The sequence below is a fragment of the Caretta caretta genome, chromosome 16 (assembly GCF_965140235.1).
Source record: "Caretta caretta isolate rCarCar2 chromosome 16, rCarCar1.hap1, whole genome shotgun sequence".
In the NCBI taxonomy this organism is placed as follows: domain Eukaryota; kingdom Metazoa; phylum Chordata; order Testudines; family Cheloniidae; genus Caretta; species Caretta caretta.
Genome location: NC_134221.1, coordinates 14,994,604 through 15,506,337, shown reverse-complemented (window position 1 = coordinate 15,506,337; position 511,734 = coordinate 14,994,604). Strand labels below are relative to the sequence as shown.

General features: G+C 47.7%; 10 protein-coding genes and 1 long non-coding RNA gene across 24 annotated transcripts; 3 read left to right on the top strand and 8 right to left on the bottom strand.

The window, feature by feature from the left end:
• Nucleotides 1-9,030: 9,030 nt before the first annotated feature.
• On the bottom strand, nt 9,031-17,890 carry LOC142069418 (uncharacterized). The gene is made up of 3 exons (XR_012665241.1): nt 17,819-17,890; nt 14,670-14,893; nt 9,031-9,111 (listed from the first exon to the last, which is right to left on the bottom strand). It is a non-coding gene; the product is annotated as an uncharacterized LOC142069418 (long non-coding RNA).
• A 12,365-nt stretch (nt 17,891-30,255) lies between these two features.
• PLPP7 (phospholipid phosphatase 7 (inactive)) lies at nt 30,256-54,265 on the bottom strand. Of its 3 annotated transcripts, none has more exons than XM_048823182.2 (3): nt 53,777-54,265; nt 46,565-47,027; nt 30,256-31,226 (listed from the first exon to the last, which is right to left on the bottom strand). In XM_048823182.2, exons 2-3 carry the CDS (start codon nt 47,013-47,015, stop codon nt 30,862-30,864), a joined length of 816 nt encoding a protein of 271 aa, XP_048679139.1. In that variant the 5' UTR covers nt 47,016-47,027; nt 53,777-54,265; the 3' UTR covers nt 30,256-30,861. The 3 variants fall into 3 exon arrangements, 1 of the variants encoding a protein (XP_048679139.1); XR_012665219.1 differs by lacking the exon at nt 53,777-54,265 and adding an exon at nt 32,029-32,178 and having other exon boundaries at nt 31,141-31,226; nt 46,565-47,450; XR_012665220.1 differs by lacking the exon at nt 53,777-54,265 and adding an exon at nt 31,979-32,178 and having other exon boundaries at nt 31,163-31,226; nt 46,565-47,450.
• Nucleotides 54,266-55,712: 1,447 nt separating this feature from the next.
• On the top strand, nt 55,713-73,867 carry FAM78A (family with sequence similarity 78 member A). Its single transcript, XM_048823181.2, has 2 exons — nt 55,713-58,078; nt 69,029-73,867. The coding sequence occupies exons 1-2, from the start codon at nt 57,756-57,758 to the stop codon at nt 69,555-69,557; spliced, it is 852 nt and encodes a 283-aa protein (XP_048679138.1). The 5' UTR covers nt 55,713-57,755; the 3' UTR covers nt 69,558-73,867.
• A 10,828-nt stretch (nt 73,868-84,695) lies between these two features.
• Nucleotides 84,696-166,664, bottom strand: NUP214 (nucleoporin 214). 5 transcript variants are annotated; one of them, XM_048822634.2, is made up of 36 exons: nt 166,514-166,663; nt 163,890-164,085; nt 162,327-162,478; nt 160,885-161,089; nt 159,958-160,028; nt 159,539-159,602; nt 158,203-158,306; nt 157,472-157,578; nt 156,873-156,939; nt 156,121-156,247; nt 153,175-153,336; nt 151,540-152,020; nt 149,679-149,854; nt 148,411-148,502; nt 147,712-147,801; nt 146,950-147,099; nt 146,524-146,682; nt 138,930-139,033; nt 138,187-138,369; nt 137,390-137,475; nt 137,199-137,282; nt 134,125-134,370; nt 132,843-133,004; nt 130,625-130,733; nt 119,155-119,230; nt 118,213-118,321; nt 111,004-111,109; nt 108,682-108,749; nt 105,120-106,907; nt 103,516-103,586; nt 102,673-102,826; nt 93,263-93,412; nt 90,111-90,282; nt 86,343-86,485; nt 85,678-85,702; nt 84,696-84,931 (listed from the first exon to the last, which is right to left on the bottom strand). In XM_048822634.2, exons 1-36 carry the CDS (start codon nt 166,553-166,555, stop codon nt 84,898-84,900), a joined length of 6,315 nt encoding a protein of 2,104 aa, XP_048678591.2. In that variant the 5' UTR covers nt 166,556-166,663; the 3' UTR covers nt 84,696-84,897. The 5 variants fall into 5 exon arrangements, with proteins under 5 accessions (XP_048678591.2, XP_048678589.2, XP_048678588.2 ...); XM_048822632.2 differs by having other exon boundaries at nt 102,673-102,829; nt 130,625-130,730; XM_048822631.2 differs by having other exon boundaries at nt 102,673-102,829; nt 166,514-166,662.
• A 1,460-nt stretch (nt 166,665-168,124) lies between these two features.
• AIF1L (allograft inflammatory factor 1 like) lies at nt 168,125-326,889 on the bottom strand. Of its 3 annotated transcripts, XM_048823078.2 has the most exons (7): nt 326,885-326,889; nt 191,144-191,214; nt 190,981-191,042; nt 180,772-180,838; nt 175,343-175,384; nt 173,078-173,240; nt 168,125-170,202 (listed from the first exon to the last, which is right to left on the bottom strand). In XM_048823078.2, exons 2-7 carry the CDS (start codon nt 191,172-191,174, stop codon nt 170,115-170,117), a joined length of 453 nt encoding a protein of 150 aa, XP_048679035.1. In that variant the 5' UTR covers nt 191,175-191,214; nt 326,885-326,889; the 3' UTR covers nt 168,125-170,114. The 3 variants fall into 3 exon arrangements, with proteins under 3 accessions (XP_048679035.1, XP_048679036.1, XP_048679039.1); XM_048823079.2 differs by lacking the exons at nt 175,343-175,384; nt 326,885-326,889 and having other exon boundaries at nt 191,144-191,692; XM_048823082.2 differs by lacking the exons at nt 190,981-191,042; nt 191,144-191,214; nt 326,885-326,889 and adding an exon at nt 188,160-188,298.
• LAMC3 (laminin subunit gamma 3) lies at nt 196,462-241,573 on the bottom strand. Of its 3 annotated transcripts, XM_048823197.2 has the most exons (28): nt 241,166-241,573; nt 231,437-231,741; nt 229,477-229,607; nt 226,128-226,294; nt 224,939-225,127; nt 223,984-224,101; nt 223,731-223,829; nt 222,912-223,048; nt 221,004-221,120; nt 220,054-220,255; nt 219,323-219,432; nt 217,779-217,997; nt 212,159-212,347; nt 211,789-212,034; nt 211,040-211,193; nt 210,347-210,489; nt 209,413-209,591; nt 208,596-208,716; nt 207,431-207,636; nt 206,777-206,853; nt 205,546-205,680; nt 204,938-205,073; nt 204,002-204,154; nt 203,187-203,289; nt 202,056-202,255; nt 200,963-201,109; nt 200,530-200,629; nt 196,462-198,586 (listed from the first exon to the last, which is right to left on the bottom strand). In XM_048823197.2, the coding sequence occupies exons 1-28, from the start codon at nt 241,542-241,544 to the stop codon at nt 198,336-198,338; spliced, it is 4,713 nt and encodes a 1,570-aa protein (XP_048679154.2). In that variant the 5' UTR covers nt 241,545-241,573; the 3' UTR covers nt 196,462-198,335. The 3 variants fall into 3 exon arrangements, 2 of the variants coding, with proteins under 2 accessions (XP_048679154.2, XP_048679155.2); XR_012665221.1 differs by lacking the exons at nt 196,462-198,586; nt 200,530-200,629 and adding an exon at nt 201,299-201,425 and having other exon boundaries at nt 201,027-201,109; XM_048823198.2 differs by lacking the exons at nt 196,462-198,586; nt 200,530-200,629; nt 200,963-201,109; ... (1 more) ...; nt 203,187-203,289; nt 204,002-204,154 and adding an exon at nt 204,163-204,273.
• On the top strand, nt 290,916-335,094 carry FIBCD1 (fibrinogen C domain containing 1). The gene is made up of 7 exons (XM_048823196.2): nt 290,916-291,438; nt 298,758-299,234; nt 308,794-308,953; nt 312,324-312,460; nt 325,917-326,013; nt 328,468-328,647; nt 329,380-335,094. The coding sequence occupies exons 1-7, from the start codon at nt 291,367-291,369 to the stop codon at nt 329,637-329,639; spliced, it is 1,383 nt and encodes a 460-aa protein (XP_048679153.1). The 5' UTR covers nt 290,916-291,366; the 3' UTR covers nt 329,640-335,094.
• Nucleotides 335,095-340,002: 4,908 nt separating this feature from the next.
• On the top strand, nt 340,003-343,196 carry QRFP (pyroglutamylated RFamide peptide). The gene has a single exon (XM_048823071.2). It carries the CDS (start codon nt 340,003-340,005, stop codon nt 340,423-340,425), a length of 423 nt encoding a protein of 140 aa, XP_048679028.1. The 3' UTR covers nt 340,426-343,196.
• Nucleotides 343,197-346,867: 3,671 nt separating this feature from the next.
• On the bottom strand, nt 346,868-469,525 carry ABL1 (ABL proto-oncogene 1, non-receptor tyrosine kinase). 3 transcript variants are annotated; one of them, XM_048823367.2, is made up of 11 exons: nt 467,708-469,525; nt 374,863-375,036; nt 373,779-374,074; nt 366,056-366,328; nt 360,605-360,689; nt 360,076-360,253; nt 357,039-357,223; nt 354,687-354,839; nt 353,972-354,061; nt 353,457-353,621; nt 346,868-350,625 (listed from the first exon to the last, which is right to left on the bottom strand). In XM_048823367.2, exons 1-11 carry the CDS (start codon nt 467,841-467,843, stop codon nt 348,929-348,931), a joined length of 3,432 nt encoding a protein of 1,143 aa, XP_048679324.1. In that variant the 5' UTR covers nt 467,844-469,525; the 3' UTR covers nt 346,868-348,928. The 3 variants fall into 3 exon arrangements, with proteins under 3 accessions (XP_048679324.1, XP_048679325.1, XP_048679326.1); XM_048823368.2 differs by lacking the exon at nt 467,708-469,525 and adding an exon at nt 389,663-390,075; XM_048823369.2 differs by lacking the exon at nt 467,708-469,525 and adding an exon at nt 377,324-377,435.
• A 4,750-nt stretch (nt 469,526-474,275) lies between these two features.
• Nucleotides 474,276-483,612, bottom strand: EXOSC2 (exosome component 2). The gene is made up of 9 exons (XM_048823393.2): nt 483,414-483,612; nt 482,184-482,285; nt 481,572-481,617; nt 480,799-480,888; nt 479,877-479,942; nt 478,648-478,716; nt 477,599-477,775; nt 476,287-476,415; nt 474,276-475,200 (listed from the first exon to the last, which is right to left on the bottom strand). The coding sequence occupies exons 1-9, from the start codon at nt 483,536-483,538 to the stop codon at nt 475,120-475,122; spliced, it is 885 nt and encodes a 294-aa protein (XP_048679350.2). The 5' UTR covers nt 483,539-483,612; the 3' UTR covers nt 474,276-475,119.
• Nucleotides 483,613-485,923: 2,311 nt separating this feature from the next.
• PRDM12 (PR/SET domain 12) lies at nt 485,924-501,684 on the bottom strand. Of its 2 annotated transcripts, XM_048823391.2 has the most exons (6): nt 501,068-501,684; nt 499,271-499,461; nt 497,386-497,541; nt 490,645-490,756; nt 489,667-489,777; nt 485,924-487,760 (listed from the first exon to the last, which is right to left on the bottom strand). In XM_048823391.2, the coding sequence occupies exons 1-6, from the start codon at nt 501,288-501,290 to the stop codon at nt 487,378-487,380; spliced, it is 1,176 nt and encodes a 391-aa protein (XP_048679348.1). In that variant the 5' UTR covers nt 501,291-501,684; the 3' UTR covers nt 485,924-487,377. The 2 variants fall into 2 exon arrangements, with proteins under 2 accessions (XP_048679348.1, XP_048679349.1); XM_048823392.2 differs by lacking the exon at nt 489,667-489,777 and having other exon boundaries at nt 485,927-487,760; nt 501,068-501,678.
• Between the last annotated feature and the right edge of the window lie 10,050 nt (nt 501,685-511,734).

The following is a 511,734-nucleotide window of genomic DNA, read 5'->3' as shown; positions in this document are numbered from 1 at the left end:
GAGAGTCGTCTTCCCCTTGTCTTCAAGGGCTTTAGATCAGGCCCAGAGTGTGCAAAGGATGAAGCAGTTTCTCAGTAAGGTGAGAAGCCAGGGAATTTCTGTCTCTTTCACCCCTCTCTCTACACATTAAATCAGTTCCCAAGCTGGCAAAGATACCGCCCCCTAAACACCTCAGCTATGGGTTTATGGGAGTCACAGCCTTGCCCGTAGCTCCCTGACCTTGATGTGGCTTCAGACCCTCCCACAAATGCCACTAATTGCTGGAGCCAGCATCACCTCCCAACAGCTTTATTTTCTCTAGCTACCTGTACCTCCCCCACAATGCCACCATTTGGGCCATGCCCTGGGGCTTCCACCAACGTTACTGGGAGCTCTGCATCCAGGATCAGGCCCCGGAATAATAATGAAAGGGAAAAGCAAATCAAGAGGCATATACAGCCAGGGAGGAGAGAGAGATTATCAGTGGAGATTTGTCACACACAAGATATGGCACAAGTAACATCAATGAAAGTTTCACCTACCTACACAGGCTGCCGGCCCTGTGTTGCAGCCCTGTCCTGCAGCGACCACCTTTAACACTGAGATGGGAGATCATTTTCCAGAGCTCATTTAGTTCACCTCTTTATTAAGGCTGCCAGAAAGAGGCCCGGTTAATGACAGATGGGATAGTACAGAGGTTCTCAAACTAGGGGTCATGACCCCCCAGGGGGTCACAAGGTTATTACGTGGGGGGTCATGAGCTGTCAGCTTCACCCCAAGCCCCGGTTTGCCACCAGCATTTATAATGGTGTTAAATATATAAAAAGTGTTTTTAATTTATGGGGGGGGGGGTCACCCTCAGAGGCTTGCTATGTGAAAGGGGTCACCAATACAAAAGTTTAAGAACCACTATGGTAGCAGTTGTGTGGCATGGATACCTTCTGGTAGGAAGTGGGCTGAGACCATTTCACACTGGCTCTCAGCTACCTGGCAAATGCTGAGCCCTTTTTCTTCATATCTCAATAGTATTTAAAGTCTCATTATGATTCTTCTTTGATTTTATGGTCAGGGAATGCCTACGGCCAGCAGAGAATTCCCTCTGCCTAGCATATTCCTGTTTACAGTGGAATACCTGATATGATGGCAATAGAAAATTTATTTAATTCTCCTTAATGACGACATTCATATTTAGTGCCCATCACTGTGCCATGCACTGCTGTTGTAGGAGGTTTCAGTACATATCTTCATCACCCCCTCCTCCTCCTCCAGTATCAAAACCTTCTCCCTTGAGGAGCACATTTCTTCCAGCTCCTGTAAGGACTCTGCCATCTGAAAGTGTAGGCTGTTAGCTTGAGCGGAGACCTCCATCCCATCAGCCATGGAAACCCCTTCCCTCAGATCTCTCCCATCCAGCCTTAGGGCAGCCTAGTGGAAAGCTGTTGGGGTTGCAGCCTTCCCTGCTAAGTCTGCCCTGCACATTACCTTCCCAGCTGTGCCAGTCTTTGGGTCCCATCCCTCCTTATATAGCTGGGCCAAGATAAAAACCAGGGGGCAGTAAGGTCCTGCAACTGCTGGTCCACTACATTCTGGTGTGCTCCCCATGAAATGTTTGGACCCAGAACCAGTTGCAATATGCCTTCAGAGTCAGTCTCGGTCTGTTTAAAATGGCAGCTTTTACCTCTGGATATGAGCCAGACTGCTCAGCACTCAAGGTTCTGTACGCTACCTGACCTTCTCCCATTAGAAATGGTGCCAATCACATCAACTCTTTCCAGCTGGCAGCACTGGCCATTCAAAGGCCTTAGAAGTCACCTTCCAGCCACAGCTTTGCAAACCCAGGGCCAGGCCTGCCTCAACTGCACTCTCCAGATCCAGCAAGACTCCCTGGAGTTCTCCAGCCATTTCAACCTTTCCCCCTTGGTGCTGAGGATGGGCCTCATGCTGTTGAATGGCAAACTGAAATTTTTGCCATTTCTGTTAACTGCAAAAGGAGTGGCTGGGTCTGTGGCTGTTCTGCCAGCAGACAGACAGTATCCTCCATCCTTCCTCTCCATACCTGTCAAAAATGAAAGACAAAAAAACAAAGGGTGTGAGGTCTGGCAGCCTGGTTCCACCACCTATTACATCTGCCAGTTACAGCCTGACTATAGCAACCTCTGTGCTTACCGGGACCCTTAGTCAAGGAGAACTTTGTATGCACCATGAGGAGAAAGAGGGCCAAGGCTTCAGTAAGGCAGAAGTCTCTGCATACACTCAGAAGTGATGTGTTTCAATTGCTTAAAACTTTATTATAATTGATTAATTATTTTTCAGACTTAGCAAAACTCCATTTCCACACTAAAGGCTCCACTGTGAAGTCTGTAACTTCTACCAGTTTTTAAAAATCTGATTGAAAAAATAGGACTCTTTTTTCTTTATAAAAAGGTGTGATCTTGACCATTCTGAAGCAGAAAGAAGAGCAGCCCCTTGTTGCAGGCTGATCAGCAGAGTTTACAAGGTATCAGAGCACTCAGTGCCCATCCGTCCCTCCCAGTGGAAGGTGCTGTTATTTGCTATTGGGCTTTTCCCATGGAAAAGTGAGCAATGCCTGAGAAGTAGTAGTAGCCCCTAGGCTAAGAGAAAACAGCTAGGCCTAATCACCTGGATTTCTGCAGATTGGAGGTGTCTGCTCTAAGATCCAATCACCGGGAGTAATACTGAGGGAGGGAATGCCTGAGCAGATGCTTGGTCCTTGTGCCATGTTCCTAAGTGGTGCTGCAAGCCTATTATCCAGACATCAAGCTATCAAGAGAATCAGCAGTACTGCAAAAACCAAACAAACGCACAAACCCATAAGCATTCTGTATGTCAGAGTCCCTCCATTACTGGAGTCAAAATAGGCCTCTTGTATCTCTCTTGTCTCACTCTCACTGTATCTTACCTCTTGTCTGTGGAGAATGTTGGCCAATCCCTCTGTTCCTCATCTTTCAGCCGCTCAGGTGGAACAATCCATCCTCCTCTGGACATCAGCACACTCACTCACACAGTCTCATTCAGAGAATCTGGGCATCAGTCTGGTGCATTTGCTTTTCTTTCTGTCTGTCTCTATCCATTTTCCTCCTCCTGGGCAAGCAAAGTAAACTCTCTCTCACTTGCACATGAATATATTTTCTATCTTGTTTCCCCAAAGAGCTTGATCCTTCTGAGCACTGGTATAGAATATCTTACAGATCCAAACAGGGCAGAGAGCATAGGGTAATGCTCTACTGCAATAATGAGCATGCTGCCCCCTGGTTGCTCCAACCTTGTTAGCAGCATGAGGCTAAATACTAGGGCTTTAAAGTGATTTAAAAAATTAATTGTGATTAATCACATGATTAAAAAAATTAATAGTGATTAATTGCACTGTTAATAATAGAATACCATTCATTTAAATATTTTTGTATGTTTTCTACATTTTAAAATACATTGATCTCAATTACAACACAGAATGCAAAGTGTACAGTGATCACTTTATATTTGTTTTTATTACAAATACTTGCACTGTAAAAAACAAAAGAAATAGTATTTTTCAATTCACTTAATACAAGTACTGTAGTGTAATCTTTTTATCATAAAAGTTGAACTTACAAATGTAGAATTCTGTACAAAAAATAACTGTATTCAAAAATACACCATTCCAGAGGACATGCATCCATGCGGATGATGGGTTTTGTTCGATAACAATCCAAAGCAGTGCAGACTGACATGTTCATTTTCATCATCTGAGTCAGATGCAACCAGCAGAAGGCTGATTTTCTTTTTTGGTGGTTCGGGTTCTGTAGTTTCCGCATCTGAATGTTGCTCTTTTAAGACTTCTGAAAGCATGCTCCACACCTCATCCCTCTCAGATTTTGGATGGCACTTCAGATTCTTAAATCTTGGGTCGAGTGTTATAGCTATTTTTTAGAAATCTCACATTGGTACCTTCTTTGCATTTTGACAAATCTGCAGTGAAAGTGTTCTTAAAACGAACATGTGCTGGGCCATCATCCGAGACTACTATGACATGAAATAGATATTGCAGAATGTGGGTAAAACAGAACAGGAGACATACAATTCTCCCCCAAGGAGTTCAGTTGCAAATTTAATTAACGCATTATATTTTAATGAGCGTCATCAGCATGGAAGCATGTCCTCTAGAATGGTGGCTGAAGCATGAAGGGGCATATGGATATTTTGCATACCTGGCATATAAATACCTTGCAATGCTGACCACAAAAGTGCCAGGTGAACACCTGTTCTCACTTTCAGGTGACATTGTAAATAAGAAGCAGGCAGCATTATCTCCTGTGAATGTCAACAAACTTGTTTGTCTTAGCAATTGGCTGAACAAGAAGTAGGACTAATAGGCTCTAAAGTTTTACATTGTTTTGTTTTTGAGTAACAAAAAAAACTACATTTGTAAGTTACACTTTCGTGATAAAGAGATCACACTACAGTACTTGTATGAGGTGAATTGAAAAATGCTATTTCTTTTATCATTATTACAGTGCAAATATTTGTAATAAATATAATATAAAGTAAGCAGTGTACACTTTGTATTCTGTGTTGTAATAGAAATCAAAATATTTGAAAATGCAGAAAAACATCCACAAATATTTAATAAATTTAAATTGGTATTCTATTGTTTAACAGTGCGATTGCACGTGAGTTAACTGTGATTAATTGACATCCCTACTAAATACCTCTTAATAGGATGAGGATTGTTCTTAAATCCATGCCTGTTCCCTACCCTCTCCCTGCCCTTTTTACCCTGGACTCTTATGAGTAAGAGAGTGGAAGTGCCAGGTCTTGAGATTCACGAATGCTCAGTACAGAGTGCTTAGCCTTAGTGTGGGCACATGTAGCATCTGCTCACATTTGCATGCCCAGCTGTGCGCAGAGCAAGGGCTTTTGCAGAATCAAGGCCAACATTAGCGGATTGATGAGGAAGAGAGGAATGAAACATCTCGTGTTACTTAATGTCATAACATATTGATGTCACATTATAAAAAATAAGCAAAGCCCACAACTCTGCACTTTGTAACATCAGTGTCCCTCTTAGAGCCATCACTCTGTGATCACTATTGCAGTCATCAGCACCCAAACTTTAGAAGAGTGACTCACTTGGGCTGCACTAGAATGCACTCAGTTTCATGCACACCTGATACTATAATAAGCAATTCTCCAAAGGTCTACTGTTCATCTCCAAGGAAACATTTCAAGGCCTGGGAATATAAATGCCAATTAATAAACCCCAGTGTAGAGTTCAAGAAGGCGAAATAAACAAGCAAAACATAATAATACATTCATTTATATAGTGTCCCCCTCTGCCACAGCACTTAAACTCATTGCTCATCCATCCACTCTTATGTAGCGGTCAGAAATGTCAGGGCCACTGCTGAGACAGTGTGGTACTGGTAAGATGAAAGCTGGGTGTGAAGTGAAGACTGGAAGAACCACTCAAAAGAGTGCAGTCATGACTTTCAGAGGTACTACCTCTGCTTCTACACCCCATACATCAATTCCACAAAGACATGCCTGGTCAAGTACTCTCAGATGGTAGCCTCCCTAAACCAACTCCCATATCTAATAGGGTGAAACAAGGCTGTGGGCTGGCACTGATCCTTTTTGGTCTCTTCTTCACACCCATTCTGAATAATGCAACTGACCACCTTCAAAAGGGCATCTACATAATATATAGAACTGATGAAAAACTGTTCCGTCCCAGAGGCTTACTGCAAAGACAAAAGTCTTTGAGGAACTCATACGTGAAACTGTTTTTTTGCAGATGATTGAGCTCTATTTACTCAGTAAAAGTGAGCTTATCCTTCATAGGTTCTCAGAGGCAAGTGAGTGAGACTGTGTTTACTTTGCCATCCCAGGGAGAGGAAGATGGGCGGAGACAAAAAGAAAGAAATGGACTCACCATCAGCCTGGGGGAAAAAAATGAAGTCCTCCTCCAACCAGCCCCATTAACCATTACCACTGAGCCATCATCATCATCAATGGTATAAATTAAAGATCAACAATCACTTAACATATCATGACAGTACCATCTCAAGTGACGATTTCCTGGATCGAAAAATATCAAACAGAATATGAAAGGCAACCCTGGCTTTTGGTGATTTCACCATACGATACTCAACCTGTATACCATCAAACGGCCAACAAAACTGATGATACACAATGCAGCAGTGATACCATCCCTTTTATACGGTGGTGGGGTCAGTTTATTGCAGACACATCAAGCAACTTGAAAAATTTCATATGCACTGTCCTATGGGCCAGCTCCAGCTCATTGGCCACTCGGATGGACCAAGTTTTTGAATTCTTGGACATGCAATGCATGCTTTGCATACACAGACGGCATGCTGCTGGCTCTTGGTAACCAGGGTTGAGTTGAAGGTCTCCCCTGCAGCAGGCTCTGGCTCCTTTCTTTCCTAGCTTGGAAATGACTCATCAAGCAAGGTCTCCTCTTCTTGTGAAGGGGAATTCTGCATGTCTGGGTGAGGCCCAGCTGCCTGTGCTTCTCCTGCTCTTTCTTTAGCCAGGTTGGTTGTTTCCCACCTTCTCTCTTTCTGTGCAGGAGGACTTCTGATCCCCTGTCTCTAGAGAGACCTGGGATGAGTCCAGCCAACTGGACTCCTCTGGGGCTGACTCCCAGGGTGTCCTGATGTGCCAGAGAATGGGAAGTTCTATGTGCTCTTTTCACATGGGGGAGGGGGAGACGAGGCATCATGGAGTCCAGAATTTTTTGGCTGTCCTTTGGCAACCTCTGACCCCAATTCCATCGTGTTTGGGAGTCAAAGGGCCTCCAGCTGCCACCTGATTTGTAATCTTCTCCTTGCTGAAGTCACTGGGTGAGAGATGAACCAGGGGAGTCACTGTGACCTGAAGAGCATCCCTATGCCAGAAGGCAAGGGGCTCATATGTAGCAGTGAGTTTCAGCTGGGCTGACCAGCTCAGTGTACCCCAACTCCCTGTTATTATAATTTATATCTGAAAGGTGTCGTGTAATGAATCATTATAAAACTAATACCACACTGGAAAGGAGTACTTGTGACACCTTACAGACTAACACGGCTGTTACTCTGAATACCACACTGGTCATTAATATCCTTGTGAAATGTTTGTAAAAACATTGTAGATGAAATTATTAATACTTATTGATATTATGTTTTGGAGACTGTAAACAGACAAAGGAGGCATATCAGTTTTTTTCAAGACAAAGGGGAAGGCAAACATCTCTGGCTTACAGGCTAACTGAGCCAGATGTGACTGGAGATACGGACAATGAACAATTCATTTGCCTTGACGGTTGTAGGAAAGACATGGGCATTGTAAAATCACAGGAGACTTCAAAATTGACATGGGGTCAGCTCCCTGGGGGACACAGCAAGCAGAGCCAACCTGAGCACCCAAGAGGGCTTCCTGACTTGTAGGACAAAGACATTCCCTTTGGAGATATAAGGAACAGAGAGAGACTCCATCTTGATCCTTCACCTTAGGAAACAAAGGAACCAAGTGACCTGATCTCTGATGAATCCTGGCCAGGCTGGAAAGGAGACTGGGGGTGAGAGAAACCATCTTAACCACAGATTGCATCTTGTGAGGTTGTTTTAGTCAGTGAGATGTGTGTTTTCACTTTTGTTTGTAACTATTTCTACCTTTACTCCTGCTACTCGGTATCCCTTAGCCCAGTGGTTCTCAACCTGTGGTCCACAGATTATGTCTAAGATTTGCAAAGGGGTCTGCACCTCCATTTGACAATTTTTAGGGGTCCACAAATGAATAAAGGTTGAGAACCATTGCTTTAGCCTATGTCCCTCTGTTAATAAACTTGTTTTATTTTTGACTATAAACCAATTCAGTGCTGTGCTTGAAGGGAAGTGTGTATTTACCCAAGTTAAGTTAATAAGCTGTAATGTACTGACTCTTTAAAAGAGCAGCAAACTCAATACCTCCTGTGAATGACCAGAAACATCTCTGAGGAGCTCAGGACTGGAATTCACAACTGTTAACTACTAGGCAAGGTTTGGGCAGTGAGAGGCATGAGGAGTTTGTTGACGAGAAAGACAGATTGGCATGGCAGGGAGCTAACTAACACCTAATCTAATCTCCAGCAAAGCACATGCTTGCTGAGGCAGAAGGGTAACACAGTGGCTCCCAACTCTGCGTATCCCCTACAGCATGTTACAGTTACAAAAGCAAAAGATAAAAGCAATTATTTCCCAGTGTAAACCACAGATCAGTTGTTGGCTGTTCCCTTTCTTCACTCTACGACATTCTAGACTGCCTTATAAAGAAAGCAACTGTATAAAACCAAGGCAGCAGCTCAATGTTTGAGGTTGCCAGAGTATGTTTTTTAATTCTGCAACCCCACACCATTCTTCCTAAGTGAGCAGTGACTGAGCAAAGCACAAAACCCAAGTGTCCATTTTCAAGGTGCTAACATGAAATCACTTGGAACATGGCTGATTAAACAGGAGGAAGCTACTACGCTTCCAACAAGTGAATCTACTCCTGCAGTTATAGCACTGACCTATCTCTTTCACCCCCCTCAACAAGAACCAAATGCCAGTTACCTGATACTGTTGGTACTTCTGAGACACCTGGTCAACCACTTCATGACACAAGTCTTTCCTCATGTGTTGCTTTAGAAAACAGGGCCATTTTTCCTGCTCGTCCTGGTTGATGCCTATCAACAGCTCCATTACTTTGAAGCTAGTGATAAAGCACTTTGTTGCGTCTGTTGTAAGCCTTTTAGATGCAAAATACTTTTGACTAAGTGCGCAGGTGAAACTTTCACTGAGTCTGAATTTCCTAATTGGAAAAAGACTCGAGACAAATTTGAGAGGCACCAAGCTTCTCTGTGTCACCACAAAGCAGCTGAAGTGTGTCAAATGACCACAAAGAATGCTGGTGACATGCTAAGTTTTCAGTTCTCTCAGAAGAAAACAGGAAGATCCTAATGAAAATTATAGTAGTACATGTCTTGCCAGCCAAGGACTTGCACTGAGAGGCCATTATACTAAACGAGCTGAAAATATACCTTTAAGTGGAGAGGTTGACTGCAACTTTATTAATCTGCTTTGTTTGCCGCAGATTATGATCGATACTTCAAAGTAGCTGAAAAAGAGTGAAGAGAAATTCACAAGTCCAGTTATTCAAAATGAAACAATGGAAATTGTGTCTCAATGGCATTGAGGGGGATTTCTGAGGGAGTTTCTGGGAAGTGCTATACAAGGATCAAGGCTATACAATTATGGTAAATTAAATAACATTCTTCAACAAAAAGCAATTGGCTTTTGCCTGTTATGTGGGTGATGACACGAATGGCTTGTACAATCAACTCTTCATGAACAATATGGCCTGTACATCCACTGAGGTAATCATATCAGTAATTAGCTATATATCATTGTGTCTAACTCTGGGGAATAACAACTGTCACAGGCAATGCTATGACTGTGAAGCTTAGCTGAGTATCAAGTGTAGCAAGCAGAGTGCACCAGAGGGAACCCCAAGCTACATATACTCACTGCTTTGGACATGCTTTGAATTTGGCATGGCAGGACACTATTCAAAATGCTTTTCTAAGAGATATTCTTGGAACTGCTTACAAAAAATATAAATAAATCACCCAAACAATTGCAATATTTCAGGACAAAACATGAAATGTTAAATACACCACTAGGTATCTGTGTCCTCTGTCCAAGAAGATGGACTCTCCACGAAGAAGCATTGGCTTCAGTTTCTGAGACCTACCTTGATTGTGTGCAACTTGGGAAGTTGTGAAGGATGCAACAAAAAAGATACTGAAATAAGATCTTAAATCGTTGGCATAGCAGCTCAAATGGAAAAGTTTAGCTACCTGTTTGGTATTTGAACTAGGTCAGAAAGTCCTAAACATGATAGAGAAACTTTCTGAAACTCTGCAAAGGTCAGACATTTAATCAACAGAAGGCCAATCTAGTATGAAAACAACACTTAGTTTAGTTCAATCCATCCAATCAGATAAAAGCTATGACTTATTCTGGGAGCAAATCCACCAGTAAAGTTGGAGATAGATGGAATGCCTGAGCTTCCAGGGACAAGTTCCCAAGAAAATGTAAATAAGGACACATGAACCCTGTTTCCCAAATTCAGCAAAGGAATTTTATAAGTAACTGATTTTACAATGGCCAGTATTCAATCAAGATGTGAACAAAAAGGCTACAAAATTATTCAAAATCTTGAAACTCTCATAACTCCAAATGCAATAGAAACAAAAGTTCAAGACTTCCTTCAGGTGTAGGCTTTCAAGTTCAACCATGATCAACTGATTACTCAGCCTCATCTCTCGCAAGCCAGCTGTCAGCTTACAGAAAGATCACTGAAGTCCATACAGAAATATCTCAGTTCACTCAGCCAGCGTGAACGCTGGCTGCTTTCCAAAGGGGTGAAGCTGAGCATCATTTCAGTGTTCTACAACATAGTAAATCATGGCCTCAAGTAGGCAATCACACCTCAGACAGCATGTGATTTTACATGTACACAAGGACAAGACTGATGTACAGAACTCACTTCAGGAAACCCAAGGCAAAGATCTTTGTTTGGAACTTTCAGATTTGTAAGTCATTTTTTGTAAATGTTTTAAAAAGGAATGCTTGAAGCCATAGTTTTGTACCATGACACACAACCTGTCCACTTTTAATAAAGTGAGAAGTAAGCTTCTGTTCCAAACTCAGTGTTTCCTTAATTAATGCAATCTCTAAAGATCGTGCCTGCTGATACTCCCAGTTGTATACAGCCACAAAAACAGTCTCTGCCCTAAGGAGCTTACAATCTAAGGGTAAGATTCACTATTGCCCTGCAGCCCCTTTGGCACTGGCATAAAGGGGCTGCATGGCAGCTGCCTAGGACCAACAAGGAATAATCTGGGCACAAAAGGGCTTCTGTGGGAGCTGCAGAGCCAACTCTGCCCCCTCCTCTGCCATAAGGGCTCTAGGGGGAATGGCCAGAACATTCTTATGCCCCAGCTATTCTGCACTCTGCAGCTGGGGTGCAATTTAGGGTAACTTTCAGGGCTGCCCTAAATTGAGCCTGAGGCTGACCTACCCCCGCCAACCTTGGAAGTGGAGAGATGCAATGGCTCCCTGATGGCCATGTTCTGACAACAGTGCAGGGATGAACTCCCCCTCTAGGAAGACAAGTGACACATGAAAGAGGGGGGTCAAGGATGCAGCCCAATACATATAATTTGTGTGTATATGAGAGAAAATATGATGTACACATTTTTGTTAAAGTCATCAATAAAGTCATCAATAAATAAATACACCTTAATACACCATTTCCAAGAGATGTCACATCAATGGATGTGGGATTTGGATACCTAGTGTCTATTTATGTGACATGTGCACACTTTCCCCACCAGAGGGTACTGTGTGACAAAAACCATCCATAAAGAGGTGGCTGGGATCACATCCTAAGAGCACACAAAATAACCCAGAAAGTTAGCAGTTCAGCCTGCATCATTAGCCATCAGGGCTGGATCTGGCACAGTGGTTTTTCAACCTGTGGTCGTCCGCGGACTATGTCTAAAGAGTCTGTGGAAGGTTGTCATTACCATAGAACAGTTGTTTTCAGCCCATGGTCTGTAGACCCCAGTCTAAAATTTCCAAAGGGGTCCACACCTCCATTCAAAATATGTTAGGGGTTCACAACCAAAAAAAGGTTGAAAACCACTGGTGTAGGGTGTTGATTTCTGGAGGATAGGCGTGAAGGAAAGGCTTTTATGTCCATCTCCACAGGTAAACACTACCCAGAAGCCCAGCCAATGGAGTCAGTGTTTCCCAAAGTGCCACTGGGTTTGCACCTATTTTCCAGAATTCTAGCTGAAGTCAAAGGGAGAGGCAGGTGCTCGAGACTGTAATCCCCATCCCTGCCGCTTCACACTCTGTAGAGCATTCTGGGGTTTGCATTATCGTCTAAATGTAGCCAACATGCTACAGCTACTAGACCCACATGGGGCTTGCCTGCCTTGAGGATTTTTATGTTCACATCATGGTGTGGCACAGCCTCCCGCCCTCCCTTTCCGAGGGGAAGCCTCTCTATAACCACATCAGCATGGTGGCATTTGTGGGGGGCCTGCAGCAGTGCGTGGGAGCAGTAGACACTGCCGAAAAGCACCTACCTCAGCTAGCCTCAGATACCCGGCCACAGCTTCAAATACCAGAGTGCCTGAGGGGATACCCCATGAGTCAGTGAAGTGGTATCTCCAGGGATTTCTGGCTTGGAGGAGGGAGCCGTTGAAATGGCTAGTGTGAGGGCACCAAAGACCCTTTGCTCACCTTAGGACTGAGTCAGTGTTCTGGGAAATCCTGTCCTAGAGAGGCCCAGGAGAAGGAGAGAAAAGCAGAACAGCGAGGCAGAGAGCGGGGGCAGTGCCCAAGGGGTAGGGAGGAGGAGGAAAGGGAAACTGGGAGCAGACAGATGCGAGAGGGAAGAGGAAGGGAAGCTGAGAGAGACTGGGGAAGATGTGGCAGGAATAGCAAGACAGGGAGGCAGAAGAGAAGCAGGGGAGCAGAAGGGCAGGACGAAGCTATTGGGTCGGATTCTCGGTCATTGTAAGGCCCCCTTACACCATGCTGTTACTGTAAAGAGGCCCTATAGGTGAAGAAATTACCTTAGTACAGGCAATGTAGAGCTGGTGTAAGCCCTGCTCCAGTCATGTCAAGGCTGAGGCCAGAACACATTGCGTTTGGGATCTGCTGTGCTCACAAGCCCATGGGGCAGAGACAGGAGATAAATTGGAGCAGCCCTGGAGCTGCTCTAACTTCATTGGGGGCTGCTCAGGCCCCAGAATACAGGCAGCACAAAGGGGACTTAAAACCCACTGTTGCCCTCTTCCCCTGCACCTGCCCCAACCACAGGGAAGTGGGTTGGGGGGGGGGGGGGCGGGAGGCTGAGAATCAGAAACTAAAGGAAAGGAACAGGGGAGGGTCAGGAAACAAAAGGGGGCATGAGGCTCACTGAGAGTCTAAACAATCCCCATGAGCAATGGCTGCTGGGAACATCTGCTGTGGCCAAGAGGTCTCCTCTTCAGAAAGCAGAGCGCAGCAAACAGCCGGAACATTGCAGAGTGGTACAGCAGCCTGCACGGGCTTGCTGGGCTGGAAAGGGCATTGTGTTTGTGTCACAAATATAAAGGGAAGGGTAAACACCTTTAAATCCCTCCTGGCCAGAGGAAAAACCCTTTCACCTGTAAAGGGTTAAGAAGCTAGGATAACCTCGCTGGCACCTAACCAAAATGACCAATGAGGAGACAAGTTACTTTCAAACCTGGAGGGGGGAGAAACAAAGGTTCTCTCTGTGTGTTGCCTTTGCCGGGACCAGAGCAGGACTGCAGGTCAGAACTCCTGTAAAGGGTTAATAAGCAATCTAGTTAGATGTGCGTTAGATTCTGTTTTGTTTAAATGGCTGATAAAATAAGTTGTGCTGAATGGAATGTATATTCCTGTTTTTGTAACTTAAGGTTTTTCCTAGAGGGATTCTCTATGTTTTGAATCTGATTACCCTATAAGCTATTTACCATCCTGATTTTATAGAGGTGATTCTTTTACTTTTTCTTCTATTAAAATTCTTCGTTTAAGAACCCGATTGCTTTTTCATTGTTCTTAAGATCTAAGGGTTTGGGTCTGTGTTCACCTATGTAAATTGGTGAGGATTTTTATCAAGCCTTCCCCAGGAAAGGGGGTGTAGAGTTTGGGAGGATTTTGGGGGGAAAGATGTTTCCAAGCAGGCTCTTTCCCTGTTCTATATTTGTTAGACGCTTGGTGGTGGCAGCAATAAAGTCCAGGGGTGAAAGGTAAAATAGTTTGTACCTTGGGGAAGTTTTAATCTAAGCTGGTAAAAATAAGCTTAGGGGTTTTTTCATGCAGGTCCCCACATCTGTACCCTATAGTTCAGAGTGGGGAAGGAACCTTGACAGCTTGGGCGGGGAGAGTGTGAGGAGATTTGGGCTCTATTCCTAGCCGCATGTGACTAATAATGCCCTCCGTCAGGTACTGGAGATGGTGCAGACCTCATCTCCGTTGCGTAAGGGGTTAGGAGGAGGTTACTGTTCCTTTCCTGTTTGTGGTTTGCAGCCTAAGCTCCTGCCCCCCCCCTCCTGCCCTCATGTTGTAAAATACTTAGAGGGAGAGCGGAAAAGAGGAACGCAGAGCGGGGAGGGCAAAACAGAAAAGGGGAAGAAAAGAAATCAGAGCTCCAGCTGCTAGGATGGTTGTGTAACCAGGCACAAGCCAGGCTTCCTCTTTGCTATTCAAATCCAATGGGTCGAGGGAGCTTGGGACCAACAGGATGGGCTCTCCTGCTGCCTGGACCAGACTGAGCCACAGTACCAAATCATGCTGCAGCCCTTCAAAGCCAAAGTCCTTAACACAGGGCTGGGGCCTGATCACAATGTGCTCTTCACTGCCAGGCTGAACGGTGCTGTCTGCCCATGAATGCGATGATGGGGTAACTGGGTCTCTGTGCCCTGTAGATAGGACCTGATTCACTGGAGTCCATGTCACCTGAAAATGGGCAAAGCGTGGGTGCAAACTGGAGGCACAGGCTGGCAATGGGCTTCCCTAGGATATAGCCATATTTCTATAGGCCAAGAAATCGGTGAGGCTGTTAGTGACAACCCCCAGTACAATACTTACCTGGGGAATACAGGTGCCTCAGTAGACTGTGTTCACCTGGGGCTTAGAGCCAGAGTATCCCAACCCCAGGTTACGTCATCTCCCCACAGCTGGAGGAGTAGAGCCAGGGCTTTTTGGTCTTTGTTGCTTTGGTCTTGTTAAGAACATCCCCTCCTGCCAGGTTCACACGGGTAACAGCAGGGTCATGCCTGCACCAGGGCCTAAGATTTGCCTGTCTTGTTCTCCTGGTCACAGATACAAAGGGAGGGTGTGAGGGGCACGAACACAGCAAGGCCCTGCAAGCAGGGCTGTCCCTACTCATATGCGAAGTATGCAGCTGCGTAGGGCACCAGGAAATTTGGGGTACCACCTTTCCTGCTGCCCTGCACAGCTGTGTGCTGCTGCAGCCCCTGCTCCGCCTCTTCCCCATGGTCCCCGCCCGAGCCCCACCCCCACCCCACCCCTTCCCCAAAGCCCCCACCCTGTCCGCCCTACCCTCGCCCCTGCTCCGCCCCAGCCCCACCCCCACTCCCCTGAGGACTGCTGCAGGGGTCAGGCCTGCACTCACCACCTGGTAAGTGGAGCAACCCAGCCCCAGCCTGCTTCGCCCCCCGGTTCCCCTCTGCCCCCCCAAGGCTGGGAGCCAGGGGAGCAGAGCGGGCTGGAGACAGGGGAGGTTCCCCCCTGCCCCCTCCCGTGGAGGCCTGGGGTCAGCTCCCCCCCACGGAGGCTAGGGGGCTGCGTAGGGCACCAAAATGGCTAGAGATGGCCCTGCCTGCAAGGGGATGCACAGAGACAGAGGAGGGGAGACCCAGGGGCCCAAGAACCCTGTTCTGCTCCTGTGACCTCACTAGCCAAAACCCCTTAGGTCCCAAAGCAGTGAGTTGGGCTGCACAGTGTTCTCACAGGCACAGATCCTGGTGCTATGAATTTCAAGAGTGACTCCTCATTAGGGTTGCTGGGCACAGATGGACCCTCAAATCTTCTCTGGAGCCCTGACTAGCAAAGCCTCCAATAACTCGTGCCACCACACACATCCGCTAGGGCTCGGCCCATGCAGCGCTGGAAAGCCAGCAGCCCACTGGCTACACTACAATGCCCAGGGGCCTGGAGGTGGGCAGGAACCTCTAACCTTGCCTGGCGTATGCATTGCCTTGTCCCAGAGGAGAGGAAGGAGAAGCTGGGGCTGGCAGTCGCTGCCCTGGGAAGACAGCCAGGGGGTTATTATTAACCTGCTGAGTCAGGGAGGCTCTTGGGTTTCAGGATCACAAGATGCAGATGCCGGGTGGATTGGTTAGATTTTTAACACTCCTTCACATTTTTTTTTCTTAAAACACTGACGGAGAGAACTGTGATGCCGTGCCAGAGCTGGGCTGCACGGTGCCCTTCCCCAGCCAGCCAGGCGCAGAGGCTGCTCTGTCCTGATCCAGGGAGCGATGTCTGCTTACAGGAATACAAGTGGTGGAAACAGCACAAGGGTTTATCCCAATCTCCAGTGGACTGGAAAGCCTCCAAAAACAATAGCCAATAAAGGAACAAAGCTGCTAAGCAAATATAGCTACAGCTGGTCCACGGACAGGCAAGCTGGCTTGCAGAATTGATTACAGTAATGCATTGCTTTCCCTCCCAACTCTTAAGTGAATATAGCGCTGGCAAAAGCAGCAGGATTGACAGCCCTGCAAACTGAAGCCTTCCCTTTATCCACAGGTATCAATGTATGGCACATTGCCCTGCTAATGTGCTTCTACCTTCTGCTGGGGGAAAAGAGGAATTCAGCCTCCATGGCCTGTTCAATCATTAGACTCCACTGAGGCTGTCAACAAGATAGAGATCATTGGTGGCAGCTAGCCCCTACTCAACGCCCTCACTTCGCAACCCCATCCCAGGAGTGATCAGATTACAGTGGCGGGCAGAAATAAGTGCTGCTGGCTTTAGGTGTTTGTGTTAGCAGCTGTCACGCCTGGTCCATATGACCATAATCCCCCTGTGGTGACACATACATCATCAGAAGTGGTCAGGGATCTAGTACTCATGTAATTAGACTCTGGAACTCATTGCCACAAGATGTCACTGAGGCCAAGAATTTAGCATGATTCAGAGACGGTTCAGATGTTCGTAGAGATAGCAGAAACAGCCGGGGTTTTAACTGTTAATGCAAAACGAGAGTGTTGGAAAAGATATAAAGCCTCAAACTTCAGGGTTTAAAACAGGCCCTGTTAGGGAGTAGGATGAGACCTTCATGTGCGGTAGATTATCCCCTATCAGTTGACTGCAAGGTTTCTTGCACCTCCCTCTGAAACTGCTGGTGCTGGCCACTGTCAGAGACACGATTACTGAACTATGAGAGCCAGAGTCTGATCTGGTTTGGAAATTCCTATGCCAATGATGTGGAACAGATTATTTTGCAGATCCAGTCATCAGTAGTAGCAGTATCTTTTCAAGGCACTGTTACTCTGGCAACTACAATGAGAGTGCAAGTATAGGCAGAAGAGCAGTTCTAGTCACAGATCCAGATCCTCAAAGGTATTTAAGCTCCTAACTCCCAATGAAAGCTAAGAGCATAAGACCTTTGAAGATGTGGGCCTTAGTCTCTAGAGTCAGTATGGTGGAAGTCTCAAGTGCTGGTATATTGCACACGTAGGCAGGGTGACTTACTAGTACAGGTAGGGACGCAGTAGCAGTTACAGACAGATAGCAACGTTACAGTCAATATCCAAGTCTCCTTACTAGTTGGTCCAGATACGGTCAAAGACAATGCAGTCATAACAGCTGCAGCTAGGCAGCACAACTGAATGACGGCCCTAGAAAGTGACCTGGGCAAAAGGGCTTCTTGCTCCCTTGGCCATTTGGAATTACCCTGCCTGGCTGATCCAGGCTCACCCAGCTCCATCTCTGCACCTTCCCCAGCTTTCTAAATTGCAGGCAAGTGGAAGTGCTGATTATTTATCAGGTTCCTCCTCAAGGCTGACCCCAAGAGCCGACATTTCACAAGTGCCTCTTGTCTATTTTCCCCAACCAGAACAGGACCAAAATAGACACCCCCACCCCCACCCCCCTCCAGCAGCTGTTACCCTCATCCCCCCTGCCAAGCTGGCTTGTTCTGTTCCTTCCTCTTTCATCACCACCAAGACAGGGCTACTGCAACTGCTACAGTCATGTCTGTAACTTACCAAGAGGGAAATGAGCGAAGTGCTGCAGCACTGCTTGACTCCGGTCACTCATCAGTTCTGGTTCAGCTCTCACAGCCTGCCTTCACTGCTGAGTCCATTCATTTCAACTAGTCTATTAGCTTGAAAATCCTATTTACTCTTATTGTTGTGTTTACATATTACCTTGATCTAAATCCACACCCAGACTAAAGACATTTCATGGAAAACCCCCACTCAAACAAACTAATTCATCCTCATAACATCCTTTGCAAGGCAGGTATGTATGGTGAATCCTTTTCCACAGATGGGGAAACCCAGGCCCAAAGGGGTCAAGACTTGGCTAACAACACAGCAAGGCAGTGGCAGAACTGGGAATAGAAACCAGGAGTCCTGATTGCCAACCCCCAATCAGCTGTTAAGCCTGAGCCGCTGCTTTTCTGACTCTGATTTTAAATGGTGGTTTTTTTGTAGGCACAAACCCTGGTGCCTACAGCCTGGTTCCTGTCTAGCAGGTGCTGTCTCTGTCAAAGGTGTAGCCTCATATCCATATATATATATATCACTTGTATTTATACAATCAATTACCATTGCAACACATTCCAACTCCTCAATAAGCTCCTTCAGAGGTAGAGATAAGGTATCAGTTTTCCGGTTACTCTTGCCAGTCTGTCTGTAGTAGATAATAAGCATGCTGGGTAACAGGAAGAAGTTTATCTAGAAAGGAAGCTGAGCAGCTGCCGTTGTTGTTACAGGAGACTGAAAAAAACCAAACAAACACCGGAAATCTTGTGAACCGTACAAATCTTTCCCCTCCGAATTCCTTTTCTGATCTAGACACTTCCGGGTCAGACTCCAGCCGCACCTTCCCAAAGCAGTAGAGAGGCACCTCCCCAGGTGAGAGCTGCTGAGCTCTCTGAGTGCTAGACATATTGTAGTGACTTGTTTTAGCAGGAGGGTGGAAACAGGAGGTTGGTAGATTAGGTCACCAGGATCCAAAATATAAAGCTTCCCTGCCCGCTCTCTAGCTTGTGCCTCCCATTCTGCCCCCACCCTACCAACCAAACTCAGGGAAGTTGAAAATGGAAGAGTTCATATTATTTCTCCTGTTTGAAGTATATAATAAATGGACTAATTCAATGCTCCTGGGCTGAGGGCCCTGCAGACTGAAATTCTCTGTTCACATCTAGCCTGGTTCTGATTCAGCTCTGGAAGGGCTTTAGAGAAATCAGCCAAGCACACATGACCTCACGCTGATTTAGGAGCAAGAGAAAAGAATATATGAAACATCCTGAAACAAGGAATGTAGAGGAATAGCTGAACACTTCCAGGAACTGCTTTGGCTCAACTCAGATCATCCAAACCATCAGACCAGCCATATTTTTGATCTGGTACCTGACGGGCTCCTCCTGCCGCATCCCTTCCTACGCAACTCTCATCACATGGCCCAACGTATTTCTTTCTGTTCCTGCTATCCCATTAATCTGCTTTATGTAACCCCCCATGTGTGCCGGACACGAAACCGACGTGGTAATATGCTGCCGTTGTACGTCTTTAGCAATTGGGTTAAAACAAAATCACACACACCGCAAAAACCCTTTTAAAAATAACAAGCCTGGCAGCTTCAAGGTCAAAATCTCAACAAGGCTGGGGAATCAGCACTAACCGGATCATGTCTTTTTGCAGCTGACCTCTGCAGCCAGATGTGCAAGAAGCTAATTCCTAAACAAACTGTCAAGGAAAACGCTTTCACTGCTGCTCTGCCAGGCAGGGTCATGGAGGCAGTATAAGGACAATGCACCCGTGTCTCAAGGAGAACGTTTAGTTTACATCCATCATCTATTTGCAGTTATCTGAGCTTTTCTTCCCCACTATTTTATTTGAATTAATCCTGTGGGTCTGATCCTGCAGCCCTTGTTCACTGCTGATTTCAGTGGGATCCTTGGTTGTGCAAGGAATGCAGGCTAGGACCCGATGAAGAGGATAAGCAGCATGAAAAGAGGGAGTTTCTCCATGTTTGCTCCCCGCTATCAAGTAATGTCCATGTGTGTGGAAGGGTCGGTGTGTGGGGTGTCTGGAGGAGCAGGGGAGTTTCTGAGGGTCAAGGCATCTATCTGAAATTGCTTCTAAATCTCGCTAAACAGGATCTCGGAGCAACACCCCATCAGTTAAAGTCAACCCCCTATAAAAATCCCCATGCCTGAAAGGGCTTCTGCAAACCCGAACTCTCCTTTCATGGACAGGCGTCTCTCAATAGCAGGGCACGGCAGCGTGCCTTCAAGGGCTGCAGGCTAGGGTGGGGAGCTGCTGAGCAGAGCACAGGGCCTGCCTTTCAGTGAGGAAGCTCGGGTGGGGGCTGTGAGCTCAAGTGCACCCGCAGACTTCAGCACAAACACAGAGGGACACCTCTAAGGGAGCCAGGGCCTAAACCATAAGGGGCTGTACCGGTGAAAACCAATGCCTGAAACTGCCCTCAGGAACGAACTGCAAGCCAGTGCATCAGTGGATGTATTGGACCAAGTTCTGTCCTTCCCTTGCTCCAGTGCCATGTAGGGGCCTGGAAGTGGCCCAGGGAAAATGCCCCAATGCAGGCACACAGCCCTACATGCTGCCAAGCCCTGGCACGGGGGGTGTGGGGGGGTGTTAGAGGTGGGAGGGCCCTACCTGGGGGCTATACATGTCCCATGTTGTGCTGCTGCCCATAAGCAGGGAGCTGCTGTAACATGTGCTGGGAGCTGTTTCACTCCAGTAACAGCCCAGAATCTGAAGGCCACAGAAAATCAAACCCACTCTGTACATCTTGAAGGTCCCTGGGGAGGTTCCTGTCCAAGCACCAGGTGTATTAGCAATGTCTTTGTGTTCATGCCCTCAAGAGCACAGGGCAGATCCAAGACCTTACTGTAACTTGAGGGGCAATGACATTTCTAATTGTATTCGACTCCAAACTCTGGATGTAAATGCCTCCTATTCAGGCCCCCTGCGTATGATGCGTGTCACAATACTGAGGACCCAAATGCTGCCCTAATCCATGGCCTTTGATGTTAATTACTATGGCATGTGAGCCAATTTGTCAAACCACCACCAAGGTTTATTGCTGCGATGCTGTTGCAAAGGAAGTAGCTGCAGCTCCACTTAGTGGCTGCTGGGAAATCCCTCGTTAATTGCTGGAGCATCTCTCTCCCACTAAGCAGGAGGACCATGCAGGCAGGCAGAATCTGCTGGTATCCTTTGCCTGTTTAGCATCTCCCAGCAACAGCCAAGCCTCCCTCCTGGCTCTGTGCAGCTGGGCCAGGAGAGATTAAGGATGCATCTAGGTGATTTTAATGCCATTTTTGTGATTAACTTCTCCTAATTCTGCAATTCTTCTTTGCCTTCTATTCTGATGAAGGGCGAATGGGATAGGAGCGGGGAAAGAAGGTATTTACCGAGGGATTTCACTCAAATAATGAAATAAATGTGATCAGATAAGGGACTCTTAATCCGCCTTGATTCCTGCATCCTGGGGAATGAACTCAGAAAGCAGCAAAGATCTCTTAGAGTTCCAATCAGCCAATGATAGAAGTCCATCCAGCAGAGGGCCCATGCACACCAAGTGCCAGGTTAACATGCTCAAACCTGCAGAGGGGAAGTGTATTCTCATGGCTGGATCAGTGAAATGGGAGTCAGGACACCTGGGTTTTATGGCCAGCTCTGCCACTGATTCACCTTGGAGAAAGGTATGTGCCTCAGTTTCCCACCCCTTTAAAAAGACAGGGGTGTTGAGAGGGGAAATCAGTGTGTTCACAGAGTGCTCCGAAATCCTCAGATGAAAGCTGAGGAAATGCCAAGTTAAATAATGCCCCACACCCTAATATTGCCCAAAAGCACTAATGAGAAATATCCATGGGCCAGCCCTACCTCTGTCAAAGGGGGACTCCTGAGTAACTAACGTCAGCATGGGAGAAAAAACACCTCCCCAGTCCTTCAGCATGAAAGCGCAATATCAGAGACTGCAGTCAAGGCTCACTCTCCTGACTTTCTGGTTCCCCCAAAGCTAAGACAGGGATGCAGTCCACAGTGCAGAACAGAGACACATTCCCAGATATACTGACACCCACAAAGTAGCAGGTCTTAGGACAAAGGACTCTATCTATAGCATTCACTCTTGGGTGACCCTGACAGCCCAGCAACACCAGGTTACTGTGGTCTGTGTGTCAAGGGAAAAGGGTCATTTATCTCTTATTTGAAGCCTCCCTCTGCCACCAAGTTGCCAGTAACTGGTCTAGTCTCTGAGAGGGGATGTGCCATCTTAGATATATGTGCTGTGAGCATACATCTTTTTTTCAGTCCAGTGACTAAAGGCTTAATCACCACCAATTTATGTACATAGGCTAAACTGGAGTTCACATGAACTACTATTGTCCTTGTGGGCTAGAAGTCTCTGAGCATAGAAGAAGATTGTGTATTGTTGCAACAGATGTTCTAGCACACACCTGTGTTTAAGTAGTTTAACACAGCTACACTTGATAGATTCTTCCGGATTCAGAGAGCTGCTGAAAGCTGTTTAAGCTGGTCTATGGATCTCTTATAATTTGTTAGAGCCTTTCTCTTGAATTAATAAAGGGGAAGCATTTTTCTAAGGAAATCTAATAAGAGGCTAGAGCCACATCACGGCATTCCAGGAAAGACTCTTCCAAGATCACATCTTGACTCTAGGAGACAGGCATTTAAGGCCATGCATTAGGGAATGGCTGGCCATCCCGCCGGAGAACTAGACCTGTGTAGCTGCTCTCCTGCTGCTGGCATTCCTGCCAGCTGGTCCTTCCATAGCGGAGAGACCAGCACCAGCTGAACACAGCCGGGGAAAGGGGCACTGAAAGGTGCCTTTCCTTAAGCTCTACCAAAATGAAGTCTTGCATAACAGTGTTAATAACACCCCCGAGTCCTCAAATCCGCAGAACAGCTCTATGGGATTATGGTGTCTCTGTAGGAGGCAGAATTACACCCCAGTTCAACAGTATAATCAGATGTGGGGGGAACCGTCTGCCATTTGAACACATACAAACACCACAACTGCACGCACGCACACACAAAATAAGCCCCTACCCCTTATGCATACATGCCACACACATACAAACACCACACAGACATGCACTTTATGAATACACACCACGCACTCTTGGCACACATGTCCATGCCATGCACAAACACCATGCACACCCCATGACATGCACCCACACTTGTCTGAAGCTGTTTTGTGACTGTCAAGATACAAAAACCCAATCAGCTGCAGCACAAGCAGGTGTGGTAGGAGGTTGTGTGCGGCACTTCAGAGTTCCAAGACCCTCACTGCTCCTCCAGCTCTCTGCTGACTCCATTGCACACAGCACTAGGTGAAAATTTTCAACCTAAACATTTTTTTTGGTGACAAGTGCAGATTTGGCCACAACAAAATGTTTCATGACTTGGTGCTGATTTTGCCAAATCAAAAAAAAAAACAACAACAACAAAAAAACACCTTAAAAAAAACAACTTTAAAAAATTCCAAATAAAATCAAAATATTTGGTTTGGACCATTTCGAAAGGAAACATTTTGATTTTCTTATCTGAAGGGACTTTTCATTTTGAAATGGCTTTGAATTTTATTTGGAAGAATGAGAAGTGTGAGCAAACATTCAAAATGGAAAGGAAACGGTTAGTACAACCCAACACAATTTTCCCCCTGGTTTTTCAGAACTACTGCTAGTGACTGAAAAAAGTCTGTTCTTCGCCCAGCTCCAATGACATCGAAAGGAAAATAACCTTCCCTCCTCTCCTCACCCACCTGCTGGGTCTTTGCCCCCTCCAGAGGAGTCAGCTTTAGCCATATCACTCCAACATTCTGCAAGCCTGAGCTTCTCCTCACCAAACTCAAACCATCTTCTCTGGTCTCGGGGGGGGGGTCCCATTCCCTCCTCCTCTCCCCTTCCGCCTTGGGGGAGAACAGAAAGGGACCCATCATGAAAGAGGGCGGTGAGAGAGCAAAGCACAGACCAGGGCCGAGACTCCACACAGCCCTATCGAGAAGGGATGGGTCTCCCTCTTTCTTCCCCACAGATCCAATCATCAGAGGCCAAAAATAAACCAAACAGCTTGTTCAAATAAAACACAAGCTTAGGGGGTGTGGGAGGGGAAGAGAGACAAACAGCCCAGCTCCTATTCCCCCATATGCCTGAGGTTATAATCCAGATTTGCTATTTACCCAGTGCTCTTCATTTTTATAAATTAAAACCTCTTTTTGCAGCTGAATTTAATCAGCATTAAAAGCTTGGAGGCATGTTATCACTCCCACCAAAAATAAAAATGAAATCCTCCTCCTCCTCCTCCTCATCTCCACAACGCATTGGCTTCCTTAGGAGGCACTCAGCGTCAGCGGGAGCAGCCCACGCCCACAGCTCGGCATGAAGCAGTTGCCTCCTCTGGGGCATTTGTTGTGCTGAGTGTGTGTTCAGTGAAGATGTCGGCGCTGCCTGGCTGCAGTTGGGACTCATTCCCTCTGGCGACGCTAGGGCGACACTACCCGTAACGAGGGGTCCTGCACTGTTCCACAGCCACTGTCCTAGGCCCTTCTAGCGGACGGGCAGCTCGCCCAGAACAGCCCCCTCCCACAGATAAATCTACAGGAAAACACTGCACCCCAAATTGCTTGGTGACAGGGGGTAAGGGGACGCCTCCTCCCCTGCAGCGTGGGCAGCGATTCTACCCCCAGCTCCGGTGGGAGGTGAAGGGGGCGAGGGCCTCCAGCTGGAGGCCTCATGCTTGGGTGGCTTCCTACACCCCCCCACCCCAAGCTACTCTGCCTAGGCTGGAAAAGAAGTCAAGCAGCTGCACCATGGGGTCAAGTGGCTAAACAGTAGCACCATGGGTGTCACCAGATTGTTGGTGTTGCCTGAATGGATCCGCACCCCCCCAAGACACAAAGCTGTCTGTTGGGAAACTTCTACTGCAGAGCCCTCGGCTACTCCATGAGGGCTGGGCCCACAGGACCACACAACAATGCAATGCATGCTACCAACACACACCTCCTTTTATTAAAGCCTCATCTGATGGCAAGCTCTCTGTCCTTCAGTCCCAGCAGACACCTTGCACAGGTCCAGCCTCTACCCTCTGATCCCTTCTGTATGTGGAGCCTCCACATCTCACACGTGATTCTGCTGCTCCAAAGCTGGCACCAACCCTCTCCATCCCCACACAGAGGCAGCACATCACCCCACCCGGCCTCTCTGCCAAGGAAAGCCCCCAGGGGCTTCATGTACATCCCAGCTTTTACAGCCCTGTCCCCACTTCTTGTGGGCTGGTGGTTCTCAGTTATCCAGGGAGGCCTGGGCCCTCCTGGGCTTCTGAGGGAACACTGACTGACTGACACACACACCCTTTCCTCTCCTGCTCTTATCACAAGAAACACCGCTGCTGCTCAGCACAGATGAAAAATAGCTCAGGAAACAGGAAGAGCCCAGAACAGCCTGGCTTCCTGGCCTTGTCTTGTAGAGCAGAGTCTGTCTCTAACCACGGATCAGGCCTCACCAACCCTCCTCCCTCCCATGTATTGAAAATGCTTTACGTGTGAATTAGGTGCTGGTGAAAGGTGCCAGTCTCACTGTTCTGGAGGCCACCATAGAGCGCACGGACATCTGCAGGGCGGGCTCCTACATCCATGGGCATCAACCATGACCTGTAGGAGTTCAGTGCCTGTGGCTCCTTCTGCCCTTTGCCTCTACTCAAACTCCCCACCAAGGTGCCAGTTGGGGTGATTGATGTGACGGGGACCCTACCCTCTGAACACTGGACTGGGGACACCAAACTTGTTTTCCACACAGCTGTGGAGCAGCAATTTGCTGGACATTATGCACCCAGGTTAGATTTGAACTTATGATTTAGCAGTTGAAGGATCTTATTCTCCACCATCCTTTACTTGTAGAGATATTGACACCTGTGCACAGTGGGTGTCAGATGTTACCAAACCAGAACGGTGGCCTTTACCCCCATGTTGCAGAGGTGTGAATGACAACACAGGTTGTAAGGAGAACCAGGCCCAAAGGCTCTATATGCTACTGACAGCCCTTTGAGACCTGCGGAGAGGCAGAGAAACTCACACTCTGCCCCTGACTGGAAAGCCCTGCTTTTAAAAACAACCATGCCTGTATCTCAGTTCTGAGCAGTGAGCAGAAATCATACACCACAGGCACTTACTTCTCGCTAGTGTCTGAAATACAAATGCGGGGGAGGGAGGGGGCAGATTCTCCTGTTACTCACACCAGTGTAAACCCCACTGAGTTCAGTGGAGTGATTCCTGATTTACACCAGGATGAGGGGCAAATCAGGCCCTGAATTTCTGTGACTGCAGTGCCATGCCATCCAATCCCATCTCCCCACTGCCATCCTGGCTTATCACTAGCACAAACAGCAATCATCATAAAAGTAGGTCTGTATTATTTATACCAAAGCTTAGAGCTACAACAAATCCCCTTAGATTGTATCTTATAGGCTGCAGCACTGTGGTCTCCCAGCCACCACCACCCACACGATTCTAAACTACAATCAGAGAACACTGCTTCAAAGCTGTTTCTGTAAGTCTGTGAATTTCATGCCTCCCTCCCTTCTCGCCCCCAGGAGCTAATCAGTAACCCATCCATTCCCTGCCCTGCATGCCCGCTTGTAAGACAGCAGTGATTTATAATGGTGATCCAAGGCACCTGCCTCCCAAGGGGCTGCAGTGGAGTGGCTCTCCTGGAAGAGACCTGCCCCGGTGCCCCCTGAAGCTCATGACAGAGCCATTGGACAAGCAAGCTCAAGGAGCTCCGCTCAGCCCTGGTGCAGAAGTTGAGCAACACTGACCAGGGAACACATCGGTATCCTGCGATCCCAGTCTGTTGCTATAGTGACAGAGGTAGGATCCTCTTGTTCCGCTGAGGCTAGAACTGCACACAGCTCCACTGGTTGTTTTCTAACCGAGCGGCACGATCACATCCTTCGAGAGCTGACTTAGCCTCTGCAAATGGATTTTCTGTGCGTCCCTGAGTTCAGTCGCAGCCCTGTGTTCCCTCGGCCAATGACAGCTCAGCCAGTGGGGGCCCTGTATCCCTGCATGCCTCAGGACAATGAGGAAATAAAGAGCAGAGTAGAACAAATTCACCTTCCTCCCAGTGCTCTGTGCCCTCTGGCCTTGTTGTGTCAGCATGGCGCTATCAAGCTACATTGATTTCTAAACTGATTTAGGACTGGCCTCCTCACAGAGCTGTACCAGCTTCACCAAAGGTGTGATTTCTGAAGTAATTTAATTAAATTGGTGCAAATCCCTATGCGGACACTTATTTCCATATAAACCAGGTTTATTTCACTTTAGCTTAGGTTGATTGGTGAAGGTCTAAGGGAAACCAAAACAAACCACTATAAACGGGCTGTCACCCCCAGAGCGCCCCCTCGTGGCCTGGGATGGCTCTGCATCTCTCACAGAGCTCCTCAAAAACACCACCCAGTCCCTATCATTTTATGACATTGCCCTTCTGGAGGGGGACCCAGTCTAGTTAGTCCATACACATGTTGGCTCTCCAGGCCCCAGCCCTTCCCTCTAATCCAGGGAGCCCACAGCCCTGCTTCCCAAACCATGTGGCACTTCATACCAGCTTCACCCGGCTGGCCCCAGGCACCCATTTCAAAGTTCAGCTAGTTCTCTCCTCCTGAGTCAGGGGTCCTCAGCCCCACTTCCCAGAGTGCCAGACAGCCCCTTGCTCTCTGCCACAGCCAGCCTTGGTCCCCTTAGCCCTCACCGGCAGCTGCTTCCTCAGTCCAGCTGCAGTTTCCCAGGCTTTTGTCCCACCTGGCACGCCCAGCCCATCCTCACTGGAGTGTCCAGAGCCCGAGGCCTGGCCTGAACTGCCTTCCTGTCACATGACCAAAATCATTTTCCCACCTGGGCAACAGAAGGGGCCAGCCAGGCTGTGCCAGCCACTCACAGGGAAATAAGTGTCCACCCGGAGGCAGCTGGGGCCTCAAATTGTCCCCCTCCTCACTTCACGACCATCCAGAGGGTGCTGGAGAGCAGCCTGGGCATGGAGGTTAGTCAGCAAGTCTGTGCTGCACTCTCGGGGCCTAATAGGCCTCCTGTTTATACCACTGTGAATCTCACTCTGCGGAAGCCAGCAGAGAGACTCCAGCATGCAACTGGAGTAAGTGAGAAGAGATTCAGGCCCTAGCAATGGATGCCTGGAGTGCAGCTATAGAAGCATCCAGCCCATTAGCAAAGGGGTGAGAAAATCTGGGGCTTGGGATTAAATGTTCCTAAAAGTGATGAGTTTCCTCATGGAAACCAGGACAGAGGAATCGACTGCTCCCTTCCTGTTCAGACAGCCATTGTCCATCTGACAGGCAGCTACATACACTCACCTTGGGATGCTTCCACCCATGCCTCAATCTTCCCTGAAGGTGGAGGTCAGTTGTCTTGAGAGCAGGGAAACCTGGAAGAAAAAGAGGCGAAAGACACAACAGCTCAATTCTGTGCATGAATCAGCACCCGTGGGTGTTTGCAAAGACCCTTCCAGTCCTAGGAGGCATAGGAAACGCTGGTTCTCCTTCCTCACCCAGCAGCAAAACCAGACATCAGATCAGAGCCTCTCTTCCGAAGTGCGGTAATGTCTCCCACAGAAATCAACAGATGTATTGCCAGTGAGCGTAATGGGAGCTGAAGCCGGCCTTATCTCCCCATCCCCTATACACACCTAACTCACTACTGCTCAAACAACAGACAGACCAACCCTCCAGCCGCTTGGGTGCTCTCCAAGAACACGGGTGCTGCTTTCCTGGAAAAGAAAGGGGATCCGGACTCAGCATTCGCACCTCCCCTTCCGTGTCACACTCACTACAATCACAGGTTTTTCCCAGAAGAGACTTCCTTAGGAACTGCTCACACGGAAAACTCCATAAGATTCAATCATCTTTAAATGTATCTCTCGCTACGCTCTGCCTGATGTAATTTCAGCATGGGGAGAGCATTCAGTTGATGCCTTTGAAGGCTCTTTGTGGTCTTCCCCAGCTAGAGATGTCTGCCTGGGATAGGTGCTTCATACAAATTATCACACAACAACAACAAATGTTAAACACCAGCAACAGCGTTTAGCTAAAATGCTTTCTCTTTCTCACCGGGCAGTTTCTACACAAATTACAGTACTCTTACCTGGATCCTACGGAATCGGTGGTCTGGTCTCTCCATTTGGTAGGCGGGTCAGACGGAGTGGGCAGATACTTAAATCTTTGGGATCCAGACCCCACATTTTCCCCACAGGTAGTGACGCACAGGAGCGGATGGGAATGCAGCACCATGTGGGCCAGGTTTGGCTGGTTTGTATGACTTAATGAAGGGTGGGGGCCATCAAGGACTCAGAAGTGGGAGAAAGACAGAACCCCAACCTGGAGCAGGGAAGAAGCACCCAACCATGGGAGACCCAACCTCCACCAAATGCCAGGACCCCTTTTCTGAAGGGAAAGGAGACAGTTTTCAAAACCTGGGGCTTCCCCATACGGTCGTTGCATTATGCATCTGAGATGGATCACGTTTATCAAATACAGTCAATTCTGAGATGAACTGGCCAGTTTTCACAATGATAGCTCAGAACAACAATGCTGTGCACTTGTGCTGCACTTGCCATCCCATAATCTCAAGAGAGTTCACAAACATCAGTTAACTCAGCCTCACAACCCAGGAAGGCTAAGATCATTATCCCCATTTTATAGATGGGGAAACTGAGGCATGGAGTAATGAAGTTACTTACCCAGGTCACAAAGGAAGTAAGCCGTGCCCAGGAGTAGAAATGACAACTCTAGGCTCCCAATCCCTTGCTCTGGCTAGTACACCTATGTGCTGGATTGCATTCCACCTGAGACTGGAGCTGCCATGAAAATCACCTCATCACATTTTATTTATTGGCATGAATCTAAAATCATACAGTTAAGAGACAGAAAAGACTCATGGGGTCTCATCTAGTCCAGTCTTTCAAAATTGTCGTGAACAGACGCAATCAAATCACCCACCCTTGACCATGAGGAAAGTGTGCATTTTATTTGTCCTTCCAAAAAACAACACCCCCCCCCACACACACACATTCTCCCTACCTGAGTAGAATTTTGAATAGCTGATCTAGGGCCTAATTCAGCAAACTACTTAAGAAAAGATTTAGCTTTAAGTATGTGCAGAAATTCATTCCTATTTAGCAAAACATGTAAGCACGTGCTTAAGTCCCATTGGAGTTAAAAAGACTTAAGCACACACTCAAAGTTAAGCACGTGTTTAAGTGCTCTAATCAGGGCCACTGTTCTGTTACCCAAGGGGCAGTGCAGAACTGTTCCCTGCATGGCATTGTTCAGCCTTTATTTAAAAGTCACAATTGATGGGTTTCCACCACTTTCCCTTGGGAGATCCCCCCAATATATGATAAGAAACAAACATGGCAGAAGTTTTATGATTATTTATTATCTGTGAGGCATCAGCAGTGCGCCTGGCCAGGTACAAGACACAATCGTTGGGCTGGCAGACAGAAAAAGTGCTGTAGTACTTTGCCCCAAAATATTTTGCCTCCAAGAAGCTAATTAACGCATCCCAAAGGGATAACAGGCTTTCTGAGAACACACCTGGGCGTCAGATGTGCACCACCCAAAGAGAACTCATTTTGTGTAGCCCATGAAAGCTTATGCTCTAATAAATTTGTTAGTCTCTAAGGTGCCACAAGCACTCCTGTTCTTTTTGCGGATACAGACTAACACGGCTGCTACTCTGAAACCTGACATTTTGTTATCTGTACTGCTTAGTTTGGTTACTATCCAAATGGGATTTTAAAAAGTGGCCAAAATACTGTGATGGCTGGCCCTTGATTGCTGAAGCCTAACCATCTGCAAGAAACATTTTTTTTCAGGCAGGGGAGCAACAGTAAAAAGACTACTACTACTTATGGAAGTTAAAGTTTTTTCCAATAAATATGAAGAATTGTATTTAAAAAAAAAATATGAGAGAGAGAGAAAATCTTAAAGTGTCTGCTAGTTTCCGTCAGGGATTCTTGTGTTCACCAGATTGATATTATCATCTGACACGTGTTGGAAGACATCCACATCAACTCCACCAGCCTGAACTGCAAGTAGCCAAAGACAAAGCCGGAGAGGACATCTGTGATGTGGTGACGTCCAATCATGATGCGGGAAAGCCCCACACAGAAGGCCCAGAGGACCAGCAGGATCCGGAGTGGGATGGCCAAAACCAGGTGATTGAGAAAGAATTTGGACACCATGGCAGCTCGGCTGGCGTGGCCGGCTGGGAAAGCATAGATGTCCATGGTCAGATAGTCCAAGAGGCCTGGGTGGACATCGTATGGGCCTCGTCGCTTGGCCAGCTTCTGCAATCCTGCCACAATCATGACGTCCAGGAGCAAAGCTGCAAAACAAGGGAGAAAGCGGGAAAGGTCATGGAGACAAGCAGACAGGTCACTGTTATGAGATGTTCAGCAAAGGAAAGGGAGGATCTCGGGGCAGCATCTGTGCTGGGGCAATAATTGTCTTTGCAGAGAAGACCTGAGTTCAAATCTCAGCCTAGATGAAAATGAGTATGGGTGCCCTCAGCCCTGGTCATCGCCAAAGCATTCTGCAAACATGAATTGACCCTCCCAGTCCCCCGTGAGGTAGGCAAATATTGTGTTATCCCCTTCTCAGAGGAGGGAGAGCCTGCAGCACAGAGAAGACAAGGGACTCACCCCAAGATCACAGAGCGAGTCAGTGGTAGATTAAAACTCCAGAGTTCCTAGCCCTATGCTTAGACAATGGCTCTCTAGCTTTGTCCCCAATTGTGTGCCAATGAAACTATCCCACAGTACAGCACATTCTGCTGTACAGATGGTTGAGGCTGCAAGTCAGGAGGACTGCACTGCTGTAGCAGAACTGGCTGGGGAAAGTTTACGCAATCTCTGCCTTAAAGTAGGCTTAGCTCATGCCAGAGCTATTTAATTCCTTGTTCTCGTAAGCCTTTAAAAAGAACAACACACACTCACAAATACAACAGCCTCTTCCTCCCCACACCCACAGAATTCTAGTGAACTGGTGGATTCCGCTAGTGGGAGGACATTAAGGGATAGCAACAGGTTAAAAATTATATCATTGAGAAAATGGCCTCATCTGCGTAACACACACCACCTTGGTGAACTGAAAATGAAATGTGGTCACAATTCTCATTGACTTCTCACTTCTTTTCTTTTCGCATTCTCTAGGGCTGGAGCAATGGAAAAAGAGCAATCCACATCACTGCGATTTCTAGTCCGTTTCCACTTTCTGCGTCCCATGTGCAAGGGCTGCAAATTTTACACGTCAGGCTGTTTTGGTTTTTAGAAAACTCGCTATTGGAATGAATGAAGAAAGAAAGAAAGAAAATATTTGTGACATTTGTGCTGGATTTGGAAAAAGCTGCTTCTTCTGAGGCCTAGCCTGGAGGAAAGAAAGGACAAACTCATGTACACGAGTGTGAGATGGTCCAGAGGATGCAGACAGACATTTCCCCTCCCCCCCGAAAGAGAGAGAGAGAGAGAGAGAGTGTGTGACACACACATTCTCCCCTGTATAAATGTTGAAGACAGACAGCTCTTGCTTTCCGAATGCCACACAGGTGGTTTCTATATCATTCCTGGCTCCTCTGCCTTAATTGCTCCTGTCCGGAAGTAATTTCCGGTGGAGCTTATCCTCATCTCACTCATTTCCCTCCCTCAAACAGGTGCTGTTGATTTTATTCTTCAATTTGTTTAATCCCCTCATCTGCCTTTCTGCCGCGTTTCTAATTAGGTAGAGTGCTGATTTCAACTCCTTGCTGGGAAGGAGCTGCAGTGACAGCAGATATATACCATAGCAGGCACAGCCTGCTCCATCCGCAGGAATGTCAGAGAGACAGTTGCCTATTTTCTCAGGGACTGACTAAGACTATTCTTATTTGAAGCTGCCAAGATTTTGCCTAGATTGGAGGGGGTGGGGGGGAGGAAGGGGGTTTCTGTACACAGGAGATGGCAAACAACAAGGTAAGCAGTTATCCCAGATACTAACAGACCTCAGCCATGAGGCCAAAAACAAGGGCCCAATCCTGCAAAGTGTTACTTGGGCGAGTAATCCCACTGACATCAATTGAACTGCTCCCCTGAGTAGGAATGATGAGTACTACAGTCCTAGTAACAAGAACAACAAAACCCTCTTTATCCAAATAGAATAGGGGACAGGAGATTTATTTGGTTAAATGGGGCTTCTCTTAAGAGAGGTTAGTTAGTCCAGGGACAGCAAAACAGTAATGCACATGGAGGGGATCACAATATACATTCAGATAATTGGGAATAAGAAGGTCTCGACTCTATTGCTGCTTTGTAATATTCTTGTCACAACTAGCTAGCGAATTCTGACCCACAGGTTCTACCAGATACCTGCAAAGATGGCATCTTTGCCAGTTGTGTTCTTCCCTGCATAGTGTCTACCATGAATACATGCACCTTGTATACACACTCCTCCCAATATACATTTCAATACAGCTTGAATAGCATCTTCCATGGAAACTGTAGCCCATGCAAAACTAAGCACCACAAGATAATAGACAGTGCAATGGCGTAACTTAGAGGTAGCATATAGAGGCTGGAATTTGTTTCTGCAAAGCCCAAATGAGGGGTGGTTTGGCTCCAGATCCCGTGTTATCAGAACTATCAAAGGGCACTAGACTGGGATAAAAGATTCTGATTCCAGCTCATCTTTAGGATAAACGAGAGGCAACAGTGTTGTAAATCCACTGTAGAGCACAGGGAACAAAAGTATTCCATTCCTAAGCACAAGCGGTGGAGACAAAGGGGAGGAAGAGGAGAGGTTTACAGACGAGATTTGAACGGAAGTGGAGCGATTCAAGGAGGCAGAGTGATGCAGAGAGGCTGTTCACAACAGCATGGGGCCTCCCAGGAGAAAGATCTTGCACCAGCAATGGTGAGATTGTGAGAAGAAACGCAACAATGGGTGCTCCTTTATTGTATATGTCAGGAGTTCTCAAACCTTTTCTTTCTGAGGCCCCCCCAACATGCTATAAAAACTCCATGGCCCACAACAACTGTTTTTCTGCATATAAAAGCCAGGGCCGGCGCTAGGGGATAGCAAGCAGGGCAGTTGCTAGGGCTTCAGCTCACGTAGCGGGCATTGGGGCACCGGGCTTCAGCCCCATGCAGTTGGGCTTCTGCTCTCTGCCTTTGGCCCCAAGAAGTCTAATGCCAGCCCAAGTTGGGGGACCCTCTGAAACCTGCTCGCGGCCTCCCTGGGGGCCCCAGATCCCTGGTTGAGAACTGCTGGTATATGTGATGCACTAGCTGGGCAGGAGGGGAGCTAGGGATAGAATGTCAGGTCTGTCGCTGTTCTTCCTGTAATAGTATTTGAATAGAAGGGGGTTTCCTTTGTGTTTCAAGATTTGCTAAGACTGATTTTTCATGGGGGTGGAAGGAATTTTAAAAATAGGCCAGCAATCTTTGAACAAGCCATTCACTGTTGTTTCTTGTTAAGAAACCAAATGTTGTCAGCAAAGCTAACAGCTGCAGAGGGCCACCGTTCAGCTTGGCTAGTCATTATGGAGAAGTCTTGCTTGGCCCTGACTGTGATCCAAGTGGTCTCATGTTCTTGGACTCTTATTTTGCTTCATGAGCTACTGCTGGCCACCAGCTTGGGAACCCATCATGCCTGTTACGGCCCCGATTCAGCAAAGTACTGAAGCACAGACTGAATCAGGGCCTATTATACAATTTCTCAGAGCTGGTCTCTCATATGAACCAAGAAAGCGGTCATCTCTCTCCCTGGGCATAAGCCACAAGATCTGAGGCTCTGGGATAGGGTTGTCTTGTTCTGAAATGGACACTTGTTTTAGCTTCACTGGACTTATGCATGACTTAATGCGAGTTAGACACATTTAAACGACATTTGTAATGCAGTCCGTGGCCCATAGCTGATAGGTCCTAGCAATGACCTAGGCAGCAGAGGTTGTGAGAGTCGGCCTGGGAGCCAGAGAACCTCAGAGAGCCAATGGGTCTGTCTGTACCTTCTCCAGCAGCCTCAATAATATTCATTACAACCAACCCCTGTCCCTTCTCTATCACAAGATACTACTGCATGGTGTCCCCTTCCCCTGCACCATGGTCACCACCACTGAGCAGCTTATTCCATGATGCGGCTGCAGCAGCCTCAGCGGTGCCCTGGCTCTGAAGCACCACACAAGGGGTTGAAAGCAATGCCGGGCGGCTCACCCCAGCGCTAGAGCACATACCCAATCAGCGCATTTAAACAACACACCAAAGCAAAGGTTCTAACCTTGCCCTCCCTGGCTCTCTTATCCTCCACCGCTTGCCCTGGGGAAACACTACGCCAGAGGGAATCAGCGCGTGGTGTTATTATAGTTCTGACAGAGTCAGCAAACAGCCCAGCCTTCAGAAATAGATACAAATGGTGCAGTCACTCAGGGAGCACATATTCCAGCCCATATCCCCCTGCAATTCCCCAACCTATGTACTTGGTTGGATCTAGGCTGTGGGCTGGCTGAATTGCCCTCCCCCATCACTGTTTCAATCTTGCAGCCCAGTGCAAGTAGGATTCTCTCTCCAGAGCTGGCCAGCTGCGTTCACAGGAAATGCAAAAATAAAGGGTTAAGATTCTAACAGACTGTCTGAACTGCACCTGCACACTTCGCCAGCACATCCATTTTGCGTGAGTACTTGTTGATTTACAAGCTGGCATCCGCATACCCAGTTCACCTGTCCTGTGCACCCAATATGGAGACACAGGTAAAATCTTCAGGCCCAGATACTTGATGACTGTAGAAAATCTGGCCCCTGTGACTCTACCCTATCCAGGATAGGCAGAGGTCTCTGAAGAGAGCCTGAAACTGGCTCTCCAGACTGCACTTGCCCCTGCTCCCTACAGAGGGAGGAGTTTTTCGGGTTTATAGCAAAAATGGCAAAATGTCACCTGAGGCAAAAGTGTGATTGGCTGCAGAGCTGAATTTTTATTGCAACAGCGCCCATCAGCAGAACATCTAGGTGCCACTACATAATGTTAGGAGCACATCAAATATTTCAAGGGAAGGAATCAATTCTCCTTTTCTTCCCTTTAGGTTTAAGCCTTCCCTTGCTCCCCCCCCCTCTTTTTTTTTTTTGAAAATGGCGTGTGCTCAATTTCTCCTGTGACCCAATGTTTTTTAAAAGTGTGAAAACCTAAGATTTCTTGGGCAAAAATCTCCCAAAGTGCGAAACGAGATGGTTTCACAACTCTACTCAGCACATAAAACCGAGGGCCAAATCTTACCTATCTAGGGAGTTCTAGTATGGTAAGTCACAGTGGTATCTAAATTGCTAAAATCTGGCCTCTGATGTTCACCCACTGGATTCTCACTGAAATTAACGGAAGTCACATGGGTAGCTATTAGCTCTGCTAACAGAGACAGGATAAAAAAATCTACCTTGTTCCTACTGCATTCAGGAACTACTTAAAAGTTGCAGCTCAGTAACAGCAGAGAGGTAACCTCCTGCAGAGACAGGTTAGGGACAAACTTAGAAGTGTTAATATTTCCATTTATGTCTTCAAAAACTATACCTCTAATATCACCATTAAAGGAAGACTGAATAAAAGGATTTCCCTCTTTGTCCTTTCTTATGTTCTGAGGTGTGAACACTGCTGCTGTCCCTTTAAGAAAGGGTTCTGAAGTAGATTCAGGAGTGATGATCTTAAGGGGCAGCAGCTCTCGCTGACTGACTCCCATAGGTTGGAGCTGGAGAAGCGACTCCAGGGATGTGGCAGATGCGCCAGGGAGATGTTTATACGAATAAGTTCTCAAATGATTACTGCTGAACAGCCTGGGTGTAGTACTAAAAAAAGACAGAAAGTCCCAAAGCCTTTTGCTTCGGCTGCTCCTGCAGATACTCAGATGGAACCACTCAAATGACAAGGACAACTCTTGGCAGTAAGGGCTTTAGGATAAATATCAAACTAAAAATCACAAGTCAGGACCCAATGGTTCAGCTAGTAACCCCCCAGGCATCATTACCACCTGCCAGTCATGGGGGTAGATGTGAAAAGGGGAAGTGAAATGGGTGGAGAGAAACTCACTCAAGCAGGAGAGCTTACAATGAGCTCAGACAACAGCCAGAGAGTAATACCAGGGAGTTCCACAGACAAAACCCTATCCTCAGACCAATCCCTACAGATGTTAGGGCATGGGCATTATGGCTAACCCCTATTTATTACTTGTATTACACTAGAACGCAGAGGCTCCAATCTGAATCAGGGCCGCACTGGGCTAGGCCCTGTGCAAACATAAAGGAAAAGACAACTGCCCCCCTGGAGAGCTCACAGGAGCCACGGCTATGGTAATACACCGGGTCGAAGACGGAGCTCAAACCAAGCACTTTCAAGGCTGTGATTCTCATCTCCTGGAAGTTGTGGCTCCAAGATGGTTCGTGAAGCTGTTTTCTGGAACTCACAGCATTTCAACAGCACCTACTGCTTGTGTGGAAAACATCACAAGTGTAAGCTGCTGTAGAAATTAGTTTCCCTGAACATGTAGCCCTGGGGAATGTGCAAGTTATACCATTCCCAACAAGGATATAAATTGATGGGCCTGGTGTTCTAAAGCCCTGAGGTCAGTGGGAGTGGGGGGCGCTCAGCAACTCTGAAAGTCCAGCCCGCTACTTCTCAATATTCTTTCTGACATGTGAAATGATCAGGTTCACCTGCCACACACATCAATGGAGACAGTGGCCACACATCGCACAATGAACTTAAACAATAACTAATGATATACTGCAGCATTTTGGGGAGGTTATTTTTCAGTCAAAACAACACAAAGGATTCTGGAACATGGGGTCCCAGGAGGATAACATAGTGGAGAAATTTGGGGTCATTGGAATTTAAAAAAGTAGACTCCCTCTCCTAGCTTATCAGAAAACAGCCCTGAGTGAAACCACAGGCTTCCTAGAGAGCCTCCCCTTGGATATAAGATGCCCCTGGGAGCTGGGCAATTTGTATCTTAGAACCAATTACTTAGCATGGCTGCTTCCCAAATTTGCTCTGCCATGCACGGGCTCTGCAATTATTCTGGAGAAGAGAAGAGCAAAGGGTGAGCACAGTGAAAAAACCTTGTGCTATGCAGGAGCTGGGCCTCTGCGGGGCACTTGCCTCTGAACATCTTGTTTATTGGGTTGAAGCGGATCTGATGCCTACAAATCCTGCTAGCTATGTGCAGAGGCCAGCTGACGTGCCAGGAGACCTCTCTCCCAACTGTGCCACTAGCTTGGATAGAGATTGCACAAACACTGCAGTGATAACACCCAGGCACCCATAATGACACCAGAATAGTACCGATGTATCCCATAATGGCAACCATACCAACACAGTGCTAATGCATCCTGTAATGGCACCATACAGCATGAGACAGCATGGTGCACAGGCAACCCGTAACGACAGCATATCGCATGAGACCATTGCATCAGCGTAACTAGATTTGACTTGTGGTCCGTGTCTCTCATGGGAGGGAAGGCTTGGGCCAGGTGTGGAAATGAAAGAAAAGCAGAACATTTTGCCTGTGGGGAGAAGGAAGAGAAGCACTTTGTGCTGCTCACCCACTGGTGATGCAACGCCGAGCACCTGGGGAACCCATAATGTCATGATTAAGGCCCAGCTTCAGCTAAGTACTTAAGCACGTGCTCAACATGAAGCCATGCTTCAGCTTATCCCTGTTCAGCAATGCACTTAAGCATGCGTTTAAGTCCCATTGGCTTCAGTGAAAGTGGAATCAGCCTCTTAGATTTTTTTTTTATAGCCTTGGAGGATTTACAGTGCCTCCCACCTGTTGATCTCAAAGCACTTTATGAACCTTGAGGACTTGGGCCTCTCAGTGCCCCAGGGAGAGTGATAAAGGGGAGCCAGGAGCAGAAACCTGAAATCACATCTAAGAAATCCTCTAACAAAGTGGAGCTTTTCAGCCTGGCTCTGCCAGGAAGAGAAGAAAACCTCTAATACTGTCTTTACTTCCTACTCCAGACTGACAGCAAGAGTCCCTGAGCCCCTCTCTCCTGCCCCTCAACACTCCCAGCCAATTCTCTGGCAGCCTTAAAGAAAGCAACCGGAATCCGCACTCCTGTCCTCCTTTCCCCCAACTACTTCTCTTGTCAAGCTGCATTAGAGGCACACACACACACATTGCCCCTGGGGCGGGAGCCATCACTGAGGCTTCTCCCAGCAGGAGCAGGATCCATCTCAGCTGAGAACACCTACTTCCAAGGGTGCCTCTTAGAGTTCAGAGCTGGGTGAGGCAGATCCAGACAGCTGTCCCCTGCAGAGTAGCACAGAAATACAGCCAATTTCCCTCTCCCCCATTTAACAACCACAGCACTTCCCTTTGCTTTGAATCCACATTCGGCCTCAGGGCATTTTACCCGCTAGCTTTCCCTGGGAGTCTTGCTATTAAGGCTCCTGCATTACCACCTTCTTCTGAAGTGCTGGGCCTTAGTCATGGCTGAGATAGCTGACTAAGCTAGCTGAATCAGTGCTCTGGCAGGGGTCCTACATAGGTCCTGGTTTCTGCTCCTGCAGCAGCTGAGCAGGTTCCAGTGTGTCACCAGGCCTGCCACTATATGCAGGGACACTGCAGAGTTGCTCTTTAACAGAACATATTTGCTCTAACTAAAGCAGGCGGGGAGAGAAGTAGGAGGGGAAGCCAGCAAGTTGGATGCAATTTGCCATTCCACAATGCCTGAACTCATCACTGAGGATAGGACAAGAGGGGAGGGAGACATGTGGCAAAGGACCTGGGGCTTTTACTGCATTGCCTGAGAGATAATGAGAGAGACGGGTGATGAAGAGGAATGTTCACTCCCAGTTTGAGGCGGTGTGGATGTGGGATGCAGAGAGCACTGGAGGTGGATGTGTGTGAGGTTACCTCCGATCAACAGCCACCATGGGCCAGTCACATTAACCCACTTGACATTTAAAAATTTCCGCCTCACTGCACAGACAGGCTGCAAACTTGCCAAGATTTCAGCGAGCAGAGCAGATCCCAGGAGGGAAGGCTAAGCAAGGGTCTCCCTTGCATACCAGGGTAACAAGCCGGGGATGGGGCCACCTCGGAACAGAGTGTCTGAGCAGGGAACGAACATGCAAGCCGCCGGGTCTTCAGAAGCGGTTTCCTCCACCATTGGAACATAATTTGTTTCTGCTTAATTCAGATGCTCCCTAGCATGTCGGGGGGATAATTAAAAAATAATAATCAATATGTCTGGCCTACAGGCAATCCCACCTGGGGCCCACAAACTCTGCTGCTTATATACTGACCCTGGGCAGGTCTACACTAAAAACACTGCATCGGCGCACCTGCATCGATGCAGGTGCGCCGCTCTAGTGCTTAAGCGAAGATGCTCCTGGACTGATGGTAGAGAGCTTTCCCATCAGCAGAGTTAATCCGCCTCCCCGACAGACAGTGTTTATAAATCGACAGGAGAGGCGCTGCCATCGACATAGTGCTGTCTCCATGAGGGGTTAGGTTGAGGTAACTGCGTTGCTACGGGGTGTGGATTTTTCAAACCCGAGTGACGTAGTTATAGTGACATAGGTCTGTAGTGTAGACTTGGCCCATCTGGCCATGCAACTCCCCTTAGAGCAGAAGAGGAGGTAACTCATTGCTTGGGATGTGTCCAGGTTACTGAGCCCTGAGACTCGACCGAAAGGATACGTCTACATTGCAGTCACGGGGCGTGATTCCACCTCGCACAGACATACCTGAGCTTGCTCAGGTCCCGGAGCAGAGTAACCAGGGTAGCACGCAGGGTTCTGAGTGAGTTTCTGGAGCCTGTGTGGCCGTGGCTTCACCGCTACCGGCACCCAAGCTAGCAAAAGTATGTCTACACGCGCTGCAATCACACCCCTTGATTCCAATGTAGACATACCCACAGATACACAGACAATGAGCTTGTCTGCACCGCATGGGTATTCACCTAGTACTCTCTAAACTCCCAGAGTCCTGTCCCTGCATGTACCGGGCTCAGTATAAAGTCAGGGATGGATTTGTAGGATTGTTCCAAAGTCCTGGTCAGGAATCTGTAGGGGATTTCCCCAGGACATTACAGCCTGGTTCCCCACCAGTCCTGGCTACTTGGGGCTTCACAGATCTTAAGGCTGGCTCTGCATACAGGGAACAGACTGAAGCGAGCGTGCTCTGACCTTTTGCTTACTTTTATGAAGGGGGAAATCCCTGCACCCCAGCCTTTCACCCTCATTCAGGCAGACAGTGAATCCTCATCCTGACGCCAAGAAAAGAAGGATCTGTCCACTTTATTCAGTGCTGCTTCTTTGACAGCGATAAACCCCCTGTGACAAAGCCAAGGAGCCAACTTATGACTTAGATACAACGTGCAGGGCTCGTAACGAATGGTAACATTGTATTTAAAATCGGAGGGCCTGGTCCCCAACTGTTGTCGCTTCACTAAAGTCAGTGGAGCCATGCCACTCTGGACCAGGTAAATAAACTCTGACCCCCACCAAACCTCATTCAAGAATAACACAATCCAGTTGACTCCTAATGGGCTGAGAGGCAAATGCTGAGGGATAGGAGGGGGAAGGACAGTGTAGACTAATGGGCAGAGCAAGGGATTAGGAATCAGGACCCTGGATTTTTGTGGCACGTCCAGCAAGTCACAATCAGATGTGGCACCGATGCCCCAGAACCTGGGGGCTGGTGTCTCCACTGACATGCATCTTGTATAAGCATTTATGCCTGTGCAAGCTGAGTGCAAAATGCTACCAAATCCACATAGTAGCACTTGCCACTCGCCTTGCACAGATGTGTAGGACTGCACCAAGAGCAAGCCAATGGACAATCAGGCCCCAGATGCTAAACAGCCTGATGTTACAGAACTCAGTATAATAAACCAGGTTTCCCACAGCCAGAGTTTTACATTGAAGGTTCATCAGGCTCCCCCAGCCTGGTTACTAAATGAAATTAATCAAAAGGGGGGCTTTGTGCAGCCAAAGGCTGAGTCCTTCAAAAGAGGACTTTTGTGTTCCCCATATCTCCAAGAGGGATGAGCCCTGGTACCAGCCAGCCCAGACCCTTCACAACACCTCAGGCCTGATTCTCTTTTCACTCACACCAGTGTAAATCAGGAGTAGCTCCACTGAAGTCAACAGTGTAAACGAGAGCAGAATCAGCCACTTCTGGGTGCTGGGGGAACTACCTAATTCCCTGGGCCCAAGCAAACTTCCCTTATGGACAGGGCCCCTGACAACCATTCAGTATGGCCTTGGACAAGTCAGCTCCCCTCTCTCTGGCGGCTCAGCTTCCTCAGTGATAAAGTGGGGATGATACCAGCTCCTTCCTTCCTAACCGGGTTGAGAACTAAAACTCATATTGGTACAGCATTTGAACATCCTTGCATTAAACGGTGCCACAAGAAGGTTCACTATTACTATTCTATTATTATCCCCAGAAGTACGGCGTTCTGCAGGAAGAAATGATTTAAAACCAGTGCCTTCCCTGACTCACTACCAGGGAGCTGGAGCACTTACCCTTAAAGAGGATTTGTGAATCGGGGAAAGGGGTGAAGATGGAACGGATACTATAAGGGCCCAATAGGCAGTGTCCTTTGAATCAGAGCTTGCATTCGAACAAAAAGGGACCCAACACTGGGCAGCAGAACCGAGCCTCTTCAGGCTTAAGAGATTTCTGGATCCAGAAAGAGCATCAGTTTATCGAGCTCAATTTGTTTGGTTTTAACAAAGGGAAGGTTAAGGGATGACTTGATCACAACCTATATGTAACTATATGGGGAAGAGAAATTTGATAACAGAGGGCTCTTCAGTCTAGCAGACAAAGGTATAAGATGATACAAAGGCTGGAAGTTGAAGCTATTGACATTATTTAGACAAGACTAAATTTACACTAGAAAAAAGGTGCATTTTTTTTTAAACAGTGAGTCATTAACCATTGAAACAACTTGCCAAAGGAAGTGTTGGATTCTCTATCACTTAAACAGCCAACATTTCCAAAGATCTGCTTTAGTTCTGACAGAAATTAATTCAGGGACGTCCAGTGGTACTTAAGATGTCAGACAAGACGATCACATAGAATCATAGACTTTAAAGTCAGAAGGGACCATTATGATCGTCTAATCTGACCTCCTGCACAACGCAGGCCATGGAGTCTCACCCACCAACACCTGTAACAAACCGCTAATTTATGTCTGAGCTATGGAAGTCCTCCAATCATGGTTTAAAGACTTCAAGGTGCAGAGAATCCTCCAGCAAGTCACCCGTGCCCAACGCTGCAGAGGAAGGCGAAAAACCCCAAAGCCTCTGCCAATCTGCCCTGGGGTAAAATGCCTTCCCGACCCCAAATATGGCGATCAGCTAAACCCTGAGCATGTGGGCAAGTCTCACCAGCCAGACACCCAGGAAAGAATTCTCTGGAGTAACTCAGATCCCACCCCATCTAACATTCCATCACAGGCCATTTGGCCTATTTACCATGAATAGTTAAAGATCAATTAATTGCCAAAATCATGTTATCCCATCATACCATCTCCTCCATAAACTCATCAAGCTTTGTCTTGAAGCCAGATAGGTCTTTTGCCCCCACTGCTTCCCTTGGAAGGCTCTTTCAGAACTTCACTCCTCTGATGGTTTGGAACCTTCGTCTAATTTCAAGTCTAAACTTCCTGATGGCCAGTTTATATCCATTTGTTCTTGTGTCCACATTGGTACTGAGCTTAAATAATGGTTCCTTCTGGCTTTATAATCTGTGATTCTATGAACTTAGGCCCATTTCTGTTAGGTGGATTAGAATCAGAACACCAGATCCCATCCCCCTTCAGCTTTGGGAAAGTTTGGATCTGGATCGGAGCACTGGCCCCAACTTGCCAACTGTGGCAATTTTATTGCGAGTCCCAGGATATTTGATTTTCTCCAGCTGCTGGAGTCAGATGATTATCTGAAAATCTCAGCTCTGATTTTAAAAATGTAAGTTTCTAGCTCTCCTTATTGCAGAGAAAAACTTGAAAATGTGACCTCTAAATGCTCCAAATACAATGAACCCACATTGTACGGTTTTAAATCTCATGATTTTTAAGCCAATCATGATTTTGGGGGCCTGATTCGTAATTTTTGAACAGATGAGATTGGCAGCACCCAGGCCTCGCTCTCCTGAAAGCGTGTTCTAGCAGCGGAGCCCTTATAGTGGGGACAGATACGCTCCTCGTAGCGACAGGCCATGACTCTGCTTCTTTACTTTGGTTGCTTGGCATTTGTGGCTGGGGATGAAACAGAGGTGAATTAATAAATCCCAGCATGGACGGCAAATGTATGGGCCAACGTGGGTCCATTGGGCCTAAGGAGGGGATCCACAGCTGGGATCCATGCTATGGGGAGGGAGAAGAGGATGACGCAGGGCTAGATTTCAGCACCCCCACCCAAACAGACCATCATACCACTGGGAAGTTTTCACCCAGCACACAGCTCGGGGGCATGCAGCCCGCTGTCCATCTGCAGCTGTGCCTCTGCCAGGTCCCCAGTCCCATTTCAACATTCTCCTTACTCCTTCCCTTTGCAAAGCCTGATTACAAATCCTAAACAAGCGCTTTGTGATGAGCTGGCTCCCTGCCCAGAGACTGCATCAGAAATTCTGCTCGCTGTATCAGACTCTGAGGGGGCTGGGGGAAGGGAGGAAAGCCAAGTGGGGTGAACAGCCTTGCTGCTTCCCCTTCCAAAGGGTCAGGGCAAGAGTGGGAAGAGCTCGTTCCCTCGGACCCATCCCCACCCAGAAGGGCTTTGTTATCACCAAGTACTGCTGGATTTGTACTGCATATGGGGCTGAGCCAAAACAAAAGGGTGATAGAGGATGTCGGACAGTATCAGCAAACCAAGTTTCTTGCGGGGAGGTAAAGTCTGTGACGGGAGCCCTGTCTCCTTCTGAAGGAGAGCTGAGAAATTTAAAAGGTCACTGAAATATTCAAGGATCCGTCTTGGGGGAAAAATCCCAGACTCTTGGTGAGAAGCAACTCACGAAACAGAGGAGCCGGCAGACACACATTCGCTGGCCATACTATGCCCGTCTCATTCTCTTAGGCGCAATGGTTCTTGCTGTCACTGGCTAGGTCCACCAACCACACATCCCCAGTACGGCCTTTTATCCTGACAGCACTTAGATATTATTGCAATGGGCACTCTATAAATAGGCCGATCTCTGCCCTCCTAATTTTGGGCATTTAACTGGCCACTCCTATTGTATCAGCCACCCCCTTGTACATGATAATGGCAAGTCTACGAGGGGAGATGATGGAAATGTGACAAGGGGGTCGCAGGGGACAGAAATGTCCCCGTGCATCTTGTTCCAAGTCTCCTGCAATCTCCCTAATATGCCCCTATTTGGAAACTGCCTAGTTACTATGGCAATGGGTGTTAGACAAAGTACACCATCCTTTGATCAACAGGGGATGAAACTAGCCTTTACGTTTCCCATGAAAAAGAACAAGATCAAAAATAATGATTTTTTTTGTGGGTCACTGGGAGCTGAGCTAAGATTTGGGGGAAGCCCAGCAGAGGCTATTTTGGGCACCACCTCAGAACTGAGGGGACCTACCAATGTGGGTTTGTGTTCCCAAGAGGCCAGGTGCTAGCAGCTGCATGGCTAAGTGTGAATAACCTGTGAGAAGGGGGCCAGCCTAGGGACTGCTTTGTATTTAGAATCGTAGCTTTGCAGTGAAAAGGGCAAGCAACGGGGGGAAAAATGTGAAAGCTGAAATTAGCATTTGATCTTCATTGGATTGCAAATGTTTAGAGGCCCAGAGCCGCAGGCTTCCTGGGCCCCAGAGGCTAGCCTTGCACAGGATATCTGTACAGGCCTGCCAGGGGCCTTTAGTTCCTCACCAGTTGGTCCTCATAGTCTTTTAAAAGGGGCTTCTCTCTGCTCAGTAAGGCAAGGCAGAGCAGCAGGTGATGGTGCAGGGCAGGCACCTGCTGAAGGAAGGGAGGAAGATCAAAGAAGCAGGAGCAGGCGGGAGATGAGACTCCCCTTGGGGCAGCTGACAAGAGGACCCAGAGTCTGTCCAAGGTAGAGGGAAGGGGGACACAAAACATTTGCAGAGAGAGCACCGAACTTGGGTGACTCTGATCCCCATTTTGCCTTTAACCACCCTCGACTGAAATCGTAATTCATCTTTAAATCTGTCCCAACTAAGCCTCTGAGGGAGACAGATGCAGTTTAAATAAAGGATCTGGCTGACAGCATCAAAGCCATAAGGTTTTCCTGCCCACAGGTTTGGTCATTAACCGTTCCAGGTCTCATTCTGCTAGTCTCACATTGCACAGGTCCTTACTCCAGGAGTAGGCAAATGGAAGCCAGCTGGACTTCTTAGGCAGGAAGACACAGAACCTAGCACGTGCCCACTAGGTCCTTATGCTGCGCCCATCATCATCATGGTATCAGAGCACCTTCCTGCGCCCATCACCATGGTATCTGAGCACCCTACTGCACTCATCAACGGGGTATCCCAGCGCACCCTGGATCTACAGAGATGGCCAATAAATGCCATGAACCCCATAAACATAAGTTTTCTGAATTTAAGTTCATTCCCTCTTCCTTTAAAAACCCTGGAGATGGATGAAAAAGACAGAGGAGGGGGGAAAGCCTGCTGTCCCTTGTGACTAGGGGCTGGGCTTTGAGTGCAGGAGGTGGAGTATTTTACTCACCTAGCAGCAGGTTCATGAGGACCTCCTGTCCCGCCAGCGTGCTGCTCTTCACCAGGCAGATGAGTGTGCACCCGATCCAGGGTACACCATGCCCTGTGATCCCAATGAGTGTGATCATGGAGCGGGCGCTGCCCCAGGATGAGGCGCGGCTGGCACAGACCCCCAGCCTCTTGGATATGCAGATATCGATGGCCAGCAGGGAGTTGAAGGCAATTCCCTTGAAGGAGGGGTTCAGCTGCATGCAGTCCTCCTCAGGAAGCTGCTGAGATTGCCTCCGCTCCTTGGTGCCTTCGTTTTGGGTGGGAGCCAGACCAGACTGACTGCCCTGCTTTCTGCTGGAGCTCCTGGTCTCCTGGTTTCCTTTCATGGGCTGGTTCAACGAGAGGAACTCAGCCCTGTTCAGGACATTGTTCCGCTCTCTGGCTCTGGCCCGGCTTTGGGATGCTGGCATTGTGGAGTCTCCCTAGATGAAACCTGCTTTCAAAAAACCGTACAGGAGAGAAATCCCTCTCCCCTTCCAATCAGCTCTCCCCACCGCCCCCCTTCAGAGATATGAATTTGGTAAGCGACACAGATTCCCTTCTTGTGCAGTCTCCCCCAGCACAGACTGCAGCTGTTAAATATAGAGCAAGGAATGCACATGGCTGTTTACTTCATGGGCCTAGCAAGCTTGGAAGAAAAATTAATGCCAGGCTGGGCAGCCAGTCCAACACCAGAAAAAAGGTTAAACAGCCAATGGATACAGAGAAGAGGAGGGGAAATTCTATGTGCCAAAGGTTGGTTGCTTCAGGCCTGGTCTATTTAAATCTTCCAATTGCTTATATCCCCAGGGCTGCAGGGGAGACTGGGAAATGTAGTTTTTCACCGTGCTCTTCCATTTGATTTAATGGAGGAATTAGAGCTGGAAAAGTCACACACACACACACACACCCCACCAGGGCAGGGTTGATCCCCGCAGGCTGTTGTGCAGCCTGCGTTTGAAGTCTCAGGAGAGGAGGCTTCCTTGGGGCACTGTCAGGGAGTTTCTCCGGTTCTTTTCCCTCACTTAGTTTCAAGCCCATGGCTCATAACTGGCCCCCTTGTCCCCCTTTGTGCTGCCCTAAATAATTCCCATCACTCCTCGGTGTTAATTGCCTTCAAATATCACTAGTCCTATATTCCCAACACCCAGCCACCTTTTCTAAACTCCTGCAGTAACTGCTCCACCAACCCGCTCGCCTCTGGGCCGTAGGTGTAGCAGCACCTGCCTTTGGACTATGAGAGATGCTGGATTGCTAATGATTTCCCCCTTCTCTCCCGCCCGCCTCATTGTAGCACATGTTTGTACTGCATCGCACAGAATCACAGAACCCTGATTCCCAGCAGACGACACCTGCAAACTCAAATCAGCGTGGAAGATTGCAATGCAGTTAGCATCTGTAGCAGAGCAAGGTGTGACCAGAGAGACTACAAGGCACGAGATTCAAAGGGAAGCATGGAGTATGGGAAAACTGACAGGCTCAGGGAATAGGACGCGATTGATTTATTACGGAGACGTGTGATGAAGTGGTTATAGGTATCAGGCATGTTACTGGGAGACCAACAGATGCTGCATAGCTTTGAGAGGGATGGGGAATTCAGAGTTTAAAACAAAGAGTACTTTATGGGGCAGAGAGGAAAGAGGGGCAACAGAATGACCTCAGGAAAGGCAGCAGTTAATAAATGGACAGTATTAGGCAAGACTCTTCCCCCCTGCCCCAAGGTGTCTTCGCAGTAGTTCCAAACTCAGTCCTCCTAATGTACCCTGGCCACTTCTCTCCTCCGCAGCTCCCCCACTTGCAGTTTGGTGTCCAGGGTTGGAGGTGTTCAGTTCAGTCGTCAGCCCCTAAGGGAAGTGCTGCCTGGGTTGCCAGGGGGAGGGGGAAGGGTCTTCTACCGCCTGACCCAGCAGAAGCGATTTCAGCTTTGATTGCTAGGTAGAGATATCTGCACCAAAGTCCCTCCGGTAAGCTGCGGCTCTCTGTGGCTTCAGCCCAAGCCACCTCAGCTCCCTGCACAGCCTTGAAGCACCTCAGTTTACCTCTGTCCACCACCTCAAAGCCAACCACTGTCTTGAAGCTACCTCCGTAAGGAGTCTTCAGAGAAAAGTCAATGACATATAGCATCCCTAAACAAAGCCCCTACCACCAGGAAGGGCGTCTCAACAGAAGATAGAGCCCAGTCTATCCATTCAAATTACTTACTTAGACTTTGTCCAGTAACTGCTATTCAGCTGTGCCAGGTCACAATCGCGGTTAGGGTGACTTCTCACCCTAGGCACATTTGATGCAGTTCTCTTTTCCCTTCATTTCCCATCACGGACAACAGCATTTTACTGCCCCCAAACTCAAAACTTAACTGTGTCTTAACCAAAATGCACCAACCTGCCACATAACTGAAATGCAAATGAGGCCTGGCCCATTCAATCATTTCCCCTTGCTCACCGACAGATGCCAGCAGAGAGCTCCCTGCCCTTTAGATCTCCTGTCCAACTGGAGTTCTCATGCAGCTCTGGGCTGCTGTTCTCCCTGTTCACAGACAGATGTCAACAGCAAGCTCCCTACTCTTGCTTCAGGCCACATCTGCATAGGGGCTCAGATCAAGCTCCCTAATGCAATACAAACAGGACAGCAGAGGACAGCTTGGGCCAGCCCCCAACCAAGTCCCCCCCTCCCCTTGTGCGGGTGGTAGCCACACCTCAGTAGATCTAAATGCTCTTGGGACTAGAGCCTTTGCCATGTAAGATTTGGATCTACAGCTCAATGGATCTGTGCTTAATCTGGCACTGCTTGGAAAGGAACAGGGGGTGTCTCCAGGGACATTTCTCTGCAGCCCTGTAGGCCAGGCTGAGTCTTTTGGAGGAGATGCCTTTGCTACTTTGACCCCTCCAGATGGTGACAGGAGCAATATTGACAGTATTCAGGATTGCCCTTCAAGCCACAAGGCCTCTTTGCATGCCTCAGTTTCCACATTTGTCAAGTGGATATAATACACACCCATCTTTGTCACAGGCCTTGAAATCCTCAGATGATAGGCAGTGCAATTAAAGATTACCATTGCCCTATGGCACGCACATTCCTTGGTTCCAGTGCTATTTATCAATACAAGCATTAAGTCATACATTGCATGGGAGAGCTGAAACCATCTGTAGGAGGTGGTTTTGGCTTTAGAGGATAATAAAATAAATAATAAAACTTTACACATCTATTGCACCTTGCATCTGAGTCTTTCAAAGTGTGTCACATGAATTAATTAAGCATCACAACAGCCCTGTGGAGGGAGGCGGTATAAGACCTTGTTACAGACAAACTGACACAGAGAGGTTAGTCCATGATGTGCCCAAGCAAATCAGTGGCAGAGGTAATAAAGGGACCCAGGAGTCCCAACTCCTAGCCTCTTTCTCAGACCATCAGATATATTTTTACCTGTTATCCATAGAGAGGGAATGTATTTCAATCTAATGCAGCTTCTCAGCCTCTGTTGCCCCAGGGATCTACCACTGCTATGTGATGACCAGCTGAGGACAGAGCTCTTTCACTGCGTTGCAGCAAACTTTTCTGTCCCCTCCCCTCTCCAAACACACCTATCCCATCCCAGGAGCCACACCCCAGCTTGGCTTGTAAAGACAGCTACTACTTATATGCATATACAATACACACAACCACACACTCGTGCAGACACAGACAAGAGGCAGCACAGGAGGGCTGTTAGTAGTACACCACAGGCACGCAGTAGGTCCCATTTGATCAGAGTCATGCAGCTGCATTCTTACGCTATCAGAGCGGTCAATATCCCTGTTACTACTGGTCTGCCATTACCCTGTGCTGAGGTTCCATGGCATGGGAAAATCACCACCCACGTGCCATAGGCTAGACAGGTCACTGCTTTAACTTTATGATAGCTGTCACTTTTGCTCTGAATGGCCCAGACACTCCTACTGCCTGCTGCAGGGGTGTTGCTCTGGGGGGGGGTGAGGGGTGTCCATTTGCAATTAAGTGTTGTTTTTGTAGCAATGGTCCTAACAATCAGGAGGAAGAGTTCTGACTCTCTGAGCCATGGCGGGGGGGTGGGGTGGGGAGGAGGACGTTGTTACTGGGCAGTTTCCCCAGTGGAGTAATCACAGGGAAAAATACTTTGAAAGCAAACACTTGGGGTTAATTTTAAATCTGACAGGTCTCTCTCCTGCCAACTACTTTCCAGTACACAGGGGGGACATTCTTTCTCTCTCACACATACACACATTTCACAAGCTCTAATCAGGGTCCCAGCCTTAAACATAAGCACAAGTGGTTAACTAGGGTACCCCACAGATTTAGCACTTATTTCCCAATGTCCTCCTCCTAGCAGCTTGATGGGAGAGGAAGGCAATTATCTGTCCGGTTCCCACTCTTCCTAAAGGGAGGAGAGGCGGCAACTCATCCCTTTCCCCCCTTTTCAGTGGTAAGACTGGACTGGGCAGGGAACTCTGCTTTTAGCAGCTTGTTGCTAGCAGCCCTACAACTAGGAAGGCTGCAATGGTCCATCGCCTGGGAGGGGAAGGAGAGTTCAAGAGAAAAGTTTTGGGTTTCCTACAGATCACACTGAGGCTGCATCATTCACAGATTGCCCTGAGCACAGACACATGTTGCACCTGCATGTTGCATGTCAGGAGAGGTGAAGCAGGGTTCGCAGAGGCACACCATGTTTTGGAAGCTAACCAGAAATACACGGCTTTGAAATATTATTAATAAACCATTAAAATGTGCCTTCCCTCCCTCACACACGTTCCGCTGAACGCTGTGCTCTCTGCTCAGATTTCCAAGACTGCTGCTGCTGGGTTATTTTGGTCTTGCAATCTGATCCACACTGGGTTTATTTTAGCACCTTGGAGAACTCCCAGGCTGATGGATTCCAGCTCCCTTCCCCAGATCCCTTCTCGGAGGCCACAGTTCAGAGGCCTTGCTAGCTATAGCAGACTAGGCAGCTGGCTAGGATGGCAGGTTTTGGAAGGCGGCAGACTGGTGGTGGCGGCAGAGGGGCTGCCCAGACATGTTGGCAGCCACCAGCCATGGCTCCACGAAGCAGGAAGCGGTCCCCAGCTGAGCTGCTGGGGAAGTGTTCCTGCCCTCACTCCGCTATTCCCTGAGCCCAGTTCAGGTAAGATAGTGGTCACAGCAGTGGCTTCGGTGCTGAGCGGCTTGGGGCTGCTCCTGGCGGCACCGCAGGTTCTGCTAGGCCTTCAGCCACAAGTGCAATGCCCCACCCGGCTTCAGGTTGGCAGCTAACCCCCCTGCTGCCCACGCAGTGCCTGGCTCCTGCTCCACCTTCTGCTTCAACTCCCCCATGTGTGGGCTCTGGAGAGACTGACACGGCTACGAGCCCAACACTGAGATGCAAATCCAGAAAAGTGCAGGGGGTGGGCTGGGCAGTGCAGGCAGGGATACTGCGGGCCCAAAGAGCAGGTCTTGGCAGCTTGCAGGGCCTAGGGCACAGGCCTGAGGGGACTTTCATGGTGGCCTGGCCCAGCTCAACCCACTGGGATGTCAGATTGGGGTCTGTCCCAGAGGCCTCTGACCCGGCTGCATGAGGCTCAGGGCTGGGAGGTAGCAGCAGTGGGGGAGGCGCAGAGGGGCTGTTGCAAACTTCTAGGAGAGTAGGTTGAGGGCAGCAGACTGAAGTTTTGCCTAAGGTGGCTGATTGCTGAGAGTGGCCTCTGCCCAGGCCCAGCACATTTCCCCTCCTTGCCAGCTCCCTCCCCAACCAGCAGGCTCGTCCTCCCAGGCTGGCCCCACATTCCCCTGGGCTGGCGGGGTCTGACGGCCCAAACCCCCTGCATAGCTGTTGCTGCCTATCAGCTCAGTTGGCAATCCCAGCTGTGCAGCCTGCACTGGAGATGCAGTCAGGGAAGAACAGCAATGCCTCTGTCCCCATGATTCTGGAAACCTCCCCATCCCCACCCACACCAGCATCACCGACACCTTCAGCACACCCCAAGCTCCAGCAGCCACAGCCAAGAAGCAGCAGCAGACACTTGCAGCCAAACTGCTCAACAGCAAAACCTTCTGCCTTCCTACGATAGGACTGGTTTTCAGTAGGCTTTTGATTTGGAGGTGGCAGTGAAGGAGGTGGTGGTGGTGATGAATGGGAGGTGGGGGAAGGAACCTTATTTAAAATACATGACAGTATTCTGGAATATTAACCCGAAATGCGACAGCAACGCTGGCTCCAGCTGCAGTATTTGAGTCCTTTAGTGGAGAATACTGCAGTATTTCCTCCCCCCCCACCCCATAAAAGAAGGTGCTGTATTTCCGTCATCCTCTGCTGAAACAAGGTGATAGTGCAGTATATCAGCCCTGCTGCTCGGAGAAAATAGCCCCAGGAGGAGTGGAGAGTGGGCATGTTATAATGTGAGACTGGGGCACACAAACACTTAAACAGATTTAAGAAGGAAAAGCATAGACAACCGAAGGGATCAGCAAATATCCCCAAGCGCCACATTATGTTGGGTTACGGCTGGGCCTCAAAGGCCGGCCTTCAGCGTGAACATTTTCACCTTCAAGCTCTTCTCCACACTGTAGCACAGGGATTGCTTTACCCAGTACTCACACGCAGCCACTGCTGGAGTGGAACGTGGCAATTGTTTAACAGTCCCCAGCATGCTACGCAGCCACGTACCACTAAACGTGAAGAAGAATCCCACTGAAGCTGCAGAGATGATTTGGAGTTATAGGTAGACTATAATGACCCAAAGTAGAAATCGACGAAGACAGCAAAGTTAAACAGGCTCAGCGAAATTGTAACAGAACCAGATTCTATTGAAATCAAAATGCTTCTTGAAAACTGGGTTCATTTCAGAAGAACACTTGGGGGGGGTGGAATCTAACAAGGTCGAAATGTCCCCTTGTCAACATTTTCAGAATGAAACATTTCAGTTTTTTGTTTTGAAATTATAGTTCTGCATTGGAATAGATATTCAAAAATTGGAGATTCTTAGTGCAGAAAAATTCCCCCCAAAATTAGGATTGGGTCAATGGAATCATTTTGGTTTTATTTCAACTTTTTTTAAATTTTATGTTATAATATATTTTGAAATTTTCAGTTTCTGTTCCCCTTCAGAATGAAGCCAGATTTTAAAATCCTGCACAAAACAGAACTTCTGTTGGCCACACAGCTCTACTCAATTATTGCAAAAAGTGCAATGGGATTTTGAATTACCTTGTTTTAAGTCTTGTCTGCAGAACATCAGTCCCAGAATCACAATGTCCAGAGCACTGGTTCAGTACTGACTTGGTAGAAAGAAGTCTCTTGGGAGTCAAGAACTTCTGAGTTCTACTTCCCCCTCCACCAGACTTGATGTGAGCTCATGGGCAAATCACTCCCTTGTATGCTCTGTGCGGCTCTGTTTCCCTATCTGTTGCAGGGATAGTAATAATCAGTAATGAATCCAATGTTTGCATGGCACTTTGAAAAATGTAAAGCAAGAAAATATTACCACTTGCTGAATGATCAATGAATCCCCCTTCTAGCAGCTGTTTCCCTGGAAGCTTCCATCCAAAGACTGACCAGCTCTGATCCGGTTTAGCTTAATTTGACAATTTCACAAGACAACAGGGTGTGGCTGCAAAACGTGGAAGCCTGTGTTCATGCCTAGCTAATCTGTAGGTGATCTCTGCTGAGAGAGTAGACTGTAAATGACTTTTAAAGTCAAATAGGAGCAACCTCACGATCTCGCCTGCTCCATCTGGGGCTGGTCTCTGCTCCCCACTCCTGTACAGTTATGGGCTTGCTTAGCAGCTCACCACTCCCCTCCCCATCAGCCCATCACCCTGTCAGCTAGGGAAATTCCTTCTGTGGTGGTCTCTGGGCCTGTTTGTCCCTCCCTGGCTCTTTCTGCCCCAACCTATTGAGTGTGGTGGCCAGTTCTGCTCCATTCTGCATGAAGAGTGGAAGGTGCATGAAGAGGGGGAGCAGGCCAAGGAAGGGGCGTGGGCTCAGCATCCCACCCATGCTGAGGCACCTCATTCTGTTCTCCAGAGCAGAAAGGTAGAAGGAGGGAGCCTGGCTGAAAAGAAGGAGGGGTGGGGAAAGGCTGAACATTATTGGTCCAACTGAGCATTGGAGGCAGGACTTTATGCCAGCACACCCCAGGGAAATTCTTGTGTTCTCACTCGGGTCTCAGATCCAATGGGCTCCATTGCAATTCCAGCACTGCCCACGAGGAGCAGATACAACCTCGCCCTGTCCCGAAGGCATCTGCGTGTCTGAATTTCCCTCTGCCTCCCAATCTTCCGTGTATCTATTAGAAGACTGTAGAGTCAAGGGCAGAGATTGTACCTGGGTAGATTGCAGTGCAAAGCACATTGTCTGAGCTAAATTGTGTATGTAAATAACACACAAGTGTCCGTCTTATTATATTGATATAATACACTATACTGCTGGTTGACCTTGGGCAAGTCATTTCACATTTATGTGCCTCAGTTTCCCCAGCTATAAAATGTGCATAATAATACTGACCCTCTTCGTAAAGAGCTTTGAGCACTACAGATGAAAAGCACTAAGACCTATAATAATTCTATAAACACGTGTGCACACCCCCCTTCCCCCCCCCCCGCCAGGTTTGCAGCTGTGTTTAGCACCCAGCAGGGTTCATGCTCAGATCTTCACAGAGCTCTGCACCCAACACAGTGAGGAAAACTCTCAACCTTAGCCATTGGCTATACAACAAGACCATGGCAAGTATCAATAATACAAGGTAATAACTTTCCACCAGCCATTGCTTCCTCACAACCACTTTCAATTTTCTGTCTGTGCCAGCTACTCCTCAGTCCTTTTCCCACTAGGGAAAGCCTTCGATTTTCCATTGCCAGAATCCCCACCCAGCCCAGAGAGCCTAGGACTAAAGGAATATCATACCCCTGATTGAATCCACCTACCAAACTTCAGCCAGCAAATATTCCAGAGGAAAGAAAAGGGCCAAAATTAAAGTGACAGAAAAAGCGTTGCATTTTTTTTAAATAGGTGGAATTAAAAAACCAAAACTACATTACCCAGAATGCCTGAAGCTGTTGAAAGGAAATGCCGTTTTGCAAAGAGGTTTCGCTCCAACAGCTGCAGTTTAAGCGAGGAATACAGGGGGAGGGTTGGGAGAGAGAGGGAGGGAGGTATGAGCGGCAGAGAGAGAGACCTGCTAATAATACTACAGTTGGACTGGGGCGGAGGGAAAGAAGCTGTCATGCACAGAGCTCCCTCCCTGGAAAGCCTGCAAGAACAGCTGGGCTGCATGAGAATGCCACGGGCATGAAAATGAGTTTCTTGCAAAGTTTGACCTGGCTGTCTTTCTGATGCTGCAGCAGAAACTGAAGCAGGATTTTGTTCCCCCACCGTCCAAGGGACTGATCCACTGGAGAGGCTGAAATGCAATTCAGATCCTGCCCCCTGATTTATTTCTTGCAACAAGAGGAAGCTTGCAGCAGCGAGGGGGAATCGCTCCTGCTTTTCTCACCTTCCGAGACATAAAGCAAAAAACAAAACAAAAAACCCGACCCTACACACACACACACACACACGCAAATACAGGTCTGGCTGGAAAAGCCTGGCAAACGGATGCACGAAGAAGCTGCTGTCCCGGCACCAAGAAGCCCCCAGCAGCTGCAGCTCCGAAGCGATCTGAGACTGTGAATGACATTTATCCGGGGGGGGGGGGAGAGGGGAGGTGCATTTGTGAAAATGCAAAGTCCCCCCAAGGTGCAGGATGCTGTGAAGCTCTGAAGACACAAGGATCCGGAAGCACAGACTGGGGGGAAGGCTGTTCTCTCTCTCTCTCTGTTCACACACATGCAAAGGACCCTCGCCCCATGCCTGCAGGTGATTCCCTGGGGGTGACGGCGAGCCTGGTCCCCAGAGACAAGACGGAGGAGGGCGGGCTGCGGAGCCAGGGCTGCCGAGACATCCGAGGACACAGGCGGCGTGACATGCGATCCACTGCAACAGCGAACTAAAAGCCCAGCGCTGGAAGAGGAGGAGGAGGGGTGGGGGCAAGCTGCGAAGCCACCGCCGGGCTCGTATCCTCCCGGCTTCGCATCCTTCCCCAGCCCAGGTGGCGGGTGAGTGGCGATGTCACGGGAGGCGATTGTTCGCTGCAGGCTGGGTCAGCGCGGCGGATCGTGACCTGGGGGAGAGCAGCCAGGAAGCAGCTCCAACTACCAGTAGCCGCAGAGAAAGTTTGACAAAACTTCTAGAGATCTCAGAGCCGGCTCCTCCCCATCCCGCAGCCAGGTCCGGAGAGGAGAGGTGGAAGGGCTAAACCCAGGCGGGGTAGCCCCCCTCCCACAGCTCGCGGAAAGCCCAGGAGGGGAGGAGACAGGGCGTCTGCCGGGCTTCCAGTGATGTTTTTGCAGTTGGAATCCGCAGTGATTGAGGGAAGAAGGGAGAGCAACGTTGAAACAGAAATCAGCGAAGTGGTGCAACAGAAAAGCTAAAATATCTCCTTGGGAACTGCTCTCATTTTCGTCATTTCCCCTCCTGTTTTATTTCTAAATGCAAAGCTGGGGGAATGTGATGTGTGACAAAGACCTGTGGTTTATTATTTAAGCTATTACTTAAAAAAAAAAAAATATCAGCAACACCCATATCTCCGCCACCTACAGAAGCCTGCAAATCAGAGAGATGTGGCTGATTTAACATTTTCCATCTTGATTTTTTAATTACAGTACTATTTTTCTTTGCAAAAGGAAGTTATGAACAACTGCAAGTCCGGAAGTGGAAATCTACAGGAGCTGTGACCAGAAGTATTTTATTATTTATATAGATGTGTCTATCAGCATTCTGCTTTTTCATCCAAAGAATAAAGGGAAATGCTCGCTTTGCCGATGTTTCATGGTGAACAGATGGCATTCAAGAAAAAGGAAGGACTAAATATCTCATCTTTAAAAAAGGAGAGGATTATTTATTGAACTCAAGACTTTTTTTAATCCAAAGAAGATATGAATGAAAGATTTCTTGTGTCATTAACTGGAGAATAAGAAAAGGCCCCTCTGCTTCTGAAGTGCAGCTAACTCCATAAGAGCCGAAGCAGCAGCGATAATACTGAAATTCAAATAAAGACTCTATGTGATGAATTTTCTATCCTATGGATATCAATTTTGAGATTACAAAGCAGGAAGATCTATATTTGATCTAGCACCATATCATTTCAATGCCTAATCTTCCCCAGGATTGCTGGAGCGTCCTAGGAATTGCACTGGTGTTGTATGCCATGGGCTGTATTCAGAGTATTAGCTGCAAATCCAAAGTTTTCCGGGAAAGTATTTCAGTGATTGAAGTGAAAGCCTCCATCGATCCCGTTCCCACCAGCATTGACGAGTCATCCAGCGTGGTTCTGCGATACCGGACCCCTCACTTTCGAGCCTCTGCCCAGGTCTTGGTACCCCCTATCCCTAAGAAAGAGACCTGGATTGTGGGTTGGATTCAGGCGTGTAGCCATATGGAGTTTTACAACCACTACGGGGAGCAGGGAATGTAAGTATTTCCAGTGAGTGCGAGAGCATGTGTGTGTGTATGTGTGTGTTGCAGCAGGGGAAGCAGGACTTGGTTGGTGAAGCACCATTTAGCCCATTTGATTTAGCTTCTCTAATATTAAAACTGTACGCTTCTTTAAAAGAGAGATAAAAGCTTGAACTTGCCCCCTTAAAGGCAGTGGGTGTTTTTCCATTGACTCCCAGGGGAACAAAATCAGGTCCTAAAACAGAAACGCTTGGTTTGGTAGCCACCCAAATGCAATACCATTTATACAGAGGGTAGTCCGAGGGATCCAGCAACACTGAAAATCCTGAAAGCAGAAGTCACCCCTGCCACGAGATTGCAGATATGGTAGAAGACAAGGGTGTTGCTTTTCATATGATAAGGGAGTCCCTTCCATGCCAGATCTTTGCCGATGCCCCCCCTTTAAAAAAAGGAAAGGGTGCTTTTTTACAAATCAGAATGCAAACAAATGCTGACACTTACAGCGTTCTGCTGTTGTAAACAAGTTGGGTTGCTATTCCTGCAATGTGCTATCAGCAGGGCTGAGTGCTTGACATTACACCAACTATGAATGTACGGCAGCATTAGGGGGCTGAATCCTGTTTGCTCATTGCAACAGGCTGTCTGCATGGGTGAGGCAAGCAGGATTTGGCTGCAAGAGTGAAGGGTTAACGCTGTGCATCACCCTGGGCCTGCGGTTAAAAATGTACATCCCCATCCACACCATGTAAGAACAAGAAGCGAAAAGAACGGGGGAAAAAAACCACACACCTCTCTACCTCCAAATTGTGATGTAAGTGGAAATGCAGCTCCACCTATATATATATATATATATATATATATATATAAATAACCATTACACACACACCCCCACACAGAATAGCAAGTGTGTGGCTCATGGGTAAAACTAGTAGAAGACTCATGGTGCAGCGGAAGTGGTTTGCCCAGCCAGCAGTACAAGAGTCTGAAGTTGGAACATAGCGTAGGCTAGGAGAGGCAGATGGCTTGGTGACTGGACACACTGATGCTGTCCAGTCTCACAGAGGAAGATGGGATGGAAAGGTCAGGCTTAAGCAACCTTCCTGATTGCTAATTCAACGAGCACCGCATGAGGGAAATGCTTGCCTAGCTGGGGGAAAGACAGGCCAACTACAAAATGAAAGGTGGGGAGGAGGGAAAAGAAGGGGGACAGAGGATAGAACCAGAGAGCAGATGAACCTAACATATTGCCTTCCCAAAAGGTCCAACTGCATCTCTGCTGTACTCTACCTTCCAGTGCCTCTCCCCTCCAGGAGCACTGCAGGACCCAGAGAGAGCAAGCTTACATACAGTATTTGCCCAGCCTAATGACACAAGTTTGACATTTCAGGCATGAAGCGAATATGTGCCTGACAGGCCCAGTGCCCCAGGGGAGCAGATTGCCAAGGAGAACAGTTCCTGCTTTCTGTCCCCATTTCCTTTCCCAGTTCATTGCCCAAGCAGAAAGCGCTCCCTCACCAACACATAGGCAACAGCCAAATGTTGGGAGTTAGGTTGGATGGGGAAGGGGTAAGATTTTACTGATTCTAAAACACACAGTGGGCCTTGAGCCCTGGAAGGTTGGGCTCACTCTCTGCTCTTTAAAATGGGGTTCTGCAGGGTAGGGCCCAGCAACAGGAAATTAGGGCTGGGGGTTTCAAAGGAGCTGAAACAAATTGGGTGCCTAACTCCCATAGCCACATTTGACAATCTTAGCCTAGATGATCAGGTGCAAAGGAAAACACACAGAAATCCACTGGTACATAAATATAGGTGGGTATTCAGTAAAACAAAACTAACAGGGCAGCTGGATTCTATACCCGACTGTCACTCACACATATAGAACTGGGGCAAGTCACTTTGTCTCTGTGCCTCAGTTTCCCCATCTGTACACTGAGGATAATGATGTTGACCTTCCTTTCTAAAATGCTGTTATAGCTGTAGATTAAAAGTTCTGTATAAGAGCTAAGTATTATCAGAGCAGCTGGAATTAAGCTCAGCACATACAGAGGAATAATGAACTATAATTCAGTAAACAATGCAAATTTAGGGATGAAAATATCATTGTATGTGTGCAAAGAGATGCTTTCCTCTGGGGTCAGCCATATTTAGCTGATTTTATACATTACAAAAACATGATTAAAAGTTTGTTGGCCTCTCCATGCCATTTCCTTAGAGGGTTGCCCCCAGACCTGCCACATGATAAAGCTATAAAAAGGGCATTTGGGGAGAAAGACCTCTTAATGCCACTGCAGTACATTGGACTGCAAGAGTTTTTTGCCAATGGAAATCTGGCTGAAAGAACGGGCCAGGTCGTCTGCTGGTGTACATCAGCAGAGTTCCATTTTTGGAGTTTTACAGCAGTGGAGAATTTGGCTCAAGGAACGCTCCCTCTTAAATAGGGACAACTGGATTTTTTTAAAAATCACTGTTGCAACGGACCATTAAAACAGGCTCTAATGACTCTGGATACAAAAATTAATGTCCATGCCCTGAATGAAGTCTGATGGCACGGGAAGGATTCAGGTTGAGAATGGGAGCCTCATCTTCGCACCAGGCTCTGAAGCATTTTTGCTTTTACATCCTGAAGTTGTCACTCAGTCATCGATACACTGCCCATTGCACTGAAAAAGGCAGGCATGGCTGGGGACCGCAGGAACAGACTGAGCTGTGCATACCCCTCAGTACTAGATGGAGGAGAGGTAGAGAGGCAGTCCTTCAAACACACGCTTGTTTAAAAGGATGTCTGCAACTCAGGGATTAGGTGCCACATTTTTAGGTTTTACACACAGACAAAGGTGGTCTTTTGAAAAACCTAATGCTAAGAGAAATGCCATTGCTTAAAAAGTCACTGAACTCTTCCTTGGCCATGAAGATTCCTCCTGCAGTGTCATGAGCTGAAAACAAACAGCAGAGCAACGGAGCACAAGGACTATGAAGTGAAACTGCCTGCTGTTCCTATTCTGCTGTCCTTTTGCAGACAACTTGGTTATTAGGTTGCATTGAGAGCCCAGTTCCGATACCATTGCTTACCCGGAGTAGCACTATTTGTAGGAGGGACTACTCGTCGAGCAAGGTGCTACTCAAATGGGTGATCAGAATCAGGCAGTGAAAGCTTTGCTTAAGCAGGGACGGCAAGGTCAGGCCCTACTTAAATTGTAAGCTCTTTGAGGCAGGGACCATCTCTTTGCTCTGTGTTGGTACAGTGCTTAGCACAGTGGGGTCCTGGCCATGACTATCTCCTAGGTGCTACCACTATACAAATAAGAATATAAAATTTATGTGAAGTTAACCAGGTTATTTTTACTCTCTCCATGGAGTAAAGTGCAGGTAACAGCACAGATGGTGATAAGCAAAACACAGACTGTGAAAAATAAATCAGACTTTTCGAGTCATATGCAAAGGCTTTTCAAAATAAAATTGTATATAGATTTTTATCTCTACAATGTCCCCTGAAGTTTTAAAAGAGAGATGCCTTAAAGATTGCATCTTCCAGGGCCTACAACAGAAATAGAATTAAACTCATCTCTGCTATAAAAACAGGCCTATATGAAGAATAAACTTCCAAGACCCCAGGAGGAGAAATGTGATTGGAGACTAATCCACTAAAAGAACGGTGACATTTTTGGAGTGCAGCAAACCAACATTTGTTAAAAAAAAAAACACACCTCATTGAGGTTCCCCCAAAGTCTAAAAGCGGTAACAGCTCTGCTACTCTCACGCATGAAAGTCTGTCCCCATTCCACTTTCTCATTCACTTCTTGTTCTTTACTAGGAGCCCTACTGAATTGCTTTGCAGTGCTGAAGTAGGTGAGGTAGAGGGTAAAAGCCAATTTATAAAGGGCGTTGTATTGAACATGGAGGATCAGGCACAGACTTGGTTAGCTGGTGATGTTAGTCACAATGAATCATGGGGAAGGATGGGTGGAAAGCCCAGGATGGCTTTGCATTGCCCCCCCCTCCCCCGAAATGGATTCCTTGAGCATCCGTGCAGAGCAAAGTCTAGATCTGATGCAAGCCGCACCCCTTTTATCATAAAAACAATATGCAAGGCCATAATGTCCTGTGACTAATTAAGGTCTGGCTTCAAGCACTGAGGTCCGAGGATGAGCAAGCATCCGAGTGTTTACTGATGGCACATTATGCCTGTCTGAAAAGGTTAAATTGAATGCACCCATGTCATCCTGCTTGCTGCGGAAAGCTGGAGGTCACTTTGCTTGAATTTGCTGTCACTGCACACAATGCTGCACTTATGGCCTCATGTTATGCTGCAGGGGAACATCCAGAGGGATTGTATAAGCCAGCGACTAGGTCCCCTCGTTAGGGAATAGAAAGAAACATGCCTCAAAAGGAAATTGGGAGGGGGTCAGAACCCAGATTAGGAAGGCTGGAAAATATGGCTTGACAGGCTACAGCCTGGGCACCATTGTTCCACGGAGATGTAGCTGAAAGAGTATGTGTGTGTTCGTAAAGGGCCCGTGGTAAGTTAAAGCAGGCCTTTCAGCTACCCTAGTTTCTGGTGATTCTGGACAACCAAGCAGCAGAGTAAACCACAAACCTGTCAGCATTACAAGCCAGAACCACTGATTCTGGAGCAGCTCAGCCTGAAATCAGACAGGCTTGGGAGTTCACACAGCTTCCCTGGGGTCGAAGAATTTACAGTGCAAGTTTCTGGGCTTTCCATGGCACGGTTTTAATCCCAGAGAGATCCGTTTGCAGCAACTGGGCATTCTGCAGCACCATCTTCTGATCACGTCAAAATGGCTGGTCGGGGGAGAATTATTTGACTTCATATGGACAAGCCACACAAGCAAAGGTCATGACCCCTCGTGGCAAGGGATCTTTGATAAAAGCAGGCAAGGGGCAGGAAGTCCAGGGTTTGTGGTTCATGAACTATGCTATTTAGTTTCCCTTTGCTCCAGTAACAGGATGACGACGAAGGCCTACTTCTTCCTCTCGCTAACATTCGCGAGTAAATTTGATGCTCATTGAAATCCTCAGGATTAGTCACGCTTGCTAGAATTAAGGATGGAGCCATTGGGTGTTGTGCAAATTTCCTCCCCAAACCTCTCACCTGCCCTGCAGCATCCACTCCTGATCCCCCACCCTGAGTCCGTCTATAAAGTTAAACCGATGCACTTTAGCCATATAGAACCCCTTGCCATTTGAGTCCTTAGCCTTCTCCCTAAACTCTGCAGATGCACCTCTTGATTGGCAACACTCCTTACTGGTCTAATCCAGGGCCCAGCACAGATTCATAGATACTAAGGTCAGAAGGGACCATTATGATCATCTAGTCCGACCTCCTGCACAACGCAGGCCATAGAATCTCACCCACCCCTGCGAAAAACCTCTCACTGATCTGTCTAGGCCTCTCAGTCCTGACTTGCAACAACCTTTGCAAAGCTGCTCCTGACCAGAGACTCTTACATAATGGTTTTGGGATGCAGACAAAAGATCCATCAGACACTAAGGTGGAACCAATTAACTCATTTTCACAGTTCCAGTGGCATCCTCAGCCAGACTGTTTTTCCACTGGCCTGTGGCAAGGGTAGGGCAAAACAGCTCAGGATTCAGTTACAAACCTTAAGTAGCGGACGGAGTCCCAAACGAGATGTCCCAGTGTGGCACGCCCACGTTTATACAGCCCCAGCGTCTCAGCGGTGGGCACATCCATAATGTATAGGAACGTCCAGGAAATTGTCACATCTCGTCCCCAGGCCTCAATCAAGCTGAGCATCAGCAATGATTTGAACGGAAAGTAATCCTAAATCATCTGCTGAAAGGGAGAGAAAGGATTCCCATATAGTATTTCAGAGATCACACTTGATGAGACTCTGCTGCAAGGGCTAAACCTGTTGCTATAGTACATGACCTCCAATTCATCTTCCCTTGCAGGGAAGAGTTCACTGAAAAATCCCTAGAGCTTTTCTTTCTCATCCCTTGTTGAGGAGCATAGGGGAGAAATGACTCCTTGCTGTTTGAGACACTCATAATCAGTCTCCCCTGTGCCACAGGGGTTATGGCTAGAATCCACTCGGGTTTTCTTTTTACAGTTTTAGGTCAGAAGTGGCTCTCGGGAAAAGGACTCCCTCTGTCCGTTGGCAATATACTTGGAAGAACAAGAACTGCCGCAGACAGTATGTTAGCTAGTAGGTTTGTAGCACATGAAAAACCGAATCAGGCTATATACCCCTACAGGCTCTGATAACATCACATGGCACTGAACTTACCAGGCAGGGGTCAGGATGCCAGGTTTCTGTGGCCTGGATATTTTGAGGCCAGGATGTTCAGAAGTGACTAGTAAAAAGAAAAGGAGGACTTGTGGCACCTTAGAGACTAACCAATTTATTTGAGCATAAGCTTTTGTGAGCTACAGCTCACTTCATCGGATGCATTCAGTGTATTTTCCACTGAATGCATCTGATGAAGTGAGCTGTAGCTCACGAAAGCTTATGCTCAAATAAACTGGTTAGTCTCTACGGTGCCACAAGTACTCCTTTTCTTTTTGCGAATACAGACTAACACGGCTGCTACTCTGAAAGAAATGACTAGTGATTTTTAGAGGCCCAACTTGAGATACCTTAAAGGGGCCTGATTTCCAGGAAGTAATGAGCACCTGCCTTCTGCGAATGAGGCTCCTTGAAGGTGGGCACCCAAAGTTGCTAGTCCCTTTTTAAGATCTTGACCCCAGATCTTCACGCCCTATGCAGTTTCCTAAAATAATGCTTTGCACTGAATATTTTCCTTTGATGTCGTGTCTTCCATCCTGCAACACCCCTGTAGACTGTACAGACTACAGCACTAGACATGCAGCCACACCATATACAGCATGCTGCAGCACCACAAGTGCAAGGCTTTTAACCAAGGAGACCACGACTAACCTCGGATCGTAAAAGATACCCCGCAGGATGGTTAGAGTCAAACGTCTGCTGCTAACTAGTGAAAGAGAAATCTCATAGGGCTTTCCAAACATTAATCATAGAATATCAGGGTTAGAAGGGACCTCAGGAGGTCATCTAGTCCAACCCCCTGCTCAAAGCAGGGCCAAGCCCCAATCTTTGCTCCAGATCCCTAAATGGCCCTCTTAAGGATTGAACTCACAATCCTGGGTTTAGCAGGCCAATGCTCAAACCAGTGAGTTATCACTTCCCTCTAAACTAATTAGTCCTCAGAACAGCTTTGAGAGGTAGCTTGTATTATTCCCACATTACAGATTGGGAAACTGAGGCAAGGAGAGGTTCAGTGACTAGCCCAAAACCACACAGTGAGTCAATACCAAAGCTTGGATTAGACCAGGGGTGGCCAACCTGGGCCTAAGGAGCCAGAATTTACCAGTGTACATTGCCAAAGAGCCACAGTAATACGTCAGCAGCCCCCCTTCAGCTCCCCCACCCTGCTCCCAGTGCCCCCCCCAATCAGCGCCTCCCCCTCCCTCCCTGCACCTCCCATCAGCTGCTTTGTGGCGTGCAGGAGGCTCTGGGAGCAGGGAGAGGAGGAGGAGCGAGGGCATGGCAGGCGGCGAGTGGGGGCCAGGCCTGTGGCAGAGCTGGGGTTGAGCAGTGAGCACCCCCCGGCACATTGGAAAGTTGGTGCCTGTAGCTCCAGCCCCGGAGTCGGTGCCTACACAAGGAGCCGCATATTAACTTCTGAAGAGCCGCATGTGGCTCCGGAGCCCCAGGTTGGCCACCCCTGGATTAGACTGTAGAGTCTCCCTCTCCCAGTGCTGTGCTCAAAGCATATTTCTCTGATTTACTCCAAGGGCTGTTTTAAGGCTGGGACATAGGACTTGTACTGAAGTGCAAGAAAATCCCCCCAAAACGCAGTAATTCTGGCGTGTGATAGCCAGTAGGAATTCAGTGTGCACAGGAGAACCAGCGTTGCCAGCCCAATTTGTAAAAGCATACCTCCAGAATTCATCTTGGCCTTTGGGCTCCTGTCAGCATTTGTGGTCACTCGAGTGGGGTTTACTTTGCCAAAAAACGGGCTCTCAGCTGAGCTCAGCTATTTCTGGCATCATGTCCCTCTTACCCAATAATCAGCTTCTCATAATGGGCTTGAAAAATCCAACTGGAAGCGTCAAAACTCCAGCATTTGACGTCAGATGTGCAGATGGGGCAGGAACATTTTTGTTCATCTTCTCAATAGAAAGCACTAGCCTTTTGGTTGGAGTCCTGTGATTATGTTTAAACTCGCAATCAGAAAGACTGCAGCTGCTTTCCCCTCCCCCTCCCAGTTTAGAGGGCATTGAACCACCTAGCCTTTGCTTTTGTGGTTACTGTGATAGCCTGCAAACCCTTGGGTCTGCGGTGTGGCACTTTTGTCTAAACAGTGACAGCAGGTGATGAGGAGTCAGAACGTCTAGGTGCTTTTCCCAGCTCTGCCACTAACATTTGTATTTTGGTAGGTAGTGCCTGAGGGTCCAACCAAAATTGGACCCACCTTGTACCTGGCACCACACAGACGTGAGGTCTCTGCTCTGAACAGCTTACAGGCTAAATACACAAAAAGGTGGGAGGGGAACGGACTTGTCCAAGCTCAGCCATGAGGTCAGCAGTGGAGCTGAGGAACAGAATCCGGGTCTCCTGAGTCCCACTCTAGGGGCCTAGCTGCTGGACCGCACTCTCTCTCTCTCTCACCGCTCTAACTTGCTGTGATGTTGGGTCAGGCATTTAGGGCCAGATTCTCAGAAGCATTGAGCACTCCCAGACGCCACTAACATCAGTGGGCTCTGCAAGTGCTCTGCAACTTGGAGGGGGGAAAATCAGACCATTCACCCCTCTGAGCTTCAACATCTGTAAAATGGATAAAACACAAGGTAGGTGGGAGGCGGGCTACGGTGCTTATTAGCGTTTGGAAAATGCAGTGAGCACCCTGAATTTAGAAATGCAAAGTATTCTACTCAGATCCTCTATACGTGTAAGTCAATCCACAGACTTAAAAAAAAACAAACCACACAAACCACAAAAGCCAGCATGCACGCAAACCTCCAGCCAGTGGTGTAATATTTTAAATGCTAGTGTTGCTTCTCTTGTGATGAGTTTTGAGATGTTTTAGCAGACTTGGCATATGAGGAAATGGGGTGATGGGGGTGTGGGCTGAATTTCTGCATTTTGATTGGCCACAATAAAATAAATGGCAACACTCTGGGAGTGACGGGGGTGGGGGGCAGAGGTGGAGGAGGTGGGGCTTCCCTTGAGTGACATTTGCCCTCCTGCTCTGATGGGGGTGCGGGGGGGTCCTTTGAATGCAGAACAGACACACCTCACCTTTTAATTTGCCAGTGGGGCCATTTACCTCCCTGTACTCTCCAGCTGCCTAATTAAGAACAATCGGCCCAGCTCTACCACTCCCCCACCCCCACAGGGAAGGCTGCTCTGTTGTAGCTGAACTGCAAAAGTAACAGCCCAAGGGTCACTGGAACAACTTGCCTCATTATTATTGGTTTGGTTGGGTTTTTAGCTGCACAATCAAGTCTTGCGCTGTAAGAAAGTTGCCCTAGATTAAAGTGAAGGGACTGGGGAAGGGGTAGAGGGAGAGGCTGGGCCTTATTTAATGTAATTTGTATTAAAGTAGTGTCCAGAGCCCCTGGTCCGTATCAGAACCCCATTGTGCTGGATGCTGGACAAGGCAATCCTTGCCCATGACTAGTGCCCTACCAAATTGATGGCCGTGAAATCTGGTCTTTTGTGTATTTTTACCCCTTATTATACAGATTTCACATGCGAAACCAGCATTTCTCAAACAGGAGGTCCTGACCCAAAAGGGGGTTGCAAGGTTATTGTGTGTGGGGGTGGGGGTCATGGTATTGCCACCTTTACTTCTGTGCTGCCTTCAGAGCTAGGCGGCCGGAGAGCAGTGGCTGCTGGCCAGGTGCCCAGCTCTGAAGGCAGCACCCCACCACCAGAACCGCAGAAGTAAGGCTGGCAATACCAAGACCCCCCTACAATAACCTTGCAACTCCACCCCCCACAATGCCCTTTTGGGTCAGGACCCCTACAGTTACAACACTGAGAAGTTTCAGATTTAAATATATGAAATCATGAAATTTATGATTTTTAAAATCCTATGACCGTGAAATTAACCAAAATGGACTGTGAATTTGGAGGGCCCTACCTATGACTGGTATATAGCAGGGGCAGATGGAGAGGACAGTGGCTTGTCCAGAAAGTTGAACAGTGGTGTGTGGTTAGAGACTGAATGAAGATAGGAAGGTCCCTGCTAAACTCAAGTATTTATTTCAGGACTTAGCAAGCGGCAGGGCCCGCTGAAAGCTATTAGACTGGGGACCTCCTCTCCCCACCACTTGAGGCTGCTCCACCTGTCCCCTAGGATTGGGAGTCTGCCTGCCTGCCTGCTTGGCAGCAACTCTGCCTATTTGGGAGACTTGGGTTTGACTCCTGCTCTTACTTAAAACCAGCAGAGGCCAGGAAACTGGAGGCAGCTTATTTGTCCTGGAGGCAGGGAGTGAGTAAGAGGCTGAGTAAGGAGCAGCACAAGATCGGTTGCAATAAAGGGTTTTTAAGGGACAGGAGAAAAGAGAACTGGGATGGGTCTCATGGCTCTGATAGTGATATAATGGGCCACCTGTAGGAGTTTAGAGACACCAATATATTTGAGAGCACACCCAGTAGTTAAGTTGTGACCACACTGGTACCAAGCCTAGAGACTGAGTTTCCAATCCTGTGTGATACCAGTGTAGTGGTGCCCCCCACCTCTAGGATTGGGCCTTGGCATTTGCAATGCTGTTTTAACAGAAGGGATGAGCTCTCATTGCAGAGGAACATTGTGAGCACAAATCCCGATAGAGGAAGATACAGGGAAGCCACACTCAGAGCCGCCCCCGCTCTCAGGCAGTACAATGAAAAAACCCAGCCCAGTGAGTCCCTGCGCTAATCAATTACTGTGATTCCTTCTTGGTTGCGGCAGGTCGAGTTGGGAGCTCCCGGATCTGCAAGATGGCAAGATCCAGGCCATAAGTGACTCAGATGGCGTGAACTACCCCTGGTACGGCAACACCACAGAAACGTGCATGATTGTGGGGCCCACCAGGAAGGAATCCAAGTTCACCATCAGTATGAATGATAACTTCTACCCAAGCGTCACGTGGGCGGTACCTGTGAGCGAGAGCAACGTGGCAAAACTCACGAGCATCCACCGGGATCAAAGCTTCACCACCTGGTTGGTTGCCACCAACACAGCCACCAGCGAGATGGTGACCCTGCAGACTATTAAGTGGCGCATGAGGTTGGGCATAGAGGTGAATCCCAGCAGACCCTTGGGGCAGCGTGCCACGCTGGGGCAACCCTTTGCTCAAGAGCAGCCCCAGGTCCTTAACAAGAATGAGCCAATACCACCCAGTGCCCTTGTGAAACCCAATGCCAATGATGCTCAGGTACTCATGTGGAGGCCAAAGGATGGGCCACCACTAGTGGTGATCCCTTCCAAGTATCGGTAATAGCAACCTGACATCCTGGCACCAGAAGGGAAGAAAATAACCCTGCACTTAGATACTTTTAGAATCTAGGCAAAATTGAGATGCACTTTTTATTCATTCAACAGAAATGCAACCATTCTACCTTCTCCCATTGGGACGGATCTCACTGTGCTAAAGCTAAAGAGAAGACCTTGACCAGGGTCTGTATCGTCACCTGATTCCTAAGGGAGGAATCAACAAACTAAACTTTATTTCCAGCTCCGTAGCTTTCTTTTCTTCTTGACTTTAGTTATTGTTTGAACTTCAGTCTCATTAGCTCACCCAGATTGTCCAGAACAAAACAAGGTTTTTATCTGGGATTTTATTATATTTGGTGGGAGGAAAGGGATTTTTTTTTCTCTCCAGAATGAAACTCAAGTTCCTGGAGCTAAATGCTATTTATTTATTATGGGTTTTTTTTAAAATGATAAAAGGTTCTGAGTTGCAAACTTAAGTCATGCGGCCTTATGTAGACTTTGCTTTGCATTGCCAAACTTTTGCCTTAAAGCTGTGTTTGAAAGAAAATTTAATCTCACCAAGCAGAATCTCTTTTCTACAGGATTTTAGGGAGGGTCAGGGGAAGCATTCTGGAGCGAGGGATAGATTGTCAGTGTATCAAGGGATGAGGAGGAAGGAATGATAATGGAAGAAACCAGATTAAAAAGAAAACCTTCCTGGTTTTAAACATGGAAGAAGCAAGCATGGAAATAAACCCAGCTCAAAACCCGTTGTTTTGCTGTATGAGCAGAAATGGGACTAGTATTGCACACAAAGTTGCAATGCAAGTAACAAGTGTGTTATAGAAATGTCTTTGGACGAGAGCTGCCGGGCCCCTCGCTGCTCGATAGAAGGGGTCGTCACAACCTTGCATTGCTTAAGCCTTCTGAGCTGAGCCTCTTTTGGCACGAGAATACGGAACAATCCAGCCAGTGGTGGGAACGACTGGAGATGTGGTACTCAAAAAGAAATGCAAATCAGGGGAATTAGTTCCATCTTGCTTGTCCTGAGGAGATGACTTTCGCCTTCCAAACTAGCACACAATTATTTTCCCCTAGGGCATCGTGACTGGTGGGTCACACACAAGCTGTAATATACGTGGGGTCAAATTCTGTCATCGGTTACTCCCACGAAACCCCAATGAATTCATAACAGGGTGGGGTGAGAGAAGCAAGATACAGAGGGACCCATCTAAAATCACTGGGGCTGTATGGGTGTAAATGAGGAAAGCTGTTGTCCACTGGAGTCTCTGACTCAGGAAGAATTATACCTGTGAAAATAATATGCACCCTTCCTATTAACAGTGAAAACAAAAAAGTCTCCTCTTACTATAGCTTTAGTGCTCACCTGGGCTGATGGAGAACCCGCCTCATGGTCCCACCGGATTCAGATGGCTTTCAGTGATAAGGGTTGTAGGTGATGACATAGCTGCAGAGATATGGTGGAAGCATACATGTGTAAGCAGGCAACCCAAAAGAAGGTGTAAATATTGCAAAATCTGCATCCTGCGGGGAGGATGCTCCGGGAAGTCAGGTCTGTTTGGAACATAAGTCAGGGCCCTAAGAAATCATTTGGTAGATCTCCTGGTGGCCTCAGAGACACCACCAGTATTTCTCCAAAGACAGGAGACATGAAAAGGAGGCAGCTTGACTGAGACACGTGTGGCTGAGGGAAGTTTAGAAATGGAGGAACCTGTATGATGGAGGCAGTGTGGGCTGGAGGACAGGGCAGGGGCTGGGATGAGAAGACCTACCTTATGTTTTCAGCTCTTGTTGTATAGCCTCAGGGATGTCACCTCACCTCTCCTCTGCACCTGTAAAATGGAGATAGTGACACTTCCCCTTACGGAGGAACTGCTTAGGGACTAAGAGTGCTCAAATGTTCTGTACCTGGCTGGTCCCTGCTCAGCTGATTTCACTGGGACTCCCCAAGACTCCCATTTGGATCTGCCATTTCCCACGCTATGCTCCAAGCAGCTGTCTCTCCCCCCCACTCATCGGCTAGCTGCTAGCATTGCAGCCAGCCTCCATGCACGCTCTTTAAAGAGCTCACCAGCAAGACAGCCTTAGATATACCAGGACCCTCCCTAGTTGTGTCCAACCACTTTATTTTGGCAGGATGCTCAAATGCCACCCTCCCATCCAGGGACCAGAGGCCTCAGTGTCTGCTTCAAAGCCCCGGCATCCCACATGACAGCACCCAGAGTCATCCTCCACACCACCAGACTCAGAGTTTATTCCCAACAGCAACAGTGTTCATGGGCATTCTGGGAGAGACTGCTCCGGAAGGGATTGTCCACGCATGCCTGCACTCTTCCCAGCAGGCAGATATTTGACTCAGGGAGCCATTCATGAGAAGCAGTTTGCCAATGAACAGCCGAAGAAGGCTTAAACCCAGGCCCTAGATCTAGAGAGGATGATGAATCAAGCTTGTGAGACCTTGTGGTGTGCACGGCAACTGCCCCCACCATTCTTGAGTTCCCCTTTCTTATGTCTAATCAGCTCCCAGCTATAGCTTGACTTGTACAGACCCTTGAGACTTATCCATATCCTCCCCTGGGCAATACCATGCAATAGCAAATCACTGAATACAGCAAAACCTCTTCCTGCTGCGGCCGGACTGGTGATAGTTGGGATGGACGCAAGTGGTGAAGCTTGCATCCATTTCTCAGCAGCCCCAAAGTTTGGTGCGCGCGTGTGGGGAGGTGTTCTTCAGGCCTGGCATTGTTTTGAGCCTGTTTCTGAAGTGCTGAGTATTTACAGCTCCTTTTGACTTCAGTACAGGTTGTGGGTTCTCAGCACCTCTGGAACAAAAAATCAGAACCCACTGTCTTAACTAGCTATATGAAGGAGTGTTCGGAGGAAAGATTTCTTCTCCTGCTCACCAGAAATCACATTCAGGGAATCCTCAGGTCGTACTCCATTTAGCATGGCGTTAGGCTTAGTCTCTGGGTACATTAAAAAAGCCAGATTCCTACCGCCTATCTTGCTGGATTGGATACACCCCTGCAATTTGACATTAACCTCTTTGCAAAGACTGTCCTGCTGCACTGAGTAGACCTGGCTGTGCAGTAAATGTGAGAATGAAGGTTCATGTCAGGGATCAGAGTTTTGCATGACCTTTGCAAGGCCTTTAACTCTCACTCCATCCCAAGAATGCCTCTCCCGTTTCCTTGTTGGAAACATCCTTCCCTCCTCCCTTTGTGCTGTCAGACGCGGGGGTAGAAAAAGGACACTGCCTTTTTAGAGACTTCATGCTTTGTGATTAAATAGTGATGTTTTTCCAATGTTGCTTCATTACAAACCTGCCGAGGACAGATTGAGCCAACACAAAAGAGGTGGCTGCTGGAAATGGAAAGTGCTATGCACACCACTATTTATATGGCTGGTTAATAACTCAATAGCCATATATTTAGAATTGCTGTGGATAGCACTTAGCCTCTCCTTTGGTACTTGAATGTTCAGGGCACCAGCTCATGCTGCACTAAGTGGCTGCAATCAGCAGAAGGAAATACAGCGACCTCCCTATTTGGGTGCTCTGGAGCCAAGCAATTGATGGGACTGTATGAGGGACGTGTCCTGAAGAAAGTGCAGAGCTAACGTTGGGTACTGCTGAAAACATGAGCCATTGCAACTCTCGGTTCAGATCTGGTGCGCAACACGAGTGTGGTAGCTCTGGTGGTCCCATCTTACTCCTCTCATGATGGGCAGTTCTCTACAGCCCCAAACCACTGCATGAGCTGAAATGTGCCAGTCTCTGCTGGGGAAGGACTGGGTCAGTCTCTGCTGCAGGTCAGGAGAAAGAGGATGGGCAGAGCTGCAGAGGGACCAAGATGGAAATAGCAAGGGGTCCCTCACGTTAACTTCCATCTCTCACACACTGAAAGGAGGCAGGACTTCATGTGTGCTAGTGAACAAGAACCCCACGTGAGCAATGGCATGTGGATTCCATTCCTCCATTGTATGCACCAGCGAGCATGGCAAGAAGCAGCAGAGAGCCTGCAATGCTGCTCAAGAACAAGGGGAAGGAAGACCAGTTCAACCCAGGGCAGCTCAGAGAAAGGCAGTCGGATTAGGATGGTGCTTTGGGGGGAGAGAAGGGTTACCTTAGACCCCGTAGCAGAGGTTCCTCTCTAGCATTCTGCCCACATTCATGCCGCAGCAATATGAACCGTCCTTGGGGTCTTGCAGAGATACTGTGAAAACATAATGAACACATTCTGGACACTTAACAGAAATGTAAAAACAAAACCCTGCTTTTATAATGGAGAGAAATAAAGTGGAATTTTCAAACAAGTCTGCTGGAGTGGTTTTGAGAGAGGGAGGAGGGTTTGGATTTTTTTTTAAGGTAAAGAATACATGGTGTTTGCATTCATGCTCAGATCTCTACCTTAAACACTCTGCTTGCAGTGTATGTGCTGTTTGCGTGTGTATTTCCACAATGTGTGGAGGTACTGCTTAAAAATACAGGGGAGCTTTCCACCTTCCCCTAACCACCATCTGGGCTATGTGCCCTGTGATAAAGCTGCCAGGCTAACCTAGTCTGGAGCACCCACCAGGGTAGACACCAGTTGAGCTTCTGCACAATTGGTTACCAGATGTGGTTTTCATACTTGCTCGGCAAGGGGCTTGCTAAACTTTTTATCTGCTTAGATGCTGCATCTTGAGAGACCCATCTCTTCTCCCAACCTCCTACCCTCACTTGTTCCTCAAAGGGTTCCATACTGAGCACCACCAAGCACTCATGGCCATTTTATAGGGGCAGATGAGCAGGACAACTGCCCTGGGTACCAACTTGCAGAGGTTACCATCCAGCTGTGCTGATTGGCTGGATTTGTTGATGGTATTTTTGGGCACGGCGCTTCGATATGGGAGGGCAGTGGCTGAAAAATGCCTAGGGCCACTCCTGCAAGCAGGGCTTTGCAGACCTTTGTAGGGCTCAGGATATAATTTTAGAACCACTGGTCTATAGGAATAACCTCAACCTCCCCCCCTCCTGCCCAGCTCCTGCCATTGTTCAGATTCATGTCACTTTTCAAGAAGAAAGGAAGCATCTAATCCAACAGGAAAGTGTCCAAGGAGAAGGCAGGGACCTGGGCTTGAGGCCAACAGCTGCAGGCAATAGGACCTCGTGGCATTACTTAGGTCTCAACTGCAACTTCCTCTTGACATTCAGCTAGCGGCAATGCGGGTTCCCCACCCCCCTCAGGAAATACGTCTTTGCATCTAGTTTTGGATGGTCACTTCCCCTTTTGCAGAACCACTGGTGTCTCAGCACTCACTGCTGCCAAAGGTGCGAGGCCAGGCAGGGACATCTCAGCAAGGAGTCTGAGAAAGGCCTAACCTGACCTGTGCAAGAGGTTTCATGTGCAAGAGGTTTCACCCTGCAGTGCTGGCCATTTCCTGGCAGATCAAGGGCACCTGCTCTCATGCATGCTGTCTTTCTGTAACTGCAGCAAGGCAGGTCGGTGGCTTGCCCAGCACATGCCCATGACACAGGGCACAAAGGGACTGCTTCTGCTTGCAGATCTGGGTGCACACATGCTCCTTATTTTGTCCACCAGTTAGGCCTGATTTCCAAAACACCAATTTTGGATGCTTGATTTCTGCTCTGCTTGTTTACCGGTCATAATCGTAACAGTCCTTGGGTAATATCAGTTAACGCTTTCTGTTTATATTAACTCAGTCTGTCTCCTCACAGCTTTCCTTAATCAGTGTTATAGAGAGTTCATTGTGACCATTCATGAACCTCTGCCCACTTTTCCGCAGTTGAGCTTAGGACTATGGTAAATTCGTAGACCGCATTACCACAGCAGCCCCCTTCTGTGTTCAACCCACAGCGGATGAGAGTCTATTAAGGCCCCCAGCTACCAAGCCTGACTAACTCAAACTGGAGAGTGCCATTAGATCTAGGGGGACCTAGTGCTAACCAAAATGGCAGCAGACACATGTGACACCAGGACAAAGAGAAAAGGCCTTCAGTTCTAAACCCTCTATCCTCAAACACCCTGCTTCTCTCCCTGGTCTCCTTTAGCAATCAGTACAGCAAGGGCCTTTATACTGTCTGTATGCTGCAGCCAACTGTTTGAGGGCTAGAGCATCTCTCACACTATTACAAGGCTGTGTGCAAGGTATGCACCATCTATTTGTGTACAGGAAGCTATTGGTTGTATAGACATGTACCCGTGACTGAGTGTGAGTGGCATGACACTGAACAAGCATATAGGTAAATGCGTAAGATGAACATGAGGATGCATATGAGTATGCGGCTGGAGAGGAGATGGGGGATAAAGCATTTTGTAGGCTGTGGCTTAGAGAAAGGAATTTGCAGGGATGGAGACTGAACAGAAGAGAAGACAGGTTTCCAAGTTGGATTCATTTCCACAGTGGAAACTCTCCAGCCTTACATGTTGATAATAGCAGGTTAAATTTAGATGTCCTGGGGTTTTTCTTCTTTTCTTTTCTTTGCAGGGGGAGGGCAGGGGACGACGACAGAAAGTACCAGTCTATTCACAGCTGTTTGGGGCTACGCACTCAAGTGGGTGAAAGGCTCCAGTCACTTGCTGTATGCACAGCAGAGTCCAGATATTTCCCTACGAGAATCCGAGAGAAGGAGCAGCAACAGAAGCTGTTGCATTCATTGCTGAACCCCTAAACCCCCCTTGCATCTTAAAAAAAGGTGCAACACTCTTTTTTCATTGCCAAGGTTGAGAAACCCAGCAGAAAACTCAAAAAAAAAATCAATCAGGTCCCCACCAAGATCAGCCAAGATCTTCTGGTTATAGAAGTAGTTGGGGTCAGGTGGTAGGGGTGTGTGACTAGAAGTCATGTGAAAAAGGAGGCAAAGCTCTATGCCAGGATTCCCCCGCCACTGGGCTAAATGAAAATGCAAGTCAGTGAGGCCAGCATGAGCACCAGATGTGAAAAGGAATGACAATAGCAAGGCTGGACGTGTCATTTACATCAAAGGCTACAGGGTCACCTTTAGCAACTGATGTCAGGAGTCGGCAGGTCCCTCAAGCATTTTAGAGCCCTGGCTGGTGCTGGAGGAATACGTAGCAGCTTCATCCAACTCATAGGTTCCTGCTCTCACCAAACACTTATTTCCCTTCGAGGTCACCAGTAACAACAGTACTCCAGGCCAGAGCAGCTCTTGCTCCTGTTCACGTTGCCAGACACGCTGTCAGGGAAAGTAGAATTACAGTCCAGTCACTGGTTACAGAAGATGGCATGGGGATTGGCCATGTGGCCAGACTCCCGCACCATAAACTGAACTGACCATAGGCTCTCTGTGCAGTGCCTCCACTCTTAAACAGACACTTCCCCTCTCCGCAACCCATGGGGGCGGCGGGCGTTGAAGCTGGTGAGCCTAGTTTCTGTTCCACAGAGGCTTCACCACTTTGGTTCGTAATTTCATGGCCTCTTTTTTAAGTGGAATAATGCATCAGATTTTATTACTCTTCAGTTGTTAGCGGAAGTCTCCTATTTATCTCCACGGTGCTGCTCAGAACCATTTTCAGTGGACTTCCATCTGCTGTCACAGGCTGGGCTTTGTCTTTTGCCATCTTGCACTGTGGTGACCTCTGACATGCAGCAGCTGCAGATGTTGCTTGTACTCCCCAGTGTTGTTACATTTTAAAACAAACGCTTTTCCGTAAAGTACAGAGATGGTTTGCTGAATCCAGAAACATCTTTAATTTGGAGTGCTGTGTGTTCTGTGCACTTAACTAAAAAAAGTGGCACAAATAACTGTTCTAATTTTCCCACCGGACTCTCCCATGCTAAACCTCGGTGCGTCACCTTTATAACAGAGCCAGTTTTTTATGGGGAAATAATAACTTGAGCCCTTTGGCTTCCCACAACAATACTAAAAAAAAACAAAAAATGAAAAAACTGAAAAGCCCCCACACCTCTCCCCAGGTCTTGGATTATGGCACAGTCTGAATGCTGTCCAGGTCACTCAAGAGTCAGATCTGAACCTCAAGCAAATTATAGTTTTGGGGTAATTCAGGCCCCTCCCCTCAAAAACCAACCCGGGGTTTATTCTTTGATTTTGGAGGTTTCAGGCTCATTTGCAGCCAAAATACTTGGAAGCCCAAACTTCCCCCCACCTGCAAATAAAACCAGAGAGAGAGAGAGAGAGAGTGCGCTCTGGTGGGATTTGCCTTAGGAGAACACTATCAGGCTAATCCCGGCATCCTCAGCTTCTCTGCTCCTTGGGAGGTCGCAGTTGTTCCCTTTCCAACCATGGTAATGTAGTCATCTCGAGTCCTCAGTGCGGGAGCCGACAGTTTGCTTTAATTAAAAAAGGAGACAGCCCTAGGTCTAGCTGAGACAGACAGAAAAGCCTCTCCCAGGAGAGGGGAGTCATGGGGCAGGATCCCCGTGGCAGTGATAGAGGGGTCTGCTGGTGCCCCTCCCCTCCTCATTCGACATGGGAGCGAGTCAGCCAGGGAGGCATCAATAACCCTGCGATACCAAGGGAGACATTTACAGGACAGTCTCTACGAGAGCTTCCCAAAGGCCCCCCATCCTCTCTCACTCCCCCCCAAAACATGCTGAACGTACCCCTGTGCAGGGGCTAGAGATCAGCATCCCCCCGGGAGGTTAAACACACCTCTGACCAAGCTGCACTGCTGGGGAAGGGGGGCCCTTTTGCTGCTGAATCACAGATTTTGGTCTATAAACTCTGAGCTGCTGCTGGCCCCCCTTCCAGCCGGGGGCTCAACTTGACATCTATTCACCCCCGAGCTCTGCAGCCAATTAAAGGGCATCTCCGTCCAGCCATTGCTGTCACTACTGGAAGCCCAGCAGCCATCTCTGACTTACCATTGAAGGAGTGCATACCACCGTGGTTGTTGTTAAGCAGTGGAGCCTGCAAAAAGAGGGACTGTCTTTTGAGAAGTGGCCTACGTTAAATCCTTGCAGCACTGCTCTGTGGTTTTGGCTCGGCAGCTAGAGTTGATGTGCATGTGGTAGGTATAACCAAGGAAGGTAGGTGGTTCACCCCTCCTCCAACGCTTGGTGGCTTTCCTACCTGTCCCATGCCTAGCATCCCCTCTCTTGCTCAGATTCTGCAGGCAGAGGAATGTAGTTGTAAGTGGTCTTGTTATTTAGCTTCCGCAATTAGCAGTGCTGCCCAATCAAAAGATTCCTCTTTGCTGAAGGGCTTTAGTTTTCATTCAGGAACTATTTGGAGCTCAGGAAAAACAACAGACCCGACGCTGGCACCAAGCATGGATGGATGTGTGTATCATCTTCTCAGACATCAGCCACTTACTGTCAGCAGAAGGCACGGGGCACTAACTTCAAACAGGAGGCATTATACAACCATGGCCTAAATGGTGAAGAGGTTTAATCAGCCTTCTAGGAACCTAAATGCAAACTGGCCTTTGCTCATGATTAGAAAGGAGTTGGAGGGGCTGATAGTGGAAGTGACCAAGGACTGGAATGGAAGGCAGGATAGAATACAGTCAGTAATTAAGTGTGTTGGCAGAGCTAGGTAGATGTCTAAGACTGGAATAAGAGGTTAACCTAGAGGTGATTGGGATCTGGTATTAGAAATGCAGGGTGGGCCCACTGACCTGAGACACATTGACTGACCTGTTTGTGGAAGTTCACACCATGTCTTTATGGAATTTGCTAGGCCTGGCTCCAGGAGGGTTATTGGTCCCTTATCTCCTTGAGAACTAAAATCAAAAAACAAAACTCCAAATAAAATAGTGCACAGGGCCTGAGCTCACCCAGAAGCAAGATCTCAATCTTTTCCTACATTGCTGTGAATACTATTTGGTATCCAAATCTGAGTCCATGAGGACACCCCGGGCAAGTTTTCAAAGATGCTTCAGCATCCACACTCAGGGACAGATTTTCAAAAGACACATTGAGTGCTGAGCTGTTGAAAACCTGGCCTTACAGCTACAAGAGCAGAACAAAGTTATTTCCTAAGGTTCTAATTCAGTATTCCTCTCCTGTCTTCCCTGGCACTGCCCTCCCTGACATACTGGTTGACTCTCTCCAGCTGCCTGGCTTAGGATAAAATAAGTTAGCAAGGGCTGAGAAAAACAAAGTAGGGCAGAGCACCAGCTCCTGAAAGCAGCTGGTTTCTTCTACCAAGTGTGAATGGCAAAAGTCTGAGATGGAGGGAATCTCATCCATGTGGTCACCCCCCACTCGCTTGTTCACATACACTGAAGTCTTATCTGTCTAGGTTCTTAGACTACACCCGCTACTGTAGCATCTGAGCTCTCCAGGGTTTAGTACAGGCTGTGCAGCTGGAGGGCCAGATGCCTGGACCCAGGGACTCCCTCAGGTGAAATGGAGCTTTAGAGGAGATGGCACGTGAATTGGAAAACAGGAATAGACACAGCAGCAATAAGCTACTTTTTCCAGCTGACCTGGTTACTTGGCCTTCGCCTGGGGTCTAGGCTAGTATGTCACTCAACGGTGGCTGACGGATCGTTGTGATAGCTAGAATTAGAGCGTGGTGTGGCGGGTCAAACCTGGAACGCTCGGGGTGAAATCACAGCCTCGTTGATATCTACAGCAAAATTCCCCAGCTCCATATGTCATGACCTACCCTAGAAAGGTCCCCTCAACGCTGGCATATCCCTGCTGCCATTGGTGGTGCCTGCAGTGTCATCACAGGCTTAACTGATGTTTAAGAGTTACCTTAAAGCTAGACCATCCCAGGTTTCTCCTATTAGCGAAGTGGGGCAGTAAGACACATCTCCACCCATCCAACACTCTTCTCACACCCACTCCTCCATCTGGTGTTTCCCTCCTGTCTCCTTGGCCGACTGTTTAAGAACTAGCTTCCACAAAGTCATGAATTCAGAATATTTGCCATGGGTGAACTCCTGGTACCTGCAGTTTTAGGAAGGTGCATCTGGAAGGAAGTGTCAGAGCCCCCCTCCCCAAGGGTTGAGACCTTAGTGACACTCTCCTGGGAAACACTTAATGCCAGCTGAAGCCAGTTATAAACACAATATTGTTACAACTTTGGTTCAAGGGCATATCTGTAAGTGGGTCATAGGTTGGAGCCTTCTGACACCCACTTGAGGATGTGAGAGTGGAGGGAGGGGGAGAGAAGGAGGAGATTGGTTGGCAGCCTGTGACTTCGCTAGAGAAGGAAGGTATGAATCAGCTTGGCACAGCGATCAGCAATATATCTCCTTAAGAAATCCCCATCCTGGGAATATATGTGAGATCAATGCACTTGGGAACAGATAGGGAGCGGAGGTAACACTCAGGATCCATCAGGTGTTGCTATGTAGTATGAGGGGAGTGGGGCCAAAATCTCAGGCTACAGCTCACCAGAAACACAACCAGCAGCACTATAGGACACCCCCCCCACACACACACACACCAGGCACTCAAGTGTGACTTGGTCTAGAAATCTCCTCTTGCTTTAGGCCTCACAAATCCCTCCAAGGTTTGAAAACAATGCTGGGAATCTCTGGTCAAGGCCCTTCTCTGTATGGGTTTCTATTTATAAAGTAGTGGAATGGCTCACACGAAAGTGGGCAGTTGGAGCAATGTCACACCTTCTCCCAGCAGTTGCTGGAAGCAGCCAGATGAGACTGGTTCCTGCTGAACTCCAGAAACAACAGGGCTTCCTGTGTACCAAGTAAAGGAGCAACTGGAACACCTAAGAAAAGCCAAACAGCAACTTGCATCCCAAGGCATGTAAACCTGTCACAGGCTCTCCCTCACCCACTGTCGTGACCAGAGAAGCAGTTTTTGCATTTAAAACTACAGGCCAGTTTCCTGGTAAGTTCGATTCCCTCAGCAAAAAACAGATGGTTCAATATTCCCCCCTCATCTCATACCTGACAGGTGCCCAAAGTCCCTCTGATCTTGACTATCCAGAGATGTATCCAGAAGCACTTTATCGTAGGCAGGAAATTAGTATTTTAAGCAAACTAGAGTAGGAATGGGATTGCATACATTATGCAATACTGCACTTAAAAGTGAAATGAAAATAATTTTGTTGGAGCCTTTTGTGCATCTTTATGATATAACAAGAGCATCCTTCAAAAAAAGGAACATTTCCCCCCTCTGTTACAGACCTCAGAAAAGGAATATCCAGTCTGGTTTCTCCCCAGCCTGACTAGACACCCTCTTCAAATATACTGATAGACTTTTCCTATTTCACATCACTGCATCTTACCAAGGAGGCATGGTCTTATTTTTCAGCTTACAACCCATGTTGTCACTGGCTGTGCAGACAACTGAGTACCATTCACAGATACCCTTGGGACCCCTCTGCCTAGGATACAGAATACTGCACAAGAAAAACAGACTGGAATATCTAAGGTAAAAAAACAAAAGCAAAAAAAACCACCTTTGACAAAACACTTTTCAGACCTCCTTTCTCCATCATAAAAAACAAAAGTACATCCACCGTTTATCTCCCTTTCCAGGTCACCTTCAAGGCATCCCTTGGGTGACTTGCTCTCCTGAGCTTAATGGCTATTTAAGGATTAGCCAATCTGAGGCAATAGAACTAGGGAAGTTCAAGTGCCATTAAGTCATTGGCGTCGTTGGTATGACTGCCAACAAGGGTGCCAACTGGAATAGTAACTTTATTCTCTGATGTGAACACCTGCCCACTAGAAATTGGACGGAAGCCATCAGCTCACAGACAGGCTACCTAACAGCTGTCAGATGGTAATGACTTTCGGCGACTACCAGCCTGGGCTGGATTTGAAGTGCACTGAGCTATAAGTGAACGGCTCCATATACAGTTGCCAAGCCCTCGAGCCATCCAATAAAAATGCAAGCCAAGGATCAATCACAGCCTTCTCTATGCTAATTTGCTTCTTACATAGCTAAACTGGAGGTCTACACACTCTCAGGTGTTGGGTGCCACCCATTTCGCTCCAGCAGAGGATCACTAAAATCGTGGGGTTGCTGCAGTCAGGATAAAACCACAAGTGTTTTCTTTTAATTGACGCCTGAAGCAATCCTTTTGCCATTCCACTTTCACTGGGAAAGGAGCTAAACAGGTATTGAGAGAGCAGGGACGCCCCCCAACTGCTCCCATCCTCCTAAAAAAGGAATTCTAAATGGCTTAACATGCCAGCCTCACATTCTTACCAAGCCAATCTTCTTCGTAGCAAGTGATTTGTTAGCTATCTGGGGGAGCACAGCTGATACGGCCTTGCTAGGAGGTGTCACATGCCACAGCGATGGAGGATTAATGCAAAGAATTTAAGGTCAACCGCTTGGGCCAAACCAGCTTCTATTTATAAGTATGAAGGAAACCACAGGGACGGCAGCAGTGCAATTAGGCTCGGTGAGATTGGGTGTAGTCAAGGAGCACACTATACAAGGATGCCATGCTCTAAGCTCTCTGATATGTACCCCATCTCCTTATTAGTTTGGAACTTCAGCATCAGTTTTCTCCAACAAAATTCCTGGAGACTGTCCCTACTGGGTTTTGCATTAGTACTAGAGGGGCTAAAACAGTGCTACTTCACCTTGAGTGGGTTGTGAAATGCAGGAAGTGTGTGGAGATGGAGTGCTTACAGCTTCATAAAAGCCTGTCCACATCAAACAAAAGCTTCCCCTCTCTCTTATACACATTAAATTACAAACCCTGCATTTTTAAGACAGTCCCTTTAAACTGAACTTACTCAATGTCACTGCTAGTTGACAAATAGGTGTCACTGTAGAGACACACGAGGGCCACCTTCCACAGCTGGGATGGGAGCAGAGTCAACTGCTAGGACTGCACATCAATTGGACTTACGAACCCCTGAAAATAGGGCTTTTCAGGGGACTGCTGATATGAGATACTGCCTTAACTACAGAACTGTAAACTGGATGCAGTAAAAATAAAGTCAACACCAGCCACAGAACAAAAGAAATGTCTGGCTGGAAGGGACCTTGAGAGGTCATCAGTCCAACTCCTTGTGCTGAAGGATGGACCAGGTGTAGATGGTCCATCCCTGACAGGTGTTTGTCTAAACAGTTCTTAAAAACCTTCAATGAAGTCGATTCTACAACTCCCTTAGAAGCCTATTCCAGTACTTAGCTATACTTATAGTTAGAAAGTTTTCCCTCATATCTAACCTAAAACTTCCTTGCTGCATGCGTATACACAGCTGCTATTTCAACAAGCAACTCTGCTCCCAGATGTCACCCAAAACCCAAGATGACATTTTCTTGTCACACAGTTGCACATCTATTTAAAATAAGATTAGAAAGCTTTTAATCTGAAACATTGCTACATTCCATATTCCTAAGTGTCCTATTAGAATCAATGACAGTAACAGGACAAAGTACTGTACAACACATCAAACTAATATCAAGCTGCTACTTCAAATGCATCTTTCACAGTGCAGAGAAAATCCATTACATCACTTGGGGGTTTCATGGAGGTCAGACGTATTAAAACAGAGAGAAAATGTTTTTCTGGATGCCTTTGAGGCATGCTTTAAAAACATTTGCTAAATATTTTCAAGTAAACACATACAAGACAAATTCAGAAATGTTATTGACTGGAGCGGAGTGCCACTAAGAAAAGTATCTCACAGAGGCTGGTAAAAGTGTAGCTGACAGGAAGATCCGATGCCCAAAGCCATAAGATGAAAAGCATTAGTGCTTCTAGATGGATGTCATACTTTAAATACAAAGGCCAGAAGTCTTTCCTATAAATTGTATTCAATTGTGATAATTTTTATAGTAGGCTTTGCAAAAAATGAAGAAAAGAAAGCCCTTGCTCCCCACCACTTTACTGAGCATGACAGCTAACAGTATTCGTGCTGTACTCTCCCAATTTTTCATCTAAACTCACTTTCTACTTCCCCACCAGGCTCAGACTGGACCCATGATTCTTGGAATTTCAGTGAGGTGAGCATGCACATCTGTCATTTGACGGGTCAAATATACTAGCCCGGTCACAAAAAAAAGACTGACTTCCATTGACTTCAATGAAAGCTGCACTGGTTTAGACCAAGGACTGCATTTGGCCAATACCTCATCTTCTCTCTTACATAAGTGGGCTGGGCAAGAGCCATCCTTTAACAGCATCTATATCCAATCCACATGGAGCTGGTATAATGCAAGCTTGTTTTTTCTGGATACATGCTGAAAAATTCTTCCACACAAACCACAGTGAAGCAGATAAAACAGTTTATTAAAGAGCAAGAACAATTATTTCATAAAAATAAGCATTAAGTGTTTTTAAAAAAGGAAGCAGAACTGGTATTTCAAAGGAAAGCTGATCTGATGCTTGATCATGAAGAGGATCCACAAACGGAGCAGCTCTAAATTGGCTGACCACAGAATTGGTGGAAGGGGCTCCTGAACATCCCCTCTCAGCTTCTCCAACCACTGAACCCAGAAGTGGATCTGTGAAACAGCAGCACAACACAACAGTGAAAGCTTGGGTCCCTCTTCATCTAAATCAATCCAGAAAATCTCTAAAGCTTCCAAGAACCTCCATACCAGTCAATGTGCCACTGGAAGCTTTTTAATAGAATGCATTGGCACTTCCTGCACCTTTCAACTGAGGATCTGAGAGAGCTTTAACAACACTGTCTCAACATACCTGTTAACTGGCTTATGTTTATTCTACTGATGGGGAAACAGAAGCACAAAGTTTAAATGACTTGCTTAAGGCAACCCAGCAACTCAATGGCAGAGTGGGGAATAGAAATAGGAGTCTTGCCATCCAGGAGTACTCGAACCACTAGACAATAAAGCCTCATTTAGATCAGGAATATGATCTGGTATTCTGCATCATATTTCCATTTCTACTATGGGGATAAATATTTACCTATCCCTACTACGCACTTTGCAATCGAGAAAAAAAGTACTGCAGAATCCCCTGTAAAATAGAATTTTCAGTTAACTACACAGGAAAGGACACGATCAAGAAATTTGCCATCTAGATACCGAGCTGTGTATTCTACTACTAAAAGGAGAAACGAGAGTGAATGAAATAAGAATCCTCCTTTCCTGCTTAAAATTTCAACTGGGATTAGCATTTTAGTGTGCTTTCCAAAGCTTCCTTTCACACATCGTCTAGCATTTCTATTCTAGCTTTTTCTATATGTTTAATGAAAATCAGATATAAGGCAGTGATGGGTACTTACGAGTTAGATGATCCAAAGCCAAAGCCTGAGAGAAGTGCAAGATTAAAGAAGGATTATTGTTAAAGGCATAAGGAATGCATGCAAGACACAGTACGGTCACCCTCCCATAGTCACTTAGAACAGGGGTTCTCAACCTTTTTCCTTCTGAGCCACCCCCCTCCCCCCAACATGCTAAAAACTCCACGCCCCACCTATGTCACAACAACTGTTTTTCTGCATATAAAAGTCAGGGTTGGCATTAGGGGGTTGCAAGCAGGGCAATTGCCTGAGGCCCCATGCCCCAGGGGCCCCTACAAAGCTACATTGCTCAGGCTTCGGCTTCAGCGCCAGGTGGTGGGGCTCAGGACCCTCAAGGCTGGCTGTGTTCTCTTGGATTCTGCCATTTAAGATTTCTGGGCAGAGATCCACCTGATGCCTGTTTAGCCTCTGCTCTCTCAAATTTGGGGTAAAGCCCAATAGGAAACTGAAACATGCATTTACTGTAATCAGAAAGGGGAAAATACACCTCTCAATTCTCCTCCCACTCCCAGTTTCGTAAACCCCAACTGGTCAACAACAAACAAACGGAGCAAGCGTCACAGCTGAGTTCTGAGGAGGACAGGCACAGGAATATGCTAGGTCTCTCCCGCTTCACTCTCTGACAAGGACATTTCAGCTCCTCATACCTCCTCCACTTGACCCAAAGCCAGAGAATCCACTGCTTTGTGTGCCGAAGCCAGCCGTCTGTTGGGACAGCGACCCGAATGTGGGAGCATTTTGATTTGCTAGGGTGCCAAATGACGCAGTATTGTTACTGGTGCCACCAAAACTGCAATTCAAAGAGGAAAAAAAACACAGAAATATTTCATCACTCAAAGGAAGACCACGTGTCTGCCCCCACCCCCTTAAAGCAGCTCCCCCTGAAGCCCACAGAACCTCTTTTACTATATACCCACTCACTGAGAGATGCTTATTTCTTGGTTTTATTAAGAATCTTGCACAGTACTACAGCCACCCCTCTGCCCACCTGCCCTTCAGAGGGAACAAGAAGTGAGCACATGGAGAAAAAGTTCATCTTAGCACACGACAAGCAATGGTGGTGCATTTTCATGCCACGAAATCCCAACTCCTGCCGTCATGGGGAATATAATAAATTACACCCCCCCACCACCACTTTTTATCCATCCAGCTCAAAAGTGCTGCATCATTACTGTACCTTACAGAGGGGGAAAACAGAGACAGAGAGGTTGTGAGATTTGCCCAAGGTCACATAGCAAGGGGTATGACAGCCAGGATTTTGAACCCAGTCTCTTGTTTCCCAGGCCAGTGCCTTATTCAGTGAACAATGCAGCCTTCCCATAAAGCCTTCTCCAGGCTTATTCCCTTTTTCCTCCCTATCTCTTTTGAAGTATGCCTCATCTTGCTTCCTTCCTGAACCTCTCCTTGCCTTTGACACTTCTCTCTCACTTTACCTATTGGAACACTTAATTTATTTACCTCTTTGTATTATTAACTTGATAGCTTTTGGGGACACAGTCTGTATGAAAAATGATACTCAAATGTAGCTTTATAGAGAGAAACCAGATCTACCCTTCCCCACTCACCCATCCAACCAAGCATTGTACAGGCAAATATTTCCTTTTTAAAAATAACCCACCACCAGCAGCATCACATCAATGAAATGCCATGATAATTCTGTCTAGCATGGTTCTCACTGGCACCAACACCCTCTCACAATTTTGTATGCTATATTTATGCTTGAAAACAATGGGCTTATATCACTGCTATAGTATCTGGAACTGGGAATAGAGTGGGCATGAGCTATCCAAGTTTCTCATCACAAAGCTCTGACAATGCACCTCAGTACTGAGTAATGCAGCCAGGGACGCTAGTCAAGTTAAACAGCGTGCTTGTTTCCTGATGTTGATAAAATGTCAAGTAGGCAGTAGGCTGAGCCCAGCAAGCTCCATTCATTTGTGACGCTCAGTCTGAATTGACAGTGAATTAATCTACTTCTCCATCCATTCAGATCAAGGGAACGTTCTTGGAAGCATCAAAACATACATCTCGAAAAGAGACAGCCCTTGCAGAAGTGCTTCATGCAATTCTCTTGATAAAGAAAAATAATCCTCTCTGCCTTGCTCTCTTTGTTTAAGAGAGAGTTGTCTATGCAGGTAGTTTCCATATATGGTGTTAGATTCAGACAGGCATTTCAGTGACTTTGCCTTTCAACACTTAAGCCTGCTAGCCACTTACGGCCCCGAACAAGATTCTTGATGTGGCTAGTTGCAGATGGCCTTGGCTCTTGATTGTAAATGAAGCCTGGGCTATATTGCTTTTCTTAGTATTTTTTAAAGAGTGGGAGGAAGGGCCAGTGGTTGACAAGGTTTTTATGACTGTTCTGTCTCCACAGGCTCTGTGCCTCTATCAAATAAACCATCTCTACTAGCTATCAAAGGAACAGGATGTAAAATTAGCAACAAAGAAACCTGTGGTTTAACTGCCTCAATCTTTCACTGGCTACTACAGGCTGTTGAAAGAGACTAAGAGAGGAAAGAATACAAAAAACTAGAAAAATTACAAGTCATTGCCATTGACTTTATTTTAATGGTGTAAGTTCCATTTCTAGAGCTGGAGATGCCACCTGTTAACACCTTAACCTATCAGTCTGGTTTTGACCAAACTCCTCTCCCAGATTCTCAAGGATTTTCTCATGGTGTGTCACTGTGATACTGAGAATTTGGAGGGAGTTGACATTAAAGTGGTGACAGTGAAGGACCATCCCCATCCCAAGTTGTCTTTAGATTTGATAAGGAACTTTGCAGGTATCAAGAAACAGAAACTGCTTTTTGCTGCACTTCCTCAAACCAACGTAAACTGTTGAGAAATGATGCAACTAACCACATGACTGAGTTTGCAACACTGTCTAATGGGCTGAGCACAAGACTGAAAGGAGCTGAGTACTAATCCTACCTCCAACACCTTGGGACTACCTGGATTTCAGCTTCTCAACCTGTCTCTGTCCCTCCCACCCCCGTGTTGTGATGGGGGGGGGCGGGGAAGAGGGGCAGCGTGGACAAATTCCACTATTGTGGTGGAAGAGGGAGTTGACAGGAAAAGTTTGGGCACAACTGATTTAAGCCAATTCATAGATACTAAGGTCAGAAGGGACCATTATGATCATCTAGTCTGACCTTCTGCACTACTCAGGCCACAGAATCTCACCCACTCACTCCTGCGAAAAACCTCACCTATGCCTGAGGTATTGAAGTCCTCAAATCGTGGTTTACAGACTTCAAGGGAGGGATTTCAATGCTTCCTAAGGAATTTGGACACCCAGTTCCTTTTTTTTTTTTTTTTAAAAATAGGGACACCAAATCTCTTGGAATAAGATTTTCAAAGCTGCTTAAGTCTCTAACTTCTAAGGTTGTGAAGAAAACTGAGTGCAAGTCATTGAAGTGCTTGCTTCCCAAGTCTTCACTTCCTTAAACAAGAACTCTCACTGAGATGCGAATAGCTACATTCCTGAAAATAGAAAAGGAGCACTTGTGGCACCTTAGAGACTAATAAATTTATTTGAACATAAGCTTTCGTGAGCTATAGCTCACTTCATTGGAAGGCTTGGTGTTTTTTTCCACTGGATCTTGCAACACAGTTCGCCAAGACTTCTTTGCAGAAAATGATTGGGACTGATTATTATGGGATGTGTACGTACAGGAAAGGGTAGCCTTGAAAGCTAAGTATCTACCAGCAACTCTAAAGTGTGGGGTGGATCATTTGCTGCTTCACAAGGTATGAAGCCATGTACTTGCTAGGTGGCACAGGGAATAAAGAAAATGCTATCTGCTGCGAGGTAAGATTTCAGTGCCATGTAAGTGATCAAAGATGAAGAAAAAAAACAAAAAACAGGTAACCATCAGTACTCCATCTCTGGAATTGACCAAATATTACTGTGCAGGGATGAGCGATCATACTGAACTCCTCTCAAAATCTCTATCCCATCCCAAAAGTGGGGATGATTCTAGAGATTAAACATATTTATCATTCCACAGAGAAAAGAAACAAGCCCCCTTGCTTGGTACATTTAGAACTAGACTGGAATGCACACTAACAAAAGTGCAAATAGGAAACAAACCGGCACTCAGATACATGGGCTAGATGGCCTAGGTCTTTCCCACTTCAGTATTCTAGGATTCAATTTGATAGTTTCCAAATTAAAATGAGAACCTGTTACTTTCACTAGGGCCAGCATGGTTGGAATCATAAACTACTGGTTTTTGTGGTTTTCTTTTCAGGTGGGCTTTTCTAATGAGGAAGCCCGTTGCTCAGCGATCAACCCTAGATCCCTAGACCCTTCTTTATTTGCAGAATCTATTGGATACAGAATGAAGCATAAGAGTTTCACACCAAGTAAGAACACTGATTTCCCAATCCCTAGACCCTCTTTAGCTTACCCAAATCCTCCAGCGTTGGCTGCGGCTGTACCCTCGCCGAACACTTTGCCTCCCGTCGAGCCCAGAGGGCTTGTAAAGGCTGGGGCTGAACCGAATGCTGGCACCCCTCCAAACCCAGGGGACCCCCCGAAAGTGGGAGGGCTGCCAAACACTGGAGCAGCACCGAAGCCACCTGAGCAAAACAGAGGCAAAAAAGGGACAAGAACATCAAGTAAACAATAACAGAGAAAAAAAGAAAAACAGTTAGATTTCCAAGGAGACAGATTCTAGAATGAGGGCTGACATTCCTGTACATGGTCACAGCATTATCTATGGAGCTTACAGCTGTGACAAAGCTTCCAAAGTGCAGCACATTTTATTACAAAAGGCATGGGTAGGAAAGCTCGTGAACGCCTTCCAAAACCAGCCCAAAGAAACAGAGACTATCCAGTGGGCAAGTGCAGTTTGGGTTGCTTGAGCAGTTGCTTGAGCTCGATTCCCAAAATTACATTTTAGAGAGCATAATTTTCAGTTTAATAGGGTTCTGTAGGTACACAAGGATATATATACAGTGTACAAAGCCCACTAACATATACTCATGCCTGTATGGTATGTGAAGGAATCAAAACAGTCTACCTGCTTTATATAAACTAGATGCTTTAATTGCAAGTTAGCGAGTATTCATGTTAACTGGGTTATACTGGCAATTAAAAATACATGTGGCAATAAATTATAGACTGATGCTTTTCATTTATTTAAACAATGCACATGCATCCTTCATCAATGATCTCATGTCCCTTACTGCAGAAGGGAAGAGCTTAGCTTCTGCAGACAGTTTTACAAACCTAATCACCAGAAATTAGATAAATTATTAAGGTCTGAAGGAACTCCTGTGCAAAAAACCAGGGTGAAAAATTCCCTGCATAGGTTGGTTCTACTGACAACACCCCCAACAAAATGCAATAGAAGCTATTTCACCATAGCTACGTATCTGATATGAAAGATAGCTTATACACAAGCCTGTTGGATCAACAATATTGTTGTGCTGCACACAGATCCTTAAAAACAATGGAAGGAATCTCTATGCAATGGGTAAGATTTGCTCTTCTCTACCTATGTTCTTATACGCTACCCACCATAGCATCTGAGCACCTCAAACAGTAAATTTACCTTTAAAGGACTAATGAAGGAAGGAGATTTTTTTAACCCACAATTAGAGATGGGGAACTAAATCATGGGGATTAAGTGCCTTGTTCATGGTCGTGCAAGAAATCAGTGGCAGAGCCAAGAATTAAACTAGGCCTCAAGTTCCCATTCAGTGTCTTAACCTCCTCCTTCTACACAATCTAATAAAAACCTTTTATTAGGATTTTTCTACTCTACATTCACTCTGTTGATACTGTTTGCCTGTTTAGAACTGACTACATGGATCTCAAAGGGCACATGCTGGTTTGTTTGATTAAGGCTGAGGTTTGGAATAACACCATGCATTTTAATACCCTGGGTGAAATTCCAGTCCAGGCCAAGATAATGGATACTGTCTGGTTGTAAACACAAAGGTCTAGAAAAAATAAAAGCTGGGGCTGAATTATTGAAACACAGATCAGATATCCGGTTACTTTCTTTCCTTCTAGAGACACAGGTCTTTACCTAGCTCCTTGGAGCTTAGTTCTGGACTGGACTCTCTTGTATACTGTGTGTTAATGGACATAAAAATGAGAAGGCGATGCAATATACAGACTGCAAACCAAGAAAAAGAAAGTTCTGTAGCAAGTCATGCCCCTTCTTCATCCCACACTAAATAGGAAAGGAAACTACTGACTATTTTTTATGGTGTCTAACACCTAGCGTTGGATGGGGAAAGGACTTCAAGGAGGTTCCACATCAATAAATCGCCTTCTGCAACAACCTGTCAGGAAATCCTATCTCAAGATTTATTTTGAAACAGGAATTAGAGAACTCTCTCCTTTCCTTCAATAAGGAAGGAGAGAGGAGAATCATTCACTGAAACTACCTATTTCCAACACCCAAGATGAAAGACACAAGACTAGCCTGACAGGCAGAATGCTTGCTACACTATCACACTCAAAGTAGTATTTAGGAAAAACACCGGATATTGTTACTGGGGTTAGAAGCATCAACTGACAGTATTAGCTACCTCACTTACCCGAAAGCAAAGCCACCACTAGTGCCACGGCTGCCATGTTAAAATACTATCCCGTGAAGTACCATTTCTGTAAGAGGTACGTTGGAGCATCATTCTCTGAATTCTATGGCGCCAACCTTTGTATAGCCTTTTTCCCAGGAAACTACAAGTTGCAAGGGTGCCAACTGGAGGAGTATTCTAAGGTTACAGGAAAGAACCCTTGTTTTGTCTAACCCTTTGGTTTTCTATTTTTGTTTGGTAATTATCAAGGCAAACACCTTGTTTGGTTGAAACAGACTTCATATCACAGTCACCATTACTCCCATTGTTTGCAGCAGGCAAATTACCATAGAATAGGAAAAAGGATTAGGCAAGATTTCCAAGAACGTAATAGTCAACAGAACAGCATGAAGGACCATGTATTTCAGTGTTCACTACAGACTAATTACAGATGAGAAAGTGCCACATGTGTAACAGCAAGGTCAGACTGATTTTAAAAAAGTAGATCTGAAGCTTTCCTGGCTTGGACTTTTTGGGGAAAGTCCCACCAAAGACACTGGTGCATACAAGGCCATGATGAGTTTATGACAGAACGGGTTACACAAGAAGGAATTTGGGATCATCAATAGGCAAAAACACCCAGTTCAAAATAAGTTCTATAAATCACATTGCATGTTACACTATCAGTGAGCTATATAAGCCTGGCACAAACACTCACATCTCACTTCCCTACAAATGGAATGGCAGTTTCTGCAATGAACCCTGTGAAGATAAAGTCTACTCAGTGTTTTTGTGCAGTTCAGGTTCTAAATCATTAAGTTTTGAATCTCACACCTGAATTTCCACTTGCTGGGACCTGTTTTTTTGAAGGAGATAGATGGTACCATATGGTGGAGTATCATGCAGAGGCAATACTCATGCATATGATCTTCCATACACTGGGTATAGATCTTTGACCACTGGAACACACTACTCAATATCTTACAAGTAAGTGTGGGTGTTTATAGCGGGTTTGTTAATACAATACCTGCTTTGGTTGGACTAGAGAACCCAAAGCCTTGAGCGGCCACGGTCCCGCCTCCAGAACTGAAAGTGCCTGTAGGTTTCTGTTCTCCATAAGATGAGTTGCCAAATCGAAAGGTCTTGGCCCCATTGTTTCCAAATAAGCTAGAGGTATCTAGAGAGATGAAGGATACTCGTGAAGCTCATAAGAGACAAAAAGAAGCACTTTCCCAAAAAGCACATAATGAATGTTATATCCAAAATGATAGTCTATGGAGAGAAACTGAGCTTGTCCTAATCCCTGTTCGAATAAACTGCACTAGTAGCCACTTCATTGTCTCATTCTCCACTGACAACAAGACAAACATAACTTCTGTCATCTCCAGCGTTGACCAGCTGGTGTGTGACTTTTTTGCACCATCTTGCATTGGACTAAGTGGAAGTCAATCCTTCAAATCAGAAGTTGTGGTCACTGGAAACAGTCACTCATGGTGACACAAGTTTACCATCTAGATTTCATGCCTTGAAAAGAATGGTTACGTGACCTAGAGTAATTGATTCTTTGAGACGTTGTAGTCACTGTGGAGCCTACTGTAGGTGCAAATGCACCTTTCGCACACAAGTTTAGAATCTTTTGAACAGCCATGTCTCTTGGGGCCCTGCATGCATCCTGTGCCTATTCATGCTCCCGTGAAGGATGATAAAGGTTGGAGTAGCCACGACCCTCCCTCTGTTCCCTCACAATTCGTAGCCCATGTTAGTGGAGGACTCCAAAAGCAGAGATGGAGGGCAAGTCATAGGATCCACGCTAATTACAACATCTCGAAGAACCACAGCTAATGTAGGGAAAGTGATCATTCTCTCTTCTTCTAGTACGTCAGTATGGCTCCCACAGGAAGTGACTGGCAAGCAGTATCCTCTTCAGGATGGAGGAGTGCCAGGTTCATCAGTCAACCAGGAATCTGAATACTGTTCTCCTGAATCTGGCATCGGCTCTATCAGCCAAGTCCAATGCATAGTGCTTTACAAACAAGAGTGCATTGCTTCAACTAGCCGCCTTGCCTATATACATTCTGGCACATTTTGGAAACAAGTCGAGGATGTTGCTTGAGGTCTGGTAGACTGATCCTTGACAGACAGTGGGGAGCTCCTAATAGTACGATATACTGAGCTACTGTCTTTGGGATGAAGCAACAGACTGGCAGGCTCCAGGAGCACCAAGAGTACAACGGTGGCGGATTGGACTGGTACTGGCCAGACTGTGGGTGGCACATCCACTGCAGGTGCTGCACTCAGCCTATGACGCGGTGTTTGGGGTCTCTCTGTCCTGGGGTCGGTGCCGAGGATGTCTGCCCTATCTATGACGCCAAGGAGGTGCCTGTGGGGGCACGCGCGCCTGGTGCTGACACGGTTCTTTTTGATCTCCTCTCTTCACTGGAACCAGAAGTGAACCTTGCTGCTGAGGCATTTGCTGAAGAAATGCTCCTTGGTTCTACCTTGGATGAGATCTCTCTGAGGTCTGAGGCCACCTTCATGGATTGCTCCAGGAGGTGCAGTTTGAGCCTTACATCCCTTGATTTTTGGTACAGGAGGAGGAGGAGCGAACGGAGCATTTATCAGTGATGTGTCCTTCCCTGAGGCAGAAGAGACATCAGTTATGCTTGCCTATTGGGGGCAACAGACTGTTGCCTGAAGGGCAGGGTTTAAACCCTGAGGGCTTAGAGTTTCCATTTCCAATGGTTGCACGACCTTGCTTTGCTGTAGAGTGGGTCTCCCCCTACAGTCTCTTCTCTCTTACCACTCCCCCTCCCCCAAACTCGGAAAGGTCCAACTAAATGGTAAAATCGATAACTAATCTAACACAAGTGAGGAACAGTTTTCACAGCAGTTTTTTGAAGCTCAGACGAATGCTGAAGCAGGTCAGACCCTTGCTAGCTTCCGCCTTACTACCATGGGTGGTAAGAAGGGACTGAGAAGAGGGCAGGGACTGCTCTGCCTGTTAGGCTCCCTGACAGGGGAACACAAGGAGGCACAGGGTGCATACGTGGCTGATGGACACAGCTGTTCCAAAGATTCCAAACTCACATGTACACATCTACATCGGGATCCACAGTGACAAATACCTGAAGAAGAACTAAAAATTCTTAGCCATTTTGGCAGGAAGAGCCAGGATTTCTTGACATGACAAGCTGCAGTATAACTTGCAGCTGCAGTTGTGCTCTTGCAGCCTCACTGGCTAAACAGGGCCTGAGGTTTTTATCTTCCAGGAGGCAGAACTCAGTTGATGGCTTCGGTAGTCAAATGACCCTGAATGGCCTAAGTTCTTCTTTGGTGAACTATTTGTTTTCCATTAACATGAAGATTAATTTTAAAGTTAGAGATGGGTGAATTTGCAAGGACAAACAATTGCCCACAGCCTTTAATGCTGGTAGACTGCTAAAAGGGTACGAAGGGACCAGATTACTTCTTCAGCGGGTTTAAATGTCTTTTCAACTATACAGAGCTAACGTGGCTGCTTCCCTCTCCTCCCTACTTCCACCTGCTGGCAACTGCATTGCTCCCTTTCAGCCAACCTACCCACTAGACGCTCTTCTCCTATTTCCCTGCTAGCTGCTTGGACAAATTTACAAGGGAAGAATAATAAAGGCACTCGAAGCTCCTAATTTAGTAAAAGGTACAGCTGATCAGAAAAAAGGCTTCTAATTTTGTTTAAATATAGATGTACTTGTTAACCTGCTTATGCAGACCACTGAACAGTCTGCAACAGATACATGCATAATGTTATGGTACTCCAAGTATTCCAAACTGATTTTCAATTCTGGAGACTGGTGGGCATGATATTCAGTCAGTTTCACAGGGAATTACAAAGACCAGCTAGTTCAGAAAACTCAGACTGAAGCAATTTTAGTCCGATAGCCCTGACAAAAAACTTTACACTAACAGCCAATAATTTGAGCCTGGCACTAACTACTAGATCCTGAGGCAAATTTCTGAGGAATCTGATTACCTTTTTCCCACTCCTCAATATACACAAACATCTAAATAGCCTACCAAATCCTTAGTAGCTTCCAGAGGTTCTCTCTCGGTTTTAATATTTCATGACCAACACAATGCAGATTCCTAAAGAAATGAAAAATCACCCCTCTACAATTGGCCTTTAAAAGGCATCTTAAAGGGTGCATATGCTTTGAAATGACTGAACAGGCTTAAAGTCAGCCCCCAAGACAGAACAGCTTGTCCAGGAGTAACACGTTGAATATGTTTAAAAGACCATCTTTTTACAGCATTAACTACATTGGTTGCCCTGTAAAACATCCATGTGAATTAAATGCATTCTGAGATTTCATCATTTCTTTGATATCTCATCTTGCATGTGAAAAGTGACTGAAGGCCTGTGAAATTTTGTGCCAGAGATTTAGTATATTTTCTTATGCATACAGAAATTCATCTGAAAGAGGAAAATGGCGTCTCAATATTACTATGCTCATTTCTACTGACTTAGTTACACTCAAGCCCACGATCCTTAGCTATTTGTACATCTGGGATTTGTTCTATTGATTTATGCAGATCAGTGGATTGAAATCCTCTTGCACCGAAAATAACTCACATCTCCCTCCGCTACTCACCCACTCCCCATGCACCAGTTGCTTGATTAGTCAATAGATTTCTGATAATTTGTTAATTAATAAAAAGAAGTTAATGTACTTTCCATTTGAGAGACACACTGGGACTTGAGTCCTGAAGGTAATAAATTTTGGCTTTGGCATTAGAGAGAAAAAGGCACCCATTCCAACTGCAAACACAGTGCGGTATTAACAAGGTTGTGTTTGAAATGACAGACTTGCCTTTGCAGGTGAAGAAGTGTTACTGCTTCCTTAATGGGTCAAAAATGCTACTAGACCTAAATGGGGAAAAATCTAAGGATCTTGGACTGGGGGTGGGGAGAGGGGCGGAAGAGGGGAGCAAAAGGACACAGATCCCCAACCTCTATTCCAAGGAGAAACATCTGAAATGAAAGTTAGATGAAACTGGATTTCATGCCATTATAAACCTCTATCTAGATTTTTTTTGTGTCCTTCATGTAGTATCTGATCACATTACAAAGTAAAAATATTCTAACAGGAGGACAGATCTTTGGTCTTGCTCCCTCTCTCCTCCTACCCTTTCCCAAAGGGATGTTAAGATAAAGTTTTCAGAAGTTACCTAGGAACCTACATACTGTTGACTTTCAAAGTACCCAAGTTACTTCTGAAAATGGCTGTAAGTGCTTTTAAAAATGTTATCCCTGCTAACCAGTGGCAGGAATCAAGCTACACATACAGCACTTCAAGAACTACAACCCAGAAATGTATGAGTTGAACTTTCCAGAGGAAGATGGTTTTGTCCTTGAAAATTTTGACAAGTCCGTATGGTAAACAACTCTACTTTGATCGGCAGTTTCCCTGGGGGGAAAGTGGGCCATTAAATGATCTCTGCGTTTTATGCTTATGAAGGTAAGAGCTATGTAGAGGGGCATGTCAACTTGTCTCTTCAGTACAAGTCAGGAGAAGGTCCTTAAAATCAAAGGTTTCAGAGGAACAGCCGTGTTAGTCTGTATTCGCAAAAAGAAAAGGAGTACTTGTGGCACCTTAGAGACTAACCAATTTATTTGAGCATGAGCTTTCGTGAGCTACAGCTCACTTCATCAGATGTATACCGTGGAAACTGCAGCAGACTTTATATACACACACAGAGAATATGAAACAATACCTCCTCCCACCCCACTGTCCTGCTGGTAATAGCTTATCTAAAGTGATCAACAGGTGGGCCATTTCCAGCACAAATCCAGGTTTTCTCACCCTCCACCCCCCCACACAAATTCACTCTCCTGCTGGTGATAGCCCATCCAAAGTGACAACTCTTTACATAATCAAGTCGGGCTATTTCCTGCATAGATCCAGGTTTTCTCACATCCCCCCCAGCCCCATACACACACAAACTCACTCTCCTGCTGGTAATAGCTCATCTAAACTGACCACTCTCCAAGTATAAATCCAAGTTAATCCAGAACATCTGGGGGGGGGGGGGTAGGAAAAAACAAGAGGAAACAGGCTACCTTGCATAATGACTTAGCCACTCCCAGTCTCTATTTAAGCCTAAATTAATAGTATCCAATTTGCAAATGAATTCCAATTCAGCAGTTTCTCGCTGGAGTCTGGATTTGAAGTTTTTTTGTTTTAAGATAGCGACCTTCATGTCTGTGATTGCGTGACCAGAGAGATTGAAGTGTTCTCCGACTGGTTTATGAATGTTATAATTCTTGACATCTGATTTGTGTCCATTTATTCTTTTATGTAGAGACTGTCCAGTTTGACCAATGTACATGGCAGAGGGGCATTGCTGGCACATGATGGCATATATCACATTGGTGGATGTGCAGGTGAACGAGCCTCTGATAGTGTGGCTGATGTTATTAGGCCCTGTGATGGTGTCCCCTGAATAGATATGTGGGCACAATTGGCAACGGGCTTTGTTGCAAGGATAAGTTCCTGGGTTAGTGGTTCTGTTGTGTGGTATGTGGTTGTTGGTGAGTATTTGCTTCAGGTTGCGGGGCTGTCTGTAGGCAAGGACTGGCCTGTCTCCCAAGACTTGTGAGAGTGTTGGGTCATCCTTTAGGATAGGTTGTAGATCCTTAATAATGCGTTGGAGGGGTTTTAGTTGGGGGCTGAAGGTGACCGCTAGTGGCGTTCTGTTATTTTCTTTGTTAGGCCTGTCCTGTAGTAGGTAACTTCTGGGAACTCTTCTGGCTCTATCAATCTGTTTCTTTACTTCTGCAGGTGGGTATTGTAGTTGTAAGAAAGCTTGACAGAGATCTTGTAGGTGTTTGTCTCTGTCTGAGGGGTTGGAGCAAATGCGGTTGTATCGCAGAGCTTGGCTGTAGACGATGGATCGTGTGGTGTGGTCAGGGTGAAAGCTGGAGGCATGCAGGTAGGAATAGCGGTCAGTAGGTTTCCGGTATAGGGTGGTGTTTATGTGGCCATTGTTTATTAGCACTGTAGTGTCCAGGAAGTGGATCTCTTGTGTGGACTGGACCAGGCTGAGGTTGGTGGTGGGATGGAAATTGTTGAAATCATGGTGGAATTCCTCAAGGGCTTCTTTTCCATGGGTCCAGATGATGAAGATGTCATCAATATAGCGCAAGTAGAGTAGGGGCTTTAGGGGACGAGAGCTGAGGAAGCGTTGTTCTAAATCAGCCATAAAAATGTTGGCATACTGTGGGGCCATGCGGGTACCCATAGCAGTGCCGCTGATCTGAAGGTATACATTGTCCCCAAATGTGAAATAGTTATGGGTAAGGACAAAGTCACAAAGTTCAGCCACCAGGTTAGCCGTGACATTATCGGGGATAGTGTTCTTGACGGCCTGTAGTCCATCTTTGTGTGGAATGTTGGTGTAGAGGGCTTCTACATCCATAGTAGCCAGGATGGTGTTATCAGGAAGATCACCGATGGATTGAAGTTTCCTCAGGAAGTCAGTGGTGTCTCGAAGGTAGCTGGGAGTGCTGGTAGCGTAGGGCCTGAGGAGGGAGTCTACATAGCCAGACAATCCTGCTGTCAGGGTGCCAATGCCTGAGATGATGGGGCGCCCGGGATTTCCCGGTTTATGGATCTTGGGTAGTAGATAGAATATCCCAGGTCGGGGTTCCAGGGGTGTGTCTGTGCGGATTTGATCTTGTGCTTTTTCAGGAAGTTTCTTGAGCAAATGCTGTAGTTGCTTTTGGTAACTCTCAGTGGGATCATAGGGTAATGGCTTGTAGAAACTCGTGTTGGAGAGCGATACAACCGCATTTGCTCCAACCCCTCAGACAGAGACAAACACCTACAAGATCTCTGTCAAGCTTTCTTACAACTACAATACCCACCTGCAGAAGTAAAGAAACAGATTGATAGAGCCAGAAGAGTTCCCAGAAGTTACCTACTACAGGACAGGCCTAACAAAGAAAATAACAGAACGCCACTAGCGGTCACCTTCAGCCCCCAACTAAAACCCCTCCAACGCATTATTAAGGATCTACAACCTATCCTAAAGGATGACCCAACACTCTCACAAGTCTTGGGAGACAGGCCAGTCCTTGCCTACAGACAGCCCCGCAACCTGAAGCAAATACTCACCAACAACCACATACCACACAACAGAACCACTAACCCAGGAACTTATCCTTGCAACAAAGCCCGTTGCCAATTGTGCCCACATATCTATTCAGGGGACACCATCACAGGGCCTAATAACATCAGCCACACTATCAGAGGCTCGTTCACCTGCACATCCACCAATGTGATATATGCCATCATGTGCCAGCAATGCCCCTCTGCCATGTACATTGGTCAAACTGGACAGTCTCTACATAAAAGAATAAATGGACACAAATCAGATGTCAAGAATTATAACATTCATAAACCAGTCGGAGAACACTTCAATCTCTCTGGTCACGCAATCACAGACATGAAGGTCGCTATCTTAAAACAAAAAAACTTCAAATCCAGACTCCAGCGAGAAACTGCTGAATTGGAATTCATTTGCAAATTGGATACTATTAATTTAGGCTTAAATAGAGACTGGGAGTGGCTAAGTCATTATGCAAGGTAGCCTGTTTCCTCTTGTTTTTTCCTACCCCCCCCCCCCCCCCAGATGTTCTGGATTAACTTGGATTTATACTTGGAGAGTGGTCAGTTTAGATGAGCTATTACCAGCAGGAGAGTGAGTTTGTGTGTGTATGGGGCTGGGGGGGATGTGAGAAAACCTGGATCTATGCAGGAAATAGCCCGACTTGATTATGTAAAGAGTTGTCACTTTGGATGGGCTATCACCAGCAGGAGAGTGAATTTGTGTGGGGGGGTGGAGGGTGAGAAAACCTGGATTTGTGCTGGAAATGGCCCACCTGTTGATCACTTTAGATAAGCTATTACCAGCAGGACAGTGGGGTGGGAGGAGGTATTGTTTCATATTCTCTGTGTGTATATAAAGTCTGCTGCAGTTTCCACGGTATACATCTGATGAAGTGAGCTGTAGCTCACAAAAGCTCATGCTCAAATAAATTGGTTAGTCTCTAAGGTGCCACAAGTACTCCTTTTCTTCTTAAAATCAAACTATGCCGAACTCAGTACTGTAAAAGAGAAGAGGCTAGCACTTGGAGATGCATGTAGATATACATGTCAGAAGGCTTCATGGCTTGCTGTAGATTAGACTGTAGTTAACAGGCCGCACTGTGCTGCGGAGCATGCCTCACTTCCACTCAACAGCTCCCACTTTCAAGTTTCCTTTTTCACTGTTACTCAGACATTAAACACGCTCTCTCTCTATTTATAAAATCTGAAATATAATTTCTCTCTAAATTTAAAAAGCAAAACCTTGCTGGGTGAAAGTGGGAGGACTGTCTACAGCTATGTGACCTATCTACACTAGCTCTGAAATGTTTTGAAGTGGAGCAGAACACTTGTCCAGAATGAGTGCAATTATACTGGCACTGGAAATGCTTATGAATTGCTAGAGGCACCTACGGGTGTGCACATCCATGTCTTTTTTTTTTTAAAAAAACATGAGATCCAGCCTCCGGACCCAACAGTGGAGATGCTAGTTTTCTAAAGCAGAAGGGACTTCACAGTCTCAAGATAATCTCATTTTCAATCCTTGCTTACTCATTCCTAGATTTGAAAGTAAAATCACCAGCACCACCTCTGGTCTATGGATTAAAAGAGATGGGATGTTTGTACAGAACTGCCTGGGATCTGAATAGTAAGTGGATTCATAAATTGAATACATCTGTTGTATTTAAGTGCAGTGCTCATGCTTGGCTCATAAATATCTTGTATCACACATCAATATGAGAAAGACTGTTAAGATACCCTGAGAAAGGCAGGTTCCTGGCTCCTCTACCATTAGTAGCGAGAATAAATATTTTAACAATTTTTGCATAGTTTCCAGCTACAAAATGACAGATCAACAAAAGAATGCAAGAAATCAAAATCACAGGAGAGGAGAGTGGTAACTGTGGGACTCTGGGTAAGTAAAAAATACTGCAGAGGAGAAATAAAAAAGGTTTTAACATCCAATTTAAAAGCTGGTAAGAACTGACAGCACTGAATTTTTAAGACAATTATATTTTGGTACTGAAAATCCCTACAAAATCTGCATGCTCTCTTCATACTTCTCCCACCCGTGCACATGGCTGTTGAACAGGGAAATAGTCCACATAATTTTGCACAAACCTGCAAAGGAAAGTAGATTTTGGGAAAGGTACACACCCGCCGCCCCCTTCCAGCACATCCCCCTCCAACCACTTCCCTCTATTGCTTATTAGGCCTTTCATGCTATCATGGAAATTACCCAAGGACAAAACTACCACCACCAAAGCAAGATGGAAGCTCAGTACATTTTATACTCATTTCCTTTACTTACTCTGGGAAGCTGCAGAGCCAAATCCTCCAGTGGCAGAACTGAAGGGGTTTTTATTGGCTGCATCCTGGCTTGGCTTTCCTCCAAGGCCACTGAAGAAACCTCCACTTCTTCCACCACTTCCAGACCCAAACAAACCCCCAGCAGATGTGGAGGACTGCTAAAAAAAAAAAAAAAGGGCACAAGGCAAGAAAGCATTATAGGTCACTGTAAAAAAAGCACATATATGCAGCTGATTTTGACTGACCTATTTCCATTCACAATAGTGATACAAAAGGGACGAGATGGTGGTCTCCTAATGTTGAACAAAATCAGCATCTACTTAGGTCTCTCTCAATCTTTAGTGACACTGGAGAATTGTACAGTTATAACTTGCATCAGGTTGGACGCACCAGGGGAAGCTGCAATGGTGCATCACATCCACGCTAGCCACCCTGTCTCACATCCACATAGTGCACTTGCAGGGCCTACCAACTGTTGCAACCAGCCAACAATTCCACACACAGCTCACTGGCCCTTCCCTGGAGCAGGTGCATAATGAGTCCATGGTATGTGTATTGACACCTGTTCACACTGTTTTGTTCTGTTGTCTGTTTCAAATGGTTCTGTCTTGCACAAGAGTCCATGCATGCTGCAGGATGGGCAGAGGCTATGTCCTCTCACTCAGATGCCATAGTGGTACATCCCTGAATAATCAAACATTACTGATATAGCCTTTGATAGTTTTTACCTATTGACTGTAAAACAGGTTCTATTTTGCTTGATACAACCAAAGTACTTTGGACCAATCTGTTTGCAAATACAGGGCCCTACCACACACACTGAGACAACACACATAGTAGTTACCTGGCCAAAGACAGCGCCCCCAGTGTTGGCTGCCTGTCCAAACACGGAACCTGTGTTGCTGGAACCAAAACCTGGCCAAAGGAGAAAGGGAAAGGATGCTCCGATATAATTCGATCTAGTGCAATACTATGGTACCAGACAATTTAAAAGGGGATTGCCATTCAGTACTTCAGAAGAGAGTAGTTACAGAGTCTCCAGTAAAAAGAAGCAATGCACTTCAAGACCCAAATGATACTTCAGTTTTAACTTTATAATACTGAAAAGGTTATCACCAAATGGAGCTGGAATGACTAGGTACATACCAACACATGAATGGTATAAGACATAAGGGTAAATATCATTTACATTTTATTTGAAAGTCATTATCCCCTCTTCCACATTTAAAACAAACAGAAAATAAAATCTGTTTTAGTGTTTGGGCTGTGGCTAATACTGAATTTCCAATTGGATTTCTGTTAATGTCACTGTAATGCGGCAATCTATGAACAAATGCTGTAGGATTTTGATTTCCCTTGTGTAGAGAGGATCTGGGCTTTGTTACCTAAAGATTCCAGTTAAAGATAATGAAATGTTTTGATTAAAAAGAACTCCCGACTCCATTTCCCAGTTCACTTAAATACATACTTTGTAATAAGATTTGAAGTCTCTATAATTAGAAGCACCTTCCTTTAGCAGGAGTCCCCCAGACTTAAGTATTCTTTATTACAATAGTTAATGCAAGAGGCAGGTCTCCTATAGTCCCATCTGTTATAATTAAATTAGACTAATTAGTTTTATTGGAAATACATTTTATCTAATATTACTTTGCACTTAGCACCTTTCATTCAAGGCTCTCAGAAGGCTATAACCCTGCCTGAACAGAAAAGAAATTTGCTTTAGTAACATAGGTAACAAGAGAAAGATTGGCAAACAACGTTCTGGCCTGTGTAAACATTCAATTTATCGGCACAGGCAGGGACTCCGAAGCCACATTTCCCCCCTTGTTTATTTGCAAGATATTTCATAAAGGAAAAGAATACTTAGCTAGGTGACTAGTTCCTCATTAACCCACGGCTCTGGGGTGGCTAAAGGTATCTGGTTTAGTCCCTCAGATCCTGATATAACAGTACATCTATATGCTCTGACTGCATGTATGCAATACAGTTCACTTAAGAGGGTCCTTTAGCTGTATTAATTTCCTCACTGTTACAGGCTTACCTTAGATCTCTGTTTACTTTAATGTAATGCTCTGAAGTCCTTAAATAGCCATTTAATTCTTTGTAATTTGAGACTACACTGAATCCAAAACACTTGAATTATTGGTCAATGAGCAGCACAGTACACTGCTCAGAATCATGTCAAGGTACAGTTAGGAATGGGAACCTAAACTGGAACTTCTTTATTCAAACAGAGCTCCCACTGGAACTATTAGTATTAAAGCAGAATGTTTGTTTCCAGAAAGTTTCCAGCTGGAGGTCTCACACATACCATTGGAGGTGCTATGTCCACTGCCGGCAGAAGGCATCAAAATTAGTCCTAATTTTCCCTAGGAAATACTGCTCACCTACCTCAACCTGACAGCTGTATTTGAACTAGACTACCCCACCATCACCGCTCGCTCTTACCTGAAGCTTGACAGAAGCTGAATCCAGCAGATGATGTAGTGGTGGTGGCAGCAGCATTGTTACCAAACACTGATCCACCCTGTGCAAAGCCAGCACTCTGCCCAAAAGCTGGAGCACTGCTTTGCCCGAATAGTCCACCACCGGTGCTGGCAGATGACTGGCCAAAAGAAAAAGAACTGGGACTGTTGGTGCTAGATGGTGCTCCGAAGACATTCCCACTGCTTGAAGCTGCGGTGCAGGACGATGGCTGGCCAAAAACAGGCATTGTCCCAAACCCACTTTGAGTGAAGGTAAAACCACTTGAACTGCTTGCTGGCTGTCCAAAGGCTGGTGCTTGCCCAAATGCTGGTGGGCCAAAGCCACCTGCAGCTGCTGTGCCAAAAGCAGATGCACTGAACCCTGAACCAGCTACCTGAGTTGTAGCTGCAGTGGTGGAGACAGTGCTGCCAGTGTGCTGACCAAACGGAGAAGATGCCGTGGTAGCTGCCGTTAGCTGTCCAAAAACAGGAGTGGAAGGGGTGGTGGTCGTGTCACCAGCAGGCTGACTAAAGGCCGAAGCAGAAGAACTGGAATTTGGAGGCTGAGAGAACACTGCAGAACTTGAAGAAACAGCCCCAAATACAGAAGTACCTACAGCTGGGCTTTGAACAGATGTACCAATGTCCGCGGTGGTAGTCAACGTGCTTGTAATTTCTGCAGAAGGGGTGATGGCGACATCTGCTGCAGCTGTGGTCACTGAAATGTTCTGGTCCAGTGGGGCAGAGGTAGAGACTGGAGGAACTAACTCTGCCTTAGACTCACTAACACAGGTAGCTGTAGAGACTGTATCTGTGGAAGGAGTCAAGGAGGTGCTCAGACCTGTAACATCTGCATCTCCTGCTATAGACTGAGATAAAGCAGGTTCGTCTTTAACAGAATCAGACAGCTGTAACTGTGGTTGGGGTGTTTGTGGCTGAGAAGTTAGAGATGCAGACACAGTTGTTCGTGCTTCACCTTCAGATGGCTTTTCATCAGACAAATGTGGTAGCTTGACATCCCCTGCACCATTACTAGAAGCTGCTGGGGAGACAGCAGTTGGCGCTGAACTCAAAAGACTTCCAAATGACAGGGATGCTGAAGTGGGGAGAGTTGCAGGTACAGGGGTGGATGATGTGATACTGTTTGCTTGTGGAAGCCCAAATGAAAAAGGAGGCTTGCCGCCACCTGAAGATCCTCCAAGACTAAATACCCCAGAAGACCCTGTGCTGGTTAACTGGACATTGCCAAATATACCTGTGGTATTTGTGCTGACTGATGTGGATACTGTACTGGTGGCCACGACTAATGTTGAAGTGGCTTCCACGGGTTTCCCTAACTGCAGAGGGCTGTTAAAGGTAAATCCAGGAGGTACTGTGGATGTTTTAGTTGGCTGTCCACCAGCAATGCTGGTGGATGGAGCTTTAACACTGACCTTGGTGTTATCATCTGCTTGACCAACCCTTAATCCTGAGAAGCTCCCAAGAGTTTCCCCAGCCATATTATTCTGAAATAAATGATCTCCTGGCTTTGATGGAAGGACTTCCAGTTTGCCAGAGGTTGTGGAGGGAGCAGAAGTGGCAGTCGGAGCAGGTTTGCTGTTCATCTGGGTGGCATCTACAGAAGAGCCACTCGTCATGGAGACTCCTGAAACGTTGGCTGACTTGATGGACCCAAAGTTAAATGAGCTTTCGGGAACTGTTCCAAATTTAGTACCCCCACCAAGTGAAAATGCATCAGGCTGACTTGACTCTTTAGCAGGGGCTGTCACTGCTACAGAGAGAGACATAAAAGGAATTAAAATGGGTTACAGGTTGCAACACTCGTTTATCCTCTGTATAGTACCAGCATGTTGAGTGCTTTACAGACAGGTATGAAGAAAATTCTCCTACCTCAAAGACTTCACAGTCTCATGACTATCAGATGATTAACTATCCCTGCCACTTTTTCAAGCCCTGCTTTCACGAGGATAACAATGGCAATAACTGAGGCACACTTCATTATAGATTGGGTTATAGCCATTTTACGTGCTCTTACTTCCTTCATTTTTCAACAGTTATAATTATCTAACTAAAAAGCCCACTCTCTTTACTACAGTACATTTTGCAGTTACCACCACTTTTTATACCTTTTATTTACTTAGCAAAAAGTTCTGGCACGCAGTGAAGAATTGGTAGTCTAAAGCAGTGGCTCTCAGCCAAGGTTGGGTCACAAAACCGTTTTCTGGCAGATGCTAAGTTTTCTACAAAATTAAGTCGTCTTATATAAAATCTTAGCTAAAAAGAGAGCATTAGCCACTTTTATCTAGTCTATCCTAAACTTTGAAATACTGAAGAAAAGCTCCCAAATGTAATTACATTTATTCAATATATAGTTATCAGAATGTGCAGTTTAGAAAATTTTCAGTATGATTGTATATTTTATACATTTCATCACATTTATATGCCTTGACTGTAAATGCCTACTTTGGGCATAAATATATGGTACAATATGCTTAAATTATGTATTAGTTTTGCGGTATTTAGACAGAGTGTAAGAGACTTGATGGGGATCAGCCAATAAAAAGACCAAGTAGTTTTGGGACCACAGAGGGAGCAAAATTGAAAAGCCGTAATTTCTCTTCTATGCCCTTACTGACCCATATTTTTTAAAATAAATTAAAATGTCAAAGTGATACAGATTAATATATACTAGTAACAGACACTGAATTAGTATGACTCATTTCCTCATGAAACCTTAAGGTCCTTACCAATTTTCTTCACTCAATTCTCATCTCCACCATAAATAGCTATCAAGGCTAGTGTACTCTTGCTGACACAGGGAGAGTGGCATGAGGAACTGAAATTACTCATGTGCAATGCAGAGCACTACAAATAGTTGATTAGGCCTGCTGAACCTTCCAATCCCCCTTCATTACCATTACTTATCCGAATTTGTAAAATCTTGATCTGGAAATTAAAGATTAAATGAAATCAGTTCTTCCCCCTTGCAAGAGATGGAATAATTGCACTCTGATACAGCAGCGGCTCTTCCATCCAGGTAGTTATTGGTAAATATAATCTACCCATAAACCAAAGTATTAAGTAGGAGAGGCAGCCTGCCTGTTTTTCACATCAGCTTCCGAAAAGCATGAGGCTATAAACCATTCCAAATCACTCACCATGTACACGTTCTACTTAAGGCTGATGGCACTAGGCAGCCAGCCATCTATACCTATGCCATTTTAAAGCCTGCAGATTAAAGATAATAGAGGAAATAATTTCAGATACTGCCCTTTTCATATGCTAATACTTCACTCGATGTTCTTGGGAACAAATATTTTGATTATTCTTAATTGAAATGCAGGTGGCTTGAATTCCTGCATATTACATGGCTTAATCCAGCATATGGATACAAAACACAGTATTTTTACAGCTACTGCAGTTTTAACCAAAAAAAAAAAAAAAAGCAGCAACAGAACACAAGAATTGTATGCATGAAGAAGGCATTAACTATTCATCTGGAGGAGAAACAGAAAAGACATTATTTCACACTTCAGACAATTTACCTTGTGAGGTGGCAAGGCTGGGTGGTGTTGCTGCAATGCACGTGGCTGCACCAAAATTAAACCCAGTCCTAGGGACAAAAAGAAAAAAGGGACAGAAGACATTTAGTTTATAGTATTAATACTGCCTTCCTCATGATTAACCCAGCCAGTGAAACCCAGATTCCCAGCACAGGGGTGTACAAAATCAGGCTGTGCGTACATGTGTATGTACCCCTGCTGCCTACCCACAAACCTGTTATGACTGGAAATACTTCTGTACAGCAACTGACAAATGCAGAGAGAATGGCTTGCATTTGTTTCCCTACCTATGACAAAGCTCTTAGTTATAGACAGTAAGTTCAGTTCAATTCAAGACCCTTCAGACCACTTCTTCTTCCTGTGTCCTCTCTCTGCAGCTTTCAAGCCAAATGGTTATGTATATAGACTATGGGTTAATTGTATGCTCTTTACTCCCGCTCATGAAGGAGGAAACCATCCACAACAGGATATACACAAAAAGATTATTTCCACAACTCATTTAATAATACAAACGTACTTTAAGGGGGGAAATTCTTGAAATATATTTTAATCTAGTTTTAGTTGAATACAGAACAAAGCCACCATAATGAGGTCTGGGATCCTTTGGGGAACCTAAAAGCCTGCAGGAATTTCAGCATTCTGGCCATTTCACCCCGAGTCTCTGTGACAGATGCTGCTGCATCTTTAGGAGAAGTCTGTGTTGTTTCATTACACTCTGCAGGCACAATCACAGAGGCTCCACATCCAGTGGATGCACTCTAGGCTATGACAAGGGGGCTGTAACTTGAGAGGGTTTTTGATTTTCTCTTTTATATACAAATTTCAACTTCCTCCTTTAAAGATTAAACACCTAGGTCCTTTCAAGAGTGCAACAAGTCGAAGTGTCTACGTGTTATACCCAACATACAGATTAATAAACTAAGGCAAGAGAGATTAAGAGACCAAAATCATAGAAGTGGCAGTCTGCAATAGAACTCGGAAAGAGAATTCCCAAACCTCTGTTTTAAAATACTTGCCTACACCTGCTTCAAAAAAAGAAATTCACCTGAATGTGTAAATACACACAGAATATCTATTTAACCTGCCTTTGCCATGTAAATTTAAATATATATGTTTATAAAATGTTTTTTTGTCTCACCCTTGAAACATTTTAGAATAAATAATGTGATAATAATGTGCTCTTATCTCATTATAACACATGCCTCACTGTGTGTTATTGCTTATGCAACAGAAATCACCAGATGGCATTGGGACTGTAGTCATCTCCATGAGAAGATTACTTTTCAAGTCACAATATGGCATTCATGCTGTTGTGTCTTTTTTTAACTCCAGTGAGTTCAAACTGGACTGTCTGTCCAGATTTCCAGCCATAAGTGGGAATTTCAGTGCTTGTGTGTATCAGAACCTTGTTAGCGTGTACACCCTCCCTTTTGTAATGAACATCTGTATAATCCAGGGTTGGAAAAATTAACTGGAGAACGAAACCTATCAGCAAAGGTTAGTTAGGTTACAAGGATAGTCAAGGTTAGCCCAGATCCCCTGCCTCTCAATTTTAGCCTCTGGAAGAGGAAACTTCAGGCCTTCTCAACAGTTAGGAGCTGAAGATTTGAAGGTTCACTCTCTCATGTTCTTATCCTAGCTTCACTGTTACTTCTCTGTCCTGGCTGGATAAAGAGGTAATAAGAAAGTCACTTCTCTCCTTCACAGAGAAGTGACTATCCCCCATCATGTGTTCTTCTGCCCCTCTCCAAAGGGGAGCACTCTACTCTACACTTGTTTGAAGCACACAGGTAGAGAATGGTGTCTCTGCTGCACAATTAGGAGGCAGAGTGTGAATTCAGTTTGTCTGACCATCAAGTTGGTGCTTTCATCACTAAATACACTACCACATTTACCAACACAAACCAACCCTTGGATTTCAACCCAACTGATTCAAAGGTTCTTAGAACTGTATACATTCTCCAAAACCCGGCTAATGCCATGCTGCCAACCAGCCACCCAAAACCTATGAACAGAATTCCTCATCCACTTCTCCTGATGGAAAATGTTCACAGCAAAATAAAATAGTGCCAAATTCCCACAGCTCTTCTAACCTTGCTTATGTAGCCTGTGAACCATGTAAGACTTGCCAAGCCCTTGACTGTAGCCATTAGCTTCAATTACACACATACTGCTAGAAAATGCTTATAATTAATTACAGTAGCTATTTTTCATTGCTACATAGCTCTCCGATATTATTCGCTGTAGCAGCACTCTAGTACTTAGAAGATATATCATACAGAAATAAAAAGGCTCATAACAGACCCCAATGAAGAGAATGAAAATATCTTGTTAAACTGTGCAGCAGCCACTGGAGCTGAAGTCACCGTAGGAGAGGTCACAGCTGCAACTGTTTTTGCTGTCGCTTGCCCTAGGGTTACAAGAACAACAAAAGTTGCAGAAAACAGTACGTACAAAACCAGTGCATCATCTTTTCACCTTCAGGTCCCGCTCAGCATAGGTCGGTCATGTCACGCGCTGTACCTAGAGAATTTTTTAGGCCAAGCCCAGCAGAGTTCTCACATATCGGATGGATCGTGTGCAGTATCAAAAGGAAAAGAGCAGTTCACAAACACATTGTGTCCTATTGCACAAACTGGAAACAACAGAAAACAAAAGTCTGGCAAAATTCTAACATCATATCCTCAGAAAGTACATTTCAGTTTTATTTTATTTGCTTGACACTTATACATAAAAGTATTAATGCTACTAGTGCAAGACTGCAGATCATCTGAACCATTATTTAACACAACTGAAGCAATAATTTGTATTTGACTAGGAGCAAAGTTAATGGTCACATTCTCTCATAAAATAAAGATTATAGAGCAAACAAAATCTACCAAGAGATCCTTGACAGTGTTCCCTCCTGAAACCATCACCATAACAACCAGTGTTCAAATACAGAGAAGGTACTATCAAATTCAACATCTGACATTTTCAACTAACATTTTAAGAGGCGCGTGTTCTTTTTTAAAGTATTGTTTTGTTATGTAAAATGTGGTTCCTGACTACTTTAATTGGCTCTATTCTCTGATTAAGAAGCAACCTACATCTATGGATTAAAGGGAATATTTCATGAGTATCAACGATGTGATGGATTTCAGAAATGTATGCAAGAGGTTTTATAAAAACCCATACCCATTTCAAGCACTGCTATCTAACACATGCATGAAGATAACTCCTCCTGCCACCACTGATTTCCTCTTTTCTTTATACAGTGAAACAAGCAAGCATTACTGTAATTCTTAATCTTCTCAGCCCCATTCCATTTTACATTTTGTTAGAGGGAAAAGGGGCACTAATTTGGAATTCTCAAGCTACGTGTTACTGAACAATCTTGAGTGATACTATAGTTTGAGGTATTTTTGTTTATGGCGATAAAGGATGACTACTAGGTGATCTGCCTAACAAAAAGAGATATCTTCTAAATACTGACTTTTCAGACACTACAGGCTCTTGCTACTTGATGAACCTAGATCCAACCCCCTCCCAAAACAAAAAACAAACAAACTGGGGGGGGGGGGGGGAAAGAGGGTTGGAGTTTAACTGCTCTCAACCTTTATTTCTTAAGAGCAAGATGTCTCCTTATTTTGAATGCCCTTGGCACCAAGAAAATGGAGAAGCCAGAGCTGCTATTGAGAAGCCACTGGAAACAACGGAAGAGCAGACAGGGATACTAGTCTGGTGTGACTTCAGAAAAACGTCTTGCTGCACTCAGAATGCTCACTCTAATCCTAATCTTTGCAAGCATGCAAACACTTATCTAGTTATTTACTTTTATCTATTTTTTACTACAGAAAAAATGTTGAACTGAATAATGCAGGAGACAAGTAACCTTGTGGGGACTTTTCTGCAATAGCTTCTTCTTCCTACTCCATGAATCCCTTTTCTACACCATATTTCATAATTCTCCTAGCAGTCCCTTCATATAGATTTCTAGACATGATTTAGCTGTGCGCTGAAAAACAAGGCTTATTAACAGTCTCTAGAGTATCCCCAAACTGATATGCAAAAGCCAGAAGAGCCTGGAGGGAGAAAATGTTTGACAGTCCCTTTGATCACATCTGAGCACAAACCTCAGAAGTCACAGAAAACCAATGGTGCAGTCAAATGGATTAGTGATTAATTCATGCTGAAGTATATTCAACTACTATTTAAAGCCATTTGCAATGAAATAGCAGTGTCTCATTTTCTAATAACTAACCCAGAACTGCCAAGTTCCAGGTGTCAGCGTGCTATGTGCCAACTGCTTGCCAGGTTCCTCTTTTGGCCTATATACCATACGGGATGGTTGAACTAGGCAGCTACAGTAGAATAGATTAATGCCCACCTATTATCCATCACTTCAGTCTTAGGCCATATCTACACAACAAAGTTAAGTTGACTTTATGTAAGTCGACATTGAGCCTCCGATTTAAGCAAGTCGATCCTGCGTGTTCACACTATGCTCATTGGGTCGTCCGAGTGCATCCTCATTAGCAGGACTTGCATTGACGCACGGAGCACTGTACTATAGGAAGCTATCACACAGTGCACGGAGCTGACTGGAATTTTGGGTTGGGCTTGCAATATCTCATGGGACCAAAACATTGGCGCGGGTGGTTATGGGAATATGGCATTAGCCTCCCATTATGCACTTACCTCCCTCCCTCCCTGAAATCAACAGCAAACAAACCAAGCCTTTTTTGTAAGCCTGGGTGCCTGCGTGGACACCATAGCATAAGCAGCATGGACTGCGCTCAGCTGTACACTGTTGTTGTGAGCAATACAAACACCCTGCGCCTTATCCTGCAGTATTTACACAGCCGACACAGGAGCTGCCATGTGGAACAATGTGATGCCATGCAAGCAGCTCTGCTGGAACACAGAGCGGAGCAATTTACAGTTGATGGCAACAGTTAGGCATCACCTTGACATGGCTGAATGCCGTTTCTGGGCCTGGGAAACAAGCACTGACTGGTGGGACCACATCGTTATGCAGCTATGGGATGATGAACAGTGGCTGCAGAACTTTCGAATGTGTACGGTCATTTCCCAGAAACTGTGTGAAGAGCATTCCCCAGCCCTGAAGAGCAGCAACACTAAAGCGAGACCTGCTCTGACAGTTGAGAAGCAAGTGGCAACAGCTCTGTGGGAGCTTGCAATGCCAGACTGCTACCCATCAGTGGGGCATCAATTTGGAGCGGGTAAGTCTACCGCGGGATCTGTTGTGATCCAAGTTTGCAGGGCCATTAACAGACTTTTGATAAAAAGGGTAGTGACTCTGGGCAACGTGCAGGACATAGTGGATGGTTTTGATGTGATGGGGTGATAGACGGAATGCATATCCCTATCTCGGCACCAGACCACCTTGCCAAAGAGAATATAAACCGAAATGGGTACTTCTGAATAGTGTTGCAAGTGCTGGTGGATCACAGAGGCTGTTTCACAGACATCAACACGGATTGGTTGGTTGGGAAAGGTGTGTGACGCACGCATCTTTAGGAACACAGGTCTGTTCAGAAAGCTGGAAGCAGGGACTTTCTTTCCAGATTGCAAAATAATCATTGGTGATATTAAAATACCAATCATGATCCTGGGAGACCTAGCCTACTCCTTACTCCCATGGCTCATGAAGCCGTACACCAGCAGCCTGGACAGTAGTAAGGACCAGTTCAACCATAGGCTGAGCAAGTGCAGAATCGTGGTAGAATATGCCTTTGGACATTTAAAAGGTCGCTGGCACTGTTTGCTTACTAGGTTTGACCTCAGTGAAAGCAATATCCCCATTGTTATTGCTGCCTGCTGTGTGCTCCCTAATATCTGTGAAACAAAGGGAGAAAAGTTTCTGGTGGGATGCGGGGGGGGGGGGGGGGGGCATTCAGGCAGATCGCTTGGCAGCCAATTTTGAGCAGCCACACACCAGGGCAATACAAAGAGCACATCGAGGGGCTCTGCGTCTCCATGAGGCTTTGAAAACCAGTTTCAGAGCCAGAGTAATGTGACACTTATCTGTGGTATTCCTTACCAAACTGTCCCCTCCATTACATTTTCTCCCCTGTAAACTCCACCCCCACCAACCACCATGTGTTGAATGAATAAAGAGCCTTTTCTCCTCAATCCGTTAAGTTTTATTATGCACACAAACAGCAAAGAAAAGTAAGAACCTGGGGCAAAAGGGCTGATAACACTGGCGAGAAACAAGGAAAGCTTGCTTATGGATGCACTGCAACAACAATCAAAGGTGTGGGAATGGGTGCCTTCCGGTCCTTGTACCCTCCCCTGGTGTTGAGTGCAAGGGATACCAAACTCCCTCTCCCCACCCCACCCCGCCGCATAGGACATTTTGGGGAGGAGGATGTAGAACTGGGCAATGATGGCAGCAGGTTCAGCATAGGCTGCAGAGGGACTCTAGCATCCAACTGCCTTTTCTGAACCTCAGCCAGACGCCTCAACATGTCTGATTGCTCCTTCAAAATCTGCAGCATCTCTTCCTATATGGCACGCTCTTGTTCCCTGCATGCTCTTCTGTCCTCCCTGTCCATGACCAGGTCCTCAGACACTAATCCTCCATGCTCTGAGCTCTGTCTTGCCACTCTCGAAGGCACGCACTAACCTATTGAACATGTCCTCCCGAATCTTCTTTTTTCTGCCTTCTAATCTGGAAAAGTCTCTGTCCCGGTGTGGAGGATGGGCCAATGGACAAGGTTTCAGCTGCAAGGAATGCAACGCACAAGGGTAGCATTGACAGTGCATGCATTGTTTCTGGTGCAAGGTTAATTTTTTCTTTTTCTTTTTTTTTTTGAACAAAACAACACCCTGCAATACACTTCACTGCAAGCCACTGGCTATTGCAAGCATTGGTTTGCTGCTCCAGCCAGGGTGAGTAAGGCCATGAGGCATGGGCAAGAGGTCTTGTGCTGCTGCTTTTGTGAAGACATCCTTGGGATCACAGGTTGGAACTTGAGAAAAGGCCCCTTTCCCCCTAGCAACCTGGATGGTGCTCGAGGACAGGGACCAGGGTAGAGCCCCCCAAATACTTTCTACTTAAAAAACAAAACAAAACTATTTTATGGGTCGGGGGGTGGTAAGGGAGAAACAGGAAGTCACACCCCCCCCCCTTTTTTTTTCCAGTGCTGCTTGCAACACACAGTGATCCCTTCCAACTACAACCATGGCATGTTTGGGAAAGTGTGGTTGTGAGATCCATATTTCACCAAACAGGGGGGTTGGATTACTAGTTGAATTGTTTGCGGTTTAAGGGCTAGCATCGAAAACTTCCTCCGTTTCCTCTAGGTGACCCTATGCGATATCACTCTCCTGAGGGTAACAGACGCAGCAAGGGAGCAGATGCTGCAAACGTCTGGATACAGAACAGGTCCTTATGCGGCAATGCTGCGTGCTGCAGAGTTAATACTGGAGTGGCATGGGAAAATGTCCTACCATGGTGGATGAAATAAGGCAGACCTTCCCAGAAACTTTCTGCAAAGGATTGCAGAGTACCTCCATGAAAGCTTCCTACAGATCTCCAGGGAGGATTCCCAGGCCATCCCCACGCACATAAACAGTCTTTTTCGGACAGCACCCTCTGCATAGCTGGAGTGGCCACCAATACCCACTACACCTATTTTTTTGTTCAGATTAAACATAAAAAAATAATTGCATGTAACCCCGACAGCTTGACTGGAAATGTGGACTCACCAGAGGCGCCTTCCCCAGCATCACGCTCTGCCGTTAACTGGTCCTGCGCAGGGATGGGTTCTAGGGTTAAAAACAGTTCTTGGCTGTCTGGGAGAACAGATCCTCCACTTGCCTGCCTCACATTCTCCTCCTCCTCCTCTTCATCAATGTCCTCCTCGTTGTTGCATCCTGGGGCTCTTGGGAGGGATCTACAAAGTGTTTTGGGGTCGTGGTGGGGTCACTGCCGAGAATTGCATGCAGCTCCTCATAAAAGCGGCATGTCTGTGGGGCAGAACCAGAACGACTGTTCGCCTCCCTTGTCTCCTGGTACGCCTGCCGAAGCTTCTTTATTTTCACATGGCACTGCTGCGTGTCCCTGGTGTAGCCCTTCTCCCCCATGCCCCGCACGATATCCCCTATGCCCCGCATGATCTTGACACAGATGTCAGAGTTTCTTCTGCTGGATTGGAGCTCTGCCTGTACAGACTCTTCTCCCCACACAGCAATAAGATCCAACACCTCCTGTGTACTCCATGCTGGAGTGCGTTTGCAGCCTTGTGTCTCCATGATCAGCTATGCTGGCGAGCTCTCCACGCTGATCAAATAGGAAATGAAAAATCAAAAGTTCCCGGGGCTTTAACAGGGGAGTGGCTGCTTCCTGTGTACCTGACATGCAGTGGAGTGGAAAGTGCTCTCCAGAGCAGTCAGAGCAGAGCACTGTGGGACACCTCCTGGAGGCCAATTCATTCAAATTACACAACGCAGTGTCTACACTATCCTCATGTCAACCTGTGGATGTCGAATCAAGCACTACACCTCTCACGGAGGTGGAGTATAGAAGTTGACTTTACAGGCCACTTAACGGTGGAAGGGACTCGGCAGTATAGACACATACATTATTAGATCGACTTAACATGGCTTATGTCGACCTAAGGTTCTAGTGTAGACCAGGTCTTAGTCATGGAATAACAAAGTCCATTCACGCGTATCTTCACTTCGAAGGCAGCAAACGACTATTGTATAAAGACGTGTGGGCAATTCCAAACTCTACATAATCACAGTAGAAGTTAACACTGATCTCTGAAACATTCTTGTGTGTATCTTTGATCATATTTCAAACCATTGGTGCAGCAACTCATGGTAAGGAGGTCTGCAGTAGCCCTTAAAATAGGTAACTTATCGACTGCCTAACATGGGTTATTCTGGTTAATACCCACAAATTCAGAAATGAATAGGGGACAGTCTTACTGTTACCTCTAGACAAGGATGTCATTGTGGCACTTCAGTGGAAATCCTTTACACAATCTAAGAGCTTGCCTACATAGTAAGTTACTGCATGGCAAGCCAGGATGTGAATCTACAGTTCAACAGCTTGCCACAAAATCATCTCGTGTGGATGCTGCTACAGTACAATGAAAATCCCAGAGTGCAGCTAAGCGTACCGCGCTTTCAAGCCCTAAACAGGCTTCCGTTTTAACTGTTTTTTTTTAAATACACCAGTGTCCAGTTCAGATACTTCAAACATTTAAAGGGAACACACAAGCTAAATATTACGTGTCGTCACCTTGGTTCCAGAATAAAAAAGGAACTTTTTCAAGGCAGAATTTTAGACAAAAACCATGTGGATGGGTTGAGTTTTGAGCAGCTGTTCCATTTATCTTTTGTACCTTTGCTTTTAAAACTCTCTCTCTAGACTGAAATAGTAAGAGGCCAGTCAACAGAAGCTGAATCAGTGTCTTGATTTTTTTCCCCTATGCTCTGAAGGACGGGCCTTCTCCCATTTTTGTTTCCATCTCAATAGAAATGACAACTGACCTGAGATTTTGTTGCCCGCTGATATTTGACCAGCTGTAGTAGTGATGGTACATGGTATGGATGTAGATACAGGTGAAGACTGTGCCTTAAGTGAGCTGGTTAGAGACCCCTAAAAATACAAACACCACTTAATGTAAATATTACGTCACTGCACGAGCGTATAATTGAAAAAACTTTTTTTTGAAGTTACTCTGTAATTTTCAGGTGGATTTGGTGTTAAAAAAGGAAAGGAGCACTATACCTAGCTAAAACTAGGAGAAGCTGGCCAAAGCACCTGCCAACACTAACAATGCATCTTGTCCTTATCTGCAGTATACCCCTTCCTATTACAGTTGTGAGACCACACATAGCTCTACAAAACTCAATAGACAGTCCATACTCAACTTTTCCAATGAGTCTCCAATCTAGCCCAGCAAACCTCTGTTACTGCAGTTCTGAGGCTCTCCTGAATGAAGACTGACAACGTTAATGGTTTGGGGATGTGGATGACCATTAACCTGTAGTAGAATCGAATCCTCCATTTGAAAAGGTTTTATGGAAAATACTGGATGCGGAGAATTATTCTTTCCCCTGATTTCACCACCAGCCTCTGTTTTTGCATCAACTCGGAATGTCCATTAACCCAGTTGACACTATCTACCTCACTGTTAGTTTCAGACTGACCAGCCAGTCCTGATGCTACAGTAAGACAATGGCCACTCGCAGCCGGCAAGCTATTTTCAAAAACAAAACAAAAGCAGTAGAGTTAAGAGACATAATACAGATATGTCTGGCACTATCCAGTCAGGGTCACAGATTAAGCAGGAGTCTGAAAGGAATGCCAGATAGAGATTGTAGAACGGGACTGCAAGACAACCTATTTAACAGCAGCAGAAACTGAGAGTGGTACAGCATCTGCCTGGCACAGTGCTTAATAGGTAAAAGGTAAATATCAAGAGATACCTGCTTGGCTTGATTTGTAGCAACGGTAGCCAAAACTTGGTGGACGGCTTGGGCTGCAGACTGAGGTACGGAAGATCTTTAAAAAAAAAATAAAATAAAATAAAATAAGATTTAATGAAAGGCTAATTTAGAAGCAGGTCTCTCCCCAAAGCATCGACTTTTGAGAAGTCCAGTACAGCACTGACAGCAAAGATTCTGAACACGTGATTCTAGCAAAACCCAAATGAACAAATCAGATTATGGAATAAACCTCTTAAATGAATAAGCCCCATTTAACAGAGCGTGGCTGCAAATGTGTCTAAAGCTCTAGACTTAAGTGATCAAGTCTCCTTCACACCCATTTATGTCACTGAAGAGAAGGCAGTGAACCCCTCTCTATTTCAACAGGGAATTGAAGAAAGAATCAGCAGGTCAGGGGATTGTGCATGTTATACACCAGGCATAAAAAGGCAAGAGGCTTTCCACACATTCCAGAGCCTGGAACTAGATACAAATATACGTAATTCTCATAAGCGATGAACAAAAGGAGACAAAAATGTGGAAAAAAACCCCTGCACTTTGGCTTCAAAGTTGTACAAACAGTGAACTAGTGAGAAAGGGTGGTGGCCTGGTTAATCTGTGATTGATAATGTGATTGCTTGGTTAGGGTGATATGAAAGCTTAACTTGCTTTATAAACTGTACTTAGAATCATAGAATCATAGAATATCAGGGTTGGAAGGGACCCCTGAAGGTCATAGTCCAACCCCCTGCTCGAAGCAGGACCAATTCCCAGTTAAATCATCCCAGCCAGGGCTTTGTCAAGCCTGACCTTAAAAACCTCTAAGGAAGGAGATTCTACCACCTCCCTAGGTAACGCATTCCAGTGTTTCACCACCCTCTTAGTGAAAAAGTTTTTCTTAATATCCAATCTAAACCTCCCCCACTGCAACTTGAGACCATTACTCCTCGTTCTGTCATCTGCTACCGTTGAGAACAGTCTAGAGCCATCCTCTTTGGAACCCCCTTTCAGGTAGTTGAAAGCAGCTATCAAATCCCCCCTCATTCTTCTCTTCTGCAGGCTAAACAATCCCAGCTCCCTCAGCCTCTCCTCATAAGTCATGTGTTCTAGACCCCTAATCATTTTTGTTGCCCTTCGCTGGACTCTCTCCAATTTATCTACATCCTTCTTGTAGTGTGGGGCCCAAAACTGGACACAGTACTCCAGATGAGGCCTCACCAATGTTGAATAGAGGGGAACGATCACGTCCCTCGATCTGCTCGCTATGCCCCTACTTATACATCCCAAAATGCCATTGGCCTTCTTGGCAACAAGGGCACACTGCTGACTCATATCCAGCTTCTCGTCCACTGTCACCCCTAGGTCCTTTTCCGCAGAACTGCTGCCTAGCCATTCGGTCCCTAGTCTGTAGCGGTGCATTGGGTTCTTCCGTCCTAAGTGCAGGACCCTGCACTTATCCTTATTGAACCTCATCAGATTTCTTTTGGCCCAATCCTCCAATTTGTCTAGGTCCTTCTGTATCCTATCCCTCCCCTCCAGCGTATCTACCACTCCTCCCAGTTTAGTATCATCCGCAAATTTGCTGAGAGTGCAATCCACACCATCCTCCAGATCATTTATGAAGATATTGAACAAAACCGGCCCCAGGACCGACCCCTGGGGCACTCCACTTGACACCGGCTGCCAACTAGACATGGAGCCATTGATCACTACCCGTTGAGCCCGACAATCTAGCCAGCTTTCTACCCACCTTATAGTGCATTCATCCAGCCCATACTTCCTTAACTTGCTGACAAGAATACTGTGGGAGACCGTGTCAAAAGCTTTGCTAAAGTCAAGAAACAATACATCCACTGCTTTCCCTTCATCCACAGAACCAGTAATCTCATCATAAAAGGCGATTAGATTAGTCAGGCATGACTTCTGAGCCCATGGGCAATCATTAGTGGAAGGCAACTACTACTGGGATGAAACCTAGCTCCCACTGTGTGTCACATTATAGCTCTAATTATTAGAACATGGGAATTGCCATCGAGTCACAGGAACTCCTCCCATTAGCGGTCCATTTGGTCCAATAACATAGGTTTTAGAAGAAAGCAGTAAGGAAAAAACCTTATAATGACCTGTTTTCCCCACATCTAAACCAGTGACAGGTGCGCTGTAAAAAATTGTTCTCTCTCCACTATGAGACAGATCAAGATTCAGAAGTCGTCCTCTCCAGGCAGAAATCAAATCTGGGTCTCAAAAGTGCTGCAACTACTGCACCGCTCCAACTCTCACACACTAATCAGAAGCGTGTCAGTCAGTCACATGGAAAACTCAGAATTTTCCTAACATCCCAAGGGAATGGGACGAGTACACACAAGAACGATTTCTCACAGCCATTTGCCTTTTTATTGCGGGTGAGGGGAGGGGAAGCTTGACTAGGATTTGATGCTTTAAAAAAGACTGGCACTAATCGCAAGTCCTTCCCTACCAGCAACGAAAGCTCCCCGTGTTGCACACACTGGAATAGCCCTCTGCCCAGCTATCCCAACAACAATTTCAGCAACTGACTAGCATTAGTGAATGCTCAATATTAGAGGAAGGGAGGTGATAAGAAACATCACAAGATGCTCAAGGTCCCTGGGTGTAGAGAGAATAAATAGATACCCCCATGGCATTGGTAACTGGATGAGAGTCTCTCTCTGTCAAGCTACTTGTTCAAGTCCAGGGCATGTTTGTTATGGCAAATCATTACAACTGACAAAAGTTTAATGGTCTATGTGCAATGAGTTGGCGATTTCAGTACAGGTTTTAGTAATCTGGAGTCCACATTCAAATCATACTTGACACCCTCAGAGAGGCCAAGAATTAAAAGGGCAGGAAGAGCGAAGTGCTCTCTAGCAATCCAGCAGGTGGTCCCTCCACAACAAGGCAGTAGGGCATTAGTGTGGACAGATGGCTTCACTTCTTAGAACCCTCAATTCAGCACTTCTCACATGCACGAAGATGTACTCTGCGAAAGCTGCACCAGCCAGAATTAACCCTATCTAGTGGCTCTAGAGGCATGCAGTGGTGCTCCTGGAAGGGTGTTTCATGTCCCTCTGCAGCTCATGTTCAGGGCAGCACTGACTGGTGCGAAGGGTGGTGGTGTGGAGGGGGTGGTAGAAGCTATAGCCAAGTCTCCTCAGGAGAACACCTGCCCACCACAGACATCCCACAGCCTAGAAAATAAGTCATTAGTGTTTGTACTAAACACAAATAGCATTTCTGGTTCTACCATATGCCCATCCATCAAGTGATTAAAGGCACTTCAGTCTTGTGCCACACAGTGCATCCAACATCTGAGGTTATTTGGCATAACTGTACTCGTTAATGAGACGGCTTCTAGACAACTATTTTAGATCCTCTGGTTAGCAAGGATCTTTTTCATCCAGATCCCTCTGTCTGCAGACTGTTACACACAGTGCATTACACTGTAACAGTAATGCCCTATATCCTGAATGCTCTCCTCCAATCCTCAGGGCACAAGCTAGTCCTAAGATTCAGACCATGTCTGCCTGCCAGTCAGGAACAAAGCCCTTTTATCTCAAGCCAAGGTGATGTCATGCATTTCTAATACCGAATCAAATGTCTAAGTCTGATGCGACATCATCATTCTGCAGGCGCCCTCTCAGGACCACCACCCACCCACACGCTCCCTCCCCACCCGCCAGAACGACCACCATTCAGATGTATTATAACCAGACTGCTACTGAAGCTTCAGGGAAGGGCACCCGCATTCCTGAACTGAATGAGAACAAGCTATGCAAGGAGCTGTAACAGGGTGCACCGTGACCGATATCTCCACAGATGTTTTACCTTCAGCTCTACATACCATCAGCACACCCAGAGCCAAGTGTCAATAAAATCTGAAACCCAATAATGAAGGGGAAAAGCCAGTACCATGCCTGGAGGCTAGATTTGGTAAATATCACACAAAGATTCCTACAGGTCATGAATACATTGAGCACAGGGGATTGCCATTTCAATACTCAGAATCAGTGTACTGGCAACAGAACTTATTTGCTTGTCATCAACACAATATGCAAGATCCCAGGTGGAAACGCCATGGTAGTTTCCTATAGGTGATAATTTGAAAGCTCTTGCACAAACAATTTACCTGCCAAAAGCCCTATCTAAAGCCCACTTGACTAATGCACAGCTCCAGCAGATGTGTACACCAAGTTCAGTTCATTTCCACACACACTAGATTATGTACAGAATGCAGGGGAGATGGGAAAAGGCAGGATTCAACCTCAGACCCACTTACAGTCATAACACACTCCTCGCATTCTTTCATCCCAGGATCTGAAAGCACTTCTGAACATTAAGCCTAATCATACCTCTGGAAGCAAGTGAGCATTACACACATTTCACAGATGACTATAAAAGCATGACAGTTATGCAGCTTGCCCAAGATCACAAGAAATCTGTGGCAGGACTGGGAACAGAACTCAGGAATCTAACACACAGACCTTTGCAATAACCCCTTGATCTCACTTCTCATTACAGGTGGGGTATTAACGAGCAATGACTGGCAAAATAAGAGCATAAAGACTCTTCAGAAATACAAATCAGGAAGATGAGACATCCCCATAATTTCATTCCGGTGTTCCCTGAAGGTGCAGCAGAGCTGTATTCCTACTGTTGGTCTACCCAAAGCAGTTCTCCTCTAGGAATGCTCTGTGTGCAGTACATCACACTGCTCTCTCCCACGCACAATAATTAATGTTACAAGAGAGAAAATGAATGAGTTTCAGGGACTGCCAGGGCCTACAGATGCCCGAGGCAAGCTGGAGGAACAAAGCAGGACATGCTTGGAGACACGAAGCTAGCTTATGTGAGTTGCAATACAAATACAATTCCTTTCTCCAAAAAATCAGAGAATTGGAACATTCACACACAGCTCAAATACTTGATTTCTAAACACTTCATGGTCAGCTAGAGGAGACAGTCACTTGCTAGAGAAACAGAACTGTGGAGTTTTACTAAATAGCGAATGTGTCAATTAAAGTTTGCCTTCCCAAATCAGCTTTCTACAGGGACAGGGAGGAAGAGAGTTCTCTGGACCTTCTCCCCTAAATCAACAGTTGTGGCAATTCTACTGGCAGTGGAATTGCTGCTCCTTGGGGAGCCACGAGTGTTTGGGAAAATTCTTTAATCAACAGCCTTTTTTGTTTTCCTAATTAAGAGACTATTAAACTAGGCTTAAAGGTCGCCTGTGTCTTATCAATTGGTTTGCGTCTTACGCTGCCACTGTTGCCGGGGCTCAGAGCCTCTCTGTGCCTTCTGCTTCTGCAGGGGGCCTTCGGCAGAGAGAGGTGCTGCTGGGGGAAACCCTCAGCATGAAGTCTCTTGGCTGAAAGCCACCTGCTGGAGCAGAGGGCAAAGAGGCTCTCAGTGCAGGCAGCAGATATCTTTCTAGCTGAATTGTTGCATGGCCTGGCAAGTGCTTGTGTCTGGGGTGCTCCCAACACTGGAGGGTTTCAGAGTATTGCATACTAGAAGCAAATGGAAATTCAACTAAGGGCTGTGCAGGGGCTCTGAACAGAAGCTGGGCCCTAGACTCACATTTAACATAGGAGGATGTTCCAGGAGAAATGCAGAAGGAAGAGACAAAAGCAGGGGAGAAGGGCTACAGAGTAAACAGGTAGGAGATTCAACAGGTGAGGGGGTGTGACTGAAATATTCAGCTTCTTAAGAGCCCTCCTGGTCCCAAACCCCTTATAAAAAAAGAACATATAATACACCCAAAACTGTCAGGTACTGAGTTTTGAGACAAGGGAGAGTTCTCAGCTGCTGAAGGCTTTTTTGATCCCATGTCTGCAGAATCCAAAGCTGAGATATAGAATACACACACATCAGTCCTGGAAACCCTTAACTAACTTTTATCATCATGATGCAAAATAGAGCAAAAAGTAGTTTGAAGCGTCCTGTCAGGCAGCACCAGAGAATGCACTTTCCCTTGTCACTTTCAGTCACAGGTATCAGCTGGTCAAGAAAAGTGACAATTTCCAAAGCCAGTGCAGATATGAACCCCCCCCCCCCCCCCGAGTGAAAGCCAACTTTCATCAGCAAAGCAGGATTACTTCTGCTACATGGACAGTTAACTTACTCAAACACTATGCTACAGCCATAAAAACTTTCACTTCTAGCTTCTTCTGCCTCCTATTGGCTACACACAACCACATATCGCAACACAAATGGAACTCTCAAATTACAAAGGTCTATTATACACCTGATCTAGTCCATCTTATAAACTCCAATTTCTCTGACTGCTACCGACAAGGACATTCATATTCTCTCCTCCTGCTCATGACCTGAATTCACTTCACTGAATGCGTTAAGCCTCTCCTCTTACTAGGTCTGTTTAAACTTTATGTTAAAATAGCTACAGACTAACACTTTAAATTTAAAGCAAACATAAAACAAGAATCTAAAGGTCCTAGAATACTTTAGATTAAAAAAAGTTAAAGATATCTGCTATGATTTCATGAAACAAGTCCACTTAAAAAAAATATACAGACCACCTTTTTTCAGAGGGTCTCAAAGTGCTTCACAAAATATTGTGCCCACTGCACAGATGAGGAAACTGAGCCAGAGGGGTTAGTAACTTGCTCAAGGTCTCACAGTGACAGAGCGCCAAATAAAAGTCTGCCACTAGATAATGCTGACTCACTGAAGGCACTCTGGTTACATAGCACATATCAAGTATAAGGCAGACATCTTGTGTATTATTGCTCAAAACTATATCTTGAACTTTTGTGGTGACAAATTAGAACCTAGTGATAAAGATGCAGCCTCACTGTGTGGTGCTGGATTCATAGATTCATAGATACTAAGGTCAGAAGGGACCATTATGATCATCTAGTCTGACCTCCTGCACAACGCAGGCCACAGACTCTCACCCACCCACTCCTGTGAAAAACCTCTCACCTATGTCTGAGCTACTGAAGTCCTCAAATCGTGCTTTAAAGACTTCAAGGAGCAGAGAACCCTCCAGCAAGTGACACGTGCCCCATCCTACAGAGGAAGGCGAAAAACCGCCAGGGCCTCTTCCAATCTGCCCTGGAGGAAAATTCCTTCCCGACCCCATATATGGCGATCAGCTGAACCCTGAGCATATGGGCAAGATTCACCAGCCAGATACTACAGAAAATTCTTTCAGATCCCACCCCATCTAACATCCCATCACAGGCCATTGGGCCTATTTACCATGAATATTTAATTACCAAAACCATGTTAACCCATCATACCATCTCCTCCGTAAACTTATCAAGTTTAATCTTAACGCCAAATAGAACTTTTGTCCCCACTGCTTCCCTTGGAAGGCTATTCCAGAACTTCACTCCTCTGATGGTTTTGTTCTTTGTTATAATATATAAAGAAATTAAGAGAATAAAAAGACTCACTGATTCAGCCTTCCTGCTCCTTCTACCGGAGCAGTACAGAATGTCAGCATACAGGAGCAGAATGCTGTCGTAATGCGTCCAAGTAAAAGCCAGATCAGATTTGTCAGCTATTACCTTCTATATTCACGAAGGTTTTCCAAACCAATTTCAATCACAGATTTATGTACAGAGATCATCTCAATTTGTACATTTCTCTGTTCCGTTGTCAAATTACATCCGGATATCACTGAAGACATTTCAGTGACTTACTCTTTGCAGTAAGAACTTAAATTACTTTTAAAATCAGAGAAAGGTATAAGTGTATCATCTCCATGTAAATGATTTTGTGCAACTCATGACCTTAACATTTGCCAAAAAAGTTCTTCCCAAAGGGGAAATGACAGTGAGTCATTGATATTTTATTAGAATATGATTTCTACTCACTCAGTGTGTAGCTACACTCGCTTGGTCTGATGAATGTTAGTGTAATAGATATATAGGATATTTATTATAAAGGTGCCAGATTGAAGGTAAAGCACAGAGCAGGTAAATACAGGCAGAGGTGGGGCAAGCTTCCGCACACAGTCCCACAATGCTTCAGGATTGTTCTGAAGGGGTCACCTCTCAGAGGAAAATTTGGTCTTCAAGCTCCTTCAATCCTTAGCTCTTCTGATGAAACTATTAACAAAGGAAAGTCTGGTTCCAACTGTGGAGATGCCCTTTGGTTTTTTTGGCGATGAGATCAACCACACACTAACAACTGGACTGAAGCCACCAACTTGTTTAACTACAGGCCACAGAACACCTGACTAGATAATGACTAGAAATCATTGCAGCTCAACAACCCAGAGAAGGTGCTGCTGTGGCAAGAGAGAAACAGGTAGCCTGAAGTAGCAAAAACTGATAACAACTTTGCTGGATGAATGCTCTTTATTTAGTAATCAATGTGACTGGCTACCATGGGTTCTATTTGGTAGATTTTTTTTTAGATGGTACACTTTTATGAGGTCAGTTATACAATAAGGCTCTAAAAGCCTTTGAAATATAAAGGTATATGGCACCCCATGAATTATAGATACAGATAGATACTGCAAGTCTAAAACTATTTGAAGCTAAAATAGTTATATCATAGAGTTCAAGTTAACACTCATCCAAGATGTGCATCGATTGTTCATTTTGGATACAGCATTTCTAACAAGGCTGCATAACGGTGAGTGAGCTTATCATTGAGGCAATATAGTTTAGATATAGTTTCACTCCTGGGGGAATTCTGCACCACTGCACACGTGCATAATTAATGTGCCACACATTTTTAATTTTGTTGTTGTTGCAGAAAATAGCTTCTGCCGGAAAGTTGCTGCCATTCCATCTTTTGCGCACAAGAGGGCGCTATGGCGCAAGAACAGATTAGCCGCTTCTGGCCAGCCTCAGCAGAAAATAACTTTGTCTGGAAAGTTGCTGCAATTCTGCCTTTTCCCCACCAGAGGGCACTGTGGCGCTAGAACACAGCAGCCACTCCCAGCCAGCGAGGGGAAGAGAAACAGCCTGCAGTGCCTTCTTCACAATGTCTGTCGGGTCAGGTCAGGAGATAGACAGCGTGGGGCTGCTCGGGGTCAGTCTGGGGTTCCTAAGGGCTGGTGGGGGAGGCCAGAACAGGAGTGGAGGCACAAGGCCATGGTGGGAAGAAGCTGCAGGGCCACATGGGGATGGGGGAGGAGGTGCAGATGGGGGAAGGGGATGGCTGAGTGGGGACACAGACACATAAGGACAGGGGGGAGGGGGTGCAGGGCTACATGGGGAAGGGGCACAGCTGAATGGGGGCACAGAGACACTTAGGGACAGGGGGAGGGGATGCAGGGACATATGGGGGCCAGGGAGTGGGTGTCTGAGTGGGGGTGGAGGGACACATGGACACGGGTGCAAGGACACATGGGGACGGGGCAGATGTGCCTGACTGAATGGGAGAGGCTAGGGGTCAGCCAGGGTCTGCGTGGGGGAAGCTCGCTTAACAATCCCTCCCCACCCCCCGAAAAAACTGTTCCATATTTTTCCCACCCATACCCAACAACCCTCCAAGTTCACACCCAGGCTCCTTCCCAGAAATTACTTCCCTCTCCCTCAGCTCCTCCATTACCCCCGACTCCCCCAAACCTTTGCACTGCGTCTGACGGGTGCAGGAAATATGGTTCTGTATTGTAGTTTAAATGAATTAATACAGAACTCTGAGTAATAATATGCCTAGTAAGGAATCTATTTGTCAAAAAACATTTCCTGAATCTTTTTTGTTGTCTGTATTGTTACAGACATACTTGCTGACAGGTATTTTGAAATAAGTTACCCAAAATAATAATTGAAACTGGTGAGATTATAATGTGTTGTTCTGACAAATAAAATATGCAGAATTTTGCAATATTGTGTGCAGAATTTTTAATTTTTTGGCACAGAACATGCAACAAACAAACCCTGTAGAGATCACTTCCACAGGCTCATCCCAATTTGGCTTTTGGCAGGAGTTCTGGGCACCGTTATTTGGTCTACAGCTCTTCAAGAAAGTACTGTCTCAGAGGAAGGTAGTTGCTTTTAGGGAAAATGAAATACTAAGGAACTTCTGAACCTTCTCCAAGCATAGACCCTCAAAGCTGGACTCCCAGAGGTAAGCAACAACTGATGCTCACCATTAGAAAACACCTTTTCCAAGGCATTCTGATAAGCTACTTCAAAATAATACTGCTTTCCCTTCTCCATCAAAAAGAGGAGTACAAAATACATGAAATCCAGAAGTGGCAAACTGAAATAGTTCCAAGAGGCGCATGTCCAATGCACACCATTGTCTAGGATAAAGCATTTGCAATTCCAGACAATTTACACTGGAAGCAAATGGTGAATTTATCTCTTTTTGTAATACCTTTTTTTTCTTTTTTTATCATGGTAGGAAGACAGCATAATCCTTAACTCCTCTAATACTTTTCAGTGGAAATCTCTCCTCCCTCACTTTTAAAAAAAATCATTCATTTCTCTTGGTTTAAACCATCACAGAAAACAAAACAAGATTTCAAGGTCATTACCGACAGAGAAAAGAATTAGTTTTCTGGCTGGCAGCACTGCCTGGTGAGAAGAGAGAAATCCCTGGAATGACCTGAGTTGGCAGCTGGCTGTGGAGTATGGGAAGGCCAACAGTTTCAGTTAAACTCACAGGGAAGTCAGAACTGCTTGATAAATTGTAAATTAAACAGTGAGCACATATTCGTGGGTTTCTGTTGAGCAAGACAGCCTAGCATCTGGATATATTTCTGGGGAGCTCTGCCCCAAATTCATATTTAATCCTTGATATATCAAGGGTTTTATACTATGAAGAAATTCTAACAATGCAAGTTACCAGAGAAGTTGGAGTATAAACTTAATCCTTCAGTGCAGGGACCAAGGGGCATGGCATTAGAGAAGTAAACTACAGAGCAGATGTTTTCTATGGCAGAGGGAATAAACAGGAGAGCAGCTGGACAGCTCAAATACACCGATACTCAGTAAATTGCAGATAGGTGCGTTTTCCCCACTCAAAAGTAGAGGATACACGCAAAAATACTAGTAACTGGGAAGTGGGGACCATATAGCAAAGTTTCAAGCTCGCCACTGAGGTAATAGGATCCAGAGTTTGCATTAGCAAAACATAGGATCTAGAACCATAACAGAAAGGGGATGTACCAACATATTTTATATTTACATACAACCTAATAATGAATAACGAATTTAATACTGATCCACTAGCCTAGATTATCAGGACTCTAAACCAGACACTGGAAATTTCCTGTTTAGGCAAATCATGTAGCATGTCCTTGAACAACTCGGGGAGCACAGTACCCACCACCTTTCCCCAGCAAGACCTGTGTGCTAACAAAACAGCAAGGAGCAGCTGTTCTTTCCTGCATTACTCCGCAAAACACTTCCACTTCAACAGGTTCAGATTATATGAAACAGTAATACTGCCCCCTACTGGCAGATGAACCTTATTGCAAGGGCTAATTAAAGGAATATATTGGAATGTAGAGAAAGGCACGCACCCTATTACCGCAGAAACAGCAGGCGCTGAGGCATTGTTCTTCAGTTCTCGCACGTTCACCACCTGAGGGACGTTCTTTAGAGTTGATTCAGTCAAGGAGGTGCTCACTGCTTTAAGAGTGAACAGAGATGAATCCCACCAATTAGCTGAAATATTCCATTGCACATGGATTATACAAGTATCCAGAAGAGTAGCTTCTTAACTAGACCACCACCTATGTACACTTGGGAGGACAGGGAGGGAATCTGCAGTGCACTAGCTACAAGGGAACTCCTGATCTATTCAAATCAGCAGAAACCATGGGTTTGGCTCAAAGCTGATATGAGTAATTTACTGCGGATTAGAAAACTTGTGATTTATGAGAGCACATCTAGGATATATAGAGAATTTTTGACAACTATGCATGGAGGACATTAATAACTGGTGTGATAACTGGTATCAATACTTGACAGATCTCCTGATTGCAATTCAGAATTCTGGCCATTTTATTCTTGGAACTGCGATTATGATCATATCCCTTTCCTTGCTCTCATCCCCTCCCCGCCAAAAAATCTTTCAGTGGAGAATAAAAGTCTATATTAAGGTGCCACAATTATACTGTAAAAGAATGGCAAATATAGAAATACCTATTGAGTGTGCATGATTGCTATTTTGGCCACATAAATGCATGCTCTGTGTTTGTGTATGTGCAAAACGTGAGTATGTTCAAATATTAGTCCTAGGTATTAAAAGTAATTTTGTGTGTCAGTTTGTGCTGGCAATGTCATATAAACTTTACTATAAATTTAGACTGTAATTACTGTGTAGAATTACTTATCGTAAATTAGTTAGATTACTTTGTATTACTCTAATTTACATAATACAATCCAGTTTACTGGATTCTGTAATATTTGGAATTACCGTATTTTGCATTGAGAGATTTATAGAGAGTAAGTCATACTTAACACAAATCTCTTACCTTGCCCTTTTTCCCCCCCGTCCCTTATTAAACTTCTAAGATTAATAAAAAAAGAATTTTAAATGCCTAATTTACTTTTCCAGTATTCATGCTGTCCATCTACTTTTTGCAGTTCCATTCACCTTGGACAAGCAAGACAGACTAGTCAGTTTCCTTTTTGTATGTAGCTGAATTTTATTATTTCCTGCAATGATTGGGTGCTACAAGGGATGTGTAAATCCAAGCAAAAAAAAAACAACAAAAAAACCCCTCATATATGGAGATTTTTCTATTAAGGTCTTTTAAAACCCCACAGCCAGATCTAAGGACTAACCTACCTGAACCTAAAGTGTTCCTTTAATATTAATATTAAACTGTTCTAAAATATACATCTTTTAATGTAACTAACATAGTGAACAACTATTAGAATGGGCAACATCTTTTCCTTTTACTGTTCATTAATCATGGAGGATTTTTACATATAGATTGATTATTATTTCAGTTGTGCAATAGTCAACTATCAGGAATTCCTCAGGGCTTATGTATATCAGATGATCGTAATGTTAGTTTCTGAAGATATATAGCAGGCGTGGCCAACCTGCACCTGAGAAGGAGCCAGAATTTACCAATGTACATTGCCAAAGAACCACAGTAATACGTCATCAGCTTTCCACCCCCCCTGCCCACTGGCAGCCCTGCCAATCAGCGCCTCCCCGTACTTCCCAAACGGCTGTGTCATGGAGTGCAGGAGGCTCTGGTGGGAGGAGGAGGAGGACACAGCAGGCTCAGGGGAGGGCGTGGGAAGGGGTGGAGTGGGCGCAGAGCCTGTGGCAGAGCCAGGGGTTGAGCAGTGAGCACCCCCCGGCACACTGGAAAGTTGGCACCTGTAGCTCCAACCCCAGAGTCGATGCCTATACAAGGAGACACATATTAACTTCTGAAGAGCCACATGTGGCTCCGGAGCCACAGGTTGGCCACCCCTGATATATAGTCATCAACTCCTGTGTTTCTGCATAGATTAAAATGAATATTAAGTAGCCCTGGATGTTGATTCTTCAGGCATTTTTTTCTGAGAGTTCAAATAAGAGAGAAGAGACCACTGGCAGCGTTGTGTGGGGAATAATATACAGATCCTGTATGTATCAGACTTGGCTCACGCCAAGGTCAATGGTTTCTTACCCTCAAAGGCATTAAAAGTCTATTAAATGCACTCACTACATAAATAAAAACACCACACATGTGTAGAAATGCCCAGAGTTTAGTCAGTTAACATTAGTTTTACCTGGAGTCTGGCTAGCCATCTGTCTTCTCAATGCTGCTGCAGCAGCTGCTTGTGGTGCTGGGACAGTGACAGTGGGAGCAGGGGCCCCATGTTTCACAGTCTTTGTTGCAAGCATTGTGCTATCTGCCCCTTGTGGAACGATTCTGCTTGAAGATGTAGGCACTAAAAAAAAAAAAAAAAAAGATACAGTTCATTGAACTCCCATGAACAAGGGAGACTCAAAAGCCCCTACTAGAATGTACTGACTCTTTAAAAGCAATACACTATGTACCTGTTCCCACTGAATCCTCATATAGTCAGACAAGACTAATTTACAACAGTCAAGCAACTAGCAATTCATCAAATCTAGCAATGTTCACTTTCCCATAACTTCTAATGAACTGCAAGCGGTGGAGTCCTAATCAGCTATCTTTTCAGCATGCAGGGTGGGTCAAATTGCCAACCCTTAATCTTACTCCCTTTGGAAAAAGATAACCCAGTTCCTACATTAATTCCTTAATAAACCTTAACAATCAATCAATCAGAATGTCATCTGCTGAAAAAACACCTTCTCAATCAGCTACCAGACGTAGGCAGTCACATAAAAGCATGGACATATTGGGTGGCTGTTTCTCAGTCTGTCCTTATAGTCATGTCTACTGACATCTTGCTTGATCACTAAGAGGATCCCTACAGAAGCGAGCACAACTCTTCTGGGTGTGGAGAGAAACCGAACACCCATCAGTAGTCACCTTACTGTCAGACACTGGGATGCCAAGTATTAAACCTGGCTACACCAGTTGAAAGCGGAAGTTAGACACAAAGCTACAAACTGAGGCCCTCAATATGCACATTTGAGCCGCAGGGCCATCTCCCATGTAAGATTTCATATTTATGGCTCAAAAAGGTTCATTCCTTTTTATTGTTGTGGAACCTGAGGCACAAGAAGGTCAAGTAACTTGCCCAAAGTCACACATTAGTGGCAAAGGCAGGCGTCTTGACTTTCCCTCCTGTCCTCTAGCCAATAGATAAGATAATCTTAGTTGAATTTCTCAGTCTTGATCTAAATGGCCCAGGCTATAGGAAAAGCACAAAGTTTCCAATGTTACTTCAACACTAGTGGCCTGAGTTCAAGGGGGCTATAATTCTGTACTGTTCATTGCTCTTGGAGATTTGGCAACATGAAGACAGACACCACAAAATCATTTCACCTAGAACTGAAGTTATGACAAGCACTGTAGAGATTAAACACATCAACAAGGTCACAAACAAGAAGGGGAATGCAGTTCCAAAATCTACTCACTTAAAGTGCCCATTGTGAGATGAGGTTTACCAAATGGTGGAGACTGTGCCATTAGACCAGGCTGAATAGAGGGAGTACGGACTACAGGAGCATGTCGGGGGACTTGGACTGGAGCAGCTTCCTCTTCCTGCTCTACAACCTGTGAATCGTCATTCTCCAGTGACTGGGAAATGGAGGATGTTGAGCTGACTTCATCCAAATCTTCATAATACCTCAGAGACAAGAAGGCTGATCGGGAGAGACTGGCTGCAATGGGAAGAGCCACATTATTTTGTCATCCAAAGCCAATGAGGGTGCTATTTAATCTCAATGGCTAGGATAGAAACACCATGTCTATAAAACTTTTTAACTGTCTCATTTTAACTTAAGTGCAGAAGCTAACTTCTCAACTCTGGCACCACATGCTGTGTGGCCAGGCATTACATTACGGTAACATGCAATCTCCCGATCCTTTCAAATTTAAAAATAAGGGCTGCTGTGTTATATTCTTATAACTAATTGGGAGAGATTTATTTCTTCCATAAATAATATGAGAAACATTACATGTTTGAAAGTTACCAGTGCGGTCATTGTCAATGGACATTTTTTGGCCATAGGAACAAAAATGAAAGGGGTTCAAAAGTGTCTCAAATAATGAAGAGAGACTCCGAAGACACTTTTCATACAATGGCATCAGGGACCCCATAAATGCTGTTAACTCACATGGTCTAATATGAACCGCCGATACACTTCCAAGGCACACAGGGCCGTTGGGGTTCTTCTCTTAGGAGCCTGGGTGCCAACAACCCCCAAATATTGGGATATTGAGACTGATTCAAAAACTACATTGGAGCACGTGACATTCCAAGGCTTCCCAATGCCATAACAACCATTGTTCTGAGTCATAGGAGCCACCCATCCAAAAAGCCACCCACTGTGGTTATAACAGATGGAAACCTTTATTTTTAGTGGCTGCCCCTATTGCCCTGACAGATCTGAAGGTCACACTTGAAACTGATCTGTTAATATGCAAATTAGGACTCATCTCAATCTCCATATTTGTTACATTTACTGAAAAAAAACTTTTCTTCACAGTGGCATTCAGCGTTTGATGTTCACCAAGTGATGTGACACCTGGTGGGGTAATGAGTGGGCCAAGAGTTCTTTGGAACTCTCAAAGTGTTCATGATAAAGCAAGAGAAAACCCTAGTTTCCAAAATGTTGAAGTGCAGGAGCTGTTTGTGATCCCGCGATTCAGGTTTCAGTCCAAATTGCAGCTTGAAATTCCCCAGCCATGTGTGCAGTGAGATAGCGTTTTGGCTGCTGAAACGCAATGCAGGTATGGAGATGGCAGCGGGAGGGTCGTAGGAGCAATGAGACTGACACTGAAATACTGGAAAGGCCAACTGTAGTAACTGTGATGTCTGTGTGTATGATAAGCTGCAGTGTTGCACTATTTCTGGAAGTTCTGTGCTGCCAAGACAATACTTTCAAGAATGGCATAAAGAGCAGCAGGTTATCAAAACACGGAGTCTGCAAGTGTCTCCACACTTTAAGATACTGAGAACCATTCTTAAGATAAAATTTAGTTTAAAGGTTTCTTGTTAATCACATGATAAGCTTCAACCTCACATCATTCCTCCCAGTCTCATGTAGAAACTATTGTAAAACAGTTATTCATCAGTCACATCTATATCAGTCTCACAAGCTACATTGTTATCTCCTTGACAAACCTGAGACTTTAACAATGAAGTACAATACTTATGGTTCTTAGTACTGTAGGTCTAGTGTGAGGGAAGGAAAGAGGCAGGAACTTGCTATCAGACCACTGCTTCCTGCAACCCTTTGACTGCCTCCACCTCAAGATTTTAATGACAAATTGTTCTCTGCTGTTATTGTAAAGAAATGGTTCTTTGTGATTGAATATGCAAGACTTACACTAAATAACTACTTCAGAACAAGAGCTACTGGTGTTTGATTCTGAAATGAGTGCCACATACTTTGATTAAACTAGAGAACATGAAGAAAAGAGGCATTTAGTTTTAAACTGTCCTATTTTAAAACGATCCTGAACCTGGATTTCAGACTGGAAGGCTCACTGAGATTAAGAGACTAGACACTCATCTTAAATCTGTCTCATGAACAAAAGCTATAGTGTGTGTTTGTGTGTGTGTGTGGGGGGTTGCATATACATATGTACAGTACAAAGTTTAATGATGCTCTTCCCATGCCTTAGATCAGGGGTTCTCAAACTGGGGGTCGGGACCCCTCAGGGGGTCACAAGGTTATTACTTGGGGGGGTTGTGAGCTGTCAGCTTCCACCCCAAACCCTGCTTTGCCTCCAGCATTTATAATGGTGTTAAATATATAAAAAAAGTGTTTTTAATTTATTTGGGGGGAGTCACACTCAGAGGCTTGCTATGCGAAAGGGGTCACCAGCACAAAAGTTTGAGAACCACTGCCTTTTTTGTAAGCTCTTCAGAGCAAGGATCACCTTTTTGGTTTGTATTTGTACAGCACCTAGCACAAAGGGGTCCTGGTCCATGACTGGAGCTCCCAGGTGCTGGAAATAACTCACTCAGCCATAAAGAGATATTTAGAATTTAGTCAAGCTTAAATAACTTTTAAATATTTAGTATTTTGAGTGATCATGGTTCACAACTAGTTTTACTCTGCATTTTTGTGAAAGGGCTTATAAAAGCCTTCTTTGTATTTTAGTATTGTAGATGCATTACACAGAAATAACCAACACTACTATGAAGAAAACAGTTAAGAATTAGGGATTCCCTTTAACTTTGCCTCCATTTGCTATTTAGATTCCTTTTCTTAACTGTTTAGCAAATGGCACTATTGTTACTGAAAATAAGGCGGCCAACTTTGAGGACAAGCCAATAAAAGAGATATTCATTAGTCTAGTCTGAGCGGGGAAAGGAAACTTCTAGCTAGAACTAGTTCCACAGAAGCTCATTATTTGGGGAAGTGAGGAATACAAGGGGCTACGGTAGCAATGTTTCCTTCTACAGATAAGGCAGGATATTAACAAGTTCTGTGGGAAGGCTTGCATGTTTCAGATTCCTAATGTATCAAGGGTTTACCTGGAGCAGTGGATCTCACAGGTGGAGTCTTCCTCTTGGCTAGGAAATTCCTCAGCTGTGCCTGTTTAACTGGGGACAATTTAGCTGCAAAATGGAGAAAAAAATCACTAGTCTATAGAAACCATGGAGATTCAGTTAAAAGTCATTTTTAGAATGTGCAGGTAGGGAAAAAACACAGAACAATGAGTTACCAGGTGCTTTTGGCAGAGGCTTGGCATACGATTCCAAGGTAGTTTTCACTAAGGCACTGCGCAGGCTCTCAAGGTCACTGTCAAAGCTGAAACAAGACAGAGCGGTGAAACAAAAGACAGGTCCTGCAAGAGGAATAGCCATATATCTGCCCCACATAAGCAGCTGTGTGGGAATGAAGGAACCACAGGCTCATGTGGAAACACCATAATTTGATGCCCAACTCACCTGGAAGGGCTAAAGGACACAGGATTGTCTATCTGCATATGCCTCAATGACACTGCTTTACAACAGCCATTGTTCAATGCCACCAGAACCTCTTTAGGTGTTGCAATATTTAAATGCATGCATCAAGACCTTAAGTTACTTATGGAAAAAAAAATCAAATGGCTAATAAATTCCCTCTTGTCCTAAATTGAAATTCTATTATAGTCCTCATGAGACATGACAATGGTAGATCATTTTTGAGGCTACACTTTCACAGTGTTTTCATTTCTGTGAGAGCCCATCTTTCATAGAGACACACTGATATATTAAACCAAGCTATCGCAAAATACAACAGAATTAATTTTCACGCCTATTTGAGGAGCACCTGTGTTACTGGTGAGCAGAATTTGCATATTTACAGCCAGTGCTCATTTTTCAGGATCCCCCCCCTCTCCCCGACATCTCTACACTTAATTATATCTACAAAGCATGATTATTAAGTCTGTTTTGGACATGCCTTTTCATACATTACTATTGGGAATAGACTTAACTCAATACACTTCTTGCTACAACCTCCAAATATTACACATACCTTTGAGAACTGCTAAGAGAAGACGTGTCACTGGGCATATTCCATTGAGAAGTCTGATTATATAAGCGGAGCTGCTGCAGGCTGTCCACCAGGTGATTCAGCCTCTTCCTCTGCTGATTAATTATTTCACGATTATTAGCAAGTGTGTTAAACAAAGTCTCTCGCTCAGGAACAATCAGGCGCCTGGAAACAAGAAGAAACAAACAGGAAAAGATGAGAAGACCATTAGACACCTAGCTGCAAGTGCATGTGCATACATACACAGAAAACTGGTTTATTTCATCTACTGACTTCAGACGACTTCAGCCCCCAAACCACATTTTGGTTTGAATATCAAGGCAGCACAGGTCAGTTGTGTATTTCTCTTTGTAGTACACTGCAAGTTTATTAATTTAACATGTAGGTACTTGTTCAACAAAAGGGCTTCATTACCAGTCTCCCCTGGATATGTTTAGTGCATACAAAGCCTATTTTACAGGCATTTCGGAAAGTGGAATTTACAGCATGTAGAGAATTTGCTGGAAAGCATCTAGCAAAGTCAGTCACAGTTAAATAGTCCGCAGTCTGAACTTTTAAATACAGTCAAAAATGGCTCAGTCAAATGTTGTTCACAAACTTTTTCAAAAAGTTTTGGAGTGGTAATCATAAAATGCCTTTTGTCTATTTATTAATGTCCTATTCCTAATTCATTAGTATGCTCCTTAGACACCGACTAGTTTTCTATTCCAATTTCACTCACTTACTTTTGGGTTTTTTTCTGTTCCAGATGCCGGTCCCACTCCAAATCCAGAACATCATTCACATCCTGAACAGCAAACTTCACATACTGGTGTAAGCGTCTAATTTCCTACCAAAGAGAAAAAAATGTCATCTTTCAATTCTCTACGGCAGCGGTTCCCAAACTTGTTCTGCCACTTGTGCAGGGAAAGCCCCTGGCAGTTTGTTTACCTGCCATGTCCGCAGGTTCGGCCAATCGTGGCTCCCAGTGGCCACGGTTCACTGCTCCAGGCCAATGGGAGCTTCTGGAAGTGGCAGCCAGTAAGTCCCTCGGCCCGTGCCGCTTCCAGCAGCTCCCATTGGCCTGGAGCAGCGAACTGCGGCCACTGGGAGCCGCGATCGGCCAAACCTGCGGACGCAGCAGGTAAACAAACCATTCCGTCCCGTCCAAGGCTTTCTCGGCACAAGCGGCGGAACAAGTTTGGGAACCACTGCTCTATGGGAATCTCAAATCCAGTGAAGTAAATTAAAGACCCTGTAAAAGAACCAAAATAGAAGTCATGCAGGACACTCTTACATGTTCACATCTAGAAAATCTAAATCAGAATGGCAGAACCCTATACAGTGGAACTCTGTTTTACTAATCAAATCTGTCACTAGCTTACTGTCTGCCCTTGAGCAAGCCAACTTCTGTACCTCAGCTTCCTGCTTTCTACCAGTGCAAAGCGTTCAAGATGAAGTGTGTTACAAATGCTAAGTATTACACAGATCGAACCTGATTTTTCTAGAGCCATTTCCTACTGATGATGTGCTTGTCCCTAGTTTACATTACCTTTAGAAACCAGCAAAGTGATCAAAAACTTCAAGTTCTGTTATCTAGGTACTCATGTGGCCCCTCCCCAGTCACTCAAGGATTTGAGCTCTTCCCAAGCACTTAAGAACCTCTCCTCCCAACACCCACTATCTTCACATTACAGATAAAGCACTGAGGCACATGGGATATTAAAGTGACTTGCTCAAGGCCACAGAGTTCATTAGTGTATCTGACAACAGAACCCAGACATATCTAGTCCCAGTCCAGTGCACCAAATGTAAAACTATCCTTCGCCCTGCCTTCATTCTTCTCTCATGTCACAGCATGAAAATGCCTAGTAGAACTCTGCCTTTGTACAGTGGAGGTGCATGCAATGGGAAGTTTAGTTTTACTGATTTCAAGAGTGCCCATTTAAATATAAATATCAAAATGAGATGGGATGCCAAAATCTATGCCTGCGACAGGATTCCATTGTAACTGTTTTTAAGATTAACACAAGGCTCTAGTAAGACAGACCAGGTCAACATGAAACCGAGTCCAGCTCTGCTGCTGACCCAGGGTTATACACTGGGCCCTGGTCTACGCTACGAGGTTAGGTCGAATTTAGCTGCGTTAGGTCAATTTTATAAGCAATGCAGCTACACAACCAAATCTGTTCCGTCAACTTAAAGGGCTCTTAAAATCGACGGCTGTACTCCTCCCCGACGAGGGGAGCAGTGCTAAAAATTGACTTTCTTGGGTTGAATTTGGCGTAGTGCAGATGCAGCATTGTGCAATTCGACAGTAGTGGCTTCCGGGAGTTATCCCAGAGTGCTCCAATGTGACCGCTCTGGACAACACTTTCAACTCTGATGCACTAGCCAGGTACACAGGAAAAGCCCCGGGAACTTCTGAATTTCGTTTCCTGTGCCGTCAGCAGCACAGGTGACCATGCAGTCCCAGAATCACAAACGAGCTCCAGCATGGAGCCAAGGGGAGACACTGGATCTGATTGCTGTATGGGGAAAAGAATTTGTGCAGGCAGAACTCCGATCAAAAAGAAGAAATGCTAATTTATGCCAAAATCACATAGGGCATGGTGGAGAGAGGCTACACCAAGGACACACCAGTGCCGCGTGAAAGTTAAGGAGCTCAGGCAAGCCTACTACAAGATAACGGAGGCAAATGGTCGCTCTGGGTCAGAGCCCCACAGATGCCACTTCTACGATCAGCTGCATGCCATTCTAGGGGGAGGAACCCTACCAGTACCCCACCACTGTCCGTGGACACCTACAAGGGGGGAGTCTCACGCAACACGGAGGAGGATTTTGTGGATGAGGAAGAGGAGGAAGAGAATGAGAATGCGCAGCAGGCAAGAGGAGAATCCGTTCTCCCCGGCAGCCAGGACCTTTTCATCACCCTGGAGCCAATACCCTCCCAAGGCGGGTTCCCGGACCCTGACGGAGCAGAAGGCACCTCTGGTGAGTGCACATTTGTAACTACACTACAGGGGTTAAAAGCAATTGTGTTTAATGTTTGATTTGCCCTGAAGAATTGGGATGCATTCGTGGCCAGTACAGCTACCGGAAAAGTCTATTAACATGTCTGGGGATGGAGCGGGAATCCTCCAGGGACATCTCCATGAAGCTCTCCTGGAGGTACTCTGAAAGCCTTTGCAGAAGGTTTCTGGGGAGGGCTGCCTTATTTCGTCCTCCATGGTAGGACACTTTACCACGCCAAGTCAGTAGCAAGTAGTCTGGAATCACTGCAGCACAAAGCATGGCAGCAAATGGTCCTGGGTTTTGGTCGCATTCAAGCAACATTCGGTCTTTATCTTTCTGTGTCAGCCTCAGGAGAGTGATATCATTCATGGTCACCTGGTTGAAATAAGGGAATTTTTGTAAGGGAACAGTAAAAGGACCCGCTCATGTTGGGCTGTTTGCGCTTGGCTAAAAGGAATCATCCTGGAGAACAGCCACACAGTGGGGGGAAGGGTGTGCTGCACATCCAACCCAAACCCGCAGCCCCTCCTTTTAAACAGCAAACCCAACTGGCATTGCTTCCTATGGGAAAGGAGGGTGCTTCAATTTGAAACCATTCCTACATGTTATGAAGGCAGAAGAAGCCAACCCCGCGTACCCTTTGGCTTACCATGGCAGCCTGGAAACCGAATTCTGTTGCCCAGCCGTGTGTGATGTGTCACCATACCGGCAGGCACTCAATATAAAAGGCAAAATGCAACCTTGTACCTAAAACACACGTGCTGTCTGCTGTGAATTGCTTGATTCACTGTGAAAGTCTCCCTTTTGTTCTCAGAAATGTATTTTCTTAAATTTTACTCTCCCTTTTTATCCCCCCCCGCAGGTGCAAATGTTTCTATGCTCCCCATATCAACTCCGTCCCTGAGGTTATTGCAGATTAGAAGGCGAAAAAAAAAATTCTCGTGATGACGTTTTCCAAGCTCATGCAGTCCTCCCGCACTGATAGGGCACAGCTGAACGCATGGAGGCATTCGGTGGCAGAGGTCAGGAAAGCATACAGTGAGCATACAAGAGCACAGTCTGCCGCTGCATCCATTGTATAACTGCCTGCTTTCCTCGCCAAATTCCATATCCTCCTCACCCAGACGCCCAAGAATGCGGGGGGTTGGGGGAGAGCTCCCTCCGGGTACACAGCCACTCCACTCCAGAGGATGGCCCAAGCAACAGAAGGCTGAGATTCAAACAGCTTTGATTTGTAGTGTGGCTACAATAAGCAATGTGGCCTTGTCCTTCCCTCCCCCCCCCCACCCCACCTGGGCTACCTTGTCAGTGATCTCCCGAAAGACTGCATGGATTCAAAACAATAGGGACTTTATTTCCTTTGCCAGCTGTGGTGGAAGGGGGATTGGCTTACAGGGAAGTAAATTCAACAAAGGGGGCAGTTTTGCATTGAGGAGAAAAACACACAACTGTCACACTGTAGCCTGGCCAGTCATGAAACTGTTTTTCAAAGCCTCTCAGATGCGCAGCGCGCCTAGCTGTGCTCTTCTAATCACCCTGGGGTCTGGCTGTTCAAAACTGGCCGCCAGGCCATTTGCCTCAACCTCGCCATAAATGTCTCCCCATTACTCTCACAGATATTATGGAGCACACAGCAAGCAGCAATAACAATGGGAATATTGGTTGCGCTGAGGTCTAACCTAGTCAGCAAACCGCACCAGCGAGCTTTTAAACATCCGAAGGCACATTCTACCACCATTCTGCACTTGCTCAGCCTATAGTTGAACTGTTCCTTACTACTGTGTACGGCTTCATGAGCCTTGGAAGCAAGGAGTAAGCTGGGTCCCCAAGAAAAACTATAGGCATTTCAACATCTTCAACGGTAATTTTCTGGTCTGGAAAGTAAGTCCCTTCTTGCAGCTGTTCGAACAGTCCCGAGTTGCTAAAGATGCGAGCGTCATGCACCTTTCCCTGGCCACCTCATGTTGAAGTCAGTGAAATGTCCCTTGTGATCCACCAGTGCTTGCAGCACCATTAAGAAGTACCCCTTGTGGTTTATGTACTGGTTGGCAAGGTGATCCAGTGCCAAGATAGGGATATGCGTTCCATCTATTGCCCCACCACAGCTAGGGAATCCCATTGCAGCAAAGCCATCCACTATGACCTGCACATTTCCCAGAGTCAATACCCTTGCTAGCAGAAGGTCTCCGATTGCCTTGGCTACTTGGATCACAGCAGCCCCCACGGTAGATTTGCCCACTTCAAACTGATTCCTGACTGACCTGTAGCAGTCAGGTGTTGCAAGCTTCCACAGGACTATCGCCACTTGCTTCTCAACTGTCAGGGCAGGTCTCATCCTAGTATTCCTGCACTTCAGGGCTGGGGAAAGCAACTCAAGAAGTTCCATGAAAGTGACCTTACTCATGCGAAAGTTTTGCAGCCACTGGGAATCATTCCAGACCTGCAGCAGTATGCGGTCCCACCATTCTGTGCTTGTTTGCCGGGCCCAGAATCGGCATTCCACTGTATCAGGCAGCCCCACTGCCACCACGATGTCCCAAATTGCCACAGCCTATGCTTTCAGGAACATCTGTGTCCATGTCCTCCTCACAATCGTCTTCGTGCTGGTGTCTCCTAGCCAGGTACTGAACATATTGCAGGATAATGCGTGAGGTGTTTACAATGCTCACAACAGCAGCGCTGAGATGAGCGGGCTCCATGCTTGCCGTGCTATGGCGTCTGCATGGGTAACCCAGGAAATAAAGGCGCAACATGATTGTTTGTCGTTGCTTTCAAGGAGCGAGAGGGGAGACTGACGATATATACCCAAAACCACCTGCGACAATGTTTTTGCCCCATCAGGCATTGGGAGCTTAACCCAGAATTCCAATGGGCAGCGGGAACTGTGTGATAGCTACCCACAGTGCACCACTCCGTGAGTTGATGCTAGCTGCTGTATTGAGGACACTCCGCCGACCTATTGCGCTTAGCGGAGACATACACAATCGACAGTATAAAATCACTTTCTAAAAATCGACTTCTATAAAATCGACCTAATTTCGTAGCGTACACATACCCTGAAAAGCACAACTCCTCCGTCTTGTAACTATGAGCACTAATGTAGCAACAGCTCTCAGGTGAGCGAGTTGATGTGTTCAAACATCAAAGAAACCCCATGATCTTTAAAACTCTGCTAAAAGCTCGTATAAGAAGTTGGTCAAGTGAATATTCTTATGCTAACATTCTGCACCCAGGAGATGTGAGAATAGCACTAAGCAAATTTTCACAAACAAAAAGTATCACGAAGATGGGAGGCACACTCTCTTTCAGAGAGTTTAGCTGAAAATCCTCTGTCCTTACTCCTGTCTCAATTTTCCTGCTTCTCTCCCCTTCTGCCATCCTTCCCCATGTTCTTTTTTCAAGGTCTGTGCAGTCAGCTCTTAAAACCAGGTTGTCATACCTTTAAAGTCACACGTGCTACTTTGCAAAATGGAGAAACAAGGCAAGTTGGACCATGAAAGAATCTACAGCACCCAGGGGAATTTTAGTAAAATCTGAAGGAGAAAGTGGCTATTCTTTTCAATACAGCAATATATGAATAAATATATGTATAGAACATTTTCTTTTCCTGGTCCTGGATGGGATTCCAACAGGCCCCATGTCAGCAATGAACACTATACCAAAAACAAAATATCTCTCTTTATATAAGGACTACATACAAACATGCAATACTGTGAATTAGGAAGGTAGATATTTTCCCTGTAATAGAAATCTGAAATTGCATGCAAAGTGGCGCACTCTGATGTGACATTAACTGCCATACCATTAATTTTTAGTAGCACAAAACCATTTTAAAATTACTATAACACAAAAAGGTACCCTCAACTGCCTAGTTACACTCCCTGAGATGAGCATGCTTTGTCTATAGGGAACCAAGAATTGGATAAGTACCACAATTATAGCGCACACTTATTTTACTTTCCCTGATGTACTTGTCATAGTTCATACCTGTATTCCCCCTCCATGGCCCAGTAAGGGCACCACTCTTAGGCTTCCAGCTATAAGCCATCACACCTCTTGCATGGAGACATGCGTCGCTCCCTCTCCCAACTGGGGTTTTTTCAAGCTGAGCAGTTCCCTGATCACCGAGTTCCCCAGCAAGCCAGACTGCACAGAGAGGCCTGCATCTGCACTTTGCTTTCTCTCCAAAGGCTATGAACAGGTTAACTGCCCCCCCCCCCGTTATAAATTACCACACCGCTCTTTCTAAGTGAGCATAATTATTCTTACAATGAAAGCATTACTGAAAACTACAAAGTTCCTATATGCATGCTAGAAAGCTCATCAGACGTCACCTATCAGTCTTACGGTACCTTCATAGGAAAATCCTTGCAGCCCTTCCCAGCCCACCTTGGAGAGGAGGTTCTATCCATTTGCTGGATCAGAAAGCAGGCCCTGAGTCAATTTAAACCTCAGGCTATTTATGCAAAAGTCCTTTCACCTCTGGATAATCCAGTTTAAACCAGTATATGCTAGCCTCTCCAGGTGGCAGTATCTCTCTAGCAGTGCTACAATCGGAATGAATTTACCTAATCACCGCCCCCCCCCCCCACACACACACTAGTTGCTGGACAGCTGTGGTCACCATTCCCCATGGTAGAACATATAATCCCTGGCCCACAATGATACATAAACTTAATACAGTAAAATCTCCCAGAGATACTTTAGGAAATTGTCTGGGGGGGAGATGTACTTTATCCTGGTTTCTTTTATCTCTTTCAAAGCCTTTTGAGTATTTTGGGAAATTTTCCATTGCAATCAGGCATTTAGAACACCATGTAGTTTTATGCTCTGCCATCCATGAAATTAACCACAATATTGTAAGCCATTATAAATCATCAAATTGCTCCGCAAAGCATTTGCTAAAGATAAAAATTATTCTGAAAAGGTTTTATGAAGTGCTAAAAAAAAAAATTAACTGGCACTTGCCAAAAAAATTCACTTAAGTAACCATTATTGGTTAGACTAGGGTACTGGGAGTCAGGAGCTCTGTTTGCAGCTCTGCCACTGACTCTGATCTTGGGCAGGTCACTTCACTTCTGCAGGTCTCTGGTTCCCCCCCATCTAAAATGGGGACAATACATAGCAGTGTTAGGGGTGTAATGTCTGCAAAGTACTTTGAGATCGTTGATACTTTGAGACACTATTAAATCATACTGTTGTTACACTGTGCTAAAGCAATGTGAGTGTGGCAGGGCAAAGCTTCTGGGCAACCTACATTCAAGCTTCAATTAGTCGCATTTCATTTTAAAACTCCAGTTTAAAATTAGTGAGCAGCCTTTATACCTGAAGTTGTGCTTCACTTTTGGGGTCCAATGGTTTCTTATACAGCAGATGTAAATATCCCAAGTTATGATTTCTCTCGTTCTGTTCTCTAGCATCTTCCACCCCAGCAAAGCCCTCCAGCAGGGTCGTCTTCAGAATGCTGATATCTCCATGTAGGGACTGTGAACAGATGAAGAGATGAGCCAGATCTCAACGAAAGACCTTAACGGTGCCGTTCGCATCAGTACCCATGTGCGTTTCAGCAAAAGTGTTTACTTTCAGGAACAACTGGGTATGCCCACGCACACTGAAGCAGCACATCCAGACATCTCAGCTATATAGTTCAACACTTAACAGGTTAAGCAAAGACGTCTACCCCCAAATGCTAGCCTTGAAGGTCTCAACCAATGCATAAACATTTGGGAGAAGTTCTGGTGTGCTACTTACCTCTGTTGTCTCTTTAATCTCCAAGAGAAAGGTGTGAAGGTCATGAGACTCTGTCCGCAGCTTCTTCATCTCCTCAGCAGTGCCGACTTGGAAACAGGCATTAGAAGTTCGGACCTTCAGCTCTTCCATCTCCTTTTGGAAATGGGCAATCTACAGAGCCAGAGGGTAAAGAAAGTTCAACCATTGTGACATGACTGCTTCTGGAACAAATGTTACTGCTCTGGGGCTGGCTAATATATTTATACAGCCATGAATGCACGATAATTTACAGACAATAAAGGCAGGTCTCTTGCATTCCCTTCCAACCCAAGGAAGAGAGCCCTATATTCCCAACATAAATTTAATGCTAGCAGCTTAAGCAACCAAACAGGGGTGACAGTGTTTAAAGAAGTGGTTCAGAGTATAATGGAAAGATCTCCCATGGTAACTAAGTACTGAAGAGGCAGCAAAGAGTCCTGCTGCACCTTATAGACTAACAAACATATTGGAGCATAAGCTTTCTTGGGTGAATGCCCACTTCGTTGGATGCAGCATGCATGAAGTGGGTATTCACCCACGAAAACTTATGCTCCAATACGTCTGTTAGTCTATAAGGTGCCACAGGACTCTTTGCCGCTTTTACAGATCCAGACTAACACGGCTACCCCTCTGATGCTTAAGTAATGAAGGACACTAATGGAATATGAAAGAGTGACAGATGACCACACGCCTGTACAGTGATATTTTTAGAAGTTGGAAGACAAAAATCCTTGAAAATCTCACCTCCTCTCTGATTCCTGCTATGACAGGGTCCGAATCCTTCCACTGATGGACCTGTTTTTCTAACCCAGCGCTGGACAATGCTGACCTTCCCTAGAAAGCCAGGTGTTGAGAATGTAAACTTATCAAAATGAAAATCTTTATTACCAACCAACATCTGCTGCTAGAAATAGTTTGTGTATAAAGTAATTTAAGATGCATAAACTGTCCTATGGAACAACTCTCACAAGCACAAATGTTCACCTAAACAATAAACTGAAAATTATATTTAAGCGTTCAAACAACGCTGCGGAGATTTAACCACACTGAACATATTAAAGCTGTTGGAAATCATGGCTAAATCTTTATGCACCACTTGGAGTTATCCCTTTCACTATATTTTCTAATATTGTTAAATAGTCAAAGCAGCTCAGAATTTTCAAGGAATTACATCTTTCTGCTGATAAAAAGATGTGATTCCACATTTCCACACAGCACAAAGCATTAGTTATAGCTCTGTTTATTACATCAGACTCCAAATCATGTCAGAGCTCCAGCTTCCCAAAATTACATAGCATATCATTCTAATTTTGATAGTTTGAGACTTAGATCTCAGTTCACTGGTCCCTTGACCTAACAGCATTAAATCAGTCCACGACTAAAGTAAATCACAGGTCAGTGAAATTTCTCAGCTCCTGCATAATCTGCTCAAGTTCTCTTAACCTGAATAGAGCTTGATTTTGTTGTAGGAGGGGTGATTCTGGCTGTCTTCAGTAGATTAGATGCTGCAGGCACATTCTGAGCAGGCCGCGCCACTAGAATTTAAAGAGAAAAATAACTATAGACAAACACATATAGTTCTCTAAAAAACAGGTTGATCATTGGAGATGGGACATGCCCACTGTTGGGGACATTCTGATCACTAGAAGGAAAGGTACAAACCCTAACAGCGCAAACCCTAACAGCGCATTTCAACAAGTCCGCCCCCCTAAAATGATGCATCAATCTACATCAAGTCAGCAAGGTTCTACAAGCCTAATCCACTACCCTTGCTCCCAGACCTCAGACACAGGACAGATGACTTGGAACTGAAGAACAGGTTCCAGTCTGGCAAGCATGTTCCCCAAATTCCACCCACACTTTTTATTTGTGGGAGTAGTTTGGATGAACTTTGACTCTCATGAAAGTGAGACCAATGGCTAGACTGGCTATAGATCAGGTAGGTGCTCCTCAAGAATTCCTCCTTCCCAACTGCAAGAGCTCTGCTAATATTTCTGCTCAGTATTAACATGTGGCATCCCTTCGTCCAATGCTAGACGGAGTTTACTACTTTTCAAGTCTGATCTCTACCACCCTGGCAATTTCAATCCTGGACAACTCCTGCCAGAGACAGCTAATCACATGATAATATGAGAAATGGAATAACATTAACTTGTTAACAGGATGAGATTTAGTTTAATTTCATTTGTGATCAGTTTGAACTCTGGCCATTAGAGATGGAAGGTAATGCATTAAGTCACTGCAGCAGAGCAAACACATTTTGGCAATATAATGAGCTGAATTAGTCCACTGAAGGCGCAACAGCTTCTAGGTGAAGATACGAAGCTAAATAGGTTTTAGAGTAGCAGCCGTGTTAGTCTGTATCCGCAAAAAGAAAAGGAGTACTGAATGCATTCGATGAAGTGAGCTGTAGCTTATGAAAGCTTATGCTCAAATAAATTTGTTAGTCTCTAAGAAGCTAAATAGGTTACTTGAGACAATGAATAGTTATCCCTGTGGGGAATGAGGGGCAAAGGGGAAACCCTTCCAGTTCCAGTATTATGCTCATTGCACTATATAGTTTGCAGTTTAAAGATGGGCTTTGGTTCCTGAAGTCTCCCAATCTGCACTAGCTGAAAGCAGCACAGAGAAAACCTCTCATGCTCACTTTATACCTGGTAAGATAGAAATTTGCAAAAAAAAAGAATCTAGCCTTAGCCTCAATGTCATACTTGTTGCAGACACAGGAGTGGATGCCTTCATTGGGGTGGCAGGTGAAGCTGACAGTGGTGTGGACTGGCTTAGGGGCCCTCCAGGAATAGGTTTGGAGGTAGTGGAGAATGAAAACATCGTGGAGCTGTTGTGACTGCTGCTGCCAGCAGAAGCAGATGTGTCTATGGCAGTGAACCTGAAAGACAAAAGGGCAAATATTTCAGCACCCTGAACTGGACATAACTTACTCTTATATACCCAAAATAAAGCAATAACATCTAAAGAGTAGACAGTTTTTCAACTTTCTGAATCAGTACTGGGACTCAATATCCAGATACCAAGTACAGTTCTAGCTGGGAGTGAAGATGGGAAGAAGCCATTCAGGGAATATGGATGAGACTGAATAGCAGAAGGAGCAGGTGGTGTTTTCAGAGGATGGAAAATTGGTGAAAGGACAAAGTGGACTCAGGGACAGTCACCGAATGGGGGCTTTTACACCTCGACCCAGAATGTTGGATTGAAGAGGCATGTGTAACCCAGACAATCTATTCTGAGAAGGTTCCGTGGCTCACATGGCACGGCTTGTGCCTGCTATAATGGGTAACTGCACAGACAATGTCATGAAGGAGAATAGTCTTGGTGAAGGTTATCTGATACTTGGCTCCTGCTGCCTCAACCACCAGAGCAGAACTGTTTCCCCACAGAACTGCCAGAGCTGTGTAGGAGTCAGCTCTGGATCAGGGAATCGCTCAGTTCTAGGAATCATCCCACCCCCAGTTACATCAGGCACAGAGGAAAATTAATAACCAGCAGCCTTAAAACCTGAGCTATACATCAAATGAAACTAGTGCTGACACTGTAAGGTCTGTCAAGTATTACTTTTAAAAGGCAAATGCTGCAGGAGAACAGGAACTTCCATTTATCTTAAAAACCAGGACCAGCACTTGAGATGAATATTCAGCTGATTCAGGAATTGATCACCTTGTTTGTCTTGAACATTAACTTTAAAGAAGCTTTAAAAGCTACAGCCAGAGATCTTAGTGGAAGTAGATTTTCTAATTTAAAAATAATTCTTAGAACCATTAGAAATTTCCTTATACAAATATAAAGAACTGATCTCATTAAACCCCAGCTGCAATTAACATTTCCCTTGGTGTTCTAGTCTCTTCCCTTTAAAACAAACAGAGTGAGTTAAGGGAATTAAATATCTGTGGAGCTAGACAGTGAGCTTTGGAGACAATAACTCTTTGCACTGGTGACTCAAATCCAATTCATATGGATACTGATCAGAAGCAGTTATCCTCCAAGTGCTTGTGTGAAGTGAGTTTGGAGGTCTCAGGTCAGCATAAAAAAAACACTGTTACCTCTCATTGATAGACTCGGTAGAGAGAAAAGAATGATAGGGACCTAGAAAACAAATTACTCTCTCACCCCTAGGTCGGGGTGAGGCACACGAGCGAACAGTGGAGGAAGCCTGCACTGCTACTACGGATTCTGTACCTGCTCTGGACACAGAGAATTTCAAATTACAATGGTGTTAAATTGGTACCTTTCACTAGTATTAAGTTAACAAAACCAAGAGACAAGATTATGAAAAAAGAGATAAAAGCACTAGGTATAACGCAAGCTGGTGCTGTGCAAGTTTTGCTGCTTTATGAGTACAACCTATGACAACTCCACTATTCCAACCTCATACCTATGACAAAGCTTTGGGTAGAGAAGGCTTTCCTTAGGACTCCATCTGGAGTATAGAGGATCCCCCTAGAAAAATCACAAACTGGTAACAGCTGTGTGATCTTAGTAACTATCACCATATGCTACACATTCCCAAACTGGTTAAGCACTGCCCACCCTTTAAATAAGCCATCAGTCTGTACTTACTTCTCGCTTAGGTTTACTTTGACAGTAGATGCTGTAGGGGTGAAACATGGTTTCTGTCCGGCAGATGTGGTAGACAGTGGTGGCACAGGTGCACTGTCTGTAGTTGGTTTAAAATTTGTAGATCCAAAAGAGAAGGAGTTGGCTGTAGCTGCCATGGGGCCTGCAGCAGGGGAAGGAATCATGGAAGCTTTGGAAGAAACAGAAGAGAAAGAGAAAGCAGCTGCTCCACTTAGACTGGAACCCAGAGCTTGCTTGGAGACATCTGATGCAAAGGGATATGGTGGGGGGTCCCCAGACATAGAGCCAGATGTCTTTACAGCTGAAGATGTAAAGGAAAAAGTGGCTGCTCCACCACCAGCAGAAAGCAGACAAGAGGCTGAAGATGCAGGAGCAAGAGGTGGATCTGAGGCAGGAGTGACAACTGGTGCAGTTTCAAACTTTGAAGGAGCAGGAGGGGTGGTCGGGATTGTAGCAGTACTTCCTGAAGAAAAACAATTGGACCAAGTTAGTATTCTATCATTAAAGGAAGTATTGCAAGCCAAATACTGTTCATTGTGGACAGTAAAATTCAATCACACTACGGAGACTGACATCACCACAAAATGACAGGGAGGAATGGGTTTCAGTCTCCAACTCAAGCCGCTGAGATACTGAATGGACAAAGCCCAAGACCTGCTCGATACTACCATTTTCCCAAGCCATTCTGAATTAATTCAGTCTGGAATTTCCGTGAAAAGGCTTCACCATTTCTCCATCACTTTTGATGTGGTGTGTTTCATCCCATATAAAGCAGCCTGCCAGCGCACAAGTCTACTGTGGATGCAAAGAGAGGCATAATGCCAAACTAAAGCATATTGTTCCAAGCGGTAAAAACAAATGTTTAGATTTAAAAAAGAAAGTGGTAGCTTTGCACTGAAACATCACTCCATGTATACAGGGAAGTGAAACAGAGAATGAATTAATCTGCCCAGGATGGCACAAGGAGCCCCCTAATCTATATTTTACACACACTGTAATATGCTCAACATGCCTATTAGACTATTTACTTCCCACCAGTTTTCCAATGCTATTGTTGCAGTTGATCCGAAACCTGTTTCAATAAGCCCTCATGATCACAAACAAAGCATCTAACGCATGTCACGACCCCATGAAGAAACAACATATGGGAAGAACACAAAAGTTATTTAGGACAGGCACTCTTTTTGTTCCGTGTTTGTACAGTATCTAGCACAATGGGACCCATGACTGGGGAGATCTTAAGTGCTACTGCAACACCAATGATACATAACACCACGAGAGTGCCCAAGATGCCTTCTTGAAAGATACAGGTTATGGCAGTTGGTTTGCCACATAGTTGCAGCCCTGTACCCCAAAAGTGACTGGGTATAAGTGTACAGTTTGAGAAATGCTTTGGGTTCCCTATGTACATTTACACAGCTGGTGGAATGGAACCTTGAGCATGGAAACCATCATGAGCTGGTTACTACATGCTATATGCTGGGGCACAGGCTTGTTTTACTTCACAAAAGCCTCCTGGTGGTCCCCCTCTACCTGGAAAGGAAGCTTAACAGCTAAGTATTTCCAAGTGCCACAAATTAAAGCAAAAGCCTCTTCCCCACACATGGCAGCACCCACCTGCTGCTTTTGGCGCTCTCTCCCCTTCTATTGACAGTTGGTCTGGGGTCACTATGAGCGATCGGACACCTGGGTTTTGATTGATCATGTAAAATGGACATAGCACTCCATCCGTAGAAAGCAATATTAGAACTGGAGCTGCAGGGAGGGTCTTCTCATCACCTGCAAAAGACCACACAGCAGGCTAATGACACCATCAAAGTCATCTGCCTTCATTACCACCACCATCACCCCAAATCCCTCACACTTGACTTTCTTACCATCTCACATCAAAGCTACTTATTCTCTAGAACATGTACTATGATTTTTTTTATATGTAACTATTTGCTTCCAATAGTTCTACTTGCTATCTCTTGACTCTCTATTCATTGTTAAATAAACTTATACTTGATTTCAGTATAAACACATGTAAGCGTTAAGCGGAGTGGTGATCCGAGGTGAAACTGTAAAGTTGGAGTGCACTGTTTCTTTGGAAGCAGCGAACGTGTGACTATCCAGTGAATCCAGAGACACTCCAAGGAGACACTTGGAGGGCTCAGTGGTTGCAGCATGTCCATCGTTAACCTGTATGCCTAGAGAGGAGTGTTTGTATTGTCTGCGGCTGGTGGAACTGGAGAGCTGGCCCCCTGCAGGCACAGACAAAGCTTCCTCATGCTATAGGAAGGTGGTCGTGAGGTACCTCACAACTCTGGGTACTCCTGGCAGAGCCGTCCCTTGGGTAGGGCGAATTGCGGCGACCTCTCCGGGCCCCGTGCTTTAGGGGACCCCACACTTCGCCATCACAGCTCCCCCACCCCATGTGCCCACCCTGGCCCCACCATTATTCAAATGCGGAGGCTGGGGAATGTGGGGGTCCCAGCCCAGGCTGGGCAGGAGCAGCATCCTCACCCAGCGGACAGGCACCCCTGACCACTGTGGGTGGGCCTTGCTCCAGGTAAGCCTCCTCGGCCCCACCGCCACCACCAGCACACCCCTGGCCCCATCCCTCCACCCCCAAAAGGGCCCCTGGGGGAGACCCAGCATTCCCCCTGCCCCATAGGGGGCCCATACAGGCGAATTTGTCCCGGGCCCTGCACCTCCCTAGGGACAGTTCCCGACTCCTGGGAAGTATCAGAGAGTGGATAAAGCAAGACTAAGCGCAGCCAAAAAGGAGCTGATTGGGTTAAGCTGGGAGGGTATGGAATGTGTAGCATTCTCTGAAGAGATAGCTGAATCCTGAGACAAGAAGCTGCTCCAGTAGATTCCTTAATCCAATAAACGTGTCTGGATTAACACACAGAATGCTTCAGATCCTTCAGATCCATTCTGCATTAAACACAAATTGCGAGCCATAGCCTGTCGCTACCATAAAGGCTACTGCTGTTCTCAGTTAACTGGCATCCTGCTGTGTTTTACATGCAGCTTGTCCCTACCTTCTGCTCTGCCCAACGGCTCCTCCATTTCAGTCTCACTCTGTGCTTTGAGGGAAGGTTTTCAAAATCCATCAAGATACAGCACAGTGGTGCCATTATATCTTCAAAGCACCTTGTCAGAGACAGAAGCTGAGGAGCCTTCAGGCAGAGCAGAAGCTATAGCAACAATGTAACTGTCTGTACCTAGAGCACAGTAGGATACAAAGCCAGGTCAGGCCTTTTGCTTTAATGCAGAGCTGATTCCTAGGCATTTACAAACCATGCATTTTCCTGGTTGTGGAATTAGCCTGCTTTTCCTTTAGATCAATGCAAATTATATAAGAAAAGAGCCCTGCAGGAACAACTCTGCTACAAGAGCACGCCACTTTTACAGGCAATACTGGAGTAAAACACTACAGGTAGTTTCAAACCCAATATCATCTCAATTCCATCAATTGAGGAGGTGATGGAAACAAAGCACATAAGTTATAGATTGACGATTGCTGAGTCCCAGGTTACTAAGAGCTTACTTAATTAGACAAACTAGATGCTGAACTGTACCAGAGCCCTGGTCAAGATGTAACCTCTCAGAACACCGATAAATGCAAAGTAACGCACATTGGAAAACGTAATCCCAACTATACATATAGAACGATGGGGCCTAAATTAGCTGTTACCACTCAAGAAAGAGATCTTGGAGTCATTGTGGATAGTTCTCTGAAAACATCCACTCAATGTGCAGCGGCAGTCAAAAAAGCAAATAGAATGTTGGGAATCATTAAGAAAGGGATAAACAATAAGACAGAAAATATATTGCCTCTATATAAATCCATGGTACACCCACATCTTGAATACTGCGTGCAGATGTGGTGGCCCCATTTCAAAAAAGATATATTGGAATTGGAAACGCTTCAGAAAAGGGCAACAAAAATGATTAGGCGTATGGAACGGCTGCCATATGAGGAGAAATTAATAAGACTGGGACTTTTCAGCTTGGAAAAAGAGACGACTAAGGGGGGGGATATGACAGAGGTCTATAAAATCATGACTGGTGTGGAGAAAGTAAATAAGGAAGTGTTATGTATTCCCCATAACACAAGAACTAGGGGTCACCAAATGAAATGAACAGGTAGCAGATTTAAAACAAACAAAAGTTTCACACAACACACAGTCAACCTTGTGGAACTCTTTGCCAGAGGATGTTGTGAAGGCCAAGACTATAACAGGGTTCAAAAATGAACTAGATAAATTCATGGAGGATAGGTCCATCAATGGCTATTAGCCAGGATGGGCAGGGATGGTGTCCCCAGCCTCTGTCTGCCAGAAGCTGGCGAATGGGTGACAGGGGAGGGAACACTCAACAATTACCTGTTCTGTTCATTCCCTCTGGGGCATCTGACATTGGCCACTGTCAGAAGACAGGATACTGGGCTAAGATGGACCTTTGGTCTTACTCAGTATGGCCGTTCTTATCACCCTACCACTCCCCAGAAGATATCTGAGTTGCTATTATTAACAGTATTCCCCAGTAAACAAAACAAGCAGATAGACTTACTGATAGGTATTGGCATGTTACTGGTGTAATCTATGGCAACACCTACTGGTAAGGTGTCATCATTCTTATCTGTCACAGGAAGTTCTGCTCTGCTGGAATCTTCTAGAACCCACGATTCCCAGTTGTTCTGGAAAGAAAGAATATTTTTGCTACTGTTCTGTGATTTCCAGCACTCTCACTCATGCTGGGAACAAGCTGCAGAAAAGCACAAATACCTTGCACATGAACTCTGGATAGCCTGGCTTTGGAATGTTAGCCAAAGATTTAGAAAGAATAGATAGCAACAAGATGAGCTATATCTGTCAAAATTTGCCAGATTAAAAAAAAAATCCTACAAATATCAAAAACCTTCACAAATTCCCGAGTGATTTTACATATGGTACTTACATTTTCTGGAATGAGTTCACTTTAAGTTTAAAGTTAAACTAATGAGCTCAGCAAGACTAAAGTCACCATGGTGAAAAGCGATTCAGGATGTTAAACTGGCACCAAGCCAGATGCCACATAGCCCTTTGGCACTTTGCTCATTACCTGCTATGCTTCAGTACAGTCGTCTACTTTCTGGTTACTAAAAACTCTCTGGCTCATAAGCAAGGCAAGGATGTAATAAAAATTTCCTTTCATCTTAAGAGTCTATGTATATCAAATGAGTCAACTCTGAGATGAGCATTCTCTAGCCCTCAGATTTTGATATCCAGATAGCTTTCCTGGAAAAGATACATTTAGTCAAGTGCAGCAGAAAGGAAGGTTACCTGGTCCGCTTGTCTAGAGAGAATGCTGACTTCTGTGGAAGCTGCTGACGCTGCCAGGACTAGATCCCTTCAAGTATAGAACCAAAACAGTGTTAAGTCCAAATATGATGACAACACACATAGAGTTCCTCAGCCCATACTATTGTAATGGGCATCCCAAATACTTATGGCATGCTATATGAATCAAGAATGAAACTGATTTATCATGCTCAAGTGGTAAAAGACAGGGGAGAAATACATGGAACTCTTCATCATTCCAAACAGGTGTCATTAGCAGTCAGGGGTTCAGTTACTTTGTCAGAGGTGATGAGATAAGATACTCATATAACATCATTATTCTAAGCCATTTGTGATGGAACAGAAATAAATAGTTTAACAAACAGGGCATAACATTCACACAGACCTGTGAACAGAAAAATCTAAAAGCCATGCACCACTTAAAGCATAAGTTTCATTCTTAGTGGAAAGCACGACTTTAAAAACCTTTGTGCATTTATGGCATATTATACATTTTTACCACCCAAAAACTGAGAAATTGATAATTTCTTTTGACCCATGTATAAAGAGCTGAAGACTTGGTCATAGGTCTCTACACTCACCACTCCTCAACATAGTTGAGAAAGTAATGATGCTGTCTCTCGGTGCAGCTACCATAGCAAGGCTCCATAAAATTCACAAACTTCTCTGGTCGTTTCTCTTCCTTTTTCTGCAGAGACCGGAGGAACAGAAATTGACATTCAATTTAGCTTCCATTAAAGCAAGTTAAGTCAGATTCTCATACAAATAGGCATACCTAGAGAATAGAATTACATTACACTTCTTAGAAATATGCTCAGATCATTACAAAGTTAATCAGGTCCAACTGTGTAAAGTGTGCAGGAGCAATCAGGACTGCATGTGTGCATCACTCTACACAAACAGTCCTAGGAGGGTACAATTTGGTATTGCATACAGCAGCAGGGTACAAAAAACAGTCTCTCGGTAGCCCACACTGCGATAAACCACAAGGTTACCTTCCAGAGCACCTGATACGCAGGACTTAAGTCCTATTAACTTGGAGACCTCAAAAGGTTTGCCACAGTCTAATCTCAATAGAAAATGGGATACTGATTTCTTCCCTATTGGACCCTACTTCAAGTTTTTGCCATTAAACCATTAAGCTTCAGAATTGAGTTTGATACTGGAACCTCTATTTGATGCTAACGAGAACTATAAAAAGAACATAGGACACTAATAAGCAGGTCAGAAGAACAAACAGTGCTACCATCACGTTCATTAGCATAAAATCCTTAAAATGAGAAAAATAAAGTTGAGACTTCCTAGCACTTACAGGCAATATGGCCATCACCACCTCTGGGGATGTTTCCAAGGTCCCATCTGCAGCCGCGTAAACTATAGTGAAGACGTAGGTGCCAACCCAAAGCACATCCAGGACTGGAAGAAAAATGAATAATCATCATCCAGAGACATCTTAAAGGAGCACTGCCTTGGATATTGTGTACTATGTGCAACTAAAACCAAACTCGAATGCCACTGTGACATTGTAAATCTCATAGGGATGGTTTACACCTCCGCAGTAGGACGAAGACAACTTCTAATGCGCTACCTAACCAACTACATGTCATCTAGCAGACAACATACAAGAAGTGTTTGAGTGACATTAGGAGACCGACTTGATGTGAGGAAATTCAGAAACAAAGCTGAAGCACGTACCTGGGCCAGTCTACTGTGCCTTGGTACACTGTGGGCAAGAACACACCATTGTCTTCACACACTGAACATATCTAATGATGGAGTTGAAGCTTTAACTCTAAATTTTCTGCATTTGCATCAGTATTAGAAAGTTCTGAATGTAGTTTTGTAGTGGTGGTTTGAATTTTATTATGAAATAAGGAAAATTATGAATAAAATAAGGTCAGTTCTCTCATGAAGTGTCTGGAAATCTCCATGGCAATATGTAATTGCAGCCTTTAGAAAGTACAGTCCATCTTAAAAGTTGTCATCACACATTGACCTAATGCACATGTTAGAAACCCTAGATATGCACAGGAGCTACTTTTCCCCACCACCACTAAGGTGCATCGCCCAAATTCATCTTAACATTTTAATTATTTAATTTTTTTGCATGTGCATTAAAAAGCAGCTTGTATTCATTTTAAAAAAACATTTAAGAGTTTTTTAAATGCTTGAATATTCATAGAATATGATGCCGGAAGACACCATTGTGATTATCTAGCCTGACCTCCTGTATAACACAGATCATGGGACTTCCCTGAACTAATTCCTGTTTGACCTAGAGCATATCTTTTAGCAAAACAGCCAATCTTGACTTAAAAATTTTCAGTGACGGCGAATCCACCAAAACTTTTTATGAGTTGTTCCAATGGTTAATTATCCTCACTGTTTAAAAGTTCATGCTTTATTTCTACATATGAATGTCCAACTGAAACAAGACCTTGTATATTAAATTTTGGCCTGGAGGCAGTTTTTATTACCAAATTAATCCCCTCTCCCCCCACCCCAAAAAAAGGTGTCTATGGCAGAAATGCTGGCACATCCTTAAGTACCTTAGCACCAACAAGAATCAACTTAAAGAGGACATGACATGGACATTACATTTTAATGGAAGAAAAAGTCAAAAAAAAAAAAAAGAAGAAATACTGTACCTTTAACAGGATTATCTGGGTCATAAAACGGAGGACAGGGAATTACTTTTTTCTCCTGCAGGCTCTGAAAGAAAAAGAATTCCTCTTTCAGAAATAAGAACACTAACAACCCCCATCAGGAGTTTTGCAGATCCCAAAGAGTTGTTTTTAGGGTGCTACAGGTCCTTTTTAAACAGCTGCCACATTCCTCCTCAGAGACCCTTGCATTTCAGCAGCAGCAGATGTCCCAATACCTCTCTCAAAGGCAGACTGAGATGCTTAATGTTTATGACGTGCTTGGAAAGTCTCACATGAAAGGCACTGTACTACCTACACTATGCTCCCAATATCAATAGCCACATGCTGATGAAAGGCAAAATTAAAGCTAATTAGAAGTCAGTGAAAAGAAACGTAATGAATTACTGCACACAAAAACTTACAGGCAGATACTGGACCACAGTGCCATTTTGTTTCCCTACAGCCAGTTGCTTTCCTTTGGGGCTCCAGCACACTAAGTAAACAAGAGGGTTTTATCAGCACAAAATAGAATGGCAGTGGAAGAATTGAACACTTACAGGACTTCCCAATGACAGCATCAGTAAACTAAATACCACTCAAACTAGAGCCAAACAGCCGATCCTACTGAAGTTGTCCTCTCTTGTGGATTCCATCCACTTTCATTACCATATGGCAATGCCGAAAGATGAGTCCAAAGAGGCTCCATGGCTCAGATTAATTAAAATTTCAGCAACATTTAACTTTCTGCATATCTGCCTTAGAGTCTGGCTACACACAAACTTGCAGTGGTTTAAACTGGTGAAAATCCTGTGATTTAAGAGTAGCCACAAAGTTGCACTGATTTAACTAAATCAATTTAAAAATCACACCTTTTGTAAAACCAGTGCAATGTGTGTTTGAACCAGGCCTCATCTGGGCTAGAAGTCTGGAGAATGCTTGCAAAACACCAATTCTGCTTGCTTGCATGCCACATCACAGAAGACAAAGTTCCTCAAGCACTGATGAAACTGAAAAATGCAGGGAAACAATTCTATTTTACCTGCAATACTGCGCCTTTCCCTCAAGCGATATTGAGGGCCTGATACAATGTAATCTTTTGTCAGAAACATTTAGCTCTAATTCTCAAAGTGGGCTGCTCAAAGAAGATCATGAAAAAAAATTTAGAAAACCGTTATTGGAATATAATTAAGTTCTATTTAAGTTTAACTCCATTTGCTCCCCAGGAGAAGATTTTAAAATTGCTGTAAAGGCAAATACGCTTGTCTCTCTAGTGACATCTACACTTCCACACTCTTTACAGCATCTTCCATCTTTACAAATTATCATTAAGTCAGAGCTGGGTCACCCACCTGATGTAACAGCCACCGAGGATGGAAGAGTGGCATACACTTTCACAGACTCTGTGACCTGCAGGACAGAGATACTACCATCGGACAGACAGACAGCGACCATGGAGGGGCTAGCAGGGTTCCACTTCAGATCACAGACCATTGCCATGCTGCCTGAGTCTTTGGCCAGTTTATGATAAGCAAATGGACGTTTCTGCTGTTTAGCCTTTTAAGAGAAAATAAATGAATGCCTCAGCCCATAAATTCAGTGTGCAAACAAGTTCTCCCAAACTCATAATCCATAACTATTTGGCCTTGCTGTACTGTAACAATTGTGATGTAGGAAAAAACACTGACTGCTACAGCACACAAACCAAGATTTAATGCAAGTTAAAGTGACATGTTTAGGTTAAAAGTTATGTATTTATTTAAAAATTCTTTCCTTGTGTCATGTTAATTTCTCCAGATTACTAAAAATTTTAAATATTGAGTTTATTTTTTCACCATATAGGTTAATTGGGAGGGAGGGGGGGAAGAGGAGGGAGAGAATTAGTTTCACTGTTGATTTCTTGTCTGTTTCCCTTTCCTATTCTATAGTGTTGCAATGGCTGGGTTGCGAACAATGAGGGGAATGTGTGAACGTATGAGCACATTGTTTAGCCAGAATATAAAAATGTCACTGCAAACGGATTAATATTTGTTTAAGTATGTTCAGCACTGCACAAGATCAAATATTGTCATTGTTTTTGGCATTCAATAATTGGGGGGTTTTAGGGTTTTTTTTTAAATCTATATTTGGACCTAAACAACCTGATAATGCCAGTAGAGCAGCTGTGGAAATACTGCTCCCTGTACTGGGGGCTCACATTCAATACTAAAGTTCAGTCTTCAGCACTCTAACATGCAAGCCCATGATACTTGATGCAAAGCAAGCAGTAAACTATACAAAATGTCATGTGGAATAATTGAACAAGGCCAAAATAAGTCATTTTCTAACACTACTGCAGTAGAATTTTTTCTGGATAACGATTTCATCTTTTCTTTCAACGTGTTCCTTATTCAGAGAGAAGTTACAGCTATGCAATAGCAAACAGACACACAATCACAAACACTGCTTAGCACAGCAGACAGGGCTAGCATACAAGCAGGAGTTTGAATTACCACATTCCAAGTCAGAGGTGGGGCTATTAATATTTGGCACTTTTCTTATTCACAGGGCTGTTTAAACATCAGTTGTGAGATCCTCACAACAGCCCTATGAGGTAGGCGAATAACCTCATTTTACAGATGGGGAAACTAAAGCAGATTTTAATTGAAAAGTTATTGAATAAACCTCACAGTTCTTTGCCTACAAAGCATACTCTACTGTGGACACGCAGGAAAACAATTTGAGATATCCCCTTTCTGCCATCAAATGCTCCCTTTCAAGGTGAAATTTGAACATCTGTTTGTATGTACCTTACCTGATTTGAGAACATGCGGACATCAAAAAAGCCAATGAAGGAACCAAACTCACTGGATGTCATGCAGACAGACAGTGTGAGGTTATCACAGCTCAGAGCCAGGTGATGCACAGGAAACTTCATAGGAACCAATATACTTTGAACATTTTCAACTTAAAAACAAAAGGAAACGGAAGAGGGAAGTATGGAGCGGTCACTATTAGAAAACAGTCAAAAGTAAGTGAGTCACTTTAAGCAGAATTATTAAGAAAAGTAAATACAGATGCCACCTGGTAACCTAAAGTGCATTCATGTAAAGCTAAACACTGCAGACTAATTCTAAAAGATGCGTAAAGACATGTACTCCACTTTCCATAAGTCAAGTCTGAATAATTTTTTGGATGCTTAACTATCTTGAAGAGGGACATTTCTCATTACAGGTTTTTGAGGAATTTCCTTGTTCTGGATCTTGGCATGTGGATTGCCCTAAAACTGAAGAGGCTGAGACTTACATCTACTTGGTTGTAAATTTTAATACACAAATTACTGGAAGGGTCAGATAGCACAGATCAAATCGAACTCATGACAATTTTTTTTTAAATTTGATGGATAATATCCCAGCAGGTCTCATTACTTTTGAGGCTAAGATATGGCATCAGAATCACAGAAATGAGAGGAAGACAATATTCCTTACAGCATCCAGTCCTGACCTTTATCAGAGACCAGATACTGGATCAGATGGATGATTTGATTTGATATAGCCAGGCAACTCCTAAATTCCTGTGAATATCAACTGTCAGAGCTAGGAGTCTGGTAACGCTTCTCAGGTGAAAGAACATACTTATATGGCACACACCACGATTGTACTTTTAATTACTTGGGAGACATTCAGATACTAACAACCACCCCTAAGGAAAAACAGCTTGATGAATTTATAGGTTTGTTTACATGAGCAAGAGGGTGTGTTAGGTAATTTATGAAGAAGTTACTGAGGGAAAATTAAATTGAAGAAATTACTTTTGCACTGAGGTCTGAAAGTGGTAGTTTTGTGATGACTCACCTCTTTTACTGGAGAGAGTTCCACAATCTAGGTTGAGCTCCTGTGAAAATTCTATCTCCTGCTCTCACAAGCCTCCCTAAGTGAGTTCACAGGTTCACTATTGTCCTGATTGACTGCAGCTGTCACAGGAGATCATGGTTGTGCACAAAACACCATTCTCTCCAGAAGCTAAAGTCAATCCCATGGAGGACTTTGAATATCAGGAGGGAAAAACTGAACAGGAATTTATTCACTGGGGAGCCCGTGCGGAGAGTACGGTATCCTGATAACATGTTCCCAGCAATTTATATTGCAAAGTGGACAACTGCTGCATCTTGTATCAGCTGGAGTTGCATCAGCATATGTTGCCTCGTTCCTAAATATAACAAATTCAAATAGTGAAGCCTGGTAGTCACAAATTCATGGATCGCCACAGCCAGGCCTGTATCAAATGGAATGTGGCACGAGTAGACTAATCAACTATGTCATAGACCTTCCAAATGCAGCTCTCTTCACTGTACAGCAATAATTTAAAAATAGCTTACCAATTTTATTGCGATCTTCTCCTGCTTGATTCTGAATGAGAAGGTTTTTAGTGTGAAAGATCTGCAGGCCAGTTGCTCCACCAGCAAAGACTAGCCCATATTTGTTCGAGATGGCAAGGAGACTGGAACGTTCTTTAGGGAGTTCGTCAGGAGCATCAAATATTCGGACTTTCTTCAACGCTCTGAACTGAAAATCCTGTCATAAAATAGAGTTAAAAAGCAATTTTAGTTGTATATATGTGGGGCAGGGAAGGGGACAGAAAACTGAGTTTCACTTACACCTGGAGAAACTGAACTCATTAAAAAGCACTTTACACTTTCCCACTACTATACATACAGCCTCTCAATTGTTACTTCCCACATGGTTGCCAAACCACGAGCTCCTGAAAATGATTTTGAACAGTTTACAGACCACAACGACAAAAATATTGACCCTAAAACTGACCCAAGGTAAAATCATTTGTTACAATCACTTCCAGATTTTTTAAAATATACAGAGAGTGATAGTTCCATGAATTATCTATAAACAGATGGGCCAGGGACTTCACTCAGCACATTTGGTATTAGTGAGATAAGTAATGCAGAATAGGAAAGGCTGTTATTAATCTCATGAAACACTTTAACCACAAACAGTAACAAGTGCCTTTTCAACAGGATATTGAAATCTCTCTCAGAGAGGTCTATTAAATCATTTCTTCTTCACTTTATCTACTTTGCAGCTTGAGCGCCAAGTTATTTTCAAGCATCTTTTTAAAAGTATTTTTCTATCAGGTGTCCTAAAATGGACCACTTCTTTTCACTGTTTACAAAAGAAATTAGGAAGTCACCATTTTAATTCCTGACAGGCATATTTTTTTTTCCAAAGTTTGATAATCCTTAATATACTTGGCACTAATTGGCAGCATTTGGAGAACATGAAGACTTTCCTAGAAGGTAGCACAAATCTTCAATTTGAAAAAAACCTGTGCGTCATGGCTAGTAGAGTCAGAGTGACAGTTAGGGGACACTCAACTTAAGAGTGGTATACGTGTCTGAACATATTTTTACCTGCTATTGTAGTAACACTTAAGATAACTATACCCAAAAGAGTAGGAAAAAAATCCCCCGCCTTCTCCCCCTTGAATGTTTACTTCGTGCATTTGGCAGTAGTTTGCGTGTAATCACACACACACACCCCTATTGTTTGCATTGGGCTTCTGCATCACACGAAACAGAAAAATAGGAAAAAAGGTGATTACAAACCATAACATTTAAAAGCTACATATAAGTGCTGATTGATTGGACAGAGAACTTAATGGTAACATTACGACTATGCAGAAAACATAGGTTCTGTTTAGGATTCCAGTCTCACTCTCAAATAGGTTGACACAAAAACACACAAACCAATGTTTTAAAATATAATGGTGGTGCCTAACGTTAGGCACCTAAACTAACTGCCTGACTGGGAGAGGGAGGATACTGACCACTCACTAGGGTGACCAGATGTCCTGATTTTATAGGAACAGTTCCACTATTCAGGGCTTTGTCTTATATAGCCACCTATTTTCACCCTGTTCTAATTTTTCACACTTGCTATCTGGTCACCCTAGCACAGGGGCTCTCCAAACTGGGGGTTGGGACCCCTCAGGAGGTCGCAAGGTTATTACACGGGGGGGGTCACAAGTTGTCAGCCTCCACCCCAAACCCCACTTCGCATCCAGCATTTACAATGGTGTTAAATATATTAAAAAGTGTTTTTACTTTATATTGGAGGGATTGCACTCAAAGGCTTGCTGTGTGAAAGGGGTCACCAGTACAAAAGTCTGAGAACTACTGCCCCAGCACCTGCTGATGTAAAAGGCACTTGTGGGTGCCCCACACCCCTGCAAAAAATATCAGGCCACTTATTTAGGTGTCCCCTTCCCTTAGGCACTTAGTAAAGTGCTTAAATATAGATACAGGTGTCTAACTCGATACCGCTGGGCATGGAAAACTGAGGAAGCAACTGCATCCTGCCATATGCAGCAATGTGTCAACTAAATAACCAGCCTTGCTACCAAGCTCTATGAGAGAAGCTGGCTTAGCTCCTGCCTGGAAAGAGAACCAGCCGCCCAGGCCGCCCCATGCGTGGCGCTCGCCTTGGTCCAGTGAGTAACATGGACCCCGACAACCTGGGGTCCCAGTTCCAGGGCTCCCCCTATATAGGGGAGAGGAGGATGACTGGGGCCGATGAAGAGGATACGTCTGAACACTGGAAGAGCGGACAGCTGCTGGGCTGGGTGACGGGCTGCCACCACCCCACCCCAGCTCCCCACCCCCAGCTCCCCGCCCCCCCGTCCACCCTAACAACCCCCCCACCCCAGCTCCCCGCCCCCCCCGTCCACCCTAACAATCCCCCCACCCCAGCTCCCCGCCCCCGGAACACAGCCCCCCCACCCCAGCTCCCTCCCCCCGCGTAGCTCCGCACCCCGGAACACAGGCTCCCCTCTCCCCCCCACCCCAGCAACTCCCTCCTACAACCCCCTTGGGGCCCAACGCAGGGGTCGAGCCCCTCCCGCCCCAGGGCCCACCAGGCCCCCACCAGGCGTCCTCCCGCAGCCCCAATGCTCCGCACCGGGCCCCCAAACCCGCCAGCCCTCCCGCACCTTCATCTCCCGCTCGGGGACCACGTCCATATCGTCCCCCATGGCTCCGGCTCAGCGCGGGCGCCAACCGCTCCGCGCCTCCTCCCCGCCCCCGCGCTGCGCAGGGACCTGAGCGGGCGTTTCCGCTTCCGGCGGCCATCAAGCCGAAAGAGCCGCTCTCGCCGCAGCGCTCTATGGTAGCGCCTCTGGCGCGGGGAGAAAGAAGCCTAGATAGAGGTTTAAGGTGGGGGGGGCGGGGCCTAATGCCCGGGGGTGGGAGCTTTGACAGGGAAGGGGCGTGGCCAAAGGGGTCAGGGGAGCCGTCCGCTCTGCGGGGCAGGGACCGTTGGTTTGTACAGCGCCTAGGGGAAACAGTCCAGGCTACAGCCACCTCCCGGTCACACAGTGATGCGAGAGACTTCCTTCCTGAGCACAGCTGAGGCTTACGACACTGCAAATCAGGAAGCGCCCCCCTTCCCCTGGCACCCAACACTAGAACAAGGTAGCAGGCGGATTTCATCTCTGCTTGGCTCCCTTGTTAAGCTGCGGGGGGCTGGAAAAGCAGCGCAGAGAGAGTTCAGCTGCAGCTGTAAGGTAGTACAAGGGCATGTGTTTATATCACCCTAATGGGCATTTTAGAGCCTACAAAACACTTTCAACTACTACCCCTTAAAACATTTTCTCTCTAGATCGAGTGGTAAAACCCTGTTTCGGGCAGGGGGAGCTGAAGGACAAAGGTTCTAGTCACAACTCCACACCTGGATGCAAGGATTAAATGTCATACTGTATTATGTGAAGCATGTAAGAATGTCAGAAAGTCTTCCAAGTGTAAACCTTCCCCCTTTTTAAAAACGAACAATACATTCTGAACTTGCACTGGCCCCAACGAGACATATACATTCTTTAGAGAGGCTGCTGGCAAGGCCTCGTCCCCACGTCCCACTATGCTGGGGCAAAAGGGCATCTCATACTCAGCCTTCCGTGATGATGGAAAAGAAATCCACCTGCCATCTCCTGGAACCATGAAGCTTGGTCACTGCTTGGATGATTATTTATGGAGACCCAGATGGTTTAGCCAAACCATTGTAAAAGCAAGGGTGGAGAAGATCTGTCAGAAGAGTCTTGTTGCTCCTGCCAGACAGGTGTGCACATCAAACAGTGACACTGAAGCAAGTGAGCAGCCAGGAGGCAGCCTGAAATTTATTTCATGAATGTTTGATTTTATAAAAAATAAAATAAAATAAACCTTCCCTTGCACTGTTTAACTCAAACATTGAAGCATTTGATCAGTTACTGACTTAAATGATTTTCACCTGTCTTATACTGATGTAATTTAAGTGCCTATTCTGGGGTTTGCACCCTTTTAACTAAATTGATTTAAAAACTAAGTTTTCGTTTATTGGGAACAACTTGAGTTTAGACAAGGCTCCGGAGTAGCAACATTAAATACACTTTTGCTTCACAGAGTTTCAGAAGATTTATTTTCAGTCTGTACAAGTAGAGCTGTGCTGCCCTCACCCACAATGTCTCTCTCCATTGCCGTTCTGAGACAAACAAGAATAGCAAGGCATTTTTTAAAAAGGGCAGCCTTTAGCAGGCGCAATAAGACAAGTTAGAGTTCCAAACAATAAATTGGGTATCTGTTTTTATTTAAGGCATGATTTAAAAAACCACAAAAGTTAAAAGCTGCCAAGGACAAAGGAAAAAAAAGCCAGAGTGGGAGGGAAGAAACACGATAAGCAATGAAACCCCAGGGGCAAACAACTACGTTCCAAGCATTGTAAATACAGAGTACACAGCAACGAACACTTCAATGTCCAGAGCACAGTCCTGCTAGATCTAAGTTCTGGTATGCAGGGGAGTCTTTCCCACCCCCAAAAGTGAGACATAAAGATCCCTGTTCCCATAAAAAAAAAAAGTTCACGTGCTCAATTTTAATCGCACAGTAGTCCCATTGAAATCAACTGACTCTGCATGTGAGTAAATTCAAGCACATAGGAAGGAGTATGTTTGGAGGATCAATGTCTAATTTAGGAGGTTTTGAGGGCATCAATATGAACAAACAGACTCATCCACAGTTCTTCTGGAACAGCTTAAAGACTCAGACTGGAGTCCCATTTCCTTGACCTACAGGTTCAGCACATCACAGGCCTCTTCTGTAAAATTCGAAGGCAAAAAAGCTGGGCTCATTCTCCCACCACCCCCAATATTTCAGGTGCAAGATAACAGCCAGTTCCAACTGGCTGTTAAAACGGGATTTATTCTAGGCACTTGAACGGATCAGTCAGTGGAGCAGAGGAAGGCTGCAAGCTTCAGAAGCCAGCCACTTATTCACATTACAAGGAAAACAAACCCAATATATTATGAAGTTTACATTTTAACTATATAAATATAAGCAGACAATGGATGCACAGCTTCTACCACAGATGACTTAACAGAATAGTTTCTCTAGCTTCTAAAAAGGAGATCACAGTTGCAAGGGCTTATTCCCCTTGGTCAAAGAGGGACCCTACGGGGTGCTTGCTCTCTGTCCTGCACCATAGTCAAAGACGGAAGTTTTTTGTTGTCTTCTGGTTGGAGGCCAGTGATTGTGATTGGGAGGGCAATTCTTGCCTATTTTTAGTCTCACTGCTGTTATGAGCTCCTTTAAGTTACAGCTATGCAGGAATTCTTTAAGTTACTTGTGCATTCTTTAGTAGTTGCCATATAAGCAAACAATTATATGTTCCTGCAGACAGCTTGAGAAGTACACTTAGGGCTTAAATCGTGCACCTTGGGCAGGCAAAATACTGGTGGATGTCAGTGAGAATTTTGCCTGCCTTAGAACTGCAAGACAGAATGGGAAATCCAGGCCTCATTAGAAAGTCAATGGCAAAATTCCCATTGATTTCAGTAGGGCCAGGATCTCACCCAGAGGCTTTAACAGGTCCGCACTCTCATGGATTTGCACCCTAGTTCAAAAAGACACATGCAAGGTGTAACCACCAGCAAAATCTCTTCCACAGTCCTGATCAACAACGAAAGGAAACAGGGCCCCAAAGAGCCATCCCAGTTCGGCACCAGATCCCGCGCATCCTGGAACTGGATGGAGGCGTAGGGTAGAGCTGAGAAGGCACGTTACAAGGTGTGGCAGGGCAGTACTCATCAGCAGCCTCAGGAGACGCAGATAGCAAGGTAGTGACTGGCAGCAAGGCCATGTTAAGAACATACCAATTTCCCATGGGAGTGACTGGAGGATGCTCTGTGCCGAATGCAGATTCGGCATTTGATTCATTGTGGCTCAGGATCCACCTGTTCAAAAGGAGGCAGCCCTTTCTAGCAGAGAGATCCATGCTAGAGACCACAGAGATCAATCAGCAATTTCTCACCTGAGAACCACAGGTGGGGTTGCAGTTATTTTTGGTTTCACATTTACACTTTTGCTACCGATGAAACTGGCTAGGGGACGCAGCAAAGAGACAGCTACCTGTGAACTGGGGGTCCTTGGGCTTCCCTTGTCATTCCTCTTCTAAGGCAGATTAGTTTCTATCACTAAGACTGACCAATGTAAAAGTAACAAAACAGGTAACCCTCCTTACAGACCACCATGGTGCTGACAGATTTGGCTCTCAGCCTATTGCCTTCAGGGAAGACTGGCAATATCTCTCTCTGGAGGTGGGCCAGAAGGCTTTGGGATGTTTTCATTGGCTTTTCCTTCAAACAGCATGACTCTGGAAAAAACAAACAGTCAGAAGCATGAGTTAAGAAAACAGGTGAAAGTTTAACCCATCACCAGGATCGACAACATCTGTTGGAAAACAACAAGGTCTTTCTCCTATGCTAGAAAGTCCAGTAGTTGGAATGCAAAACTGGGTGTCAGGATTCCTGGGTTTTATTCCTAGCTCTGCCCCTGACATACTTTGGGCAGTGTCTTCACCCTTCCGCGTATCCATTTCCCTAACAGTGAAACAGAGATGTTCTACATTGCACAGGAGTGTTGTGAGGCTCAATACATGCCAGCAAAGTGCTCGGAGATCCCCAGATGCAAGGCCTTATAGATGTGCAGAATAGTAACTGGTTTATGTTTTTCTTGATCCGCTCTAAGCTGCAAAAATATGGCTGTGCTATTTCCCCATCGCCACCACTACTCTGTAGCCAGTAGAGGGCAGTATTGCCAACACAGTACAAGGCACAGTATCTCATTTTTGAAGCAGCCATAAAAGTTGTGCCTTGAATGTCACTTGCAAAGTCGCCCATTTGGTTCCCATCTGAGAGCGCAAGGGATTTGTATGTTCACTTTAAGCAGCCACTTGAAGTTGATTGAGAACACATGGCAGATCACTGCTTCTAATACACTATGCCTACAGACATGTGCATTGGACAGCATAACTAGCCACCCCCTGGAAACTACACTGCATGCACATTCATAAGCAACAACAAGCAATCCACAGCGACTGTGTGCTGGAGAAGGAGGAGGAGTGACTGCCGATTGGGTGGGGTTGTAACTGGAAAGAGAATCCAGAATGCTTTTTAAACTGTCACTGCTTTATTCCTCCCTCAGAATTGTAGCCACTTAGCAGCTGGCAGCTGCTATCTTGGTTTGGTGGCTTTTGCTGGGACTGGAACTTTGCATTTACAATTGGAGCAGAAACTCAACCCTGGCCTGAGGACAATGGGATGCTTGTTTGGGTGTCTGCTGAGAAGGGACCTGTCTCTGTCTACCTAAAACTAGTCATATTGGGGCAGAGGATGGAGAGTATCAAACAGGCTTCAGCAGGGGAAGAAGGTTGCCAAGGTTGCCATGAGCGTTTGTGGTAGGAGTCACGGAACTATTAGGAACAAATCCATCGCTGGGGGAGAAAACTCCAGAAACATCCTTCACTAACATACTAACCAAGGGCAGTTAAGGGGAGAGGGGTGGTAAAGATTTCCCTCACCATAAATACACAGCAGATTAATGGCAATTGTTCTGCTGGTGTGGGGAATAAAATGATTCCCTTAACATCCACTTTGGAGAGCCAGTCGCACTAGAGGTATCCTTCAGAAACGGACGAGGGGCACAGAGGAGAGAGGACCCCATCTATCCATCTCGGTTAAGCACAAAAGCAGTGCTAGCATGGTTGGTGGCCATGAAAGGCAGAGAGGATTGAGGAGGGTGGGGAAGGAGCCCATAGACTCCACCCCACTGCTAGGGGCAGCCAAGCTGGTGCCCAGAAGCCATTTGTTACAACAGCAGGGCTTTCACCGCCCTCGTCAGGAGGGCACAAAAGGCTGTGAGAAGCTTACACTAGTGGCTCATACCACAGTAGAAGTGCCTCCCCTCCCCCGCATGCACTGCTTCAAACGTGCCTCCTCCACCCGCTCCGGTGCCAAGGGAACAAGGAAAATCTTGGCACCAGGCAGGGGCGACTCTGGAATGGATGTGAGGAGATGGGAAGGGGCATTCTGTAGAAAGAGGCAAGTGACAGGAGCCTCCCTGCTTCTCTGCACGGTCGCTGAATTCCCAGTTCAGTGCGGACGCCTTTCAGACAGGAAAGCAAGAGGGAACCTACTGTCCTGCAAACCCGGGCAGACTCAGGTGGGAGAGAGGCAAAAAAGATCTAATCGCTACACTAGCCTCCCCCACCCCCGTCTAGGGTTACAGCTAGATTGGGGCATGAGCGTGATAGGACCTGGGTGGTCCCTGGGGAACACCTGTGTGGACACACACCAGGCCACAGCCTGACTACGAGGCTATGTCTGTACTGCAATCACAGAGCGTGACTGCAGCTCACGTAGATGCAATCTAGCTAGCTCGGTTACCGGCGCAGTGAATCACGGCAGCATGGGCTACAGTACAGGGCTGACCCCATGAGTAATGACCCAGGGTTCCAGGCAGGCTTGGGCAAGCCGTGCTGAGGTGCGTGGTGCCGTGGCTTCGTTTCTATTGGCACCCAAGCTAGCTAGATCGAGCTAGCTGGCGTACATCTACTCGAGCTGCAGCGGCACCCCATGATAGGCCTATTGTGACTGTGTGGCGCACCACCTAGGAGGGCTGTGAGACGGGCCACAGGCTCAACCAGGCAAGTGGCCGAGGACTCCAGCGTACTGCATCCTGTGTGCTTTGGAGCTGCTTTAACCCTGCCATGTCAATGCAGGACAAAGCCTCTTCCAGATACACCAGGCACCTCTGTAGCACATTCCTGGCAGCATGAGGTGGTGACAGACTTAGGACAGCCCTACCCCTGGATCTGGCACATGGTCCAACTTTGGAAGGTAGATTGAAAGCAAAGGGGGCCTGGAGCCACCACAACTTCAGCCTCCCTCCCCTCAGGCTCAGCCCTCACCCTGGCTGGACTCCGACTCCCGCCACAGTGACTCCCAACTCCTTCCATCCTTGAGATGCCGTTCTGCTCATTGCCTTCCAGAGACATTCTTCATCCTTTTCCCCATTCAGGCTTCCCAGCTTGTCTAGGACACATGTGTTCTTGCTCCATCTTTGCCCCTCGGGGACATGCAGAACAGCCCCTGCCTCCTGCTGCACCTGGCCCCCGAACCTCCAAAGCGTGGAGCGCAGATCCCAGCATCACATCCTTTGTCTGTCCCCCAAACACCACCAACACTCACAATTTAAGGACGGCGGAGCGCTTGCCAAGCATCACGTTGACGAAGTCCTGGTAAGAGATGGTTTCGCTAACCCCTCCAGTCACTTCAGAGATCATCTTCTTCAGCTCTAAGTGCGTCTTTGGAGCCCCCAGTTTCTCCATCATCCTTTTGACAGACATCAGATCTGCAAGAGGAAGAGCCAGAGAACCAATGCCAGGAATGGTGGCGGCGGGAGATAGTGCAGCACTGAACGTGACTAATAAGCCTTCGGGATACAGGACATCTACATTAACAACTCAGTCCTCCTCACCTCTTCAGTTACAAGCCAAGCATGCTCAATGGGCAGCTCCGAGATCCAAAACAAAAGATCCAGCAAAACCTAAGCTGCCATTTTTTGCTGACCATGGCCACTGTGCCTCACGTTTCCAAGGTATAAAATAAAAAAATAATGCAGGAGAGATCCCTTGCAGCCCCATGCTGCTCTTGCAAAAGTCAGGGCTGACAGTCAGCAGCAGAAAGGTACCACATAAACCAAGAATTACAGATATTTTTCCTCTGGGTGATGTCTAAGTTCGTTTAGTTACCAAACAAGTATCGGTGGCATCCATACTATTATACTTGTGTGCCTCAAACACTAGTGAATTCAGCCTCCTGTTAGAATCTACCACTCTCTCTTGCCTCGGCCCCACAACATTGCTCTGGAAGTGTACGGGGGCCATAACTGACTAGAGATTATCCTGAGGTAAAACATAAGACAGCCCCCACCATAAACCTGAGCATAGAGGTTGTGCCAAGGTGGGAGGAAGCTGCAAGTTAGACAGCTAAGGGCTGCTCTGACTTTTGCTGAGGCCAGTGGCCCTGGAGCAGCGCAGGGCTAAGGTGGTATAAAGCCACCTTTGCAGCCCCTCCCACTGGGTTTTGACTTTTGAGGTGCAGCCATCTGAGGGCACAGCATAGGATCAGACCCCTCGCTTCTAATCCTAACCCAGCTACTGACTCACTGCATGATCTGGGGCTAATCATGGCATCTGTGCCTGTTTCCCCATCCCTACCCTGTTGTGAGTAGATACGAGGGTCTCTGGATTCCAACTCTCCTGAAGTGTAGGAGGCAAGTGGCAGGGGAGGAGATTGGGGGGAGGGAGAGAGAGAAGCACCAATATTAAAGAAACCGAGCCAGACCCAAACAGGCCCCTTGGAAGTGGTGCTAAAACCCCACCCTCAGGCAGAATCTGAGGCAATTTCCTTCAGATTGTTCTCACTTGAACAATGAGCTGCAGGCTCCTTTCCTCCTCCTAACCAGCACCAGGGTTAGGAGCCAGGTCTCCTTCTTCCTCCCCGCCCACCAGGGACACTGGATCAGCTAAAGGAGGTAGAGGCCGCTGTGGCTTGCAGGGAACTAACAAGACAGACAGACACAGTGAATACCCTGTACTTTGGGTAAGTTAGCAACAGGGATGGCCCAAGGCAAAACCTGGGACCCAAATCCTGAACATTGCAAAAGTCTGGATCTGGACACCGTGGCTTGGCCTCATCTCTTTTCAGCTGCCGGGGCCTGTCCCTGGGAAAGAGCAAGATAGCACCACTACCAGATGTGAGAAAAGCCTTCCTTAAAAACCTTAAGCCGGGAGATATCAGCAGGTGAAAACAGAAAACTGGGCCCAGCTCCATAGCCTAGACCTCACCTTTCAGAGGTCTGGGGGACAGCCCCTTCTCCCCCTACAGAGAGTCTGGAGGTAGGCAAGGACAAGCGAGCTTTGGTTTTGGGTGGAAACCTAGGAGCTTTGCTTGGTTTCCACCTCAAACCAAACAAAGCCTTAACGCTGCAGGCTCATCCAAGCACAAAACCCTGGATAGGAATCCATGACTCTTCCTGATACTTACTGAGAGAGAACCATGAGGAAAGGAGCCCAGAACAGAAAGAGAAGCAAGAGGGCTGAGCAGAGATCCAGGAGAAAGAGGGGAGCTTGGGACCAAGAGCAGACACATGTCTAATGCTTGAAGCAGGCAAGGAGAGACTCAGAGAGAGAGAGAGAGAAAGAAAGACAGACAGACAGACCATGGACAGGAGGCTGTCTCTCAGAAGCTAAGTGACAGAGTAAGGTTCCACAGGACCAGGCAAGAGATTTGGGGGGAGCAGCCCGTGGTCTCTTTATCAGCACCTGGAGATAGAGTTTGTAAAAGTAGCAGCAACCCTGGCTTTATGCTTTGTAGTCCCAGTGTCTGCCCCAACAGACCACTCTCCTTCTGGCCCAGCAGCACTGATGTGTTCCTCAAGGGGTCACTCACCAATCTCGCCTTGGTTATTCAGGTCAAACTCCATGTATTTCTCTGGAAGAGACACACAGAAGGGAGTTAGCAAATCAGAGCAGCTTCAGCAGGCTCTCAGGGCAGCTCCTTCCACATCCCAGCTGAGGTAGAGGACAGCACTGAGTGGCACTGCTCCCTGACTGGGCACAGAGGCTAGATCACCAAGAGGATGCAATGAAACACACAGAGTGGTTATACCGGAATGGATCATTTGCCAGCTAGTCTTGCACCACATGACTCTTCGGAAGCTGGCAACAACCAAGCCTTTCAGAGGAAGGCAAAAAACCCCACACCCCAAAATGCCTAACAGTTGCACTATTGTGTGTGGGTAGGGGAGGAAGCAAGATGGTGAGGCCTACTGCATACAGCACTGAGCTGGGAGTCAGGAGACCTGACTTCTAGTCCTGGTTCTACAATGATCTGTTATGGGACCTCAGGAAAGTTATTTTTCTCTGTGCCTGTGTCTCCCTTGCCACCTGAGAACCATCTGCCTAGTCAGACTGTAAAGTCTTCAGGGCAGGGAATGCCTCTGACTGTGTACATATAGCACCTAGCACCATGGGGCCTTGATCTCAGCTGGGGGGGCTCCAACTGCTACTGGAATACAAAGAGTGATGTGCCTAATACCACCACGGGGTGGTCACACAGGGACACAAATGTCCAAGCTCTTGGGGTTAGTGCCCAGCCTTGAAAGCAGGCTCAACGGGCTCTAAAGCTCAATAATGACTTCCGTTGTGGTTCCTTTCCTACAGGGAAAGGAAAGAAAGAGACATGGTACAAAGCAGTGGCCAGTGGCAGACCAAGGTAACGAGATACGGATGAGGACATTGTGGTATGAAGGAGGGATTTACATTAATACAGTATTGCACAGGTAAAGGGCTGATTTTTCCCCAGTCGCTTAGGTCTGATTTCTTGATGACTTGGAAGGGGCACTGCTCCACTGGGTGGGGTAACCTGTCCATAGGATTCACAGGGAGACAAGAGATCCAGGCAGGCCTGCCCATGTCATGAATTCATCCCCTCTTCGAGGCACAGCGGCTCTTACAGGATAGTGCTCTTTCTTCAAGAAATTTTTAGCCCCACCACTTAAAGGCAGCACCATCACCAGAGAGAGATCAGCCATTAGCAACCATTACACAACGTGCACTGAATAGATTTTCAAAGAGTGCATTTGTTTTAAACTTTGAGGCATCACGTCTATTACCAGCAGAGACACGCCTTTCAGAATTCGCTGATCCATGGGAGACATCATATACGACATGAGTGAGAACTGGGCCAGGGGTTCTGCAATTGAACCTGATCTCAGGTCACATAAAGGGGCTTTGAAGATACAAAAGCCTTTTTGATGGACTAAGAACCAATTAGGCCAAATGCCAGTTCAGAGGTGCCAATTAGTGCCACAGCCCCCCATTCAGAACTGTGACAGGGTCGCCCCTGGGTGAATGCATAGGGCTCGTTAGTGCTAATGGGAGCTCCGTGCATGCAATGCACCTGGGCAACACGTACCACTCATTAGCGAACTGTGTATTTTCCACACTGGGTAGTGCAGCAGGCCTGTATCTCCTCATGTGACAGAGCCTTGCTGTATTTTACTTGGCTGATCTGGTTTCTAGAGTAGATGGATAACTGGTTTGATGTGGTAAATGATCCTGTTTCCTGAAAGATCAGTGCAAGGCAGATGTATTGGGCCACAAATTCTTTGATTTAGCCCCAAGCTGTCAGCTAACTAGCCACTGGATGGTTGAATGACAGCCTTCACTCTGGATTTAAACACTAAGGCACAATGGGCAGGGATGGTTGGAAAACCAGTGAGGGAAGAAATTGTGTCCTTTGACACACCTAAAGAATCAGGAGAATCAAGACAGTGTACAGCTTGGGATGGCTTACTGCACGGAGAGCTAGATATTTACTTTTCAGAAAAGGCATTCCACTGAAACCCACTGTTTGGCACTTGGTATAATGAACTGGCTATTGTGTATATGCACAATTTTCCTCTAGCAGCTAGAATCAGAACTCATCTTTATGTCCATGGCCCTATACTGCTAACCTCTAAAAGGAGATTCTCCTCGAGCTCAAGTGGTAGGAGTCTGGTTTGGGTCAGAAGATTCTGTTGCTCCTGGCAACTTGAAATTCCAAGTTGCTATAGTCTGCAGCATGGCAATAATTGACGCATAAGAGGGCTACAGATGCGTTACAATAACTTTCTATTATGAAAAACAGCCTATGTCTAATACCATTTGAGTTGCTACCATGTAGTTAGTTCCACAAGCATTCCCATTACGCGGTGCGCTATTCCTAGTGGGAAGAGGCTGTGTTATTGTCTCCCCATGCCAGCAAAGCCCCTGGGCAAGTGCTGGATACTGCTCATTATTAATCAGCATCATTTCAGAGTATTAGAGGGGTAGCCGTATTAGTCTGTATCCACAAAGACTTGTAAGGTAACTCCCTTCTCTTCATGTGTCAGTATATTTATGCCTGCATCTGTAATTTTCACTCCATGCATCTGAAGAAGTGGGGTTTTTACCCATGAAAGCTTATGCCCAAATAAATCTGATAGCCTTTAAGGTGCCACTGGACTCCTTGTTATTTCAGAGTATTGTTGTGCTTTACAGTACCAGGCTCAGGAGGACACTCCTGGATGGACAAAGCTACATTCTTCTGCCCCTAAGCTCTAAGCAATGCCCTGATACCACTGTGCTGGGCACTATATTAAGAAATTCCCTCTCTTCTCCACCTTATTTTTGTAACATTAAGCAAGGTCATTTATAGCGGCACAGGGAAGTCCCAGCTCCATCACAGTATTTCCTTGTTCTACAGGCAAATTGCAGTTTAATTGCTCATTGTGCCATGTCCTTGTTCTACCAGCAACAGGTAAATAGCTGCCTCTGTTTACATTGCCCTGTGGCTCAGCTCAGGGCAAGAGGCCTAACCAAGCACAGGCCAGGGCATGATGCTAGAACTGCCCCTATGGCTGAGCAGCAGAGGACCAGCTGCAGGAGGGAATTTCCACCTTGACAAATGTCTCGTCAGCAAGCCCCCTTTCAGTCGCCAACAGAAATCCTGGGCTTGTCGGGGGAATAGCTTGTGACTGGCAGGTGGGCCAGAGGTACAGAGAGCAGCAAGGGACTAGGACGGCAGCTCTTGGGACAAGAGGCAGGTTTAATTCTCTACTCGGAGCGCCCTTCTTTGTGGCTCTGAGTCACTTGGCCAGGCCCAAGCACTGGGGTCACTCCTCCCAGCATACGAATCTGAAACGTGTCCCCCACTGCATGTCTGCTGTGCGCAGTGTGTGTGTTATTTTCTCTGTTCCTCTGAGGATGTTTGACAGGCAGTGCAGAGAACAGAGGCAGCTTTATACCATGGCGCTCTGAGCCTGAGCCTACACGTTCATGTTTCTCTTTCATCCTATGCTGCCGGGATTCAATGGGGTGAAATCCTGCCCTGCTAACCCCAGCGCATTCACACAAACACCGCTTCTGCACAGGGGCTCCTGAGACACTCTGGCTCAGCTGGGCGAGGGGGACACACAATGCGCCGATTGTTGGGAGAAGCTGGAGGAGGTGTTGGCGGCAGGGAGCGGGACTCCCACAGAACAGGCCATCGAGCCATGGAGACAAATGCACGAGGCGGGGGAGGAGGAGATGCCGAGGCCTCCTGTTACAGGGAGTTCTGCGGCTGTGACCCACAGTCACAATGTTTGAAGAAAGCCCAATTCAGAGGGAAAATAATTCAGGGTTTCAGCAAAAATGGAAGGAGAGGCAGGTGATGGGAGTGGGTGGGAGGGAGGGAGAACCGGGGGAAATTGGAGACATCCAGTTCCCTCACTCTCCACTGGGCAAGGCACCAGCCAGCACCCTCCAGGGCTGAGATCAAAGTCAAAAGCAGCCAATGCCTGGAATGGAAGCAGGTTAGGCAGCTGCCCCAGGGCCCCTAAAGATGGGCCCCTATTTGCTGAGGAGCCGTGCATGCGTGAGGACAGACGACCAAGGGGAGTATGGCACAGAAGGCATGTTTTCCCAGGGCTCCCGGGGAGGGGGGGAGGGCTGGGGGGCAGGGTCTTTAAGGGTTTGTCTACACTGCAGCTGGAAGGTGTGAGTCCCAGTGCAGGGAGCCAGACTTGCACTAGCTCTGCTCGGCATGGGCAGCAGCTCGGGTTAGCCACCGGAGCTCGGATCTAGGGGATCAGGCAGTCTTGGAGCCTGGTGGCTAGCCCGAGCCGCCGGACATGCTGCTATTTTTGGTGTGCTAGTTCGAATGGAGCTAGAGTGAGAGTCTGTCTACCCCCTCTGGGAATCCCCCTCCCAGCTGCAACACAGACATCCCCTAAGGTTTGAGCATTGGCCTGCTAAACCCAGCGTTGTGAGTTCAATCCCTGAGGGGGCCATTTAGGGATCTGGGGCAAAAATTGAGGATTGGTCCTGCTTTGAGCAGGGGGTTGGACAAGATGACCTCCTGAGGTCCCTTCCAACTCTGATATTCTATGATTCTAACGGCCTGTTGAGAAACAGAGGCAGCCAAGACAGCTCAGCGTGAGACTTGCCCCACCCAAAACGGGCCCAAACCCCGCACCCAGAGAGCCCCACATGCAGATCCATGCTTTGTGCTGCCCTCCTCCCCACCGCAAAAAGAAAAGAAAAAAAACACCATTCCAGGCCTAAACCAAAACCCCAGATCTAGGAACAGGAGAGTTTTGGGTGGAAAATGAAGATGGGGCACACCTCTAAACTCCATCCATATGGACTGGACTAGGAGAAGGGGTCTGGGAGGGAATGGGTTGGGCTGGACGGCAATCTATAGCGTGCTAGGAAAGACAAGAGGGACAAGCGGTCTAAACAGGGATCCCAAGACCCTCCAATTCTGAGGAAGTTTGGAGCCCAACTTTGTAGCAGAGGCTTCTACTCACTTGTCCAATCAATCTAGGTGCTTATATGGCTGCAATGACTTTATTGGCTCAGTATCTCCTAGGATCTATCGAAATACTTTTTCTCTCCTCCCCTTCTCACCCTCTAGGGCCTTGCCTGCACTGGAAGATTCTGTACTTGTTTTCAAGCAATGGTGCAGCCATTGCTAGCATGGCAGCTGTGCTGTTGCTGGAAAACAGGAACACATGTTTGAGCGCAGAGCTGCCCTTAGAGGAGTAACTATTTTGCCACAGTTGTGTGAGAGGTGCCTGCGGAGGGACCACTTGAGGGTGTGTGTCTGTGTGTGAAGACTCATTGTGGGAAAACAAGTCACAGTGAAGGTTAGCGCTTAGTCTGAAACGTGAGGAGGCTGTTATCTCAGTTTAGTCACTTATCTCTTCTGGCAGCGACTTCTACAGTCTGGCTGGTCCTAGCTCCTGGGAAAAGGCTACCCTTGGCACACAGAGTACAGGTGAAAGGGGACAGAGAGCGGCAGCTAAGTCTCACCTTTGAACACCGCAAGTTTCTCCTCCAGATCTTCTTCATCACTGAACTTGGGGTCACAGAGAAATTCCTAATAGGGGCAGAAAAGTCCCAAAAGTTAAAAACACAAGGCAAAGCTCCTCAAAACTCCTAGGGCAAGTCTAAGATGGGATGTGTGTTTGACTAGATAAATACCCAAGAGGGGAATTAACTGCCAAAAGTCAAAAACAGATGCTGTTTACAAAGCTGAATATCATCAGTGCCAGGAGAGATCTAAAATGAGTCAGTTCCTGCCCCCACCCTTATAGCGAGAATCCTAGGGAACCAAGAGGGAATCACAGTGCCTGGAGATTTCTTAATGACAACACCTTCATTGCACCAGCAACTCCGGGACTGTTCTAGCGGCAATGCCGGGGGTTCCTTTCAGTTCTGTCCATAGGCAGACACTAACAGTATTCCTGATATAGCCATATAGAGTCTGAGGTAGCAGATGAGAGACTCCAACCCCCTCACCTCTCTCTCCTCTATGCATACACACCAATGGCTTTTGGTTCTTTAGAGCCAGCACAGTTCTCTCAGTGCTTTGAAGCTCCTGGATTCACTCAGGATGTGGTGCACACTGGATACTAAGTTAAGAGGACCTTTTACTAGCGAGACACAGCTAGTGCCTCTGATGCACTGAGGCAGGAAACAGGTTCTCCCAGGTGCTGGAGGAGTGGCATGCCTGTCAGTTCTGCTCATCCACTTGCAGATGTCTCCAGGCTCCACTGCCATCATCTCACGGCTTTATTATTAAAGTGCCTTAGCACTGCAAGGTGAAGAGCCTGGAGCTCCAGCACACAGCAGGATCTGGACAGCAAGCTCCACCGCTGTGCCCCTCCAGCGAACCTCTGCTGGCAATATACTCCCTGCAGCTGCAAACTGCAGGGTCTTCCGCTTCTTTTCCAGCTTCCCATGTCCACCCAACGTCCAGGAATTTAGTCACTTGGTCCGTGTTCAGCATTCTTCTCTGCAGCAATCATTAACAGCTGCCGTTTATTTTTTTGCTTGTATGGGGCAAGGACCCTCCAAGGGATTGAGGGGCAGTGGGCTGAGGCTGCTGCACACTCCATACATTCATGGCTACACAGTTTGTGTCTGCAACGCATGGGAGTAGCAGAAGCAGCCCCTGGCCTTAAGGTATTGGGATGCCCAGTCGTCACTAACATTACTGGAAACTTGCATGTTCTTTCCTACAACCCTGCTGGACACAGCCTTTACTGCTAACAAAATAGGAACCAGGCTGCTGGACCCCTGAGGTGGCTCAGAAAGTCTCAGCCTACAGCTCTGGGACCATCAGGTGCTGACTCAGCCATCTCTAGTCTGGAGATTTTAGGGCTTTAAGTACATTTGACACCTGTTTCAGAAGAGAGAAAACAACCAGTCAGCCACACCCAAAGCAGTGGCCAGCGTGGATGGTGGGAGGGGTGGGATGTGATGCTTCCCAGGGATACCCAGGGCTGAGAGGCACTTTGCTACCACCTATCGGAGGTCAGCTCCATGACTGCACCGGCCACAGGCAACACAAGCACTGCCCACTAGGCCTCTGCAGGCCCTGCTGTCTCTCAACCGGTTAGTGATAGGCACACTCCAACCCCTGAGCCCTCCAAGCGACTCCCAGAGCTCCCAGTCCCTGATCCACTGGACACTCCCAGTATTCGCAGATTCACTGCTTCCAAAGAAACAGTGCACCCCAGCTTTCCCGTTACCTCTCAGATCATTGCTCTGCTTCACACACAGCACTTAGATAGGTTGATAGTGAAATCAAGTAAAAGTCTATTTAACAACGTGTAGAGGTTCAAGAGATAGCAAGTAGAAATATTGGAAATAGACAGTTACATATAAAACAAAATCAGAACACGCATTTGACAACCTAGACTTACTGCACCAGTTACTGTCATGTCTTCTATCTGGAGCAAATCTCAGCCCAAGTCCTTTCAGTATTTTATAGCCAGGTTTGGCTGTGATCTTCCATTTGTGAGACAAGTCATTCTATCAGTTTGCCCCCCTCCCAAGGAAATATCCAGGGTCTACCTACCTCTGTGTCCCATTATAACCCAACAACCCATTGAGTTTACTTGTAAGCAGGGCCGCCTCCTGATGTTTATTTCTTTCTGCAAATTTCCTCTCTTGAAGGTTTTTGCAACCTCTTGATTAGCATTTGGCTCAGGATGCACACCAGCCTCCACTGTGAGACATACAACACACAGGCGACCAGACACGTTACCCCCTGCCGTAAGAATGTTCGAAGTTTGTCCCCTCCTGGTCACCTGCCTTAAGAACATAATTCTCAGCATAGAAACCTAACTCCTTCAATATTACCCATATACACTTGTCACAGTGATTATGGTAACCAAGTGGCTGCTGGCTTTCAATAGAGACTTCACATGCCACCCTTTAGTGAATTATTATGCATATATCCAGCCCAGCAGATGCCTGTAAAACTCTATGCACTCCTGTGCCCTCTGCCAGCTGGCACCAAGAGGTCCCTGGGTCACACTGGGGAAACCCCCAAATGCACTGCTGGCTCCTCCCCAGCACAGAGCTGACCAAGAACCCATCTACATGATTCAATTGCAGTCATTTTTTTAAAAAATCCTACCATACTTGCCTCCTCCCTCTCAGAGCCCATCCCATCCCTGCTCTGTACAAACAGCTCCTGGCATTCTTACTTATGGCACAGAGACAGGCCTGGATCAGCACACTAGGGCTGAATAGTAACACCTCGCTCTCACACCGTGCTTTTCATCAGTGCCTCTCCAAGCAGGTCAGTATCGTTATCCTCACCTAATGACTGGGAAACTGAGGTACATAGTGGTGAAGTCTGGATCCAAATCTGCATTCTGTTAAATAGCCCCATCTCTAATAGGGTCCCTCTCAACTCTTGCTAATTAAATTAGTTATTGCTTAATATACCTCTCGAAGGTGCTCAGATTTTATGGTGATGAGCAGAGTGTAAGAACCAACACAGAACAGAATGACGTCCCTTAGCTCTGGTCTCTCAAGCAACCTCAGAGAGATCAAGCAGCTCTGCTGTGTAAAAGCCCCTCACTAAAGATTTCAGTCATGTTACCGCTGGATCATTCTCTCACCACCAGTGAGCCACACTTTATTCAGGTTCTCCTCATGCACAAGCCTGCCTGTTCCATTTACCACCACCCCTGCTCCCAACCATGCTCTCTGCAACTTAACCTGACCTTTCTTTACAGTGACCAGATCTGAACACTGCTCTAAAGGTGGCAAAAGCACAGTATCCTTAGGCTTGTGTAACATACGCTGCCTGATACAGCCTAGTATTGCATTAGCATCTGTTACCACTACAGCACCTCCACTTGAGAATTTAAACAGCTGGTCTAAGCAACACACCCAGATCCTTCCCCTCACCCACGTAAACCAGTCTGGTTCCCTTTGAGCCACACTTGAATAGAAAAAATGATCCAGCTAAGAGTATCACTCTCCCGTTCAATACTATGTTCAGCCCTGGAACCCAGCTGAAAGTGCAAGGGGAGTTTTGGGCGGCAGAATGCCATTACTCAAGGTGGAATTCAGCCAGGTCATCAGGGTTAGCGTTCTATACGTAGAGAGAGTCTCAGGGGAGCGGTGAGGGACACAAGTGGTCATGCCCTTGGCTTCGTACCTCATCCAGAACTCCAGCAGCACACTATCCCCATACACCATCTGCCCACCCTCTGTAGAGCTCATGGGGCACGGTGGCAGACTCGCAGGCTACAGAGTGAACCTGTGTTGGGAGGGAGGGTTATTATGGGTATAAACAATCTCTGCAGAAGTGACCTGTCTAACGTCACAAGAGGAGGGAGTGGAAGAGCCAGTACAGAACCAGGGCCTGACTCCCAGTCCCACGACTTACTGCCGGAACATGCTGAGCAGAGCAGTGGGTATATTTTTCTCACAGAATGGAGGGGTGGTGAAAAAGGAGAGGCATTTAGGATGGGAGGACATCAACTCCTGCTGCCCTAGGCCAGCTATAAGTTGCCAGGGAAGGTGCCCAGATGCCAACACATAAGAGCAGGTGGCACTGACCCAGCAGGTATTCAGCTATCTTGATGTCAGCAGCCAGTTCTCTTGCTACAAGAAGTTGGGGCCGGGGAAGTGGGGGGGAATGCATTTCCTCAGCCGGGGGTGAGAGTCACAGCCCAGCAACCCTCACGGGGCCTGGTCTGGAATGTACAAAGCAACAAGGAAGACATTTCAAATGGAAACATTCCACCCTCAACACTGTATACAATTCCTGTTTGTAGCCACTGTGATAAGAACAACAGGCATTAACAATATCACAGAGGAATTCCACCCCCAGGGTCTGGCGACTTGGGCTCTGCTCTAGCGGTTAAGGTTGCTCCCAGAGCCCTCTGCTGGGGCTCCAGCTTTTAGGGGCATAGTTGCCTATCTAGCATCTTATTACTACGCAGAAGTGCACAAATGAGACACACGAGTGCACAGATTAGACGGAGCTACTCTTGGTTAGAGGTCATCTTCTTTAGGCATATGGACTTGGATGCACAAGCCCTCTCTAACTGCAATACAACTGGGGTAGTAAAAGCACAGACCCCCTCAGCCCCACCCCACTAACCCACCTGGACCTTTCAGGGTATGGAGGTATGATTGCAGCATGTGGAGAGCTACCTAGTTCAGGAACCAAGAGCAGCAAAGCCACCGCAGCATGCATGGTGCAAGCCTGCCCAGGACCCTAGGTGTGTACTCGGGTGGCTAGCTCTTGCAGAAGTCCACGCTGCTATGGCTTCACTGCTATTGGTACCGAAGCGAAATCAAACCTATGCATGCTGCAATCACACCTCCAACTGCAGTGGAGACAGGAGCCTGTCCCTCACGAAGGGTAGGCCCATCTACCTATAGCATTTATAGTGTTTGTAGAGTGCCCATCACTGGGCCTGTCGCAACAGGCCATTGAATTCTTAGGCTCTGCTGAGACTGCCCCTTGAAGCAGGGACCTCAACTGGGGCATTTTTGTCAAAGTCCCTAAAGCAGTCCCCTAAGAAAGAAACACATTGGAAAGGATAGCTTCAATGCCCTTTGGCAGTCAGGAGGCAGCAGTGGGGAATGGCTTCCTGCCAGAGGTCCTTATCCACACAGGAGTCAGGAGAGTGCTAAGTGCACCATTTCAGCTTCTGACAGCAGAGTCCAGAGGGGACCAGCTGTTAGCTTCCCAGGTGGCATCCCTGACTGTTCTCCCCAAGCCTGCTAGGGAGTGAGGATAGGTGCTCCTAACAGATCTCTATCCTGCTTAATGGAGCTTGTTTGCAGCCCTGGGGATTTTGCAGGCTGGAAAATCCCCTCAGAAAAAGTTGGAGAAAGTTTCTCCTTTTCCATATACGGTCCGGGCTGGCTCTCGAGGGCGACCCCGCCATGCCATCTGCACAGCCTGGTATGCCAGCTATGTTACAGTTGGGAGGATTTGGAGAGGTTTAAATCTCTGCAGTTGCACAGCTGATCAGATTTTTAAAAAGGCAAAAAACAACTACCCTACCTCACCCTCAGTGAAGAGAGGAAGTACAGAGGCTGGTCAAGAAGAGCAGAGCAGGGTTAACTGCCCGCAGCTGTTCCAGCCCATTAATCCCGCGGTATTTGCAGGCTGTTTGCAGCCTGTTTCATGCAGCAGTTGTGTGCACAGAAGACGCACCCCTAACACTCAGGGCAGCACACCCTAACACTCAGGCCCAGGAGAGGTGTTAAAGTGGGGAGGGAGAAGCCAGCAAGGGCATTAAGTAGCTCTCCAAGGAAATCCAAGCTCCTTGCATTTCAGACACCCAAACCCCCCTACAAGGAGACTCCTGCCGCAGAATGAGGGTGGCACAAGTCACAAGAACGTTCCCACTCAGTGCAATGGGCTGAAACTACCCCAGCTCAAAGTGTCAGGGGTTCTGGGAAGAGCAGCTTTCCAGAGTCCTGGCCCTTGACACTTCCAGGTGCGATTGGGGGAGGTTAGAGAGCAGAACGTAGCTCTTTCCTCAGCCTTCTGAGCCCCAAATCTCGCAGTTGCCCCTGGATATCAGGCAGTGCTAGAACTGACCCCAATCTCTCTAGTCTCCACATCTCCCAGCCCTGTAAGCTGCCCTGCTATCTCACTCTTAAATCACCCCCACATCAGACACTGTGTCTACCTCTCCTCTGCCAGGTGCTCTCTTATTCAGGCCTCTCACTGGTTCAAGTCCTCTCCAATCCCCTCCTCTGTGGTCTCCAGAGGTCCCAACTCTACAGGGACCAGTCAGTCCAAGAGATCCTGGCTGCTCTCATCCATACCCAGAAGAGAAACCCACCAAGTGCAATACATTGGCACACAGTGAGGGCAAGAGATTGGGATTGGGGCACCTCAGTTCTACTCCAGGTTATGCCACAGGCTTGCTCTGTGACCTTGGGCAAGTCATTTCCCCTCTGCACCTCAGTTTCTCCACCTGTAATATGGAGATGACACTCCCCATCCCCATGGGGGTTGGGAAGGTTCATCAGCCTTTTCAAGAGATGCTCAGATGGAAGGTGCTGGCCTGGATGAGCTCCAGATGTTGTCACCCTCCTCCCTGAAGCCTTCACTGGCTTTTGTCCATCTCAGAATCCATTATATGCCCCCACAGCCTTTGAGACCCTTCATGGACGTGCCCCTTCACCCCACACCCTCTTCTCTTTCTAGCCTCCAGCCCACTCGTTATGGGCCTCCTGACAGGTGGAACAGCAGGAAGTCTGGTAAAGTGCCAAAGCCACCCAGAATTAACCCAGCCAGCTTCCTATCGCCAGCACTTACCATCCCAACTCCCCTTCCTCCATGAAGCACCTCCCCTGAGAGATTAAGGCACTTACTGTCGATGGCATGGGCACGGAAGACAGGAGAGAGGTGGGGGGGGGGGGAAAGATGGACCCGTCTTGTATCCTAGTCTCTGGGACAGGAGAAGGTTTCCCCCTCCAGCCCAGGGGCCTCCTCTGTACTGCACCAGGGAAAGGGACCTCATCCAGCCCTGGTACCAAGGGCATTTACCCTAACGGTCCCTTGAACCCTCTAATCCTTGATTTGCTGTTCCTCCCTCCAGCCCCCTGCCAAGGTCTGCAGGACGTCCGGAGGCCCCACCACCGAGCTCACCCACTGGCTACACAGAGCATGGAGAAAAGACCCAAGTCAGCATTCACAAGAGGCAGAAACTGTGCACTCCTGGGAGAGGAAATCAGAACAGCTCGGTATAGGCTGGGGTGAAAGTTGAAAGCCCTTCCCAAGAACAATAGCTCCTATTCTTCCCAGGGCGCGCTCTTGCAGGGACCGTTATGGCAGCTGGCCACAAAGCATCCACTGGCACACAACAGTCCCTGGCAGAGGCCCAGCCCTTATCCACACACACGATTTCAGTCCTCACCTTGTAGTGAGGAAGGGGAAGAGCCCGCTAGCTCGGGGGTTGCTGTCAAGAGACAGCCCCTGTGTAGATCCAGCTTTGCTGTCCTGCAGTCTCCTGCCCTAACCTCCTGCAGCGGAAGTGCTCCTCCAAGGGCCACTGGCTGTGGAGAAAACAGGCCTAAGTTTCAGGGTAGAGTGCAATGGGGCCTCTCTCAAAGTGCCCGCCTGGCACCAGCCAGGTGCCCAGCACAGGTTAGATCAGGCCAGAAGAGTGTGCAGGGAGCCCACTGAAGGAGAGGAAAAGGCACCCACCTCCACCCCATTCCTCCCACTGAATGTACCTCTGATCTCTCAGCTGTCGGAGACCGGCCCCCTGAAGGCATTCCTCTGCCTCAGCACCACCTGCTCAGGGACCACAGGGCCCGAGGGGACACAACGCTAGACTCACGGCCAGTGGCTGTGGACATAATACAGATTCCCTATTCCTCACCTTGCCGTCCTGTCCCAGCCACCCATTCCTGCCCCACACCAGACCAATCTCCACCCCAGGCTCAGGCCAACTCCATTCCTTCCTGGCTGCCACACCCCTGCCCTCTTCTCAGGCCAGCCACACTCCCTGAACAGCACCACTGTGGTTTATGGGGAAGCATTACTGCATACCTCAGGGTTTGCTGCTGCCCCTGTTGAAGCCACAGCAGCACTGAGGTCTGTGGGGAAGAGGGCCGTTTACACTTGTTTTATCTTCACGGGCCCCTCTGCTCCGGTCCTGGTTCAGTCTGGTTGGATTATTCAAACATAACCTCAGATCTGAGCTATGCAACTAGGACAGGAGTGGGAAGCTGCTGGGAAGGGACCAGGATTTAATCCACCAACCCAAGAGCGAGGACAGGCCTGGCTGCTCATTCCCACCATCCTGCCAAATGGTCCCATGATGTATGAACCTTGCCCAGCCTGCAGAGCACACCCAGGGCTCTGTGAGGCTCAAAGGGGCAGCTCTGTTTTGTTGGGCCCTCTGCCAGCGAACACCCATACGGCTCTATCCAGCTACCTCTCCGCTTTGGACACCTCCCCATCCCACCCTATGGCAGGCTGGGGAGACACCCTCCTTCACCTGTCCACAAGTTTCCATAGTCTCTGAAGATCCCTACGTGCGCTGGGAAATGGAACTGAAGCACTCAGAAGGACAGCTGGGCACCTCACTCACTACCATGGCCCCCTAATACCAGAGTCACAGAGCCAGCCCGTGGGGATGGGGCTCTCCTTGCTGGGGCAGGACTGGGTCCCTCGAGCCATGAGAGTAGGTCAGCAGGTCTATTCCCATTTGGGGCTGGGGGAAGCAAGCCAGACACCAGACACGAGGCAGTTACACGAAGAACCCAGTGTGAATTAAGACTAACTAGGGCCTGGCCCCACAGACACTTTGGTCTTTCCACATACCCCACCTCAAACAGTGCCCCTTCATAGACCCCTCCTGCCAGCCAACACTCCAACTCGGATCTCCATCCAGCCCCCCTCATATGGATTCTTCCCCCGCAGCCTCCTTCCCCTGCAAACACCTTCGTCTTCCCCTCCCAGCTCTCTACACAGACCCTTAGTTCACGCCGACTTCTCGTCGCTTTTGGGCTTCGAGCTGAAGGATTCAGCTTTAACTGGCTCCTAACCATTTCAATCTGCTCCACAAGGGAGACGAAACAGGGCACAAGCCAAGGGATCAGCTGCCATTTACACTGGGAGACACCCAGGCTTTGTCTGCAGACAGCTCTCCCCACCGGGCACAGGCGGTGGTCTCACTTGCAGCCCAGTTTAGGAGCTGGAGGGCTTTAGTGACACGCTTGGAAAGGTGTTTTGTTTTGTTTTTTGGGGTTTTTCTTTTTGGGGGGGGAGGAGAACTGAGCTAGATCTAGGACCTTCACTACACAACGCCACTGACCATGGTCACTCCTGCTAACAAAAGGTGTCTTAAGAAACGGTGCATGTTTGATTGTTGTGTCAAGCTGAGAATCTGATGGGGGAGGGGGAAAGGGGGATTTCAAAACTTTTCAGTGAAGAAACACAAATCATTCATCCTTACCCCTAACACGCTGGCCCCCACCTAGCACGGCTCACTGGATGAGCTCAAGGCTGGAGGGAGGCACATTAGAATTGCTTTAGAAGGAGGCTCTTCAGCAGATTTTACTAGCGAGCGGGGTAACTGAGGTAGGGGAGTGTGTCCCTGTGGGTAGAGTCCTGAACTGAAGTTCAGGCTTTCCCATCCCAACTTTGGCAAGTGACATCATTGGTCCGTGCCTCAGTTTCCCCAGAGGTCAGCTGTGGCTAGCTAGGCCCTGCCTGGCAGGGGGTGGCGCAAGCACCTAGACACACCTATGCCCCCAAAACACACCCACGCCAGAAGCCAAGATTTGGCCCCTTTCTCCAGTTCACACGTGGGAGACCTGGGCTGGACGCAGGTTGAGCCGCGTGCGACGTGTGTCAGAAATCGCAGGGCAGCAGGAACTTCTGGCTCCCGCCAGCCACGTGGAGCTGCGGGGCGGCCTGTCCCGGCCACAGCTGGGGGGAGCCGGAGCAGAGGCGGCTGGGACCGCAACCCCCCGGCCCCCTTCCTAGCAGCCGCAGGTAGGAGCCAACGGCTCAGACCCTGGCAAACCAGCACCCACAGGGGAGGACCCCCCCCCCCCAGAGCAGCTCGCCTTCCCAAAGCCCCTTCGCAATCCAGCTCCCCAGCCCGAGGGGCGCCGGATGGACGCTCTGGCCAGGTCCCCCCCCGCCCCGTGCACCCAGCTTCTCCAGCGCGCCCGGCTCCGTCCTGGCCGGCGCCCCCCGCCCCACGCCGGCTCGCCTCCTACCTTGTTGATCTCCTCCAGCCGCCCCTCCTGCTGCGCTCTCCGCTGCCCGTAGGCTTTGCCTCCTGCGCCGGGAAGAGAGGGGCATTAGCGGGGTGGGGCGGGGGCCGGGCAGCGCAGCGCAGCGGGCAGCGCAGGGGGCTGCGCGGGCTCGGGGCGCGCTTACCTTGGAAGCGGCTGTTGAGGGTCACGGCCATGCTGAGCTGCCCCGCGCCCTCCCGCCGGCCGGGCTGGCTGCACTGCGGAGCGGGACGAGCTGCGAGCCGGGAGCGGAAGGGCAGCCCAGCCCCTCTTGAGCGCAGCCATTCACCAAGCGGGGCCCTGGTGACTCAGCGGCCCCTCTGCTGGAAGAGGCAAAAGCATGCACCGGCCAGGCACTGCCCGCTGCCGGAGCCAGGCAGGGGTTAACCCTTCCCTTGCCTCCCTCCCCCGCCCCTCCTCCTGGAGTCGGTTCTGCAGAGCTCCCACAGCGGGCACTTGGAAGGGGCCAGGGCTCCAGAGAGCGTTTCTAGCCAGCCCAAGGCTCGGGCCCTGCCAGCCGCCGGCTTTTCAGGAACCGCTGCAGACGGCTGGTTGGGCCTGGACTGAAGCAGCAAACTGACAAGGTCTCGCAAACCGCTTTGCTGCAGGGCCTAATAACGCTGGCCTCCCCATCAGCCCAGCGAAAACTGAGGTTATGCACCAGCCAGCGCCTCACCTAGGCCCCTCCATAAGCTTTGGAAGACACCAGGATCATAGAATATCAGGGTTGGAAGGGACCTCAGGTGGTCATTTAGTCCAACCCCCTGCTCAAAGCAGGACCAATCCCCAACTAAATCATCCCAGCCAGGGCTTTGTCAAGCCTGACCTTAAAAACTTCTAAGGAAGGAGATTCTAGCACCTCCCTAGGTAACGCATTCCAGTGTTTCACCACTCTCCTAGTGAAAACGTTTTTCCTAATATCCAATCTAAACCTCCCCCACTGCAACTTGAGACCATTACTCCTTGTCCTGTCATCCGCTACCACTGAGAATAGTCTAGATCCATCCTCTTTGGAACCCCCTTTCAGGTAGTTGAAAGCAACTATTAAATCCCCCCACATTCTTCTCTTCCGCAGATTAAACAATCCCAGTTCCCTCAGCCTCTCCTCATAAGTCATGTGTTCCAGACCCCTAATCATTTTTGTTGCCCTCCGCTGGACTCTTTCCAATTTTTCCACATCCTTCTTGTAGTGTGGGGCCCAAAATTGGACACAGTACTCCAGATGAGGCCTCACCAATGTCGAATAGAGGGGAACGATCACGTCCCTCGATCTGCTGGCAATGCCCCTACATATACATCCCAAAATGCCATTGGCCTTCTTGGCAACAAGGGCACACTGTTGACTCATATCCAGCTTCTCGTCCACTGTAACCCCTTGGTCCTTTTCTGCAGAGCTGCTGCCGAGCCATTCGGTCCCTAGTCTGTAGCGGTGCATGGGATTCTTCCGTCCTAAGTGCAGGTCTCTGCACTTGTCCTTGTTGAACCTCATCAGATTTCTTTTGGCCCAATCCTCTAATTTGTCTAGGGCCCTCCGTATCCTATCCCTACCCTCCAGCGTATCTACCTCTCCTCCCATTTTAGTGTGGCTCCAAGCCACACACTGACCTGTATTGGCTGCATGTTGACTAAGGAAGCCACAGCTGACCACGAAAGGGATCTGTGAATTAAGAAAGCCAGCACCACATATGGTCGCCTCCACGACTGGATCTGGAAGCAACATGGACTCTGTCTACAACAAAATTCACAGTCTATAATGCTGTGGTCCTGCAGGTACGAAACATGAGCCTGTTATCAATGGCATATTAGAAAGCTTGACCGTTTCCATTTGCTGTGATGGTTGGTGGTGTTCCCTAAGGGTGAGTGCCCACAACTTAGAGAAGAATCGCATCGAACAGCTGGAAGCCCGGCGCCAGGCATGGCAACAAGGTGCAATTCAAGCATCACAACTAGGCAAATGGCTCCAACATGGCCAGTGTGCGGAACGTTGTTCTTCTCAAATTGGGTTCCAGAGTCACGCAAAGACCAACTGGTACGAACTGTGATTGTCTGCGGTGGTCTTGAAGTCGAGGCGGTGAGCGTCCCGCTGCTCCCGGAGCACGAGGCTATGTCTTCTGTCCCTCAGCTCTTTCTCGGTCAGCCCCTGGGCTCCCTCATGGCAGTTCAGCAAGCCCCTATTACCTGTGCTCTGCTCAGAGCTGTGCTTCTCAGGAGCACCAACAGCTTGGCCAGCACAATATGTGTCCCCAAAGAACAGCCAGAGTAGTAGGGTCTGAGCCCTAGAGGATTCAACCCCCCCGAGCTCCGAATGCAGGGACTTCTCATCCGGATTTATTTTCATCCAGTGAAAACAAATTATTCTCATGAGGACAAGAGGCTGGTGGCCCAGAGTGCTGGAATCCAGAGCAGTTTGGTCACTGGTGAGATGAGTTTGGGGAGCTCAGCCTGCTCCCTTGTGGTCCTTTGTCCATATCACAAAAAACAACAAACTGGTACAATTGCAAGATTCTTCCTCACTTGCTCAGAACTGATACAAAAGGAGGAGACAAGGGTCAAGCTGTGCAGGAGCCAGGAGTGGGGTATCAGGGACTGCTGCAGATGGCCATCAGTACAGCTAGGAGAGGAGGGCAGAACTGGGATAGCAGGGGGTGCAGTGGTAAGGATTGAGGTGCATCAGCAAAGCTGGGGAAAGATAGTGGGGTCGGGAGGATCTTGCCCAGCGCCTTCCTGCAGGTTAGTCCGCCATGCTGGATTCCAGCCCATTTCACTCTCCCATTTTCATAACCACTAGATCCCCACTAATAACAATACTGTTTATTTTAATTAAAGAAAATAAACGAAACAATCAGAGTTTGGGCGAGTCCCTTGGAATGGCTGCTGCCTGGAGAAGCCAAGTCTGAGTCACCAGCTGGAAGCCCAAAAACAACAGGAGAGGTGTCCTGTTTTTGGATTTAAAGTCCAGGGACAAGGGGCTGAGGGCCGCACCTCCACCCTGCACGTACTTTCAGTTATTCTAGCATCTGCTCCCTCTCCTGGTCTGGTCTTTGCATCTTCCTCCACGCTGCCCCCTTGACGTCAGCATCCGACTCACCCCTCTCAGACGGCTCCTTGAAACACCCAGCTTCCAGCAAGCCTTTCAGAACGGACCTCTGCAAGATACTGGCACCTGTTCATTCCGCCACACCAGGAAGTAAAGGCCCTGCACACAGAGGGCCTTGCATCTTATGAGAGTAGGTAAGTAGATCTTATCTATCCAAGGTGCTTATGTGACCCTCGCTCACGGTAGTATCTGAGCACCTCCCAACACCCCGTGATGTTGGGCATCCCCATTTAGAGATGCAGAACTGAGGCAGAGAGAGATTAAAGCCCAGATCCTGATTTTAGTGGAGGTCAAGAGTCTAAATACCTTTGAAGATCTGGGACTAAGTGACTTTCCCAAGACCCCCACCAGAAATCTGTGCCAGCGGCAGGTATTGAACTCAGGCCTCCCAAGTCCCAGACTAGGGCTCTCACCCCGTTCCCTCCCATTCCATTCCATAGGTGCTCAGGATTAGCTAATGCTGTCTTTGCCCACGAACAGAGCTGTGCCCCACGCATGGATCAAACTGACTGGAACCGACTAGGTTTTAACAGCAGGCTGAAAGCATTGGGAAGGGAAAAGCCTCCCTCTAGTGTCCGCAGTGTGGGTGTGATGCTGCGTCCAGCCAATGCAGGCTAGAGAGAGGAGTTTGTATGGGGGAGCCAGGCACCTCGGGATCGCAAGGAATGCTGGGCCAAGTCTGGGCAGTAGCATGAGGAGCTTCAGGGACTGGGGTTGCATGGTCCCCGAGCAGATCCTTAATATGCCCTGTTGCACCCTGCAGTGTGTCGTGGATCACTGGGGTGTGTGTGGAGTGTTCAGGGCTGCTAGGAGAGGTGCAGGAGCAAACAGGTTTCAGAGTAGCAGCCGTGTTAGTCTGTATCCACAAGTACTCCTCTTCTTTATACAAGCAAACAGTGTTACTGGTACCTGCCCAGGAGAGACACAGGGACCCATCCCCTTTGTGGGACTGAGCATTTGGGTCTTGGAACATTTGACAGCGACCCACAGAGCTGCTAGCCTGCATCCCTCCAACCTTGACTCTCTCCAGTCTGGCTTCCTCCTGCTCCGCTTCACTCATGCTGCTCTCGCTAAACCTCCCTCCTGGCCCTGTTCCATCCTCATCCTCACAGACCTCTGCTGTTCAGACCCTCCCTGCTGAAAATGTGCCCCTCCCTTGACTTGTATGGCTCCATCCTCTCCTGCTAATTCCTTTGGCATCTCATCCGGTGGGTCCCCGTCCTCCCCTCTTCAGGAACAGCCCCCACAAGGCTCCGGCCTTGGCCCTCTGTTTTGCTCATGTGATGGCTTTTTTTATGAACAATCTCCACTCCCACAGCTTCAGTGCCCATCTTTAACTCACAGATTCACCTCTCCCCCCGACCTCCTGCTCCCCACAACCCCACATCTTGGCCAGTGGGCCTCTTTTGGATGGACTTGTCATCAATTGGTGCTGTGTTACCTTCAAACATCCCGCCCCCTGCCCATCTCTGTCACTCAACACATCACCCTCCTCCCGGTCCCTTGCCCACCCTGCCCTTCACACTAACAGTTTGGGCCTTCTGTTCTCCCAACAGGCTTGGGTATGTGTCCAGGACACACATGTGTTATCACTTCCTGCAAACTGCACCAGCCTTCTGCGGGTTACATTTGCTCCATTCCTAGGAAGTATCAGCAGGAGGAACTGGGATTTGCATGACTCCTTTTTCTAAAGCTAAGGGGAGAGCTGCTGGGGTGCTCTGCAGCTGATAGCAGTGTCTTTAGGAACATAGGAGGGGGTTTGTTCCTTTCTACACCTCCACTGGGGACTGGCTATACAGCCCTAGCCTTGTTAGTGCACTACACGCACACAGAACCAGGAACGGTGCAAAGTAACACAAGGATGCCTATTGAATCAATGGGAAACGACAAGAACCCGGATGGTGGAAGCAGTAGCATTGTCTGAGTCAGTAATTAGTCAGCCCCCCTGTGGTGCTGTGCTAAAGAAGAAACTGAGCTCCCAAACCCTTATGGTCATTAAAGATCCCAGACACTTTTTTCAGGAACAGGAGGTGTTAACCCTAGTGTCCTGGCCAGAATCTCCAATCACATTCTGCCTCCCTAAATTCCCCCTGCAGTTTCAATTGGCTACTGGGGTTTTTACTTCCTCTCCTAAACCGTTGTGCCATTGTACTGTGAGCTGTTAAACAGCTGCCACTTTCCACCCCAGAAGCAGCTGCACTTCACTGTTAGGTGAAGTCATTCTTGTAAGGCTTTCCTTTACAGAGCTCTGAGAGCCTGCTGGAGGACAGATGCTAGAGGTATGTCATGTATTTTCCCACACACACACACAGCTGCCAGCTGTTTTATAGCCCGGGAACTGCACTACAAGCAGAATGTAACATATGTAGTATATTAAGATTTTTTTTAATGGATACAGCTACAAGCACATAGCATCAGCTAAGGAAACAGGTCTCTAAAGAGGCCGGGAAGGCGGGTGAATCATGTCTTCTTCAGCACTGGGCAGGTGGCAACGGCTTGACATTTCTCTAACAACAGCGAGTGTGTGTGCAGATTGAAGATGCCCAGTTGTTTTCCTAGGGAGGCAAATATGTGGCTGTGTGTCCAGGCCTCCCAGCCAAGCTAGAATCGTTCTGTGCTTTGCAACAACTGTTGTGCTTTCACAGAGCTGTCCTTGGGCAGGGAGAGGGGAAAGAGTCTGACAACACCCAGCTGAGGCTTTCTTCTCCGGTGCCAACTTTTGCGCAGAGGCGAGAACAAGGTGGTGTATTCTGGGAAAGGAACGAGCTCTGTGTCACTTCCAGAGAGCTGGGCCAGTGGGGTGAGGGGGATCCACAATCCGCTCCAGCAGCCTCGCAAAAGGGGTTGACAGGCGGCTCTAGCTAAACCAGTTTTTAATAGTGTGAATGGCACCAAAGCACATTAGAATCAGGTTAAAAGGCAAACCAGAAGCAGGCCCCTAGCATGCTAGCATGATCTTAATTACACCAGTGAAAATCAGGAGTCACTCCCCTGGAGTTATGCTACTGCAAAACCAATGTGAATGAGAGCAGAAGGGGCTAGATCTCTCTTACCTAATGTACTGCTTGGCTCCAAGCTGGACCAACCCATCAGAGGAAGGGGAAAACAGCGGACACCGCCCACTTCAGAGGAGCATTCTATCTGTAGCCGTTCCCTGCAAGGGATCCCATCTATTGGGAATTATAGTCAAGCTTTAGCCATTAGCCACATTGTCAGCAGTCATGCCAGATCCCTCTACCACAGCTGCAAAGCCCAAGGCAACTGCCCAGCTCTTCATTGCTTCGCCCTCCTGGTAGGGAGGGCAAGGGAGGCCAACGAGCTGCTGGGAATTATGGGCTGCAGCCAAGCTGAGCTTAAGAGCAGGGGTGACACTGATGCAGCCGCAAGTGCGAACATAGGCCATGGCTAGTAATCCCCCCCCCGCCCCCAACGCATTGAGTGAGATGGTGCCATCTACACAGAGACCATGGCGTTGGGCCATTCACATCCCCTGAGTGCCCGGAAATACGCTGTGCCACAGGGGATGCCAATAGCAGAGCTGCTACGGACCCGTCCCACCTTGGCAGAGCTGTGAAAGCACAAGAGGCAGGGCATGGCCTGTCCCCTGCACCTCGACCAGGTTAAGGCTGCCATTGCACTTGCACTGGTGCCCATTACAACCAACGCCGGTGTGACCGCAGGACCCATGGAGCAGGCAGTTGTGTACTTCCCCCATAGGGGGCAGCACTGAGCCCTCTCTCAGTCCCACACCCCCATCGCAAGCTCTTTCTTCGATGCTCTCCCATTCGATTCAGGGTGCGCTGTGGTCCACCAGCCCGTGGTGTGTGAGCACCGCCCAGTAGAGCATGGAGTGACGTGACTAGCAGAGACAGAGAGAGAGAGAGTGTGTGTGTTTCGAAGGCCAGTGGAAGAAGCACACCTGGCACTGGAAGCGGCAGGTGGGTTGGCCTGGGGATGGTCCTTAGTTCCTACAGGAGTTTGTTCCACAGACTGGGGTTGGCTCCCAAGACGGCTCTGGCTCCTGCACGGACAAGCTTTACCCTTTGGACTGGCAGTCCCGCTGGGGGCTGTGGTCCTTGTCCCAGAGCTTTAGACATAGACCTTGCCTCGCTGTTCTGTGGGAAGGCAGCATAAAGAGCGGAAGTCAGGTTTGAGGAGCTTGTCGGTGAGCTGGGGGATGTCCATGGCTCTGCAGTTCCTTGTGGAGGTGGGGGCAATGGGGGTTGTCCATGGGGCCCGCTCACTGCCAGCTCGAGCAGCCCTCCGGCAGGCTCTGTAGAACCTCCTCCAGGTTCAGCTTGTCGGCTCTGATCTCCTGAAGGTCGCGCTCGAATGCCTGGATCTTCTGCTGCTGCTGCTCTGCCTCCCGCTGCAGATGGCTCAGTTTCCTCTCCAGGGCTCCGGGCCTGGCCAGGCGCAGCCACAGGCGGTCCAGCTGCAGGCGGCTAGTGCTCAGCACAGTGGCTGTGTGCGTGTCCTGCTCCAAGTTGCCTGGACGGGATGAAGAGGAGACAGCAGTGAGGGAGGAGGCAGAGAGCCCTGGCAGCCCTGTGTGGAGCCAGGCCAAAGGGGCTTTAGACAGATGCTGGGCTCACGCCTCAGGGGTGGGAATGAATTAAAAGGGTATAAAGGGAGTTGGAAGCTCCCAGCTACTGCAAAGAATAAAGGGGGGGGGGGAGAGAATTAATGTAAACATGGCTCCCTACTGGACTGGGAACAGCCTTGTGGTACCTGGGTGCTATCCTCACCCTGCATTGCCTTGCTCTGACCCTGGGCAAGTGACTTCACATTCCATTCCCACACCTGTGGCATGGGGCTAGCGATCGTCACTCCCCGGCTCCCACCCTGGCAAAGCACCTGGAGCACCAGTTTTAGGTGGGAGGGATAGCTCAGTGGTTTGAGCATTGGCTTGCTAAACCCAGGGTTGTGAGTTCAATCCTTGAGGGGGCCATTTAGGGATCTGGGGCAAAAATTGGGGATTGGTTCTGCTTTGAGCAGGGGGTTGAACTAGATGACCTCCTGAGGTCCCTTCCAACCTGGATATTCTATTATCTATGGCTTGGATGTGGGAATGTCCTCAGTGATGGGGAAACCTGATCATGAAACTGACTTGCCACAGTGAGCAAAACCAATCAGGCTAGTTTCACTACTCAGCCTAAGCTAAAATGCAGAAAAAGACACTAACAGCATCCAGAGGGAGAAGTTGATTTACTATTGGGCCCCAGCTGAGATCACAGCCTCATTGTGCTAGGCACTGTATGTGCACACACCGGGAGAGGACGTGCTTGTCCCAGTGAGCTCAGAGCCTACAGAGGCAAGACAGACAAAAGGTGGGAGGGGAAACAGAGGCCCCAAGAGTGGATGTGACTTGGCCAAATTTGGCTGTTGAAATCCCTTTGGGTTCAATAATCTCTGGCGTTTTCAGTGACACAGAGTTTTATCTCCCCTCCGCCCAGATCTCAGTAATGTAAATTAAAAACATCAAATAAAAAGGATAGAAAACTTCCCATTTCCTTGTGTGCCCCAAGCTCCTGGCTTGGTAGGAAGCCTGATTCATTGCTGGCTGCCCTCCCTGACACTGCACCCAGGCCATAACTGACCCCACAATTACAGTCTGGTCTCACCGCTGAGGATCCAACGGGGAGAGGGGGGGAAAACAACCCATGCAAATCCAGCACCTAGGTCCAGAGGCCAGGACAAAAAGCAGCTCTGGATGTGGATTGTGCATCAGCCAGTCCTGGTCTTTTCGTGACTCAGGAGGCCACTGACAACACTGGGAGAGAAGTGCTCTCCTTGGCTGCATTAGCAGCAACTCAAAAAAGTGCAGGCTTAAAAAAGAAAAGTACAGCACTGCCCTTTACTGGTGAAAACTGGAACTGCACGTGGTGCGGCATGCTGACAGCAGGTGGAGATTCTCCTTTCACTCAAGTGCTTGGGCTGTGGTTTCGGAGCAGGAAGCTCTGGGTTTGATCCCTGCTGTGGCTATCAAGGTCCTAGTGACCACGATGTAGAGCAGAGACTCAGCTGTGACATCCTAGGTGGCTACAGATCTGTTGTAATAAATATAGAGCCAAGTTCCCAACTTGAATTGCAGCATCTAAGTAAACAGAGATGCCCGAACTGGATTTGGCTCACAGAGAAGAGCTAACACCAAGGGATTCCAGCAGGCCACGCTTTGCAGCAGCATTTCCCTCTGAGGTCCCACGAGGGCTTTTATCCCTCAGGAGATTTCTTCAAGATCAGGATGGTGGAAGCTTTCATGACATTCACAGGTCCCAGGCAGCGTGGCCCCCCGGCAGCACATGCTGCTGGAGCGGAGCTGTCCCACGTGACTGTGCAACAGGGTCGACAGACAGCTGAGTGGATCAGATGGCTTCGGTGCCCAGGAAGGGGATGTACCACCAGCGCCCCGGGGGTGGGGGTGGGGTTCTTACCTAAGCTGCTGAGCAGGTTATTCAGGGTCCCAATGTCCATCTCCAGGGAGCTCTGGGCTTCTCTGAGGCTCTTCTTAGCTTCACTCATCCCTGTCCTCACCTTCCAACAGAGATACGGACATGCATTAGCCACACCCGAGATAACAAGCCCTATGGAGGATTCTAGCTGCCAGTGCCAACAGATCAGCCCCATGTGGGCGATCCCATGGATGGCGTCCCAGCCTGCATGTGGGGTATTCTCCAGAGCATGCCACATGCGGGCCTTGCATGCCATGGTGCCCTGGGGTTCCTTGGACAGAGCCTCAGCCCAAATAAATTGCTGAGATTTCCAGATTTGCGCCTGCCCTCAGAATCAATGGTGTGGGAGCTGGGGGGCAGGTCACTGGTGAGGAAAGGGGGACTCTTCCCCACAGTCCCATGGGATACAGCTCACCTGGTGAGACGCCTCGAGTTCTTCCCTGAGCTTCTTGGACACGTGCTCCTGCCTTGAGACTTCTGCCAGGGTTACATTGATGCGCTTGGCGAGCTCACCAGCGCGCTTGCGTTCCCGCTTCCCTTCCCTCAGCACGGCCTGGGACCTCTGCACGGCGTGGGCAGCACAGGGTTACAAAGGGAAAGGATCTGTAGGAGTTGGCTTTTGCGTAGCTCCTCTCCCATCCCATCCCCTCCTTGTGCTGAGACAAGACGTCCTCTTAGAGAGGTTATCGACAGAGCTCGGTTGGTAGCCCGGACCCCACCCTCGAACAACAAGAGCCTTTGGGCCACTCACCTGGTGGTGTAAGTGAAGGCTCCGTAAGGGGGATGCTGAGCTCGGAGAGTGGATGCACCAACCCTGCCCTCCTGACACAGGAATTCATGTTGGACTTAGAGGCAAGTCAGCCGGAGCATGAGACACGCTGCAAAGCCAGCCCAGCATGACTTACAATCCCTGCTCAAGAGAGGGCCTTGGATCTAAAGGACAAGGGATGCTGCATGCCAGGAGGCAGGGCTGTGTGGGGATCAGGGGGCTGCGGGTTAGAATCAAGGCTGATTGACAGAAGGGGTTCTGAACTGCTCTTAGGAAAGACAGGGGGTGTTGCAGGTCAGGATGGGGGTGCATTGGCAGAGCTGGGGGGGATCCCCAGGGCAGCAGGGGATGCTGCAGGTTAGGATGGGCGTACATTGGCAGAGCTGGGTGGGGATCCTGTACCAGGGCAGCAGGGGTGTTGCAGGTCAGGATGGGGGTGCATTGGCAGAGCTGGGGGGGATCCCCAGGGCAGCAGGGGATGCTGCAGGTTAGGATGGGGGTACACTGGCAGAGCTAGGGTGGGATCCTGTACCAGGGTAGCAGGGGGTGTTGCAGGTCAGGAGGGGGGTGCATTGGCAGAGCTATGCTGGGGAAGCCCGTGCAGCATCTCTCTGCATTAAGCCTGACTCCAGCTCCCCCTTCACTTGCCATGTGCCAGACTCCCAGCAAGCCCTGCTCAGGCTTGTCCTGCCCCCCTCTCTATGCATCACCCTCTCAGTTGAACACCAGCCTTGCAGACCTTGGAGCTCTCCCTGGCGACTCTCTCTGCTTCTCTGACTGTCTTCTTGGCTGAAGTGGAGACAGACACAGTGTTTCCCAGCACCCTCTCTGCCTGTCTAATCTTCTTCTGGGCATCCACGGTCACTCTGTCCCGGACGATGGCCAGCTTCCTGCTCACGGCAGCCTGCCCCTTCTGACGTGCAAACACCCTCTTCCCCCCTGCAGACAAAGGCAGCGTTTAAGAGACTAGGCCCCTCCACCCCAGAGTGCACTGGTGTAGCCTCCTGGACATCAATGGAGTTAATCCTGATCTACCCCAGGGCCAACAAGAGGAGAAGCAGGCTCAACAGAACCAGAACGAGAACCCAGCAACCCCCAGGCATTAGAATCTCCCTGGGAAACGGGGCAGAGTCAAAACCAACCTTCCCCTCCCAGCATCCAAGCAGGAGGGAAATAAACCCATCCCCAAACCGTAGCAGGGAGCCAGCCATGCTGGAGGACTGGTAATAGCCTCCACACCCTGTCGCCTCTAGGTCACTGGTTCAAAGGCTGCCGTGCATCAGACGTCTGTCTATCCCATGGCGCCCCGAGAAAGGAGCTAGGGGGTCAGCAGCCTCAGCACAGAGAGCAGGAACGGAAGGGGCTGGGTATGGCCCCGCTCCGTGTCAGGAGAAGGGCAGGGTGGGGAAGCTGGCAATGGTGCTGCTCAGGCGGTGCCTGTCCTAGCAGCCTCCGAGAGGTTTTAACCTCCCACGGCTTGACAGACGCTGCCTCCTCCAGCCACATCTGCTGCAGTACAGTGGGGTGAGGGACGCCCCCCAGCGCATCAGTGTTTGACTGATCGGAAACGGGAGCAGAGCCACGTGCACCCCACCGCCCCGGTCAGGTCCCATTCTCTGATTTGCTCTCTGCAGCACCGAGAACTCCCTGCTGGCAGTGTAGAAATGTGCTTTCCCTGCTCCATCTGCATTCGCCTCTGACTCCTGCAGGGGCTCTGAACTCCATGGGGCTGAGCAGGGTGGTGGCCCTGTGTGTCACACTGCAAGGCAGGGTTGGCACATCCCACGCCCTGGCTCTGCTGGGATAAGTTGGGGGGGGCGGGAGCGGAAGAGCTGAGCTCTGGTGAGATGCTTTGGGCAGCGATTGTTACCTTCCAAACTGGACAGCAGGGACTTTGCTTCAGAGACCACGGCCTTTCCGTGCGAAACTGACGAGGCTGCCAGAGTCCGGGCAGCATCAACCCCCTTCCGCAGCTGCAGGGGAAGGAGAGGCAGGAGTGAGATCTCGGGGCGTGAGGGCGTCTCATCGGGGGAGCCTTCCTGCTGATCCGACAATGCTATTCAGAGACTGCTTGGGTGGGTTTTCTTGGGGCAGGACAGCAGGAGGCCAAGACATGTTCTGGGCTGATTCTGGGGACCCAGGCACTGCCCTCTGCATCTGAGAGCCCTACAGGGCCCAGGGAAAAGAACTATGCCCAGCTTTGAATGTTCCGGCTCCTATTCTGCCCATGCCGGCCTGGGTGAACCCCCAGTGAGGGGTTTTTTTGAGGGGGGAATGTCTCTGCCCTTCCTGGCCCTGTTCCTCGCCCCTGAGTGGGCCCAGCCACTGCAGACAGTCCCCTCTGGCTGGTGGGGGAGCGGCAAGCGCGGGTGCTGGGGAGGTCGGCCTCATCTAGTTCTCTGTGGCTAGAAGGACCGCAGCAGGAGACAGGGCCTAGAGAGAGGGTAGGGTGTGTGGGAGGGGAAGGGATGAGGGAAACTGAGGGCTCCTGTGGGGATGCAGAGGCCTCTGTCCCCTGGAAAGGATGAAGAACCTCACTCTCCCCACTCCTGTCTGCGCTGGTGGGTGCAGATGGATGCAGATGAATTATCACCCCCCAGCCTAAATCAGTGGCAGGCTCCGAGTTTGCCAGGAAAGTGGCTCCCCGGGTTTCAGCCCCTGGCCACCTTTCCCTGCAACACTTGCCTGCTGAAACTGCTGAGCCCTCTGCAGCTCCGTGAGTGGCGCGGCCATCAGAGAGTCCCGCGCATCCAGGACCATGCGCTCTTTCACCTCCACCCCCTGCTCCAGCTCCATCACCTCCCGAGTCAGGGCTCCGGTCTGCACCACTAGGGAGCGCTGTGGGATCAGGCACCAAAACAGCTTGGTCAGAAAGCAGATGCTGTCGGGAGGGGGCATCTCCCATTGCTCCAAGCCCCCAGCATCGGAGAGGCAGGGAATGAGCTCAGAGGAAGTATCTAGTGGTCAGAGCATAGGACAGTGAGTCAAGAGACCTGGGCTCTGTTCCTGGCTTAAAGTGGGGATAATATTCAGCCTCCCCAAAAGGCCCTTAGAGGCAGGCGAGATCTGAGCTGCTGCTGCACTCGGCACCATTCTCAGGCTAGGAGCTGCTCCCTTCCCTTCCCTTCCCTGCCAGCCAGCACCTGTGGATGGAGAAAGGCTGTGCTAGCCACACTATGGTCACACCCATGGCCACACCAGAGGTGGCTCAGACTGTCCCCTGGCTGGCTCAGCACAAAGGCAGAGAACTAAGCTGGCTGGTCTAGTGGGAAGGAGCTGGATGGAACTCAAGAGGCCTGGGTTCAATTCCCAGCTCAGCCACAGGGTCTCTGGATGACCTTAGGTCTTCATCTCTCCTGTGCCTCAACTCCCACCGTGCCTCACAGGGGTGTGAGGATACAATCCAGGCACAAGTGGGAGGTATCCAGATACCATAGTGATGTGTGGGGGACAAGTACCTAGACAGATGACTCGGCCATGGAGCCTGAATCTCCTTTCCACCCTAGAGGGGCCCTGCTGGGCTGGGACTGGGCACACTGCTGGCTGGGACCCATCTGAGTCTCCAGCATGACTCCCCAGCCCTGCAGTTGTTAGCATGTGCAAGCACTAAGGGCTGCCCACCAGCTCTGGAGCATCGAGGTTCTTTGCCATGTCTGCATTAGCTTGGTGGATGGATACAAAGGTTCTCTTGGCCTCAGCTGCCACCTCCAGCACGCCAGCAGCCAGCTCCTCCTGCGCCTGCTGGATTTCCAGGTACCTAAACAGAAGGGGCACAAGACAAACCTGTGATCTCGCAGGAGGAAAGGGGCCTGGGCTGCTCACTGCAGGAGCGTCTTCTGCTGGCAAAAGGACACAGTGAGCTGGCAGTTGGCCAGGCATGCAGGGCTCAGGGGATTGCTGGTGTAGGGAGTCCCCTGTAGCCTGCGGGTTTGAGGCTGGTCCAGACTGATCGTGATCTGGGAACCAGCACTACCCGATGGCACTTTGGTGGCTTGTGTGCAATGATTTTGGTGGGTCTCAGCCCAGGTGTTCACAGCACAAACCACCACAACCAACCCCCTTGTTGGCAGGCTTGGCAAAGAGGCCAAGGACTGAATGGGCCATGCAGACAACTCCCCTCTTGCCCCTAGTGGGGGTCCCTGCCAGCTGGGGTTGAGGCACATTGGCAGGGCATTGTGGGGAAGGGGCTCCTGTGCCACACTCCCATAGGCACTCTGCTGTTCTCATACCGGTCTTCCAGCTCTCTCTTGAGCCTCAGGCTAGCGCTGTCCTCCAGGATGCTCTGCAGGAGAGCGTAGCTGGTGTTGGAAGCGAGCAGGGCTCTCCTGGCCACAGACTCCAGCTGAGCTGCTGCGTCCTCGTGACTGCAGAGAGGACCCCCCCCCCCGAGAGATGCTATCAGAGGTGAGCCCTGAGGTTATGCCCCAGAAGCAGAGCATAGATGGGATCTAACCTTGTGCTGTCAGTCTGGCCTGAGCTCGCTGTCTCAGGCAACAGAACGAGATCGAGTCGGATGGATCGCCACCACTCACCCGATGCCCGCAGCGGGAACGGAACGATTCCAGCCAGAACGCACGAGGCAGAATGGCATCCAGCTCCCAGCTCCAGAGCCGCACGGTGCCTGTTGGGCTCCTTGCTCCAGTCGTTGGAGCCCAGAAGGCGGGCAGGTGGTGTGACCACCCCTCACCTGCACCTCTCTGCTCTCTAACAGAGGACACCGTGATCCAGAGCATGCCGGTGTCACCGCACGGTCCGTGCACTTGGCTGGTTACTGAGAACTCTCCCAGCACGGGGTGATTTAGAGCACGCGGGACAAGCTCAGGCACCTGTCCCAAGACCTTCCCTCTGCCTCAGGCACAACACATGGGTCAGCAGACCAGGGGGCATGAGGATGGTCAGTGAGCTGCTCAGAGCAGGGGATCCACAAGAGGCCTGGCTTTAAGGATGGAGGTTCAAGGAGGCGGGAGGGGGAGAGTTGCTTCCAAGAGTGAGGGGGAGCCTGAAAGTGGGAGGAGGAGGAGGAAGAGAGGGAACGACCGCAGAGAGGCAGGCCGGGGCAGAGCCTTGGAGAGAAAACAAGGTGCCCAGAGCAGGGAAGCAGGGCTGGCTCCAGCTTTTTTGCTGCTCCAAGCGGCAAAGGGAAAAAAAAACCAAAAAAACCAAGCTGGTTGAGCTGCCGCTGAAGTGCCGCCGAAGAGGAAGAGAGGGACTGAATTGGCGCCAGAGACCCGGACGGGCCGCCCCTTTCTATTGCCTGCCCCAGGCACCTGCTCCCTTCGCTGGGGCCTGGAGCCGGCCCTGCAGGGAAGCCAACGAGAGGATTGGAGGAGGAGGAGGTGTCAGAGTGAGGCGAACCCGTATTGCACAGACTGTGGGAGATGTGCCCGTGTGCACACGCAGGTATGCATGGGTGTGAATCTGGGTGTGCATCTATATGCACGCATGTCCAAAGCGCGGTACCTGGCAGCCAGCGCCCGGGACTCCAGCGCGAGGCGACTCCAGTTGGTGGGCTGCTGGGAAATTTCATGAGGAATGACCTTAAAAAAACCAAACGTATAAAACAACATGAATGTGAAACCCCAGGGTTCAGCCCCCGGGACCCCTCTGCGGGAACAGCGCAGGGCTGGGCAGACTCCTTCCATGTCACATTCTGGGTGAGTCTCACCGGATGGCTCTGAACGCACCTTTCTAGGGCTCTCCCCAGCCTTTCGTGGTGGGAAGAACAATCCCCCAAACCCCCAACTCTGCCACCAGGATCTCATGGGGGTGGCAGAGTCACTGAACGGATTTCCCCTGCATTAGAAAGAGAGCAAAGGAAGAAATCTCACCCTGGGGGCATTGCACCTGGAGGGCTGCAAGGTTGAAAGGTCACCAAGGGGAGTGGGGGGGCGCTGTGCTTGCCTATTGGTGCTGCTCCTTCACCCGGAGGAGCAGGTCACTGATTCAGGTCCTACTACCCCCTGCGAGCATGGCCCCTGCCGGGTCGGGGATGGGAAAGTAACAAGGGGCCTTCCCTGATGGGGCAGCAGTACCAGCCCCTAGCGCAGCTCAGAGCCATTTTGTGCCGCGGGAGAGGGATTGAGAAGCCCAGCGTGCTGGGCTTGAGCCAGGCACCGTTGTCGCTAGCGTAGCCGCAGCCTGCTGGATCTCCCGCTGCGCGGACCGCAGCACGGTGCTGATTTCCGACAGGAGGATGCAGGTTTTCTCGTCGCCGCCAGTGGGGCAGCCCACGGTCCCGCTGACGTTCCTCAGCCGACCCCACGTGGTGCCCACGGAGCCCTCCAGCTGGGCAAGCTGCTCCAGGAACACCGCCTTGGCATCTGCAAGCAGCACAGCGAGAGCGCTCCTGCAGCCATCACCCCTTCCCTCGGGGGGGGCATTGCTGTCTCCTGCCCAGGGGTGGGGAGTGGCACTCCGGCCCGTGCTCACACCTGTGTGTGTCTACATGGCAAGCAGGATGTCTTCCCCAGCCTAACAGGTTCCAGTGCCGGGGGGCTCTGATGATAGACAGTTGGATTCCTCCACTACACCTAAGTCCACCCTCTTGAGCCCTCCTTAACAATTCCTCTCCCCGGGCAACACCCAAATACCTGTAGCCATTAATCAAGTGCCTCTCTCCTCCCCGCACTGAGCCGTTGCTGAGCCCAGCTCTGGACATTTACCCTGCGGGTCCCTCCACCCAACTCATCCTCTTCTCTGAGCCCCTCCAGTTTGTCAGTATCCGCCTGGTAACATGATGCCCACAGCTGCGGCACAGCCGTGCGGGACAAGATCTTTAAGGCCGCTCAGGGGCAGGTTCCCAAGGCTCAGCACCCACAACTGCAGCCAGATTTCCACGCGTGCTCCGCACCCAGCGGCCCCGCCATGACACCGGCAGATCGATTTCCAACAGAGGGCTCAGCCCTCAACATGCACCCAGTGCACCGAGCTCTTGTGCAAAGGTCCCACTGACTCCAGCGCCTGATGGGGAACGGCGTTTTTCTCTGCTCTGGCCCCCGCTGACTGGAGGAACACTGGCATCCCCGCTGTCCACAAGGGAAGCGTGCCTCTGTACTGCGCGGCTGGCACCCATGTTGCTCCCTAGCGACCCCCTCGGGCCACGTGAATGCATGGCGGAACCAGGCTCTGGAGGGAGCCCCGTCCACGTGGCCCTTACGCTGCCTTCATCCCCGTCGCCCCTGAGCGCCGTGGAGAGTAACCGATGTGCACTGCTCCTCTCCCAGGGCCCTCCCTGCACTGACCCCAGGAGATGAGCCTCCCCTGCCTCTGCCCCCCCTACCTGGCAGCTGGTCTCCTCGGGGCTCCTCTCCTAGCGCTGGGTAATGGGTCCGGGGGCTGCTGCAGTCTGGTTTCTGCAGCCACGCCTCCATCTGCTGCAGCTTGGCCTTCAGCTTGTCAGCCTGCAAGGGCAATGGGGTGTTTCAGAGAGGACGGCTTGAGAGGCAGCCTATAGGGCCAAGGCAGAGTGATGTGTGGGCCAGGATAGGGTGGTGCTTTGGGCCAGGCTGAGCAGGGCGGTATATAGGACAGGGCAACATATAGGCAAATATAGGGTAGGCGTATAGGGCCGGGGCAAGGTAGGGTAAAGAGCTGTGGCCCGCAAAGTGATGGCACTTGGGAGAGGGCACAGCACATGGGGGTGGGGGAACGGCAGTGTGAGGGATGGGGCGGGGCCCATGAGAAAGAGGGAGCAAGTGCCGCTCCATGAGTACGAAGAGCGGTCAGGGTGGGTCAGGGGTGCGTGGGGCGAAGGGGATTCTAGGCAGACCTGGGCAGAGAAAGCAGGGGGCTCTGACGCAGGGGAGGATCAGCACAGTCAAGGAGGCAGGGGACGGGGGTCAGATTCGTAATGGTCCAGGCCAGGAGGGTCCATTCTAGTCTGACCTGCTGCATACCACAGGCCATAGCATTCCATCCAGACACCCGGTACTGACCCCTGAGGGGAGAGGGGTGCCCGGGGTGCTGCTAAAGGGCCTGGACAGGCAGGGGGACCGAAGCCGCGCTGGCCCTGGAGGAAGCCTGCGAGGAGGGGGCAGCTCCTGGCTCTGTAATCCCCTTGACAGGGGGTGTGGCGGGAGGGAGGGCGGGTGCCGTACCTCGTCCTTCACCAGGCCATAGCAGACGGGACACTCCTGGCACAGAGTCTGCTCCGGGGCGTAGAAGAAGTTCACCTCGCACTGATCGCACTTGTAGCCCACAAAGCCCCTCGTGCAGATGCACGTGCTGTTCTCGTGGCACTGGGGGGTGACGGCACCCAGCGGGGAACAGTTGCAGGCTGCACACAAGGGACAGCGGGGTCAGAGGACAGCAGCTGGCGTGAGCCAGACCCCAGGTGTAGGTGACCCAAGGTAAGGAGGGGCGCTGCATCCCTGGCAGGGTCCAAGTCCGTCCATGGACTGGAGCCATGACCGGTCAGCCCAGCGGCTAAGGCATAGACCCTGATCTCCAGAATAATGCCAATGGGAAGGAGTAGCTTCACTGAATCCAGAGCAATCACTCCAGATTTGCACTAGCGCAATCAAAATCAGAGCCTGGCCCACGGAGGAGAACGCACGGCTGACTGCCCTTCTCTAGAGCCTCTTCTCCCAGCCTCTCCAAGAGCTCCAGACACGAGCCCTGGACGGCCTGGAGAAGCAGGCCAGACGCTGACCTCCATTGCGCAGCGAGGGTCATGGGCGCACCAAGAGGTGCAGGACTTGCCGAGAGTCACACTGCAAGTCCAGGACAAGTCTGGGAAGAGAACCCAGGAGCCGACTCTTCCAGGCTCCTGCCCCGACCGGGAGACCCTGCTGCCCCCTTTGTGTTAGAAAGAAGGGGACTGAACTATTCAGTTACTGGGCCGGGAATGCTGTGAGGAGAGGGAATGATCAGTGGACATGGCAAGACCCAGGCATGGTGCAGTTTTCACCACAGCAGCCCGCCCCCTGTGCCAGTCCTGGGTCCTGCACCAATACCATAAGCCATCAGTGATATGGGAGAGAAACGGAGTGACACGACCTCTCTTGAGAAGCTGCTCCTCCTTGCTGTTACCTCGGCAGCCCTTGACCGAGAACCCAAAGAAGCCAGGCTGGCATCGATCACACGACTGTCCTTCTACACCGGGCTGGCAGGGGCACTGCCCTGTGAGCGGGTTGCACTGGCTGTCCTGGGATCCCACCAGGTGACACTCACAGCTGGGACAAAGGCAAAGGAAGGTGGTGAGTGCAGACAAACCTTCGGCCCAGCCACCACCGGGCACCAAGGGCCCAGCCGGATGGGAACAGGCACAAGGTCAGCTGCGGTGTGTGCCCAGCACTGTGTTAACACCTGGGTGCTGGGGGCCTCCCCAGCCGCCACTAGGACAGAGCGAGTCCCAGGTGACACGTGCAGGGCCGGAGGGTGGGGGGAGCTTTGGTTCAAGATCAGAGCTTCCCACGCAGCGACTAGGTGACGTGAGGCTGAAGGCTGGGTCCGTTGACCCGTGGGGAGGCTTTGCCGTTGCCTTCAGTGGGCACCGGACCTCATGCTGCGGCTCTAGAATTACGGGGGACCTGGTGCTGGGACCTGGGCAGGGGTCTGGCTCCTGCAGCTGCGCCACACAGTAAATACAGAGTGCAGGGAGCCTTGTTAACCCGTCACCAGCTGCTGGGTCCCTCTCCTATGGGGGGATCCCCTGTGGTCCAGGGCAGTGATACTCAGAGACCATCTTCCCCAGGCGCTGACAAGGGCTCCATCTCCACCTACCTCTTGCATCCAGTCCCTGGTTGCAGGTCATAATGTCCCGGCTGGCAGCGGCTGCAGTCTCGCCCGGTTACGTGAGGGAGGCAGGTGCACTGACCAGTAAGGGGATCGCAGGCCTCCAGCCTCTGGGCCGAACCGACAGGGTTACACTCACAGGCTAGGGGGAGAAAACACCGGCTATTAACCTGGAGCAGGCAGACTTGAGCCAGGGACTGGGAATCAGGACACCTGGGTTCTATCCCTAGCTCTGCCCCTGACTTGCTGCATGACTTTTGGACAGTCCCTTCACCCGCCTGTACCTCAGTTTCCCCACCTAGAAAACCAAGGAACTCTAAAGGGGGTGGAAGGCTTCACACACTACCCCTTGCCCATCTCTTCGGGAAGCCGGGGCGGCCAGCGGGGCAAAGCTTTATAATCATAGAGCCCAAGGCAGGTCTGGTCACACAGGGATGCAATTCCATTAACTCAGCCCCCCACTCTAACCCCTCAACGGCACTGCCCACCCCCCACACCCCCCCGCCAGCCCACACTCCACGCTTTACTGATTTACCCTGGTACTACCACTGGCCAAATCCAGCCCTGCAGTTGATGGGGTGCAGATTCTTTTCCCCTCCACGGCAGCGGTGCCCGTTTACGCCGTGGGCGAACGGGGCCCCATGCCCCCGTGAAGTGGAATCTGATAAGCAGAAGGCCGCGTCCAGGGAGGGGGAAGCCCTGGAGGGCCAGGGGTGAGCGAGGGGATCCGTACTCACGGGCACACTTTCTGGCGGGGCTCCGAGCCAGCGCACTCCCGTAGAAGCCCTCCCTGCACTTTTCACAGTGCTCTCCTGACGTGTTGTACAGGCACCTCAGGCATTGGCCGGAGTCGGGATCACAGTTGCCCACGGCATTGGAGTCCACGTTACCGTTGCACTGGCAGGGGCTGCAAGGGTGGGCCGGGCCGTTCCTCCCCAAGGGATCTCCAAAAAACCCATCGTCACAGAGCTCACAGCGTCTTCCTGGAGAGGGTGAGCAATGGGAGTGGAGGGACGGGATGACACCGTGTGTGGGGAGTCTGCCAGCGAACCCACCCCTCCCCTCCCCAACCAGAACCGCTTCCCCCACCCCATCTCGACCCCTTACCTCTCTGCCCCCGGGGGCAATGGGTGCACACCAGCTCCCCGCTCTCCGGGATCGCCGTGCAAGGTGACTGGCCGGGGCATGGGCATGGCTGGCAGTCGTCGAAGTGCCCCACGAAGGGGTTGCCGTGAAAGCCAAGGGCGCAGCGCTCGCAGGATGGGCCCTCGGTGTGGTGGAGGCACTGGCAGTGCCCTGCAGGGGACAGAGCAGAAAGACCACCCACCCCAGGCTGGAGAGCCCGAAGCCAGGATGCAAAAAACCCAGGCCCCTGCCTGGGCCAGGGATCACCCCCTCATGCTCCTGGGATAAGGTCTGCTCGAAGCTACCCCAGTGTGACCCCACTGAGGACAGCAGGGGGTAGCACTGGGGTGGAGTCAGACACCACCCACTGCATGGGCTGAGTTGGATCCTCTGGTCCTAGAAAACCCCTGAAGCATTTTCCCCAGCCCGTCCCTGCAGTAGATAGACTGTGCATCCCGCCCTGTCCTCTCAACAAGCTGGTTTAGTTGGGATGGGCGAGGTCCCTCAGGACATGTCTACACTGCAATTCAAAACCCGCAGCTGGCCCGTGCTGGCTGATTTGGGCTAAGGGGCTGTTTCACTGCAGTGTAGATATTGGGGCTTGGGCTGGTGCCCAAATTCTAGGACCCTGCGAGGTGGGAGGGCCCCAGAGCTCAGGCTCCAGCCCAAGCCCAAATGTCTACCCCACAATTGAATGGCCCCTTAGCCCGAACCCTGCAAGGTTGAATCAGCTGAACCGGGCTAGCCGCAGGTGTCTAATTGCAGCGTAGACATGCCTCCGTTCATCCCTTCCTCACCAATATCCCACCTTAGTGCCCAGTCTCTGGCCATCCAGGCCGCACACCAGTTTGACAGTGAGCATGGCATTGCCTCTGCTCAAGCCCAGGGCTTGCCACAGCACCTGCTTCCCATGTCAGCCATGGGTGGGTGCCTCTGCCTTCCGCTTGCTGAGCCACCCTCGGCTCTGACCTCAGCAGAAAATTCTCTCACGTCCTAAAAGGTGAGCCCCCCCAGGCCAAGCTCTATTAGTCACCCCTGCGCTGGATCAATGTACCAGCCCCTCGGCCAGCCCACCCCATCTGCCCATCCCACCACTGCATGCTCACTGCCTCGCCAAACTTTTGTAGCGCTCCAGTGTTCCTTGCCTTGCCCCCTGTACCCTTCCAATGACTCTGGCTCCCCAGTTGCCCAACCCACGACCCATTCCTGCTCACCCAACTGTCCCTCCAGTCATCCCTAGGGGCAATAGCTAAGCTACCGCTGCAAACCTTTACATTCAGGGATCCCTTTCAACTCATGCTCCAGGTTCTACATTGGATTTATTCCTGGTGTCACCATCCAGACACAGAGGAACAAATCCATCCCTGGAGCAAACCCCGAGACGTCAATGGAGCTGCAGCAGAGATGAATCAGGAGGAACCCCAGTGAAGTCAAACAGAGTTACACCCGGAGGAGAGAAGAGTCAGGCCTCAGTCCCAGGTTGGCGGAATTGCTAGTCAGAATGCGTCTGAGCCAAATTTCAACCTCCCCAGAGTCTGGACCCAGGGTTTTCACTGGGCCCTTTGGAGAGATGGGGCCCGCTGCAAAATTTCAATCACATCCAGGTTTGGATTTGATTGAATCAGCTCCCCACAACAATAGGGGTGTGCTTGTGTGTTTTCCTTTCTACAATTTATGGGCCAAATCCTGCAGTCCTTGCTCAGGCAAGAAACACTGATTGGCTTCCATGGAATAAGGCCTGAGTAATACCAGCAGAATTTGAAAGAGACATGGCAGCCCAGCTCTCCCTGGGTCACTTGACCGTCAGGCTGGACGCCCAGTGAATTCTCAATATTAAAAATCTGTCCGAGTCTGAAATCATTGACGCGTTTCTCCAAGATGGTGCAAGATGTGTTCAAACCCATGCACCGTTTGCATCATGCAACACACAAGGAACTGGTCCGGAACCCCGCAGATGAGTGTAACTTCCTCGTGTGACCCAAGCCAGGGAGTCACAGGTTGAGGAAGCAAGCAGGGGACATGGGGAAACTCTGAATCCCTCCCCCTTTGGCTGGAGCCCTTCTGCCTCCATCAATCAGTCCAATTCACTGGAGAGAGAGCGAGCACAGAGAGTCCCATGATGATTTCGTCATGCAATTGGAAAGATCAGATCATCCTAGGCAAGCTAGCCTGTGGGAAAGGTTTCTGGGAAAATTTCCCAAGGGCATGGAGTCAGCTTAACACATGGGGGACACACGACAATGAGGGGGAAGAGGGTGCGCTGAGGGGCCTGAGGGACTCAGAGGTCCCTGGGAAGAGCACACATGGGGCAGTTTGGAGCGCAACGGGTGAAGCTGCGAAATGCGTCGGACACAACGGGGAGAGAAGGAATTGAAAGAGAAATGGGGAGGGAGAGAGAAGGGTGGCAAATTAATGAAGGGATGCCTGTATGATGGATGGGCGGCTTGATTGTCAGAATGAAGGCCGAAAGATCAAAGGTGGAATTTCACCCAGGAATCATATTAAACTGGAGACATCCAGACACCGCACTCCACAACAAAAGAGGGAGAGAAGCTGCAGAACATTGTAATATTTCTGTCTGGCACGGCAGAGGAGCATGTTAAAAACTGCTCTTTAAAGTACTCTCTGTCCCAGCCATAAACAATTCCTCATTCATGCAACACAGATGTTACAATGCCAGGGCCAGAACACCAGCAAGACGCGGGGGGTGGGGTGGGGGTGAGGGGTGTCCTGTTAGTAGTGACACTGGGCCCTGGGTTTCTTCAGTTGAGTAACAAGTAAATCATCATTTCCAAGTCCCTTTGACGGGACTATGTTGAACTGAGCTCATTAGGGCCTGCCACGGCATTAGCCGGGGAACGTCGAGAGGAGGACTCATGGACAGACTGAGCTCTGTGTGACATGGACAGTATGTTATTGGGTAGCAGATATGCCAGGTGCCCATGTCTGAGCTATACCTGACCAGGGGAGTACATCATGTACCGTGCCTGTCTAATTATACATGCTCAGGATGGCTCAGCTGTGTGTCACAGGCCCTATACTGCTAGTACCACTTTAGCTTATGGTCTGTGCTTTTTGGACCTGGGTGCTGTCCTTGCTGTCACCACAAAGCACCATGATGTTCACAATGTTACACACTGACAGCTGCAAGGTCACAGGTGGCCATGGAGTTATGTTATATTATTTCATACAATCAGATGGGCCCGATTCTGCCTTACTCCCTGAGTAAAGTAGCCGCTCTGCAGTCAATAAGACAACTTGATGAGCAAAATACTACTCAGTGTGAATCAGGACAGCACGGGAGTGTCCCTGCAGCTCCTTTCACATCTGCGTGCTGTGCAGAGCACACACTGTGACCCCTCTACTGCGGCACAGGCTGGGGTTAAACGTGGCAGCTGAATCAACGGAGCACATTGGCGACAGTCGAGGGCAGGCAGTGAAGAACAAAGCCGTGTCCAATGGGAACAGCATGAGGAATCTGCAGACAGCAGATGCAGTCACCCCAACTGAACTTTTGGTCTGGATACCAGAGTGCTCATGTGATGCCATGAGCCAGCAGATTTTCCCCACTGACAGAGAAACCCAGAGGTTTTCCCTGGAGGAGGAGCTCATAGCAGGGAGTCTCTGCCGTTTGCCATTCATTTGAAGTTGGCAGCCTTTGCAGATCTGGTTTTGGTTACATCTATGTAGCACTACTCCATGTGTATCTGCTTGCTTTCCCCCCTAGCCCAGAACCTCGGGAGATGTAGTATCAGACCTGTGATCTCATGCTCCTCTAGTGAGGAAACATGGCTGCCTAGGACAGACCACACATAACCCACCCTACTTGGGTGGACAGTGGGATTTGAACCCTTGGACCCACAGAGCTGAAGGTAAGAGTCTCTCCCACTTGAGCTAAAGGACTAGGTCTCCTCCTGTGCTGCTACAGCAATCTTTTATATAGACCAGCCACTGGAGGGAGACAACCCCATCCCCACACACTCTCCTAATGTGGGTTACATACGAACATGTCTCCCTCTAGTAGCCGTAGCCTGCAGAGACTACAAGACCTAACCTAAGCTCCCTGTAAGCTGCATGGGTGGGCAACTGCCCAGCGGGCTATCAAGTGCCGCACAGTTCAGGTGTCCCTCCGCCCAGTGCCGCGTGCTGCTTCTGCCCTCTGCCTTGGAGCTGCTCCCGGAAGCCTCCTGCTTGCTGTGCAAAGCAAGGAGAGGGGAAAAGGGTGCTGATGTCAGGGTGTCCCCCTCACCCCGGCCCTGTACTCCATCTCCACAGAGCGCACGACAGGGGACACACGACAGGGCTCAGGAGGGAGGGAGCTTGCTGGCAACTCCTGCTGTGTCTGAACTTGCTGATCTACTTAAAAGGGCAGCATACTTAAAGTGGAGGTCAACTTACTTAAAGGGGCAATGTGCGTTTCTGTCTCTGTCACACGCACACTCTGTCCTTCACACTCACTTCCCAACACATATTTGTATGGTGGTTGTTGTTACTTTTGGATACTTCTTTCAAAGTGTGTTATTTTAGTTTTTTGACGGGTCTATGCATTTCATAATTTTTATTTCTCTCTTACACTTAAATTGAATTCTTTGAATAGTGAATTCTAAAATGCCTAACCTGTCCTGGCTGGAGTAATTATCCCTATAGTAACTTTTTAAAAATATAGATTATATCTAGGTTTTTGGTTTCTACTGGTGGTGCACATCCACACATTACCTTGAAATGGTGCACATAACAAAATTCATTCTGCACATGGATGGAAAAAATTAGAGGGAACACTGGACCTAACAATGGGTGTGAAAATTTCACTGGTTACTGGTAGAGCATTTTGTGTATAAAACCCTGTAATAGTGTAGTTACATTGCAACTGCTGATCATGGTACATGCAGTCTATGTTCCACCTCCAGATAGCTTCTTCCCTTCACTTACCCTGCCTCCTTCACTAAAGCCTGTTGCTTCTTCCCCTTCATATCCATCTTATGCTCACTGATAAATCCTTTGTCCATGTGCTCATCCACTTGCAATGCAAGTGCGGTAGCCTTCTCCTGCCTGGCTTCCTTACCTCTTACTTCTGCCACTCCAGTCTGCCCCCAACACCCTGCCAAGGTCATCTTCATCTCCTCAAGATCTGCCCACCTCACTCTTCCTCCTTCAATCATTCCATTGGCCTCCTGCCTCTTCATGCATTACATTCAAACTCCCCATCCAGGCCCCTGTAACGTTTCCACCGACACCTCTGCTTTTCCTTCCTACTTACATTCATAAAATGCCATGCACATCTGTGGTGGTAGATGCATGCATGATTATTATTACCGTGAGGCAGTTATTTTTGTCTCTGAAATGACTGTATTATGAAACCACCCCCCTGAAATTTACATGGCAATAACCTGAGATGCTGGGTACTGTAACTTCAAGTGTAATTCCCAACCTTCTTTGGGAAGGATGCAGATTTATTATCTATTTACAGCTTAACTGCACAGTAATTATATGGATAAATGGAGGCTGTGAAATGAACTGATGCCATGAAGGTCTCTAGAAGAGGAAGGAGAGAGATCGTGTGATGGTAAAAGCAAATCACTAACAGAAAGCAGGGCATCCAAACCTGTGTCAGGGTCACAGCTGCCGTGCTGGTTACAAGTACAGGGGATGCAGCTGGTGAAGGGCCCGCTCAATGGAATCTCTCTCTTGTAGCCTGGAGTGCAAGATTCGCAGAACTGCCCCGTGTACCCCTGTGGGCAGATGCACTCCTCCACCCACTGAGCAGGCAGGGAATGACCTGGGCGAGCAGAGGTGAGCTGGACCTCACTCAGGGAGACTCTAGCTGTGGAAGGGAAAACCAGAAGTTACGATGGGCGAATATAACCCGCGCAGAGACAATGGACCCATCAATCCAGTCTCTCTAGCATCCCTTCCAGGATGGGCCGTCAAAAGGGATCAGAGCACTATGCCCAACTCCAGCACCTTCCATGTAAGGATCTCAAAGCATTTTACAAAATACTCTCAGGGCATGATTTTCACACATGACTAGTGATTCTGGGTGCCTGATTTGAGACATCTTAGGCAAGATGTGTTTCAGAAAGTGCTGAGCACCTCTCCTCTGAAAACCAAGTCTCTTTAAGACATCTTAAGCGTGGCAGCCAAACAAGTGAGGGATTGCAAATCACAAGGCAATTTGGAAAATCTTGCCCTTACTAACTAAGCCTTCTTAACACCCCCGCAGTATGTAAAATTGAGAGAGATCAGGGCGCCCACCACTGAAATGCAGCCACCTGAGAGGTGGAGCACGGCTATCGCTTAACAGCTTGGGCAATCTTGCCCAAGAGTTTAGGATGGGAAGTGAAAATGCCATGTTGAGTCTGAACCTGCAGAGGGAATTTTGGGAGGCAGAATGTAACTATTACAGTTTGAATGCGGCCACGACGCTAACTGCTACAAAGAGTGCCACGGGATGGTCAGAAGGGCCCATTCGATCATCCAGGCTGACCACGAGCTGTGGGAACTATAAGCCGCAGGACTCTGCTTTATGTCTCATACACAGAAACAGTAACTCCAGCCGCACAATGCCCCTAGCATCAGACCACCCCAATTCAGAGAGAGGGACGCTGCTTACTGAATCCCTGAGACCACGAGGTGTCTCGGGAAGGTCTCCCATCCGAGTAACCCCCTAACCCAACCCTGCTTAGTGTCAGATCACAGCCCACGCTGATCAGAGACAGATTCCCACGATGCCACCTGCCTCCTGCAACTCAGAGGGAGACTCCATCCTCAGACTCAGGGCCACAGGTGGAGTGGGGCGGGTCTCTGAACCTCAAGACCTTGGCCAAAGAACACCCAGTCAGCAGCATTCAAAAGAGTCAAAGAGGAACCCAGTGCAGCCTCCACCTGGTGACCATGATTATTAATCATTTATATGGCAGCAGCGCCCACAGGCCCCAATCAGGATCAGGGCCCCATTGTGCCAGGCGCTGTACACACGCAGCCTCTGCCCCGGAGAGCTTACAAGCTAAATCTTCTTCCCTCCCCTCGAGCCTTTGACCTCCCTGTTGCACTGCAGGGCTACCCAGTGCAGTGCCCAGCCCCAGAGCTCTCCTGTGTTCTTCGCAGGAGGAAGCCCCCAGCCTGTGGTGCCATCAGGGGATCACTTACAAGGTGTGTCACTGCTGCCAGCCTTGATCCTGAGGGCAGTCAGATTGGAGAGCAGACGCTGGAAGTTGAAGGACGACAGCGAGGGCTGCATCTCCTCCGCCTCGTGGAGCCTGTGGGAAACCAGCCCAGAAGGGAAGGGTGCGGCCTTGCTCCTTACGAGAGCTGCCCACACAAAGACAATGGGTGCCATCCTGACCTGAGGGAGGGGGCAGCAGGCACGGGAAGGGCAGCAACGAGGCAGGTGAATGTTGGGAAGTCACTAGAGGGGGCACAGACAAAGGGGCCTGGCAAGTTTGCAGGAGGAAACCCTGCTCTGTTTGTGCATTCCCAGGCCATGGAGCAAGGTACTCTGGGTGACTTAGTGGGCCTGATTCTGTTATGGCTTACGCTGGTTTAACACGGGGTAAGTGCACACTGACCGCAGCAGAATCAGTCCTGATTTGCACTGAGACCAGAACCAGGCCATGGAAAGTAGCACGGCTGAAAGGTGCTGGCCTGACAGAACAGGTCCAGCACACGGAGCATTGGTACAAACTCTCCCCACGGTGCCCTGCCAGTGGGTCTCAAACCTGCCCAGAGAGGCCACGAAGATGAGAGGGGAATTCAGTCTCCATAGTCCACTCAACTGTTGGCCTCCCTGCTGGATTCAGCCAACAGAGGGGCCAGCTGAGGTGGTGATTTTAGTGAGGGAGAAGCCTGTCTGCCGGGAAGTGAGGTCAGCCAGCCTGTACCTGAAGGTGACGTTGTGCTCTCCATGGTGGGGCTGGCTTCCACGGCCTGCTGGGGCAGCATAGCTCACAGACACCACAATGCCATCTCCCTCTAAGACCAGCCGGACGGGAAATGGAGAGGATCTGCTCCCGTTCCCCTCCGCTCGGAGGAGCAGGGAGAGGAGCTGCCCATAGCTGAGGCGCTGGTCACGCAGGAACTTCTCTGGGAGGTGAAAGGAAGAGAGGAGAGTCCATGAGACACTCCCAGCCTCTGGGCCCAATCCTGCTCCCATGGATTTCAATGGCAGAACCAACTGGCCCAGACACAGGCCTGGCGCGTACAATGGATCTTGGCTCATTTCACACATAGTTCTGGGTTTCCACTGCTGTTCTAATCTGCACTGAGATTAGCACTCGGTCAACGTCAACATGCTTCCTAACAAGGGGGAATGGGAGTGTGAGAATGGCTTTAATGGCTTGGACGCTAAGGGTTCAATTCCCTCTTAGCCTTGTAACAATACTAATGGCATCATGTATTTATATAGCACCTGTCATGGCAAGGGGACCCAAAGCTCTTCACAAATAACAGTGATATTAATGCCTAGCTCTTAGGTAGCACCTTTCCTCAGTAGATATCAATGTCCTTTATAATGTTACAGATGGGGAAACTGAGGCACAGAGCAGGGGAATTGAGTTGCCCAAGGTCACCCAGCAAACCAGTGACAGGGCTGGGAACTGAACTAATGTCTTCTGAGTCCAGCATCCTATCCACTAGCATCCACTGCCTCCCTTACATACAAAGGAATGACTTCATCTACCACTGAAATACAGCCACCTCTGGGGTGGAACACGGCAGTTGGTACGTTGTTTTAACTGTGGATTCTTAAACACACAGTGCAGGTTTTATTGCAGCCACACAGTAACCACAGTTACAATGTAGCAGTTCAGCTGGGCATTCCCACATAGAGTACCTGGTGCTATGAACTCGGCTGGTTCCTCTCCGTCCTGCTCTAGGTAGATCTCCCCATTGGCCCAATGCAGCCGTACTTCCTTGACACCTGGAGCTTCAGCTTTCCAGCCCTCAGGCCCTTGGCAACAAATGCACACAATCAGAGCATGCAGTGGGGCATGATGGGAAATATAACATGGAGCATGCAGTCGGTACCCCCTGCAGAATAGTCATCTATTTGATCTGAGCAGATGCATCACAACAAGAACACATTTGGAAATCTAGCCCTTATTTAGATTTTTAGGGGGGCTGCATCTCAGGAATGTCTTGCCCAAATGACCCCCAAACTGGCCCATTAATACAAGCCAACAGCCCCAGGAGGCACAGCAAGTTTCAAGACAATCTGAGACAGCACACCGATTTTAGAGCACTAAAAGAATCATCCACTTCTGAACAGAAAAGCTCTGCTCAACGTGAACTATAAAAGGGCTGGTGCATGACTAGCTAACTGGGAGCTGAGCCCTTGAAAATCTGTCCTGAAACGAGCAACCCAAACGTGGCTCGATTTCCTACCACAGAAAAACACATGGTCTAAAGCCTGGCTCTATTTCAAATTTATGGAACACATGACAGGGATGTGGCAATTGGTAACATATTTTTAATACCATCAGGATAAGCTTTCATCGGATGTCGTTCCACACCACCAGCTCTATGGCAGCCGTGCACAGGTCAGGTTACATTCATGGGCACGATAGCTGAGCTACCCACATGGGGAATACATGGGAATTTTTCCTCCACTGGGGCAGGAAGCCCACCCCCAGGGTGATGCTCAGTGGTTGTATTATGTATGTTTCTTGTGATGCTCAGCAGAGGGCAGAATGTCCTCACATATGCAGCACAGAGATGGGATTTGTTAGTTTCTAGTACTCCTGTTCTTTTTGCAGATACAGACTAACACGGCTACTACTCTGAAGCCTTATAAGACATATCCTGGCTGCAGGCCCAGTGGAGATAAAGTCCTGTTTCATGGCCTGAGCAGTACCTTCCCTCCATCAAAGCTAGGGTCATGCAGGGGCCTTTCCCCGGTGGGAATAACCCACGTTATGCACAATGTTAGGCCAAGGTTGGGAGGAGGAGGTAGGGTGACCAGATAGCAAGTTTGAAAAATCGGGATGGGGATGGGGGGGGGCAATAGGTGCCTATATAAGAAACAGCCCCAAATATCAGGACTGTCCCTATAAAATTGGGACTTCTAGTCACCCTAGGAGGAGGAAGATGACATAGAAGTTCCAAAGTGTGAGCAGAACCCTTGCACCAGCTGTTCACCCCTTACTAGGAGCCACGTTTGAGAGGCAGAGAGAATCCAGAGGGAGCCAGGGGAAACCTCCTCCCACATGTTCATCTATCCCCTCCCCAAGCCAACAGAGCTTTTTCACCAGACTCTGCTCCACGGTTTTTGCGGGGAAAGGCCATTCAAACCTTTCAAAGCTACCCCAGCCCCTGGCCACTGCAGGATGGTCACAGCTTTCAGTAGCAACATCTGCCATTTAGCCGGTACTTTACAGCCCATATACCGGTATCTAGGGGCCACGGCATCCACCACTTCCATGAGCTACTCTGGGGAGGAAGGTGGTAGTTATGTAATGGCCTCCCATAATGCCACGCAGCAGTTCTGGGCAGGAAGTGAAGGGGAATACTGGGTCCAGTTGAAATTGCAGGGGGAGTTGATGGTGGCAAATTTAAACTCGGCTGGTATCAGTGATTTATTTGCAGTGAGGGGAGGCCAGAGGACCGCCCCCTCCCCCAATCTAAGCCAGACCCAAACTTTTAAAAAACCTCAGTGCAAAGCTTAGCCTCCATCCCCGGGTCTCCCTCCTCCAGCCCTGCCTCCCCTTTCCCAATGAGCAGGCACCGGTGTTGGGGCTGGTACCTTGGCTGAAGTCAGAGCGGACGTGGTGCACCTCGTACTGGGCGGCTGCAGTGCACGCAGTCGAGTGGCCATAGCAGAAGCAGCTGGTGCAGCCTGCGGGGTTGGGGGGCTGCAGATTGAATGAGCCAGGTTGGCATCTGGATGCAGGGTGACAAAACACAGCAGTGGTGCTGAACGGGGGATGGGGCAGGCATGCACGCTTGCAGTGGGGGAACTACAGCTACTCCCCTCCTGTCTGCTCCCCAAAGCATGCAGCTGAGGAGCAACGGGTGTGTGCATAGGCAGTAGGGAGGAAAGGAGGCCGAAGAAAGGGACTTCAAATCCCAACCTCTCCCAGCAGGAGTCGCTGGAGAGAAAACGCTGCAGGGGATACCTCAAATACTGCATTCCCAGCCTCTCAGCCAGCGTGGGCCCCCGGCGCGAGCAGAGCAGAGGCAGGAGGATTGCCAAGAATGGGAAAGGAGTGCGGGCTCCGGGGGATGAACCACTGCACTCCCAGCTCCTCCCAGCAGGAGGCACCACGGGGAGTGCTGGCTGTAGGGAACCGGTGGCTGCTGCAGTCCTATCTTCTCCCAGCAGGTGGCACAGTAGGGAGCAGCGAGCTTGCCGTTCCCTCCGGTCTCCATCCCCAATCTCATTGCTCCCGTGGGGACGGAGGGGTGCTGCCTCGCTCATGCCCACCCTGGAGGGAGAGACTGACCCGGCAGTGGCTGAGCTCACACTGGGCGCCCTGACACCTGAAAGGGGGGAGGGGAGGCTTTTTCCAGCCCCCAGCCTTTTTCCAGTCCCCAGCACGGCCCGAGATGGTGCTTCGCTCACCTGTTGCACAGGTAGCCTTCCACCTTCTCCTTGCAGGAGCAGCGCCCCGAGTTGGGGTCGCAGGTCCCCACGCTGCCGGCAGGGTCGCAGGCACAGGGTCTGCAGAGGCAAAAGCCAACAACGTGAGACCAACTCTCCACTCACCCGCCTGTCAGCCCTTGGCCCTATCAGGTCAGGGCCAAGGCTGCGCTCAGGGGTGGGAAGCGGAGAGGAGCCAAGCTCCCCTGAAGTGCAGGGGAGCCAGTTCTCTCACCTGCAGCCCCCTTCGCTCAGGGAGTGGAACCCGGCCCGGCAGCGCTCGCACTTCCAGCCAGTCACGCTGGCCTTGCAGTCGCAGGCCCCCGAGCTGTCACACTGGAGCCGCAAGGAGCCTGCAAGGAACCAAACCAAGAGGAAGCCGTGAGAGAGGGGCTGGCAAGAGAGGGAGACTGCTCTCTCCCCCCCCCCGCCCCCGCCCCAAAAGGGAGCAAGGACTCTGCCTCGAGCACAGCGCTATGGAACCTGCGGGAGGTGGATCGGGAAGGGAGGTGCCTCCAGGAGTCATGGGCTGAGGGAAGAGCATGCTGCAATAGGTGGCAAAGAGGACAAGTCACAGAAAAGTAGAGTGCGTGTGGGACCTGACGGAGAGAGCAGGGCATGGCGTGGGGCAGGGTGGGAGAGACGCTCCCCGGGATGGGACATGGTTGAACTTTTAAGGTTTATGGTTTTTTTAAGAGGTCTCAAACCAATCACTGAGGATGCACCTTTGTCCCTTCCCCGCAGTTAACTGGGCCCCCATTTCTGCCACAGTTAAGAGGATTTAGGCCTCTCGCTCCCTGGAGCGGGTGAGGGGGCCTAGTCTACACTCGAAAAGTTTGGCTGGGATAGCTATACCAGCATAGCTTCCCAGTGCAGATGCACTTATATGGCCAAAAAAGGCTTTTGTAGGTGCAGCTTATACCGGTTCCCGGGGTGAAATGAGGTCTGTTGTATCTACACTAGGGCTTTCGCCAGCATAGCTGTGTCGGTGGGAAAAAAAAAAAAGTCACAGCCCTAACCAACATTGCTGTAACTATCTAGTATAGCCCTGCCGTGAGACACAGGCCAAGCGCAGTGCCGGGGTCACGGCTTTGCCAGGTGGAGGCTGGACAAGCTGGCGGGACATGGCATCACCTGCGCCAGGGCCACCCCGTTTCCTCCCCCCAGCGGTGTTGCCGTGCACCACATACCCGCCGTGTTGCAGTTGCATGGCTGGCAGGCCGTCTGCCCACCCCACCGGTAGTAGTTCTGCCGGCAGCGCTCGCAGTGCGGCCCGTCGGTGTTATCCTGGCAGTTCAGGCAATGGCCACCATGTCCCGTGCTCCGGTACAGCTCCCGGTCGTAGAAGCACTCCACCGATCGGCCGCTGCAGTTGCACGCTGTGCCGGAGGGAGTGGGGGGCAGGTAAGAGCGAGAACGTCACAGGGGCCAAAACAGACATGGAGATGGAGGGGCTTGGGTCTGACTTGCCACTGGGGGGTGGGGAGGGACTGAGCTGAGACAAACCCATGGCACTTGGGACCTCCGCTGGGTTCCAGCCCAGGTCCCCTGGAGTGAACGGATGATGTGTTACCTCACTGGACGGCTATTATTATTATTCTGTATTGTTTGTAATCTGGGAGAACCAGGAGCCCCCGTCATGGGTCAGGACCCCTTTGTGCTAGGGGTTAAGCACAGCACAAAGGTAAGCCCTGTGCCAAGAGCCTATAATGGAAATGCAGCCCCCTTTCCTGCTTCTGGGGTGCAGTCAGGGAATTCCCCGTGGAAGGCCACGCGCATCTGTGCTAGTCCTCAGAGTTCCCAGTTTCTCCGTCAGCGTCCAGATGCTAAATGCACTGACAATCGTCCGTGTGTCTGTCTCTGACTGTAGGTAGCGCTCTTGCCTCTGAGTCGACCTTGTTATTTGCTGAGCACCCCCGGGGGCTAAGATCACTGCTACATACAGGAGATCAGACCCGTGCCCCATGACGCTTATAGTCTTAATTGGATGGAAAACCCAAAATATATGCCTGCCCTCAGAGAAGGGCTGATGTAACAGATGGGTGACCCCCTGGGTGCAGCATGGGCATCTCTTTCCACAGTGGCTGGAGCTGTCCTGCAAGAGGAAGGAGCTGTTCTCTTGCTGTGCCAGGGTGCAGGAGAGGGCACTGCCCTGGGTCAGAACCAGGACCCTAAGCTAACTTCCCCCAGCATCTGACGTTAGCAGCTTTTGGCCACTGCCCACATGGGCTGGATTCGAACTGGCAACCTACAGGAACAAGGCTCCCGGGACCCCGAGAAAAAATGATTTTCTGAATGGCAGAGTCAGCCTGCTGAGTGAGGAGTGGGGCCAGTCAGCTTCCTGAGAGCGCCTGCAGGGCCCTAAGACCTGGTACTCACGGAGACACTCGTTGGCGGACTGAGCAGTTCCTCGCGCCCATGGCCGGTCCTGGTAGAAAGCCTGGCATTGCTCGCAGTCCACCCCGGTGGTGTTGTGCTGGCAGAGGCAAACCAGCTGGCCCATTTCATTGGGGGCACACTCGCTGGCATGGCCGTTGCACTTACACCTGCAAGGGAGCCAAGGGGCTGTCACTGTCAGGGTTCGGCTGAGCCTTGGGAGCATTAATTAGAATGAACATTGTGCTCAGCAGAGCCATTCCCTCCGTAGGCATGCCCAGCTTCCATGGACTGCAGGGAATCCACTGACTCCAATGACGGGCTCACCCCTGGATTTGGTCCAGTTTGTGGTGGTGCCAGGGTGTTATTTCAAGGAGGTGAAGCTACTCTAGAGCAGCGGTTCCAGACTGCTGTACCCCTTTCAGGAGTCTGATTGTCTTGCATACCCCAAGTTTCACCTCACTTAAAAACTTGGACCATGGTAAGTGGACTGGGTTAGGTGGCACATAAGGACATCCAGCTGAACCAAGCTTAGCTCAGCCCCCCATGTCTCAGCCGGGGCAGCTGCCTACAGCACACAAGGGCACTGGTTCTAGCCCAGCTAGCAGAAGACAGGCTGAGCTGGCAGGTCAAGTGCACTGTAGTGTCTAGCCAGCAGCTGGTGAGTGCACAGGGATGTGCCTCAGGGGGTGGGCTGCTGGGCTGGTTTCAGGGCCCCCAGGAGAGCATCGGGCTATGGACAGAACAGACATCACCCAAACAGGAGGAGGAGGGAAAGCAGCACAGGCTGGGCCCATTTCAAGGCCACCCATCCCTCTCCCGCAGGCGCTTCCCAGCAGCACCAGCTGCGAGGTCATTGAGACTGAGGGTGGCCTGATCAGACGCTAATGAGTTCCAGCTGTTTGGGACTGGAGTGTCAGATGAAGTTGCTGTGTGCTCCTCTCCCAGCGTCTCTACTCTGGAGCGTGGCGAGCAGCTCTCACTTGGCCATTGAGATGTTGACCATGGGGCTCCGATGGGAGCAGGGAGATACTGACAGTACAGCCTCGTTCCGGGCACCCGAGGGGGAAGAGCATGGAGGGCGGGAGGTGCCCTTCTCCATGGGAGTGCTCATCTGCAGTACGCTCACTCGCAGGTACTGCAGGCCTGGCCCAGTTTGTCCTCCAGAAGCAGAGAACTCCACCAGGCTTTAGCAGGAGAAACCTGGGCCGGCAATGGCAGATCAAAAAAGAGGAAGGACTCAGCTATACCCTGCAGCAGTTCCAACTTTGTCCTCTCCTTCCTGTCAAGCCCAGCGACTCCAGGCCTGAGCGCCCAGGGCCAGATGTCATACAAGTCAAGCAAGCGGCCCCTTGCCATACGGCCCACCCTGCTTAAAGTGCACTGGGTTTGAACAGGCCAGGGTTTAACCCTTTGGACACTGAAGAGGAGGATATTGGTGTCCTGGGCCTTCTCCCTCAGTCCCACAGGAGCTCAGCCTCCACACTCTGCAGTCACCCACAGGCCTTTGCACCCCACCCATCTGATCTTGACCACTGGCTGCTCTTCCCTGCACAGAGCCCTGCACCAGTTCCTCCCCACCCATGGCCTGACCCACTAGGGAGACCTGTCTCGGCTGGTCTGAGGGAGCAACTGGGAACCAGCAGGGGGCAACTGAAGGAAAAGGAGAGAAAAGTGGGGGTTCTCCCGAGCATCCTGCCTGCTAACAGCTGGAGACCCCTCCTCTCACAGACCAGCCTCCCTCCCTGGCTCCAGCCTGCTAAGCCTCACCCCTTTCCCAAAGCTCACAGACAGTCTGGACCCCAGGAGCCGAGGGCACTGCGCACCAAAAGGGCAGTCTCCCACAATCACAAGCCCTGTGCGCCGGCAGGAAGAAAGCTGGCCCTGCTCCAGGGCAGGCGGGAGCTGGAAGGCTCTGCTAGCGCTGCTGTTGTGTTTGGGTGAGTTGTGTGTTATGGCTGGTTTGCTAATCCCCGAACAGGGCTTTGTTTGGAGCTCCCTCTGCGAAGGCGTAGCATGGGAGCCGAGGGTTCATTTCTCCCACAATAGTTTTGACCGGCAGCCCGCACCGCAGCTCTATGTCCAACTGCTTGGGCCGTGTAAATGCTCTACGTATTGAATACAAACTGTGCACCATATGCAAGCAGGACAAAGCCTGTTCCACACATGAGCAGGTTTCCACAGCCTGTTCCCCTGCCAGGTCCTGTTTGCTGGAGATCCATCTCCCTTGACTCCCTGCCTGCTGCCTCCTGAAGGTTCCTTTTCCATCTGATAACGAGAACATCCATAAAGCCCCAGCACCTGGGAGCTGAAGCTGGGAACTTTGGGCAGAGAAAGAGTGACACACTTTCTAAGTCCATTGAGATGCATGGGCCTGGGAGAGCTTTCTGGAGGGACTGAGAGGGAAGATGGCAAGTATAATCCTAGAAACATATGCCTGGAAAGGACCTCAATAGGTCATCTAGTTCAGTCCCTTGCAGAGGCAGGATTAAGTATTATTTAGACCATCCCTGACAGGCGTTTGTCTAACTTGTTCTTAAAAGCCTCCAGCGGTGGAGATTTCACAACCTTCTGAGGCAATTTGTTCCAGTGCTTAATTACCCTGACAGTTAGGAAGTTTTTCCTGTTTCTAACCTAAATCTCCCTTGCTGCAATTTAAGCCCATTTCTTCTTGTCCAGTCCTCAGCAGATAAGGAGAACAATTTATTATCCCCTTTATGTACTTGAAGACTTGTGTCCCCTCAGTCTTCTCTTCTCCAAACTAAACAAACCTAATTTTTTTCCCCAATCTTTCCTCATAGGTCAGGTTTTGTAGACCTTTTAATCATTTTTGTTGCTCTCCTCTGGACTGTCTCCAATTTGTCCACATCTTTCCTGAGGCGCCTTGCCCTGAACTGGACACAGAACTCCAGCTGAGGCCTTATCAGAGCAGAGTAGAGCAGAAAAATGACTTCTTGCATCATGCTTGCTACATTCCTGCTAATTCAGCCCAGAACGATGTTAGCTTTTTTTGAAACAGTATTACACTGTTGACTCCTTTTTAGATTGTGAGCCACTATAACCCCCATGTGCAAAATAGGGACTGCGCTGCTTAAACAGGGGGGAACTGGAGTGTAAGTGCCTCTCATCTGTGGCTCTCAAAAGGCTTTAAGCCTCACATCCTCCCTTTGTACCATCATCTCCATTTTACAAATGGGAAAACTGAGGAACAAGGAGATTAAATGGCTTGTCCCAATCACACAGTCTCAGAGCTGGGGGCAGAACCCAGGAGTCCTGACTCCCCGTCCTATCCCTTTACCACAAGAACATCCTTCCTTCCACTTCTTCTCCCCATGCCCCACCCACGCCTTACCTGCCGCCAACCGAGAAGTCAGAGATGGCGTAATAGTAGGACTGCAGCACCTTGGGATCCTTGAAGATGTCGTCCCCGAATGTGTTGAGCCGGTTCAAGGAGATGAGCAGGTCAGTGCCGGTCACCCACTCCTGAGGAGTTCAGGCCACAAGAGAGCAGCTGGTGAGTGGCCCAAGCAAACACATCACCCTGGGGCGGGTGCGGGGGAGGGTCAGCAGCCCCTTTACAAGAGGGAGCAGAGGAGGCAGCAGAACCACCACACCACCTTGAGGAACCACCATGTGTATTGCACTATGTCCTCTCCTTAATTCATCGAACCCTCATGCTGCTTAGACACGCACATGCACATGCCAGAAATCGTGCAGTCCAGGTGTGGCATGATCTTGTCTTCTCTCCATCTGCACCATGTCCTCCCATGCCGAGGGAGGCCCTGAAACGTTCTCCCCATTTGGCTGGCAGCGGAGAGGGGCCCCAAGACCTGACACTGGATCCCAGTTTCAAAATAGCCAATGTTTTGGGAAGTTTGGGTCTGGGCTTGATTGGACCCATTGAGATGGAAGATGCTCAGATCCCACAGTGATAGGTGACCTAATGAATGATGGATGGATGAGATAAAATTTAGGATCCAAAGTCTTCAAAATGCAAGTGTGTTTGGACCTGGGATTTTGGTCCAGGTCCATTTTGGGTCACAGCTAGTAATGGCTAGCTTTTGAGTGGTTTACGGAAAACAACTTTCCTCCTTGCTTCTGGGAGAATGAGTATGATAAGGACATTGCTCTGTGTCTTCTCAGGGCATGCAGGCAGCAGGCACCAGCAGGGTCACTCTGAAGAGAGAACTTTTTTGCTTCTCTACTTCTCCCCCATCCCCACCCCTTCATCAGAGACCTCCGTTCTCTGCACAGAGCTGGAGCGGAAGATCTGACATTTATGAAAGTCCTCTCTCTGAGGGTTCCGGTCAGGAGGAGATTCACTGAAGGAGCTGCCACAAAGTCAGATGATATAAAGCCAGAGACTGGAACGTTAACATTCCATGGAAGAACTGACGGGAGCTGAAGGGGACGTTCTGCTGCTAGTGTATAGGATGTATCCTCTCCACTAAGCCCCCTGAATATGTACTTTCCACCACCTTCAAGTCCCTTTGAGAGCACAGTGTGGTCCAACCTTAGGCCTGGTACCTGGACACAACCCTAGTTCCCAATATTGGTAGCAAAATGAGGGAGAACCTTAGACTATGAAGTTGAACGAAGACTAAATGTTCTGAGTCCCAGGATATGTCTACATTGGAATTGGTAATTTCCAGTCGAGTAGACATACCCACTCTAGCTCTGGTTGAGCTAGTGCACTAAAAACAGAAGTGTAGCCATGGCGACTGAAGGGCTAGCCATTGGAGTATGTGCCTAGGCTCTCGGACAGCATCGTACTCAGGGCAGTTGGCCCATCCTGCCGCTCGTCCACCGCAGCCGTGCTGCTATTTTTAGTACACTAGGTCAGGCATAGCTAGAGCGGGTATGCCTACTCGCGCTGGAAATTACACCTTCCAGTTCCAGTGCAGACCTCCCAATGGTGTTAGGAATGGGGTTAGCCAGCGAGAGTCTGGAAGAACTGGATTAAGGCCAGCCTAGCACGATCCATTCCACTAGGGTGCTGGAGGTTATTCACCAAGGGCTTGGTGGATCAGAGTTTGGGCCAGCTGAACACGGTCCATCAGACCCCTATAAATCCAGCTCAGAAACATATTGCACATCTGTACATTCACACACACATACACTCACATCGGAGCAGAATGGAGTTAAGAGCGGAATCTCACTTTATCTGAACAGATCTTTCTAATGTGCCCACCCATATGGTACCTGAGCACTAACAATATCACAGATCTCCAAACACGGTTCCCAATGCCAGCTCCCCTGAGCCACCTGGTCTGCTGGACACACATGGCTGCCTCCAACCCTGAGCCCAGTACCTGTAGCACATGGCTCTTGTCAAAGCTGTAGGCGCTGGGCCGGCCCTCCAGGGTGGAGAAGGCCACATTCCCTCCACTCAGCGGGGAGATGTCGCTGAACTCCTCAGTGCAGAAGGCCACTTGCTCATCCTCACCAGGCCGCAGGTACTGCCGCTCTTGCTTCCTGTAGGTCTTCCCACAGGAAGCGCTGTAGTACTGGTACGGGATCCAGGGCCCGTCCACATGGCTGCGTTTGTAAATAGCAAAGCTCTCTGGCCGGCTTGTGTGAAACTTCAGCCGCACATAGGTGATTTCATAGGACTTCCCTGAAGAAGGAGGAGAAGAGAAGGCAACGTGGTTAGGTGCCAAGAGCTCATCCACAGTCTGTACATCTCTCTTTGGGTACCACCAATTTCAGGAGCTACAAATGCTTGTCAAAATCTGCTGACATAGGTCATTCATGTCATGGGGTAACTGACTTATTGCCCATGCTAACCCCATATGTTGTGCCACGAGGAACCTGTGACAGCTGCTTCTAAATGAGGAGGTGTAACATTGTCCCCGTGTTACAGCTGGGGAAGCTGAGGTTCAAAAGAGCTGATGAAGTGATTTTTCCAAGGGAAAGGAATTACTGAAGTGGTTGGGGATAAAACCTAGGAATCCTGAGGCCCAGCCCTGTGCTCTAGGTGTTCTGTGAATACACAGAGGACTTCAGGACTGTCATTCTGACACTCTTCTTACCAGCACAAAATTCACACCCACATTTTAAATGCTAGAAAAGGGAATGTTTTACAGAGATGCTACCCCAGAGGAATGAGCCATCAGAACAGGTCCGTCCCCAGTTGATGGGGCAGGGATGAGCAAATGTTTCCTCTCCTGGACATGCCCCATGTCAACACCAGGCAGGAAATTCTTGCTCACACGGACGCCAGTCGCACCTTGGATTCCCCTGGACAACACCAGCCCAGAGCGACCCAGCCTGCCCAGTGTCCCTGATAGCTCCTGCTTTTGCTGTTTCAAGCAACCTGTTTATTTTCTCTCTGTCTGTTTCTCTTGACACACAGAGAGATGCGTCAGCCCAAAGACAGCTTTGCAGCTGCTCTTCCAGTGCTGGTCCATGCCAATGATGGGAAGGAAGATGCTGGATATTAAAAAGCAGCCAATCCATCCAGGTCAAAAGATCAGAGCTGGGACCCAGACCAGACACTCAGCTTCTCAGGTGCCAGCCGAAATCCAGCCTAGCTTGAGGTCGTTGCCACCTAATAGCTGCTTGGTGATCTCTGCAAAATGGGTTTGCTGGGTCTCAAGCCAGATTCCAGCAGACAAGTATCCTGCGCACACACAAAAAGGCTCAATTCTGAGCTCACTCACACCTATGAGACTCAGGAATGAACTTCACTGAAGTCAATGAGCCAGCTCCTCAGATGGTGAAGTCAACAGAGCTACGCTGATTTACAGCAGCTGAAGAGCTTGTCCAATGGAGCTAGACTGCTGTAAAATCAACGTAAGGGAGAGGAGAATCAGGCCCACCATCACCAACTGGCCTCCTTCAGGGCAGCATTAGGAAAGGAGCTGAAGGACTCGGTGGACCATGGAGACTCAGCTCCCTTGTTGGCCTTTTGAGTGAAGGTTGACACCACCCGCTGAAAGAGCAGCGTGCGGAGGAGGCTGCAGCGAGGATAAACAGAGGGGGTCCAGTCCCCGAGGGCAGTCAATCCACCACTACAATTGCTTATTGAAAACATTAGTGAGAAAAAATAATACAAATATCAAACTGCTTAATTGCCAGAGACAAAGGACTGGGTTCAACTCCGAGAGCTGGTTCTTCCATAATTATACTACTATTGATAGTACAAAACAATCCGCTACAAGGTTTGGGCTTTGTTGGAAAAGATAATGAGTCCAGAATGTTAGACGGGTTATTTGGGGACTAAGAAAAACCAGCCTTTAATTGGACCCATATGAATTATGTCAGCTATGGGCTGTGACTTTGTAAGAATGCTGTCAGGGAGCGGAGATAACTCAGGCTACCGCCGGGCTGTGGGGGGAAGAATCTGCCATGGATCAGCAGTGCCCAGATTCTCTCTTGTCATCACAGAAACCTGACTACTGTTTGCAGTTCTGTCTTCGGGAGAGATTTGCTGATAACCTTGCAAGAAGGCAGCAAGCGTTAGGGGAAGTTGACAGCAACTGCTCCCCCTTGGAGACAACCCCTTTTACAGGATGACTCTTGAAAGGCGCTGAGTGCTGAATATCCATTGAGTTCAGTGGGAGCGGAGGCGGAGCACCTCTGAGGATCGGGCCCAGCGTGGCTGTTGTACCCATACTCTCTCTTCTCTTTCTTTTCCAACTCTGCTGTTCCTCTCTGGTTGCCTTCCACCCTCTGGGAGCTTTCTAAATTGATCCTAGTGGAGGCTTTATCTGCAGCTGGGTTCTGTGCTCACTGACCTGCTTCCAACTCATCGCTCTTGCGAGAAATAATGCATTTCTAATGTCTTTTGTGAGAGTTCCTTTGGTTTCATAGAATCATAGAATATCAGGGTTGGAAGGGACCCCAGGAGGCCATCCAGTCCAAACCCCTGCTCAAAGCAGGACCAATCCCCAATTAAATCATCCCAGCCAGGGCTTTGTCAAGCCGGACCTTAAAAACTTCTAAGGAAGGAGATTCTACCACCTCCCTAGGTAACGCATTCCAGTGTTTCACCACCCTCCTAGTGAAAAAGTTTTTCCTAATATCCAACCTAAACCTCCCCCACTGCAACTTGAGACCATTACTCCTTGTTCTGTCCTCTTCTACCACTGAGAATACTCTAGAACCATCCTCTCTGGAACCACCTCTCAGGTAGTTGAAAGCAGCTATCAAATCCCCTCTCATTCTTCTCTTCTGCAGACTAAACAATCCCAGTTCCCTCAGCCTCTCCTCGTAAGTCATGTGTTCCAGACCCCTAATCATTTTTGTTGCCCTTCGCTGGACTCTCTCCAATTTATCCACATCCTTCTTGAAGTGTGGGGCCCAAAACTGGACACAGTACTCCAGATGAGGCCTCACCAATGTCGAATAGAGGGGAACGATCACGTCCCTCGATCTGCTGGCAATGCCCCTACATATACATCCCAAAATGCCATTGGCCTTCTTGGCAACAAGGGCACACTGCTGACTCATATCCAGCTTCTCGTCCACTGTCACCCCTAGGTCCTTTTCCGCAGAACTGCTGCCTAGCCATTCGGTCCCTAGTCTGTAGCTGTGCATTGGGTTCTTCCGTCCTAAGTGCAGGACCCTGCACTTATCCTTATTGAACCTCATCAGATTTCTTTTGGCCCAATCCTCCAATTTGTCTAGGTCCCTCTGTATCCTATCCCTGCCCTCCAGCGTATCTACCACTCCTCCCAGTTTAGTATCATCCGCAAATTTGCTGAGAGTGCAAACCACACCATCCTCCAGATCATTTATGAAGATATTGAACAAAACCGGCCCCAGGACCGACCCCTGGGGCACTCCACTTGACACCGGCTGCCAACTAGACATGGAGCCACTGATCACTACCCGTTGAGCCCGACAATCTAGCCAACTTTCTACCCACCTTATAGTGCATTCATCCAGCCCATACTTCTTTAACTTGGTGGGTCTCAGTCTAGTTTCCAGGGAGGCAGAACACAAACCACCATGACAACTGGCTCTGACTTGTGTTCTCTGCAGAGGCTCAGGATTGGCTGGGGTGGGGCGGGTGACCTCTCACCCCAAGTAGTGGTTCCCTCCAGGTCCAGATTGAGGCCACAGTGGATAAAATTGGATGATGAAAAATAATAATCTTCAGATTTTTTTGGTTAATTTAAATACAGTTTTGTTTTAAAAAATAAACCTATTTAAATTTGAAATTATGATAACCTATGTTATGGGGTAAACTTACTATGATCGATTAAAATAATGTAAATTAAACTTCAGAAATTAATATTAGGCAGTACATGTTTGCTGACAAAGTTTTAGGCAAAAGTCAAAGCACTGAGCTGGTGGAAGTCACTGGCTCAGCACCTGGAACCACCTTTCGTTGAAGTACAAAACCAGTTTCTGACAGCATTGGCCTCTTCTGCAGATGCAGTGAGAATATATTCTTCATTTCAGTTTATTCAACTTGTTCAGTTCAATGACTAATTCATTCAAAGTCAAGAAACCCGGTGGGAGTTGAAACATTAGAAAAAATTGTTTTCCTCTCCCAATTTATGGATGAAAGTGAGGTGTGAGGGGATGAGATCTACTAATTCTAAAATCTTGAAGGACATGGTGATCAGAAAGAATCATCTTAATTCACTAACTACAGATAACACTTCCTTTGTTTAATAAGTCAGTCAGTTTTAAATGCAAAAGATGGTTTGATTAACTTTTTTTCTTGTGTATCCAGCACATTTAAGGTTTAATTTAACTAATTCTAAAAAATTTAAATGTTTTTGTGCATTAATTTAATTTCATTTTCCCTCCAAACAGCTTGATGCAAATCATGAGTAAAAGAAATAATTCCCATCTAGTAAATAAGAAATGTATCAATCACCATTTCTAACAATAAAAAAAGTAAAAATTACAAATCTGAATACATGTATGTTAAGCTATATAATTGCTTAAAGAAATATGTATAGATACAGTGTATTGTCCTGGTTAGCAAAAAAAGCAGCACCAAATTTAGGCTAAAGCTATATTTAGTTGCAAATCAACATGATTCAGTGGTTACCAACCAATGAGAATCAAGTCTTCTTTAGGAAAAAAAAACCAACTAAGTACAAGTGCAAATCAAGATTAAAAATTGATTATTTAAATCAAGGTTAACTCCATGCTGTTTAAATCATGATTAAAATTGGTGATTTAAATCAATCCATCCTGGCAGAGGCACACTGGACGGGCAGCGTTGTTGAAGCTTGCCTTGATGATGCCCATGTCCTGCCTGTCCTGGGAAAGACTCACACCCTGGTCTCATGTAGGACTCCTGAAGGTCTTTGGGGTGGAATTCCAGACACCCTGGGTGGGTTTATTCCCAGACAGAAAATTCCTTGGGGGCGTTTACCAAAATGGCAGGAGGTCACAGCTGTCAATGCGCAAAACAATTTCCTCTGGGAGGGGAGCTGGTCTCTGCACTGTGTCAATAAACAACCATTGAATGACCCTCACAGAATCAGCTTAGATTCCAGCTAAGTAGCAGACGGCGGGAGCAGCGGGAATCGGAGATCCCAGGTTCAATCTCCAGGCTATCAGATTAATAAAAGACTGCACATCAGAGAAGGTTTTGGAGTTTGCTCTTGGCCCAAGACACTAGGATAAAATTAATGGGCCAAACTGTGTTCTCGTGAGAATCTGGATAATTCATTTGACTACAGACGTGGCTAACACCAACAAAAATTCTGGCACATAAGGATTTTCCGTTAGTAGCCCAGCAGGGGCGGAGGGGAGGGGAGGAGTAAAAGAACCGACAAGCAGCAAACTGTGCATAGAGGAAGAAAATGAGCACTGCACGTTGCACGATCTGGCGGGTAGAGGAGGAGCATGGGAAACAGGACTCCTGGTGCTATTCCCAGCTCTGCTGCTTACTCTTTGGGCCTCAGCTTGCTTATCTGTAAAATGAGAAAGATCCACCGGGCTGGGAGGCTAAACTGTTTAAGTCAGTAAAACTATTTGAGGTCTCTGGATGAAAAGGACTATAGATGGGCTGAGTATTATTGTAATATATAAGTGTCACATCCACCTACACTCTCAGCTGTACCCTCAGATGGAGAAGCCACACATTAGTCCTCAATGACATGAACAGTTGCTACACAAGGATCCATCCCTTAAGAGTCAAACTGGCTCCTCCTTCCCCCTCTTAGGCACAGAGAGATGTTTCATAGATTATAAGGAGGGTGTTATAAAGCAGCTACGGAAGCAGGACATTTTTAAAATCAGCAGGTCCTGTTAACTTGCATCCAGAAGTTTTAAAAGAGCTGGCCGAGTAGCACTCTGGCCCATTAATGTTGATTTTCAATAATTCTTGGAACACTAGCGAAGTTCCAGGGGATTAACACAAAGCTGCTGTTGTGTCAATATTTAAAAGGGTAAACAGGATGAGCCAGTCAAAAAACAGATGATACAGGACTCAGTTAATAAAGAATTAAGGGAGGGTAATATAAATAATGCTAATTACCATGGGTTTATGGAAAAACAGATCTCAAACTAATTCATCATCTTTTCTGATGAGATTACAAGTTTGGTTGATACAGGTAATAACAGCAATGTAATATACTTAGATTTCTGTAAGGCATTTGACTTGGTACAACACAACATTTTGATTAAGAATCTAAAACAATACAAAAACATGGCACAATTAAATGGATTCAAAACTGGCTAAGTGATAGGTTACAAAATATAAATGTAAACAGGGAATCATCAGGTATGTTTCTAGTGGGGTCCTATGCTATTTAACAAGGTAATTTATCAATTACCTAGAAAACATAAAATAATTACTAATAAAGTTGGCAGGTAAAGATTGGGGGAGAGGTAAATAATGAAGCGGACTGGACACTGACACAGAGCAATCCAGATCCCTTGGAAAGCTGGGTGCAAGCAATTATGCATATTAATAAGATCAAATGTAAAGTCATATCTAGGAACAAAGAATGTAGGTGATACTTACAGGATGGGGAATTCTATGTTGGGATGCAATGATTCTGAAAAGGATTTGAGGGGATAATCAGCTGAACATGTGCTTCCAGTTTGATGCTGTGGCCAAAGAGCTAATGTGATCCTTGGATGTTTCATCATGGGAATATCGAGAAGGAGTACAGAGGTTATTTTACCTCTATGTGGCACTGGTGTGACCACTGTGGGACTACTGTGTCCAGTTCTGCTGTTGATAGTTCAAGAAGGATGTTGGGGAAAAAAAACTTGGAGAGAAGTCAGAGAAGAACCACAAGAATAATTAAGGGATTGGGAAACATGCCTTATATTGAAAAACTCAAGGAGTTCACTCTATTAAGCTTAACAAAGAGGTTCAGGGATGACTTGATCACAGTCTATTAAATACCTACTTGGGGAAGACACATTTGATAACAGAGGGATCTTCAGTCTAGCAGACAAAGCTATCACAAGATCCACTGGCTGGAAGTTGAAGCAAGGCACATTCACAGGGGAAATAAGGTGCAAAAGTTTTTAACAGTGAGGGTAGTGAACCGTTGGGACAACTTAACAGTGGCTGTGCTGGATTTCCCATCACTGGAATTTTTTCAAAGCAAGTTTGGATATTTTTCTAAAAGATTTGCTCTAGTTCAAGCAGGAATTAGTTCCGAGAAGTCTTGGGTCTGTCTTACGCAGGACATCAGACTAGATGATCACAGTGATCCCTTATGGCCTTACAATCTATGAAGCTGTAAAAGGAAAAACCGGGTTTTATGGAGGTGGAACGTGGAATGAGCGCTTCTCGGCTCCTCCAGCGTCGCCTTTCATCCCAGGCAGGAAGCCCAGTCCTAACTTTCTGGCGATTCAGAACAGATGTCTGCCTGGCTGTTCACGGGGGGCTGGGAAAGGAGTGACCTCTCTTGGAAACAAGCTGCTCCTGTCTCCCTCCGCCCTTACCCCCACTGTTCCCTTAGGAATCAGTGGCCACAGCACGAACCTTCCACCCTGATGGCTTTGCAGGAGCGGTGCTATCGACTGCTTCCATTGGGAAATGCACCATTGCATGTCCCCCAAGAGTAGCCCAAGCTAAACAGACACACACTCTGACAGCTTTTGGCTGTTATTATTACTATTTATTATTTGTTTAGCTCCAACAATGACTCTCTGTAATCTCTTGTATTCAGAATGTGGATGGCAGGATATGAAAGAATGAAAATATTTGCGGAGGTGGCTAATTGCCAGGAGAGTTTATATAGCAGGGAAACCTTTTCAGTTTTATTTATAATAGAAGGCATAAGCCCTTACATTTTAACTGTTGAAAAAGTGGGACAGTTTTAGAATATCTGAAATATATGGGCCAGATCTTCAGTTGGTGGAAACTGGCGTCGCTCCACTGAAATCAGAGCTATGCTCCTTTACACCAGTTGAAAACCTACCCCATAGGAATTGATTCACCACCATGTTAGTTTAGTTTTACACCCTTGGAACTGCATTGAAGTCAATGGAGATACACACTAGTGTAAAACTGACAGAGAACATTGGTGACCCCGGCCCATAATACACAGCTTTAAATAAGGTTTCAGAGTAGCAGCCGTGTTAGTCTGTATTCGCAAAAAGAAAAGGAGTACTTGTGGCACCTTAGAGACTAACCAATTTATTTGAGCATAAGCTTTCGTGAACTACAGCTCACTTCATCGGATGCTTTAAATAGGAAGCACAAGCTACCATACACCTTCAACTGTTGGTGACTACTTTGAATACCCAAGTGTTATTGGCTATATAGAATCCCATCTGTTTTTACATACCTGTGCAATTCATTTAATTCAACATATAACTCTGTGGAAAATAATGATTTTTCCCCAAGAGAAAAAAAAGGGGTTTGTTGTTACCACATTGGACTGGGAGCCAAAATTCTTGCGACCTACTCTCTGCTCTGCCACTGATTGACTGTGTGGCCTTGGGCAAGTTGCTTCACTTTTCTGTGCCTCGGTTTCCTCATCTGTGAGCTGGAGATCATAATACTGATGGTTGGCACAGGGGCTGAATGCAGCTCCACTAATTACTCTTCATAAAATCACGGATGGAAAGTGCTATAGAAGTGCAAAGACTTAGGATACAGTCTATGATCCTTTCACAGTTGTTTTGAGGCTGAACAAATGCAGCTGGCAAATGGCAGCATGGGAAAGGTGTTTTGCCAGTTTGGGACTCACATGCCTTCTGGATCACATTATCCCATTCAGTCGGCAGGGCCCTATGCAGTCTGTCCCCCCTTCGCCATAAACAAACCCCGCTTTCCAGTGCCCTGCCCCACTTCACTATGGGCCCAGCTATTTCTAGAAAGGTTCTTATCTGGTTCCCATCACCGCAGCGCCAGAGAAACTCACAGCTTTCAATGCATTTATCCTCACAGCACCTGAGAAGCAGGGAAGTGCTGTTATCCCCACTGTATAGATAGGGAGCTGAGGCATGCAGAGGCTAAGGGTACGTCTACACTGCAATCCAAGGGGCGACTGCAACATGCATACATGCACTAGCTTTTTTAGCCATACATGCATGGCTAAACATAGCAGTGAAGACGAGGGCGCAGAGGCTGTACAAGCCTGACCGGGACTCTGGGTACATACTTGCATGGTTGGCCCTTACGGGGGCATCTTCACCACTCCTTTTATCCACACTAACTAGTGTAAAGCCAGCATGGGAATGCCTAGGTGGGCTGCAGTCATCCCTCTAATTGCATGGGCCAAAGCCATAGAATCATAGAAACACAGGGTTAGAAGGGACCATCAGGGTCATCTAGTCCAACCCCCTGCCAAGATGCAGGTCACGCAAGGAATGGTGGAGTGGGAGACTCAGCCTGGCTCTCCTGAGTTTCAGACTAATGCCCCAACTACTGGGCCATCCTTCCTCCCACAGGTCCAGCTCACATTTTTAATCTCATCTATACATGTGTATAATGTTGCTCTCTCTCGGGGCAGGTGGGGGATAATCCTAGACGACCAGACCAGCCAACTCCCTCTTCACTTCAAGGGCCTTCTCTTTCCAGCAGCCCCTGCCACTCTGGGCCAGGCCCCTTGAAAGCAGAAGGTTCCCTGGGAAAGGGCGGTTCCGGTCGCGCTTACCCAGGTGCAGGGTGATGTTGACAGAGTTGGGGTGCTGTATCCCGAAGGCCATGGACTGGCTCTGCCACCAGGTGCTCTGCTCCTGGCTGTGGAAGTCGGTCAGGTAGGTGGGGTTGTGGTGGAGCAAGGGGTCTCCCGCGTCGCAGCGGTGGCACAGCTTGGTGGTGTCCCGGGCTCCCATCTGGAGGCAGTAATCCTCGGGCGGGGAGCCGCACGTGTTGGTCACCCACACCTCCCTGCCGAACGCTGCATTTTCGAAGGCGGGCGTGCAGTGCTGTGCCTGCCCCCACGGGTCGTAGCAAGAGTCCATGCCCTCTGCGGCAGGGTACGGCCCGAGGGACAGCAAGACCAGGACACACAGACAAGGAGCCTGTGCCATGGCGAGCCTCAGAGGACACTGAGCTTCCTTCTTTCAGTCACAGCCTCTGGAGACTCTGGCAGGTCCCTCCTTTTTTGCCAGAGCAGGCCCACTCTCGGATCCACTCGCTCCAGGTTCCATCTTGTGGATGCTGATGGAAATGCCAAAAAACAGGCTTATTTTTAAATCCAAGACAACGTATTCACCTTTTGTTGGCCCAAGATTGACGCCAGGGTCTATGGAGGCTTCACTGGACGTGGAGTGACGGAAAGAGGCCACAGCCCCTCTTCTCTCCATGGCCTATAGATGCCAAGGGATACCCCAAAAGTGTCTGGCCCTGGCTGTGGTTGGGGCGCACCTAGAGCCTCAGCACATCCTTGGAAGCCCCTGTCCTGACCCACCCTTACCACCTCCATCCTGGTCTCACCACTGTGGGCCTTTGTGGCAAAGCACAAGGCCAGCCAGAGAATTCTGGGAAGGATTCTATGGGAGGGACCCCCCAAACCGGACTCATTTTACATAAAAGGCGTATGGGCCCCCGCTGTGGGAATAGGGCCCAGCAGTCTGTTCCCATCAGCCCAGCAATGGCTCTGTAATGTTTCACATCCGTCACATTTTCCAGGCTCTTTGCAAGAAGAGGGCTAGAAAGAAACTTTTCTTTTTTTTACATGAAAACGGAGAGTCTCCCTCTATTTCTTATTGTGCCAAACTGAGGAGCAAGGGAGACCTTGGGTGTCACTGAGCACAATGTCTAGCTCTGCCTCGGCTCTCACACCCCCAACACTGTCAGTGCTCCCCAATGCTGACCGGGGGCACCCCTGCTGTTCCAGTTTGGGGCTCCCCGCATAGCTTTGCTTGCAGGGACCCCGTCACTCAGACACCATCTTTGCCCTAACCTCCAGCACCCTTGTTATTCAAGTGACGCCAACTGTGCTGAACTGTGTTTTACGATGGCCAGGCACTCTCCCATCGGGGACTGGGCTGAGCCGCCCAAACTCCTCCTCTCTGGTTCCCCGCAGGAAGGCAAGTTTGGGGTGCAGGACTCCAGGATCCCCATTCCCTCTTGTGCGACTGAGCAGAGCAGTCAGAGAGCTCCAAGGCCCCTTTCCCCAAGCACTTAAGGAAGCCTCCGGGCTCTGAGGAGTTGAGGTAGCTTCTTCTTCTAGTGAGGCTCAGACTTGAAAAGTGTCTCCAGTAGGTGGCAGGGACAGACCATCATTAATCCCTGTCAAGCTACTAGCAGGGAAATGCTACTGGGGTGGGATGGAGGTGCTCAGAGGAACAATAGGTCACCCAAACGGGGAAGCAGGAGCCCAGCGGGGTTACAAGGAGCGCCAGGCCGTGATTCCCTGAGCAGCTTCTCAGGCAAAAAGAACATTTTGCTTCACCTGCCTTTGTGCTGCCCATTTCTGATGCGTTCCTCACCCAAGAGACCAGTTGAGGATTTAAAACCAAGAGCCGAAAGGGCTGAAGTTTGAGGGGTCTCAACCACAGAGCACCGGCCCTGAGGTGAATCAGAGTGGTGCCGTCCTGGCCAAACACTTGCTACTCAGCGCAGGCTGCATGGGCATGGGACATCTGAGATTCAGATTGAGACCAGAAGAAGCATGGTATCCGTCAGACCCTTTGATGGTGTCCCCTGAATAGATATGTGGGCACAGTTGGCAACGGGCTTTGTTGCAAGGATAGGTTCCTGGGTTAGTGGTTCTGTTGTGTGGTATGTGGTTGTTGGTGAGTATTTGCTTCAGGTTGTGGGGGGTTGCCAACTATGCCCACATATCTATTCAGGGGACACCATCAAAGGGCCTAATAACATCAGCCACACTATCAGAGGCTTGTTCACCTGCACATCCACCAATGTGATATATGCCATCATGTGCCAGCAATGCCCCTCTGCCATTTACATTGGTCAAACTGGACAGTCTCTACGTAAAAGAATAAATGGACACAAATCAGATGTCAAGAATTATAACATTCATAAACCAGTCGGAGAACACTTCAATCTCTCTGGTCACGCAATCACAGACATGAAGGTCGCTATCTTACAACAAAAAAACTTCAAATCCAGACTCCAGCGAGAAACTGCTGAATTGGAATTAATTTGCGAATTGGATACTATTAATTTAGGCTTAAATAGAGACTGGGAGTGGCTAAGTCATTATGCAAGGTAGCCTATTTCCCCTTGTTTTTTCCTTACCCCCCCCCCCCCCAGACGTTCTGGTTAAACTTGGATTTAAACTTGGAGAGTGGTCAGTTTGGATGAGCTATTGCCAGCAGGAGAGTGAGTTTGTGTGTATGTGTGTGTTTCCGGGACGGGGGGACGGGGGGGGCGTGAGAAAGCCTGGATTTGTGCAGGAAATGGCCCACCTTGATTATCATACACATTGTGAAGAGAGTGGTCACTTTGGATAAGCTATTACCAGCAGGAGAGTGAGTTTGTGTGTGGGGGGGCGGAGGGTGAGAAAACCTGGATTTGTGCTGGAAATGGCCCAACTTGATGATCACTTTAGATAAGCTATTACCAGCAGGACAGCGGGGTGGGAGGAGGTATTGTTTCATGGTCTCTGTGTGTATATAATGTCTTCTGCAGTTTCCACGGTATGCATCCGATGAAGTGAGCTGTAGCTCACGAAAGCTCATGCTCAAATAAATAGGTTAGTCTCTAAGGTGCCACAAGTCCTCCTTCTCAGTCATGCAAATGCCTACCATAGAGGAGCTGCACTCACGTAACACAATCCTTGCACGGGAACAGCTTATTTTGGTTTACAAGTCTGGGTTCATTCTGGTGCACTGCGTGTCTGCTGAGGGTTTGCACTGGGGCATGGGCACCTACTTTGACTCAGCTACTCCTGTGGCTAAATCCACAATGGAGAAGAGGCCCGAGACTTACCTCCAGAACCCAATGGTCCCCAGCTGCTGACTGAAAGGAGATGCTGGCCTCTGTCTGATTTGCTAGGAGCTTGTTTAGGCTTCCCCCACTCAGACGTCACTCCATAATCCACAACAGGGAGCCTCTGGTCATTCTTTCAAGTTTTTTGTGGAAGAGTCCTACAGAATTTAACAGAGAGCAGTTATTTTATATAAGTCTTTGTGGCCCACGCTAGGATTCAATAGGATGGGTCACAAAATATGGAAAAAGTCTGCATTTTCTGTTGCATTCTATATGTTTTTAAGAGCAATTTCTATACTCCCTCCTGGCTGTTAAATTCTATATGGCTTGCCATAATGGTGCTGATGAAGAAGTGGGTGCCGAGACACAGAGTAGCTGAGGACACGGACACTTGGATGGACACAGACGCTTGGTTTGGTGCATGCCTCTGAACTGCTATCGGCCAGCGTAAGCCTCACCATGGGGAAATGACAGCATCAATTCAGTCCTGCTAAGAGAACTTCACTCCCAATGCCAACCACTTCACAACGCCTGACTCCCTGCAGCGAGGCAGGTGTGAGGCTGAGGCTGCGATTCCACCCTGAACAATCCTCCCACCCCAGCTGCCAGTATCCCCAAATGTTCTTTAGCTTTGGGGCACATATGTTGTGTCTTGTACCCTGGAGTACACACAGCTCAACCTTTACCTCTAAATGTGTCCTAGGTCTATACACTATTCTACCAATGCACCTCAGTCACATCCAGCACCCACCTTCTCTGCGGAGGTTGCACAGTTCTGCCAATGCACCTCACCCCAGACCTGCTCAACCCCACTTATTCCATCCCAGCATCTCCACACAGCTCTGTCCATGCTCCTCATTCCAGCCACGGAGCACCCCCAGCTAGTCTAGCCCTGGGCCTCCACACTGCTTTGCCAAGACATCTCAGTCCCAGCCGACAACATCCAGCTATTACAGCCCCTCACCCGCCAGCTTGTCCCTTGCAGCTCAACCTTGATTTAACACCCCTTGCTATGCCAGGCCTAGACCCCCCCTCTCAGTTCTGCCAATACACCTCAGTCTCAACTTTCAAGAATAGGGTCAGGTGAGGGAAGGGAACTGGAGGTTGGCTGAAAGAGCATAGACTTGATGGAGCTGCTGCTAGCCCCTTCAAGGGCATGGGGCCAGGCACCCTCCCAAAGGAGATCAGGAAGTGTCCAGCTTTTTCCATCTTCAGGCCTCACTGCAAGATTCAACTCTTCACCCATGCGTTCCCTGAAGCACCAGAGCAGAAGAAAGCCCATTGGTGCACTCAGAAATAAATAGAAGCCGATGGCCAAGCCAAGGAGTAGGACAGAGAACAGACTGTCCCTTCTGGACAAGCTCTCCTTGCTTTTCTATAATCTGTTTCAGTTACCCACAGCAGTGCTCCCTGGTTAGAATAACTCGCCCTTAGAAGCTCTCTGGAAAGGTTCTTGAAACTTAGCCCTTATTTATAATTTAAACTCCCTCCCTCGCCTTTTCTTTTGTTCTTATTTATTTATTTAGGTCTCACAGCTTGCCTCTCAGCACTGGGGAGAGGGCACTGGAGACCAGCCGTGAATTACCAAGGTCTTAGGGAGTCCAAAAGCAGTTCCCACAGCACTGCAGTTTCAAAGCCTCATTAGCATGTATCGACCCAAGTTCTGACAGCTGCAACTGATTCCTCAAGGAAGGGAGAGTTCCCAGTGCTGAGAAACTTCACATCAGCTGCTCATGGCGAAATGGCCTGTAGCAAAGCAGCTGATGTTTCCCTGTGCTCCATTTTTTCCCCTTTAAATAAAAAGTCATTTTCCTCCTATGGATTTTGGGGAGGGGGGAGGAGCAGGGGGGGAGGGGGAGAATGGGATTGTTGGTGAGCATGAATTCTCCACAGAAAGGAAAGGAAGGAACCATTTCCTTCGGGGCTGGAGCTGTTCAAAGTACATTGCTAGGGGGCTTCTGGCCCCAGGGAATTGAGGCAAGGGAACCGCTAGGAGATCAGATGGGGTGAGGTGGAAGCTGAGGGAAAGGGAGGGCAGGGGAGGATGAGGGAAGCTGGGGTGTGTGGGGATCATGGTGCGGTGGGATGGGAGGAGACAGGATCATGGGGGGAAGGACGATGGTTTGGGGTGAGACTGAGGGGGCTGGGAGAACATGGGGTAAACTGAGTACAGTGATGTGGGGTAAGGTGGGGCCGAGGAGGGGTGGGTGAGTTGAGCTGAGGGGAAGCAGGGCAGAGAGGTATGAGGAGCCAGGCCAGCGGTTTCGGGGAAGGAGGCCGAACAGGCAGGGGGTTTTCTCCGACCCTCTCTCTCTAGCACATTCCCATTCCAACAGCTTCTTCTCTCGTGGCCAGTGCTGGGACGGGCCTTCTGACCCCCACTGCATGGGGCCAGCTAACTGACTGGCACAGCGCGCCCTAAGAGCAGAGCTGGGGGCTGTCCTATTTCCAGCCCCCCAGAATGAGCACACCCTACACGCTCCCAGACTCAGCTGTGACACATCCTCCATGGAGCACAGCCTTGGTCAACCTGCGCTCTCTGCTGTGCGCATGAAGCCCCAACACGGGCGTCTGCCTCCCCCCTCCACCTCGGTCCTCCCCTCTACACCCAGCTCCGCGGAGCCCGGCCCTTCAGCCAGGCCGTGGTATAGACTGGTCTGCACACAGACTGCAGGAGAGAGGCTCTGAGCTGAGCGGCCACGCTCAGGGAGGGAGGATGGCTAGGAAACCAGAGCGTAAGAACTGAGCTGAAGAGAATCTGACACTTTACCCACCCACTGCTTATTATCAATGCCACCCAGCCCGGGCAGGACCTGGGAGAAATGACACAAAATATAAAAGCTGGCCAGCTAGAAGTGGGCAGTGCAAGAGCCCTGGGGCGGTGGAGATTGCTGCCGGGTGCCCTGAGGGAAGAGAATCTGAGATGAAGAGAAGGGGCAGGGAAGAACTACTTCTCTCTCTTCTTCGCATGACTCTGGATATTTGGGAACAAATTTTGCAGTTTATCAGGGCCTCTGGGTGTGCTTTGTGCTCTCTCAGGCTGGCACATTATTGCCAAACAGAGCTGCCTGGGTCCAGGATGGGATGGGGAAGGCTCCCCCATGTAATAAAAAAAGCAGGGAAGAGAAATGCAAACTGCCTGTCAAGCAGCTGCAGCAGCAAGAAGGGGCCTCTGCCAGGGAGTCACTGACACCATGGGCACTTCAGAAGGAAAGCTCTGCCCAGGTGTGACGATGTGATGCAGCAGGGAGAGGGGAGTGTTGACCTGGGAATGTGCCCTGGGGATGGGAGACCTGAGAGCCTGTCACCTGAGCCGGGATGAGGAGGTAACACCTCTGCCCAGGAATGTGAACAGAGGCTGCAGGAGAGAGCCTGCTGGGGGGGTTTAGTTTGCAGTTTGGGGCTGGGTGGAGGAACACAGGGAACCCCAGGGCTGGGGTCTAAGCTCTCTGCTCCCCCAGAAGGACTTGACTGAGGGGACCTGTTTGTACCCACAAGCTCTGTTTTGGACTGTGTTCCTGTTGTCCAATAAACCTTCTGTTTTACTGGCTGGCTGAGAGTCTCAGTGAATCCCAGGAAGAGGGGTGCAGGGCCTGGACTCCCCCACACTCCGCGATGACTGGTGGTAGCGGTGGGATGTACTGCACCCCATGAACGGCTCTTCCTGCAGTAAGTGACTGGGGAACAGTAAAACGAAGGGGGATTGACGGGGACCAGGCATGCTGAAGATTCAGAGAGAGACACTTTCAGGGGGCGGTTAACCCCTGGGAGTGTGTGACCAGAGAGAAGGACTTTTGCAGTAACAGGGTCCCCCGGGGGATTGCAGTGAGCGGTCCCAGGGGCGGAGGAGTCTGCAGCTCGGTGACCTCAAGAAGGACTGGCACACGAGGGGTTTTTCCTGGAAACTGTAGAAAGCTGCCCAGGCCTGTGAGTGGCCAGCAGGGAGATGTACGCTAAATGCCTTAAGAGTGACCTGGTGGAGCTGTGCAGGCAGAGGGGGCTGCGCATTGGGAGGTCCACCAAGGAACAGCTGATTGCCCAGTTGGAGGAGAGGGATCGCTTGGATGACCCGATCCCTGTCCCGGAGGGAAGCTGCCCGGCGGACGCAGCGTGGGCCCTGGGGCCTGACCAGGCTGGGAGGGGTCAGACTGCTGCCGAGGACATCCCGAGACCCTTCCTACCTATGCCTGGGGGAGGGGTTGGGGGAAGCGCGGTGAATACCGAGGGCACCCTGACCCCGGCAGCCAGCAGGGGATCCTCCCAGCGGAGCTCCCCATCCCTGGGGCGGATGCGGCTGGAATGGGAGAGGGAGATGAAAATGAGGGAGCTGGAGGATCATGAAAAACAATGTCAACATGAGCAGGAGGAGAAGGAGCGGGAACGTCAGGAGAAGGAGCAGGAACGTAGGCATGAGCAGGAGGAGAAGGAGAAACAAAGACAGCATGAACTGGAGCTGGCCAGGCTGAGGAGCAGTGGGGCCCCGGCTGTGGTGAGTGAGGGGGGACCCAAGACTGCAAGGAGCTTTGATAAGTGCTTCCTGGCCCAGCGGAAGGAGGGGGAGGACATAGATAGCTTCCTGACTGCCTTTGAGAATGTCTGCGAGATGCACAGGGTTGACCCTGCAGACAGGCTCCAGTTTCTCACTCCCTTACTGGACCCCAAAGCCGTGGAGGTGTACAGCCGAATGAAAGGGCTGGAGGCAGGGGACTATGAACTGTTCAAACAGGCCCTGCTGCATGAGTTTGGGCTGACCCCTGAGATGTACCGGAGAAGGTTCCGGAGTCAGCGTAAAACGCCTGAGATCACATACCTACAACTGGTCAACCGAATGCAGGGATATGCCCGCAAGTGGACGGCTGGGGCCCAAGCTAAAGAGGACCTGCTTGACCTAATCGTACTGGAGCAACTGTATGAACAGTGCCAATCCGACCTGAGGCTGTGGTTGGTAGACAGAAAACTAAACCCCCCCAGCAGGCTCTCTCCTGCAGCCTCTGTTCACATTCCTGGGCAGAGGTGTTATCTCCCTCTCCCGGCTCAGGTGACAGGCTCTCAGGTCTCCCATCCCCGGGGCACATTCCCCGGTCAACACTCCCCTCTCCCTGCTGCGTCACATGTCACATCGTCACACCAGGAGCCCCTGAAGCCTGCAGCGGTAGCAGCCAGAGAGCTGCCCTTGGCTGGAACAAGGAAGAGCTGCTGAAGATGAGCACCCAGCCCTTTGTCCAGTGCTGTCCAGAAGTGATGGGCACAGGCTGTCGAGCTGCTCTCTTCCTTGCCCCTGCAGCTGCTCCAGGCCCAGTTGGAAGTGTGCACAAACCTTCTGTGATCAGTGAGCCTGGTCCTCCTTTATGAATGGTCCAAACATCCACTCCTTTACCCACTTTGTCTTCTGCAAAGCACTAGGGAGACCGAAAGAGCAGCTCATGGTGACAGTTCTGGACTGGGATTCAGGAGATTTTGGTTCAATTCCCAGCTCTGCTGTAGACCTGCTGTGTAACCTTGGGCTAGTCTCTGCATCTGTTCCCCTGCTAAAAATTGGAAGTGATAATCCTTCCTCTCTCCCACCATTCATCTGTGGTGCCTAGCTTGCTTGTAAGCTCTTTGGAACCAGGTTTTTTTTACTGTGTATTTGTACAGAGTCTAAACAATGGGGCAGGGATCTTGGTTGGGCCTTCTAGGCACTGCATAATACATATAATAGCAGGAGAAGTACATTTTTGGGATACCTGCCAGTACAACGGCTGGGCAGTGAGAGTTGTTGCTAACCATGGATCAGTGGCTGGTGGTGATGGCCGTTTGTGGACTCAGGCGAAGACGACATTACTGATTTAGTTTTATGGGGATACACAGATGAACAAGAACCAGTGAGCCAGGCCAACGCTTGTGTTGAGATCTGTTTTACTTTATCCAGAAAAGGTGCTAGATTAGAGTGACCAGACAGCAAATGTGAAAAATCGGGACATGGGGTGGGGGGGCAGTAATAGGAGCCTATATAAGAAAAAGACCTAAAAATTGGGACTGTCCCTATAAAATCGGGACATCTGGTCACCCTATGCTAGATGAGAATCTGAATGAGAAACCATTGCAAAGCAGGTAGGCAAAGAGGCAAGTGCCAGGGCTGTTCACAATGACGGCGGTGAAGGATGCATCTTGCCCAATGGCATAACAGCCGGACTTGCACTGAGTACAAAAGGTAGTGTCGTTCACCCATGCAGATCCAAAGGGAGCAGAACATAAAGCCCTTTATTAAGGCCCACTCTACTGCTACTGGATAAGTATGGCTGGACTAGACTTACACTGGAAGTGACTGGAGGTTCTATCAGCAGCAGGTCTGTACGATTTGCAGCAATAGGTTGTCACAGCTGGCCAAGAGAAAGGAAAACTTTGACATGGCTGAAAGTGCGTGATGATTTATCGTTGCCACTGCTGACTGACAGTCTGGCAAGGGACCACGGAAGTGTCCTGGAACATGCTTCATGGCTCGTCAGACACACTCCGGTTGGCACCCTGGCAGAGAACTGTTAACATGTTCCCAGAATGGGCTTTGTCAGGCACTGGTTGATTGATTGGCATGCTGGCAAGAGGCAGAATCTTTTACATGTCCCAGAGAGAACTCCACCGTTTGTCAGGATCCGGCAGACACTTGGAGAGAGAGAGCATTTCCAGAGACCCCTTTTTGCCAGGATCCTGCTACAGTTATAGGTCACAGAAAAAGCAGTGGAGTTAGCACACAGCTTGGTAACCAGCAGAGCAGTTTGCTCTGTTGCAAGAGCAGTTCCTGCCAGGTGACTCCACTTTGGATGCTAACCGAGAGGTCATAAGAACGGCCCTACTGGGTCAGACCAGAGGTCCATCTAGCCCAGTGTCCTGTCTTCCGACAGCGGCCAATGCCAGGTGCCCCAGAGGGAATGAATAGAACAGGGAATCATCAAATGATCCATCCCCTGCCGCCCATTCCCCGCTTCTGGCAAACAGAACCTAGGAGCACCATCCCTGCCCATCCTGGCTAATAGCCATTGACAGACTATCCTCCATGAATTGATCTAGTTGGTTTTTGAACCCTGTTATAGGTCTGTGCTGGATTACTGCAGCAGGGGCCCCTCTATGAAGCATGGCAAAATTGTTCACCTGCTTTCCTCAGGAGTATTCGTGTCATGCCTGGGAGTAAACTCCCTGGAGCGCGTGCTCCTGTTTTCAGTCAGCGATCACACTTACAGCCCCTTCAAATGACAACAGCTGGCTTCAGCTTCGACTTGGCTGATTGGAGAAATAAGCTCGAGCCAGGGGGTTTGGTCCATGTCCATCTCTAATCAGTACGTCTTTCTGGGTCAATAAGTCTTGTGACCGAATTCAAAATTATTTTGGGCTTGCCCTCGCTCCTCCTCCTTTGAGAGCAAGATCATCAGAGGAATCTTCCTTTCATTTCATGTGGCTAGAGCCTGGAAAGATAACGTTCTCTTGCAGGGGAGGGGTCTTGAATATAGTTACAGGATCCCCCCGTCTCATTCTAAGCCGTGTTCTTCTGTGGGAAACCCCAAGCCACCTCAAAGTATTATGGGAATTTCCAAATGCCACAGGGGAGAAGCCAATGGACTCCAGCCTTCTCAAGGCAGGAGAAGCGGTGGGACAAGAATGGTGGAGGGCACCCAGAGGGCAGCTCAGGAATTGTCCTTGTTCCCTCTGTCAGATTGGGATGCCAATGGCATGGAACTGATCCACAGCCTGGTACCTCCACGGCCAGGCTAAGGAGCCTTTGCCCATCTGCTCTGGTCCAGTTTCTCCAAGCATGATGGAGGAAGAGCTGCATGGGTTTGACTTTCACACGATGGTATGCTGTCACCATCAGGTCACACAGCCACGAGGCCACAGAGCCAGGATCCCTTCCCTAGCATTTCGCCACCCAGCCCCAGCCAACCCAAACTGGGTGCCTCACAAGGGTTAAGAGCCTTCCAGGCGGCTGGGAGAAAACGTTCCTCTGATTTGCTTAATGAACGTTAATTAAGAAGACAGAAGATAGCAGATTCCTTCAGGGTAGAGATGAAAGGCTCGTTAATTAAATCTGGAGAGAGGGGGAGCAGGGCCAACTGATCCTCCTCCTGATCAGACTTGACAATGCAGGCACCGGCAGAGGCAAGGTGTGTCCGAGGGCAGAAAATCCCCCTTCCTCCCCCGCCCCCCAGTTCAAAGCAAGGAGTGTAGCTGGCATGGAGCTTAGTCTGTCTTTTGAAGGGGCACTCAGGTGCGGGGGTGGAATCACTTTGCATGCAGCGTGGCTCTCCGTAGTTTTGAGGGGAAGGGGGATCCTGTCTGCTACCAACACCCACTGGCCTGCCTTTCTGGTCTTTGTCTGGACAGGGGAGGCCGGAGCTGTGCTGTGCTGAGAATCAGAGCAGGGACAGTTACACGGAGCTCCTGTATTCCTGCAGTCACACCCGAGTCCCAAGCTGCAGAGAGGGGTGAACAGGAATGAGAGGAACCAGACTCTGTTCCAAGGCAGATCACTCACCTGGGCATCAGAGGCTCCTTTCCTCAAGCCAGAGTTTTTTATTGCAGAGGAGCCATCTATCTTCTCCAGCTCTGCCTGCTTTCTCCCTTCCCTTCCCTTCGGTCACTGGCCCCATCTTAAAAAATGGGTAGCGTGCAGTCTGTAGCAGGGGGAAGGAATTCACAGCCCTGAAAAGTGGGCACATCTGAATCGGGCACTGTATGGAGCTGGAGCCAGACGGGGCCAGCATTGAGAGCTGCTTGGGTGCAGGGTTTTGGGTTGGGCCCTTCCCTACCTTTAATCATTGCAAGAAAATAAATCCTGTACATAAAGTTCTCTCCTGGAAGCTGCACTTCCCATAGCAGCAAGTGAGAAGAGGTCTCTCTCTCTCTCAATTCACTCCCTGGGGAGGAGGAGAAGTGGGCTTAAATTTCAGTGTGCACCTGGGAGACTCTGGCCTTGCAGCTGCAAATCTGATCCATAGGGTGTCTGTGCCACTCTTGCCCTCAGGAAATCAGAGCCAGGCAAAGCTATCTACAAAGGAGGAGCTCGGATTCTGGGTGCTAGTTCACTGGCGACCGTCCAACAAGACACAGCTGGGACAATCTTCCCTCCTGCAGCCACTAAACTGGCCCTCCCCAAAATTTCCCAACTTTGCTCAAACTCAGATGCCAGCCTTCGGTTGGAGCTGGGGTGGTTTTCACTGCCACACGCTACTACCAGACCAGCTGCCTGGATGGCCTGGCCCGATCCAAGCACCGGGACCGGCTGTATTCGGAGCTCTGAGGGACTGCTCTTCCCAGCATGGCAGCCGTTGGGGAGGGACTAGGTAAGGGCTCTTCAGTGAAGGTCTTTGGAGCAATTTCCAGCTGTCTTCTAGGGGTCCTGTGCTAGCAGGTGCCATTCATCCTCCACTCCTAGTGACTGACAGGCAGGGGCAGAGATGGCTGGGTGTGGAGGGGAAGTGGGCAAGGCCTTCAGGGGAGGGGAAGCTGCAAGAGCTGGGCCAGGGAACTGAAGGCAGCTACAGGACTCTGGTAGCTGCATTCTGGATGCACCACAGAACTGTCCCTCCGCTGCTAAGGGGTTAATACAGTTCAGCTGGATGTGGCATTCTCCTTCCGTTCCTGTCCTCAGGCCCGGCCCCGTCTTGTACCATTGAAGTCAATGGGAGTTTTGCAACTGACTTCAGTGGGACCAGGAAACAGGATCCGGACCTTAAATTGTTGTGAAGCACTGCTGTGCGCTGTTAAGCAGCTGCCAGTCCCTGCCCAGAGGTAGCTGCATTTCAGTCCCTGGAGCCGCGATCCCCATGTATAATTTGTAAGGCACTTTGGGGTCCTTGGCTGAAAAGCCCTGCCTACCCACCAACTGCTAGCATTACTGCCTTCTTGGCCAACAGTCCGTGACAGTGGGAGCCTCTCGCCTGGGGACCCTCCCCTCCCACAGTGACCAGCACCTGGCATGATATTTCGATGCACTTGCTTTACCTCATAGTCATGAAGCAGGATGCTTCCTTCCTCCGTGAGCTACTTATTAAAATGGGCTTTTCTGCCTGAGCTGAGATCCAGAGACTGCCAGGCGCTAACAGGACTCTGCTAATACTCTCCATCCTTCCTGGGCCAGGCATTCAGCATACAAGCAGACTGCTCTACAGTATCGTCTGCTTTTATCTCCCATTTAGTTTTAGCTGCAGCTAGAGGGATCCCCCAATTCTATTTCCTTATCATCAGCATCTAGCATCCCTGGCAGAATCGGCCCTAATCTCCTTCCACCACATCACACCCTTTTGCGGCCACATATTCTGCGGGAGAGGGTAACATTTCTTTCTCTCCCACACTGGTGAGTTTGTTTCTCCTCTCTTTTTCCTCTGACTGCAGCTGCAATTCAAAGCTTACCCTTTGAGGATCCTTCCAACGGGATGGGATTAGAGGCAGGTTCTAGCCACGAGGCTACATGTGCATTTAAATAGACAGGGGGGAAAAGTCCCCTTTCTCTTCTGTCACATTCAGACATTTCCAGCCAAGAGAGGCAGCAGCATGTGCCTTGAAGCAAAGGAATCCATGACTCCATCTGCGTTACCTGGAAGAAGGGTGGTCTGCAGTCTGCACAAATACAAACTGCAACAATAATAAGGTGCTTGGGGCATCCCAGAGATGTACACAAATAAAGAACATGACGAGCAGTCGGAAGGGAAACAGAGTCAACGGCTTAAAAGCCAAAAGGCGAGGGAGGTGTGGAGGGTGCATTACAGGTGAATAGGAAGGGAGAGAACAGAAAGACACAGAGAGAACAAGAACATGGGAAACCCACCTTGACCTGTTCCTGGGTGCTCAGCTCTAGAATTTCTGAGGAACCTTGGCTCCCCACGTGGGTGCCATCATGTCTCACTTGGTACCTCATCCTTTCCTGGGTGACCCTGCCGGACGTGCCCTCCAGCAGCAGGCTACAGCAAAACAGGTACACCTGCCTTGGTTTCCCCCTTTCTTGTGGGGTCCCCAGTAATGCCAGACAAGCTCTCCAATTATCAACAGCCCTTTAAGGGGTTAATTTATTATAAAAGTCCCACAACCACAGCCCAGAATTTCCCGGCAGGATCCAAACACTACAATCTTTCGAATCCCAACAGTCCTTCAACACCAAATACAGCTCTGGTGTCTCTCACCAGGCGCCAGTCCTCAGGTAAATCCCCAGCATCTCTCACCACGCCTCACCCCAGCCCCTCTAGCTAGGGTCTTTCTCTGCCCTTTTTCCTTCTCAGATACGGCTCCAGCTCTTGTCCCCAGGCGTCAGCGTCAGCCTTCAGCCTCCTCGGTCTGTGGCAGTTTGTAGATGACCTGCCTGCCCCTGGCATTGCCTTGTGGCCTGGCTGCACTGCTTGCTCGAGAACCCTCATCACTCCCATCTTCAGGGCATCCCCTCCCTGAAGCTCTCAGGCCAGCTTTGCTCTCCAGGCTCTGGACTCTGCACTCCCACTCTGGGTTCTCAACTTCCTTTTGCCTTTGGACTGTCTCTCATTTGTAATGCCCAGGGGCAGCCCCACCCTCCTTATTACACCAAACTAGGGCACCCTTGGACCGGAACTGAAGAGCTGGGCCCAATTCCATTTAAGGGGCCCCTACGCAGTTACCCCCCCCCACACACACACACACACAGAGCTCCCTCACTTCCCTTTGACCTGAGCAAGGTTTGGTCCAGGGAAGCTTCCCAAAAGGCTGCTGAGAACTATCTGGAACTCCTGAACATCTAAGACCCAGGCTCCAGGGTGAGATTTCCAAGTTGTACAACTTCCAGCCATGGGCAGAAATACCTCCCACGGAGCATCTCTCTCCCACAAAGCTTTAGCTTCCCAGCTGGGACCGCAAAGTAAAAACTCCCTGATGTGAGCACTCAGCCCCTTAGCATTCAGTTTAATTCTAGACCTTAATTCAAATGCTGGGGTGGGGGAAGGTTTTCTACATGCTTCTGCATCAATTCTCCCTTCCCTACTCTATCTCCCAAGTCCTGCTCTTGTAGATCTGTGTCTTTCCTGCAATAGTGGACACCATCCACATAGGTGCCTAAACCAGCATAGGGAGCAGCTTTCACCACAGATCCAGCCCTGGCCTCAGGTGAGCAATGCAACCCCACATGGCATCTCTGTGTATGCAAAACGGGTCATGCAGGGGATTGGGAATAGGACAGAACTTTCACTTCTAGGTTGCCAGTTCAAGTCCAGCCTATGTCAATAGTATTGGAAAGTTAGCATCATGGGCCACTCAGCGGCCTATGTGAAAGGAGTTACATGATCTCAGTCCAGTTCCACCACTTACAATTGTCACTTCAGAATGCCCCCCTTGCTGGCCATTTCAGTAGACCAGGATCAAATGGGCCAAGGAAGCTAAATTCCCCTCTCACTCATGTAACTGATCTCTCCAAGGACTGCCAACTAAAAGCATGACCAGCTTGAGCTAAAGAGCCAAGGCTTCCTAGCTGGGCCTGTAATGGACTCACATCCCTGGAAAAGGAGTACTTGTGGCACCTTAGAGACTAACCAATTTATTTGAGCATGAGCTTTCGTGAGCTACAGCTCAAGTGAGCTGTAGCTCACGAAAGCTCATGCTCAAATAAATTGGTTAGTCTCTAAGGTGCCACAAGTACTCCTTTTCTTTTTGCGAATACAGACTAACACGGCTGTTACTCTGAAATATCCCTGGGAGACGCACTTGCCAGCACGGTTGTTGCTCCTGCTGAACCTGCTCTGTGATCTCCAGCCGTGTCATTCTAGCGCCTTTCACCAGGACTCAATGCACATATGAAGAAATGAAAATGGAAATCCTTTAGGTCTTAATACAATACACAGGCCCTTTAAGATTTGGGACAAAGGGCCAACCAAACAGAAAATGGCAAATGAAGTGTAAATAATGGCTGAAGTTTCTCTCTCTTCATCTGGATTTATTTTCTAAACCTGAACTTTATAAATGTCAGAGAATAGCTAAATGTGAGGCCCTGGAATAACTAAATCACTATTAGAATTCCCTGCGTTAACAACAATCATATTCTAGCTCAGTAATAGCATATTAGTGCTAATCCCTACTAAGGCAGAGGGAATTGCACACAGCTCTGAATGAAGGGGGTATTTGATTAATATTGTCATAAATAAAACTCTAATGATGCCAAGCTAAACCACGCCAGGGTGGGACAGGGAGGGTGGCACGAAGGGGAAAGAGTCAGGAGTAACAGAAGGAAATTAAGTCAAGAGAGATGTAGGCTTGAATATCAGGAGAAATTTATGGTGGGATCAGAGAGAAGAATCTATTTATTTTAGGTACTTACATACCCCCTGTTACCATAGCACCTGAACTCTCACCGTCTTACGTGTATTTATCCTCACCACACCAACATGCTGTTATCCCCACTTTACAGATGGGAAACTGAGGCAAAGAGCAACTAAGTGACTTGCCCAAGCTCACACAGGAAGACTATGGCAGAGCTGGAAATGGAACCCGGGTCCTTGTACTAGGAATAGCAATGGGGAAGTGGCTATGTTGCTCCAGCCCTCGGTGACCTGTCCCTAAAGAATCAGAGGACAGAATTACCTGAGTGATGAGGATTCCACCTTAGTAAAACCCTGTTATCTAGGGTGCTTTTACACGTGGAAAAAAATTGGATATGTAATTCATATCTGGTGCAGCTCCAAAAGTGGTAGCAGTGGTGGAAGCTGTAGGGTAATCAGCGTGCGCTCCCTTCTCAATTACTCAGGTTTCATAATGTCCTAATCCTGTGCAGAGAATCTTCCAAGGAAGCTGGGACCAGAGTTCTAATGCAACCTAAACAAAGAGAAAAATAAAACCAAGAAACTCATTTCTGGGGTAGGGGAAGCAACCTTTTTAAAATATCTTGTATAGAACTGAAAATTTAAAGGGCACAAATGCCACATCCTCCCTATTTACAGTTTTCATTTAAACTATTAACAGTGGAGGAGAGGACACAACACATGGAAATACCATATTGAGGAACGGATGGACTTGGGACCCAAGATGGCTTAGGACCATCAGGAAAATCCTAGTGACCATTGGGATAGGTAAATCAAAGAGATCTTCTTGTGGTATAGTATAAATCCATCGGTCATTTTCAAGTGCCTGGTTTCTTTCAGCAGATGGATATACCCTATAGTTCCACATTCACGGTTACTCTCTGTTCCTCAGGGCAACAGTATTCATCGGGAAGAAATCTTGTCTTACGAAAGCTTTTACCCACAAGGTTTGCCAGACCCACACAAGAATGAAGCTTCCACCATCGGTGAGAGGCTAAGTCAAAGCCCATGGAAGTCTCTGCAACTCTTTCCATTGACTTCAGTGGGCTTTGGCTCAGACTCAGAAGAGGAGGAAAGGGGTCTTTACGCTTCTAAGATCATGTGCAGGTGGCTGAGGAAAACAGGGGACTTGACAATGATGGGCATTGGCTGGGGTCAGCTGAGCACAACAGACCTTTCTTGTGGATTTGGATAAAGCCAGACATGCCCTTTTGTTGGGTTTGGGCTTATTAGTAACCTAATGATTCAAGCTAAAAAATCTCAGAGTCCACAATCACCAGCCTTATGGTATTAGCTCACAAGCAAGGCCTAAACAGCATAACACCACTAGAAAATCTTTCTAATTAATTAGCCAGCAGCTTAGCCTTGCACCTCTATAACAGCCTCCCGGACAAAGCTGCTACTCTTCCTCATTCACCCCTTGCTATCCAGCTATACTCCCTTTATAAGCCCCCTTAATGGGCTTGTTAGCATAACCTGAGGCTACCTCATTTGCTAACAAGGCTCATCTGGCTCTTCTTTGATCCAGACAGTCTGGAGAGGGATTGGCCAAAGCTGTCCTCAGAATTGCTGTGATAGGAAACTGCTTTGCCCAAGCCTGGCACCTGGGCTGCTACAGCAGGGTGAGCTGTGCACAAAGAACCTTGTGCCACGGGAGCTTAACCCTGCATCCTGTCGAGTGAGGGTGGTGTCCCTCCCAAGAAACATCCCTCTCATCACTCATAGGGTCTGGCCACCTGTTTGGAGTGGATGTCTTTTCTCCTTACTCCAGTTCACCTTAGCTGCTTAGTACAAACTCAGATCCCATCCCCTTCACCTGCTCCACATCTGTCCATGTAACCCACATGCAGGAGCCCATCCAGTATAAACTGGAATAAGGTTAGGTTCTATTATGTACCAGAAGTGAGTGATGTGCCCATTGCAGGGTCCTAGGCTCAGCCAGGAAATGAGATGTCCTGACTCTTTATATTGGTATTTTTTATTTATAACATAGGGTGTATGAGGGCTGAAGCCACGAGACACTAAAGGGACCTGAACTGCATATCACATGAGGCCTGCAAAGAGAGAGCACTGTGTTCCAGTCCTGTGGTGGTTTTATTCCATTAATACTACCCCTTCAGGACTCTCTTTGCAATACCCCACAAGCGCTTACATTAGATTCCCCTGACACTCCCATTTTTTAACTCCCACACCCAAGAACCCAGGACAGGTGGCCTCCGAGACCGAAGATCTCGGTTTAGCCAAAGCATAGGACCAGCATGGGTGCAGTAGATCCTACCAACGCCCCTCAGCCGCAGAGAGCATTTCAAGGGGTGATTCCAGACTCCAGGGCCCATTCAAACCCTTGGTCTCCTTCCCAACAAAAAGGGACCAGCCATAACTCCTTGCACATGGAATATGCAGCGATGTGGGCACAAGGCGGTGGGCTAAGACCCATTCATTTCATATATTGGCTGCTAAGCAGGCATCAGATGGTAACAGATGGTCACCGCCAACCTGAAAAGGAGCTAAACCAATAACCTAGAGGTGAAAAGCTCTATATCCCATTACAAGTCATTTGTTAAATTACCTTCTCAGTCTCTATTCAATTAGCCTCTGCTCCCCCCTATTAAATAACTCTCTGCACACCTGTTAAGTTACCAGTGAGGTTGGAGTGATTGTTATGAAGAGTCTAGGGGCAAATGAGTAAAACAACTGAACTTATTAAGAATCAGAGATGAATTCAACTGGGCTTAAGCCAAACTGGACAAGCTCTTCTTGTCTAGCTGTAGCTCACGAAAGCTTATGCTCAAATAAATTGGTTAGTCTCTAAGGTGCCACTAGTCCTCCTTTTCTTTTTGTCTACCCCAGTCTACTCCTTATACAGTGCCCACCACCATGGCATCTGAGCCGGTAAGAGACAATACCTGGTCCATCAAGTTCTACAAAAACTCCATGGAGTGCACTGTCCCGGCAGGATTTTAAGTTAGAGTCACCCATCCGATCATCTGAGCACACTCTCATTGGCGGATTACAACCTGAGGCTGATAAGCGGTCACCAGCAGGGTTTTGTAATTTTGTACAAATTAACCCTTTCATGAGGCATCACCTGCAATGCAACTCATGTTCCTAGGAACTTAAAATTCCGCCCGCCTGCAATGGTGAATTCCTGCTCTGTGGGGTGAACTCCATTGAACAACACTGAGCTCCGGAAAATGAGCTTCTCCCTTTAAGAAAAGCAGGAATTTAAGGCACCACCTCTGTACCCTTCTCCTCCCAGAAGCCCCGGCTACTAGCTTGAAAATAGCCAAGGAAACACAGGACAGTTAGGCCCCAGTGCTGCTGTTTCACCATGCCAGCCAGACTGGGCCCAGAATTATCTGTTTATCATCATCATGTAGTCTCTAGGTCTTTTTCCTGCTGAGATTCTTTAAGGGGCAGTTTTTCAGAAGTGCCAAGCCCCTGGAGTCCCATTGGCTGTGATGAGTTGCAAGTGCTCAACACCTCAGGCAACTCAGATTCTGCCTGACCGCAGTATCAGTCTCCATCACCTCCTTTCTCTGTTTTCCAATAAAAACAGACCCAATTTACTTTGCACCAAATAAGAAGCTGTTGTGATAGCTTCAGGTTTGAAGCAAAAGAAATAACCCTGGTAATGTGATCTTCCGTGCCCTTATATTCCAAAGTGTGTCACACCAGACTTGGGCTGTGAGCCTGATTTAATATTCTCATGGAAAAGAGTGCCCCTGATCCAATTACCACTGGGATTTTGGTACAGTCAGCAGTCGCGATGCAGGATGGAAGAGGCTCTGGCCGGAGAAGTAAAGCGCAGAGACTGAATTACCTCTGCTCCCTGAGGAGGAACTAATCCCAGACAGGTCAGGCCAGGGTCACTGAAAGTGGCAGCCCAGGGAGTCTCTGACTACATTGTCCCCTGCTGCCATCCTCAGACAAGGGATATAGAGGTGACCTGAGTCCCCAGCTCCCCCTCGCTGCTGCTTAGCAGCAGCTAGCCTCTGCATGGCTAGGAGGAAAGAGCCACACATCCAAACAATGGCCTGGAAACAGTAAGCAAGTGGGGAGAGTCCAGTGACTCCTGTGTGGCCCCGCAGGGAAATGGGGTTCGATTCTCGCTGCCTTCTCCCTCACAGGCAGCTGGGGACGAGAGGGCAGCAAAGGCAGTGCCCACAGCTGAGGAGGGACTAGAAGGGCTGTCGCTCAGCGGGCGCCTCCCATGCTGAGGGAGGGAGGGAGGGTGCAGGAGGACTTCTCAGCCCTCTCAAAGGGAGCTAGCCTCCCGCCCAGCCTGCAGGGGGAAATCACTGCTGCATGGATCCCCAAAGCGCGCAGCAAAGCTGACAAACATGGGGCCATGCGGTCCCCACCTGCACCCACTCCCTGAGCCACCTGGCACTCCCATGCTCCTGCCTGCACCACAGGATCAGGGCAGAGATGGGGCCAGGAACTGGGAATCCTTGTGGACTCTGGGCCAAGATGGACATGCGTCTACTGAGAGAGACAAGGTGGGTGAGGTAAGAGCTTGTATTGACCCAGCTTCTGCTGGTGAGAGAGACCTGCTCGGGACCCGAAGAAAAGCTCTGTGTGGCTCAAAAGCTCATCATTTTCACCACCAGAAGTTGGTTCAATAAGAGATATTACCTCCCCCACCGCCCTGTGTCTCTCTGATATCCCGGCTACACTGATACTGCCTGCTCCTACTGACACCAACAATGGCAAGCCAGCGGCCAGCACCAGTGTCTTGGACCCCTGCAGTGGGCACCATACAGCATGGAGGGATAGGAACTACTGACCTTTTCTTTCCCTCTGCAACATGGGGAGCAGAGGGGCCTATGTGCCAGGGATCAGGGAATAATGAGATACAGAACCTGACACACATACTCTCTCTCCTTCATCTGCTACTAACACTCAGATGACTCCAGGGCTGAAGAGAGCAACACCATCTGAATCACTATTGGGCTCCAATTCAGATTAGTGCCCCATTGTGCCGGGCACTGTACAAACACGCAGTAAGAGATGGTCCTTGCTGCAGATAGCCACAGAGCCAGGACTACAACCCAGGTCCCATAGACCCCCGATCCAGTGCCCTGAGCACTAGGCCATGCTGCTTCTCAGCCGGGGAGAGGACGAGAGGACCAACATCATCTCCAGTGAAAACTACAAGGAGAGTTTTTAATTTTTAAAATTTTGAGCAGGGTGGAATGTAACTTCCCAGCTGGAACATAGCCAGAGCCCTGGCTGCACACCAGCCCATTTCATAGATTCATAGATATTTAGGTCAGAAGGGACCATTATGATCATCTAGTCTGACCTCCTGCACAACGCAGGCCACAGAATTTCACCCACCACTCCTACAAAAAAACCTCACACCTATATCTGTGCTATAGAAGTCCTCAAATCGTAGTTTAAAGACTTCAAGGAGCAGAGAATCCTCCAGCAAGTGACCCGTGCCCCATGCTACAGAGGAAGGCAAAAAACCTCCAGGGCCTCTTCCAATCTGCCCTGGAGGAAAATTCCTTCCCGACCCCAAATATGGCGATCAGCTAAACCCTGAGCATATGGGCAAGATTCATCAGCCAGACACTACAGAAAATTCTTTCCTGGGTAACTCGGATCTCACCCCATCTAATAGCCCATCACAGGCCATTGTGCCTATTTACCATGAATATTTAATTACCAAAACCATGTTATCCCATCATACCATCTCCTCCATAAACTTATCGAGTTTAACCTTGAAGCCAGATAGATCTTTTGCCCCCACTGCTTCCCTTGGAAGGCTATTCCAAAACTTCACTCCTCTGATGATTAAAAACCTTCGTCTAATTTCTAGTCTAAATTTCCTAGTGGCCAGTTTATATCCATTTGTTCTTGTGTCCACATTGGTACTGAGCTTAAATAATTCCTCTCCCTCTCTGGTATTTATCCCTCTGATACATTTATAGAGAGCAATCATATCTCCCCTCAACCTTCTTTTAGTTAGGCTAAACAAGCCAAGCTCCTTAAGTCTCCTGTCATAAGACAGGTTTTCCATTCCTCGGATCATCCTAGTAGCCCTTCTCTGTACCTGTTCCAGTTTGAATTCATCCTTCTTAAACATGGGAGACCAGAACTGCACACAGTATTCCAGGTGAGGTCTCACCAGTGCCTTGTATAACGGTACTAAAACCTCCTTATCCCTACTGGAAATACCTCTCCTGATGCATCCCAAGACCACATTAGCTTTTTTCACAGCCATATCACATTGGCAGCTCATAGTCATCCTATGATCAACCAATACTCCAAGGTCCTTTTCCTCCTCCGTTACTTCTAATTGATGTGTCCCTAGCTTATAACTAAAATTCTTGTTATTAATCCCTAAATGCATGACCTTACACTTCTCATTATTAAATTTCATCCTATTATTATTACTCCAGTTTACAAGGTCATTCAGATCCTCCTGTAGGGTATCCCTGTCCTTCTCTAAATTGGCAATACCTCCCAGCTTTGTATCATCCGCAAACTTTATTAGCACACTCCCACTTTTTGTGCCAAGGTCAGTAATAAAAAGATTAAATAAGATTGGTCCCAAAACCAATCCTTGAGGAACTCCACTGGTAACCTCCCTCCAGCCTGACAGTTCACCTTTCAGTAGGACCCGTTGTAGTCTCCCCTTTAACCAATTCCTTATTCACCTTTCAGTTTTCATATTGATCCCCATCTTTTCCAATTTAACTAATAATTCCCCATGTGGCACAGTATCAAATGCCTTACTAAAATCTAGGTAAATTAGATCCACTGCATTTCCTTTGTCTAAAAAATCTGTTACTTTCTCAAAGAAGGAGATCAGGCTGGTTTGGCACGATCTACCTTTTGTAAAACCATGTTGTATTTTGTCCCATTTACCAATGACTTCAATGTCCTTAACTACTTTCTCCTTCAAAATTTTTTCCAAGACCTTGCATACTACAGATGTCAAACTAACAGGCCTATAATTACCCGGATCACTTTTTTTCCCTTTCTTAAAAATAGGAACTATGTTAGCAATTCTCCAATCATGTGGTACAACCCCTGAATTTACAGATTCATTAAAAATTCTTGCTAATGGGCTTGCAATTTCTTGTGCCAATTCCTTTAATATTCTTGGATGAAGATTATCTGGGCCCCCCGCTTTAGTCCCATTAAGCTGTTTGAGTTTCGCTTCTACCTCTGATGTGGTAATATCTACCTCCATATCCTCATTCCCATTTGTCATGCTACCATTATCCCTAAGATCCTCTTTAGTCTTATTAAAGACTGAGGCAAAGTATTTGTTTAGATATTGGGCCATGCCTTGATTATCCTTGACCTCCACTCCATCCTCAGTGTTTAGCGGTCCCACTTCTTTCTTTGTTTTCTTCTTCTTTATATGACTATAGAACCTTTTACTATTGGTTTTAATTCCCTTTGCAAGGTCCAACTCTATTTGACTTTTAGCCTCTCTCACTTTTTCCCTACGTGTTCTGACCTCAATAAGGTAGCTTTCCTTGCTGATCCCTTCCTTCTTCCACTCCCTATATGCTTTCTGCTTTTTCTTAATCACCTCTCTGAGATGCTTGCTCATCCAGCTTGGTCTACAACTCCTGCCTATGATTTTTTTCCCCTTACTTGGGATGTAGGCTTCCGATAGCTTCTGCAGCTTTGATTTAAAATAATCCCAGGCCTCCTCTACCTTTAGATCCATAAATTCTTCAGTCCAATCCACTTCCCTAACTAATTTCCTTAATTTTTGAAAGTCAGCACTTTTGAAATCAAAAAACCTAGCTGCAGATTTATTTTTATTAATCCTTCCGTTCAGTTTGAACTGAATTAGCTCATGATCACTTGAGCCAAGATTATCCCCTACAACCATTTCTTCTATGAGGTCCTCACTACTCACCAAAACCAAATCGAAAATGGCATCCCCTCTAGGCGGTTCAGCAACTACTTGCTGAAGGAATCCATCAGCTATCGCATCTAGGAAAATCTGAGCCCTATTATTATTACTAGCACTCGTCCTCCAGTCTATATCTGGGAAGTTAAAGTCTCCCATGATCACACAGTTTCCATTAGTATTTACTTTATTAAAAACATTAAAAAGGGCTCTATCCATATCCAAATTAGATCCCGGCGGTCTATAGCACACCCTAAGCACTATCCCAGGGGAGGCTCTAATAGTTTTCTTCCCCAATTTAATTTTTGCCCAGACGGACTCAGTCATATCCATTTCATCGCTTCTTATTTCTTTACAGTCTATCTCATCATTGATATACAATGCTACTCCACCACCTTTACCTTTATTTCGGTCTTTCCTAAACAGCACATACCCTTCAATACCTGTAGTCCAGTCATGACGACTATTCCACCATGTTTCCGTTATCCCTAGAATATCTGGTTTCATTTCCTGCACCAGTAGCTCTAGTTCCTCCATTTTGTTACCTAGGCTCCTCGCATTGGTGTACAAACATCTTAATTTTTGCTGCTTGGCCTCACTCACATTCTGCACCCTATTAGGCACGGTCATTTTACTACCAGTATAACCTATTAGACTGGTATCCACACTGCCCTTCCTCCTACCCATGGCTGTATCCACTCTTACTTCATTTTCTTTCCTCTCAATGCTAAAATTCTGGCGTGGAGATTACCTGGACATCTCCCAACCATCTCCCCCTAATTCCTAGTTTAAAGCTCTCTTAATCAGTTGTGCCAACCTCCATCCTAGAAGTCTATTTTCTTCCCTACTCAGATGAAGTCCATCCCGAGAGAACTGTCCTCTATCCATGAATGCCTCCCAGTGGCCATACATCCCAAAGCCCTCCTTATAGCACCACTGCCTAAGCCATCTGTTGATAGTCATAATCCAGTGCCAAGAGCCAGGATGTCAGTTACTGACCCCTTCACTCAGGGCCTCACTTTTACGTGATCTTATCCAGCTACATAAATAGCAGGACCGTGTTGCCAACTTAGAGACTTTGTCACTAGATTTAGTGACTTTTTGGTTTCCCTAGGGAGAAAATAAGTGTCAAAGTGACCAGTGACAAACCTAGCGACTTTCACTGCCAATGATAGGGACATTCAGAGAAAGAAGTCACCAATATCTATAGTCACGAAATCATTCACAAGTAGCTCAATAGTGTTCATAAAATCCATTCCATGCTCTTCTTACTACGTTCTGTTGCACACCACGTCAATGTCATTATGTCTCAACTAAGCACGTCCTCAGAAGGAATCACATGCCAGAGCTTCTTGGGCTGAGATCACTATACTCTGCAGGCGAGGAAAAGAAGTTAGTGGAGGCTAATTAAATACTTTGCTAAAGCCAGGCACACTTTGGAGAGAGCAGCAGATTAGCCAGGGCTTATTTTTACACAAATGTTCTTCCTCACCGCTCCATAGTAGGGCGCACAGCCTGTGATGCAGGGAAAGATGGCTAATAAAGTGGGCAGGGTAGGGGAAGCAGGTTAGCCAGCGAGGAGAGCTGCACGGATGGAAGGTGGGGTGGGATGAGACAGGGCCATGTGCCCCAGTGGGGTAGGGGGGCATTGTGCCTTCAGGAAGGAAGCCCTCACTACAGGATCAAAGGTGGAGCTAGCTTGATTTCAGTTCCCCTTTACTCCTTCCCCTGGCTTGGCCTGGGGTTACGGGCCCAGCTGTTTTCAGAAATGAAACCCTGGCTGCAGGGGGAAGAGGGTCCAGCTAGCAGATTTTTGTTTTTAAATCTACTTTCTTTGCTCCCTGCAGAGCCGAGCTCAGGTCAGGCGAATGCCCTCTTGCCCCTGGTGCTGGGCTCTCCCTTTCGCTCACCTGTCTGCTCCAATCCAGGCAACAAGAAAGGGAGGCTCAGCTGAAATCAACCAACTGCAGCCATACTGGGCTGCCGTGTACAGAGAGCCGGGGGGGGGGGGCGGGGGGAGGCCCTCAGGATTTGAGACCAGCAATAAGGACACAAAGGGGCAGAGCAGCCGTGCCCCTTTTGACCCTCCCAGGTTGTCTGGGGCTGGGAGGGGGCCAGCAGACACTGAGATTTGGTAACACCACCCAGGACCCAGATAACTGAGGCACGACTGTGGAGAGGGGAGGGTAATGGGGGTCTGGGTGAGACGGTCTGTGAGAGGAGTGGGGCCAGTGCATTTGATTCAGACCGAGCCAGGAGTAAAGCATCAGGTTGAAAACCCAGCCTGACTGCACAGAGACAGGTCCCCGCCTCTGGCCACCGACACAGACGCAGAGAATGGCAAATGAGGGCTCAGGCGAAATCTCCAGACGTTTCAGGGCAGCCCATGGGAGGAAGGGGAGGGGGCTCTCTCTGTCATCTTCCTCCTCCCAAAAATGACTGGGGAAGGGGGGGGGAGGGGGTTACACGTATTCAGTGGGTGGAGATGGCTTGAGTCATCTCCCTGAGTTGGAGTGTAGGGAAAAGGGGTGACAATCCTCCCTAACATCCCATGCTGCTGCGGTGGGAGCCAACACAATCGGCTTTGTTGCTCTGCAATTCAAGCCTATTTTAACCTCTAAGCACCTTGTTTTATCCATCTGGTGAATCAGTATTATAATGCGAATGCTTATCTACTTCCTGGAGGTGCAGTTAGTCTTTGTTAAATAATGTTTGCAAGGGGCTTTGAGATCCTTGGATGAAAGATGCCATGGAAATGCTAAGTATTATTGCTTAAATAGTCTCCCTTTTCAAATCTCTCCCATTGGGGAGCTCTTACATTATAAAGACTTGTGGCACCTTAGAGACTAACCAATTTATTTGAGCATGAGCTTTCGTGAGCTACAGCTCACTTCATCAGATGCATACCGTGGAAACTGCAGCAGACTTTATATATACACAGAGAATATGAAACAATACCTCCTCCCACCCCACTGTCCTGCTGGTAATAGCTTATCTAAAGTGATCAACAGGTGGGCCATTTCCAGCACAAATCCAGGTTGTGCTGGAAATGGCCCACCTGTTGATCACTTTAGATAAGCTATTACCAGCAGGACAGTGGGGTGGGAGGAGGTATTGTTTCATATTCTCTGTGTATATATAAAGTCTGCTGCAGTTTCCACGGTATGCATCTGATGAAGTGAGCTGTAGCTCACGAAAGCTCATGCTCAAATAAATTGGTTAGTCTCTAAGGTGCCACAAGTACTCCTTTTCTTTTTGCGAATACAGACTAACACGGCTGTTCCTCTGAAACCTGTCATTATAAAGACTGAACTTCATCATGAAGGCACTGGTGATGCATCCGCAGTCAAGGCTGCACTGAGATTTCCACTTAAAACAGGACTAAAAATCACTCTGTTTTGCTCTCTAATGATTGCTGCTCTGAATCCACCTTCAAGTCAATGTATCTGGATGGTTATTAGATATCCTGTGTCATTTATTTTGATTGACTGACACAAAAAGTGCAGTCAAAAGACTAATATTATCTCTGTCAGTTGGCACTTTAAATGTTGTTTTAATTGTATAGTGGTATTTTATTTGGCAATAATAAAACATAAGACGCAGCAAACCCTGACGATATTTCCCCCCCATTTAAAATTTCCATTCAGTCATTTTATAGTACATTTTATCTAGAGCACAACGCATTAAACTTTTTTTAAAAGTAAATTGTTTAGTCGCCTCTGGTCTTTGGATACGTTTTCAGCCTGTAAATATCAAACCAGAAAACCCACCGATTATTCAAACATCAAATGTTATTTTTAACCAAGAAAATCTTTTTTTTTCAGCTTCTCTGAGAGAGAAACCTGTTTCTAGTTCCCCCAGACTCCAAACGAAACAGGAAACCATAGCTGATCCAAGATGTAATAATAAGAGTAATAAAAACACATAGCAGCTTTACATCTTCAAAGTGCTGTACAAACAGTAAGGTTGGGAATGGCACACTTTATCCGCCCATGATTTTACTCTTGCAAGGGCACTTTTATTTGTATAGGCGGTTAGGAGTGGAGCTAGTTTAGCACTGTTAATGCACCTCCCAAGGAAGGCTGTAATTTATTTATTATTAAGCTCAAGAGAGAGAGCCGTGGGACAAACCCAGTACTTGATGTGTCTGGATGTTATCGCTCTTCTCTTTAGATAGTAAGATCATTAGGGCAGAGATTAGGAGGACAATCCAGTTCCTCCTTAAGCCAATGGGAGTCACACCACTGATGTCAGTGGGAGCTGGATCAGGCCCTGTGTCTCGCGTGTGCTCTGCGGAACACTGACAATATTTATTTAGTGGTTGGTCATAAGAACAGCCAGACTGGGTCAAACCAAAGGTCCATCTAGCCCAGTCTCCAGTCTCCCGACAGTAGCCAATGCCAGGTGCTTCAGAAGGAATGAACAGAACAGATAATCATTGAGTGATCCATCCCCAGTCACCCATTCCCAGCTTCTGGCAAACAGAGGCTAGGGACCCCATCCCCACCCATCCTGGCTAATGGTCAGAGCAGGGCAAATCTCCTAGTGCCTTCAGCAGGGCCAGGCCCTACAGTGGCCAGTGGAGAAGTATGAAGACCACATTTAAGATGGGTGTGAAGATCCTGGTGGGAGATGAATGATTGAAGGTGACACAACAGGGCAGAAGCAGATGTAATGGGGTGAAATTAAAAAAAACAGAAAGTGAATCTGATTCACGTGAAAACTCCTGACAGTGAGATCTCTTAGTCTGCAAAATAGTCTCCCGAGGGAAGTGCTATAATTTGAGACATTTATTACAATGACTTGATAAAGCACTCGGATAATACCCTGTAGGGAACAACCAGCCCTGCACTCGCATTAGGTGGCCTAAGTGGGTCTTTTCTATCTTGATTGCTATAGCATAGGCATAGAATTAGCAGCTCTTCATTGGTGTATTGGGGCTCACAGAACCAATCAGAGGGAAAGTCAGTAGTTAAATAGCTAAAGATAGATAGAAATCTCAACTCAGAATAGAATGCGGGGGAGGGGATTTTGGCTCTTCTAAATGGTTCTCCGCAAATAAAGTTCTAGGCTGAAATCTAACGAATTGTAAGGAAATCAAAACAGATCTGACCAGGCCAGTGTAGACCCCAAGTCGTTCAGCCTTTGTCGGAACTCGGTGCAGGCTGACGGGACTTTCAGAGAGATGGATCATTTTAAGGAGAGGACAGTGGCATGTTGGTCCAGTGACAGCTAAGAAGAAAGAAGCGGAAATGCGATGACAAATGCACGACATGTGGCTTTACACCGGTCGATTCGGAACCACGGTGTGTTCTGCCTTCTGAAGTGCTGGCTGCCTAGAGAATGAAGCCTTCAAAATGACTGTGCCATTTAGAAACCAAACATCTGTCACTGAAACATAAACCTGAGGATTTTTTTCCCCCCAGAGAAAACATGAAGCCTTGAATAATCAACAAGACTTGATTACCCAGACGGACTGTGTCAGCATGAACACCCCTTCAGGTATTCTTTTTTAGTATCTACAAATCACATAGCAGCCTCAGTCAGAATCTCTTCCCCTTCCCCGCTTCACAAGTTATTGGTTGGAAGCAGCTACCAGCAAAGCAGAGACTCTGTCAAATAACCCTGTTTTGTGTTGCGTGAGTGACAGGACACAAGACACCCACGAGCAAATGCTTTCAAAGTTCAGGGAAAGTGACCAGTTAGCAATTCAGCATGATGAGTCAGATGATGGCTCTGCTTCACCATTCCAAACACCGCTAGCAGGTTCCAGCAGCAAAAACATGCCTGCAAGCCTGCGCCAGGTCCTTGGAGGTGGTGAACTTTATAACCGTTCGGCCAATGAATTCTCTCGACTTCTTGCAGGGCGGCGTAAATGGCTAATGCTACGGAAGTGCTGCCCTCACTAACACCTTCCATAATTCATTCACCCGGTGGGTCTTCTTGACATCTTCTGATGCCTAAATGAGCTGACCCCTTCTCTCCAGGGATGGAGCATGAAGGTTTTGGCCAGGCACAATAAAGTAGGCACACCCATCTGCATACCTGTCAGTTGGTCTTCCCGAGCACAAAGAGTTAGCTCGGAGTCATTTCTTCAAGGTTCAGATTTCGTGGAGGCCAGCTGATCACCAGCTCATCGGTGTCTAACTGGACAAGTTGCCACGGGAGTTCAAGCCAAGTGATGGGAGCCATCGAGGTGGTGGATGGTTGTACTGTGAGAGGAATGCACCCTCTGGGCTCATCATTTCAAGGGCCAAAGTGGGGCAGTCTCAGCACAAGTCCAAATTCTTGTGTCACCTGCCAAGGACTCCTACGGCATAGGCAAGGGTTTTCACCAGCCCACACTGTCAAAGGAAAGACTTGAGATAGGCAACCTACCCAGTCTAATATGTCACAGGACATGTTACCTGCAATCTGCTGCTTTACCACTGCAGTCACAGAACACGTGTTTAGAGAAGCCCATCATTTTGTGTCTGCCAACACCCCAACTTCTTCCTGCTTCAGACAGTAACACTCCTGCCATGACTCACAGGCAGGGAGGCTACAGGGCATGGTCCTTGCTGTCCATGTTCCTGTCATCCACTTCAGTCCCAAAGGCTCACACCAAAGGCTTCTACCCAGATGAGGGAGGTTTTCCTTAATGGTCGGTTTCTTCAGGTGGGGTATGAGATACCCAGGCAAAGGTTAATTGGTGAAAGCCAGAATCTCTCAGAAGTTGCTAGGAAACAGCGCCCTGCCCCTTAGGATGGGATCAGCCAATGGGAGCGTGTGCTGGCAACATCATGGTTCCAGTTTGTGTTTCATCATTGACTTAGTGTATTGACTTGCTATCCTGCATGGAGAGGGGGTGGCTGTGGACCTTCAGGAGCAGATCTGGGCTGCCTGTCTCCAACCTGGAGACGGCTCTTTCCTGCTCTGCTCCTGCAGTTTCAGATAAACTTTCAATAAACTCTGCTGTTATTCAAACTGGCAGTGGGATTCCTAATGACTTTTAGTAAAAACGTGGCGATTAAATGGAGGCATCTTGCAAACTTGCTGGGGAAGCTGGAAGCTCTGGCAGGTTTTGCTGGTGATCAGGGGACACTGCTGCCCCTGGAGTTTAGTTCTCCACCAGTGGACACCCCCACCATCCCATCCCCAGGTTCCAGCTGTCAGTGGTGGAGCCTGGGAGAGGCACCCACACCTGCCACTTACCTGCATATGCTCCTCCAAATGGCCTAGGGATGCTGTTTTCCATGCAGAAGATGGCTTACATTAAAATCTTTCCTGTGTTTTTTTAACGATAGCCCATTTGCCATCATTAACTATAGATGGAGTAATACTGCAGTGAGGGAGATCATGGCTGGAAATGAAAATCCTTGTTAACTGTGAGCATCTCCAGCAGGGGTTCCTACTTTATATCCTCTCTCTTAGTTCCTGTTGGGCCCTCCTCTGCTCTTTTGTGCCATTGTCCTGAAGAGACTTCTGGGTAGCCAGATAATGAGCTTCTTTCAGCCCATGGTCAGCTGCTCCCCTCCTTGCTCCCACCTCAGCTACAGAGTGGCTAAAGTGCTCTTTTCTGCACTGGCCCCCTGCAAAGCTCTTTGGATAGCCATATAATCAGCTTCCAGCCAGCCTTGTCGCTAGCTCTCTGCTCTGCACAAGAAAGGCTAAAGCGCGCTCATTTGGATCAATCCCCTGCAAAGCACTCTGAGTAGCCAAATAATCAACTCAGAACTAGAGATGGGTTGGAATTAAAGCCCTGGATCCAAGCATCCCAGGATATTAAAGAGAGAGGAAGGTAAAAGGTTAAAATTAGAACCTGGATCCACAGTTTTCAAACCAAAATAACCCATGAAACGTAGGAAGTTTCAAAATCCAGACCCCAGTGCAAAGCAAATAAGCCCCCTCTTTATAATGGACTGAATCAAAATCCTCTTGCTGAGCCCCTCAATCTCCGGGGTGTCTAATATCAAGGTAGCCAAAATAGATGGCTTGAGCCATGATCCTGCAATTAGCTCTCCTCTGAACCAGCATTTCTGCCCTCCTTTGAGCTCCCCCTCTCTCCACCACATGCTTAATCCTGCTTGCACTGATGATGACGAAAGCTTTGCCATGGGCTTTGATTGGAACAGGATTGGGCCCTGTACACCAAAGGGCTTGGGGGTGAGCGTTATAAGAACATTAGCTCAGTGCTGAGCAGCCTAACAGTGACCACCCCTCACCTTCCCACCACACTGCCCCCCCGCCCCGCCAGCGCGTGAACACAGCAGCGTGAGCAAGCCGCAAAAGCATGCAGATATGCCTGCTCCCACCTGGGACTATTCAAAGCCAAATGTTCATAGAAAGAATGGATTACAACAAGACAGTTCAATCAATATGCTGCTGTGGTAGAGAGAGGCAGAGGGAAAAAGGAGAAGGAGAAAGGGAAAAAAGCAAGAGGAAGAGAGAGCAGAAAATATTTGTCATGACTGTTGAGGTTGGTTTTTTCTTGTGTTTGTGTGCAAAAAAAAAAAAAAAAAAGCAAAAAAAAAGCAATGTACACAAAGGCCCCTGTGGTTTCTGGGCAGCAGGCTCTCAATCTTCCACAGATGACTTAGCTTCTCCCACTAGCGAAAGCAGGAGCACATTTCTACCCTTGCTAATTGGAATTCATTGGAACATACGCAATACTGGGCCGAGCTCCTGGGTGCCGAGCGTGGGCCTACACTCAATGTATTCTGGTCTCAGGTATTTATTTAACCTCCCCGCTCTGGGCTTCACCACCAAGATTTCTCCAAGCTGATTAATGCTTCAGTAGCAGGGAATCCCCAGCAGCTGCGCCAGGGTGTTAGGGTGGGAGAGAGCCCCCCTGCGTGGAACACCAAGAAGCTGGAGGAGTTTAAGCTTTCGGGGCAAGAGGGGCGTCCAGCGAGGGGAAAAGAGGTTGAAGGATTTCTGGACACGGGACTAAGGGCCCATACCAGCAATGTGAGGCTCTGAGCACCCTCAGTTGCCACTAAACGCAAGTGGAGCTGGGGATCCCTTGGGATCAGGCTCCCTAGGGGGTGTGGGGCATTAAGAATGTTCCTTTAAAGGACTCATAAGTTTTGCAAAGGGGCAAGCAGGCCAGGGGATTTTACCAAGAGCGAAGGGGCCCAAAGCCAAAGGGGCTCTGGCAGGTTTCAATCGGGGATCCAAGTCAAAGAAATAAAACTGCTGTGGAACATATGGGTACCTGTGCAATAGATTCCCATCCCTGTTTTCCTCCCCCATGGCACCTAGTTTATTGATAGCATCTAAATACGCCTGCTGGACATTCACTGGGACTGACTTCATTGAAACAGCTTGGGGGGACCGATCTGGGCAGCACCACCCCACGGCAATGGAAATATGGACATACCAAAAAATGGCACTGCCATTCCGAGATCCCTCATAGCCGAGGAGCCATATATTCCATGCCAAGTACCTGACCGTGCCATGCTGCCGCACCGCAGAAGAGCAGCTCAGTCACAACGTGAGAGAAATGCAGTGGGCCACATTGCACAGTGATGCTGCCTTACAACCACATGACCAGACCCAGTTCACCGGTGCAGCTGTGGACTCCACTGAAGGTCGGAATGTCTCTGCTGGACAACGGCGCTACCCAAGTTCTCTGCAGCCTCTTGAAGCTTCAGCTGGTAGCAGAACAAGGAGGTGCTGGGGACCGCGGCTGTGTTTGCACAGATGCTCTTTGCTCTCAGATTGCTGCCCACAGGAAGGATGTGGGACAGTTAATCATCCTACCCCGGGCAGCTCTCTCCTGACTCTAGTCCTGTGCTAAATACTTCTTGTGCACTGTGCTAAATTCCTATCAGCGATGGAAGAGACCAGAGCTGAGGGCCCCTTCAGAGAGCGAGGAGCTGCTAACTACATCCAGAGAATGATCTGGGCCCCTTCCTCATAGAGGGGACATGCAGGGACTCAGCTGCCCAATGTGCTCCCCTTCATCATGGAGCCCAACTCAGCTACCATTCCTCCCCACACCGCACCCTGCTCCCTCCCTCACTAGCAAGATGGCCATAGCACCTTGTCTTCAGGGGAGACACGGTCATCCCTCTCCCTGGTGGGAGAGGGCTCCTGACACTGATTAATGGATCAGGCGGGAAAGGGAGTGCTGTGAAACATGAAGGCAATGCCTTTCCCTGGGAGACCCATGGTACACTTGTGCCACACACCTGATCTCCACTAGCCTGGAGACCGAGCAGCTGGCAAAGATGCCTCTGAACCTGGCTCTCTGGACCCAAAAGCACAGGGGCTTGTGCTGACGACCGGCCCCCAGCTGCCAACAACGGTTCCACTTCCTTTAGCGAGGCAGCATTTGTATTGCATTCATTTTTCGGTTTCCAGATCCAGCCCTCTGGCCCTGATGCCAAAGCATTTATAAGTACAAAATTAAATACATGGGGCTGGATCCCCAGCTGGCATAAATCAGCCTAGCTCCACTGAAGTCCATCGATCAACCTTGCTGTAAACCAGCTGAGGATCTGGCCCATTTTACTTAAAGTTGAAATCAATCAACTGGTGCCACTGTTCCTAGCTGTCTGTGCCCAGTTCTCCCTTAGGCACAGTGGGACAGTGGAACTCACTGCGACAGGAGCTTGGTGCATCAGATAAATACTACAGGCCCCGTTCTCCTCTCACCTGGGATTTCAGTGAGGTTACTCTTGATTTACACTGGCATAAGTGACTGGAGAATAAGGCCCCTCTGATTGCTTTGAAAAAGGGGCTGGCTCATTTTACGACCAGTGATAATGTTTATGCTGTAGCGGAGCACGGTCAGGTCAAACCAATCTCACCTCATACTTCAGGGTTTAAGCTGATCACCTGGGCAGTCAAGAAGGGCAGTCCCTGCCCCGGTGCCTAGTACTGCCCAGGTGTCACAGGGTTATTTCCTTCTTCCACAGCAACAGCTGCTAGCCCTTGCTGGTGGCAGAAACCTAAGCCAGCCAGAATTCCCCGGGCCAGCTTAGCCCCTATGTTCCTGCCTCCCACCAGCCCTAATGGGAGTCAAGGAGAGAACAGACCTTTTCAGAAAGATTGTTTCCTTCCATTAGCTGCAAAAACCTTAATGGATCCCACATTGTTTGTCTCTGAAGCCTGCGTCCCCTTCTGCAGGCCAGTCCCCAGAGCAGTGTCACGCAGGCTGAGAATGTCCACGGGCCAATCTGGTTTGTAGAAGGTAAAGGTTGCGGGCAGAGCCTGGGGTGCGGCTCACTGGCTGGGACAGATGTGAGGAACTCTGATCACTATCCCGGTGACCCTGTGGGAAGCTCGGCAGCTGGGGCATGCTCTCCTTGCCACTGGGGTCAACTATTGTGCACTTCTCTAGTGCCCTCCCTCTCAGATCACAATAGACACATGCATGGATGGATGCCCTTCTGTGAGGGCGCCATCATCCCCATTTCAGTGTGGCAAAGGGACTCGACCAGGTCACTTGGTGTCCCAGCCAGGACTCAAAACCTGCCCTCCATGGGCTCCCAAGGCTGCTCTTCTCCTCTGGGACGTATGGAGCAGGATGGTCTCAGCCTTTGACATCCTGGCTTCATGTGGGACTCTCTCCAACCCAGGAGTCTCAGCCAAACGATCTGCTCCCCCAAACTGTTGCCTCTGTCTTGCTCTGTCCCTGTAACGCTGGCATGATCTCCCCAGGCTTATTTCTCTCTTCCCTTCCCCTGACCAAGGGAGTCTCCAGGGCCAAAACGCTGCCTCTGATCTCAGCGGCTCCTGCCAGCATATCTTTCTTCTGTGCCCTCGCTGTATTCTGCAGCCTCGCCCATACCAGATGTTTGATTTCCATTTGATAACTGGGTAAGTGCCTTTGTTTTCCCTCTCCAGAGAATCTCCTACTGTCACTCCCAAGCCAGTGCGATGAGGGGACTGAGGGACGAAGGGTTCGGGGAAGCTGGGAGCTGATTGCCACAGAGGGATAGAATGAGAACACATCAACTCTGGCACGTGTGTTCATTATTACGTTGTCTGCTGTCACCTGTGCTGTAGGGGCTGGATCCAGAGCCCCCTGACCTCCCTGGGCTTTGGATCCAGCCTCAGAAATCTATTTGTTTTGTGGCCTTGGCTATTGATTCCTCCTGTGCAGAGCAAAGACCCTGACCTAGATAATACACACAATGACTGACTGAGTTCTCTGCCTTCAGAAGAATCTGCCCTCCCGCTACGGGGGAGCTGCGTGAAGCCGTCGGTAGGAAAAGCCTCACTAGGATTTAAAGCCGAAGCAATCTGCACTGGGGAGATCTGACGCTGATTGCAGGCCTTGCTTCTGGAAGTGCCTTGGCATGAAGTTAGGCCCAGGGGCCAGGAGGAAGCTCCAACAAGTGTGGCCAATCCTGGTCACTGCAAGGAATGGTTCTTTTTCAAAACCTGGGCTCGTGCCCTTCATGGCTTCTTTAGGGCACACAAAGAGGGTGGGAAAGGCTCTTGCCTGCTACACTCTAGACTTGCCATGCAGAAGCAGGGAGATGGCAAGGAAATACTGGCCAGGAGGAACTGTGGGAAGGCATTGGCGGACTGGTGGCACCTCAGAGGCTTCGCCTGAGAGCACACTGCCAAGTGGTCCTCTTAGCAGCTCAAGTGTTGGCCACTGTCCGGCTTTAGCCCATCCCTCCCCCCGCCCCATGCCTCCGAGGGGCCAGCTGCCTGGGGGCGTCAAGCATCACCACGCTCAGGCTTGAGGGTTTTGCGTGCGGCCAGGAGTCAGGCTCAGGCCACCATGCGAGGAAGAGCCTGAGTTCATTTTGCAGTGAAGCCCTAAGAGTGGCTGCTCTCCCAACTGAGCCAGGGGGGCACTGCGGAGGCTGGGGGGGATCTCCTCTGCAGAACAACTCCCACTGCGCCTGGCGGAGAGGGCCCCACAACAGGCACACACCCCGATGTCCTCTCTCCTCCCTCACCCGCCGCAGTTACGAGGCTGTGACACCGGCCCAGCCTTCACACAGTACGTGGCGGCAGCCCCCTCCAGCAGGCCAGGCGCACACGGGGATGATTTCACCGCGAAGGGGGCCAGAGCAGCCTGTTCCCGTCCCTTCTCTTCCCCGGGAGCGGGACGACAGCTTGCTCCGGTCGCTCTGCGTTGACAGGCCACGGTAAAGGCACAGATTTGAGATTCTATTCGAGCCGCTTTCCTTTCGGCCTTCTCCTCCCCTCGCCACGGAGTGAGGCGCCTTGCCTTCCTGCGAGCCAGGTACGTTTCTTTTCTCTCTCTGCAGCCAGGACAGCGCGAGAGGCCCTCACAGCCAGGGAAGAGAAAGAGATGCAGGGTTCAAACAAAAAACAAACAATCCCTGGATCTATGTAATTTCTCTGCCGCCGATAAAAGGGGTTTTTTTTGGTACTTTCCCCGGTGTCTGTTTGGAATGAGGCGCGCATCTCCTTTGCATCCTGCACTCCTGGCTGCTGAGGAACGGAAGGGGCTCAGATCTTCGAAGGAGCTGCCCTTTCATTATGAATACGATTATGATGGCTGATGAGGTGTGTGTGTAGCAACTACTTGCCAGCGCTAATGGCGGTGTCCCAAGAACCGTGCGCTCTGCTATTCAGGGGGTTAGTGCAGACAACTCTCTTGTCCCCCCCCCTCTTTCCTCCAACCCACCCTCACTTAGCATCTTGATCAGCCACTCGCTGCAGTGCGAAAACGCCTGCCAGCAAGAAACTCTCGTGGAGCGCAGGGAAGGGGCCGGGAATCGCTCAGCTGAAAAATGACTGGGCCAAATATGGCCCTGAGCTTACTGCGCTAAAGTTGCATCTGAAGAAGTGGGTTTTTCACCCACGAAAGCTTATGCCCAGATAAATCCGTTAGTTTTTAAGGTGCCACCAGGCTCCTCACTGATTTTCACTGCACTAAAGTCATCGGAATCAGAGCCAAATCCATGATAACCCCCGCCCCCCCCCTCCCCGGCCCACGTCAAGGGGTGATACCTGATCTGTGCCTGTGAGTGTATTGAACAGGTGGGACACACAGGCCGGATGTAAGCGCTTAGGAAGCTGAACAGAACTTTACTGCAATAAAGACTGAAACAGCCACACCTCCTCCTGCCTCCTTGACTCCCCTGGGCAGGGCTCCCCCACCTGTTCAAAGCCCTGCCAGCAGGTAGAGAAACAAACTCACCTGACTCCCAGCCGCAAGGGGTCCATTTTAATCAAGACGATCCAAGTCACTGATTTGAATCATGACCTCAGATCAATAACTAAAAAGAAAGGTCTTGATTTAATGTACTGATTTGCTGGTTATTCCCCTTGGCCTGTGTTAGAGCAGACTCCTGGGCAGGTAACTAGGCACTTTGGTTCAGATCTTCAAAGATACGTAGACTCCTAATTGTCGGACCCAAGATGTAGACAGCTGGGTCTAGTGGTTGGAGCAGGAGTTGCTGCTGGGAGTCAGGCAACAATGCAGGAAACTTGGGTCCAATGTAGCAGCCAGGTAGGGCCCACTTACACAGCCAACTGTGTGCCCCCTCTTTGGGTTTAAATAGGAAGCCCTGGCCAATCAGAGTTCACAGTGTTTCTCCAATCAGGCCCAGGAAACCAGCCCTGATGTAAATTCAGGTCTCACGGCCTCTCCTGCTCAGGGGTTAGCAACCAGCTGCTGGGTGGGAGCAGGGCTGGGGGCGGTGCCAGGTTCAAGAGACGTGGTGTCATGACGTGCTCTATGCCAGACCACCGCTTAAAGGAGCGCCTGACGCCAGGGGGTCTGCTCCCCAGCAGTGCCAGCACTGGGTGTTACCGGCACTCCAGTGCCACAAGCTGGTTCATGCTCGCTCTGGGCTCATAATAAACCTGAGCCCCCAGTGGGGAACTAGGATGCCTCTCCACATACCCCACCCTCCTGTCCCCCCACTCCATCCCTAAGCCCCCCCACAAGTACACACCCCTGGGGTGCGGAATCTGCCCTCCCACAGCCGGCATGGTGGAGGAGCAGGGCAGGTTGGGGGAGAAGGAGCCATCATGCGAGTGGGGGGCGCCTGACTTGGTAGTGGGGTTGGGATGTGTCTCTCACGCTGCGCCTGAGTCAGATTCCCCCTTCCTGCCTGGGCACCATTGAAGCCTCCCTGCTCACTGGGCTTCGCTGGCTGTTTGCCTAACCTTTCCTGTGGCTTTACTGGGATTTTCCTCGAGAGAGGAGACGAGCGGGGAAGAGCTGACCAGATTGAGCAGGAGATAAAAAAAATAAAAATCAAACCCTTCTGCTGGGCTTTTACCGCAAAGGCTCCAGGCTCAAATCCCTGGCAGACAATTACAGAACGCAGAGACAATAAAGAGAGGCCCTGGCTTTGTGGTGCTGAGCATTGAGCTCACACTAGGAGCTCAGTAGTAATTAATCAAGCAGCCTCCATTCTCTCCCCAGAGAGTGGAGGAGATGCTAATGGGGAGGCGAGAGGAATCCCTGGGTGCCTGGCCAATGCTGGGCTAGGCCTCGGGCCGCTGGGGTGCAAGCAATCCCTGCCAATGGAACCATCCCCCCAACATACAGCCTGCCAGGGCCCTGCTACCGAACCTCTTGCCACAACGCTCCCTTAGTGGTGTAGTGTAATCTGTGACTCAGGGCTGGCTTCTGCACAGCTGAGAGGCAAACAGCTAAGGCTGAATTCTCTCTCTTTGGCAATACTTTCCCAGGGTCTAATAATACTGACAGGGCCGACTGCCTTCTTTGCTTCCGGGTGCTTTCTAAGAGGAGATGAGACTCTATACAGAGAGCTGCAGTAAGAATGCAGAGATGAGAAACGGGTGAGAGCGGTAGGTGCCTATTATGACAGCGAACTGGCGGGACACATTCGCTGATCGCTTCTGAGCCACTCCCCACCACCCCTGGGCATACGTCCAAGCAGGAGCTGGACTCTGCCCTGAGAGACAGCGATGGAACAGGGCCAGTCCTGGAGTCTTTGGAATCCCAGTCTAACTCCCCCTTTGCAGCAGGAGGGAAGGGGTGCAACCCCCTATGAGATCTTGGCACCCTCTGCTGGGCCACAATAGCCCCTGTTGACTGTTTGCCCCCCTTGGACCAGTGATTGGCAGGTGGGGGAATCCCACGCTCAATCTGACCCCATAGGAGGATGGACTGGCAAGCTTCCCCCGCTTCAGTCTTTGTCCAGATCATTTGTTTATTGTCTTCCCTTTCCCCCAAGTCCCCCAACTAGCCCCCTTGGAATCATTCACTAGGGGACCCCCTGCTCCAGAGACCTCAGCCTGGCCCATCAAATACAAGGAGACAGTGGGGAAGGTCCTGTGTGCCCGTTGTTGCTCGGGATCCGGCCTACACGTGAAGAGCTGCCCCAAAGAAATAACCCAATGGCCAGGAGCGCTGGCTGGGTGAAGTCCCCCGTCCCCCAAGTCACCTACTTCCAGTTTCATGGCAGCCGGGATGTTACGTGCTGCTCTCTGGCAGCTACTCATGCAGCAAGAAGGATTCCAACACAGCTGGCTGGGCTGGAGCTCCCAGCTGCAAGCATCTGGCCCCACAGGACAGCTGTTCAATGCACATTTCCACACACACATCTGGACAGAGTCTGAGCAAGTCAAACCCGTCCCACTTCTGGGGCTAACTCCTGAACTCAGCGCCTGCTGCTCCTGCTGACTTCAGCGGGGGTTTATGGTCGCTCAACACCTCTGAAAACCAGACTACGGCACCTTTCTCTGGCCAAACTCTTGGTCAAGTCTCTGGGACTAAAGAAGGAGCTCAGGCTCTGGCCACTCTGAGGACCCTTCCTCCTTCCACCCAGGGCCACCTTCCCCCCAGGGCCACCTTCCACCCTGCCTCTCCTCACAAAGGCCTGTGCCCTTTGTCAAAGCTAACAGAGAGCCAGGCACAAGCTGCCCGCGTTTCCCACCCGCACTCCCATGGCTCTGCGCAGGCTGGGGCTGGGAGGTCTAACATGACCTGACGTGCCACAAGCTCCCTTCTCAGCCAGCCAGGATGAGTCAGTCATTAGATCAACACCAGCCTCCCTGCGAGTTGCTAATGAATCTGAATAGACAAGAACAGAGTCAGCAGCCAGGACAGGGTATGGCTAGGGGCCATGTACCCACAGCTGTCCCCAGAGTGGCAGGGGCCCTGATTGCTGGGCTCTCTGCATTACCCCAGGGCACCCCTGTTGCTAACAGTTGGGGAGCCAGATTCTGCCAATGTTGGGTCACCAAGCCAGGACTTTGCTGTGGGAAGTGCATGTCTGTGGGGCTCTGGTCACAGAGCACTAGCCTTTGATTGTTATTATGTCCAATGTGCTTACGGTCGGGCCCGCTCTGTGCCAAGCACTTTCCAGACATTCGGGGTGGCCCGGAGGAGCTCCCAATCAAGGGACAAATGGCTGAGGAGCTAGACCATTCCTATATGCCACCCTGATCCAATGCGTGCAGCATGCTAGCGTGGCACTGAAAGTGGCCAGGGCAGGAGATACAAGGAGGGGCTCAGGGAGGCTGGGCCCAGCATGGCGGGAGGCACAGAGGGCACTGGGGAAGCTGAGAAGCAGGCTGGCAAGGCTGGGATCATTGGCAGATCTACATGACATTTGACAAGGAAAGAGAAGTCGGGAGGGGCAGACAGCTGGGTGGGGAGCCTGGGGGAAGGATTCCAACTCCCTCCTCCACCGGTGGGTTCCTTTAACACAGCTTTGCCCTGCCTCTACAGTTGGAATAAAACTCTGGGCACGCGTTGATAAATTATCCATTAGGCATTGTCGCCAAGCTGGGCGAGCCCGTCTCATGTCTGTAGCACGTTGGCGAGCTTTCTCGCTAGCTACTCTGGGGAATGGGAATTGAAACAGTTATGTTGAAAGAACATAACACAGCCTGGTCCCAGCAGATAGGTCTCCTACAGAAGCGCCCCACCTTAGCTGTGTGTTTATTAGCAGGGTCAAGCAATGCAGCCAATGACAATGGGGTTTCCGGCAATTAACCTCACCCTTCTGCCTCCCCGTGAATCTGTTTAAAAGCTGGCTTAGTGCAGCAAGTTTCAGAGGCTGCTGCGAAGACGGGGGGGGGGGGGTGATCCGCCCCCAGTGCGATACCCAGGCAGCAGCCAAGACTAACAGGCATTTCAACCAGCGCTGTGTAAAAGGGGCTGGTTGTTTAAATGGATGGAAGAAGATTGCTAGCAGCCCAACCCTCCTGAGGCTTAGCGCTGTGGTGTGGGCTGTGAGGAGCCTTTCCTTGCACGTGGGCTGGCGGATTGGTCTGTGGGAGGAGGCGGCTGAGACTCCAGGTGCTGCACAAGCAAGTAATGACAAGATGGTCCCTGCCCGGAAGACCTTGCAATCTAAGGATGAGACAAGAAGCTGGGGTGTCCGGAGCACTGGGCTGGATTTGCAAGCTATCGTTTAAAGAGTGTGTGTACATGAGATTTCTGGTGTGCTGGACTTAGCCTGCCTTGGGGTATTTCAGCAACACACCAAGGGCAACTTACAAAGGAAGTTGGGGGGAGGGGTAAGAGCATCTAGACCTCTTTGAAGCCCAAGGAAAGATCCGGTCTGAGTTTGGGATGAGCTTTTGGGCCCCATAACCGCCCTCTCCTCATTGCCGTACACAGCAATGTCTGCACGCACTCCTACAGAGCTAGAGCCAAATCACCCATGACCCCTGTGCAAAAAGACACAATGGGAGGAGCCAGGCCATGCACACAATCATCACAATGGCATATGCACAGCACCAGGCACATGCCACACAGGATACACAAGACCCTTGCACCAGTGAATGTTGCTTACGAACAAATCGGCTTGACATAAGGACACTTTCATAAACACACACACTACCATAAAACAAGCCACACAGCACAACAAAAAACACACAGCTCAGAAAAATACAAATATAGGCCAAAAGAGAGAGAGAGAGTGTGTGTGTGTATACACCCATATTTGGTCCATACGTATAAAACGTATATTATATATAGCAAAATATTCTCAACGCAAACCACAAACTCAAGGCACAGACACCCTGCATTTATACTGATAAATGCCATTTGCAGACAAAACAGCTTGACTCAGGGAGTCTTTTCTGCAAACACACACAACCGCACACCTGCCCCCCCCCACTTCCCCCAGCTACAGCCACCCCTCCACAATCACAACTGCAGAATCACCAAACAAACCACACAGTGCAAGCTAGCCCACAGAGCACAGACATGGCTCTCAAGCTGCACAGGGCACAAATGTACACCCCAAGCAGCCCCGCACACCCACCGGCAAAGCTAAGTGTGCACGTGCACCCCCCACACACACACACACATTGTCCCTTGCCCACCCCCTTACATTGAAGCCTTCAGCCTGTCACACATGGTAACTGCTGACAAAGAACAACTGAAAAAAATCCATTCTGTCAATTGGCCCTGCCCCCCGCCAATGCCCCCCCCCACCCCTGCTATTGTATTATGGGTTTATGTCAAGGTATGTTGGATTCTAAATTAAATGTCAGAGCCACTGTACATTCCTGGCTCCAGCTGCAGCAAATGAGTTGCTGGACTTGGAGAATATCCAGTTGTTCAGCTCAGCGTGCCTAACGCTGAGGCATGACAAGCCCATTGAATCATTCCTCGGTAGATTTCCAGGCCATGTGAAGCCAAGATAAATTTATTTTTAATGATAAATTTTATTGTCAGAGTTAAGTTGAAACAGCCTTTACGTGCACAGGCTGGCTGCTTCCAGGGGCTGATAAGCTGCAAGGTCAGAGCTGCCGGCCTCAGGGGTTGAGAGATGGGCCACTGGTGAAATGATTCGGATGGCCTCAACTCTGAATTTAGGGCCACCGCACATAGCATGTGAAGTGTAAACATAAGCTGGGCTACCAGCAGGACTGGAATGTGGAACGTTAAAAAGCAGGAACTTTTACCACTAGCGCTGAAGGACTCAAGGCCACAATTTTCAAGAGCACTCAGCTGCCATTTAGGCATTGAAACAAGTCACCAGCTTTTCAGCCCATTGCTGGGCTCCGGCTGGAAGTGTCAGCGTGAGAGCTGGTGGGTGCTGAGCACGACTGAAATCCTGACCTCAGCTGTCAGTGAGGCTTTTAAGATTCTGGTCCCATACCCCCATGCTGGTAGCAGACTCAAACCTCTTGTGTGACCTAGCCACTAGAGGGAGGCAAAGCCCAGCATTTCCCTAGCATGGAAACAGGAGAAGAGCCCAGGTGGTACCTAGACCACTGACCATGGTACAGTTTGCCATTCACCAGTGCTGGGCTACAGGGGGTGGACGAAGATGGAGGGGAACAAGAAGATTTATCAGTGACTTTCCCTCCCTCTGCTTTGTCACCTGGCCGAAAACCGGCCACTGTTTCTCTGGGGATTATGCCCACATTACTGCCAGCCAGACAAATAGCCACACGGCTATATCTGCAGTGCCACCCAGTGGCTGGACTGCTAGAAGAGACATTCTAAGGGAATCTTACACATTGTAAGGAGAGTGATCACTTTAGATAAGCTATTACCAGCAGGAGAGTGGGGTGGGAGGAGGTATTTTTTCATGCTTTGTGTGTATATAAAAAGATCTTCTACACGTTCCACAGTATGCATCCGATGAAGTGAGCTGTAGCTCCCGAAAGCTTATGCTCAAATAAATTGGTTAGTCTCTAAGGTGCCACAAGTCCTCCTTTTCTTTTTGCGAATACAGACTAACACGGCTGTTACTCTGAAACCATTCTAAAGGAAGGAGCGATCACTGACCGCTGTCATTTGAGGTCCGAATCTTGCAAGGCATTGAGTGCCCTACACCTCTATTTGATGTCAGTTAGAATTGAGGACACTCAGCACCTTGCAGGATCGGGCCTTAAATTAAACTGACAGCAAGAGAGGATGGAATTTATCAAGACACAGAAGCCATCTTGGAACTCACTGTAGTAAATGGCCAAACTCTCATTGAATTCAATAAGAGCAAGAGCCCTTTGTGGGGAAAGCCAAGTGTAGGGGGAAACGTCCCCATCCTGGGCAATTAGATCTGACATGGCGCTCACGAAAAGCCCATGTGTTGCAAATTATAGGTGTGTATGTGTGGGGGGGCGGGGGGACAAACCAAGGCCCTGGAGCTTTTTCAACTAAGACTGGGACTGTCCAGTTTGATTCAGGGTGAAATTAACCAGCGCTCATCACAACTTCTGGAACGGCAGAAGTTTCACTGCAGGAAGCTGCCCAGGGGAAAGTTTGCAGGGACAGGCCTGAAATTGCGGGGGTTTAGTTAATCGGCCCTGCCTTTTGTTCTGTGACCTTCTGGAATTAATTGTCATTTTCTCCCTGCCCTGCCTGACTCCTATTTGCTGAGCTCAGTGACCACAGGAATATAGGACTGGAAGGGTCCTCAAGAGGTGGCCCAGCCTCCTGCCCTGAGGCAGGACCAAGTATTAGACCATCCCTGACAGGTGTTTGCCAAACTTGATCTTAAAAACCTCTGTGGTGCCCAAGTGGATTGGATAATTATGATCCTAGCGTATAATGGGAACACCAGATCTTGAAGCATTCTGGCCCCATCGAGGCTGAGCACAGCCAAAAAATAGTCCATCAAGAACAGATGCTAAGGCAGAGCCATTCTAGCTCCCCAAGCAGCTGAAAGCACAGCTGTACTACCAGCGTGTGTGCGTGTGCGCATGTGTGTGCGTGCACTACTGCCCTCTACTGGAGTATGGTGGACTTGCTAGTGTATTAACCGCCTTGCGACAAGCTGAGCTAGCGATGGTTTCTGTCTGTTCGACCCTGGGGGCGGGAGGGAATCCTTTTTGTATCTAGGGCAGAGGTTTCCCAGTTGGGAACCCCCCCCACCCCCCTCAGCTCTCATCTCCAGGAGGAGGAAGCTGGATGGGATGGTGCTCTGTGACTGTGGATCCATTTCCATTCCCTTGTTCAGCCATGTCCCCGGAGCAGAATTCCTCTGGGCAGCATCCACTGGCTCCCTCGACACCTTGGAGGAGCAGTGGGTGCAGTCGGGGGGCTCTGCTCGGTGTCCCCCTCAATCCCTGATTTTTTATCTTTAACGTCACTCCCACTCCTGGTTTTTTTGTTTTTTGTCCCCAGAAATCAATGGTGGCCTGGGCTTAGTGGTTCCTCCTCCCCTCCACCTGCCCCAGGACTGCAAATAGTCCAAACACATCTCATGCTAAGGTGTGGGCGCTTGGATGGTACAGCCTTGCCGACTGATAATTACCTGTCCATTCCCATTGGGGCACATGGCATTGGCCACTGTTGGAAGACAGGACACTGGGCGAGATGGACCTTTGGTCTGACCCAGTATGGCCCGTCTTATGTTCTTATGATGATCCAGGGAGGCTCTCTGGGCAGCCTTGCCTAGGTTCCTAGTGCCCCCTCATGCATAGAGTGGAGCCATGCTGGGGAACAGTCTCCTAGACAAGGCTTCTCAGAGTGGAGGGAGAGAGACCAACTCTCTTCGTCATACACCTTGTACTGTAGCTGGTGGTCTCAGCACGTATTTGTTAGAAATGCTATTCTACACAGTGTGTTGCTTCAGTAACAAAAGCATTAATAACATAACTGATAACTGATATTCTGATATTCTGTACTAATGAGGGCCATATAAGCCCATGGCTAGATGCTTTGTCATTGATGTGTTTATTGTGAGTTAATTAGACCTCCATGTGCCAGCCTTTTTTCTATTGGCTAGAAGAGTCTAGGACCAGGCAAAATATGACATTATTGCAACTAATGTTCTAGTTTGCACATGTGCGTAACTGATTAGCATGGAGTGTGTAGAAAAGCAGACTGAGAATGCTGAGGAGAGAGGAGAGCAACTGGTCAGCTTGCTTTCCTCTCGCTGTAAACCCACCTGGAATCTGCTTTCTGTGCTTACATTCAAGTTAAACACTTGGTGAATAAAACCGAAGTGATTTGTAACTTTTCAACACCCCACACTTCCCTTTACCCTCCCTGAATCCCCGCTCTGACATTCTTGTTGAAAATCATGGGTCTTCTTCTGAGCTCACGTATGCTAGAGTAAATAAGGCATAGCATCACTGAGGCCACTGGCATTACCCTGGTGTGGAACTGGAGTGAGATCCGAATCAGTGCCCCTGGGTTTATACTCTGCAGTGCATGGAGCGCTGGATTTCCCTATCAGATTTCCCACTCACTTTCAGAACCTTGGAAATGTGGTTTAGCCCTTAAAACACAGGCCTGGGTTCCAGAACACCAGGGTTTGTGTCTCGCCCTGGCCACCAACTTGTTCTGTGACTCTGGCAACTCTTTGCCCCGCCGCTTCCTCATCTGTAAGGATAATATTTATCTACTTCGCAGGAGATCACAAGGCTTAAATAACATGTATGAAGCCCACTGAGATGCGGGGGGAGGAGGACTCTCGAAGGGCAAAACGCTATTGTTATTCCGTGCAGTGATGCATTGTGGGAAGCATGCAAAGGGGAAATGGCAAATAAAATCAGACCCAGTAGATGACCTGGCTCTGTCCTGCTGACTCAGTGAGAAGTGGAAGGTGCTGCTGCCTGGATGCTCACCCTAGGCCTCTCCATCCTGCACAGCGTGCAAGCTTCAAGCTGCCCTGCGGTCGTATGGGCGAGGGTGGAGTCGCTTCCCAACACCTCTGAACCTTAGCTGACTTGCTCCAGGCAGAAATTTTACAGCATGGACCCATCTCTGCTTGTGGCCCCTGCTTAGGCAGCGCCTTGCATACACCACAACCCCTTGGCCACAGCACAGCATCTCAGGCTCATCAGCTATTGTGCGTGGTTCACAGAGAGGCTGGGACACAGCCTGTCCCACGCCCTGGGCACTGGAAGGAGAGCAGAATCCCCACCAGCAGAGGTGACAGCAGGGCTTGTCAACGCCCTACGCTGCAGCCATTAGAGGGCGCCGGAGTCGCACCTTTCAACAGGCCTGACACCGAGGCCCCTGCATGGACACCAGCCAGGGAGCCAGTGGGAGCCAGCCTGGAGCTGGGGGAATGGAAATCCCCGGAAAGCACCCCTTGGCGGGGGCGGGGGTGGAGGGGGGCTCTGCACCATGCAAACAGAACAGCTCAAAGGAAAAGGCAGGTGAACTGCACAGAGGCAGTGACCCCAGGAAGCCTGAAAGCTTCAGCACATGGCGAGGGGTGCACCTGCAGAGTCACTCTGTGCCCCCCCCCCCGCGCCGCCCCAGCACTGTGCAGGGACACTAGGTGGGGTCAGTGCCCCCTACTGACTCCTCCGCCCCCTAGCCCCAGTGCCTCGCCCCCTCTGGGCAGCTCTGCCCCTGGCCTGCAGCTCTGGCGCCTCCTGGCTGGGCGGCAGCCCCTCGCGACCCGAATCCTGGCACCCGCTGCCTGGCCGGCCATGCAGCCACCTCCGGGGAGCCGGGCGCAGCAGCAGGCTGGGCGGGGCTGGCTGACCACCCCGGGAAGGGACTGCCCGCTGCAGGCCCCCTGCGGTGCGCGGCCGGTGAGCTGCGGGGCAGGCTGTGCCTGGCATGGGGCTGCGGGTGAGGGGGCGCCCCGGCTCCCCGCTGGGGCTGTTCCTTGCAATGGCAGCGGCTTCCCCGCACACCGCGTGGCTCCGGCAGCGGCTCGCGGGAGGCGAGCGGCGGGCGCCGGCAGCGCTGCCCCCTGGCCGGGGGGCACCAGGTGCCGCCGGGGCTGGGGGCAGGTGACGGGGGGGGGGCGCGGGGTCTGGCGGGAGGGGCCCCGGGGAGGGAGGTTTGAGACACAGCTCCCTGCTCAGCGGGGCTGGCCGGCTGCTAATCCGCCTGAGCTCCACGGCTGCCGCGCCGACCCCAGGCGTCGCCCAGCCGGCGGCACCCGAGCTGGGCCGGCCAAGGGCTGGGAGCGGGTCCGCTCCGCGCTCCCTGCTGCAGCCGCGGCTCCTGCCCAGGCGGGCAACGGGTTACTTCGTGCTGCCTGCCTGGCAGAAACCGGGGGGGGGGGGGCAAAGGGATAGAAGCCGGGGGGGCAGAGGGGGCAGGGCAGAGGGATTGAAGCGGGGGCGGAGGGAGAGGGGGCAGGGCAGAGGGGTAGAAGCGGGGGGGAGCAGACAGAGAGGGGAGGAGGGAAGAGGGGTAGAAGCCGAGAGGAGAGGGGGCAGGGCAGAGGGATAGAAGCGGGGGGGCAGACAGAAGGGAGGAGGGAAGAGGGGTAGAAGCCGAGAGGAGAGGGGGCAGGGCAGAGGGATAGAAGCGGGGGGGCAGACAGAGGGGAGGAGGGAAGAGGGGTAGAAGCCGAGAGGAGGGGGGAGCAGGGCAGAGGGATAGAAGCTGGGGGGGGGGGCGGTAGGCAGAGAGGGGAGGAGGGAAGAGGGGTAGAAGCCGGGAGGAGAGGGGGGCAGGACAGAGAGATAGAAGCGGCGGGGGGCAGGCAGAGGGGACAGAAGCCGGGGGAAAGAGGAAAGAAGGGCAGAGAGAGGAGGGAGGGCGCAGAGTCTGGGGAAGGGGCAGAGCGGGTCTCGTCCAGCAGATTTAGGGCAGGGAGGAGGAGAGGGGCGGGGGGTCGATCCAGGCCCCCTCCCCCAGGCTGCTCGGGTCTCTAGTCTGGGCGGCGGGGCTGTGCCGGGCAGATCAGTGGTTGGGAGGCGAAGTTCGGGGCCAGCCCCCCAGGCTCCGGCAGGGGAGCCGCAGGAGGGCGGGGCGCCGCCAGCCCGGGGCCGAGGGGAGCAGCTGGCTGGGCCGGCGGGGAGAGGGGCGCTGCGCTGCGGCGGTGCGGATTCAGCCCCGAACGCGCCGCAAACTTTGCCCGACGCCGCGCGGAGCGAGCTCAGGGGCTCCGCGGGGCGGCCCGGCCGCCTCCCGGGATCTCTCGGTTCCCGGGCCGGGGCGCGGATTCTCCCCCCCCTTTGAACCGGACTCGCTCCCGTCCCCCGTCCCTGGCCCAGAAGATGGTCAACGATCGATGGAAAGACATGGGCAGAGCGTCTCCACTCGAGGACGGGCAGCAGGAGAAATCCCAGGTAAGGAGCGGGAGAGGACGGGTGAGACAGGAGCGAGAACCATGGGGAGGCTGGGTCCCCCCCCATCTCTCTCCGGCGCAGGGGATAGACAGCGCCCCCAAAACTTCATAACTCCCTATGGGGGCCCCCTTTTTACCTGCACTGCGAAACACCCCGCGGTTACCCAGCCCCGAAGGGGTTTGTGTGCGCGCCGGGGGCTGGGGGCTGCCTGCTGGAGAAAGCAGCCCCTGGCAGGGCTGGCCAGGCGGAGTGTTGGGTGGTAGGCTGCATGTTCGCTCCTTGGAGCCCTTGAGGAACGGGCAGGAACCGGGGTCCCTGGCTGGTGGCAAATTCGCCCTGAATTATTTAGGCTATTTATTTACAGTGAATGTCACATCATGCTCTAGGAAAGCAATTGAGAGTTACACGGGCAGCAGGTAACGGCGCCCGGGCTGCCCCAGCCTCCTCCCCTTAACTAACTGCTGCGCATTTCAAACACTTCGCTCACTTTTTAGAGAGGATTTTTGCATGTCGAGCCTGTGCTGGGGTCAGATCTGATCCTGTTAATGTACAGACTCTCCCACCACCGTCCCCAGCTAGTAGTCCGTGGTAGTAGTCCGTGGAGCCTGCCTGGCTGGTTAGAAGAGCTGAGGGCGAGGAGGGCCAGGGGGAGAGGCGACTGGGGTGAAGGGGGTTCACACAGCACTTATTGCACTGCACAGACAGGGGATCGGGTGCCGGAGCCTGCTTGCACCTCCCTGGAGCAATGTGCATGTCCAAGGCCCGGTGTGTGTACATGTGAAGAATCCATGTGCAAGTCAGGAATACGGCCTGAATGTGTGCGTCTCCATGCACAGGCTGTGAGTCTCCCTGCATGTTCTGCCACATATCCAAGGGTGGATGAGCACGAACATGTGTGCAAGACGGTGTGCATGCAGGTGTGCAGCTGCCTGTCCTTGTACCCCTGAGGGGAGTTGGCATCACGCGCTGCGTGGACCAGCAAAGGGTTAGAACACAGCAAGAAACAAACCTCCAACCAATGCTTCATAGGGAAGTGAAAGAAGCACAGAGGAAGAGCTGGGGAGGCTGAGATGGGTGTGGGGGGGGGTAAGAGGAGACATGTCCCTACAGCATTTCCAGCTCCCAGCACACTGCGTGGTGAGGAATCACAATAAGGAACCATGGAACTCAGGACCATGTGGGAAGCTCTGGCCCTTGGGACCTGATCTTCCCAAATGTACCAAGGGATCTGCGTCCTCCACCATCCCTGGCACGATTGCTTTCCCTTGGTCCTGTCTGCCGTTGTCCACCCAGCCATGTGTGATCAGGCTGGAGTGGTAGAAATGGATGTGACCGTGGGCTGTTTGAGGATGGGGGGGCACGGGTTCCCTAGAGACAGCTGCTTTGTTCTTCTTCACCTTCTACATTTAAATGTCCAGGCAGCATTTACGCCCCCCGTTACCCCAGATGCCACCCCCACTTCAGCAGCTGTGCCGGACCTGAGCCCTCAGGGCTCCTCATCCCCCCTCAGGAGTTCACTGCGCCAACTTTCCTTTCACCCCCTAGCGAGGGTGAGAGCCACAGGGAGCAGCCTGCCAGCCCTGGGGCCATGAGGGAGAGAAATTCTGTCCACAGCTCCCCTCCAATTGTGCCCCACATCCCAGCACACTCCTTGGAAGGTAGGCAGGAGCATTAGGGTCGGGGCTAGGGCTTCCCCTGATGGCAATAAATGAAATTTCCCCTAGGTCAGGTTGAATGCTCAGCCCATCTGGGTAACAGAGAGCTGGCCCAGTTCCCCACCCAGGCTGTCACCCCAACACACTGGGCGTTCATTGTGTATCAGAACAATCAGTGGAGTATGAATTAAAGCTGGGCTTTTCAAAGGAGCCGTGTGTCCAGCTCACACTGAGATTCTAGGGGAGTTGGGTTTTAGCTGCCATAGATTCCTTTGGAAGCCACAGCCTGGATCTTATTCATTTAAACCCAGGCAGACTGTTTTATAGAGCAGGTCTCCTACCATCTGCAGCATCTCCCCAACTCCCGAAAGAGCTTTACGGTGTATAAGCACTACCAGGCAGGCTCGGGCTTATACTATATTATGGAGGAGAGCAGTGTAGAGAGATCCAGTGGCTAAATTAATCACTGCTAGGCCAGTCCCCAAAGGGTGTTGACATGAAGATCTAGTTCAAGATGAAATCTGAGAGGAGATGGCGGGGGGGGGGGGGGGAGGGAGGGAGGTGTTAGCAGCATGGGAGCGGGGGAGAGAAGGGGGATAATAGATGTAGCTGCACCACTGCAAACCTCTGTTGTGGATCCAGCGTCAAACAGGACATGCATTTGAAACCTGTGTAGACAACCAGGTCATACAGAGAGGTGGTTTGCAGAAGGAAAGGGCTGCTGAGGAGAAGGGCGGAAGAAACCAGCCAGAGCTGGGGAGCGGAGTAGAAAAGATTTTTGAGGTCAGCTGGGGGCAAATCCACAGATGGTCTCAAAAACCAAAACCGAACTAGCCCTTGAAGTGAGCAGGGGGCAGCGGAGTTCTTTGGAGGGGGGCTGATGGGGTTACGCTTATTGGCCCAGACCGTCTGAGCCCTGGGATGCGACTCTGGGCTGAGCACAGGCGGTACACCTTGCCCAGATCCTAGGCCACTGTGTTTGGCTGAACACAATACCATTGGCTTATAGCACCAGAAGGGTGAACACCGAATACACCCAAAGGGCCCTATTCATCATCACCTGCTAGACTGACCCCTAAAAGAGACGCAGGAGTGGGAGAAGGACTGATAGTTGCAGGGGACCCTGCTGCCATGGTGCAAAAAGTCAGCTCTGTGGCAGCCCTGGGTTCAGGGGTGGGCCTGGGCAGGACAAACCCGTAGCCTAGCTATTCAGGGGTGCCAGTTACCTATGCTGGGGGCAGAACTAATTCCTGCAACCGCAGAATGCAGGGGGTATAAGCTGCAGAATTAATCTGCCACAAAGAGAACAAAGCCACGGTCTCTGTGCTGATTTGCTTGTGGTCTAGGTGATCTGGTTAGGACATGGGAAGAGAGGACATCCAGATGCCCAGAATGAGGTGGTTGGGGGGGAGAGGGGCTCGTTATAGCCAGGCCCTGTAGGTGGAGACTGGACGATCGCTCTGACCCTGAGCACTGCTCTGTCGTGGCACAAAGGGGGCACCTGAAGCAGGAGTATGAGGCTACGGCGTGTACAGGAGCAGGGAGGGCAACCCAGGAGTAGGGGCCTGCCTGGGACAAGGCACAGGAGTGCTGATGAGAGAAGGGAGGCTGTGATGAGAAGGGAAATCAGTGAGTGCAGGGGAGGTGAGGAGGGGCTGCCCAGGGCAGAGCTCAGTGCATGTGGCTGTATATGGGGTAGGGTTTTTGTGCTGCTGTGATTGGTGTGTGCATGTGGCGAGGACCGCCTTAGTTGGGTAAACCAAATAAATTGGTTAGTCTCTAAGGTGCCACAAGTACTCCTTTTCTTTTTGCGAATACAGACTAACATGGCTGTTACTCTGAAACCTTAGTTGGGTAGTGTCCCATCACTCTGGTGACTGATAAATTAACAGTCAAGAAGGATGATCCCCCCAGAGCCAGCTGGCCCCCGCATTGGACGATCTGACTTATAAGGATCTGAGCATCTTCCTCACCCTCTGCCTGATTCCAGCTCTTCTACCAGCTGCTCTGCATTGTCCCTCCCAGAGGTGGCAGATACACCTGCTGGTGAGGTCAGAGAAGACCAGCTGCAGCCACCAAGTACAGCCAGTGGGTGCCTCTGCTCTGGGTGCCCCTCGAGACAGGCTTCTTCCTTCTCCTGACAGGCAGCTATGGAACAGCTGCTTGCGTGTGTGAGACAGTATGCATTCCGTGTAGCGCTGCTACCCTCTTCTGGCACATGCCAGCCAGCTCCCACGGCTCACCGGTGGAGGGGTGCAGGGGGCGGTGCTGTTTCGCAGGGCTGGAGGACTCTGTGCGCTCCAGAGACAAAGGTCCCAAGTGCATCTTCCATCCTGCTGCTGGGCATGTCTTCCAGCAAGCTGGGATCGGACTGATGTCCTGCGTCTCTGTGAGCCCCTAATTCTCTCTCACTCAGCACGAGCAGAACTGTTGCAGGGCTCATGGGCAATGGGACCGGGGCAGAAACAGGCAGTACATACAGGCACGGCACTCGCCTTTCCTGGATTGCTGGAGTACAGCCCGTTGCAGAGAGGACCTGTGGAGGGGTCCTGGGATCAGTCCCTGGGAGCCACGCTCTTTGGCTAATCTAGGCCCTTTGGCGCCATCTGGCCCTTTCAGATAGTTTCCTCTTCAGAATCATCTTTGACGCAAGGATAAGAGTCAGACATAGCAGGATCGGGGGGGAGGGGGGGAGGAAGATACCCCGAAAGCAGGGAAACCCCCTCTGCCTTCACATGCTGGCTTTCACACATCAGACCCGGGGTCTCCTGGCTGCCTCTGCCAGCTGGCAGTCCCGCTCTTGTGTCTCTATCATTGTGTATTCACCAGCAGTGGCTCACAAGGCAGAGCTTGAGAGAATGCAGAGGATCTCACACACGACTGCTTTGGTGACCCAGCTCCGACCATAAGACAGCCCATCTGCAGCTCCAGCCGCTGTGCAGTGAAAAGGGTTGGGTGCTAGGCCAGCCCCCTGCTGCAGCCTTGGAGCCCTGGTCATTAACTCAGAAGCCAGCCTCTCCACTTGCTGTCGCTGCATTTCACCAGTTGTTCAATTGCTCCACTGGGCAAATGGCGATGGTTGGAGTTTGAAATTTATTTGACTTTCTTACTCGTTTCTGTGCTTGTGCAGTGCATGGGAGTGGCAGCTGTAGGAACCCCCAGGTATATGGTCCAGTCTCTCCCCCATTGCCAACTTGGCTGATAGTTTGGTATGAGCATGGAGTGAATTAGGGCTAGGGAGGATGATGTGAAAGCAATTAGGATTTGCTGGGGGATAGAAGGAGGTATGGAATTGTGTTCTCTTCCTCGTCTTCCATTCCCCAAGATGCCAGTAAGACCCCTTTATAGTCCCAATGTTCTAAATATGTCCCAGGCAGGTCACCTCTCAGGCAGCTCTATGGACGACATGCATGCTATCTACTAGCCCTTCAGATCAAAACCTACCAGAGGTTTGCCTTGAGTGAACACTTGTTTCGTCCTTTTGCTTTTGTGTTCCCGGGAAGGATGAGACAAGGCACTTGTATCAAAACCTCGTTTCTTTTCCCCTTCAATGAAACAGCTTCTTCTTTCTGCAGCGCTCAGTCCCAGAGTGGCAAGAGAGGCTTTCTTCTCACAGCCTCTTTCCTTCCCAGAATGTGATCTGTCAGTCAAAGCGACACTCCAGTCCTTCTAGGAGAGAGAGCTAGAAAGGAGGCTAGCCAGCGCGTCTCCTGTTTCACACCAGCACAGCTCATGCAGCCCTCTGCTGCTTTAAAACAGGCCTTGTGACAGGCACTAGTTCATAAGGCATCTGCCTTGCCCGTCTGCAAGAGGCGATTGTTAGTCCAGACTGAATGGGGATAACTGAGTCCATTCCAGTATGCCTGTCTTGCGTGTGGCCGGGGGCACTGAGAGGTTAAACAACCTTCTACCAAGGGGAAGAAGCTAACATGCTGCTTTGTGTTTAATTGGATAGCTAAAGGTGAACCGCATAGCAAAGTCAGACACCGTCTTTTATGATGCGTAAAGATGGCCTCCAATTTTTCCTCTTTGGTTTTTACATTGGAAATAACAGGCCTTCACTTCCTCCCTTTCTGTTGGTGGATCTTGTTGAGATCTTTGGAGGACTTGGGTAGTGATTTCAGGATGGGTTGAACTAAACCCCCAGATTCAAACACCATTTGAGAGTTTGTAATCTGGGACTCCATATTTTCCATCTTGGACCTCCATTTCTCTGTGGTACCCCATTTCCAAAGAGCTAACTCCTAGACATAATGGTCAGATCCTCAAGGGTCTGAGCCAATGCTCCTCTAATGCTAAGTAATGGAAAATGACCCCAAATCCATCTCCTAATGTACCCAAATCTCACATAAACCAAGCTATGCCTTGATTTACCGAGCTAACCTGAAACCGTCCTCCTTGAAGCAACAGACCGCTGCCTGATGTGCAGGTCTGGATTAATGTGTTAGAAACACAGAGCAAACGTGGGAACCTGTCTTCTCACTGAAAGCCTGCCTTATTGTCTTTGACATATTTCTTTTTAATACACAGAAAGCTGGAGTCTGTGACGAGCGCGTGGCTGCCTCTTTAAGGTGGTCCCTGCAGCCTGGCTTCCCACGCAGCCAAGTGCTGGTGCATTTCATGTCTGCTGCTTTGCTCTCCTTTGGGTGGATAAATCCATCCTGAATTCTGTTGCATGTCTCTGATAGGGAAGGAGTTATTTTTGGCTGGAGGTACAGGGAGGGCCTCCGCTTTGTCTTCCATGTATTCATCCAATCCGCAGCTTGAGTCACCTTAATGCAAATGGCTGTAGGACCATGAATAAAGGGGGGTTGAAAGCAGGTGTCACTCCAGATAGACATGCAGGAGGGGACAGTGCCTGGGAAATCTTTGCAGATGCAGCAATTTTGGTCTCGTTCCTGGAGAAAGTCATCTTTGTCTCTTTGAATATGCAACACTTTCCCAGCCCTCAATTCCTTGTGACAGCTGCCACTGGGGTCAGAGGACAATCATAGCCTCAGTCCTGCAGGTGTAATGAAAGGGGGAGGCAGCCAGCGGGAAAATGGGGAGGTAATGCAGTCGCGACATGTCAGCCAGCTGACGGCAGGGCAGAAGGGAGCTGGCGCTAATGGGGATCAGATCTTTGTGCCTGGTGATAGATAAAACCTCCCTGCGTCCCTCCAGGAGCAGTTTGCACGGACCAAGAGTCCTGCGGGTGAATCCAACAGGTATCGCAGGGAGAACTGACACAGGGGAAGAGACAGCTCAAGAGGAGAGAGATGCTGGTTGGGAGGAGCAGTCCTTCACCTGTGGGCTGCACAAGCTGCCAGGGGGCAGAAGGCACATGGGCAAATTTCTGAGCTCTCCGGCCATCTTAGCTCCTCGGTGCAAGGTCCAGTAGTTCAGGATTTGCTTCTGGTAGGGGAAAGAGGAGCATTTGGCCCAGAAGGAAGGGTGAACAATCCCATTCATCTCCCCAGGAGATTGCAGGGAAGGGTTTGGTCTGGGATCTCATTAGACCCAAGAGGGTGAGGAAGATATCTGAATGGGGACACAGTGGGATGGGGTAATGGAAGAGAGGGGTGTCTGTGATCGTTTGTGATTATCTGCTGTACGTGAAGTTTAAACCCTTCTAAATCTGCTACCTGGGCCAGAGAGTTCCACGAATCCTCTCTGTCCCCCCAGAGAATGAGCTGTGGCTACATCCTGTGCACAGTCCTCCTGTCTGTGGCCGTCCTCCTGGCCGTTACCGTCACTGGCGCCATCCTCTTCATGAACCACTATCACAACCCCGTCACAGAGTCCCCGCCCATCATCAGCACCAACCCCGAGGAGGCCAATGCCCTGGTCACCATCGAGAAGGTGGACAGCTCCCGCATCAACATCTTCATTGACCCCAACTGTCCAGACCAAGCCAGCAGCTTCACCCGCCTGGAGAGCTTCCAGTCCTCCGTGCTGCGTGCTGTGACGGACCACGACACTGAGATGAAGTCATCCAAGGGACAGGAGCGGGCCCTGCTGGTCACTGTGGCGGAGGAGGTGGCCAAGCTCCTGACCCACGCCACTCAGCTGAGAGCCGACTGTGACAGCTTGAAGAAGGGGCACCACGCGATGGGGCAGGAACTCAAAGCCCTACAGAACGAGCAGGGGCAGCTGATACAGGTAAGCTGCACCTGCCGTGCCGGCAGGCTGGCTGACCGCAGCACGGAGCCAGAGACCGGCACTGGAGAGGGAGCGTGATGGCTATTTTCAGGATGGTCCAATCTAAATAACATTAGCTGGAGACTCTGGGCTGGAGAAGGTGTGGTGAAGTCAGAACTCCTCCCTGGGCTGCACACAGGGCTCCAATCTCCTACAACCTCAGGGTTGGCCATCCTCCTGCCAAGGATCATGCATTGCAGGTGGGAAATGCGAGGCTGGCCCCTGCTACCGCGCTCACCCACTAGAGACCAGCGCAGAGGAGGCAGCCATCCCCCCCATTGTTGTAAGGCTAATGCAGCATGCTGCTGGCAGGGCAGGGCGGCATTGCGGGGCCAGGGAGGGAGAGATAAAGCAGCATAACTGGATGATTCAAAAACTAATTGTATTGGGGGGGCCAGTCCCAAGGGACCAATTCCACTATCCCTACAGCCTTCCTCCTAGCGGACGGTGGCTCCACATCTTCCTGTGGCAGCTTGCTACATGACGAGCTGGCCATAACATTTCTCCAACTGCAGCTCTTCACTTCCTCTTCTGACTCCCTGAAACACCCTGCCCCTCTCCTCTCGGTCACCTCCCCCTTTGCAGAGTTACGCAGCCAGTTGCTGCTTTTCATCCCGGTGGCGTGGGACTCCAGAGAGCTGGGTTCTAATCTCACCTCTGCCATTGACCTTCTGGGTGACTGTGACACTCTGGAGGTTCACCCAGGCCAGTAAGGGATTGTGTCACTTCCTGCCCAGTAACCTGGGGGGCCTCTGTGCTGTGCAGCTTTGACTCAGAGCCCTGACACCAGCAGCCTGCTCACAACACAGTGGCCTCACCCTGGCTTCCACCAGCCTGGTTACTCCTTGCAGGGTGACATCAACAGCCCCTCCAGGCCTGAGGCTCTCACGAACTATCTTCCCTGCAGTGTCCAGTCCCTCTCGCTGGACACTCACAGAAGTTATGAAGTTCGCTGCCTCCAAAGTGACAGAGCCCACTCCAGCCTGGTAGTTACCTGAGGATTTCACCCTTCAATTTAACACAGTGGTTTTCGACCTGTGGTCTGGAGATCCCTGGGGGTTTTAAGATTTCCTAAGCGGTCCCCACCTCCATTTAAAATGTTTTAGGGGTCCGCAAATGAAAAAAGGTTGAAAACCACTGATTTAACACACAACACTGAGATGGTTGTCTAATAAAACAAGAATAAGTCTGTTAAAGAACAGAGATATAAGTGATAACAGGTAAGGAAAAAAGACACAGGTGTGGTTACAAGTAAAACAAAATATCACTTGTTAGTCTAGTGACTAAAATATCACTTCAGTGAGTTACAATCTTTGTCTAAGCAGGGGTCTCACCCAGAGTCAGTTCCAGCTACTCTTGGTTTTCAGGCCAAGAGGATCCACCTCTCTTGAGCTCAAAGGGCTGTGCTCCCTCTGTGTCCCCTGGGTGATTGATGCCAAAATGGCCATATGCCTTTGCTTATATTTCACAAAGTCTATTGTCTCTGTTTCAAGAGTCAGGAAGGCTTCCTGAGAGTGTAGGCTCCATCCCCTGGCATGATCATTAAGCTTCCTTTCCCCTAGCTCATGTAGCTTGATGGCTTTGTTTACCTTATATGTAGATATACTACTCACTGTCTTCTGAGGTGTTACCTGGCTCAGTTTACACTGGAGGCATAACAACATTCCGTTGTCTAGGACAGGCTGGGCTTATGCACTGCTTGCAAAACTCCTTTTCAGAACATTTCCATCACACATCTGTAATTCTTTATACACCACTCATACATACATCACACAATAATACTAATGACCAGTGTGTTACCAATTTGGACACGATACCTCACATGAGGCTTTTGAGACACAGATTATGACAAGTGTGTTGTGGCAATGAGTGTGTCAGGCCTGATGTGAGATATGGTACAGGGTGCCCTCTGACAGTTGGCATTGGTGGGACTCCCTGGGCCACAGTGAACTTGGGCAAATTCAGCATTCTGTACCTCAGTTTCCCCATCCGAAAAAGAACCCTACACCTTGTGAAGGGCTACAAGATCGATAGCTGCAAGTTGCTCGGGGGTGTAATTGCTCCTTGCAAAGACGTCTGCTCTTCGTTTCCCCAAATCTCTTCTTTGCAGATCCCATTTGCTGAGCCTTTTAAGCTTCTCGTCGCTCTGCAGTCAGGGAGCGCCCGTTTTACACTCTTGATGCCCACCCCTGAATGGAGGCCATGCCTATGACGAGCAGAGCAGCACGATCCTCTCTCTTGTTTTATGTAATACTCCAAGTGACAGCGCCCGCTCCGGGGCTGGCCTCTTTGTTCTGGAAAAGGTCCACATCGTTGCCTTCCAATGGTTTGGTTCTCCATTCTGACATGGATTGCAGGGATGAGGGGAGCCTTTTGCTGTGGCTACCCCCTCATGCACCTCTTCTGTGGATAGAATCATAGACTTTAAGGTCAGAAGGGACAATTATGATTGTCTAGTCTGACCTCCTGTACAATGCAGGCCACGGAATCTCACCCACCAACACCTGAAACAAAGCCCTAAATTATGTCTGAGCTATTGAAGTCCTCAAATCGTGGTTTAAAGACTTCAAGGTGCAGAGAATCCTCCAGCAAGTGACCCGTGCCCCACGCTACAGAGGAAGGCGAAAACCCCCCAGGGCGTCTTCCAATTTGCCCTGGAGGAAAATTCCTTCCCGACCCCAAATATGGTGATCAGCCAAACCCTAAGCATGTGGGCAAGATTCACCAGACAGACACCCACGAAAGAATTCTCTGTAGTAACTCAGATCCCACCCCATCTAATATCCCATCACAGGCCATTGGGCATATCTACCACTAGTAGTCGAGGATCAATTAATTGCCAAAATTAGGCTATCCCATCATACCATCTCCTCCATAAACTCATCAAGCTTTGTCTTGAAGCCAGATAGGTCTTTTGCCCCCACTGTTTCCCTTGGAAGGCTGTTCCAGAACTTCACTCCTCTGAGGGTTAGAAACCTTCGTCTTATTTCAAGTCTAAACTTCCTGATGGCCAGTTTATATCCATTTGTTCTTGTGTCCACATTGGTACTGAGCTTAAATAATTCTTCTCCCTCCATGGTATTTATCCCTCTGATATATTTATAGATAGCAATCACATCTCCTCTCAGCCTTCTTTTGGTTAGGCTAACCAAGCCAAGCTCCTTGAGTCTCCTGTCATAAGACAGGTTTTCCATTCCTCGGATCATCCTAGCAGCCCTTCTCTGTACCGGTTCCAGTTTGACTTCATCCTTCTTAAACATGGGAGACCAGAACTGCACACAATATTCCAGATGAGGTCTCACCAGTGCCTTGTATAATGGTACTAACACCTCCCTATCTCTACTGGAAATACCTCGCTTGATACATCCCAAGACCACATTAGCTTTTTTCACAGTCACATTGGCGGCTCATAGTTATCCTGTGATCAACCAATACTCCGAGGTCCTTCTCCTCCTCAGTTACTTCCAAGTGATGCGTCCCCAGCTTATAACTAAAACTATTTGTATTAATCCCTAAATGCACGACCTTGCACTTTTCACTATTAAATTTCATCCTATTACCATTACTCCAGTTTACAAGGTCATCCAGATCCTCCTGTATGATATCCCGGTCCCTCTCTGTATTGGCAATACCTCCCAGCTTTGTGTCATCCGCAAACTTTATTAGCACATTTCCACTTTTTGTGCCAAGGTCAGTAATAAAAAGATGAAATAAGATTGGTCCCAAAACTGATCCCTGAGGAACTCCATTGGTAACCTCCCTCCAGTCTGACAGTTCACCTTTTAGTGTCACCCACTGTAGTCTCCCCTTTAACCAGTTCCTTATCCACCTTTCAGTTTTCATTTTGACCCCCATCTTTTCCAATTTAGCTAATTCTCCAGGTGGCACCGTATCAGATGCCTTACTGAAATCGAGATAAATTAGATCCACTGCATTCCCTTTGTCTAAAAAATCCGTTACCTTCTCAAAGGAGGAGATCAGGTTGGTTTGACACTATCTACCTTTTATCAAGCCATGTTGTATTTTGTCCCAATTACTATTGACCTCAATGTCCTTAACTACTTTCTTCTTCAAATTTTTTTCCAAGACCTTGCATACTACAGATGTCAAACTAACAGGCCTGTAGTTACCTGGATTGCTTTTTTCCCCTTTCTTAAAAATAGGAACTATGTTAGCAATTCTCCAGTCATACGGTACAACCCCTGAGTTTACAGATTGATTAAAAATTCTTGCTAAGGGGTTTGCAATTTCATATGCCAGTTCCTTTAATATTCTTGGATGAAGATTATCTGGGATCCCAGATTTAGTCCCATTAAACTGTTCGAGTTTGGCTTCTACCTCGGATGTGGTAATATCTACCTCCATATCCTCATTCCCATTTGTCATCCTACAGTTATCCCTAAGCTCCCCATTAGCCTCGTTAAAGACTGAGGCAAAGTATTTGTTTAGATATTGGGCCATGCCTAGATTATCCTTAACCTCCACTCCATCCTCAGTGTTAAGCGGTCCCACTTCTTCTTTCTTTGTTTTCTTAGTATTTATATGGCTATAGAACCATTTACTATTGCTTTTAATTCCCTTTGCAAGGTCCAACTCTACATGGCTTTTGGCCTCTCTCACTTTATCCCTACATGTTCTGACCTCAGTAAGGTAGCTTTCCTTGCTAATCCCGCCCATCTTCCACTCCTTGTAGGCTTTCTGCTTTTTCTTAATCACCTCTCTGAGATGCTTGCTCATCCAGCTTGGTTTACAACCCCTGCCTATGAATTTTTTCCCCTTTCTTGGGATGTAGGCTTCCAATAGCTTCTGCAGCTTTGACTTGGAGTAATTCCAGGCATCCTCTGCCTTTAGATCCACAAGTTTTTCAGTCCAATCCACTTCCCTAACTAATTTCCTTAATTTTTTAAAGTTAGCCTTTTTGAAATCAAAAACCCTAGTCATGGATCTATTTTTGTTTATCCTTCCATTTAGTTTGAACTGAATTAGCTCATGATCACTCGAAGCAAGGTTGTCCCCTACAATCATTTCTTCTATGAGGTCCTCACTGCTCAGCAAAACCAGATCTAAAAAGGCGTCCTCTCTTATCGGTTCCTTCAGACTTGGTGAAGGAATCCATCAGCTATCGTATCCAGGAAAATTGGAGCCCTATTATGATTACTAGCACTTGTCCTCCAGTCTATATCTGGGAAGTTAAAGTCTCCCATGTTCACACAATTCCCATGAGTATTTACTTCTTTTAAATCATCAAAGAGGTCTCTATCCATATCCAGATCGGACCCCGGCGGTCTCTAGCACACCCCAAGCACTATCCAAGGGGAGGCTCTAGTAGCTTTCTTCCCCAGTGTGATTTTTGCCCAGACAGTCTCTGTCTTATCCATTCCATCGCTTCTTATTTCTTTACAGTCTACCTCATCATTGATATACAATGCTACTCCACCACCTTTGCCTTTATTTCTGTCTTTCCTAAACAGCACAAACTCTTCAATACCTGTACTCCAGTCATGACGACTATTCCACCATGTTTCTGTTATCCCTAGAATATCTGGTTTCACTTCCTGCACCAATAGCTCTAGTTCCTCCATTTTGTTACCTAGGCTCCTCGCATTGGTGTACAAACATCTTAATTTTTGCCGTTTAGCTTCGCTCACATTCTTTACCCTATTGGGCACAGGCATTCTACCGCCAATATTACCTATTAGACTGGTATGTACACTGCCCTTCCTCCTTATGTCCGTCTCCTACCCACAGCTGTATGCTTTCTTACTTCGTTTTCTTCCCCCTCAAAGAGAATAACTGGCGTGGAGATTACCTGGACATCTCCCAACCATCTCCCCCGAATTCCTAGTTTAAAGCTCTCTTGATCAGTTCTGCCATCCTCCATCCTAGGAGTCTATTTCCCTCCTTACTCAGGTGAAGGCCATCCCGAGAGAATCGTCCTCTGTCCATGAACGCTTCCCAGTGGCTATACATCCCAAAGCCCTCCTTATAGTACCACTGCCTGAGCCATCTGTTGAGCATCATAATCTTGTCACACCTTTGTTGCCCTTCTCTAGGAACAGGAAGAATCCCACTGAAGATCACCTGAGCCTCGATTTCCTTTAGCATCTTCCCCAGCCTGGCATGGTCTCCCTTGATACGTTCCAGCGAGAATCTAGCCGTATCATTTGTTCCCACATGAAGGATAATCAATGGATTCTTTCCCGCTCCCTTGCATAATGACAGGTTTCAGAGTAACAGCCATGTTAGTATGTATTTGCAAAAAGAAAAGGAGTACTTGTGGCACCTTAGAGACTAACCAATTTATTTGAGCATGAGCTTTCGTGAGCTACAGCTCACTTCATCGGATGCATACCGTGGAAACTGCAGCAGACTTTATATACACACAGAGATCATGAAACAATACCTCCTCCCACCCCACTGTGAGGTATTGTTTCATATTCTCTGTGTGTATATAAAGTCTGCTGCAGTTTCCACGGTATGCATCCGATGAAGTGAGCTGTAGCTCACGAAAGCTCATGCTCAAATAAATTGGTTAGTCTCTAAGGTGCCACAAGTCCTCCTTTTCTTTTCCCGCTCCCGTTAGGATCCTCTTCAGCCTCAGGTCCACATCCTGTATCTTAGCACCCGGCAGGCAGCACACCCTTCTGTTCACTGGATCAGGTCTGATTAAAGGCCTGTCTATTCTTCTCAGTAATGAGTCCCCAATCACTTAGACCTGCCTTTTCCTGGTGATGGTGTGATTCTCCAATCAATGCCCTGTTCCATCTGGCCTCATGTCCTCTCGATTCCTATTGTCCCTTGCAATCCTCTGCAACCCATCCTGTATCCTCCTGGGGCTCATATTTGGTGTTATCTCCATTGACTCTTGCCCTCTTCCAATAAGACTATCTGCTCTTCTCTTTTTCCTTTCCCTCTCACCTTCAGTGACCACTTGCTGTGCCCATTCTTCATTTTCCAGCTCTGCAAACCTGTTCCTGAGCTCTATTTCTCCTTCACTGCCCCGTCTTTTCCTCTGCCTGGTTCTCTTAGTCACATACTTCCACTGTCCACTTTCCTCACCCAGCAGTATCCCCTCAGGGTTCTTCGGTCCTGCTTCCATCTGCAAGTCTGAGCTTTTCCCTTCAGCCTGTTCATGGCTTCGCTCCATCATCCACTCGAACCCCCTTCTAAACTCAACCAGTCTCCACCTGCATCTCTAATCCTCGGATCTTCTCTTCCGTCAGCTCTATCAGGCGGCACTTCATGCAGATGAAATTCTTTCCAGGTACCCTCTCCAGGATCATGTACATGCCACAGCTTCTACATCCAGTCATCTTCATTGTGTCTTCCACTACTTGGGTCACTACCATTGCTGCCTATGTGTCTGTCATCGCCTTCCCACCTCAGTCCTGTTAGTCTGGGAAACACCAACCAAACCAAAACACCCACCCACAGACTTGGAGGGCACCTCTGCACTGCAGCGGTTAGGGGTGCTCACGCTAATGCTCTAAAACCAGCAGATAGTGCAGCTCAGGCTCTGAAGCCTGGGCTGGGGGATTTGAGAGCCCGCACTCCAGCTTGAGCCACACCTTTGAGCAGGAGGGGCCCCTCTGTGAGGAGGAGAGGAGTTCAGGCTTCGTGGCTGACACTGGAGGGGGTGTTTTGTGGACACTTGTGCACTGAGCTCCTCCCTCCCCCAACTCACCCCACATTCTGTAAGCCACGAGCACTCTGACTTTCAGGACATTTAAAGCTTGCATTGGAGATTGGCGACCCAGTGTGGATAAAACAAGAAGTGACCCAACTTCCTCCTCAAAGCCCAGCCCCAAAGAGAACATTTCAGGGTTTAAAAACTTTCCGCTACCTTTCATTTCCGCTCACGTCCCCGGGCAGCAGCTTGTCCTGGCACTGGCTGCCATTATGATTGGCATGTGTCTGAGTTGTGCTTCCCGTTGCAGGTTTCCACTTTGATTATCAGCCTCAAGCGAATTGCCACAGTTCCGCCCTAATGTGTGGGGAGAGGGGGAAAGAAATCCGACATTAATTCCCTGTGGGACAGTAGGTAACTGCACATGCAAAGACATGACCCAAACGTCCTAAAAACAAAATGGCCGACACCATGGGCACATCTTATTGGGAACACCAGTTTCTTCCAGTTGGTGGCCAGATGCTGGAATGGACATGATGGAGCCCCCGTTCTGAATTGTGTCTCACTGTGCGTATGCATTTCCTCCAATATCTGTCCCACAGCGGAGCGGCTTCCTCCCGCCCCTCCCTGCCCCCCCCCCCCCCCCCCCCCCACTTCTGAGCCAGTGTCTGAATGTCTTGTGCTGCTTGGGTCATTTCAGGGAAGGCCAAACATTTTGCAATCTGGCTGCAGTAGGGCACAGATATTTTTAAACTGACCGGGAATCCTCTCTCTTTTTTTTTTTTTTTCTAAAGATGCCTTTTATCCCCCAAATGGCAGACACGGGGTCAGGAGCTACAGCAGGTCAGCATTAATCTTTCAGATGTGCTGTGGGCTTGTCTGGGATTTGCCCTCGTCATTCGGCAGAGGCCAGGCCCCACTGAGTGAAGACAGAATAACTCCATTTGATAGCCTCAGTATTATTTTTAAGTGACATTAATGCCCTGATCCTGCTCTCAACAGAAGTTTTGCCAGGAGCTTCAATGGGAGCTTTCCCAAAGTTTGTTGGGGTTTGCATTGCGGCCCTCAGCCTGGGCCCAATTCTGTGCTCGATGCATTTTAAGGCAAAGTCTGGATTCTGCATCAGCTGAATTCACCAAACAGATTTTGCACTGAAATGTAATATGAGCGCATCACTGACCTTTCTGCAGTGCTTTTCGTCCAGGAGTCACAGCACAGACAAGTCCTTTACATGTTCAAAGCACTGTCCAAACACTGATCAATGAAGCTTCCCAACCCCTTGTGTGAGGCAGCAGAGTGTTCATTATCCCTATTTTACAGATGGGGAAACTGAGGCACAGAGAGCTACGTGATGTATCCCTAGCTCATACAGCAAGTCTGAGTTGAATGTAGAATGAAGAAGTCCTGACTAACCACCAGACCACTGCCACTATGTACAGGAAATATAATCTGGGCCGAGACACCAAGGTCCAGAGGATGGAAATGGAAGGTTTGGTAGATGTCATTCTACTGGCACTCAGTGTTTGCGGCCCCACTCCTCTTAGCCTGGCATTTGGGGTGAGGGCTCTCCCTGTTGGCAGTAGGAAGAATGGCTCGCAGATGTGGTCTGTGTCCCTGTTCCTAGGAGGGATGCCCCTCTTGGCGGCAGAATCTCAGGGCTACAGTAGGTGAAGTGATTGCTTGGGAGCCGGGGGGGGGGGGGTAGCACATTGAGACAGAGGGTGCTGTATGTAGAAGCGTAAGTGCACTATGTGAGGGGATTCATCCACTGGACCTGGCCAGGCTCAGCACCTGCCTTTGAGGGATGCATTCAACGCTGCTGCCTGCAGTCTCGGAAAGGGGTAAAGCCAGGAACTGGTGACTCAACAGATCGTTTGTCTTCTCCCCTCCCAGCTGCTCTCGGAGAGCCAGACCAACATGGCCCGGCTGGTGAGCTCTGTCAGCGACGTTCTGGACACGTTGCAGAAGGATCGAGGCATGGCCAGGCCTCGGCTCAAAGCCGACTTGCAGAGATCTCCAGTCCGGGGAGCCCGGCCCCGGGGTTGTTCCAATGGTGAGACAGCCTCCTCCTCTCCTTTCCTGCACTTCAGGCCAATAACCCTAGGCAGAGGGGAACAGAAGTGACATTACTAGCGGCTTCCTCACAGCAAGGCCCAGACCATGCCAGCTGGGAACCGACAGCGTGGTCAGGGCAGTGCAGAGATACTCACCCCAATTTGTAGTGGTCCAGCAAAGCCCAGCATTTCCCAGAGAGCTACTCTGGGTTCGTGACCCTGTTCTGCTGGGCAGTGGAGGCATTCGGGAACACGGTGCATGGAGCGAGCCCATGAGCAATGTTCCAACCACAGAGCCATGGCCCAGGTGGCCTGTCATTGCTGGACACTGCAGCACTGGTGCCTACAACCACGGGCTCGTGAGCTGGATGGGCCTGGATCTCTCCTGTCCTCAGTCACCCAAGCAGAGAATATCCCACCTACAGCTCCCACATGGGGCGCTCAACCCAGCAGAGCACAGGGGAGTTTCTTTGCTGTGTCTGCATTAGCTGGCCAGATCCTGCAGAGAATGGGGGGGGATGTCCACACACAATCTGATTCTACCATTACGCACACATGTTCGCATGCACGCATGCCCAGTTCCACTCCCCAGCCCAAGACAGGGTGACCACACACCCAGTTTTGGCCGGGAGAGCCCCTTTTTTAAGCCCTGTCCCAGCCATCCCGACTTTTTTGACAAAAGTGGGCATTTGTTCCGTTTGCTCTTGCCAACTTCATCAGTTGGCAAGAGCAAATGGGACAAATGACTAGGGGAGGCAGGGCTCAAGAGAGCAGCGATGCCAGCCCCAGCCTCGTACGGGGGGCAGGGAGAGCACAGGCAAGCAGTAACACCAGCTCCACCTGGGGAGGAGAGGCCAGGGCTTGGGTGAGTGGCTTGGGCCAGCCCCGTTGGGGAGAGGGGCAGAGTGCCTCAGGCTAGGCCCACACAGTGTCCTGTTTTCCCTTTGAAGAAATATGGTCACCCTGGCCCCAAGATCATCCGGAGATCCTCTGAAGCGCTCCTCCTCAGAAATGATAAAACCAAAGACCTAACTTCAAATCCCCCAAGGCCTCTGGGCCGGCTCCACAAACACAGTCACATAGTTGTCCAGAAATTACGCAAGCCCCTGGGGCAATGGAAGGCAGCTCCCCTCAACTCACACCCTCTTGCTGCTGGGCGCAGGTCCCTTTGCTAATAGGAAAGTGTAATCACCTTTAGCAAATCAAGCACCAGAAGGACCCAGGTGTCTCCTCTCTACTGCCTGCAGTGGAAAAATATTTCTGGGTCCTAGCTACCCCTGGAGCCCTTCTGTAAAGGTCCAGGCCACTTTACATGATGTGACACTTTACATAATGTGACACGTATCATGGCTGTGAGAAGCCCCAGTGGGGCTGCACATCGCATCACACATGCACCTGTATTGTAGGCATGGCCTATTATTAAGGTTGTTTGACACTTCCCCGATAAGGTCTGATTTTCAGTTGCTTAGAACTTTGGCAAACTTTAACCCTTTGGGCCAAAATTTTCCACACCAGGTGTCGGCCTCAGGCTGAATTGTTTTGGAAAATTTCAACCTAAACAGTGCCGATGTTTTTGAGAATGAATCTAAGGAAAATGTACACTGTGTTGCCCGTGTTAAAAAAAAATCCTGTTGACTTTTTCTTTGAAAAGCTCTGGCATCCTCCTGCTTTGCAGCAGATACATAAAATTTGGCAGGGGTTGGACCTTTGTGTCAGGCATGTGCCTTTTGCTGGCCCCATGAAAAGCTGCCAAAATTTGGCCAGGTTATAACCTTTTGAAAAATAAGTTTGCACATGCTCTGTCGAGACTTCTTAGATATTAGCAGCTAAATTCTCCAAAGAGTCTGTCCACGCTGAGCATGCTCCATAATGCAATTTCCCTGCAATTGCTGCTTTAGAGCTGGTCCACACAAAGGTGACAGCCTACTACTCCTGTTGATTACTCAGTTAGCTCAAGTGGCAGGTCTAGGCAGCAAATCTAACGGTTCTAACCCTGCCGATGAACCCTGTGAGTGTCAATATGATGCCACACAATGGAATTTGTCTTCTCGGTTTGCTTTAAAAAACAAAAAACTAGGAAATTTCACCCAACACAACTAAACTAAAAGACCATTATTAAGGTTGCAAAATCAAGCATTCAGACTTTAGGAAATCCCACAGTTAAGGTTGCCTGTGCAATGTCTGACATTGGGCACCCAAAATCGGTGCATACTCTGTGCCTCAGCTCCCCATCTATAAAATGGGGATAATACTACCCGCTTGCCTCACAGGGATGGTGTGAAAGTCAGCGAATGTTTGTGAAGCACATGGATTCTATGGTGATGAGCACTCCAGAAAATCTCAAGAGGAAGTTTATTCTGTTTTCACAGCAGGGTGAATAGTATGCAATAAACAAGGCCTGGACCACATGCTGAACAACAAAAAGAAAGATTGAATAGCTTCTCATTAAGTTTGTGCCATCCGTCCTGTGCACGTAATGAGGCAGAGAGGTCCTATGGAAAAAATACATGCTTATGTAATTAAAGACCCTATCATACTGTGTATACACAAGGGGGTCAAATTAAGGACACCCAGGCAGCTTTAATTCTGGTGTTTCCTAACGCTGGAGCACTTGACTTTGCAATCTTACTAGTGTTCTTTTCGCCGAGTGGCTAGCCTATAGTATACAGGGCCATGCAAAGGATGGCCGTTCTGTTTCGGGAAGGATTTCGAGCATTTGAACTTTGGCTTTGTTCTGAATCAGACTGAAAACTTAGAAATCCTCGAAGGAAAATTCCCCCCCCCCCCCAAAAAAAATTCAATTTGGGTTTCTCAAAATGTTTCAATTTAAATTTCAACTTTAATTTTATATTTAAATTGCATCCGTGCCAACAAACACACTGATACTGTGTGTGCTATACATATACACTGTGTGTATGCCCCCTGCCCCCCCATCTAGCTACACTGCACTTCCTGCAGGCGCCCCCTCTCCAATGCAATACATACACCCACACTAGCTATGGGAGCAAGCAGCCCCTTCCACTGCACTCATCTGCCTGGCAGGGAGGCCTCGGTGACATGGTGCTGGGAGAGGGGAGAGTGCATATGGTGGGTTAGCCATAGCTTTCCAGCAGGGAGGCCAGCAGGTTCCCTCTCGGTGCCTTATTACTGCCACAGATGGTCCCTAGAAGCCACCGAGACCTCAGCTAGGACGCTGCTTGCCCCGAGCCTAGGAGGAAAGAGAATGAGATGAGAGGGGGCTGAGTGGGCCGTGAGCAGCCAATTAGATCAGGCAGTGGGGGTGAGAGCCAGAAACCAACCGCGAGGCTCTAATTTAAACAATTAATTAGCCTTGCATTGCTCTCCCTTCCCTCCCATGCCACGCTCCAGGCTCGCGGCCCCGAGACTGCTTTGACATCTACTTGAGCGGACAACAAGAGGACGGCATTTACTCCATCTTCCCCACTCATTATCCCTCAGGCTTCCAGGTCTACTGTGACATGACGACGGAGGGAGGCGGGTGGACGGTAAGTTGGTTGCCTGCATTGCTGAGTCGCTCTGACATAGGAAATGACACTCGTTAACGCACAACTCTGCCAGCCTCTGAGACACCCTGCCAAGCAATGGCCTATGACCTTGCACAGTGGGGTGGGAGCAACAGCACAGAACAGATCCCAAGGGCTGTGCCCAGTGGAGAATAGAGAAGGCGGTTCCCTGAGCTTCAGCTAGACATCCGCTGCTGGTGCATGGGGGCAGAGTGCCAGCATACCGCCAAAGGTAGACCAATGGTGCTGACCGGTGGCGGGGGCTCTGTGAGGTTCAGGAATTGGGTTCAGCTGTACACCAAAGGCCCTGTTGTCTTGCCTGGGTTTAGAAGTCACTCGGAGTTACTCAGTTCCCAAGGTGGGAGCGTAGGGCTCTGTGCAGTTGGGCAGCCCATCCATATCCAGCTCTACTGCATGGACCCAGTGGGGCTGGACATCTCAGTAGAACAACCCAGGCACCCCTCCTGGTATCTCCTGCCCTCGGTTGGCCCAAAGACAATCCTACACCAAACTCTCCCCTGCTGTTCCAACTCATGAGATCTGGGTTCAAATCCCAGCTCTGCACCAGACTGCTTCTGGGACTTGGAAAAGTCGCTGCATCTCTCTGTTCCTTAGCTTCCCTGTCAGTGAAAGGAGGGCCATATTTCCTTCTTGCCAGCCTGCATCTGTCTCATCTTTGTAGGAGGCAAGCTGTTCGGGGCAGGGGCTGGCTGTTAGGGTATGTCCACGCTGCAGTTAGACACCCATGGCTGGCCTGTGTCAGCTGATTCAGGCTCGTGGTGTAGTGTAGATGTTCTGACTCTGGCTGCAGCCCGAGCTCTGGGACCCTCCCACCTCAAAAGGTCCTAGATTGATGTACACTGCAATTAAATAGCCTCTTAGCCTGAGCCCCGTGAGTCTGAGCCAGCTGGCATGGGCTAGCTACGGGTTTTTAATTGCAGTGTAGACAATACTCTAGCAAAGTGGAGTCCTGATCTCCGATGGGGCTGGTGTAATCCAGAGTGAGTAATCAGCTGCAATGCCGCGCTTGGAGGAGGGCAGGAAAGAGGGGGAGCAGCTGGACACTGTTGCCATTGCACAGATTGGGGGTTATATTCTGCCCTGTAGCCACATAAACACAAAGAGCAGCAGGAGGACACCAGGCATTAAGTGGCCAGCCCAGGCGACGGAGTCACGACTCCTGGGTTCCATTCCCAGCTCTGCCGGGCTGGCTGAGTGTGGGCGAGTACCTTCCCATCTCTGTGCCTCGTTTACCCAGCTGTAACGTGGCCATGACAGTTTGCGTGCCTCGCGGGGCCGGCCTGTCTGAAAAGTGCTTTGCCACTCTCTGATGGGGGGCACAAAGTAGGATCAGCTGAGACACACTGAAGAGTCTCGAACAGTCCCTTCTCCACAGCCCCCGGCATGGCAGGGCCAGGACTGTGCCAACTGACAGAGAAGGGTTGGGTGGTGCAGGGCGCACACTCCCGTGGCGGGACCCCGGAGGCAGGAGAGGCTGGCAAAGCAAGTGTAGGGTGAGGTGAAATGATTGATCAGGAGGGATGGAAGAGGGAAAGCCGAGGTGAGGAGAGACAGACGGGATGTTCTTGCTTAACAAGCGCCTCTCAGCGCTCTTGCTGTTTGCGTAGCCAGCTTGCGGGGGGGAGGGGGGGAGTCCAGAACCCCCTCCCTTTTAGGGCTCCAGAGGTTTCTGAGAGAGCACGAGCAGGAGAAGAGGGGGTAGGCAGTGATTGGGTGTGGAAAAGAGAGTGGCCAGGGGAGAAGGGATGCAGACAGGCTTGGGGGAGAAAAAGGGAGGTGCAGTCAAGAGCTGGCAGCCTCAGGCAAAAGGGTCAGTGAGGAATCCTGATTGGACGTAGCTCTTTCCTTTGGATCGATGGAGCCGAGGCCTCGATTCCATAAAGCATCAGGAGAAATTTGCAACAATGCCTGTTGCAAGAGCCCGTGACGGCTGAACATTAACAGCCGCTCTCCCTCCATCAGATCCAATCTGCCTCAGCGCCATCCCGACACCACTTGAGATCAGAGACCAGCCAATGGGAACTGGTGGGAGACTCACTCCTGGGCTTTTTTTCTCTTCTCTGGAAAAGGAGCACGGAGAAAGCCTGGCCCCAGGACCCATCCATTCTCCTCACTCCTAGATCCACTCGCCTGGCCTTCAAAACTCGCCCTTCATAGGGTCACCACTGCCTGGAGCTGGTCCAGCTTTCTCTGGCATGCTGAGGGGCCCAGAGATGGTGCCACTTTCCCCACGATGAGGGGCTTTGTCCCACAGCCCCCCATACTTAGCCCTGCCTTCCCTGACACCCCGAGGGACCTGTGACACTGCCCAAAGCAGGCCATACATTCCCCATCACCTTGAGGGGGCCAACCCCACTGCCCAGAGCAGACGCTATCCACCCATGACCTGAACACACTAAGGGCTTGTCTACACAGTGACATTTACTGGCATCACTCCACTGGTCAGATTATGTACATGAACCAGTATAATGCCAATAAATTTCCCCTGGAGACACACTGAGAGACAGGGCCAAGGATTCCTGGTTCACCCGTCCCCCACACACTGTTTGTCAATAGGGGGGCACTGGGGGACGGGTGGCCTGCCTGGCTCAGACAGGGCAAGATTTCACTCGGAGCCAGTGTGGGGAAGCAAGCCCCCTAGAGGCAGCGCTACTGGCTGACACAGGCTCCTGGCCACCCTACGGCTCAGCTGGCCCTGCACTAACTGCCGAAGACTCTCCTCACCCTGTCCGCTGACTTATTGTCTTTATGGAGTGTGACACGAAGGCCACCTAATCCCAACAGCGTGCAGCTGCCAATGACATGGAGCCGGCCAGCTACAGGAGTCAGTAGGGAGGGCCCTTGGAAAGGGCACACAAGGGGAGGGCAGTGAGACTCAGCCGGGGGTCAGGCGAGGCAAGGCTGCCCTCACCCCTGGCTGTGAGGTGAGGAAGGAGGCCAGTAGGGGAGACACCACAGCACAGTCCCCAGGCTGAGACTGCCCTGGAGGGGCCTGAAAATCCTGGCCTGGCCTTCCCCGAGTGCCTCCTCACCCCGCCTGCGAGGACAGCCAGGGCTTCCCCAGGTGTGAAGTGGCACCTGCCCAAGATGACGCATTACTCGGGGAAAGCTTAAGGCAACCCAGAAGAGGCATGCTGAGGCCAGGAGATCTGTCTCCAAGACAGGCTGCGGGGGACGCTGCAGCTGGGAGCGCCTTGGGTTGGACTGGTGGGGGCTGCGCCCTGGCTGGTGGGAGAACCAGCCGAGTCTGGGCCGTGCCCTTTAGGTCACGCTCGGCTGGTGAGTCAGCCCCTTGGAACCAGGCTGTGAAATGCCCCCCCAGCTGGGTGCTGGAGGAAATAAACCCCCAGGATCTGATGCCTGTAAGGAGCTTTCAGCAGTGGGGGCGGGGAAGGAGCTTAGCTGCTCTGCTGTGAGGAGACCAAAGCGGTTTGCAGTGTGCGTGGCAAGTGCCTGGCTCCTCTGGGGAGCCCAGGCCATACAGTGGCCATCAGCCTTGGCTCTGAGTGCAGATCACAGAGGAGGGCCACTACCATCATGCCATTGGTACAGAGGGTGAAACTGAGGCACGGAGCAGGCAGGCTTGACTTTCAGAGATGCTGAGAACACACTACCCCACTTAAAGTCAAGGGGAGCTGCAAGTTCTCTGCACCCATGGGGATCAGGCCCAGAGGCTTACCCAACCTCACACAGCCAGGAGGAGAACCCAGGAGTCCTGACCACTGCTCTCATCATCTATTAACTGAACCACATTGCCCGGTAATGTAACCCCCAACCACATGGTCGGGGTGGATCCCGGGGGCTTCTGAAAGGGAAGCAGGGGAGCCAGATTTTCAAGAAGAGTTCGGCACCCAACCTGCACCCTGTGTGCTGAGCTCTGCTGAGGATCCCTGCCCAAGTGCCGCATTCCTGTCAGCTGGGAGTCAGAGACAGGCAGTGCCAGGGTTTGGCAGGGTCTGTGGCAGAGGCAGGACTGTTCCATTAAACACAAGATGTTGGTGCATCTGCCTGGTGGGGCCCTGGGTGGGAAAAGGGAAACTCCTCGGCCTCCCCACCGTGGAGGGAGAAGGCTTGGGAAGGGGGTGAAGAGATTGAGGGGGATTCCCTAAGGAGAACTGTGCATGAGGCCCCCAGACTCCGGCTGTCAGCCCTGGCTCCTGGGGGAGCAGCCACCTACCGGGTGGGATGAGAGGATTAGCCAAACACCGTCTCCAAGGCCGTCCCAGTCAGCGGGACCGGGGCTGAGCTGGACACTGAGCTGGACATTGAGGGAGCTGAAGAAAATGATTTAGCGTCAGGCTGCATGAGAGCTTCTGTGCCTGTGCCAAGTACCTCAAAGGGCCAGGCCAGCAGCGAGACAGCATGGTCCTGCCCTGGGGCCAGCAGCGACCGGAGGCACAGCCCCGGGCAGCAATCCCTGAACAGCCCTGCTCTCGGGGAAACGGCTGAGATGGAGCAAGCTCTGCTCGTGGGAGCAGGAAGGCCCCAATCCTGCAATTAGAACCTCATGGCTGGCAGGATCGGGACCTGCCCTGGCACTGACCACCACCATGGTCTGTGCCAGTGGGGAGAGAAGAGACCAGCATTCACTACCCCTTGGGAAGAAGTTTTGTCTTGTGGTGAGAGCAAGGGACTGGGAACCAAGACTCCGGGGTTCGCTCTGCCATTGACACGCTGGGTGGCCTTGGGCAAGGCATGGCCTCTCTCTGTGCCTCAGTTTCCCCATCTGGGGCTATCCCTACTTGGCTATTGAAGGTTACTGAACTTTGCACACTGCTAGTATCAGTGACTCAGGGATGAAAGAGGTGTCAGGCTCAGCTGGAAGCAGGGGGGCAATGTGTGTGGGTGTTGGGTCCTTGGGGTGTTGAGTCACGGAGGCTGCAGTAAAGTCATACACATCACTTGGAGTCATGCAGCCTGGGATTGATTTTTTTAAGCTATTCCTTTTGACATGTGGGGATATTTGCATACGGGTGGGTGGACGTGCTGGCAGTGGCTGAACCAGTTTCACTGGAGAGCTGTTGAGCTAAGCCCGGGGTCGCATGCAAGGCTCAGAGACAAAGACCAGGCCAGCAAAGAAATTGGATTCCTCCAAGGCCCTAGCCCAGGCATACTAGTCAGCACATCTCAAGGACATCAGGGCAGGGGGCAGGCCAGACTAGAGGGGGAAACCAATCCCAGCCCATGAGTCCAGGCCAGGGGCTTTCACACTGTTATCACTGCCTTCCAGTGGCCCCTGGGCTCCTTACCTGCTACACCCCAGTCGGTGCCGGTGCTGACCTGATGTCTGACTGGAGAAAGAGGCTCCCCTGCTGCCTTCTGCCATGTGTCTGGTCAGATGTATAGGGCATGGAGGCCAAATAACTCGCAACCTGCAGCACAGTGGGTCAGATTTACAGCGTGAAAAGGGAGTGAATGCTGGTAGGGTGGCCTAGTGGGTACAGCACTGAACTGGGATTCAGGAGACCCGGGTTCTTATTCCTGGCTCTGCCACTGACCTGCTGGGTGACCTTCAGCAAGTCACGTGCCTGCCCTGTGTCTCAGTTTCTCCTTCATCTTCCCTGTTTAAGTTATACTCTCTGCAGGCCAGGTGTGTCCATCCCCTAGGACAGTGAGGTCCCAACCTCTGCTGCGGCATCTGGGTGCTACTGTAATAACAGTTAATAACGAGGATTAAAACATATTCTAAAAGGGCACCTGCTGGAGTGGAGAGGCCCAAACTTCTCCTGGCTGCAGTAGGAGCAAGGTATTTATGAATCCCAGATTCAGGTGGACTCCATATTGTTCTCTCTTTAATGGCCCATCAGCCGTTACCTTCCCTCATACAACCTCTTTGGGTGTCCCGGGCCCAGAGCTCTCCTCTCTGACTGGTGCAGATTGGAACTGGAATGTGAGATTTCTTATCTGAGTGTGGGGCTTAATCGTTTTCACACTCCCTGCAAGGTAGCATTGCACTCACCTGCATTTAATGACTGCACCAGGCTCCTGGCAGGAAGTACGTTACCAGCTGACCCAAATCCTACTGCCTGGGCGGGTGACATCCCTCCACTCCTTTGATTAACACCTCGTGTCATTTAGTGGAGTAACAATCGTATGACTAAGGAGGGTATCCAAGCAGGCCTTCAGAAAACCGGGCTGCTACTTACTTCCTGCGTTGGAAGCCTTTGCAAATTCTCTGTGAGCAAGAGGGCTCCTTTAGGGCAAGGGCTTCAGAGGAGAGCCTGCAGCTCGGGACTGCTCTGTATCCCAAAGCAAACAAGGCAGGCTGGTGTCAGAGACTTGGCCACATGGTGCACGGGGGAAGGGCCCAGAATGGCAGTGTGTGGTCTGGGACTCCGTCAAATCCATTTCTAGCACACTGTCACTCCACCCGCCTGACCCGGAGAGCGCTGGGCACGGACCAAAACTAATCAACCCCACCCCAGACTCAAGCGATGAGGAAGGGGACCCGGTTTGGATGGAGAGGGAGTCCCCACACCCAGGGATGCCGGGCATTGCTGTGCTGCCAATGGTTTGGGGCATGGTGATTTATTTATCTCGCTGTCCTTTGCCCGGGCCCCGCTACAGCCCCCAGGGACGGTGCTTTGCGCACCAGTAACTCTACAGTGACAATCGAAAGGTGAGTGACTCCAGGCAGAGAGGGTGACGGTAAGCAGGAAAGATAAATATTTCAGCTCTGACTTTAATGGGAAGGGGAACAAATCCTTTTTGCTTAAGAGGGGGAGATCCATATTTTATGAGCTGGAGAAGAGCAGCGATGGAGCTGCTGAAGCTACAGCAAATACTATGCTCCCCCACCCCCCTTGGCTTGTTTGCTGCCTGCCTGCCTGCCTCAGGCTGGAGAGACCTAGAGCAACAGCATTCCCCCACACCTGCCCCATCTCTCCCACATGCCTCAGCCTGCTATCTCCCCTCTCCCCTGGCTAGATTTCCACCACTCTCCTCAGCCCCCTGCTCTGGCTTCAGCTGCAGGGCAGCCGAACCCTCTCCTCACTAGGCTAGGAGCGGACATCTCAGCCCCTGAATTCAGACACAGGAACCCTCAGTTCTGGGTACATCAGCCAGCCAGATGCTGTTCCTCTCCTCGCTCTGTGCCCCACCCCATGGCCCGCACACCCCCACAGACAACACCTCACCCAAGAAGGCTCGCTGTGATCTGTGCTCTCACAGCAGGGACCAGCAGGGACCCAACCACAAGCAGGGCAATGGACTAATACTCTGCACTCAAGTAGCCTGTGTCATGTAAGGATCTCAAAGTGGGGGGGAAACCGAGGCACTGAGTGGGGGCACGGCCAATGGCCGAAGCAGGATTCCCTTTCCCCTACTCCAACCATTAGAAACTCTCCCCAGTCCCCTGCCCCAACTAGCAGCGACTCCTGCTCTGATCCACAATAGAACCTAGGAGTTCCTGCTTCTAGCCCCTTGCTCTGGCCACTAGTCCCCAGCACCAGCTGTCCCCACCACGGTGATGAACCCTGCTCAGGACTCCGGAGGATCAGGAAGGTGTGTTGATACCCACCGCAGTGTTTCTTGAGAAAACTCTGCATGTCGCTAAGCTGCCAGAGCATCTCTCTAATCGCCAAGCCCTCCTGGGGCCCTGAGCTGGTGAAGATGGGCCCCTCGCTGCCCTGAGCAGCACACAGACAACTGGCCTAGTTACAAGTTAAGGTCAAAGCAGCTTAAAGGGGAGCCTCATGGCTGCCTCTGCCCCTGCTCTGCTCCCTCCCTGTGCGCACAGGATCATGGCAGCCAATCGGAGCCAACATCCCTCCTGGAAATCAGCTTTGGGCCCCTTTCCAGCCAAGCGGCCTCCTCCCGTCAGCTGAGTCCAACGAAAGCCCTTTTAAAAGGGCTTAACTGCAGCTTCTCAAGTGCTCAGTGCAAGGATAAAAATTAAGGCTCTAATTCTAGAAGGTAAGTACAGCATGGATCAGAGGGAGCGCTGGCCACCTCTTCCATGCAGCACCCCCACCCCCACGCCTGCCATACGCTACCCTTAAGTTGGGACAGCAGACCTCTGCCAAATGCTTGCTTGCAGGGTCTTGCTGGAGAAGCCTGTGCAGGGGATGATGCACACTAGTGGTGCTGTATCAATGCTGCCAGAAACATGGCCAGATCAGCTGGCTGAAGTTACCCATCTGCTCAGGGTGAGCCCTGAGGGAGTGCACAGGAGCTGGGTGTGCAGCTAATGGCAGAAATGCCCAGCATTAACCCAATCAGCAGGCACTGCTGGGGCACCCTTCATCCGAGGGCCAGACTCCCTGCCAAGTGACCCCGATGGCCATCCGGAGGGACTCTGGATTTACACCAGGGCATGCAAGGGTACAATCTGATCTCGCATCTCAACCCACCCCATTGAGAAGGGCAGCTACATCCCCATTCAACAGATGTGGAAGCTCTAAACTCATAGACTTTAGGGCCAGAGGGGCCATCGTGATTAGCTAGTCTGACCCCCATGCACATCGCAGGCCACAGAACTTTACCCACCCACTCCTGTAACAGACCACTAACCTCTGGCTGAGTTACTGAAGTCCTCAAATCATGGTTTAAACTTCAAGTTACAGAGAATCCACCATTTACACTAGTTTAAACCTACAAGTGACCCATGTCCCTTGCTGCAGAGGAAGGCGAAAACCCCCCAGCGTCTCTTCCAATCTGACCCAAGGGAAAATTCCTTCCCAACCCCAAATATAGTGATCAGTTAGACCCTAAGCATGTGGGCAAGACTCACCAGCCAGACACCAGGAAAAAATTCTCTGTAGTAACTCAGAGCCCTCCCCAGCTAGTGTCCCATCACCAGCCGTCGGAGATATTTGCCGCTAGCAGTCGCAGATTGGCTACATGCCATTGTACGCAGTCTAATTATACCACCCCCTCCATAAACTTATCACGCTCAGTCTTGAAGCCAGTTAGTTTTTTTGCCCCAGGGCGGTTCCAGAACTTCACTCCTCTGATGGTTCGAAACCTTTGCCTAATTTCAAGCCTAAACTTGTTGATGGCCAGTTTATATCCATTTGTTCGTGTCCACCTTGGCACTTAACTTAAATAACTCCTCCCCTCCCTGGCATTATCCCTGTGATGTATTTAGAGAGTAGGGGCCAACTCACCATTGTGCCAAGGCCTCTTTATGCCATGCTGATGGGAACACCCCCTGCACAAAGGGGTTTGGCTCACTGGTGTCTGACTACTGGACAGTACTGGCCTTGGGGTGGGAGGGGGAGGTCCTGCCAGAGTGCACTGCTACAGGGAGTCACATGAAGCAAAGCCTAAGTTAGAGCAACCCCGGGGCTGCTCTAACTAATATCATGGGACCATGCCATCCCCAGGCTGTGGGAGTGGATAGGTGACTTGAAACCCCCTTTGTCCCTCCCTGCTCCATTCCTGCACTTCACACCTTGACACACCAATAGAGAAATGGAATACACAGAGTTTCACTGACTTGCCCGAGATCACCCAGGAAGTGAACACAGACCTGTGCTTTAACCTCCAGACCTCACTGCATCTAGGCCAGATTTCCAGAAGTGCTGAGAGCCCACGCCTCCCAGTGACCTCAGCTGATGTTGTGGGCACTCAGCACTTTTGGAAGTCAGGCCTCCTTTTGTTCTCCTCCAGACAGACTTTGAGAAAGTAACAAATTGTTTAGACAAAGGAAACACAGTGGATCTAATTTACCTAGATTTCAGTAAGGCATTTGATACGGTGCCACATGGGGAATTATTAGTTAAATTGGAAAAGATGGGGATCAATATGAAAATTGAAAGGTGGATAAGGAATTGGTTAAAGGGGAGACTACAGCGGGTCCTACTGAAAGGTGAACTGTCAGGCTGGAGGGAGGTTACCAGTGGAGTTCCTCAGGGATCGCTTTGGGGACCAATCTTATTTATTACTGATCTCGGCACAAAAAGTGGGAGTGTGCCAATAAAGATTGCGGATGATACAAAGCTGGGAGGTATTGCCAATTTAAAGAAGGACCGGGATATCATACAGGAGGATCTGGATGACCTTGTAAACTGGAGTAATAGTAATAGGATGAAATTTAATAGTGAGAAGTGTAAGGTCATGCATTTAGGGATTAATAAGAATTTTAGTTATAAGCTGGGGACGCATCAATTAGAAGTAACGGAGGAGGAGAAGGACCTTGGAGTATTGGTTGATCATAGGATGACTATGAGCTGCCAATGTGATATGGCTGTGAAAAAAGCTAATGTGGTCTTGGGATGCATCAGGAGAGGTATTTCCAGTAGGGATAAGGAGGTGTTAGTACCGTTATACAAGGCACTGGTGAGCCCTCACCTGGAATACTGTGTGCAGATCTGGTCTCCCATGTTTAAGAAGGATGAATTCAAACTGGAACAGGTACAGAGAAGGGCTACTAGGATGATCCGAGGAATGGAAAACTTGTCTTACGACAGGACACTCAAGGAGCTTGGCTTGTTTAGCCTAACCAAAAGAAGGCTGAGAGGAGATGTGATTGCTATCTATAAATATATCAGAGGGATAAATACCAGAGAGGGAGAGGAATTATTTAAGCTCAGTACCAATGTGGACACAAGAACAAATGGATATAAACTGGCCATTGGGAAGTTTAGACTTGAAATTAGACAAAGGTTTCTAACCATCAGAGGAGTGAAGTTCTGGAACAGCCTTCCAAGGGAAGCAGTGGGGGCAAAAGACCTATCTGGCTTCAAGACAAAGCTTGATGAGTTTATGGAGGGGATGGTATGATGGGATAACATGATTTTGGCAATTAATTGATCATTAACTATTCATGGTAAATAGGCCCAATGGCCTGTGATGGGATGTTAGATGGGGTGGGATCTGAGTTACTCCAGAGAATTCTTTCCTGGGTGTCTGGCTGGTGAATCTTGCCCACATGCTCAGGGTTCAGCTGATCGCCATATTTGGGGTCAGGAAGGAATTTTCCTCCAGGGCAGATTGGAAGACGCCCTGGGGGGTTTTCGCCTTCCTCTGTAGCATGGGGCACGGTTCACTTGCTGGAGGATTCTCTGCACCTTGAAGTCTTTAAACCACGATTTGAGGACTTCAATAGCTCAGACATAGGTGAGAAGTTTATTGCAGGAGTGGGTGGGTGAGATTCTGTGGCCTGCATTGTGCAGGAGTCAGACTAGATGATCATAATGGTCCCTTCTGACCTTAATAACTATGAGTCTATGAGACTGAACTGGCCAAGCTGAACAGAGTTAATCAGGGGCCAGAGGCTTAATTAAATGCAGTGGTGAGACAAGAGGCAGCATTTTCTGGATCCCTGTCGATAGCTGATGCTTTAGTCCAGCGATAAAATAGAAGGGAAAAAAACACAAGGGGACAATATATTAACATGTGAGAGACCGAAGGTTCATCAGCCAAAGATCATGGGCACCCAAGCCAGCTACTGGGGGAAGCAGCTTTTATATAAGGGCATCTTGGCTCCATCTGACCCCAGTTCTGAGGGGGCCATATCAGGAGAGTCCACCTCAGCTCACAGCCCCAGCTCTGAGAGAGTGAGCGGAGGGGGAGCTGCTGGTGGTTTGGGTTGCTTCTTTTGCTAATTCTCAGCACCAAAGCGTTGCTGGGGAGCATCACTTTGGCCATACCATGGTCAGCGTGCCCCTTCTCACTGACAAATGTTCATGGAGGTGGGTCTTTGCCTGCCGGGAGGCTGGGGGAACGGCTGCTCCTCAGCCAGATCCCCACATTCACATGCAAAGAAGGGGAGTCACTGCATGGCTGCAGCTCATTCAGAAAGAGGAAGGATGGATCAGTGGTTAGGGCTTTAGCCTGGCCCTTAGGAGACCCAGGTTCCATTCCCTGCTCTGCCACAGACTTCCTGTCAATAGTTGCTCTGTGCCTCAGTTTCCCCACCCATATAACAGGGATAATAGCACTTTTGCATCTCATAGGGGGATTGTGGAGATAAATATATTAGAGCTTGTGAGAGGCTCAGAGACTGTGGTAACAGGAACCCTATAAGGATCTTAGATAGACTGAATGTGTCTGAAAACTGATAAGCCCATGCATTCAGATATTATAGGGAGGAGACGTAAGCAGCTAGCTAGAGAGGAAAAACCCACAGACTTGAGAATCGTTCATCTGCATTGTCCGGTGGATAGTTACAAATAAATCCAGCTTGGTACACACACAGCAGGGCACAATTCCTGGGTGAGTGTCCTTGGAAATCAATACTTTACCCCGGCTCCAGGAGTTACATCCTGATCACTAGGCAGCTACCAAACACAGAGCAGAGATCCTGTTGGTGATGAATGCTTAAACAGTTGGATTTCCCCGGTCACTTAACTCTGGATCCATTTATGGGAGTAAAATAAAGCAGCTCTGCAGGATTTACCTGACCAGCAAGTAGTTCAGGGCTAGGGCTCTTGAAGCTCAGCAGACATGGTTTCAATTCCCCACTGTGCCACAGACTTGCTACGTGACCTTGGGCAACTCGCTTGATCTCTCGGTGCCCCAGTTCCCCACCTGTAATATGAGAATAACGACATTTGCCCTTCCCTCCACCTTTGGCTGTCACATCTACTTAGCATGTAAGTTTTTTGGGGCAGGGTCAGTCTCTTACTCTGTGAGGGTACAGCATTGAGCACAGAGGACCTGGATCTTGGCTGGGTCTCCTGTGATCATAGAATATCAGGGTTGGAAGGGACCTCTGGAGGTCCTCTAGTCCAACCCCCTGCTCAAAGCAGGACCATACCAAGTACCGTCCCTTATTTTTGCCCCAGATCCCTAAATGGCCCCCTCAAGGATTGAACTCACAACCCTGGGTTTAGCAGGCCAATGCTCAAAAAACACTGAGCTATCCCACCCCCCAGCCCAGCCACTGATCATGCACTCACTCAGTCATGGACACTGGCTGTTGTTTTGCAAACTGATGCTTCTGTGTCCTCCCCCGGGTGGCATCACTGTACAGGCAGAAGGACCCGTTTTTATTGACGTTAACCCAGGGGGTTTCAGACACCAATGAAAGTTGGCTTTCTGGGCAAGACAACAAGTGAATTCTTTGCTCTGAGCTGATTCTTCCATCCCTAGGAGATGGGCGACAATGACATGGCACGTCCCCTTACACGCCATAGTTCCAATGTAATTAGCGAGTGTACAGGGTTTGATTTGTGCCCAAGTCTGATAAAGCGCTCCTGGAGCGAGACAGCTCTGCAGAGAGCCACGCCATGGAAAAGGCAGCGGGATGCCTGGCTCCTCATGGGAACTGCTGGCAGTGGGGACAGGCTCCGAACTCTCACTTCCTATCTGCTGTGCCCAGAGCTGGCCCTAGACCAAATGGCGCCCCAAGTGGAGAGTGTCTTTGGCACCCTCCTTTCCATTTGTTACACTTTTGAATACCCAACAGCACCCCGAGCCTGGTGCCCCCTGCCCCTAAATCCGGCGCTGGCTGCGCCTTTTGTTTCCCCAGGTTTTCCAGCGGCGGGAGGACGGCTCGGTGAATTTCTTCCGCGGATGGGAAGCGTACCGGGATGGATTCGGGAAGCTGACTGGAGAGCACTGGCTAGGTACGCCACTCCAGCCCACTGCACAGGCTAGCAAAACCATCGGCCCAGGGTCCTTTTAAATTCTCCTTGGCATGTTGGGGGGAAGAGGGGGGCTTGCTTTTCTCGTCCATGGTATTTTATCTAGGGAGAAGAACAGAAAAGTCCTTTGATGTATCAAACCAGCAACTGGGGGAGGGGAATGGAGGTTGCACATGTGGGTTGGACCCACTGGGATCCACAGTGCTAGAGAGCACTGGGGGAAGGGGAAAATGCACCGTTCCTCCTGGCAACAGTGGGGACCTGGGGCAGGGCTGGGGCCCAATCTGGAGACAGCAGGAGAGGGTGTATTGTGGCTAATAGCAGCCCACTCCCCTTTCTGCAGATATGAAGGCGGGGTGGGTAGGGGGGAGCTGGAGACAATAGGATGCTGTGTGAGGTGGCTAAATACCTTGTGCCCAACGGCTGTGACTAATCCACTCAGCAGAGCCTCCTACTCCTGAAGCCTCTTGAGCGACAGGAGAATCCCCCATTAGCAGAACAGGGCCTGGTACGCAGTCAAGCGGGTCCAACTCCAACACAGAAAGCCGGCCTAAAAAACTTAGGGCCAAATCCATCCCTGGGGTAACTATCAAAGTCACAGCATTACCTCGGGGTGGGGCAGAGTTTGGCCCCTTGGGGGTATTGCCCAGAGACTCTAGGTTATGGCCCAGCGGAGACAAGAAAAGCCAACCCCTGCAGGCCGTACCACCCCCTACGTCCTACAAGAGCCCCTGTCAAATGACCTGGCCCTCTGCTCTGTGCCGAGGTGCTGGTATTCCCAAGGGAGCTCGCGGCCGGCAGGCAGGGGGCCCGGGGCTCAGGTGGCATTGCAGGGATCTCACTCCCTGCGCCCGCTGCACTGCCAGGCGGGGATGCTGCAACCACAGGAGCGCAGGAGGAAGCAGACGAGCCGAGCAGAGGCCTCCGGGGCTCTTTGGCCCTCCCTGAGGCTGAGGAAACGGACGCCAAAAACTTCACAAAGGGTGAGGCGAGCTGCTCAGCAACCAGCATGCTCAGCCCAGCCCAGCCCCTTACTAGCCATCCCTGCCGCATGGACACCCAGGCATGGTTGGTATCCTGATGCAAACGCAGAGCAGGGTGGCTGCTGCGCAGTGGGGCCCAGGACCCTCCGGGGATGTGTGCGCGCGTGTGTGTGCTTCTGAATCTGGTTAGGGCCAGGGGCGCTATCTGAGGGCTCCCCCATGCAGGAGCCCTGTGCCAGCCATGCCGGCAGGAGAGGAGCTACTAATTAAAGTGTGTGCGGGCCTGTTAAAGGGGCTTGCTCTGTGTGTGTGTGTCTGGCTGTCTCGGGGGCTAATAGCAGCTGACCAGTGAAGGGCTGGGGCTGGACTGCTGGTTCAGGAGAGGAGGTTCAGGGGGGAGGGAATCAGTAGCAAACAAGCCAAGGGCCACACTTGAGCTGTGGAAAGGAGGCACCTGGCCTCCTTTTCTGAACAGCAGAGCGAGGCTGTGGGTGGGGAGGAGGTGGGGAGGCAGAGGCCACTGGCTGACAGGAAGATGTTAAGTCTCTCAATACAATTGCAACTGTGTGATACTTTAAAACCAGCTCCTGCTAACAGGCAGCTCCGGGTTGTCTTTAAAGACCCTTCCCCTCCTCCCCCGACTCCTAGGAGTGAAATCTCCAAAGGATGATTGCTCAGTGAGATGTCAGGGCAACCCCTTAGGAGTGCCTGCCTCCCCCAGTCCTGCGGGCACAGCCCCCTGCTGCAATGCATGCTGAGCGCTCCCACCAGGACAAGCCCCAGCTCAGCAGCTGAAGCCAGGAGCTGCAGTGTGGAGGGCCCCTCTCCCCACCCCAGGCCTTAGGTGGAACTCACCAGGTGCTTCTAGAGCCACCACAGCGTGCACTCTGCTCCACAAGGTGAGCATGGCCTCGAATCCTGGAAAACAGGCAGAGGGGAAGGGAGAGAATTGAAAGAGACCCAGACTCACCTTGGGAAGTGTCACTTATTGCCACTGACGGCTCCTGAGACATTTAATTAAATACCCTCTTCATTAGTAGATGAGCAAACGGACTGCAGAGCTCCCCGCATGTGCTGGCGTGTCCGGGAGAGAGGATCTGCTCCCCAAGCCAGGACTGACATGCAGAAAAAGCCTCGTCCTTCACCACCCCTGTAGGGACTGGGGGGGTTGCTTTAGCTGCAGTGGATTGTTAACCTGACAGGTTGAACTCAGCTGGACGAAGGACGCCCCCCCCCCCCCCCGTCTCTGGAGATGAGGAGCGGCCTGTTTGGGGGAGCCTCATGTTTGCTCCCTCTGTCCCTCAGTTCTCCTCCCCATCTCCCCTTTCAGGAGGGTCACCCAGGGCGGGGTGACGGCCGAAGCATTCTGCTGTCTGCCCAGCATTCATTACTCACAGGTCCGTGGTGAGCCTGCTGCCAGTGCCCACGACTGACTCCTGCTTTACCACCACAGGGCTGGCGCGGCTCCACGCCCTGACCACGCAGGCCAGCTACGAGCTGCGCATCGACCTGGAGGACTTCGACAACGGCACGGCCTTCGCCCAGTACGGCACCTTCGGCGTGGGCCTGTTCTCCGTGGACCCGGAGGAGGACGGCTACCCGGTCACCATCGCAGACTATTCCGGAACAGCAGGTCGGTCTGTGCTGCTCACGGGTCGCTCCCCGGTCCCCACCCCGCCCAGAGCACATTGCTCGGGGAGAACGAGGTGGGAAGGGGAGATAAGGCCTCGTTTCTGTGGAGATAAGGCCTCGTTCCCTGCTGTCGCTGCGTTGAGCCCCACAGCCTTTTGCCTTTGATGAGCCCCAACCTTTGCCATTCATTCCATATTGCTACAGGGAGGAAAACAAGCTCACACCAGCCCTAGGGAGGCCTGGGATGGCGGGCAGTGGGGTCAGGAGTGAGGTACATCAGCAAAGCATTTGGGAGCCTAAAAGTGGACTAGCAGGGGGAGCAACTGGTGGGACCGGAATTGCCTTTGCAGGACTGTAGCAATAAGGGGAGTTTGCACAGCTTGTTGCTCCTGGCTCTGCTCAGCCTCTCTCACTCTCTCGAGTCCCTGACCTCCAAGGCCTCCGTCACCAGGGCAGACCCAGAGGGCAGAGAGGCAAAGCCGCTGTTTGCACCAGAGCCGCTCACTGCACTGGTGCAAACTGCGGCTTTGCCTGGGGCTCTAGCCAGGCGGCTGGAATCCAAGCTGAGGCCGGACCTGCGCCCGCTCCCGCACGTATCCGTTCAACAAGGGAAGCTGGCTTGAGGCTGAGTCTAGGGAATGCGGGAGGCTGAAAAGCAGGGCCGGGGCGGGAGCGGAGCCCAGCAGCGATGGGCAGGGGCTTTGCTGATGGCCGCTCTCCCCTCGCCCGGCAGGGGACTCCTTCCTGAAGCACAACGGCATGAAGTTCACCACCAAAGACCTGGACAACGACCATTCGGAGAACAACTGCGCCGCCTTCTACCGTGGGGCCTGGTGGTACCGTAATTGCCACACCTCCAACCTCAACGGGCAGTACCTCAAGGGCCACCACAGCTCCTACGCCGACGGCATCGAGTGGTCCTCCTGGACCGGCTGGCAGTACTCCCTCAAATTCACCGAGATGAAGGCCCGGCCTGTCAGAGAGGAGAATTAGCCCAACGGCACGACCCCTCCCCTGCCCCCTTTTCCTCCCTCTCCCCCTCCCCCACAGCTCGGTGTCGTCTTGTCCGTGAGTCGGGGGCAGCCAGGGTGAAAAGCCCCTCTGATAATGCACCGCTCTGGGCCGCGCTGTCAGCAGCGGGACAGGGGGCCCAGTGGGAGCCCCCTACCAGGGGAGGGGTGGCTCTTCCTCTGAGGGTGCGTCCAAGGGGAGAGGCAGTCGCTGTTGCCTCCTTGCTCCGAGCACCTCCAAGGACGCGCACCCCCCTGGCGGTGGAGTCGGCCCCCCTGTGTTTTGCCTCCCCCCTTCCAACAAGCCAGCGGCACCCTGGGCTCAGGTGTGTGCCATGGTGGGGAGCCGCCTGGACCTGCTGGGCCTTGGCTTGTCATTACAGGGCAGCTCCAGCGAGGCGGCCCGTGAACATCCCTTGGTAAAGCCCCGGCAGGGCGTGGAGAGACTCGACCCGTCGCGAGGCAACTGAGCTGTTAGTGACAGTCCCTGGAGGCAGCGGCTGGCCTGTAGTTCTTGGTGGGTTTTGCCAAGGGGGTACAGCAGACACCGAGAAGGGCAAGCCATGGGGACAGGCGTTGGAGAGCTGGTGCGGGGACAGAACCCAGGAGGCCCCACTCCCAGCCCCTGCACGCAATACCAGCTGGGCCGTTAGAAGACCCCCCCACCCCCCCGTCTGCCCGCCGTGTTGATTCCCTGCACTGAGCTGGGCTCCCAGCACAGAACAAGAGGGCTGGGCTGGCAGGGGCCCCAGCTGACGCCGTAAGGGTGGCAAACTGCAGCCCCAGGGGCTCAGCAGATGGCACACAAAGACCGCAGAAAGGGGGCAGCGCAGATTCTTTGTACCCACCCTGGGTTCACTGGAGCTGCCTCCTCCCCACCAGCCACTCGCTTTCTGGCTCCAAGGCTCCACTGGCGATGGGGCGTCAAGTCTTCATCAGGGAGTAGGGTTGTATCTATCCGGGGCGGGGGGGATACGGCACCTGGCCTAGCTTTCTGCTGCGGTTTAGCCTGGGTGTGCCTCTGGACTGAGGAGCAATTCCTCCTCCCATTCAAAACGGCCCCGCATCCCAAATCCAGTTTCTGCTGACGCTCAGCAGCTGCAGCCTCTGTCCCAGTGACGTTCCCAGGCCCAGCAACAACTAACCCTCCCGCAGTCTGCAATTCCAGGCCGGGGGCGGGGGCGGGGAGACAGTAATTAAATCTTGGAACTGAGAAGGTGGTGACCCCAAACAGTCCACCAGCTCTCCTGGCCCCATCGGGCTTGCTGCATCGCTACATCCCACGTGGGTGCGCTTGCCACTGCGCACCACCCAGCCCTTGGGCTCAGACACCCAGAGAGTATTGGCTGGACCCCTCAGAAGGGATGGTTGGCCAAGGCGGTGGGGCAAAGCTCACGACTGCAGCGTTGGAGGTGGGAGGTCACTCCCAGGCAACGCTTAGGGGTTACATTTCATGGAGTCTTTTTGCCGACCAAACCCACTCGGAAGGGGGCAAACCCAGACCCCCTTTGTGGAAATGTGACCTTAGCTGTACAGTAGCCGTGATCTTCCCCCAGCTCCGTCAGAGGCTGGCTGCAGGGAAGAACCGCTGGTTCTCTATGGGGGGATCCCTGCCCCTGTCCTCTAGGTGCAGAGGATGGGGAGCTGGCCTTCATTTCCAGCCCACACAAACCTTGCTCTGGCTTATACACCTGCAGATATTCAAGCCTTTCATTTCTTCAAATCCCATGAAGGTTTTAAAACCTCCCCCCGCCCAAACCCTAGCCAGGTGTAATATCTGTGAGGCGTGGCTAACCGCGTTGCAGCCCCATCCCAGAGGCCGGTGCTTCACGCTGACCAGACCAGACAGCTGGTGACAGAGGGGCTCCAAGAATTCTTGTTCTCTGGGACGTCACGGAGAACAGGGACGAGCCAAGAGGATTGAGAGGAGCCATTGTGTGGAATGTGTAAGTCACAGCCAGTCCTCCTGCTCCCTTGTCAAGGAGGCACTTCATAGCCCAAGCTGTTCAGAGTCAAGCCAGATGGTCAGCAGCAGAATCCTTGCCCAGGTTTCTCCGGGCCCAATCCCCAGCGTTCAGGGCTTTGCTTTGTCGGCAGCACTCTGCAGAAGCCATGGTGCAGGTAGACGTCCAGCTGCTTACAATGAAAGAGAGGGGAGGGGAAAATGGGAACGCTCCTGCTCCTGCCTGAGATGCTGAGGATGGAGCAGAGCCCTGCCAGCACAGGAGAGCTCCATCCCCATCTGCTCTGCAGGACACGGGAGACAATTGGGCCATATTCTGTCTGTACTAGAATCTCTAATGGTAGGGCGTGCTGCTGAACGCTGTGGTGTGAAAGGGTTAAATGGTGCATGAGAAGGAAGCCCCTCCCCCATCCCCTTAGTGCCAGACCTGAGCATGCTAGAGACAGGTGTCTCAATCAGGAACTCGTTTGGATTTTGTTTAATGCCAAACCACACAAAAATGCTCAAAGCCTTCCAGTTTGTGGGGCATCACTCTGGAGACATCATCCCTGCAACTCAGTGGTGCCAGCTCCCCCTGCTGGTGGCACTTGGCAGCACCATTTACAAGAGAGCAGTGCGAAGAAGTTTTGTGCTTTGCTTGTTCTGACTTCTCATGCCTTTGCATTTCCCTCCCACCACTTTACGGGCCAGGCTGATTCTCTGGCACTGACATTTCATGACTGTTCTTTTGACTGTTTTCTGCCAGGGGCGAGCAGCTACCTGAGCAGCGATCTGACAGATTTAAACACAACCAGGTGTGGGCTCTGGCGCTGCCTAAGAAGGCTATCCCAAGGGAAGCTGACTCTTCTTTGTAGGACACTCCCATAGGCAAGAAAACAGCTGGATTTAAAGGGGGATGGGGGCTGTAAAGCAGGCATCCAAATCAGAGTTCTTCTTAGGGTTACTAAAGCATGGGGCATTTCGTTACCTCTGCTGGGGCTGCGTTCTCCCCCATCCTCAGGGTAGAGGGAGATTTCAGAAGGGCAGAGGGTTGCTTTTGGCCTTTGAAAGACACCAGGTGCCAGCCACAGGGGCTGTATTTTTTTTTAAATAGTCCTGGAGAGAAAATGCCCAAAGACCCTCCTCACCCAACCCCTCTGCAAATTACTCTGATCGGTTGCTGGACAAAAGGATTCAAAGAATACACCACCCAGGATCAGAGCACTCTGCTGGGAGTGGGGGGAGCAGGAGGAAAGGAACATAATTGAAAGGATAATGAAATTCACTAAGTTACTGTTCACTTTGTCTATTGCAGTAGATTGAGGCCACTGTACCAGACCCTGTGCAGACACAGAGCGTCTCTGCCCTGACAAGCTCACAGTCTAGACCAGACAGACAGCGGGTGAGAGGAAGGAAAGCTCAATGTATGCCCATTGTACAGATGAGGAACTGAGGCAGAGTGATTAAGTGTGTTTCAGGCAGTGGTGGTGGATTAAAGATTTATACTTCTCTACGCATTAAAAAAAAATTCTCTGTAAATCTGTATGTGAACTAACAGGGAGCATTTGGGGAAAGTTTTTTCACAGTGAGGGGATTTTCTTGAGTGGTGTGTGTTGGCGAGGCAGGGTGCATTATACATTTGGGATTATTGTGGTTTTCCCTCTGATGGGGTCCAAGTTTCCATCCTGAACATCTGAGGCCTGCCTCAGTTCAGTAGCACCTCTGTTACTGTGAAACCCACCAGCTTTAAAATATGTCTTTTCCTTCCACCCAGACTGCACTGGACATAGGCCTGGCAGAACTCCATTTTCATTTCTTTAGAACATTGACAGCTAATATCAAGGTTTATTTTTAAGCTCTGTTTTAGATTATCCATCTAAATGTCCACAGCTATGGGAAATTTTGTGGAGGGAAGGGTTAAACAATTATTGAATGACAGATGTTGAGATTCAAAAAGTTAAAACTTAACCACCATTAAAACACAAGCTGTCAACATCACACATCAAAATACACAAAGATCCTTCAGCTCTAATAAGTTCTACTTTGTGTATCTGTAAATTTCAGTGATCACCAATGGAAATAGTTTCTCCTCCCTTTGTGTGGGTACAGTGAAATTGACATTTACTGCAACATTTACAGATACACAAACTAATCCTTCCAAGCCTAGCGATACACTTGCTGTACAGAGCTGCACACTGATTGGGTTAGATTAATTAAACAACATGACATCAGTTCAGACCTGATGTCTGCTTTTACTGCACAAGGAAAGACCTATGCTACCTACCTAAGGGTTATCTACATTTCCACCTTGACCTAAGCTACCTGCTGGAGAGGGGAGGTCAAGCATTGCCGGGAGCAGAGCTAGAGAAGCAGCTGTCCTAGTGGAGGGGAAACCTGTGAATGTTTCTCAGTTGGTTTGTTTTTTATTTCACTGGAACAAACTGTAGTTTTTATAGCATTTGCCTTTGGGACGGATGGGAACGCCTGACTACAGACCCAGACTGCCCAGCCAGCCGCCAGCCTGGGAACATGGTAGCACTCAAGGAACTTTGCTCAGTGGGGAAAAGACGTGGGTTGGCTTCCTGTGTTTCCTCCCGGGGCCATTGTTCCTGGGGGTCGGGGAAGGTGAAAGTTGTGTGCTCAGTCAGTCACTGGGCACTTTGTGTAACTGGCCCTGTGTCACCCAGGACTCCTTAATGAGTTTGTTTTGAATTGCATGAGAGGTATTTAATACAATCAGAGGCCCCAGGATTTCCAGGGATTAGCTCTAAGAGTGCACAGATCAATCTGCAGCCTGGCATTAGACTAAAACCTGTCTACGATGACACCTCCCCTGGAGAGAAGCAAGAAGGGGGTGAGGTCCGGGAAGGGCAGGACAAATGCAGCCAGACACCAGGTGCTGGGAGAAGGCGGCACTGCAGTGCATACAATATCCCTCCAAGGAGCTTCCTGAGGGTCTGGCCCCCAACCCTGCAGCATAGGAAGACCCAGGCCGCCAGCTGGTCTGGAGCAGCGTATGGCACGCTGACCAAAGGGCTGGTAAAAGGCCAGCTGGGACAGGGGCTCAGGTTAGATGGGAGCCCCTTTAACCAACACTTGTTGGATTGCTGCCTTTGGCTCCTGGCCCATACAGAATCAAGCAGGGCTGGTGCAGCAGTTTTCCATGCTGCAGGGTGCTGGCTTAATTTCACCAGCCTGGGTAGCCAGAGGACAAGGATGGGTGTCTAGGCAGGTGCCACACCCGTGCCTGCCCTTCGAGGTTCTGGAAGTTGCGGGGACAAAGCAGTTTCCTGAGCTGGACTTCACACGGCCAGCCCGTTGCACCCGGGGGCCGTGGCGGAGCTGGGGCCACAAGGCTGTATGTTCAGGTCTGAGCTAGTGGACGGGTTGTGTTGTTTAGCAGTACAATGAAGTCTAGCGCGTGTGTGATTGGTGTCAAATGCTGTACATGTGGACTTCCAAAAACTCCTTAATAAAAGGAACTCATCACTCTGTACGTCCTGCGTCTGGGTCTCCATCCACCTCCAATCGCAGCCCCCTGCCCAGCTGAGGTTATTTCCCTGGGGCTCTCAGCGCTGGGAGCATCTCGCATGCCCAGAGCAGCTCCTGGCAGGGAGCACTGCTCACGTGAAAGAGAAATGGCTCTGCGGAGCAAAGCTGACTGCAGCAGCTGCTGCCTGCCTGCCTCCCTCCCTTTTATGCCAACCCCAGAGAGGGCTGGGCCTAGGTGTCTTTCTGCTGCCAACAACTTAGAATCACCCAAAGGCCACGCTCCCAGCTAATGCCCCTGGAAGTGTTTTCCCCACCCAACCCTTGCATGCTCCTTTCCCGTATGCTGGCTCTCGCCACCCGGCTCTCTGCACCGGCGCCAGCCTCCGTCAGAATTTACCATGCTGGCAGGAGGAAGTGGGTTCACTTGAAGAAAACTAGGACTAATTACTGCCGGCCTGGCCGAGCTTTGATCGGCAGCAGCCTTTCCCGCCATCGAACCTGCCGGGAACCCGTCTGCTGCACCTTGGCAGCCGCTCTGAGAGAGGAGCAGCTTCAGTTCAGAGGTTAAACAAGCATATTTGCTTTTCTAAATATAAAAGCCCAGATCATTTCTATGGCTAGAGTCTTAAAGGGACAGCTCCTCACCCAGCGTACGACCGTGTAGCGCTCATGAAGCTTTGCTGATTTACTGCAGTTGAGGGTCTGGCCCCAAATTCAATCCACCTCATTGGGGTGGATTTCCAAGCCCTTCACAAAAATTAGTTGGGTCTCTCAACCCCTCTATGACACAGGTCAGTGTTAACATCCCTGTTCTATAGATGGGGAAACTGAGGCACAGAGAGTAAGTGACCTGCCAAGGCTGTTCAGAGAGTCAGTGGCAGAAGTAGGAACAAAGCTCAGGGGTTCCTGGCTCCCGGGCCCACGTTTGTTCCACTAGGCCATGCTGCCAGAAGACAAGGAGCCAGAAGAGTGGTTGGTAAACCGCAACCTGCACCATGGGTTGGGGGAAGGAAAATCAACGCCAGAAATACAAACCCAGCCCAGGCTTTCTTGGCTGAGACAGGTGAGACACGCAGGAAATACCCCATGCTGCCAAAGAATGCAGCCACCTCCCTGTTCCTGCTAACCCCCCCTTGATGAGCCGTGGGCCAAGGGCACAAGGTTGGGGGAGGGATGTCTCACACTGAGGGGCAATGCCCATTCAACAGCAGCCTTGTCAGGCTAGCAGAGAGGCGCACATCATGCCCACCAGCCATGGGCCAGGCCTTCCGCTCCAGTGCAGATTTGGAGCCAATGCAGAATGGCATTTCCCCCTGCAGCCCTTCCCAGCTGGGGTGGGCGCTGCGGCTGAGCGTCCTGCATCTGACACTGGCTGGGGCGGGGGGATGGGAGATGGGTGAAGGGAGAGACTTGGACAATTCGTTGGGCTCCTGGCAGGGACGGTTCCCAGAAAAGCTGGCTAGGGAAGAACGTCAATGAGAAAAGTTTGCCCTCATGGAGCAGAGCTGGAAGCTGGAGGGGTGGGGGCCAGGCAGAGGGTCACAACAACCAATGCCACCCAGCACCTTCAGTCCCAGTGCTATATGTGTGTGCAATTCAGGGGGTCCTTCTTAGACCCCCTGCTGCTTTGGGGTGTCCAGAGACCAGCCGTGACCGTGAGCTCTTTTGTCCATCTCCACTTGGCCAGGCCCCTCCTTCCGCTGTGCAGACAGTCCGGCCCCTGCGCACTGATGCTCTCCCTGGGGCCACCACTGAAGGCCACTTGGAAACATCAACTGGTGCAGAACACAGCTGCTTGCTCGCCTAGTGGTAGCTCGTGGCTGGACACAGTGCATCACCCCCATGCTCCAGAAGGCTCTCCAGGTGCAATCCCTTATGGTGATTTGAACCCACACATTCCTTCATGGCGTTGGTGCTGCATGCCTTGGAGAGATGCTTCACTCCTCATGCTCTAGCCCAGCCATGACGTAGGAACGGACAGTCTCTTGATCTGGAATCCTCTCTTCCTTGGCCCAATGGAGTTGGTTTACCATCTGGGCACGTAAGGTCCCACTAGCGACGGAGGCTTTTCCAGATGGGTGGTCAGTTGGTGTCCCAGCCGGACGGCAGTTGAAGGGATCTCTCTTTTGCCGTTAATTGATGTAGTTTCAGGTCCCATGGGTGCATGGCACTGTTCACGCACACCTAGAGCCTGCAGCAGCCCCCTCGGCGAGATGGCGACAAGAAACCATCAAGCAGGCAGTTACAATCCAGGAGTAACTCTCGGATTCATAGATATTTAGGTCAGAAGGGACCATTATGATCATCTAGTCTGACCTCCTGCACAACGCAGGCCACAGAATCTCACCCACCCACTCCTGTGAAAAACCTCTCACCTATATCTGAGCTATTGAAGTCCTCAAATCGTGGTTTAAAGACTTCAAGGAGCAGAGAATCCTCCAGCAAATGACCCGTGCCCCATGCTACACAGGAAGGCGAAAAACCTCCAGGGCCTCTTCCAATCTGCCCTGGAGGAAAATTCCTTCCCGACCCCAAATATGGCGATCAGCTAAACCCTGAGCATATGGGCAAGATCCCTGAGCACAGGGCAGGAACTCCGCTGGCCAGAGCTGCCCATTGCCTTTGCTGCCAGCCGAGGGTGACTCACAGCTAGTTAACAAAGCGGGTCCGGGGCTGCTTTCTCCAAATGAGGTGGCAAATCAAAGGAGTGCGTTAAGGACCCTAATCAGAGCCAGCTCACTGCTCCCATTGTGGCTGCTCAGACAGGCCCAATCAGTCAGCGGTCTAATCTCCATCTCCACCCAGCTTTCCAATGGGATCCCAGCCTCTGGAATGTGCAGCAATAAACCCACTGAGCCCCCCGTGGCTGGGGGGGGGGGACGACGACGACGACGACTTGATCATTAACGCTGCAGCTTATTTAAAGGAGTCAAAGCCCAGCTGCCTGGCTCATCCTGGTCTCCGGTGCAGCTCTGCATAGACTGGTTACCCAAGCAGAAGGAGCAAGGTAAGCAGGGCTCTGCCACTGGGAGAACTGACTTGCTGCATGAGATGCTCTTCCCCTGTCCTAGGCCCCGGGGGCCCGGAGCAGCCTCCGCTCTCACTGGAGTCAGTGAGGGAGCTGCAAGCTCTCAGGAACAGGCTGGATGGGCCACATCTGCGGCCCTGTGCTGGGTAAGGAGCAGAGCGCTCCAGGTACCCGCTAACCACAGCTCCTCACGGCCCTCGGCCGAGGGGCTATCAGGCCTGCTGTGGAGTCCCTAAAAGGGGGGAAGGTGGTTCCCAAGCCAGTCCAGCCTTTACATCAACACCTGGCAGCCTGGCGAGCTCCTTTGCAAGTGGCTGACGAGGGCCAGAGCCCAGGGCGCGAATGAGGAGCAGATATCTCCATGGGAAAGCGAGGCCCCCCCAGAGCCCTCCTCCGCCTGTCTCCCCCCAGCAGCTCCCAGGCACAGTTGTCTCCCGGTCCTCGTGCTTTGATTTTAAGCGTTCTGAAGTTGCCACATCCAGCGAGGAGCGGGGTTTGCCACAGCCCCGGTGCAGCTTGGACAGCCATGGCTGTCCCTCAGGCCCCCGCCCCCTGACAGTCCTGGGGGTAGCAGCACAGAGACAACCATGGGAGTTCAGACTCCAGGCTCCTGGGGCACAGACACCCACCCATAAAGGAGATGGGCCACCCGCCCACGCGACACAGGGCCCTACACAGCCGCAGCTTCCTCGCCTGGCTCTGGGTGCAGGGACTTTAACGGAAAGGATTTCCTGGGAAAACATCTTCTCCCTTAGGCCAACCCTCCCCACCGTCCTTTACAGAGAGGGAAACTGAGGCATAGAGCCATCGTGCAACTTGCCCAAAGTCACAGTATGGTAGTTCTAAGAATGCAACCTCAGTCTCCTGCTCTCTCTGGTACGGGACAGTTCCCTGCTTTGATCACTAGACCACGCTGCCACCATGTCAGCGGGAGGCTTCGGAGCCTCATCAAAAGAGGCATCAAGCCTCTTTACTGAATGCCATTAGCCACTGGTGCCATTAGCGCCATTAGCCACTGGTGCCATTAGCGCCATTAGCCACTGGTGCCATTAGCGCCATTAGCCAGTGGTGCCATTAGCTTTGCTCTGTAGTAGAAAGTGGAGGATTGTTCAGGTGAGTGCACTGAAGCTTTCCTTGCAGTGCCCCTGGGAGAAGCCTACAACTTGAGATCCCATCATTATAATGAAAGGGTCCTGGCCTACGGTCCGTCAACCCTCGCCCAGGCAGAGCTGTGCTCTTCCCATGTGGCAAACCAGGCGAGTGCAGCAGGATTTGAACATATAGCGCACAGGGTACGTCTACCCTACAGCCGGGTGCAACTCTCATGGGAACACAGAGCCGCCCCAGCAGGGCTTGAGCGAGGGGGCTCAGTGTGGGTACTGCAGCTCGGGCTCTGCTCCATCTCCCTGGGTTGGGAGGCTCGCTCTCAGTGGCAGCGTAGTCAATACCCAGAGACCCCCAAGCACCTAGAGAGAATGCGAGTGTAGCAGAGACGGGCACCAGGCCAGTGGGGCAATCAGCTCACACATCCGACCCCAGACCCTACTGAGCGGGGCTTGGCAAGGAACTTCCAGCACGAGCCATTCGATGCTGGGGAAGATTTCAAATCGGCCCCTAGGGACTGCCAGGCCAGATCCTGCTCTGCTGGGTGCCACAACAGACAGGCAGGCAGGCGACTCGGCTCAGCTGCTTTGCAGAACCTCGCCGCTAACTCTTGGGTGCGGCTTCTCTCTCACCCTGAGCAGGGACTGGTTGGCTGGGGGGTTCTTCTGCACTGGGAGCCTCATTAAGCGGTGGCTGCTTTTAGAGGAGGTGCTGACATCTGGGAAGAGGTCCACTTACAGGCACATGCCTCCATTGTTCTTTTCCATTCCCACCACCCAGATGAAGGCTCCCTACTCCTTCTTCTGTCTCCTCTTTTTGAGCTTGGCAGCCTGTGTCCCTCCTGACGACAGAAAGGAAACGGGAGAGCCAGGGGACGGGATCCGGTTTGAGACAAGCTGGCAGGGACCGGCAGACGACGCCTCTCAGAACGGCCTGTGGAGGGAAGTGCTGTGGTGGAGGAGATTCGAAGACCTCCGTTCCCTGTTCAGCGTGGCCAAGGAGCTCCAGGGCTTTGGCAAGGAGAGGGCTGGCTTCAGGTTCAGGTTCGGGAGGCAGGAAAGCCGGGAAGAGGAAGGCGAAGGGGTCGGTTTCCTGCGGGGGGACGGTGAGAAGCGCAGCAGCACCCTGGGGAACCTGGCGGAGGAGCTCAATGGCTACAACAGGAAGAAAGGGGGATTCAGCTTCCGCTTTGGCAGAAGATGAAGGACTGGACTTGACTGAGTCACCCCGGGGGGTCATACCCTTTACTCTGCCCTTCCCAACTCCTGCCATCTCCAGCCAAAGAAGTGCTTCGGGTCCCATTCTCTTCTACCCTGCCCGCTAATTTCCCTTGGAGAAGAGGGTTCGGGGAGGTTGCTATTTTTGGGTACCACACTCTCTCCATCACTTTCAACTCTGTCTCAGATATCACATCCCCACCTCAGTGTCCATGTCCCTGCTAGGCCAGGCCCCCGATCGGGGACTCGGGGGGTGGGAGAGAAAAGGAGGGTGGGTGTTAAAACCCCGGCACCTTGTGCTGCCTTTGCTGGAGCTCACTATAAGTAACCGGGGGCCGAGCAGTGTTCATGCTGCCCCTGATTGTTCTGAGCAGTCGCCCGCTCCACTGTCAGGACATTGAGCGGGGTGCGCTGCTATGAATAAGAATCAGCAGACCCAGCGCTGCCGTGCTAGTAAGTTAAAGTAGAGAGACTGAATGATTATAGGGGGATAATCAAAGTGTTGACAGGCTCCATAGGGACTGCCTGGAGCTGACATCTGGAATACGGCTGTGAATGAGGAATAGGTCCCACTGGGCACGGTGTACAGTTCTAAAAGCTCCTGCTCTCTCTCATTAACACAAACTCCCTCCGGCAGCAAATGCTGTTCAGTGTCTCGATGCCATTTACAACAGGATTGCTCCTGCGTGCAAACCAGGACCAGGCAAAATGGCCCAATAAACTGTCATCCTTCAAAATCCCACAGAGCGAGTATGCCAGTCCAGCCATCGGATAGGGGCCAGGCTAGATCCTGAAGCATTGCTGTCTCCCAGATCCGACTCGGACAGCTTTTGTTAACCGCTGTCATACTGACGCGGGACCGGCTGACCGACAATAGCGTTGCAGAGCAAGCCCAGATCTTTGCCTTGCTGCTGAATTGTGCCCGCTTTAGCCACTTGGGCCTTGCCTCCACGCCCATGTTGGTTAAACAGTCCCAGTGCTGGCGAAGTGCGGGGAGTGCCAAGTGCAGCTTGGTTGCTGACATTTTAAGCACAGCGTCATCTACCCCCAGGACACTGTGGTGGAGACGCCAGTGGCTGGTGCCCACTAACACTGCTGCCAACTCTACCACTAGTGAAGCTTCACCACTGGGAGGGCTTAGCAGAAAAAATACAGAGCCAGCACGGCCCTGCAGACTGAGCCTGATTCTCAGCGCTGGCCTCTCTTTTTTGCAGATGCTGTTTTGTAACTAACTGCATCCTACTGGGCATGCTTTTCCGTGCCCTCCATCAATGGCAGGCACAAATATGAATAATTAGAGGTCCGATTACCTGGAGGTGATAAGGGGCTAATGGCTACTAATATTTCACCGCAGGCACACAGAGTAGTGGCAATTATTTGCAGGTGCTGAACTGCACTCTCGAAAGCAGAGAGCATGTCAAGACTTGGCTGAAAAGCCAGGCTCCAAAAGGGGCACTGTAATGCACATTGTGCAGGCAGCCCTCTCAAAACCAGCGCCTCCCTCAGAGGCCAGCACAAATTACCCTCTTAGTTGACTCGAACTATACTCGAAATGGCGTGCGAATACTTCCAGTGGGTTACCCGAGACCTGGGTATGGTGCAGATTTCTCTGGATAGAGAAGTGGACCCGATTCTGGTTTCAGTTACACTGATGTAAAACTGGATTTGCAAGGGAGCTATTCTGTATTTACAGTGATGTGAGAGCAGAATCCCCCCCGCCCGGTACAACAAGCACATTACCCACACCCAGGTCACCCGAAGGATTAACTTGACTGGCTGCCTGGAAGGCGGCTGCTATTTGAAGGGGAGAGGCGAGGCAGGGCATTTTTCCTTCCCTCACCTTCCAGCGCTGTAACTGAGCGCTCACTGCAAGCAGCATTCAAAATATAAAGGGGCCCAAGCAGCACTCAGCATGTCCAAGCCAAAACGGACTCAACCGGGGGAAAGGAGTCAGATACGTTTCAAAATGCACTTTTGGTCCTCCTCTAATCCCAGCCCACGAAAGGCCCCGAGTTCAGAGAACACACGTGCACCAGTCTGATTGAACAGCAGAGCTGGGGAGCGGTTATTGATGTTACTATGGCAACCCCTCTCTCTTTTTCCCTTTGTGAATGTTCAAATCAGTAAATATCCACTCGTCAATTTTACGCAGAGCTGCCAGGAGGACAGCTGCGTTTTTACACACAGCTCAGCGAGAGTCGGGAGCATTAAATATTTCACCCCGAGAACCTTGCGTTTTGTTAGGGAAAACCCATTGCTCTGCAGCGGTGACACTTGGCAGGGAAGAGCAGCTTTGCCCACTTTGGGAGAGGAAGTGAAGTCTAGTGATTAGAGCAGGGGGCTGGGAAGCCAGGACTCTGGGGGTTCTGTTCCCAGCTCTGGGAGGGACGCAGGGTCTAGTGGCTTCAACAGGGGACTGTATGCAAATGTTTGTACAAGATTATTATAAAGGGACAAAACTATCTGCCATTAGGGCAACTTCTTACAAGCTAGAGACTTTCATTTTGCTTACCTGGTGACTGGAGCAGACCTAGGTGTGTCCGAGCTTGGTTTCAGACAGCTTTATCCTGCGGGGGCAACAGCTGCATTGTCATCTTCAGCAGGAAGGAAAGAGCCACCTGCAGGGCTGTGATGTGCCACAGGCTGGCCAGGATCTGCTGGGTAAGCAGTGCTTCCTTGGAAGGGAGATAGGCAAGTCTTTCGCTGGCTTGGGTTCCAAGGGATGCTCTGAGCAGGTCATTCTTGCTTCAGGTTAGTTTTCACTAGATACTGAGGGAGGGGCCAGCTGGGGGGGGGGAGTGTGTGGTGAGGGTGGGGGGCAGTGGAATGGAGAATAACTCCTTGAAGCACAGTTTTGTATTTGCTCGAAACATTTTATTCCTCTCCCCGCGACCAATCCCCAGGACAGTGGAAGGGCCCAGCTCCACTGCCCCTCATCCTGAAAGGCCACTCCACTTTGGCCTTCAGGTTCTCTTCCCAGTCCTGCTCACTCTGGGGACACCAGCTCCCCCACTTCCTTATGGCCGCTCCTTACCTCTGATGAGAGCGGAGGGCTTTGCTCCCAGTATAGGCCACCAGATGGCGCGAGAGCTCAGGGGCACACAGCTGGCGTTCTGCCCTCGCAGCTCAGAGTCTGGCCAGCTCTCAGGGCGTTGGGCGATGTGTTGTTCAGAAGCACCAAGTGCCTCTGACGATTAGGCCAAGGCCCGTGTGCCTTTGGTGGTAGCGAGAGCACCAATGCCAAGCCCCAGCACCAGGGAAGGGACCGTTTCTTTAAAGAATTCCCTTGCCATTTAAAAACTATCGACAATGCAAGGGGGAGGCTAGTTTTCAGCTTTACCGGAGACTTTTCAAGCGTCAGGAGCTTGCTCTGAGTGGGGACTGGCCAACCTCATGCCGCGGGAAGACTTTTCAAGGGGAAGAGTGCAGCCCGGCAGAGCTCTGCTGTGAATCCCAGCTTTCCGTCAGGGCCAGGGCACCCTGGCTGTCCAGTCTCCAGACTAACCTTGCCCAGGGCCTTTCAAATTCATCTCAGACCGTGCTCCCCTTCTTGATCGTTCGCTTTCCTGGTGGCCAGCCTCTCTTCTGCAAATAGCCAGACATCAGACCTTGTCAACACTGGTTTACACACACTGCTTACTCACGTACTTCCTGCACCAAGTCCCTTTTCCACTGCTGAGAGACCCAGAGACAGCCCTTCTCCCCCACCTCCCCTGCAGGGTTTGTTCTTGCTGGGTAAGCTAGAGCTAACCATCCATGTTTTAACTTTATCTTGAGCGGAGCTGCAGCCTTGCGAAGTCCAAGGTGGTGGCAGAGTTTGGGATCCCAGATGGGTCCATCCGCACAGGAAGCCCCAACAGCGTTTCAGTCATGTTGTGGGGGGAAGGGCAGAGCTACCGTGTTATAACAATCTCCCAGCGTTGTCTCTTTGCACTGAGAACTGTGTTATTAAAAGCTGTCCTGAGTGGTGCACTAGCTGGGGTGGCCAGCCTCTCAGATAAGCTTCCCCCGGGACTAGAACCCCTGCTGGAAAGGTAATAATAGACAGAGGCTCAGGAACACTTACTGATCAGCGGAGAATTCAAGCCAAACAACGGGGGATACTGCCAGAGAAACATTGGCAGCACAAGTCCATACCAAGATTTCCCTGTAGTTGGCAACATTTTCCCCCATTGGGAGAGGTGCTTGTCTAGCAGCATCTCTGCAGGATAGGAGGCTTCGTGTGGGTAGAGGGGACTCATTTATTTTTTGTCAATGAACATTGACCATATTTTGAATCTTGTGACAAGTGATTTCCTCAGCAAAGCTGCCGCTAAAAGGGCACGATGCATTTGAGGAAAACCTGACAGGGAGCATTACCATTTCAAACGAAACAAAAGCATTTTCTCCCCTGAGCACTCACTCACTTTCAGGTTCAATAACCCAGAAAATTGGAGCAACCAACCTGTTAAATGCATCAATCTGTTAAATCAATTCCCACGGTATCTGGCTACGTTTAGGGCTTGTCTACACTTAAAATGCTAGGGCAGCACAGCGGTGCAACTGTAGCGCTTCAGTGTAGACACTCCCTACGCCGACAGGAGGGATTTTCCCATCAGCGTAGGTAAACCACCTCCCCAAGAGGCAGTAACTTGGCCAACAGGAGGATTCTTCCCTTGAGCTAGACAGTGCTCAAGGGTGTGGATTTTTCACACCCGAGTGATGCAGTTATACTGACCCAATTTTCTAGTGCAGACCAGGCCTGAGTGTTTTACCTCCTTTCCCCCCTTCTAATCCTGTATTTCCTGATGCTTTCCCCACCAGCCAATTGACCTCCCCTCTCCCAAAGATTATGGTCCACATTAAGAGAGAGAAGGATTTTCAGGAATGATTTCATTTGGCATGTAGCCCCACCACCTCTTTCTTGCTCTACAATCCTTCCTACCCCAATCCAAAGCCAGCGCAGCATCTACCCGCAGCGGGCAGCTATTAACTGTATCCATGTCGTTCTGTTGAGATGTAAATCTAAAACATTCTAGGTGTGGATCTCTCCAAGGGCCATTGTCATAAAATAATTGTGAACTTCCTGTACTTTCGTGTGCATTTTTTGTTGGATGAAACCAGTCTAGTAAAGAATTAATCCAGGACTTGCTAAGAGTGGCACCAATTTTGCCACTAATAAAATTTATACTTACCTATTGCACATCCCTGCTTTTATTTTTTTTTAAACAACCTTCTGCTAATTAAGTAATGGTTCAATCTCACCTGCATATCAGCAACTGCAACTGGACAAATGTTCTGATGAACTCCTATGCCCCATATAAAGGTTTCCGCTCCCTTTATCATGCATGCTAAATCTTTCAGGAGATCAGGATTCTGGTCCCTTACTGAGCTCTGTTACTGACCTGTTACATGAGTTTGGGCAAGTCACTTCACCTCTCTTTGCCTTCTCACCCTTGACCTGGTCTGCCTCGAGTATAAGCTAGCTGGGGCAGGGACTATCTCTGTGTCTGCATGTCGCCTAGTACAATGGATATAAGGATATGACGAATCTGAGATTTGCTGACTGGTCAAGAAGGAATCCTCTGGACTGTTCCATCAGCAGTGGTTAAGCTCAGGGGGCAGCACACAATGGTCAACAGAGGTCTTAGCTCATCCATCACTCCACAACCAAAGCCTTTTAGGAGCTTGGGAATTTCTGCCAATTTCACGCTAAGAATCCGAGAGCCAGGAGGGAGAATCCTGGCAGCAGCTCTCTCTGGAGCAGTACCCTTCCCAATTTTCAGAGAGAAACTGTGGCACAGACAAGGTGTCAGTGAGTCCGTGTTAAAACTGGAATTAGGAGGCAGAAGATCCTGGTTTCCAATTTTGGGGTTAGGCCACAAAGCCCTGCCTGCCTCACAGCAAGCACATACCTTGGAACCAACTATGGATTAGCTAGACATTGTTTTAGAAGAATGGAGAGGGACGCCCCTCCACATCAAAGGGGAAGAGAGAATAGAGACTAGATCTTGAATGCAAAACACATGGCGGAAGAAGAAAAGTCTAGGCTCAAGTCCTGCTCTCACTGAAGTCAGTGGCAAAACCCTGACTTCAAAAAGGGACCACATTCAGATCTTTATTCTGTACATTTTTTTCCCCCCTGTATGATTTTCAGAGCTAGTTCTAAAGACTCTGGTAACTCGCTGCCCTCTGGTTCTGATCAGCATGGTGAGCAGAAAGGCCTTTGTGAAATATTTCATCCAGAAAGGGGGCCTCATTTCAGCAGCAGAATTGTGGACGCTTGCACCAGACAGAGGTCATCTAAGCTGAAGCAGCCTTGCCAGTAGACCAATGAACTCCTGGTTTTCTTTGACACAGTTTATTTTTAAATATACTATGCAAGAGAGCGCAGAATAAAAAATAACCCCCCCCCCCCAAAAAAAAACCCAAAAAAACGGAGAGCCATGTACAGAAACAATCTGTATTGGACCAAAATAAAGGGGAAACGGCCCCTTTGGTATTACAGAAACAAAGGACAGAGCTATTTACACATTGTAAAAAAGACAAGTCTACAGAAGTGTGTAATACTGAGATACAAATGTATAATATAGTGGCACAATATGTTATCGACAAAGTTAAAACAGTACCTCAGAAAAGAGATAGTCCAAGGGGTGGTTTTTTGGTGGGGTGTTTTTGTTTGTTTTGCTTGTGGGTTTTTTGTTGCATGTATGTTTGTATTTTGTAAAGGCAGCCTGTGGTGTTTTGTTTTTTATTTGACTGTCACGTGTTACACCAAGGTGATCTGTGAGGGCGAGAATGGTGTGAGCATAGAAAAGATCAGAAACCACCTACAAAACAAACAGTTCATAAGAGGAAAAATAAAATATCATAGAAAGCAATTAGTGTTTAAGATACACATGGTGGGGTTTCACAGGAGATACTGGGGGAATGAGGTGGGGAGATTGCTTTCTTCTCTTGTCCCGAGTGAAAGGAGTTAAATTGCACTGTTAATTGTTTTAAAGTCTTGTCCTTTCAAGAACACAGGGAGTCACAGTTAGTCCCCAAACCCGCTGGATTAACTGGGAGGGTCAAAGTGAACTGGGAAAGGCTGCCAAGGAATCACAGGTTCAGAAGTTTGTGGCATCCTTCGACAGTCTCCTTGAGAGGTGCACCCCAGGCAAAAGGGGTCCGCAGGCTTCTCCGATCCCTGCTTAATCCTGGACAGAACCACCCGATCATTAGGGTGATCAAGGTTTCCACTGGAATTAAATAAACTACTTCAAAACCCTATGTATAGATTTTAAACTCTTCAGTGGGATTTTGTACAGACACTGAAAGGAAGGGCTCACCACGAGCTGCTTTCCTCTTCCAACCAGGGCTGTATGAGAGAGCAGCGTCCAGGTCTGATGTAGCCCTTATCTGAGCTCATTACTCCCATGTAGCTCACCTAATTTGACGTGGCTGGAAATCTAACTAGACAAAGAACAGCTCTGCTGATGCATCAGCTCATGCCCATTTGGGATGCACAAAATCAACTAAAACCACGGCTGGAGGCACAGTGGTATCTTTAAATTCATCCTAATCCACCTCCCCCTGTTGCCACCCTTCTCTCCCTCACCCAGCAGACGCAGTCAGCTCATTGCTCTCACAAAGGATTTGCCACTCCCCCAAGCTTGAGCCTGGCTAGTGTTTTGCATCTGCAAAGCATGGATGTGCTCTTCCTCAAAAACATCACTCCTTTATCGTTACCAAAAGAGATCCACAAACGGACTCCTGTACCGCTGCAGTCAGAGGGACCATCCGTGCCATTCCAAACCCACAGTGATTCGTCGGGGGCTCTCGGACATGAGGAAACATGGATTCCTTGACCAGCAGCTAAGGGTCACCGACAGAACCACAGGGAGGATTTTCGTAAACGTATTTCGTAGCATTCTGTTTCATGACAAAGTTTCATTAATAACTCCCCCGTCACCTCCAAATCTGTGGTGTTAGTGTCATGGATGTGCCTGCGGGGGAGGGGACACTGTGACCCCAGGAAAGCAGGGTGTATATTGCTATTCAAACACTCAGCCTCGTGTACAACAGGGGCCGGGGGAGGGAATCAAATTGCAGTAGGAATTCCTCCAGGAGGAAGGCAGAATGTCAGCGTCCGTCAGTCCGGGTTCCATCTTAAAGCTCTGTCCAAAACAATAAAATATTATAAAAAGGCCTGGTGTGACCTCAGCATTTAGACTTGTAATCCACAAGGCAAGAACTCCACAGACCAGAGGATTTTGCGTATGAGAGAGACAGGGCACCTCGGTGAAAGGGAGGAAAGTGCATCTTGATGAACACCCTGCTTTAGGCAGTAGGGCTGTGTTCCACAGTGTGGGCCTTTTGCACATCCCTGTACTGAAGGCCCCTGGGTCCTTTGTCAGTCTACCATTGCGCTTATGCTGTAGTTCTCTCTGCAGTTGGCTTTGGCCTGTAATTTAAAAAAAAAAAAAAAAAAAAAAAAGAAATGAAAGAAAAGTGTTACCTGGCTTCTGCTACCTCTGAACAATATCGCTGATTTCTTTCACCGAGCTGAGAAGTTTGCTAAAGTCCTGCGTGGCTGCAGGGCCGCTGCTAGCGGTGGCCGGACAGATCTGGAGCTCCCGAAGGTTATTCTCCAGCTTGTTGATGGCCTCACGGAAGGCAAATTTGTTCCTCATCTGCTGGATGGAGTCCACGTAGCTCACACAGAACGTGTAGAGGTTTTTGCCAGCCTCCAAGACGGCGCTGTGGCTCGCCATTTGTTCGGAGTTCTTGTTGATGGCCACGCGCAGGGCCTCAGTGCTTTCCAGTACCACTCCCTTGGTGATGGTGCCACTGGCTATCCTCTCTGGAGGCTGGCGGGTTTTGCGCAAGGAGACTCTGGTGGATATGAGAGGGATGAAGGCTGTTGACGACGGCTGGTCCCCGCTTGGGGCGGGTGGGGCAGATGAGGAAGAGGGGGCTGGGGCCGCTGTGGTCAGCAGCGGCTTTGTGGAGGACTGTGGCTTTGGTACAGAGGGGAGTCCAGGCTTTTTTACACCCTCCCCTACCTGGTTTGGCTTGGCAGCGTCACTGCTTGCAGTGTCTGCAACCTGAGCCACCTGTTTAGATTTAGTACCAGACCCTGCATCTGCTGCTTCGTGGCTGGGGCTGTGGGATGATTTTCCAGGCTTCCCGATGGAAGCTGAGGAGAGTGGAGGCGGAGGGGCCGGTTTAAGCTTTGATAACTTCATCTTGTCCTTTCCTGATGACTCGGAAGTCTGTTTGAGCCTCCTCATCCTTGGCTCCTCTATAGAAGCCTTGCTGGCCACCACAACCCCAGCAGAGTTGGGTCTGACAGTAGGACCTTGGTCTGTCATCCCAGTGGTCCCTAAGGCACTGGATTTGATGCCATCATCCTTGTGGGACAGGCTGGAGGAAGGAGCGATTATAGGTTGCCTGCGTACAAGTTTTGGTGTCAGAGAGGGTGGGCTGGAGCCAGGGCTGGACTCCGTGTCTTTGAACACATCGTCAGTTGTCTCTTCATTTTTCTTCAGCAGCCGGGGAGGGGGCGTCACCATCCCTCTGACAGCAAGATCCGTCTTGTTCTCATTTGCCCGCTTCCGAGGCAGGGCTGGCTTTTCGCTCTTGTGCCCGCCGAAGGTGGAGGAATCAAACTGCCGCACTGTGGACTGCAAATCCCTGGGCAGCGTCACGGATCTCCACTCCGTGTCCCTGGCTCCATGGGGCACGCACGATGCTGAGCAGGACCTCAGGAAGCGCTTGCTGGCATTAGAACTACACTCTTCTTCACCAGTTGCCAGCCGGCTGCTCGTCATGGAGCTGTTTTTTTTCCATAGGTGTGGGGATAAAAAGCCAGAGTTCCCAGTGACAGCTCCGTTAGTGACTCCAGCCCCATTGCTCGGGCCCTGGCACTTTGAGGCATCGATGGCATCTGCAGGGGGCACGATGAAGGCTCCATTGCTGGCATCCCTGCTTTCATCCTCACCTCCACCCTTGCGGTCCGAGTGGCCGTCCATCTCCCGGAAGGAGCTGCTGCGTTTCGGAGGGGCAGGGGCAGTCTTCTTCTTCTTCTTGATAAGGGCACTGAAGAGGTTGGTCTTTTTGTCTTTTGGAAGCAACCGCTCATCTTCATTTAAACTGCTCTCCAGGGGAGCTCTTTCCTTCCTCGGGAGCAAGGGAGAAACAGCAGGTTCGTGCTCCAGAGGGTCTGCAAGGAACAAAAGATTCTACTGAGCTTTGCTTAAAGAAATACAAGTTTGCTTTCCTTTGGGATCACATTGCAGCACCTCCTAACAGGTGCAGGCTCTGTAAACAGAGGGCCGAGTTCAGACCTGGTGCAAGCAGGCACTGCTCCACTGAAGCCAAGGTTGGATTTGGTCCAGAATCTTTGGACACATGAATTCTTGGGGGTGGGGAGTGTTTATAGGATGCCCTGCCAGAATACCTCACCCTTTGTTTTCTCAAGCAGGCCTCTGACTAAGTCAGTCAGACAGGAATTTACATTTAAAATTCAGACACACTCAAATTAACCCTCGTTATCCCAGAGTTCCTGACATCACATCTGGAGTTTTCTCTAGCCTTGTTGAGGGTAAGCGAACAATAAGGTCAACTTTTTTTTTTTTTTTTGGTCCCTTTGTTGTTTTCTCCCATGTGACTGAAGGTTCATTTTTTAAAGGCTTGTCTGTATCCACACACTCATCTCCCTGTTTGGTTACTCTAAGGTGTCCATAATCCCCAGCTGATATGATCCTCTGGTGAAGTGTATGGTACAAGCAGAAATCAAGGTTATTCTAGCAGCTGAATACACCTAACCATGTCGTTGTGAAGACAGGCAGCCTTGCACAACGGAGGAATCCAGAGATAACAGCCTGCTGCAGTGGAACTGCTCTGGAAGGAGAGCGGGGTGACCCTTTTTCCACTTACATGAGAAATACTTCAATAATGAATAGTGGTTTATAATACTTTTGTCAGGAGTCCTGAAGGTCCCAAAATTTGAACAACAGGGTCTCTCGTTCACAGGTCAGGCATTAGAATAGTGCTCAGACAGCCTAATTCAGAAGAGATGCCTTCAGGGTATTGTATACATTTACAGCTTGAGTAGGCAGCAAGAGGGGGAGATGGAGCAGGGTTAAATAGGGAAAAGAGGATGCTACATAGTCATATTCTGGAAAATATTCTGGGGTTTGGATCCTGGTTGAGAGGAATTCTTAAAAAAAAGGGAAATTTCAGGATTGCAAAGTCACACTTTTTTGGACATGTGTATTTAAACCAGTCACACGCACCTGAACACATCTGGAGGAGCATAAGCAAAAAGAGCTTTTAAAAAAATTTGGAAGGGGACACCCATTTCTGAGAGCAGATATGGGTATGTGAACTCCTCTGCTCATTTAGGAACCAACATGAAAAATGTTTCTTCTCAACACTGATTTTTCAAGAAAACAATGACTCAGGTCCCTAACATCCCTTCCCAGGGACCAACAACTCAGTGATCAAGACTTAAACTCAAATTTCTCACTGAGAGCTTGCTACTGATGGGAAGTGATGCTCACAGGTCTTGGATATTTGTAAGCAACTGGAAATGGGAAGGGACAAAGGACATTCTATAGGTACCTATTGTGAAGTTGACACAGTAAACACAGCTTCCAGGCTCAGATATGGCACCAAGACACACCTTCTCCAGAAGAACCATCAAGTGTCTGTATTATATAAAAAGCGACCCCAAAGAGGAGTTTCGGTGGTGATCTTCTCTCTCTCCTATGCATGTATGCCTATGCACACACACAGAGGTGTACTAAAGATCTCCAAGATCCCAAGTCCGCAGAACATACTGCTTACTCCCGATGGGACAGCTGAGCAGGCACATTTAACAGGAGTTGGCAAGAACCAAGAGATCAAATTTTTATTGGGTTTTTTATTTTTTAAACTTTGAATTTCAAAATGCTCTGGATACAAATTAACTGCCCATGCTCAATGTTTTGTCATTGTTTCAACTGCCTCAAAATGGAAACTACACACTTTGAAAAACTGATTGAAAGGCTGTTTAATTTCATGGTAGATTTTGTAAATACCTCAGTGTCCCTTGCTGAAACTATATTTGATATCTGCCACAAGTAACAGGTTTCAGAGGAACAGCCGTGTTAGTCTGTATTCGCAAAAAGAAAAGGAGTACTTGTGGCACCTTAGAGACTAACCAATTTATTTGAGCATGAGCTTTCGTGAGCTACAGCTCACTTCATCAGATGTTTACTGTGGAAACTGCAGCAGACTTTATATACACACAGAGAATATGAAACAATACCTCCTCCCACCCCACTGTCCTGCTGGTAATAGCTTATCTAAAAATGATCAACAGGTGGGCCATTTCCAGCACAAAGTAATACGCTTCAGTGTTTCAAAACAGACAAGTCTGGACCGTATATACCAGAGCCCTAATCCTGAGCAGTGATCCAGCCTCTTTAGACCACTCTGGTGATGTAAAGGGGCTGGCAGCCAGGGAGATTCCTCTCTGCTGGGAATTCCCCCACCACTGGGGCAGCTTCAGGACAGTGCAGCGAGTCCTACCCTATCCCTTTGATAACTCCTGACACAGGGGTGAGGGAGACGCTGTGCTCAGAGTATTCTGTGCTATGGCACTGCTCCGCTGGGCGCCATGGGCAGCAGCTGTAAGCTAAAACAGCCCTCAGGGCTGCTCTAACTTTCAGCAGGGGCTGCACCAGTCCCTGAACCAACTAGGAAATCAGGAGGTAGAGAGAGAACACAAAAAGGCGATATCCCCCCTTCCTGGGCTGCATGGCTGCTGCAGCTCAGAATCTGCAAGTAATACTGATTGCTAGCAATCTACAAGAAGTGCTAGGAGCTACAGGAACAGAGTCCCAAACCCATCGCGAACCTAGGAAGAGAAGTGCCTAATGACAGGACACATCCAGAGAGCAGGTACCCATCATTAGGCACTTTTCCCATGTTCTCTCTGGGTCTGGGCCTCCATTTTATTTCAGTCTGTCTCACTGGAGGGGAATAACGGCTGTAGCTAGAACATACCACATTCCCCTTGTCCTTTAGGATGCGCCATCTCCATGTTCTCACTGGCATCTTTGCTTTCAGCAGCTCTCCTGGATGATCTTGTTTTGGTCGGTAGTTCTGGAGCCTGCAGGAAGTTACTCACTACGCTTCTCATGCCTTTTTTCCCCAACTCTTTCTCCACCTCTGGAAGGCAAAGAAAAGAATGATCACAAGGAAAGCGCGCAGGGGCGGGGGGGTAGAGATAAAAGGCAAAAATACTAAGCTATCTCTGGACAACAGGGGGGAAAGGACAAGCTGACAGCACCCAAGGGAAGGGGGTTCAGCCAGACAGAAGGCCTGTTGGTAACAAAAATAATACAAGCTTCTGCCTGCTCCATCTTTTTTACACTGGGAAGTACAACTTACAAACAAAGCTTCACTGCAAAGCAACTTGGTGGGGATGTTCAGATAGAGCAATAAACTATGTTACAGTGCACTTATGCCATCGCCCCCATTCCCAGAAACAGTGTGATGAATGGTGCAAGTGGACTTACCGTCTGATATGCTGGATTCTTGAAACATTGTTTCAAACGCTTGGTGGATTTCAGCAAACGAGGGCCTATCAGACGGGCTCCACTGCCAGCCTGAAAGAATACTTCTACTCAGGACTTCTAACAAGCCTTACAAATATTCATTAAGCCTCACACTACCCCTGTGAAACTAGTTCAATATCATCAGCCCCCTTTTACAGGCAGGGAAGCTGAGATTTAGATGTTAGCCACCTGATTTTAAGGACACCGGGCACCCTCAGCTCCCACTGACACCAGTGGGAGCTACACCTACACAACACCTCCAAAAAAAATCAACCATAAACGACTAATGGCCAAGGGGACCAAGAAAAGTCGTTCCCAAGACAATTAACAAGGCTCCCTTCCCCATCCTAGACAAACGTGGACACCCAATTCTTTATTTAGATTCCCAGGAAAGAGGAGACAAAGAAACTTGAGTTAAACAACACCTTCCCCAAGACCTGGACAATTCCCACTCCTAGTAGAGAAGAAATACCCCCAAGCCAATGTCTTTGGAACATTTACATCTTCCTGGGACAGCAGAGTTTAAGACTGTAACCACGTGCTGCATCTTCAATGGGAAACTAACAAAGGCTCCTTGTGCCACAGTGTTTAACCATACCCTTGTACAGTGCTACTACCTCTTTGCAGAGCTCCATCAGCTTTCACATTTGTCTCTATATGCTTTTAGAAGACTCACATGCTCTCATGAGCTCGTAGACTTTCTCAGGACAACCTTCAGGGCGCTCCATGCGGTAGTCTTTCTCCAACAGCTCGTACACCTGAGACAGGTCAATTCCAGGGTAAGGGGACATGCCGTACGTTGCGATTTCCCATAGCAGGACGCCAAAGGCTGCAACAGAGAAATCAAAAGGCCTTAGAGTTGTTTTTTAAAAAAAGAAAAGAAAAAAACCCCAATAATCTTGCAAGTTTGCTGTAAGTGGATGCACAAAACAAAAATTCCTGGGCACTTAAACAAGCTCCCTGTTCTAGGTGGCTCAAATTCCATGCTCAGCAGCAGGTCAGAAACTAAAGTAATGTAACGAGCTTTTTCATCAACACAGACAAGTCTCCTGCAATACGACAAGATAGAATTAGACTAATTTTTAATGTATCAGCTGTCTCAAACCTGAATGTCTTGATATCCTTCAAGTCCTATTAAAGGCACAATTAAGAGATGCCATTGTGGATTAATTGAAACTGCTTCTCTGCTACACTGCAGTCTTGCTGTAAATCTGACTGCTCTTCTCATCTCTATTTTCCCTTTTTCTCTTTAGGATTCCCATGTCCAATTGATTCACTGTTTACGGGCTGCCCCCGTTCTAGGAGTATCAAGATATACAGAAGGGAAAGCTGCGGTCCCAACATTGTGATGGAATTCACAGCGATAGCTGCCAACTAGGCAAGAACTATGAGAGACAGTTTGGTTACAAGGAAAGTTTAACAGAATGCACCACAGCCAAATAAAAATAACTTCTATGATCGGGATGCCCTTTCTGTATTGAACTGTGGTGAGGATGTGAGAGAGCCCCATGGTTCGACAACTAAACTGGGATTCAGAGTACAAAGGACAGACCCTGCACCAGTTCAACAACCTGCACATAATTAGTTCGGTCATTGTATTCTGTTTTTAGCCTGAAGAGAAGGCAATTATAATCCTACGTAAGTACAGAAATCACATCATATTACATGATAAACAACCAAGGGCAATTTAAACCAGCCACTTCCATGAGCATTTCTGTTTGAATTCTGTCCTCAGGCAGTGGAATGAAAGTTAGCAAAATCCTGCACCCACAGCAGTTGTAGTGAGTGACTGGGAGAGGGCTCACTTTATTTTGAGTCAGATCCCAACTGATCAGGACTTGGCCCAATATTAATTAAAAATAACCTTGCGTGTTTAGAATACCTTTTCTCCCAAAGCGCTTTATCATTTCAATGTACACAGGAGTCACCCCAACCACTGAAGTACAGCAGCATCCTTGATGGATCATGGCAGCTGTTCACAGCAACACCACACACAGGTTTAGGATAGCACAAAGAAAAATCAACACCTTATCCAATAATACAGTACCCAGAGCTTTGCCGCCATCACCGGAACATTCACAGCATCAACAATCCCTTTTCAACATCCTAAGAATAAAACCCCACTCCAAGCAGAACTTGCCATAAGATGAAAAGGGAGAACAGCCAGAAGTCCACTAGACACTTCACTACTGCCAAACTGATTTTATGTGGAAGGAACTTGGGGTCAAATCTTCAGAAAGTCTTACATGCCAATGAATCCTAAATGTCTATGGTCACTTATACAAATGGGTCTTGGATTCCTAGGTCACTTAGACACTTTTGAAAATTTGCCCCTCAGATACTGTGGTGATCAGCAGCAGTATAAAACCTCAAGACAGACAGACAAAGTGCACTGGGAATTTAGGGAGTTAGAATGGATAGACTTAGGCTATATCAAACAGGCTATCTATCCTGTTCTTATCAAAAGTATTCCAGGCTCTTCAAGAGTATCAACATGTCTTCAAGTTCTCTCTCTGCTTCTCATCTCATTCAAAGGATTCTTTTAAAAATGAGCTCAGAGCTATCACTAGGCACATAGAGATCATGTTTAAACATCTCAGACTCTCATCCTAAAAGTAGTTTACAGAGCCAGTAACCTTCAACAACATAATGCCCCAAAGTACCATTCTATGGCATTGATTCAGAGCTGGCTAGGGCACCTATCCTGCAAACACGCATCTGCTTAATTTTTACATGTGAGGACTACTCTCTCATGTGTGAAGTTACGTGTCTATTTAACTATCTGCAGGATTGCAACCTCAGAAGAAGTCCTGACTGACTGAAAGTGTGCAGCTCCTGGGTTTTCCTTTTAGGTCTCCCATTCAAACACTGAACCAACCCACACATGATTAGCTGTGACAAGGTCACAGACCAAAGTGGTTCAGCCACCAATCATTCTCTCTCTCGAAGAAACAGTTTTTAATGTCTTGATTTTATAGCCAGGAAAGAAAAAGGCTGTCATCTCATGTGCATGTAAGTATATTCTTACCCCAGACATCAGACTTAATGGAGAATTTGTTGTAAGCCAGACTTTCTGGCGCAGTCCACTTGATTGGGAATTTGGCTCCAGCATGGGCAGTGTATGTATCACCTGTCATCAGCCTGCTTAGACCAAAATCTGCCACCTTCACCAAGTGGTTCTCCCCTACAAGGCAGTTTCTGGCAGCAAGATCCCTAAGAAAGCAGACAAGAAAAAAATAGGCCATGAAAAATCTTCACAATATCACACTTTTAGCAGCAGAGAGGACTTGGCTTATTATTGAAGAAATCCAGGACTTTGTATGCATTTTTCTGTATTAAGGGTGTAGAAAGGAGGAGATTATTTGTTCTCTCCACTTGATAAGGTTGTCGTCAAAACTTTTTTTTTAAAATTAGATTACAACCTTTTAGAAAAATTAAAAGCTGCCACCGTCAGGATAAAAATAATTTAAAAATAAAGACCAGTGTGTCAGTGCTCATTTTATAATTTATCTTAGATTACTGAAACAAAGGATTTTTAAGATCCTCACCAGTTTTCCTGTTTATTATTTACATATCACTCAACTTAAACAATGAAAATATATTGGTCAGTTTCAGGGATCTCGCAAATCAATTTCACTACAGTTCCCATGCTTACCACGTTTAAATCTCAACCACACAAACTATTTTTTCCAAACACATCAACTCACATAATATACAACCCAATGTAGTGCTTTTTCATACTGTACTAAAGTAGTTTTATTTTACCATAAGTATACAATACCATTTGTAAAAAGCAGAAAAATATCTGTACAAAATGCAAGCAACAGAAAATACAGTATCTCTCTTTCTGATGTGGATGGGCACGCATAGGAACTGCCACAGCAGGTCAGACCAGTAGGTCCATCCAGTCCAGTACTGGTCTCCGACAGTGGCCAGCACTAGCTGCTTTAGACAAAGGTGCAAGAATCTCTGCATAAATAGTTAAGGAATAACTGGCCCACAGGGAAAATTTCCTCTTAAAAGTTAGCAACTGGTTCAAGTCTTCAACCTTTCAAATCTCTTTAAAAAACTTTACTATCATAAACCTGTATGCTCTTATTACCCCTGTAAATGTCCAATTCTTCTTTTAATTCTGTTAAGTTCTTGGCCTCAATATCTTGTGGCAATGAGTTCCACCGGCTAGTTGTGTGTCAGGGTGTAACAGTATTTCCTGGAATGAAGTTGTTCTGAAACAGCTAGTGCATTCCTCAGGACACAACACTCCTTTATTCTGAAAATATGCTCACTAGGTACACCAATTCTACCACCACCTACATGGCAGGCAAGGGCTTTGACACAGAATACAAAAACTGTATCCTGATGACCTGGATGGTCAAAGGTGGTCAACATGGTCAATCATAATCTACGAAAATCTGATTATGGAACAATTCCCCATGCCTCATACACAGGATTCTGATTTGCAGAACAGTGGGCAACAATTGACTGAAATCGTCCTTCTATTTATATACCAGCTAGTGAGGGATGCACCGACTGCAACTCACTAGGTCATGTATAATGTTAATATGGTCAAAGTGCATTGCGTGTTTAAAATCGTGAACGTACATGAAAGCATATCTGCTAGTAATAGATTTTGTAAAAATTTACCAGATTTTGTCAGGTTATGTTAGAAACTGATTTCACTACAAAGCTAAACAAAGAGTCTACTTCAAATCTAAGCAAGATCTGCCTCTCTCTGATACTTACTCTTTAAAAAGTCGCTTGCAGAACTCAGAACTTTAAAAAAAAAAATAGTACATTTTACCAAAGGCCCTTTAAGCTGTGAGGCAGTGGTCTGACTATCCCCATATCAACACTGATTTCTACCATGTTTGTCTAAATAAAAACTCCTCTTTACAACCCCATTCCTACTCCTGCTTGATTCATTCAATGAGGTCACAGCCCATCATCTGAATCCATGGATGTGGACTATGACAACAACCCTGAAATAACTGGGCAAGAGGATGCAGGGGTGGCAGATTATAAGGAAGAAAACTTCTGTTTTCTGAAGATATTTGCGTCATCAGCAATAATGGGAAATGAAGTGCAAGAGCATGCAAACAAACGGGATTCTGCAAAACATTTTGTAAAGTTCACTTGCTACATGTTGAGGGGACGACAATCTTACAACAGCGCAAATCGAAAGCTCAAAACTCTGATGCTGCAAGTAGATGTTAACTTTGATTGACAGGAGCATGTGAACCCAGTTCTCATGCAGCACTGAAAATATGTCTTACAAGGAACCTTTAGCATTTCACACACGATCCTCATGTGAAGTCTCTATGAAGTCATATGTACAGATTTCATATTCCAGCTAATTGGGTGGGAAAGGTCACAACTGTGCCACGGAGAAGATCTTGTATTAAATAAAACAGCAAAGACTCTCAAGCCTCCATCCAGGCTGTCTCATTACATTGCTAGGAGGTGATTTCTTCAGACAAAGAATGCAAAGCACTAACCATAATTGCAGCACACTTAAAGGTCAACATCTCCAGACTTTAAGACTGCAAAGATGCTTAATACAGAGACACACGCAATTCATGCAATAATGGAAAAAAATCGCCAAAGCAGATGAAAACAAGGAGGGGGACAAATCAAAGCACTATGAAAAGGCAGCAAGGTGACTTTGCTGGGAACCCCAGTATGAGTATAGCAATGCCAACAGTTCTGGGGAAGAGGTCATTCTGCTGACCATTAGCTTAATAGGACTGAGAGATGATCTATTTCACAAAGAGCCATGATTTTTAGGAATCTCTGTACCTTTAAATGACAGAGGGGCCAATTTAACTACCTCACCTTACATGGCGATACCTTCACAATATGTGTGGGTAAGAACGACCACCATGGCAGAATGGCTGTCTTGAGATGCCTCTTGTAGAGCGTCTTCTGAAGTGCAGTGTCCCAGATCAGAATGCAACACATCAAGGAGTTAGCGTAAGTGATGCACCTAGATCCCATGTTGCTACACTCTGAAATTCAAGAGCTTTCTGGAGTTTGAGAAGTGGGCGAGCACTCAGTGTCATTCTTACCTGTGAATGAAGTTTTTCTTCTCCAGGTACTCCATGGCTGAGGAGATCTGAGTCGCCATGTACAGTAGCACCACAGCATTCACCTCCTGCCGGTTACACTCGCGCAGATAATCCAACAGATTCCCATAAGTCATGAACTCTGTGATGATGTAGAACGGAGGTTCCCGTGTACATACCCCTGTGGAACACAGCATTTTAGAACACATTGAGACATTGTTTATGTCTGCAGATTCTGCCCTTTGGGACATATATAAGAGTGTGTGTGTGTGTGGGGGGGGGAAGAGTTGTTTCCCAAAAACTGGATAGCAGTTTGTTTTATATTTCCTGCTTTAGGCTCTTGTATCTTAAATGCAAGGAAGAAAAGATAATTAAAATCAAGTACTACTTTTACAAATTGTGAATTTTGCAAGAGAATAAGTGTCTGTATCTGAAGCCTTGGTAAAGTAAGCAGCTTATCTGCTCCTTAACATCCATACCGCTGCACAAGGGTTTAATTCAAATCCCTTTGCTTGGCATTTCTATCACTCACCTAATAATTGCACCAAGTTAGGATGCTTGATCTCCTTCATGACTGCGGCTTCTTTTAAGAACTCTTCTACCTCCATGGTGTCCTCCTGAACAGAAAAAGAAAAGCTTCAGCAAGGATAATATGCACAAGGTGGAAACAGATTTTAGCAGGTGGACTGAAGAATCACTGCAAACTGAAGGTGTAAGCTGAGACTGTCCCAAAACTACTGTTCCTTACTGCAGTTGCATCACGCTGCTGGGTGGGGCTCGATCCTCTGTTTAACTGGTCTACTGTCATTCTTATACCATCAGCCTCTTTTGGCACAAAATAACTATTTCCCCTTTTGTGGTAGGCCCCTCTCCTGCAGGGAGATTATCTGCTTAGAGAAGCCCATTTAGAGTTCCCATCTTTAGAAAAAGACTGACGGCACTTGCTCATGCCACAAGAAATAGTACTAGGGTGACAAGCGGTGAATGAGGCAAGAAGACAGATGAGAACAAAAGGCACAATGCTACACATGCAGATGCCTGAGGCTACCTGCATCCATTACGAACCACCATTTCAAGGACTCAGAGTCGTCTCTGTTGATTGGGTCAGTGACAACTGACGGTGGCTGCTTCACAACTGAAAAGTGCAGGTTTTATGGCTTATGAATTTGTTCCTGGCTTTTAGAATCTAATCTGTGATGTAAATGTTCTGGCTAGATGTTGCTGCATATTATTTGTTGAGTGTCATTAAGTTGCTCGCAATTACACAAAACAAGGAAGATACTGTCTTTATTTGAAGGAATATATATTCCAAAACAAATGTGCACTGGAAGGCCAAAAGGTCATTTCTAAGTGGTTCAAAAATATATTTGTAAATACAACTATTCTTTCTATATCAATGTTTCTTTCACTGGTGGATTAATGCTGATAGGCTTCATAGAAGAAGTGTTTTAAAGAGGGATTGCAAGGGATTTGCTGCTGGTGGTAAGGCTGATAACATGGGTATGGCTGATGCTGTAGACCTAGCTGGTACTCTATTTCATTGTTAGCACTGATAGTTCTATTAAAACAGTTTCACTCCATCATTTACTGTTCCTTTACGAATTGGTACTGTTTAATTGGCAGCTGTAGTTTCCTGACACTGTCAATATTACACAGCTGTGACGTTCTTGGGAACAGAAATTTAAACCATTTCCTTTGGCAAACGAAATTGGGTTAATCAGAGTTTCAGAATGATCCTAAATACTTGTTTATCTAATGTTGGATATGTAAACTCCACCAGGATCATTCTGTACAGAAGATGGCAGTTTTTCCTTTGTGTTAAATCTCTTATCCCTCAAAGAAAGCGGTAACAGAAAAGAAACAAACAGAGAATTACTGTAACAATTATTTGTTTGAGAATCTAGTGTTCATGAAAGGTACCAGATTTATCCAATTTCAATTTCCAATTATATCACACCACAGATCTGGTACAGCAGCGTCAGCAGCACGACACAGTAATATATCTCAACCCTGACCTTAAGAGATCACCTCCAGAGGTATCAGGGTAGCTAAGGCTGCATGACCAGTTCAAATCACTGGCCTCTCTGCTAAGGAAATGAACAAGGATTTCATTAGGTCAGTCGTGATAGATGTAAACTAGATATCTCTGCACTACGAAAAGGACTGAGATGATCAGCTCACTTTACAATGGACCATGAAAGTGCCCTCACATGACAATAATTTTTAGTCACGATCAGCAGCAGGTTGGATTCAAACTAATGGCCTAGAAGTTAGAAAGCTTTGTCTCCAATTGCCAATCCATTCCCTGAGCTATCCTCCACCAATAACATTGTGTTTCTGTTATCTCAGATCTGTGTGTGACATTCCTATACCCAAGTACATGAAATAAGGAAAGTGTCTCAGCCTTAACACTGAAATTTCTTGTTTTTTGTTAGCATATGGCATCAAAACTATAACCTTATATTACAAACAGAACACTTTTTGATCAATAGCAATGCTCACCATCAGTCCAGTTACTGAGAGGCTGCTCTGTAAGAACTAAACCTAGGAAGTGAGTTAGTGCTCTTTGAAAGGATATGACATTTCTCTCATTGCTTTAAAACTGATTCCAAACTGGAATAGCCAGCTCACTAGTGAGTATTCTTTCAACCCCAAACAATACTGGCTTCTGTTATTTTGGGGTCTTAAAATACTCAATACACAGGACATTCTGGCTAGGATACCTTGATTTTCCAGTGGAATATGCTAGTGAGAAATGCACAAGCACTAACAGATTATCTAGCACCATGCAATTATATGTGATAGAAGCACAGAACACGTCACTTTGGGCCCTTGTTTTCTCTCTGTATAAACTACCGTATATACTCGTTCATAAGCCCTTTTTTTTTTTTTAAGTAAAAAACGGAAGTACCAGTGAAGGGGGTTGGCTTATCAACGGGTATAGAGCAGGAAAGGTGGGACACAGCCCCTCCCCACAACAGAGGGGGCAAGGAGAGGCAGCACAGCCAGCAGAGCCAGAGTCTCTCCGCTTCAGGCCATGCTGCGCTCCCCACAGCCTCCGAAGCAGCTGCAGCTCTGGGGCTGGCAGGCCGCAGCCGTGCTGCTCAGCCCCACCCCCCAGAGCAGGCCGTGGCCGTGCCGCCCAGCCTGTCAGAGCAGCTCCAGCCAGGCCAGAGACATCCTCCCCTGGCCCTCCCCAGATAAGGTGGGAAGGGATGGGATGGGGAGAGAGTGTGGGGGTCCCGGGCTAGGGGTGGGGTCATGTGGGGCGTGGTCACAGGGGTTACTCCCCTGATCCCCAGCTTCTCTCCCCCCAAAAAATTTCCCCACCGGTTGCTGTCCTGGCCTGTCTGGGTAAGCAGCTGGCACACTGGGACAGTTTGTTTACTTAGGTTTACCTCCATGCCTGTGGACACTCGAGGCAAACAAACCATCTTGGCCCGCCAGCAGCTTATCCTGATGGCCCGGGATCCAAAGTTTGCTGACCCCTGAATTATAGGGTCGACTTACGAATGGGTCGTAGAAATTTTCCATTTTTACTTATCCATCTTGGGGGGTGTGTGTGGCGGGGTCGGTTTATAAACAAACCGTCTTATGATCGAGTATATGTGGTACTTGGTTCAGCAGGCTCAGAGCTACTCCTAACCAGTTTAAAGGAGGCTGGGTCACAAACGGGCTGCAGTGAGATGCAAGGAAAATAATTCATCAAGCATGAACCAAGGACATTTTTCCCCTAGTTTTTCTTTTCCATTATTATTTCTAATATGCAGATCTGGGGCATCGAGGGAGACAAGGAAAGCAAGAGAGCTTTGGAAAATAGTCTCTTAAAGGACAATAAAACGAGTGCTTTGGGCTTCCCTAAAGAAGCCATTGAACACGTGGCTCCTCCTGCTGGCGTTGGAATATAAATGTGAGGTATTACAATATTCCCTGAAACTTTGAAGATAGGCATAATCCCATCGGTCAGACAGTAGACTGATGGATTTAAAAGAAGGTGAATTATGATTTTGCTTTTAAGTATGGTTTAGTGTGCATAATTTCAGATTACAGTGCTTCTTCAGTCTCTTTTAGGGTATTCGAATATTTCCCATGGGAGAGTGTTGCTCTGGATTACAGGTTTCAGAGGAACAGCCGTGTTAGTCTGTATTCGCAAAAAGAAAAGGAGTACTTGTGGCACCTTAGAGACTAACCAATTTATTTGAGCATGAGCTTTCGTGAGCTACAGCTCACTTCATCAGACATGGATTACATTATGAACCATTTTCAGTCATAAAATATTTACTTGGAGTATCTGAAACAGTCACGGTCCTTATCAAGGTAGCTTTTTCTGACGCACAAACACGGAGATTTTATGGAATAATACACTGTGCCTTTGCTGCTAGAGGTTTTCATCAAAGCAAACAAGAAAGGAATGCAAAATTATTTGAGGTAAGGGGGGAAAAACATCTTTGAAATGCCCCTTAACCCTCAAATACCACATCACCAGCAAGGTTGCAGATGGCTACAATAAACTCAGTGTTTCAGGAAAACAACTGGTCTCTCATTTTTCCTTTAAATAGACATTTCATTCTGCTTGTCAAATCCCTATTCTAGCAACACTATGGGGATCAAGGAAGAGTTCTTCCCAGCATTCTCCTCTGCAAACGAGATATAATCACACTTTAACACTAGGTGTCACTCTCTCCATAGAATAAAGAGGAAAGGGGACTTGAAGTGTTATTTTTCTTTGGATGAAACCAAGTGGGGAACAGTAACACTTAATAACAAACAGAGTGTTATAAAAACAGTTAAGTGCCCAAATGATCATCTTCTGAAACCATAACAACCCAGGAATATTCTGGTAGTCAGGTTAAAAAAAAAGAGATCACTTTCCCAGGTCCAGGACGCATTTTTATTCACAGACATAAAGCATATATACATTCCTCTCCATTTCATGATTTCCAACATGAAAGCTTTCATTTGTTATTGTTTCCGTACCAGCACACCACACTGCAACTCCAGCAATGATGGCATGGTCTGAAGCTTGCGTTTGAATTCCTAATAGTCAGAGTTTACGCTATGTGGATGGAAGGCACTATGGGATCTCAATGAGCTTCTTTTTTTGGTTTACAAAATCAAACCTCAATGCCCCTGTGAGCTAGGTAAGTATTATCCCCATTTCACAGATGGGAAACCAAGGCATAGAGAGACTAAGTAGCAGAGGCAGGAACAGAACCTGATTCTCTGACTTCCAGTCCAAGCCACTAAGAGTCTAATCTATTTTGGTTGTAGATACTTAATCCAGAAAGTTCCTTCCCCTCATCCTAAATCTTTTAACAGTGAACAGCTACTGAAATGCCTATTTTCTAGGTGCAAAGGAGCTCGTCTTTTGGGAAAGGCACATGATGTGACTAGAACAATTAAGGTATCTGAAGTACCAGTGAAGCATGATCTCTAAATTACATTGCCTGTTTCACATCCCACAGTAACCTTTATCAATTTGTGTCAGTTATGTGACACCTCACCTTTGCAGCTCTCCTTCCCAAAAATGTGAGAAACACACATATCCCAGGCTTTAGCCTGGTTACTGGACACAATAAAGTCCTGCCTATATTACAAGTCAGAACAACATTGTAAGCAGCTTCCCTGACTTGGTTGTAATTGTTGTGTAGATGGAGCCTTGGAAAACAATACATAGAGCCCTGTGCAGATACAAAATCTAGTCTGTGGATATCCACAGATCTGTAGGGCTCTAACAGTACAAACGGTCCAACTCTCATATAAACATAAAATAATTAGAAGAGGCAGACAAATGCACTTAACTAACAGCCACAGATGTTCTAGACCAGATGTAAGTAAAGGAAGGATTTCCAACAATTTGCATTATCTGACCCTGACGGAGGAAGACAGACAGAGACCACTATCCAATAGCCAGGCTTAAGAAGGGGTAGCATAAAACTTGCGTTCCAACTGGAAGGCTATGAATAGAAGCTTTAGTTCCTACCTTTAAGGTCTTCACAGCCACTGTAAGGTTATATTTCTTCCAGACTCCTTCATATACCTCTCCATACTGGCCCCCTCCAAGTTTGTGCTTCATGGTGATGTCAGTTCTCTCAATCTCCCACTTGTCATAGTTTGGAGACACTCCGTAGATAGTGGGCTTGTTGCGCTTGGGTGCTGGGTAGTGTAAAGTGGTGATGAGCCCATCTGCTACAGTCGAGTGGTGATGGACCAACTCTGCCAAAGTGTTGAAGCGGCTCTCTGAGGAGACATACAGCTGAAAAGCAACCACGAGAGAGAGAGGGGGGGTTCATTCACACAACACAAATAGGGTATTGATAAAACGGCTTTAACATGCAGACACATTATATTTTGCTTTCCTGATATTATAGTTTGTTTTTGTTTTACTGTTGCTTACAGTAGGCCGGCAGACACACCACCTCCAGCTGCCATCTGGTTAGATCTCCCAAGCTAAGCAGAGTTGAGAATGATCAACACTCGGATGGGAAAACCTCTGATGCAGATGACTGAGCAGGCAACAGTCTTTCCTCTGAGTCAGTATGGATCCAGTGGCCTTGAATCGTGTTGCGGATTACCCTGTTGCTGTTGGAAGTGCTCTCTTTCAAAGGAGGCCCTGGCCACTTGTGGTCATTTAAGATCCCATTCGCTTTTCAGAGAAGTGGAATTGTTAGCCCCAATGTCCTGACCAAATTTCTACTTGGGTAATGACATTCTACCTGCCTAAATTCCCTTTGAAGTTTCAGTAGGACACCATATGCCTCTTCACTCTTGTGCTATGAGATTGTGTAGTGCTGCTGTGTGGCATTAAACAGCTGGGCTGTTCCAATCCAGTGATCACTGCAGAGCAACAACACACTTTCAGATTTGTCTGGATGAGAGATGCTACACGGATGTAAGATCATTGCCACTGAACGTGAACCTTCTGTGGAACACTAACAGTATGTTGCACATGCCTTTCTCTAGGTCTCTTACACATTTAGCAAGCTTGATGCATTTTGAAACTAAAAATCCCTTAATACTGCTGGGCAAGTGACTCAAGAGTAACACACTGCATTCCCAGTGTTCAAATTCCAACCCAACTCTATACTCCTTGGGCTCACAGAAGCTGGTAACATGGGAAAAGGATGCCGATAATCCCTAAAGTAGAGAGGGGGAACATTTCACTGCACCAGCATATTGGTCTGCGCTGGAAGCAACAGGCTGAAGGTGGCAGAGTTCCTCTTTTCGATTGAAGGATGTAGCCTTGTCATGGAGCCAATTCAAAGCCGAAGGAGGAGCAGTAGTGTGCCTATCAAACAAGGGAGATGCATCTGCAGCAGGGAAGCTGAAGAGAATCAGATGGGGAAAGTGAGGCATAGCATAGTCTCTAGTTTAAGCCCTGCCAATCGCACTGTGCGGGCTCTGGCTTTCTGGATCTGTGTTTGGTTCAGTGCACCCAAGCAAGGGGAGGGCTGGGGACTGGAGATGACAGAATGTCTGTCTGAATGAGTTAGAAAAAGGTGTGAGAGGGAAGAGATAGGGAATAAGGAGAAGGGAAACCAGACACCAGTTGCATAAAATGAGGAAGCCTTGTAGTGCAAGAGAAGCATTCCTCCAACCCCTGGCCCCCCGCCCCAAAATCTCATGAAACATACAAACGGGTCAGCCAAATGGTTAAATACATATAGTAACCCTTAAGGTTAGTCACAATGGGCAGAAGCTTCCAGTGCTCCAGGGACTTATCTGAAACAATGCAAAAAAGGTAAAAGCTCAACCAGACACAGCATAACCCAGAGGGCAAAACTGAAATGTGTAATCTGCAGCGATGGCCCCATGTTCTGTCTGTCTGTCTCTGTACCACAGGATGAGTCACAAATACGTTATGCTGTTGCAGCCCTTTGTATCTATTATCTTTCAGGCTAAACAAGAATTCCAGGAGTCTTGTCCTCTGTAAAGTTTCTGGGAAATGTAACATCTATGCAAAATTTGGAGCCTAGAAGATAACTGTGCTGTAGGGACACCCTCCTCCACTGATATGGGGCCATAATCCTTGTCTAAAATGGCATTTCCTCTGAGGAAAATATCCTTTGAGCTACTGGAAGAGAGGCATACATGCATGCCCAACTGCTAGTCTTTCTATAAAACCACTTGAACTGAAGCCACAAAATGAACCGTTCAGGGGATAACGCAATGACTAATGAATGCATATAGACATTCTGAGCTGGGGAGTTTTGCACAATGAACTGTGGAGATCTACATTCCCTTATTCTTCCTTTTCTTTAGCTGCCTTTGCCATTGGTAAGGCTCATGCAGGAAGTTTGTATCTATAGAAGGCAGAGTTGGCTCAAAAGGGGACATTTTCTAACCCCCTACAAAAGTCAAGACAACATTCTTCAGGGAAGTGTGAAAAAAACCTTCATAATAGACGAGGTGAAAGCACTTTTGGCCCACACGTAGAAAAATGAACCAACATAAATGATGCAATGCAGCACAGCAAGAAACAGCTAGCTGTTAGTAGAGCAGCCTAGTTGGACTAGGACTCCTTTATCAGCTATTCCAAGATACTACAACCACTGCTCATGCTCAAATAAATGGGTCAGTCTCGAAGGTGCCACAAGTCCTCCTGTTCTATTCGCGAAGACAGACGAACGCGGCTGCTACTCTGAAACCCGTTTTAAGCAGATAGTATCTGTATGAAAGCAACTTCTCTGATACTAACCATTCAGATACCACATTGATGGGTGCAACAAAGAATGTAATTCGACAATAGTTCAAGATCCCTTTGGCATACAGTGTGCTGATATCCCTTTGCATTAAAAAACGGTGATCTTGGTCTTATATGTTGGTTTTCATTTTACAGTCTCAAAGCACTTTATATATAGGATTTGAACTGCACAATATTCCTGTGTGGCAGATAATATGCCCATTTTACCTTTCTATTGGAATTGGGTTTTGGAAAATATTGTTTTTAATTAATCTAAATTTTAGGCCAAATTGGATCGTACAGTGTTTCTTTACATCCAGATGAGGAAAGTGATACACAGAAGTTAAAATGACTTCCCAAAGGTCACACAGAGAGTCCACTGCAAAGCAGGAAATAGATCTTCAGATTCCTCTGTCCTCACCTCAGATCCCAAGACCACACTTCCTCACATTTTTGCATGCACAAAATTTACTATTCATGAATGGATCCCAAACAAAAACTTCACTGTACAACTTTTCTGTAGACGGGGCTTTTCTATCCTCTTGATGCTCAAATCCCAAATTCAACCCTGAACGCCTTACTTCCCATCAGCACTAATGGAAACCAGAATTATGCTGATGTGTTCAAATCTACATCTGGAATTTGTGGCATGCATCAGAAGAAAATGAAACAAACAGCAGCTACAAATGGCTATGCTATGCAATAAGCCACATAAACATTCTGACCAAATATTCACGGCTACCTCTCTCTTCCTCAGACCTCTTTCCCCAAATAGAAAAGGAGTACTTGTGGCACCTTAGAGACTAAGCAATTTATTTGAGCATGAGCTTTCGTGAGCTACAGCTCACTTCAGCTATAGCTCACGAAAGCTCATGCTCAAATAAATTGGTTAGTCTCTAAGGTGCCACAAGTACTCCTTTTCTTTTTGCGAATACAGACTAACACGGCTGTTACTCTGAAACCTTTCCCCAAATATTCACCCAACCTGTTTGTCAAAGAAATTGCACCAGGGACCCTCCGTTGCTGCTGACAGCAGTCCTTGTATAGACATAATGGATTTTAGGCTTCTGCAATGTGTAGGGTCACATGGAACGTTCATATAAATTGTTTGCTGGCTGCACTGCTGATACGTTGCCCGGACAATTCTTGTAGATCCTCAGAAAACCTGTGATGCTGGCCCCGCTTCAAAGGTCTCCTGTCTGTTCTGCCTGCACAGATTAGCTGCCCTTCTGTAGCTTCTGTCACCAAACTGCATTCCCTTCTCTGCTATGGCTTTTTAACATTCACCCACTCCCAGGAAGGTCTCAATGGATTCCACGGCTGACCCCCCCTGCTTTCTGATGCATACCTAACCTCAACAGATTTCATCATCCACAACTGCAAAACCAAAATTAAAATATATAAACATCACCACAAAAGGAAAAGTGCACAGGTAGTCATGATAAAAGCATCAGGGTTTCAGTGATGGGTTTCCATCAAGGTCACTCACGGGAAGTCCAAGAGGAAACAGAGAGAACCATATAAGATGCACAGTCCTGTGACCCTATATGCTGAGAATGACAAGATTTTAAAGCCAGCTCCACAATGCTGTTTGTTTGATTTGGTTATTGAATAGGAAGACTTGGCTTCAAGTGCATCCAAACTAGGAAAATCAAACTCTCTGGAGTACGGAAGGAGCTTACCCTGAACCTGGCTGCCCTGGGCCAACCAGCCAAGAAAGAACACTTTTAATACCTTCCTTAAAGCAAAGAAGATGTGGTCTGGGTGAAGATGAGCCAGTGAAGTGGAAAGTAGAGAGAAAACTTCTTGAAGATCTTATTTTCTAAGCTGTTGAACACCAGTGGGTTTGATTTAAATGGTGCTAAAATTAAAAAGTAGTCCTCTCTATCTGACCCTTTCCTATACCCTTCTATTTTCCTTTGGAAAAAAGATGAATAAAAGCTGTGCTATGCAAGGCACATTTGTATGCCAAGCAGCAGTTGTTCCGCACATTTTTGTAATACCTCCTTCTCCTGACACTGTGTTCACTCAGTCACAGGATATGATCCCACCACCGCCATTCATCCTAACTGTGGCGCTTGCAGTATTAAATTCCTCAGATGGGCTGACTAATGATACAGCAAGCTGAGAAGGCCCCAGATGCCCAGAGAGCTGAGGGGAAGGGCTTTGCCATTTGCTTTTTCTTTAGGAGAGGGATGATTTACTGCAGAGCAGTTAATACAGTTTGATAGCCAGCAGTTCAGAATGCAAGCGTCTGGCCTGGCCAGTCCAGTATTTCACTTGGTAAGGACTTGGACATCAGCTCTGTCCCTGGTAGAGACCACATTACCATCTCCCCTCCCCCGCCATAGCTTTTGGATTTCATGTGACTCTCAGCTACAGGTTTGTTTTAATGAATTCTGCTTGTCTGTGCCTATTCTCAACAATGTTGATTAGAACAACTCTGGGGAAAAGAAACCATTAACCTGAGTAGTATAGTTGTGAGCTGATCACCTGAGCTCTGCTTGATTGTTTCCTGGGATAAACAGCACTGCCAAGATGCAAGCTTCCAAGTACCAAATCCTTAAAATGCTACAATGGGAATCACGTGGCACGACATCTTGCAGTTAATTGGTCATGGAGCTATGCTCATTTACAACATATGAGGATCTGGCTCAACATCTTCATAAGCAAGCAACACACATCCCCAATACCAATTTGGAAAGAAGCAACATTAAACTTCTAGACACAGAGAAAGTATAATATTCCCAACCATCCTTTAACTTTCTTAAGCAGGCTTGTCTATATGAACATTTAGGGTACGTCTATACTGCATACTAACTGCAGGCTCAGACTCAGGTTGGAGCCCAAGCCCCGCTTCTGTCCAAATACGAGCACGAAGGACCCAGATTCTAGGACACTATGGAAAGTGGGAGGATCAGAGCCCGAGTCCCTCTGTGATTCTGGTCCAAGCCCGGTCATTTTGCAGTGTGGACACAATTCAAGCTGCAGACCTGAATCAGAAGGTCTGAGAAGTGCAGTATGGACACATTAGCAGGGCTGAGACACCCAGGTCCAGCAACTATAACCCAAGTTTAAAATGCAGTGTGGACGCTCAAGTGCGGGCTTGGAAACACTGAGTTTATAAGCCCGTTTCCACAGACCCAGGCTTACAATGCAGTGTAGACATATCCTTAGTTCGTGGCAAGCTGGGACATAAATCTACCTCGCACGAGCCTGCCATGCAATAAAAAAGTTCCTAGTATGCTTTAATCCACTCCCATTTCAAAGCGTGGTAGAACAAAGAGCGCTACAGCGGCAGCACGGATCCACATGGACACATAGCTGGCGGCAGGCTAATCTGAAATGGATTGAAACCCCAGCTTGCCACAAACAGTGTTATATAGATAAACTCTAAGTACATAACACAGACCATTTCACTTTGCTAATTTCAACCATGTGGAGCCTGGCTGCATCCTGAATGAGAGAAGAGCAGGGGGAAAAGGAAGAGATCACAGTACCTATACATTGCCTTGACAAACCTTACAACATTACCCTAATTACAAAGCTTTTAATTAAAGCAGCTAAGAAGCATTTTCATTACAGAACATTTGCTTTTCTATAAGCTTCTTCCATACTTGAAGTGTCTTAAATGGTTTTACACAGTGATGAGTTAGACAAATAGAGAAGCCATTAAGTACTTAACATTGCAGAAACTAGAGTTTGTTTTACTGACCTGATCCTGCACCAGTGAAATCAGAGAGTTTTGCCATTGATGTCAATGGGAACAGGCCCTTACTGGGCAAAGGAACGCTGGCCTGGACCAGGACCATGGAACCCCTTGTGGCTGATTTTTTAAAATGTATGTATTTTTAAATGGCAAGGGATCTTTAAATTACTAGATGTTGGCAGAAAGGGCCTCATGGAGAACAGCAATAGCCATGCCCCCCGAGCCATACTGCAACATCCAATTTAGACTAGATTTAAAGAAACACTGCACAATCCAATAGGGCTTAAAATTTAGATTAATTAAAAACAACATTTTCCAAACCCCAATGTTCTGATGAAATTCAAACAAAAACCCTAAGGAAAATAACACTTTAAAACAAACGTTTCCCTGCAGCATTCACAAGCTGATTACAGTAGCACTTGCTAGTGCACAAAAACCTGAAAGTGAATGAGACAAGAAACTGGCCAATACAAAAGTGAAACTACAGTGCTAAACCTTCCTTTCATTATCCAAGATGAAATGAAGAACAGAAGGCAAAAAGCAACAAACAATGATAGCACATCTAGTGGTGTTGTAGCTGTATTGGACCTGGAATATCAGAAAGACACGGTGGGTTATCAGAACAACTTTTGTTGGTGAGAGAGACAAGCTTTTGAACTTACAAAGAGCTCTTCTTCAAGTCTGGGATTCCCAGTTTGTTTAAAAGCGTCATTTAACTGGGATTTCCAGACCCAAAGAAGAGCTCTGTGTAAGCTTGAAAGTTTGTCTGTCTTGACAACAGAAGTTGGTCCAATAAAAGATACTGCCTCACCCACCTTGTTTCTGTAATGATAGAACATGATAGCTTTACAATTATTTTGGTTCCAATAACCTGAAGTGTTGTTAGTAACACAGATAAAGAGACTATTTTTAAAAGACATGACTTTTAACTTGATAGTGTCATTTTAAGCCCAAATCATGCTTCTTGAACCTCTGGGGCAAAATTCATTCCTGATATAACTCCACTAAAGACATTAATGGAGTTACATCAGGATTAATCTGGCCCAAGGTTTTCACGACTGAGACATACCAACACCTGTTAGGGGCTTGTTAAAAGGAGACACGTTTTCCCAAAGCTCTGCTGACAAATGGTTATATCATCATCTGAAGTGCTCTTTGTTTAGATGTTGTAGGTCTGTATCTAGGACTCCTGCTGAAGTCAATGGCAAACCCTCAGTTGATTTCAGTGGGAGCTATACTGGGCCCTTTCTAAATCAAGCAGTTGAAGTGGACAGAATGGTTTTTCCTTTGCAATTTGCGAGGTTTAACTCCTACCTTTCCATCAGATGCAGTGTTTATCCTGTAGTGGTACACCCTTCCCTCGTATCTCAGTGATATAGACCTCTGTCCTGGGCTGCTCTCACTCTCTCGCACCAGAAAGCTGCCATTGATTCCACTGCTCAGCAGGTACTCAGCGGCATTGCGCGATACTGGTCCATGGTACCAGGAATGTTTCTCCAAACTATTCACTGGGGTGATGTAGTTACTTGGTACCCAGCCCTGCCCATTCTTTGTTTGGGCCTCACACCATTCCCCGTTATGATTGTAGCCCAAGACACGGAGCTTTTCACCTTCACATAAAAACAAAATATAATTAGACATGGCAAACCTGGGATCTGAGAGTAAAGCTACGTGCCTTCTGGCTCACACATCGCCATCCAAAGTTCTGCAATCAGAACATATGCACTAATTCAGCAGAGAACTTAGGCATGTGCGTGCCTTTAAACACAAGTATATTCATCAAAGCCAATGGGACTACCCACATGTTTAAAGTTACATATGTGCTTAAATGCCTTGGTATATTTAAAGGCCTAAAGTTAACAACTCTCTTGCTAATGCATGAACCAGAATAGAATCCAGCAAACTCTACCTGAGCTACATAGGCTCTGCAGGGCTAACAGGTGGGAGAAAAAGGAGTAAAAACTTATTGATTAGTAAGGCAAGCAGATGTGGTTTCAAGTACACACATGGTATAGAACCTCTGAGTGAGAAGGGGATATTTTTATATAGTCACTTTTCAGAGAAGAGCTGCATTTTAATGAAACAGTTATAAAGCTACAGACCATACTCTAAAAAGTACTTTAAAAGTACAGTTAAGGTTTAATTCAGCTTTAAATCCTGGCTTCCATTGAAGGGCTTAATTTTAGTATATAATTTTCTTCCCCCAATCCAAACTTTAAGCAGACTACCCCATTTAAAAGGCTCTTTCCTTGTGCCTTCATTTGTTTTAGGACAATTTCCACTACAATGGTTACACTGATGTGTTTCATAGGAATTATGAACTCAGATATTCCTGACTGACTTCATTTTCTTGTTCCTTGTCACAGATGCTCTAAAGCACCCCCTGGAGATCTCTTACCTTTAGTTATGCTGAGAGTGTTGTCCCCACTCGCCACAAAATCATATAGTGCAACAAAAAGATTGGGGTCATTTTCACTAGGACCAGACAGGAGGTTTTCCTTGGAGTTCCAACGGGCTGCTTCACTCAGACCCTGGGGCTCAAAATCGGATACTACTGGCCTCTGAAGGGCTTCTGGAGGAGAAGAGAAAAAAAGATACAAGGAAAAAATAGGTTCAATCTTGCAGATAAAAGCCATCTGTTTTTTGCACCCATTATGAGTTTCTCGTTTATTTCATTTCTTGACATCTGTGGTCCTCATGTACATGGGCAGAGGGCAAAAATGGTCATTCCTTAATACAAATCTTATGGAGCATACGGAGCACTCTCATTCCAAAGCTTTGTGCAATAGGGTCCCCACATTCTTTTCTGTAACATGCATTTTCCCTACCTTCCAAAGGCATGGTGAAGACAGAAGACATCTTTTCTACCTCTCAATACATTTCTGTTCACGTAGCCTGCCTGCTGCTTTGCAAGTCATAGAATCACAGGACTGGAAGGGACCTCGAGCGGTCATCTAGTCCAGTCCCGTGCACACAAAGCAGGACAAAGTATTACCTAGACCAGAGTGGTGGCCTGGTCCGCAAGCCATTGGCTGCTGGTCTGCGCGCACATTGGAAAAAAAAATTGCCGGTCCCCCCATCAGATAGCTTGAGAAGCACTGATCTAGACCATCCCTGACAGGTGTTTGTCTTGGCTCAAATACCTACTGGATGCCAGATTTATTTATTGATTTAATTTTTTTTAAGAACAAAGGTAAATCTGCTAATTTTTTCTAATAAATAAAAAACATCAACGATCCCAAATCGTAAGACGACACACAGGACAATGATTATGGGGCACAGTATACTGAGGTTACAATTACAAATACTTCTACTTTAAAAAAATTATAAACTACCCTTCCTCTTCATTATTTTACCTAACAAGTTCAGAGTACAAGGCTGTGTTTCCCCCGACAGCAGCTGGTGACATGCACAAAGCAGAGATGGGACCATTTTTCTTTCACTTTTTGCACATTTGTAGGTGTCTGTAATGCCTTCAGCTGCCTCAAGGGAAAGATTCCCGGCAGCTGGTCTTCGCAATGAAAACTGAGTTTCAAGGCCCCCTGTACGAAGTGGCACATTATACTGCTAGTATTCAATAGAAAGAGCAACCCAAAATTTCAAGCTAGTCCAAGCACAGCAGAGAACCTTCAAGCTGCTGCAAACTTCTACCACGTATTGTAGAATGGATTAGTTCAGCATACACCCAACCCCACCCCTGCTGCCACAAATTAGTTCCAAGCCTTTCTTTCTGGCGTTCACATGGCAGCAGCTTGGAGGGGGGCGTCGCAGGCCAGGAGTATACCACAAACTTTTGCCAGTACAATAATGTCAGTTAGGGGTATGATTCTTCATGACATTTTTATACCAGCAAAAATCCCTAGTATAGATGTAATTATACAGCAAAAAAGTCCTTCTGACAGTATTGTTTATTTTGGTTGAGGAACTAGTATAAAGTGTACTGGCAAACCCTTTCTAGGGTAGAGCAGGCCTTGGAGTTGAGCTCCAGCTGGGTGATGCCCAAGACAAGGATGGGGAGTGCAATGCCCTTGATCTGGAGAAAACTGTTCTACATTTCCAAGAAAATACCAGTTCTCACATCCTCCCTGGCTCCCTTTTGTGATGCAGGAAGCTCCAAGAAATCTTTTGTTCAGGTCCCCTTCCCAGATCAGTAATGATCATGGATTGACCATTACTACTACAGCCAGCTGGAGTTTCTCAGATGCAAGTGGGGAACAGTAATTTGGGAATCACTCCAAACTTTTAGAAACATGATTTTGAAACAAGCTGGGAGCTATTTACAAAATGAACCAACACTAGTGGAAAGGAAGGTTTTAAACTCTGTGTAGAGGGGATATTACATACGAGTGGGGCGTGAATGTGCTGTGACTGTTATTACATCGGAGAATGGCTAAAATCCAGACTTCATTAAGTTAGGTCCGGTTACTTTAGGGTATGTGGAGGTAAAAACGTTATTCAACAACTGACAAAAATTCAGTAACCTCAGCATGTTGGTGCAAGTCAGCAAGATAGATACATACATGCTCAGAGTCTGTAGTATTAACACAGTTTATTATAATCATTTGGACTGGGTAAATTCAAAGATATCTATACACCTAATTAAGCCTACTTTCTTAGCCAAATACTTGCTATTGGGAAGTATATTCATATAGTAGATCAAGAAGTCAAACCATATTGCTTCACAAAAAATATAAAATGCTAAAAGGTCAAAAAACAACTGAGAAATTTAGAAAAAGCATATCTGAAGCCCTGTTTTTCCTTCCTTTTTGTGTAATGCTGATACATATTTTAATGCTCCAGGCCTGCTTTAATAGGGACAAAAAAGGAAGAAACAGAAAATTAAGCTATAATCATTTTACCATGAAAATACTTTGATCTTGTCAAGCCCATTAAGCTCCCCTTATCAAACTCAGGGTGCTGCACTGATTGGAGTTACTCCAAAGTGAGTTACATCATCAGACTGGTAAACACCTGGAATAAACAGACAGCAAACAGCTGGAGGTGACTGATACACATCATCAGTAAGAAGTGGTTCTATGATGAAAGAGCTGCTCCCCCCAAATATGGTGCAAGCAGTGCAATTTATGCTGTGGGATGTACCATAACCTCAGATAGGAAGGAAAATGCCTCCCACTAGGGACTGTTCAACAGGAAGGCAGGAAATCCAAGGTAGTTTCACCTCCAATTACAATGTGACTGAGGCCTAGCAGGGGATTTGCTCGGGCCTGTCCATGAATCAGGATACTGGAGTGAGGCTACAGTGCCCCACAAAAGTCCTGCTCTCAGTCCCAGTCCACAGTGATGTCAAAATCTGATTATGTATAGATACCAAGTTACTTGTTTATTTTCAGACCATCAGATGACACTGTCAAAACATTAAAAGCAACTGCAACGTACAGTACCGAAGTCTAGAAGACTAGTTTTTTTGAGAATACGTTTTTGCAAGCACCATCTGTGAGAAGTTATTCTGGGGAGTATGCCTCAAACCTTCACTGATAACTTTCCACAAGCCTGGGGATTGGGGAGAATGGGACTACTGAACAATCTAAACTGTTGGCTGGCCTTTTTTTCTTCTTTTCTTTTAAACTGGGAGATTATTATAATAGGAAACATCAAAGAGTCTCCCTGACCTTACAAGTATGGCTTAAGCCAGCACAGATCACACAGTACATGCTATACACATGAGATGAACACCCCCCTCCATCCCCCGCTCCCTGGGTATCTTTTGACTCATTAGCTATCAGAACTTTACAATGGGAGACACACAGAGCACACAAACAAATGAAATGCCTATTCAAGAACATTGGGGCTAACTTACTAAGAATAGCTGAAAGAAATGTAAGACAAAGCTAACAGGCTTCAACTATACATACCTGACACAGAGATAGGCATATCCTGTCTGGACTTCTGAACGTCTAAAAACTCTCTCTGCAAGACAATGTTATGTTCCGATACTCAGTGTAGCACAACCTATTCACATTCTCTCCTATTGGGGCTTAAAATCGATACAAAATAGTTCTCTGTCACAGTCACTCAGGCTTTTACTTCTACTGGGGTGTGCAGCAGAAGCAGAAGTCCTATCAGCACCACTCTGCCACTCTCCCTTTTCCTTAATGATTTCCTTTACTCTCTCTCTGCCCCCTGTTGACAGAGGCCTTTATCCTGTCTTGCTTGCTGCTCCCTACACTTGGAACAATCACCTTCTTTTTACCTTGGTTTCCATCTCTTGGAAATGCCAGCTCCAACTGTACAGCAAAATCCCTTAAATATCCACACTGTACCTCTCCAAGTGAGATAACATCTTGGGGCACTGACTATATCTCACTGTATTTGTAAAGCACTGAGCCCTCTTTTCAGTCACAAACATTCTGGGCTAGAACCAATGATGGGAGGTGAAAAAACTTTAAAACGCATTACCAAGCCATTCAGCCAGTCAGATCCCTCCATAACTTACCTCTGCCGTGATGCAGACTGAATGCTGTCAGCTGCCAACGACAAGGCAGGTGGTGACTTGAGACTACTGCTTCTTCTGCAAGAACTCACTTTATTACTACCTTGTTGTCCCCTGGTGCTCCAAGCGCTCCCATTTTGATTTTCATTCATCAGTGGTGTCCTGTCATAGACCTATGTGATAAATTCTCTGGGGTAGGAGCTCTCTTTTGTTGTTCCCTATCCACATCCACACAGTGTCCCGCACGGTGATGCCTGATTCTTGCCTGGGGCCGCAAGGCTCTACTGTAGTACAAATCTCCACTGTGATCAACAACACGGCTACTTGCTTCTTTATAGCACCCTTGTACTGGGGTAGATACCCACAAACAGACTATATAAACAACAGTTGCTGCAGTTCTTTTGAGTCAGATATTTGGTGAAATACTTACCTCATCTCTTCTAAAAGAAGTCCCTCTCTCACATAGCATTCATTCATGTTAATACACTAAAAGATCTAGTAGGCCTAGCAGTCTCGTTAATTACTGCTTACTTCAGGTAGAGAGTCACTTTTAGAGACCATATATAAAAAAAGTTCTTGGATGTAAAGAATTCCGGTCTAGACCAAAGTGAGCAGATTTCCTTAATAATTAAAGCACGGGGCTGGAAAACAAAAGGCAAATCACAGCATTATGACAAGCGTCCAAGGCTGACAGCTGGGCAGTCCCTTGGGGAGGAAGAGACCTCACATCTTCCAACAAAACAAACATCCCATCGACTTCCAAACTCGGCTGGCACTTTTTCACATGGTCATGTGAGTGAAGGAGTAGCTGGAGGACACAGAATAGATTATTAATCTCCTTGTGTCAGACTGTCAATCAATCTGAAGTATTCCCCCTCTCCCTGACTCCCCAAAAACTTCTACTATGAGCCAGGATACACAGACTGAATAAGATTAAATATGCCTGAGTTTTGTGCATACTTGATGACTGTTGGAATAGCTGCCTCTTTAACCCCACTATTTCCTTAGTGGCCACTCACAGATTTTCTGCGCCTCATGGAATCTGTATTTTAAAAAATCTGTAAAACAGACCTTCCAAAGAGAAGGGAGATTCCAGGTTTTAATTCATAACCCATCCCACTCAGCGAGTTCATGCTCAGCCTGTTCGGTCAACCAGTTTATAGCACAGTCTCATATAACCTTCTGCAACAAACGCTTTTACCATAACTCGCGCTGCAAGCTAACATTTCGTTAGTCTAGTCTAATACAGTCAGTGCAACAAATGTTCACATGAAGTGTCACCTATTTCTAAATGAATAGCAGCACAGATCCAAACTCTCACAACCTAAACTATTTTATTCACATTTGGTCACACGCTTCCACATTTGCTCCATCATAACTCCGCTGGCTGAGCTATACATTTTTAAAAAGTCATTCCCCTTTTTCACAAGGGGAAGATCAGACGCAGCCTGCATTGATCGGCACAGTCAGAAAAAAGGCTTGGACACGCTAGAGATTAAAAACGAGCTTCCACAGAATACACACGATTTATAAATTTCAATAAGTACTTTACATAACACAGCAAGCCCTACTAACCAAGCGGGTGACAGCTGGAATGAGTTCCAGAAAGAAAAAAAAAGCCACAGCCCCAAATCTATAGATGAATTTAACTACGGTCATTTTCTGAGAAATGTGAAAGCAGTCACACACTGACAAAAAAGTCCTATTAGGCTTTCTATTCCATCCCCTCCCTCTCTCAACAATGCAGGCATGAGCCACACAGTGTACTTTCTATTATTCTTTCCAGTCAAGCTTAACAGTCTTCCCAGTGCGATGGCTTCCACCACTTCCTCGGAGAGACAATTCCATAGTTTTTAATAGGCTTCATCATCAGGATGGGTGTTTTTCTGGCATTTTCCCGCTTTTAATTTCATCACATTAATTCTGCTTATAGCCCCTTGATACCATGGCAAAGAATTCTTGACTCTTGGCATTAACTAGTTTGAGACAGGCAGCATGGCACAGATGCTAGGACATAAGACACAGCAAGGGAGACCTAGATTCCATTCTCGGCTCTGACACCATCTTGTCATGTGATCTTGGATAAATCACTTTGGGTAAAAATTTCAGACATACCTTAGTCTCAGTGAAAGTCAATGGGGCTTGGGCAATTCTGAAAATTGCAATCTGTGTTTTAATTTTCCCCTCTTTAAGATGAAGAGCAATGATGCTCACCCATATCTGAGCTATGGAGAAGGAGAACATTACATAAGAGCTAAGCACTTAACTCAACATGCTTCCCAGAGAGTGTGGCTACGCGTGACCAGCCCCTGGATGGTCAGTTTTAGAGCTGAAATAAAATATAACTCTTCCCATGAAACTATAACACCTTCCTCATCCCAGCCCAATGTGGAAGGGTAACAAGCAGTATCCAGGTCTGTAACAAAAAGATGTCACAAGGCAGGAACCACTGGAGTTAGTGGATAACTAACAGGCCATAACAAAACCTGAAACATACAATGATGCAAAGAACCATACTATCAGTGGGAAAAGAGAAGCCAGGGGATAGGAGTCAAACTGAATGCACGTGCGTTATTGGTCTGCAACCAAAATTATTTGATTGGATAAAACAAAATGAAAGAGCTTCCCTGAGCAGCAGTGGCCACTTAACACACTTTATTTGTTCCAAATTTATTCACCACAAAGCCAGATTTTGATCTCAGTTACATCAGTGTAAGCCTAAAATAAATCCATTGATTTCAGTCAGTGTTACTGAGATCAGAATCTGGCCTGGTACCTCTGAAGTGCATGAAGAGAAGCTCTCTCCAAGAATAGGACAATGACTATTGGCTGCTCCAAACCCCAGGCTGGTCTAGTGTAACTGTAAAATGACAATTTACCAAAAAAGAATATCCACATAATCCGATGGCTAGGAGTTTAGATATCACATCTTCAGTTACTTTAGAAAACAAAGGATTTTACCAGCATGCACAAAATAGTTTTCTACCTTTCGAGAATGTTTACAGGTTTAAATAAGGCTTCTGCTTTATAGCATTATAACCAGCAGCCTTCCAAAAAAGGAAGCAAGAATATTTCAGCCCCAATTTGGGACATGGACTCGCTCCATTTTTCAGATCAGATTGGCACACGTACTCACTATGCCTCTGCAAACTGGCAAAGATAAGGGCGGGTGAGGGGGAGCTGATGATAAATGTTTCTTTTCCTCCCATTTTAAAATATTTCCTAGTGGGAATAATGTCTTCTTCTAGCCTTAGTCCCATCCATTTGGGGTCAGCTCTTTGAGTCCTTCTCCATTACCGTCTGTCTTGAAACAGTTCTTCAGAATCTCCACACCTGGGTTTCCAAACCTTCTCTTATCCTCCACTTCTTAAATTTAACATCCTGCTTCCTATACATTCTTCAGATCTTTTTTAGACATGCCCAAACTATCTAACCCTGGATTCCTCATCTTTTCTATAATTAGTACCACTTTTACACTTCCCCTAATTCATTTGTTCTGAACATGATCCAGGCATGTTAACATTTTCATTTCCAAGGTGTTCAAGATCTGTTCCTGTCTCTTCCTCAGTGCCAGTATTCTGAGCCATACAAAAGTGCAGGCCTAATTGTGGTCTTGTAGATCTGACCTTTTCAGTTTGATAGACATCCTTCTATCACAGATCGCTCCACTCATTTCTCTCCATTTAGTCCATGCCTTTCCAGTTCTACATAGAAGTTCATTGCTGAGTTCACCATTATCCTATCGTATTGAATCTAGATACTTGACATTCTGGACCTTTGGTACTGGCTGGCCCCTCAGGGTACAGCTATGCAGCAAGCAAGATCCTGCGGCAGTGAGTCTCAGAAGCTGGGTATATAGGTTCATGCTACGGAGTCACAAATAGCTGTGTAGATCTTCAGGCTTCAGAGCCAGAGTTCCAGCCCGAGCATCTCCACACCAATTTTTAACGAAGTAGCATGAGCCCCGCGAACTTAAGTCTGTAGACCCAGGTTCTGAGAGTAGTGGCCATAGGATCCTGCTTGCTATGAAGACACACTCCTGGACTGAGTGTCATTGTCTTCCCAGTGGGAAATGTGTGAGAGAGAAAAAAGCCCAGCTTAAATCACAAATGAAATATCAGCATTAAAACTAGTTTAAGAACTACTTAGTTAATCAAACAAGGAAAAATCTGAGAGGTCCCAATTCATCAATACACTGAAGAACATGCTTACTTATAGCACATGCTTAAGCCCATCCCTACTGAGCAAAGCACTTTGAAGCAATACTCAACCCCTTCCACATACTCACAAATATGCAAAAAGGACTTTCAATGATCTTCATTCCTAGAAACTAAAAGATCAGTATAACAGAAAAGACTACTACAACTTCAAGTCTTGTAATACAAGATCATTGTGACATGACATTTCTGATTGTTTAGTAACAACACATGAGCGGATGCACACAGAGCACAACAGAAATAACAGTGAGTGGTTTCAACTTAGTGTAGTAAACTTCCTGACAGTAGTTATGTCCAAGATTTAGGTCTTGTCTTTACAAACAAAAATTATGACTATTAGGTTTTTATAAAATATGTTCATGAATTTATTAATAATTTGAATGAATACAGGTTTATTCTGTTACATTCCCCTATAGTGCTTGCAAGCCACACAGTGCAGCATTGTGCTAATGCATGAGGACTATAAAGTTAAATGAAACTAACTGCAAATTAAAGTTTACTGATTGGTCTATTTTCATTACCCAAGCTAAGAGAAATGCAGACAGTAAACAGCATCAGTGCTGAAAAGTCAATTCAGTTTGTCAGATTTTTCCAGGTATTCTTAGCAACACAGGTAAGTAATTAACCGCTTCCTTCATTTTAGATATGATTTTCAACCAGAATCCCTTTAAAAAACAAAAACAAACAGCTTTGCTCGACTATGATTCAAACAATGGAGATTTAGGGAAAATCTGACATTTAAGCTAATGTTCAGTAGTTTTAAAACAGCAGTTTCAGACTCACACCACCTATAACACAAGCACAAAACAATTACACTGATTCTCTTCCTCGCTGAGCATCTGGTAATGTTAGAGAGCACAACAAAATGGGGTTGCCAGTGTGGGCACTATCAGTGTTTTTCCAGCAAGGTTCAACAGCCCTCAGCAAGGATCCCTTCGTGATCCAATCAAAACCACCCTTCTGTACTAGCACCTCATCCTAGGCAAACAGATTGGAAAGTAAGTGCACTCAGCTCTACAAGATAGTGCAGTAGGAGATGCATCTTCAGGAGTAACTGGCTGCAACTGTTTTCCCACACAACTAATGGTAATTTTATTTCTCGATTACCAATGAGACTTTGTAGTCTACGATAGTCATGAAAGCACAAGGCTGCCACTTGCTTTCTCTTTTTTCTCCCCCGTAACTCCACATGTTGCTAAGACAGGGAGAGCACAGTAAGATCCTAAGGGTGTGGGTGGGTGTCTTGTGACACTGTGTTGCAAGGTAACTGGGGAGGAATAGAAGATGGCACACAGCTTGTAAGGATTCGAGAGAAACAGCCCATAATTTATGGCCCTTGAGGAATATTTATCTCCTGGCGCTCTTTACAAAGTCTTACTAGACCATAGGCTCAGGTGAGGACCTGCTGCTTCCATCAAAATGATCACGTCCTCGTGTGGAACAGATGTCCTCATTCTTTGTGTAATATAAGCAAATGGTTTGCACCTGTCTCTCTGGAATTTGTGGTTTGGATCAGCCAACCTGGTGCTCAAGTGTGACCATCAGAGAGAAATGGAATAGCACAGGAACATATACTATAGTTTTCTTCTTAAAACTGCAACAGAATTGAAAGGTATCTAAAATACTTGATCAGGCTTTGAGCTTCAGAAAGGGATAGCAGGAATAATTTTTTTCCCGTTATGCTGTTATATTTCCACTCTTCAATCCCCTTCCCAAGAGAGATGCAGAACTGATCAGGATTATGATGCTATCTGTATTCCCTGATTCCTTGGTCCCAGCAGGAGAGTAAATATCATTAAAACTGCCAATTGCAAAGCTTGTTCATTTCCATTATCTTCGGATGCGGACTTCAGCTTTGTCCCGGGCTGGGAAATAAATTTGATCTAGATATCAGTTTGCTGGAAGTGTTTTTAAGCATTGTTTCCAAACTCATTTCCCAGTCCACTATAGGAAATGAGTATACAGATGCAGCTTTAGAGAAACTGAAGTAAAGACATAATTTATAGTATCAGGGGACCACCTCATGGCAATTTGGTCTTGCCTGTGAGCACCAAATCAAACTGTGTTATAACCCCATTTTGGAACTGTAAAGACAAAGGCTGTAGTACATTTCCATATCATCTTTTTAACATGGTTTGATTGTATCCACACACGTAAGACCACATTGTGCAACAGCAAAATTAGAGCAATACTATGCTGTATCACCATCCCTCAATGGTAACTTTTGCTGGGAAGATTAGGGCCTTATGTGTTACATACACTATAAAAACTGTATGAAGGACCCAGCTGCAATACAGTGGTGGCCCAACGTGGTTCAAGTCTTCCCATAAAAACAGGGGTATTCTTGGCTGCTACAGACTACCAAATCAAAATAGGGAACTAGATGACCATCTCCTTATGCACCTATCTATAATGTGTAGGGAAAAAACTGTGTGATCGTAGGGGACTTCAATTTGAATGACACATACTGGAGGTCTCATGCCACCAGTACTAAAACATCCTTGGATTTTTTAAACAGTATAGATGACAATTTCCTAACTCAAAAAGTGTGCAAACACAAGCAACTCTTTATTAGACCATGTCCTAACAGAAAGAGAAACTGACCACAGAACTAAAAATTAACAGTGATCATGACTTGATATTTATAATGTCCATATTTGTGTCATATTTATAATGTCCAAGCAGAATAAAGTACAAACCAATAATATATAACAAGTCACGATCACTTAATTTTTAGTTCTGTGGTCAGTTTCTCTTTCTGTTAGGACATGGTCTAATAAATAAATAAATACACACACACACACTTGGTGCTTTAATAGGGCCAGTTTCACAAAACAATTATGAGTGAACAGAGCTAGGAAGAAGAATTTAGTCATAAAAATATGTATGATAATTAGAAATAATTTAAGAATACCTTACTAGATGCCCAAAAAGTCATAACTGAGGAAGGCAGCCTGGCTGGTTTAAAAACTGACCTGGTTTAGAGGGGAAGTGAAGGCAGTTATAAAAAATAAATTTTATATATAAATAAAACAAATGGAAGAAAAGGGAAACTCTTCGTAATTAATATAAATCAGAAATTGGGAATTGTAGAAAATGGATAAGGGAAGCAAAGGGACACAAGAAGAAATCTAAGGCCAGCATTGTTACGGATCATAAGAGGTTTTATTTTATATATATGAATGAATAAATAAATGCATGGAACAAAAAGAATCCCTCCAGTGGTATTGGGCCACTACTAGATGGATATCATAGAATTATCAAATAATAATGCAGAAAAGGCAGAAGTGTTTAATAAATATTTCTCTTCTGTATTTGGGGGGGGGGAAAGATTATGTAGTCTCATTATCTGATAATGATAACTCTCTTTTCATCCCACTAGTATCTCTGGAGGACATTAAACAGAAACTACTAAGGTTTAAAACTTTTAAATCAGCAGGCCCAAATAACCTCCATTCAAGAGTTTTAAAAGAGCTAGCTGAGGCACTTGCTGGACCATTAATGTTGATTTTCTGTAAGTCTTGGAGCACTGGGGAAGGTCCATAAGACTGAAAGAAAGCTAATAATGTGCCAATTTTAAAAAAGGGTAAAACGGGATGGCCTGGGAAACTATAGGTCTGTCAGCCTGACATCATTATCGGGCAAGATAATGAAGCAGCTGATATGGGACTTAATAAAGATTAAAGGAAGGTAATGTAATTAATGCAAATCAACAAGGGTTTATGGAAAATAAATTTTGTCAAACTCACCTGATTTTTTTTTTGTGAGATTACAAGTTTGGTTGGTAATAGTATTGATATACCATACTTTGACTTGGTATCACACAACATTTTGATTATAAAACTCGAATATAAAATTAACATGGCATACATTAAATGGATTAAAAACTGGCTAATTGACAGATCTCAAAATGTAACTGTAAACCAGGAATTGTCATCAAGAGGGTATGTTTCCAGTTAGGTACTGCAGGGATTGGTTCTTGGTCCTATGCTATTTAATATTTTTATCCATAACCTGGAAGAAAACAAAATCATCCCTTATAAAGTTTGCATAGGATATAAAAATTGGGAAAGTGGTAAATAATTAAGAGAACAGGTCACTGATTCAGAGGGATGTGGATCTCTGGGTAAACTGGGCACAAGCAAACAATGTGTGTTTTAATACAGCTAAATGTATACATCTAAGAACAAAGAACGTAGGCCATACTTACAGGATAGGAACTCTATCCCAGGAAGCAGTGAGTCTGAAAAAGATTTGGGGTGTTGGTGGCTAATCAGCTGAACACGAGCTCTCAGTGTGATGCTGTGGCCAAAAGATAATGCAGTCCTGGGGTGCACGAACAGGGTAATCTTGAGTTGGAATAGAGAATTATTTTTCCTTAGTATTTGGCACCAGTGTGACCACTGCAAGAATACTGTGTCCAGTGCTTATACCCGTAATTCAAGAAGGATGTTCATATATTGGAGAGAGTTCCGAGAAGAGCCATGAGAGTGATTACAGGATTAGAAAACATGTTTTATGGTGATAGACTCAAGGAGCTCCATGTATTTAACTTAACAAAGAGAAGGTCCAGGGGTGACCTGATGAATAGTCTGTAAGTATCTACATGGGGAACAAATATTTAATAGTGGGCTCTTCAATCTAGCAGTGAAAGGTGTAACATGATCCACTGGCTAGAAGCTGAATTCTGACTGGAAATAAGGCATATATTTTTACAACGGGGGTAATTAACTATTGGAACAATTTACCATGGATTGTGGTAGATTCGCCGTCACTGACCATTTTAAAATCAATACTGGATTTTTTTCTAAAATAACATGTTCTCAGAATTGTTTTGGAGAAGTTCTAAGGACAGTGTTATATAGGAGATCAGATTACATGATCACAATGGTCCCTTCTGGCCTTGGAATCTATGAATGAAAACAGTATTAAAGAAGAGTGGCACAGACCTGGATTGTACAGAATTAGTAGTTCTGTAGACTGGTTCGGCCCGGTCTACTCAGACAAAATAAAACTCTTTTATATCCAAGCCTGGCCACTACTGGATCTCCCAACATGATCGTTTTTAATTAACACAGAAAAAAAATCTTACAAGGGATGGAAAAAGAAAGAAGCGGGGGAAAGTAAGAATAGAAGTGGTGGGGGAGAAAAGAGAAGAATGCTTCTACCACTTGTTCTTGTTGATATTAGAGCTGAACGAGTAACAGCAAACATATTTTACAAATTTAGACTCTACTATTTAGATATCTACAAGCAAATCACAATTTCTTCAATTTGATTTATTAGAAATTATTCATGTCTTTTGTGATTTTTTTCATTTATAAATTAATTGGGAACATTTCTCTGGTGAATATTTGACTCTCGAGCAACAGTTACCTGTGATTGGTCAAGTTAAGTCACATGGTTTGGTTTCCATTCCCTGATTTGATGAGTGAACAACATACTTCTGGAATGAATATTATTTGAACTTCAGTAGCACTTAAGAGGCCTCAAAGAAGATCAGGGAACCACTGCACTAGTTTCTGTACAAATACATATGGAAAGACAATCCCTATCCTGAAGAGTTTATAACAGAAATAAATAAGACAGACAAGGATTGGAGAAAAGCAATGTTATCCCTATTTTACAGATGGGATTAAGTAATTTGCTTAAGGTCACACTGGAAATCTGTGGCAGAGCCAGGAAGCCAGATCTCTCAATTCCCAGTCCGGCGCCCTAACCACAAGTCCAATCCTTCTCTATCTAATCATGCATACAAATTTAAAATTCAGTTTCCACAAATACTTATACACGTGACTTGGAAATTCGCTTTCCATGAGCATTCATGGAAGTGAAACTCAGTTGCATGAACTCTTGAGGAAAGCAAACACAAAAGGCATACGGATCAGACCAAAATGAATTAAAACAATATAACTGAATATTGGCAGAAAATATTTTGCAGTATTCAACCAGCTCTGTTGATCTAAATTAAATATAAGATGCTTTTCAAGCATCTAGGCTCCTTTACATTTCAGTCCTAACTTCAAGAGTGGCTTCTCTCCCCACCCCCTTTCCCCCCAAAAAAGGGAGACCCTTCTGCAGGCAAAACTAAATTCAAGGCCTGCAGATATGGCTTTGTTTATTTTATCAGCAGTAAGATCCCTTGAAATTTTACAACCATAAATGGTAGAGCCATGTTCCCTTTGTATACTGTAGTTAATGAAAATCACCTGGTTTTGAAAACACATGGAGCCACATATACCATGAAAATTCTCCTCATCCCCATAAGTGAGAACAAACTAATGAGCTTAGGTTAACTTTGAAAATAAGAAGTGTCTCCGTTATAGCCCCAACTCAAAAGTGGAGGAAGGACTTCTCTGCTAAGGTCCACGATCACACAATCTGGCTGCTCCTCTCACAACGCAGAGCCACACAATATACCAGAGGCCTAAGCAAAGGGATTCCAGACTTTAGGAATCCAGCTGTTAGGCCTCAAGAAGCCAAGACTTCCCCCCAGAATCCACTTCAAACAGCCACAGTTTTGAACTTACCTTCCAAATAGCAGCTGGAGGAAGAAGAAAGTCCTTTTTTCGATTTGCAACCCACTAATTTCAAGCAAATCTCCAACATTTTCATTTGTTAGTTTGGCTTCGGCTTGTGTGTTCTCTCCCCTCCCCCTTAGGTTTCACATACACAAAAAAGAGTTGCCAGTTAAGAGATCTAAAAATCCAGCACTCTTAAAACCAAGAAAAGAATAAGCCAGAGAGACAGATAATCCACAGGGCCCATAGTACCAGTCCCAGAAACTTAACTCAAGTTTTGCTCCCCTCGTTAACTCTTTTGTCAGGCGAGAAAAAAAATCCTACTAAGTTGGAAGCAATTACTTCTTGCGGCAGCTCCAAAACTCTGCCATTCCTTCCCTCATACTCTCACTCCGTTAGACACTTCGTGCAGGCAGAGCTGCTTACGTTAAACTGCCAACAAAGGGCCCCCTTCAGGCTTTGGCTGTCTGACTTCATGACATCAGATAGGCTAGTTACGCCCACAGCATACTTAACCCCTCATTGTTCCAACTTGCCTGCGATTCATGTCAACAGCAGGATTCTACCAACATATTTCTTCAGTCATTTCCAGAGAACAAAATCAGCAAGTCTTCCTTGCCCTGGGAGCAACGGCAGCGTCATTGGAGGCATTTCCTTAGAGTCAAAGAAACTCAAAACAAAGTAAGGGCTAATTATTATTATTTATATAACACCATAGATGTATATGGGAATTTACAGTAGTAAGAATGCACAGACTGGCAAAGGATAGACAATGTCCTAGCGCCGAAGAACAATGGCACTTTATACTAATATTTTGAACTTTACTCCTGTGCAGAAAAGCAACACTGGCAGCCATTCCCATTCACCACACTAAGTACAACGCAGGAGAGGAATAGGCATTATTCCCCAGCACGTACAATTCTGACACCACTGTGATATTTACTGTTGTATAGACTCACATACCTAGACCTGAAGTAATTATACTTTTTGAATATTTGTTACATAGAGGGGCAATGCTTCTGAGAACCCCAATGGCCTCTCCCACCCTTAACACTGTTTTGCTTTGCAGGTTTGTGAAGGGTATGGTCCTGCTTGCGGCTCTCCCCAATTTTGTATTTGTGGTATGTCCAACCAATGCGTGGCTCAGCTCCTCTGTCGTCTACATTGATCTACATCCCTTTGTTTAAATACATACATGCTTTTACATTGTTCTACACCAGTGGTTTTCAACCTTTTTTCATTTGTTGACCACTAAAAAATTTTGAATGGAAGTGCGGACCCCTTTGGAAATCTTAGACTTTAGCTGCAGACCCCCAAGGATCTACAGACCACAGGCTGAAAACAACTGTTCTATGGTAGCAACCACCTTTCATGGACCCCTTAGATACAGTCTGTGGAGCTCCATGGGTTTGCGGACCACAGGTTGAAAACCACTGCTCTACACAGTAGACATAAAATGGAATATATAATACTGTATTCTTCTAATTCTTTAGAAAAAAATGAACTTCAGCAGATCAGCTGGGTACACACCATCACAATGTGTGGAACACTGCTGCTGCAAACATGACTAGAGCTCTTGGGATCCACAAAGAGGACTGACCCCAGCATGACTTCATATTTTCCCTCCATGTGTTCCCTGCCCTGAAAGTTTCTCTCCATATTTGTTTTAATAAACAGTTGCGCCAAAATAAACTAACTATTGCACTTCTCCCTTCCCGCTAACATTTTCAAATATTTAATATTTCAAGGGAAACTCTGCATGTCTCCAGGATCTGAAAAGCATGTATCTAACACAGCAAACACACAGTCCAGATTCTCCATATACATTATTTTAGAGCATTGTTTTGCTTCAGAGTTCTGGTCTGTGGAGGTGCATTCTCCTAACAGCACAACTTGGAAAGAAATCACCAGTCCGTCAACCCATGCCATTTTTTAAAACGGTAAGAAACACTGTTTCTGATCATACCACCAGCTGCATTCTTTCTATAGCATAAATCACTTTGCACCCATTTCTGGTTTTATCCACACATCTCAAAACATTGTAAAAAAAATAAAATAAATAAAGATTGGTGAGCACTATTATCCCTATCTCTGTGACTCAGTTTAAGTGAATTCCTCAAGTTCACAGTCAGCGGTAGAGACAAGGACAAAACTCTGATCTCTTCACATTAAGTATGGTGCCCAGCCCACAGCACAGTGCTACCTCCCTTAAAAAGGAAAAAAGAGTATTGCAGTTCACTCAGGGCTCTGCTTGAACTGTGCTCTGGAGGTGGATGAATTTAGCCAAGATCCAAGAGCAACTGAGGGCTATCTACTCACTCAGAGACCGTTTATTTTCCAAATAGATACTGTATGCACAGAGTTTACACTTTTGAAAGATTTAAGCCATTGAATTGTGAAAAGGAGGATTAAATCACAATATTGTGAGGAGGGTTATGCAAGACACACAAGTGACCCAGTCATCATGTGCTGATGAACTGCGATGGAGTAGCAACACAATAGCGGATCTGAATCTCATGTTGTAATGTTTAGTTATACTGACCTATTCTACTTTTCCATGTCATGAATCCTTTTCACTGCAGCTGCAGGAATGCAGAATTCCAATGGAATTACCACGACTGCCCCCATTAACACTCAACAGCCTCATTATGAATAAGGTAATACAAGCAATGCCAATCGAATTAATAAGGATTACATTTATTATTTGAAGTGGTTTGTGCTTGATGCTTTTAAGCCAGGTTTCAAATTCTCTTTATTCCCTTCCTTAGATACAGGCAATAGCTATATCAACACCTAAATACACTTCTGAAGAGAGCACATTCAATTCCCTATTACTAAAAACTGAACATTTAAAATGTGTGGGTGTATGCAAGATTTCTGAGTAGTTTCTTAAGTTTCCCTGTCAAGATTACAGACACTTCCATCTAGTACAGTCCTTTTAGTTGTTGAATGGAGTATGTGCATGGATATTCTGATGTTAACTAATGTAGTTGCTTTTCCTGGCTTTTCATTTTTACTATGCATTTAACATACAAAGATTGAGACCATATTGACACAATGATATTACATCTATCTAGTTTGCTTGCTCTACATGCAGTGATTTAACTATATTAAACTGAAGTGCATCTAAACCTCTTTGTTATGTTGGTTTAAGGTACTTTCCTTGTTAATCATTGCATCCACACATCTCTGCCCTTGTTCTAATTAATTAATTAGCATTCTGGGCAGATATCCCGTGGTGCAATGCTCCGCAGCTCAGCTCTGTGACTTTTCTCACAGGGCATTGTGGGATGGCTACTGGAAACTAGAGGAATTCTGGGACTGATGGGGGCGGAGTCAAACTAAAATTCCCATGATTCATATACTGGCTTTCGTTAATTTTGCCATTGCCATTTTTGAACTTCTACCAGGTAGCATGGAGGACCCACTGCAGAAAGCTGTGATCATGACAGTAATTAATACAAACAAGTTGATGCAAGTGCATTTGGTTAACAAGGAAAGTACACTGGCAAAACAAAGTGATCTAAAGTGCTTCCATACAAATATAGTTAAATTGGCAATGGGACCAGCACCAGGAGTGCCCCCTTGTCTATATTTGCTCTGACAGTGTCTTGTAGATATTCGCATTCTAGTGACTCTTCTCCAGACTGGATTAAATATGCTGCTCTCCAAAAGAGGGCAATTAAATCCAGGACTTCTGAATAAGTCTACGCAAAAGGCACAGGGGGGCATGGTAGCTGTAATGGCCATGTGAATTCATTACTACCTGGTATCAGAAAGGATTAGTCATGGCTGCCTGCCACCATTTCAATGAAGAGATGACATCAGGTCAAGATGATCCAAAAGGAATGGTGGGGCACAGAGGTACACAGACAGATCAATCCAGGTGTGAAGCAATGCAGTGTGGAATAGTAACTGAAGGACTGCCAGAAGTGATATATTTCAGAGTAGCAGCCGTATTAGTCTGTACTCGCAAAAGAAAAGGAGTACTTGTGGCACCTTAGAGGTTAACAAATTTATTTGAGCATAAGCTTTCGTGAGCTACGGCTCACTTCATCCGATGCATTCAGTGGAAAATACAGTGAGGAGATTTATATACATAGAGAACATGAAACAATGGGTGTTACCATACACACTGTGATCACTTAAGGTGAGCTATTACCAGCAGGAGAGCGGGGGGGGGGACGGGGGACGGGACCTTTTGTAGTGATAATCAAGGTGGGCCATTTCCAGCAGCACTGAGGAACAGTGGCGGGGGGGGGGGGGGAGGGGAGGAGAATAAACAATGGGAAATAGTTTTACTTTGTGTAATGACCCATCCACTCCCAGTCTCTATTCAAGCCTAACTTAACTGTATCCAGTTTGCAAATTAATTCCAATTCAGCAATCTCTCGTTGGAGTCTGTTTTTGAAGTATTTTTGTTGAAGAAATGCAACTTTTAGGTCTGTAATCGAGTGACCAAAGGTCAGGGTTCCAGGGGTGTATCTGTGTGGATTTGTTCTTGTGCTTTTTCAGGGAGTTTCTTGAGCAAATGGTGCAGTTTCTTTTGGTAACCCTCAACGGGATCAGAGGGTAATGGCTTGTAGAAAGTGGTGTTGGAGAGCTGCCTAGCAGCCTCCTGTTCATATTCCGACCTATTCATGATGACGACAGCACCTCCTTTGTCAGCCTTTTTGATTATGATGTCAGAATTGTTTCTGAGGCTGTGGATGGTATTGTGCTCTGCACGGCTAAGGTTATGGGGCAAGTGATGCTGCTTTTCCACAATTTCAGCCCGTGCACGTTGGCGGAAGCACTCTATGTAGAAGTCCAGCCTGTTGTTTCGACCTTCAGGAGGAGTCCACCCAGAATCCTTCTTTTTTGTAGTCTTGGTAGGAAGGTCTCTGTGGGTTAGTATGTCGTTCAGAGGTGTGTTGGAAATATTCCTTGAGTCGGAGACGTCGAAAATAGGATTCTAGGTTACCACAGAACTGTATCATGTTCGTGGGAGTGGAGGGGCAGAAGGAAAGTCCCCAAGATAGGACAGATTCTTCTGCTGTGCTAAGAGTATAGTTGGATAGAACAACAATATTGCTCGGTGGGTTAAGGGAACCACTGTTGTGGCCCCTTGTGGAATATAGTAATTTAGATAGTTTAGTGTCCTTTTTCTTTTGTAGAGAAGCAAAGTATGTGTTGTAAATGGCTCGTCTAGCGGCACTGCTATGGGTACCCACATGGCCACACAGTATGCCAACGTTTTTATGGCTGACTTAGAACACTTCCTCAGCTCTCGTCCCATAATGCCCCTATTCTACTTGTGCTACATTGATGACATCTTCATCATCTGGACCCATGGAAAAGAAGCCCTTGAGGAATTCCACCATGATTTCAACAATTTCCATACCACCATCAACCTCAGCCTGGACCAGTCCACACCAGAGATCCACTACCTGGACACTACAGTGCTAATAAGCGATGGTCACATAAACACCACCCTATACCGGAAACCTACTGACCGCTATTCCTACCGACATGCCTCCAGCTTTCATCCAGACCACACCACACGATCCATTGTCTACAGCCAAGCTCTGAGATACAACCGCATTTGCTCCAACCCCTCAGACAGAGACAAACACCTACAAGATCTCTATCAAGCATTCTTCCAACTACAATACCCACCTGCTGAAGTGAAGAAACAGATTGACAGAGCCATAAGAGTACCCAGAAGTCACCTACTACAGGACAGGCCCAACAAAGAAAATAACAGAATGCTACTAGCCATCACCTTCAGCCCCCAACTAAAACCTCTCCAACACATCTGTCATAAATATAAAGGGAAGGGTAAACACCTTTAAAATCCCTCCTGGCCAGAGGAAAAGTCCTTTCACAGGCTTAAGAAGCTAGGATAACTTCGCTGGCACATGACCAAAATGACCAATGAGGAGACAAGATACTTTCAAAGCTGGAGGGGGGGAGAAACAAAGGGGGTGTGTGTGTGTGTGTGTGTGTGTGTGTGTGTGTGTGTGTGTGTGTGTGTGTGTGTGTGTGTGTGTGTGTGTGTGTGTGTGTGTGTGTGTGTGTGTGTGTGTGTGTGTGTGTGTGTGTGTGTGTGTGTGTGTGTGTGTGTGTGTGTGTGTGTGTGTGTGTGTGTGTGTGTGTGTGTGTGTGTGTGTGTGTGTGTGTGTGTGTGTGTGTGTGTGTTTTGCATTTGCCAGGAACAGAAAGGAATGGAATCTCAGAACTTAGTAAGTAATCTAGCTAGATATGCATTAGATTCTGTTTGTTTAAATGGCTGAGAAAATAAGCTGTGCTGAATGGAATGGATATTCCTGTTTTTGTGTCTTTTTGTAACTTAAGGTTTTGCCTCGAGGGATTCTCTATGTTTTGAATCTGATTACCCTGTAAGGTATTTTCCATCCTGATTTTACAGAGGTGATTCTTTTCACTTTTTCTTCTATTAAAATTCTTCTTTTAAGAACCTGATTGCTTTTTTCATTGTTCTTGAGATCCAAGGGTTTGGGTCTGTATTCGCCTATGCAAATTCGTGAGGATTTTTATCAAGCCTTCACCAGGAAAGGGGGTGTAGGATTTGGGGAGGATTTTGGGGGGAAAAGACGTTTCCAAGCGGGCTCTTTCCCGGTTATATATCTGTTAGACACTTGGTGGTGGCAGCGATAAAGTACAAGGGCAAAAGGTAAAGTAGTTTGTACCTTCGGGAAGTTTTAACCTAAGCTGGTTAAAATAAGCTTAGGGGGTTTTCATGCAGGTCCTCACATCTGTACCCTAGAGTTCAGAGTGGGGAAGGAACCTTGATAGCATCATCAAGGATCTACAACCTATCCTGAAGAAAAACCCATCACTCTCACAGATCTTGGGAGACAGGCCAGTCCTTGCTTACAGACAGCCCCCCAACCTGAAGCAAATACTCACCAGCAACCACAAACCACACAACAGAACCACTAACCCAGGAACCTATCCTTGCAACAAAGCCTGTTGCCAACTGTATCCACATATCTATTCAGGGGACACCATCATAGGGCCTAATCACATCAGCCACACTATCAGAGGCTCGTTCACCTGCACATCTACCAATGTGATATATGCCATCATGTGCCAGCAATGCCCCTCTGCCATGTACATTGGTCAAACTGGACAGTCTCTACGTAAAAGAATAAAGGGACGCTAATCAGACGTCAAGAATTCTAACATTCAAAAAACAGTTGGAGAACACTTCAATCTCCTTGGTCACTCAATTACAGACCTAAAAGTGGCAATTCTTCAACAAAAAAACTTCAGAAACAGACTCCAACGAGAGACTGCTGAATTGGAATTAATTTGCAAACTGGATACAATTAACTTAGGCTTGAATAGAGACTGGGAGTGGATGGGTCATTACACAAAGTAAAACTATTTCCCCTTGTTTATTTCCCACCCCTCACTGTTCCTCACACATTCTTGTCAACTGCTGGAAATGGCCCACCTTGATAATCACTACAAAAGGTTCCCCTCCCCTCTCCTCCCCCCCCCCCCCCCCCCCCCCCCGCTCTCCTGCTGGTAATAGCTCACCTTACCTGATCACTCTCGTTACTGTGTGTATGGTAACACCCATTGTTTCATGTTCTCTATGTATATAAACCTCCCCACTGTATTTTCCACTGAATGCATCGGATGAAGTGAGCTGTAGCTCACAAAAGCTTATGCTCAAATAAATTTGTTAGTCTCAAAGGTGCCACAAGTACTCCTTTTCTCTTCAGAAGTGATATAGTTAGGAATGAACACACTCATCATGAAGTGGACTTACCCCGTTCCAAGACAGCCACGACATATTTTGGTTTAAAACCAGATTGTGCGCAGACGCAAGGCACTTTGAGGTGAGCTGACTACTATTACGCCAATGTAACGCTGCTGTACAGGTAAGGCCTGAGTATCCAAAAGCTGAGCTTTACTGATGACAATACTACGCCGACATGAGAGTTTCTCCCGTCGGTAATACACAGCCTCGAGAGGTTGTAGCTATGTCAACAGGTGAAGCTCTCCCGTCAACATAGCACTGTCTACAGGGGGGTTAGGTCCGTATAACTATGTCTAGGGCCCTACCAAATTCACAGCCATGAAAAACACGTCACGAACTGCAAAATCTGATTCTTTCGCCCCCACAAAATCTGGTCTTTGGTGTGCTTTTACTCTCTACTATACAGATTTCACAGGGGAGACCAGCATTTCTCAAATTGAGGGTCGTGACCCAAAGGAGAGTTGCAGGGGATCAAAAGGTTTATGGGGGGTGGGGGGGAGTACTGCAACCCTTACTATTGCACTGCCTTCAGAGCTGGGCGGCTGGAGAGTGGCAGGTGTTAGCCGGGCACCTAGCTCTGAAGGCAGCATCTGGCCAGCAGTCGCGCAGAAGTAAGGGTGGCAATACTATACCACACCACCCTTACTTCTGCGCTGCCGCCTTCAGAGCTGGGCAGCCGGAGAGCGGTGGCTGATGACAGAGGGCCCAGCTCTGCAGGCAGCAGCACAGAAGTAAGGGTAGCAATAGCATATCATGCCATCCTTCCTTCTGCACTGCTGCTGATGACAGCTCTGCCTTCAGAGTTGGGCTCCGGGCCAGCAGCCACTACTCTCCAGCTGCCCAACTCTGAAGGCAGTGCCGCCGCCAGCAGCAGCACAGACATAAGGATGGCAGTACCGTGACCCCCCCACCCCCCACCCCAAACTCCTTGTTGGGTCAAGACCCCTACAATTACAACACTGTGAAATTTCAGATTTAAAAAGCTGAAATCATGAAATTTACAATTATTAAAATCCTATCACCGTGAAATTGACCAAACTGGACTGTGAATTTGGTAGGGACCTAACTATGTCGCTCAAGGGTGTGGATTTTTCACCTGAGCAACATAGTTATACTGATATAGGTCTGTAGTGTTGATTTGGCCTAAGGCAACTTTATTTCTGAATGAGAGTGCCCACTCAAGGGTTTAATGTGCTTTAACTCACGCACGTTCAATACACTCCATTAGTTAAGTTGGCCATAATTCCCAAATAGACAATCCCTTTGTGATCCCATCACTGTCAACTTCATTCATTCCCTCCTCATTCTCCCTACTGTGTGTTACTCTCACTTGGATCAGGACAAACTAGACTAAGCACTAGGGGGCAAGGACCTTAGGGCTAGTCTACACTGGCAACGCTAAAGTGCTGCCGTGGCCATGGCGCAGTGCCAGGAGAGAGCTCTCCCAGCCTCTAAAAAAAAACCTCTCTCAACAAGGGGCACAGCTCCCAGTGCTGGGGCACTGTTTATACTGGCGCTTTACAACGCTGCAACTTGCTGCGCTCAGGGGAGTGTTTTTTCACATCCCTGAGCAAGAAAGTTGCAGCGCTGCTAATTGCCAGTGTAGACAAGCCTGTGTCTCTATTTATAGTGTGCTGTAAAAATAATGGGTGTTGGGTAAACAAAACTCACAATAGTGCCATTACATGCACAATGATCTTCTAATTGTTAAACCAATTAACCCCTTTTAAACCCCCCCTCCTCGCCCCACACACACAAAACCTGGTCAACAGAAGTGTGCTGATTTCAGGATTATAATGACTGATTCAACCTTAAAGTCAGTTGTTCTATTACATACAAGCTTTTGTAATACACAATTATTATTTTATTTCTTACTTTTTAAAATTACCTCCAGAGGTCGAGGCACCAATTCTTCCAGAAGACCATGCAAGTTAAACACCACTAATGTGCATGATGGCTGCAATGGGAGGATCAGACTCCATAAGCAGAAAGTGAATTCTGGGATGATCTCACAGTAAAGAGGAGATGGTGTAAATTTTGCTATGATCACATTAAAAGCAGACAGTGCTTTTCACCAATTTTAAAGTGCTGCTGAACTTTGTTTTAAAATTCTCATCTGAGATTAAAAAAAGGCAGCAGCTTTTGAGTCCCCAGAGTAGAGTAGAAGCAGTTGCTTGTTTGTTTTTTGAAGGCATGTGTTAAATGCACAAGGATGGAAAAAGTCAGTTGAAAGATATGCAGCATAAGCTAGAGGATAAAGAAAGGGACTGAGTGAGAAGAAAGACATTCTGTACCCAACTTTGGTGCAAACTTGATTGGGGTCATTTTAAACTCTGTGCCTCAGTTACCCCATCCGTAAATGGGGCTTATCTCTTCACAGGAAGTGTTAGGGAGAGTTAATTCATTGATTGGAGAGCACTTTGTGATCCTTAGAAGGATAGGACAATAGAACTAGAAAGGCTTTTTTAATAATACACATCTTAATATGCCACTGCTTCTGGTCTGTGATCCACACAAGCAAGACCAAATTGCATTATAGACAGTCAAAGAATTACCATATTAGACTGTTCTGCTCTGAAATGGAAGGTTTCACAGTGCAGATGGATCCTATAAAATGCAATATATAGTGTAACACCATCCCTATCCCCTCCCCCCCCCCCCCCCCCCCCCGTCACTGTCCACAATGATCATGGAAAACATGCTAGATCTTATGAGCAATCACTATGTTTTAAAATAAAATTTTAGCTAGTACAATTTTGATTCCAGTGCAAATGGAATGCTTCCTCCCCTCCATGGGCTAGTCCAGCCTTCTTTTAGACACTGATTTAACTGTAAGGCTCAGCCGGGGTCCTCAAACTGCTGTGGTGGTCTCCATTTGTCAAATTTTTTTTGGCAGATACCAAGGTCTCTGATACTGGGGACTAGCAACTGAGGAGCTCTGGTGGGGTTAACTCTGACTTGCAATGTGATCAGTTTCGTGCAGCACAGAATTCTTTGACTGATGCAGACCAAATTTTAAACCAGCTTGCAATGAATAAAACTTCAGCGCACTACGCATAATTAAGTAACAAGAACTTCACTTTTATATGCCAAGGAAAACATGGAAAAATCTCAAACTGGACTCACCGTGATCACTAAAGTTAAAGCTAGCACAGATCATATGGCATGGCCAAACTTACTGACCCTCCAAGCTGCATATGGTAATCTTCAGAAGTTTGAGAGTCGGGCACACCCCATGGGGCTGAAGTGCAGAGCCGCAGCAGGTGCACCCCGCAGGGCTGAAGTACCAACCTCCCTCCCTTAGCCCAGAGGTCCCCAAACTGTGGGGTACACCTGCCTACCAGGGTGCAAAGGAATGTTCGGGGGGGAGGGGTGCCACAATTGGCCCAGGCCAGCCCCCACGGAGGGTGGGGAGGGAGCACCACCCAGCCTCGCCCCCAATTATGCTCCAGCCTTGCCCCTAGCCATGGCCCCGGCTCCTGCCCCCGCGCCTGGCCCCATCCCCAGCCATGACCCCCCCCCCCCCCCGTGGCCCAGCTGCCACTCCCCTCCTGCCCCTACCCCCAGCCTTGGCCCTTGGCTGCAGCTCCGTTCCCAGCCCGGAGGCGAGAACAGGGACGGGGCTGGGAACAGAGCCACATGGCCACTGGCCCATTCTCTGCTGTGCACCCCAGCATCTTTGTGGGAAGGGATGAACCCCACACTGCTCTGTTAACTGTCATGAAGACATCACGGATGGCAGTGCAGTGAATCATCAAATTCCTAACGGAAGACGACTCGCAGGCGCCCAACATTCTGCGTGACATGGATAGAAGCAGCTTGAGATTGCTTTTGGCATTCACAGAGCAGCTGCATAGGGCAGACTGTCACTTTTGGGCTCGGGAAACAAGCACCAAATGGCGGGATCATATAGTCATGCAGGTGTGGGATGACGGGCAGTGGCTACAGCACTTTCGGATGCAGAAAGCCACCTTCCTGGAACCGTGCGTGGAGCTCGCCCCAGACCTGCGGCACAAGGACACCAGAATGAGAGCTGCCCTCTCGGCAGAGAAGCATGTGGCAATTGCTATGTGGAAGCTGGCAACTCCAGACTGCTACTGGTCGGTCACAAATCAATTTGGAGTGGGGAAGTTGACCGCTGGGGATGCGTTAATGCAAGTGTGCAGGGCTATTAATCGCATCCTGCTATGAAGAACCGTGACTCTGAGAAATGTGAATGAAACAGTGGATGGCATTGCAGAAATGGGATTCGGTAACTGTGGGGGTGGCAATAGATGGCACACACATTGCAATTTTGGCACCAGACCATCTCGCAACAGAGTACATCAATAGGAAGGGGTACTTCTCCATGGTGTTGCAGGCACTTACGGATCACCGACGGCGTTTCACTGACATGAGTGCAGGGTGGTCTGAGAAGTAAATGACGCATGCATCTTCAGGGACACCGGCCTGTTCAGAAAACTACAAGCGGGGACTTTCTTTCCAAACCAGAAGGTTATAGTGGGGGATGTTGAAATGCCCGTAGTGATCCTGGGAGACCCGGCGTCAGCTGTAGCTCATGAAACCTTAAACGGGACACCTGGACAGCAACTATAGGCTGAATAGGTGCCAGATGACAGTTGAATGTGTCTTTGGCAGACTAAAGGCAAGCTGACGATGCATTTATCGCAGGCTAAACCTTAATGAGGATAATATTCCCATGGTCACAGCCGTGTGCTGTACGTTGCGTAACATCTGTGAAGATAAGGGCGGCAGGTTTGCTACGGGTGTCGTGCTAAGGCAGACCGCTTGGCTGCTGATTTTCAGCAGCCAGATACCAGGGCTGTCACAGGAACCCACGGTGGGGGGGGGGGGGGGGGGGGGGCAATTTGAATCAGGGAGGCTTTAAGGCAGCACTTTGACAATGAGCACCAGTAATGTGTGTCTCTCTGTCAGAGGCGCTAGCTTTCCTCAGACACGGTAGTGTCATTTGGGGCCTTATGGTCCTGTAAGACAGGGATAACAATACCTGTGCCAGTGGTGGGGCCTGCAACCTCAATTTGTAAAAAAGAAAAAAAAAAAACCAGTGATTCATCATGAAAGAATTTTGCTTTTATTCAGCAAGAAACAGCGCGCACACACACACACACACACACACACACACACAGAGATGCCTGATGGGGAAAGGAGGAACCAGGGACGGACAGACTTTCACAACTGTGTGTAGGTCCAGCTATCATTGTGAAAGTTGTTTGTGGGGGTGGAGTGAAGGGGAAACCGAGACTGCCCGGAAAGGAATGCGTGGGCGGAGTTTGGGGGGGGGACGGGGGGGTCATGGACAAGCGTGCTGCAGGGGAGGGCGAGCACAGATCTGCTCCGTCTGCAGCCCTATTAAGGACTGCAGCATCTGCATTTGCTCCTCCATCACTGTAATCATCCTCTCAGTTGCATCCTTAACAAACGCTTGATTCTCTATTCTGTCCTGCCCCCAGCACTCCTTACGTTCCCTTTTTTCTTCATTTGAGCACTGCAATACCTCCCAGAACATGTCTTCTTTGCTGCGTGTTGGGCACTTTCTTATCTGGCGGAGACGCTCGGCAGGGGTGCATGGGGTGTTCCTGAAGGCCACATCTGGTGAAGCACAGGGGACAATGCACAGAAGCGGGATTGTTAAATTCACGCACAGCACTGAAACGTTTCAGTGAAATACACCTTTTGAAACACTGCCATCACTTTCTCACTGACCCTAGCCAGGCACACATCTCCGTAAACAGCCAAAGCATGGTGAGTGTTGGCGGGAGGGCTGCTCCACATGGGGAAAAGAGCACACTCTCTTTGCAAGGTGCAGAGCATTCTATGGAAAAAATTCTAAAATTCTCCCACACTTTTCCACAGGCGGGGGTCATTCTAGCAGACATCTCACTGCTAAGGGTAAGCAGGGAAATGAGGGTACATCTACTCCACGCTTGTAGCTTCCGCCCTGCTCCCTATGCTGCTCGCCTATGTGCCACTTTGGTCCCTGCACAAGTGATTGCCGAATGGTGTGAGAAAGTTTCCTACAATGGGGGAAGGAACAAAGCTGCTCTGCCACAGAACCTTCAGCGAAGGATTAGCGAGTACCTCCGGGAAACTTTCCTGGACATCTCTCTGGAGGACTAACCATGGGACCTCGGCGTGCATCAACACCATTCTGCCGTACCCATTAGCTACACAGGGAAATGTCCACCTCACAGAAACACAGACAGCCTCCCACATTTCTATATCCTGAACCCATCTCCAACCTGCACAAACCACAGCCACTTATCAAGTATCTCATCTCCTGCTTCTTGCTCCCAGGAGAGCGACTGCTGAGACTGGCTAGACACCTCTGGAGTGGAGAACAGTTCCTGGCTGCCTGCCCCACCGGGCAACCCTGCCGGGAGCTGCACATCCTCGTTTAACTCCACCTCTTCATCAATAACTTTGTCTTCCAGGTTAGGTCCTCTTTCTGCCGCCTCCGTTCCCTCCGAAGTATCCACAGGGCTCTTGGTGGTGGAGGTGGGGTTGCCACCAAGGATAGCATCCAGCTCCTTACAGAACCGGCAGGTTTTGAGTGAAACAACGGAGCGACAGTTTGCCTCTCTCGCCTTATGGTTCACCTGCCTCAGCTCCTTTATCTTCGCTCTGCACTATAGCATGTCCAATCATAGCTCTCTTTGCACAAGGCTCGAAAAATGTGCCAGTAGGTATCCCAATTCCTATGGCTCAAGCGCAGCTGGGACTGCACAGCCTCCTCTCCCCATATACTGATCAGATCCAACAGCTCCACAGTGGTCCAAGTGGGACAGCATTTGGTGTAATAACCTGCTATGGTCACCTAGGATGATGTGATGGGACCTCTCCATGCTGAGACAGCAGGAAACAGAATTTAAAAAATTCCCGGGGCTTCTAAGGGGGAGGGGAGGATGGTCGTTTACCTGGCTGCAGGACAGCACAGTTCAAACCGCTGACCAGAGTGGTTAGGATGGGCATTGTCAGACACCTCCTGGAGATCAATTAAAGTGATGAGATCAAGCATGATGTCTACACTGGCACTTTGTCAAGAAAAATGTAGAGGAAAAAGACATAAGTTTCTCATCGTGGTGGATGTATTTAGTTGCCAAAACCGGGCATTTTACCCGACAAAAGTTGCATCGCAATGTGTACACATGCACAATTTGGTCGACAAAAAGCAGTTTTTGGCAACAAAACTTGGTAGTATAGACAAAGCCTTAAAGACAATCTCAGATTTAAACAATCTCTCGACTCAATTGCTTTCTGGTCCTGATAATTACTCATTGACACCTTGTAAACACGCAAAACATATCCCATAAGACTACTGTTTTAATGCATACTCAAACATTCCTTGCTTATTACTTACCTAACAATTGGTGTACTGTATTAAAAGGCAATTATGTCTGCAGACAATGTTTTATTTTTAATACCTACCACCTAGCACAGGTAGTTTGTGAGAAAAAAGAAAAGGAGGACTTGTGGCACCTTACAGACTAACAAATTTATTTGAGCATAAGCTTTCGAGAGCTACAACTCACTTCATCGGATGCATTCAGTGGAAAATACAGTGGGGAGGTTTATATACATAGAGAACATGAAACAATGGGTGTTACCATACACACAGTAACGAGAGTGATCAGGTAAGGTGAGCTATTACCAGCAGGAGAACAGGGGCAGGGGGGAAGGAGGGGAACCTTTTGTAGTGATAATCAAGGTGGGCCATTTCCAGCAGTTGACAAGAATGTGGGGGGTGGGAAATAAACAAGGGGAAATAGTTTTACTTTGTGTAATGACCCATCCACTCCCAGTCTCTATTCAAGCCTAAGTTAATTGTATCCAGTTTGCAAATTAATTCCAATTCAGCAGTCTCTCGTTGGAGTCTGTTTCTGAAGTTTTTTTGTTGAAGAATTGCCACTTTTAGGTCTGTAATCGAGTGACCAAAGAGATTGAAGCGTTCTCCAACTGTTTTTTGAACGTTATAATTCTTGACGTCGGATTAGCGTCCCTTTATTCTTTTACGTAGAGACTGTCCAGTTTGACCAATGTACATGGCAGAGGGGCATTGCTGGCACATGATGGCATATATCACATTGGTAGATGTGCAGGTGAACGAGCCTCTGATAGTGTGGCTGATGTGATTAGGCCCTATGATGGTGTCCCCTGAATAGATATGTGGACACAGTTGGCAACGGGCTTTGTTGCAAGGATAGGTTCCTGGGTTAGTGGTTCTGTTGTGTGGTTTGTGGTTGCTGGTGAGTATTTGCTTCAGGTTGGGGGGCTGTCTGTAAGCAAGGATTGGCCTGTCTCCCAAGATCTGTGAGAGTGATGAGTTGTCCTTCAGGATAGGTTGTAGATCCTTGATGATGCTATCAAGGTTCCTTCCCCACTCTGAACTCTAGGGTACAGATGCGAGGACCTGCATGAAAACCCCCTAAGCTTATATTAACCAGCTTAGGTTAAATCTTCCCCAAGGTACAAACTATTTTACCTTTTGCCCTTGTACTTTATCGCTGCCACCACCAAGCGTCTAACAGATATATAACCGGGAAAGAGCCCGCTTGAAAACGTCTTTCCCCCAAAAATCCTCCCCAAATCCTACACCCCCTTTCCTGGGGAAGGCTTGATAAAAATCCTCACCAATTTGCTACAGCTCACTTCATCAGATGCATTCAGTGGAAAATACAGTGGGGAGATTTATATACATAGAGAACACGAAACAACGGGTGTTACCATACACACTGTAACGAGAGCGATCAAGTAAGGTGAGCTATTACCAGCAGGAGAGTGGGGGGTGGGGCGGGAACCTTTTGTAGTTATAATCAAGGTGGGCAATTTCCAGCAGTTGACAAGAACGTCTGAGGAAGAGCGGGGGGGGGGGGGGGCGGAATAAACAATGGGAAATAGTTTTACTTTGTGTAATGACCCATCCACTCCCAGTCTTTATTCAAGCCTAAGTTAATTGTATCCAGTTTGCAAATTAATTCCAATTCAGTAGTCTCTCCTTGGAGTCTGTTTTTGAAGTTTTTTTTGTTGAAGAATTGCCACTTTTAGGTCTGTAATCGAGCGACCAAAGAGATTGAAGTGTTCTCCGACTGTTTTTTGAATGTTATAATTCTTGACGTCTGATTAGTGTCCCTTTATTCTTTTACGTAGAGACTGTCCAGTTTGACCAATGTACATGGCAGAGGGGCATTGCTGGCACATATCACATTGGTAGATGCGCAGGTGAACGAGCCTCTGATAGTGTAGACTTCCTGGACACTACGGTGCTAATAAGCGATGGTCACATAAATACCACCCTATACCAGAAACCTACTGACCGCTATTCCTACCGACATGCCTCCAGCTTTCATCCAGACCACACCACACGATCCATTGTCTACAACCAAGCTCTATGATACAACCGCATTTGCTCCAACCCCTCAGACAAACACCTACAAGATCTCTATCAAGCATTCTTCCAACTAAAATACCCATCTGCTGAAGTGAAGAAACAGACTGACAGAGCCATAAGAGTATCCAGAAGTCACCTACTACAGGACAGGCCCAACAAAGAAAATAACAGAACGCCACTAGCCATCACCTTTAGCCCCCAACTAAAACCTCTCCAACGCATCATCAAGGATCTACAACCTATCCTGAAGGACGACCCATCACTCTCACAGATCTTGGGAGACAGGCCAGTCCTTGCATCCGATGAAGTGAGCTGTAGCTCACGAAAGCTTATGCTCAAATAAATTGGTTAGTCTCTAAGGTGCCACAAGTACTCCTTTTCTTTTTGCGAATACAGACTAACACGGCTGTTACTCTGAATCCTTGCTTACAGACAGCCCCCCACCTGAAGCAAATACTCACCAGAAACCACAAACCACACAACAGAACCACAACTAAGAACCTATCCTTGCAATAAAGCCCGTTGCCAACTGTGTCCACATATCTATTCAGGGGACACCATCATAGGGCCTAATCACATCTCCCCACTGTATTTTCCACTGAATGCATCCAACGAAGTGAGCTGTAGCTCATGAAAGCTTATGCTCAAATAAATTTGTTAGTCTCTAAGGTGTCACAAGTCCTCCTTTTCTTTTTGCATATACAGACTAACACGGCTGCTACTCTGAAACCTGTCATTTTGTGAGAAAAGGCTCTCTCAACATTCTAACATGCTAAGCATATATTAGCCCACCAAATCTTTTGGGTTTGTTCACAGAGCTAGGGTTTGGGTTTGTTCACAGAGCTACACTAGAAAATTAAGTCAACCCATCTTAGGTTGGCTTACAACCCATGTCTACACTACCCTCCGTCAGTGGTGTGTGTCCTCACCAGGAATGCTTCCACAGACTTACGAGGGGCAGTGTGGGGGTGATGAAAGCCTGGGCTCTCAGTTCCACATGCAGCTCCCGCCTCCCAGCTCCTTGCTGCAGCCGGGAGCCCAACAGGGAGCACTGCACACGTAGTCTGGGCAGCTCCCAGCAGGGAGCCAGGAGCCTCGGTGCAGCTGCCGGGCTCCCCATGGGGAGCTGGGAGCCTCCGGGCAGGTGCAGCTGGGCTTGGACCTGGGAGCAGGGAGCCCGGGCAGCAGCCAGACTTGGGGAAGCTGGGACCCGGGAGTGGAGGGAGCAGCCTGGCTCAGAACGGGGAGCATGTAGCCTGGCTAGGAGTGGGGAGCCAGGGGGCCAGCCAGGCTTCATTGACAAGATTGACGCCAACAGCCAATATAAGTAATGCAGTGTCTACACGGACACTGTTTCACCCTAACTACACGAACATAAGCCCTATGCCTCTGATGGAAGTGGAGTTATGATGTCGGTGTAGTAGGGCACTTACATCGGTGGGAGAAAGGCTCACAGAATTAGACTGACAAACTGCCTTACACCAACCTAACTCTGTAGTGAAGAGCAAGCCCAAGAACTGGGCCCCAATCCACCAAGGTGCTGAGCACTCTCAGCATCCACCGACTTCAGTTGGAGACGCAAACTCATTGCCTTGCTGGTTCAGGCCCATAATCTAACACAACTGCGCAGAGGAATCATCACTAGGAAACATCACACTCTCCATACATTCAACTTCTTTTTCTAGAATTCACATCCCCATGCTGCCACAAATCACCCAAAACAAGAATATTCATATGATAAATGTTTTACCCTAGGGGTCAGCAGCAGGAGATTGCAGAGGGACTATAGGCCTGTTAATCTAACTGAAAAATTCCTTGCCATTAACATGGCAGAATCCTTCTTTTCAATCTCTCCCCATAATGGTAAATATGGGACACTCTCACTGCTATACTTAAGGTCTGTCCACATTGGCCTTGTCTATAATAGAAAGATTAGTACCATTTCTACAACAGTGCAGTGAGCGTGTATGCACTAGCGTAGATAGGGCTCAGGTATTTTTACCAACATGTCCTGAAAACCTGCTCAACTGAAGCTTCTTGCCACCACCTTAAAAGTAATACATAACTCTACCTCTCCTTAGTTCTCCATCCTTGCAGGAGCAGCAAAAGCACCCTGGAAGTGGGGGGGGGGGGGGCACTAGGATTGCCAACCCTCTGGGATTGCCCTGGAGTCTCCAGGAATCACAGATTAATCTTTAATTAGAAATTATGTCACATGATGAAACCTCCAGAAATACCTCCAACCAAAATTGGCAACCCCAGGAGCCATAGGTGCCTGAACAGTGCCCCCCCCACACACACTGCCCCCCCGCAAGGTCCCATCCCTTCTCCCTGAGCCCCTATACGGCCCCCTCCTCCTGAGCCCCCATGCTCTGTTCGCTCCTCTCTGCCCCCTGCTACTCACCCTTACAGCCAGTAAAAAGTGGGGGGGAGGCATGGCCCCCTGGCTCCTCCTGCTCCGGCACCCCTGCATCCTTGTCTTACTTCATATCAGCTTTTGTCATTCTGCCTGATGCCAGTATTGTCTGCCTTTCTTCAGCCTCTCATGCAGACATCTCTGCCTCGTATGCAATTACACGCATGGAACACCTTTCCTAAGCTTATCCACAGGCCATTACACCTTCTCTGCATTCAGACCCTTCACAGACCCACTTTGGCTGCAACCTGAAAAAACAGATGACTAACAGAAGTCTGAGGAGTAATACTGAATACTTCATATAGTCGATTAGTGAGCATAACTGTTTATTTCTCCTCTGACCACTCTACATAGGTGCTGTACCGCTTCCCCCGGTCTGTCTGACTTCAGTTTGTGAGCTCCATGGGGCAAGACCTTTACTGTTGGAAACTGTACTGTGGGTACTTCTGGAAGGACATAAAATAAAAGCACACACAAGCATAATGAAATGTTAGCAATTTTGGAAGCTAGATATCCCAAGAGCCACTGTGATAAAATAGGTGAGGTCCAGAAAAGAATTCTGGGCTAATCATGAAAATAAAGCACACCAAGCAGTTCAACTGAAAAACAAAACGCTTTTGCAATACAACATGTGTATTTGTTGCTTTTACCTCCAGATGTTTGTTATTTGCAGTTCTCACAACTGAAGGAGTCAATTGACAAATGCTGGGATTATAGACATGGGCTGTTAAACTATCTGAAATTCCTTTCAAGTAACATGCCAGAATCCTTGTCTTTAAGGTGGTGGCAAAGGGACTATGCCTGAAGCGTAAACTCTTGAAGTCATCACTTCATGATATCCTCCTTTCTAATTTCGGAGTGTCAGTAAGAAAGAAAATTGCATTCATTGTCAGCGCTTGAACCCTTTATGGTTTTCATGTTCATGAAAATCCTATTAGCATCTCCCATTGAAAGATTTTGAAACATTTACAGACAAAGAAAGAAAAGAGGCTTTTTGGAATTTCTAGCATCAAGATGGAAGTAGTTCTGAAAGGCGTAAATCACAAAACCACACCTTTGTTATATTGACTTTGCTTTCTTTATCTTGTCAGCCTATCAAATAAATTGTTAAGAAGGGAGTGGAAACTGGGAGTTTGAGAGTGATATGGAGAGTTGTTGCTAGTTTGGGGATTTTATTTAAGTGTGTACTATAATATTTGCTGCCAGATCAGAGAACATGGAACATATTTTAAGGCAACAAGGACATAATCAAAATAGACACGTACCCAGAAAATTTCAGAAAATGAACAGTAAGTTTTTCCACCAAGTACTATCTCTTTGGTAATTGTGGAAACCTTTTTTGTAATTTAAGAAAATGAGAAGGGAAAGGAAGGGTTAAATGAAACACACCAAAAGGGGTTAAACCGAAATAACATTGTTCAAAACTGATGGGTTCATGTAAGGATCATAGTTTAACCTTGCATGATTTTTAGTACAACAGCACACACAATAAGCAGCAGGACTGTAAAAGTGTGGTTGATTCTTGGTGGTAAGGAAGTAGTTAATTTCTTCCACTCAAGGGCTGAAAAACCTGCCAAAGCAGAAGACCAGGCCTGAAAGATCAAATTACATCTGAGGAGGGGGTGGAAGGGGAGAATAAGAAAAGAAAACAAGTATTCTGAACCTCTGCACAGTATTAGACCCAGTAGGGATTAGAGGAACATGGAAGAGCCAATATTTATCCAAGTTATCTCCAGCGCAGTTGAAATGGACTGTAAACATATATGCTGTTCTTCTTCTTATTAAAATATTTTCAGATGGATAGGAACCACAGGCTGTAGCCAGCATTCACAACTATTATACAAAAATTACTTTTTAAAAATGGTTTGAGTGGTTGAGGATCTCCATACCCCACCCCCACCCATTTAATTGCTATTCATTTTGTCCTCAAGGTTAAAAAAACAAACACTCAAGGAGGAAATGAAACCAGCAGAGTGCTCTGCTATTAGTTTGCTCAATAGCACTATTACCATGAACACACACAAGAAAGTCAAGTTTAGAAAAGCAATAGCATTTGAAGGGCAGCCTGAGTGATCAAGAGAATGTACATATTGATAACGTATCCAGACCTAATCATCAATGGTGCATACCAAGACCTTGGTCAACACTGAAGAAGCATTAGGAACCTTCTCATTTATTTAAAACTAGCAGTTCTCAAACTTCATTGCATCGTGACCCCCTTCTGACAACAAAAATTACTACATGACTCCAGGAGGGGGGACTGAAGGCCAAGCCCGCCTGAGCCCCGTCGGGGGGGCCAAAGTTGAAGCCCAAGGGCTTTTGCCCTGGGTGAGGAGCATGTAACCTGAGTCCTGGGCAGTGGGGCTTGGGCTTCAGCCTTGTTGGGACCCAGGGCCAACACCAGTCTCGGAGACCCCATTAAAATGGGGTCCTGACCCACAGTTTGAGAACCCCTGATTTAAACCTTTGGTCACCTCAGGAGGAAATAACCTGGTCAGTGGCCAGTTACTTGCAAAGAAACGCACTGCATGAACAGCTGTGAGGTTTGAGAAGGCTGTGACCGCAGTGATAAGCCACCAGGGGCATAGTTTCAGTCTGAACATTTCTGTTGCACTTTCTTCATCACCAACTGCTCTGAGACCTCATTGTCTAAATTCCTAAAATATACAGAAAAAATTAAAAATAGTCTATATATTTCCACTTTCCCCGAGCAAATAACCATTTCTAGTGTTGGTTCAATTCTTTGGCCCTGAAGATTCTCAGGGTAAATTAAGTCATATAGGAATAGATAACTTTATTCCTCCAAGTACAGTATGAACATTTTCATCTATAGTTCATGACAGCAAAAGCGTGGGTTACAAGAAGCTAACAGCAACCTCCGAGCACAGGTTCACTGCTTGCCAATATTCCACTCAAACTAGTCCTTACACACTAATGCAATGTTTGCTGGCAAATCTAACAAGAATCATAGAATCATAGAATATAAGGGTTGGAAGGGACCCCAGAAGGTCATCTAGTCCAACCCCCTGCTCAAAGCAGGACCAATTCCCAGTTAAATCATCCCAGCCAGGGCTTTGTCAAGCCTGACCTTAAAAACCTCTAAGGAAGGAGATTCTACCACCTCCCTAGGTAACGCATTCCAGTGTTTCACCACCCTCTTAGTGAAAAAGTTTTTCCTAATATCCAATCTAAACCTCCCCCACTGCAGCTTGAGACCATTACTCCTCGTTCTGTCATCTGATACCATTGAGAACAGTCTAGAGCCATCCTCTTTGGAACCCCCTTTCAGGTAGTTGAAAACAGCTATCAAATCCCCCCTCATTCTTCTCTTCTGCAGGCTAAACAATCCCAGCTCCCTCAGCCTCTCCTCATAAGTCATGTGTTCCAGACCCCTAATCATTTTTGTTGCCCTTCGCTGGACTCTCTCCAATTTATCCACATCCTTCTTGAAGTGTGGGGCCCAAAACTGGACACAGTACTCCAGATGAGGCCTCACCAATGTCGAATAGAGGGGAACGATCACGTCCCTCGATCTGCTCGCTATGCCCCTACTTATACATCCCAAAATGCCATTGGCCTTCTTGGCAACAAGGGCACACTGCTGACTCATATCCAGCTTCTCGTCCACTGTCACCCCTAGGTCCTTTTCCGCAGAACTGCTGCCTAGCCATTCGGTCCCTAGTCTGTAGCTGTGCATTGGGTTCTTCCGTCCTAAGTGCAGGACCCTGCACTTATCCTTATTGAACCTCATCAGATTTCTTTTGGCCCAATCCTCCAATTTGTCTAGGTCCTTCTGTATCCTATCCCTCCCCTCCAGTGTATCTACCACTCCTCCCAGTTTAGTATCATCCGCAAATTTGCTGAGAGTGCAATCCACACCATCCTCCAGATCATTTATGAAGATATTGAACAAAACCGGCCCCAGGACCGACCCTTGGGGCACTCCACTTGATACCGGCTGCCAACTAGACATGGAGCCATTGATCACTACCCGTTGAAGAACAAACACATTGCTAATTTTAGCAAATTTAAATTTCTCTTCTATCTTTAAAAATTCCACAAACAGACATAATCTGTTCATAATTCATCAGTATCTGGAGATTTTACAATAAAAAGTAAATCACAAGGACCATTATTCTCTTGGGCCCCAATTCTGCAAAGGATCACACCTGGATATACAGGTACTCCCACACAGAGTACCATTATCCCTGGACAGAAGCCTTTCAGACGAGGGACTATATATTTTCTAACATTTTACAAGGATTGCAAAATGGCTTCCTTTACAAGCCAGTGCTTTCCGACCAGAAACTCAAGGCTGAGATAAGCCTTTAATTGAGGTGTGTGTACGTTCCATGAGAAAACGGAGGTGAGTTTACAACCATCCTCATTTCAAGATTTTTTTTTCTACAGTGACTTTTTTTTAAAACCACAGTATATGTCTTGTCTCAGACTCCCACAGATTTACATATAAAATCCCAGTTCACCTGAAGTATTAATTACTAATTATTTCCAGTTTGAGAAAATGAATAAATACCCCTTAGAGGAAAAAGATTTCAGTTAAATAGACTTGCCTGTGGCTATGCTCTCCTTCAAATATTTCAGCATTTTATTTTGTTGGCTGGCAACAATACAAATGTTATAGGATTCATGCCGGGAATGCGCAGTAGGGGCAGGACTAGTATTTCACTTTGATTAGTAATGTTACTGAGACTGTAGCTAAAAGGGGGAAATTTGAGAAAAACAGCAGCTACTTTATTGTAAAAAGGCAAAAAGCAAAAAAAGGACAACTCTTGTTCACGTGCAAATTGGGGCACTGATGCAGAAGAACAACTGTCCATCATGCTCCCTTATTACTTAGTCAATTGGCACAAGGGATGCAGTTCAAATGTGGAAAAATGAACCAACAAAAATAAAAATCAAGAGAATACATTTGAAATCTCTAAACATAAAGCCTCACTGGAGAAAAATATAGGTTCTAATTTGCACAGTCTTTTGCAAAGGAAACTGATCCTGTCTAGCATTGTTTTCTGTGCGACGCATTGTTAAAAATGAAACAGAGGTCCTATATAGACATAACTGGGAAAAGTTCTTTAATTAATCTCTTTCCAGGAGGAGTTTCTTTGGTGGGAGTGAGTATGCTTTTGATTTTAGATGTAGAAAAATTGCATGAGGGCAAGCAGTATGTCCATATAAGATCTAAACTATAGAGAAAATAAGGCAGAGAAAGAAAGAAGAAGAAAGGCAAGGACAGAGACTGAAAAATAAACCAACAAACAAACATTCCTGATCTCTGGAGAGTCAGAACTCTGTATTCCAGCGCATGAGGAATATGAGATTCTTTCCTTTCACCCTCTTTCTTTTCCCTACCTGTCCACCATTACTTAGACCCATTCACAGGGCAGATCCATTACATGTGATCAGAGGATTACAGCAGTTGGGATGAATAAAGATAGTAGATTCTTCTGGTCCACATCATACCCAGAAAATAAAGCAAAGCATAGAAGTATAAATGAATAGCAACATCAGGCACCCCAGAGGTTATCTGACTCTGTTCCCATGCTTGCCTAATAATAGTTGCCAAGTCTGTAAATTTTAGACTCAATGGAGTGACTTGATGGTTTTTAAGAGAAGCAGATTTTTGATATCTTACAAAAGTAATTAGAAACAAACTAGTCAAGTAAAATACCTAAATCATTGTTCTGAATACCTGATTTATAGATGCATTGTTCTGGATACTTGATTCACAGATCTATATTAATCAAGTATTCAGAACAATGCATCTAGGCATTTTACCTGACTAATTTATTTCTAATTACTTGTGTAAGATTTCAAAAATCTGCTTTTTTAGAAACCATCAAGTGACTCAATTGAGACTGAAATGTACGGTGTACAGCTGTGGTGCACCTATTTTTGGTGGCATTTAATAATTCATTCTTTTAAAAAATAGTTGAGTGAAGCTAACCTTCGAATTCACGAGTGCAATGCCGTCTTCCTGAGTCTGTGGGCAGCCATCTTCAAACCAAAGTTTTTACATAGGTGACCTAAATCCATTCCCCTCAATGGTGAGGTGCTGATTTTTAACAACCAATTATATGCAACGGTATTAACTACGTTGCTGATGATCATTTCAGCAGAAATTCCCAGCTAATGTGCTTATCCAGAATGGCTGGATATCCCAAAAGTTAGAGATGGAAAAGACCCATTAGTTCTACGGTATACAACCCACAAAGGAGTGAGTAGGTACGAAGTATATGAGACTTCCTGATTTTGTTCAGCCTGTCTAGCACGTTTATGGATTCCTGCAGCAGGCAGATAGAGAAGCTGTTCTGAAACTCATTAATGATCACTGCTCTGTAGGACTCCCCCTCTCTGCCAGTCTGAAGCCACTTCCTGACTTTCAAACAGCTGAGAAAATATTATTTTCCAAAATTTAAAAATATTAAATTTCAAAGTAGGGAACCTTTACCTGCTGCAGCTGAAGGAGGCAAGGAAGCATGGACCTTTGAATGCAGCTGCCAGCATTTGAATAGATAGCTTCAGCATCCTGCTTGTAGATTTGCCCACAAATCCTACAGAAACATGAGACTGACAGTCATTGCTATATGAACGGACCAAGAAGGATTAAGACTCGTTTGATCAACCGTTCAGAGAATTTCAAGGGGATAAAAAACATTTGTGGTGTTTACAGACTTACTTCCATCTGAATCACAAGAAGCTGCATCCAAAGTTCAGCTAGAATCGAGTGACTTACATTGCTCCAATCCAAGTATGGTGAAGGAAATTGCTTGAATTTCTAGAGAGCTGTGTGACTGAAATCCAGATATGTGAGAGGGCTGCTATTTATTAAAACCTCTTTGGAAGTACTCACATGTGAGAGATGTGTTTTCAAACGAGGCACGCCACCTGCAACTGTCCCTGCAGATATTGTCTAAAAGGTTCATAAAGTGCTATATATATGACAATTCTATAAATAAATGCATGGCTTTTTTCCATCTCTGATCAAAATACAGTGCATATTTATTTAGTTTTTATGCCAGGGACATGAAGCTCTGGTAAACTGCAGAAACTCATTTCTGGAAAGGCTGTAAACTACTAGTGTATGCTTTCATTAATGCTTTCTTGCTGTTCTTAACATGTATCCCCTATACTACATCCTTAAAAGGCTATCACAAGTCCAGGTATATGGACAAATCAGCCCATAGATTTTAACTATTGGTGTGACAGACAAGTGCATCAGGCACATTTGGCTTTTCAAACAGTTAATTTAGTTCTGAACATGATAAAAATTAGCACAACACACAACGGGTCAGGGCCTCAGCAGCACTAGGATAGCTTTGTGAAGCACTGTAGATGCAATACTGCACTAACGGTGCCTTTGTCCCCCTGGACAACTCCCTCTGGGCAGGGGAATCCTTCAATGACAGAGCTGCCATAATGGTTCTTACACCACTCCCAGTCTGTAGTTGGTGAAGCGGAAAGGCTGTTGGAAGGGGGAGAAGCAAGGGTGTCCCCATATTCCAGCAATCTACAGCTACTGAAACAGAGGATCTGGGAACTAACCCAGCACAGCTTACCATAGGAAGGACAGCACACAAAGGTGGCTTAAGGCCTCCTTTGCACAACTTCCACCCCTGCGCTGCAATAAGCACTCCTTGACTGTAGCTCAAGATCTGGCTGGGTGCATTGGATCCCCCACACCCAACACACACACTTGTCTTAAGTTCTCTTCCAAAGCCAAACATCTGGAGTGCTCAAAATGATGTTCCGTCAAGTTAATGCCACTGGATAGCAGTAGACTGCTTGAGTTCAATTTAACCACAACAAGCAGAGAAGAAACACTGACTTCTATCAGGAAAACTGATTCTTTATAATCCTCTCTCACCTTTCATTTCTTCCATTAAGAATGATCTTTAAAATGTTCTCGAAAATACAGTGTCCAATGCATTGTGAAGCTGAGTGTATTCATCTCCCTGCCAACATGCTACAAAAGGATGGATATTTATCATCATGCTTTTCTTGAGTGTCTGAAGAAATGACAGAGAGCAGTGTAACCAGTGGAACGTGGGGCTACAAAGCAGTTTCTAATTACGCATCGACTTTTACTATTTTGGATTCAATGGTGTGGCTTTACTGCAAATACAATTGCTTATTTTGGATGACGTACCTGAGTCTACAGGCCCCTTCTTTCCAGTGCCACACAATCTGTCTAGCATGGATGGTTTGCATGTCTTATATGGCATTTAAAGCCCAAAGTTACAATACAGATTTAACATTGAGTCATGTATTATAATGATTCACTGTACTTCAGTTCCACTACCTGCAGAGCCCAACCGGGCACACTGTCTCAAGGTATTCCTGGGAAAAGAAAAAAAACGCAACATTATGAAGAAATAAAGGTTCTGAGTTAAACCAACAAAAGTGAGGAAATCCAGAGTTAAGGACAACTGCTCTGTTAAGCCTCAGGTCTGGATTTCCTTGCTTTTGTTGGTTCAGCTCAGATCCTTTATAAGACTGTACACCTGGAAGATGTCCAGAGGATTTTCACAGAGTGACAACCAGTACATCTTAAGGGAGATTTATTAAGGGTGCCAGGTGATCCCATTTCAAAAACTTTCCCCCTAAGGAATTGGAGAGGCCAGAGAATAGAAATTTACTAGAAAACTCCTGGGGCTCTGGAGTCAAGGAGGGATGAAGCCAGTACTTTGCCTAGTGTGGGCTGATGAAAACTGTTGGAGATCTGAAGTAAAAAGCATTTAAATCATGCAACATACCATTTATGTTTTTAACCTGATCTAACAAAAAAGCGAAATGTTTACAGATTTAAGTGATATGTCTTTTTTTTTTTTTTTTTTTTTAAGTCGCACCTGCACTGAATCCTTACACAATCAGCTGGCATCTTTGCAGGCAGGACTGTTGTGAAGATTAGCTAGGTTGTTTGTAACAAGCTGGAGAGTTTGGCTCTTTGTAGCCTAGACTGTCAGTCCCCAAATAGGACATGGTTTTAAGAAAAATGGATTTATGGATTAAGTGTAAAACTAGGAGTCAAGTGACCTGGATTCTATTCCCAGCTCTGCCACAGACGTCATGTGTGACTTTAAGCAAATCCAGTGCCGCCCAGAGGATTCAGGGGTCCTGGGGCAAAGCAATTTCGGGAGTCCCTTCCATAAAAAAAAGTTAGTTTTGTAGCCCCAAGCGGTGAAGAAGAAAAAAAAAAAAGAAAAACCCAAGTCGTGCCACCAAAGAAAGAAGAGGACAGGAGGACCTGCCACCAAATTTGGTGGACTTCGTATTGTAATGACAACTGCTCTAGCCCACTTCATTCTTGAAGATTTTAGGAAGTCAATTAAATGGCAACTGGCTAATTGGAAAATACAAAGGCTTCCACAAATGCCTGTCAATATTGATTTCACAATGCCCTTTTCAGCGTCTGCTCTCTTCATGTTTGCTTTTACTTATGATATTATAAGAGGCTAGAACAGCTATGAGGAACAGCCTATTCTGAACCCATTTCCAGGAACAAGGTTTGTTTAAACAAAATGTATTAAGTGAAACCAGCTGTATTAAGGGTAAATGCCATCTGAGGCTGGATGCTGAAAACTAGCCGTATTACAGCATTTGGGTAATTATCCCTTGCTTTTAACATGAATAATAATAGCTGTATTGTGGTATTACTAAAGGGACTGGCTGGATGATGAATGCTTGTATCTGTGACAATTCTGTGTGTGCCGTCAAAATGTGTATATCCTATTGTTAAAAAATTGTATTAATAATGTCATTGCCCACTTCATCCCTCTAAGCACAAAGCTTTCCCCATCGCCATTCACCAATCATCCTACCTACTACTACTCTACAACAAGTAGTCAGGAGGGGGTTATGCAAAGGTTGCTAGCTCTTCATTACAATAGAGGGAGGGGCAGTCTCTTTTGATTGGCTCAGTATACACAGTTGGTCAGTTAAGCTGCATCACATGGGATGATGCTTTCACAATAGCTAATGCCAAAAAGGGACTTGACTAATTAAAATAGCAACTCTGTGGAAAACTGACTGGTTTGAAACTTTAAAAAGTTGAGACAAAAAATCAACAATGTATGTACAATAATTTCACCAAAGTCCATTACCACTGGAGGTGAACAGGATTCAAAACAAGGTTGGGACATTTACGTGGATAACAATAATATTCATACAGAGTTAGGATACTAAGTATTCTTAAAGTATAGAATAAAGAGCTTTGTAAGGGATATAACCCAGTGCTTTAGGGCATAAATCAGCTATTGGGGACCAGTAAGAAACTTTCCATGGGTAGCACGGTATCCCATAACTCCTTACCATAGGATTTCTTGCCACATTCCTCTGCAACAGCTGGTGCTGGCCGCTGTCAGAAACAAGATACACCACTGCTCTGATCCAGTATAACAATTCCTATGTTTATTGCTCTATAGAATCTCTTCACAATGGACGTCGTCAGACCTCCGATAATAAGGACTGGTCTATGCTGACAACGTACATCAACGTAACTATGCCTCTTAGGGGTGTGAAAAATCCAGCCTAACTCCGAGCGTAGAGAGTGCTAGGCTGACAGAAGAATTCTTCCACCGACCTAGTCACTGCCCCTCAGGGAGATGGATTAACTACAGCGATGGGAGAGTCTACACTGACGCGCTACAGCGGCACAGCTGCGGAGCAGGAACTGTGTCACTTTAGCATTTTAAAGATATATGCACATTAAGCTATCCGAATATTTACCTGCACAGTACTAATGGCGACCCAAGTACCATTGACCACAGAGTGGCAAAGCTACTGTTCACAGCGAATTCTCCAAGATCTTGCCTGTTATGGCAGGGCTTCCTTTTGGCAACTGCATCTGTACATACTCCGAGTTCTGTGATCTGGGGCAGATAATGTCCAATTAACTTGAAAAGTATTTCTGTATGGCTCACCAATGCAGTTAGACTGTAATCAAGCACTGCAGCTGTGAAAAGAGAACCATTAGTCATTTTACTCGGGGAACCAAGTAAGGATGACGACGGAAATGAAAGCTGGGATTCATTTGTTTTCACCAAAACCGCCCACAAAGGGGAGGCCAGGAGAATACCCATATTTTTACATTTACATGCCAACATGTTTTAAGGCCAGAAGATTTTTAAGCAGAGATATATTTAATAGATCCAACATAAATCCAAGCATCAACTATCAAAATCAAATTGCACAGCTATGATGTAATAAAATAGCTTTGATTAACATGAGGTCAGATTTGAAATTTGGCTTTAGGTGTAAGAAAAACCTTTCGCAGAAGGTGCAAAAGTATATTTCAATTACTTATATAAATCACAATTTATACATTTTTAATTTTTGCTCCAAATACATAAAAAAGTCATATAGAGCTGCATATACCCTCCCATGTTCCAGATCACTCCTCTGTCACAATGAGCAATTAAGGTTGCATGATTATATGAATTCAGGATGACAGCCAAACCCAATCTCTGATGTATACACACTTCAGTATGAAGGTACAATCACAAAACCGATAGTGTAATGTTTTTTGTAATGTTGATAACACAGTATAAGAACAGGCTACACAAACATAAAAGTACAGAGACTGGTATATCCAAAAGGGAGTATCTGTATATTTGATAGGACAGGGATAAATGTTTGAAATGGACAAAGATTCAGAGAATCAATGAGGACAGAAAAAACTATAAAGCCCAGCAAGTAGATATTTAGACTGTTTTATTACAGAGAAAGATAGGGGTCACGTGCCATGTATTGAAAAGAGGTGGGATTTGAAATGAGTTAAGGGCACAGAGACTGTAACAAACCATGTGGTTTAGAAAGAAGTCTAGTCTAGTTTTAGATAGGCATGGGGAGTGAGCTGGAAAATATACTGATGAGTTTAAGGGGCAGGGGGGAAATATCTGTCTATGTGAGTCCCCGATGAAATGCACATCACCATCATACCTAAGTATTAAGGGTCTACCACTTACCTGGGATTTTCAAAAGCACCTAACAGAGTTTGGAGCCCAAATACCATGCTTACCTCCCCTAAGCTCCCTGCAGTTATAAGTCTTATTTAACAAGGACCAAAGCATCCACTAAGTTCTCTCTCTGCCTCCTCAGAGAGTTGGGGTTTTTGTGTTTTGGAAGGAAGTCATTCTGTTCTGAAGGAAGGCTTTGTTAACAATGCCTTACATTTTGATCTGAACAGTCAGACTTGGTCTCACTCTGATCTCCAGCAAAATTTCAACTGATGAAGTTGTACCAAGAATAGTCTTCCCCAACAGTGAAAGAGCCGTGACGTGATGTGAACCAAGAACCTCTTGATGCCAGTTGACAGAAGGCACAGGGATACATATGGGTTACAGAGATCCCTGGGATCTGGCATCTACCTTCTAGACCACTGAAGACTGGCAAGTAAGGTCTCTAACGAAAGGCTGTGTTACACTCATCATCATAATCACTGCGAGATGTATGTACTGAAAATATGTGAAGAGATGTATACATACTAAAAATTATGTTCTTTAGGTTGGCAAGTTAAGGCAAGTGACTGAAAGATGATGCACATATCCAGTCAGGCAGCTGGGATGAGATGCTTATCCCACTCTGGCAGGTCACATGGAAATTAAGTATTGTATTGTTCACAATGGATGCCCATTTACATTCTTAACAAAATGCTTATCAGTAGATTGCTGGGGCTGGAGGAACAAACAAAAACAGTGGGGGTTATCCTGTTTAGGGGGTGCAGATGAACCCTCAATTATTCCTTCAATCTGTGAGGACAAGCTGCCAGCAGGCTTGATCTTAAACAAGAAGGGATCTCAGCCAAACTGGTTGAAAACACTGGACATTTATGTAAGCATCTGGTAGAAGATAGGAGAATACCTTGCTAGTTAAGTTTAGGGGCTAGAAAGTCTGCTGTGATTCTGTTGTGTGTGTCCAATATTCATACTTCCTATCACTTAAACATCTGTGCTTTGATAATAAATTTGTTTTCTCTCTCTCTATATATATATATATACACACACAGTGTTAAGTTGAGTGGGGATCCTAAGTTGAATCTTGAAAGCTGGGGTATACTATTCCCTTGGGAGCAGCAAACCAGAGTTCTGTGAGTGTTCAGTGCAACAGTGGCTGAGCACCTCAGACGGATTCTCAGAGGACTACACAATTGGTGAGTCCCTATCACTAACCTGTACACAGACAATGAGGCCTCTGGAGGGCTGAAAGGTAGCGCTTGTGTTGCCAGAGGCTGGTGGTTTCAAGGAGTTGATCCACAGCAGACACAGACAACACTTCCTCATGCTAAGCACAAGTGGTGGCAAGGTGCCTCGCAATCCTACATACTCCTAGGAAGCAACACACTTGGGAGTTTTCCCATCATCTCCATGGGGTGGAATGGTGTCAGTGGGCTGTGGATAATGAGGTTGACTCAATACGGACCTTGTAAATTAGGAAAAGGGCTCTGAATTTGGATTTTAAATTAATAGGGAGCCAGTGGAGCAACATGAGATAGGTCTGCTTTTGTTGTTTAGGTGGAGGGCAACTTGTGCGGTGTACCAGCCACAATCTCCATGTGAGGCTTTTAATAACCTGTGACCTAATGTCCAAGGTCAGTGGTGAGGTCAGAAAACTGGCCATTTATGAACTGTTTGCCATTCCTATCATAAGAGGACCTCACAGATCCACACTTTGCTAATCAATAGATACCATAATTTGTACCTGGAAAGACTGCAGGCTCTCCCCACTTCTCATCAAAGATTTAGCAGCAACAACAGTGCTCCAATGGAGATCTTATATTACTAGAACTTCATTACATTTACAAAATATGCTAGAGCACATTTACTAGTATACAAGAATTGAATACTGTGGTTATGTGTTTGCCATGTCAACGACTTCCCTAAGCTCTAAAAGTCCCTTTTCTTCTTCTTCTTCTTCTTTTTTTTTTTGGGGGGGGGGGGATTCATAACAAAATCATCATCTTTGTCTCCTCAACAAGCCAGATACGGAGAACAACTACACCATGAATTATTACAAATTTATCTCAAGTGTCCACTGGAGTGGGCTTTTTTTAAAAAGCATATAATTTTATTAAATGGCTTTAAAGAACTGTTTGTTTTATTAAAGAATTTGACTATTCTAATGATTTCCCATGACAAACTCTGACTTTTTAAAACTAAAATTATGACTTTTCCTGTTTTTTGCTACAGCAACCAACCCATCCTAATCAGAAATTAAACTAAATTATGTTTGTCAAATTACTTTTATAGCATTTCTTTATTTACTTCCTAACTTGCAACAGGTCTCCCAGTCCGTGTGAATTAAGGAAGGCTTGCTAATATATGCTAGGTGGTGGCATAATTAGAGGCAGGATAATCTTGTGGCTAGGCCACTGGACTGGGACTCTAAAGACCTGAGTTCAATTCCCTGCTCTGTCAGTCTTCCTGCCTACCTTTGACCTCAAGCAACTCACTGAACCTCTCCATGCTTCAGTTTCCCCATCTGCAAAATGAGGATCATACTTGCCTATGTCACAGGTGTTGCAAGGATAAACTCGCTTTTGTCTGTGTGGTACTCAGACACTACAGTGATGAGCATCATAAGAAAGCCTGTAAATAAAATTAAATATAATAAACAATGCACTGAGAATGGTGTCAGAGGGATAAAATCATGGGTCCCTCACCCTCTCTAGCTGCAGGGACGGTGAGCACTTACGTAGCAGTCCGTTCAACCCCTGAAGGTCAAAACCCTTAAATGAGCTCTCATGAGCCAACATTTGCAACTGCATCTGAAGGAAGTAGCATCTAACCCCTTTGGCTAGATGGAGGAAGGATGTCAAGAGGAGCAAAAGCCCATGCAAACAGCAAATGTCCTTGGACATAAACTCTGGTGCCTAAAGTAACAGCTTCACCTGCTGTTGTAACCATGGTACGGAATTATGTACATCTTTACAGGGCTGTACTATGGCTCTGTAGCACAGTGAAACATAGCTTAGCCCCCTAGTGCCTCAGCATAGTTACATACACTGCAGAAATAGTTCCAAATTTGAAGGTGGATGAAAAAGGTTAAGGAGGGATGGGGGAAAAAATGGTAAGTCCACAGGACTGTCCACTTGTCTTCCTTCCTCCCCTACCCCCTGTCATTCATTTAGATACCAAAACACACCTATTATAAAGCGTAGGGCCAGAAGCGACCATCAGATCATCCAGTCTGACTGTCTGCATATCACAGGCCACCAATAGCACCCAGTAACTGCACACTAAACCCAACAACCGAAATGAAACCAAAGTAGTACAGCCCATGGGGGACTAGACTATTATGTGCCACAGGCAGAGAACAGGAGGGACAGAGGCCCCCGCAATGGCAGAGAAATGATTAAGAAGAATTAGAGATTTCCTGAATACCAAAATACTGAGTATATTAGCAAGTATAACAAGTTTAACTCCCTCTTCCAGCTCCACACCCTGCCCCTGGGAGGATCACTATGTTTTGAAGCTTCATTTATGTTTACAATGGTAAAGTCCCTATTAAACTTCTTTGTCACCAATACAGTTTTGTGAATTCAACATAACACCCCTAAACAAAGCAGTAATCAAAAATACTGTATCTTTAAATCCATCCCTGTTTCCTTTCCAAGTTTCTGTTTGGGGCTGTTACAGCTCCCTTGGGACTGCACTGACTCATTGCATTTTCTGGATGACGCAAGTGTGCTTTTCTGCACAACTTCAAAACAGGCTGCAAACGTTTCCAGTCAAAAGTTGGCTGCTGAAAAGCCAGATAATCCGGGTGATCTTGTTGAGCAGGCATTGTCCCCATCAGGCAGGGAGCAGTCAAGTTTCTTCCTTTACTGGAAACTTATTGATCAGTGGCACTTTTACTCCTGGGAAACACTACTAAGAATGTTCAGGTTTTCATTCTGAAATCCTAAATGGCCCCATGGGTCCCGAAACACCTAACCGTCTTGGCCATCCACCCAGTGACCTCATATCCATCTTTTCACCCTAGCTTCTCTGAGGGGGGATGAGTATATCACCATTCCAACTGCACTTCTCCCATACCCAAAATACTCTCTCTCCAACTCGTGCCTGCTCTTCAAATCCTTCTGTAAACTTACAGGGCCTGTCCTGAGTTCTCTGCATTGATATGTCAGAGTGAGCCCTGGGTTCCCAGTTTCTCACTCCACTCATCAGCAAAGTTGTGGAGAGGACACAGGCAGTCCTGTGCATGGAGGAAGCACTGTGCCTTGTGTCCCTCAGTAGCCACCTTTCTGGTAGACTGGGGAGACGTATTGATGGGTGGGTTCTGTAGCAGTCCTGTCAAGTCCTCAGGAAGTGAATTCAGTAAGAGGGAGGTGGAATCTTCAGTGGAGAGAGATTAAATCCTATGCACTTCCTCTTTATTGAATTTTTCATGCTTCTTTCCTCTACTCACTATATCTCAGGTGTAAGAATTCTTGCCTACGGTGAACAGCAAAGGGAGAAAATTACTGGGCTTGTGCTTTTTGTTTGCTGCTTTACTATATATAAAAGTGGCCTGACAAGTTTTAGACTCTGCTTGTTTCTTACATGAGAACTTCAGGTCTTGTCTACTCTGGAAGACTATGGTGATTGGATAACTAGCAAACCACAACATCAAAAGTGTCAAGAAGTTGAACACTGAGCAATGAAGAAAGGAAGGATTTTTAGAATAAATACATTTTAAATGACCGTGGCTTTTTAAAAATTCTTAATCTTCCATTAGACCTGCTGCTTTGTTCTGAGTTTGGTGCCCCAGAATGCAGCACTCTAGAATGTCAGATAATGGTGAAAGCTAGCTTTGTAGAAACTGCTTTGTAAGAAACTGAAAATTGCAAACTATTCACCTATAAGAGCCTCATACCTTCATGCAACCACTCATTTTCCAAGAATTTGCAATAATACATTCTGGGACAACCAACTCAAAACTAAGGAGCAGACTTCTTAGAAGCTAAATGTATATACTTCTAAGTCAACTTGAAAACCTATATGCTCAGCATCCCCCTCCCCACGTCCTGATTACCGGGATACTTATGTATGTCTGTAGTTAACTCAATCTGGAGTCGTGTAGCCCACCTTTAAAGCAACAGAGAGGAGAAATGCAGTTAGAAATACACATGCAACTCTCTGACATGAGAGCAACATGGTGGTGTCAAACAACAAAAATGGAATGGATTTTCTCAATGCTTAAAGGCTTACGTCTTTTCCAGTCAAAACTCAAGGGACATTTTCAGATCTAGTTTTGCAAAGCAAGGCTAATTGAGGACAGTGATGAGAAAAATATTGGAAAGCATGATTCATGGAGGTGGATCACCACCATCAACACCCTTAGGAGGAATTTAGTATGAGTATACACCACAACCATAACCTTATAAAATGATGCAACTCCAATCAATCAGAGCAGGCTTGAGGATCATTTATATGGACACAGTGTGGCCTGGTGTATAGGGCACTGGAATAAAAGTCAAAAGACTTGGGCTCTATTTCCAGCTGTCACCAACCTGCTGTTACCTAATGGCAGTCACTTAATCTCGGTATCTTCATTTCCCTTCCTACTTTTTGTCCATCTTGTCTATTTAGATCATGCGCTCCTCAGGGCAATTACCGTCTCTGACTATGAGTTTGTACAGCGCCTAAATACCAAAGAGCTATTTATCTCAGATGGGCCGCTAGGGTTTACAGTAATACACATGATTAAACTGGAGTGACTGGAGCACTCAAGTATTCCAAGAGAAGGTCCAAAGGCAAGAGAGAAACATGAAGCTTTGGGTAATATAAGGTTTCTCTGGGAGCCTCACAACCTGACACAGTAGAACAACTTCTTCCTCAGAGTCAAGGGCTAAGGAAGAGAAGCATCAGTGCTGTAAGGTAGAAGCTAGAAGAAGGATGACTAGCACCATTTAAAACCAACAAATGGGCATTAGTGAAGTTTCAGGCCTGTCACCTTTGTCATCATCAACACAAGTACTCAAATGTATTAGGTGCAGACTACACACAGTATAAAACCCCAGTTGTGGTTGCAGTTTGATACTTCAATAGTAAACAAGTCCCATAAACCTTGGTATATACTACTGATTATGTCACTTAGGATCAAGTTTAAGTCAACGCATTTTTTATTCTTTATCTACTGGTTATATCTTAAGCTAAAAGGAAATTCCCTTCATAATTTATGAGGATACTAATAGTCGTGTAATGATTTAAAGAAGTATTTTTTTTAAATCCTTCCAGATCCTCTCTGATCAGAACATTCACTTAAATTAACCGTGTTAACAGATATGATTGTGATGGTCCAGGGGCTGCCACCAATGGAAACGGAAGTCCCTTCTAAATTCAAACCGTGTGTACAGCTGTGGTGTGGTTTACCTCATGAAGTTTCACATCAAGACATGACATTTAGATAGCAAACACTCCACACTTAGGAGGTGGGTTCATCTCCATTAACAATATGGTCTCAAGTCTCACCCAAGCAGAGACAACGAACTGCCAAATTACAGGTGATGGGTTTAGAAAAGTGGACTCTGAGAAGAAGAGAATTTTATAAAGAACATTTAGATCCCAGAGGTGGAAACAGAGAGCCAAATTCTGCAAGCCTGACTCAAGAAAAACATCATCTGAAGTCAAAGGGTGTTTTGCTCAAAGAGGAGCTGAAGAATTTGGCCCAGAGCACTTTACTCAAGAAGCCATCTAATCCCAGGACTTTAAAGCATAAGCAAGCTGGAGGGAGGAGGAGATCTTGCAGGAAGACTGAGCTCTCCTAGTAAACATCTGAACAGTTTGGAATACTGGCTATGCTATTAAAATGAAGCCGTTGCTGCTTTTCCAGTATCTTTTCCTCTGTTTATCTCAGTTGCCATGGCTGCCACTTGAATCATCTTAACAAATTGCACACACATGTCTCCGGCCACACTATTTCCACTCACTCCACAACTTCAGATTGACTTGTACTCACCTGGCAGCCCTGCAGGCCAAACAAAGTCATCATGCCACAGTGACGGAGAACTGCTTCATTGACATCAGTGATTAGTAATTGCTTTTGATTTCAGATCTGGATGACTAGTTAATACTTCAAGGGATCAGCTCAGTAACAGGGTGCAAAAAAGGAGAGAGAATGGAAAATTCAGGCATCCTGTGGACATGTATTACTTGGGTTTTAACGATAGGGCAACGGCATGACTGTCTGTGCTTTCAGCCCATTTATAGAGCAGCACTGGTCTTAAACCGAAGGGCTATTTTTCTGCCTACCTGAGACAAAGGGGATGAGCAGAACTAAAATACAATTCTCTTCCAATTATAAATCATCTCACTCTATTGCAGAGATAGTATATTGTCCTATTCTAGAAACAACATACCGGTATATACTCCAAACATACCTAAAACTACACATTTCAAGTAGTCAGAGAGGGACGAGACACTGCCTGGCAATTGAGAATAAACCTCATGAAATGGGCATTCCAGACTGGTGAACCTGATGCTGCTGGGAAATACAGGGCTCAGAGAAACTTTACCTCATTAGGCACTGCAGGAAAACAGAGACAACCCCCGAGCCTTCTGCAACTGTACAGATAAGATCCATTTTCTAAGTAACATTCTCTAAGGTAGAAAATCCACAAAGATGAAGTAAGTCCCAACCAGGAGGAGTAAGTCTGGCACACTTCACTCAGATGCCATGGCAGTTACAGGACTTCTCCGTCCACCCATCTTCTTTTGTTCTTTCTATAACATTAAGTCAGGAGCAAAGAATTGATGTTGTTGGAAAACAGCAGTTGAAAAAGAGATGCTGCAAACAGTCTTTGCATAGACAGAGAATATACTGATGCTAGAGACAGAGGGGCAGGTTAAAGATAGCTATCCTCTATTATCAGAGGACAGGCTCAGGACATCATCAGGGTAGGCTGGTGTGGATCTTAGGCTGAGTTTTAATGGGGACGAATTTCCATCTGGAGTCAAAAAGGATGGAAATTTAAGAAAACTGCTCTTGCATTACCACAGGAATCCCAGGTTTTTTCTGACCTCCTGCAATCTGGACCCTACCTAAGTGAAAAAACCCTGCTGAACTGGCCATTGGTATGCTTGTATCTGTGCTCCTCAATCTTCCAGCGTAAGAGAATCAGATCTTGGGATTCCGAAAACTGGAATCCCAGAGTTACATTGACGTTCCAGAAATGTAACGGCACCTGTCCTGGGAGTTTGGGAAATTTAAAAAAAAATTTGAGAACTTGTCATATATAAATAAAAATCTTCGGGCCAAGATCCTCAGCTAATGTAAATTAGTGTCCTTCCATGGATTTCAATGGAATTACACTGATTTACATCAGCTGAAACTTTAGCCCTTAGTATTTAGACAATTATTCTTGCCATCTAGAGTCATGTGAGGCATATATAAATTTCAGAGAGCTTTGCAGTTTTCTGATTTTACTGACATGCTGCAGGATATTGCACTGTAACTGACATAACACCAGACCTCTGGTATGGTAACTATTCTTAAGCACACAAGATTGTAGGATCTCAAGTAATTTGATTCTAAATTCCTGAGATTGCAGATTTGCTCCAGGACTGTATTTGCTAGTAGGGCTCTCCTGGCACCAACAGCATGAAATTAACGAGACTAGCATCATCCAAGGTAGTTTCATAAATGCTGGGACAGCCAGCACAGTGCTCCAGTGCAGAAACACAGGCATGAATGAACTGCTAATGCTGGTTTTCTTCTACTGTTGCGATGATCTGAGAGAGAGACACAAACTATATTGGGAGAGGAGGATGAAGTGAAATGAAAAACAAAATGGCGGGGGAGGAGGACTGACCAGAAGATAAACAGAAGGATGTAGAAGATGAAGTGATATAGTAATAGCAGTGGCAGCTGAAAATAAATTCTCCCTCAAGAAAAATGTAAGAAGTAGGGTAATCATTCTCTGCACAAAAAATGTGAGAAGTAGGGTAATCACCCTCTGCACCCAGAGATGATGGCAACACTGCAGAATGCACCTCTCATTTGCTTGGAGTTGTCCAGTTAAACATATTCTTGCCAGTTCGTCCTAATCAAACTGGAGGATATAGGGGAAAAAAATTACAGAATGGGACAGCTTTTTCCTGCTCAGAGAGAAAATGATTCCTTATGAGAGTAATGGCACATGCTGTCCCATACATGAAAGTCATACTAGACTAGATAGTAACTAACATATTATGACTTTTCCCCAACAAAAATCCATTCCCTTTGATTCTCTATTCTTGGGCTCTGAATGGAGGGAGCCTGAAAGCTAAAAGATGACAAGAAAGCCTGGATCATGGTGTGAACAGAAATTTTCAAATCCAGGTGAGCAACTTGTTCCAGCACTGACAACGCCCTCCTTTGAAAATCAGGATACTTATTTAGGTGCCTAAATATAGAGTTAGGTGCTTAACTTTAGGTGCCTTCATTCAAAAGTTTCTGTATGGAGATCTTAGCGCAGACTCCTCAGGCAAACCAGTGCCAGAGGAAGATTCCCTCATAGTCACCTGTATATGAAGTTTGAGACACCTCTCCCGAGCTGTGTGTCACTGGTAAACAATTTGTATATTGAACAACTGCTGGGAATATGCCCCTCCTGGAGATCAAACATGTTCCAAGTATGTTAATCAAGGATGGACATACTGTCATTGCAAGAGGGGCACCGCTTGAGGCTCTGGCCTTAGATTTGGTGTTTGTCATCTTTAGACTGACCTCCACTAGCATGGAAGCAGCTCAGTGGATCCTTAACAGAGATTAAATGACCACCAGAAGTGAAAATCCCACTATCTACAAAAAAGACTGTATTTTCCTTAGGTGAAAAAGGGGACCAATGGGAAAGTGACAGATAAGACAGAGCTCACTACCGACAGTAGTCGGAAGGAACTCAGTGGTAGCCGAGACTTGATTCATTTACATATGTCTGAGTGGGAATGCAATGGCCTAGATAGGGTGCTATTCAGAAGTTCTGAGCTCATACGACTCACCATCAGTGGGGATTCCTGTAAGCAATAACTCAGCAACAACAACATACCAGTAGACTCATCTGCATTGCTCTACATAAGGTTCCATTAGCAATTTAAATTTAAAAAAGGTAAGTTTAGCTAAAAATTTCCTCTGGCTGTAACTTATTGGTTATGAGCTTTTCAAACAGAGCCAGCAATGGCAACAGAACTGTGCAAGGCCTAAGGTGTTGACATATTTTACATGATATAAAAACATGACAACACTTAATTTTCCTCCCTTGCTCCCTTTCTAGGCACAAATATTGTGGATTTGATTTGTTTAGGAAGAAAGTACAAACTCAAGCCTTATGCTCTCACTAGTCAATACTGCATTGTTCAAAATGTCTTTTCAAGTAGTGATTTTTTTTATTTTTGAAGGATGCCACCAAGTGGTAGAAATCATGAACTTCCACTATAAAATGAGCAATACAAAATTTCATCTGAATATGCTACACCTTTGAAACAAAAGAGGCATAAATACTCCACCCCACGTAGCACCAATGGGTGCATAAAGATCAAAATAATCAATGCCTCAACATGTTATATGCACAAACACAAGTCTGAATCTTGGGACATACACCTCTCAACTTGCCAAGGCCCAAATGTGTGTCACAATGTGTGACAAAAAACAAAATGAGCAATGCAAAACAATTATTCATGCAGGAAACATCCTGTAGGATTCATTCTTTTAGAGTAAAAAACTCTCTTGTAACCTCAGTTTCATAATTCTTTACTTCTGATGTAAACGGTTTTCCACAGTTAAAGTGAGAGACACCACGTTTGTATGAAACACAGGCAACTTTGGGACTGAAATGAGGAACATTTTAGAGGGCAAATGGTGCAGTGTCAGTTCTCATTATCAATCTGCAAAGTAATAGTTTTCCACTCTAACCCACATTGCCAGTCAAAATGCAATGTACTGTATATAATATGCTGTAATAAAGAAGTTATTTCCTGCTGTTCTGCCTTCCTTCTACCATAGTACTGGGGAGATGAGATTTTAAAGTGCTTACATGTGAGCAAAACCAGCTTCTAACTTGTAGATTTTCTTTTATTAAAGAAACTACTGCTTAGTCTTGGTACCCTAAATTGTTAACAAGAGACCACCTGTCACACAGGGCTTCCCATAAGAAGCATCAGACACAAAGAAAAGTGAGGAAGATTACCCAATTCCACCATACACACCATGGTTTCCTTTAGGAAGCATCAATCAGTTCTAAGTTTTTATAATACAGTAGCACCCACAGTGTGTTGGGTATGTCCACACACACAGCAAGGCATGATCTATGACCCAAATGTGCTTACAGTCTAAGGGATTTGACCCCATGGGCTCCTCTGTAGTGTATTTAAGCCAGCAGGGCCTAATGAAATTGATCCTAGGGTACTTAAGAAATAGCTAAAACGATCTTGGAACTGTTAGCAACCATCTTCAAGAATTCATGGAGGATAGGTGAGGTCCCAGAGGACTGGAGGAGGACACACACAGTAGTTATCTTTAAAAGGGGGAACAAAGGGGATCTGGGAACTAATAGACCAGTCAGCCTAACTTTGATACATGGAAAGATACTGGAGCAAATTAATCTACTTGTAGGCACCTAGAGAATAATAGGGATATAAACAAAAGCCAGTATGGAATTGCAAAGAACAGGTCATCACAAATTCACCTAATTTCCTTCTTTGATGGGGCTCCCTAGTGGATGGGGGGGAAGCTGTAGATGTGATATATCTTGATATTCATAAGGCTTTTGACACAGTCCCACATGACATTCTCATAAGCAAACTAGGGAAATGTGGTCTAGATGAAATTACTATAAGGTGGGCGTACAACTTTTGAAAGACCTCATTCAAAAAGCAGTTATCAATGGCTCTGGGTCAGACTGGGAGACCATATCTAGTGGGGTCCAGAAGGGGTCAGTCCTGGGTCCAGTACTATTCAATATTTTCATTAATGACTTGGATAATGGAGAGTATGCTTATACAATTTGCAGATGACACCAAGCTGGGAGGGGTTGCAAGCACTGGAGAATTCAAAATGACCTTTACAAATGAGAGGACTGGTCTGAAATCAACAAGATGAAATTCAATAAAGACAAGCACAAAGTACTACAGTTAGGAAGGGAAAAAAATCAAGTGCACAACTATAAAATGGAGAATAACTGGCTAGGCAGTAGTACTGCTGAAAAGGCTCTTGGGGTTGTAATGGATCACAAATTGTATATGAGTCAACAATGTGATGCAGCTGCAAAAAAAACCATCCTAATATTTTGGGGTGGTGTGATGGGGTATATAATCCCCACAGCACAAAACCAAGGGTTAGTGAGCAGCTCTGGGCCCAGAACGCCCTGCCCAGCTGCAACTGCTGAGAATATTCACAATAGAGGCAGAGCTCAAAAAGGCAGTGGCCCAGATCGGTCAGAGCAAAGGAGTAGTCCTACACTGGTAGCTCCTGCAGAGAGGCCACAGGAGCTCCACACCTACTTGACCAGATCCTGCTGCAGACCCGCCGAAGGTCCCCGTGAAGACCAGGAATAGGGGACCACAAGTGAAGGAGAAGAGCCTCCAGATCTCTGTCAGTGAGCAGCCCAGGCAAGAGTCTATAAGCCAACCCCTGTTGAGACTTTGGAGGGTGCTGTAAACACAGTAGGAAATAACTCAGGGAGTAGGTTTGATGGCATTCACTACTGCAGGCCACAGGGCCCTGAGCTGGAATGCAGTGGAGCAGGGAGAGCCCAGGTTCTCCTACCACTGGACCCAGACCCTCACGCTGGGAGACATGGCCTCAGACCCGCACCACTGGGCAATGCTGCCAGGCTCAGACAGCAAACCCCTATTAAGAGGAGTGTTGTATGTAAGACATGGGACGTAACTGTCCCACTCTACTCAGCACTGGGGAGGACCCAGCTGGAGTACTGTGTCCAATTCTAGGTGCCACACTTTAGGAAAGATGTGGACAAATTGGAGACAGTCCAAAGAAGAGCAACAAACATGATACTAGGTTTAGAAAACCTGACCTATGAGGAAAGGTTTAAAAAATTAGGCATCTTTAGTCTTGAGAAAAGAAGACTGAGGGGGGAACCTGAAAACAGTCTTCAAGTATGTTAAGGGCTGTTATAAAGAGGAGAGTGATCAATTGTTTTCCATGTCCACTGAAGGCAGGACAAGTAGTAATGAGCTTAATCTGCAGCAAGGGAGATTTAGGTTAGATAGAAAGTTTTGCTCCCTACTAACTATAACGGAGATTGAGAAATCCCCGTCATTGGAGGTTTTTAAGAACAGGTTGGACAAACACCTGTTGAGGATGGTCTAGGTTTACTTGGCCCTGTCTTAGTGCAGTGGGCTAGAACTGATGACCTCTTGAGATCCCTTCTAGCCCTACATTTCTATTGGTCTGTAATTAAAGGCGAAACTCCAGTGGGGACATGTCCAGCAATAAGATCTACAGACCTATCACATTAATAGTGTATAAATCAGTGTTGTCTCTGCAAGTCAAAACTGAAAATGATTGTGCATGCCTGCTTATACTTAACTGTCTCTGCAGGAATGGTGTAATGTTCTGAACAGCATTGGCATAACATGGCAAAAGCTAATTTAGATAATTAGTTCTGAGTAGTCAGTAAACTAATCTTGTAGGGATACTCTGTGCTGTGTAGACTTGCTTTTTGGCAAGCATTGTTAGCTCCTTGACTTCTACATTTCAAGACTCGCTCCTTGTTTCAGTAATAGGGCAATTTGTGGGTTAACTTCTAAGGAATTATTTTGGTTCTCTTTGGTAGTTCCCCTGGAACTCTAATGAACTCCTTCAGTTGGCAAGATCTGTAGAAGATTTTTTTCTAAACACAGTGAATTTCTTTTAAGCCACAGTTTCTCAACCCCATAGGGTTGCAGCCTAAAATGCAAATCAGAATGCATTAAAGAGTTGTGGGGCTCGCTGGGCTCAGCTGCCCGCTCCAGGCATAGCGACCTGGTGTATGAGGCCACAGCATTGCTCAGGTTGATCTAGCTGACCTTCTGTCATGACAACAGGGCCAAATTTGAGTGAGTGCCTCTGAGACCCCATGCACCAATCCCACTTTCACAAATTAGGGGGGCTTGTCAAACCTGAGTTGCGCTGCAACCCCAAGAGGTCACAATGTCCAGAGTGGGAAGCCAAGCCCACCCAGCCTCAGAGAACAGGAGCCGGGAGGGAGTGTTTGATGTCATGCTCTGAATTAAGTACCAGCCCCCCAATATGCCCTGTACTCCTCAGACAGATGATGCCTGATCCTCCATGTCTCCTGCCCTGCCTGTCATCCAAGGCCACCAATGTATCCCTTGCCCATGGGTGGGAGACTCCCCCTCTGTCATACAATCCAACCTGTCCCCCAGCCCCCTAGATCCTCCTCCAATGTACCCCCAGCCCCTTCCCCTAGCCACCCTCTCTTTGCCCCAAGAACCCCAAATCCCCCCACCTCTTACATTCTCTACCCCCCTGCCGGGGGGGGGGGGCACTGTGTATTTTTGGGTTCTTGGATCACTGCCCCTCCCCCAGTTGCCAGTGGTGGGTGGGGGAGTTCCCTCGGCTTTTCATATCTGGCTGGAGTGTCTGGAATCTTAGCTCCAAGCTGCCCACCCCCAATGGGCCCCTGCGGGAGGTCGGGGAGGAAAATGAGGTCTCCGGGCATCTCTGTGTCACCACAAACCATCAGCATTTACAAATGAGTCTTGGGCCAAAAAGGTTAAGAACCACTGTTCTAAGCCACCTTTCCCAACATAAGGCTCAGATGCAATCTTTTAGCCATGCTATAGGGTCGACTGCTCCTCAATAAGCAAAGTTCCCCAAGAGATGCAATAGAGGTCTTGAAGGAGAAGCATGACAGAGTTCAGTCTTCTGTTACTTGAGTGGAGGGCAACTCAAAACATGTCTGCCCAGCTGAGTGACTTCCATAACTGCCTGGTACAGAGGCGGGACTAGGCCACAAAGTCTGAATTGGAAAAGGCAAGTGACAGAGGGTGCCACACAGTCTTCAATAACTAAGAGCCTAATTAATAACATCACTTAAGAGAAAGGTGGAAGTATCAGAGAATCAGGTGGGCAAAAAAAGGACTGAAACCTAGTATCCCCCAACTGAATAGCAAAGGGGCCCAACTGGATTTATGGCCAAAGTTACCCCCGATTCTGAATTGGCACTCATGCTGACAGTGTGAACCTGAACAGAACCAGAAAAGAGGACTGTTATTACAAAGCAGATCAAAAGGCATGCGGGAGTGAGAGTGGATAATGCTAAGCTAGTTACTGAGGTCAGGGTTTAACACTGCCAGGGCTAAAGGATACTAATTAAATAGTTTTTTCCATTTTCCCCAGGTTGAGGCCCCTGACCTAGACAAGGAGTAAACAGCAGACTCCTTAAAGACTTTCTACATGAGATGTGAGTTCAGGTCTCCTGAAAAATGTGTGGCCGATAGCCCTCAAGACCAATGTTCAATTATCCACAGGATAAAGCACAGGCGTCAGCAGGGAAGCTTCCAGAAGCTGCCATGCTAGTGTGCCTCAAGCCAGACCCAAAAGAACCACTTCTAGCGAAATGAAGGTAAGGACTGAAAGGGCATGGAAATTGAACTGAGTTTTTGCCTAAGACTAGATCAACTGTGTTTGTGATGTGGACTCCTGTACACTGCAGACTCATCTGCGCATTTTAGCCAGTAGTGTATCTGCACTGACACAAACCTGTAATATAGTCACACTGCACTATGTAAACCATGATTTCCAAATGGGGGTAAGTTGCACTGGAGCAAGGCACAGTTTGTACCAGTGCAGTGAGGTTTGGAGCAAGGCACAGTTTGTACCGGTGCAGTGAGGTTTCCACCAAGGCAGCTACACAGATGACTGAAAACATCATTGCTGACAAGGCCAAAGTGCACTGAGATCACCAATTCATTCCATATAGACTATGAAACATCAGAGAGCAATGATTTCCACTCATCAGCTGACCTGGTTTGAATTAGAATTAGCAATCTAGAAGCAATAACCAGTCATTTGAACCATCCAACCTTTTAGGCGATTTAAAAAAAAAAAAAAAAGAAAATCCCTTAGCCAAAGCAAACAGATCTGGAGGCCTGAGAGATCCTCAGGGCACAATGTAATATTGCATCCAGGCCTTTGGAAAAAGCACCCACAGCAAAATAAAATATTTAGAGCCCCAACATTTCTGACAATATGTTCCCCATAAATGATACAAGATTGAAGAGTCTGAAAATGATTGTGTGTGACATGTGGTCCAAATGTGCCTCTAACAGAAATACTGATTAACTAGGGTTCTACAAAAAGAAAAGGAGTACTTGTGGCACCTTAGAGACTAACCAATTTATTTATAGAAATTGGTTAGTCTCTAAGGTGCCACAAGTACTCCTTTTCTTTTTGCGAATACAGACTAACACGGCTGCTACTCTGAAACCTAGGGTTCTACAGACACTGTAAATAAAAGTTCAGATAAAAGAAAAAAATTGTAAGCACAGATAAAGATTTCTCTTTGCTCTAGAGTAGAAGTGAGCAATCACTCCGGCTTTACTACTTCAAACCAAATCCCGTTAAAGGGGTTCGGGATATTTTCTGAACAAACTCCTTTTTAATTATGTCCAATCCGAGGAGTATGTTCTTTATCTAATCCTAATGCAGAATGATTAGTTCTGCTTTTCTTATTTCCATAGAGTAACTCAGACAGAGGCTTCTGGTTTCCAGCAAGGTTCCTGCTGCCTACTGAGAGTTTGTCTATACAGTGTTAGTCCACACAAGAGCAGTGTAAATGCTAGTGTGCAGTAGTGTGTTATGCACTGACTGGCCATGTGGACCCTGCTGGCACACACTAAAAGTTCCCTAGTGCACATTAATGTAGTCCCGTTTCAAACTGTACTATGTTAATGTGCACTAAGGAACGTTTAGAGCATGCCAGCAGGATCCACATGGGCCAGCTACTGCATCACACGCTAGTGTCCACTAGCATGTACACCATTCCGCTGCAGACGAACACGCCACATAGACAAGCCCTGAGTTTTCCAGCTACGTAGATAAATAGGCAAAAAGGTCTGGGGACTTGCCTGACATCAGTTTGAGAAAAGTTAGCGGCTCAAACGAGCGTTACAGCCCTGGATTCTTACAGTTCCCAGGATTTTCCTCTGTGCACTAGGCCGGTGGTTCTCAACCAGGGGGACACGTACTCCTGGGGGTACTTAGAGGTCTTGAAGGTGATACATCAACTCATCTAGATAGTTACCTGCTTTTACAATAGGCGACATAAAAAGCACTAGCAAAGTCAGTACAAACTTAAATTTCATAAAGACAATGACTTGGTTCTACTGCTTTACGTACTACACACTGAAATGTAAGTACAATATTTATATTCCAATTCATTTATTTTATAATTATATGGTAAAAATGAGAACAGAAGCATTTTTCAGTAACAGTGTGTTGTGACACTTTCATATTTTTATGTCTGATTTTGTAAACTACTAGTTTTTAAGTGAAACTTACATACTCTCAAGACAAATCAGACTCCTGAAAGGGGTACAGTAGTCTGGAAAGGTTGAGAGCCTCTGCACTGGCCTACAGAACCTAACCTTCTCTTCAAATGATACTCAATCTGTTCTCATAATTTCAGCTATGATAAGGTTCTTAGAACAAGGGACTTCTCTTCCAAAAAACACGAAGCAGCTTTGACAAAAGTTCTGATGAAAACTCTGAAGGCAAAAATACAGCTGCTCATAATTAGGAAATTCTACAAAGACTGCTAACATGCAAGATGAACACTACATTTTCAACTTTCAGCAACAGAATTTTCAAACATGTTTCAGCATATGATTTATAGGAAAGGAAACTCCAGGGGATGTTTTATATATATTCTGCCTAAATATTTTATCTGAAGGAACTATTTTTATTTTAGCTAGATTCTGTTGGGCTATACATCCTAGGAAATCCAATACAATTGAGACTGAGAGCCAGGGATTCCTCAGGTCCATAGACAGTTCTGACACTGACTTCCTTAGGCAAGTCACCGCCTCTCTGTGCCTGAGTTTCCCCATATGAGACTAAGGGATTGTCTACCCGGGGTATTTCTGCACTGATGTAGCTGCACCAGTTCAAGCCATGAGTGTAGCTGCTGGCAAAAAAGCGATGTGCAAACCCTGCTTAACAGCGCTATACATCTGTTTGCAGGGCTGCCCTTGTGTAGCTACTTTGTTGTGGCTACACTAGTACAAAAATCCCTAACATAGACAAGACCCAAGAGAAATAATGACATCACAAGAGCAAAGAGACTGAGCAGCTTACAGGTGAAGGGATTTCAGTGAAACTGTTTAAAACTTATTTTTGTTAACTCCCGTTTAATTTAACTATGACATTAACGCAACATAATGAGTGACAGTTGGGGAAAAAAGACTTCTTGTTAAAGATTCAACACTCACTCCCCTTCAATTAGTGCATGAGGGCTAATATACATCCTCTGAGAGCTACAGAAAGTCCTTCAACAAAACTACCCTATCACTCCTCCTCCTCATGTCACCCCATCAACTCTTATGCCCCCTCTCCACACACAGCTGTCATGTACATGCTCTTACTCCTCCACATCCTAGTTCCTCTCCAACTTCAGGTCATGTCACCACCCTCATCAGAAGGGGATTCCAACCAGCATACGGACATTCCAGTACTTGCACACACCAATACAACCTCTACTCCCTTTCTGACCTCTCCATCTCATGAGTTCCCTCTCTCTGATCACCAGCTCATTTTCATTAGTATCGCTCCTGTCTGGTTCCTCACCACCTACAACTCTACTTTCCCCATTACTTAATCCTTCCTCTCCTCACATTCACGGTCATCAATGCCAAGGTTTACACTCTTCTGAACTCTCTCCGGGAGGAGGGGGTGGGGGAGAAATCGGTGCTGCCTGCGGGAATGTGACTCAAGCTGTTGGGGTGGCCGAACCTTTACATTTTGCCTCCCCACTCTCAACAGGCACCAGCTGTCTGTGGCAGAAGCCCCTAGCCCCACCACAGGGCAGAAGCCCCAAGCTCTCCCCCACCCCTTGTCTGGTAGGTGGAGACTGGAGGGGCATGGGGTGCTCCGCGAGCCACATTTTAACTAACTTGCGAGCTGCAGTTTGGCCACCCTTGCAATAGACTTTCTTATATAAGGATAGGGCCCACCCTATAGCAGTATTTCTACAGCACTATTATGAATACTCAGATAAGAAAATGATCTCTAGTCTTCATGCAAACAGTTAACCTGTGTATCTTGCAACAGGCTTTATCATGTAGCAGTCATGCTGGGTTACCATGGTTCTCAAGCATGACCATGAACAAGCTAGGGAAAGGGGGTGGGGAGAAAAAGGCCAAGTTATGCCTGGAATTAGCCTGTGGAATGCAGCAGGGGTCACATTCCAGAACGGGTACAGTGCATGCCACACGTTCCAGCCCCTCAGCATTCTGCAACTCATGGATGGAGGTTTCTCCAAAATCCTGGGAAACTCACAGTAGGCGATGACCTACACCCACTTTATCTTCATTATGCTTGGCATATCCCAAATACAATTAGATGAATTAAGTCAATTTTTTGCTGTGCCCGCTTTCCTTCAGAAAACAGCTTGTGACATGGTGTGATTGGCATCAAGCCTACCATGAGATTCCTCAGTGATATTTTTCTCAATAATTCTGCTGATGTTATGTAATTCCGTCCGTTGCTCCAGCCTCATGCAAAACACTGATACAAGACAAGTGTAAAGTATAAAGTGGGAAAGAATTACCATATAATGAGAAGGGTTTTTAGCCTTGCACACACAATGTTGGTGTGCTAATACATTGCAGTCATTAAGGTTTCCACCTTTCTGCAGAGTCATTTCAGATTTGCAGTAAGGTCCTCACGTTGGGCATTTCCCTTTTTAAACTACTAAAAAACAGATTAAACAGTTGAAGACCAAGATATTACGCAAGCAATAAACCTGAACACTAATCCCATAACCACAACACAGCCATCTGTTGAGCAATGGTACAACCCAATTGCTTGCGATGGACAGTAAATTGCCTGCAATTGCAGTAAATGCATTTATTAAAGTACTAAAGATGCTTCTCATGAAAATTAGGCAGCATGCCTAAATACTGTCCTAGTTTGTCAGACCCTTTGCTGCTCTTAGCCAGGGATATAACACTTAAGATACCTGGCACCACTGACCATTACCTAGTTTCTGATGTTGAAGAGGCAAGTTTATTGATATTCATTTATATTAAGGTAACACCCAAGGGACTCAAACTGGAGCCACGTTATGCAAAGCACTGTACTAACACGGATGAAGAGACATTCCCCCTGACATATTCGGAGGTCTTATTGTCTTTGCTTCCAGGATAAGGAATATGCTATAATTTCCCTAAGGGGCTCAAAAGCAGAAATAAATGCATGCATTATTTCCTAATAGTTTAGTAGGAAACAAAGGAGGGAGATGACCTGCTGTGTCCCACCTATTCCAACGCACATGAGGACAAACTGATTGCTGAAATCTAATATAAAATGACATTTCATTCTGGGAGAAGTAAAGTGGCGCATTTGCCTAAAGTAAAATACACTCCTTCAGCTACTGTAACCAAAGGAAAAGGCTGTATGATGATAGCGATTCCTGGTGGTTCTGACACAGTGGTTTATTTTCCTTAGGACAATTAATCAGGAAAGTTTGGAAACATCTGAATATGCACTTTGCTGGCGTCCTTTCAAAACAGAACCTAACCATCACCAAACAGCAGGGGTCCAAACAGTGAACATGACCCAAGTAAAGTTACTAAACCAAAACTAAGTGCTGGGGAGCCACAGAAAACAGAACCACGTTCCCAAAAAATTCTGGCACCATAAATGCAGAGAGACTTAAGCTAGTACAGAGCTCTACAGTTAGGCTGTCCTCAGGAATGTAATGGAACTCTTAGAAGTCGGAACAATCAACTTGTCACTATCAAAAAAGTAAAACATGAGAGAACAGAATGGAGAATTCTAGCCTAGTGTTCCAGCAAGTATGTATTAAATTAGGCAATGTGGCTTAATCAACTTATTGCTCATGAACATTAGCTCTCCTGTGGTGAGAGCGCTCAATAGGACACATTCAAACAGTGGCTCTGAATCAACACGCTAACAACTGAAGCTGATGTGCACAAAATCACACTTACTTGCACTTTTTGTAGTTATTGGAGGTGACAACGAAGTGGCAGAAGATCATGAGAAGAGGGGGAAAAACTGGAATGTCACGAATGCCAGGCACTATGAATGTCTAACCTGGCCAGAAAGGAGAATAAACTGGCCTTCAGTTTACTAGGGCAGTTAGGAGCTCTCTCATTTGGAGGACTTTCAAAGGGCATGGCTACACTTGCGAGTTACAGCACAATAAAGGAGCCTCGGGCGCACTAGCTCACTACCTGTCCACACTGGCAAAGCACGTAGAGCGCTCTGACTCCACGGCTACAGCGCTGCTGGTACTCCACCTCGGCAAGTGGAATAACTTGCTGCACCCTCGCTGGAGCGCCATGGCACCAGTGTGAATGAGATGTTGCTTTACTGCGCTCTGACCAGCCTCTCGAAAAGTCCCATAATCCCCTTAAGTCAAGTGGCCACTCGTGTCATTGTTTGGAATCGGCTGTAGGAATGCGGAAATGCCCTTTGAAAGCTCTGTTTCTGACAGCCGGCTACTTATCTGCTCCGAGACAAAGCAACCATTTGTGTGGAATGCTGTGTTTGAGAGAGACAGAGAGAGAGGTGGGAGGGCGAGGGGGGTCTGCTGCTGTCTGAATTTACATGACAGCATGTGACATGCTCTCAGCCCCCAAAAACCCACTCTCTCCCCCCCACACACATACACACAACACATTCCCTGTCACACTCCACCCCACCCCATTTGAAAAGCACGTTGCAGCCACTTGCATGCTGGGATAGCTGCCCATAACGCACCGCTCCCAATGCCGCTGCAAGTGCAAATGTGGCCACGCCAGTGCGCTTGAAGCTGTCAGTGTGGACAGATTGCAGCGCTTTCCCAACTGCACTCTCTGAAGGCTGGTTTAACTCAAAGCACTCTACATCTGTAAGTGTAGCCATCCGAAAGAAGCATCATTTAAACTACCCAACAGAAAATACCATGCGCTGATTGAACAGTGTGTCACCATAAATACTGCTCCTGAAAATACACAGAACATACTATACACTATTTTGCACTTCTATACTGTACATTCACTCTGTCCTGGGGACAGCTGGCTGTAGAGATGCATTTAACCAAGTAACAATTTCTCTTTTCTGTAGACTGACAATATCAAGTCCAATCCTATACCAGTATAAGAAGTTTCCAGGAATGTCACTGCATTTTGCTCCGAAGCCTAGAATGTCTGTAGAGTCAATGAGAAGTGAAGGAACCAGCTGCAAACATGACTGACAGCTTTCTTTGTTCAGAATATTACCAAGATGAATCATTACTGGGTTTCATGGTCAGTTACAACCCAACTTTTAAGTTCTCAGCATTCTGACTTTATGAATTACATCAGTGCAGTGTACAGCTACAGTAATGCATGCATCTATGTGATGCCAAGAGTCTAGACCATTGTGATATCAGAAGTAATTCAACCAGTCAGCACCCTTGCACTACAGCTAATTTGCATGCAACAATTTCATTGGTGGTATGAGGGAGACAACACAGTGGTGGATTGTTGGTCCACCTGACACACTTGTGCATAAAACTGCCACCTGCACAAATCCATACAACTTTCCCAGAATAATGCCCAGAAAAAAATCAACACAACAAGCGTGCACAATAACCTCAAACACACATAGCCCTGCACTGCAGTACACATGCCTTATTTGCACCTGCACAAATCCACACATCTCTCTCAGTACAACACAACCTACACGCACATCACCCAACCACCACCAAACACAATAACATGAACATGAACTCCCACTTTTGGCTTTTTTACACATATGATTTTACTATTTACACCCATGCAATAGCACAGGCTTTCAGTGACTAGTTTACATTATAAACCAATACTGTTCATTTGAAAAAAGTGTAGATAGTCTATAATTATTATAAAATGGTGTGTGCATGAACAGAAAATATAATCTGAGTTCAAGGCCACACCAAGCCAACTATTTAGAAAAAGCTGTTAAGGAAACCTGTGGAAAAATGATAAAGCTCACATTTTAGAAAGCAATGCTAACTCAACAGCTATTTCTCAAACAGCATGGGAGTAAAATGCATCGCAGTATGCTGTCATTAATAGTTATGTCTGTCTGCTAAACAGCAGTCTATCACAAGATATTTTCTACAAGTTCAGTGCCGATGTCTAAATGAAATGGGAATTTTGCAGCAAACAAAAAACACAAGTGCAGCCTTAAGGGAATCCCACTGGTTCACAATGTGGCTTTATTCCAGCAGTCTAAGGTTTGCATACCAGTACCGTTGACTCATATCAATAAAGATAAGTTTCCAGTACTCTGGAATGCCTGCATGTACAAGAACACTGGGGTGAAAGGAGCCATAAAGCACGGCCTCTTTCACAATCATGTTGGCAAATCAGAAATAAACCAAGGTTTTAAATATTGCTGAGTAGGGAATTCACTCTACCAATTCATCCTAGGGGAAGGGACCTGATTGCTTAAGAGGGTTGGACAGGCTGGGCTGGACAATGCTGCTTGGGGCAGGAAAGGTTGTGAGGGGTTTTTTGGTTATTTTTCCCCTTTCATTTTAAGATCCATGGGTTGTTTTTGTTATTTTATTTTAAAAAGTCATGTTTTATGTAGATCTTTAACCACTGAGAGCAAAGGGAATTGTTCCATTGTCACCAATGGGCTATGGATTATGCACCTAAAGTTTACAGCACAGTTTGTAAAAGTGGGAATGAATAAATTATTAGTTGTAGCACAATCAGCAGCCCCTTGCATGACAGCTTTGTCTAAGCCAGAACTTAGGGAGACCCTGTGTAGTGACACTGAGCAGCACAGGCTGGGAGCTAGAGGGTACATCCACACTGTGATAAAAGATCCGTGGCACAGCTGTGGCTGCCCCGGGGTTGCTGACTTGGGCTTTGGGGCTCGAGCTGCAGGGCTATAAAATTGCAGTGTAGATGTTCAAGCTCAGACTAGAGCACAGGTTCTGAGACCCTGTGCAGGAGGGGCATCTCAAAGCCTGGGCTCCAGTCCAAGCATTTACATTGACTCAGGCTCTGAGACTCCATGCTGCAGGTTATTTTACCCCAGTGTAGGTGTCCCCCAGAGAGTCCGGCAGAACTGGGTGAGCACAAGGTATCCAGCAGCCAAAGAATTTCCCAAATTCCACCTATTCGCTACCGTGAAGGACACAACAACAGCCAGTTATCTGAAATTATTGCTTTTGAGTTACTGCTCCTCACAAAGTGAGAGAAGCTAGGAAAGCTTTTTCAAAATCTCTCCTGTTCAAGGGAGAGATTCCCCTGGTCAGCTGAGGGAGACTGAATATTAGCCCTTGTGCTAGTCTCAGAACAACAAGATACTTGGACAGTACACAGAACTTGCTCCTTTCCTCTCCTGAGGAAATGTAATGATGATGGCAAAGTGTTTTTATCAACTCCTCAGATTATAGGAGCAGACAGACACTGCACCATTTCTCAATATGAGAATGAACCACGAGAACAATGGAAAATCCATTAGCAAGCTGTGCTTGCTTCCACCCCTGCCACTAGATCAAATGTCAGAGAGCACAGTGGGTTACATTACACGAGTAGGACGAGAGGACCAGGGAATTGTTTTGAACTGATAAGATAGTATTAAACTTTTTAGCTTTTACAAGTGTGAAGACAACCAGTCCCTATTCTCTTCCTCCCTTAAATTTCTCAGATCTGGGGCAAAAGCTTCTGTCAAAATCAGAAGGGGCAGAGTATAGTCAACTTGAAGCATTAATAACAACAAAGACACCTAAAAAATGTAGTAAGAAGAAGCAGGGCTCTTTTTGCCTGCTTTCTGGTTTCTGAGACTTTAGGGTTCAGGTTTTCACTCTTTTCTCCAGAACAATGAGGGAGGGGTAGAATGTTTTGTTTTTAATGAAAACTGAGATAGTCTCTCAAATTCAGGAGCTATGGCTTGACCACCAGACAAGACTGCAAAGCTCACAAGAATTAGCAAAGCTGCTGTTTGCGAAACAGAAGTCACCAGATCTGAATTCATCAGTTTGTCACCAACATTTGTGCCTACTCCTCTGCTAAGCAGCATACTGCTTTCTTTAATGTTAGGGTTAGAGGGTTGCTCTGTGCAAGTGATATTAATATGGCAAAACACAAAAAGAATGTTCAAAGCTGAAACCATCCCTCAACCCCTGTCACCCTCTTCTTCAATTAGAAGTGATCAGGTCATTTAACAGATACAAACAATCAAGCTAATGTGCACGTTTATACATTAAAATTAAGTTTCCATACCATCTCTCCAATTCAATTTACAACAGATCTGAAAATCTGTAGATACGTTTGGCACAGAGATCCAAATAAGCTACCTTTGAAAATATTAACAATGCACTGAAGAGTGAAATTACTTGTACAGGTTAACTACATTAATGTCCTACAGATTATTGAAATGCTATATGAGGCCATTTAAGGCAGGGAAACTATGTTCTAGGAAGTGGGGAAAGGGAATAAAAAATTAAGTATTCTCCACTGCAACTGCTTCAACTACAAGATGATTTTCATTATCTTTCATCTGCCAAAAAAACAAATTAAAATATCAATCAAATGTAGCGATCCAGGTAGAAACCTCAAACTGCATCTCTCCCTCAACAGCAGCAATTATTGTGTCATTGTTCTCAACTTGCTAAGTTCTTCAAATGAGATCAGAAATGACTATAGCGGAAAACACAAAACCTCAATAACAACAAAATCTCATCTTTGGTACCTGAATTACTTCTGAATCAAGATATTTATACCCCTAAAACCAGGAAACAATGAAATGGAATTAAGGCTGTCAGCTTTTCCATTATGAAACAACAGTCATAAAAACCATCATTTGGAAAGTCTTAGCATTTTTCTATTTACTAGACTTTTTATTTTTAAAATAAGGGCTAGTAAAAAAGTTATGAATTATTTTACGAAACAATATAGCAGAGTTAGGTCCTCATGCACCAAGCGAGTCCTGAACAAATGTGAAATGTAATCAATATTGCTCTAACAAAAATCCAATACTTGTACAACACATGGTCCTTTGAACTACCACACTCAACTGCCATATTTACAGATTAAACTTCAGTGCCTGCCACAAAAGACTGATCCCAGCTGTATTCATGTAAAATAGTCATTGGTAGCATCCACTCTTCTTAAGGTTGAATTTATTTATTTCAGGACAAGCCAAAACAAAATGCATCCCCCAGGCTCTAAACACCCTCACAAATAACTAAAAAGAGCACTTGATACAGAGCTCAGTGAAGTCAAAGGAAAAATTTCCCACTGATTTTAATAAGATCTGGCTAGGCCATTTAAAGAATAGCACCCATAACTCCATGTGAAATCAGTTCAAGATGTAAGAAGCTTGGCTCCTTTAAAGAAGTTGGGAAACAAAACTATCCTTACCAGCAAAACAAAAAACAAAAACCAAAACCCACACAACACACTGAAGTAGCAGGTCAGCAACTAATCTCCTTCCCTATGCTCGCAAAATAAATGAACAAAAATATTTCCTTCTTTATTCTAACCCCCTTTCCTGGTAGTCCATAACTGACCTAGGAAGATCCTTTTTAATATGAAATTACTCATGCTTTGTCTCAGTTCACAAGTGACTTTTTTTTTTTAAACTAACATTCATTTTGTGGCTAGGAGTGCCAGATACACACTTTTACTCCCAGGTTCCAGGAGAAAGGTTTGCATCCTCATCACACACAAATGGCTGAATCTAGTTTTGTAGCCCCTCACTGAAACAAACAATTGAAGAAGTTTAAAAAAATTAATTTCAGTAGTTAAAGTTGAAGTTGCTGACTTTAAATGCTCACATTTTTCTATTCTTCTTTGCGGCCTCAAGTGAAGAATGTATCTCTTATAGGTGCACTGGAATTTAGCAATGCAGAAACAAAGCTCTCCAATGCCGGCACCGTCTTTTTATCTATGTTTGTACAGGATCCAGAATAATGGAGACTCAGTCCTGATTGGGGCTGGTAGACACTAGTGTAAGATCAGTGTTTAATACCACTAATATACACTAATTGAATTAATGGGTATATATTGTCAAATCTGAAAAAAAATAGCACTCAAAAGTCAGGAAATTCCAAAAGTTACGATTTTTGCCACAACATTAACTTAAGTGGCATTGTACACCCAGTAAGTTGCATTTCTCCACCAGTACGCCAAGTGCCTGAAGGAGAGAGTGGGACTGGAACTGCACACCTTTCCCACTATAATCCAATCACAGTCCAGCTGATTCAGCAACGCAACACTGTTTGCTGAATTCTTGTATGTCGAAATCTATATCAGACTCCATCATCATCACGTTGTATTTACTAGTCCTAATTGATCTGTTCACCACCACCATCAGTAATACACTGTTTAGTCTCTACCCTATGAGCAAACGATTAAATTGACACTGCTGTAAAAATTTAACTTTGGGAATTTCCTGACTTTTGATGGTTTTACTTTTCAGTCTTAATACTGTATTAAAGGCTAATTTTTTTTTTGCATTTATTTGATGCACAGTTGGGCCCCAACCCCGTAATGGGACCCCAAGAGGATGGACCTTTGTATCCACACAGAGCCCCAATGACTACAGTCCACCCGCCTGGATCAGACTGGAGGACCAGGCCTTAAAATATGAGCAGAGGGTACTACAGAGCCACAACTTCCAGCAAAATATATTTTCAATATTTTGATATGTAAACACCGGTAGCAATAGTAGGCCTGGTTTAGATGCCTTGCCAGTTTAGATATACACTATACAAATTGTTTTCCAATAATATCTTTGGGTTTTTTTAAACGCTCACAACAGAATGCATTAAACCTCTTCTTTTTTAATTTAAGTATTTAGATCCCTTGTATGCCAAGCTCACAGCAAGTTTGCTTTAGAACTAAAAAAAAAAAAGGGGGGGATGGGGGGGAGGGAACAGGTTGATAATAGAATACAGTCTTTCATCTCTACTTCATCAGTTGGAACCTAGCCCAGGCTGGTAGAGATCAAATGTCACTGTCATCTGAAGTCTGGTCTGTAGCAGATGTGAAATAAACTGATGATCATGGTCCAGGTTCTAAAAGACAGCTGTCTTCATCAGAACATACCAGCACAACCATCACCCTTGCTGAGACAGCTGGCAGCGAGGCAAAGGAGTAGGAACAGACCAAAATGCCCTCTAACCTCGAAAGATGGTCGCTTCAGGGCATTTGTGACGTTTATGCACAGGGCATCATGGGTAAATGAGTGCTGCTGCGGCCACCTGGTTGCATGACCATTTAATGAAAAGAGGACTCTGGTCTGTGAGGACTGTCAATCTAGCTCCTTTCACAAGCGCTAAATTCACATAATAAGTCATTTTTAAAAGGAGAAAATTAGTTTAGCATAATTCTACAAAGTTATTTCATTTGTTTTTGCTCCTGTTCATTTATTCCAATCTGCTGCACCTTTCCTTGGAGGGGTTATTAGCTCTGCTAATGGCCGCCAGCACTCATTTAATTCTTCTTAATGAATGTATGAGTGAGTAGCGGAAGCTATTATGTAGAGCTTAATAAAGGGCGGGAAGGAATTTCCTAAAATTTATTGCCACAGGCTGCTGCTTGAAGATAAAAAATAAATGGTAATTGCTTGGAACAGGAAGGAGGAGGAAGATAAAAAGTCCCTAGACATGAGGTACAAAAACACCAACTGCTATGAACCAAAATCTCAAAGCCCAGAGGAACAAGATGGCCTCCTAGTTCATTTTTTGATGTTTAAGACATTTCCTTTGAACATGGATTCTGGCTGAGAAGCTTGATCTCATCTGAAAGGATTATTTTATGACACTGGAAGGATAAACATTCACCTACGAAGGAAGAACGGATAGCATTAACTCAGATGGCATCTTATGGAAATGTGATTTATACACTAGCAACAAGATGGACAGGTTCAAGGACATCCAGAGTGCATTTTTGGATCATATAAGCACAGCCATGATATTAGCATCACATTCTGAAGTCAACACCTAACATTTTATAGTGCCTTCCCATCACCACCACCTGTTCCATTCTCCACTGTTTTGGTTTGAGCAGGTGAAGAAGGGGGAGTAAGTGAGGGTTGGATGTGTGTGCTACCATTTCTTCAATTTCTGTTATTGTTGGTAAAAATCGAAAGACTGAACAGAAAAGTAGTATCTGTCCTGGAACTTTAAGTGTTTGTTCTACATTAAAATGCTGCAATCATACTGTCATCCTTTGAGTGAACCCTAGGTCAAGTCTCAACAACTGGCAAGAACAAAGTGGAAATCAAAGACTCATCCAGTGTAATTGCAACCTGAAAGAAAAATACAGGTTTTCAAAACTATGCTTTTGATTATGAAGCACAACATTTCTCAGTCCATCTAACTCACTCTGAACTTTACCCAGACAGTATAATCCAACCATACAGATGAGTCTAGGTAAGAAACCTTCGATCAATACCTCTGAACCAGAAGGCTAGCTTCATATGTATGCTTTAGAATTTACTTCCTGTAAATAAAAAGTGACACACCTTGCATATTGTACCAAATACACACTAAGAACTCAGCTAGTGGCCAAAAACAAGGAACCTGTTGGAGTTCTGTGTTAATTAAGGAAGCAGCAAGTTGAGAGCACAACCACTTCATGCTGGACAGAGCAACAGTCTGAAAGACGTAGACCAACACGAGAAACATACGTAGACTTGTCTCAAGTCAACCCAGATCTCACATACGACTTTGCAATAAGACGACACAAGTCTTTTTGCAACCCTGCACAGCCTTTTCAAAATGCAGTGGGGAGGAAATGGCTAAATGGAACTAGAGGAAGAAGTCGGCGAAGTAGCAGACGGGATAGACAAGTCATTAGCTCCCTTGTCAAAACAAAGGTAGAACAAATGAAGTGGAGTGGAGGGCTACCCTATATTTACCAGTCAGTAAATCCACCCAGGAATTTTAAAGGTGAGCTGCAAAGGGAAAAAATTGTACCTCCCCCCCTCCTCTTTTTTGGGAGAATGCGGGGGGGGGGGCGCGGTGGAACTTCTTGATGATGTATGAAAAGCTTTATGGTTGTTTTTTCTGAAAAAAATTGAGGTATTTTTACATTGGAAATTCAGGTCCTGTCTAGCCTGTAAAACACCGTAGTAACTGGAAAACTGTGAAATAATGACAATACAAGAGTCACAACAATGAAAGCTGACCAACTGAGAGGGGAAGGGATTTTTAGTCAAGTCTATTTAAAATCAGTTTTTCTTTACATCTGTTCAAGTTCAATTACTAATATTCTGGAGAAATGAGACCTATTAAAGATTCAATGCCCTCTACCCCTTCAATGATCTAACAATATACATCTTTGGGACATACAGGCCTCCAGAAAAAAACAGGGAAGACCAGAGTTCACATTTCTGATAGTTTTAAAGTAAAATATAAGCAGGGAGGGCAGAGGGAAGGGAACACAACAAAACACACCTTTCAGGCCTGCCTCATTGCAACCTAAAACAGCTCAAAAAGAGCACACACCCAATTTGTCTTTTAAATGCTTTGCAGGTCACCTGTAAGTGCAGATCAGCATCATCTTTAGCAGACAGTAAAAAATTAAGATTTTTTTTTCTAGACAGGGTTTCAGTTCCTTCACCACTCCTATTTTACTAGCCTGGAGGAACAAAATAGAAAAGTAACTGGTCAACCTAGAAAGAGCAGCCAGATTGGAGGATGGGAAGAAGTAGCTCCAGGAGGCAAAGTAGCAGTTTGGGAAATGGAGATGAGAGAAAGTTTTAGCACAAAGATAACTTGGGATAGGGAACTGCAAGACAAGTGTCAAGCATTATGGGATGCATTATGCAAAAAGATAGTTGGAGATTAGGGGGGCAATTACTGAGAGCATTACAGGCTGGCATGGCCGGAGCTTTCTTTGTGAAAATCAAAGCAACAGACCTGCCCATGACTTCCTTCCACATTACTATTTATTATGTGTTGACATGCTCAGCTTCATAAAAGACATACAACACATCCCACAAAGCTTCCAATCTAAATACACAACACAAAATGCACTGGGAGGAACAGAGAATTCAACATGGAATACCGTACTCCCCCCCCCACCCCGCCATACTATTTATATCACCTTTTATGTAATAGCTCAGAGGATCAGAATTGCAGGATTTGTAGAAGTAGTCATTTTGAGGAGAGATTGGAAAGAAAAGGATTTTTTCTACTTTTAAAAATCAATATTTAGCCCTGTGTCAGGGCCATTTATTAACTTTCTGGGATGCGTATTGCTGTTTCTTACCACCACAAGCAGGAACATGGAATCTTAATCATTTCAGAAACAACTGAGCACTGCTGAGTTCCTTGCACTACAAAAATACTGTAACTTCTCAAAATCAATATGTACATTTTACCTATTCAAGGACAATATCTCTCTCTTTTTGGGGGGGGGAGGGTGGAGAGAGGATAGAGGATGAAAAGAGCAGTGACAATTTCCAAAGCAGAACTTGAAGTGAACCAGGGAAGAAAGAAACAGTTGAATGTGGAAGTGATTTTTTCCCCAAAGCAGGAATTTCAATTTCTAGTGTGTGCAAGAATCAGATGTGGGAGGGAAAGTGTAGGTGGAATAGGAGAAAGGAGGAATCAAGGACCTTGTCATTGTGTTTATCAGTAGAACACAACGTATCAAAACAACAGGGAGCTCCATCATCCAGGATGTCTCATAACCACCCACACAGCAGGAAACAGGAGACCAGCTCTGCAGAAAAGTCCTGAACATTTCCTCTGGTCTCCCTTTCACCCCTCCTTCCAATCTACCTACCTGCGTGTACGTACGTGTGTGATAAAACAGCTCTATGCAAAGTACTCTCAGGGGTCAAGCTCCTAAACTGAACTTTTTTAAATAACTCAGACACAACTATGATTTAAAATAATCATTCTCTTAATAGAGAAGCCACCTTAGGAAGCGTTGATGGGAACTGGATCAAATGCATTAGCCTGTCGAATCAGGGGTCGCGTTCAGCTTCATTCTAGTGACAGTCTCCATTCGAGAGAAGTCCAATGTCCTAGTTCTGCAATGAAATACACACATGCAGAACCCACACCCAAGCAGAGACTCAATGACTTTAATGGGACATGTACTCAGGCAAAAACCTGCACCCATCTGATCTCATTGCAAGATCAAACCCAAGACTAGAACAACAGGGGAACAACATGTCAGTATTTAGGTGCACTTGGAGAGTTGGGTAGAAAGTGCTTGCTCAGAGCCTTCTCACCGTGCCTAAAAGTACTTCACTTATAAAGCATTAAATTCATATGGGTGGGTTGGAAGGGTTTTTAATAAACATGGAATCCTCTCCTCCAATTTTTTTTGTCCAAAGAGGCACATTTTTATAACTACCCATTCAATGCATCCGGTGAAGTGAGCTGTAGCTCACGAAAGCTTATGCTCAAATAAATTGGTTAGTCTCTAAGGTGCCACAAGTCCTCCTTTTCTTTTTACCCATTCAACATCATTCTGTAAAAAGTTAATAAATCCTATTGTTTGTTCTTCTTGATTTAAGCATCAAGAAATTAAATTCACCTAAAGTTATTTTCTTGATATACCTCTGACGGCACACTGCTGAGAAGGAAGCCACAACACTTCTGCGGCACCACTTTTTATGTAAGCATCACCTTGGTGTACTGGGATTGTTGCTAGGGTGCAGGATGGAACCATCGTACAAACCAAAGTAAATGGAAGGTGAACTCAAACCACACAATCACACTGTAAGATTGCAGCAAAATGTCTCCAAGGTGGCCACGTGCTCCTTTACTTTGAAAAATTTTAGAGGCAAAATTGACCTGCTTAAAGTAGTGCATTTTTAAAATTCAGCTGCTAGCAATTTCAACTTCAGAGTCATAAAAATGTACTGTGTTAATAATTGAAACCTAAAATGCCTGTCTGATTTGCTATAGTCCTTAGTCCCTCTCCCCAAAGGGCTCCATTTGCCTAGGGGGAGCACTTCACAACCTGCATCAATTTTTAGAAACAACTTCAGTGGATGAAAGCATCACAGCCATACAAATGCTGTCATCCTTTTACTGCCCGAGTTTAAAAAAAGGTGACATCCCAGAGAACCATCTAAAGCGGTTTAATAGTAGAATGGTTATAATATGTCCATCAATCCCATGCACTCCAAATAATCCAGGATACAGTTATTATAACTGCAGTTCACTCATAGTTTCAACATTTCAGACACAAAATCTGCCCTTTATCAACAGACAGACAATGTTCCACCATCTCTTCCATGACTCACTAAGACTAGGATGATGAGGCATCCTTACAGGATGATTCAAACCCAAGTAGTGGCCATTATATGTGCATCATTCCAGGGCCTTCAGATCATCATGTTCAAGGTCCTGCTAAGGCCCACCATTTCCTAATTTGGAAATGTTGCACATTACAGGGCTGTCTGAGCCAGAGAGCAACAGCAGGCGTTACCTTGACCGGTGCATTCTTAACGCCTTCATTATTAGGTAAGGCTAAATAATGTGAACTTGACCAAAATGTTTTAACACTGATCTACTGGGAAGAAAACAGAACTAAACACTCTGTTAATGGTTCTCACTTTACTTACATTATTTACTACATTAAACTGAATATAGCACCTTTAGCTTCTTTGAGTCCTTACCTGACATTAAACAGTGTTGAGTTTACTTTTATTTAATGTTCTTCAAGTCCTGTGTTCTTAACCAGAGCTAGGCAAAGCCATTATCCTGCTCTTTGAAGTTCCCAAGTACCATCAAGTGATGTCTGCTTATCATCAGCACAGCAGTTATTCAGCTGAAATGCATGATGCCTGTGCTTTGCAGAAGCAATTGCTAATTACAGCAACCAAAATGATTGAAGTGTTTAAAGCTAGCAGTTGCCTCCAAAAATCCAACCATTATTATTCTAATCTGCCCTCTGCATGGCTCAGAAGATTACCTACTTAAATAAGAAATGTTATTAACTGTATATTTTGTTAACCAGTCCAATAGGCTTTAGCACTTTGTGGCCTCCTCCAGACCTATTTCAGTTGCAGATTCAGACAGAATCCACAGATTAAATTTGTGAATTCTAATGCAGAAAGCCACAGGGAAAACAACCAAGGAACTACTGCATCACCCCAATCCTCAAAGAATACCTTGCTGCTTCAGTTCTGATCCAAAGACAAAGCAGGGCAAAATGAGATAGTCTTTTTCTCTAAGGACCTAACTATGCTGGTCAGCAAATTCCATAGCAGTTTCCATTATTATCAGCAGTAGTAGTATTACCGCACCATCTAGGAGTCCTACTCTTGGACCAGATTGTGCTAGGTGCTGTACAAACAAAGACGAGAAAGACTGTCCCTGCCCTAAGGGGCTAACAATCTAACTTTAATTCAAGAGACAACAGATGTAGCTCAACAGTTTGTCTCTTTTACCAACAGATGCTGGTCCAATAAAAGATATTACCTAATCCACCGTGTCTCACAGACAGATGGGGAAGTATAAGTAAACAATCAGACAATACTGGTCAGCATGATACACATTTGTCTCTGGAATCTGAAGATAAACATTGAGATAGCTTTGCAAATATGTATGGAGCATGCCCAAGCATGTTGGACAGCATGGGAAAAAAGCATGAAGGTATTTGACTGAAGATGTAACAAATGGAGAGTGGAGGTTGGCATCCCTGGATCAGAGGGGAGAATCAACTGTATAGTGAATGAGAGATGATAGGTCGGGTGGGAATTGACTGTGAAAGGCCTTGAAAATTAATACAAACAGCTTATGTTTGATGTGACAGAGAAATGGGAGCCAGTGGAGGGATTTAAAGAGAGGGGTAACAGGATCAAAACGACTGGTTAGGAAAATTATCTTTACAATGGCATTCTGAAATAATATGAGGGGAGCAAGACTGCATTTGTCAAGGCTAGAGAGAAGGATGCAGCAGTAAACAAGATGCAAGATGAGAGCCATATCTTAGACATGTTACATAGAAAGAATTGGCAAGCTATTGATATAGCCTGGATGTGAGGACCTGGAAAGAGGTCTGAGTCAAAAATGGAGCACTACAGCCCTACCAATACACATTTTTCCTCACAGATGAGGAATATACAGGGGTAAGCAACATCTAAAGCAGGGGTGGGCAAATTTTTTGGCCTGAGGGCCACATCGGGGTTCCGAAACTGTATGGAGGGCCGGGTAGGGAAGGCTGTGCCTCCCCAAACAGCCTGGTCCCCGCCCCATATCCACCCCCTCCCACTTCCCGCCCCCGACTGCCCCCCTCAGAACCCCCAACCCATCCAACACCCCCCCACACCCTCCTTACCATACCACTCAGAGCACCAGGACTGGCAGCCGTGCCGCCGGGCCAGAGCCAGACATGCCGCCGTGCAGTCTAGAGCATTAGGGCAGGCTGGTGGCTCCCGCAGCCGTGCTGCCCAGCAGGAGCTCGCAGCCCCACCGCCCAGAACGCTGGCGGCACGGCGAGCTGAGGCTGTGGGGGGAACACAGCAGGGGAGGGGCCAAGGGCTAGCCTCCCCAGCCGGGAGCTCAAGGGCCAGGCAGGAGGGTCTCGTGGGCCGGATGTGGCCCGCAGGCCGCAGTTTGCCCATCTCTGATCTGAAGTGACGTGTATGATCATACCTTTTATATTGTAGGGGTAATTATTATTATTATTTGAATTATGCTAGCACCCAGAGGATGCACCCCCCTTGTGCTATGTATTGTTCAAACACATAACAGGAGACGACCTTTGCTCAAAGAGCTTTTCTCACTCCCTACAACTAAATCCCAAGAAAGGGCATCTTGGATCTGTTTTGTACCTTGGAGATCTTCAGGAAGCGTTTATTAAATAACCATACAGTAGGTAATACCATAAAAGGTACATAGAAATTGTATTTAGGAGGATCCACCAAGAGTCATCATTACATAAATGTTAGAATGGAGAGAACCTCTGTCAAATTATCTATATCTTAATAGAAATAATAGTTTCGCATTTAATTTAGTACTTTTCACTGGAGCATTCCAAAGCTGTTTGCAAACATTAAGCATACCCAGATATAATACAAGACTTCTTTCTCCAACAGCCATTGCAATCGTTCTGGCTAACCTGGAAAATACAGTTTTAAAACAACTTTATACCTGGACAGCTTTACAGAGGATGTGCAGGAGGCTTACAGTTAGTAAAAATAACACACAAACACATTCGAGTGTGCATATGTGTAGCCTAAACTACATTGCTAGATGCGTTAATCTTTTTCATAACTATTACCTCCCCCCAAAAAACTTCACTAAGACGGAGATATTACCAGGCTACAGAGTTTAATTTTTGTAAGGCCATAAAACACTAATAAGAGTTAGACCCCACAATATCTTCACTGTCCCTTTACCTACCTATGATCAGACTTCTGACTTTAAGACAATATTAATACAGTGGGTTGAACTGTGCTCCCCAGATAACCCCCATGAATCCCACTTACAGACAAAAGTTTAAATCTTCAGAATTGCTGAACTTTTTAAACATACATATTATTACACAAATATTTACAAAGCCACTTTCCTCAAAGTTGCTCAGGAAAGCTCCTTTTGTAAAACTGTAAAAACAATCTAAAATACAATACAAACAATATGAAACAATACTGAAACAGATGCTAGGCAGGAGGCAGCAATTGAAACTGAAGACAGTGCTGATAAAATATTTTCAAAATTGTATTTCTACTGTTTAAAGCAAGGAAGCGTAGACTGAAATGAATGCAGTGCTCCCATGCTCCTGCCCCAAAGTCCTTATGATAAGTGACAAGGCACCATACCTTACAACCTAAAATGCAGCAGTTCATTCCCTTAGTGCAAGGGATGTCAAAGAGATATGCACCATCAGAAAGAAGGCCTCAAACCAGTCAGGATTATGGGCTTTAAAAGTAATTATTGTATAAGACTTTAAGTTCAATAGTTCTACAATATTCTTTTAGCAACTTTTTAATAATAGTGTTTGATTTAAAAGACCTGATTGTTCACCATCTTCTAATTCAGGGCGGTCACTTCTGATCCCAGATCTTACCATTAGTTTTTGATACCACCTTTGACATATCTCTCTCATTAAAGGGCTACAGACCATTTTGTCAGAACAGAAATTATACCAACTACTATACAAGATCCGGAAAAGACATCTAGTGGCTAGGTTTTAAAATTTCTCAAGGTTCATTTAAAAAAATATCACAAAAGATTAAATAAAAGAGTAACACCTGCAGTTGAGTTTTCTACAGCATATCCTCACTGACAATTGCTGTAGTTATAAGAGAAACTGGTGAGATCAAGAACATAACACAAAGCATCTTAGTGAGTCATTAAACATATCTAGCAGTCAGTAGAGATGGCTTTTTGAAAACATGAAGTTTCAACACACACACAAAGAAATATTTTCAGGAAACCTGAATGACTTCCAAGTTAGTTTTACATCTTCATCTTCTACAACTGACACTCCCAACTGCTTGAAAATTAGCAGTACTTTTTCTTGATATAGACAAGGAATTACCAGTGATTAAAAGTTTTAACAATTTCTACAACAGCTGTGCCAATTTCTATCTTTCTTTGCAAATCAGGAGCTGATCAGACTAGTGGTTATACTGTACTGCAACAAGTTGACAGTGCTAAGTTAATAGATGGTTTTTGCCTTCAGCACTTTAGATGGTGGATGGGTACAGTAAATAAAGCTTCTCTTTGTACAGCGTTTATGACAGGAAACACAGGGAGCATGCGCAGCAGTTCCCTTCACACTCCCAATTGTGATGAAAATCTGACACACAGAGGAAATATATGGCAGGGGGGAATTCCTGTATTTTCTCAAATTTCAGTATCCCAGTTAGCATGTACTATTAAAGGGCAGTGGTCACATCAAATTCAGCACCGCCTTAATCATATATAATGCTCACGTTCTCAGAGTCCATTATTTTGTCTCAAAGTCCATTATATGTAAATATGCAACACAAACCAGAATACAGTAATGTTCAGTACAGAAACTATTTGATGAGCTTTAAGAGAACAGAACTAACAGGATTTGCTTTACTGATGACTGAGAAAGCAACTTACAGGAGGCGTTTATTCAGAGGCAGACTGGACATTCTCCATATTTATGTTCAGGGACTTGAGTATGCTTTAATTGACATGGCAGAGATGAGGTAGGAAGAAAAGTTAGACCAGAATATAAATGCACTGCAGTGCATCAGCACAGCAGCATTTATGGATAAATGACTGCTCAAAACAGTCATATGCAGCAACACTTGTTTTTTAATACAAGTAATTAAAAGAAGCCTTTGTAATTAATAATCTACACAGAAAATCCATCACTCAGTAAAAATGACAGAGCAAAGATATGCTACAATACTGATCAGCTATCCTTTAGACTCCTGGGTGAATCCTGATCTCGCCGACATCTGTGCAAGTTAGCAGTAACCCCACTAAAACAGTGGAATTAAATTGCTGTAAAACTGAGAGCAGAATCATGCTTTATACACACAATAAGAGACTATAAACCAGACATCCTGGAAAGGGAACAGCAAAGCAAGGTATGGACAGACCTAACTTTGTAGAGACTTTAGGCAGCACTGAAGGCTGAATCTCAAGGAAACTTGCATTCAGAATTCCTAGTAAACACACAGCAGGGAATGTCATTCTAGACAGATAAACTAAGCATGTGGATAAGGGAATCTTCCCAGAGTGTAAAAAAAAAGAAAAAGAAAAAAGAAAAACTTAAGCAATGTTATACGATTTGTACCAAATGTTGCCCTCCAGTGTCTGCAGCTCCTATCAACTTCAACAAAACTCACACTGAGCATTTAAGAACAGAGCTGGGGTCAAATACAGTAGCTAAAGAGGAATAATTGAAAGAGAGTAGGAAAGAGCCATCATAATTGCTCGCTAAAATTCTCTAGATACTGATTAATATTTCTGTCCAATATTTAGTGCTTCACCTTCCTTTAAACTAGAACAGCAAGCACTGATAAGCAGACTGACTCCCACAGTTCAAGTTTAATTTGAGTTCCATCAATACAGAAACAAGATTTGATAGAATATCCAACAAAACCCTTTGTAACTTCTGCTTAAATTGGTTTTATATTTCTACAACAATACTCCTCAGTGATTCACAGCAGATCTTTTAATACATCTGGCATGCACATGAAGACGACTTGTGCAGCAACAGTAAACCCACATCACAAAAGACTACTGGGTGAAGACAGTGGCTCTCATTATAATGATATCAATAGATATAGTACATAAAATACAGGCCAGAAAATATGGAAAGCACAAGATATGTGAAACAGTAAGTAATTCTAAAAAAATTCCTATTTTCAAGAGTATACTTGGCTTTTACTACATTCATACAGACAGAAGCAAAAGTGAACATAAACCAGTCACAACACTGTGTAGAAGAAACAGTGAACACAGGCTAATGTCATAAGCATCACACTAACATACGTTTAATCCTACAATGTTACACATTTGGAGTATATCAACATGACTGCAGCAACATTCTACACAGTTGTGAGATTTAAAAATTATGAGTCAACAGTACTGTAATTCAAGGCTTCAGCTTTATCAATTTACCACTCGCTGAATATTCAATTAGCACAGGTCTGCTATTGGAAATTGAAGTAAAAAGAAAAGGAGGACTTGTTGCACCTTAGAGACTAACCAATTTATTTGAGCATGAGCTTTCGTGCATCCGATGAAGTGAGCTGTAGCTCACGAAAGCTCATGCACAAATAAATTGGTTAGTCTCTAAGGTGTCACAAGTACTCCTTTTCTTTTTGCGAATACAGACTAACACGGCTGTTACTCTGAAACCTGGAAACTGAAGTGTTATTATTCCAGATAAACATTTAGATTATCTGAAGTCAGCTAACAGTTATACCTTGTCTGACATCCTGTCATGAAACCCGAAAAAGGAGTTATATTTACATTCACAAGTGATAAGTTTAACATGATTATACAGTAGTAGTGGTAGTGATTGCAGCAGCAGCGATCTATTCTTATTTATATTACAATAGTGCCTAGAGGCCCAACTGAGATTGAGGACCCGTTTTTCTAAGCACTGTAAGAACAAAGAAAAGGAGTACTTGTGGCACCTTAGAGACTAACCAATTTATTTGAGCATGAGCTTTTGTGAGCTACAGCTCACTTCATCGGATGCATACTGTGGAAACTGCAGAAGACATTATATACACAGAGACCATGAAACAATACCTCCTCCCACCCCACTCTCCTGCTGGTAATAGTTTATCTAAAGTGATCATCAAGTTGGGCCATTTCCAGCACAAATCCAGGTTTTCTCACCCTCCGCCCCCCCACACACAAACTCACTCTCCTGCTGGTAATAGCCCATCCAAAGTGACCACTCTCCCTACAATGTGCATGATAATCAAGGTGGGCCATTTCCAGGTTTTCTCACACCCCAACCACCCCCATACACACACAAACTCACTCTCCTGCTGGTAATAGCTCATCCAAGTCACTTTGGATGAGCTATTACCAGCAGGAGAGTGAGTTTGTGTGTGTATGGGGGTGACAAACTCACTCTCCTGCTGGTAATAGCTCATCCAAGTCACTTTGGATGAGCTATTACCAGCAGGAGAGTGAGTTTGTGTGTGTATGGGGGTGGGGGGGGGGGTGAGAAAACCTGTATTTGTGCTGGAAATGGCCCACCTTGATTTTCATACACATTGTGAGGAGAGTGGTCACTTTGGATAAGCTATTACCAGCAGGAGAGTGAGTTTGTGTGTGTGGTTTTTGGAGGGGGGTGCGGGGGGGTGTGAGAAAACCTGGATTTGTGCTGGAAATGGCCCACCTTGATTATCATACACATTTTAAAGAGAGGTTTCAGAGGAACAGCCGTGTTAGTCTGTATTCGCAAAAAGAAAAGGAGTACTTGTGGCACCTTAGAGACTAACCAATTTATTTGAGCATGAGCTTTGAGCTGTAGCTCACGAAAGCTCATGCTCAAATAAATTGGTTAGTCTCTAAGGTGCCACAAGTACTCCTTTTCATTTTAAAGAGAGTGGTCACTTTGGATGGGCTATTACCAGCAGGAGAGTGAGTTTGGGGGGGGGGGGGAGGGGGGAGGAGGGTAGGAAAACCTGAATTTGTGCTGGAAATGGCCCAACTTGATGATCACTTTAGATAAGCTATTACCAGCAGGAGAGTGGGGTGGGAGGAGGTATTGTTTCATGGTCTCTGTGTACATAATGTCTTCTGCAGCTTCCACAGTATGCATCCGATGAAGTGAGCTGTAGCTCACGAAAGCTCATGCACAAATAAATTGGTTAGTCTCTAAGGTGCCACAAGTACTCCTTTTCTTTTTGCGAATACAGACTAACACGGCTGTTACTCTGAAACCTGTAAGAACATAATGAACGAAAATATCTTGAGCCCAGGTTTAATTCTTATCTACCAGGGAGCTCCTCTTTATACACTTAAAATGAAGTGAAGGACAGAAGAGAAAGTCTCATATTCAGCAAAAAGAAAAGGAGTACTTGTGGCACCTTAGAGACTAACCAATTTATTTGAGCATGAGCTTTCGTATTCAGGGCTCCTTTGGGAAGTTCCCCACCATCACCTCTTTCCCCTCCCCCCCCCACACGCTTAGTTTCAATTACTTTCCAAATGAGCCTTGCAGCAAAGGAGGCTCATGCAGCACAACCATGCACGGTCACAGCGGGACTTTCCCAATAGCAGTTGGAAATTCACTACTATCTCATGAGTCTAGTAGGTTTCAAACTGCCCTTAAGTAGACTTTAAGCTACATAAGTGTGTGGAAGTCTTCTACTTGCATGAACAGGAAAACATGGGAGTCCCATAAGCACCTGGTCAATGTAAGTTTCTGGGCAAGGTGTAAAGATACTAACAAAAATGAAGTCTCTCTTTGTATCCTAGCATTTATCAATAAAGAGTGTGTAGCGTTAGTGTTTGGAAAAAAACCAAGGGAATTAAATCCAAAAATATATACTAATTTAAATTATTAATAATCTTACACTACACTCAAGTCAAACAATGCAAAAGTTAAAGTTTTCTTAATAAGGTTAAGTTCCATCCATCATACATATGGATTTTTTTTTATTACTAACCCAAATGTATATTTTAACATTCAGTGGGCCAAGTTCTGCCCTCCGATATGCACTCACACTTCAGTTCATTTGAAAAGGAGCTGAGCAGCTGCAGACCAAGGGTAAATGAAGGCTCCATGAGTACAAAAAGGGCAAGTTAAGGTTATTATGAGAACTTCAATTTTGCGTTTCTTGACGTGAGTGCTTTAGCATTCCATTAACTGTAATTTGTATTTAATATAATATGGTTGTATTATTATGTACAACTGTCTTACAATACTAAAGAAGCCACGTGTCGTTCCATTTTGTACAAAATGCTGCATGCCTCTTAAGAAAAGCTCATTCCTCTAAGAGAGAGCAGACATGGATTGTATACTCTTCAGGGCAGGGACCCTGGACTCAGTCCTCTGCTGAAAGAAGCATGAGCTCATCACATGAGGAGGAGAGGTACAGGTGGCCTTTCCACTTCCCCTAACCCTAGGCTGGCCAGGAACTGAAGCAGCCCATGGTGCACGTTAAAGTACTCTAAGGGATGCTGTAACTGGCTTGGAACTGCCCTCCCTTAGAAGCCATTATGTTGGCAAGGATCACAATGAACTCCAGCCCACAGAACAGCTCCGATATCGGGGCAGGAAGGGAAGAAGGAAGGGTCAGAAGCTCTGATGGCTGTACACCGGTTGAGGATTCCCCCATGGTGGGGAAAGCTTCAACTGCCCATTTAGGAGAGATTTAAGGCCCCTTTGCACCACTCCAGTAGAACAGATGGACATTAGTGGGGCCAAGAGTCTGATGACTTGTCTTTTTACATGTTGAGAGCATGTAGGGCATTATTGGCACTATATAATGAACAATAGCTAAAAATGGAGTTACTCTCATGCAGGTTGTTTTGATGTACATTGTTATCCATAATTACTTACACTTTAACCACGTTGCTAACCAACTAGCAGTGCAGAACACTCAGGCATTTGAGATTTTTTTTAAACATTGCATATGGGTGTGGTTCTGTCAGTTTTATATTAAATAGAACTTCGCTCTGAAAGTGGCTCCACTGAAATCAATGGGACAGCTTATTAAATAAGGTACTACTTGATGTAAGGGTGACAGATGTCCCATACATAATGTCCACTCAATGGGATTCTGTTCTCTCATGGGGACATTCTGTGTATGGTAGAGTTAAACCTATCAATGTATTTTTGCCATTAATTATTTTTATAAACTTTCCTTCCTTGGAACTTTAACACTAACAATCATTTTTAAAAGACAGACTGACATGGACTTTGCTAAGAGATTTATAAAAAGAATATTAAAAATTGTTCAATAGGTCACCTTTGTGCCAAGGCCAAATATAGTGTTCTTTTAAACAGACGTTGCTGCGGGTGACAAGCCATTCCACCTGCTCCTCTCTCAGCTATCTGCGATGACATAGGTCCCTTCGTTGAGACCTTACCTTGGGTAGCCCAGCCTCCAGTTTCTCTTTAAATACGCATTAGGTTTGACTGAAAACGAGACACCTGACTTTCCGGGGGACAAGATGGTGCACACAATATGGCAGAGAACATGCACACACTGATTTAGATCTTACAGGCAACCATATAATGAAAATACTAAAGAGAAATTACATAAAACAATTAGATTTTAAAATCCTGAAAAGAATCCCAATTTGTTTTTATACCATATGATCCACAGCAGCTTTATGAATAAGAAGTGAAATATGAATCACTCTCTTTCCATATACCAAAAAGGCAGTAAAGACAGATTATGGACTATTTTTTTTACATGGCAAGAAAACTACTGATACGCAATTTGAGAGAGACGGGGAGCACCTGAAGCTATGTTTTTCCTCTCTACAACCTAAACAACCAGACTATTTTTTAAAAATTACATATAATTCATTCCCAAGATAACATTTTGTAGGCAAGGTTTCAGCCAGGAGCTATGCTTTTATGACAAGCCCAAAACAGGGATGAATGACTAGAAACAGCAGCAGAGTCTTAAATACTAGCTGCGCTACTGAGGTAAGATGCTTTTCCTCATGTGGATAAGCGAGACTGAACTTTTGCAGTCCCCTTAACAGATGTACGAGTCTTGAGGTTCCCTTTCAAGTTGTATTCTTTTTTTAATCAAGACACTGAGGTCTCTTGTGGACATATGGAGTATTGCCATAATAGACAATATTTTTTCTTGTAAATGTGCTGGGTTCTTCTGACCTCATGTCATCCTGACAAAAAGTTACCTTCTGTCTATTCCTGTAAAATGATCAAAAAGCAGGATTTCTGCCTTGACTCCCAGATCAAAACACCAAACTCGGTTGGAATATTGTGTTACTTGCAGTTTAGTACTCTGTTTCTCGCTCCATCCCATCTAAGCTTGAAGCTCTGTCTAGAGCAGTGGTTCTTCAAAGCCGGTTTGCCGCTTGTTCAGGGAAAGCCCCTGGCGGGCAGGGCCAGTTTATTTATCTGCCGCGTCCACAGGTTCGGCCGATCACAGCTCCCACTGGCCGCGGTTCACCGCTCCAGGCCAATGGGGGCTGCGGGAAGCGGTGCGAGCTGCGGGATATGCTGTCCACTCTTCCCGCATCCCCCATTGGCCTGGAGCGGCGAACCGCGGCCAGTGGGAGCAGCAATCGGCCGAACCTGCAGACGTGGCAGGTAAACACACTGGCCCAGCCCGCCAGGGGCTTTCCCTGAACAAGCAGCAGACCGGCTTTGAGAACCACTGGTCTAGAGAAGCAGAGGCAACAGAGATGGGGCAGACATGTGTACTTGATTAAAAAATAATAAAATACTTGGTTTGGAGTGTTTTTGCAGTGCGAACATGCCACTGATACCACAGCTGTCATAGGCCTATCATCCAGCTTCCCAAGAATTAGCTTCACTTTTCAAACAATCACTGTACGGACACATTGTGTGGGAAGAGGGGAGAAATACAAATCATTTTTAATCATTGATTATTTTAATATTTTAAACACACTCAAGACTTCTGCAGCATCTGTCTGCAAATAATGTTAAGAATGATACTGAATTTCCTGAACACTGGGAAATTCAGGATGAAGAATAGTTTCACAAATTAAGTCCCCTTACAAAATAAGTGTCGGGCACATTTATTTTAATAAACTTTTTCACCTGCTGTTTAATTGTGTTCCCAGAGAAAGCAAAGCTTTCAAAGTTATCTGATGGCCAAAGATGACAAATGCTGGTCCGTTTCCTGCATGAATAAAGTTATTTTGAGTGGAATAAAAATGCTAAATGACGATTGTCAGAATCATATTTTCTAGCCTAAGAAAGCAGTTAGAAGCATGTTGTCTCAGAAGAACTTCTGAACTCAAAGTAAGTGCGGGATAGAGATTTAGTAAAAAAACATTTCAGCAACATATTTTTCTGTCTGTCTGTCTTTTAAAGGGGAACCATAGCTTGAAATCTAATCAGTTAAAAATACATTTAACCTGCCCCTGAATCCCACTGCCCTTTTTTGGGGGGGAATGGGGGGGAAGCTTTAAAAATCACATTTCTCTGTCCCGTTACTGGGTGCAAGGCCCACACAAACATAAGGTGACACTAAGCTCCCAGTCCTGCAAGGTGCTTCACACAGGCGAACACCTCTGCTTCCATGAGCATCATAATACAGGACTGAGGCCTCACTGGCTACCTAGGAGCACAGTGAAAATGAGCGTCCACAAAAGATGTCAAATACACAAAGTAAAAAACGAAACAAAGCAGTTCTCTTTGTCTTGGGTATTACTACTATAGTAAATATAAGTGTTTCAACAAAAGTGATATATTTCAGTTGCCCTTTACGTAGACACAAAAAAGGTTAGTCATGACATGAAGCACAGCATCCTCACTTGAGTCAATTGGTCCAAATCTTTTACATACAGAATTCAAAGGATTCAAAAAACAAACAAAAAATGTTTCTAAAATGTCTGCCCTGGATAACATTATGAAGAAGTTGCTTTCCCCGAAGTTAGCTATATAAGAATGCCCACTGGGGTTTCACAAAACTGGGAAACAGCAATCTAACCATGAAAAAAATATGATCTTACCAGCTGATCACATAGAGGGGTCACCAGAAACCTTAGGGAGCAGAAGAGGGAAGACACAAAGGCTAATACCCTTCTTTCTGAAAACATTTCAAAATGTTCTTTCAAAACATTTTCAAAACATTTCATACAATTTAAGAAAACACTAATTTGCAGGCTAACTACAAATCAAACAGGGCAGCAATCAAAACACCTACCATGTTCCACGAAGACATTGCAATGTGGGCCTCCATGCCTAGATGATTCTTTCTTCCCTGCTCCTTTGATAAAGTGCAGGGCAGGCAGACTTGGCCTCCTCTGGTCCCCAAGAACTTTTCCAGGCTGCTGCCCCATAAAGTAACAATAGGCAATCTTTCCCAGGACAAGAAGGGTGTGGAGACGGAGATCCCTGATCTTCCAGGTTGGCAGAGAATTTGGAAGTAAAATAATATTTTAGATGTGTGCGTTTGTTACGTTTACTGCATCAGCAAACTGATCACTTTAAGCAGAGAGTTCAGTCAGGTGCACAGATTCTTTCCACTCTTTAAAAACTGCAACAAGACTCTTCAGGTGGCTTTATGCAAAGCTGAGAGTTATAAGATGTTCCACTTACTTAGTAGCTACAAGTGTTACCAAAGTTTCAAGTTCTTGTCTGTAATGAGTCTTCCACTGAGTAAGTGGGAACTAGTTCATCTTACCAATAAGAAAACCACATATAGGGTCACCCAGGCAGGAAATAGTTATTCCCATTGCAATCAATGTCAGGGTTTCTTTTTTTCTCCTTTTCTTTTGCATAGCACTTAGTTAATAAAGGCCAAAAAGCCAGCGATTTGGCTTCAAGTATTAGTAAAGTCAGAGAGAGTCAAGTGTGTTAGAGTCATTTTAGATTTCCAAATAAACAAGGTGCAGACAGTTCAAAGTCTTTGGGGATCCATAATGACTTTGGAGTGAGGGGGATGTTTCAGTGGTGGAACTTGCAGTCATCCAAGCCCAACAGATTTGCCTTCTCTGATAACAGGTTTTCTGCCACTCTTACCATTGCTACCTCTCTGATGCTCTGGGTAAAGTGAAGCAAGTGATTGGGCACTTCAGGATCATTTTGGAGCAGAAGCAATAACAATCATCAAGATATGACGGGTAACGAATTACCCATCTGCACCAGCTTGCTGCTTATAAGGCAGAGAAGCCAAACCTGACTTGTTCCTTATTGCTCATGAAGGATATAGATGCCACTCTACTCAGGTCATTCGATGCTGGTGGCAGGAAAGAGGCGTTAGTCCAGTGATGCTCTCCAGGAGGAAGGTTTCTGCACAGCAGCCAGAAAAGGTCAAGCTGGGGTGACCGGGCTGGCTTCATCCCAATTGGAGAGCGTAACACTTTGAAAGGCCAGCTTGGTGAGTTATAGCAAGGCTATGGCTTCTGATCATCCCAAAGCTTGACAAGGGAGTTAGAGAGGCCAAGAACCCTAATCCCCACATGCCCTGAATGCTCCCAGGGGCCAGAATAATGGCGGGGGAGTGGGGAGGGAGACACGACTGCAGTATGACAAGGGGTAGAAACCTCGGGGGGAGGGTGTCAAACCCCAGTCTGGGGTGGGGAGAGGAAACAAAGAGGATGAAGCTCAGCGCTGGTGGGGGGGGGGGAGGGGAGATCAAACGCCCCAAAAGGGGGGGGGCAAGGCCTAGTCTGAGGAGGGAGGAAGCCCCTTGGGGCGGAGGGCAGGGAAGGGATTAAGCCCCAGCCTGGGGGGAGGGGACCCCAGAGGGACGGGGCAGGGCTGCCGTCTGGGGGGAGCGGGGGCAGTGACGGGCTAAGGGGCCGGGGCTGGGGCCCCCCGGGGGCGGCTGCGAGTTCCCGGCTCCCCCCCGCCCCGGCCAGTCACATCCCCGCCCTGCCTCCGGCCAGCCGCCGCCTCTGCCTCCGGCCGCCTCGCCGCCGCGGGGCTCGCACCGGCACCGGCACCGGCACCGGCACCGGGCGGGGGGGTCCGCTGCCGGCTCGCTCAGGGCGAGAGGAGCCCGCGGCACACGGCGGCCATGACGGGAGCCTGCTGGCGCCCGAGCGAGGCTGCGAGGGGCGGGGCACGCAGCGGGCGGGGGCGGGGCAGGGGGCGGGGCGAAGGACGGGGGAGAAAAGTGGGGAAGGGGAGGAGAAGTGGGGGGAGGAGTCAGAGGAGATAGGGGGGAACTGTACCCAATTGTCTGACAGTCCCACCGCAGCTGGGGGGGGGGAGTCTCTAGTGGGAGTGACCCCCCCACATACCCCTTACCACTCCTATGTGACCTGGAGCAAGTCAAGTCAGTTACACTATCCCGTGCCTCTGTTTCCCCACCTGTAGAATAGGGATAATACCACTTCCTTCCGTCCCCCGTTCGGCCGGCTGGGGGGGTTAGACTGTAAAATGTGTGCGGCAAGGGCGGGCTTTTGCTACGTGCTCACACAGCGCCCAGCACGCTGGTGGGCTCCTGCTTGCCAGACACCTCCTCCCAGACCTGCTCTGAGCCGGCCTCTCTGGCACTGTACTTACCAGGGTGGGGGCCCTGGAAGAGAGTCCTTTACCACATTGGGGGATGTGCCCACTGAGATATTTGCAGCATTTCCAAGTTTGTGGCCTGATCCTGCCAGGTGCACCCAGCAGTTGTTGTTGCTGCTCTCAGAGAGTACTTGGCACTGCACAGGATCAGGCCCACTGAGAGGGCATGCCCACAATTAACCTAATTACATAAGCCGTAATGATCATTTATTTTCATTGGTGCCCACTGTTCTTTATGTCTACTCACTCAATGCTGTTCCTGTCTGCTCCTCCCGGCAACTCCACTCCTCCTGCTAATGCTCGCTCAGACTGCTCCCCAAGCTGGATCTCTCACCTGACCCATTGTACACCCTGGCTCACTACTCTCTCCAAGGACTTGTCTACATGGGGAAATTGACCAGAATAACTATTGCAGAATAAACTATTCCAGAAGAACTCCCCCTGTGAACGCTGTTATGCTGGAAAAAGACTGCCTTCTTCTAATTTAGCATAATCCATTTTCAAAGTGGATTAAGCTAAACCAGGAAAAGGACTCTTGTATTTCAAGGAAAAGAGCATCCATACAGGGAATTATTCCAGAATAGCTATCATGCTTTAAATTTACCCTCTACTTTATTCTGGGACAACTTCCCTGTGTAGACAAGCCATAAATGTCTTCCTCTCCCCTTAGGTTACAACTGACTCTGTAAAAATGCTATGTGGTTGTTTAGGAATTAACCCCATCTATGTTGTCTACCATGTACCAACAACTTCCATTGTATCCCACCACATTCTACCCGTTGTTCCCTGTAATTCTGTCTTGGGCATCTGGCAACATGAGCTTTCCTCTCTTGATTTAGAGATGTCAGTGAAGCCCTGCACAGAATTATTTCTCTTATGTCACTGCTGCTTATTTGCTCTTCCCAGAGGATGGGCTGCAAGCTTGATGTTTCTTTTCCAAAAGCACAAGTTCAGGAACCTGGCAGCATTCTCTGAATGCAGCCATCCAGCTGATCCCCCTGAGCCAATCTGTTTTTCCGCGCTGTTTGCAGAGTCTATAAATCCTGTTGTTGGCTATTTCAGTCATTTAGACTGTTAACTCCTTGGGGCAGGGACTGCTCCATCTCTGTTTCAGAGAGGGACAAGCACGGCGACCATGCTTAAAGATTGCCAAGTCCCTGAAACAATCAGCTCCAAGTTTTAAACTCTTTGCCCATCCCCAGGGTAGCTGACAGGGCAGGCTCATGTGAAGACAGTGATGGATCCTCTTCTCACAAAAGCTTGGATTTTCAATTGTGCCTAAGGAAGTTAGGTACCCAATTTTAATGGGAGTTTGGCACCTAACAGCCTAAGACTCCTTTGAAAATCCCAGCCTAGGCTCATCTCCCTCTCAGTGCAAGTTATGGGGAAGGGCAGGAATCAAAAGCAGCCTACTCAGATAAGGGAACATGTCAGTTCAGGAATTGAATAGAGACTATGTGAACCCCAGAAATGCCCTTTGCAACTTGCCTTCAGGGTTTAGTTGTGGGTTTGCTGCACTAGCAGGAATTGCATAGACCACTGGAGACCTCTAGTGGCCATTTAGAAAAAATATCAGATTCCATTTCTTAGAACACATGAAAGGAAATAGCCCCTTACCTGTGCTGATGCTTCTGTTCAGAGGCCCCCGCCCAGCAGGACCAGTAAGTGTTAGTTACTTGGCTTCACAGTAATTGATATGTTCACACACCTTCACCTGTTTGACACGTCCAAGGAATCTAACTAGGAGCTGGAAACTTCCTCTGCTAAAACCAAAAGGAAACAAAAAGCTCAGATCTGAAACAGATGGGCTGGATTTTTAACTAACTTCTCACCCATCTCCGGCTGCAGATCCATGTGTATCGACCCGTGTGACCTATGTAGACATGTGAGAGGGAGATGGGGCTGGTGAAAGACAAACTGGGGCATGGAAGGCGGTCTTATCAGAGAAGCCCCCTACAGGCAAAGACACTGCACATTTTCTGTTAGATAGATAGTTAGATCCTTGTTCTTCCTCTGAAAGAAGAGCCTGACCATGGGCCATTTTGATTAGAGATCCACTCAAGAAGAGGCACCACAGGCTCCTTTCTTCCTCCATTCCTGAACCTGAACCTGCTGGTGACAAGAGGAGGTCCCATGGTTACAGTAGAGCGCTGGGAGGAAAGATAGCCCTGGGTCTAAATCCAAGCCAAGCAACTCAGTCTCCACTGGCACTAATCTCATTTGGAAATTGGTTTCTCTCACATCGTTCAACCATATTAGCTAAACTACTTTCAAGAAAGGTTTAAGCCCATCTGCACTCCCCCTTCCTCCAAGAACTATTACAGGGTTGTAGTGTGAGGCTGCCAGAGGTCCAGAAATATGGCAATATTTTAAATTCACATAGCAATTTCCAATCAAGCCATTTCTGGATGACAGCTGACAAAACCCTCCTGGGAGGCAGCGAAGAGCAGTAATTTCATCCCTCAGCCCACTTTTAAACCAGGTTAAGGTGCTGAACGTGGTTTAAAGGCAGAGAGAGTAGTTAAGGATACAGGGTAGAATGTGGGTAATTCACCTGGCCGCCTTTTGCCTGAGTCAATCCCCTTGGAAAGCAGGAACCATTGCTGAATACTGTCTTGCTATTTATATTGCTCCACACCCAATAGCATTTAAAAGCTACATACTAAAGCTGGGCAAAAATCCCCAAACTCCCCCTTTCCAGCAACAAACAAAATCTTGACTCAGTGACTTGGGTAAAAGAACATAATCTGCTATCATACAAGGAAAATAAATGCTGCTAACCAATTCTAACACGTACAGGGTAACGGTGAAAGGACACCCCTGTGGTTAAGTCTTCTTGGGTTGTTTTCCTCCATGAATACTTGAATGGCAGAAGTGCCTGCATCATTCACAGGCTCCAGCTTTTAAGGAGAAAAGGAGTACTTGTGGCACCTTAGAGACAAAGAAATTTATTTGAGCATAAAATAAATTGGTTAGTCTCGAAGGTACCACAAGTACTCCTTTTCTTTTTGCGAATACAGACTAACACGGCTGCTACTCTGAAACCAGCTCTTAAGGAGGTAATCTATCCAGACTTTTCCTCCCAACTTGATGATGTGTTTGTCACAGTGTTTAGTAGGAAATGTTCTCAAACCTCAGATGCAGATCACAGCTCTGGTCACTAAAGGTTCCTGGGCCTTGCTGCGTGGAATGCATTACATGGAACATGCAAAATACTCATTTAACAGCTGGAAGATGCAATATATAAAGCTTAGTGCAGCAGGCTGAAATTCTGCAAACTTGAGTGGAAACTGCCACCTAGTGCTTAGTCAAAGGCAACTGCAGGGGGCAACACGAAGGAGATGGAAGGCAAATTGAGGCATATATCTGCTTCCCCTGGAAAGTCTTGGAGCAAAGGCTCCTGCAGCAAAGGGCTGAGCTGAGGATTTTCAATATCAGTATTAGATTAAACCACAAACAGGACAAGTTTCTTGGTTCTATCAATGGGCCCATCGCAGCCAGAATCTCCAAGCACTTTACAAGCTAATTAATTCAGTCTCTGACCTCCCTTATAAAACAGGCATCATCCCCACTTTACAGACAGAGAAACCTGAGGCACAGAGAAATGGCAGACAGTGGTCGAGCAGGAACCAGAAATGCGAATTGTGACTCAACATACCCTGCTCTACCCACTAACCTCACACTCTCCTGAGGATCCCAGGGAGGACCCATATTTTAAGGGGTGAGGAGTCCTCCTTAGGACGGCCCGGATGGTCCTGACCTAATTCCCCAGGGATCTTTCAGGAAAGCAACTATTGTATAGGAACCACTGGAAGCAAGGCCACTCTGAACTGGGGCGACCGGACAGCAAGTATGAAAAATCAGGATGGGGGTAGGGGATAATAGGCACCTATATATCACAAAGCCCCAAATATCAGGACTGTCCCTATAAAATCGGGACATCTGGTCACCCTACACTGAGCACACGAACACCACACAGGAGCACCATGCAGGGCAAGATGTCCCATGCAGGGAGGCTGGCAACGTCTTGATGGAGAGTGGGTGCGGAGGAGAGGGACAGACAGCTAGCAATAGCTTAGCAAGGGATGCTTCAGCCACTTCTGCACAGGCAGGATGAAGAGATGGGACCCAGCAGGGTATAGTGCAGCCACTGACGTCCTTGTACAGGAAGGACTTGACCTAAGAATGGTTCCTTAGTGAGACCCAGTTCATCACGGTGGGACACAAGCTCATCCAAACAAACGACTCACAGATTCTCTCTCAAAAAATATTCTTTATTGAAGATTTTTTTAAAGAAAAATCTAGTAGGAAACAACAGCTAAATCCTTCACTACCAGAGCTCACAGTATCAGACCTACAAAATAAAACACTTGGGATCATCACTTCCATGCATGGGATGGGAAGAAGCCTTTTGCTCTGGAGGATCAAGGCACCTTGCCTGACTACTACCTCTGGGCACTCAATACACAGTGAGATGGCCACCTGGCACCAGCAGGTCTTTGTACCATTCTGTACGCTATATTCTAAGCACAGAAAATGCAAGAACTGACCATCCAAATCCAGTGTGTGTTTGGAAGGGGGCAGAGAGAGCCACACAGCACGCTGACAGAACCATTCACAGGCTCGGCCATGAGTCCCGTCCTTTGGAGATGGGTAGCTGTAATGTGGGTCTTGAGGGAAAAAATGTGTCTCTTGAATAAAGGACATATTGGTAGAACTCCTATCACTGTCATGATCAACCACTGCTGGGACCGGCTACGTGATCCTTGGGGAATGGCCGGGGCGGGGGACAGACGCACACCATAAGGCAAAACAAAATACATTGTTTCCTCTGTCCTAACAATGTGGCCCACGTTAGGGGCACTTTAAAAGCACATTGCCCACCATAGCAACCAGTCTAGCAAGCTACATCCCAGTGGCAGCCGCTCTTCACAAAGACCATATGTCCAGTCTGTAGGGGTTTACATTGCCCTACAAACCAGAAGGAATCCTGTATTTTCTGAGCTCTGGAAAGACATTTAAGGGATTGGGGCAATGCAGGAAGTTGGGGAGTCAATGCTGCTTTGGCGGGATTCCAAGCTGCCATATCTCCTTCCCTCATCCCTCCAGTTCCAACAGCCTCTGCCGGGTCTCCAGCACAATCTCCTGCATCACCTCTGGTTTGAGAACGTCCTTGATCTGCAGTGAAAAGGAGAAGTGCAACGTTTGCAGTTGTGACCCCGGCACATGAAGTGGACGAGGCCATGCCAGGTGCACAGGGCAATGAACTGCAGGCAGGTGTTAATGCAGCATATGGAAACACGGGGGCTGTGGGCCAAGCAGACTCTACTGGCAACAATCACAACAGATGCCCCAAGTCCTGACAGCAAACTAACCCAAGGGCACGAGAGGGGAACTAATGAGTCTTGCCTGGTCTGTCAGGGATGGTCTAGATAATATTTAGTCCTGCCACAAGTGCAGGGGACTGGACTAGAAGACCTCTCAAGGTCCCTTCCAGCCCTACGATTCTATACCTACTGAGTTGAGGGTACAGACACCACAGCCCTTCTTAAATCATGTGCTTCGGTACTTAAGAGGGAGCATTATATTGGAGGTGGAGCTTGACTACATGTCCCACCGTGCCTGGGAGGCTGACACCGGACATGAAAGCAGGAGACATTTTAAGTCTGTCTGTTTGGCGAGGATAGGAGAACAACAAAGGCTTGTTGATGGGATCTCTGTGATAGCATATGGCATTAAAATCATTAACAAATCGTGGGGCAGAGGGGCGTTGACTGCACCATATCCAGCTACAGAAAGTCGGGCACCAGGAACCTTCCAGCATCAGAAGGGGATGTGCATATGGGAGAGAGAAGACAAAACTCTGACCTTCCAGTCCATTCTAGGTGAGACACCTCCTCCTCACCTCACCCTATCCTGGTGCAATTCCAAACCCAATAGGTTTGACGGGGATCAGACAGGAAGGGGCTGTTCTTTCATGCAGGGAAGAAACCTTGTCGTTGCTAGCGAAGGAGATATTTGTTTCTATAGAGCCCAAGCTGAACATTACCAGATGTAGGGATTTTCAACCCATCCCCATCCCAACCTTTCCACAGCCATCTGCTTCACGCTGTGACAGAGGACATCATATTGCCGCTTACAATGACAGAGGACCTTCTGGGTGGATCCCAGGCAGCGAAGGCATGCCCTATCCTACTGGCTTTGGGGTAAAGTGGTGTGGCCCGTGCAGCAGGGAGGGAAGAAAGCAGCAACTGGACTCAGTACCTGATGGGGGTGGGAGGCCTCGTAGCAGTACACAATGCTGGTGTCGTAGAGCATCAGTTTCTGAGCAACCAGAGCCAGGATGCAGTTCCGGAGTCGTGAGATTACCTCCCGGTCATGTAAGGAAACTGGCTGAGAGGGAAGCAAGGACAAAAGGGGAAAAACACGGAATGTGAGAAAGGGATGAATTTGCAAGGAACTACTGGAGGTCTAGGACAACACAAGCGTCACTCCAAACCGAAAACCACATCCAGTAACTTGTATCGTCTACGTAATACAGCTTCTGTCCCTGAAAGTGAATTCAAACGTCTAAGGAGGCAGGGGAACTAGTGATTAAAGCAAGGACTGGGAGCCAGGAATCTTGGGCTCTTTCCACACTGCCAGTTAAGGAATGTGGTCTATCAGTTCTGGTCAACAGCTACTCACTGCCCACGATATGGCTCCACTATAAAGGAAGCCTGGATGTTCAGACAGAAAACTCTTTGTCTGAAGGTTCCCCCAATTCCCCATGTGTACCTCCTTCCACTTCCCCACCTAAAATTCCATGTCTCAGGCAATGTTCTGCCATCCAAAAGCTGAACTGCAGCTTTTTGTAGCCCACTGATGCTGTTCCTTAATTTGGCTGAGTGCACCAGGCCTGCAGCACACACCAGAGGGACGAGAGAGATCAGGACCAAGCATTAAACCTGGGCGCCCCACATGGCAGCACAGACTATCACCATGAAGCTACGCAGCTGTCTGTGCAAGGAAAACCCTCTCCCCACACAAGCCAACTCACTCCACACAGGCAGTGCTAATGGAACAGTCCATTGTTTCAGCTAGGATGCATGCGGTTTACTGCCAATATTAAAGGGCTAGGAATTCGGCTAGCAGTTCACTGTGCGTTAGATATGTGAACAAATCATGGGGGTGCTGACTGAGCCAGCTGTGGTGGTTCCCAGAGACCTGCCTGTTCCCATGGCGGTGGCTCCCTCCCTTGTTTCCAACTGCTAATTCACACTAGCAAACTGCTACAGATATAAATATTTCCTTCATGGGTTCCACATAAGCAACTGCTGTCGTGTCCTCCAGGACATTCCGAGATTGTGAACGAAAGGGGAGATGCCGCAGTGACAATCTCTTTATTCAGGCGTGGGCCATGCTATGAAATGTGTGTAAGCCCTTAGGTTAGCACTTTCCCTGGACACGGGTTCCCTTTACCATAGATACCAGGGTCCTGTTTCTTGGCGCCAGGCTATTGAAATACAGCTTGATAATGAGGCCTTTTGACGAGCAACTAACCAACCCAACCACCGCTGAAGCACTGTTTCCTCACCTCCAAATCGGTGACAAAGCCCCCTGCCTCTTCATTCTTCTGCTCGGGCGTTGGATAGATCCAGATGAAGCCGTTGTTGCCAAGGATCACAGAGGCGCCGCAGGGCAGATCATGGAAGTGAGTCTTCTGGCGTTTCACGAGGGAGGGAGAAACCTGAACGAGCACACCCTGGCCAAGCTGAAGAGGAGAGCATGACACTTAACAAGAGAGGGGTGTGGCCCGACCACTGACACCAACTCCATTGGTGGTCTGGGAGCCAGTCAGCTTCAACTCGGGGCTTTGCTGTCCCCGTCTGGGAAATGGGGATATCAACCCTGCCTGCCTCCAGCGTGCTGGGAGGATTAACTAATGCCCAGGCAGCCCTTTGAAGACAAAGAGTCTACGGAAGCTTTCAGTGAGAGATGTACTAATATCGTGATCATACCAACATCCCATCCAGCCCTCCCGAAAGGCAAAGAGCGAGAGAGGCTCCATTTAGCGGCACATTTGATCCAGTCACCGTCCCTCACCCTTTGTACAGTAATCCTGCTCCGCTTTCAGCTTTGAAGTGCTAATATTCCGGGTCTGATAACTGTGAACTGCAGCCTAATTACAAACAGCCCATTGACTTATTTCAACACACAAGACCAGAGACAAATGCCAAGCACATAAAGCCCCCGAGTCCTGGGGCAACAGAGAGAAGGAAAAGGCCCAGGCAGTTCCGGGCAGGAAGAGCTATCAGGAAGTTTCAGCCAAAAGCAATTTCTCCCCAGGGTTCTGATACCCAGAAGGGGTTCACTATCTGTAACTGCTGATAGGGAGGGCTAAAGGGCAAATGGACAAGATACATTTCACACAGGGGGACTCTGCATTTTATTTCACTTTGGGCTCCAGTCCCTTCATCTTCCCAGCCTGCAGATACAGGTTAGTAACAAAATCTTGTTCTTATCTAGAACCCTTCATGCTGAAGGACCCCGCACTCGGGAGCCAACTCTGCTCTCATTTACGCTGGTGCACAGCCAAACAAATTCCAGTGACAAGGAAAAGTAGCAATCTGCTCGGTACCTCACCTTCCCGTATTTCAGACTCCGTGTGTGCAGTGATACAGCCCCATCAGAAAATACTGCCTGGACTTCTGCCTGGCAGTGCTGCTTAAGGAAAAGAGAAGTCTGCCTCCAACCAGCCCCACTAGCCTTCATTCCCCCACCTCCCATCGCTCCTGCTGGGCAACCCACAAACGAAATATTCAGGTGGAGTTTCCCTTTATCCCATAGTTCTCCACCAATCCCCAGCACTGCTGTCTGATGGTACTTTCCTGGTCATTTCAGGGCAGCCTAGGGGCTCAAAGCTCAATCTTTATTCTCAGCCTGGTAGCCTCACAAAGGGCCATGCAATACACGCTATGGAGTGACAAAGTGTCATATCTTGGCATCCAAGACAACACAGGCCCACAAGCCCAGGTCCATCCCCCAGCTAGCCCACCAACAATTAGTCCTTGGGAAGTGGGGAGGGAGGGCAAACGTGCAGAAGAAGCAAACTGGAGGTGAAAGATTTGGGGAACAGCATTCAGACCGGCAGTAAGACCAGCCTGATAAGCCTAGGAGATCACCAGATAAAACAGATTATAGAGCAGGTGTTCTCAAACTGGGGGTTGGGACCCCTCAGGGGGTTGCGAGGTTATTACATGGGAGGTCGCGAACTGTCAACCTCCACCCCAAACCCCGCTTGCCTCCAGCATTTATAATGGTGTTAAATATATAAAAAAGTGTGTTTAATTTATTAGGGGGGTCGCACTCAAAGGCTTGCTATGTGAAAGGGGTCGCCAGTAAAAAAGTTTGAGACCCACTGTTATAGAGTCTAAGACTGAGTGTCTCCTACGATGGTCAGCAGATGATCTCTGCCTTCAGGGATGGTGTGCACATGTTGTTTACCTCCAGCAGCCATCCTAGGACAGATGCTTCCTTCAAGCAAGCATCCCAGAACAGGATTAGAGCCTCATGGAGAGGCTGTCCAGTGCTCCTGACCATGATACACCTACTGTTTAGGCAAAAATGGGACCTAAGGCCAGACAGAACTGGGGAGGCGGAAAAATGTCAGGTGGAAACAAAGGGGAGTATAACACCCTTCCTGTCCCACCTATTTCCGTCAGCGGTGGAGGAGAAACTCTTGGATTAGGTCACACATATGAAGAAGAAAGGCTCATGTTCTGATTAACAGGGAGAGTTAATCTTCCGGCATTCGGCTATGCACCAAAGACCCACAGACGCTTCCTGCCTAAATGCAAACGAAGGAAGGATACACTGATAAGATCCCCTTCCTGTAGATAGTCCCTCATTGCAAGCTCATCCTCCGCTGATCTCCTCCTCTGAAATGTACAAAGGGAGGAAAAGTTATGTGAAAAAGTAACTGATCCCCATCCATTTTAATTCCGTCCACCACAAGCTATGGGGCATGGCCTCCTTAGATCAGCAGGTAGAGCACCTGCCTCCTTCTATAGATCATAAAGCCTTCCAAGGGATACTCTGCTGCTGGACGCATTTTGATCGGGTAAGGCACTGGAGAATATGCTGTAGGAACAATCCAGCCTGGCCAGGATGAGGGTAGCTGACTGGCTGGGACCAATACGTCTCCTCTATCTCAAAGTACCATGATTCCCATAACCCAGAAGTGTAAAAGGTGCAACAGCTACAGGAACAGATACACATCTACACTTCAAGCTGGGAATGGGATTCTGAGCTTGAGCAGACATACCTGTGTTAGCTCTGATTGAGCTAGCACGCTAAAAATGCAGCACGAGCAGCTGGCCCAAGTACATATCTAGTGCCTCTGGCAGGCACGCACTCAAGGCTGCTGCAGCTACACACGATTTTTAGCATGCTAGCTCGATCAGGGCGAAGGTGGGTATGTCTCCCCCCAGCTGGGTATTACATCTCCAGCTTCAAGTGTAGTCCTATCCACCGAGTGCATCAGTTATGTAGATGGAATACACTTGATGGGATGAGCTGCCTTCATGCAGAAGGTCCTGGAAAGGGATACAGCAGATTAACCTGCAGACCTGCATGCATAGATGAATTAGCTGGGCACCAATGCTGCACTCGCAACAGCAACTGGGGAAAGAGATACGCAGCCTCGCAGCTCATCTCAGCGCCTAGCTCCTCACATCTGCTGCTGTTGAGCAGCAAGAAAGGAATCCAGCAACACGCTACTTGGCATTCACTCACCAGCTCCCCTCCTGGTAGGTTCATGGACGAGAGAAGCAAGACTGAATCCAGCCTGGCGTTGGTCTCCACCTTCCATCGTTTCTGCTGAACCTGAGGGGGAGGTGAGAGAAGTTCCTCTGTTATTCTGAAACATCAATCATGTGCTTACCAGTGGAGCAGGATTTTTAATGGCCAGTAGAACCAGAGTCCCCAGCAATCAACACCAACCAAGGAACTTCATACAAACAAAAACGAGGAGTAAGTGACGAGATTTGTCCTGTTCTCTGTGTATGTGAACATACCCCACCCGATACAAACATCCACTAAGAACATTAACAGGGGATCTCAGGCACAGATGTAGCACACAAAATGACTTTTAAATCAATTTTTAAGACTCCAACTAAATGTTACATTAACCATGTCCCTTTAACGAAGGAGGCTGATATCATCTCCATTCTACAGATGGGCAATGACTTCCTTAACGTCACACAGCAGCTCAGCCTGGAATAGAATTCAGGATCTTAAAAAAGGAAAGGTCCACTACAGTAAGATGCTGAATTCCCTCAATGCCCAGTGGCAGGTGCTAAAAAGGCTGGATGCTAAGATGCTGGGCACACTAGAAATGTCACTGATCAGACACAGATGCACCAATTACAGTCCTATGTTGTCACTACTAACCTGTACTAACACTCTTACATTTTAAATGTAGGACAAGTGTAATTCTGGTTTTAGTGTGTTATCAGGGAAAACGAGTCATTGGCAGGAAACAGTGGCCAGGATCTCCTTCGCCTTACCTCTGTGACTCTCCCAACCACAATGTCACCAACTTCCCCATTATACCTGGGAGCAAGACAAAAAGGGAAATTGTGTTCAAGCAAACCTCTTCCCGGACTGGCTCAGACACATCGCTCGACTCAGATACATGTATCAGCAGGAGACTGATTAAAAACACAGCATAAAAAAAAAAAAAAAAAAGCAGGGCCAAGCTGGCAAGAGTCATCTTTGGAGCCTGTGCAAACTGTAGCATCAGTGTTTCCAGTACTAACCTTTATTACCAGGGATTTACAACTGGCTCAGTACAGGAGTAAGTAGATGAAATTCTCTGGCCTGTGTTACACAGGTCAGACTAAATGATCTAATGGTCCCTTCTGGTCTAACAATACATGAACAATATGGCTACGAAATCCACCAATCTGGTGTAGACGGAAGTATTGATCTGATAAAGTCTGACAATTTCTACATTCACCCCAACATCTCCCACTGTTGGACACACACTGAGACCATCTGTTGGCTTACGCCCACCCTCTCTGAAGTCGTTAAGTGGGAAATGCAGTGCTAGGAATTACACAGAAGGAACATCTGATTTCTAAATAGGTTCAGAAAATGACTTCTGCCTCTGTTCTCACCTGGTTTTCAGAGCTTTGACACAGATCAGTTTGTTCACTCTCTCCACAGCACCTGCTACAGATGCTACAAGTTTCTCATCTCCCATATACGTGCCATGGCCCCTGCCAAAAAAGAATACATCAAACATCCACACATACATCTGCCATCCCGACCACCCTGGGGTTGGCCAACCCACTTTTTCGCACCCCTGGCTTAGAACTGTCACAGAGTTATTAGGGAAAGAGTTCCCAAGCTCCCTAGAATTAAAACAGGAAAGAGAAAGGGGGCTATTTCCCCACCACTCTAGGGCTGAGATAGGTCTCTCTACCCGGTTCCCAGCGAAGAGTCTATGAAATAAAGATACCTGCAGGTGGTGACATAGCTCAGGCTACATCCTCATGTGCACTAGTGGTCCAGCTTTAAGTGAGACTGATAACCCCCCCCCCCCAACACTGCGGAGAGGGAGAGTGACTTAGGGCCAGTTCTAAGCATGAGCCAAGCAATAGCGTGAGGGCACTGAGAAGTTAACAGCCAGATAAAGAAGACCAGACCACACCACATCAGACCTCACCCCACCCCTCACCAGCAAGGTGAGCTGGAGGGGAAACCAAAGCAGGGCAAGCAAGTGTTCAGGGGTCCCCTGAGTAACCACAATGACTCTTGCTTGCGGACCCAGCCCCGAGGAGAAGCCGTTTTCTGCAACTCGACTCTGGGGGTAGAAGCAGGGGCAGGGAGGAATGAGCAGCCCCCCAGAAAACATGGGATTGAAGGAGAACTCTGTTAATTCCCAGTAACCACTGCCACTGGGATGGTGTGGAGGAAGAGACCCTGTCCCACAACCCTCGGAAAGGGGACAGGGAAGCTGCAGCATAGCCCCATTCCGTGCAGTATAAGGGACCCTGCCCCATAGCCTTAGCTGCTAGGATGGGGGGAAAGGGAGGGCTGCCATTGGGATGCAGGAGGACAAAAGTACCCTGCCCCATAACCCACGCCCTGGGGAGGGGGGCTGGGCTGCACCCTAGCCACATGTCTGGGGGGATAAGGAACCATAGCCCATGCCCCAGGGCTGTGTGGCAGCGCCATAACCTCCTGTTTGGTGGGATAAGGGACCCTGCCCCATAGCCCATGCGCCGGGGGGGGGGCGGCTGAGTCACAGCCCCATATCTGGGGGGATAAGGGACCCTGCCCCATAGTCTCTGAGCTGGGGGAAGGGCCCTACCGGTGGAAGAAATCTGGGGGAGGCCCCTCACCTCATGTAGCCCGTGTCTGTGGTGATCGTGTCCCCCGGAGCCACCAGGTGCTTGTCGCTCCCCTGCGCCAGGCTCTGGGCCACCAGCTTGCGGGCCACCGGCAGCCGCACCTCTATTGCCGCCATCTTAACTCCTGGCACTTTCCTTCCTAGGCTTCAGTGCCCGTCTGAACCACACGTTCTCTCCGCCATGTCAGTTACAGGCAAGCGCGTGCGTGGGAGCTGCCATCTTGGCTTGGGGCGCCGCCATCTTGGATGAGGGCCCGGCGAGCCTCAGCAGTGACAAGACTGGGGAGGCCATATTGGATCCTGGCAGAGAGCGGGACTGGCCTTCACTGCGTTGGGTTCAAAGGAAGGGACAGGTGTCGAGCCAAGTTTAGTGCTGGCAAGCTGCCTCGGGCTCTGGTGCCTTCCAGTGCTGGTTGTGGGGTTTAAGGCTACAGGAAAATGGCCCCCCAAGACAGGCCGCATGTTGGTAATGCCCAGAGGCAGTATTTCATAGTGAGCGCTGCACGCCGGCCATAGTAACTGTGGGCGTATTCGGCCCCACATCCCCTTGGGGCCCACGGGCCCTATACGCATGGCCAGCACTGGCACCAGCGGGCAGCCACCCCCCTGCAGAACGGTGGGGAGCAGCAAATCCCCACTAAACGATGCTGCCGCAGCGGTGTTACCAACTCTCATGATTTTGTCATGAGTCTCGTGCTAATTATTGTTTTCCTTAAAGCCCCAGCGCCTTCAAACCAGATCCCAAAGCACTCAACAACTCTGTCATGCACAGGCTTCATTTCAGCTATCCCTGAGACACAGCCTACTCCGGGGCACAGCAGCTGTTTAACAGCTCACGGCATTGCTAAATGAGCATCTGACTCAGTGGAGCTCAACCATGGGTTATGCAGCTCTCCATGGGTTACGTGGGCCGCATCCACTCTCTCTATATAGTACCTGTATGGCCCAGAGGAGGTCACATGGGCCGCAGCTGTGTGCTGATTGGGCCACAAGCAGCCCGTGGGTTGAGCACCACTGGTCTGACTGAAACTGCAAGAAAGTAGTGTCTACACCTAGACAGGAAAAGGAATGTAATGTTAAGAAACTAATTTTTACAACTAAGAAAAACCAGCTCTTGTCATTTACCTAGTCATCCTGTCACTTAGGGATTTAAGAGAGAGATCATACCGTGGTCATCAGCCAATGCTTCCCATTGCATTAAGCCTAAATGCAGCGCAGGCGTCCATCTGGTAAGCTAAATTATCTTCTCTGGGTGGATGGTTATATCAGAGAACAGCTGTTATTGTTATTAAATATTTGCACTGTGATAGCCCCCCAAGGGTCCAAGCAGCATAGGGTCGTCATAGAGCCAGGAACTGTATAAACACATAGCAGAAGAAACTGGTTCATGTTCAGAAGAGGCAAATCATCATAATCCTTTCTGCCGTTCAGCTGCTGTGCTGAATCCCACAGCGTGACTCGCCTCTTACCCCACAGTGGTGTTGCTCCTGACAGCCCTGGTGTTAGCGAAAAGAATCCAAAGTGAAGCTGAAGAGAGCTGTAGTGCTGTCTTGTATTAGACCTGATCCTGCAATGAGATCCACCAGTGGTATCCCCATGTATCCTAAGCAATCTTCTTGCTAGTGACGTGACCATGGTGGACAGGAATTGATTAGGATAGTGGCTGCTGGAGTATCAAAAGCGGGTCTGCCCCAGAACATTGGTACTGCCTAGAACATGGTATGGTACAAACAGGCCCTATTTAGGATTGCAGAGCACTAACAAATCTTGATCTATGATATATGGATGTGTGTTTGTCTTTAAAGGCCAGGTGATTCCAGAAGGAGGTGGGGATAGTCCTCTGTACCTCTTTGTTAAGTACTGCAGGAGTTATTTGTAATGAATGAAAAATTGGGGTTCAACACCCTGTGCTTACATACATATGAACACCATGTGTCTCTGGCTCTGTGTGTGGCCCGTGCGTAAATTGCTTTTCTCCACATTTTAAAACCATCATCTTTCAAGATGCAAGGATGGTTCTTGAAAATAATCCATGAGGATTGAGCAGTAAATTATGCTCTGTCCAAAATGTGTGAAATAGATACTAGATGTTAAGGCCAGGAGGGACCATTATGATAATCTAGTCTGACCTCCTGCATAACAGGAGCCAGGCCTCAAAATTTCACCTGGTGATTCCTGCTTCAAGCCCATAACTTTGGTTGAACTGGAGCATAGAAAGGCATCTAATCTTGATTTAAAGACTCCAAGTGATGGACAATGTACCACTTCCCATGGGAAACTGTTCCAATGCTTGATAATACAGTGATGGGATCTTTTGTTCATTTCATTCAAACACAAGCTAGGATTCTGAAGACACTAAGGAAGTGAAAAGAACCAAATTTCAATGATACCCTCTAGGAGAAGCTCCACTATCCCCTTTCCAAGACCAACATTATGCTTTCCTTGAACACAAAGAGAAAGAAAACTCCCAAACAACTCACCTTCTAAATGATAAATGTTCCAAGTAATTTTTATTTAGAATACAAGAGAGAGAGGTACAAATGTATTTACAGCTGTGTACATATACCATCAAATAATATATAATATCAAAGTTTTGTAAATAATGTTTTACATAAATATTTACAAAGGTAAAGTGACAATTGTTTTCTGGAAGTAAAACACAGTTTGCGAAAACTCTATACATCTTATACTTATAATTAATAATATTATAATAGGTTTTTTATATTCTATTTCACAAAATCCTTCTTATTGGGTTCATAACTGTGGCAGGACTCAAGGGGGCGCTCCGGACTGCATTCTGGGTGTGGTTTGGCCAAAGGAATTATTCCTCTCTGGTCTCCAGAGGGCAGTAGAGGTAAGAGTTTAAATAGGCCCTAGAGATATGGATCTGCTGAAGGACAAGCAGCCCTAGTTTAGAGCTGGAGGAGAAACACCCATGCAGTGTGGGAGGTGGCCTTGGCAAGGTGAGCTGAGAGTGTGGGGGGCACTTCTAACCACTCCAGCTCACACACTTCCTGGAAAAATGCTTTTGGTGACACCAGACGACTTGCTTGACTCTCCATTTCTTGAGCACATGATGGGGCAAATTTTTATCAACGTCCTGTTGCTCAATTGCCACTTTGCACGTCCCGTCTGCATGGGCAGAAGCTCAGATGTGTGTGCAGTTTCAGAGGTCTTAACAGGTACACAGCTTAGGCATGAAAAAGTAGGGGTGTGGGTTTTTGAACTAATACACTTGAGTCCGTGGAAACTTACAAAAGATCCTTCCCACTGGTGCTAGCTCTGGCATGGCAGACCAGCCGGACGTGGTATGTGGTGGACCAGCTGAAGTGGCATGGGGACCAGCTGGGGGTCTAGCATGGACTCCAAGCCTAAAGAACATGGTGGCAAAAATGGAACCTGGCCCCATGATTTTTTCTGTACTTTGCTCCCACCAGTACTAACATCAGAATAGGGTTTTGTAAATATCCCCAGTGCAAACCGCTTTGGGGCCAAAATTGCCACTGGTGTAAACAGGCACAGCTGCATTGACTTCAACAGAATGGTGCCCACTCCCACCAATGGTGAATCTGGCCTTCCAGCTGCACTAACTTCAATAGAAGGAAAAGCAATTTTTCTTCTCTTCCTCCAACTGGATTAAACACAAAAACCCTTGGAAAATGTTTCAGAAATCAGCATTTTGGCTCTCCCCTCCCCCCACATATACTGGTGTCTTCACATTAGGGTTCATGTTGTTTTTCATTCTCAATGTGTTTACCCTCCCAAATGCCTTTATGCCACTCGCTGCCTGATGCCAAACACCTCTTCGTCAGCAAACTGTTTAATTAAGAAATCGGCCCTGCCCCATCCTCTCTGCCCCCCACCGCTCCCTGAAGGGTTGATGCCCACAAATTCATCCGCATTATCAATGCCAGTCTCCGACAGCTGGAAATGGCTCCCCGGAGCCCGACAGTGGCTCACAGCACCATTGTAGGTATGTGATGTGCCAGGGAGGCAGGGTGGGGCCCGGGCAAGGCTGGGGAGTGAGACTGCAGGGAGGCATTGGGAGGTCGGTGCCTTGCGCTCTTCTGGTGGGCCCGGAGTCCAGCGAGCTGGGAGTAGGCACTTTGGCAGACCTGGCACTTGTAGGGGCGCTCTCCGGTGTGCAGGCGCACGTGGTTGCGGAGTGTGGAGGACTGGCTGAAGCGGCGGTTGCAGAAGCGGCAGACGAAGGGCTTGTCCAGGGTGTGGATGCGCATGTGGGAGCGCAGGTTGCTGCGGGAGTTGAAGCCCCGGTGGCAGATCACGCACCGCATGCGGCCGGCCGTGCTCGCGCCGGTCTCCACCGTGTGGAAGTCCTCTGTGTAATAAAGAACAACACAAGGAGTCAGCCGCTGCCCTCTGCTCTGCAGCCGAAACAGGATCTCAGGGCCTGAGCAATTCATGCCCTTCCTTGTGCCTGTAAGGTGACTTCATGGCACGAGGGATTCTCAAGGTTACAGCACCTTCAGTAAAGACAGAGGCACATTGGTGCATGGTGACCGGTCGGGACAAGCGCAGTAGCAATGCCCCTGCAGCACATAATGAATCGATAATAAATAACCATCATTTCTGTAAGCACTGCGCAAAACTCAGCTGCATCTGCCATCTAAGGATCTCCAAGCACTTTGACCAATTAACCCTCCCAGCCCCCTGGGAGGTAGGTCTCTCTATTTCAGTTTTATAGACCAGGAAACTGGACACAGAGCTTCTCAGTGACTCACTCAAGGCGAGAGTGAGTTGGAGATAAGAGCCAGGTGCCCTATGCCTTAATCACTAGCCTTTCTTCATGGGGGGGGGGGTTGCTGTTTTCTGTCCTTGAGATCTGGGCCTGTGTGCTGCTAAGATGTCTCTCAAGGACTGGGTTAGTCAATATTTGAAGGCAATAGCTCCCCCCTTAAGACTCAGGTTTAAATCCTGGCTGGGAGTCAAAAGAAAATAAGATGGGTGGGTTGCATCTAGCCCTTATGGGGTGTTTGTCCATGTCACAAAACCACTGCCCACTTCGCGACTGGGCTCTGGAGGAGCCTGAGGCTAGAACAGCAGGGGTCTGGATCAGCATTGGCAGAGCTGGGCAGGGACTTGGTGCTAGCAGAGCAAGGGTGCTGCAGGCCAGGCTTGGGAGCAGGGGACAAGTCTGCACAGCCTCTGTCTGCATCATGCCTGGCGCTAGCCAGCGCTTTCAAACCTGCACAGACCTCAGCACCACAACAACAAAGAGCGATGCTACCATCTTGTCGGGGGAGTGCAGGGCTTTGAAACGATGAGCAGCTGGCCATGGAATTCACAGCACAGCAGCTCCGGAGACACGATGAATCCTTGCTCTTGTTTTTCTGTGCTGGGGGAGGAAGCCTCCCCTGCCCATGCGAGTTGTGCTCTCACTCACAGTGGGTCCATGGCTGCGCATGACCCACTCCTCCTCCCAAGGATTCGGGGTCGGGGGGGCAGGATCAGTCACCTCCGTCTCTTCCTAAAGGATCTCCACGAGACCTTAGAAACTATGGCCAGGGCTGTCTAAAGAGCCCTGCACCCACAGCCGGGGCCAGATTTCCAGAAGCGCTCATGCTGGGTGCATGCTGGGCACCGAGCTCTTTCGAAAATCTGGCTGAGTCACGATGGGGGCTGAGCGCTACTGGCAATCGGGCCCCGGTTGTGGGGGCCGAGCACTTGGTGATCAGGTGCTGAGCTCTTCTGCAGCCCTGAGCCCAGGCACATACAGAGAAGCAGTCACCTCGGCAGAGGCAAAGAGGCAGGGCGGGTGAGTGTGAGTGAGTCAAGGACAGTGGGGCAAACCCCACATCTGCTCAGGCCCTGGGATCTATAATGCAGTGCAGGCAGGAGCACCCTTTTTAAGGTCACACTGAGGCAGCCGCACAGAGCAGGCTGCATGGGACTCACTATCTCTCCTTTCCTTACTACAGTATTATGTTCTACAAACTGGTCCCCCTTTGCATTCTGCCCCCTATTGGACCTGGAGATCTAAAATGCCCTGTTTCTGGCTCATTCGCTCCGGTCCCCTTCTCCGTCTGTCCCAGTGGGAAATGGCAGAACAAGCAGAGAAGGAATCCCAGAGGAGTTAAGAGTCCCCTGTTATGGGATCTTGGGAGAAGATGGGGTTGTAGGGGGTTAAGGAAGGGGCCACCATACAGCTCAGGGAAATCAGTGACTCAGCACTTAGCCTCTGCTAGTGCAGATCACTGAGTCAGCACTTTCTCTGCCCCACTCACCATCCAGGAAGCCTCCTCCAAGTGGGAGTGATGAATGAAAGGCTCTCTCACTGCTGGATTTGGGCCACAGGCTATTCAGGCTGATTGGCCTTAGGGATCCTGCAGACAAAGCTGTAATAGCCCTGGACAAGTCAGCATGGGGAGGCAATGCTAAGACTCACTGATGTCTCCGGCAGAATTTCGGGGGAGCCCCTTGGCCTTAATCCTTATAAGCTAAGCAGCCTTCGTTCCATAGTGGGGCTCAGAGGGATCCCAAGAAGAAAAGTACAGAGCCTACCCTCTCCACTGGGACAGCTTTTGGGATCCCAGTGGTGTTGGTTCCACCAAAGCCCCAGGCAGTTTTCTATTGGGGCAGCTAAAAGGAAAGCCTGGAGAGAACAGCAGCATAAGGGAGACCCAATGTGCTCAGACCCTCCCCCTTACTGGTATTACAAAGGGCTCAGGCAACATCAAGTTATTACTGGTCATTATCTGTTGAGCGCTGGAGTAAATCAGTGCAAGTCTCCCAGTGGAGCGAAGCCGATTCACGCCAGCTGAGGAGCTGGTCCAGGCTGTGCAAACAGCTCTGGAGAAACGGGGCCCAGGATTTTACAAGGCCAGACAGGTCAGGCCCTGGGGCAGGTATCTCGAGCTGCAAGGGAGCAGTGGTTGGAACAGTTCAGAGCCAAGTGCTGGGCTCCCTCCAGAAGCACACCTGGTAGAGAAGACCCTCAAGGCTTTATTCCATCCCACTCTGCGCCCCTCTTCATCAGGGTCTGTCAGCACTGGGTCACGGTCCACCATCAGTCCCTGCTGGATGAGCCCTGAAAGAGCCTGTTTGCCTGAGAGGATCCAGGTGCTAGTGAGACCCCTCCCACCTTTCATTGTCTAGGGATAGCCAGGGCACAGCCGGCAGGGCTTGTGTGCGCAGAATGCGGGCTGGGGGATGAAAGCTGATGTGCATTTGCAACAGTTACTGTCCTATCTAGCGCTACGTACCATGCTTGTTTTTCTTCTGCTCCTCCTCCAAGCCCGGCACGCCCGGGATCCCCAGGAAGGTGTTGTGGGAGTTCCCGTACCAGACCAGCAGCTCTTGGTCTGGTGGAATCATCTACAGGGAAAGAAAAAACAAACAGGGTGGTGATGTGAATAGATTTTTCTGCTTGTTGCCTCCATGATAGCTGGAGCCAGAGGCTTCCTTAGACTCCTAAGGCAAAATTCATCTCTGGTGTAACTCGGGGGTTACAGCAGAAATAATCTGGCAGCTGGAATCTGGAGTGATTGCAAGCGGGACCCTGGAACTGAGAGGTAAAAGACAGGAATTATGGCACATGATTAGAACTGCACATGGCATCCAGACACTTGCCATTTCCCTAGTTCCAATAGCCCAAACCATGCTGAGCACACTAAAAGGCTGGATTTGGCAGACACAGAGCCCAGAGACCGGACTGTCTGAGAAAGTGCTGCCGAGACTGGAAAATAGTCAGAGATTGATCATGACAAATAGACCTGACAGCTCCCTCTGGCTTCAGCGACAGGCCAACAGTGGCTTTATCTTAGAGGCCTCAACTGAGCTCAGAGCCCCATTGCGCTAGGTGCTGTACTTACACAGAATAAGAGACAGTCTCTGCCCCAAACAGTTTACAATCTATATAGACAAGAAAGACAAAGGGTGGGAGGGAAAACTGAGGCAGAGAGAGGCAGTGTTAATCTGATCCAGTACTGCCCCTAAACATTTCGGCCCAAATTCTGTCCTGTGCTGAGATCTGCTCCTGTGCGGTAGGAAGGGGGAGATCTATCTGGGAGCCAGGTATGTGCTGTGCTGAACCTAGGGGCTGCTCCATCTTACCCCAGCTGAGATGTGGCAGAGCACGACTCTTCTCTGCCCCCAGCAAGCCTCCTACTACCACCAAAGGAGCCAATTGGTGTGTGGGGGGGAGGGACCTGCTGGTGCTTTTTAAGCTTAGACAGGAAGTGCAGATACAATAGCTAAGGGCTCAGGTTGCCCAGGGTACAATCAGAGAAGACCCTGACAGTTAGTTAAAGGAAAGGCTTGCACACTTCCCAGTAAGGGGCAGTGGTTTGGTGGGAAGATGGGTCTAAATCAGTGGTTCTCAACCTGCGGCCCAATCAGCACAGAGCTGCGGCCCTTGTGACATCCTCAGGGCCATGCAGGCAGGATTGGATGCAGCCCACATAACAAAGACGTGGCACACAATGGTAAATGGGTTGAGAATCACTGGTCTAAATTCTACTTAGATTCTCAGTTCTTTGGGGCAGGGATAGGCTTTTTGTGCTGTGTTTGTACAGCACCTAATACGGTGGGGTCCTGGGCCATGCCATGCCAGTAATAATCATAAATAACCCTACAGCAAGGTCTTTGATTCCCGCCGCATTTCAGTGCAGCAGGCGGAGTATTCTGCAGCAGCCATAAGGACATTTAAGAAGCGAGGTTTGAAAGCATCTCTTCTGCATTATTTATTGTGGTGTTGAAATCCATTTATTTTCCTTTGCCCTTCACTTTTTCAGTGTCTCAGGTTTGTGGGAGGACAGTGCATACCTACATTGTAGAGATCAGGGGATTGCTGGGGCTTTTGGCACCTGGGAAGTAGTTTGAAAACGTAGGGTGAGCAAACCATATTCTGCTGAAATGACCCATCAAGAAATAGTTAACCGGGCTGGCATTTAGAGTGGTGTCATTAGGTTTCAGAACAAGGCAATTCTCACTGGTCTGAGCTACAATTTTAGGCTGTCAGACACTGTTACACTAGATCACACCTACTTCGTGTTTTTATGGTTTTTATGCAAATCATGTTTTAGAGATTTAATTTAAATAATTGTAATAATAAAAGCCCAGATTCTGGAGCACAACTTTGCAGCCATCGAGTCACCGAATACACAGGGGCCGGATTCAACAAAGCACTTAAATATGTGCCTAACTTTAAGCATATGAGGAATCACGCTACAAACAATGGGAATTGACCTTAAGTTAGGCACTTGGTTAATGATGAATAGTGGCCTATCTAAGGGTTGAATAGTATGAACTTGGAAATAAATTGTAGGTCTCACTTTCTGGCATGCATGCAATCATTTAACCATCTCATTGAAAACTAGTCCCTTTTAATAGAATAGAAGAAATAGAAGAGAAGGGATGAACGCACATCCAGTGTGCACGCGCTGGATTGCACGTATGCACCAGTGTGCGTGCGTGTGGATGAGGGCAGAAGTGTGCATGTGCACAGAAAGATGTGTGCACACAGGCACCAAGGCAATCTGAATCACCCCCACAAATCTCACGGCCTTCCGATTGAAGGTTGAAACTCACTGCCTCAACTTCGCACCCCCACAGCTGCAGCTAGACACAGCTGAGGAAGAAGATGAAGAAGGAAGAGGAAGTGGGAAGAAAGAAAAGAGGGAAACAAAAATTCAACAAGCAAATAAAAGCAATTAATTACAAAAATGTCCCCAATCTACCTGCCTGGGGGGGAGGAGGAAGGACTAAGACGCGTTGGGTCATTAGTGGAGTTGGTTTAACTGTGTGGGTAATGTTCAGACACTACCGCAATGAAAACAGACGGATTGCGTGAAAACATAGACACTTTACAAGTCTGTGTGCTGGGAAAAAGAGACCAAAAGAAAGTGTGTCAAAGTGTGTGTCCACCTGCGGAGAGAGTGCAAGATGGGGGGGAGGTGAGAGAGAAGAGAGAGTGTGTGTGTGAATGCAGATGAGAAAGATGGTGTGTGTGTGTGTGTGTGTAATAAACTGGATTTTTCAGTATGTCGGTTCTTTTTCTAGCATTGCATCCTACCTCTGCTGGATTCCCAAGAAACTGATGTCTTTTTTAATGACATGTAATCATGTATGAAAGCATTGCTTTCCATGATGCTATTGCAAAGATTAGATCCACGTTTACAGATCAGAAACTCAGTCTTTGGGAATTAAGGGCCCAATCCTGCTGCCTTTACGAGATTAGCCCTGGGGTCTATTCAGGAGAGTCAAATCTGCGGGATTGGGCTCTTACTACCGTCTCCAGAGGGTCACTCTGTTCTGAAATTAACCACCCAGAGCCTCAGTCCTGGGATTCATATTTATTTTAAACCCACGTTTAGCTTTTGTGAAGTTTCAAGGTGGTGAATAGTGGCTGGAATCACTCGCTGTTCTGAGACACTTTATTTGTGCTCCCGTAACTCAACAGTAGCTTTGATTTAAAGGGTGCATATATTACGTTTGGTGAGCAAGTGGCCCCTTCATTTGGTATTTCAAAGCAGGGAAGCAGCCAAGATATCAAGGGCCATTCAGCGCCTACGCTTGGACAGAGATGTTTGCAATAAATAACCTACATTTCTTAAATGAGCTTTGCTCTGAGGCCAGAATGGATACACTTGCTGTAAAAGATATGGTGGAGCCACCCCCCTCTAGCGGGTTCATCAAAGGGATTCTAAGGATGTACCCAAGCGGATCAGAGTGGATGAGGTCCACTGGGTGAAAATCCACTTCTAATCCCCCCTCCCACAAATAGACACCTCAATAAATATTCACCCCAATGCAGGCTGATCCAGCATTCTTTGTGCCCAACCTCCATTCCTAATGATTTCAAACAGAATAAACAGAGGAATAGGAGCCAACTTCAGAGCGTGAGTACCTGTGGCACTGTGCGTGTGCATTGTGTGACTGGGTATGGGACTCTGGGGCGAGGAAGGAATGCAGAATCGGGACCTAGACCGAGCTATTAAAATCTAATCTCAGACACTTTCAGGACACTTTGATTTCCCTTCCTCTCTCTTTCAGAACAAAATTCATAATTAACCCCATCTCCATCTGACACTGTGGAGAGATCCTGCTTTATTTAATTCACTGGGAGCAGGAGCAGACCCATGCACACCAGTAGACGCCTGGATACCAGCATGTACCACACTGTGCTTAACTGTGACATTTATTTCCTTTGTCAATTGGAGTCACAAACTCTTACGTTATTATAATTTTGGGTTTTCTGCGATCTAGAAGAACTGAAAAATAGTGTTCTGGTGTTTGTAGAGTCATGGATTCAGACATATGAGCAGTGTGAACTGCGTATTACTGTCTGTCTGTATTAGGTATTATATACACACCTATATATGTATCTATCGTCATTCATACACACACGTATGCTAGCCATCACATACATGTCATCCATCTATATTTCTGAGAATTATGTCAGTATAATACTATGATTGTATTTCATCATATGGTATAAAAAACAAAGATAAAAAGCAGTTACACTCCCTTTACAAGGAGCAACCTTTCCTGCAGCCCATCCACAGGAATAGGGAGTTTAGGATCAGCTATAGATAAAAATCTGAGCTATTATTTTTCCGTTAGGCAAAGAAACCCCACCTGTGAGGAACGTTACATAATAACAACACTTAGCTCTCCTGTGTCCTGGATTTACACGGGTGAGCTGGGGATGGTTTCTAGCTTCGGGCAGTGCCTTAGACTGCAGAAAGCTGGTTACAAATGCCCAAGTTGCCTGCCACAGAAAAGGAACAGTTTTTGCTCGTTCTGCACCAACCTATTTGACTTGACTGTTTCATTTAGCTCCAGGATAAACTGTGGGCCTGAATGATCTGTCCCTATGCTGGCAGAACTCCTATCTGAAGTCAGTGGGAGTTTGACCTGCCTACGGGGCACAGAATTGGGACCCAATGGTTTTTCTTTCAAATCTCACTTTGGGGGTGATCTGCAAGGTGCTGTGGACCTGGGTCACCATCCAACAAAGCATGTGGCTCACCTTTAAGCCCATGCAGGGCCCTAAAAACTTCAATGGGACTATGCACATGGTAAGCACACACACTTAAGCTGGTTGGGGACCAAACTGCTCAGCACCACGCAGGCAGCCCCTTGCACGTTCCCTTCCACTAGTGTGTTCAGGGCGCAATTGTTCTATCCTGGATCCCTGGAGCTGGCTCTGTTGGACCCACGTGGCAAAGAGCAACACGGCGAGCATGTGCTCATATTCCTCTCCTGGCTAAGAGAGTCTCCAGAGCCAAGTGAATCCAATCTTATTCCTGGGGCATTTGTTATCCTCGACTCACTGCTGGAGTCGTGCCAGAGCCAATCCCGCCGTGATGGGAGGTTGGATTCAATGAGGGACATTCCCACCCCTGCCCCCACCCAGGCAGCTGAATAGTAATACTGCTGAGACCCACGTCGGGCTCTGAATCCAACATCCCTTTCATCCGAAATGCGGCCGCCACCTTGAACTCCAGCTGCTTCCTGCTCGGCAGGCAGGGCCCACTGGCTGCCCCAAGGTATCATCCCAACAGAGTTTGAGGTGGGGCCTTCCCCTCTGTGTGGCATGCTCCCTATATGCCCCGCTTCCAGAGACTTTCCATGGGAGTCTCAGCACCTCCTGGGCCCTGTTTATTTGTCTCTCTCTGCAGGGAGCTTGCGGCATTGGCTTACAGGGATTTTTTTAATATCAGGTGTGTGGAACATGTTGCCTTCAGCTCTGATATTGTTAGGTGCTCAGAGGCCTGTGGGTGCCTCTTGGAGATGATTACCTCCCATTAGAACTGGCTGGCTCTATTGCTTGGGCAGTCCGGTTGTGTGCTGCTTGTGAGGAGCGGTCCCATTGCAGTCCTGAGCTCTCCTGGGGGGCCAATTTGTGATGAAAGACAAATAGCCCTCGCCTTTCCATGCAGCCGGGAGCCAGCACCCCAGCCGGCGAGATCTGCGGTCTCAGAGCCACAGCCTGGCAGCTGTGCTATTATTAAACCTGTATATTGTGGTAGTTCTGAGAAGCCGGATCGGGGCCCCTTGTACTGGCACTGATGAAAACATGATCCCTGCCTCAAAGAGCTTGCAACTGAATTCCACGAACCAGAAACATGGGCTTGGCCAGTTCCGTAATTTGCAGCTCTGGAAGCCTGATCCTGCACATCTTTATCCAGCCAACATGCCATGGCCTGATTCTCCTCTCTCTCACACTGGTTTTACACAAAGCTCACTGGCGTCACTCCTGATTTATGTCGTTGTTACCAGGAGCAGCACCCGGTCCATGGAATTCAATGAATCTTTTGGCTGAATCAAGACTTGCAGGATCAGGGATCTGTGTAGTTAACTTGAATCCCCAATACTTTAATTTTAACAATAACGTAACCTGTATGTTTTATGTTAAACCTACCTGATTCTGATTTGTCCCAGGCATAGACCTAGAAGCGGGGTCCATTAGAGGCAATGACAGAATCCTGCTCCCATTAGAGGTAGTGGCAAAAGTCACACTGACTTCAATGGGAGAAGGAGCAGACCCCTAAGGTTAACATCTCAGTCCTCCACACAGATCCACAGCAGGAAGAAAGCCCAAGTCTTATTTCTTTTCTCTTTCCCGTTTCCTGCACACACACACACACCCTGTGGATCAAGACTGAACTGAAATGGGAGGAAAAAGACAAACTCCCATTTTTCCAGGCCCCCCCTGCAAACCCAGGCAATGGCGATTGCACCGAGCCGCCCGCCAAGCTCCGTTCTCATGTGTGCGCGTGTCGCTCTCCAACACCGCCCCATCAACCCCTGCTGCTCTCGAGAGGGTCTCGGTGCCAACATTTCTCCCTCCGCAAGCCACTAGCCTTTTCACTGCTGTCTGAATTAGGCCCCTGAAGGCAAAGTACTGACGAACAAGGGAGGATGCGCGATACGGGGAATGCCAGTTCCCTGCTCCGCTTCTCCCCAAAACACACACACTTTTTTCCAGCCTCACTTACCTCAATGGCCTTGTAGAATATGCTGTTTCCTATCTGGATCACTTCCAAGTTCTGCTCCTGCTCGTTCCTGGCACACTTGATGTAGGTCATCCAGCTACGGTGGTCTTCTTGGCTGGCATCGATGAAGTAGCGGACAGTGCCATCTTCATTGAAGACCTAGGGTGAGGAGCAAGGGAGTGATATATTAGTAGCCTCGTGGCTGAATGTGCAGCCCAAGTCCTTTCCACCTGACACACCCAGGGATGGCTCAGGGTCCTGTGGGTGCTGTGAGAAGTCAGTGGCCTTTAAACACCCCCTATGCACACACAGAGCCTCAGTAGGTCAGGGATGCTCATCCCTTGGGCTATGTGGCAAGTTTGTAGCGGCTGGGGTGGGTGTTATTTGTCATGATGGGAGGCAGGGGTCAGAAGGGTTTAATCAGTTAAAGGGAGGGGGCAACACATAGGATGAGATGTTCGGTGTGTGTAGCTCATCTTTCCCAGTGGAGATGACGTGGGAGGGCCATAGAAAGGGGAAGCCTTGGGCATGTACAGGCTGCAACAAAGGCAGCAAACCTGCATGAGCAGCACCTCAAAGCCAGCAGTTTACCTGGCAATTAAAACACACAGATTGAAAGGGCTCCATCCCTGGTTACACTGGAGATGGGCAAACTCCCTTGTGAGCCACACTGGTTATCTGGGAACAGGGACAAGATCCTCACTCCTCGCAGCAAGTACTGCTGTCTGGTGGGGCCTTGGCCTTCCCTTTCTCTGCATGGCACAAAAAGAGGCCAGCAGAGGAGGTTTGGTGCTGGGCCAGGAGGAGATTTTGGAGCCTAACCCAGCTCCCAAGGAAGCGGATGGAAAAACTCCATCGGCTTCACTGAGTCGGATCAGGCCCCGGCCCTTCCAGATGAGGGGCTATTGAATGAAAAGGCCTTGCCCTTACCGTAATTCTCCTAGCTACAGCCCAACCCCCTGCTGTTTTCCATCAGCTGACTTGTACCTACAGAAATGTGGCCCAGGCCAGCCCAGCCTTAGCACCGAGGTCCTTGCTGTTCTCACAGGGGTCAGTTCAGCTGTTTCTGTAGCGCTTTGCCCCTGCGTTTTGTTAAATTAGGCTTGATCTAAACCCCAGGGTCACGCAAGGTCTGCCCCGAAAGGCTGGAAACCTCGCGTCCATTCCGGGCAGTCCCCCGTCCCCTCCGGCTGGCCCAGAGCACGCATCCCAACCCGCTTTCCCGGGCGAGGCAATCATTCCGCTGCGGGTGAAACGCAATCGGGAATCCGGTGCGTTTTACTCCAGGTCTAATGGCACCGTGTGAGGCAGGTTCTGGCCTCTCTACCTGGCTTTGTGAGCGAGAAGTTGCATAAGGCAAAGGAAACCTTTCTCCACTCTGGGCCGGGGACTAACTCCAGGGGGGGCGGAATTTATTTATTCTATAAAAGATTCCTTTCTCCTATGGAAATCCTGCGAAATTAACACACACACACCCCTTTGGGATAAATCAGGTACGTTCACCGGCATGTCTAGCTCCTTTAACGGGACCATCACAAAGCCCTTTACTTAGCCCCCCCACCATATCATCGTGGTCCCCCATTATACCGTGGGGAAACTGAGGCGGGGGGGGGGAATGACTTGCCACAGGTCGCAACGAGCACGCGACGGGACCGAGGAGTCCTCATTCCCTGCCCCGTGTGCTGGACCGCAAAGCCGGTCGTTAATTGCTCTGTGAATCGAGGTCTGCGTGTTCCTGCAAGTTGGGCGCACAGGCACAAGTTGCGCGGGCAGGACGGGGCTAGCTGGGTAACAGGGGCTCTCCCGCTCAGTGGAGGGGCTATGCTCAGTGCGCAGGAAGAGTTAGGTAGCCCATCCCTGAACTCGTGCGCCCCCCTCCCCTCTTTACCTCCCACATGAGATTGTTGTTCTTGCACAGATCCACGTGCTCCGGCGAGATGACTCTGCCGGTGAAAGGCCCCATCTCGGTGCCAGCTTTGATCCAGGTCTTGGAGAAGATGCCCAGCCCTTCCCCGGGGATGGAGCTCTGGGCGATGATCACTTCTGAGGGCAGGACCAGGCTGGATAACTTCTGCACCTCTGCGGGGAGGGAAGAGAGAAGAGGGGGTTGGAGGGGGGGGGAAATCAGGGCTCGCCTTTGCCCACCCCCCGTCTAACTAACCCCGATTCTACCTTTTGTCCGTCTCCCCCAGTCTCTAACCCAACCCTCCCCCCACCCCAGGTAAGCGGCGCCCGGACACCAGGGTTTCCTGCCAGGGACCGAATCCTAGCGCCGCGTTCTGCGGGCAGGGGAGTTCCCTTCCCGGGGAGACAAGGCACCAGACTTCAGCGAGGGACTCCGAAGCTGGGATGCGAGGTGGTCTCCCCTCCCCGGTCAATTTCTGGGCGGCGCTGGGAGACTGGAAGTCATGCTGCCCTGGGCGGGGCGGGTTGTGGGGCAGAGGAATCCCCCCCCCCAGCCTCTCCTGCCCCTGGGCACCTACAAAGTACGGCTTGGCAAATTCTAACCGAACTTCGCAGCCTTGCCCGGGCCCCCCAGCAAACCCGCGCCGAGAAATGCCCCACTCGCATCCTACAAGGTCTTACAAGCTTCCCCTCCAAGGCATTGAGAAGGCACCTGGGGGGAAAAAACCCGACGTTGAGAGCACGCAGGGCGGAGAAAGGGGGTTAAATGGTGTCTATTTCAGCCCATCGAGCAATTTGTCACGCAGCTAAAGTGATCCGCATTCATTAAACTCAACTAGAAAGCAATTGCTAATTCTAAATTCATTAGCCCTTTAAGAATGCTGTAGCGATCCATCGCGCCTGAATGGCGCGGGGACTTGCTTAAAGGGGCCCAGGAATTCCTCTGACAAAATGGGGAGATTAGCTGGTTGAAATAATGTGAATGAAAATGGAATTAGGCTCCATGGTAAATTAAGAGAGGAACAGAAATCCTCGAGGGGGGAAAGGGAGCCGGGGCGCCCCATAGATGCCAAAGCGAGAGAAAACAGATTGTCCCCGAGCTGATGAATGAGGAATAAGAACTTGAGACATCTTAAAGAAAAGAAACGTCCCCCCCCCCTTCCCCGCCCCGGCTCCCTTTTTAAGGTCTTGGTTTAAGTGGGAACTTTCTCAGGTCAAGCCCAAGTTAACTAAATGAATTAAACCCCTCTTCTCTCTCAGTCAACTGCTATTACACGCCTAATAAGGCCTTAAATGCCAGGGGCTTAAGGCTTCAATGGGCTGAGGATAAACGCTGAGCAAAGCGGGGAAACGATGGGAGGCCGGAGTGGGAAAGTCAACGCGGGAAAAGGGAGCTTGGGAAAGAGACTTGAACATGCAAAGTCCCTCGGAGGTGGGGACCCCCGGGGCGCACGGATCCGCAGAGCAATGGCTGCTGGCCTTTTCCTCTGGAAACCAGGAGCGCTGGATTCTCCCTGGCGCCCCATGGGTGGGATGATTTTCAGCCGAAGGGAGAGAGGCCGAAAAGCTGCCGGGAATGGGGCCGGTGGGAAGCCAGCGGGCGGAGCGCCCCGCGGACCTTGGCGCGCTCTGGAGGGTGGCTCTCCCCAGACTGGTCCCGGCGCCGGCGCCTTCTTCTCGCCCTCCAGAGCCGGCTGGCGGGGGCAGTTTTTAGGGACTGGCCCGATCCTCCCCCCCCGCCGCTTCCCTTGCGAAGCGGAGCGGAGACGAGGCTACTCACCCCCCGAGAAGGACTGAGCCAGCACCTCCGCCGTGAAGGCCGTTTTGGGGTTACTGTGGCTGCTCTTCTCCTCGAAGAGCTGCTCGCCCAGCACGTTCCTCCACCGGCCGTAGAGAAAGCTGTGGAGGATGTCCGACGTGATCACCTCCGCCAAGGACAGCCCCTGCGGCTTCAGCCCCGTCTTGAGAACCAGCGCCTCCGCGGGGAGCACGGAGCCCATCATGGAAACCCAGCGGCGGGGGGGATCGCCGGGCAGCTGGGCGCAGAGGGCGGGCGGGGAAGTCGGGCGCAGAGCGCTGCTCAGCCCGGGGCGATGGGCTCCTCGCTCTTGACAGATTCCTCTTGGCAAACTCTCTCAGCCGGCTATATATGAGCGGCGGTGACCCTCCTAATTGGTTATTAATGACCCCCCGACGCTGGAAGATAGACTTGTTCTACCAGACTGAGGCAAACCTTCAGAGACCCCCCCCTTCCCCCTGGGTGGGGGGTGGGGGGGGAGACAGACACGGAGAGAGGCAGCCTCGCATATCCCAGCAATAGCCCATCAGTGGAGAGAGAGACAGAGAAAGCTTCTCTGATGGACACCTGCTCTAGAAACATCCGTAGACCTTCCCAGCCAGCTGGGGGGAGGGAAGGGGAAAAGGAAACTAAATACTAAATATAATAAAATAATAATAATAATAATTAATAACCCCCTTATCGCGGGCTGGCAGGGGGACAGCGGGCGGTGTTTTCACACAATGCGAGCGGTGGGCGCTGCAAAAATAGAGACATGCAGCTAACCTGGGGGGCCGAAGGCTGCATTGGCTTTCAAGTGAAGCCACCTGGATTCGCCTTAGGAAAGACGGGAGATTTTCGCTCTGGCGAGGAAGAGCCAGGGGGGAGGGCAGGCAAAATGGGTTTCACTCCCCAGCTCCTGCTCGGGTTTGCACCGATACCCCATAGCGCACGTTTACACGAGAGCTTTGAACCCTGCCGACAAAGAGAGAGAAACGCCCGGCTGCTGTTTGCCTTGGACAGCACCCGCGGCCCTGCAGCAGGACAGAGCCGAGCTGCTGAAAGTTACTCAGGGTGAAACCGACCGGAGGGTTTTTAATTGTAAGTTGGAAAAATCAAAGCTCCTCCCGTCTCTCAGGCGCCTCCAGCTGCTGGCCAGGTACAACCAGGGTCCCTTCGATCACTCGGGGCAGAGCGGAGAAGTAAGCGGGAGAAACGGATCTGCTGGACTAGGGGCCGGTTTGGCTCTGCCGAACCCGAGGGGCTGTTCCCCCAAGAACGGCCGGGCTTCCAACGCCGTTAAAACGACCTGAGCTCGCCCACACGGCTGGGCGGATCTGCGTCCCCAGCACCGACCCCCGGCTCCTTCTCCTGGCGCGTCCAAACAGACTTCGCCCTGGATTCGCAACCTCGGGGACAATTTCGCCCTAAGAAAGCCGAAACTGGCATTTTAAAACTACAGGGGGGGGCGAACACAGCGTTCCTCAGATCTCGTGGGCTCGAATGTCTAGATCCAGGCTCATGCTTTAAACATTACCTTGCAAAGAGGATTTTAAGGTGGTGGGTTAGATCATAACAGGGGATAAGGGGAAAATTCCCCCTTCCGCTTCTCCTCTGTTCGGGGGAAAAGCTGTACGGCCCGTGCAAATCTTTTGTTGGTAAACGCTGCATTTCTGTTTTGCAAGAACTAAACCGAAGGCGCGGACATTTAGTTCGGATTATGTGGTTTAAAAACACCGACGCGTTCGAGAAACAAGCCTCTTCGCCTTGGGAAACAACTAAATCCCCCCCAAAGCTTCTATTACTAGAACTAGTAAAAAAAAACAACAACCCACCTCCCGCGATGTGTTTGCAGGCAGCCCCACCAACGCCTTTTGAAGCTACAAGAAAATTCTTTAAATCCTATTAAGAACCGCAGAAGCGGCTTTGCGCTGAGGCTGGGTTTTACATTTTAATTCGGAGCGCAAGAAGGCAAAAATGGTGTAAAACCTAAACGGCCGTTTATACGGATCCTGATTGCAGGGCGATTAAATCTAAATTTCCCCCCAGCTGTTGCCAATACTCTGGGAAAAGGGGGCAGGGATCCGCTCACCTATGGCTTTCCTCGGGTCAGACCTTAGATATTAAACTTTCTAGGCTTCGATTTCCACGTTGGAGGGGAACGCCAAGGAGAACCAAAAGAGACTTTTCTTTCAGCGGGGATTTCAACAGTTTGGGATAAAGGCAACGAGAAACGGCCGGCAGAGATTTGGAGCGCTCGGGGCTTATCAGTCTCCGGTGGCCCTTTCTAAGGAAAGTTTGCAAACAATTGTCAACCCAAGAGAGACACTGGCGGGGAATCAGAGAGCGCGGAGCCAAGGAGAGCCCGCGCAGCTCCGTTGGAAATCGCTCCATTCCTCTGCCCGTTCGTTCTGCGCTACGGTGTTTAATTTAATCTAATCTACTCCTGACCAATCTCAAAAGTCATTTGGCGGGGGGTGGACAGCTCGCCCTGGCTTTGGGACTTTACAGAGCCCCCGTTAGGGAACGTGTAGGGAGAAGCTGGGACGGAAACGTGCTGAACCATGTCGTTAATAAAAAGACAACGAGGTAAAACCGGAGCAGCAATTTCCCCCTGGGTTTCTCCTGCTCGAAGTGAGGGTAACAAGTCTGCAGTCACCAGGCACCCTCGCCGGGCTCCGTGGATGACAGATTGCGGAGAGATCAGATCGTTTTTAAAGACAGAACCGCGGGGCCACCGAGGTGATCCTTTGCCAGAATACATCAGATGTGAAACTGACGCGCCCTGGTGCGTGCCTGTCTGGCTCCTGCAGTCCTCACTCAGGCACAAGACCCATTTGAAGACAAAGGCAGCTGGGTGGCCATCTCTTCTTCTGCCGTCCGGATTGTACTTTCTGTGGGGCAGGGAACTCTCCTCATAGGTGACCATAAAGCATCTAACCCAGTTAGCAAGGGTGTGTGTGGTGGTGTGTGTGTGGGGGTGGTGGTGTATAAAATAAGAACCAGGCCCATGATGTTGGACCCAATGTTAACTAAGGTGGAAAGGAGAAAGGACCTGAGACTTAGCCACGCCCATTGCAATCTATGGAAAGGCTGCCAGTTTGCAGCAGTGGGCGCTGGATTGGGCCCACAAAGGTTAGTTAAAGGTCTACCAGGTAGGCACAGCCTGGGAGCCCAGAGGTTGCACATGTTGCATCCAATGCAGCAAACCCACACCAGCTTCAGATTCACTTTGAAATAAACCCTGGGAAAATCCATTGCAATGAAACAGCCCAGGGGGCTGCCAACAATGAAGCTAGGACAAGAGAAAAGGCCTCTGGCTTTTTCCTGACACACCTGACTGTCTCAGTTTGGCCCAGCTTCTCCTGTTGCATTTCTCAGGAAAAGGGGGTGAAATCGGAGTAGATTTCCCATGCCCTGAGAACCACCAGCCCCCAAGCACCCTCTCCCCCACCCGTCACATTACAGCCCTGCAGGGGGCACCTGCCTTTTGGCCAGTGCACCAGGATTGGAAAAAGGGGATTAGGAAGAGGAATTTCTTTGGACCTGCTGGACCTCAGTCCTCCAGTCTAGGAAACTGAGGTGCTGGCTTTGTATCCAATCCTCGCTCGGGCCAGAAGATGGGGCAGAAGCAGATTACGGTAGGGCGGAAACCCCTGGGACCAGCCCAAACTTCTGGATTCTTGTAGGGCAAGGAGCCCTTCAGCTGTTGGATCCAAATAACAATGATGTGCACCCATGTTGCATTGGTGTCAATGAGGACACAAGTGGTGGGCAATGGAGAATCAGGCCCCAAGGAGCTCAGAGCCCAGCTGTGCAGGGAAGCGTTCCCATAGACTGTAGTAAGGACTATTCAGGTTAGTGCTCACAGGTTTGGGCCCTCAGAACAACAGGGCTTGAACAAGCAGAGGAGCCCTGGGAGGACAGGACACCGCCAATAGGTTCAGACAGTATCTGAAGAGAGAAAAAAGGCCCCTACCACCCAAAGGTCGGGGCTCAGCAGTCAGAATGCTGGGCTTGGGGGCACCACCATAAGCTGTGGCTAGTTCTCCCCCCCCAGGTCCTATAGTCTGTATTTGCTATGCTGTGCTTAGTACATTTGCAGAACATCAGTGAGAGGTGGCCACACACAGAGAGAGGAGCGAATCACCAGGGGCAGGATCTGTCATGCAGATCGGAGAAAAGAATTTTGCCCTAATCTTGGTGGCTTAAAGCTATTGCAACCCAAGAGATGCATTAACTGCCACACACTGGAACCCTCATGAATGCGAAGAAATCTATCCCACTTCACCCCATGGTCAGGCAGCCCCCCCACTTCATTTCAGGATCCTGTTCACAACCGTCCTTATCCAAGGCCCGCTGGAGTTAATGGAAAGACCCCCACTGATTTCAGTGGTCTTTGGGTCCGTCCCCCAAACCCGCACATGGACTTTTCAAGATTTCTCTCTGTCCTTCTCCCATCCCCAGGCCTGCTACACCAACTTCCTCTCTGCCTTTGTACACCCCTTCCACTGTGGGTGCAAGAGCATTCTCCCCTGCAACGCACTCTGATTGGAACAGCTTCTCTCTCCTCTCTCCATCTCATGGTCTCTGTTTCATTTCCAAACTCAGATGCAAACCATTTCCCCCCTTTCCCAAGCCTTTGAGTCTCTCTGGCTGTTATCTGTGATGTAATCCTGCAATTGTATTATTTACATCAACCCTGTAAGGAATTTTGGTGAAAGTGTTTTGTAAGAAGGCTGTGACAACGAAAGGAAATTGCCCAGTCATGCTAATAAATTCAGGAAGATCTCCACAGGGTATACGGAAGCACAGATCTTTAGATGCCTTACTTTACATGATTTCACTGCAAGTAGATTATACTTTCCTAAAAACAAAGCTGAAACAAAAACTTAGCTGTACAAAAAAATTCTTTCCGGCAGAGCATCAGAATTTCTGGGCTGTGGCTACCAGCACACTTAGCCTATTTGAGCCGAGCTTCATGTAACATAGATATCAGGTGTAGGTCTTTAAAAAAGGCCTTTATTGCTTTCACTCCGGTGCAAAGAGAAGTGGGTCCCTTTTACGGATTCTTTTCTGGAGCTGTACATTGCCCAAATTATTCGATGACAAAATATGCCTCTTAAAAACATAGGGTACACAGCCCTTCAGGTTCTTGTTAAAATCCAACCCTGCTCCGTTGACTCAGCCTGCGAGATATCTGGACAGAGCATGCCCCTCTTGGGGGGGAGACACAGCACTAATAACTCCAACTCAGAGCAATCACACACACACGTTTGCAGTGTACAAGTGGTCAGATCCACCTTTAAATACACGCTCCCTCATTGCACAGAAGGGGTGGGGTGGGGTGGGGTGGGGTAAAGTAAATCTACCTTTTGTGAGTGATTAAAATTAGCCCCAGCTGTTTTCCAAACAGCCTTCCCTGGTCGAGGGTTTGTGGTGGGTTTTGTTTTCCCTCCCCTAAATATTGTACCTCTCCCCTTCCTTTTAACAGTTAAGAGGAAACAAGTTTAATATTCATGGCTGTTAATAGAGGAGGCCCATTATTATTGGCCCATTGTTCTGGGCAATACACAATGCTGCTTGTATTTTCATGTGTATATTCCCAAAGTTCCTTCTGAGCGTTGAGTGAGGACTTTAATATTCATGGGTGTTAATAGAGAGGCCCCCAGTATATTGGGACATTGTTGGGAGGTGTACATATTGGTCTGACTCTGAATAGCCAGAGTTCCCCTTTCTTTTGCTCTGTTTTGCAGGGTTGATGGGCCAGGAGCAAATGGGCACTTTTTCCCCTCTCCCCCTTACAGAGAGAACATCTTTATTCCAGCCCCAGACTTTCTGGTTTCCCATTCAGAACCCTCCGAAATAATGCCAGGCAGAAGAAAAGTGGAGCAAATCAATCTTTCATGGTCTTTTTGAGACCAATTTGACATCCATGGACTCTTCTTTTCTTTCACAGCCTACAAGGGGATGGTCAGGAGCTGGACAAGGTTGGGGTCTGATGAGGGGAGACATGGAATCAAATGCAGCAAAGAAAGAAAAGAAAAGCAGGACAAGAAAAGATTGCCGGGAGAGGGTGATGGGGGGAAAATGAGGGTGAATGACAGTGCAAGAAAGGCGATTAGTACCCAACAGCTGCTTTTTGGGGGCTGGGAGGGAGCTGTCGCCCCCTCTTTCAGCCCTTTGCATGAATAGGGTCCGAACAGAGCGGAGATTGATTTATAGTTATTGCAGTTGAACATTTATTGCTCTTAAAGAGTAGAGGGGAGAAAAGAGAGAAAAGGGGCATGAAAAGCTCCTTTCTGTAGTAAAGAGGTATCAAATGAAGACTGCCGAGATAATATACAGTGGCCAATGGGAATTTGATTTGCTTTAAAATTTAACTCTTTTGGGGCTGCAGCTGATGGACACAGTTTGAAACAGAACACTGGGAAGCCCTTTGATTTTTGTATGGAGACAAAGCCCTGGCTTTGCCCCGTTTGTCCTCAATAGCTCTCGAATATCTCGTTAGTGGGGCATTCCCTACAATTACCAATTTATGAATGAGGGAGAGGGAAGCTGTTTCTCCCCCCCCCCTTCTTTTGTGTGTGTGTGTGTGTAGGGGGAAAAAAACCACCACCAATAATCCAAATGATATTGGATTAACTTTTTCATTCACGCCTCCCTTCCCATAAACGGGTTAAAGGGACAATTCGTTTCACAGGGGCACTCTCGAACATTTCCAGGCTCTCTGGAAAAAAAATTTTTTTTTTTGAAACCCGAGTGCCATCTCGGAGTTAGTGTCTCACCCCTGATATTTGGAGGAGAAAAGAGAAGGCACTTTTCAATAGTCTTTACCCTTGGAAGGCATTTTAAGAAGGTGCAGATTAAAATTCTACATAAAGCTTTCTGGAGGGACGTGCTAGAATGAGGAAGTAATTCGAGAAGGGAGGGGGGACCCCTTTAGGGGTTGAATTTGTTTTATTACCGAGCTGATTTCTAATTTCTTTGACTAACCCCGGCAAATCGATCCCCGCGCCGTCTCTCTGCGCCCTCGGACAGAATGGAGCCCATTGTTAAATAGAGGGAAATACATTTTTACTAGTGATTGAAAGCTCCTTTCTCTTTTGAACGTTAGAAGAAAGTCTCTCGCATGGAAAGATTTTTTTTTTTTCTCCCTTAAACATCTGTTTGGAGAAATCCAGGCTCTAGGGCAGAGCCGATCCCTAAACCCCTTCCAAAGTCATTAAGAAGATATTAGTTCAACTGTGAAAAGTCCAGCACCGTTATTGATCAGGAGGGGGAAATAATTAAAAAAGATTTGGGATTTGCCAGAACTAATCATGGCTGGCTGGGGGAGGGAGGAGGCTCCCGATAACCAAATGCTCGGTGTGCATTTAGTTCAAATGAAGTCTTTATGCGGCAGATCATTAACGCAGCTTTCCTCGGGAAACCCCCACCCCGCCCTTCTTCCAAATTCAGGTTTCTTTGGGGGCTGGGTGCGCTGAAGCGAGCTCACCGGGTAGGGCGCTGTCTCTCCTGGACCCCCAGCATCTGGCTTCGAGTGGGGTCCCTGTATTTTGGTTTTAGTTCACGCGCAAAAGGCAGAATAGAAGCCGATCTACTTGAAAACCGGTTTGATTCCGAGCAGCTTTCAGCTGCCTTTGATTCCCCCCCTCCTCGCCCTTTAACATAAAATCTTAAACGGGGCGGGCGGGGGGAGAAACGGTCCCTGTTGCAAAAAGTCGAACGGGCCCAAGTGTTACATTCCCCCCCCCCCTGCCCTGGAAAGTCCTACATGTGTCATTTATTAAGCATTCATGGGGCTTTTCTTTCGCGTTCGCTTGCAAGCTCACAAAGGGGCAAGCTGCTGTTTTGGGGGCTTTTCTGATGGAAAAAGGGCTCGGAGACCCCTAGAACAAAAGAAATCCTGCAAATGTTTTCAATAGCTTTAACTCAATGAGGAGTACATTTTGCAAAGCAAGGAAAGAAAAAAAGGGGGGGGGGAGAGAAAGAGAGAAACGGTGAATGCCCAGTGTTGTGGCTGAAAGGCAGGGCTGAATTTAATGGGGAGATATGGGTTTATTTGTTGGGATCAAATTTAATTAGCTTAGTACAACCCTTGAAAGACAAAGCGGCCTCAATATGTATCCAGTCTGAAGCTCATTTGGGAAGCGGAGCTTCTGGAAAAGTCAAAAGAGAAAAGGAGAAAGGAAGCAAAGCTCCAAGAAGAGAGCGAGCCTTTGGGGGCGAGGCAGGTGACTGGCACGCGTAAAACAAGGGAGCCTTTTGGGCACAAGGCAGGATTCAAAAGGGGGCGAGGAAAATAGACTCTCCTCAGATTTTACCTACTTCACATCTCGGAGGGGCCGAGGCTGAAAGGGCTGAATGGGGAGGAAGCGGGGGGAGGCTCTAAAGCAACCAGAAGCGATGGAGAGGCAGTTTTGTGGCTTTGGAGACAGCAGGGGGGTTGGTTATGGGAATGCGCCCAAATGTTACCTGCTCTAACAGGCGGACACGATAGCGGCGAGAAAGGGACGGGACAGGGGGAACTCCACCCCACACACACACCATTGTCTAGCCGGGCACAGAAGCCCGACGGGCGAGGAAAGCCGGGCGAGGGGGGGTGAAACCCGTGCGTCCCGGGCAGATGAGCCGGCTGCTCAGGGAACGCGCCCAGGTCCGCCGCGCCGGGGAGTCGGTGGCAGGGATGCCCGGGTGCGCAGGGGCCTGCCCAGCCTCCCCCTGCAGCCACGGGAGCAAAGGGAACGCGCTAGCCAAGGGCTGAGAGCCGGGGCGCTGGGCCAGCTGCTCACCCTGCCGAAGGATAATAGGAAAGCCCTCCCTCCCCCCACTAGCCCTTGGAGGGGCAGGGAAAGGGCTGCAAACTGCCCCAAGAAGCATGCACAAAGTTTGCTGGGGAGGAGGCAGATGGAGACCCTCAGTTTGGGACCAGGCATAAAATGTTATGGAGGAGTAGCGCTTTCAAAGGGGCTTAGGGGAATTAGGTGCCCAAATCCCATGGAAGGTCAATGGAAGTGTAGCACCTAAGTTCCTTGAGCTCCTTTGACAAGCACCTGTCCCTCACTCTTCGACCCCTTGAAAAGCTATAGGTAAGATCTCTTACTGAAAGGGTGGAGAAAACCAGTAGGGGCCCCTTGCCAGCAGCTGGACCATGTAAGAGAGACTGTATTGGTAACAGAGCATGAAATCACAAAATGTTCCCAGACCGACATTTGCTATCCAAGATCCATGTAAAAGTTAATGGCTCACAGGGAAACGAATAGCTGACGGTCTTGATGAAAACAAAGGGGTTCCTGAGCCAGGACGCTAGGAAGCTGGCCATATTTGAACCCCATGGAACATGGGTGGGGATCCTCATTCCCTCTGAGTTGACAAATGCACCAGCCGCTTTCCAACACCATATGGACAAAGGGCCCAAGGGCCTCCAGGCTGATCTGCTTCCCAGTTTTAGATGACATGCTGGTGTGTGGCAAAGGCTTGACTGGAAGATGGTAGGAAAGTGCTTAAGAGATTGTAAGGCTGTGGGGTAAAATGCAGCCCTGGTAAGCATGAGAATCCACTAGCCAGTAAGATCACTTGTATGTGAAAGGACAACAAGCTGGACCCTTTGAGATATAGCCACTCCCCTGTGTTTGAAGCAAAACAGATCAGACAGGGGGGGCTAGATGTACAAAGTGAATGGACTTTGTAGGAAGGGAGGGATAGCTCAGTGGTTTGAGCATTGGCCTGCTATACCCAGGGTTGTGAGTTCAATCCTTCAGAGGGCCATTTAGGGATTCTGGGGCAAACATTGGGGACTGGGGACTGGTCCTGCTTTGAGCAGGGGGTTGGACTAGATGACCTCCTGAGGTCTCTTCCAACTCTGATATTCTATGACTTCTGGGGATAGTACCAGGAGTTCATTAGGGACTGTTCTCATGTTGCTAAACCCCTTCCATGAACTTTTAAGGGATCTTATGGACGAGGCCAAGAGGCAGAAGAGAAGGAAAAAGGAACTAACTCCTACTAAACTCATCAAAGGCTCCAGCAGGCGCTGGCAAGGCTAATGGTAGTTTTGCCTCTCCTTTGCCCATCCCCAAAGTGCAATATTTCGTCAGTGGCAAGGTGATAAATCACTATGGGTCACAAATTCTTAGCCAGGCAGATGAGAACTACCACCCCAAGGAAGTTAGAATTCCAGCCTGTTTCCAAGCTGGTTATTGCTCAGCATAGGGACTCTCTTCCACCCTTCAGCCCCAAGTGTGTTGGCCGCCACCTGGCAAAGTTAACCACCATGGGGATCAAAGAGTGACAGGGTGGAGTTTGGCCATCAGCTGCAGGGCCAGGGGAAACCAATGTCATTGCAGGTTTTGCTGGACATCCAGGGCTGTTCAGGGGATATGGCCACGGGCTTGTGACTGGAATACAAGCCCAGCAGGTGGGAGGGGAGGGAAATGATGTGTGCTGAATCCTGGCTTTAGCCAGAGGGACAGAGCAGGTGTCCCTCACGTCACCTCAACTTCCCTTGTTAGCCAAAAGGGGCTGCAAAAGAGCACAGCATGAGGGTCCCACCTGTGAGGGCAGTAACAGCTGAAGAGCAGAAATCAGTGGTTCCAGAGGGCACAGAGATGGCAGGAAACTCCTGATAGGAACATAGGGCAATGAAGAACTCCTGTATAGATGGGCAG

Bases quoted from the DNA above. Each gene is read 5' to 3' on its own strand.
- PLPP7 (XM_048823182.2), bottom strand. From the start codon at position 47,015: ATGCCAGCATCCCAAAGCCGGGCCAGAGCCAGAGAGCGGAACAATGTC. The intron at 31,227-46,564 runs GTGAGTAAAATA...CTTGTTTTGCAG, and splicing joins CCTCATGAACCTGCTGCTAG to CTTTGCTCCTGGACGTCATG.
- FAM78A (XM_048823181.2), top strand. From the start codon at position 57,756: ATGCCTAATCTTCCCCAGGATTGCTGGAGCGTCCTAGGAATTGCACTG. The intron at 58,079-69,028 runs GTAAGTATTTCC...TGGTTGCGGCAG, and splicing joins CACTACGGGGAGCAGGGAAT to GTCGAGTTGGGAGCTCCCGG.
- NUP214 (XM_048822631.2), bottom strand. From the start codon at position 166,555: ATGGGGGACGATATGGACGTGGTCCCCGAGCGGGAGATGAAG. The intron at 148,503-149,678 runs GTATGACATTGA...TTTAAATTCTAG, and splicing joins CACTCCTGTGTCTGCAACAA to TGGCGCGGCCTGCTCAGAAT. The intron at 133,005-134,124 runs GTGAGTAGATTT...TTTTTTTTTTAG, and splicing joins TCTCACAATGGGCACTTTAA to TGCCTACATCTTCAAGCAGA.
- AIF1L (XM_048823078.2), bottom strand. From the start codon at position 191,174: ATGGCCGTGACCCTCAACAGCCGCTTCCAAG. The intron at 180,839-190,980 runs GTAGGAGGCGAG...TGCCCCTATTAG, and splicing joins GGCTGGAGGAGATCAACAAG to GAATTTCTCTGTGACCCCAA. The intron at 170,203-173,077 runs GTGAGTGTTGGT...TGTTTTTTCCAG, and splicing joins CGCTCCGCCGTCCTTAAATT to AGTCATGCTGTTTGAAGGAA.
- LAMC3 (XM_048823197.2), bottom strand. From the start codon at position 241,544: ATGGCACAGGCTCCTTGTCTGTGTGTCCTGGTCTTGCTGTCCCTCGGG. The intron at 212,348-217,778 runs GTTTGGATGCCC...TGTCCCCTGCAG, and splicing joins CAGCTGTGACCCTGACACAG to GGCACTGCCAGTGCCTCCAC. The intron at 205,681-206,776 runs GTACCGCGCTTT...TCCTCTCTGCAG, and splicing joins TCCCGGGCGCTGGCTGCCAG to TCACGAGGACGCAGCAGCTC.
- FIBCD1 (XM_048823196.2), top strand. From the start codon at position 291,367: ATGGTCAACGATCGATGGAAAGACATGGGCAGAGCGTCTCCACTCGAG. The intron at 299,235-308,793 runs GTAAGCTGCACC...CTCCCCTCCCAG, and splicing joins AGCAGGGGCAGCTGATACAG to CTGCTCTCGGAGAGCCAGAC. The intron at 328,648-329,379 runs GTCGGTCTGTGC...CTCGCCCGGCAG, and splicing joins AGACTATTCCGGAACAGCAG to GGGACTCCTTCCTGAAGCAC.
- QRFP (XM_048823071.2), top strand. From the start codon at position 340,003: ATGAAGGCTCCCTACTCCTTCTTCTGTCTCCTCTTTTTGAGCTTGGCA.
- ABL1 (XM_048823367.2), bottom strand. From the start codon at position 467,843: ATGGGGCAGCAGCCTGGAAAAGTTCTTGGGGACCAGAGGAGGCCAAGT. The intron at 375,037-467,707 runs GTAGGTGTTTTG...CTTCTCCTCCAG, and splicing joins CAATGTCTTCGTGGAACATG to AAGCCCTTCAGAGGCCAGTA. The intron at 360,254-360,604 runs GTGAGTGATAGA...TGTGTTCCACAG, and splicing joins TAACTTGGTGCAATTATTAG to GGGTATGTACACGGGAACCT.
- EXOSC2 (XM_048823393.2), bottom strand. From the start codon at position 483,538: ATGGCGGCAATAGAGGTGCGGCTGCCGGTGGCCCGCAAGCTGGTGGCC. The intron at 479,943-480,798 runs GTGAGTGAATGC...TGTACATTTCAG, and splicing joins ACCTACCAGGAGGGGAGCTG to AGGAGGAGATCAGCGGAGGA. The intron at 477,776-478,647 runs GTGAGGTACCGA...TCTCCTCTTCAG, and splicing joins GGAGTCTGAAATACGGGAAG to CTTGGCCAGGGTGTGCTCGT.
- PRDM12 (XM_048823391.2), bottom strand. From the start codon at position 501,290: ATGATGGGCTCCGTGCTCCCCGCGGAGGCGCTGGTTCTCAAGACGGGG. The intron at 499,462-501,067 runs GTGAGTAGCCTC...CCCTCCCCGCAG, and splicing joins GGCTCAGTCCTTCTCGGGGG to AGGTGCAGAAGTTATCCAGC. The intron at 490,757-497,385 runs GTAAGTGAGGCT...CTTTCCCTGTAG, and splicing joins TATTCTACAAGGCCATTGAG to ATGATTCCACCAGACCAAGA.